At 44.0% G+C, this 477,769-nt stretch overlaps 1 protein-coding gene across 2 annotated transcripts; it reads right to left on the reverse strand.

Moving 5' to 3' along the window:
- Positions 1-186,830: 186,830 nt before the first annotated feature.
- TTYH3 (tweety family member 3) lies at positions 186,831-470,520 on the reverse strand. Of its 2 annotated transcripts, none has more exons than XM_069209948.1 (14): positions 469,886-470,520; positions 360,994-361,163; positions 303,858-303,969; positions 301,289-301,509; positions 286,542-286,637; positions 272,186-272,258; positions 270,534-270,609; positions 259,888-259,943; positions 256,553-256,645; positions 255,826-255,918; positions 254,890-255,026; positions 237,731-237,907; positions 236,925-237,000; positions 186,831-186,916 (listed from the first exon to the last, which is right to left on the reverse strand). In XM_069209948.1, exons 1-14 carry the CDS (start codon positions 470,009-470,011, stop codon positions 186,899-186,901), a joined length of 1,524 nt encoding a protein of 507 aa, XP_069066049.1. In that variant the 5' UTR covers positions 470,012-470,520; the 3' UTR covers positions 186,831-186,898. The 2 variants fall into 2 exon arrangements, with proteins under 2 accessions (XP_069066049.1, XP_069066048.1); XM_069209947.1 differs by lacking the exon at positions 186,831-186,916 and adding an exon at positions 216,065-224,035.
- Between the last annotated feature and the right edge of the window lie 7,249 nt (positions 470,521-477,769).

The raw sequence follows: 477,769 nt of genomic DNA on the forward strand, positions 1-477,769 counted from the left end.
TGAGTGAGGCACACATAAAAAGAGGAAAACACTTCTTGTGATTGTTTTTCTGCAAGAAGGTTCACAAAACAATCATCCCACAACGCAGGCACCCTTGCACCATGGCGCATGACAGCAATTTGTACGCCAGTGCAGGGGGACAGGGCTGAAATGTGCCATATCTTGTAGATACGGCTCATTTCTGCACTTTTTCAGTGGCACAGGTTGGCACAGCAAGGTACTTGTTGCGCCGCCCTACACATTGGGCCCTGTAAATGAGGCCCTTAGTGTGAACAGAGGGTGGAGCCTTGGAGGGACCAGTGTTTAAGTCTGGTATAATTGCATATTTGGTAGGTTATGATAAGTCTTTTAATATAAAACAGTCACACAGCGGCTGCCATATTATCAGTGGTGTAACAAAGGCCCCCGCATTCCCTGCGGTGTGGGGCAGAGGCGGAGCTCCAGGGGGCCCTTTCACCACAGTACACTGTGCACCGGCAGCAGGCCCCTGACTGGGTCCGGAGGGGGGCCCTCAAATCTAGTGCAGGAGGCCCCCCCAAGGTTTGTTACACCACTGCATCTTATGCGTGGATGGATATTTGGGATAAGCCAACGTAGCCAGGGCTGTTGCCACGGGGGACATTTGAGGGCTGGGCCAGCACATAATGATCTTTGCCTCCCCTCCACCCCCCCAAACGACCACAGCATCTGTATACATGTGCGGAAATCGAAACGGTGAATCAACAATATAAATGCCTTTAAGTGTTGTTTTTATCTTGTTGCATTTTCTGCACGTTCCAATACAGGTTAAATGACAGGCTGTCTTCTAAAAAAAATGCTGCTTATTCTTCTAATATGGAGACGTTTACTTTTTCTTATTTTGAAAACACGGTGAGAGGATTTTGCTAAGTTAATTATGTGACAGTCTCAGTGGGACAGACAGAGTCACTGGAATTAGGCAACAGGGGAGCTTCATTTCATGAGGCCAATCTGTCCCCAAATGGGGACAGACACCACTAGACACCAGGGAGTTTTTTTTTTTACGTGAATTTCACGCAAGGGGAGCGACCCGTTAGGCAAGGGTCACTCCCCTGGGGGGAAAATTTCTTTTAGGCCATTTCTTCCCCCCTGGGGGGCAGATCAGCCTATTTTGATTAGGCCGATGTGAAACCACTAGGCACCGGGGATTTTTTTGTTTTTGCTTTACAGATGGGGAGCGACCCCTTGGACAAGGGTCGCTCCCCTGGAAGGGAAAATTGTATTTAGGCCGATCTGCCCCCAGGGGGGGCAGAAAGCTCTAGGCGCCAGGGCAATTTTTTTTTTTGTGTTTTTTTTTTTTGTTTGTTTGTTTTTTTAGAGATGGGGAGCGACCCATTAGGCAAGGGTCGCTGCCCTGGGGGCAAATTGTATTTAGACCATTTCCCCTAGGGGGCAGAAACCACTAGGCACCGTGATTTTTTTTTGGCGCCAATGTCACGCTGGGGGAGCGACCCCGTAGGCAAGGGTCGCTCCAGGGGGGAGAGGGGGGGGTAGAAACCTCTAGGTGCCAGGGCAAATTTTATTATTATTTTTTTTTTGCTTATTTGTGTTTTTTTAGAGATGGGGGTACAAATTTATTTTAGGCCATTTCTGCCCCCCCTGGGACCGGCTGAGCTAGAAGCCAAAATCCACAGGTAATTCTGGGTAACAGAACCTGGTCAGAGCCCCACAAGTCACCCCATCTTGGATTCCCCTAGGTCTCTAGTTTTAAAAAATGCACAGGTTTGGTAGGGTTCCTGAAGAGTCTGGGCTTTCAAGGTAAGTTTATTCCAATAAATATGCAGGACAGCTTACAAAGAACGACCACCACTGACACCGTCCCAACCGTTCCCTGGCCCCGTTCTCTTATGTCGAGTCTCGTGCAGGAATTCCAGAATGCATGGGAGACTCGCACGGAGGACTCGACATAAGAACCCAACACATCTTCCCTCTTAACACATAAAAATTGTACCAAACTAAAATCAAAGCTAAGCACAAAAAATAAAAATAAACATTACAACTACTTATTCTAAAGTACAAAATCACGAAATCTTCTGGGAAGCATCCTGTTTCTAGACGAAGCCATTCTCCTCACCTTGTTCTTCTCATACTCTTCCTTGGAGGGGTCCACCGACTCCTTGTCCAACACTTTCACACCACGAAGAGAATTCTTTCCCCGAATGTCCTTCGTTTCTTGCTCCACCTTGGTGGACTCATCCCATGTCCTGTTCTTTAGTTCCACCTCGCGAGAATTCTTTCCCCGAATGTTCTTCTTTTCTTGCTCCACCTTGGTGGACTCATCCCATGTCCTGTTCTTTAGTTCCACCTCGCCTGCCAAGGACAACCTCTCCTTGTTCCTCCAACATAACGGCATTTTTGCAAATTGTGATGACTTTCCTTGGGCTCGAAAATTTAGATTCACCTTTCTGAATAATACGAGCACTTTTAATTTTGACATAATCACGCACCTTAACACAAACAGTCTTCCTTGGACTCCCTTTATATTTGTCCTGAGCAGATAACCTCTTTTCACTCACCTTCTCAATCAAACCCTCTGCAATTTCAACTTCACCCATCCATTTCCTTGTCAACTTGGTTGCAGGAACTCTTCCTCTCAATAACATAAAAGGAGACACACCCGTATCAACATTGGGTGTAGTTCGCACTGCCCACAACAACTTCCTCAACTCTTCCTTGCAATTCAAACCTCCGACCTTAGCCAGTTGTATGTTTTCCTTGATCACCCTGTTTAAACGTTCGACCAGACCATTACTCCTAGTATGATAAAGGGATGTTTTAACATGCTTAAGTCCAAGGAGCCTCAGGAAATCTGAAAACTGGGCAGATGTGAATTGACTCCCGTTATCTGTAAGTATCTCATCGGGAATACCTTCTCTGTCAAAAACGGATTCTAAAACCTCAATGACTTTATGAGAAGTAGGAATTTTCACCAACTTAAAATCAGGCCAACGACTATAAAAATCAATCAATACTATACCATAGTCCACCTGTCCATTCAGCAAATTAACAGGACCAATCAAATCCACAGCAATCTTACTCCAAGCTTTCACGGGCACTTCAATTGCCTCAATAGGAGAAGGAAGAGTGACCTGAGACTTGTCACTAATAGCACAGGGCAAACAATCTCTCACAAAGTGCTCCACATCTCTGTCCAACCCCGGCTACCAAAAATGTTCCTTTATTCTCCTCTTCATGGCCCGCATACCAAGGTGACCTTCATGTCCCAATGTTAATATTTTATACCTCAATCCCACAGGAACAACCATAGTTCCCGTACGCATCAAAATATTATTCACGACAGACAACTCCTCAAAAATGTGTTTGTACCCTTCACAATGTATAGATTTGCAAACCGACCATCCTTGTGATATACCTCCCATAACTTCCTTCATTTGTTCATCCCTATCACATGCTTCCCTCCATTCATCTTCAGTCACCGCACCTTCCAATTGACACTCCAATGAGCATACTAGAACATCATCCTCATTTGTCTCCTCCTTACCAAATACACCAGTATGAGGAAGACGGGAAAGGCAATCAGCAAGAACATTCTTTGCACCTGGCACATATTCCACATGAAAGTCATACATTTGCAATCTATACTGCCACTTGGCTATTCTAGGAGTCCAATTCAGTGCGCACCTGAATTGGAAAATAATTGCACTAAAGGTTTATGGTCCATCCTGACAGTAAAATGCACACCCCACAGATAAGGCTTGAAATGGACAATTCCCCACCAACACGCAAGAGCCTCTCTTTCTATTGTCGAATATGTTGCTTCTGCACCTCTTAGACTGCGGGAGGCAAAAGCAATCACTTTATCCTTGCCATTCCTCCGCTGTAACAATACCGCTCCCAGACCCAGTTGACTAGCATCAGTCATGATTACAATTTCATCTTTGGTGTCGAAGGCCTTCAACGGAATGGCCAAAACAATTTCTTTTTTGATAGCTGCAAATTCCTGCTCACATTCATGACACCAGTCAAATTTAACATTTTTTTTTAAGAGAGACCTGATATTATGTGTTTTACTGGCACAATTGGGAACGAATCTGGCATAACACTCAATGAGACCCATAAAGGATCTAATTTGATCCTTATTACAGGGAGATTGGAAATCTTCAATAGCTTTGACCAAACTGTATTTCGGTTCCAGCCCTCGTTCTGATATTTTATAACCTAGGTAGTCAATTGATGACGTACTAAACTTACATTTGTCTGCACTGAGAACAATCCCTCTCTCACTCAACGTAGATAATACTTGTCTCATCCTTTCATTATGCTGATCTTGATCCTTGCCAAAGACTAGAATGTCATCTTGGAAGGCCATAACACCATCCATATTTCTGAATAAGCTATCTACCACCCTTTGAAACACTGCGGAAGCGGAAGCTAATCCAAATGGCATGCATCTAAATTGAAACAACCCTTCAGGCGTAATAAAGGCTGTCAAGTGCCTTGACTCGGGATGCAAATTGATTTGATGGTAGGCTGATGTCATGTCTAATAAACTGAACACGCAGGCGTTACCAAGTGTAGATAGCATTTCAGCAATGTTGGGCAAGGGATGACAATCCACCCAAATTTGCGCATTAAGATCGCGCAAATCCACACACATGCGAATAGATCCGTTGGCTTTACGGGCAATCACTATGGGAGCCACCCAATCAGATTTGTTCACCTTTTCAATTATGTGTTGATCACACAATCTGTCCAACTCTCTTTTCAACTCTGCTCTCAGTGCTAAAGGCACTCTGCGTACCCTGTGAACCTTGGGAACAGCATTCTCCTTCAACTTAATCTTGTGCGCAAAGTTTTTAAACATACCAATACCATCCTTGAAAACATCCGGAAAAGCATCAAGCCAGATAGATCCTACAGACAACACTCGGTTATAATTTTTGCTTAAGATTTCCTGATCGGGGTTATTGGGGTCCAATAAAATACCTAACTTCTTTTGATCCTCCCAACTCAAGAAACAGGCATCATCTTTAGCTACATACACCACTCCTTTAGCTAAATTACTTTGGAAATTCAATTCAACCTCATACTCCCCCAATACTTCCACTGGTTTTCCACCATATCCCACTGGCCTAATATGAGACTTCTGAAGCTCAATATGGTCAAAATGTTCCCTCCATACCTTCTCACTCACAAGTGTGTAGGGTGAACCTGAATCAGCCACCACAACTACTTCATATCCATTGATTGACAATTTACAGGTAGGCCTCCTGAATTTATTAAAAAATACACTGTCGCGGCTATCACTGTCAATTTTAGAACCACCAGAAATAGTAAGAATTTCTTCCTCCTCACTGGTAGATGGATCTAAACCACCCCCATTGTCACTATGTAACTTAAAAATCTTATCCCTTGAAATCTTATCCCTTGATCCAGACCTACACACCCTAGCAAAATGCCCAATCTTAGAACACTTGGCACATCTCTTTCCCACGGCCAGACAACTGCTTACATTGCCTAAATGGGAGGAACTACCACATATAAAGCATTCAATTTCATAGAATTCTCCTTCTTAACTGATGTCTCAGCTTTGAGATTCACGTGAGATTTGTTAGACTTCTGTTTGATCATTGCTACTTTCTGAAAAGAATCCTTCTCACTGGCTGTGTTAATCTGTTGCATGAACATGGTAGTACTCTCAATTCTAGTTGCTATCTCTACCGCCTTTTCTAACGTTAAATTTGGAGTAGACAAGAGAGTTTCCTGTACCTCTTTGTTATTAGTCTTCTCAACGAGTTGGTCCCTTATCATTTCATCCTCACACGCCTTATAATCACATGAAACAGCTAACATTCTTAAAGCCCCCACAAAACTCGCTACTGGTTCCCCAGGAACCTGTACTCTTTTGTAAAATTTGTGCCTTTCCATAATAAAATTTTTACATGCCTTAAATCTAGAATCCAGTGACTTAATAGCAGAAGCATATTCATCAATACCTCCATCCCCTTCACCCACAGGCAAAGGAACACATACTTGGGGAATGTGTTTTAAAATTTTGCGACCTTCTGGACCTAAACAATGACGTAACACAGCAAACTTTTTTTTGTGAGTAAAGGAGTCACCATCAAGAGCATCAAGATGAGCTTCAAAACCTTCCTTCCATGAATCCCAATCTGCCTCTGATGAGACTGGATCAGGAGAAAACACAGGAGGAGGAAGGATGGAATGCTGCATGGTAACAAGTTAGTTATAAGTTCCCACTAATATAATAGTGGTAAAGGTAAAAATTGTTAATGAAGAGATGACACGCAAAAAGGGTGTGCGTATCACTGTTGAAATGGTCAAAGAATTATGAAGAAAACTGCAGAAGATACGCTAGCATAAGATGTGCGTATCACCGCTAAAGAAAAGTCTTGAAGACACAGTTTAATCGTTGAGGAAAAGAAATTCCAATCCTTGCTATTCACAGGAGGAACCAAAGTGAAAGCGTTCAAGTTGCTGAGGAGACCAATTAGAAGACGCATGTACACGAGGACGGAGCATCCCAGTTGCTAGGGAACAGGAAATCTTCAAGCGCAGGGCAGTGACGCAACTTGAAGCGCGCGCGTGTAGATTAACACGCGCCACCAACGTACAGCTCCTCGAAAGATCTGCCTCAAAATCAGTAGGCAGGAACACAGCAGCAACGCTGAGGCCAGCAGCGCAGACCCACACCCATGAGGTCCGGAACTGCCAAATCCAGAACAGGGGTCGGCCGATCAAACTGGTGCCTGAAGAAAAACCGGCACGGCGTCGAACACTGATGAAGCGCACACGTGGGCACAAGCTGTCCTACAGTCCCTCATCGCCAAATGAAGAGTCTGGGCTTTCAAAGTAAGTTTATTCCAATAAATATGCAGGACAGCTTACAAAGAACAACCACCACCGACACCGTCCCAACCGTTCCCTGGCCCCGTTCTCTTATGTCGAGTCTCGTGCAGGAATTCCAGAATGCATGGGAGACTCGCACGGAGGACTCGATATAAGAACCCAACAGTTCCCTAGGTGCCGGCTGAGCTAGAGGCCAAAATCTACAGGTAGGCACTTTGCAAAAAACACCTCTGTTTTCTGTCCAAAATTGTGATGTGTCCACGTTGTGTTATGGGGCATTTCCTGTAGCGGGCGCTAGGCCTACCCACACAAGTGAGGTATCATTTTAACGGGAGACTTGGGGGAACATAGAATAGCAAAACAAGTGTTATTGCCCCTTGTCTTTCCCTACATTTTTGCCTTCCAAATATAACAGAGTGTGTAAAAAAGACGTCTATTTGAGAAATGCCCTGTAATTCACATGCTAGTATGGTCACCCCGGAATTCAGAGATGTGCAAATAACCACTGCTCCTCAACACCTTATCTTGTGCCCATTTTGGAAATACAAAGGTTTTCTTGATAGCTATTTTTCACTCTTTATATTTCAGCAAATGAATTGCTGTATGCCCAGTATAGAATGAAAACGCACTGCAGGGTGCAGCTCATTTATTGGCTCTGGGTACCTAGGGTTCTTGATGAACCTACAAGCCCTATATATCCCCGCAACCAGAAGAGTCCAGCAGACGTAACGGAATATTGCTTTAAAAAATCTGACATTGCAGGAAAAAGTTACAGAGTAAAACGTAGAGAAAAATTGTCATTTTTTTCACCTCAATTTCAATATTTTTCTTTTTCAGTTGTCATTTTATGAAGGAAACCCTTGTAGGATCTACACAAATGACCCCTTGCTGAATTCAGAATTTTGTCTACTTTTCAGAAATGTTTAGGTGTCTGGGATCCAGTATTGGTTTCATGCCCATTTCTGTCACTGACTGGAAGGAGGCTAAAAGCACAAAAATTCGTAAAAATGGGGTATGTCCTAGTAAAATGCCAAATTCGTGTTGAAAAATTGGGTTTTCTGATTCAAGTCTGCCTGTTCCTGAAAGCTGGGAAGCTGGTGATTTTAGCACAGCAAACCCTTTGTTGATGCAATTTTCAGGGAAAAACTACAAGCCTTCTTCTGCAGCCACTTTTTCCCATTTTTTTTAAAAAAACGAAATGTTCACTGTATTTTGGCTAATTTCTTGGCCTCCTTCAAGGGAACCCACAAAGTCTGGGTACCTCTAGAATCCCTAGGATGTTGGAAAACAAGGACGCAAATTTGGCTTGGCTAGCTTATGTGGACAAAACGTTATGAGGGCCTAAGCGCAAACTGCCCCAAATAGCCAAAAAAAGGCCTGGCACAGGAGGGGGGAAAAGGCCTGGCAGCGAATGGGTTAACTTCTTTTTTCCATGGTTTTAGGGGACTCCTCCAGTTCTAGGAGGCTCCCAGCATGGTAGGTTTCTGGGACTGGGGAGCATCGAAAAACAGTGGTCAAAGAACGGTGTAGTTGCTGCTAATGGCATGCATAGCCAGGAGAACGTTTCAGTTGCCATAAATGGTATATGGACATGAGGGCTGGATGGAGAATACAAATATTGAAAAGTACAAAGTAAGATGGAAGAGAAGTTAGAGAAAAAAGAAAGAGAAAGAAAGGAGAGTAAATAGAAAGGGCAAACAAGAGCAGGAGGGACAGCAATGGGAAGATAGATGCAGCAGCAAACAGAAAGGGATAGTGGTGAAAAGGTTAAGAGACCCAGCAGGGGCAGAGATTGGGAGATTGGGGGTGAATAGAGAAAGTAAGAGAGAGCCTAAAGATGCAAAGTGGAAGGTAGGTACATGTAGTGAAATAGAGACTGGAGATTTCAAGTAGAATGCATACTTCATCATGTTTTGGCAAGTTCACTTGGCCCACTGTAATTTCAAAGCATAATTTGGCACTTTATTTTCTAAAAGGGACCGTATTGTAAGATCCAATAATCACCTTGTATAGTAGTCTTTAAAATCCTAATAAAATCTAACCGTTGTTACATGATACACATTACCTTTTGTAAATTGCTTAGCAATGGTATCCACTTGTTATTTGCTGCTATATGGCCTTGGTGAGAAGTTCCTTCTCTTTTATTGCATATCAGCAATGTCTAAATTTGCTGGTATAGTAGCTGGAAAGTACAAAATACTTGCTGAGAAGTTAATGTTCTATTAATGAAGAGATTTGGCTTTCTGGTGTACATTTAATTATGGAAGTTTCTCAACCATTTCATAACAAGAAGCTTTACTTTTAGCTGCACCTGTGGTAATGACAAATATTCCACCTGCAAGTAAAGATTTTCCATTTCTAGTGCACATGGCAAGCGTCCATACTTTCTACATTCATTACTCAGAAATAGGCCTGTTCATCCAAGCAATGTTTGCCACATATAGGGTGCCACCTAGAGGGTCCTATGCAAGGAGTCTACTGCATGTGAAAGAGTACAGAATGTTCATAATTCTTGAAGTGGAGGACTGTAGTATCCAGATGGAAGGTACCATGAAGGTACCATTAGAGAAAGAGGTTACACAGAGGAGGATCCTAGATGCAAACTGTGACACCATTGCTCACAGCATTAGAGGCAGTGCAGCTGCTAGTAACCTGATCCAGGCCACATGCCTCAAATGCACCCATCCCAGGGCCACACAATCACCTGTATTTTACCATGCCTACCTGCCTTGCTGGTTGATGTCTAATGAAGGTCTCTTTTTGTATAGCAGCAACCTGCTTGTAACTATAAAGGGTGTATGTCGGAGCCCATCCGTGCAGTTTCAATAGGTGCTTTTGATGAAGTGTAATTGAACTATCCATCTTTTGTCACAACTTTACAGTGAAATTCATTGTGGGACCTTCCCAACTTCCCATGTAAAATAAAATTTTATTTAGTTCACCACTAATTTAACAAAATGTTCTAGGTATGCTGCAAACTCTTTGTAAAGGTATTTTAAATTAGTAACAAGTTAAATTAAAACTTCACTCATGAAGTTGGTCAGAATCCGGAAACTCCACACTTTATGAAGCAAGTGAAGTTTCCAAACTTTACTTGAGGTGAGATTAATCCTTTCGGGCCTTCCAGTTATGATGATTACATCATGCAGAATGTCCCAGGTAGGACATCCTACAGCAAACAATTTTTTTGTGTTGAGGCTGTACATCCACCACCTCAGGTAAGAGGTGTGACAGGGAGGGCTCTAAGCTGAGAGTCATACTAAGTTATGAGTCAGCTTACTTTACAACATTAAATCATTCTACTTTAACTCCCATCTAACTGATTGGATTTAAAGTTGGATTGCGGAAAGTTGATTGTGTTTTAATATGCACCTTAAAAAAATCCACATATTCCTTCCCATAGAACCACGCTGTGGGCACCCTGAATATCGAAACATGAATATAAATTGTAGAGAATATCGAGGACAGAACACTAAATCCAAAATATCAACAGGCAAGTATAGTTTTTCAATTCCTCACTATATGTTCCTACAATATATATATATATATGTGTGTGTGTGTATATTTCACTTAAAAAAAAAACAAAGGTTACAGGGACGTTATAGTTAGGCTCACATTTTAAATGTACAAAACCATAGAAATTCACCTGTTATAGTTATAGTTATCTCAAGTAATTATAGCTCGTGCCCTAAGGTAACTATAACGCATGCCCCACCATGCACAGTTTTTTCATCGAAAATGTTACTGCAAATATTACATTGATATCCTAAATGATATTACGAAAGATATCATGAGTGCCGTAATTTGTTAGCAGTGAGCCTAACTATAACGTCCCTATAACCCTTGTTTTTTTTAGGTGAATTTCTGTTAAAAAAAAATTCTATTTCCTAACTATAATGTCCCTGTAACCTTTGTTTTTTTCAGTGAATTTCTATGGTTTTTTTTAACGAAAAACAATTTTCATTTCTATACGATAATCCAACCACCCCTGCACACAGTCTTTGGCCGTGCATGGCGGCGGTTGGCCGCAGGGCCTGGCCTGCAGCCGGCCCTGCAGCCAGCCCCCCATAACCACCCAATTTTGCACCACACATGGCCTTCGGCTGTGCACAGTGCAGTTGGCGCAGAGTCTAGCCTGCAGCCAGTCCCTGCGGACAAACCCCCAAACCACCCAACCCCATACCGTGCACGGCCTTTGGTCAGGTGCCACAGGCCCACGTGTCTCCCCCCCTCCCTGGGCCAGTTTCAGCTCCAGGGTATGGGGGGCTGCAGGACCCCCTACCCTGGCTGATTTTGACCCTGGAGACCCCATCCCCTGGGGACTGGCTTTAACATATTTATTGTTTTGGGACAGATGGCCATGTGGGCCCCCTCCCTGGGCCGATCTCAGCCCCCGGGGACCCCACCCATGGGGCCTAGCCTTCTAATTTCTTTTGGGGGGGATGGGGGCCACGTGGCCCCCCCTCCCTGGGGTGATCTTGGCCAGAGGGGACCCCACCTCCTGGGCCTGGCCATGTCATCTGGGTGCCTCTAGGGCACCCAGTAAAAATGATTGGGGACTGAGGGAGTGAAGCCTGAAGGCCTCTGCTGTCCCAGCTGGCTCCTCACCTCCTGTGGGAGGCAGCATTGCTGCCACAGAGAGGGAGATGCTAAAGATGCAGCTCCCTCTCTGTGAGAGCTGTAGTTTCCTCTGTTTTCCTGCCCTCATGTCTGCAGGCAGGGAAACAGAGGAAATCTATGCAGCAGGTGGGAGCCATTTGGCACCCTAGGACATAGCAGGAACCGGCCCTGAGGTGTGGCAGTCCCCAGGGCTATCACTGGCTTCTTGAGGGGGGCCACATGGCCCCCCTCCAACTTAAAAAGCCCCAGGGAGGTGGTGGTCCCTGTGGCTGTAGCGGAGCAGAGGGGACCCCCCCTTAATTATGATTAAAGCCCCAGGAAGGTGGTCCCTAGGGCTGCGCAGCCCTCTCTTAGTTATGACTAAAGCCCTGGGAGGTGGTGGCCCCTGGGGCTGCAGGAGTGCCAGACAGTCCAGCGCATTTGATGATAAATATATATATATATATATATATATATATATATATATATATATATATTCACGTAAAAAAGAAAAAAATCAGGGATGTTATAGTTAGGCTCACATTTTAAACATACAAAAAGGTAGAAATGCACCAGTTATAGTTAGTTGGGGTAATCCTAACTATAACTTGTGCCCTAAAGTAACTATAACTTGCCCTAGGCATGCACAGTTTTTTTGTCAAACATTTTACTGCATATATTACATTGATATTATCAGTGATGTTATCACAGATGACATGAGTGTCATAATCTGCGGGTTAATTAGCAGTGCATGGCGAGGGTGCGAGTTATAGTTACTTGAAATAACACTAACTAAAACTACTGAATTTATATGGTTTTGTATGAGTAAACTCAAAACCTAACTATAACGTCCCTGTAACCTACGATTTTTTATGGGAATTTCTATGTTTTTTTGTTAATTCTATTTCCTAACTATAACGTCTCTTTTACCTTTGTTCTTTTAAGTGAATTTCTATGTTTTTTTAAACGTATTTCATTATTATACGTTAATCCAACCACAACCACGGGCATGATCTATGGCCAACCCCATAAAACCACCATACCCCACGCCGTGCACAGCCTTTGGCCGTGCATAGTGAGGGTTGGCCACAGGGCCTGGCCTATGATCAGGCCCTGCGGCCAACCCCCATAACCACTCACAGCCGAAGAATCTGTCTCTGGGTGTGAGAATAGGTGTGAGAGAGTGTGTCTGGGTGTGAGTGTGCCTGGGTGTGAGAGTGGGTGCATGAGTGCCTGAGTGGGTGTGTGAGTGGCTGTGTGACGGTCTGAGTGGTTCTATGAGTGGGTGCATCGGTGCCTGAGTGGTTGCGTCAGTGACTGAGTGGGTGTGAGAGTGTGTGCATGAGTTAGTGTGTGAATGTATTTTTTTATTTATTTATTTTTAATCTGCAGTCACATTGGAGGCTCGCGCTGAGCGCTGCGAAGGAGTCACAACTCTGTGCTAGTGGCAAAAAAAAGTTTTTCGGTTTCTTTCACCTAATAATGGGTTCCTCAGGCACCCATTAAATGACCCCCCGGGGTCATTGCACCTCTACCATGACCCCCATCTATCCTTTTCAGCCTGTATTTCCATCCCCTGGGACTGTGCCCCAGTTCATATAGTGGTGGCCACAACTTTCGGCACAGGTTGCAGTCAGCCAATCACAGTACTGCTTCTGTCGCCGGGTGCCACAACGCTCCGCATTTGAGTCAAGACAGATCTGTGTCTCTATATATAGACATTAATTTTCCACTTAATACCTCGAAAATCACTGAACGGATTCACACCAAATCACAAAAAGGTTGATTTCTTAACCAGGACCTAGCTTCCTGCCAAATTTGGTGTAAATCCGTCCAGTGGTTCGGCCGCTATTCTTGTTCAGAATGCTTATGAAAAAATTAACGGGGGAAAAAGCAGTTTGGGACCCCATTTTTTCACGCCGCTTTGCGGATCGCCCCGACAGCCAGACAGCAGCTGAAGTCAGCATCGTATTTTCTTGGAAAATTTCGTGAAGGTTCATCAAACGGAGCTAAGTTATTAGCAAAACAAAAAATGCTTTCTCCTAGAGGGGACAGCCACTAAGGCCCTCATTCTGACCCTGGCGGTCGGTGATAATGCGGCGGCCAAGCCGCCAACAGGCCGGCGGTCCAAAATATGCAATTCTGACCCTGGCGGGAACCGCCAACACAGCCCACCGCATTAACACTCCGCCCGCCACGGCGGAACAAACAAACAGCGCGGCGGTCCCCGCCAACAGCCAGGCGGCAGACAATGTACCGCCCACCCTATCACGACCCACCAATCCGCCACCTTTTCCGGGGCGGGAGCACCGCCGATAAAAACACGGCGGAAACAGACTACGAACGGGAAAACGCTCACCTCTACGCACTCCACGCGAGATTCCGGCAGTATGGAACCCGAGTTGCAGGTCATCCCCGCACTCCTATACCTGCTCCTGTACCAGGAGCACGCCCGGCGGCGCGGAAGACATCGGTGAGTACTGCACCTACGACACAGGGGAGGGAAAAGAGTACCGGCACACACCCACCCACCCACACCCACTACAACACACACATCAATGCATTCCCACAGATCACTGTCACAACCCACAAACCCCCCCCTCCGAAATAATGCAAAGACCAAAAGAAGAGATCATAAACGGGCAGATATATTGAAATATGGACACCAGTAATCCCAATAAATAAATAGCGGTGCTTGAGACGGCGGGGCCCAGTTCAGCGGTTCTTGAGACGGCGGTCCCCAGCGGAGCGGTGCTGGAGACGGCGGGGCCCAGTTCAGCGGTGCTTGAGACGGCGGGGCCCAGTTCAGCGGTTCTTGAGACGGCGGGGCCCAGTTCAGCGGTTCTTGAGACGGCGGTCCCCAGCCGAGCGGTGCTGGAGACGGCGGGGCCCAGTTCAGCGGTGCTTGAGACGGCGGGGCCCAGTTCAGCGGTTCTTGAGACGGCGGGGCCCAGTTCAGCGGTTCTTGAGACGGCGGGGCCCAGTTCAGCGGTGCTTGAGACGGCGGGGCCCAGTTCAGCGGTGCTTGAGACGGCGGGGCCCAGTTCAGCGGTGCTTGAGACGGCGGGGCCCAGTTCAGCGGTTCTTGAGACGGCGGGGCCCAGTTCAGCGGTTCTTGAGACGGCGGGCCCAGTTCAGCGGTTCTTGAGACGGCGGTCCCCAGCGGAGCGGAGCGGTGCTGGAGACGGCGGGGCCCAGTTCAGCGGTGCTTGAGACGGCAGTCCCCAGCGGAGCGGTGCTGGAGACGGCGGGGCCCAGTTCAGCGGTGCTTGAGACGGCGGGGCCCAGTTCAGCGGTGCTTGAGACGGCGGGGCCCAGTTCAGCGGTTCTTGAGACGGCGGGGCCCAGTTCAGCGGTTCTTGAGACGGCGGTCCCCAGCGGAGCGGTGCTGGAGACGGCGGGGCCCAGTTCAGCGGTGCTTGAGACGGCGGGGCCCAGTTCAGCGGTTCTTGAGACGGCGGGGCCCAGTTCAGCGGTTCTTGAGACGGCGGCCGGTCTATGGCCAACTGCTCATTGCCTGGTGGTGCCCTCCTGGGCAGCGGGGATGGTGCTCCTTCAATGCCCACCTGGGCTGTGGGTGGTGGGGCCCTCCTGGCCAGCTGGGCTGGGTCCTCCCTGGCCAGCGGCTATGGGGGTGGTGGGCTCCTCCTGGGCAGCAGGCCTGCAGCCTGACCTCTCCGACTTGCTGCCCTTGCCCTCCTTAGTCGGGAGTCTGTGGCCCTTTCCTCCCTTTGGAGCTGTGGCTGGTGACTGTGTCTGGGTGGTGTCCGGGGGGGATGTAGAAGCCGGGCTCCTGCGGCGCCCCTTCCGCCTTCTGCTCCTCTTCCCAGGGGGTGGGCTGGCTGTCCCCTTGCTGCTGGGCGAAGATCCAGACATGCGGGCTGGTGGGCTCCAATACCCCTGCACCCTTGTCAAGGGGGCTGCAGGGCTGGTGGTGGCTGAGGTGCTCTTCTTACCCCGACGAGAAGGAGGGGGGGGCTCAGGGTCAGGAAAGAAGTTAGCAGTGGCGAGGAAGAGTTTCTTGGGACAATGGAGAGTGGTAGGTACAGTGGGAATGGGAGTGGAGGGAGAGGATGTGGTTGTAGGTGAGTCACGTTTGCTGTCTTTGGGTGCAGGTGCAGGAGGGATAGGCTGTCGTGAGGTGGATGGCTGTTGGGTGGGTGGGTGGCTGCGTTTGTGTGGTGTGGAAGAGGGGGTGACAGACACAGTGGGAGAGGACACAGGGGACGTGTAAATGGCAGTGGGGGTGGTGACTGCACGTGTGCGGACTGGACTGGAGGGTGTGCTGGTGATGGAAACACTGGCAGATGGTGAGGTCAATGGAGGTGTGAGTGTAGACGTCACAGGGAGGGAGGAGGGATACGAGGAGGTGGGGGTCACAGAGGTGGTAGTGACTGTTGGCATGTCTGCATCGGAATGTTGCGTGTGTGAATGTCTGCGTGATCTGTGGTGCTTATGTTTGGATGAGCTTCTCTTGGGTGTTGAGGTGTGTGCAGGCTGGTCTGATGGTGTGGGTGGGACAGGCAGAGGAACAGGAGACTGGGAGGAGGGAGTTAGTAGAGGGAGGCAGGAGACAGGGTCAATGGCTGCCGTCAGTGCTGAGGCCAGAGCCTGGAACGATCGCTGATGGGCAGCCTGACCCGAATGAATGCCCTCCAGGTACGCATTGCTGCGATGAACCTCCCTCTCCACCCCCTGGATGGCATTCAAAAGGGTAGTCTGCCCAACAATGAGCGTCCTCACGAGGTCAATGAGCTCCGCACTGAGGGCAGCGGGGGTAACAGGGGCAGGGCCTGAGGTGCCTGGGGCGAAGGAGATGCCCGGCTTCCTGGCAGAGCGGGCACGGGGCGAACGCTGAGGGGCTGCTGGGAGGGCGGAGATGGTGCGCTGGGTGGCGGCTGTACCTGTAATGGCAGGGGGCACGGATGGTGCCACCCCCGCAAGGGAGCTCCCTTCCGAGGACGTGTCCGTGTCGCTGCAGGGTCCAGTCGTCCCCGTTGTGGAGCTCCCCTCGCCCTCCGTCTCACTGGTCCAGTCAGACTCTGTGGCATGGCCCTCCTGGGCCATGTGAGATGCAGCTCCCTCCTGCCCCGATGACACTTCTCCTCCGCCTGATGATGCTGATGCACACAAGCACAGAAAGACAAACAAAAAGGGGGGGGGGAGAGAGAAATAAAGGGATATTGAGTACATGGATCTCCGGTACAGTTAGCGGACATGACAGACACAGATGCCCCCTGCACTAAGTTGAGCACTTGGGGTCCGCTACGCATTCCGTGGAACATGCCCTACACGCCTAGAGTTGACAACTGCACCCATGGATGACACGGCCCAGGGATGGCTGTACTGACACACTACTGAGGGTGGTGGCTGGGGACACAGGGGCTTACGGGGTGCCCAGCCTACAGATATCGCCCTGGCCTAGGGGGACCCACAGCCCTCCTCCCCCACCCAGACACCTCCACTGCGCGACAACAGAGTAGATAATGCTTGGACTCACCCCCTTGTGTCTGCTGTGCTGCCCTCACGCGCCCATCCAAATCAGGGTAGGCCACCGCCAGGATCCGGAACATCAGGGGGGTCAGTTGACGGCAGGCACCCCGCCTACGTTGGGAGGCCATCCCCAGCAGAGACTCAGCGGTCTTCTTGGTCCCGCGGCGGATGTCCTCCCACCTCTTGCGGCAGTGGGTGCCCCGTCGATGGTGGACCCCCAGGGTCCGGACTTCCTTGGCGATGGCACGCCAAATCCCGATCTTCTCATGGGCGCGGACCTATGTGACACGTACAGGGAGGGAGAAATACCACGTTCAAGTTTGTCTGCATTTTCGTTGCCAGTGGCCCAACGCCCCCCATCCCCGCCAGGCCCCCCGCCATGCCCCCCGCCAGCCCCAACATGCCCCCCATCCCCGCCAGGCCCCCCGCCATGCCCCCCGCCAGGCCCAACATGCCCCCCCATCCCCGCCAGGCCCCCCGCCAGGCCCCCAAGCCAGCCAGTGGCCCCAAATCCATATTGAATTAAACTCACTTGTTGGTCTGGAGGACCGTAGAGTAGCGCATACTGGGGGAGGACCCCATCCACAAGTTTCTCCAACTTCTCTCCAGTGAAGGCAGGGGCCCTTTCCCCAGTCGCAGCAGCCATTGTCCCTTCCAGACCGAGGTCACAGCAACACTTGCAGTATAGGTCCTCTCCTGTGAAAGTTCAAGTCGCAAGTGGATAAGTAGATAGAAAATGGCGGTCAGGTCCGCGGCGGTGCGTACCGCCACCGCCACCGCCGGCGCCCTTCGCCATTGGCTCCTGAAACCCATAGGCTTCAATGTTAACCAATGCGGCTTCGCGCCGCGGTCTTCGACCGCTGACCGCCGCGGTGTGCCACGCCAGCGCATTGACCTCACATCCCATTGTCACACTTCACAGGTCAGGCAGCCGCCATTTCGAGGGTCCACATGGCTCAATTTCAACTGCGTCACACAGGCCTAGGCCTTGCATAGCCACTCAGACACGCCATTCACTGCATAGAGAATCGTTTACTGTGCTAGCTGTGAGTACGTACCTGTGGGTTGCTTGACTGTGTGCTCCATGTTGTCCTTCCTAGGCACCGTCCGCTGGGTTTGGCGAGGAGACGGATGAATCCTCGCGTGTACCGACCGCTGGTGGACCTGTCGACAATGGAAGAACGCCACATTATCCTGACCTACCGTCTTGACCGTGCCACTATACATGAACTGTGTGCCCAGCTGGAGCCCGACCTGATGTCCCCCATCCGCCAACCCACAGGGATTCCCCCTCTGGTGCAGGTCCTGTCAGTACTCCATTTCTTGGCAAGTGGGTCATTTCAGACAACAGTGGGAATTGCTTCTGGGATGTCTCAGCCCATGTTTTCGAAGGTGTTATCCAGAGTGTTGTCTGCCCTGATGAAATACGTGAGGAGCTACATCATTTTCCCTGAGGTGGGCGAATTGGCTACAGTGAAGGGTGATTTCTACACCCTTGGACATATTCCCAACGTCATTGGTGCCATTGATGGGACCCATGTGGCTTTGGTTCCCCCAAGAGACAGGGAGCAGGTGTACAGGAACAGAAAGAGTTACCATTCCATGAACATCCAGGTGGTGTGTTTGGCTGACCAGTACATCTCGCATGTAAATGCCAAATTCCCAGGGTCAGTGCATGACGCCTACATCCTGAGGAATAGCAGCATCCCTTACGTGATGGAACAGCTAGAGAGACACCATGTATGGCTATTGGGGGACTCTGGGTACCCCAACCTGTCGTGGCTACTGACCCCAGTAAGGAATCCCCGGACCAGGGCAGAGGAACGGTACAATGAGGCCCATGGGCGTACTAGGAGGGTGATCGAACGCACCTTTGGCCTCCTAAAGGCCAGGTTTAGGTGCCTGCAAATGACAGGTGGATCCCTAATGTACTCACCTAAGAAGGTGTGTCACATCATCGTGGCCTGCTGCATGCTTCACAACCTGGCTTTGCGCCGCCAGGTGCCTTTCCTGCAGGAGGATGGTCGAGACGGTGGTGTTGTGGCAGCGGTGGAACCTGTGGAGAGTGACGAGGAGGAAGACGACGGGGCTGAAACAGACAACAGGGACAGAATCATTGAACAGTACTTCCAATAGGACACAGGTAACAATTCAAAGATAATTTAGTAAATCTGAACTACTCTCCTGCATCTCTGCTGCCTGTCTATTTGCCCCAGTGTATGATGACTGAGTTGTGGCTTTTCCCTCCCTATTTCAGATCTGGGGTCCCCACTACGAGTCCTGTGCTTCGTTTCCCCATGGACTACAGCTTTGTGGCAGCTGTTTGTTGACTTCACTATGTACAAGGACATATTTGCACTGTCATGTCAATTACAATATTTTGAAATCACAGCCAGACTCCAGATAGTTTTGTGCAAAATAGGTGTTTATTTCAGTGCTCAAAATGGGATGGGTGGTTTCAAGTGGGTGGGGGCTATGGTGAAGGAATGTCCATGGCAGAGTCCAGAGTAACAGTCACACAGGTGCATTGTCCAGAGGCCTGTGGAGAGATGGAGCATGGGCAGTTCAAGGATGGACAGGGTGACAATGTGGGACAGTGGGATGACATCAGGTGGTATCCTTTGCTGGCGGGGGTCTTGACATCCTACTCTGTCTTCTTGCGAGATCTCAGGGCCCTCTTGCGGGGTGGTTCTTCTCCTGCAGGAGGTGGGGGTCTGGTGGGCTGCTGTTGTGCGGGGGCCTCCTGTCCACTAGCGCCGGCGGAGGTGGTTGGCTGTTCTTGGTCCAGGCTAGTGGCAGGGGCCCTTTGTTGTTGTTGAGTGTCCGTCCTGGTGTTGATGAGGTCCTGCAGCAGCCCTACCTTGGTAACCAGGGTGGAGGTGAGGGCTCTGATGTCCTCCCTGTACCCCCGATAGTGTTCCTCCTGCAGTACCTGGATCTCCTGGAACCGGGCCAGTACCGTCGCCATCGTCTCCTGGGAGCGGTTGTATGCTCCCATGATGGTGGTGAGGGCCTCGTGGAGAGTGGGTTCCCTGGGCCCGTCCCCCTCCTGTCGCACAGCTGCCCTCTGAGTTGCCCTGTTTCCCTGGGCCTCTGCCCCCTGGCCGGTGTGCCCACTACCACTGCCCCCAGGTCCCTGTTGTTGTTGGGGTGGTGGGTTATCCTGGGTGCCCTGTAGTGGTAGACACACCGCAGATTGACGCGCCCTGGAGACAGAGGCATGGGCCCGCTGGGTGGGAGCTGTGCTGGTGTTCCCAGAGGGGTTTGGGTCTGTAGTGGCCTGTGCCTGTGTGAGGGGAACCGACTGTCCAGAGGTCCCCGATGGTCCGGGCTGGTCATCAGTGTCCAGGTCGACAGAGCTGCTGTCATCGCTGACGGCCTCTTGGGTGGGGGGTGTGGAGAATTCTGGGCCCTCCGCGGCGGTGTGTTGACGGTCGGGTCCTGCAGGGGTATAGAGGTATGGTTATAGTTTCAATGTGTGGCATATGGGTGTATCTGTGGGTTCCCGTGTCCCCAAGTGCTGGCATTCGTGTGTGGGGGCTTTGGTGAGGGTGGCTTGTGGGGGGGATGTGTATATGCATTGGGCATGCTTTGGTGATGGGTGTCCATGCTTAGTGGACGCATGCAGGCCTAGGTTTTGGGATGTGTGGGTTGTGATGGTGAGACATTGGCAGGGAATAGGTGTGCTGGGGGTGGGGGTGAGGATGGTGGTGGGGGTGAGGATGGTGGTGGGGGTGAGGGTGGGGGTGAGGATGGGGGTGGGGGTGAGGGTGGGGTTCGAGGATGGGGGTGAGGGTTGGGGTATGATTTGGCATGCAGGTGGGGGGGAAGCAGTAGTGAAGCTTCAACTTACCAGTATCCATTCCTCCGCCGACTCCTGCGAGGCCGTCAGGATGCAGGATGTTCAAGACTTCCTCCTCCCATGTTGTAAATTGTGGGGGTTGAGGTGGGGGTCCTCCGCCAGTCTTCTGCACGGCGATGTTGTGCCTGGATACCATGGAACGCACCTTCCCCCGTAGGTCGTTCCATCGCTTCCTGATGTCTTCCCGATTTCTGGGGTGCTGTCCCACAGCGTTGACCCTGTCGACAATCCTCTGCCATAGCTCCGTCCTCCGGGCAATGCTGGTGTATTGGATCTGTGTGCCGAACAGCTGGGGCTCTACCCGAACGATTTCCTCCACCATGACCCTGAGTTCTTCGTCTGAGAAGCGGGGGTGTCTTTGGGGTGCCATGGGGTGGTGTGTATGATGTGTGGGGTGGAGTATGTGTAGTTAAGTGTGTTGAGTGTGGTGGTGTGTGTTGTTTTGTGTGTGGATATTGTGTGGGTGATGGTGTTGAGTGGCTGTGGCTGCTAGTTTGTGGATGGTGGTGTCTCGCTCTGGCCTTCTTTCTGAATTTTTGGTCGTAGGGGTTTGTGGGTGATGTGGGTGTGTGTTTTATATTGTATTGTGTGTGTGGGAGTGGTGTGTGTATGTGTATCAGGTGTGTGGAATTCAAATCGGCCAATGTGGCTGAGTTTTGTTCGTTTGTGTGTATTCTGACCGCGGCGGTGTGTCCCGCCAATGGAAAACCGCGTTTGAAAGACCGCCGCGTGGATTCGTGGGTCGTAATGGCATGGGCGTATTTCTGTTGGCGTGACGGTGGAGGTTTTGTCACCTCCACTTTTCCGCCGACCGCTGGTCTGGCGGTCTGTTGTGGCTGTCGGATTTTCGGAGGTTTGGCTGCTGCGGGTCAGAATGACCGTGGCGGGTTTCCGCGACCGCGGCGGGATTATGGAGGATTTCTGACCGGCGGTAGGCGCCTTTTACCGCCGAGGTCAGAATGACCACCTAAATTATATATATGGCACTTTGCAGAAACAGGTGCCCCTTCCTGCACAAAACAATCCTGTCTGCAATGCAGGCCCCCTTGCACCACTGCACAATGGTGCCTGCCTTAGCACTAGGTAGAAAATTGTGTGCTAGCATAAGGAAAGGATAGAGATGTGCACTATAATGTTAAGTACGCCGCATTCCTGCCCTCTTACGCAGTACAGCGAGGTGGTTTGCCGCACTGCATGAAGTTTGATAAATATGCCTCCAAGTTTGTAATTTGCTATTTCATGTGACAACAACTGGTGAAGTCTGATGAGACTGCATGCCAATCCAAACATAAGAAAAAGATGCAGAGAGAATTCTGGGTCTTCTACACTATCAAGCGTGGCCTTGTTCTAATGAGACTACTGGATTTGTGCTTCAGAATCACATGCATTGTGGGAGACTGAGTCTGAACCCACTACAGGTGACACCTGTCGGCCTATTCCATGTTTTGCTCCGGCTAACTAGCAGTGCCTCATCCCCACCCAAGAGCAGGGATGACTGGGCAGCCGAGCGCATAACACAATTGACTCCTCAGGGAAATCGTGGTCACTCAGATCTCATCCATTTCCCTCAGTTACATTAGTCTCACATATACAAGGACAACCAGAGGCATTCAGGAGCCTGGCCATTCAATTCAAAGTGGACTGTGCTGGTGTTGAAGAAGCAGAGTCTGCTGAGCCACCTCAATATATGATTTCAGTGACAATGGAGTTCAATCTAATGGTTCTCTGGGTCAATCTAACGTACCCACAATTTAAGGCCACCAGGATTCAGAAATACGTAAAGCAGAGGGGTCCTTTTGTTGCCTTGAGGCAAAACTTAAACATTACCAATAGCTGAGGCTCTAACCGAAGAAATTGTAATCACATTCATATAGTGCTTACTACGCCAGTCGAGGCGTTGAATCGCTTTGCACCAGGCAGCACACTGGTCTGGATCCCAAGATTTGTGATTAATTCAGTGATTATTGGGATTAAAAACTGTAGAAAGAAATATCATCTGTATTTGAGATAATACTATATTAGGTAATTTTGACAGCTCCTATAATCAGGTGATCAGTTTGTCCACTGCTAGACCAGAGCTTAAGTAAGGACAGCTGATCAGCTCAGGGGTTGGAAGTAGTGGTGGCTGCTACTGAATGGGGATGGTGGGGTAGGGGAAATAAAACAAAATAAAATAAAAAAGAACACTTACCTGTTCTGTCGGGAGATGGGTTCTGTCTCTCCTCTGTCCTCTACCTGACTCCCAGAAGCACACAGGCTCCCAAATTACCCTAAGCCAATCACGAAGGCTGTTGTCACCAGCATGACAGCAGCATCATGATTGGTCTGAGTGATCTGGTTGGGCGCTCAGACGGGTGCATGTTCTCCACCCGGCTGTATTGCTAAGTGCGCATGTCTGTTTGGTCATCCCAACACGGCCGGCCAAACCTTCATGCGCACTAACGATGCACATACCCCTCCTCCCTGTGACACAGCCCAGCCTCGCCCTAACCTGACTCCGGATGAAACATGAAATGATAATAACATTGCTTTATTATCATTTTCCTTTTTCCTTTTTTGCATTGCTCAGACCAGTGGGGCTAGGCTCCTCCTCTTCCTTAGCGGAGGAGCGGGCGCTGGTTGGAAGTGTAAAGTAATGGCTGGACACATAATATTCAGAGCTTTATGCCAAACTTTAAATGAAATATCATAAATGACATGATAAACCAACGTAAGAGGAGATACAGGGTAAGTAGTGCAAACATCATAAGGAGATTCTGCAAATGCTGGAGCGGATGTCTTTTGAAATTTACCCTTAAAGTTTGCTTCACAATAAATATAATTACCAATAGCAAAGTGCGATCCATTTGGTTGCCACTGGTTTAGCAGGGCACAGGTTTCGGGTGAGGACAGCTTCCTAGGCAGGGGAAGTGTATTGTCTGCATTTCTATAGCTAGAGAGAAGTGGCCCAGACACTGAAGTGAAGGAGAGTCAGGGCAACCTTTAGAAGTTCAGTGAGCCTTTTTGTTTATCAAGCAAGTCCAGATTAGTGAGCACTGTTGTTTGGTTCATAAGAGAGGTGATGGGTGGATTGCAGTTTCTGTTTTTCAAGAAGAGGAAGTTTCTAGGCAGGGCCTGAGCTTTGTCTGTCAATGATTCCTGCTTCAGGGAGGTCTTACACTTCATTCTGCCCATATTGTGATGATCCAGCTTGGATCCCACCCCAGTACTTTCTGCTGTGAGAAACATCACTTTATACAAAAAGATGTCTCTCCAGGGTAGACTGAAAACACATTCTTGAAATTGAACCACCTCACTCCAATGTGCGCTTTGAAAGAAGCACAATACATAGCTGAACAGAACAAATTATTTGTGTATTTAAGATTAAAAGTCCCACACTATTAAAACAGTTGCAAAATATTTAGAAAGCTGCTAAACTTCCCTTGCACTGTAAATACCTGCTGCTTTGAGAACGTATGATTTCAAACATGGCAAGCACAAAGCAATCCTTTGGTACCTTGTCTTTCACAGTGAGGAGAAATTCAGAAAAAGTGGAGACAAAAATGATACATCAAATAGAAAAAACATCGGGCTTGCCCCAATATTACTTATTGAAAATGAGTCAACAATGACACTGCTTCAACGCTGAAAATTCTTCTCTGCCCTGCATCAAAAACCTGATTCGGAATCTTAGGTTCAAATACAATTTGGTCACTGAAGATCATTCTTAGGACTGGGGTTCTTTTGGCTCCCAAAGAAACATAGCTGGAAGAGAACTAGGGAGGGGATTGTCTCGTTGAGTAACAATCCAGATAGCCCTTACTTGGGTCTATGGAGGAGGACACTAAGGCCCATATTTACAGGGGGCCAGCGCCGCCGGTACATCACTTTTTGTGACGCACCCATGGCACAGGCTGCACACCCATATCTACAAGGCTACGCAAAGCCACCTTGCATGGCTATAAATGGCGTTGTAGATATGGAGTAAGGCATTGCCTTACTTTGAGTCAGGGAGGCCCTTCCATGGATGGTACATGGTTGTTCCCATGCAACACCAATGGATTTTGATGCATTCCCAGATTTACAAAGTTTTGTAAACCTGAGAATGCATCAAAAGCTTATGCCTCCCCAGGGGTGGCATAAGAGTGATGCAACAGGGAAAAATATCTTTATTTCTCCCCATTTTTCCTCTTTCTATGTTTGCTCCCTTCGAAGAAGGAAATCACCTGCATTGATTGTTTTTGTGCAGGAAGGTGTCCCTTCCTGCACAAAAACAATCATCCCTACAATGCAGATACCCTTGCACTATGTTTGGCAACAATTTGTGCACCACCGCAGGGGGAGAGGACAGAAATGAGCTGTATCTTTCCCTGTGGCAGAGGCCGCCGCCACCCTACACATTGGGCCTTGTAAATATTGGCCTAAGTACAAGGGGAACACAGCCACATTAATCTCTCACCACTGCAGAAAGATACAGAGTACATATGACACAGACTACACACCACAATAGTGGTATGAACAGATGTGGGATCTATATAACATAAGTCACATTCTACAAACCATAATAGTAGTATGAACAGATGTGGGATCGCTACAGCAGTACGCTACAGCAGTAAAAGCAGTTTCCTCCTATGCTGCCAAGTGTCTCTGTAAACACATTTTCAAGACCCTGGCCACTGGTAGATCAACGATGCCCAGATGAAAAAGTACCACCCTTTGTCAGCATGAACGTCAATTCACCAAAATGCCAGGGGTAGGGGAAGTGACGTCACACACACATTTTGACCTTCAATTCCACTCACGCACACATGCTTACACATTCACACTTACACACACACTCGATTATCTAAACACACTCACCCTCAAGTACACACACAACATACATTTAAAAGCATTTTTTTTGTTTACCTCAGCTGTGAGGGAAGGTCAATACTAGATAATTGTACTCGATTTTTTATTACACTAATAGCGAATAATTAAACGTTATTCACTATCAGTGTAATTAAAAAATGAGAGATAACAAACAGAAAGGAGCCCCAACCAACATCCCTAAGGACGTGCTGCCACTGTGTTTCGGGTACTGCTTTTGCCACCTCCGAAGCCAAGGGATCGCCAAGTACGAGGAGTCGCAAGAGGCAAGCCAGGGGTCGCAGCTGCGACCCCTGGTGACCCATAAATGACGTCCATGTTTGTTAGTAGATTCCACATGCATTCCTGCTCATCCGCTACCAGACTCCGGTATACCAGGACATCACATAAGAGGAATTTAAAGTCCATTCACTCCATGAACTCCCCCCTCAGATGCAGCAGAAAGAGTCTTTCATGGGGAAGAAGATGGGCTCAGGTGTTTATAGTATGGCGCATTGTCAGTTTCATGACTTTACTGAATACAGTTGACCATCAACAGGGGCAAGATATTGAGGTGCTGTTGCATAATTTGCCAAAACAGGTCAAGAAAATTCCATTGTTCAAAAAGGCAAGCGAACAAAAACCAATGTAAACGAGCACTGGCAATAGATCTCGCCTATGCACAAGCTATTGGCAATGAAAATGTACTTTAACCATGTTGTAGACCAGCGTGGCTGCTGTACAGCATGGCTAAAGGTTTGGCACAGACGAGAGTGGCTTGTCATAGAGTGTATTGCAGCATCATAGCAGGCAGGGGCACAGATTAGGGTGGTGCAGGGTAGATTATAAAGGCCTACAGTGTACTGGTGCAGAGTACAGTAGAGTGGGCTAGAGTGCAGTTGTGTAGAGTGGAGTAGTGTAGAGTAGAATTGCATAGAGTGCAGTGGTGGAGAGTAGAGTGGCGTAGAGTGCAGTGGCTTAGAGTGCAATGGTGCAGAATGAAGTAGAGAGGTGCAGAGTATGGTGACATAGAGTGCGGGGTCTTAGAGTGCAGTTTCAGAGAGAGGTGTAGAGTAGAGGTGCGTAGAGTGCAGTGGAGTAGAGTGGAGTGATGCAGAGTAGAGTGGCGTAGAGTGTACTGGCATAGAATGGAGTGATGCAGAGTAGAGTGGCGTAGAGTGGTGAAGAGTAGACTGGGATGGTGTAGAGTGCAGTGGTAAAGAGTGTAGTGTTGCAGAATAGAGTGGCATAGAGTAAAGCGGTGTAAAGTGGCATAGAGTAAAGTGGTGTAAAGTGGCGTGGAGTGGCACAGAATAGAATGCAGTGATTCATAGTGCAGTGGTGCAGAGTAGAGTGGCATAGAGTGCAGTGGATTAGATTGTTTCAGTGCAGAACGAAGTGATGTACAATGGAGTGGTGCAGGGTACAGTGCAGTGGCATGGGGGAGAGTGCAGTGGCAAAATGTAGTTCGGTGTAAAGTGCAGTGGCGTAGAGTAGCGTAGAGTGCAGTGGGATAGAGCAAAGTAGTGCAGATTAGAGTGACAGAGGGGACTAGCATAGAGTGCAGTGGCATAGAGTTAAATGGTTTAAGGTAGAGTGCAATAGTGGAGATAGCATCTGTGTAGAGTGCAGTGTTGCAGAGTAGAGCTGAGTGGAGTGGTATAGAGTGGATGGGTGCAGAGTAGGGTATAGTGATGCAGAGTGGAGAGTTGTAGATTTGAGTGGTGTAGAGTGGAGTGTTGCTGTATTGTGGAATGCAGTGTTTTTAATAAAACTTCGAAGTATAATTGCCTGATACACACACAGCGGTATCTCTGAAATAAGCTAAATATCTCTCCCCCTCAAAAACTGTCTGCTATCTTCCTATTTTTGTTTCCCTTACCACGTACTACTCTGTGAATATTAAAAGGAAAAGATGTAGGTCCCCTCTTCACAACTTTTCACTCCCTTTCTTGAATCAAGTTGAGGGTCTCACATACTAGCCCTGACGAATGCCCGAGACTTTATATGCTGTGAGAAGGGCAGACACATGTCGGCATCACAGAGGTACACAAGGGCCATAATACCCACAGGCGTCCTCTGAAAAATACTCTTACAGTATTTTTTTTAGTTAAACCTAGGGTACCACCTTAATAAAGGTTACTTTGTTGTCTACCCTAAGGTAGCACCGACTGGATCTGAAACAATTATCTTAAAAAAGTCATATCTAAGAACTCCCCCAAGATAAACCAACTTGAGGTTGAGTCTGCCCTGGTAGTATCATCTTACCATGGTGGGACAAGGTGACCTATGGTGAAGCGTGTCACATTACATGAGTGAGTCCACCTCGTTAATTTCTGTATTTGCCAGTGTAGAGTGTGGTGGCATAGAGTGAAGTGGTGTAGAAGGGAGTGTAGTAGAGTGGAGTACAGTAGCATAGAGTAGACTGTTTCAGAGTAAAGTAAAGTGGTGTAGAATGGAGTGTTGCTGGGTAGAGTAGAGTGCATTAGCATAGAGTGGAGTGGAGTGGTGCACAGTTGATTGGCGTAGAGTGCAGTGGAACAAAGTGAAGTGGTACAGAATAGAGTGTATTGGCATAGAGTGCAGTGGCATAGAGTGGAGTGTTGCAGAGTGGCATAGAGTGGAGTGTTGCAGAGTAGTGTGAAGTGGCGTAGAGTGGTGCGGAGTAGAGCAGCTTAGAGTGCAGTGGCACAGAGTGGAGTAGAGTGCAGTAGCTTAGGGCAGATAGTTTCAGAGTACATCGAAGTGGATTAGAGTGGAGTGGCACAAGGTAAAGTGCAGTGGTATAGAGTAGAGTGGTGTAGAGTACAGTGGTATAGAATAGAGTAGGATAGAGTGCAATGGAATAGGCTGCAATGGTACAGAGTAGATTAGAGTGGCATAGAGTGCATTGAGTTAGAGTGGAGTGATGCAGAGTAGAATGCAGAGCCATGGACTGGAATGGTGTAGAGTGCGGTGGCAAACAGTGCAATGGTGTAGAGTAGAGTGCATTGGCAGAAAGTAGAGTGGTACACAGTAGAGTAGGGAGGTGTAGAGAGAAGTGGCATAGACAGGAGTGGCACAGAGTGGAGAGTATATTTCAGTGACGTAGAGTGGAGTGGCATTAAGTGGAATGATGCAGAGTAGAGTGGAGTATGCATGGTGTGGTAGCACACTCCCGTTACAGACAATACATTTCATTTGAAATGACCATTACATTTGCAGAGCCATACAGTTTTACTGACAAAAAGTATACAGTGCACAAATGATAATGTGTGGAAAGTCATCAGCTAGTGTATTGATTGTTTTGAATGTATTAAACTATCTGTTTCCACCACACTTCAGAATTACAAAAATTGTGCTTTATTTGTGCTTCCCTAATTCTGACATTAGACCTCTGACTTTGAATGCACAGCAAATGTGACCAGACAAGAACAAAATGTACAGGCCCGTTTACAGAAAGGGAGGAATTTGTGGAAAAATACAGCAAATACAATATACTCCATAGGAGGGATGAACTAAAGTTGAACAGCCTAAAATGAATAAAGCCAGCAAATAGAAACCAAGCAAATGTGAGTTACAAATCACAAAGCCAATGGTAAGCAATGAGTGGAATGCAGTTCCACAGAAGCTTTCCGAATGTCCACAAGGTGTCTTTGGCAAACCAGGCAGCTGTGATGTCTGGTAGGCTTCAACCTAAAAATGCAGTACTTGATGTAGCAGTCACAGTCCACAGGAGAAGTGATGTGTGCTGAAGGTTCATGCATTACTGTGTATTAAAGTCCATGGGTGCTGTGCAGCACAAGAAGATGTAATAGTGTTGCACCTTCCACATGCAGAATAGCAATCCAGGATAAGTTAACTGACTATCAATGCACAGTAACCTAGTTCCCATGCATGTTCACTATCTGGAAGTTGAAAATCAACAATAATCAGGGGTCAGTGGGCTCCTCAGAACCATTGATAGCTCTCCCATGAATCCACTCTCTTCATACATGGGTTGAGGCATTGTGTAATTGATCAAGTGGCACCCATTAAACAGCACAGGGACAACCTCGGTGAGTTGGTTCAAAGTAGCTTTCTATGATCTGAATCTTTAAGAACGGTTTGACCATCTACAACCAAACAGTCACACCAGTTGCACTTCACCAGAATATCCCAGGGTTTCGATTGCATTCGGAAAAGGGTCTCAATCCTGTTCTTATGTGTATAAAAGCAAAGTAACGGTTTCTGCAGCAACATGAACAATAGACAACTACCTTAAGTTCAAGAGTGCCACTTAGGGAAGTAAAAAAAAGACAACCAGGTGCTCATGACAGCAGAGGTACTGGGAAAATGAAACTGCAGCCACTCAGAATTTACACCACAGACAGCCCACACCGCAAATCCATCTTTCACATGAGTCACAGAAGATGAAATCAAGGACTCAACTTCTACAGGCCAAAGAAGAGTGCACCAAGAAGTCCTGATGACATTTTGAAACAGACAATGGTACTGTGTCGGAAACAACATTCCAGAAGACAGGACAATAGTCACGGGCAGTGGTCAAGGGAAGGGGCCATATAGCTAATCCAGACGTTAGCTTCATCCTTCTACGACCAAACCGCAGGAATGGCACTTCGTAAGGCAAGAGTAGGCCCTAGGACACCACTAGGTAAAGCTCTGCTTTACTGCAAAAGGTCAGAATTTTGACTTTTTGTCCAAGTGTACCGGATGTGCTGAAAAATCCTCACACCGTTTCTGCCAACCTGCTGAACACCCTTTTTATGTATGTCTTGAGCACAGACCTCCTGGGAGAGGTGCTAATCAGCCATGTACCTCCTCCAACAGGGACAGTCCTGCCCGAGCCAGAACCCCTCACATTTTTGTTTTCCTCAGTGTACTATGCTAAGGAGGCATATATGCCCAGACTTTATTCCAGTGTTCACCGTACCATAGGAATCAAGCTAAACCTTACTGTCTGGCCAAAACAGACTCGAAGATAGTTTTGTTCCCATCTGGAGGGGGACATGGCCAAAGTCGGACTAGGACAGAAAATAGTCCAGGCGCCAAAATAAAAGCCAACCCCCACACCCAACTTGTGAATTAGAAAGATGAAAATGTGGCCCATGTATGTATATTGAAGCAGTTAAAAACTTCTGAAGAAACACTTTATCATTTTTTTGCAATGTATGGAAGACTGCATGGATTTGAGCTTGCTGCAGGCAATGCTTGTTTTAATATCAGGGAAATCAACAGTAAAATCCGGCCCAGCAGACCATAAAGCAGGCCCACAGCTAAAAACCAATCCAGATATTTACCCATCAGAGCGGACCACAGACACTGACCTTGACCTATAGGCCAGTCAGACCCTGGACCTGGCCTAGCAGTTCAGGAGGGCTGCTCTCATTGGAGCATGGCTATGGTTTATTTGCATACGTGACATCTCTGTGAAGAGAGGCGTGGAGGGTCAAATACTGATGGAGTGGAATGCACCCTGAATAATTTCAACTGGCAGAGATTAATTTCGCCCCTCACAAATTCATTCCACCCATCACCTTTTTTGTTCTCCTGAGTGAAAGGTAAAGCATTGGAGAATGCTCTCTTTTTAGTCAACCCCTCTCACCAAATGGAGCTCATTGTGCAGCATTTGTCAAAGCCACCCTGGTGCATGACCCCTCTCTGCCTCACAACATTTGTATGTTGTTAATAGCATCTTAGTTGAAAGATGTACTTTTAAACATTGTACAGAATCAAGTATGGCGCTGCATGCATGCCACTGTAGGCAGCTGGGTTATTTATGGTGCCAATCCAAGAGGTTTTCAGAATGCCACAGTTCGCCTCAAAAACTGCCTTGTTACTAGGGAAAGGAAGCGCCCAAACGACAAGATGCCATTTTGCTTTTGGCACTGAAATTCCTTGTTCGGAAGATGTACCTAGCTCCGATACGTAGTCCGGGTTATTGTGCAGCGATACAAACTCTTAGCTAAATAAATATAGTTTACAAATGTTTACAGTTTTTTGTGCCGTGGGAGGTATGAATTAAAAGCGGTTCTGACTGTGGCATTTGGACTCGCCCAGTGCCTTTAATTCAGGTAATATCAGCTCTTTATTTTAAAGGCCTAGTCAAGGCCAACCTTCCACTTACGCCATTAACTCCCAAGTAGTCAAACTCCACAATTAGAACGACGAATGCCTCTGCAGGGTGTTTTCCACTCGCGTACTTTCCCTGTAAAAACGTCAAGCCCGGGAGGGCTCTTTAAACGGTCCAAATCTTGATTAAATGTGCCTTGAACTTTTTTTTTCACCTGGGCTCGTGCCAAGCATCTGACCTGCCTGCGTTCCACCAGCAGCCTGTGAGGTAAAAGCACGAGCCAGCTCTCGATGCAGCACCGCGATGTTACATTTCTTGTCCTCGCATGACATGCTGCAAAGGGAGCTCGCAGAGACCAGCTGTCAGGATCGCGAGGACACGTGAAATGGAAATTAATTTAAAAAACATCTAGACAGGGCTTCAAACTATGTAGTTCTTAGAAGTGAGTAAACTACTTCAGTCAGGGATACCTAAATTTCCCGGGTGGGGCTAATTTGAACCCAAGTACTAGATAGCACCATGTTGCATGTTACAAAGGTGTACTTCTCCGACCAGATAGTTTTGCAGCACTCAGTGTTATTTTATTTTGATTCAGAAAAATCAATGCTCATATCTTGTATAAATAGACGTCTGTGGAAAGTGTGGGAGGCTCGATCACAGCTAATCTTGGGCCAGATGTAGGAAGCTCTTTGCACGTCGCAAACAGCGAATTTCGCTGTTTGGGATTCGCCAAAAGCACATCGCGATGCACAAACCCAGTTTTGCGATTCGGTAACCTGGTTACCGAATCACAAAACGGGTATGCGACTCGCCTACGGACCACTGCCTGCTCTGAAAAAATGAAACGAGAACGTTTCATTTTTTGTTTTTGTAATGCATCTCGTTTTCCTTTAAGGAAAACGGGCTGCATTACAAAAAAAAAACACTGCTTTATTAAAAAGCAGTCACAGACATGGTGGTCTGCTGTCCGCAGCAGGCCACCATCCTTGCGAGGGCCGCCATTCGCAAGGGGGGTCGCAAATTGCGACCCACCTCATGATTATTCATGAGGTGGGCATTTGCGAGCCCTTTACAAATAGCAGATGGTGTCAGGGACACCATCCTACATTACGATTTGCGACTCGCAAATTGCGAGTTGCTCCGACTCTGACGCTCGCAAATGCCCACCTCATGAATAATCATGAGGTGGGTCGCAGGTTGCTCCGACTCGCAATTTGCAAGTCACAAATCGGAACCTACCTACATGTGGCCCCTTGTTCGCTCCAGATTGGGCACGAGGATATGGTAGGTCGATCTGTTAGCACTCAGCATTTAGCTGCCTCTTCCTCTCCCATGTTTTGTGGGCTCTTCTAGCAGCAAGATTTTGAGATCCGCCACCGTAATCCTGAAAGCTGCAGCTCTATGAGTGTAGACTGTGTGGTGCCAGCTGGAGTCCTTTAGTCAATGAGAAGTCGCAGATGTCATCTTGCAGCCAGGAAGCCTGCTACCAAATTTATCTATGCCAGTCACTGGAGCAAATTTGTCCAGTGGTGAAATCTTGCATGTCAGAGATATTGCGATTCACATTGCAAAGCAGGACCCGGCAGCGGTCACAGATAAGGGCTATTTGGCTCCAATATCTACCTTTATGTGTATTCCTGATTAAACTTCCATTTTTTATAGTAACTAGAGGTGTGTTTGCTAAAATGTTTGTTTATTTAGTTTCCTTCCATTTAGTTTAAGGTTTCTGAGCTGGATTTAAAACTTGTGTTGACCTTTCTGATCCCATCCCCATTTGAGTTGATGCACAGATGCCAAAATTGATTTCTTACTCAGAAGACCATTTTGTTGGTGGCAAAACCATATGGCCTAATTTATTATACACGTTTTTCTTTCCTCCTCACATTCAAACAAAGAAGAAAAACATCTGCATAGCTGGACACCAATAATATGGAGTAATTTTACATCTACTGTATAGGACAGACTGGATGAGTATCTCTTTGAGTGCTTCGACGGAGCTAAAAAAACATACAAAATAAAAAGGGTAAGTTGGTACCAAATGCACTATTTTGCTTTTGGTCATTCTCTGTATCAAGACCTACTATGACATAGCCAAGAAAAATTATCCAGGAGACATTCATGCCCAGTCTGCTAGCACCATAGACTGCTCCAGCGGTCTCCCTAGAGGTTTTCTGGTTGTAGACAGCTGCCGGACGGCTATATGGTTATCTTTGCTTGCTTTTGCTAAACACCACTGCCTCACATCTCAGGCACGCAGTCACATCACACTGTACAGCTATGGTGGATGCCTTTTTGAGTTAACTGGCACTAGTCAATTCCTCCTTCCTCTGGGGTTTTGTTTTAGGACTCATTCTTTAGGTGAGGAATCAGCAAGCAGGTCTATCAGAAGAAAAACTGAATTATCTTTGGTAATGATATTCCTGGGCGATTCGTATTGGTCCCATCGATTCATTATTACCCTCTCTCCTCCCCTGATGAGTTAAGGTTGTGACTAATACAATTCCATTGTATGCAAACATTTCATGTGCTGCATTTGCTGTCGTTTTTCTCTCTCTTAATTTCTACAACTCTTGATAGGTTATTAAAAAGTTTCAAGAACTGACTCTCAAGAGGCTGTCACCTGGTGGCTTTGGAGAGATATTGCTGTGGAAAGCGTTTGGTGGTATTTATGCTTGTATCCTCACTTCAATTATAAATTAACGTTATTTATCTGCCTCAGATTTTGATGCATAGTTCTACTCTAAAATTGCAATCATGATGAATATCTTTACCCCATCAATTCCACCCCTCCACCTTCTGTCCTCCTGTAATCCCCCCAAATGACATTAAGGGCCTGATATAGACACTGGCAGAGGTGTTGCTCCGTCACAATGGAGACAGGTATCCTGTGCGTCAAAATCTAAATTCACTTGGATATAATGGGATTTAGATTTCGGCGGATGAGGTATCCATCACTGTTGTGACAGAGTACCCCCTGCGCCAATATCTAAATTAGGCCCTAATTTATCTACTCTGCAGCCTTCATCTACTGCTAAAATGATTCCCATTCTAAATCTGCCTCTTCTGCACCATCTGAGCCCTTTAATCATCAGAATCCATTCCTTGGCTTTACTTTTTTTCTTTAGTTCTGTCATGCGCACTGCTCTTCAACTGCTCAGTCAGCTCTAGTTATTGTAGTACTACTAAAGTTTGCCAAAACCTTCTTCACAATTTACTTTTATCACATCCCTCATCCCTTTCTCCGGGCCCCGATGCGAGTCATTCCCCCATGAAAATGTATAGGCTTGAACATATATTAAGTCATGTAATCTTTTGTAACATATGTGGTCTTGCATCACTGCTCACCAATCCCTGTAACACCATATTGTTTGTTATCCAGCAAACTTTTCTTTTTTAGATGTGTTCTGCAGCATTTTTTCCTGGAATGTTCTTGCTTCTGTGACATAATTATTTAAACCAACGGTACTCAAAGTACGGCCCGTGGGCCGCCAGCGGCCCCACGGACCTAGCTTGGCGGCCCGCGAGACGCTCACCAAACGCCATATCATAATGGCAGCCGTATGTAAACATAGAAGAGGGCCGCGGGAGCATGCTCCCGCGGCCCTCCTCTATGTTTACATATGGCGGCCATTGTTTATTGCGTTGCCCTGACGATCCTGGAAGCCAAAGCCCCATAAAAGTCAGCGCTTGCAGCTAACTTTTACGGGGCTTTGGTCGTCTGCTTGCTGTCACCGGCTCCACGTCTGCTGCCCGCCTGCCTGCCTGCTGTTCCAGATTTGTGGCATCTTTACAGTGCTTTGAGTCAGGTAAGGCTCTTTGGTTATTTATTTATTTGTTTTTAATGTAGTGTGTGTTACTGGGGTAGGCGTGAGAGCAGATTGCGCTGTGTGTGTGCGCTGTGTGTGTTACTGGGGTAGGGGTGAGAGCAGATGGCGCTGTGTGTGTGCGCGCTGTGTGTGTTACTGGGGTAGGGGTGAGAGCAGATGGCGCTGTATGTGTGCGCTCTGTGTGTGTTACTGGGGTAGGGGTGAGAGCAGATGGCGCTGTGTGTGTGTGTTACTGGGGTGGGGTGAGAGCAGATGGCGCTGTGTGCAGATGGCGCAGTGTGTGTTACTGGGGTAGGGGTGAGAGCAGATGGCGCTGTGTGTGTTACTGGGGTAGGGGTGAGAGCAGATGGCGCTGTGTGTGTGTGCGCGCTGTGTGTGTTACTGGGGTAGGGGTGAGAGCAGATGGCACTGTATGTGTGCGCGCTGTGTGTGTTACTGGGGTAGGGGTGAGAGCAGATGGCGCTGTGTGTGTGCGCGCTGTGTGTGTTACTGGGGTGGGGTGAGAGCAGATGGCGCTGTGTGCAGATGGCGCAGTGTGTGTTACTGGGGTAGGGGTGAGAGCAGATGGCGCTGTGTGTGTTACTGGGGTAGGGGTGGGAGCAGATGGCGCTGTATGCAGATGGCGCTGTGTGTGTTACTGGGGTAGGGGTGAGAGCAGATGGCGCTGTGTGTGTGCGCGCTGTGTGTGTTACTGGGGTAGGGGTGAGAGCAGATGGCGCTGTATGTGTGCGCGCTGTGTGTGTTACTGGGGTAGGGGTGAGAGCAGATGGCGCTGTGTGTGTTACTGGGGTAGGGGTGAGAGCAGATGGCGCTGTGTGCAGATGGCGCTGTGTGTGTTACTGGGGTAGGGGTGAGAGCAGGTGGCGCTGTGTGCAGATGGCGCAGTGTGTGTTACTGGGGTAGGGGTGAGAGCAGATGGCGCTGTGTGTGTTACTGGGGTAGGGGTGGGAGCAGATGGCGCTGTATGCAGATGGCGCTGTGTGTGTTAGTGGGGTAGGGGTGGGAGCAGATGGCGCTGTGTGCAGATGGCGCTGTGTGTGTTACTGGGGTAGGGGTGAGAGCAGATGGCGCTGTGTGCAGATGGCGCTGTGTGTGTTACTGGGGTAGGGGTGAGAGCAGATGGCGCTGTGTGTGTTACTGGGGTAGGGGTGAGAGCAGATGGCGCTGTGTGTGTTACTGGGGTAGGGGTGAGAGCAGATGGCGCTGTGTGCAGATGGCGCTGTGTGTGTTACTGGGGTAGGGGTGGGAGCAGATGGCGCTGTGTGCAGATGGCGCAGTGTGTGTTACTGGGGTAGGGGTGAGAGCAGATGGCGCTGTGTGCAGATGGCGATAGGGGTGAGAGCAGATGGCGCTGTGTGTGATAGACCGGACCCTGCAAGGGTAAGAACTGTGCTGCTGTATCTTTGTCTTGTAATGCTTAGGCACCAAGTTAGACCTTTGTTTGTGCAACCTCTAAACAATAATGCTTACTTTTATAACCCATACCCACCAACCCAGTACAGCCAGAGAGAAACCACCCACCCATGAAAACTACCAAAAATCAGATGACAATCCCAATATAAATCAAACCATTTGTGAAGTGTCCAGTGGGGTACACTTTGTGTGATGGGCAAACACCTTCAGCTTACTCCTCCTCCCAGGGGTGCGGATGATAAATGGCTGCTGCATCTAATTAAATGTCTCTTGTGATTAGGATAGGGATATACTCTGGAACATTCCCATTTGGCTCTTGTGATTAGTGTAGGAATATACTACTAGAGCCAGGGCTGTTGAAAATGTCTTACAATAATACACTTTTTTTTATCTGGCCCCTGGCATTTCGCGCACAGTTGATTTCTATTGCTGTGTGACCCAGCATGCTGAAAAAAAACAGTTTCTAAAAAGAGGCCCGTATACCATTCATTGGCCTCATTATCACTCTAGTATTCCTAGCAGGTTGCAAGCATAATTGCAAAAAATACTTTTTATAACATGGTCCTCTGGGAATCGGCAAAGGCCAGCATGTGTGTTGCCAATTGTTAGATCACGGTATGCTTTGTTTCCTTTTACACATCACTTTATATTACTTTGCTGTTGTGCACAGAGGTCTGTAGCGAGACGCAGTGTTGGTCCATTGGTCGTGAGGCGGTGTCGGTCCATCGGTCGCTCGTGAAGTGTTGTCGGTCGTGAAGTGGTGTCGGTCCTTTGGCTGTGAGGGGAAAATCTGATTCCTGACCCTTGAAAATCATTGCACAAACTTGCTGAGACCAATGGCCTACAGTCCAGTTACCAAGCCTTGCAAACGACCCAGATCCATACAGAGTGAACACATATCATTCCCGGCAGCATGGGAAGAAGAGTACTTGTTTGTTGAATGGCCAAAGGAGAAAGCTACCTGTTTGCTTTGCAAAGAGAAAGTAAATGTTCTTAAGAGATATAACCTGGAACGGCACTACAAAACTCGACACGCAAGTTATAGTGAGAACTTCCCATTGCACTCACAACTGCGTTCAGCAAAAGTGGCATCGTTAAAGCAAACACTTCTTTCCCAGCAGAAGCTCTTCCTTTGCCAAATGAAGGAATCTGAGGCTGTTACAGAAGCATCATTCAAAATATGCTACCTGCTTGCCAAACATAAGAAGCCATTCACGGAGGCAGAGCTGGTGAAGAAATGTTTCCTTTCAGCAGCTGAAATTTTGTTTGAGAACTATAGCAACAAATCCAGCATTTTAAAAGAAATTGGTGCCTTACAGCTATCGGATTCCACTTGTGCACGCAGAATAGAGGCAATGGGTGAAAATATCCAGGAGCAGGTGATCAAAGCTGTCAGAGAGTCACCGTTCTTCAGCATTGCCATGGATGAGTCCACAGATATAGGCGATGTGGCCCAGTTATTAGTTTGGGTGAGGTATTTGGACCAATCACTTCATCCCAAAGAAGAGCTCCTGTGCCTTCTACCACTGCACGGGCACACAAGAGGAGAAGATATTCTGGACAGTATCTGCAACTACTTCGATACACATCAATACCACTAGACAGTCTTGTTAGCATCACAACAGATGGCGCGCCTGCTATGGTAGGCCATGACAGAGGCTTTGTATCTTTGCTTAAAAAGAAGCTCACTGGACAGCCTGTAATAGACTACCACTGCATTATTCATCAGGAAGTTCTGTGTGCAAAATTAAAGCATGGAGAACTGAATAACGTCCTAAAACTTGCAGTGAAAATTGTTAATTTTATTCGTGCCAAAGCCCTTAACCATAGACTTTTTAAGGCTATGCTGCAGGATTCTGAAGCTGAATATACAGACCTCTTGATGCACACTGAAGTGCGATGGCTAAGCAAAGGGAAAGTTCTGGAGCGGTTCATTGCTTTGCTTCCTGAAATTGAACACTTTACAAACAGCAGAGGTCAAACATTCCCAGAACTAAAGGATGTGAAATGGCTTTTAATGCTCCATTTTCTTTCAGATCTATTTGCACACTTCAATGCTCTTAATTTGATGCTGCAAGGCAAACAACAGCTTGTGTGGTCCATGATGAATGGTATTTACTCATTTGAAAGTAAGCTTGTGCTATTCAAAGAACAACTGGATGTTGCTGACTTCACCCACTTTCCAAAACTGTTGGCTGTGACTCAGAGGTTTCCAAATGCACAAGAAATGCTGCCAACGCTAAATCTTGGTGCATGTCTTGAGGAAATTTCTGGGGAGATCAAAAGGCGATTTTCTCAATTCAGAACCCTCACCCCCCTATTCAGGCTGGTTGAAAACCCCTGGATGGTGAGTGCACGAAATCTTGATGCTGTTGAACTTATTGGCGTGAAAAGACCGCAAGCACAAATGGAGCTGATAGACATGCAGCATAACTCAGCTCTTGAAGCATCTTTTTTGGGGCAGGCACCAGAAGAATTCTGGAACACTGTGCCTTCTGACAAATTTCCTGTTCTTTTTACAGTGGCCCAGAAAATAATTTGTATGTTCGGGTCAACATATGTTTGCGAAAGTTCGTTTTCCACAATGGGACTTTTGAAGAGTAAATTCAGAAATAAGCTAACAGACTTACATCTGGATCAGCTCTTAAGGCTTGCCGTTTCAGACATAATACCAGATTACAGAACACTAATAAGAGACATGAGGTGCAAAATAAGTTCATAGTATGTCTTCCTTTGACATACCTATTTTCCAGACTCAGAGAAAACTGTGCTGCATTGGGCCTGTGCTGAATATCCTGTTCACAAGAATTACCATGCCATGCCTCTTAAGATTACTATTGTCTGATAATAAAAATGTTTTTCAAAATGTCCCCTTTGTAGGTTTGTAGTTATACCTGGATTCAAAATACAGCATTGTTTAGCATTGTTTTGAAAAAGGGGGTGAAGTGGTTGTTCCCCTCTAAGCCCCGCCCCCTCTAAGCCCCGCCCCCCGCTGTCACTTCAGTGCGGCCCTCGGCCGCAAACCATACTGCAATTTTGGCCCCCGAGAAAAAGTTTGTGAGTACCCATGATTTAAACACATGAAATAAATGTTACATACATTAAACCATAATTGAAGGACGATCACTGGGATCCACGTAAGAGGGACAGAGTGGCCAATAGTTGCCACAACATATAAATAACTAGAGTATATAACTTGTTAGACTTGGCATACTTGGCGCTGTCTCCCCTAACTTTTTGCCTCTGTTTCCCAGGTGGTTGATGTGTGCTGGACTCTGTTTTTGTTACTCTGGGCACTTTACCACTGCTATCCAGTAATAAAGTGCACGTGCTCATGTATAAAATGTGTATGTAATTGTCTTTCCATAATTGGCATATCTGATTTACTGGTAAGTCCCTAGTACAGTGCACTAGAGGTGCCCAGGGTCTGTAAATCAAATGCTACTAGTGGGCCTGCAGCACTGGTTGTGCCACCCAAAGTAGTAGCCCTGTAAACATGGCTCAAACCTGCCACTGCAGTGTCTGTGTGTGCAGATTTTAACTGCAATTCGAATTGGCAAGAAAACCCATTTGCCAGCCCTAAACCTTCCCTTTTCCTACATGTAAGGCACCCCTAAGGTAGGCCGTAGGTAGCCCCATGGGCAGGGTGCAAAGTATGTTTAAGGTAGGACATATACTAATGTGTTTTATAAGTCCCCGCAGTGAAATACTGCCAAATTCGTTTTCACTTTTGCAAGGCATATCTCTCTCATAGGTTAACATGGGGGCTACCTTTAAAAATGATTAAAGCGTAGATTCCCTTTGGGAGCAGATAGACATGTGGAGTTTGGGGGTCTCTGAGCTCTCAATTTAAAAATACATCTTTTAGTAAAGTTAGTTTTAAGATTGTGTGTTTGAAAATGCCACTTTTAGAAAGTGGGCATTTTCTTGCTTAAACCATTCAGTGACTCTGCCTGTTTGTTGATTCCCTGTCTGGGTTAGTTTGACAGTTGGGCTGTTTGCACCTCTCTCTAGACAGTGACACAAAGGGAGCGGGGGTGTAGCCTGCATATCCTGATGAGCCATCTGTGCTAGGAGGGAGGGGAGGAGTGGTCACTTACACCTGAGAGGGCTATGCATGCCCTCACAAAATACAGTCTCCGGCCCCCCGGTGTGTGTCTGTGTCTATCCATGAATTGGCAAACCTAGGAACAAATAGTTACAGGCATCTAGAGTATATGCTCACAGCAGCCGGATGAGAGTCCAACCACCTTGTTATTTGGGATAGCAATCAGAACAAAAATATCTCAATGGGGCCAGATTGATCGGTGTACACCAACAGATTCAAGACACCGATACAGCTCAGAAAGAGATAATGAAAACATACGCAGATCGGCGTTGCCATGCCCAGGAAACAGGTTTAGACAAAGGAGACTGGGAACTGACAGGCAGAAACACAGATGGAGAATGGCAACTCCTTTTGCTGCTGATCCGTTACAAGTTGTACCACACAAAGGGCATTTGTTGCTAGCACATTGTCCTGGGCAACCAACACTCAAGACACTTCACATTTTAAACACCTACCGCAACACTTGTCGAGTCCTGAGACTGTACATGTAGCAACTCATCCAGAATGTCCGACTTAAGAACCTGAGGCTATGCAGCCGCTGCCTGATCAGGGTGAACCTGGATCATCTCAGATCACTCGAGCTGATAGACAAGTGAGAGCACCTCGCCGACTAATGGAGGAAATGTGATTTAGTGAAGTCCGACATATTTTTATTTAACAAAGAGGAGAGGAGGCATATTGATGTTATGGACACTAGAATCCATGTGGTTCTGGGTGGACTACAAATGGGAAGTACGTAATGGGCGGAGAAGTGTTAAGGTGTGGTTAATGGAAATGTATGATGTAATGTAGCAGTGTGTGAGTGTATGCTGAGGAATAAAGTATTGCTGACCACAGCTCCCATGTGGCGTAATTCATTTACAAGCTCCTTGCTGTAGAAGTCATTACACCATGCATCAACCTGTTTGCCAAAGCAAAATCCTAAAATATCAAAGCTTCAACATGAGGTACCCATACCTACAGTTTCAGGGGAATGAACCATGGATTGCCTGGGCACGCCAGACTCACCTCTTACTAACATGCTCCAGATAATGCACTGGGCTTTACTAACAATGATCCTTAATGCTCCATCATAAGCATTACACACTTGTTTTTACATCTCATGGAGTCAAAAACAATTTCAAGGTCTAACATTCTAATCCACGCTCACTCAGCATAGCAATTTAGCCCAAGGAATATTTGAATTTGAGTATCGCTGCTGTGGTCGGAGTGAACGGCGATTCTTAAAGAAGCATGCAGAACCACCATAGGATGTGCTTGAAGCCAATATTAAACATTTTGTAAACCTCTACATAGTGTTAACCCACTTCCTGTCTCTCTGTAAGACATTATTCTATAGTTACTGAATCTGGAGCATTCTGTTTTAGCTTTTCTTAAAGTGTTCCTTATGGGACTGTAGCAGCGTTCTTACTGAACAGATGTTTCATTTTAAAATTCCAATCATTAATTGAAGGTCTGAACAGAGTGACTGTACATAAAACATTTGTTTCTATGTTGTCAGATTTATATTGGCATCTCGTGTGCCTTTACCAGCACACCCTCATGTCTGCATTTCTATGAAACCAAGGAACTGTAATGGAAATTAGTTTTTCAAATGGTGACATCTCTTTTATGCTGGTCCCATATTTATTGGCCTTGCAAAGTAATTACTTCTGCCTACTACCCCTCCTAGGGTACAGGCTATCTACCAGGAGTCTACAGCCATTTCGGTCCTCGGATTTTCTTTCAATCTGACTCCAGATGTAACCCATCTTCTAGCAGTCAGCCTTGAGGTTTCGGCGCCAGTTGTTTCTTGGCCCTTCTCTTTTCCATTCCCCTTGAGGGTTCTAGGTCAGGCTTTCCTGGAGGTGTTTGATACAGGTTTATGGAATGTGTGACCTATCTAGCCCCAGGGTCTTTTCAGGATTTCTTCATGAGAAGGGAGTCAGAAAGTGTGCTGGTATAGGTTTTTGTTGCTGAGGGTGTTTGGCCAGCGGACTTGAGGATTTCCCTTCGACAGGTATTGATGGAGGTCTGGACTTTGGTGGTGGTGGTCACTGTTGTCCTCCAAGTTTCTGATCCATACAGAATGATTGATTTTATGTTTCTGTTAAACAGCCTGACTTTGGTTTGCAGTGTTAGGTCCTTGGAGCTCCAGGCCTTATTTGGCTGAATGAAGGCAGCCTTGCTTTGCCAATTTTTGACTTGATGTCAGTGTTTGTGTCGCCCTGGTTGTCTATGACACTGCCCAGGTAGATGAAGGCCTCAACCTCTTCCAGTGCAACGGCTGCAAGAGTGATTGCAGTTGTGCAGGCCATGTTACCCTTCAGAATCTTGTTTTTTCCCCTGTGGATGTCAAGCCACATTGTCAGTCTTCTCTTGCATTTGCATATGGATATGGGAGGGCAGGGCCAGGTCATCTGCCCAGTCCAGGTCGTCAAGCTGAGTCCAAGGTGTCCACTGGATCCCATTTCTTCTCCTTGCTGTGGATGTCTTCAAGATCCAGTCTATGCCCAACAGTAAGAGAAAAGACAAGAGCAAATAATCCTGGTGGACTCCGGTCCTCATTTGGAAGGCTTCCCTAAGTTAACCTCCATGGACTATTTTGCATATCATTTTAAGAGCTCCTGATGACTCTTTTGAGTCTATGTGGCAACCCGTAGTGGTGGAGAATATTTTGCTGCACACTGCAAAGTCTGTGGTCATATGTAGCAGGGAGTTGGGTACCCACAGGTTGTCAGAGGGCATTTGGCATATATTCAACTTTAAATATGATTTTTTTTAAATCACAGAAATTCCCTAAAAAAACAAAGGTTAAAGTGCAATTGTAATTAGATGTCATAATACAATTGTAGCTCATGTTAATAAAACACAGAAACTGACTGAAAAAAACAAGGTTTAAAGTGGTATTATAGTTGGGTGTTGAAATATGTTAAGAACTACCATGTAAAAAAGAAAAAACACTGAACTTGAGTAGGCAGAGTCAGTGAGCTAACCATAACATACACTCCCATCCTTCACTGCTTATGACCTCACATATTACTTGACTAAGGACATGTTAAAAGACAGCAATTACTTCAATGAAGGCATCTCAAAAGATATTTTTGATAACATCACAGGTGACATCTTAAATGGCATCATCCTTGATACTGGTATTCACATTACTTCATAACCCCATGCACCATTTAAAAAAAAAATGTTAGCAAAGGGCCTAAAGTCAGATAGAGCATAAAATGACTGTGTTTACGCATGTGGGTGCACAGAATGGAAATAGCATAAGCCCTGGAGGAAAGTGGTTGTGCAATTGAAAGATATATAGTACACCATTTACAAACCAGTACAGTTTGGGTGCAAAAGGTACTTCATGGTAAACAAAGTAAAGACTAAGTGCACCTGAAAACAGTAGACGAGAAATCTTTTAAAGTAGATCATGGCTTTAAGCAAAAGCCTATTTCAAACAATCTGTTAGAAAACCCAAAGCCTCTGTTGACAAGAGGTTAACAGCCAGTGTATGTCTGGGTAAGTGCCCATGTTAAATAGTTGTAATAAAGAATTATACAGACTTTTGGCAAATTCTATGAAACAAAGACGTTTATTGGCAGAACCTCACAAATATTTTGAAGCATTGCAGATTGTTGAATAATGTAGAATGAAAGGGTGTCCCACTTACAGGAGGTTTATCTCACACTGGGGTTTCAAGCATGGTTCTAACATTGTATGCCACTGTGCCCATCTCAGGAATGTGTGTAGCGTACTTTACTAAACTAAGAACGTTTTTCACAGGGCCTGATAGAAGGTGTCTTTTCTGTAGCAAATGTACACCTTCAAACCACTTGACTTAAAATTGTGAATCATGGGAAGTATTTATGAGGGTGATCCCATTAAGGTGAATAGAAAATTCTCCACAGGATTAAGGTGTTAAATTAATTTGAGTAAGCAATATAAATACTGTATACCCTTCACATTAACCTTATTTTCCCCAAATATGCAGAAAATGTATTTGCCTTGAATTTTAACATTTCTTTTATAAATAGGGTCATAACTCACTATTTTAATCTCATCAGTCAATAATAACATTTACTCCAATTTACAACTTATTGGCATAAATACTCAGAAAAATAATAAAACCTCTGTTCAGCCAGAAAATTCTGTTATACGGATCTCCATACATCATCCAGATTTTGTTTTACTGTCACTCAAATACTCAGACAAACAATACTTTGTCTTTGTTCACAAAAAAATTGTCATGCTGATATTATTACATCATCTAGATTTTAATATTCAGACATTTCCTTTTTGCAGTTTACTTCAGAGTCAGAGAATTTGTTCATATATCATCCTGTTACTAAAGAAATGTAATTTACCCCATAAACAATATGTCTCAATGTATTATTGATAGTGACAATAAATGCAAGATATTGTTTGCTGTAGTATTATCATCAGTTTGTCTTTTCACCTCTATTTTCGATCTTGTATGTTTTGAGTCCATCAAATTTTTCCATATTTTTTCACTCTTGAAAACAATTCCTCCTTTTAATCAGAGGAAATTACTGGCAGAATGTACAGCAATTTATTGATATAATAATACCATTGTTTCACTGCCTCACTCTTTAATTTGTAGTCATTCTCTGCCTTCCTATACAACTCTTGTTTTTCCCCTTACATCAGAACTGTATTGCTTGTTTATGGTAAAATATTTGGCAGTACAAGAATCATATTTTTAGAAAAACACAAATGTTATTTGTATTAAGACCTGAAGAAGTGACACCTGAAATGTGTTTGTTGCGAAACATGTGTTGTCTAGTTGCTTGAAAGTCACAAATTGGTGCAGTCTCTACCATTCCTAAAGATTCATTAAAACATTTATTATTGATTAAAAATCATCTTCAAGCCTCTAACTTGTCTTTAAATGTTCTCATTATTAGAGCTTGGAAGGTACCCTAAAGTATAAAACAGTGCCGGTCATCACTAGTTGTTATGGTTCAGCAGCATTTTCCAGGGAATTTTACTTTTTTTGACCCTGTGGACAAATTTTCAGCAAATCAGCTAAGGTTCAGCATGCCAACGTTCGAGCAGGTCGGTGCTCAAAATTTAAGAGGATTGTAAAGTTAATAGGGGTGGTAAATAAAGTGATTGTCCTTTTGCACCCATAAGAACATTTTGTTCACACTAATGGCTCAAACCACTGAAAGACTTTAGACCAAACTTGGCATGAAATTAGAACATTTCTCTGAAAGCATGCTTTTCTTATTTTGGTGTAAATCCATTCAGTAATTTTTGTGATATGAGCATTAAATAAGTTGCTCAGTGGGCTTTAAAGGGATAACAAAAATATATTTTGTGTATATTTACATATACAACCTGTTGTGCCATTTAAACTTAGACACCTGGCTCATAATTCCCGTCAATCACGTACATTTTTAAAGAAAAGTGACTATCTAGATAAGGCCTCTGAAAATATATTTATATATTTTTTGGTAATCTTGAAATACTCGAATCGTTGCTTGAGGGTTTTGCAGTGTGGAAAAAAGATTGCACAGCCACATAGGGCCACTCCCTGAGATGCCTGACCCCATTATCTTTCATGAACAGTGCAAGTAACACAGTGCTAGGCAGCTGTGTTTACCATGTGAGTAAAGGCACCTGTTTCCATATTATCACCCAACCCACTCTTGGGTGAATTCTTCCTGAATTGCATTTAGTTTCTCATGAAAAAGATGCTCAACGTCTCTACCACCCATTGTGATAGTTTGACTTCCTTATCACAGGCTCGATCATTGGCCAGGATTTATAGAGAATTAAAAAGAAAGTTCTTTGGGCATATTTGAGCCATACTAATTTAATTTGAATAAAAATGTTTATTGGCTAGTCTGACTTTATGATTATCCTTCCTCTTTTAGGGTAAATTAATCATCTTGGCCTTTTGATCAAACTTTGAATGACTTTTCCAAGTATTTCAGTAAGGTGTTTTCAGCTCATCCTTAAACCAATTACAAGTTATAAATTTGTCTTCGGCTGGACAATCAACCAGTGAAGCAATTTAATCCAATGCACAAGTCAGAATATTTTTATCAGTGATATATTCAATTGTTGTATTGGAACTTTAGGAGTAATCCTACTCTCTGCTTTAATTCAGCCTTATTGATACTGGCTTTAAGCTTTTTGAGGGACACGTTTTTCCAACTTAGAGCAATAACTTCCTTACTTTTTATTATTCAGTAGTGTATGCATCTAATCATTTAAAATATCAAAAGGAATCAGGTAGCAGTCAGCCTATGGGAACTATTATGAATGATTTACCTTAAAAAAGTCAAAGGTTTGAAATAGGAGATCAACGTAGGTGCTGCTGCAGGCGTGGTCCTACTTCTCCTTGGTTAAGATATTCCAACAACAAACTCACAAATATTCTGTAGGTTAGAACGGCAGCAGACGGGGGTGTGGCTTGACACTCCTGGAGGAGTCTTGGCAAAGCTCTGAGGGACAGAGATCGGAGCACCGGTCGGGCAGGCCTCCTGGGACATAACCGCTTACAGAGGTAAGTTTAGCTGCTGTAATGGTCTCTAGCAGACTTATATATACTTTTTAGCGCTCGGGTGCATTTTCTGTATTTTTGGCGGCACGCTTCGCTACCTCAGACGCGCCCCCATTTTGTTTGTGTTTCTGGAGTGGAGTGCAGAGAATGCAGGGATTGCAGTGGTTGGCTCTTCACTGTGTTTATCTTTTGACTTGCATCAGGAGTTATTTCCCAGGAAATGTAGCCAGAGTCATTTCTTCATGTGCGCAATGGCATTTTTTTTTACATAAGTATCAACGCTTCGTCTATGAGGACAATTTGTTGCAGCTTTTTTAATACTGGACTCATAATCTCAACTATCGAGGGTGATTTTTTTTATGACGTATTGCTCGCTTTTAGTGCTATTTGTCTGCATTCTTTAGCTGTCCCTAATCTGGCAGGGATTCCAGCACATGGGCAGAAGAAATTTTGTTAAACACCCCCTCAAAACCTCATCAGATAAATTATTCAAACACTCTCTTTCTTTCTCAACATTTAACAGACTTGAAAAAACTTCGTCATATAAACGTTCTATTTCCGCCTCTCCTTCTGTATCAGCCGTCATCTCTATACAGCCTAATTCTTGCAAAGTATCAACTAAGAGATTGAAAAAAGACCTTCTACGAAGTCACTTGTTACTGTCTCAATGGACCTCTTCCTCAAAGAGATTAGGGCCCTGAACCCATTTATGGAGGAAACCAATGCTAAGTAACAATCTGTCAGTGACTGTTGGTCACATATAGAACGCATAGCTGCTGCGGAGCAACAAATTACTAATCACAATGCAACTTCTCTCACTGTGAACTCTCTTCAGATGCAGGTTACTGCCTTGCAGAAACAGGTCAAATATCTTGAAAATCGCAATAGAAGGAACAACCTTCACATTTATGGTCTCCACAAAGGGACAGAGGGAAATAATCCATTTCTTTCTTCAAAACCATCTTAGCTCAGGTGCTGAATTTACCAGTGGAACCATCACTTAACATTTAGCAAGCACACAGGCTAGGCCATCCCTCTACTATTTCTAACACCTCCAAAAGGCCTAGAGGAGTCATCTTGTACGTTTTGGAATACACCAAATTAATGTAGGTAATTTCTGTGGGTAAGCTTCTCAAACGTGTCTCATTGCAGGACACAATCTATACTTTTCCCAAGACTATGTCAAAAGTACAACTTACCAACCAAGAGAATTTTTAAATATTAGACCAACTCTCTGCTCTCTGGGAGCCTGTTTTGGGCTCTTTCATCCATGTCTTGTTAAAGTCATGTACACCTACAGGACAACGTCCTATGAAGATCCATTGTGTCTAAAAGCTTGCAACCCGTAGAGCGGAGAACATGAACACCAACTAATTCGCTGAAATAGTGTGCCGTGGTCAATCCCATGTTAAATATCTGTAGTTGAAAGCTCTTAAAGCTTATAATTGTCCTCTTATCTAATTTTTAAGTAACTCATGTTTGAAAGATATTATGTGTTATTTAGGTTAACTTTTCCACATTATTTTCTTACTACAGGAATTGTCTCTCTGGTGTACAAGTCCTCATCTCCTGTTGCGTATCCTACTGCCCTACCTGCACCTTGTTTCCCTCTGAGGACTTGGTGTGCTGTCTTTTCATGTGGTATCCCCTACCCCCACACACTCAAAGTATCGTTCAATATGTTCCCCTTTTTTGCTACGTTTTTGGTCAGTTTCCTTCTTGTTCTTAATTACTGTACTTTGCCTCTTTCTTTTTGCTTTCTTTTTATGTTCTTCTCTTTCTTCTTTTCTTTCCTCTTTTATCATTTTGCCACTGCTCCTATTCTACAGCCTTTCCTCAATGTTAAATTTCTCATCATACATATGCTTCTTCTTGTCTATTTTCAAATGATGTCTGGTTGTTCTCTTCTTTTTGTTACATCTCAATGTTTTGGACAATGGTTTCTTGGATTGTCAGAGGTCTGACCTCCCCAATCAAAAGACAATGCGTTCTGACCCATTTGTCAAGTTTAATACTCATATTGCTTTTTTACAAGAATCTCACATTTTAGAAACTGAGTCTATGAAATTAGGGGTGTGCAGGTGAGGTACTTTTCTCGCCTGATAATGGAACAAGCATGATGTTATGATTTTATGTCTCACATCAGTAAAGGTTCAACTGCTTTCCCAAGAAATTGATGCAGGAGGAAGATGGATATTGTACTGCTTAAAGTTCTGATTGTGCTTTTTAATGTTTATGGTCCCTACACCCCTGATTGTCAATTCTGGTCTTCTATCTTCCAGAAGCTTCAAAAATATCCAGGTAATAATGTTATTTTTGCAGGTGATTGTAATCTAACCGTTTACCCATTTCTCGACAGACCCCCCTCATCTCATTACATCCTGAATAAATTGCAAAAAGCATTTGTGCATACTCTCCAACATCAGCTAACTGACGCATGGTAATTATGCAACTCCATTTTGAGGGAGTGCACACATTTTTCCCCACTGCATCACACACAATCCAGAATATATTATTTCTTCATTTCTCATCATTTTACTCAACCCTAACACTCAGCAGACATAGGTTCCATCTTAATATCCGACCACACTCTGGTTTCTATACATGTATACCTTTTACCCACACACACCTCTCCTAGAGGATGGAGATTTAATAATTCTGTACTGCTGAACACTACTTACACCTCTTCTTTCACATTTGTTTTCTTTTTAATCATACAGAGGAAATCCCTTTTCACACTGTATAGGACGCATTTGAAGCCTCAGCCCAAGATTTCATCATTAACGTTTTCTCTAAGTAAAGATGGCTCTCTCATTCACTATCTAATCTAATTTTGGATTAAATTAAATGCCTTGAACACTCTTACTACACGCCTCACACACAACAATCACTACAACAACTCATTAACGCTAAGCTTAAATTTAATAATAATCTACTGAAAATGCAGCTTCTTATCTTTTTAAACCCACTGCTAATTACTATGGGGTCAAAATAAATCTGGGGAGTTATTAACAAATTACCTTATCAAATAGAGCAAACTACTCATTGAATCAATTATAGATTACACCGATACAAACCGCTACAAGAAAGCTCAGTTTAAGACATTCTATACTAAATTGTATAAAACAGAACATCTTCCCTCAGATCACGATATTCTCCAATATCTGTCTTCTGTTCAAAAACTAGACTTTTTCCAAATACATTTTTCATCTTCAGAAACAGACATTACACATACAGAATTTCGTCTTGCTATGTTTTCCCTTAAAAAAGACAAAGTTGCCTTAGATGCTGAGAAGGCTTTTGATTGCATAAACAGGGCATCCCTCTTCCATACCCTCTCTTGGTTTGGCTATGGCCCAAAAATCACTACTTTAATTTCTCTTTTATACACTTCTTCCTAAGCTGCCCTTTGTGCTAACGGACTGACCTCTTCATTCCTTGCCCTATGCAAAAGAGTTCCTCCAGGTTGCCCTTTATCCCCATTTCTCTTTAACTTGGCTCTGGAGCCATTTCTGTCTAGGATTAGACAAAATACTGGCATACTAAGGCACCCAATTTATTAAATTAGCTGCATATGCTGACAAATTGTTGCTATTTATATCACATTTTTCTCTTTCTGCTGTTGTGTCAGAAGTTACCTCTTATGCTTTAGTATCCAGACATACATTGAACCATGGCAAGTGCAAAATGTTAAATAAATTCACTTTTAAGCAGCTTCTGCCCGATCCAAATACTGAGTGCACATGGGGCTTCCTTCCTCAATTCACTTTCCTTGCAACCAAAACTGTTGTCACTGAATGAATTACCAGAAATGTTATTTATTGCACAGACTCCTCCTTGGTTCACTTTTCTATTCCTTTCTGACCATGTTAAAGGTCTTGCATTTGGCACAAGAGTGGTGATCACTCTGGGTTCTCTGAAGCCACCTTTCCCTACCACCACAAAAACACCTGGCTTGCTGACCTAGACAAACCCCTCTAAACTTTTATATTCAAATCCGTTTGTGGCTTCCCTTTGTCTACCTAAGACACGCCATCACCTCATAGCCTTTAAGCTTTCCTCTCAGATTTCTAACCATCAACTGGCTCACAAATCCTAAACCCCCCAGTCATTTGCCCAGATTCAAGTTCTTCTTCCCCATTGGACTACCTTCTCTTGGGATATCTAATGAACCACAAATCTTGGTACCCTTAAGCTGAACCTACCATTAGTCAGATATTTCAATGAAAACAAGACCAACAAAGAATGTGATGGGATATATGGTTGACCATGCTTACCTGGTAGCCCATGCTCACTTAATGATTTGTGTCGCAATTTAGAATGCCTGATGCTTTCTAAATTTAGGGACATATTTACGGGTCCCTTTGCAGTGCTCTTGAGCCACACAATGTGGTGCAAGAGCGACACAACTGAACAGAGAGATTTATGATGCAACAGAAGGGCAACCTACATCGCCTTGATTGGCTTCATAAATCTTGAGTATTGCAATGCAGCGCAAATCATTGCATTGCCTTACTCAGTGCCAGGGCGTTACCATGGGAGTTGCAAGGGTGTTTCCGTGCAACATCCATAGATTTTGATGCTTTCCCAGATTTAGCAGAACAGCTAGACCTGGAAATGTGATAAAACCCCTGGTGAGGCGCAATGAGGAGAAATATGGTTATTTCTCCTTGTTTCTTTTCTGCAGAATGCAGCACACATAGAAAGAAGAAATGCCTCTCAGGATTGTTTTTGTGCAGGAAGGTACCCCTTCCTGTACACATACAATCAGACATGCAATGGGTGCACCCTTGAGCCATGGTGAAAGTGTGTCTGCGTTGGATTTATTGGGATAAATATGGGGCATTCCTGCCCTTTCCCGGTGACACAGCGCAGCTGCAGGTGACTTGGTGCACTGCGTCACTTGGCCTTTATTATGGCCCTAGGTAAATAAATGCAAGCATTTTCTGATCAAGATGCTTATGAAATAAATACTTTACCCCCCCCCCCTTACTCTACAGAAACCACGTATTGCATTTTGATGGACTTGATTATCCAGTTGCATTCTACACTGGTGAAATATATGACCACACAAGCAAATTTAAATTATGGAGGCCTTTAAGGAACTGTTTTCTTTGCAACTGTTTCTGTCCCAAGATATTGGCCTTGTTCAAACCATTACACAGCAGACATACAGCTTGCCAGTGTGGCAGGCACCACCAAACCAGTGGAGGTAAGCCTGCAGTTTCAAAACATTTGAACCATGATGGTGGGCGCAACTTCCCATCTGGCTCCAGTCAGAAGGAAACGTCCACCAGAAAGGAGGAAGTTACCTCAGGGAAGAGGGTTAGCTAAGGAAACAAACTCAGTGGCAGCAACTGCACCCTGCCCTGCAAAGTGGAATTGTTACCACCACATGTGTGTGTACTGCCACCATGTGAAGTATCATAGGTTTTATCTCTCCATGCCCATGTCAGAGACACTTGTATGCCATTCTGTGCAATAAGGAAGAGCTCTACTTGGCATTTTGTTTGAAAGAAACCTCTTAAAATGATTATAGACCAGTAAGTAAAAACTAGGTGCAGATGAACACCATTTCTGGTGGTGTCTACATGGCACACATTATTCCGGATGACGGAGGCTCAGCTGTTAGGAAGGTCCACTTACTATTTTGTTACGACGTTGTGGAAGGACAGGCAAGATATGTCTTAAGAGGCTTTTCAGTCTTCTGTATGTTTATTTTATTAAAGACGAGATAGATAATCTAAACAAAAAACAAAATTGTATATATTTAGAGATGGGAGGTTCCAATCTCTTTATGTTATAATAATGTCTTCCAAGATGCATAGAATGGTTGTTACTCTTGAAACCAGGTTTGTTTTCTTTACAGGGATTTCACTGGATGGTCACCACCAGCACCGCTGGGAGAACAGGAGAACGTGATGTTAAGTGGAGGATGGATACTGTTACTACCACCCCTTCTCTGTTCTCTAAGGTATCTTCTATCTGTTCTTATTTATATGTTTGGAAGACCATCACCAGTCACCTGTGACACAGAGATGGGAAGAGAGAGAAAAAAACCCTCTAAATACATTATAAGAAGTCAATCATATATGATAACCCGGAACACAATGTAATAATGGTCTTAGTCAATCAAATCACCAAAATAGTCAATTTATTGATGAATCAGAAGCACTTGGAATCTGAACATGAAGTATGTAGTTCACAAGTAGGTGGCAGCCGACATATGTTTCATCTTTAAAACAACTTTTTCAAGGCTAAAATATAGTCCAGAGAGGATTGAGAAGGAGGAAGGAACGAGTCTGGTGTCCCAGAGGGTAGAGACCCCAAAAATGTCTGTTCATCTAATGTGATGATTTGAAAAATGTAATTAATCTATAGTAAGTTTACTTATTCTTTCAGCAGTATGCGAAAACATACAGGGCTCAGGGTTACTTTGAGGCATATCATTGCCCCGGATTAACTGTATACCCTCTGGTATCCATTGTTGGGAGTTTGGTGAACTTCAGCCCAGCAAAGCTTGGCCCAGGCTGCGAAGCGCCTTTGAATTCCTGCATTTAAAGCTCTTGGCTGCCTAACCTGAACACGATGAGTGGCTGTCATGCTGGTCTTTATTGAGCCTGCCAGACACCCATCATGCTTATAAAAGAGAGTGGGTGCGGCAGGTCTCTTCTGCCCATAATGACCGACGTGCTGGCTTCCACCACCCTCTTAATCGGGAACGGGAGCAAACAGGAGGGTGGACAGGACTCCGCTGTTTCCTGCACTTATACTGTTACTGACCACTTTTAAATCAGTTCCATATAACTGAAGTAGAAGAAAGTCCTTTCAAATTATCAAATTTTTCATTCAATGTTTTTTTAAGATGATTTCGTTTTTAAATGTGCTTCTGCCAGCATTCTGATCTGTTTGCATTCCACTGACATCTTGTGTGGTAGAGAATGCTTCATCATTCGCTGATGCAATCCATTGTTAATTTTTTTTCCCTGTATGACATGTTGCAAATGAAACTCTAAGCTGATCAGCTGTCAGGGCTGCAAACAAACGCAAAATACATATTATTTCTAAAAATAATTGAATCCGGTATTTGTACTACGAAGTAATTGGAAGTGAATAATTAATTGCTGTTTTTTTTCTCTTTGATTCTCACTGTTCTCTGAGTGTGAACATATTCCAGCACCAGTAGAACTACACGTAGCTAGAGTAACACCAGCATATGCACTCTACATTGATAGCTGACTAGAAGACCATAGTGTAAAAGGAGAACCGTCACCGATACTCAGTGATACTTGCACTTACAGGAATTACTTTGCTATTTGTATGATTGTGTAAATATGCGTTTACACAATAAAATTGAATAAATGTGAGAAAGTCCCTTTCAGGATGGCTGTCACTAAAGAAAAGCAGAGCAACACATTACTTCAGTGGATGAAACATGTAGATAAATTAGTTGTGTTCTTAAAATATTTATTTTGAGTTTGGAGTAGAGCATATCGACATGTTTCAAGTTATTTTTTGCCACATGCCTTCAGGAGCTGAGGTTACATTTATTGCATCCTTTCAAAGTATAAGGCATCTGAACTACATTTACGGATTTCACTTACCATAAACAAATGTATGTGCCCCATAGGATAGGTAAATTAATCATGCTACGATAGCAGTTAGGCAGTAGATGTCGAGAGAGAGAGAGAGAGAAAGAGAGAGAGAGAGAGAGAACCACAGTTCCTTGATACCATCCGTATATATCTCACCAGGTTCCACATCAGCACCACCCTTTCCCCATGATACAAAATAAATATCACTACTCTTCGTGCCAGACCATATCTTCCATCACCCCTAAACAATTTAAAGGGTGAATACCAAGTGGTCCAGTGAGAAAGATTTGGCCTGCAATACAGCCTTAACAGCTTTCACCAGTGGTTCACATCCTCCTTGAGTACACAACATACTTCTCTAAAGTACACAGTAAACCAGTATAAGGCTGACGTGGTGAATGAAACTAGATTCCATCTAAAATGTTCTTGTCGTACCAAAGTTTTTTCTTGTTTGTCCTGTTTTATTTTATGGAAATAATAATAGCATATTCATTAAAAAAAGAATGTCCTCATTCCTTCCGACATGAAATGAACTGGATTATTGTTTACAACAGAGACTAAATCCGGGAAAAAACAACTTTATGTTGGTTACTGAAATCAATGAAATGTACATCATACTATCCGAGAGTCGCACCCAACTGATGTCGCAACATACCACTTTTAGTGGGCACAAGAGCCAAGAGACTAGGAAGTTTTCATTCATCTGCTGCCACCCATTCTTTGATACTAGCCCCAAACAGATGGGACTCACACTGGTCTTCCATAAGCCACACAAGGCACACCTGTCCACATTGCATCCAACTTCACTATGAATACCATATTAGTATTTAGGGAGCATCCTCTTGATAAGAGTGAGACCAATATTCTCATTGTGTGCCATGACCAAAAGTCTAAATCACATCACAATAGGAGTCTTACCACTAGCCCCTCATTTCCAAATAATATATCATCAGAAACCTTCACACATGGTTGCACGTCTGAAACAATAATCCGCACATTAGGCCCACCCTTCACTTATCCAAACCTCTACACCATATCTAATAATGCCACCATGGAATCACAATCATTAACCGCTTCAGACTTATCCTTAATCACCAGCGGCAACTGCCTCATGCATTCAGCTCTCATTCCTTCTGCTGGCATATACGCCACACAAAATGGATATTTGTGCAACCTTTACCCCAGCATGGATAATCAAGCAGCATCCCCACTGGTGTCAACCCTTCAAACCACCGGGCATTAGTTAATAACCACTAAATAATTATTGGATGCCCCTGTTCCCCTGAAAAATGGTGTTTCAGGGACGAGGTATGTGTCATGGCTTTGGGGCCAATAACTTAGAAATTAATTTCCAAAGGAGTCAATGTGCGAGACAATGCAAGAGTATACATTTGCAGCACCTCTATAAGGGCTCTGGACCACCCCTGACCAAGAGGTGCTGATTTAAACAGTGTCATAATACAATACATTAAGTTCACTACAGCCACCTCCTCTCACCAAAATGTCCCCATAAAAATCTCCTCTCAGCAAAACTCTCATCGGCTCAGGCATTAAAAGAAATCGACTAGTCCTTCTTCAGAATGGATGCACTATTACTTGAAGCCACCCACTTGGGCTTCGGAAATATTCACTAAGTGGTGATGTCATGTCCAAGTATTCTATGTGTGGTCATGATACACAACACAGGACATAGTAGCAAACAGATCCAATTGTGCTCATCAATGCCAGACGGCCATACACACATGAACAAACAAGCAGCACAATCTGTGGAACCTAGAAACCACAACTTGCCTATTATGAAGCAATTAACTTAGCAAAATGATGTGTCCTTACTAGCTACCACAGCGCTTATCTCCACATGGTTCCCAAAAACGGAGTGAGAAAGTGTCGCCCCATGTTTCTCAGGTGCAAGTATGGTAGTGTGTGAACAGGCTGCGTTCATAACAAGGATAGAATGTTCCATTGTGCTGAAGATGAACAATGTTTCGCTGTTCAGTATGTCAACAAGATGGGGGAATGAAATCCAGACCGCTAGCAGAGGCAGCCAAGGACTTCTGGCATTAGTGTCTGGAGAAGAAACTCTTGGTGGAGGCGGTTCATCAGCCAAAGACACTCAACAGCATAGCGAACTGGAATTCGTGATACCTGAGAGAAACCAGCGACTGGAGACTGGATTCTCAGGTGTCCCATCTTCTTTGTCAGAGGTGGGGAAGACAGCATACGAATCTATTTGCCTCAAGGTTGAATGCACGGATATCCCGTTTTCACAGCTGAGACAGGACCCGGAAGTGGCTCAAGTCGATGCCTTTCTACAGAATTGGCAAACAGTTTACAACTATGCCTTCCCCCTGTCCATCATGTTATCCAGAGTGGCAACTCAAGCCAGGAGCCAACAGGTGGAGCGGATCCTGGAGACTCCTCTTTGTAGGTTGCAGTCCTGGCTCCTGGCACTTCTGGAGTTTCAAGTAAAGAATTGTTGGGCGCTTGCATAGGGTGGGAGAGCATTGTTACAAGGCAAACTACCAAGGTAGCATGGTAGGACCAAAAACAGCCTTCAACCTGAACAGTAGGAACTAACTACGTCTTCTGGAACATCCTGACACTCCATCCTTCGCAACGCATGCTGACAGTCCCAGAGTCTAAGCACAGCTTAATCTGTTTATGAGCTTGAGTATTTTTATTCTAGATTCTAACAAATATCTGCATAGATGGGATAAAGTATTCTATTTCCATTAGTGGATGTCTCTGCTCTATATTATTTGGAACGGTGTTCTTGATTGGCATAATCGCTGAAGACTTCCTTTTCCCTTAGACCATTTTTGGAAATGTCATCATAATAATAGGAAATTCCACCCACTTGGTGTAACACTTTAGGCCTCTCTCAATGTGGCAGAACTCAGTAAAACTGCCAGCTAAGTAAATCTACTGGTTAAGTGCATTTTATCAGTATAGCCCGGTTACTCCTCGTGTAGTGCTTTGAAGGGCCTTCCACTTTCTAATGAGCACAAATATATCTTATGTCTAGGAACAGTAACAGTTTATGTACAGAAAATCACTTCTACGCAAACATTCTAACAAGTTGATAGAGTGCTGATATAGACTCCATTTATCATTTGCCCTATCTGGCTCTGTCCAAAAAATAGAAATGTTGTCAGTCAATTCGGATCTCTGCAGATACCCTACTTTCTCAATTGATAGTCTTTGTTTGAATCTGAAGCCACATGTTAGAGGGTTCACCAAGAGCAGATTGTCAGTTCAGCTTACACACATTTACCTTTGTATGGCCAAACCTCATGCAGACATTAATTTTAAAAAAGAATCATCAAAACCAATTGGCCTGGCAATGCATGCTGACTTTTTGGCTTTGCTAATGTACGTTTTCTTTATTGATGGTTTTTGTAAAACCTTACTTCCCAAACCATTCTCATCTTTCTTTACCTTTTGTCCAGCTTCATTGCACTTACTCTCTCGTAGTGCTGTTGTTGGGTGTATTTGATATCTGAGGTGCAAGTCAACCATCCCATTGTGTCCATGTGATTGACACCTGCAAAGTTTTGGGCCTTGACCAACTAATAGGTACCCCCACCTACGTACCAACTCATACTCATGATATAATTCTCTTCCCCAAACGCACATTGCTTGATTGGACCAGTTTATGATTTCAACTGCCCCTATTCTCGTGGAGGTTAAGAGAAGTATTGCCCTTAAATCTCCTATCCAACCGGACTGTTTAAATGTTTATAAAAGTGATCTTATTACTCCTCTGTGCAACTCACAATAATAGCCCGCCCCAAGCGTTGTCAAGCTTTGAGGCCTGTTGTAACCAATCCTGAGAGGCTCCACGTTGACACTAGTATGTTGGCACACAAGAAAACTGGTTTCATTAGGAGTGTTCTGCCAACACCTGAGTGGCATACCCCTGATCTTCAGAATCTGTAGAGGGAGAGTAAAAAAAAGTTCATACAATAAACCCAAGCTTTCAGCATTCTGCTAGAATTTGATAAGTAAAGCTAGTAAGATCAAGGCGTTTGCAATATTTTTAGAACTTTGCAATCCAAGCTGCACTAGGTCCAATATTTTGCTATCATCGGAGCTATATGATTCTCTTTCAGAAAGGTTTTGTATTTTTTTTTTTTAAACAAGACATTAGACAGCAACTGTCATCCAGACAGTGGCTGATTTCAAGACCTCTGCTTCCACGATGAGGATGTCTGCTTGTCAACTCCTAAGATTCGCAGTATTGTGTAGGCAGAAAACTGCATTAGACGTTTGCTATACATATCTTACCTTTATCACTGCTTGTTGAGCCACCTTAAAAAGGAGTCTAAAATCCTTGCACTATGAGGTAATGTCATACATGCAACAGCACCAGGACTTTTCATTTAGAATGCATGGGATCGACTTACCTGAGGATTCCGGTCAGTTGATCCTGGACAGCTGCGGAGAGCTCTGGTGAGTAAACCAGCCTCCTTCACTTACCCGTTTGCATGATCATTCATTCATATACACTGCCGTTCATGGTCTTCTTCGATCTTCCTATCCAACGTAATGAGTTCTTTACAGTTATTCTCTTGATCTCAAGATCATCATCTGAACCACTCTCACTGTCCCAAAAACAGCCAATTTCACCCTTACCTGCTATTACTATAATCATTCAACTATTTGCTGGAGAGTTTCCCTGAAGACACTGATCTCTTTGACCCGTTGCAGTGTGCCTTCTCCAGCTAACAGTAAAAAACTGGTGCAGGTGGAGGTGTTGGACGATCTTTGTGGTCTCCTGGATGATGGCTGGAATGCATCTTTGATTGTGATAGCACTCTTGGCTGCCTATGATGACACTCCATGGCCAGGGTCATGTTAAGGATTTTGAGGGTCCTGGGCAAGAAATAATCCGGAGGCCTCTTGAAAAGCTTTGAATTTTAATACCCATTTTTGCTAAATCAATCTGCATAATGCCAAACAACATTGAATTATATTAGAGGACAAAATAAAGAATTAAGATGAAGTTTGAAAAAGAGAAAGTTTAGTCCCCATGGGACCATTGGATAGTGGGGGCCCTGGGCAATTGTTACTTTGCACTTCCCTTAAACCGTCCTTAAACTGTCTCTCTTCTACACTTCAAGTGGTTATTTCCACTCATCATGAGTACGTTTAAGCCTTGTTTATTGGTTAACTTATGTACATGATGAATCATGTTCAACTGATTTAGTGCAAGGCTGCTAGACTGATTCTTCGTCCCTGGCAACTTTCTTCTAGTTCCACTCACCTGGTTATGATCCCTTGACTTCCAGTGGAAAGATGGGTATAGTAAAGTGTTTATGCACATGGCCCGTTCCAATAATCATCCTATTTTGCGTGGTGAAGAATGCATTGTTATAATTTAACCTGTGTCTGATTTTATTCCCTCAGCGTGTATTATCAGGGCACCTTTTTGGTACCCCTGCGCTCTATGCATGTGAAATCATGTGGAATCATGAAATGAACTAACCAAGATAAAATGCCCTAAGAGATCCTGAAACTATTGGGGCAGTGACGATAGGTGCACACTAAGAATAAAATTGCAAACGCAGGGAGGGATAGCAAAACAAAACCCACTATCTAACAAGACAATTTCCCAATAATACGGACTTAATGTGGATTATGCTTCTATCTGCTGCCACATCGTTTTCCCTAAATGCACGCCTATCTTTTCTGCATTGCTTAAAGGGGTCCTCTAGGGTATCTTCTGGTGAAAAGACATCATAAGGACCACCAACATGTAGACTTGCAGTGTTCTGCAGCAGGTCTGCAAAAGCACAAAACAAGCATGGGAAAAGCCAATAGGTCTCTCCTATGCAAGAGCTATTGGCTTTGGCAATATGTTTTGCCATGTTGTACACCAAATGTGGCTGCTGTTTGACATGGCTAAAAGTTAAGGAAGTGGAATGTCAGAGTGGAGTTGGGAAGCAGAGTGTCATAGAGTGGATTTGTTGGAGTGCGGTAGAATGGAGTAGGGGGAGTAGAGTGTCGCAGAGTTGAGTAGAGGGGAGCATAGCTCAGTGGCAGTGAGTGTCAAAGAGTGAAGTGGATGAGGGTGAAATAGGGTGCAGTGGGTTGGAGTGGATTGAGGTAGTGGGGTGGATTGGATTGCTGTAGAGTGGGGTGGATTGGATTGGAGTAGACTGGGGTGGATTGGATTGGGGTAGAGTGGGGTGAACTGAGTGGAGTTGGGTGGATTGGCATCGTGTGGATTACATTGGAGTGGGGTGGACTGGAGAGGCGTGGGATGGATGGATTGGATTGGAGTGTGGTGGACTGGATTGAGATAGAGTGAGGTAGATGGGAGTAGAGGGTGGTGGATTGTAGTAGAGGGTAGTGGATTGGAGTGTGTGTCGTGGCTTGGAGTGAGTGGAGTGAATTGGATTGTGGTGGGGTGGTTTGAAATGGGGTGGGTGGATTGGATTGGGGTGTGGTAGGCTGCAGTGGGATGGACTGGAGTGGCTTGGATTGGAGTGGGCTGTTTTGGATTGGATTGGGGTTAATTGGGCTGGGGTGGAGTGGGGTGGATTGGAGTGAGGTGGAGTGGCTGGATTGGATTAGATTGGGGTGGACTGGATGGGGTGGGTGGATTTTAGTGAGGTGCACAGTAGGGAACTGGAGTGCATAAGAATGCTTTGGACTGGGGTGGGGTGGATTGGAGTGGGGTGGATACGATTGGTGTTGGGTGGATTGGATGGGAGTGGGTGCGACTGGATGACAGTGGGGGATTGGAGTGGGGTGAGTTGGGATAGAGTGGGGTGATTTGAATTGGGGTGAGATGGATTGTGTTGGAGAGGGACGGATTGGAGTAGGACAGATTGTTTTGTATTGGAGTGGGACAGACTGGAGTGGGGCAGGTTGTTTTTTATTGGAGTGAAATGGATTGGAGCGGGGCAGATTGTTTTGTAATGGAGTGGGACAGACTGGAGTGGGGCAGGTTGTTTTTTATTGGAGTGAAATGGATTGGAGTGGGGAAGATTGTTTTGATTGGAGTTGGGCAGATTGTTTTGGATTAGAGTAAAACAGACCAGAATGGGGCAGATAGTTTTGGACTGGAGTTAGGCAGATTGATTTAGAGTGGATTGGAGTTGGGTGGATTGCATTGGAGTGGGGTGGATTAGATTGGAGTGGGGTGGATTGGATTGGTGTTGGGTGGATTGGATGGGAGTGGGGTGGATTGGAGTGGGGTGAATTGGGATGGAGTGGGGTGGTTTGGATTTGGGTGAGATGGATTGGATTGGAGTAAGGCAGATTGTTTTGGATTGGAGTGGGAAAGACTGTAGTGGGAGGGTTGGGGTGACGCAGATTGTTGTGGATTGGAGTGGGTCAGATTCGAGTGGAGCCTCTTGCCCAACTCCAATCTGCCCCACTTTAATCCAAAACAATCTGCCCCACTCCAGATTGTTTTGGATTAGACTAGAGTACGGCAGATGGAGTGAGGAGGATTGGGGTGGGGAGAATTGTTTTGGATTGGAGTGGGGCCGGTTGTTTTGGATTGCAGTCACACAGATTGCAATGGGGCAGATTGTTGTGGGTTGGGGCATATTTGAGTGGGGTAGATTGTTTTGGATGGGAGTGGGGCATAGTGGAGTGTTGTAAATGTAGCAGGGCATATTGTTTTGGATTTGAGTGGGGCAGATTGTTTTGGATTGGAGTGGGTAGAATTGGGGTAGGGCAGATTAGGTTGGGAGGATTAAGTGGGTTGTAGTGGATTGGATCAGGGTGAGTCATTAGGTTTGGAGTGGGGTGGACTGGACTGGTGTGGGGGTGAGGTGGGTGGATTGGTGTAGATTGTAGAGGGACGAATTGGAATGGAGTGGATTGGGGTGTACTCCATGATTTAGAACATTATAATAATCATCCTTTGAGAACAGCACGCACGAGCAAAACAACAGAGAAGACAACTAGAAGAGTGCAAAGTGAGAAAAGAAGACTTGGAAAAATAAAAGAAAGTTAGCTATAAAAAAAATAAAAACTTTGTAATTTTGATTGTCCTGCTGGACGTATTTTTGCCAGTCTTAAGCCTTCTGTGTGTAGGGCACTAGAAGTTTTTAAAAAAATAGTACCTTAAACACATCAGGAGCAGCAGATGGGCACTGATTATGTTAAATCAATCTGTGCTTCGTCCCTGCTCCACACACAGGAACGGAAATGATGCTTGGCCTGCAAAGACAAGTTACAAGGCTGTAAAAAGAGTGCCACATAAAACAACAAATGGTAAGCAACAGGCCCAAGACTTTTATTGAACACAGGCTCGACCCTAAAACGAGGGGACGGGGGGGGGGGGATGGACAAAATGTGTGCCTTCCATAGCCTATCAAGTTAACTTGAGAGAGCCCTTCTCAGCTTGACTGGAATTCACATATATACTTCGGACTTCTATTCACCTCTTTGAACGTGTGTCTCTTTTTTCAGTAGTTATTCAAAATAATGAACGCAGTGCTCTGCCTTGATTTCCTCGTGGTCTGATCGGAGGCACACTTTGCACCATAAGGCTGCGTGGATGCACACCACACCCCCACAGCCTTGGCCTTACATACGTCAGCCTCAAGTGATGACAACAGTACAACATCCGTCCCCAAAATATACACAAACTTAAAAATATAAAAGGTGTGGTGAAATGCACAGCTTGTGTTGCGATGGTCCAATTATTATAGTTTGTAGTCTTGAAGTGCTTATGAGGTGTGCCTATGTACTATATATCATTTCTAACTCAGAAACACCAGATGGAAAGTTCAGACCACCCAATAGGAAGACGATGAGCCAACACGTTCCATCTGGCCCTGTTAATCCCTCAGTCTTTTGAAGAACGAGGCATTTCTCATTACATCATCATATTTCCATTTTTCCATCACCAAGATTCCTTTTCTTTCCAATTGGAAGCTCCAGTGTGGGAGTCTGAATTTTACTCCGGATCACAGTCCAAACTAGGACCAACCAACTCTACTGGGTGATGGTTTGGCACTCCTTCTGAAAACAACCCTCTCCTTGTGATGGCAGCAGCATGATTCACTGGTAATCCATCATTTTGACGAATTTCTCAAATTAAGAAAGTCATGCTGGCAAAAACAGACTAATGGAACTTAATGTTAGAGAAAAATTAAACTGACTAAACACTTTCTCCAGGGAAATATAATCTTTATATGGAAAAGGTAAATGTTTGTTTTAAAGAACAGCACGTCAAAGAGATAAGAAGGGAAAGATCGAGGAGAGGCATGGATGTGGAAGGGCAGCTAGGAAGGGGTTTGTAAAAATAAAAAAATTGGGAGGGCGAATAGGGGGCTTGTATAGCAAAACGGGAGAAGAGTAGGATGGAGAGCCAAGAGTTTGTAAAAAAAAAAAAAAAAAAAGAAAAAGAGAGAGAGTGAGAGAGACTAAAGTTGGCAAAGGAATAACAACTTTGTTAAAAATACCAAGAGTAAAGCGGGTGAGACAGAGTATGGTTGTTTAAAAAAATAGGAAGAAAGCAAGAGGGGGACTAAAGGGTTTGTTTAAAGGGAGTAAAAATATGAAAGATAGCAGGAGTTTTATAATTGTAAAAAAAACAGGAATGAAGTAGCAGTGAAAGTAAGTGGTTTGCAAACAACATGGATTAAAATGAGAAAGGGGGAAGGGAGTTTTCCAAACAGGGGTGTAACACAGGAGTGGGGAGTAGCACAATGGGTATGGAGGGCAGGGAAGACGACCTTTAAAAAAAGGCTTCCAACAGCTTTGTTTTGTCAACCTGGTGAAACTTATTTTTGATTTAAAAAAAAATGAAGAACTATTGGTTTCAACAAAGACATTTTACCAGAACCATTTTAAGCTGGATTTTCATCCAAAGCCCGTACAGCCAATTCACTAACAGAGATTTTCATGGTAGAGGCTGCGCACAGCACATAAAATGAGTATGATGACTTTTCAGAACACAATGGATGTCAGGACACACCTGGTGGCATGGCTAGGGGTGTCTGGAAGGTACAAATGGTCAATCCTATGATTGTTTATTGTTCACCGCAACGCTTATACCCTTGTTTAGTGTCCTCATTAAGCTTCTCACTTTCCAGGAAATGGGTACCCATTGTCTTTCTTGATTCCTTTTGGTACTCCATAAATGGAAAATGTTTTTTTTTTCCATCTTAGGGAGCTATATCCACAAATGATGTGGAATCTATCATCCCTACATCAGGGTGTCTGATGTAGTAGACTAATCCACAAAGAGGTTTTGGTAGACCTTTGTGTGCAAAGGTCGAGGCTGATGTTGGTCAACAGGTTATCAAATTCGTTGATGATCATGTGTTCTAGGGAATTTTGGACTCCAGTGGCCTAAAATGGTTACACATATTTATGGGGTAGTCAACCAATGTGTCAAGATTTGAGAATCATACTTTCCCCATCAGATTGGCTTTTGCTCTTATGATTCCTTGATGTGCCTGGAGAGCCATTAGGAAGACACCTGGAACCATTATTTGTAAAATCACAATGCATCTGCTTGTTAAAAGATTTCCAGATGAAGTTGAGCCTAGCTCATCCTTCATCTTCCAGAAGGTCATGAGAATGGTCTGGACCACTGTGTCTCTTAGCCAGTAATTTACTCCGGGGATGACTAGACAAATAATCTGGGGGTGAGCGTTTGAAATGTTTCAGCACTCTGTCCATCATCTCTTTGTGTGTTGCTATGTTTGCCCTAAGGGGCCAGGGCGTACCCAGGCGTTGGTACCTTGCTCACTGTGCCACTGGATTCAAGCTACCCTGGCTGATGACAACGTATACCCCAAAAGTGGTCCCAGTATGTTTGTTTCCGGTCCAGGGAGGACAGGGCCTGACGGTTTGGGCTGGCCTGTTCCCATGGGGAGCAGGGTCAAGACTGATTTGCATATGGCTGGGTCCAAACTGGGGTGGCATGGTGAGCAAAAGAACAATAGATTTAACCCAGATCTGTGATTGGGGGTGAGTGTTTGAAAAGTTTCAGCACTCCGGCCATCATCTCTTTGTATGTAGACAAATAATCAGCAGTGTTACTTACCTCTACAGGCAAAAAAGGTCAAAGCTATATAATTGCTACTAAGGGATCCACTCTTTAAAGCAGGAGGTGTTGTGTCCTGGAAAAGTGGCAGTAGTGGTTTGTGAGATGTCATTACTCTGAAGAGGTGGTTATGGTGGTATTAATGGAACTGCGACAATCCCACAATTACCAGTGTGTCTGTTCCTATCTGCCTGTACCTGGATTCAGTAATGATGAGTGTTTGTCTTGCAAAAGAGCCCAATCATCTTTTGATTGTTGTTGCAGTAATGCTGCTCTGAAACTGCACTGGCTGGCGTTGATTTGTACCGCAGCTTCGGTGGGGTCAAAGAACTTGACGGATTAAATAAATTTATAAAGCACCCCCTACTCACAAGGAGTTTTTTGGCACTGGTATTATAGACTGCCTAATCAAATAAAAAAGACCCTAGCTTGGAACTTATTAATGTGAAAGAGCAATTGATAACATACTGCACTAAAATCCAATGTTTCAGACCCTGCACGGAGAAATAGCAGCCCCCTTTCGTAGATGGGTTATATCAGAAGACTGGAAACAGACGTCTACTTTGCTATGTAAAGATTTAGGAGATGTCTAATTTTAGAGTACACATGCTGAGGTGTTAAACCATTAAGACATTTAAAGACGCCATTCATAGTGGTATCCTGGATAATGGCATCTTTAGTAGTTAGAAACACTAGGCCATGTTTTGCAGACCAGTACTGTTCTGTCTATGCCTTAGTAAGTTCACAAAGGGACCTTTGATCACTCCCAAATTTGGAATAAATCATCCACAAGTCTCGTCATGGCTTCAAAGCTGTGGACAGCTATGATGTCTTCCATTTTATTTAGACTACTGGAACTCGTTAACGGAAAAGGGCATAGAAAAGCACTCTAGGAAATGCTTCAAAACCATGGATTTCCTTCAGTGAAGTGTCAGGCCACATTCTGAGATAAGCTGTGGATAAGATTTTACAAAGCAGTGAGACTCAGTATGGGTGTAGCATATACTAAAATGTCATTGATGATATTCTTTTTTGGAACTAGTGCTGACAGGCCCTCTCCAAAGGCATTTTGACGGTCCTGAAAATTCCAAAGTTTTGGTGTCTCTATCTCCTGGCTGGCAAACTACTGAAGTAGATACTGGGTTTGGAAGGTTCTAGCTTGTTGTATCCTGCACTTAAGTCCAACTTTGCAAACCATTTTGCCCATTTAGATTTGCTAGTATGCCATCAGTTGTTGGTATAAGGTTGTGCTCCTATTTGATGGCTCTTTGTAGGAGGTGCACATCTCTGCTGATGCTGTTCTTGATTCTTCAGTTTATTTGTAATTACTACAGATGACAGCCATAGAGTATTGCCTATTACTTTTTTGAATTCGTCCTTCTGCAGCTCTGATTCCACCAGTGGACTGATATCGAAAGGTATTTGGTGATGCCTAAGGGTCACGGGTTCGTCACTGGGGTCGGTATGTAACTGTATGGGTTTGTTTTCAGGCAGTCAAGACGAGAGAATAGGTGAATTATTCTAAGATATCAGAATGTTTGAATTTCCACACCTTTATGCTTATATGGACCAGTTCTTTCGCTTCATCAGCATGGCTACTAATCAGAATGCGGATGCCACAATTTGTGACTCAGAATTTCACTTCGAAAGTTTTGTCCCGTGGCTGCTATATAGATGTGAATTTGCCAACTGTTAGTAGCAGCTCAATGAAGATATGCATAACTATGTGTTGGCCCCTGTCAACTTCAAGAAGGGTTTTAACTACTGATGCTTTTCCATTACAATAAGAAATGTACCTGAGTCAATTAGTGCAGCGGCTTCAGATCCACATAGTACATGTCGACTAACCAGGATGGAAGAGGAGAGGAATGTTTTATTTTATCCCCGCTGGTGGTGCTTGGTGGTATGTAAGTCCGGTCTTTGTAAATTTTTTAAAGATTTGCATTCTTCTACTAGTGTCTTGGGTGGGGACTCTTGCTGCCTCTGCTGTGGCACACTCACCCATAATGGTTCTGTTTCACGCGCCTACTAAAGCTTTTTCCCATGGCGGGGGTAAAATATTGCTGCAGTATGTATCATTTATACACGGTTTGCATGCTTGTGGTAGTACTCTGCCCTGGGTTCGTGTTTGTCCCGTCTCTTGTGGAAGCAGTTAAGTGATAGTAATAATGTTCTCAATTTGTGGGCATACCCCAGACACCCTAGTGGTTGCCATGCACATCAATGTTGACTTCATTTTTGTAATACGCGTGTCCAAAAATTCCTGCTATCTACAAAGAGTTATCTCCCGACTACTTCTTGGTTTGCAGAGGTTTAACCAGTAAAGCAGCCAAGCACAGATGATTTGCAATTAGTATGTGCTCTCATCTCCTTTTACTAGTCGTCAGATGGACACGTGCAGTAGGGTTCCCTCAACCCCAGAATTTATCTAGGGACTTGCCGTCATTTTTGTTGGACCTGATGCTAGATGAACCTCTCATAATCTTGGATGATTTGTGGTTGAATTGTTTCTCCTCCGCTTTTAATAGTGTTTTTTGGTGAGGGAGACTTTGTGCATTCCTCCACCTGCACAGTGGAGCAAAGGCAATCTAAGGACTGCTTGATCTGTTGCTTGCAGCACTGGAACAGCTGTCGCCCATCCTATTTGCACTTTCCATTGAGGTTGGGTGGATGCTGAGGTGGTAAAGCAATGAACGGCACAAGCAGGCACAATGAAGCATGTGATATGATTGCTAAAGGTTTCACATTGACTACCAGTGTTCCTCTTATTTATTTCAGATTAAACAACAAATCCATAAAAGAAAACACACTATAAAAACACAGATCATAATCGACTTAACATAAGATTTTAGATAGACATTCCCTTTTAAAGGGAAACACGGTTAGGAAAATACATCTTGAAATCAATAAATAGTTTAAAAAGTCAAAGTTTTAACAATATTGTAAAAAAAATTACCATTAAAATAGAATAAAACCATGGCTTTCTAATCAGCATACTGTCCACAACGCCTATTTTTGACTCTGGCCGCCCAAGCCAGAAACTTGGCCACTTGAATACAGATGATGGGGGTCCGGAACATTTGTAGATAAAAGAACGCAGGCCTTACCTGATAAAAAACTTTCCCTCTCAAAAGAGGCAATACTTATCTCAGCTCTAAAGTGCAAAAGTGGCCACATAAAAACATAAAGTGCATCGTGTCCTAGATAGAAAAATTGTCATAGGAACATGGGATATGATTATTCCTGTTATAGCGTATCTGGTGATCAGCTAAAGGCCAATGTAGGAGGTTTAGTCTGAACCGTGTTAATAAAAAGCGCTGGTATGCCAAATTCACGGTGCAGGGCTAAGGCTCCAAACCAGGTTCAGATTTCATGAGAAAATATGAGCCCAACAGTGTTTTTTTGCAACTCCTTAGCTTCCCTCTCACTTTTTGTGCAAGCCATAAAATGTTGCTTTAACCAGGGCACATCTTTGATCTGGTCAGGGGCTGCCAAATCCTAACTAAGGCCTAGTTTAATTCTAATTCGGGGGTTAGACCAAAGTTTAAACCAGCTCACGACTGGGGCGAGGAACAATTTATCAGAAATATAGACCCAACCCAGTTCCTCATGGGCAGCGAAGGTGGAGACTGACTGTGGGAGGCGAAGGAACCTTCTTACGAAGGCATTCTATACTTTCTGTATCTCTCCACAGTTCTTATACCCCCAAAGCCCAAATCCATAGGATGCTATCGCTAAACATTTGGCAGAATATACTGTCAAAATTACTGGTATTGTTCTAGCCCCTAATCTAAAGGCAAAGTCAAAAAGCAAAGTCACAACTCTAGCCATCGCATTTCTCTTCGCCTTCAACTGTGGGGCCCAAGATCCTCTCTCATCAAAAATGACCCTCAGATAAGGCAAGGTCGAGACTCTCGACAGTTCCTGCCCCTCAACAATGATTCTTTTGCGTTGCTTACTCAGATTCCCAACGGCCATAATGTGGGACTTAGAATAGTTTACCTGTCAAGCGATGACTACCAGTGTTACTTACCCCCATTGCTGAGTGTGCATACGCGGTTCATCTGGAGATGCTTGAATAGGAAAGTGGATGTTGTTCCCCATCATCAGTTTCTCTCTTGATCTCTCAGTGACCTGACTGGTGAGATAGCCTCTGGTCACAGGACTGGTGTACACACACTATGCAACAAAGACACAGAGTCATCCAGTATTTCTCAGAAATAATCCAAGAGGTACAAACAGCACAGCTCTGACACAGTGATTGTGATTGCCTTTCTGTAAATAACTGCAAAAATGATGTGCTGCACTATGACTGTTCTGACCAGGCTCATCATGTAGGTATCACTACTGCAGCACGTGGATTCGGCGAGTGTTGCTTTATGAGATGATGTGATTGAGAACCAATGTCAAGGTCCCAGTCAGGGCAAATGAAGCTGGAACCAGGAAGGAGACCGTGCCAAGCAAATCAGACTGGAACAAGGAAAGAGGCAGTGTTGAGCAGAAGCCATTGGCCAAAAAGCATGGAACCCTTGGATAACTGCTCATGTCCGGTCTTGAAAGTTGTAGCAAGGCCAGTAAGAGCTGGTGCATGTATGGACTGAATACGTCATGCATTAAGCTGGTATCTGCATGTGCAGAGGAGGCTCATGGCTCATAGGGACCAGCAGCTCAAAAACGCATCAATCAGGCCACTGTAGAGAGGTTGCACGTAAGTGGAGACACAACGCAAAGGAGTGCATCTGAATGGACGAGGCCACTGAACCTACATGACTACACAGACTGAGAAAAAAATGAAGGCTTTCAAAGTTCAACACAGTAGCGCAACAAAACAGTAATTCAAAGCTCTGATAATACACAGTCCCTTTGCATATTTTCTTTTTGGTAGAGTACTTGTAATTTAATATAATATGCTCACCTTGCGCACCAAAAAATAAGAGAGGTACATTACATTTCGCCAGAATTAAGGGTTATGTAGTAACACACCCACGAAGCATGTAGATCTTTTCCAGCTATACATTTATTGGAAGAAACCTCAATCGACTAGCCTCCAGTGTTCAAGTGACCCTCCTGAATTTGACTAAATTCTGTTGTGTCAGTGTTCTGTGATGAGGTGGCACTACAGACCACTTACATACATCACCTGCGCTTATAGCAATTACCTTAATGTCTTCCACCTCAAAGGGAAGAAAGACCAAGGCACTACAATGGGGGCATTAGTCCAATAAGATAGCTTTCCAGCATAACAGCGGCAAGATATATAGTCACTATACTAACAGATGGAAGACCCAAACATCCAACTTAAGACATAGGCTGCCAGCACCATAACTATTAAGTGGCCAATAGACAATGCAGCACTCAGTAAAACACCACAAAAAAAACATTTTTCAAACACTCTCCTCTTCCTTTCTGGTTATATCAAACACCTTTTAGCTAAAAAATTTGGGAGTAAGCCTCTTCCAATAAAACAGGAACCTTTTGTCTATAAATGGCTCCTTGCAGGCTAAAAGCTATTTGTGTCCATGCTCGTCTCCCCTGCACACACAGGAATTCAAGATTTCTGCTCTGGTGTAAATACAAGAGAAGAAAATGAATTGGCAAAGCCAGTAAGGTTTCATGTGCCTATACATGCAGTGTAAGCTCATTAAAGCCACACAAGAAACAAAAGGCAGACTTCATTGAATTCTTCATGTTTTGAAAGTAGTCCCTCGTGTACTTGAATGCTAGAGGAGGCAAAAGGATGCACCCATACACACAATGGCATTAGGTGAGAGATGTCAACGCCATTGGGTTGAGCCAAGAGGTGGTGAATGGCTGAAAGAGGCTGGTAAAGAAGGTCAGTGGTGGAAAGGGGCAGGCCCAAATCCCCATATGTCGTAAATTCCAATATTTTAGACTAAGAAAGTGGGAGATTTAAAAAAAAAAAAATTAAGAGAATGTATGCCCCTCAATAACTTCTAGTGAAGCAGAAGCAATTTCAGGCGGGAGACAGACAAAATAAAGCCACTTTTTGCTACAAAAATCGGGAGTCTCCCGTCTGCCATCGGGTCTATGGGCTTGTTCGTTATGTATATTGACTGAGCAGGTTCTGCTTGACAACTGCACCGCCAAACCCACATCTAAAAATCGTGATTTACCAACAGACATCAAAGAGAAAAAAGAGTGTCAATTGGGAAGCTCAGTCAATAAACCATTCATTCAACTTTTTCTATATTCTCATAGACTGGAGCTGCAAACGTAACCCAACTCCGTCTCGAACTCCAGATTTCAGAGTCCACAATTAATTGAAGGCAAACTCGTAGTTCCCTTTGTAAGCTTCCCTTCTCTTCCCATACACTCGGAGAGCGGACTCGAGGTCTGAGAGCAGGCAGCATGGTTTGTCAATGACAGGCCTGTTCAGTTTGTGCTTGTAAGAGTTTGGTTCGTTGTATTCAGCAGCTGCCATCTTGCCGCAGGCCCGGACAATGAAGAGGGAAAAAACACACAACTCCCGGCCCCGCTTCCTCCTTCAGCACGGCGGGGACGTCCATTGAGCCCGTTTCCAATCGCCATGGTAATCCGGCCTGGGTCGCAGCCTCTGAAAAGGAGGGACGCTTCGGTTTCTTGCCTTGTTCGCGACAAAGTGTTTTTTAACATGCACTTCCCAGGGATGTGTAAATACTTTGCTGGGTTATAAATAAGTAAAACGGGGATGAAGAAATAGCCAGACGCAACCTGACACATACCTCTATGTGCATTCTTCGTCAGCACTTCTGCCCATACATTGAACTGAACCAACTTCGTTAATTAAAATAACACCATTAACTTGTCATTTCTGTACTGCCTCAATGTTCGATTGACAACTTATTCTACCAACCTACAACACATTTAGTTTAGCGTGTGCAATATTTTAGTTTCACTGGTGAAGTTTTGGAAATGCACAACCGTTTTGCAAGATAAATCTACAGAAAAAGTGACATTTGTTTAGTTTTTCTTTTGGAATATCGACTTGCAGCAGCTTTCTCCAAACACTGTTTGATTTAAATCTCAACCAAAATATGCTTTAATCACAAAACTGACTAATGTTGTTACTCTCGCACAAACACACATCTTAGGTGTTCCAAAAGACGAAATTGTGGTCTTTAGTCTTTGCAAAATCGACAAGAAAGGCAGATTTTCTACAAACATAACTGTAGGGGCCCAGTGGCGTAACAATAAACTATGGGTTGCCCCTGCAGAATGTGAAGAGGGGTTCCTGAGCTTCCTACATCTCACAGATATTCATTAGTCTTGGTATGAATGGGGCCCCCGTGAAGGGGGTGTATGGTCCCTGGAGGGTTGGGGTGCCTCCCCTACAGGGTCTGCAAGGACCTGCACTACATCTCAAGTAAGGGCTCTTAAGAGGGGAAAGGGTGGTTATAGGAGAGAGTGAACTAGGGATCGTCTTCGCAAATGTTTGAACCATCCACAAAGCCAGAAGTTCGTACGTATTCTATTCAGAACATATTTGCATGGGCATGCCTGTCATAAAACACACATGACGTTAGTATGACAAAAGGCAGCAGTAAGCGTGTTTTCATGATGGAAAAAGAATGCACAGTCCCATAGTTCATGGAGAGAGGTGTATGGGAAATATAGATTTTTTTTTGGATTTTTTTTTAAACAAAAAAAGTTTGATTAATATCTCTAATATTTTTTTGCTTTGAACTCTTTAAACTAGATCTTAATCTGGTAATGGACCACTAACTTTGACATCCTTGTAAGATATAAACACAATAATATCGACGGCATAAATAATGCCCCAGATGTGACTTACAGCTTTAAAATCCTTTTTTTGGATTTTCCCTTTTACATTCAATTATTTTTTCTACCCAGCTTTTATCACCTCGTGACTTATTTTACGTTAGTGCATCTTTATGGTTTCTACTTTCAGTGCTTTTTAAAACATTTTAGGATTAGCTGCTGGCCAGCTGATTGTTTTTTTACAAGTTCTAGGCTCTCCTGTGTGAGTGAGGGGGAATGGCTCATAATGCTGAAGCCATATATCTTCTGAGGTTTTATTGGAGAGGCTGGAGCCATGATATCTTTCCAACCAAATAATAAAACTTCAAAGTTTATAAACTAGAATAGCATTTGGGTCTCTGCAAATTATGGGACAACACATTTCCTTCCAAGGTTGTGTAATCTATGGAACTAACTTAAAAAAAAAAAAAGGTGATGACGTTAAGAAGTAAAGGGAATAAAATGCCTATAAGAACACTAAAATAATGACGGGACAGTGACATAATAGACAACAAATGTTGAAAAATGTCTTGATAGTACAAATGCACTAGAAAAACGTGAAGGATGACTCACACATGCCTCTCACCATTGTCCAGCTCAACTCCTGTAGAAACGTATCACATCAGCATCATCCCAGCTCAATCGGTACCACACCACGCATCCTCTCATAACAAAGACACCCAGAGTACAATGTAGTCAATGTACGCATGAGATACAAATCTCAACAGATCTAGAGGAAGACATTTGAAACAATTCATGGACAGAAAATGTGACAATGACTGTTTGCCAACAAAGTAATCTTGCAGACTACTTGATAAAGTTGTAAAGTACTAATGCATTGGATTTCATGTGCCCCAAAGAATTCTACCTCCTCAATACATTATGGATTACTTCCTACCAGATGGTTACAATAACCTCAGAACGGATCGAGTAGCCTAATCAGGTGCTATGTTATGTTATATTGGTTTGTATAGCGCACTATTCACCGTAGAAGGTATCCAGGCCCTTGGGCATGTGTGTCGATTTGTGGTCCCCAAGGTGCTAATATGAAGAGCCAAGTCTTCAGCTTCTTGCAGAACTCAAGAAGTGAGGAGGAGGCTCTGATGTATACAGGGAAGTCATTCCATGTCTTGGACGGCATGTAAGCAAATAACCTCCAATTTTGATTATGCAGATACAGGAAATGTGTGCGAGACAGTGAGGTAGAGGGTAGGTGTCTGGTGGGTTGGTGAAAGTGTAAGTGGCTGTTCTGGTATTTTGGTCCTGGTTGTTTAAAGCATTGTATGTGTGCGTGAGAAGTTTGAGCTGGCTGCGCTTGTGAATGGGGAGCCAGTGATGCTTCTTGAAGTGCAATGTGATGTGGGTGAGGCATGGGAGGTTGTGTATAAGTCTTGCAACAATGTTGTGGATGGTTTGGAGTCTTTGTAAGAGTTGTTTGGAGATTCCAGTGAGAGGTTGCTGCCATACTCCAGTGATGAGTGATTGCGTGACAGTCTGTCTGGTGTGCTGAGGCAAACATTTGAAGATTTTTCACAGCATGAATATGATGTGGATGCAGGAGGTGCACACTGCCTTGACTCAAACTGTCCTGTTGTGCTTGCCGTCCAGGATGATCCCTAGATTTCTTGCAATGTCTGTGGGTGTGGGTTTTCGTCCTAGGTCCAATGGCCACCAGATGGAGTTCTATGGGGAGATCTGGATGCCGAAGACCGGTACTTCCATCTTGTGAGAGTTGAGCTGCAGGCAATTGATTTGCATCCAGTCTGCTACCATGGTCTTGCAGTTGGTGAAGTTGATTCTGGCGGTGATTGTTTTGTCCATCAGGGAGAGGATGAGTTGAATATCATCGGCATAGGAGACAAAGGTGATATCTTGTGATCGGATGATGTTGGTGAGCGGTGTCATGTATATGTTGAAAAGGGTGGGGTGAAGAATGATTCCTGTAAGACTCTGAATATTGATTTCTTGGTCTCTTTGTGAAGGGTGCCAGCCTAACCCTTTGGGCTCTTCCTATGAGTAAGGAACAGATCCATTTGAGAGCAGATTCTTGTATGCCAATCTTGTAGAGTCTCAGATGAGGGTGTTATGGGATACCATGTTGAAGGCTGCAGCGAGGTCAAGGAGGATGGGGGCAGCTGTTTCTCCTCATCATCTGTGGCTGCTATGTGTTGTTTCGGTGCCGTTGTTCTTTCTGAATCCTGATTGAGTGTTATCTAGCAGATGGTAAATTTCGAGGTGGGTTGCGAGTTGCTTCTTGATGGTCTTCTCAATCACTTTGGCTGGATAGGGAAGCAGGGAGATAGGTTGGAAGTTGTTCAGTTGATTCGGGTCAGTTGTAGGCTTCTTGAGGAGGGCGTTGATTTCTGCATTTATTAGGAAAAGTGGCGGACGTTATTCAGGTGTTGTTGATGTGGTCAGGGTTGTGCTGATTGGTGATGTTCCCATGTTGTAGATGTGGTGGGGGCATAGGTAATTTGGGGCTCCCGAGTGGATGGTCTGCATGATTGCTGCTGTGTCGTTCCTCGTGAGGGTTGCCCATTTGTTCAGGTGTCCATCTTGGTTGGTGGTGAACAGGTTAGCAATGAGTTCTGTGGGGTTGGGTTGGTATATAAAGTGGATGTAGGTGTTCACAATTTTGCTGTGGAAGAAATTGGATAGGTTGTTGCAGAGTTACTGTGAGTCTGTGATGCTTGTGACAGTGGCTGAGGGCAAGGTGAAATTCCTGATGATCAGGAAGATCTCCTTGCAGGTGTTGGAGCCTCCTATGATGAGGTCCACTAATGCTTTTTTCTTGGTGTCTCTTATTTGCTGGTGATAGCGTCTGAGTGCAGCTTTGTAGGTAGTTCTGTTGGTGGTGTCGTGCCTAGCCCTCCATTTCCTTTCTAGCTGTTTACACTGTCATTTGGTGTCTCTGAGCTTTTCGGTGTACCACCTGGCCTGCTTGTGTGATTGTCTATGCCTGTTGGGTTTGATGGGTGTGAGGTCTTCCAGTCATCATGATGATGGTCAAATCTTTACTCTGGTTGTTGGCCATATATATGTGATGATAAATGTGTGTGTGAATAAGACATGTAGTTTTGTAGGACCATCAGTGTAACAAGGAATCATGTGTAAAGCATTGCTAAACACCTACCGATGTAGACTGCTACACTTTGAATTCAGCATATATAACGGAAAACAAAAGCCATAGAGATAATGTAACAGGATATTTTATATATCAAAAAATTTGGAATTAAAATAATTTTCCAAAAATACTGTCGTTTGGAAAGGGAAAAGGGAAATTAAATAAAAGCTAGATGAATGGGCAAAGGAACTTGGAGGGGTTGAGCAAAATAAATATAACACGTCGGGAAGCATCAAGGGATCCGGTGTATGTACAAGGGGTAAATGAAATGTCCACAGGTAAAACATTGTTCAGTCACTGGCCATCTTCACTGTCCTGCTTCACCACAATGTTCAGATGCTTTGCATCTGTAGACTCATTTTGGCTGGCGATGCAGGACCACACACCCCACGGGAGCGGCAAACATGAGGGGTCGCAGGGGAAACAGAGAGGGAAGGCTCACTTGGGGACACAACAACATGGTATAGAGTTGTTGGGATAATACAGACAATACGGCTGCACCCAAGGAAGTGATGGAGGCATTGATGTTCTCCAATTGTCTGGACTGTGCCTCTCTGGAGATATGAAGTTCATGCGGATCTCCTATAAGCCCTTAGAGTACACAGTCTGGAGAACATCAGATGGCACCATTTTCCCTGGGGAAGCCACAGGATAAACCACACGTGGAGGGATCATGAGGTATGGGGGGGGGGCAGATGTCTACCTCAACTCTTCTAGGCAGGCACTTAGAAGTGAAGAAGTGGCAGGGAGTGCAGCTGGAGGCCTCCATGGAAAGGGGACCTCAAGAGTTAAGGAGGGGATGGTGGCAGGTCCAGATGGTGATGGGGCCTGCCCTGGGGACACCATTTCCAATTCGCGCTCCTCTGGGCCAGGGGGTGACCCACATTCCTCATCCCCTGGCTGGCGGTGTCCCTCTCAATGTACCCACTTCCAGCCTCCTCCTGGGCTGTTGATGTTGATGGTAAAGGCTTGATCCAGGTGGGCGCACGGTCTCTACCTGTTGGTTGGTCTCCCTCCTCCTCATTTTCACTGGTGGTGTCCAGAGGACATGCCCGCCAGCGAGCTGAGGATCTCCTGCTCTGCCCCTGGCCAGTCTGGTCTACTGAAATTGAAAACAAACAATTATGTAGTTGGGGCACAATTTATAATTAAAGGTTGAGAGAACATAAAGCAAGTGCCTACTTTTTACTTCTTTGATCTCACTAGCCAATATTATGCTGCTTGGACCCAAAAGTAGGTGTACTGTCACTTTAATGTCCAGAAATTAGTTCCACATTAACATCTTTCTCAATTTAGGTCAGCATACTCCTCAGTGTTTACTAACCCTCACCCTCATCATTAGTGCAATGTGAGGATCCTGACATTTACACAGTCACCTTTCAATGTAATTGTACAAGTGGATTTAGTCCACAGTCTGGATGGATATCTTCACACCTAAAAGTGAATCCTGGTATATCTTGTAATGTGCAGTCTCAACAGTCGTACACTTGCTATCAAGTGTCATCTGTTGTGTAGCATAGGCAAACACTATTACCTGCTACATGTTTGGTGTAAATATTCAAACAAGGCCTTGGATATGACCTTTGTTAAGTTGTGGTTCCATATTTTTGGCATATTTCTTGACAACATCAGATACTCTACATGGCAAGGGTCACATTGTGCATGACAAGACTGCTTTGTTTGTGCTGTACACCGGGAATCACATGTGCTTACTTAGTACAGCTACTTTTACATTTAAATGACATACATGCCACTGTTGAGAATAGGTGTGTATTTAGTACATCTTGGATATGTTTGTATAATGTTGAGTAAGACAAGTGACACAATGTTAGCCTTTACTTTATTTTATAAAAAAAATATTAGTCATTGTGTTAAAAAATAAAAAAACACTCAAAAAGCATGCATGATCCAGCATACAATACCCAATACCTGACTTACCAACAATAGACATTGTCTAAGTGTGAAGCGAGCGGACAAAGAAGAAGTAGACAACAATGGTTCAATTAGTGTAGGCCTATTTCCTAGTTCCAGACAAGACAACCCATGACAAAGGAGAAAGATATGAAGAGCTCCAATCAGCCCAGGAGAAGAACCAGCATGCTAGCCTGAGGGACAGAGTTCTCACCAACATTCTCCTTCTAGAATACAGTGATGCACAACATTACATACACAGTAAAGCACTACAGCGCTACATATACAGTAAAGCGCTACAAATCTCTAGTCCCATACGACACCAAGACATTCATTGACCATAGCATACAACAGGTATAAGGGCCCTTAGTTCACTAGTCATGATTGTGCATTTTTCTCAAAAATGCAAATGTAAGGGAAATCTACACAGTTGTGTTTAGAACTCTACAAGTCCCAGGATGGCCTTGAAAACAGCATTCCAATAGCTCGTATTATACATAGACCTTATAAGTACTGCAGCCATTACTTTGAGAAGGTGAAAGGGACATCTCTCTAACCTATCACATCATATTTCAAGACACATACACACAGTTCATGCGCTTACCACGTCTCTGCGCTCAAACTCCTCCAGCTGAGTATGGAGGACCAGGTTGTCTTCAGGACCCTCCTGTACAGCGGGCTCATGTGGGGCCTTTGTAAATGGGGCGCTTACCACACCTCTTGCCCTGCTGTTGGAACACAACCACTACACTGCAGCGAGCAGCAATATCTCACCAGATCTGGGTACGAACCGCATTAGTCAGCTGGTCATCAGGGCCCCCATAAAGCTGAGGGTACCTATTGAACACCCACTTAGTTAGGATGTTCAATTCAGTCTCACTAAAAAGGGGTGCCTTGTCCTCAAGTCTCTCAGCCTTGTTGCGGGCAGGTTAGATAAACAGAGCAGCAGGATGGCAGAGGATGTTGCTCTGAGGTGAGGATGGCACAGAATTACGATATAATGTCTGGATAGGGCACAGGAAAGCCAAGTAATTTCCTCTGAAGACTAACACCAAGTACATTAGAAGTGAGGGAACAGTGCGAGGTAGTTGCATTGGCCAGTGGGCCACGAAATAGTAAAGCAATCTATATTGAGAGACGAATACAGGTGTATCTTACAACCGAGTGAGTGGTGCGGTGCACACGGTAATGGAAAACATGATAGTTAATATCTTCCAGGAAGACTAATGCAATGTTTGTGAAAAGCGAGGGAGTGGAGCAAGATAGTTTCATTGGATGTTGGACACATTACACCCAAGTCATCTCCTTGGCAGACTAATACAGCTGCTATCTTACAATTGAGGGAGTTTTGCAGTGCACTGAATGCTGAAGAACATGATGGTTAACATCTCCCCGGCACACTACCACAATAGATGTTAGCAGTGAGGGAGCAGTGCAGGCTTGTTGCATTGTGTGATAGAGGACATGAAAGCCAAGTAACCTCCCTGGCAGACTAACACCAAATAAATTATCAGCAAGTGAGCTGTCCACAGTGGTTGTATTGGACATGGGAGTACATTGTATTGGGAGACCAATACAGTTGTAAATTACAAGCGAGGGAGTGGTGTGATGCATTGAGTGAAGAGGAACGTGATAGCATCTCTGTGGCAGACTCACACAATGTATGTTAGGTTCAAGGGAGTGGAGATAGATGCATTGTGCATTGGCTGTTGGACACACTATAGTTAAGTCATCTCCTTTGCAGACTAATACTGTGTACATTTGTAGTGAGTGAGTGTTGCAAGGTAGTTGCAATGGATGTGGGAGTACATCATAGTCATAACCCTTGCAAACTAACAACATGTACATTAGCAGCGAGCAAGCGATAGGAGGGAGTTGCATTGGTGGTGAGAGAACAATATAGTTGTTAGCTCACTGCAGACTTACACTGCATACGTTAGCAGTGTTCAAGCATTGTGAGGTAGTTTAATTGACTGTTGCAGCACATTATAAGACTAATACCATGTATGTTAGTAGCGAGTTAGTGATGTAAGGTAGTGGCATTGGTTAGTTGAGCATATTATGATAAAATCAGCTCCCATGCAGGCTAAAACTGTGTATGTTAGCAATGAGTGGGTGATTCACCATAGCTGTCTTGGCTTTTGGAGCGCACTACAGTTAGGTCTCTTCCCTGGCAGGTTCACAGCTTGTATGTTAGCAGTGAGAACTGTATCTGTATATATTGAATTAATAGTATCGTTTCTATAAGAAACTACAGACAAAGCTACCAGGGGTTGGGTTCATATGTGATGTTTGTAATGATGGAGGTGCCAGAGAAGAACATGAAGGAAATGTGGCCAAGAGGTTAGAGTTGCTGACTTTGGAACATACAGTTCAAATCCCGGCCTCCGCTGAAAACCCTGTGATTCTGGACAACTCAGGCAACCTCCCTGTGGCTAAAAGAATGTGTGATGTGTTCTGATACTGTTGTAATGCACTCCAATGTTCTTGAGAAAGGTTTGCACTATAAAAATACTGCAAACAATAAAAGGGAAATTTATTGGTCAGGAGACAACAGACTGCCTGTGGAGAAATTGTGCATGCCTCCGAGCGGGTGACGGTTTCAAGGGGTCGTGGCTTGCCCCTGTCCCAGTCCAACCAGTTTCTGAGGCATCAGCCTGTCGAGTTACCGTCTGGATTTCCTGTAGACAAGTACATGTCCATTACTGCTTGTGAATCTCAGAATGCAAATTTATGGCTCAGCTTAAACCTTGCTGTTTAGGAAATGACATAATTTGCATTCTTCATTGAAAGAGTAAACATGGTTCAATGATCCTATGATCTTCTTGTGTAAACTCCAAGCAACTCTAACCACAATGTGTGCACTGTAGTTTTCTTCCTTGCACTGCATCATCTCTTGGAACCCCTTTCCATAAAAAACTTTATTCAGGATTTCAGTTAACAATGACCAAATCCCCTTGTTCGAGCTGATTCAGCGTGCGCTTCCATTTCAGATCTATTTAGCGGGGTTTATTATTGACTCCGCCCCATAAACACAAGGCATAAATGCAGGGCCCCCTGCAGTGCACTATGCCATGGGGCTCGTTCTAGAGCGAGGAAACACAATGTGGTTGCCTTACGCTGCCGCAGGGGGATTAAGAAGCCATTTCTCCCTTGCATGTAGCAAATTTGGCCTTCGTTCTGGAAGAAGTCAGAAAGCCACTTTGTGTAAGGCTGCCAAGGGTTGTCAGGCTGCAAACTTCCTGGCACCCAGTGCCGTGCGAGGATACCATGGACTTACTACAGATGAGGAGCATGTTCCTTTCTGCCCCAGTTGGGTAGTGATAAGGGCATTGTTGGTTTGAAGTGGCTCCTTACACCCCCGAGCATCGGTGGCACTGCACCTGCTGCACTAATTATAGCTAGGCTCTCCTGCCATTCGACCTGAACCTGGGCTGCTTTATTTCTGACCACCTATGGCTTCATGGACAAAAAAAGCTGGTAGACCTGACATTCTCTCATTTAAGGCATTATGGCATTCCAAAATCTTTCCAAGACAATGCCTGGAATACTGCGCTTGCACAGTGCCCCAGGTGTAGCCCTGGGAAAGGCCTGTCACTTCCTTTTTAGGTCGAGCATGCAAGCGCTTTGACATGTTGTAAGTATTGTGGGCTTTTAACCACACCCATCTCACTCCCATCACTATCACTCATCCATAGGCTTGCCTTTCGAAGATCACTTGATGTCGTTGGTAAATGCTTTACATTTGTCCCTCCTTGAGACTGTTTTTGACACGCCTTGACTTACATGGATTATTGCACGATTGCCAATATACTTCAGTGTGAGCAATTTTTTTTTTCTCTTTTGTCTCTCCCCGTCGTGCTGCATGGTGCTCAAAGCACGAATAGGCACAACAGTAAGAACTCAACCAGTGGTATTGGAGTGCTGGTCACATTGTTCACAGTTACCTAATCATAGTCACTTCTTGTAGCTGTCCCCTTAAAACACTTGAAATTGGTAAATGCTTTACGTAAAACAGAAATCCTCAAAGAGAAAGGGGCTCTCCTGGCACAGCGGGAGAGCCGATACTACAATAGTCACTGTACTCGGGAAATTCAACCCATAACGCTTTGCAGGCATTACTTGTATAAAACATTTTTGCTCATATTCATTGCTCAACTCAGCCTGTGGTGGTCCTAGGACCATGGAACCACCACTAAAACATTCATAACAATGTGCCCTTTCTGGCTACATCATCTCCGGGTCATTAGTGGGGACCCCAAAATAATTAACCCTCCCACCATTCAGTGTCTTTTTAAGCACTTTCATGACTAGAACTTTTGTTTTACAGCTATAAATAGCTTGTGTTTTAAGGACAGTGTTTATAAGATCATTGCTATACGCCTACTACCCCTGAAAATGTATAATGCACTATATCTTCTAGAGGCTAAATACATGGTAACACTGCATTCATTATTGCTATTTCCTTTTTGTGTGGTTATGCCTTCTAGGGGCTAACTATATTGTTGCATGAACATGTTTCTTACAAATGCTATTTTCATTGTGGTGTCCTCATAACTCAGCCTGTGGTGGACCTAAGACAATAGGGTCACCACCAAACCATCCACAACAATGTGCCCTTTCTGTCTACATCATTGCTGGGTCCCTACACTATGTTAGTGGGGACTCCAAAATAATAACCCCTACCACCATTCATTATCTTTTAAAGCTCTCTCATGGCTGGAACTTTTGTTTTACAGCAAGGAGAAGTTATGTTTTATGGGCCTTCTTTGTAATATCATTGCAGTAAGCCTGCTGCCCTTGAAAATGTGTAATATCCTCAAGGGGTTAAATCAATCAATCAATCATTTGTTAAGTGCACTACTCACCTGATAGGGTCTCAAGGCACGGGGGGGGTGCTACTGCTCGAATAGCCAGGTCTTGAGAAGTATCCTGAAGGTCAGGGGGTCCTGGGTCAGATGTAGGTTGACTGGAAGGGAGTTCCAGGTTTTGGCGGCGAGGTGGGAGAAGGATCTGCCACCAGTTGCGGTACGGTGGATGCGGGGGATGTTAGTGAGACTGAGGTTGGCGGAGCGGGGCTTGCGGGTGGGGACGTGGAAGCTGAAACGCTCGTTGAGGTTGGCAGGGCCTGCATCATGGAGAGCCCTGTGAGAGTGGATCAGGAGTTTGAAGATGATCCTCTTGTTGACGGGGAGCCAGTAAAGGTCTCTGAGGTGGGCTGAGATGTGTTTGTGGTGAGGGAGGTTAAGGATGAGGTGTGCGGAGGCGTTCTGAATGCACTGAAGTTTCCTCTGGAGCTTGGCCATTGTTCCTGCATAGAGTGCGTTGCCGTAGTCCAGTCTACTGCTAACGAGGGCACGGGTGACCGTTCTTCTAGTTTCAATGGGGATCCATCTGAAGGTCTTGCGAAGCATGCGGAGGGTGTTGAAACATGAGGATGAGATGTCGTTGACTTGCTGGGTCATGGTGAGCGATGAGTCCAGTATGAAGCCGAGGTTGCGTGCGTGGGTGGTGGGAGTTGGAGCGGTTCCTAGTGTGGCAGGCCACCAGGAGTCATCCCATGCTGATCTGTTGGAGCCGAGGATGGGGATCTCAGTCTCATCCGAGTTCAGTTTGAGGCGGCTTACCTCCATCCAGTTGGCGATGGCGTGAAGTCCGTCGTGGAGATTGGTCTTGGAGGTGGTGGGGTCTTTCGTGAGTGAGAGGATCAGTTGTGTGTCATCCACGTATGAGACGATGTTAAGGCCGTGGGATCGGACGATGTTAGCGAGCAGCGCCATGTAGACGTTGAAAAGGGTGGGGCTGAGAGAGGATCCTTGGGTTACTCCGCAGATGGCCTTGGTGGCTTTCGACAGGAACGGAGGGAGGCGGACTCTCTGAGTTCTGCCGGAGAGGAAGGATGTGATCCAGTCCAGGGGCTTGTGGTGGATTCCAGCGTCGTGGAGGCATGTGAGAAGTGTGTGGTGACAGACGGTATCGAAGGCTGCTGAGAGGTCAAGGAGGATGAGGACCACGGTTTCACCTTTGTCGAGCATGATCCTGATGTCGTCGGTAGCGGCGATGAGAGCGGTCTCAGTGATGTGGTACTTGCGGAAGCCGGATTGGGAGATGTCGAGCAGGCTGTTGTCCTCCAGGAAGCATGATAGTTGGCTGTTGACTATCTTCTCGAAGACCTTCGCTGGGAAGGGGAGGAGGGAGATGGGCCGGTAATTCTTGAGGTCTTCGGGGTCTGCCTTGGATTTTTGAGCGGGGCATTGACTTTGGCGTGTTTCCAGCTCTCCAGGAAGGTGGTGGTCTCGAAGGAGCTGTTGATGATGGTACGGTGTTGAAGGGCGATGATTTGGCTGGCTTTATTGAAGACCGGGTGAGGGCAGGGGTCGGTGGGTGATCCGGAGTGGATGGTGCTTATGGTCTTGGTGGTGTCCTCCTTGTTGGTGTGGGTCCAGGCACTCAGGAGGTAGGTGTGGTTGGGTACGTTGGGGTTGGTGGTGGCAGCGGTGGTCATGGGGATCGAGGAGGCGAAACTGCTGTGGATGTCCGTGATCTTGCGGTGAAAAAAGGTGGCGAGAGAGTCGCAGAGGTCTTGCTCGTGGGGAGGGGGATCGGCAGAGCAGGACTTGGGGTTGGTGAGTTCTTTGATGATGCTGAAGAGCTCTTTGCTGTTGTGTGCGTTGTTGTCGATTCGTTCTTTGTAGAATGATCTTTTGGCGGTCTGGATGAGCTGGTGATGCTTGCGGATGGCAGTCTTGAGGGCGGCATGGTTGCTCTCTGTTTGTTCTTGGCGCCAGATCTTCTCGGTTTTCCGGCACTCCCGCTTGGATGCCTGAAGGTCGGCAGTGAACCAGGGTGCTTTCTTGCTGGTACGGGTGTTGGTTGATTTCCTAAGTGGAGCGAGGGTGTTGGCGCAGTGTCGTCTAGCCATTGTTTGAGGTTGAGGGCGGCGGTGTTGGGGTCGCTGGTGTTGGGTGGTGGAGCGAGGGTGGAGATAAGTTGGTCCTTCGAGATCTTGTTCCTGCTGAGGCCAGGGGTCTGTTGCTGGTAGTGGTGAGTGGTGGGTTTCTGGAAGGGGAAGTGGACACAGTGGTGGTCGGTCCAGTGGAGTTCGGTGGTATGGGTGAAGGTGATGTGGCTGCTGGTGGAGAAGATGGGGTCGAGTGTGTGGCGGTCTGAGTGGGTGGGCATTGTGACAAGTTGTTTGAGACCATGGTTGCAGAGGTTGTCGATCAAGGCTGAGGAGTTGCTGTTGTTGGTGTTCTCTACGTGAAAATTCAGGTCGCCGAGGAGCATGTAGTCCGTAGAGGAGAGGGCATGGGTGCAGATTGAGTCGGCAATGGCGGCACATAACTGAGGTCTGGGGCCTGGGGGTCTGTAGACAAGGGTTCCTCTGAGGGTGCTGTTGGCCTTGACGTGAATCTGGAAGTGCAGGTGTTCGGCGGCATCGATGGTGTCGAGGGTGTAGGTTGAGATCCTGATGGTGCTCCTGTGGACTATGGTGATTCCTCCTCCCGGTTTGTTGGTGCGGTCTTTGCGGGTAATCTTATAGCCTTCCGGGATGGCTATGGCGATGTCGGGTTCCGAGGAGGGGGTCATCCATGTTTCGGTGAGGAAGGCGATGTCTGGGGAGGTTGAGGTGAGAGGGTCCCAAAGTTCGATGGCGTGCTTATGGACGGAGCGGGTGTTGAGGAGGATGCAGCTGAGGTGGTTGTTGTGGGTGGAGCTGTTCCGGTGCTTGGTGGCTTGAGTAGAGGTGAAGTTGTATATCCAGCAGGATCTATATGGCTACACTGCATTACTTTCTGCCATTTTTTTTTCATGTGGTTATGCTCTCTAAGGTCTGACTATTTGGTAACTTGACTATGTTTCATCCATTACTATTTTTATTGTGGTGTTCTTCAAGGGCTGTTCCGGCATTGCAGTCAACATACTATAATATTTGCAGAACGAAAACTCGCCTGATAATGCTTTGCAGGGCATTACTTTAACAAAACAATTTTGCTCATAACTCAGCCTGTGGTGGTCCTAAGACAATGGGACCACCTTCAAAACACTCTGTCTACATCATCTCTGGGTCCCTACACCAGGTTCTTGGGGAACCCAAAATAATTACCCCTCCCACGATTCAGTGTCTTTTAAGTTTTCATATGGCTAGAACTTTTGTTGTACAGCTGGGAGAAGTTTTGTTTTAAAGGTCTTGTAATATCATTGCAGTAGGCCTGCTAGCCCTAAAAATGCCCTCTATGGGCTACGTATATGGTTACAATGCATTACTTTCTCCTCTGTTTTTCATGGGTTATGCCCTCTAGGGGGCAACAATATGGTTACATAACCATGTTTCTTACAAATCATTTTTTTATGGTGCCCTCCAGGGCAGTTTTGAGCATTAATGCCTAATGCTAAAAGTGTATTTCTGATAAAGGTTTATATAATAATTGTATATGTTTTATTAATTTCTCCTTATTACATTTCTGACCATGATTCAGGCCAACTTAATATCATTATTACCCTATGACTATCTGAACACTCTTGATAAGTTTGGGTGACCCTTCTAGTTTATTTCTCCTCTGTTGCTGTCTTGTGTTTTTGGGGGGAATTGTGTTAGCCAGCCAGAAACTCTGATAGTGGGGTGGTGAAAGTGATATGTATTCTATTGGAATTAGCATAGCAGATTTAATTTAGGATGCTAACTGGCAACATTTTCATTTTTTGCTGCAGTTAGAGAAAGAAGGTAGATCGAAGTGCTTTATTTACATGCAGGGCCACTGGAATTATATGGCAGGGAAAGAGGAAATTATGAGGCATGGTTGACCAATTTATGTGGCAAGAAAAGTCCAGTTATGAATTTACAATGCCAATAACTAACTCAAGCAAATGCTAGACCTATTGCATTGCAAATGTTGTTTTGTTTTGGCATCGCCATGTTTCCTAAATTATAGAAAAGGGCTACCATTATGCAATGGCACATGTTTTCCTTTCCTGTTTAGTTTTGCCATGAGGGGAATATTTTTCCATGGGGAAAAGCCGCCAGCCCCTGCATCGCCATGAAGTGTGGGGTGTTTTCAATCACCTTTCTGCCCTGGAAAGGGATTGGGCAGCATCCTTGACTAGACTAAGGGCCAGATGTAGTAAGCCTTTTGCGCCTCGCAAACGGTGAAAAACGCTGTTTGCGAGGCGCAAAAGGCCTTACGCGATGCAGAATCACATTTTGCGAGTCTGTACCAACGCGCAAAATGTGATTCCGACTCGCAAGTAGGAAGGGGTGTTCCCTTCCTATTTGCGACCGCATCGCGATGCAGAGTTGCTTTGAGACCGCGAAAGCGGTCGCAAACCAACTCGCAGTTACCATCTACTTGAAGTGGATGGTAACTCATTTCTTAAAAGGGAAGGGGTCCCAGTGGGACCCCTTCCCCTTTGTGAATGCCCAAAAAAATATTTTTTCTCAGCAGGCAGTGGTCCTATGGACCACTGCCTACTCTGAAAAAAACGAAACTAAATGGTTTCGGTATTTTTTCTTTTTGCAACTCGTTTTCCTTTAAGGAAAACGGGCTGCAAAAAGAAAAAGAAAACTGCTTTAATAAAAAAAGCAGTCACGGACCTGGTGGTCTGCTGTCTCCAGCAGGCCACCATACCTGTGAGTGCAGGGACTCGGTATTGGGGTCGCAAACTGCAACCCACCTCATTAATATTCATGAGGTGGGTCTTTGCGACCCCATAGCGAGTCGCAGAAGGTGTCTGAGACACCTTTCTGCATCTCGGATTGCGAGTTGCAATTTGCGAGTCGCTATGACTCGCAAATTGCAAGTCGCAATCTGTTACCTACCTACATCTGGCCCTAAATCTCTGACCTTTTCCAGGTTTAGGAAGTATCAGAGAGGAGTTTGTGAATGGCTATATCAGCTCACCTGCCAGGATCACCACGATCAGCTGTAACAGTATGTGTGAGAAAAAAGAATTTATGATGTCAATGTCACCTTTTGAGAATTACTTGCAGTTGTAAAACCAGCTATTTGCAATTGTAATTAGATTACCAAGCATTGAAGGCTTTGTGAATCCATCCGCTGATCTCCATTGTGCAGAGTAGCCAGGGGTACGAGAAGGAACTGCCCAGAATCATGTTTCTTTTATTTTTGAACTGATACATAATAATATTTTAGAAAACCACATGAGATTATAGCAAGGGGACAGGACAAAAAGTTACACAAAATTGTTCCAGGAAAAAGGGAGGTAAAATTAGAGCTGTTGCATTTACATTGAAACAACTTAAACTGATAACAGTTCAGTAAAAAAAGAAAAGTGCAGTATATCATGTATATGCAAACGTTAATGGTGCCTCCTCCCCTCCAGAGAGGATTATTCCCCCTCGCCAACCCCCACCACCCCAGCATGGCAGTTTAGAACCAGTAGAATGGCCACAGGTTTTCTCCCCCCCAAATTCCCATTTTGGTCTTAAGAACACTTCTGACTTACCTCAATTTATGCTGCTGCTTTGGAAGAGATTGGAATGCCTCCACATTGGCAGGGGCAAAGTGGGCAAGCAAAACTGGACACCACGCCCATGGAATGATCTAGAAAACTTATTTGGAAATATTTGTGTGTATGACTGGGGTAATTTTTCCATCTAGTGATAGCCCTGATGGACCCCAGATTCAGATCAATATTCCTGAGCTGGATAGATCTCTTTCTTCATCTTGTAATAGGGCTCCCCATGGCCGGGATCGTAAAACGTTTTGATGATTTTTATTAATAATGAGCTTATAGGTCAAGTTGTTGCTGGGAGAGCCTGTATGATCTTGCGGGTTTTTTAATACGGTTAGCACTTTGATTTCGATACTGTTTGCACTTAATATATTCTTCTGGGCCTCTGAGAGGGACTAGATGTTTATGGTGAGGGAAACAAGATGGACTTTATCTATGCCATGTATTAATATGTTGAGGGTTTTACAGGGAGAATGATGCTGCTGTTTGTGTTTGCCCTGTACTGTATACTATCTGTGCAATTATCTTTTCTGTACTGACCCGCACTTTAGGCACTGTTGCACTTTACCAAGTGTTCGTATTTTGTTTTTTTGCTATGCATGATTTACATATGTAATATTGTTGCTCTCTTTGCTCAATTAAAAAAATCATACATCTAATCAAAGAGACTCTGGGATGAAGGTAGCCATTCTGGACTTGTTGCTGCTACAAATGCAATAAAAAAACTGTTACCATAAGAACATTTTGCTCGCCATTTTCATCCTATGCTTTGTGCGCATTAGCAGTCCTGCTTCAATAATAACCTTTTTTTTGTCGTTAACCAGTAAGCAAGGTCTATTGCTGCAAATCACGCATTCCTGCACACATAAATTAAGGACACTGGACGCTCCTCTAAGAGACCAGAACCATTCACAGCGCCAGACACCGTGACTAGGAAGCGCGCAGCTGTGCAGGGCCCGCCTCTGCTGGAAGAGAGGGGTAAAAGCAGGCGGCGTGGAGACGGCCCCAGCGTCTGACCGGTCAGGAAGCGGCGGCGGCAGCTGCGGCCCTCGCGCCCTTTGACAGTCACTCCGGGGCGCTGTCCCAGGGCAGACTGCTGTCCTCCTCGCTGACCCGGTCACTCCGACAACAAGGGCGGCCGTCCGGGCCGTGCCCAGCAGGGTCACTGTGCTGTCCAGACCTGTCACTCAAGAAGACAAAAAGTGACACGGAGCTGTCACTCAATGGCGTCAGATGTCGCCTCTTCAGATCGCCTGGGTGGCAGGGGGTGGGGAGTCGGAGTGCGTAAGCTGTCACAACATCTCCGCTCCTTTTCACCTGCTGGAGCAGCGCCCACGAGGCCGGTGTAACTCTAACTCCTGCACCCCCTCGAGCACGGCGAGTTCACTTGCTGCATGCGAGCTGCGGGCTGCCGGAAAGTAACAGCTCTGACACCGGCAGGGAAGACCCAGGCATTCACCTTGCGTCCAATAAAATGAATACCGATTTTTATTGGCTAATGGTAGCACCTGTTAGTTACTTTGTTACAAAACGTCCAAAAGGCATTAAAAAGAAGTCCAAGTGTTGGTCGACGTTTGTAGAACTGTAGTTTGGCTCCTCAGGCAGGAAGTGCTTAATTTGAGCTAGTTGTTTCCGGTGCGGAGTTTATTGTTCTGCCTCAAGCATTTACTGCGAGCAAAAGACACTTATGGGTAGGACGGAGGAAGAGGGAAAACGAAAAGGCGTCACAATGGGAGAAAGAAGAAAGCTGCAAGAGTGAGCTGAAGGCGCAGGGAGTGGCTTTAAATAGGATTGAAGAGGCCCGAGAAGGCTTCAGGATTATGCTGCCTCAGTATTCCGTGCTCACACAGTATTCCGTGTTCACACATTTAAATGCGGCAGCCGCGTGTTTAAGAGGAGGGTTGTGGGCACCGGCACGTTTCTATTTACACATTAAACACTGCAGACAAGAAACCTGCAGGCATCAGCAACATGGCGGCAGTCGACTCCATGTTCGAGGTGCAGACTTCTGAAAAAAATGTATCAGACCGTCTGTAAAATAAGATGTCCAATCTGAAAAACGGAATGTTTCTAACTCTTGCTGTTTAGGTGTCTGACTAATTACTTCCTTAATCCAAATACGGTCCGTAGTGATGTGCTTAGTAGGTCACGCTCTTTTCACCGTACAAAACCAAAAGCGAAGAGACTGCATTCCTCGTCATGATCTAGCTGTGGGGAGACGGATGGTTTGAAAACGAATGAATGAAACTGCCTTCCTGTTTATGAGCATCAATGCAGACAACTCATTTTCTGGCCCAGAGTATGCACGCAGAAAGTTATTCCCAGCTATAACATGCAAAGAGGAATATACTTTTCCATCCAGGAGTAGGCACACAGGAAGTTATATTCCTAACTTTGAGCATGCCCGTTGGACATTAGTTTGCTAACCATTAGCAGGCCTTCAAGAAGCTACTTCTCTAACCATGAGCACGCACGTGGCAAATTATTTCCTGGGTATTAGGATATACACAGGATGCTATGTAACTAACCATAAACATGAATGTGGGAAGTTACTTCCCGAGGCACGAGCATGCATTCTGGAAGTTACTTTAATAGCAATGAGCCTGCCTACAAGAATCACTTCCATCGTTATGAACAAACATGCATTGACTACTTTTTACCATGCCATCCACCTTCCAATCTCCCTTTTGTCTCCTTAACTATGTCTCATTATGGAGCATACATCCTCTTTATGATTTGTCACTGCCAAGGTGAAAATATTACTCACTTAATTTCACAATATGAGGTTTGGAACAGTCAATACGTTTAGCTCTAGACAACAATAGGACTTCTTCAGAGCTAAATAAACATTCCAAACTTAGGATCTGATTTAGAACTAGGCAGAGGGACATAATCGTGACGGATATCCCATCCGCCGTTCTATGATCCCATTATATCCCATATCACATTTGTGATGGAGTATCCCATCCGCCAAGTTATAAGTTAGGCGGTTAGTCATTTTTTACCATTCGAAAAACAAATTACTGATATTCAGTATCTTAAGTATCTGTAACTTGGGGCCTAGTGTAGCTATAACTCTCACCCTGTCATGTGCAGGGTTGAAGTGATGTTATCAATGATGTCACTGAACATGTCTTGGGTGATGTAACATGGGAGATAATTAGCCGTGCATAGCAAATTCTGCTTACAAGCCACAGGGAAAGCGACAAAGAGCTCTTCATTGTACAAGTATACAGATTAGAAAAAAAGGGGGTAGGGTTTGAGTTGAATCACCTTCACTCTACAATTACCCCCTCATATAATCTGGACTCTACCTGATGTCATCCTGATTAGAAAGATTGTAAAGACTTATCTTTTTTATATTGTTTTTTGCATTTGCTGACTGGAGGCCTTGCTAGCCATGTTAACATATCTTGTTTATATGTGTTTGATGGGTGGTTACATTTGTGATGTGCAGAATAAACATTTCAAATCGAAATCAAGCGGATTGAAAATATTTTTGAGTGCAACAGGTGCATATATGATGTCTTGAGAGCTAAAAGGTAACACAATTAGGCCTAGATTATATGCACTTTGAATAAGTGAAAATAAACAGAGCAAATGTTATTTGCGCAGTTTTGCTTTTTGCGTCACAGGGTTTCCTCCAGTTCACATAACTAACAGTTTTGCACCCAGACAAACAGTGGAACCAACTGAGCTTCCACTATTCATTTTGTGTTTACCTAACGGGGAAAGGCATGCATTCAGTTGTGTTTACTTTCATTATGAGAGATAAAACTAACTTTGAGGCCTAATCAGTCTGCTTAGTTTCGTAATAAAAATAATTATGCGCAGAGCTAAATAATGGTGCTTCATATTTTTTTTGAACGAAGGCTAGTGAAGTTGTATTTACTGTATTACAAATTTAACCCTGGATTAGTGTTAGGTGGAAATGGAAAAGCCTATAATGTGTTGAGTAAGAGCATCCACCTGTTGTCAATTTAAGAAAATCACACGAAATTTCCTGCCTCCTTTTTTCCCTTGAAACATATTAGGACAGGTTATTTTTGCTCTGTTTGAGTATTACAATACCCTATTCGTAGAAATATCCTAAATATCTATTGAACAGCCTGCTGCTTTTTCTGTCATGGCAGGCGGATTTATTTTGTGGCTTCCGAAATAAGCCTGTATATCAGAATATTTACCTGTATTGGTTAGTGGTTGATAGGTGAATAATGTTTAAAACCCTGTGTATGTGTCATAATGGTCCCGAAGGCCATTATTAGATCTCAGCAAAGGGATTTAACATATACATCTACCTTCGCATATAACGTGTCCATAAAGAGCATGCATGTAACATATAATATTAAATAAATAGGACGTATATACTACATATTACATACATTATAACATATGCATATAAAAATATTTAACAACTATCTATATGTGTGTGTATATATATATATATATATTAAATAAATAGGACGTATATACTACATATTACATACATTATAACATATGCATATAAAAATATATAACAAATATCTATATATATATATATGTATACACACACACATATGGATATTTGTTATATATTTTTATATGCATATGTTATAATGTATGTAATATGTAGTATATACGTCCTATTTATTTAATATATATAAATATATATATATATATATATACACACACACATATAGATATTTGTTATATATTTTTATATGCATATGTTATAATGTATGTAATATGTAGTATATACGTCCTATTTATTTAATATACACACACACACACACACACACATTAACATATGTCTTTAATGCAGGCATAAAGCAGATCTCTATACCAGAGTCATATTTAACACTTTAATAAATACATCACATTTAATTTACAAGATATACATATAATTTATATAACTAATATATACATATAATGCATGTATATTCCACACATGTAAGAGAAAGCATGCATATACATATAATCAATACATACACCATAACCACATTATGTATGGATATAACAAGTATGTTTAACATGCATATATCACAAATTATAATATATGCATAAACTTGATAAATATATATCATATACATAAAACATAAACATGTATGCAAATAATGTATGCCTATAACATACAGCAACATATAACTTTTGGTTATAAAACATACACATGTAAAATGTAACAAATGCATTCAGAATATGCATATCAAATACATATTTAACATGTACATATAACATGTTTACTACTTATGTAATATATATATAAATATTCACATAACATATATAAAATATGCATATAAAAATCTTTACCAGAGTTCTTCAAATTGTGAGGCATCCCCTTCCCCAGGCTGTGGATGTATTCCCAGGGGGTCGAAAATTGGTCTGCAATTACATGTAAATGAATATAGCCTGGAAGGCAAAAGGTACGTTCCTAGGCTGTATTAATTTACATGCAGCAGTTAAGTCCATAAAAAAAAAAGTGTGATGGCAGTACTACTGAGTGGCAAGGGGCAGGGTCAGTGAGTGTGAAGACGGGGTCAAAGACATAGCTAAAAAGAAGAAATAATTCAGCATTTTAGTGTTTTTTTCCACCTTCGGGTAAGTGCATATAAAAACACGCATGCACCTCAAATAAAAAATATATGCAAGTTCAACTAATCAAAAGGAAATATTCTATTTTACATCATGAAATCTCAGTTGGCTAATGTGATCACTACAGATGTCTTCGTTTGTGATCAGAGAGTCATAGAATTCAATTCTGATTGGTGTAGCGACTAATAGCGACTTGTTTATAGTACTATGGTGTCCCAATCTGTGACAGAAAGCAATGTGACTGTCATTATTTTACAAACGTATTACACTGTGTAAAACAGGCTGCTGCAACCTACTGTTATTCTGGCCCTAAATGAGGCTTTATATTTGGTGATTAACCGTTACACACATTTACCTTCCTTTCAGGTAGCCGCATTGGTGAGAAGGCATGTTTCTTCTTTAATTCTCTACTATCTATGCTTCACAACACTAGAGCCAACCCCCCCACCACCCGGCGAGTGGCCACTGGGCCCCAGTTATGGTACTCCTACCATGAAAAAAAATATGGGGTGCATGTTCCTTGCTAGAATTAGGGCCCAGGTCACCACTGTTGCACTGAGAACAGGGCCAGAGCAACACTGTGGGGGGGTCTAAATGTGCTTTTTGTTGTTATTTTATACTGCACGAAATGCAATAAGCTGCGGTATCACCATAAAAAAAGGCTATTCTTAGCTTTATTATTTTGTACACAAAGCAGCAGAAAGCCTGCTTTGGGCATTGTTAGAAATGGGGTCTTTGGTTGGCAGTCAGGTTACCCCCTGTCCAAGCAAGGACCCTCACTCTAGTCAGGGTAAAAGAGAATCACCCTCAGCTAACCCCTGCTTACCCCCTTGGTAGCTTGGCACGAGCAGTAGGCTTAACTTCAGTGTGCTAAGTGTAAAGTATTTGTACCAACACACACAGTAACGCAATGAAAGCACTACAAAATGACACAACACAGGTTTAGAAAAATAGGAAATATTTATCTAAACAAAACAAGACCAAAACAACAAAAATCCATAATACACAAGTCAAGTTATCAATTAAAAAGTAAAAGGAGTCTTTATGTATGTTTAAACACACACACTAACACTGTTAGCATGAAAATGTACCTTGGGTGCGTAAAAAAATAACCATGCACGGCCGACTGTGCGTCAAAAAGGGCTTGCGATGCGTCTATTTCACTCACGAGCGAGACCTTGCGTTGTTTCTCTTCCGTCAGGTCGGGCGTGTCGTTTCTTCTCTCCACAGGAGAGCGATGCGTCGATCCGGTCAGCACTCTTGGGTCCGGGCAGGCCTTGCGTTGTTTTTACACACCCAGCGGTGTTTGCGTCAGAAATCTGGCCACACAATGATCCGAAAACAGCACGGGTTGCGATCTCACCAGCCTCCGTCAGCGATGCTGCACGTCGTTTCTCCAGCTCTGTACATCGATTCTTCTGTCGCGTTGCAGGCGAGCGTCGATTTTCAGATGCAAAGCAGGTGGCGTGTCGATTTCCCATCTGCAGATCAGAGTCACGTCGATCTTTTCCCCGCACAGCGTTCTGTGCGTGGATTTCTTCCTCTTAGGCTGACAGCTTCTCCTTTCAGGGTCACAGGAACTGGATGGGCACCACAGGGAAGAGTAGGAGTCTCTCCAGAGACTCCAGGTGCTGGCAGAGAAAAGTCTTTGCTGTCCCCGAGACTTCAAACAACAGGAGGCAAGCTCTAAATCAAGCCCTTGGAGATCTTCACAAGATGGAAGGCACACAAATTCTTACCCTGGCAGAAGCAGCAACTGCAGGATAGCTCCACAAAGCACAGTCACAGGCAGGGAAGCTCTTCTTCCTCAGCTCTTCAGCTCTTCTCCAGGCAGAGGTTCCTCTTGGTTTCCAGAAGTGTTCTCATGTCTGTGGTTTTGGGTGCCCTTCTTATACCCAATTTCTCCTTTGAAGTAAGCCTACTTCAAATCAAAGTCTTTCTTGAATGTGGAATCCTACCTTGTCCAGGCCAGGCCCCAGACACTCACCAGAGGGTTGGAGACTGCATTGTGTGAGGACAGGCACAGCCCATTTAGGTGTAAGTGACCACTCCCCACTTCCCTCTTAGCACAGGTGGCTCATCAGGAAATGCAGACTACACCCCAGCTCCCTTTATGTCACTGTCTAGTGTGAGGTTCAACCAGCCCAACTGTCAAACTGACCCAGACAGGGAATCCACAAACAGGCAGAGTCAGAGAAATGGTATAAGCAAGAAAAAGCTCACTTTCTGAAAGTGGCATTTTCAAACACGCAATCTTAAAATCAACTTTACTAAAAGATGTATTTTTTTAATTGTGAGCTCAGAGACCCCAAACTCCATATGCCCATCCACTCCCAAAGGGAATCTACACTTTATTAAGATTTAAAGGTAGCCCCCCTGTTAACCTATGAGAGGGACAGGCCTTGCAACTGTGAAAAACTAATTTAGCAATATTTCACTGTCAGGACATATAAAACACATTACTACATGTCCTACCTTAACCATACATTGCACCCTGCCCTTGGGGCTACCTAGGGCCTACCTTAGGGGTGCCTTACATGTAAGAAAAGGGAAGGTTTAGGCCTAGCAAGTGAGTACACTTGCCAAGTTGAATTTACAGTTTAAAACTGCACACCCAGACACTGCAGTGGCAGGTCTGAGACATGATTACAGAGCTACTTATGTGGGTGGCACAGCCAGTGCTGCAGGCCCACCAGTAGCATTTGATTTACAGGCCCTGGCACCTCTAGGGCACTTTACTAGGGACTTACTAGTAAATCAAATATTCCACTCATGGATAAACTAATCAATAATACAATCTACACAGTGAGCATATGCACTTTAGCACTGGTTAGCAGTGGTAAAGTGCTCAGAGTTTAAAAGCCAACAGCAACAGGTCAGAACAAATAGGAGGCAGGAGGCAAAAAGATTGGGGATGGCCCTACATAAGCAAAAAAGTCCAAAAGGCATCTGGTTGGAAGTAATGGCCCTGTTGAGTGAGCAAAGTAGACCGCCCTCTTTGCCGAGCTCTAGGAATTAATTGAATTGAATTTCCTTTATTTTGATTATAAAAAAGAATCATAAAAGTACAAAGCATTACAATTTACATGATTCATATGATGAACAATCAGACATGTTAAAACACATAAAACTTTAAAAAGAAACAAGGCCATATCACGACCATGGGTTCTTAAAAAATCATATATTGTGTCTCCAGAAGCCATAGATATCTAAGGCCCAGAGATCATAATCTTGTTCCAACGCAAGGCATTTTTTTAAAAGTTAGAAACTGCCACTGCAACCATGGAATCATTCAGCAGTTGTAAATATAATAAAGCATGGCGATATTGATAACATCCTTTGGTTTTAAGAATAGGCAGAAGAAATCTTCTTCTGAGTTTATCATATAAATTACAGAACAAGACCAAGTGTTCTAAGGTCTGGGGCAAGCGTTGTCACAGGGGAAACTTTTTATCGCAGAGGGCTCATATCGCCAGACAGGAAGCATAAGTTGCAACAGATAGAACCTAGTCTGAACCTGGTAAGAAGGACTCTTTCCCATGGGTTTCCGACAAAGGTAAGATAGGGGTTCTGGGCAGAGAGTGGTATTTAAAATCATCAGAGCCCAGGCTGACTTACTGCCCGAGGCCGCATTCTCTCTACTTTCACTTAGCTTTGTTAATAGCAGTTCCTTCACGGTCATTTTGTCAGCCTGTTTCAACACTTCAGGATTAAAAAATAATTCTGAGCACCCCGTTGATAAAGCTAAAGATCTAATATAGTTATGTCGCGCCGCGTGGTGCGGCGCGAGCCGAATGTTCGGCACAAGCCGGGCGTTCGGCTGGGGCCGCACAGCGCGTTTCTAAAACGCGGCGCGCCCCCAGCCTTTCATGCACTTTTCGAGGCCCCAGGCATTGCATGGGGCCTCGCTCTATCGTTTTCCACCGCCTTGCTGGGGTCTCCTGACCCCCCTTACCTGTTCTTCTTTCTTCCTTCTTGTCCTCTTTCTTTTCTTCTTTCTGGGGTCTTTTTGTTGTACTTTTTTATATGTCTTCTTCCCTTCCCAGGTTACCTTTCTCTTCCCAGCATTCATTGTTCCCTATTCTCTATGGTTTCTATTCTGTTTTGTTCTATGTACCTCTCCCTGTCTAATATGGTGTCCTTTTACTTCCTGTGGGTCACTTCCTGTCTTTTGGTATATAAGGGCTGTGTTTTCTTCATTTCCTTGCGCTGCAACACTTTCTGCTCAGTTAGTGTCTTCGCTCCTGATTTCCTCCCCTTTTGGTTCTGGATTTCAGCATTCTGTGTTTCCTGACCTTTGCTCCTTTTGGATTCCTGTTTGTTTGTTCTTGTTTTTTCCAGGAATCTTCCCGTTTGGGGTTTTTTCCCCTTTTCCTAAGGGTTTTTTTCCCTCTGGCGCTATTTTCTGAAGGGCACGGTCTGTTCTTGGTGTCTCCATTGCCTACAGCACCGTGGCTACCAGAAAGAGTCGCCCCTTTTTGGGCCAAAGTCGAACATTGAAGATCCACGCCACCAGATCTGCAAATTCCAGGCGCAAGCAGCACGTGAGTCGTGACAGATTGCAGCGCCCAACCATTCCGACGTCCTCAAACACCATGGATGACTCAGTGGCGGCTGCTGCAGATCCGGAACAATCTCTTTTGACCACGATTCAGCAACGAGCTCAGGAATTGCAACAACTACGCAATGAAAATGCTGCGTTACGACAGGCTTTGGCTCTCCGCACCAGTGATGTTCCAACTATCTCCGCTTCCACCCCTTGTTTCTCTGGTGAACCAACCAAGCTTCGCGAGTTCCTGGATGCATTAACAGTGTACTTCGCCTTCCGACCTACCCAATTCTCCCACGACAGGACCAAGGTGGGTTATCTTATCAGTGCCTTATCCGGTCCAGCCTTGGCCTGGGCAACCCCGATGGTGTCCTCCAACGACCCGGTATTGTCGGACTATTCCACCTTTGTGAGTCGCTTCAAACAGATGTTTAGCCGTCCTGGATTGGAAGCCTCTGCTGAAGAAGCCCTATGTGACATCCAACAAGGCTCGCAAGACGTCCTGCAATATATAACCCGTTTTCGTCAGCTGGCGGCAGAGACCACTTGGGTGGAACGTACTCTGGTAACTTTATTTCGTAGAGGACTCAAAGAAGAAATAAAGGATGAACTAGTACATTCTACCAGAGCAGAAGAGCTTCGTGGCCTGATGGATCAAGCACTGTCCATCGAATATCGTCTTCAGGAACGGAGATCGGAAAAGAAAAGGAGTAGAGGGTTTTCCCAGCCAAGTAGCTCACGAGCTTGCCTACAGCGTTCCGAGGAACCTCGCACTCCTGCTAGAGACATCGAAGGGGAACCCATGCAGGTGGATACTACCCGAGGTCCGCTCTCTGCTAGTGAACGAGAAGACAGACGCAAGAGAGGGTTGTGCCTGTACTGTGGTTCGCCTGGTCACATGCTTCGTACCTGTCCTGTACGTCCGCCCAGGCCTTCGGGAAACGCCACCTCCCGTCCTCTGTAAGAAGGGAGGGGACGGGATCTACAGCTATACCTTCCATCAGCTCCTTTAATGACAATACAACTGCCTTGTTCATTTTTCCTGTCCTGTTACAACTTCCTGACGGTCGTCAAGAAAAGACTATGGCATTACTAGATTGTGGTGCTAGTGGTATATACATGGACAAGACGTGGGCTGCTGCTCACCAAGTTCCTACACAAGCAAAAGAAGTACCCGAACAGGTACACACCGTGGATGGATCCTTGATATCCTCGGGTCCTGTAGACACCACTACCCTGATGTTAAGTCTACAGGTGGGAAACCATCAAGAACACATTTCTTTCGATCTTATCACGTCCCCCAACCATACCATCATTCTTGGAATTCCGTGGTTCATCAGACATAACCCGTATATAAATTGGGTAACCCGGACAGTTTCTTTGTCTTCGCAATTTTGTCATGAGAACTGTTTTACTTACGACAAGTATTGGTCTCCGAAAAGATCCTTAGATACTGAAGGTGCCACTGGTATGTCCATTAATACGGTCCAAGGGGTCCCAGACCACTATTTGGAGTTTCAGGATGTTTTCCAAAAACCGTCGAAACCTGTGCTACCTCCACATCGAGAATATGATTGTGCTATTCCATTGGAACCCGGCACAATTGTTCCTTTTGGGAGGATGTACTCTCTCACGGAACCCGAAAGAGAAGTTCTAAAAGAGTATCTGGACGAAAATATACAGAGTGGTCTTATTGTTCCATCGTCGTCTCCGGCTGGGGCTCCTCTCTTTTTTGTGCCCAAGAAGACAAAGGATCTTCGTCCTTGCCTGGATTTTCGAGGTCTGAATAAAATAACAATTAAAGATCGTTATCCTTTGCCTCTCATCAGGGATATACTAGAAGCTATCAGAGGGGCTCAACGTTTTACTAAATTAGATTTACGAGGAGCTTACCACCTTTTACGCATAAAAGAAGGCGACGAATGGAAGACAGCTTTCAGGACTCCATTTGGCCATTTTGAATATAGGGTTATGCCGTTTGGCCTCACTAACGCCCCCGCAATCTTCCAGAGATTTATGGACTCAGTGTTTTCAGACCTTCTGAATCAGACAGTCGTGATCTACCTAGATGATATTCTTATTTATTCTAGAAATCCTGAACTCCATTCTTCCCATGTGAAACAAGTTCTTCAAAGACTTCGTGCTCATCAACTATTTTGCAAACCAGAAAAATGTGAGTTCGACATGACGGAAGTCAAATATCTGGGCTATCATTTAAGTCCCACTGGCATAGCTTTGGATCAAGAAAAGGTACAAGCTATCCTAGAGTGGCCTTCTCCTTCTTCCATAAAAGAAACACAATGTTTCCTAGGGTTAGCAAACTTCTATCGACAATTCATTCTAGACTTTGCCAGACTGACTAGCCACATAACTCACACCTTAAAAAAGGAAAATTTAAAGAAAGGGTTTGTCTGGACTGAGGCGGCTGAAGCAGCCTTTCAAGAATTAAAGAGAGTCTTCACCCAAGCCCCCATCTTGAGACATCCAGATACCACCAAACAATTTATAGTCGTTACTGATGCTTCTGAGAGAGCCATCGGAGCTGTCTTACTCCAACGACAAGAGGATGATGGTCTTGAACATCCTGTTTTCTACTTGTCTCATATCCTTTCCACAGCTGAACAACACTATTCTGTACTGGAAAGGGAATTATTGGCTCTGAAAACAGCCTGCCTTGAGTGGAGACAGTTTCTGATGGGTTCCAAGGAACCATTTGAGGTGAGGACAGACCACCGTAACCTACAATGTTTACGAAATTTTGTATGCCAGAATAGTCGTCAGGCCCGCTGGGCCTTTTTCTTCAGTCAGTACGATTTTTTATCACATATATTCCTGGATCTCAAAACATTCTGGCTGATGCTCTGTCTCGCCGATATCCAGAGTGTACTCCTTCCTCATCTCAGTATCTTCTGGAACCCCGTAAGATCATTGGAGTGGCTCAGTCTTTCCTGGAAGAAGTACAACTGGAATACGCCAACCTATCGGACCACGACATTGAAGAACTAAGACCATTAATACATAAGAAACAAGGATATTTTTATTATCAAAACCTGATATTCCTCCCCACTAACAAGGTGCAAGAAAAGGCATTACAAATGTGCCATGATTCACCTGTAGCTGGTCATAGAGGCATCAAGGCCACACAAGAACTTCTTTCACGATTTTTCTGGTGGCCTACCTGGAAGCTGGATGTGGAAAGATACGTTCAGGCCTGTCCCATATGTGCCCAAATCAAGATACCCCATACCAGACCGGCAGGATTACTACAGCCTTTGCCTGTTCCACCGGCCCCATGGCATACCATCTCTACTGATTTTATGTGTTCACTCCCACCATCAGCAGGAAACCGGGTCATCATGGTCACAGTGGATTCTTTCACGAAGATGGCTCATTTCACTGCCCTGAAAAGGCTACCCACTTCTCAAGAACTAAGTCAAATATTCATTGATCATATCTTCCGTCTCCATGGACTTCCACATACCATAATATCTGATAGAGGACCTCAGTACATTTCCCGATTTTGGAGGCATTTTTGTAAAACACTAAATATTAATAGAGCCCTGTCTTCAGGATTCCATCCTCAGACCAACGGCCAGACCGAGCGTCTGAACCAAGGACTAGAGCAATATCTTCGATGCTTTTGCAATTCTACCCAAAGTAACTGGAACACTTACCTCTCTATAGCAGAATTTTCCTACAATAACTCAGTCCATAGTGCCTCCAAGGTCACTCCCTTTTTCTGTTCATATGGTTTTCATCCTACCTCTTTTCCTACTTCTCCACAATCCAACTCTCCTCTACCCGCTATTACCTATTTCTCCAAACGCCTTCTCCAAATCCATAGACTAATTCGATCTAATTTGTTACATACCAAGAGATATATGAAGAAGGCTGCTGACAAGAGACGTGCTACCAATCCAGACTATCATCCGCAAGATAAAGTCTGGCTCTCCTCCAAATTCTTACCCTCACGTCTTTCTCAAAATAAGTTCACACCTCGTTACTATGGGCCTTTCCGTATTCTTCAGTTGGTCAATCCTGTCACTGTCCGTCTTCACTTACCTCATACATGGAAGATTCATCCGGTCTTTCATGTTTCTCAGCTTAAACCTTATGTGCCTGACCCTTACTCACGTCAGTTTCCTTGTCCACCTCCTGTACTCGTGGATGATGTTCCTGAATATGAAGTACAGGAAATTTGTGACTCTCGTCTTTTTTATAAACGCCTTCAGTATCTGATTCATTGGAAGGGTTATCCTCTCAGTGAATGCTCTTGGGAAGATGCATCTTCTGTTCACGCTCCTCGCCTGATTCAACGCTTTCACCGTTTATTTCCTCTCAAACCTGGCCCTTCGGGAGGGGGACCTACTGTCGCGCCGCGTGGTGCGGCGCGAGCCGAATGTTCGGCACAAGCCGGGCGTTCGGCTGGGGCCGCACAGCGCGTTTCTAAAACGCGGCGCGCCCCCAGCCTTTCATGCACTTTTCGAGGCCCCAGGCATTGCATGGGGCCTCGCTCTATCGTTTTCCACCGCCTTGCTGGGGTCTCCTGACCCCCCTTACCTGTTCTTCTTTCTTCCTTCTTGTCCTCTTTCTTTTCTTCTTTCTGGGGTCTTTTTGTTGTACTTTTTTTATGTCTCCTTCCCTTCCCAGGTTACCTTTCTCTTCCCAGCATTCATTGTTCCCTATTCTCTATGGTTTCTATTCTGTTTTGTTCTATGTACCTCTCCCTGTCTAATATGGTGTCCTTTTACTTCCTGTGGGTCATTTCCTGTCTTTTGGTATATAAGGGCTGTGTTTTCTTCATTTCCTTGCGCTGCAACACTTTCTGCTCAGTTAGTGTCTTCGCTCCTGATTTCCTCCCCTTTTGGTTCTGGATTTCAGCATTCTGTGTTTCCTGACCTTTGCTCCTTTTGGATTCCTGTTTGTTTGTTCTTGTTTTTTCCAGGAATCTTCCCGTTTGGAGGTTTTTCCCCTTTTCCTAAGGGTTTTTTTCCCTCTGGCGCTATTTTCTGAAAGGGCACGGTCTGTTCTTGGTGTCTCCATTGCCTACAGCACCGTGGCTACCAGAAAGAGTCGCCCCTTTTTGGGCCAAAGTCGAACATTGAAGATCCACGCCACCAGATCTGCAAATTCCAGGCGCAAGCAGCACGTGAGTCGTGACAAGTTAAGTCATGGGATTTTATGGCCTAAATCACAACTGAGGCAGTCCGCAATGAGTTCCCTGTTAAAATATGCCATTTTCCCAGTCCAGACTGATATCCACAACAAAATAGGCGCAATTTTGCATAATCTTCCGCAAAGACCAGACCCAACTCCTCAGGCATAAACCAGCTTGGACTAGCCGTTCCCACCCCTAATAGCTTTGTGCAGAAACGATTTTCCTCGCACTGAATAGATATACAATTAGAGTACACCCAGATTCCTATAGTACAGGTAAACGTTTCATCTTGTAGATCTGCAGCAAAGGTAAAACAGGCTTGCTCCCAACGAAACGAGCACTGATATCGGTTTGCGAGACATTTGGTCCACGTACAGGGCTCATCAAAGGTGACACCCACATATGAGAAGGAGGTTACCCTTGTTATCACCTGATCCTTATTTATGATCAGTCTAGGTTTCGGGTTCCGCTACCCACAAACCATAAAATGTGTCTTAGATGTATTAACATCCAGTTGCAGGTCGCTCAGAAAGTCAAACAGATCCACCAGAACTTTAAGGCCATTCAGGGTGCGAGATAGGATTACAACGTCATCTGCATTTAATAAAGAGGGGACAGGGTTATTTTTGACTTTAAAAAAATCTTTGCCATGGGTAACTCGATGTGAATTCAGGCCATTGATATATAATAAAAATAGAATTGGTGCCATAACGCACCACTGCCTGACTCCCCTTGTTAGTTTAAAGACATCAGAGCACTCCCCTGCCTTTCCAAATCTAACTGAGGCGTTAACATCTTGGTGGAGCACCCAAAGGAAATTTAACAAGGGGTTGGGGCAACCCAAGCCCTTCCAGTATTGACCATAGCTTTGATCGAACAACCCTATCAAAGGCACAGCTCAGGTCCATAAAGGCCAGGTAGACAGCGCCCTTCTTGGCTACCACATATTTACCCACTAATAGATTAAGGCACTGTTCCATTGTCCCTATGCCCTCTCTAAAAACATTTTGGGAAAGGGCAGATAATATTATTTGCTTGGATCCATCCTCAATACGAAGAAGGCCAATATGTCCCACTATCTTAACCATGGAGTCCAGCAAGGAAATGGGGCGGTAACATGCTGGGTCCTGCCTACACCATTTTTTTAAAAACCAGCCCTATTACTGCTGACTTCCATAAGCTAGGGATACCGGTTTGTGATGCAGCGTTAAGTACATTCGTCAATAGCGGAGCTCATAGGGCAGCGTTTTCCTTATATAAGTCCATAGGGACACCATCCAGGCCGAGGGCTTTGTTAGAGGGGCTTCCCATGATGGCAACCTGAACTTTCTCCAATTTAAAGTTTAAGCACAACGGAGAGGGAATAGCCACGTCCACCAATTGTTCTGCACTATCCAGTGAGTAGACCCTCTCGAAATGGGCAACTCATTTTTGGGCGGGTATGGTGGTCCCTACAATGTCAGGGGAAGCTTGATAAGCAGGCTTCCTATTCACTATACTCCAGAATGACCTTACATCCCGAGTTTGCAAGCACCCACTAACTGCTCCCACCTCTCTTCTATGAGACATTGCTTCCTAAGTGTTATTGCCTCCTTGTAAGTAGCCTTAGCTTCACTGATAGTGTGGGGGTTTCTTGGGTGGTCCTTAAGGACTTTGTGGAGGCGCTTACTGGCAATACGGTAATTCTTATAAAACCATCCCTCTTTATGTTCTTTTAACGGTCCTTGAAGATCCAACATAATGGATCTGAGGCTGCTATTCAGAGACTGAAAATCAGCCAGAATAACCACTGGTGGGGCCTCAAATAGTAAGAGGGGACTAGAAAACACATTCCTGCATCTCTTAACAAACTCTACAAGTAGGATAGGGATTGAAACTTTCTGCCAGCTGAGCCTTCTACCCTGGCATTTTAGAATCAACCCAAACACACCTGGAGTCAAGTTCACAATCCCTGTAGGGGGAGTAACCATTCTAGCTTCAATAGCATTAGGGTCACTTAGAATTGGTCACGGATTAGCCCCTTGATAAAACACTCCACAAAACTATTAGAAATAAAAATAAAATCAACTATGGTCCCTTTTCCCCAGCCAATAAATGTGGGTTTGAGTAAGTCACAGCTTGCCACTCTCTCCAACATATTGCAGAGACCAGTGCGTCTCACTTCAGTCACCAGCACCTTGCCTCTAGGGTCCGGGGGCTCTGCGGGCAATACCCATTCTACCATATGGAGGGGATCTATGCCCAGAGGGGCCGTTCCTATCTTGGTATTAAAATCACCTGCAAAGAAGACATTAAAACAACCCAGCTTATGGGCCACCCTCTCTTCCAAGATCAAGAGTGCTTGGAATAGAGTCCTGATTTGACACCCCAAGTAACAAACCGAGTCATACAAATTTACAACAAAGAAATGAAATTTTTCCGAAACCACAACCCAAGCTATCTGAATACCACTGTGCCTAAGAGGGATTGGAACAACTCACACCTGTGCAGTTACTCTGAATAATAGAGCAAAACCACCACTAGCTCTTGACCCTTGTGAAGGAGTTGCTAATACAACATGGGTCTCAAAACCCTCCACAGAAAACAGCTCCTGTGCCCATTTTTCTTGAAGCAATATGATGTCACACTGGGAGATGAACGTAATTCACTGAGGGTCGGAGATTTTATTCCCCAAACCTGCACAATTCCATGAAAGAAAGCTTAGTTCCCTGGATGCACATGCGGGAATAGGGCGATAAACATCTAGCTTAACCCCAGCCGGAACCCCCATAGGCACAGTGATAGTTTGTCAATCTAATTCACTGAGATCAGACGGGGGGTGAACCTATTTCTGGTGGGTATCGTGGGAACGAAGAAGAGCCCTAATCTCTACTGACAGGGTGAAGGGCTTATACAAAAATCCTAATGGCAAAATCCTGATACCAGGTCCCATCATAAAAGGTTACCTGGCAGCGAAAATCAATCTCCCCGCCATATCCAGGGTTCTACAATTAATCACCATGCAGTCACCCTCCACTGACTTGTTTGTAGGTCCAATCCATTTAACTCTCCGCACAAATAATATATTCCTAGATTCCATAGGACGAAAAGTTGTATTTTGGCTCAGCCGATGACAAACCTTATTCTGCAGGTTTTCAGTTGTCTCCCCATGGGGAGATGACTCAATGGGGGTGGGGGGGCGAGGGAGGGAAACCAGCTAATACTGCCAATGGGGGGGGGGGGGGGGGCGGGTTGAGGGTGGAATCCAGCTAATACTGCCACATATGGGAAACACTCAGGCGGCAGATTCAACTGGGGCAGTCTTCTGGATGGTGCAAATCAAGCATCCTTACCCCCGTTATTTCTAGGGACCCCCTCTATGGATTGACCCCGATTTGCCGTTTTCCTCCCAACTTCACAAAACAAGGGGCCCCTTATAATACCTAATGAGGAGCATGCAGCACGGGATTGTGAGGGTTGAACATTAGATGGAGCTGAAGGCAAAACTCCTGAGAAAGGACAGCCCCCCCTGTCTAAACTCTGGATTACTAACATTTTTTTCCTGGCAAGCGACTATCCTCACGTCTTCTTTCCTCCAGCCCAGGGGTCTCATGAGTGGTCAAAGCGGAATCTGGCCTGTTCAAAGTGGAGAGTGATGTCTACAATTTGGATAATCTTTCTAGGATTGGGGCCAGGCACTGCTCAACAATGTGTTTAAATTTATCCAATAAATGATCCTACTCCTGGCTGCCATCTGGGACCTCCACCTTGCTGCTCATAAAACCTCTTCTCTCTGGTTGCTTGGGGTGTTGCTTCCCTTTTACTGGTGGGGCACTCATTTTGGTTATAGGTGAGTCCTCCAAGTACTCCCTCCCAGCTACTACCGCTCTTGGGTGGGTGTCATCAGGTGGTCCCAGGGGCCCAATATCCGGTGACCCTATGGAGTAGTGGAGGGAACATGGGATCGTGGAAGGACCCTTAAGTGGCCCGCCACTCGGGCCTTCTCCCAGCTCCAAAGATAACCTCCTTTCAGCCAAATCAATTTCTTTCGCAATCACTCCCATAGCCCTGGTTAGGCAGGAGTCAATTATAGATCCCCTTTTGAGGTTTTCGGGATGCTCCCTTACTCTCCTTCAATTTGCATTTTCCCATTTTGTTACCCTAGGACTCTAAAAGCCTCAATACACCTCTTTGTAAATAAGAATGAATTTATGGGGGGAGCAGCCCCACCTATTTGCTTATACCTTACAACAAGACATGAATGATCAAAATTAGGCGGGAGCCAAAACCAAGAAGGCAGGCCCAGCCCAGTCTCCTTCGTACTCCGACTGGCGTGGATCTGCCTGCCCTTGGCCATCAGAAACGGCAAGTGGGACCAGGTGATGTTGAAAATGGCCGCCTCCTGGGGCTACAAAGCAGTCTGGGGTATGTAGTCCCTTTTAGCATAGTTTAGCGCTTCCCACACTGCTGTGTGCCCCCTCGCGCTTTATAGCGCTTGTTGAAAATGGCAAGTGGGAGCAGGCGATGTAAAAAATGGCCACCTCCTGGGGCCACAAAGCAGTCAGGGGATCATTGGTGATGTAGCTGCATTAAAAGTCCAGGGCATACTTCCTGTCCCAGTGTTTCTTTGAGCCTTGGAGCAAAGGACCAGGAGAGCAGAAAATGAAGCAGAGGAGACACCTTGATTTGGGCAACAGAGAAATGAGAGAGGGGCTATGATGTGAGAGAGAGGGATGGGGGGAGATGCAGTAGCGGCTCACGAGGGGCGGGGGAGGGAGGGAATAAACATTTAATTTAATTTTAAAAAAAACAATCACTTACCTCCTCCGTTCCTCTGTCTCTCAACGCTCTTCGCTGCAGGCACAGACTCCCAGCCTGCCCTGCGCCAATCGCGACGCTGCTCAGAGCAGCGTCAGGATTGGCTGGGAGCACCCAGCCAGGGCACTTCCAGGCAGACTGGGAGCCTGTACAGGCTCTCTCCAGCTCAGCAACTGTGTTGCTGGGATGGAGAGAGCCTACAGTGCATGTGTGTTTGGCCGACCCAAGACAGCTGGCCAAACACACATGCGCTGCGAAGGGGCAGTGCTGAGTACTCCACCTTAGTGCACGTAACCCCTGTGGACCCGCCCCTTTCAAAGAAAACAATAATAAACATCATTTATTATTGTTTTCTTTAAATATTTTTCAGCTGCCGCTGCTGACGGGGAGGGTGATACTCCTCCGTGCAAACGGAGTACCTGCCACTGGGGAGATGGAAGCCCATGTTGTTAACAAAGGTGAGAGGCAGCAGCAAGGCCATAGTTATCATTAGTGAAACAGGTTCAGTGATACGTTTGCCTATGGACCCACCGCCTCACAATTCTGAATGTTTTACAACAAAAAGTGAGCATGGGGCCCATTTTCCTTGTTAGCATTTGGGCAGATGCCGCCCTTAGCCCAATAAAGAGGGACAGAATGCAGTAGCTAAATTTAAAAAAGAAAGAAACTGGGCTTGTTTCGAAAGTGAAGTGATGGTCAGCCATGGTGAGGAAGGAGTGAAAGAAGAGTAGATAGCCTACTTCTCATGAATAAAGCCATTATTAGTGCAGCAGGTGGAGTTGCATTGGGGCCCACAGCACTCAGATTATGGGGAGTAGAGTTTTGGTCAATTCTGTTCTTGTTTGTTACTGGTTCTATTTTTTAAGTACCATATTTAGTGTGGAGTATGAGCTTCAAAAAAAGCACCCCTTGCCCTGTTCCGCACTGACCTATAAAGGTGCATATAGAAATACTTTGAATTAGGTACAGGCTCAGTCTCCACGTAGCCTCCCTTTGAGAGGCATTTAAGGCCTATGCTAGGAGTATATGCATCGCAAAGTCAACTGGTGTCCTCAAGCCCATACGCACTAGTCTTGAGAGGGTGGAGACTGCTCTCCATGATCTAGACCGGACGGGCACCTGTGCAGCTGGTGACCCTGGATCGGGGACCCGTGCGGCCCTTATGGAGGAATTTCAAGAGTTGGTGGATCGAGAGTTCCTCTTTCTATGGAAATATGGTGCTGCGCACTGCTACGGTGAGGGTGAGTGTCTTGGGCGGATACTGGAGCAGCTTCTGAGGCCGCCACACTAAGGGACCTACATCCTAGAGCTGTACACCGATAAGGAATCGCATAGGGTAGGTACTGAAGAGGTACAATGAGAATTTCTTTCCTATTTCGCTACGCTTTATGGTAGTCATTGTCATCATGATACCTCAGCACTGAGTAGCTACCTGGAGGAGGTAGCCATGATGTGGCTTACAGCGGCACAACAACAATACCTGGGTGAGCCCTTCACGTGTGAAGAGATAATAATAGCCATTGATGCGTAAAATGGCTCCAAAGCGCCCAGACTGGATGGCTTTCCCGAGGAGTTTTATAAGGTCTATGAGGAGATTCTTGCCCCCCAATCTTTTGGAAGTGTACAATGAGGCACTTACCAAAGGTACACCACCTCCAACTATCCAAGAAGCACTCATTACTCTATTACCTAATCCTGGCAAAGACCCCCTTTATTGCATATCATATTGTCCATAATCATTGTTAAATTTGGATAATAAGATTTTAGCAAAAGTATTGGCAATACAATAGCAACATCTCCAAAGTACAATCAGGATTCGTCTCCCACAGATCTACTAATATCAACTTGTGTACATTATTCACAGAGCTGCATAGGATGGATGCCTCTACAACCGCAACAGTCGCCTTTCTTGATGCCGAAAAGGCGACTCTCTGGAATGGCCCTTTCTATTCGCCAAATGCCTCAAACTGGGATTTCCCCAGGGTTTTACTGCCTTGATCCAGCTACTGTACTCAAGCCCAACCACACGAATCAGAGTGAACGGCACACTCTCTCCTCCCTTGGCAGTATACAAAGGGACTCCGCCAGAGCTGCCCCTTTCCCCCTTGCTTCTCATAATAGCAATGGACCCATTGGTACAACAACTACAAAAAAAAAACACCTTCCTGTAGGACTGCACTTTAAAACTGGACTGCTACTAGTATCATTGTGTGCTGATGATATATTATTGTGTATACGCCACCCGGACAGAAATTTTGAACCAGTATTGCAGGAGATTAACGCCCCAAAACGGATTTCGGGACTTCAGATTAACTAGTCCAAAACTTAATTATTTCCTCTGACTACTGCTACTACGTAAGTGACTACTCAAAACCTGTGAAAATGGTGCACAGACACAGTCAAGTATTTGGGCGTATACGTCCTTCATGATAAAAAACAAATCATACGCCTCAACTATGGGCCGGCGGTGGAGTAGCTCCAAATTTATATAGATCACTGGGTGAGAATGCCGATCTCCCTGGCAGGTCGAATTGCTATTATTAAAATGGTGGTTCTCCCTAAATTCTTATATCTCTTTATGAACATCCCCATCTCCTAAACTAATTCCTTTTTTGGAGAATTGCGAAGTCTACTGACCCGCCTGGTCTGGGTGGACACATGCGCAAAGGTACATTTGGAGGTGCTTGTAACTCCCCTACGTGAAGGGTAGTTTTTGGCCTTCCCCGTTTTCAGCTGTACTACCTGGTGGCACAGTGTAGTTTTGTATATCATTGGTACCACCCAGATGTGCGTATACAATACAACATGCCCAAAAGAGAATTGATTTACCCCCCGCCACACTGAGTGCGCTCCTTCCAAGGGGCCTTGCCCTGGTCCCCTCGGATGTGCAGACACTCTCCACCACATGCGGGGCTTGGCAAAGGCTGGCCCATATGGTAGCAGGCGGGACACTGTATTCTCCCGCATTGCTGATAGCCGACAAACCATGGTGTAGTATTCTGTTACTCCAAATATAACATCCACAGGAGAAGTGAGGTTGATTCAGGCTGTATTTATTAGTTAAAATGTACGCAGAAGAAACTCCAACCGCACCAGCCTGTAGCTCTCTCCACTCCAACTGACTCACATGGAATCCTCTCGAGCGTTCCAGCAGAGCCAAGGAGAGCCACAGCAGGAGGGTAAAACAGACCATACAAAATAATACAAAACATACAACAAAGAAGAAGCATTACATAAACCTACAGAAAAGATAACTAAACAAACATACAAGCTACAAATATTATATACATAAAAATATATATAGAATATACTACACCATCTTCCCTCCACAAAACAGAAAAAAAAAAAAAAAAGTAAAAGAACAACAATGTTCATTTAAGTTTGACAATTCTATTCAGATCCCATATATGGCCATCATCAACCTTAATCGCACCCTTAAACACTTTAATGACCTTGAAAACTTTACTATAGTGTGAATGGCCACTACCAATTTTGCCTGGTAATTTGACCTTGACAGTGTCACCCACACCTACATGTAATTCTTTCACAGATTTCTGAACATCATAAGCATGTTTCCTCTTACTTTGGCAATCCCATTCTTTTTTAAAGCAATATTTTTTTGTTTCTTGTAGTCAAATTGCTCCTTAACATAACGTTTAACCCACGGTGGATTAATCTTGGTATGGGGAACACGTTTTTTTAACATGACAAAAGGAGATTGACTGGTGCTAGCATGAGGAGTAAATCTATACTCGTCAACCTTACATCTTTCCATACTCTCCCAATTCACCCCTATCTGCTTAGCTAATTGGATAGTTTATTTCAAAGTCTGGTTAAAGCGTTCTATCATACCATTGGTCTCAGGATGATATAATGCACATTTTTTATGAACAATCCCTCTAGACGTAAAAAAAAAATCACACATCAATCTTGACGTGAACTGAAAAATATATCTCAGATTTCCCTCTCTCCCAAACACATCAGACAAAAAAATTCACCACTGTCGCAGATGTAATTACAGAGGTACTCAGTACCTCAGGCCAACGTGATAACACATCCATAACAACTACTACATATTTTGAAATAGTACCACAATTAAAAGGACCCATGATGTCTACAGAGACTTCCTCCCAGACCTCCTTAGGGATCTCCTTCAATACCATAGGTTGAGTCCAAAGTTTTAAGGATTTATCAGCCAACTTACCCTCCACACAATCACAAACTTTTCTTTCTACTGCCAAATCCATGCCGGGCCACCAATACACACTTCTCATTCTTTCTTTTGTCTTGCAAATACCATGATGACCACCACGAGCAAGATCAATAAGACGGTCTTGTAAACTAAAAGGCGGTATCAACCTACAACCTCTCAAAACCAATTCCTTCTGGACAGACATTTTATGCCAAATTTTCTTAAACTGCACACCAATCTTCTCAATACTGTGCGGCGATATACCAGAACTCAGCAATCTATTGATATCCTGCAACTCTTCATCATTGCTCAACTCTTGCAACCACTCTTTCTCAGAAATGCAACCATCTGTAACCTTAACATCCTCATCAACCCACCGGGACGTATCATTATCAATTTCATTGAAATCTTTAATTCTCATTCTAGATAGACAATCCGCAGTTTTATTCTCACAACCCGGCACATACTTTACAACAAAAATGAAAGTCTTGAAGACCCACAATCCATTTACAAATTTGAGAAGAAATATTGTCCAATCCCTTCTTCTCAAAGACTTCACATAAAGTTTTATGATCAGTTTGTAGCTCAAAGAAAATTTCCCACAGAAACTGCTTAAATATCCTGATAGCTCAAAATATAGCTAAAGCCTCTTTTTCAATCGTTGAGTACTTGCTCCACACAAACTACGTGATGCAAAAGCAATTTTATTAACTTTACCATCCTTCAATTGCTTCAGAACACATCCTAAACCTTTCTCTGAAGCATCAGTAGTAACATAGCAAGGAAGACCCGGTTGAAAGCTGCTGAATGACTGAGCTGAGGATAAAGCTTTTTTCAAATCATCAAACTCCATCTGGCACTCAGGAGACAAAACAAACTCTGTTCCTTTCTTGAGCAAATTCCTGATGGAGGAAGATCTTTTTGCAAAATTAGGTATAAACCTATAATAAAACTCAGCCATGCCCAAAAACACTTGGACTTCATCTTTCTTCACAGGGGCAGACAAGTGCACAATAGATTTCACTAAATCCTCCTTGGGTTTACCACCGTCTCCTGATATAGTGACCTAAATATGAAATCTCCGACCTAAAAAACCTGCACTTAACCCCTTTCAAAGTGATGCCCTTCAACTGAAAAATACGTAAAACCTCCCTGACACGTTGCTTATGCTGTTCAAGAGTGTCAGTAAAAATGAGGACATCATCCTGGGAAAAAATTAACACCTTCGATGTCACCCAAAATATAATTCATAAGTCTTTGGAAGACAGATGCAGCCGAGCAAAGACCAAAAGGCATTCTGCTGAATTTGTAAACACCAAACGGTGCAATAAAAGAAGTCAGCAATTTGGATTCTTCACACAATGGCACCTGATGGTATGCAGAGCTAAGATCTAAAGTAGTAAAGTACTTAGCATTGCCTAAAGAACTAACCATCTCTGTATTATTTGGTAAAGGAAACCTATCGTCCACTACTTCCTTATTCAGATTACGTAAGTCAACGCACAACCTGATGTCTCCTGAACCTTTCATGGCTACAACTAAGGGGACAATCCATTGAGAAGCTTCCACTTTCTCAATAATAGCTTGTGACAGCAAACTCTGAAGCTCTGCTTTCACTATATCCTGTAAGCAAAAAGGAATATTCCTAACCTTACAAGCTATAGGTGAGGCATTCTCCTTCAATACAATATGATGTTTATAACCCTTGATGCAGCCCACATTGTTGTTAAAGACATCGGGAAACTCGTCCATTAGCTCATCACCCAATTTGTAAACCTTCTGCACTTGAACCTGTGGTACAGAATTTGGATTTAAAATAATTCCCAACAACTTTTGATGTGGCCATCTTACTATGGTATCCCCCACTACAGTAACATACACTTTACCATCAATTATGTTCCCCTTGAAGACAATGGTCACAACAAAAAACCCTTTTAACTCAATAGGTTTCCCACTATAATTATATGGTGTAACATCAGGTTCTAGAAGTGACACTCTTCCCTCAAAATATTTTGCATAATCAGTCTCTAACACCAAAGTTAACTTTGCTCCTGAGTCCATCATCATAGATATACTATCTCAGATGGATACTCGCCTTGAATACTGGATACGCAATTCACATCATTAAATACGTGAACGATAAAATTGTGATCATCATTATCACATCCAATTTCGTTCACTTTCACTTTCACTTTGCCAAAGGATTTACAGCATTTGGCAAAATGCCCTCTCTTCCCACACTTATTGCAAGTAACATTAACAGCAGGACAATCTTTGCTATTAGCTAAGTGTAAAGACGAATTACACCTGAAACATAACAATTTTGATTTCACATTGCAAGCAGCTTTAGGTTTTATTTTGGCACTCAATTTTTGAACCGTGTTAGTAGTAATTTTAGACTTTCGTAAATCTTTGATGCAAGATTCTGGATGTTCAATCTGTTTTGCAACAAGAAAAACATCCTCCACTGTAGGATTACCTTTTGACCAAAGAGCTTCTCTGATTTTATCACTTCTGTATTCAAGCATAAATTGATCACGGATGCGTTCATCCAGGTTGTCACCAAACCTGCACTGTCCAGCTAGTTTACATAAATTTGTCACAAAATCTTCTATTGTCTCTGAATCATTTTGTTTACATTTACCAAAATAACATGTATGACATGTAATAACATGTATGATGGAAACTTTAGGCAAATAATGTCTATCTAGCTTTACCAAAATTATTTCAAACTCATTAACCCTTTCGCTGCCAGGCCTTTTCCCCATCTGTGCCGAGCCTTTTTTTGGCTATTTGGGGCAGTTCGCATTAGGCCCTCATAACTTTTTGTTCACATAAGGAGACCAAGAAATTAGCCAAAATACAGCACAAACTTTGTTTTTTTTATTTTAAAAATGGGTAAAAAGGGCTGCAGAAGAAGGCTCGTAGTTTTTTCCCTTAACCCCTTCTGTGCCCAGGACGTAATGGTTACGTCCTGCGGCACAGTGCTTGTGTGCCCAGGACGTAACCATTGCGTCCTGGGCACAGAGCACAGAGGGAGCGCTCACGCTCCCTCTGTGGGGTTCCCCACCAAGGCAGGGATGGAAGGGGAAGCCCTTCCCCTTCCAACCCCACCCCCCCAACCCCTCTGTAATGATGTCAGCGCGCTGAGATCATTACAGGGTGCCGGTCGCACTGGAAGCCATTTGCTTCCAGTGCACGTATAGAGAAACAGGTGAGTTTCTCTTCCGGCGGGTGGGGGGTTTGGAACAAAGAGGCACCGGGGGAAAGATAAGGCTTTTCCTTTCCCCTGGTGTCCCTTTGAGCATTGCGATCGGGCAGCAGGAATGCCCACTAGACGCCAGGGATTTTCTTTTTTTTTTGTTTTAGTGTGCTGTTTGTGTGTCGGGAGCGGCCCCTTGGGCAAGGGTCGCTCCCATTTGGGGGCATGTTTCTTGGGGGCAGATCGGCCTATTATTTTTAGGCCGGTCTGCCACCACGGGGGGCATAATCCACTAGACAACAGGGATTTTTTTTTTGCGTATATTTCTAATGTTTTGCGTTGGGGAGCGGCCCCTTGGGCAAGGGTCGCTCCCATTTGGGGGCATGTTTGTTGTGGCCATTTCTGCCCCCCTTGGGGGCAGATCCGCCTATTATTTTTAGGCCAATCTGCCCCCAAGGGGGGGGGCAGAATCCACTAGACGCCAGGGATTTTTTTGTGTGTGTATATTTCTAATGTTTTGCGTCGGGGAGCAGCCCCTTGGGCAAGGGTCGCTCCCATTTGGGGGGCATGTTACCCTTGGCCAATTCTGCCCCCCTTGGGGGCAGTTCAGCCTATTATTTTTAGGCTGATCTGCCCCCAAGGGGGGCAGAAACCAATAGAACGCCAGGGATTTTTTTGTTTATGTTTATTTATGTGGGGGGGTGTCCCCTTGGGCAAGGGGCACCCCCCCAAGGGGGGCATTGGAATGTTGGCCATTTCTGCCCCCCTTGGGGGCAGATAGGCCTATTATTTTTAGGCTGATCTGCCCCCAAGGGGGGCACAACCCACTAGAACGCCAGGGATTTTTTTGTGTATGTTTATTTATGTGGGGGGTGTCCCCTTGGGCAAGGGGTGTCCCCCCAAGGGAGGCATTGAACTGTTGGCCATTTCTGCCCCTTTGGGGGCAGATGGGCCTATTTTGTAAGGTCCATCTGCCCCCAAGGGGGGCAGAAGCCACTTAGACACCAGGGATAGTGTGTGGGTGTGTGTGTGTGTTAGGGGATGGGAGGCAGCCCCTTGGGCAAGGGTTGCCCTCCCCTTTGGGGGCACGTGTATCAAGGGCACTTCTGGCCCCCGGGGGGGCAGATTGGCCTATTATTTTTAGAAACCACTAGAACGCCAGAGATTTTTTAAACTGTTTATTTATGTGGGGGGACGTCCCCTTGGGCAAGGGGGGCATTGAGCTGTTGCCCATTTGTGCCCCCCTTGGGGGCAGATAGGCCTATTTGTTAATAGGCCCATCTGCCCTTATGGCAGAATCCACTTAGGCACCAATTTCTAAATGCTTGATGGTTGGGTGTTTGTCAATTGACGAAGTATTTGTATTTGTGATTTTAAAAACAATTCTCTTTTTTGTTCTAGTTCAAAGCTTTTGCTTTTTTTGCTGTGTCTCCTTGCAGTTTTGGCGGTGGTTGACCTGTGCTTTGCATAGTTGCAAGTTTTAGGTAAGTAAAAACAATTTACTCCAGAGGAGTATTGTTGCCATGCATGAATGACATGTTTGTAGGTGGTGTACTTAATGCAGGTTTGTGTGTGAAATTGTCCTTAGATTTGTGTACAATGATATTTGTGTTGTCTTATTTCTAATTTGCTTTTCTTTTTTCTTTTTAGTGGGATATCATTGGTGATTGCTGTGTCTGTGCAGAGTAGTTGCTGGTGAGTCAAGCTTTTTCGGGCAAGTGAGCGGTATCGTTTTTGAGTTTATAACTCTTACTGACAAAGCTACACTTTATTACTTATCTTACACAGGGCTGGTTGTTGGTAGTGCATTTGTCCAGTTAATTTTCGTACCATGTACTGCAGGTTCAAGATGCCCCCATCCCAACCTGCAGGGAAGAGGGGATGTTGGGACAAGAGTAGAAAGAAATGTGGATGTAGACCCATGTGCCTACAAGGCAGCACATGGTTGGAGAGGGAAGCTAAGGGATTGGGAGTACTGAACAATGAGGCAGGTAACTGAGTCACCAGTATGTGTAGAAGAGTTTGGGGTTAAAGGATCCTGAATCCGACACCAGGTGGACGTTTTACAGAAGGGCCAGGTGTAGTTGAGGGCCCAGGGACATAATCTTCATTAACAAACCCTCACAAAAGTACCTCAAGCACCAAATCTGCATCAGCATATGTCAACCTGAGGAGCAGAGAGCCTGGAACTGTTTGCACAAGTTTCTACTCAATTGCATTTTTTGGATGAGGGCTGCACTTTATGTAGTTACCTCAGGGTTTTGAGTCACAAAAATCCCCCATCCCCTATGTAACTAAAACCCTGCGAGAAAAAACTTACCATAACATAAAACTTTTAAGTTGTTGCCTCTGTCTTCTTTTTATCCAAATATCCAGCCTCTACCATCCAGTCTCTGCATGCCTCTTTGGAGTATAGCGTACACTATGTTGCATGCTTGTCTACCTTAATCACTTTTTAGGTCGACGCCAACCGGACAGCGCATCTACCTAGTTTGCCTAAGACTTCTTGAGGACATTCTGAAAGATGACCTACAAAAGTGTTCGGCACATTGCTTTCCATTGGCTTTGTGGTTTGTAACTCACATTTGCTTGCCTTCTATTTGCTCGCTTTATATGTTATAGGCTGTCCAGCATGTGTTTGTCACTCTCATGGAGCAATGCCTGTTTACTGTATAATTTCATGAGACCTCGCTTTCTGTGAAAAAGCCTTTAAATTGTTTTCTTATATTGTAACATTTGCTGTGCATTTAAAGACAGAGGACAAATTGCAAGCCTGGTCTTTTGAAGGAGCTTGGTGTATACTTTTTTCTGACTTCAAATTGAGAGGTTTTATCTGACAATCTGGGGATTTGGAAGGAAATGCTTTTTTGTACCACATAACACATTTTCAATGTCTGCAAATTAACTGTGCAAATATTTCAGAATATATCAGAATTAGGAAAGCACAAATAAAGCAATTTTTTTGTAATTCTGAAGTGAGCTGGAAACAAATATTTTTTACAACAAATCAAAAAATTAATTGATGCCATTTCCACACATTTTTGTTTGTGTGCTATATAGTTTAATCTGTAAAACGGTGTCTATGCAAATGCAATAGTCATTTCAGTTGAAAATGAGTTGTCTGTAATAACAGTGAACTACCATATCATGCATACTCCACTATATGCCACTCCACTCTATGACACTCTTTTCCACACCACTCAACTCCACTTTACGCAGCTCTACTCCCCTTTACTCTATGACACTTCATGGTACACTACTCACCTTCACTCCACAACACTCCACTCTATGACGTGCTATGCCACTTTAATTTACAACACTCTATCCCACTCCAATCAATGCCACTCCACAAGACCCTGTGACACACTACTTCACTGAAACCACTCCACTCTGACACTCTCCACCCCTCTACTCCACAGCACTGTATGCTACTTTACTCTTCCCACTTTATGACACTCTATACCACTGGAAAACACTCCACATCACTCTCCACCACTCCTTGTCACACTAACACACTTTATACCACTCTAAGTCACTCCACTCCACTCCACTAGGCTCCATGCCACTTTTCTCCACTCTATGACACTTCATTCTATGCCACTCCACTCTGCATCACTTTTCTCCCCTCTACGCTATGCCACTCCACTCCACTTTACTCCACTCTACCATACACCACTCCACTCTATGACACTCTACACCACTCTATGCAACTTAACTTTAGGCCAATTTGTCACTCCACTTCACGACTACTCCAATGTACCACATTCTACTCCACAACACTCCACTCTACAACACTACACTGTACTTTTTGTCCTCTGACTTCAAAATAAGAGGATTTATCTGACGTTCTGAGGGTGTTAAAGGAAAGGCTGCTTTCTCGCACATAAAATTAAAAAGTCTGTAAATGAACTATTCAAATATTTCAGAATATATCAGAATTGAGAAAACACAAATGAAGTATGTTTTTGTAATTCTTAAGTGAGCTGGAAAAAATATTTTAATATGATCAAAACAAATCAGTATACTGGGTGATGGAATTTCCACATGTTATTGTTTGTGTGATGTATAGTTTTATCAGTAAAACTGTGTTTGTGTAAATGTAATGTTCATTTCCATTGAAAATGTGTTTGCAATGGCAGTGCACCACCACACCATATATACTCCACTCTACGTCCCTCCACTGTACGCACCCCTCAATGCTGCACTCTGTGCCACCCAACCCCACTCTACGCTGATCTAGTTCTACTCAAATCTATCCCACTCCACTCTACAACACAGTACACCAGTCTAGTCCACTCAATGCCACTCAACTTCATGACACTGACATTCTCCTCTAAAACAATTTGATACTCTACTCATCTCTACGCCACTCCACTCTGACACTCTACTTCAAGCCACTTTATTCCAAACCACTCTACTCTACACCACTCTATGCTACTCTGCTCTCCACTACTTAACTCTAGGCCACCAATAGAAAGGTGACAGTATAATGTGGTGTGACTGGGGAATCTTACCATGTAATACTAGCACATTATCCAGAAGTGGACCTCGGGTTCACTCTAATAAGCCTTAGTTTAGTTCTGATAGTGTGGCAAAGAGTAGTCAGGCTACTTCAAGGAACACGTGTAAAGCATTTCAAACACCCACATGGATGATAAGTAAATGACACGACTAAAAATAAGTATGACACGAATTTTAAAAATTGAAGTAGATTTTTATCCTAATTTAGACACCAAAGCAAACTTTTTATCTTACAGACAGTGGGATTTTGGATTTTTTTTTAACAAGCTTTGAACAATAGAATACTTTTAATGGTCAAACGACTCACATTGAAGTCAATGGGAAAAATCAAAGTGTGCAATTGGTCACTCGTAGGGTGAGCTCCAAGGAAGGCACTTTGAGTTAAGGTCTTGCGGGTCCCTAGACAAAGCCTCAACAGTCAGTTTCCAGTTACCTTGCCAAGGGGGTCCGGGTGCAGAGGTGCTCTGGCTGTCCTTGGTGCTGACTGGATCAGCGGGCACTGTCAAATTGCAGCACTCGACGAAAGCACACTTCGGGGTGGACTCAGACTCTCCCCTTGGGAAGTAGATGCCTTTGGCATCCCAGGTCCTGAATTTCACAGCTGGAACTTCACCACCACGTCCGGTAGCTCCAGGTGCAGATGTGGCCTTGCAGCTGTCAATCACGGGGACTGTTCGTGCCAAAGATGCTTTGCTGCTCCTCTCGACTTTGCCTCCTTCAGGATGCAGGTTCTCAGGAGTGGGGTCACTGCAGACATTGGTAACTAAGCTGGGGGACTGCTCTAGAGTTGGTGATGTCCGAAAAACTGTTGGTTACCAGGCTGGTGACAGACAAGCCTTGGCAGCCGCAAAAGTAATCCACTGTTATTTTGCCGGCTGGAGGTCATCCGGAAGGAGGTAGAAGCTCAAAACCTGGTGAGAGCCTCACTACCACTCCTGGGGTGCAGGTCACCAACTTTCTCTGGGCTCACTCAAGAGAGGCTTGATGGGTTGCACTTCTGGGGATGCAGCACAATGATTCTTGGGCAGGTTGCAGACAACTGGTACAAAGAGTCACAGGAGCTCCTGGCATCCACCGGAGTCCTTCTTGCTGGGAGCAACGAGTTTTCACCACAGGCACACATCACACAGTTCCAGTATATGGTCTCATCAGGGCACTTAAGTGCCCTCTCTTTGCGCTGTGGTGGAGTCTGAAGTCCTGTTATCTGTGACAGCATCTTCTTTGTGCCTCCTCATGGATTCAAAGTCAGAAGATGGGAAAACTGATATCTTGGTGTGCATCCTCAAAGTACGCCACCAGGGTACATGCTAATTAGCCCTCTGCACGAGAATTGTACTCCGGGTTAAAAAGCACAGTGTTTGATACTGAACACGGGGGAATCGGCCAGGCCATCATGGTACTGCACATCTGGGGACTGCCTGGGTGCCAGCCGATGTTATCCTATGGACCGCCGGTCACTCATGACAGCATTAAGTTTTAAATGCTATCAAAGGGTCAAATATGCTTGTAAAATATGTCCACACTCATAACACAGTACATCCTGCCTCCTGGTCAATAGGAGGCCTGCCTTAGGGGTGACTGACCTGTGCTATGGCAGTGAATGGACTCTGCCTGCACTTGGTGTGGGCAGAGTCGACCTCGAGCAGGCAAGCTGCACGTGCAGGCTGACATGGCAGGTCCTTGCCAATTGGGTTTGAAAATGTCTCAGTACAATTTGGGTCTCTAGTCGGCAGAGGAATACACCTTTGTCCAAGTAGGGACCACAATCCTAGTCAGGGTAAGTCACACACAATCCCAATTATCCTGTGCCCCCCTCTGGTAGCTTGGCACTGAGCAGTCAAGCTTAACTTAGAAGGCCACGCTGCAAGGTGCTTTGCGTTGATTTCCATAGCACAGTCTTGGTTCCTCAGTGCGATACGGGGATCTTTTTGACGCCCAGGGACGATGTGTGGAAATCCTGGGCATGCGTGACGAGGTCACAGGAGTTGCGTCGATCCGGTAGGCGATGCGTAAAATTGTCAGTCGTAACAGCAGGCGCTGTGTCGATTCTTCACTCAGGAAGTCACGTTGCGTCATTCCGGCTTGGCTGTGCGTCGATCCGGAATGGCTGTGTGTGGAATTTCCAGTCGCAACAAGGTGCTGCGTCGATCTTCCCTCGGGAAGTCACGCTGCGTAGTTCTGGTTCGGCTGTGTGGCAATTTTCTCATCGCAAGGCAGGCTGTGCGTCATTCCGGGCAAGCTGTAAATTCGTTCCCGGCAAGCTGTGCATCGATTTTCGGTGCACAAGGAGTTCCTGGAAGAGATGAAGTCTTTTTGGCCCTGAGACTTCATAAAAGAGGAGGCAAGCTCAATCCAAGCTCTTGGAGAGCACTTCTCAGCAAAGTCAGAGGGCAGTAGGGCAGCAGGGCAACAGCAGGGGAGCAGTCCTTCTCAACAAAGCAGTCCAGATGAGCCCTTTGGGCAATCAGGCAGTTCCTCTTGACAGCTTGCAGGTTCAGGTCCAGAAGTGTCTGATTTGGTGGGGTCAGGGACCAAGTTTATATACCCAAAAATGCCTTTGAAGTGGGGGAGACTTCAAAGAGTCATTTTGAAGTGCACAAGGTCCCCTTTCAGTACAGGTCTGTCTGCCCGGGTCCCAGTAAGGGGTTTGGCAGTCCATTGTGTTAGGGCAGACCACTAGCCTTTGAAATGTAAGTATTAGGCCCTCCACCCTTCCAGCCCAGGAAGACCAATTCAGTATGCAGATGTGTGCAGGTGTGACTGAGTATCCTATGCTTGTCTGGGTGAAATTCACAAGGAAGCTGTCAACCAGCCCCACCCAGATGTTAATTGGAGACAGTCTTTAAGGCACAGATGGATTTTAAGTGCAGAGAAAAGCTCACTTTCTAAAAGCGCCATTTCTAAAATAGTAATATAAAATCCAACCTCACAAATAAGCAGGATTTTCGATTACCATTCTGGCCATACTAAATATGACCTTGTTACCCCTTTCTGATCAAAATTTACCACTCATACAGTATATGAGGGTAGCCCTAATACTATCCTATGAAAGGAGCAGGCCTCACAGTAGTGGAAAATGAATTTTGGAGTTTTCCACTACCAGAACACTAAAAACACACATATACATGTCCTGCCTTTTACCTACATAGCACCCTGCCCTGTGGGTTACCTAGGGCCTACCTTAGGGGTGACATATGTAGAAAAAGGGGAGTTTAAGGCTTGGCAAGAACTTTTAAATGCCAAGTCGAAGTGGCAGTGAGACTGTACACACGGGCCTTGCAGTGGCAGGCCTCGGACATGGTTATGGGGCTACTTATGTGGGTGGCACAATCAGTGCTGCAGGCCCACTAGTAGCATTTAACTTACAGGTCCTGGGCACATGTAGTACACTTTACTAGGGACTTACAAGTAAATTAAATATGGCAATTTGGTATGAGCCAATGTTACCATGTTTTTAGGGAGAGAGCACATGCACTTTAGCACTGGTTAGCAGTGGTTAAGTGTCCAGAGTCCTAAATCCAGCAAAAAATAGGACAGAATAAAATAGAGGAGGAAGGAAAAAGGTTTGGGGGTGACCCTGCAGAGAGGCCATTTCCAACACTTGTGATATGTTCACACTCATAACATAGTGCACCCTGCCTCCTGGACTATAGGAGGCCTGCCTTAGTGGTGACTTACCTATGCTACGGCAGCAAATAGACTGCCTGCACTTGGTGTGGGCAGAGTCGAACTTGAGCAGGCAAGCTGATTGTGAAGGCTGACATGGCAGCTCTGCAGGTACTTGGGTCAGACAGGGTGGCACAATCAGTGCAGCCTTGGTGACCCTTTTACCATCCCAGCACTGGGTACCACTGGTACCATTTACTAAGGCCTTACAGGGGTGGTAAGGTCCTTGCCAATTGGGTTTGCAAATGGCTCAGTACATTTTAAGGGAAAGAGAAGTGGTACTCAGGTCTGGTTAGCAGGCCTCAGTATACTTTCAGGTCAAAAGCAACAGCATCAAGCACAAATATTGGGGGGTGACCACACAAAAGGGGTACTTTACAACGCCACCCTACTCCTCTACTTCTCTATGCCACTCCAACCTTCACCACTCAACTTCACACCACTCTATGACACTCTCCTCTACAACACTCTGATACTCTACTCCTCTCTACACCAATCCACTCTATGACTGTACTCCAAGCCACTTTACTTCAAGCCACTCTACTCTACTCCACTCTGTGCTACCCTACTCTACCCCACTTCACTCTAGGCCCTACTACTTCTTTATGCCACTCTTCTCTACACAACTCCACTCTATCCTACACCACTCCACAACATTATATGTCACTCCGTTCTATGATACTCTATGCCGCTCTGCAACACTCCACTCTATGCCCTGCTACTCCACTCTATTACACTCCATTCTACACCATTCCACAACACTCCCCTCTATACCATGCTACAACACTCTATGTCACTCCCCATTGCTACACTCCACACCTCTTTACTCCACTCTAGGACACTCCACACTATACCACTCAACTCTATGACACTTTACTCCACTCTACGCTACACCACTCTGCTCTACTCCGCACCTCTCTATGCCACTTTACCCCACTCTACCCCACTCCACTATAAGTTACTCTACTCTATGAGACTCTACAACACTCTACACTACTTAACTCTAGGTCACCCTAAGCCACTCCACTCTACAACTCTACTCTACACCACTCCATGGCCCTCTACTCTATGCCCCTCTACACTGACCCTCCACTCTATGACATTCCTCAACACTCTACATCCCTTCTCTATACAGCTCTTAATACCCCTCCACTCTATGACACTCTATTCCACTGTGCACCCCTCCACTCCACAACACTTTACTCCACTAAACTTGACACCTCTCCACTCTACAACTCTCTACACCACTCCACATCACTCTACTCTACTCCTCTACAACACTAGATACTTTACTCCACTCTACACTTTGCTACATCACTCCACTCTATCCCACTCTAAAGACACTTCACTCTATGAAACTACACTTATATACTCCACTCCATGTCACTCTACTCCACACCCCTCCACTCTATGCCCCTCTACTATATGACACTCCATGACACTACATCACTCTATGATACTTCTCCCCACTCTATGTCACTTTACTCCACTCTGCACCACTCCACTTTATGACACTCCACTCCATTACATCTACTCCACTCCGCAATACTCCACTGCAATCTACTCCACCCTGTGCCACTCCACTCTACAACACTCCACTCCACAACACTCTCCTCCCCCCTGCGCCATGTTTAGCCATTCTGAACATCAGGCAAGCTGGTGTGCAACATGGTCAAAACACACTGGCAAAGTCAATAGCTCTTGCAGAACTGAGACATATTAGCTTTGCCAATGCTTGTTTGAATTGTACTTCTACAAATTACCCTCACCTCATTTCATAGATCACAGCTTCTCATTCTTCGAAACTATATCACTGCAACCTAACAATGTCCATTCTTATCTAGTCTATTCATCCCACCAACTATTTGCTTGAACTTTCATTGCCACCCACCCGCCTCAACTCTCAATAATAATCATTCTTACATCCTATTAATTTAATCTACCACAAAGAAACTGGAGTAAATGCATGGAGTGGTTTCCTCAAGAGCACTAGACTAATCCAACCAAGCATCAGTCACGGTTAATGTTGGTTCCGGAGTAGGATGGTACTCGCTGAAAAGCGCTTTAATGCTTAATATAAAGGCGTAAGGCTGAAGTCTTATACCATGTAAACCCCAGAAAGTCAACACCACAACTCAGCACTGTAACATAAATCACGGCCAGCAAATGTAGCTAAGTGCATGGATGAGAATATGCCCAAAAAAACTTTTGCGAGACACCAGAGACCGTCTTTACCGAGGCTTCAGAGTCACCACTTAACATGGGTTTGCCCAGTCTCATATTAATGGAGGAAGGTTTCGTCGAACCATCAGCCATGTAACTATTTTATGAAAACACTTGCAGGCGGCAGCTTTAAACTACTGTCTCCCATTCCTAGGGGGGGAGTGGGGGGGCGGTGTTTATTTTCATAGGATTAATAGAGGAACAGGTCTGCTTGGGAAAATACACGGCGCAGGAGCTTCAGGACCCCCAGGGGTCACTGTGTCTAAAATTGTGGGGTCCCAGGCCCCAGTGAGGCAATAAAGCTGGTAAAACATTTACACGAGGCCCTGACAGCACGGCGTTCAGCATCCCAGGCCATCCGACACCCATGGCTGCTCGTTAGAGTTAGTTTAGGGGGTGGTGAATCTGCAACCAAACCCTTCTTGTTGTGTTATAAAAATGTTACTATGTTTACATACGGCGGCCATTTTAAGTCAATGTAAGGCCCGCCACAGGGCAAAATATACCTTTTTCTGTTCCGTGCGCATCCTATTACTCGTTATTCGTGGCTGCCATAATTTAGGTTTCTCAAATATTGCTCTATTTCTAATGTAAGCGCTCTGACCTCATCAACTCTAGATAAAACGGAATAAATATACTGTAAAATGAATGGACATCATATGTCATATGACTCGACACATTTTCTGTCACTTTATTAGGGGGAACTTTGAATTGTATTACCCTTTATGTGCTAATTCCTACTGATGCCATCAAATATTGAATTTTATGCTAAACTTTTTGTGACATGAGGTCACATAAAAATAACCGAATATGATTAGACTGGGCTCCAAATATTCACACTGGGGGTAAAGAGAGAGAGTCAGAAGTATAGATAGGCAAAGAAAGGGAGAGAAGGTGTGATAAAGAAATAGGCAGGTGTGACATAGACAGACCGAAAGATCCCCTTCCCAGGGGCCTCATGAAGGGTGGGGGCCCTGGGCAATTATTTACTTAGCCCATGCCTTAAAATGTCTCTAGATAAAACCCGGGTTGGCAACAGATAGGTTTATGCAGTGAGCACATGTACCTGCTCCTCATTCTTTTTCTTCTTTGACAGGACACACAAGGGCCACATCTTCCTGTTGATTTTGCAGATCAAAGTTAATAGTGCGCATGTCCTGGGGGGAGGTCTCCAAGGCTCCTCCCTCTAGATGTAATCAACAACAGCACAGGATACTGGAATCCCCATTCTGTAGTCAGACATAAGCAGTGGACACCAACTCAGTGACTATGCCACGATACTCATGGGCTAAAGGGAAGTACACTTGTGTACTTGAGCGGTGTGTAAACTCCAGGGCTGGAATCCTAGATAACCAGGCCCCTCGTGGAATCAGGACCAAGCTTCGACCATCAGAAAACTTTGCTAAAAGTGCTGTAGGCTATGCTCTTGAAGGAATAAAACCAGCTTATGCTGATGACGATTACTGAAGGCACCCTGCAGAAGGAGAAGGTTGCCTAGAAAATGACAGTACAGACCAGAAGATTGTGAAGCATAGGAGCTGGGCAAGGGCACTCTACACAAAAACCGAAATTATGCTGCCGAACCAATTGGAAAGACCAGCATAGCACTCACTGTGGTGAGCTTCTTCTGCACCTGCATTGCACTGGCTGCCTTCCGTTGACCAGACAAATCACCTCTTCAACAGGCTCACCTTTTGAGGTTGGGAGTCATCCGGGGATTGCTGCTGTGTTCTGAGAATCGTGACAGTGCAGATCAATTGTGGCAGCTGCCAAGATTTTGAACTTCAAGCACGCCATGGTATTTAGTTAGTTGATGGAACTTTTCTGTAAAGCTGACGAGTCGTAGTCTATTCTCAGAACGCAGTGAAGTAATAGAATGTAGGGAGAATATATTTTCAAGAAAAGAGCTGAAGTTTGGGTGTAGATAGAGAGCCCTGGGTCTGATGCGCTTAAAATAAAAATCAACAGGATTTACATCGACCGTCATCTTCAGTCCATCTGATTCACTTATTTTACACATTTGCTTATTGAGAGCATGTGAGAGCAATCCAGCAGCTACAAACCCATGTTTGTTACCTTGAGCAGAAAATAACATAACTCACTCTCGTAGGTTGCATGACTAACAGCCTTGTCAAGTTTCCCATGTCCATGAATGATATGCTGCTCCAGTCCAGGTTTTTTCTTTGAATTATGGGACCTGTAGTCTAGTTTATTCCAGTATAAAACGTGACTACAAGTCCCAGAATTCAAATTGTCTGCCCCACCATCGGAGGCATATTGCTCCCTATATTGGAGCCAAGGTATGATCCTGCTCCTATTACCCCTGCTGTGTCGCTGCTTCACAGTAGTGTACCCTGGGGATCCTGTTTCGTCGACCCAAGGGATGAGTTTTAGTCCCCCTTCCAAGGTTTTCTGCTTTGGTGACTGCTCTCCTTCGCTCCCTGCAGTACGGAAATGTGTGCTGAGTGGAAGAGTGACCTTATATGGATGTTTGAGCCTTTGGTTTACCTAGAGGAACAGGATTTGTACATAAGGGGACAAGAACGGCAGCAGACAAGAAGGGGAGGCTACAATAAGCTCATGTTTGCTCAACAGTTGCAGCGACAGCCTTCCCTCTGCCCAGACCAATCATACAAAAGATCATGTACACTGTTCTCTAAGTACACAAGAGCAGGTCTGGCTTCCCTAGTGGAGACTAGGTTGCGAGATTGCACTGCTTAGTGGCTTTTACCTAGCAAGAACAATATCAACATTAGTCAAGTAATTTGTTTACACTACTAATGAACCCACTTGCCTTATTTTTAGTACAAGGATTGCTTCCTCATGTTTTAATACCTATAGTTATGGGCACGAACATATAAACCACTGAGAGCTTTCTACTCGGGAGAGGTCCTGTCTCCGCTGCTTTATGAAAGAGCAAGATGTTAAGGAAGCTACCTATATCTTTAATAATACTTTGGCTGTGATCCTCAATGCCTGGCCGCCATTTAGAAAAGGACCAAGAGTAAAATGCCTTTTGCCTGGTACTCAAACAAACTTAATGATGAAAAGATGAAAAAGTTCCATAGAACGGATGATCACCCCTGGTGCAAAACTCTACTAGAACAAATTAGGAACACATCTGTACAGTTAGATCATACAAAAAAATACTTTTAAAGCCTAATCCTTGTCTGTCAAATATCTACCTAACTTATTTGAATACAGGCCTAGGAAGCTCTTTTAGATAGTCCATGCCGCCATGAGTCCCATGCCCACTTTTGGCTTAGCTAAACTAGATAAGAAATTTGCCCGCATCTCTGCCACCAAAGTGAAGGAGTTTGAAGTCTCCCTCTCGCTTTCCCCTAATACTCCTGGCCCAACCCCCAATAAAAATGACCAAAAAAAAGAGGTCCATGCTCCGGACAGGGATTGATGAGTTCAAGTTTACAGTACAGCTTGAGTGAGACACCTCTAGAAACTGGAGACCCTATTGTTTACAATAGATGACATATATCCATTTTCAGAGAAGATGTAAAGGCCAGAAGAGAAGACTCTTTCCAAAAACAGGAAAGATGTATGGAAAACGAAAGGAAAACACCCCTCATGCCTGGATAGAAGTTCATTGGTAGCAGATGTTAGGACTTTGAGGATCAGCAGTTGGTTCTTACAGCAGACAAACACCGAATCGGTGTGATTCACGTAGGAGAAAAACCAAGGCACATCCCAAGAAGCTGTAATGTTCAGTTTTATTCCTCGTGTTGTCTTTGAATAAGAACAATGGCCTGTGGCCTAAGCTGACATCTTGGAACCAGAATCGAAGATGGAAACAGAAATCCTTGTTCAAGTAGACAGCAGTCCAAATAATGGACATTATTTGCAGCGCCGCTAACATGACGTAGAGGGAAACGCTTGAAGATATTCGAGGCTTACCATGGTCCTCATATTTTACCTTCTTCGACCGTTTTTTCATTTCATACGACATTAATTTGTCTCTAACAATTTGGAATTTCGAGATATTATCCTTACTATAGCCTTGATAAAGTCTATCCAGACGAAACACGTGTCGGCTGTTGTATACTATTTGGACTGCTGTCCACTTGAACAAGGATTTCTGTTTCCATCTTCGATTCTGGTTCCAAGATGTCAGCTTAGGCCCTTATCACTGTTAATAAAACCTATGGACAAAGAGGAACCCTGAAGTAGCCTACACTTCACTATGGTGGGATGAATAGAAAGGCTCCGGTCGGATAAAAATAACCACAATTAGTTGAAGGGACCAAAATGATTGCTTAGTCAACAATGACCCCTATATCATCATATCCTCCCCCTTATAACACCTGGTTTTGCACAGTAAGAAGGCTTCACAAGGCACAGAACTCAAAAGGTGGCAGCTGCTGCTGAAAAACTCTGTTGCCCTTCTAGACTTGCTTGACTCACAGTACAACCATGACCAAAAGTCACAGGATCTCTGATGCCCAACTACAATGAAACCCTTGAATATAATGGTGAGAAAAGTAGACCCTATGTTTTTCAGTGTCGTATGAGATTTAAGCTGGACATGCCTGTCAATGAGAACCCAGTGAAGTTGGTTAAAGATGTGGTGATCCAGGTGAGCCACCTCACACCCACTGCCAGACCGGCCGTGGTGTTCTGTAACCATCAAGGTGTCCTCAGTAGGCATTCGGGCAAGGCCAAGCATGGAGAATGGCTTTTAAGCTACAATGTTAGAGATAATTTAAGTTTAGTGTGCCTTGTACCACAAAATCTTCAGTGTACAATGTTTGTAGAAAAGCAATGAGCCCCAGTCTGTACACAGACAGTGTTGAGGGACGCCAGTACACTAGAAGTGGAGTATGTCTGTTGTCTTGAAAAATGCATTCACTATCCACACGACTATAAGATCAAAATCCAGCACAGCAGAACATATATGAAGTGGATGAGCATAGAAAATAAGGACACTTGGTGCACCTTTGAATGTTGGGGTTAAGCAATAGACCCCTGAGTGCAGAAACTATACTAATTGGGTGCGATCAGCCAAGAAAGGAATGATCGAAGTCTGGAAACATTGAGAGAGATTATGTTGGTTCATGGTTTCAAACGTGATGGCCAGGTATTTTAAAAACTGTGCACATCTCTTGAAAACGATTGTGCTGCACAAGTACAGTCATCAATCTATCCTGGGCACAACTTTACGTAGATACCTGATAAAGCAGAAAAGGCCAGTGGAGTAACCCTCCACTTATTGGTGTTCTTTAAGAAACAATAGAGTGCAGAGAGCTTTATGTCACTGCCAGGAAGGAGGTGTCTGGGACTTTGAAAGCCTCTGTTTTGTACATCCTGGAATGTTTTCCAGTTGCATAAGAAAATACATTCCAAAACATGGAGCATTAAGTAGTCACATAGTTTAGTAAAAAGAGTGCATCAGACCACACTTAACTGATAAACACCCGCTTCTGTATATCTGAGCCTATGCACGAAAACATATTGAGAATATGTGAATATCAGTGTGCTGGAAGCATACCGTGGGAAAAAGGTTGAGTAAGAGGGTTTTACACTCACCTGCTTCATCCATGGTGAGGTAGGTAATGTTCGGAGTAGGTGGTAGGAAGGAGTAGAGGTGAAGATAAATGTCCCCAGGGGACCTAGTACCAGGTGCCTCCCCCAGGTGTGGATGTTGTGGGGTGAGTGTATCTGAACCCTAGGCACAGAATCTTGTTTGGATTAAGATGATGGGATATCAGCCGGGCCGTGCACTGGCACAGCCCTGGGAATACAGAATACCATCAGCAAAAATCATGTACTTCATAAACACTGTGCAATCAAGAAATGTGATCAAACACTGTTTAATTGTCTAACCACAGGAAGAATGAAGTTATTAGTGCACTGTTGCTAGCTGAGGACAGGAGTACATTGGTGCACACTACGATTGAATGGTCTCGGCCTGATGGAGCACTGTGAGAGCCCCTAGAATAAGCAGATGATGTTCTAGGAAGCTGAACAAAGCCTTGGGGTTCAAGGCTTCGGAAATATCAAAAGGTGGGGGGGACAAAAGGATGCAAAGTGGTTCCGGATGAAGGTGCAGTTGCGCGGGCTCCAGCTTGGTAAAAGATGGCACACTCGCCTGCCAGAGATGGAAGGTCTGGAACACAGGTGTCCACAGAATGAAACAAAAGACTCGGTAAGGCAGCAGGCCTCTAATTAATGCTTTGAACAAAACCCAACAGTTTGGTCTGGGGATCCTACCAAGGCAGGGTGGCCTTTTCACGTTTAATGAGAAGGTAATCGGTTTGGTCACATTTCAATTGTAAAAGGGGGGAAAGACCGCCAACAAGAATTGCCCTTAAGCTTCAGCAGTGCACCTCTATCACTTTAATTGACAGGTCAGGTATGACCTGCTGTCTCTGCTTGTTTCTTCATCATATGTTCCATTGTGGCTGCAGCTACATTCACTCCCCAGATCTCATTGTCGATGCCACCTGGTGACTTTGCTGTTGTAAAGAGGGAGATAAAAGATTGAGAGAGTGTCCGAAGGGCATAATGCGGCATATGTCACCATAAATGACAGTTCAGGCAGGTCATATGTGCTCATAAATGAGTCTGGTCTTAAAAGACCCTCTTATCTTCTCTAGGCCAACTTTATCTCAAAGTTGAAGGGAAGGACCTAGCTTCAGAAAAGCATCCTACCACATTGTCACTTCTTCAGCTAACTTCTCCTTAGCAGTACCTGCCAGTTCTCGCTGCCCTCCCTCCAATAGTTTTATAGGGGTCACAAAAAAAGACTAGTTCAATTTAATCTCTTCCACCCACCTCTTCTGTTTTTGTCTTCTATATGAGCTGGGAAGGCTCAAGATTGAACCTGTCTTTGAATAGGTTGGCACTGGTAAGTCCATCTTTTCTCTGCTCAGTGGTTGCTTGTGGCGAGGAAGGGTGTCTGACTCTGCTCCCTCCCGATTCTCAAAAAGGTTACATCACAGAAAAATAACTATCTTGGAGAAGCCATGTTTCTGTTCCGAGCATTAGCCCTATTGTCCAGTTACCCTCAAATTTTAGGGTCACATCCAGCAGATTTCCTGAGCCCCAAACGGAAACTCAGATTATTTGAGGGGGTGAGCCTATAGGTGCCTTACCCCACTGTGTTAGGTCTGTTTTCTTTTTCTCCATAGAGCTATGGCTATATTAAAAACTCTGTGGGCTCTAGAATTAAATTCAAACTGGTGTACAGCCCCAAAAGGGGAGGTACGCAAGAGTGGCACCCGTGGAGTCCACGCACATTTTAAATGCAGACATCTCTTTCAATTGAGGATTGGAAAAGTCCTGACTTTAAATCAGGGCTTGTCTCTAAAGCACTTTTGAAGTGGAAACAAGCGGAGTGTCTGTTTTCTTCCATTACAACAGCACAATGGTGTCGATCTCCAACTAGCTCCCAGCCAGCCTGGATAAGACTCGAACAGGAGTAATGACAGTCCTTAAAGTGGGGTATTTGTGTTGCCTCTGTTTGAAGTGGGAATAAAAACCCTCTCACCCTGAAGGCTACTCTTTTGAACAAATAACTCACTAAGTGAGGCGCTGTTGAATGTGGCCCAGCGTCAACAGATTACACAGGGACAAAGAATATTCACTGTGATGAGCCCGAGACTGCTCAATGATAGCTGCCGGATGTGAGATTCGGATGTATCCCGTCATTTCCTGCAATTCTTGACGTCACGGAGTTTACCTTTGTCACCGTTAACCAGTTCAATAACACTTATTTTAACTGCCGCAGAGCTTCAAATTACCACCAAATCTCTTCCGGTGGTGCTTCACAAGAGAGTACCATGGAACGTTGGATTACACTTAAGCAATTGTCTAGTGTAGTAAATGTGTTACTCTTTCCCAGTTTTAACTGGAGTCAATTTATCAACTTCAAAAATACAGTAAACAGACAGTGCCTGGGATCCGAACTTTTGACGTCTGAATAGACGCCGATTTCAGGAGCAGAAGCCCTCATCACTGGTCTTTGATAGCGGCTAACTCGGCTTTATGTTCGGTATTATAAGCGCAAACTGTGCTTATAAACCCCACTCCATTTGCAACTCTGAGGTAAATACCGTTTCCACACTAGGCAGGCAGAAAGAGTATAGGCCCTCTGGCTGCAGTTGTTCAGTAGATTTGGAAAAGGCATTATAATGTAATTATAGAACCAGGTCTGCCAGTCTCTTATTCAGTGCAATGCTGCCACCTAATGGATTGTGTGAGAATGTTAACACAAACTGTATACGTTCCAAGCTAAAACCCACACTCTCCCAAGGTTTTGATGCCTTTTATGGGTTATGTGATATCAAGAGTCTCACTTGCGCCATACATTAGCTGCTGAGGACTGGTCACCAATTGCCATGGTCGCTATTAGAGCAGCAGTAGTCACAATTATGTCCAGAATACCATCAATATGGCAACAATGGTCAACATTGTATTGTAACATTTACAAAGTGCTTACTACCCCTATGTGTGGGCGCCGAAGGGCTTGCTTACATGGGTAGCACACTCCCCCGTGTAGGGTGTTTGGTCGGAAGGGTGATGTCTGTTTTGAACCTGTGAGGGAAGTATTTCCATGGCCTGTGTGAGGGCCACTGAGGTGTGGTTGTCGTGTTAGGGGATGCAGAGCTTAGTAGTGTGATGGATGAAGAAGTGCGAGAAATAGCTGCACAGTTTTGATATTCGGTACACTGGCAGCTTTGAGCAAGAGTGCAGACCTCTTTTTGGTATTTCTTATGTTCGTAATCCACTCAGCTGATTACTGCACTGGGTTGTCCACTCTGAGATATTTTCTTTAAGGTTTATGGTCCTGTACAGGATAAAGGGAGTCCTGTGGTGGAGAGATCTGCTAGGATGGACTTCATTAATATCATCCCGAACATGATTGCCACTGTGGGATGTCAAGAAGTGGCCGTAGTCGGGAACTGTCTTGTTGGACTAAATTACTGTCCCCTTTGGGCCAGCGGTGTGTGGCAGATCTCTTCAGTTATTTTATACCTGTTGTCTTAGATGAGTGTAAGAGTGTCAAGCAGTAGGAAGTAATTATCAAGCAGCATTTGAGCCAATCGAGCTACAATCGACTGCCTGACTGGCATTAGGCCGTGGCCATCACTTTGCGAGGGATAGTGACAATTATATCAAAAATGCCTTGGTAGAGAACGCATGGGGACATCTGCCAAGGTAACAAATAGTAAGTGCCCCTAAAAGCCAGGGAGCCATCTTCATTATGCCAAGACTATCCTTATGCCAGGAACAGCCAGTAGTATGTCGGGTATATCCCCAATATGTCAAGGATGGGTAGTATTATACCAAGGCAAGAAAGAATGCTGTCAATAATATCCACTGTTATGAAGAAGCCAGCCAAAATGCTATTCAGAAACCCCAGTTATATCAAGGCTTGAGTATTATTATGCCAAGGCGAGCCAAAAGGCCAAAATACGGCACATTCATAACTGAGCCACTAGCACCCTCGTATCAGCTTCTGCCCACATCTGGCAGACGCCTGAACACACAGGCACTAACAGTCACACATGGGCATGCATTCACAAATTTGCACAGTTTCAACAATACGAGGGTATTTCTGCCCTAGAAATAAAAAATAAAAAAACACACCAGTGCTTTAAATTTAAATTAAAGGAAGAAATTACTCGACTTGCCAAATGACTTTCATCATGAAACACTGTTTGAAATACCCAAACTTGCAATAATAGTAAAAGATGCAGATAGTCCAGGAGGGAGAAATGGACTTTGAGACATAACAATAGGAATCCATCAAAGGAAGATTACTTGAAAGTAACAAGCTCATGAGTACACCACAACTCTTCCGCTTCATTATAACCTACAAGGATCCACCCAGTAAATAATAAAACGCTGTAGGTTCTAAGAATGACCAAGAAATATCAAAATAACTGCCAGTGAAATGTAGCAAATGTGATCTCACCTTATTCATTTCCATTAGGAACACCTGGAAACCTCGGACAGGTAGTTACTATATGCAGGTCAAAGAGCCCTGTCCTACTCATCACAGCTTCAAGAGCATCAGACAATGACAAAAATCTGCACTGTGCAGTACTCTTGTGGAGAAACTGGCTTTTATTCACCATTCAGAAGTATACTTCAATATTGAATGAACAGTCCGCTAAGTGGGCACTGGCCAATGCCATGGTAAGCACACATATCGGAAGACAAGGCCGCTCACCTACAGTTGGCCTGGGATGGTGTGGGAGAGCCTCAACAAGAACAGTAAGCATGACATGAAGGAAAGCTACGAATGAAAAAACATTTGACTGCTGAAGCAAAGTTGTCAAAGTGCAACAGGTGCACCTAGAAGATCGCAGCAGACAACCAAGGCACACAAAGGACATGGCATAACAACACACTGGTACAAATAAGAACATACACTGACAAAGCCAATAGGTTTGGCGGTGGTTATCAGCCTTTTGACCTTGACAGTGCTTGTTTTTTTTTGTGTGAGGATTTTTGCAAAGGTTTAGCGTTGGGGAAGCTGATTGACTCTCATCAGTTAAAAAAACAACACCTAAAAGCAAGCCATTTTTAGCTCTTAAAAAGAACACATTGCTATAGAAGCCCCTCAGAGTTAACCAACTATTGTGTGTGTGGATGTGCTCCACGTGAAAGGGCAAAATGGCATCATTCACATTGAAGTTAGGCAGTGGCTGAAGTGGGCTGACCCTTCTCGCACAATAACAGACCAATTAGTGAGTAGGTCTGGGTGAAAGCTCCCTCATTAGTATATTATCAATATAATTTTAGTAAACTCTAAAAGTCCTACAAAACAAATTCTGACCTTAATCAGAAAGCGGTCGTTGTTACTTTTCTTCCCTGTCCCCAGTTACCTCACCTGCTCGGTCGCGCAAGTAGCTATTTTTCAGTCAAGAGCTATGACTCAGCCATTCGAAAGTTCTGTTTTTACAGAGGGAGCAGGGCCCGGTAAGGTGCACACCACTGCCGACCCCGTTCATGGTGGTGAGGCAGTCAATGTCACAACATAACAGCAGATGGCTTAAAGCACTCAGGGCTGCTGTGCAAACACCACCTACTCAATGTGGACTTGAAGATGAGCTTCTCCTCAGCCTCGGCTCCCGCTCTACCAGCCCTCGCCCACCACATGAACACGGACTCTTATCCAGGTCTGTAATGCAGCACACCTCAACTGTACGGTGCTGCAAGATTTGCAGTTAGTTTCATGCTATAAAAAAATAAGAAACATATAAAGAGCAATAATAACCTGAGGAATTGTGATGAGAAGTTTCAGATGCAGAACAGGACTACCCAGAATGCACAGTACACAGTAACAAAGCATCACGATGCAGCAGGAAGCAAGCTTTTGTACCACCACTCAACTCAAATATGTCACAAATAAGTGACAGAGCCACAGTCTGGACAAACACTTGCAAGATATAAGGGGCTACCCAAGTAACCTTCTGACCTGGGTAAGGTAAACAAATAACACGCAAATGATCCTGAAAGGGTGAAGTAGAAGCCTAGACTTCCACTGCAATATTAACCATCCAAAGTACAGGACAAGGTAATTAAAAATGAATTTGTTTACACAAATGACAAACTTTATGAAGTCAAACATCAAATTTAAATCCAATAATGGTATACAGTCCAAGGTGCTTCTAAAAGTGATATGGCACAGTGAAGGTGATAAAGTGAAACATTAGTGCACACGTTTTATGTACAGTGCAGATGTATTAAAATGGCTGGTATTGGCATATAAGTGGAATAAACCACATTCAATAATGAAAATGTTGATATTCCCTGAATTCGAATCTTTCAGAAACCAGTCCAATGTATCAAATAGCCGACATTTCGACCCATACACATGTAGCCAGAAGGAGGACCCAAGTCTCACTCCCTTCAAGGAAAAATCTTTTTCCGTCTCAAAGAGCGCGAGGCTAGTGAGTTCTATCCTTATCACAAGGCCCTAGGCTCAACTATTAGTCTAAGATGCTTGGCTTTTCGGGGAATGAATGCCCCGTCATCAGCCACAGGAGCCCGGTGATATTACCTTGAAGTGAGTGAGAGGGTGGGTCCTCCTTCTGGCTGCATGTGCAAGTGGTTACTGCGCATGTTACTGCTTCAAAGGCCTTATCAGAACACTAGATTATTTCTACGGGTTCTTACCTTAGTAGGTGTCTCCTACTAATAATCTCTTCTGCCTGACGAGGGCCCTTTTCTGTCTTACTTAACCATTTTTTTATTTAAATTCGGGTTTGCTTAGTAATGAGTGCAACACGGAAGACCGGGTGTTTCAAGTTTACACGCGAAGAGTCAGCTCCATTTGGTAACGCGCTCAACACGGGAGCCGATATTAGCAGCATTGTTTTTACTTCAGGTGGGCGCATATAAGCAGCTGGGTCCAGCGTTTAAGCTAACTGAGGACGATACATAAGATCTCGGTTTTCTGTGACTATCTTTATAATCAAGAACTATGATTGCCCTTCTCCAGTCCTGATGAGGCCTTAAATCAGTAGGCCGAAACGCGTCGACCTTTTTGTTTTGCAAGTGTATTGGGCTTGTTAAATAATGGATTATATTGTAAAGATTTAAGATGCACTATATCACGCTTGTGGGAAAGAAATACACAACATGTTGATAAATGATGGCGGAAAAAAAGCCCAGTGCCTTAGCGTATAAAAGTGGATCACATGTGGAGTGATAACAGTGACCACCACTTAAATATATAGGGCATTATTTTAAGATGTTTTTTAGAGTGGTAAATCTTAGATGTGGTCTATTATGTATGTCTTGTCAAGTGTCATTTGGTGTATTGTTATTGTGATAATGGATATAAGTGCTATATTACCATAAGTCCTTGTTTTGCTATTTGAATAATTTGGTTGAAATAAATTCGAGAAAGAAATAAACTCAGAAGTAACAGAATATAGGACTGTTCTTACAACTTAAGATGTAATTTGTCTCTACCTGCCATTGTTTTCTTTGTTGACTTCAAAAAGTTTGTCATTTGTGTTAATTTATTTTTATTACCTTCTCCTTTAATTTGGATGGTTAATACTGGTGTGGACGTCCCCCTTCAGGACCATTTGTGTGTGATTTGTGGACAAACACTGGCCCAATAAAAATGAAGTGAGTAGTTCGGGTGGTGAGAGGTCAAGACTTCCCCTAACCAGGTAGGCTGACAGCACTTGAGCTATTTATACTGCGGGTCAATACACCTTTTACAGAACATTAGTCATGCTGCTCAATTATGCAGATTTCTAGAGAGTAAGGTATCCAGGCACTGAGCAGGTGTGAGTCCAGCCAAGCCTAAGGCTTTTTGGGACTACCTGAAAAGCCAAGACTTCATCTTCTTGTAGAACTCATGAAGTGAGGCAGAAGGTATTATGTGTCGTGGCAGGTCTTTCCACATTTTAGGAGTGATGTAGGAGAAGGCTCAACTGGGTTTTCGGGACGCGAGTGGTGTGTGAAAGTAGGAGTCCAGATGAATGGAGGTATCTGCTAGGTTTGTGAAAGCAGATGAGATTGTCGAGGTATGCTGGGCCAGTGTTATTTAATGCCTTGAAACAACTGTGGATGAGGAGTCTGAATTGTGCTCATTTGTGTATGGGGAGCCAGTGTCGCTTACAGAGGTTTGGTGTCATCAGAGTGTGGCGTGGGAGGTTTGGAGTGATTCTAGTTGCTCAGTTCTAAATGATCTACAGCCTTCTGGTGAGTTCTTAACTTCACAGAAAGTGAAACATTAATGTGTAAGTATTCCCAGCTTAGAGCAATAAGCAGCAGTTGCCAGAAGTTGAAATGTTTGGGGCGATGGGTGGACTAGGGCTCTGTTTGTGGGCTGTGGCTGAAATCTTTGTCTATCTAGCAGAGCACTGTACTACCACACACATTTGTGTTATGTTTCTGTGTTCTCCCTTGGCCTGACAGTGTCTCTGCCTAGTCACCCCCTAAAGTCTCAAGCACATGGCAGCCTCCCTGGCAGACAAGGACCGTTTTCTTGCAAGGTGGTGTGCATCCCTGCCACAAGCAATACCATTTTGTTGTATGTTGTGTTCATCCTTGGCATGATGATGCCCATTCCTGTCATATTGCTAGCCATAGACCAAAAGAAGCCACACTTAAATTATGGACATTCTTCACATGATGGGGCTCTCTCCTGTATGATGATGGCAATGGCAATTCTAGAAACATTGTGGGCATTCTTGGCATGAGGGTACCCATTTCTGGCATAATACAGATGCAATGGTGATAATTCTTGGCATACTGAAACTACCCTTTGCCTAAAGGTGCCCAACTGACATAATCCTGGTCATACACACAGTCAACAGTTCTGGCCAACACAATTCTTGGCTACTTCTATTTAGCAAGGAGAGGTTCCGGCCCATCTATGCAACTCAGCCCCTGCTGCAGTCAATGAAAAAACAATGCATGCCTGACCGAGTTTGTGCATGCTGTTTTAGGCCAGGGCCGGCTTTTGGACGGTGAGACCGCACCGGGCGCTGACCTCAGAGGGGCGCTGTGTTTAGCAATAACTTCAGAAACTTGCGATTTAAAAGCACCTGCTGAAAAGTTCCTTGTGCGTTTAGCCTTCAAGAAACAATTAAAATGTCAAGATACCTCTTGTGATTAATGTTCTTGCTAGGAAGAGAGATGGGAGTTTTGCCTAGTGACAGATTTGACTTAACGTAAAGTAGCATAGAGGGTTAATATGCCTGCTGGGGCATATTTAAGAAAAGTGGCGCTGCACTCAGTGCAGTGCCACTTTTCTTGCCCCTCCTAGCTCCCCCTAATGCCACCGTTTGTGTGTCATATTTAAAATACAGTCCACCGTGGTGGTGGTTAGGGGACTAGCGTCAGAATTTTTTACGATAGTCTGGCGCTTTGCAGGATTAGCGTAAAAAGTTTTGACGCTAATCTTGCAAAGCACCCAGATTCCCATTGTAGTCAATGGAAGCCTCTTTTTAATGCCTGCTCTGAGAGATTTCTTTGCGTCATTGTTTTGCCCCCCCCTAACGGCGGGATGCCCCCTTTGCATACATTATGCCTGGCGCAGGCATAATGTAGCGCAAAGGGTTACCAAGTGGCGCAATGCATGCATTGCACCTCTTTGTAGATATGGAGCAGCGTTTTTGGCTTTCTAACGCCACATTAGCTTAAACAAAACTTGCACTAATGTGGCGTTAGAATGGCACTACGGGCTCTTAAATATGCACCTATGGGGCATATTTGAAAAAAGTGGCGCTGCACACAGTGCTGCACAACTTTTCTTGCACCCCTTAACGCTCCCCTAACGCCACCATTTGTGCACTGTATTTAAATATGGCGCAACATGGTGGTAGTTAGGGGACTAGCGCCAGAATTTTTTACGCTAGTCTGGCGCTTTGCAGGATTAGCGTAACATTTTTTGACGCTAATCTTGCAAAGCACCCAGAGGCCCGTTGTAGTCAATGGAAGCCTCTTTTTAATGCCTGCTCTGAGAGATTTCTTTGCGTCATTGTTTTGCCCCCCCCTAACGGCAGGATGCCCCCTTTGCATACATTATGCCTGGCGTAGGCATAATGTAGTGCAAAGGGTTACCAAGTGGCGCAATGCATGCATTGCACCTCTTTGTAGATATGGCGCAGCGTTTTTGTCTTTCTAACGCCACATTAGCTTAAACAAAAATTACACTAATGTGGCGTTAGAATGGCACTACGGGCTCTTAAATATGCACCTATGGGGCATATTTGAAAAAAGTGGCGCTGCACACAGTGCTGCACAACTTTTCTTGCACCCCTTAACGCTCCCCTAACGCCACCATGTGTGCACTGTATTTAAATATGGCGCAACATGGTGGTAGTTAGGGGACTAGTGTCAGAAGTTTTGACGCTAGTCCGGCGCTTTGCAGAATTTGCGTAAAAAATGATGATGCTAATCTTGCAAAGCATAACCAACAGAAGACTCCTTAAAAGTGCTGGAAAAAAATGACGCAAAGAAATCTGTCAGATTTCTTTGCGCCATTTTTTTGGCCCATCCTAATGGGGAAATGCCACCTTTGCATACATTATGCCGGGAGCAGGCATAATGTAACGCAAAGGGAAACAAAGTGGCGCAAAGCATGCATTGCACCACTTTGCAAATATGCACAGCGTTTTTGGCCTTCCAACGCCACAATAGCGTAAAAAAAAAAATTACGCTAATGTGGCGTTAGAATGGCGCTAGGGGCTCTTAAATATGCCCCTATATTTTATGTGGCTAGCTGAGTGGATTAGTAAAGCCAGCCTTTACAAGTGCTTTAAAACACATGAATGTATGTGAAAGGGGAGCGATGGAGAGATGAGGGGCTCATTTACCGGTGGTGGTGAGTGGGACCGAGGAGGAGGTCATGGGGTGGGGGGCGCCACCAGTCCTAAAGCCGGCCCTGTTCCAGGCCATCCGTATTTGGTAGTGCAGGCAACTGAAATAATCCTATTTGCCTAAAGCGACATTTAGTTTCTGCTCTGATGACGATAATTAACAAGAAGGCAACCGGCTTCCTTTAGTAGTTACGTAACTGTGATAGCAAAGCCGGATGGGGAGGGTTTATTTGACAATTGCTGTGCCTGCCCAAGCACACTGTTCGCCCTGGCATAATAGTAATAGCGTTTAACATATTTTGGGAATCTTTGGCCGGGAGAGATGATGGAGCCCACACCTAGCTTAATGCCATCCATCCTCGCTATGTCAAGGGCATTCCGGCTTGGTGTCCATCCTTAACATAGGAAAGTACCCCTAGCCTGTGTCGACCATACATGTGCGGCAGTAAGACGCTGCAAAAGACAAGCCAATATTTGTGGACCATATATATACGTAATGAAAGTGAAAATGGACATGTAGGGGGGGAAGGTAGTTTTAAATAAAAAAATATCAGTGGTAATTGGGTTTATTTTTCCAATATGAAAATATGAAACGTTTTATTTTTAAGAGAAAATGTGTATTTTGGGAAACGATTAAATCACGTCAGAGCGAGAAAATGTATTGCATTTACAAAAAATGTTTAAAACGGTCATATTCTAGGGGTAGTTTGAGAAAATTCTTGTTGAAGTTGTTTGCTTAGTGCCAGAGCATTCATTGACTATAGCTATTAATTCATGCAGAGACATTTCTTAATCTCTAATAATAAAGCTTTTTACAGCATTATCACCACTGCTGCCATGAGACCTCAGTCAGAAATGTCGGTGTACCTTTTTAAAAATCTTTTTGAGAGATTCCACAGGCACATTTCTGCTGCCCTCTCAAGCTGGCAGGGCTACCTTCTCTGCTCCTAAAAAGTCTTCGCAGACTCTAACTGGTTCCTAGGTTTGATGGTCTTTATGGTGTTTGTTCTCAAGCAGACTGGAGGAAGCCTGAAGGAAGCCTGCCTCCCGCATGACAAATGAAGATGACCTAGGATGTAAGGCAAGCAGATTTGTAGAAGGGAGCGTGGACTGACTCGGGGTGCAGTAGGACCAGGAGCAGCTTGTGGCTATTTGTAGGGACAGGGTGGTGCATATGGGGAGGGGGGCTGGGGGTTAGAGATAAATAAATAAAAAAATAAAAAAAACACTTACCTGTATTGCCACTGCAACCACCACCGCACCGCACCGCACCGCTCCTCTGCTGCAGCTGCGGGCACAAGCTTCCAACCTGCCCTACAACCAATCCGAAAGCTGTAGTCATGCTGCTGGCAGCATGACTGCAGCATTCGGATTGGCCAGAGCGCCCATCCAGGGCACTCCCAGGCAGACTGGGAGCCTATGCCTGCTCTCTCCAGCCCAGCACTGTGTACATGTGTGTTTGGAGGCCCAAGACAGCCGGCCAAACTTACATGCGCACTGAGGGGGAGTTCCGGTCATAGCCCACGGCCTGCCCCTTTTACTACAAAACGATAATAAACATAATTTATAATCGTTTTATGGTAAAAAGGTTTGCAGCTGCTGCTGGCGGGGGGGAAACGTTCCTCCACCATAGTGGAGGAGCTGCGACTGAGTAGGACCCTCCTTTGAGTTGCTCCGGGGGGGGGGGCTGCTGCTATGACCATTCATCCTACTACACCAACACATCCTGGCTCAGCAAGCAATTAAATAAAGCTGGCACATACCTCATGGCGCTCGCTGGTCATATTATCAGGAGTACCGAGGCGGACTATGGCGGAGGAATTCAGCTGCTAGCCGTGGTGTCCTCCATTTAACCAAGATGGCGCCAACCTTCAGAGGGCAATGAGTTTGGGGTTTCGGAGGAGGGGAGGATTCAGTGTTTAATTTGAGATGTTTATTGATTGGATACACAATAAAAAAGACGAATACCTTCCACCCAGGCTGCTTTTATAGCTTTGGAAGTCTGGAATTGTCATACTGTTAAGAGTGTGATGATTAGCAGTGTGTTGGTGCTCTCTGGCAGGGCCAAGTGTGGTGCAAGGTGCAGTGGCCTCTCAGCGAGGGCCTTGGCACTTATTATTGGTTTTTTTGTTTTACAAATTAAGCGTTGAGAGCACCTACTTGGTCATGTCTGCAGCCACAGAGCATCTCTGCTCTCCGAAGTGAGACAGGAGAATGCACAGGAGTTGGCAGCAATAGGCGGAATGCAGCAGGGTATGTTGGCCTAGCAGCCACACCACCCTGTCACAGGTCCTGGAAGCACCAAACTCTGGTGTCAGGGCTTGGCTTGGCTTGCTACACCAAATCTGTCCTGGTCCCAACTTTGAGACAGCTGCTTGCTGGACTGTCTTCCCCCTCCTTGGTTGCCCATAGGGCAGCGGCACACTATAGGAAGCCTGCAGCGGCGGCCACTCTGACACCATACTCAGACCTACCGAGCCAGAGTAGAGAGGGCGGGCTGCAGTGCTGGCTCCCGCGGGCCACTTGAGGGGTGAACAACAGCGCTGGGGGAGCCAATATCAAAGGCATGACAGGCAACTGGTGCAAAGGCTCCTGATGATGCACTGTAGTCAAACCAATCAACTGTGGACCCTGGGTCTAAATAAAACTGATTGGCTGCGATGGATTGAAAAGGCCTGTATATAGATATTGTTGCTCCTACTAAACTCTGTCCCACAGGGTATTCTATGGGATCACTCAGGCATTGACACTGAAACCTGGCACCATGAATACAAAGCTTTGATAACGGTGACTAGTGCGACAGGCAGTGGGCAACTAAACGCTGTTACATGTGCTATAGTGGACCAGACTGAGGGCGACTAGACTTCTTATTTCACCTTGGTGACCCATGCCTAGTGTTGTGAGCTGCCGCAAAAAGTCATCTGTGTTGTGATAGTGCAGGACGGTGAAGCCAAAGGAAACCAGAGAGCCGCCTCCCCAGGATGTAGTGACCCTTCCAACCAATAGAGGTGTGGATTAAGATGAAGCTGACCCCTGTCGCAATATGGAACAGTTCTCGAGAACCACAATGAAAAATTTGACCACGTCCAGCAGGCTGTCCTCATTACAAAAGTCTCACTGGAAAAGAAAACAGATGCAGTAGAGATTGAGGTTTATCTACTGAGGGCGGATCATAAAAAGCTGAACAGCAGGGTGAACGAAAATGAATCCATACTGAGCTTCCTTGAGCCCACAGTTCTTGAGCTACAATCTTAGATGCATGAGCTGCAGACAGAGATCTTCCGTCTACAACATCGAGCGGAGGACACAGAGGGTCACTTCTAGTGGAATAATATCCGAATACCGAAACATGAGTAGTGCAACGCTGCTGTGACTGCCTTCGAAGAGTGACAACTTACACAGATGTTTGAAGGAGCCATACAGAAATTCTTTGCAATGGAGAGAGAGAGCAGTGTGCCAGGCTGGACAGACGATGGATCAGGACACTGCTGAAGTTGTCTGCAATGACACACACCCCACTTGAGTTCCATATATGGGCATACCTTTTTTTCAATTGTTTAGTCAGGGGGAGTGGTGGGATAGTTCGACAGGCCCTAGCCAGTGAGTTATGAGGATAGGTTGTTTCAAACACATTCAATACACATGACACATAGAAACAGATGTTTCAGAGGGGAACCAGAATCCTTCACCTATCCAGTTAGGGTGTGTTAGAACTCTTAAACATTACTGCCAAACAAAACTGGAGTGCACTGCACACTTTTAACTGTATAACGTGGAATATGCTGGACATTGGACCTCTTCAAGAGATACAAGGTGGACACTCTTGAAACACAGAAAGGTACACTTTGTCCTCCAAGAGACACGTTAGCCATGTTCAACTAAGTAAGTTTAGGAAAAGATTGAGCGGTCAGATAGTTGGATTGCACCTAGGGTTCCTTTTATCAACAAACATACTTGACAGGACACTAAAGGCCATTACACATTGGTGAAGGGCACACTGAGCAGGTTAGACGTTTCCTTGGCCTGCATCTATGCTCCTAACTCTAATCAGGGCCTTTTTAATGATTTCTTGACCCACACATTATTCCAGAACAGGGAATCTCCAAAGATTTGGAGCAGAGCCTTAAACTCTGCAATGGATGTTGAAATGGATAGGACCCCCCACCCCACCTTACCTCGAAGGCACTCAGTAGAGTTACAGTGCAGAGGTTGGTAGCATAGTCCTGTAGTCTGCATCCCACAGAGATATGGCAAGAAACACACCTACATGTGAAGGAATTCTCATATGTGTCACCATTTCATAGTGTTGACATTTGGGTGGATATGTTTTTCATGGGTCTTGGAAAGACACATACCCTGGGGGATACAGAATATTTGCTATGCACCTAGTTGGATCACCGATCAGTGCTTATACACTTATCGGTGGTTGGTGACAGTATTGATTGATATTTCTCCAAAAAATGGTGATACTGCTGTTAACCCTTCCAATGAATGGGATGCATGCAAGGTGGTTACAAGGGGCATTTGCTTGAAAACCATCTTCTGTGTGAAATTAACCAAACACAGAGAATCACTGATACAGAGAATCTAATACAAAGGCTATCACCAACTGATGATCAAGTTATTTAATCCCTGGTATGGAAAAACAACGCTATAATAGACCGGATCTCAGGGATTAGCTATAAGAAACAGGTTGCCAGACAACATGCAGACAGGGACAGAGAAGGACTGACGCTGGCCTGGTCGATTTCTACTTACCAGGACTGGACACTAATTTGTGCAATACGCATCCCATCCAGGCAGGATACACATTCCTAATTGGAAAAAAACACGGTTTCTCAATACTACAAAGTCCCATATACCAGACCTGTGAACGGGCCTGGCCCAGCCCCCAGGTCTACCTGGCAGGATATAACACTGTCATGCCTTATCCCTGAACAGTATGGGGACCTAGACATGTAACTGACAGTGCAGGAGGTAAGGGGCAGCAATAGATCAACTCATTAAAGGCAAGACACCTGGCTAGTCATCTAATTTGTATGCTATCTATATATCCAAACTTGCCCCCAAGCTACTCAGAATATTCGAGCTAGGAGTTCTGCTGGGGTCAATTAGGGAAGCTGTAGTCGTGGTGCTCATAAGATGGGTATTCTCCTGGTCGATGTTAAGTTTACAGGCCTTTATCCCTGCTTAACATCGAGGCAAAGATCCAGGGTAAAAACCTCATGAACTAGTTGGTGAGCCCCAACTAGAATAGGTTTATTACTGGACAAACCAGTCATGCCAATCTCAGATGCCTTTTCCATGTAATGTACAGGGCCCCAAAGGCTGGGCAATGGACATTGGTGGCCCCTCTAGACATAGAGAAGGCTTTTGACACCCTACTGTGGGACTGTTTATTCAAGGTACTACAACTTATGGGTTAGGATAGACTTATCTTCAGCTGGATATAGTTGCTGTATCAACAGCCGACTGCCAGGTTTTGAACAGGTGAGGTATACTCAGACCAATGGAGGATGGAAAAGGGCACTAGGCAGGGGCGTTCCTTGTCGCCTGTGCATTTAGTGCCGGTGGTAGAGCCTTTGGCCTGCTTGATGAGGGTCAAAGCACATTCCTGTGAAATATAGGTTATTACATTCCATCCACACGATATCCCTATATGCAGATGACAGCGCCGCTTTTCCTTAAGAATTCTATACAGGACTTCCTGACATTATGCAAAAACTAGAGTACTTCGGGGGTGTGACTGGTCTCAATACAAATCAGGACAAGTACTGTCTGTTTCCACTGTTCTGAACATAGAAATTGATACAACCCCCAGACCTTGGTCTGCACCTAAGATGGCATCTTGATACCTTCAAATATCTGGAGTCCAGGTGGAAGGAGAAGCTCTTCGAGAAGAAGCTAAGGAGAGTTGCCTCCTCTTTTCAACAGCTATCCCCATTCTGGTGAAGTCTGCCCCTTTCCTCAATGGGAAGGATGGTCATAGGTAAGATGATGCTGCTGCTACCTAGATTCTTATATTATTTCATGCAACTATCCATCATCATCAATTGACGTTTTTTCAAGGTTCTGAACACAGCCTAGCAAATTTAATATGGGGCAGTGCTAGGCATCGATTGATAAATGCATGCGACCACTTACTATGGGTATCCTTGGCGCTCCAAATTTTGAAAACTATTATCTCGCAACCCAATTTACCTGGCTGATGTGATAGGTGGGAACTAAACCAGACATGGTAGTGGAGATATTAGGGTTTGTCCTGGAGGAAGCTTATCTATGGAGGCCCTTTTCGCTGGAGTTGACCAAACTAGAGATACCCCAAAGCACTTAGCGATGAAACACTTCTGGCAGATATACCGCAGAAAAGCGAAGGTAAAGACCTTGTATACCCCAGAACTGCCTTTATTGGGCCTGTCCAGGTTTAGGACAGGGGCCTGGGCTCATGACAAAAAACCCTGGAAAAAAAACCTGATTCACAACAGTTCGCGCTCTGCACCAGGGTGGGAAGCAACAGGCGTTCAACTCAATAAGGGATAACTTGGGGGTCAACAAGGGACAGTTCCTAACGTTTAATGCTCTGACCAGGGCAGCTCTAGTGACTTTGGGTAAGGAGGACAATGAACCACCCTGCGGTGCTCGTCACTAAAATTTTGACCGAGGGACTTCTTTGACGCACTGCTACACAGATACACTCTGAGATCAGAGAGAGAGTACACTGCTTCCATGACAACACCCAGGCTAAGATGGGAAACAAATATTGGGAAGAAGTTTACAGACCCTGACAAGGAACATATATTAGAATACACAAAAGAAGTCCTGGATAGAAATTTACCCAACTAAACTACCTACACCAAGACTGCCTGTCACCAGCCACAATACAGTACATATATTCTGAGGCTGCTAGCCGTTGCCCGGGGTGCGGGCTACCTGGGGTAGATTTCTATCATATTTCCTGGGACCGAGCAGTGATCTGGAATTACTGGGAAGCAATAATAACACTGATCGAAGAGGTTACTGGCAAAAAAACTGGGTCTAGACCCTGCAGTGTGCTTCTTTGTCGCCAAAGCAGACCCATAGGATCAAAACAAATATGTAGATGTATAGCGTTGGCCCTAGTGCTTGTCAAACAGAGTATAGCCATAAGCTGGAAAGCAAAGGATGCTCCCAGTATAACGGCCTGGTTGTGGGAGGCTGAATAATGGGAGGTTATTTAATACATACACATAAATGCATGTGTATTGTTCAGATCTCTAATAGGTGACATTGACCCTGCCAAAGTCAGGTACTGATGCCGTTTTTGGTTCTGTTTCACATTAAATGACTAAGAAAAAAACAGCTTGGGAAAAAAAACAGCTTTCTAGAACAGAGAAACAGAGTTCATAAGGTCATACAATAGTAAGAAGCAGTGAACTGATAGTGGCAGTCCTTATTAATTAAACCTGAACAATTAGAAGCTGCCAAAACAACATTTACGTGGCTGCAAATACTCCAGTAATTGGTAGCCTGGTGCGAAAAAAGACAACACAAGGTCTCCTCACTTCTAAAGACCTGTCATGGTAGTAAATGTTGAAATAAGTACATAACATACAGTACCCTTGTCTAAGCCAACACACAATATACCTTTCTCCAGTAGATAGTGATGGAACAAGGTGGACACTTGAACCTGCCCATCTCACCTGTAATTTCTCTGGTTTTAAAATGAACAGAGAGGTAAGGTAGTCTTGCACCTGGCATTGCTTTATAAACTCACAATCATGTTAAATCAACTATCCCGGGTGCAACTGCAGCCCTGTGGTTGAACCGATAGTTAAGTACAAGTAGGCAATGCCCTGGGAGTACATTTTGTCTACGTGATGTTATGTGGAGGAGAACCTATGTGAAAGCTATACCTACATGCTGAAATTACCCCATTGTGGAATCAACCATTGGAAAAGATGAACTTTCCCAAAAGCTAGATCCCACATTGAGGTACTTTCAGAGTGCAGGTATAGCTTGACACATAATTTCTCGTCAACATACATCCCAACCGATCGGCTTTCTGGGAGGGTAGGCAGATGCCTCAGAGAAGTCCTGGAGCCGAAACAGGGATAATCTGTTACTATGCTTGCTATATGAGAACAGAAAGATGTCACATGAGGGAGTGGGTTTCAGTATTTCTGAGCTCCTCTTTGTCCTCCCAATGTGCTCCCCCTCTGGGATTAGGAACTATAGTCCTAGTCGCACACTCATTGCAATATATCGTAGAATTTGATAGAATGAATAAGGTACCTGAAAACGCTATAAAGCGCTTCAGTTTGAATTTGGCTCCTGGACGCCCTTTCAGTGTGCATGGCGGATACATGGTTGCAGTTTGCCTCCTATGGTAGAGGTTGGGTGAGGTGCAGGAAGACTGGAGCTGTGCTTCTATCATTGTGTGAAGAACTCGTAGCTCTGTGTAATCGTCAGGTGAAATTAGATGCTGTTGTGCATGTGGGTGCCAACAAAAATTTTAATTTTAGAAGTAGTGACAATTATACAATTTAAACCACCACTGACTGTAGAACAGTTAAATCCACTCAGGTGTAACAGAAGAGCAACGCACACAAGGTGCACCTTTCACAACAACCAGCATACATACAACATAGAGGGCGTGATTCCAAATTTGGCAAATGAGGTTAATCCGTCCCAAATGTGCCAGATATCCCGCCCGCTGTATTACGAGTTCCATAAAAAAAAATGGTCTCGTAATACGGCGGGCAGGATATCCGTCACATTTGGGACGGATTAACTCCCTCCGCCAAAGTTGTAAACAGGCCCATAATCTGCATGGGAGCAACAGAGGCAATTGGAAGGACATATGATGTGGGTCGACAATGCTTGGCTGACGTTCCGTGGAAACATTTGCTTTTTCTAGTAAAAATTCTGCATCTGCATAGGAACAACAGAGGCAATTGGAGGGACATATGATGTGGGCCGACTATGCTTTTTCTAGTTAAAATTATTGTTGCTGACTAAATTAGAGTGCCTGGAGAGCGCTTATGTACCTTGCCCCAACAAAGCAAGCTGTGGTGTGTACATTGGTTATGTGTGGGGGGGACTGTTGCATAGTATTGCTGAATCAGAAACTAACTAAAGAGGTTTCTGAGAAGACCATAACCACTGACTAGTTTGAACATCACTGTAATTGGCCATGGCTCACTACAAGGTGCAAAATCTGTGGGTGTCCTTGGATGTCATTTTACACATAAATATTCTGGAGATGAAGGTGGGGTTTTTTAACTACACAATCTCTGTCCTGCATCTTCAGAAATGAGGTCCTGGTCATTACAGGAACCCCAATGCCACATTGCACTTAAAAAGGTTAATACTCATGCACGCCAGTTCTGTCTCTCAATTATGCAGTTATGAGCCCGGACTTTTACACATCGTTGGATTTTTATGAGAAGACTTACACACTGACATCCCATTCAGGAGTAGGTGCTACATATCTTGAAAACGTCCTTGATCTTCTTTCAGTGAGCTGTCTTGAAAATGGATACCTTTGCCACCAGCAAATCAAATGCACATTTTCTGGAATCTTGGTTGAGAACGGACCTCTTCTCTTAGGGAGATTATTTTTTGTTGAACAGCATCTGATCTTCTACCCCACTTTATCTCACTCTCGGCTCGTCAGAGTCCTTCCAGAACTGAGCTATAACCTAGATATGCCGTAGACCTGTAGGTCCTCTGCATCCATTTTGGTTACCAGACTGAATACACCACGAAACAGGGGCCAAAACCCCACATCAAACTGACCCACTATCCCATTGTGAGGGTCTTTTGCTGTATCACTGTCACCAACTTTGAAGTAGTTGTCTATTTCCTTATGGGAGCGTGGATGTGTCCAGGCCTTTTGCTGGCACTTTACAAGGCCCCTATATAAAACATGTGGCTGAAAGTTTACCATTGGTCCTTGACATAAAACATCTCTTCGCTTTAGAGCACTCAGGCCTATGGTCAGCTTTTTCCTAAAAAGCGCATTAAAAAAATTCTGACTATTACCAGGATGTGTACCAGTAATAACCCAGATCGACCACTGGAAACATTTGATGTTTGCAGCTGTTTCACTGCTAGAGACGCTCTACAATGATTGCCAGCTGAAACAATATTTCCGCTCACTGGTACCCAAAAACCTGGATAAGTTAAAAATGGCGCAAAAAGTAGTGCTGCAGTGTTATTGCTGGACCACCCATTTATGTTTTTCTTAAACACCACTGGCGCTAGAATATATAGTCAAAAACAGATCTGGAGCCTTTCGCCAATAGACACTACTAATTGAGAAGGCCAGAGAAGCATATTTCAAAATACTTTAAAAAACAAAAAATGTTTCACTGGTGAACTTGTTTACTAATTAACCCTACATGCAGCCAGACCTACCTTCAAGGAGCTATGTGTATCCCTAGATTATTTTTCAAACAATAGAATGTCAATGATTAGTAAGACCTTTTCATTAAAATATTCTTTTATCACTTACCTTGAAACTCGTCTACCACCCAACTCAAGTGCGCCATCAGCACCTATCTGACAGAATGTCAACCTCTGACAGAAACAGATAAGTGATCTTTCAATTAAATCACCCCCCTTAACCTTGCCCATGGCGGGTCATTTAATTGGCCCTTGACAGCTTCTTCACTATTCAGATCTTGCTGTGCCAAGCCACTCTTTCTTCAACAGTGGCTCCGCCGAATGGAAGCAAGCAGTAGTTATGTCTTGATTGAAGAAAACAACAGCAGATCCCGGGTTTCCAGCAACTATAGAACCAACTTGCACTTTCCAGTTCTCCTACATGCAACACAGTTAGGTTTCAGATCACTGCATAGTCCAGAAACAACGCCGCTGTTTATTATGGATGAGATCCATTGGATTGTAAACAAAATAGCATTTTAACCCCTTCGCTGCCAGGCATTTTCCCCCCTCAGGTGCCAGGCCTTTATTTGGCTATTTGGGGCAGTTTGTGCTTAGGCACTCATAACTTTTTGTTCACATAAGCTACCCACGTCAAATTTGCGTGCTTTTTTCCCAACATCCTAGGGATCCTAGAAGTAACCAGAATTTGTGGGTTCCTCTGAAGGAGACCAAGAAATTAGCCAAAATACAGCGAAAATTGTTTTTTAAAAAAACAAATGGGAAAAAAGGGCTGCAGAAGAAGGCTTGTGGTTTTCCCCCTGAAAATGGCATCAACAAAGGGTTTGCAGTGCTAAAATCACCATCTTCCCAGCTTTCAGGAACAAGCAGACTTTAATCAGAAAACCAAATTTTTCAACACAATGTTGACATTTTACTGGGACATACCACATCTTTACTATTTTTTGTGCTTTCAGTCTCCTTCCAGTTAGTGCCAGAAATGGGTGGGAAACCAATGTTGGATCCCACAAAGCTAAACATTTCTGAAAAGAAACCAACATTCTCAATTCAGCAAGGGGTCATTTGTGTAGATCCTACAAGGTTTTCCTACAGAGAATACCAGCTGAAATAAAAATAAAAAGATTTGAGGTGAAAAAAACTGCCTTTTTATCCATGTTTTACTCTGTAACTTTCCTGGGATGTCAGATTTTTTAAAGCAATATACCATTACGTCTGCTGGACTCTTGCGGGGATATATGGAGCTTGTAGGTTCATCAAGAACCCTAGGTACCCAGATCCAATAAAGGAGTTGCACCTTCCCATGGGTTTTCATTCTATACTGGGTATACAGCAATTCATTTGCTGAAATATATAGCGTGAAAATAGGTATCAAAAAAACCTTTGTATTTCCAAAATCGGTACAAGATACGGTGTTGAGATGCAGTGGTTATTTGCACATCTCTGAATTCCGGGGTGCCCATGCTTGCATGTGAATTACAGGGCATTTCTCAAATAGATGTCTTTTTTACACACTGTCTTACATTTGGAAGGAAAATATGTAGAGAAAGAGAAGGGGCAATAACACTTGTTCTTCTATTCGGTGTTCCCCAAAGTTTCCCAATAAAAATGGTACCTCACTTGCGTGGGTAGGCCTAATGCCCATGACAGGAAACGCAACATGGACACATCACATTTTTACATTGAAAATGGACGTATTTTTTGGAAAGTGCCTAGCTGTAGATTTTGATCTCTAGCTCACCGGCACCTAGGAAAACCTACCAAACGTGTATTTTTTAAAACTAGTCACCTAGCGGAATCCAGGATGGGGTGATTTGTGGGACTCTCACCAGGTTCTGTTACCCAGAATCCTTTGCAAAACTCACAATTTGACCAAAAAAACACTTTGGTGACAGAAAGTTCTGGAATCTGAGAGGAGCCACAACTTTCCTTCCACCCAGCCTTCCCCCAAGTCCCCCAATAAAAATGGTACCTCACTTGTGTGGGTAGACCTAGTGCCCGCGAAAGGAGATGCCCCAAAAGACTATCTGGACACATCCAAATTATCAAATACAAAACTACCTGTTTTTTTGCAGGGTGGTGTGGGATGGGGCACCTGCGTTTTTGGTCTTGGGCTCAGCAGCCATACAGGGAAACCTACCAAACTCAGACATTTCTGAAAACTAGACACCCGAGGGAGTCCAGGGAAGTGTGAACTGCGTGGATCCCCCAGTGTTTTCTTACCCAAAATCCTCAGCAAACATCAAATTTAGCTAAAAAAAAACAACAAAAGAAAAACATTTTTCCCACATTTCTGTGTGGGATAACCGCACAGGGACTTCCTACATTCCAACATTCCCCTCAGTCTCCCAGTAAAAATGATACCTCACTTGTGTAGGTGGGCCAAGTGCCTGTGACAGGGAAGAGCCAAAACCATATCGAAATTGAGGGTGAACCAAAGCGGGTCCAAAAAGGCAGTTTGAAAAAAAACATTTTTAAGCTGACAAGTGGGGCAGAATTTTTATCAGTATATTTGAGACAATGCTGGGTGGTAGGAATTATGAGGATTCCTGCAGATTCCAGAAGGTTCCATCACAAAAATGTAGGGAAAATGTGTGATTTCCAGCAAAGTTGGATGTTTGCATAGCATTGTGGGTAAGAAAATGGTGCAAGGTGCACTTGAAGAAAACTACCCTGGACTCACCCAGATGTTTAGTTTTCAAATGTGTCCAGGTCTTGTGGATTTTCCTACATGGCAGCATCCCAGAGTCCAAAAAGTGCAGCACTCACCATTCCAAGGGGGACGATTTTGAGTTAGCCAAGCTCTTATGGTTCAAATGTAAAGCCAAAACACAAAATAATCAAATGTCCTCTTGCTTGCCGTAGGATAAGATGTTTTAGTGTGTGGGGGGAGAGCTGATAGACTGTTACCCCTTTCAGTTGGGGTGGGAGTATAACCATGCCCATAATGGTTGGTAGACACCCCCCCACTATATATATATTTTTTTAATTCCCTGGCATCTTATAGGTTTCCTGCCCCCCGGGTGAATCGGGGGTAATTACCCGATCTGCCCACCGGTGGCCAGAACAACTTCGGTCCCATTTATTTGGAGTGGGGGTATGGCCATACCCCCACCCTCGTTTTTGAAAAAAAATCTTCTCTGGTCTCTGGTGGGCTTTCTGCCCCGTTGGAGGCAGATGGGCTTTCCACAAATAGGCCGATCTTCCCCCAAGGGGAGCAGAAATGTCCTAAAATAAATTTGCCCCCCCCAGGGGAATGACCCTTGCCTAAGGCGGTCGCTCCTCTCCCATGAAACTGCCATAAAAAATATATATCCCTGGTATCTAGTGATTTCCGCCCCCTTGGGGGCATTTTGGCCTAAAAAAAATAGGCTGATCTGCCCTCAAGGGGGGGCAGAAATGCCCCAAAGACAATTTGCCTCCCAGGGGAGCAACCCTTGCCATCATGATCAGGCAGCAGAAATGCATCGAGAGACATGAATGGAGAGGAAAGGCCATTCCTCTCCTTTCATGCCTCTGTCACCCCTCCACATGATCGGAGGAGAAATGCTTTTGCATTGAGCTTCCAGCGCGGAGGGGGAAGCCTCTGATTATGTTAGGGGCGATTGTGCGCTGACGTCATCAGACACCACAGGGGTGGAAGGGGAAGCGATTGCCCTTCCATCCCTGCCCAGGAGAGGGGAGTGCTTGGCCTTTGAGTGGAGCGCTAGCACTCCCCTGAGGGCCCATCGCATTACGAGCTGGTCTTGTCCTCGGCACCAGGCAACCGTGGACGAGGGCGAAACCAGCTCGTCCTGGGCTCGCCCTCGGGGTTAAATAGTCATTAAAAAAGGACAGACTCAAAAATGGAAATCATCATCACAAATTAGGAAAAATCATGATGGTTCTTGTTACAAATGGGGTCTCTAGTTGGCAGAGGTTCCATCCTATTCAAGTAGGGACCCTCTTTCTAGTCAGGGTAAGGGAGTCACACAGCTAGGACAATCCCTGCTCACCCCCTTGGCAGCTTGGCTCAAGCAGTCAGGATTATCTCAGAGGCAATGTACAAAGTATTTGTATACACACATTTACAGAGTAACAGAGGGAAAACACCACAAAAGTACTCCACACCAGTTTAGAAAAATAGCCAATATTTTTCGGATTAAAACAAGACCAAAACAACATAAATCCAACATACAGAAGTAAAGATATCGCTTTTTAAAGGTTTGAATGAGTACTAATCATTGGAAACTGGTTGTATACTTTTAACACACAGTACCTGGGATACGTCAAAAAACAAAGACGATGCGGGCCGTAAAGGTGATGCGCTGGAAAAGGAAGCGATGCGTTGTTTCCTTACTGCACAGGGGAGGCAGTGTTGATTCTTTCCACGCAGGTGAGGCGATGCGTCAATTCTTTCCTTGCAGGAAAAGTGATGCGTTGGTTCCATACTACGGTGCGGGTTTGATGAGAAAATGATGCCCAGGGATGATGCGTGGTAAATCCAGATTCACTCTATTGATGGATCCACGCTGAAACACTCTGTGTCAATTCTTCAGCTCTGGGGCATGCGCTGCATTTTCTTTTTTTTTTTAAGCTGTGGCGCACCAATGTGTGGATTTTCTCCTTCAGGTCACCAGCTTCCACATCCAAGGGCCCAGAGAGACTGTATTTGGGACCACTTGGCAAGTCAGGACTCTTAGAAGAAGAGCCCGGGCACTACCAGCTCTTCTTCCTGGCAGAATGTCCTCAGTCCAGAAGGATTCTAAAGATGTGGTCTCAGAGGCCCAGTACTTATATTCATTTCTGCCTTTGAAGTAGGCAAACTTCAAAGGAAAGTCTTTATAGTGCACAAGACCCTGTCTTTCCCTGCCCTGGCCCCAGACACACCCTAGGGGGGTTGGAGACTGCTTTGTGTGAGGAGAAGCACAGTCTTATTCAGGCGTGTCAGCTCCTCCCACCACTCTAGCCCAAGAATACCCATCAGGATATGCAGAGCACACCTCGCCTCCCTCTGTGTGACTGTCTAGGGTGAATTCACAAACAGTCCAAATGTCATCCTGATCGAGACATGTATTTCACAGTCGGACAGAAGCACAGATGGTTAAGCAAGAAAATGCCCACTTCCTAAAAGTGGAATTTTCAAACTTACAATTTAGAAACTAAAGATGTATTTTTAAATTGTGAGTTCAGAGACCCCAAACTCTACATGTCTATCTTCTCCCAATGGAAAATTACACTTAAAATATATTTCAAGGCAATCCCCATGTTACCCAAAGGGAGAAATTGGTTTTGCAATAGTGTAAAATGAATTTAGCAGTAGTTCACTATTAGGACATGTAAGACACATCAATAAAATCATTCAATCAATCAGGCCTTTGTAAAGCGCAGCTTATCACCCATGGGGGTCTTGAGGTGCTGTTATGGGCGTGCTGATCACTCAAAAAGCTACTTCTTGTGATCCTTCCTGAACTGTTTCAGTGAGGCAGCCTGTCTGAGGTAGAGTGGGAGTGTGTTCCATGTCCAGGCTGCGAAGTAAGAGAAGGATCACTCTCCGGCTGTGCTCTTCCTGATTCTGGGGATGGCAGTGAGGGCAAGTTGGGATGATTGTCATTGCCTGACAGGGGTATAAAAGTCAGGCAGTGGTTGAGGCAGTCCGGTCAGATGTTGTGCAGTGCTTTGTAGGTGTGTGTCAGTAGCTTGGAAGTGATGCAGTTGTCGGCCGGGAGCCAGTGAAGGTCTCTGAGGTGAGAGGAGGTGTGGTTGCGGTGGGAGATGTCCAGGATGAGTCTGGCTGTTGCATTCTGGATTCTCTGTAGACTTGCTTGTAGCTTCTTTGTGATGCTGGTGTAGAGTGCATTGCCATAGTCTAACTTGCTGCTAGCAGAAGTATGGGTGACCATCCTTCTTGACTCAGTAAGACGCAGAGTGCGGAAGCATGAAGATGAGATGGAGTTGACGGGTCATGGAAAGCAAGGAGTACAGGATGATGCCCAGGTTGCGTGCGTGGTCAGTGGGGGCGTTTCCTAGGGCAGTTGGCCACCAGGAGTCGTCCCAGGTGGTGGGGATGGAGCAGAGTACAAGGATCTCATTCTTGTCAGAGTTGAGTTTGAAGCAGCTGGTTTCCATCCAGGGGGAGACCGCTCTCATTCCGTTGTGGAAATTTCTCTTGGCTGCTGATGGGTCGTCAGTCGGGGAGAGGAAACACATCAGTACATATCCTACCATTCTAATACACTGCACCCCATCCACAGGGTAGCCTTGGGCCTACCTTAGAGGTGACTTACATATACTAAAAGGGAAGGTTTGGGCCTGGCACGTGGGTGCACTTTCCAGGCTGAACTAGCAGTTTAAAACTGCACACACAAACACTGCAGTGGCAGGTCGGAGCCAGGTTTACAGGACTACTCATGTGGGTGGCACAATCACTGCTGCAGGCCCACTAATAGCATTTGATTAACAGGCCATGGGCACAGAGAGTTTACCTTACTAGAGACTTACTAGTAAATCAAATATGTCAATCATGGGTAAACCAACTACTGATAGGTCTAACATGTCATTACATATTAAACATCACAACATAAGAAAGCTAAAGAGAAAATTGGATATAGAGCAGCAATCTCATTGAATCCATTAAAATACAGAGAGATCAATTGCCATGAATAATGCAATAATAAGCAAAATCAGAAAAGTGTACTAAGTCCGAAAAGTGCAGCAAATCAAGAATAGTACAGTATCCCTAATAGAAACACTAAAGTCTCAAAGGAACCTCTCACTTGTTCATCCCCAAAACCAGGTGGTTATATAGCCAATTTCACCATGGAAAATTATCGGAACTGCAAAGTCCGCATGTTACAAGCAAAAGTAGAATTTTCAACAAATCACACTGCAAAACTTTAAAATAGCATTTAACTCAACCATCTTATCACTATCCCAGCTACATAAGTATTTTTTCGCCCTCTCTGACCTAATGTTATCTGGAGCTGTCAGAATAAACTAGTCACATAAACAACAGGCATAATGAATGTTGTAGTGTATGCTAGCAAGAAGAGCCTTGGAAAGTATCAAAATGATTCCTCCAGAGAGTTCTTCAAGAACAACATATCATATAAAATAAAGAGTACACATCTTGCTGCATGTGATATCAAGCGAGAAAAAGCTACTTACCTTCCATAGGCACTTGCTGGTAGCGACTCTCTCTAGCTGCACCTTTAGAATATTCCCTAGGAGTTGGACTGGATCCGGAAACTTTTCAGAGTACCTCTGCGCTGCAGAAGGTGGAGCCCTCACCCTTCACACTGACACCATTTGCTCTAGGAATTAACTCTAGGGCATATATAGGTGCCACTCCTCTGTGCTGAGGTCAATTGCTTTCAAGACTGTCTGTGCCACCAGACGCAAACCCCTAAAAGCAAATTGGACAGTGTGCACATTCCTAGACTTAGGATCTTATTAATGGATAGAGTCCAATCACAGAATGGAGAAGATAGGAGAGTAGATGAGGAATCTGCAGATAGTGTTTACGCCAGAAAGAGTGTTACCGAAGGTAACTTTTTCTTCTGATAGAGACTTTCAGCTGCAGATTCCTCACTTTTGAATACCTACCAAAAAATTACCCATTTGTGAGAGGACTCAAACCAGGAAGTCCTGCAGGACTGAGCAGGCAAAATGCCCCTCTGACTATCCAGAAATAGTGCTTCATGAACGTGTGCAGGGAAACTCATATAGCTGCCTGGCAGATGTCTAGGACAGGACCTCTGCATGCTAATGAGGTGGTGGCAGCTTTGGCCTTGGTAAAATGAGCACACAGTCCTTCTGGGGACTACTTTTAAGCCAATGCATAGCAGATCTTCATGTACATCACAATTCAGTAGGAGATGGTTCTCTTCTACAATGCCTTGCCTTTTTTTCGTTCCAGCAAACCTGACAAAGAGCTAATCGTCCACTCAGTGCTCCTTGGTACCAAAAATGTAAAAGCTCAGCTCTCTTTTAGGTTACAAGCCAAGAAGTCTCTCCTCCTCCTTCATAGAGGGGGTGAGGCAGAGCATAGAATGCCGGCCAATTGATGGTTTGACCATCATGCAATGGTGTCACAACTTTCATCAGGAAGAATAGCAGTGAGACCGTTGATGAAACAATTTGTCTGGGAAGAAGGGAGTGTAAGGTGGATTAAGACAAAGAACCTGAAGCGCTGCACTGAAGTGATAGCAATGAGGAACACAGTCTTGCTGTGAAGCACCATGAATGGAGTGCATATCAGGTAAGACAGGACCAGGTTAAGGTCCCATTAGGCCATCACAAAGGGAGAAGGAAACATATGTTGTAGCCCTTTCAAAAAAGCACATCTCAACTGGTGATTTAAACAGGGAGGGCTGACCTGGGACTCGTAAAAAGCCCAAAAGGGACAGAAGAGAACCTTTATACATGAGCGAAGCAAAGGCTTGCAGGGCAAGAAAGAGAATAAACAGTAGAATGTAAGATAGCTTGGACTGAAGGAGGTCAATGTGGCATGTGCCAAACCAAACCACAACGACAGGTGAATACTGTTTTCGTTGAGGGACGACTGGCTGTCAGGATGACATCAACCACCTCAAGATCAAGGCCAAAGGTGTTCAGCTGTTGCCACTCAATATTCAAGCATGAAAATGGAGATTGTGAAGGCCCGGGTGCAGAACCCTGCCCTTTTTACTGCACCAGCAGCTCCTTCCAGTGGGGCAGCCTGATCGGAGGACATATGTGCAAGGAGTTCTGAATACCATACTCTTCACGCCCAGTCAGGAGCCCTGGGGCCCTGTCTGTCCTGATCTTGGGAATCCGGACTGGAGTAGTATCGGTGGAAAGGCAAACAGGAATCACGAGTTTCACTCAAGGCAGAACACATCCAAGAGAGTGAATGAGATGCTGAGGAAACTCAAAAGTGCAGAAGTGCTGACATTGCGTGTTCACGGTAGTCGCAGCAGTAGCGAAGAGATCAAGCCAAGATTTTTTCCATTTAAGGACGAGACCTTGTGCCACCTGCGGGTGTAACTGCAACTTGCAATCGGCTAGGCTCCAATGGTTGAGTTCATCTGCCCTGGCATTCAATGATCCTGTCAGGTGGACCACCAACATGAAAATTCATTGGTGGACCAACCATTTCCAGAGGCGCAGGGGCCTCCTACCATAGGGCCCATGACACCCCCTGCCCTGTTTTTGCAATACCACATAGTGATGTTGTCCTTGGGCACTTTTACCAGCCTCACTTTGATGAATAACAGGAAGACTTTCTGCACCAAGCGGATGGTCCTTAGCTCCAGGAGGTTGATGTGGAGCTAGAACTCCATCAGAGACCAGAGGCCTCTGATCTCCATCTCTCCCAGAAGCGATGCATGGGTCACCACTGTCAACTCTGATCCCATGGCATAGCCCACAGATGCCACTTGGTGTGCTCGACCAGCAAGATGCAGGTGGCCATCAGTGCAAGCAGCGTCAGAGTCAACTTCACTGAAATCCAGGCTGAAACACTGGGGAGGAAGGAAAGGCACAAAACCAAACTGTGTCCGAGATGGCTACAATGAAGGTGAGAGTCTGAGGAGTCAAGTGTGACATCAGCACTTTGATAGTAAACCATAAAGATGACAGGAGGTTTGCTGTAGTCTGTAGATGGCGGAGGCATGCCTGGGGCAAGCATGACTTCAATAGTCAGTGATCAAGGTACGGAAGACTGGTATCCCAGACCTCTGAAGATAAGCTGCCAACACAGCCATCACTTTAGTGAACACCAGAGGTGCACTGGTGAGACCAAAGGGGAGCACAGCGAACTGGAAATAATCCTGTCTTACTATTAACGCAGGTAGCACCAATGGGCCAGCAGGACGGGAATACAAAAATAGGCATCCTCCTTATCCAATGCCACTTCGAAATGGACAGATGGTCAGTCGTTGGGGGGCTGTAGGGGGGTGTTGAAATGTGAGGCAGCAAGAAAGGAATGGGAGAGCATACCCCCTGCGAACTATCTGCAGGACCCACTCATCCAACATTATCTCCTGCCAACCCAGAAAGAATCACCAGATTCTCACACCAGGTGGCTGTGCACCATAAAAGACACACTAAAGAGGATTGGCAGGTGGGTCTGAGGGGGGGGGGAGGGTAAGAGATAGTGCGCGAGGTTGCAGGCTAGGTAGCACACTGACCTTGGTGCTGTTGGCGAAGAGGGCTGGAGAGGCCCAAAGAGTAAGCAGTAGTCTTGCTCTCTTTAAACTGGTCACGGGCAGAGTGAGCCTGGTCCCGAACAGATGCTCCCCATCAAAGGGATTGTCCATTAGTGTGGACTGTACGTTACTAGAGAACCTAGTAGACTGCAGTCACACATGACAGTGAATGGCAACACTGGTGCTAATAGCTCATCGGATGGGGTTCATGGTGTCCAAGCCACAATGTATTGTGAACTTAGTCAAATACTTACTATCTTGAATTACCTGTGCCAAGATAGGATAAAGGTCATCAGGAACACCAGGGAGGACTTAACACACCAAATCCCAAAGGCATTGAAGTAATGGCACAACAAACAGTTTCCGTTGACAAAGTACAGGGCTAGGCTGGTGGAAGAAATGACTATCTTGCCAAATGTTTCTACACATTTAGATTCCAAGTCGGAGGAGTGGAGGGAAATGTGTTCAAATTAGACTGACTTGTGGAGGCATGAACAACAAGTCTTTCTAGTGAAAAATGGCACAAGAAATAAGCAGGGTTGCTTGAAGCAGGATGACTGTGTCTGCCAAATTGTTGGGCGACGGGAGTCCCAGAATATGGTTTGGCCCAGGGCCCTTATAAAGTGTCCGCCAAAGCTGTAGCACCTATATAGGACCCGCATATCATTCCCAGAGCGGAACGGCATCTGATGCCCGAGGAATATTCAAAAGGTGAGGAATCTGTGGCTAGCAGTCTCTATTGTATATACAAACATACAATGAACATATGAACATTATGAAATGGCAGCCATATTTTAGAAGATAGAGTCTAGGCCTAACTGTGGTCTAATTTTAGTGTAAGCCAGAAAACGCACAAAACAAAACATTTTACAGCATCTGCTGTATGCCATCTTCTGAAAAGGATAATAAAACAAGATATAAAGGTATAAAAGTTCAAGCGGTACAAAATTGAGAATCAAGTGTGTGTGTGTATATATATATATATATATATATATATATGGAAAATGTCACTTAAGCAGTGTACATCTGTTCGTGCTATGTTCTGCTGCAGATTCACATGCTGTGCATTAGTCCACCATCTAGTGTTGGGCTCAGAGTGTTAAAAGTTGTTTTTCTTCGAAGAAGTGTATTCTAGTCACGGGATCGAGTGACTCGTCCTCCTTGGTTCCATTGTGCATGGGCATCGACTCCATTGTTAGATTGTTTTCCCGCAGAGGGTAAAGGAAGAAGTAATAGAGTATATAGGTATAAAGTAAGAGATGTCCATGTAAATGTATCTACATATGTACAAATGTTTGTAACTTAAACGACTACAGGCTTCCGGGGAGGTGGGAGGGTGCATGTGAATCTGAAGCAGAACATGCCACAAACAGATGTACACTGGGTAAGTGACATTTTCCGTTCGATGGCATGTGTAGCTGCAGATACACATGCTGTGCATAGACTACAAAGCAGTTTGTCCTCCCATAAATTAGCGGTGGTCAGCCTGTAGGAGTTGAAGTTGTTTGAAATAATGTTCTTAGAACAGCTTGACCTACTGTGGCTTGTTGTTGTGATAATATGTCTACACAGTAGTGTTTAGTGAATTTATGTGGTGTTGACCATGTAGCTGCTTTACATATTTCAGCCATTGGTATATTCCCTAAAAAAGCCATTGTTGCACCTTTTTTCCTTGTAGAATGTGCTTTGGGAATAACTAAAAGCTGTCTTATATAGCGTGTTTGGATGCACCTTACGATCCATCGTGCTAAACCTTGTTTTGATATAGGATTGCCTGTATGTGGTTTTTGGAAAGCTACAAATAGTTGTTTAGTCTTTCTAAATGGTTTAGTTCTGTCTTTATAGTACATTAAAGCTCTTTTGATGTCCAATGTATGTAGAGCTCTTTCTGCCACAGAATCTGGCTGTGGGAAGAAGACTGGCAGTTCCGCTGTTTGATTTATATGAAGTGGTGATACAACTTTTGGTAGAACTTTTGGATTTGTTCTTAGTACAACCTTATGTTTGTGCACTTGGAAGAAAGGTTGTTCAAGAGTAAAGGCTTGGATTTCACTTACTCTTCTTAAAAAAGTAATTGCCACTAGGAAGACAACCTTCCATGTTAGAAATTGAATTTGGCACGAGTGCACGAGTCTTGTAAGCACTATATTTAGATTCCAAGTAGGAACTGGTGGTGTTCTGGGTGGAATGATGTGTTTTAAACCTTCCATGAAAGCTTTAATGACAGGAACTCTAAATAAAGAGCTATGTTGTATATTTTGTAAATATGCTGAAATTGCAGTAAGATGAATTTGTATTGAAGAGAATGCTAAATTTGATTTTTGTAAATGAAGTAAGTAACATACAATATCTTGTATTGATGCTGTAAGAGGGTCTATATTTTTGGATTGACAGTAATATACAAATCTTTTCCATTTGTTTGCATAGCACTGTCTAGTAGTGGGTTTTCTTGCTTGCTTAATAACTTCCATACATTCTGATGGGAGTTGTAAATATCCAAACTCTATGACCTCAGGAGCCAAATTGCTAGATTGAGTGTATTGGGATTTGGATGCCTGATTTGACCTCTGTTTTGTGTCAACAGATCTGGTCTGGATGGGAGTTTGGAGAGTGGTACTAACAACAGATCTAATTATGTTGTGTACCACGGTTGACGTGCCCATGTTAGTGCTATGAGTATCATGTTGAGTGAAGTTCGACGCAACTTGTTGACTAGAAATGAAAGGAGTGGGAGAGGGGGAAAAGTGTATATAAATATCCCTGACCAATTGATCCACAGAGCATTGCCCTTGGATAGGAGATGTGGGTGTCTGGATGCAAAGTTTTGGCATTTTGGCCCTCATTACAACCCTGGCAGTCGGTGTAAAAACGCCAGTAATGCCAACGGGCCGGCGAAAAAAAAAGTAAAGGGATTTTGACCATGGCGGTTACCGGCAAGCAAAACCGCCACTTCAACACACCAACCGCCAGGGAGGTAATGACCGCTGGGCCGTACACTTCGGTCTCCAGCCCCCGTGGCCATCACTAGACCGCCAGCGGTATCGGGACCCGCATACCGCCATGGATTTCATGGGGTTTTGTACCGCCACGAAATCCATGGCGGTAGGCACTATCAGTGCCAGAGAATATGTTCCCTGGCACTGATTGGGGTGTCCCCCTCCCCTCTCCCCCGAGTCCTCCCCCAACACCCACGACCCCCCTACCACGCCCCAAAGGTGGTAGGACCCCCTCCCCACCCCCACCCCCCCACACCCACAGAAACCCCCACACACCCCCCGCACACCCACGCTCACACCACTCACACACATACATGCACACATACATGCACGTCACATTTCCCATACACACATTACACCCCCGCATGCATACACGCACTCACACAACCCCTCTACACACTCCCACGCACACCCCCATGCAGGCACACACCACACAATTCCCCCCCACCCCCCTCCTCTAACAGACGATCACCTTACCTGTTCCGGTGGTCCTCCGGGAGGGAACGGGATCCATGGGGGCTGCTCCACCGCCAGCATCCTGTAAACAGAACACCGCCACGCCGAATACTGGGACGTAATTCGGTGGGCGGTGTTCTGATGACGTGGCGGTGACGGTGGAGCAGCCTCCACTTCACCCAGCCGACCGCCAGCATGGCTGCTGGCGGCTCTCCATCCGAAAAAGGGCGGAGGGCTGCCAACAGTCATGATATGGTTGGCGGAAGACCGCCACCACTGGCGGTCTTCGGCCCGGAGGAACCTCGGCGGTGTTGGAAAAAGACCGCAGAGGTCAAAATGATGGCCTTTGTGTTTTTGATTGTTGCGAACAGGTCTATGTTTGGTGTTCCCCACTTTTGAAAGTATTTTTGAAGTACTTGAGGATGAATCTCCCATTCGTGTGTTTGTTGGTGATTTCTTCTGAGGATATCTGCCAACGAATTGTCTATCCCTGGAATGTATTGTGCTAATAGATGAATTTGGTTGTGGATTGCCCATTTCCAAATTTTCTGGGCTAGAAGGGACAGTTGGGACGAATGTGTCCCTCCCCGTTTGTTGAGATAATACATGGTTGTCATGTCTGTTTTGATAAGAACATTCTTCTTTGTGAGAAGAGGTTGAAAAGCTTTGAGTGCTAGAAAAACAGCTAATAATTTCAAGTGGTTTATGTGTAGCTGTTTGTGTTTGACATCCAATCGCCCTTGAATGTTGTGATTGTTTAGATGAGCTCCTCAACCAATCATTGATGCATCTGTTGTAATTATGGTCTGAGGCACAGGGTCTTGAAATTGCCGCCCTTTTTTTAGATTTGTGGAATTCCACCACTGAAGGGACATGTATGTTTGGCGGTCTATCAACACTAGATCTTGGAGTTGACCGTGTGCCTGTGACCATTATTGTGCAAGGCACTGTTGTAAGGGCCGCATGTTTAGTCTTGCGTGTGGAACAATTGCAATACATGAAGCCATCATTCCTAAAATTTTAATGACAAACCTGACAGTGTATTGTTGATTTGTTCGTATTTGTGTGATTATATTTTGGAAAGCTTGTATCCTTTGTGTATTTGGATATGCTAGAGTTTATTGAGTATTTAGTATTGCACCCAAATACTGTTGTATTTGTGCTGGTTGAAGGTGTGATTTTTGGTAGTTTATTGAGAAGCCTAGTGTGTGTAAGATTTGTATTACATAATGTATGACTGCTTGATTTTATTAGCCAATCATCTAGATATGGAAATACTTGTATAGGTTGTCTTCTTAGGTAGGCTGCCACTACTGCCAAGCACTTTGTGAATATCCTTGGCGCTGTTGTTTTTCCAAAGGGTATCACTTTGAATTGGTAGTGTTTTCCCTGAATGACAAACCTGAGATATTTTCTGTGTGCAGGATGGATGAGTATGTGAAAATACGCATCTTTGAGGTCTAAGGCTGTCATGAAATCTTGTTTTTGTAGTAGTGGGATGACATCCTGTAAAGTTACCATGTGAAGATGTCCTGACAGGATGTAAAAATTGAGGGGCCTGAGGTCTAATATTGGCCTGAGGGTGCCATCTTTTTGGGGAATTAGAAAGTATAGTGAATAAACCCCTGTTCCTATTTGAGACTGTGGAAACAATTCTATTGCTTGTTTGAGTAGTAGAGATTGGACCTCTTCTTGTAAGAGAACTGTGTGTTCTGTGGAAAGTTTGTGTAACCTTGGTGGAATATTTGGAGGAGTGTTTATTAATTCTAGGCAATAGCCATTGCGGATAATTGACAGCACCAGTTGTCTGTGGTAATATTTTGCCAATTTGTGTGGAACTGTTGTAGTCTTCCCCCCACAGAAGAGGTGTGGAGTGGAAGGGAATGAGGGAAGTCACTGTTTTGGGTGCTGAGGAGGCTGCTTGAAGGCCTGATATTTCCCTCTATTTTGGGGGTATTGTACTGTATATGTGCCACATAAACTACCACGTTGGTATTGCGGTTGGTAGGTTGGCTTTGTCTGCGAGGTTGATGCCTCTGAGGGCTGTGGTCTGAAACCACCTCGAAACGGAGGTTTACGAAATGACCCCTATATGGTGCAGAGTACAGTGCACCCATTGTCTTTGCTGTGTCAGAGTCTTTTCGCAATTTTTCGATGGCTGTGTCTACTTCTGGCCCAAAAAGATGTTTTTTGTCTAACGGCATGTTCAACACTGCCTGATGTATTTCTGACTTGAATCCAGAAGATCGGAGCCATGCATGTCTGCGTATAATGACTGCAGTATTGACACTCCTAGCAGTGGTATCTGCTGAATCTACGGCAGATCTTATCTGGTTGTTTGTAATGGCTTGCCCTTCCTCCACTACCTGTTGTGCCCTTTTCTGGTGTTCTTTGGGGTGATGCTGAATTATGTCCTGCATCTCGTCCCAATGGGCTCGGTCATAGAGAGCTAATAGTGCTTGCGAGTTGGCTATCCTTCACTGATTTGTTGCCTGTGACGTAACTCTTTCCTGCAGCATCACATTTTCTGCTTTCTTTATCAGGAGGGGGTGCATCTCCTGATGAATGACTACTTGCCCTCTTCCTGGCAGAGCTAGCTACAACAGAATCAGGAGGTACCTGATGGGTGATATAATCAGGGTCAGAGGGTGCAGGTTTATATTTCTTCTCTATCCTAGGTGTTATGATGTGTGCCTTTACTGGTTCATTAAAGATATGATCTGCATGTTTTACCATGCCTGGGAGCACCGGGAGCCATTGGTCCCTAGAATGTGCTGAGGATAGAGTGTTAAATAAAAAACCCTCTTCTAGTGGCTCTGTATGCATGGTAACACCATGATATGCTGCAGCCCTAGCTGACTTGATTATAGACAATACTATCCTCAGGTAGTGATGGTTTAGAGGGATAGCTGTCTGGATCATTACTTGGAATGGGATCAGGGTCATACAGATACCATGTATCAACATTGTCCTGTTGCGAATTGTATGAATGAGGGGGTGACTGCATTGGTGTAGGGCTGGTAGGAGAAGAGGTAGGTAGGTGGGGAGAATGAGGAGAGTGAGGAGGAGAAGACTGAGGAGGTGGTGGTTTCTCCTTCTGCTTTGGTACTTTAGCTGGAGGCCGCATAGTGTCCAATTCCTCCTGAAAAGCTAGCTTCCTCTTTGTTTTTAAAGGAGGTGCTGTAAGAATTCTTCCTGTTTCCTTATGGATGAGGATCCTGGATTGCTTTTCATCCATAATTTCTATAATTGGTTCTAGCCCTAACTCCTCTTCAGAGGTTTTGTGGCTTTAAGTCTCTTTGAAAGTCTATGCTCCTCTGTGTATGTTGGCCTTTTCGGCTCTGAAGCTTGCTTTTTCAGGATCGAAAAAGATGAAGATGATGAAGGGTTCGGCTCTGAAACTGGCCTTCTGATTTTTTACTCCGAAAGTTGGTGTTTACACGAGTTTGAAACTGAGCATTTTGTTGTCTCCGATGTTTTCGGAGGAGTGGCCTTTTTCGGTGCCGAACTGGGAGGTCTGTCACTGACAGTCTTTTTTTCGTGCTGAGCCATGGCCTTCTGGCAGTGGCGTACCCAAGGCCTTGTGTTTTTTCTTTTGTGAGGGGGCAGGGGCAGACGTACTCACATGTTGTCCTGCTGTGACTGGTCTGTCTTTGTCTGATTCCTGCTCGGACTCGGAATCTTGAACTGAGACTGCAGTCTGCATCAATTCTTCCTCTTCTACATCAAGATATTCACCGCTCTTCGATGCCATTTCGAGCCTTCATGCTCTTCGGTCTCTATGAGTCTTTTTCGATTGGAAGGATCGACAGGCCTTCCCAGTTTTCTTCCCGATGTTCTGGGGAATGGCAGAGGTTGCAAACGAGATGCTGGTCTGTGTACGGGTACTTCGCGTGGCACTGAGGACAGAATCGGAATGGAGTCCGATCCATGAGGCTTCCACGCGGTCGGCTCAAATAGGCCCATGTTGGGCGCGCGCGCGCGCCCCAAAGGGCGAACAAAATGGTTTTCCCGACGGTAGTGCTGTGTCGAAGGAAGAATATGAACCTGATGGATACAATACCGACGAAAAGAGAGTTTTACAAAGTTTTCCGAATCGAAATCTCAGAGCGAGAGGAAACATGTCCGAACCCGACGGCGGAAATAAAACAATCTAACAATGGAGTCGATGCCCATGCACAATGGAACCGAAGAGGAGGAATCACTCGATCTCGTGACTCGAAAACACTTCTTCGAAGAAAAACAACTTGTAACACTCCGAGCCCAACACTAGATGGTGGACTAATGCACAGCATGTGTACCTGCAGCTACACATGCCATTGAACATATATATATATATATATATATATATATATATATATATATATATATATATGTATATATATATATATATATATATATATTCAAATCAATAATTCAGTTCAGCTCATGGTATTCATCTTTGTCTGGGTGCTCAAGGTATAAAACAAAACCAACTCTTGCAAAGTGTATGCCCCTAGGAGCGGGGAGGAGTAACAACGATTGGTGTACTCTTTGACAATGGCACCCTCATGAATCAAGATTTCACCAAAACTCACGGTTTTCCGGAGCACTCTATCACACACCATAGTATTATTTGTTATGCCCGGAAATATTGGGCGCTATTCGGTTATGAATTGGATATACACAAATTCATAAAGGAAATGCATGTTATGGGTCACAGCAAACAACTGATTCACTGGTTATACAGTGGTCTGCATACAAACCTATTGGTTCCTTAGCTCCCCTGCGGACCAGGTCGGAGGACGACCTCACACAAGGTCTCCATGCTAAAGAATGGGCCCTCATTATTCCATACCCTGGTAAAATCTCCTGGAACTCCCGCTTTAAGTTCATACAGTTTCCCATCTTACATAGGGCCTACCTCACGCCAAAGATTCTACACTCAATGTTCTCTACTATGTCCTCTACCTGCCCTCATTGTTACACACCGGATGCAGACCTTCTGCATATGTTATGGGCCTGTCCTTCATTAACTTCTTATTGGGCAGCTAACTGAATTGCTTTGTCAGAGTTGACTGAGTTGGACAACTGGCACACAATGGAACGATGCATTCTAGGATTATATCCTAGACCTAAAGTCTCCAAGGTGGTGTCGCAGATTTAGAGCTTTTGTTGGCAAAGCGCATCCTCACAAGACACTGGAAGTCCCCAGTGAAGCCCCTTGTCCCACGCTGGGGGGGGTAATTTTCTGAGGTGGGGGGGGAGACCAAAAGTGGTGCCTTGCACAGAGAAGAGTACTGGGGTTTGCGGAAGCGGCCCATAGCTCTGGAATAAGATGCACTACTTCAATCAGTCAAGGCATATCCATAGTATGTTCTGTACTCCATGGTCTGATACCATTGCTTTGCTCTAGATTGGATCTCTCTATGCTACCGTGTTATGATTCCAAAGTAAGCCCTATGGCTTGACATGTTACTCATGACACTTCACTTACTAACACCCATTCTTGGAGGATTACATGGTCCCTTTGATCATGTCCCCACACGGATAACTCTGCTCAGTTGCGCGATATATGTGTACCTATGGAAACTGTGAAAAAGTTGAATTTGAGGAAGGGGAGGGGTGGGTGTGAACGTATATATCTACAGACTATTCATATTTTGTTCCCATTGGCCATCAACATGCTTGATATCAGTATTGTACTTGCAGAACATCTTTGCTTTCGTTTTATTGGCACAAAGATTGGTAATTGTGCATCTCTTTATATTGTCATACAATGGCACATGCATGTATATAAACGTGCAATAATGTTTGTGTTAAAAACAAACTCTTGCCAAATTTTGAAACCTCAGCACAAACTCATCAGGACTTAGCAAAAGTTCAAGGCGGTTCTTCTTTTTCTAGCGTGTTTTCAAAGATAAACTAGCAATAATTTATGAAATCATAGCCTTCCACATTTGACTTTTCATCTGCAGACACTGATGCTAGATAAGTCCACTCAGAAGATGTGTATTTTGTATTCAATGCGCTTTCTCTTGTCCCTGTTTCGGCTACAGGTGACTGACTTTCACTATTCCCAGAATCAACTTAGATTTTTTCAGATTCTTTTCTAATTTTTTCTGGTCTCCAAGTCTTGCAGCGTAATATTTAGCTTCTTTTCACAAACACGTGCCACTTGTCTTCTTGATGTGCCTTTAAACTTGTTTCTTCACTTGGGACATCTGCTGAAACTTCTCCACTCAGCTGGTCATAAGCTTTGACAGAAATCTGCAACCTAACTCACAGTGAACCATTTTTCATTTACAGGTTCCTGAGACTTGAGTTTTCTCCTTCACTTTTCACGAACTGGCATTACAGTCTCAATTTCTTTTTTCTTCTAGCTGTTCATCACTCAGTAATGCTTCTCCTTGATTTCCAACTTGGTGACTTCCACCTTTACCAGAGACTTCCCACCCTATGAATCAAAGCAGTGAACTCGAGCTTGACACTGAGAAACAATGGTTGTTGTCACTATTTCTTCATCTGGAGTCTTCACTCACTTTGTGTGGGTTTAATGGATCCACAGTGATTGGATTCAGCGTTCTTTACAGCAGTGTTAAGCACAAGTATTATTCAATATGGCCACTTCCACCATGATTCTAAGCAGTTCTTATGGATGTTTCTTTACCAGCATCCAGTCACGAGGTTGCAGTATATGGCACTGGACTTCTTTTTGTTGATGGTGTTGCCAAATTAACATGATGAGAGACAGATTTCCCAACATCACCCTGACCCATACAGTAATCCACTTTAATGGCATCATCACTTAGTGATATATGTGCGCAAGGTCCGCACAGCCCTAATCATGATGATTTCATGAGAAGAGAGACCAATCTTATTATCTGGAGTACTTTGAATGCTTATTAAAACAGGGTGAAGGCCATATTAAGGTTGTTGCGGCATATACATTTGCAAATTTGGACTTAATACTGCCATTCATCTTTTCAACTAAGCCTGATGCTTCTGGTCTGTAACTGCATTGGATCTTTTGCTCAATTTATAAGTCTGTTCATAATAGCTTTAGGATCTCATTCATTAAGTGAGTTCCTCAATCTGCCTCAATAGGAGTAAGCATGCCAAATCTTGGTATTAATTCTTGTAACAAAAGCTCAACTACAGTCATACTTTCACTTCTCTTTGATAGGCTTCCACCTATTTAGAAAAAAAGCAGACTATATCTGAGCCCATTGTAGACCGGCATATCTATTAAGTCTGCATGTAGTCTAGTAAATGATCCTTCAGACTTGCAGATGTGACTCCTTGTAAAAAGTGTATCCTTTCCTGATTAATCGACAAGTAATACATCTATGACATAGATTTTCTGCTACACTTCGGAATTTCAGTTTGTGCCAATATCTTTAAAGATCTTGACAATATAGTCTTCCCCTACAAGCTTCTGTGCATGAAGGAACCTGGCCATGCCTGGAACATTAAGGTCCTCATTACGATTTTGGCGGTTTCCGGGCAAGACTGCCGTGCAGAATACCGCCACCATACCGTCAGTGCTGGCGGTACAGTGACCACCGTATTACAAGTCACAAAGTGAAAACTGCCCACATACAGCCACAAATTCAACACTGCCATGCCGACCAACGGCAAAAGAATGACTGTCCGACCACCAGCCCCGCCACGCCAACACCATTCTGTCCGCCATATTACGTGTCAGTTTCCTGCCCAGCAGTCCATGCAGGTTGGAACATGATTGGCGGTGCACACCGCCGCAGTTCAAAAAATTTACTGCCAGTAGTAGGCAACACTACATTGGACAGTTTGAATACCCCACACCTGAGACACAGACGCAAACCACACACCTGCACACAGCACTATAAAACATCCCCCACACACACACCCACAATCCCTTGCGATTACTACAAACAGCACACATAGCAACGACCCATTAACATAGTTCCCATACACCACAGGCACCTTCACACTGCACACTCACCACCACACTACACAACTGCATGTATTGCACTAGGCACACATCACACTCATACACCAATACCACAACCCATCTGTAGTCACATCCAAACACCCCCACCCCACCAACCACCCCCCACACAACATTGCACGTCAAAAGCACCCATGTTTCACTGACAGTGAGTTGAGGGTCAGGGTAAAGCCACAGCTATTCGGAGCCCAGGTCCAGAAAACATTGTTGGTAAGCAAAAAGGAGTTATGGCAGAGGATCGTTGAAAGGGTCAACACAGTAGGCACACATCCACACACAAGGGAGGACATCAGGAAGAGGTGGGATGACCTACAGGTGAAGGTGCGTTCCATGGCGTCCAGGCACCCGATTGCCCTGAACAAGACTGGCAGTGAGCCCCCACCTCCACCCCTTGAGTTAACATCCTGGGAGGAGAAGGTCTTGGACATCATGCATCCGGAGGGCCTGACTGGAAAAATCAGAGGGCTCGACTCTGGTAAGTCAACAACATCCCCCAGGCACCAACCACCACTGCCCAGCATGCGTCCCCACCACCCATCACTCCCCAATCCACCCCATTCCACACTTCCACACCCACCCTGGCACCCCACGCCCCTCCCCTGCATGCCACACCACCCCACTGCCACCATCTCTACACAATCACCCCCTAATGTACGGATAAACAAGCACAATGCCAACACCACAACTCCCGAAATGCAACACTTCCTACACATCAGAGGATCACAGTTCCACTTCACAGTGGAACACCTGCACGGAAAACCATACCACATGCCACACCAACCGGTTGCCTCGACTGCGTACCAACAAATGGCAATGACAGCAATTTTATCCACTATCCTCAACCATCAATTGCACATGGAAATAATGGCACTATCTGCAACACCCAAGCAAGGTCTGCAGTACTGCAGCTGTCGTTGCCATCACTAGGAAGCAAGTCAGGCTACACCATGCATCACACGATGTGGCCAACAAGTACATCTCCAAAATGGAACTCACACCCTTTCCCTCCCTGGCCCATCAGGGGTGACTGGTCTATCCATAAGCAGCAGCCCCACCCCGGACGCACTGGACTCCTCCTCCCATGTGGCAAGTACACCGCAGCCAGCCTTTCATCCTCAAACCAGTACCCCAGGGACGAGTCAATGAGAAGTGTGTCCCACAGTACAGGGCCAGAGTCAAGACAATGAAGGTCCTGGTGCTACTAGGAGGGGGCCAGTGGTAGTGAGAGGGGACCTGTGGTCCAAGGGATGGGGCAACCACACCAGCTGACTGTCCAGACGACCCTCTGTGCATACCACAAAACCCAGGACATGATGGGCCACATCCTCACGACCATGCAGGAGAACCAGAGGCTGCAGAGGGAACACAATCAGGAGGCCATGCAGCAGTGGCAGGCCCTCAATGCCACCATGGCCTCCATTGCAAGGGTGCTAAAGGAACTGACCAGCATTCTGCATGAGTCCTCCACCAACCAGCAGGCCCTTCCGCTAGCCACATCACAACAGAGCTCTCCACTACAGCGGCAGCTAGTGTAATGGAGGCCTTGCCAGAGGACCCGCAGACCACCAGCACCCCACCCCTCTAGCTGAGGGCCCCTCACACACGCAAGGATGTCCAACCAGACATCCTGCAGGAACTGATGCCAAGACCAACACCACCGCCAAGAAGTGACCTTCTCCTGAAAGTTCTCCCTTGTGTGCCACAGAGACACCCTGTTGACTGTTCTCTCCGTTCTCCCATGGCCTCCTGTACTAGACCCGGACTACCCACAGCTGGGCTAACTACACTGATGATTTCACCCACCATGACCCCACTCATCACCCCTTGCACATCAGTCACAAGTAAACACTATTGAGCACAGCTACTGTCTACGTGTTTTATTGTAAGAAGTACCATTTACTGTGGCATAAAATGTCTAACTGTTAACCCACTGTCCTGCAAATGTTTGTGATAGTGACAGAAGGGAGAGCAATATGCAGCAAGGATGATACTGGAGCAGGCAGAGGCTGGAGACGTGTTAAAGGAGGCAACAGGTGATGCAAGAACCATAGTGCACCTCACAAATGTCCTGCAAATAGAACAAGACAGGGACAACAATCACTATAGGAGTCTAATATGCCCACAAAACACACATGAACTACAATTACAAAGTCACAAGGGTAAGATGGCAAGTGTTCGCTCTAAACATGTCAGAGCTACATTCCTAAGACAACCATCCCCAATGGTCCTTCCAACACAGCAGACATAGCTAAACTTAAGGCATGGCATGTTCCACAGTCAAAAACAATAATGTTGCATTGGCTCCCAATGTGGACTCTTAGGATATGTAGCACTACTGTTGAGACCACAATGTTTAGCAAATTGCAGTTAATATTGCCGTTCAGGGAACAATGGAAATGCACAAACATGTCACAAGTGAAGCAACACAACAGCAGGGTGATAATTGCACTGAAATATTCACAGTAACAACTCCAGTCCCACCAATGCTAACCAACACCAGAAGGATCTATGTCACAAGGCAGCCAGGAATACAGGTTACACAACATACATCTGACACATACCTGTAGATCAGTGGAAGTACTGTTGTATCAACACTGCTCTGGAGTCAGCTGCATCCTCATCATCTTCATCCTCATCACTCCCCAGGTCCTCTTCATCAGCCACTGGTCCAGCTGCCACCTCCTCTGCATCGAGCAATGGGATGTGAAGTATCAGGGCCAGATATCACATGCCTTGTCCTACTGTGTGCCTCATTGAAACAGTTTTCAGCATCTGTAGTTGGATGTCTCACAGGTGTCAATAGCCCGGGAAGGGTGGGATAGCCAGAGTCACCTGTGTGTACAGAGGGGACCCATTTCAAGACCGGGAGGGAGATAGGGCAGCGTGTGAAGAGAGTTGAGTGTACAGTGGCACACATACAAATGTATACATACCCATGAGCCAGGCACAGAACCAAGGAACTTGGCTGTCACTTGGGAGATACTTTGGTCAGCGAGACATACCACCCGCACATTGATAGAATAAAATATTTTTCGGCTCCTGAACACTTGTTCCTTTCCCCTGGGTGGCACCAAGGCAATGTGTGCGCCATCTATGGCCCCTATCACATGAGGGCCTTGTGCCAAATCATAGAAGGCAGCTTTGACAGTGGCTAAATCACCATGTTGGGGGAACCTGAGATGGGTGAGGGGTCTGAGCGTTAGTGGCGTGAAGACATGTGAGTGTGGGCATGAGATGTGTGAGGTGTGCTGTCCACTGCTGTTCCTGTGGTGCCACTCTACATGACTTTGTCCTTCTGTGTCACCCATGCAGGTTAGTGCCCATCAGAAGATGGGGATTTGGCGGGCCATCGCCAAGCAAGTGGGGGTCCATGCCCGGTGAAGCACCCACTGCAGAAAGAGGTGGAAGGACCTGATCTGCTGGGCCCCGAAGACCACAGAAGCACAGCTGGGGACGTCTTCCCAACGAGGGTGGGGTGCCCGTCGGACCCCGACCCCCTAACGGCACGCATTTAGGCAGTTGCCTACCCTGAGGTGGATGGGCGCTTGAGGGCAGCACAGCAGCCACAAGGGGGTATGTACACACTCTCACCTTGTTAATGTGTTATTAGCTGGGTTTGGGTTGAGTTCTAGTGGGAAGCTGTAGCATAGGTAGTAGGTAGATGCCTGTCCACTATGCGTACTGGTCACCCTGGCAGGATTGTTATCACAGGTGTTTGCCCATACCATGCAGGCAGTGACTTATGAGTACAATTACTTCCAAGGTGTAATTTGTGTGGACACCGTCAAACAAGTTTGGGAACCCAGCTCCTGCCAAGGTCATCAGTACACCTGAGGTGTAAGGGCATTGTCATCTGTATTTGCCTACCACTGAGGAGATAAGTGAGTCCTCAATCTGCTGCCATGTACTGTATGTGTAGTGAGGCAGAGTGGGTCAAGATGTCACTGTGCTAATTGTCAATGGCTTAGTAGGCATGTTACCTACCCATGCAGGATTCAGTTGATTCAGGAGTACAGGAACCGTTTACCTAAACGGCCATGATGGGTTGCCAAGTACTGAGCAAGTGTGACTAGTGTGACTCACATCAAGTACATGGGTACAATTGTACCACCATCAGCAGGTCACATCAGTATAGCTGTAGTTTCCCACATGGTGTCCCCCAGTTGTAGCACGTATAGGTGGGGGCATGGCGCACCATGGCAGCAGAAAATGTTGTTGTTACAGTGTGACTGTTGTGCTGGCATTAACTCATTGCACCCGGTCTCTCTCTCCCACCCTCCTCCCTCTTCTCCTCTGTCTTTGTGTGCATCAGCATCATCTGGCGAATGGTGAAGCTGCAGCCCACAGGACCCAGGAGGCTGAATCCAGTGGAGCCGAGGGGACCAGTTGGACAGAGGGTGGCGGGAGTCACACAGGGGAGACAGGATCAACCACACCATCTTCAGAATCCTCTTCCGATGGAGGCTCCCTGGCGGTAGAGGACCCATCTGGGACAACTCCAGTAACATCTTTGACCACCACCCCACTTTCCAGCACTGCCCTCCCTGTAGCTCCCCACCCAGTTGCCAGTGCCCGCTCGCCGAGGAGGGTGGACAACTCCTTCACCACAGGCACCTCTGCCCCCACCAGCCCTGCTGCCCTAAATGAGGAGGCTATTGACCTCCTGAGGTCCATCTCTGTGGGATAGTCAACCATTGTGAATGCCATGCAGGGACTGGCATCGCAGATGCAGCAGTCCAATGCGTTCCTGGAAGGCATTCACAGTGCCCTGGCTAGCCTGCAGAGATAGTTTCAGGCTCTGGCCACCTCATTGACGGCAGCCAGTGTCCCTTCTTCTTCTGTCCCCCCCCCTCCAGCTACCTGTTCCCAATCCCACATCCCTCTCCCCTCACCCATTCAAGGCACATTACCTGACCATCAGACACGGTACCCAAGGACAAACATAAGCAACACAGACATCACCACCGCTGTGTCATCCACATCAACAGACACGGTACCCAAGGACAAACATAAGCACGGCAAACATCACCACTGCCATGCACACACACAACATTCAGATGCAGACATGACAATATCCACTCCCTACACCACCTCCCCCTTCACAGGCACTACACCACTCACACCTGCAGTCACCATCTCATCAGTCCCAGGTCATGCCACAAGTGCCCTCACTGCCACCACAATATCAGACCCACATACATGCACCCCATACACAACATCCGCACTCAACACGACTGTGAACACCCCCACATGCAGCACACCCAATCTATCTGCACACACAACATTCACTCACACATCCCCCCTGCCATCTCCCTGCATCTCCTCTCCCCTCTTCCCACTACATCTGACCGACCACAGTCACCCACCCAACAGTAACACATCACACACGGCATCCAAGCATGCACCTGGACCCAAATCCCCTTCACGCATGCACCTTTCAACTCCCTTTCCCTCCACGGTCATACCGTTCTCCCATGACCGTCCTTGTGCCCCAAGAAATGTTTCTTCAGTGAATTTTCCCTGTTCCCTACCAGTGAACTAGTCCCTGCCCCCCAAGTGCCCTGGTACCCTCCCAACATCTCTGCCTTCCACCTCCCAGTCCTCCCATGGTCGTCGCCATGCCCCTCCCCCACCCACGACTTCCACCAAGTCCACAGTCACCCCTCCCAAAGCCAAGCCCACTCCTCCAAAATCAAGGTCAAAGCCCAAACCCCCCACTATCCAAGCCTAAGAAACCCCCTCCAAACCCAAACCTAAGTACCCCCCCCCTCCAAACCCAAACCCCCCTTACCCGAGGTGCCTGCATGCCCCATTGATGCCCCTGCCCAGTGGAGGCCAACAGTTTGCAGTCGGGAGTCAAGTTAGGGGGCGTATTATGTGCCCAGTGTGCTAGGGGCACTATGGACATTTTTGACTGGCCCTTGGGCCTCTTTGTACATAGTTATTGATTCCTGTTTCATCTTTAATATATCAACTACTGCACCGTTGGTGTCGATGGTAACAACCTTGTCCAGTCTTTCCTTCCACATGTAGTTGTTGTAAATACGCAATTTGGTGTGCATGAGTGTGTGTGTGCTGGTATGGGTGCTTGTTTGAGTGTGTGTATGTGTGGGCTTGCCATGAGTGTGTGTTGTGTTTGTGTACTAATGGCCTTCCCTCCAGTGTGTGCTAAGCAGGTTTACTTACAGTTGGTGTTGTCACTGGTCCTGGAGATCAATGGCCAGCAGGAGCATTGGGAAGATGTGAAATTCGCGTGCCATGGCGCCTGCGGATGTGCCTGTGTTCCTGAAGGTGAGTGTTTCCTTTTCAGTCATTCGTTTCTGCCAGGCTTTTTGTGGCGGTGCGACCACCCCAGAAATCCTGGCGGTGCACAGCCTTCTAATAGGGTCATGGGAAACAGCCTCACCGCCAGCCTGGATATGCCTGCCGTGGCAGTCCATATGGCAGTCCGTCGACAATGGCTGGCGACTTGTCTGTGTTCTGTTGGTTCCATCCCCATGCTCATAGTATGGCGGTCCGCTCCACCGGGCCCGCAGCGGTGCGACCGCCACCTCCACTGTGGTTGTCTATGGACCGCCAGACTCGTAATGACCAGCAAAATCTGGTAGAACATATTGGTGATCTGATACCCAAAGATCATTATAATCCCTCTTACAACCGTTTCCCACTTTCTCGTTTCATCCATTGGAACCTCTTCTTGTAGCTGAGTTCACACGGTATTGCCCATATTTAATTCAATAAAAAGCAATTCACATTATTAGTAACATCAAATTTTATATCAACTTCATATTGTTCTGGTTCTTGTTCCTTTTTTCGCTCTTTTGATTTGATAGTTGCAGTTTCAAGGCCACAGTATTTGTCAACTTCATCTGCATAGTAATGGCCCCTGGTGACCATATTGTCACCAGCCTTATGAGCAATGCATTTTATATCTGATAATTCTCTAGGTTATTATATGGCTTCCAAAAGATTTAGAATGTTGGTCCCATTATGTACTGGATGATGTCATGAAGCCCCTTTGTGACTATAATTGCCCAAAGTCGTGTACCATTCCAAACCCATATTGTCTCTCAGTAAAAATCATCACACTCCGTTCATTGGCTAGACAACATGCTTTTATCAGGGCAATAAATTCTGCTATTTACGCTGAAAGTACTTTAGACAAGTATGATGCTCCAACAATTTCAGTAATAGAACAGACTGCATTAGCTGCTCTCAGTGCATCGTGATGATCTCTCAGATATAAACCACCCACAAAGTTAGGATAGCCATTTCAAGGAGAAACATGTTTGGTACACAACTCTGTCCTATTTAAGCAATCACGATCAGGGTCTTCATCCTCTTCATTATTGTTTGGAATCAGCACTATAAGATTCAAGGCATTGCACCTTCTAACTAAAATATTCAAAGCTGCCAGTATTGTTTGTTCATACTTTGTTAGATAGCTCTTTGCCAGATGCTGAGCTCGTGTACTAAGTATACTGTATACAGTTCGGGCTGGACTGTCTCTGCTGGAGCAGGGGCAAGACTGAGTTGTATATGGCTGAGGCCAAACTGAGGTCAGTGGTGTCCAAAGTAACAGTGGACTGGGATACAGACCAAGTGATTAATTCAAGCATTCTATCCATCACTTTATTGTATGCATAATCCTGGAACCAAGCTATACCTGGCTGATGAGCCCTAACTAGGGTGAAACTGGTCCTTGGTTGCTTGTGTTATGGTCCTAGGTGGAACTGGCCTGGCAGTTCAGGTTGGACTCTTCCATTGGAGTAGGGTCAAGACTGATTTGCAAAGGTCCAAACTGAGGTGGTATGATGTGCAAAATATCAATGGACTGTGATGCGGCCCAAGTGGTAACCAATGGCTTAGACTAATTCAAACTTTCCATCCATCACGTTTTGTATACTTTAATGTGTCACCCTAAGTGGGATGGGTATATCCAGACTTGAGTCTCATACAAACTGTAACACTGGAACCAATATACATGGCTGATTAGCCCTAACTACAGCAAAATCGTTTCAGGGCTGCTGGTGTTCTGGTTTAGGGAGGACCTGGCCAGGCAGTTTTGTCTGGACTATTCCCACCAGAGCAGGGTCAAGAATGATTTGCATATGGTTGAGTCCAAACTGAGGAGTGTCAAATAACAATGGACTGGGATGCATCCCCAAGAGAAAACAAGTGGCTGAGATTAATTCAAGCATTCCATACCTCACTTTTTGTATACTTTAGCGAGTTTGTGTACAAGTCAGCAAAATCAACAGAATGAGGGACTAACAAAATAATTGTATAGCCCATAAAAAGTCCTTATCTCCATTCAGTTGCAAGCCAAACACCTGCTACAGACATCATACAACCTGGGTGTACTTGATCTAATGTAGTAGAAGTGACAGACCGCTACACCACAACATACTTTTGCATAAGGACAGAACACACCTTTTTTTTTTCCAGAAAAGTAAAAATTATTTATTGTAATTAAGCATTCCAAGGGCTAGTTTGCTGCCGAGATTCTCTATGAGTTCTAGGAAGGCTTCCATGCATTCAACATCAAATGACACTGGAACTTCTACATTGATGTAGGTCTTATTAATGTCTTTGCACTAAGTGAAAAATATGGAATCCATTGACAACAGCAGCCAACTGTTTCCAAGACCATCCTCAATTTCCTCTGGGTAGTTGGATGATTCATTTTCAGAATTGCAGAAACAAGTTCTTTAGATACTTTTCTTGCCATCATTTCAACATGGAGGGCAAGACAAATCACTTATTTTTCACAGTAATGCATCTTTGTAGGTGGGATCTTATGTCCATTGTCAGCACGATGCTTCAAGAGCGCAAACTTGCAATGTTCTTTTGTCTTGATGCCACTAAAATATCATCTATATATTGCACTAGCAATGAGTTAGCAGTTGCAAATTTTCTAAATCTGGGTATAGATTGAAGGACTTTCTGAACACCTCTGTGGGATTCAACACCAAACAAGAACTTTATAGAGGAATCAAAATGCGAAAAGATATTGGCTATACTCATGTTGAGGAATGAAAATTTCAAGTCAATGAATGTATACCTTCTGCATTCCCAAGAATCTAAAACAAAATCACAGCAGGATACGGTACCATTGATCAATATGGAAAAACAATTGTATTCATTTTTTTTAAATCCTGGACTAACCTCCACTTTTCTCTTGGTGTTTTTAATACCCATCACAGGTGAGCTGCACGACCTACCAAGCACCTCTCATAGGATACCCTGTTCTATAATTTTCACTAAGGCAGGCTTCATACCATTTTCTGCTTCTCATGAAAGCTTGTACAGTCCAGTTCTGTGGCTTGAGCGCAATCTTAAGCGGTTCTGCACTCTTTAATAATTCTATTACTTTACATGTGAGATCCCATACCTCTTCTTTCACTGTGAATCTTAAATCAAGAGGCAGGTAATGTTTTGTAACAACTTAACCGTCGACTAATATGATTTTATTTTAAATAATGAATCTTTATCTGGGTTTCAATTGCACACTGCACCTTCCGTTGTGCTATAAATCACAAAATTCAATGTGCCAAGCAATTCTCTGACCAGTAAATTAACAGGGGTGAAGTAACATAAAATGAACTGGTGATCACTCTCCATGGAGCCTCTTTTAACTGGGACACCTGCTGAACCTTGATTAGTAATCTAATTATTACTTATTCCTACAACGTGGACCTATTTTCCAAGAGAGGTAGGTTTGGGACCACAATGAAATGAATTGTGGTGTGGGTTCAGTGTGTATTGATTAAAAATGATATGGAGGGGGCATCCACCTCCACAATCTACAGATTGGCCTCAATGGTCTCTGACTGCTCCAAGCATGGAAATTTCTCCCCCCCCCCACCACCAAGGCACCGTCGCTGGTAATTGGTGACATTTGGTGACAACTTAGGAAAATCATTCCTCAGAATCAATGTATTTTGTTGAAACTCCGGGCTCTATGGCACTTTGGGCCAGATGTAGGAAGCAAAAGAATTGGGAGTCGGAAATAGTGACTCCTTCCGAATCGTTATTTCTGACTCACAAAACGGGATGCAGGCAAAAACTCCAAAACCAAATTGCGATTCGGAGTCGCATCGCAATTTGCGAACTCGAAATTTGCGAAATCATTATTTGCGAGCTCGTAATTTGCGAGGTCGCAAATTGCACAAGGTTGTGGTCCGGAGTCGCAAATTGTGACTGGCTCCAAATTGCACGCAGGTGCCAAAAAATAGGTGAAAACACACTTCCTGGTTCTGAGTGATGACATCAGAACCAGGAAGTACCCCCATGGAACAGGGAGGAGCCTACCCAGCACAAACAGCAGAGGCACACCCAGCTGAGAGGAGCAACTACAGCCATGTCAGCTCAGGACAAGGAGACACCCACTGCTGGGAGGAAGAGGAAACCGAAGTTTTCTGCAAAGGAGCTGTAGGTCCTAACTGAGGAGTGCTGCCTGCACCATGATGTCTTGTTTGGCAAGGCATCAATGAGTGTCCCCGACACCCAAAAGAAGAAAATCTGGCGGGACATCCTTACTAAGATAAATGCAATCAGAGTCAGCCATCGCACCATTGATAAGGTCCCCAAAAGGTGGTACGACCTCCGGTCCAGGACCAAGGAAAGAGTGGCAGAGCAGAGGGAGATGCACGGAACTGGAGGAGGGCCATCAACAGTACCACCCCCCTACAGCCATAGGGACCATGCTGGAGACCACTCTGGAGCTGGAGGCTGTAATAGGAATTGGAGATCTGGACAGTTCTGCTCCGGGAACAACCAAAAGTAAGTACCAAAAATCACTTACTTACACCACTCAATGCACCATGCCACACAACCACAATACACAAAAGCATGCATCCTCCAGATATGCTCCATTCACATATTGCAACCTACAGAGCAATGCATTATGGGCAATGTAGTACAGTAGTCCAACTTTTGAGAACAATTTATTCTGAGACACTAAACATATGTGAGGCACTGACAGTGTATCCCGTGTCCCACAGGTCTCCCACAAGGACCCACCAACAAGCCTACTGTGCAGGGAGACGAACCAGCCACCAACACAGCAGACGAGGCAGCCAGTGTAACTGCAGGGGAGTGCATGACTACACCACTCGTCCAACATGCACGAGACACTACCAATGAGACAGATCTTGATATAGAGGCAGGCAACATGACACCGGGGCCACTGATGAGTGGGAGTCGGCCACATAGGTCATCTGGGTCTAGGCGGAGATGGCAACGTCCAACACAGTCAGCCAGTGAGGAGGATGTCACCGGTGAACAATTTCTAGGACTGGAGGCACCCTTACTGCGAAGTCACCGGCTGCAAAATAAACACAAGCGGGTTATGAATAGGAACCTGCACAGACTGCAACAGACCCTGTCCCAGGGTTTTGCCAATGTGGACAACCAATTCACTGCCATGAACAACAACACAGCAAACCTCAAAAGCTCCATCAACGACTTGGTCAGGGAAATGGTGGCAGATAGGGCCCATGCAAGGCGCAGAGAGCGCAACACTGCTGCCCGTTTGGACCGACTGAGTCAATCAATTCGGCACCTTGCAACCACAACTACCTTCCTGTCAAGGCGCACCGTAAAGCTGCAGCCCAAGGCTATTTTCAGCCAGTGTAATGTCATTATTACATGATATTGATTCTGAGGCGGTATCCTACGTGGATGACATATATCTCACAGACGACGACCTCGACATTCATCTTGTAAGGGTCGATCAGATAATTTTGGGATTTGCGGACCTCGGTTACAAATTAAACTTTAAGAAAAGTAAGATTGCCTTTCTCAGTGTACTGTTCCAGGGATATGAGCTATCGAACGAGGGGAAGAGTCTGGCACCGCACTTTCTAGAGAAATGTGCTAAACTGCACCCTCCTAACACCCTTAGGAAACTACAGTCATTACTAGGTTTCTTTAACTTTGGCAGAACATCCATTCCAGACTATGCACAACGTATCAAGCCACTTTATGACTTGGTTCAGCCCAATTTTTCTAGCAGACACTGGACAGCTGAACACACACGCATCCTTAGGGAAATGCAACAGGACATGCTAGAAGCTAAACACTTGCACACATGTGACAATAAAACAAATTTGGTCATCAGAATAATTGCTGGTGACATTGGATTTACTTATGTCACCTTCAACGAAGGTGACACGGTACCCATCGCATATAAATCACATTTATACTGTAATGCAGAACAGCGTTTTGCACCTACAGAAAAGATTCTCACAGCAGTTCAGATGGCTGTCATAAAGTAGAGCCACTTGCCCAGGGAAAACGCATTATTGTCGTTACCCTGGTGCCGGCCTTAGAGGCTGTCACCAAAGCAAGCGTTCCTAACGCAAAAGCATTACATCCACGTTGGATACAGTGGGCAACGTCTCTGACCGCCACTGATGTCGATTATTTTTTTATCCAAAACTTCAGACACAAGAGTTTCTCCAGTATGAACAGGAGTGCCCCGCTCCTCTAAATATCGTGCCATTAGACAGATACCATACTGTCATATACACTGATGGTTCAGCACAACCAGCTGTAGGTACTAAACATCAATACTCAGCTGCTTGCACAGCAGTGAGCGGAGTGATGGCAGATGGAGTCTTCCACCCTCACAATACCTACACGCAGACCCTAGAGGACTGCACAGCTCAGTTGGCTGAACTTAAAGCTCTTATACTAGCACTCGAACACACAGAAACAGAATACCTGACTTTAATAGTCTGTGATTCATACTACTGCGTTCAGTCATACGATTATCTTAATCATTGGAAACTGAAGGGGTTTAGAGATTCTACACCAATGGAACACCATTAAACACAAGACATTGTGGGGGAGGGTGGCTGATCTTAAGGATAAGCTACCATGTGCCCATGTAGTACATACATTGGGCCATCAACGTGTAGGAGTACACGTTACAGGCAACACCATGGCTGATGAAGCAGCCAAATCTGCAGTAGCTACGGCTTCTGTGGCTGCAGTGACTCGTTCACATACAAGATTGGATAATGAAATACTGACTGCCGTGAAAGCTTCGGCTGTAGGTAAGCCCCTTCCAAAGGGATACCCTACGAACTATTATTAGCATATCAGTGCACAGAATGTTGCCTACGCAACAATTCCTGGGGTTGGAGATTGAGTGATCCCCAACGAAGACCAGAGATTAGATCTAGTAAAAGCAGCGCATGAGGGTGTCGCTTCTGCACATGCTGGTATTTCGGCCACGATAACACCCTTACAGAAACGCTTCTGCTAGCCTAGTCTATGCAGACGGACAAAGAAATATGTCCTTTGCTGTGACATTTGCCAGCAGATAAAGTGCTCTAATATCAAACGCCCACCGCAGACATCCCTCTTAGTGTCCAGCAGGCCACTACAGTGTGTGTACCTGGACCATTGCGGTCCACTACAACCTGATGGTGCATACAAATATAATTTAGTTGCTGTAGATTCTTGTTCTAGATTCCTGTGGGTATGGCTGCAGCGGTCGGCTGATGCTTGAACAGTTATAAAAGACTTGCTGATCTTTATCGGTACATATGCGGTTGCAACATTCCATTCGGACCAGGGCCCTGCATTTGCCTCAAAGGCATTCAGGGACACCATGAGGACGATAGGTATTGAACTCCATTACTCCTCACCATATCATCCCGAGGGAAATTCGGTCGTGGAGAGGTGGAACCGTGATCTAAAGTAGTCCTTAACAGCTTGGGTATTAGGTTCAGGCTGCAGTTGGCTTCATCACCTATATGGGGTCCAGAGAACACTGAATAATCTGCCAAGACGGTCCTTGGGGGGACGCACTTCTTATGAGGTTCTCTTTGGGATAACTATGTATGTCCCAGATCTTGATGCCTCTGGTTTGGTGGCAGCAGAAACACCATTTGACATAAATGAACGTCTCACTGTCTTACAGGAGCTTCAGCAATTTCGTAATGATAAATCATCTACCAGTGCTGCCACCTTAGAAATAAGGGATTTAGCGAAAACTTCGACTGGCTGGATTCCTAAAGTTGGGGATCTGGTTCGTGAGAAGATCGCTGTGAAGAAGGAATTTGGTCCATCATACAGAGCACCTGTACCAGTCTTGGGAACTCAAGGTACCAGGGCTGTCATCTTACCACCACTGTCTGGTTCTCGAACAAACAGATTAATTTCCGTTGATGACATCAAATTACACCATGTGGCCGATCCTTCACAGTAGACCAAGAGGTCCCTTGGGTGGTTCCCGATTCCCTCTCACTACCCAACAGGACATACATCTACATAGTAGGATGAACAACACTACTACGGACTATGCAACAATGTCCAACGCTGTTCCAGATACCTCCTCGACCATGGGGAGGGCGGGGAACAAACTTTTGCTAGTTCCAGTTACCACTTCAATGACAGCTCCTGTTCAAGATTTGGCTGTTTTTTACAAGAACACTTCACAGACTGATGACACTGTCTACCAAGAGCCTCCACGTGAAGTGGACCAATGTACAAGTAATGCACCGGCTCCAGTTTTTGCAGAGACTGCCTCTGGCTATTTCATTAATATTAATATTAATACTCATCCACTACTGTGATTGACAATGTTTCAACAAGTAAGCTGTATCAATGGCTTAAAAAGAACTATTTAATCTACCCATGGAACTATTTATGGTTCTGTTTGACATTTTCAGCAATATTTTTTTGGGTTGGTTTTGTGACTGTTTTCTTTTTGCTTATAAATAGTCACTATATTCCTGAACGCTCCTCTGTTGAGCCTGTGGATGAAGTTTTAACTCCATATCATTCCTCACATAAGGTCCGAAGAGACTTGTCCCTTGTAAATATTACAGCAATACCGATTTCTGATGGGATTGTGTGGGACAATGTTCCATTTGATATATACGGGCCTACTGAGGTTATTCAAATTCCATACATGTTCAAAATATCTGACAGATGTGATTACCCCTTATGTTGTATCTGATGATTGGGATGTCCAAACAGTTGATTCCATGCTAACTGAAATAAAGGACTATTCCATATTTGAAAGTGATGATGTATATGAACATACAATGAATTATGGGGAAATGTTCGGTTACAACAATTGGGGACATTACTACCTACACCGTGCCACTAGACACAGGCCAGTATTGAACTATACACAGTGCGAACACTGTTTAACACCACCAGTGGGGAACCCAAAACACTATACTGATAAATGTATCTATTTGTCTGGGCATGACACGAAAAATGCGGAGTCGTATTATTTCAAATTACCTCCATCACAAATTAGGATAAATTTGCTAAACACAAAACTGATCTATTCAGATTCTTTTGTTTCCTGGCTCGCAGTTGAAGGTTACGAATACTGGAAGAGCACTGTTGACGTAAAAGGTGTATGGGGCACACAAGATTGGCAGATACAGGGTAGGGAAGCTTTATTTCGAGCATGCCTGATTCCCAGGCAAATTATTTTTTTAAATGACACTATTCAACAGACATCCTGTCTGGGGTTAGCAAAAATTAGAGACATGAACACGCCCAGTATCCCAACACCGGCAAGGTTTAAAGATTGGCAATATTTCCTTAATATCACCGGGAAACGCTAGATGAAATGGTTAAGGCTGGTACCTATAATTCTTCACTTTCCAGTCCTGGGTGGTTAATATGGCCAACTGACACTAATGGGTGCCAAGTGTGTTTCAGACAGACTTGTCCCGGTTATACCATGGACAAACACAGCTACCTTCTATCATGCAGCTGGGTAAGACGTTATAGACGCTGAAAAATTGCCTCATTCCATGGAAGTATATTAACGGGAGTGAATTATTCACTTCCTTTAACCTTCCGTGGAACAACAGACAATGGCTAAAAGGGAAGCTAGTTTCACCATGCTTCACGTAGAGAAGTTAGAAAAGTTGCCCTTCACGGTAGCAGAGTCCTTCAACTATTTGGCTCTTACATGGCATAATTAATTTACCCATTTTGACCTTTCGTTTCTCAAGCTGCCTGAAACATCTTGCAGTGGGCAGGCATGAGCGACTAGGCGATAGCTATAGTAAGGCAGAATGGGAGCTGCCCTTTGATTACAAATGTCTGAATGGCGAAACAGAGGTCTTTCTTAGCAGAAGCGACTGTGAGACTACTGTTAGTCATTCAATGATATGTAAGCAGGTGTCCCTTCACGGCCTTTGCAATGCGGGGGTCGCGAACTTGGCCTGTTTTCTGAAGGGTACTCCTGTCCCTTTGATTCGACCGGTATTTCATGTACTTTCCAATGGAATTTATGTGGTACTGAGCAATCAAAGTTGTTGTGGCATGTGACCAGGAATTGCCTACGCTATCTCAGTCGCAAAGGTCGTTACGTGTTGAGGACATGTTTTATTCCCCCACACATGAGAGATAAAAGTATCTGACATGTGGCCCCACATAGATACTATTAATGTGAACTATGACAAGCTGAGCAGACTAAAGGCGCTATTGTTTCAAAAACAGGTCGCCTTGACATCCGCTAGAGAAACGTATGCTCTCCAGATAACGTAGTCATCAGCCAAGATACAATCCCTATTAAATACCAACTTCCCCGAGAAATGGTATCCAGAATATTCAATGCTTCAAGCACTACCGGGATTGTCCATTTCTTTAAGTCTGTCGGGTCTGGTTTCGTGTCCATCTTCCAGACTGTATTCGGAGTCATCCCATCAGCCATCCGTCCGCTCTTTTTAAGTGTGTTTGGTGGTTTTCCGATTATTTTGGTATTGATTGGCGGACTACTGCTGCTATTTCTTCTGATTCGCAGTGGTTGTTTCTTTCCAGCTATGCAGAGTAATGGAGCCGCTCCCACCAACTCCACTGTGCCGTGAACGCATGGTTCGGATCTTCGGTGCACCCTTGCTGGTGGAATTGGAGCATGATTGGTCGTTGTCATTTCGGCCACTTCTCTGGTGCGTACAACCAGTTTTCTGCTGCGTGTGGTGCGTCTTCGAACACCTGCCTATGGTCTGTCTTGCTGTTGCACTGACATCTCCTGTGGATGACGAACTGCTGATGTCCCCGATTAGGGTTCATACACAGTCATGCCCCTTGAGACTAAGGTTGCTCGCGAGGCCACCTATGAGCCTTCCGTTCTAATGTCTACCATGGGCGATGGCATTGCAGCAGATGGCTTTATACTAGGGGCTGATGCGCACTACTGCTCTGTGGATCCGTTTGCCTGCCCGGCGCTCGATTTAACATCAGATAATGTGGACTCATTTTTGAGGTCCTTGGTTGGGGACTTCGATGACACTCTTTGAGATCATGATTACAACAAATAATTTGATGAATTGGCTTGCAAGTCCCGATTAAAAATATGCATTCAAATTGACTTTGCTTTGGCCCACTGTGCTTGTCATGGTTAACATTAACATCTCTGTATGTATTTTAGCTAACTATTTTACTCCTTTTTTAACACATTTTGAAAAAGTGTTTTTAGCTAGTTTTTATGCTTTTAGCTTTTTAGTTCAGAGAAATTTTAGCATTTGGGTTAATGTACCTTCGTCATACCTGTTACGGCAATGGGGAGGGTGTAGTGAATCCTAGTTTGTTTTAATGGGATAGCAGGAGTTAGCTTAGCCTTTTGGCTTGCAGACTCGTGCCCCCGTCACCTAGTGACTTTTAACCTACTTAGCTTGCTCTGTCTTAGCCCATTTGATTATTTAATTCTGCTAAGATGGCTGCCTTGTTTATAGATAGGCCACTTGTTATGCTTTGCATTATCAGTGGCACCGCGCTAAGGCGTCAAGATCAAGTGACAAAGACAAACAAACAGTAGGTGTTCACGCTTAGGGACTTTCCCTCTCTATACTTTCAAAGGAATTGTTTATAATAATTGTTGCCCCAAGCATGTCTGTTATCCATTGTTTGGGAACACACCTACGTCAGGGGTCCTAGTAGATCTGTATAAATACATCACACTTTAGATAGATAATCAGAGGGATTCCGAACAGAGAGCATCGCCGCCATCGCTGATATCAATGCTGCACGTCGTCTTGACGCTGACCCAGTCTTCATGTCCCTGCGGAGTCTGAGATAGACCTCATTCCAAGGTAACGAGGGTTGGGTGCTCCTCTCATGGACACGGCATTGGCAGATTAGGTTTAACAAACCTAGCTCTCCTTTAGGTAGGAGGTTGGGCGTATCATATTAGGGTATCACGAGATATCACACACCTTATCATTTCATACTATTGCAAGATGGTGGGGGTCTTTGTAATAATGACTCTTGACTTTACAATTCTGTTTCTTGCACTGTTCATTACCTAATCATTGCAGCCCATGCAATTTATCGCAGATTGCAGTTGTGTTAAATAAAAACTATTGAAATTATACTGCATCGTCGTTATTGCCTGTGTTTGGGTGAGTCATGATGTATCTGTGAGAAAGGGGTAATCTCTGTTTAACCACGCCACTCCCTGAGATGTCTTACTCTAAAGTCCATGCGTAAAGGCTGCCACAAATCACCTTTTACTATTTGGGTTTTTGGTGAGGTGCTGCTAGTGAGCCGGAAGGGTTGGGACGACAGCTGCGACTTGTTGTAGGATAGGCATAGTCACCTACAAACAAAAGTACTGTCATCCTTAAACCAGCAGTCTTGCCTAGAGCAAGAGTCCAATCTGCGACACCGCATATATGTCCAAACTATACCTATTAAACCTATATAGTTTCAGGAGCTTGCTCTATGGAGACCCAATCTCCAAATGTCTTAAGGAGGTGACACAAGTGGTCTTCCAGACTTGATAAGTGGGCGCTGCGGTCCATGAAGTGCCGGAACTCACTTACTAGACAGACCCCATTGTGGAAGGATCACCGTCTTAGGCATACCTCCAGCATCCTAGGCTTTCAGGCATGGGATAAAATAGATATATTGACTTACAATGACATTTGGACTGTGAACCACTTAAGTCCTTTCAGGACCTCCAGACAACACGCACTCTCCAAGATGTAGTTTCAAAAATAGCTGCAAGTCAGGCATGCCTTTACAATCAATCAATCATGTTTATTTTAGAACAAACATATCCTTAAAACAGATAACAATATACATTAAAACATGAGCGATAAAAAGGGGGGTTGTTGACCTAAAAACATTAGATCCCTAATAAATAAAATACATGAGATCAAATACGCCTAAGCATTCTTCTGCGGACAGCACTCCCCTGTCATATTACAATTTTTTAAACCGTTTAACAGAAGGACAAAACTTAAAGCGCTTCATGCCATGAACTCCTGAACAATCTTTGGTGAGCCTTTACAATGTACAATGAAGACGTTGTCACATGCCTGGAATACAATCTATTGGAAGCTTAGTTATTGTTGGAAAACAGGGGAGGGGTGGGGCATCAGGCATCTTTTACACCATGATTAATAGCACTCTTGACATCTTCACCCCTTTGAAGAGCAAGTGAAGAGCCTAAGTTGGTCCCATTGATGACACAGAGTGACAGTAGGCCCGTATGGCATGAGATCATTATATCCTCCCTCTCAAGATTGATTCAATTGAACTGTCTTCAATGTACCTATATTATTCACCTTAAATTATGGCACATATTAGGGTATTGTTCCCCACCTGCTTCCTTGGTCCGAGTCCAGGTGCACAGTTGTTCCACAAGATATGGCTGTGCCCTCTAATCACTACTTACTGACAACACATTATGTCCGCCCTCTCCCAATCCCTGGGGTACACACTACCCCGTGACCAAAAGAGGCTCTACTAGGAATCCTGGAAGATGTCATCAGTACTTGGGGGGAATCATATCTAATCGAGATGGCCACAATAGTGGCAATGAGAGATATTGCCCGTAAATTGAAACTGACAAGCACACCAACGGTAACCAAATGGGACATGGACTAGTGCGCAACACAAGAGGAGCCCATTTATGGGACAAGGGGTTACCCTCATAAGCAGTAACAAATATGCGGGAAATGGTGGGCTGATGGGTTATATATAGGTTGCTCAAATGTATTTCTATATGCAAGTCCAGGTGGGGTGAGAGAAGTGGCGATGATAATGGTCAAGTACAGTGTTATTTTATGTATACTTTTGAAATCAATAAAACTGGTTATCATAAAAATACTAAGAAATGCTAAAAGGAAGTTATGTTTGGCATTGTTAAAACACCTTAATGTTTAAAAAAAAAAAAAAATCTCTGAAATTTGGATGGCATGGTTAGGACCACAATCCATAACTCACACAACCGCGATACAAACCATAACTCATGCCCTAAATGCAATGCTCATGACCTCACAATACTTATACCAATTAACAAACAACACATAAAAGCAAAATAGAACCATAGTACTTCACATAGCTGTCTCTGACAAGGAGGTAAGTATAATCTGTAAAATGATTTTCAACATTTGTAATTCTATCCGTTTCATTAATGATGGCATTATGAGCATTGCATTTGGTTTGTGAGTTATGGTTTGCATGGCTGTTGCAAAGTTATGAATTGTGGTCATAACCATAATTTGTGAATTTCTGGAAATTTTCAGTTTTAATTTGACACCATAACGACTATACCACATTGCATTTGGTTTGTGAGTTATTGTTTGCATGGCTGTTGCGTAAGTTATGAATTGTGGTCATAAACATAATTTGTGAAATTCAGGAATTTTTTGGTTTTTATTTGAATCCATAACGAATTTACCGATCGATTTTAGATGAATGTCTGAGATTTTTAAAACATGCATTGTTACGGCGCTATAAAAATGCCAATCAAAGGTTCATTTTGACCATTGTTTTTTCAACAGATATATATATATATGGAAAATGTCACTTACCCAGTGTACATCTGTTCGTGGCATGAGCCGCTGCAGATTCACATGCTGTGCATTATCCTGCCATCTAGTGTTGGGCTCGGAGTGTTACAAGTTGTTTTTCTTCAAAGAAGTCTTTTCGAGTCACGAGACCGAGGGACTCCTCCCTTTCGGCTCCATTGCGCATGGGCGTCAACTCCATCTTAGATTGTTTTCCCCGCAGAGGGTGAGGTAGGAGTTGTGAATATACTAAAAGTGCCCATGCAATGGAGTAAGTATGTATGTACATAATGTGTATTAAAATAGTATTTATTTACAAATTTACAATTTTCATTCAACTTATAACGGCTACAGGCTCCCGGGGAGGTGGGAGGGCGCATGTGAATCTGCAGCGTCTCATGCCATGAACAGATGTACACTGGGTAAGTGACATTTTCCGTTCGATGGCATGTGTAGCTGCAGATACACATGCTGTGCATAGACTAATAAGCAGTAATCTCCCCAAAAGCGGTGGCTTAGCCTGTAGGAGTTGAAGTTGTTTGAAATAATGTTCGTAATACAGCCTTTCCTACTGTGGCTTGTTGTGTTGTTAACACATCTACACAGTAATGTTTTGTGAATGTATGAAGCGTCGACCATGTGGCTGCCTTACAAATTTCTGTCATAGGTATATTTCCTAGAAAAGCCATTGTGGCGCCTTTTTTCCTAGTGGAATGCGCTCTTGGTGTAATAGGTAGTTCTCTTTTTGCTTTAATATAGCAAGTTTCAATACATTTCACTATCCATCTGGCAATGCCTTGCTTGCATATAGGATTTCTTGCATGAGGTTTTTGGAAGGCTACAAACAATTGTTTTGTTTTGCGAAACTGTTTTGTTCTGTCAATGTAATACATTAGTGCTCTTTTTATGTCTAATGTATGTAAGGCTCTTTCGGCTACTGAGTCAGGTTGTGGAAAGAAGACTGGGAGTTCCACTGTTTGGTTTAGGTGGAATGGTGATATAACCTTTGGTAAGAATTTAGGATTTGTACGGAGAACCACTTTATGTTTATGTATTTGTATAAAGGGTTCTTGTATAGTGAATGCTTGTATCTCACTTACTCTTCTAAGAGATGTGATAGCTATTAGGAAGGCTACCTTCCAAGTTAAGTATTGCATTTCACAAGAGTGCATGGGTTCAAATGGTGGTCCCACGAGTCGTGTTAATACAATATTAAGGTTCCACGAAGGTACTGGTGGTGTTCTCAGTGGTATGATTCTCTTTAATCCCTCCATAAATGCTTTGATAACTGGGATTCTAAAAAGCGATGTTGAATGTGTAATCTGCAGATACGCAGATATTGCTGTGAGATGTATTTTAATAGAAGATAATGCTAGTTTAGACTTTTGTAAGTGTAATAAGTAACTTACAATGTTCTTTGCGGAAGCATGGATTGGTTGAATTTGATTATTGTGGCAGTAGTAAACAAATCTTTTCCGTTTGTTTGCATAACAATGTCTTGTAGTAGGTTTCCTAGCTTGTTTAATGACCTCCATACATTCTTGTGTAAGGTCTAAGTGTCCAAATTCTAAGACTTCAGGAGCCAGATTGCTAGATTGAGCGATGCTGGATTCGGGTGTCTGATCTGTTGTTTGTGTTGAGTTAACAGATCTGGCCTGTTTGGTAATTTCATGTGAGGTACTACTAATAGGTCCAGCAGTGTTGTGTACCACGGTTGGTGAGCCCAAGTTGGTGCTATGAGTATTAGTTTGAGTCTGTTTTGACTCAGTTTGTTTACCAGATAAGGAATGAGTAATCTTGTAGGATCTGGGGATGAATTTCCCATTCGTGTGTTTGTTGGTGATCTCGACTGAGATTGTCGGCTAACTGGTTTTGAATACCTGGGATGTATTGTGCTATTAGGCGAATGTGATTGTGAATCGCCTAATGCCAAATCTTTTGTGCTAAGAGACACAGTTGTGACGAGTGTGACCCTCCTTGTTTGTTGAGGTAATACATTGTTATCATGTTGTCTGTTTTGACAAGAATGTGTTTGTGGGCTATCAGTGGTTGAAATGCTTTCAATGCTAGAAACACTGCCAACAGTTCTAACTGATTTATGTGCAGTTGTTTTTGTTGAATGTCCCATTGTCCCTGTACACTGTGCTGGTTGCGGTGTGCTCCCCACCTCATCATGGAAGCATCTGTTGTGATCACGTATTGAGGCACTGGGTCTTGGAATGGCCGCCTTTGGTTTAAATTTATAGGGTTCCACCATTGAAGCGAGAAGTGTGTCTGGCGGTCTATCAACACTAGATCTTGGAGTTGACCCTGTGCTTGTGTCCATTGTTTTGCTCGGCACTGTTGTAAGGGCCGCATGTGTAGTCTTGCGTTTGGGACAATGGCTATGCATGAAGACATCATGCCTAGAAGTTTCATTACAAACTTCACCTGGTAGTGTTGGTTTGGCTGCATGTTTAATGCTATTTTTTGGAAAGCTTGTATCCTTTGGGGACTTGGAGTGGCAATCGCCTTTTGTGTGTTGAGTGTTGCTCCCAAGTATTGTTGTATCTGGGATGGTTGCAGATGTGATTTTTGGTAATTTATAGAAAACCCTAGTTTGTGTAAAGTTTCTATAACGTATTGCGTGTGAAGAAGACACTGTTGCTGAGTGCTGGGTTTTATTAACCAATCGTCTAAGTATGGGAATACGTGCATGTGCTGTCTCCTTATATGAGCGGCTACTACTGCAAGACATTTTGTGAATACCCTTGGGGCTGTTGTTATCCCTAACGGTAACACCTTGAAATGGTAATGCACGCGCTGGATTACAAACCTTAAGTATTTCCTGTGAGAAGGATGTATGGGTATGTGGAAATATGCATCCTTGAGATCTAATGTTGACATGTAGTCCTGTTTTTTAAACAAGGGAATCACGTCTTGAAGTGTTACCATGTGGAAGTGATTTGATTTGATGTAGAGATTTAGCGTTCTGAGGTCTAATATGGGTCTCAACGTTTTGTCTTTCTTTGGAATTAGGAGATATAGGGAGTAGACACCTGTTCCTTTTTGATGGTTGGGTACTAGTTCTATTGCTTCTTTTTGTAACAATGCTTGGACTTCTAGCTGTAACAGGTCTAAGTGTTGTTTGGACATTTTGTGCTCTTGGGGGCACATCTGGTGGGAAATTTATGAATTCTATGCAATAACCATGTTGGATAATGGCTAGGACCCATGCTCTGTAGTTATGTTTGTCCAGTTTTTGTAGAATGCAGTAAGTCTCCCCCCCCACTGGTGTTAAGTGTTGAGGGTTTGTGACTTTGAAGTCACTGTTTGGCTGGAGTTGTTTTAGGGCTTTGGAATTTTCCCCTTGCTCTTGGGAATTAACCACCCCTGTAAGAGCCTCCAAATCCTCCTCTCTGGTACTGCCCCTGATAGGTGGGTCTGGCTTGTGAGTTGGAAGGCTCTGGGGTTTGGGTACGAAACCCCGCTCTAAACTGTGGCCTTCTAAAAGTGCCTCTGCTTTGTGGGGAGTAGAGCGCGCCCATGGCTTTGGCCGTGTCTGTGTCCTTTTTTAGTTTTTCAATTGCCGTGTCCACCGCTGGCCCAAACAATTGTTCCTGGTTAAAAGGCATATTTAACACAGCTTGCTGGATTTCCCGTTTAAAACCTGAGCTCCATAACCATGCATGCCTGCAAATGGTTACCGCAGTGTTCACTGTCCGTGCTGCTGTGTCTGCCGAGTCCAGTGCAGACCTTATCTGGTTGTTGGAAATTGCTTGTCCTTCTTCAACAACCTGTTGGGCATGTTTCTGGTGTTCCTTGGGCAAGTGCTGTATTATATGTTGCATCTCGTCCCAGTGTGCCCTGTCGTAGCGAGCCAGTAGAGCTTGCGAGTTGGCAATTCGCCATTGATTGGCTGCTTGTGCTGCCACTCGTTTGCCCGCAGCATCGAACTTCCGACTTTCCTTGTCAGGCGGTGGTGCGTCTCCTGATGATTGGGAGTTTGCCCTCTTCCTTGCTGCTCCCACGACCACCGAATCTAGTGTCAGTTGCTGTGTTATAAACACCTCCTGGGGGAGGTTTGTATTTTTTCTCCACCCTGGGCGTGATAGCTCTGCCTTTCACTGGGTCCTGGATGGCTGGTTTTGCGTGCTTGAGCAAGCATTGGCAGACTTTGGTAGGAACTGTGGGTGGATGCCAAGGTGTTAAATAGGAAGTCATCCTCTATTGGCTCTGAATGCATTGCTACATTGTGGAATGTAGCTGCCCTTGATAACACCTGCATGTATGCAGTGCTGTCCTCTGGAGGCGACGGCCTTGCCGGGTAACAATCTGGACTGTTATCGGAGACCGGTGCATCATACAAGTCCCATGCATCCGGGTCATCCTGCATCATCCCCGTATGTGTTGGTGACTGCATTGGGGGTGTTGTTACTGGGGACAGCTGTGGCGAATGTAGTGGAGAAGGCTGTGGCGAAAACCTTGGTGGTGGTGTTTTGTCTCTAGCCACCTTTGCCTTTGGCTGCATTTTTGACCCTTGAAATGCCAGCTTTCTTTTAATTGGAGGAAGAGTTTGAATTTTGCCAGTCTCTTTCTGGATGTGCAGCCTCCTTTGAGAATGGTCTGGTTCCCCCATACTTATTTCCTGCTCAAATCTATGTTGTTGCATTTTGCTGGAAAGTCCGTGCTCTTCCGTGTAAGAGCCTACTTTCGGCTCCGAGGCTGCCTTTTTCAGTACCGAAGGTTTGGAAACAGTCTTTTTCGGTTCCGAAACAACTTTCTTTATTTTGGGTGTGTCGAACTCTCGGTGTCGAGATCATTCGGAGCCGGAATCTCGACCGGAGTCTGATGTTTTCGGCAGTTGTGAGGCCTTTTTCGGTGCTGATGGTTGGTCACCGTGTTTTTGATGGGTAAAGCCATGGCCTGTTGCCGGTGGCATCCCCTTGGCCGTTATGATCTTGGAGAGAGTCTTGGACGGGGCAGTTTTACTCACAGTTTTCTGAGTTGTCGTGGGTAGCTCACTTTCGGAAGTCGTCTGAGTCCGTCTCTTGTATGGAGATTCTTTCCTCCTCCTCGACGTCGATCTGTTCTGTCGGTGTCGACGCCATTTGCAGTCTTCTGGCTCTTCGATCGTGTAGGGTCTTTTTCGATCGAAATGCCCGGCAGGCCTCGCAGGTATCCTCCCTGTGTTCCGGTGATAGACACAGGTTACAGACCAAGTGTTGGTCTATACTTCGCATGGCAATTCGGGCAGAAGCGGAAGGGGGTCCAGTCCATTAGTTTCGTCGATGGACGCGGTCGGGCCGACCAGGCCCTGCTGAAGAGCGGAAGCCCCGAAGGGCCGCCGGAGCGCTTTTTCTATCGGTGTCGATATCCTAACACTAAACCGGTACCGAGCGCGTGCAATACCGTCGAATTTTCGATAATTAGCAAACTTTCCCGATTCGAAATACGGAGCGAAGAGGAACACGTCCGAACCCGATGGCGGAAAGAAAACAATCTAAGATGGAGTCGACGCCCATGCGCAATGGAGCCAAAAGGGAGGAGTCCCTCGGTCTCGTGACTCGAAAAGACTTCTTCGAAGAAAAACAACTTGTAACACTCCTAGCCCAACACTAGATGGCAGGATAATGCACAGCATGTGTATCTGCAGCTACACATGCCATCGAACATATATATATATATATATATATATATATATATATATATATATATATGGAAAATGTCACTTTCCCAGTGTACATCTGTTCGTGGCATGTTCCGCTGCAGATTCACATGTTGTGCATACTTCTGCCATCTGGTGTTGGGCTCGGAGTGTTACAAGTTGTTTTTCTTCAAATAAATGTTTTTGAGTCACGGAAATCAAGTGACTCCTCCTCTTCGGCTCCATTGCGCATGGGCATCAACTTCATGTTAGATTGTTTTCATGCAGAGGGTAAGGTAGGAGTGATAGAGTATAAAGAAAAGAGATGTCCATGCTAATGGAATGTTAACTATATATATGTAAATATGTACAAGTGTTGTTTAACTTAAATGACTACAGGCTGCCAGGGAGGTGGGAGGGTGCATGTGAATCTGCAGCGGAACATGCCATGAACAGATGTACACTGGGTAAGTGACGTTTTCTGTTCAATGGCATGTAAAGCTGCAGGTACAGATGCTGTGCATAGACTACAAAGCAGTTAGTCCTCCCATAAAAGCGGTGATTAGCCTGTAGGAGTTGAAGTTGTTGGAAATAATGTTCTTAGTACAGCTTGTCCTACTGTGGCTTGCTGTGCAGCTAAAACATCTACACAATAGTGTTTAGTAAATGTATGTGGTATTGACCAAGTAGCTGCTCTACATATTTCAGCCATTGGTATGTTTCCTAAGAAGGCCATTTTAGCACCTTTCTTCCTTGTGGAATGTGCTTTAGGAGTAACTAAGAGTTGTCCTTTGGCTTTAACGTAACAAGTTTGGATGCATCTTACTATCCATCTTGCTAAACCTTGTTTTGAAATGGGGTTACCAGTATGAGGTTTTTGAAAAGCTACAAATAGCTGTTTAGTTTTTCTGAATGGTTTTGTTCTATCTATGTAGTACATTAGTGCTCTTTTAATGTCTAGTGTATGTAGAGCTCTTTCTGCCACAGAATTTGGCTGTGGGAAGAAGACTGGTAGTTCCACTGTTTGTTTGATATGAAATGGTGATAATACTTTAGGAAGAGATTTAGGGTTGGTTCGTAGTACGACTTTATGTTTGTGTACTTGTATGAACGGTTCCTCAATAGTGAAAGCTTGAATTTCGCTAACTCTTCGCAATGATGTAATTGCGACTAGGAAGGCAACATTCCATGTTAAGAATTGTATTTGACATGAGTGCATAGGTTCAAATTGTGGGCCCATAAGCCGCGTAAGCACAATGTTTAAATTCCATGAAGGAACTGGAGGTGTTCTGGGTGGAATGATGCGTTTTAAGCCTTCCATGTAGGCTTTGATAACAGGAACTCTAAACAAAGAGCTGTGCTGTACATTTTGCAAATATGTGGAAATTGCAGTGAGATGTATTTTTATGGAAGAGAATGCTGAATTGGATTTTTGTAAATGAAGTAAATAGTATACAATATCAGGTACTTATGCTGTAAGAGGAGCAATTTGTTTAGATTGACAATAATATACAAATATTTTCCATTTGTTCGCATAGCACTGTCTAGTAGTGTTTTTCTTAGCTTGCTTAATTACTTCCATACATTCTGATGGTAGTTGTAAATACCCAAATTCTATGACCTCAGGAGCCAAATCGCCAGATTGAGTGTGTTGGGATTTGGGTGCCTGATCTGCCCTTTGTTTTGTGTTAACAGGTCTGGTCTGTTTGGGAGTTTGAAGTGTGGTACTACTGACAGGTCTAATAATGTTGTGTACCAGGGTTGACGTGCCCACGTTGGTGCTATGAGTATCATATTGAGTGTGTTTTGACACAATTTGTTGACTAGAAATGGAATGAGTGTGAGAGGGGGAAAAGCGTAAGCAAATGTCCCTGACCAATTGATCCATAGAGCATTCCCCTTGGATAGGGAATTTGGGTATCAGGATGCGAAGTTTTGGCATTTTTGCTGGTGGCGAACAGATCTCTGTCTGGTGTTCCCCATTGTTGAAAGTATTTTTGAAGTACTTGAGGGTGAATCTCCCACTTGTGTGTTTGTTGATGATTTCTGCTGAGAACATCTGCCAATTGGTTGTGTATCCCTGGAATGTATGGTGCTACCAGGTGAATTTGGTTGAGCATTGCCAATTTAAAAATCTTTTGAGTTAGGAGGGAGAGTTGGGACGAATGTGTCCCTCCCTGTTTGTTCAGGTAGTACATGGTGGTCATGTTGTCTGTTTTGATCAGGACATTTCTGTGAATGGGAAGAGGCTGAAAAGCTTTGAGTGCTAGGAAGACAGCTAACAACTCTAAGTGATTTATGTGTAGCTGTTTGGCTGTTTGTGTTGGGCATCCCATTGTCCTTGGATGTTGGGATTGTTGAGGTGAGCTCCCCAGTCAATCATTGATGCATCTATTGTGATTATGGTCTGAGGCACAGGGTCTTGAAATGGCCGCACTTTGTTTAGATTTGTGGAATTCCACCACTGAAGGGACATGTATGTTTGGCGGTCTATCAACACTGGATCTCGAAGTTGACCCTGTGCTTGTGACCATTGTTGTGCAAGGCACTGTTGCAAGGGCCGCATGTTTAGTCTTGCATGTGGAACAATTGCAATACATGATGCTATCATCCCAAATATTTTCATGACAAATTTGACAGTGTACTGTTGACCTGTCTGTATCTGTGTTTTATATTCTGGAATGCTTGTATTCTCTGCGTATTTGGCCTTGCAAGCGCTTTTTGAGTATTTAGCATTGCCCCTAAATACTGTTGTATTTGCACAGGCTGTAATGGTGACTTTTGGTAATTTATTGAGAACCCTAGGGTGTGTAGGGTTTGTAATACATAATGTTTATGGTTTTGACACTGTGTAAGACTGTTGGATTTTATTAGCCAATCGTTGAGATATGGGAAGACATGAATGTGCGGTCTTCTTAGGTAGGCAGCTACTACTGTCAGGCATTTTGTGAATACTCTGGGAGCTGTTATCCCGAAGGGTAACACTTTGAACTGGTAATGTTTTCCCTGAATTACAAAACTGAGGTATTTTTGGTGAGCTGGATGGATGGGTATGTGAAAATACGCATCCTTGAGATCTAATGTTGCCATGAAATCTTGCTGCTGTAGCAGTGGGACCACATCCTGTAGTGTTACAATGTGAAAGTGTTTTGACAGGATGTAAAGATTGAGGGTTCTGAGATCTAATATTGGTCTTAAGGTTCCGTCTTTTTTGGGGATGAGGAAATACAGTGAGTAAACTCCTGTTCCTTTTTGATCTTGTGGCACAAGCTCTATCGCTTGTTTGAGTAATAGAGATTTTACTTTTTCTTGCAACATGGAGATATGTTGGGTGGAGAGATTGTGTGGTTTTGGTGGAGTATTTGGGGGAATCTGTGCCAATTCTATGCAATAGCCATTGCGGATAATAGATAATACCCAGTTGTCTGTTGTAAAGGGTAGCCAATTGTTGTGGAACCTTTGCAGTCTTCCGCCCACAGGTGAGGTGTGAGTTGGGAAGAGATGGAGTAAGTCACTGCTTTGGCTGCTGGTAGGCTTGTTTGGTTGATTGATATTTTCCCCTGCCTCTGGGGTATTGGCCTCTGTAATTGCCTTTAAACCCACCTCGTTGATATTGAGGTTGGTAGGTTGACTTTGTTTGTGAGGTGGATGCCTCAGGTTTCTGGGTTCTAACTCCACCTCTGTATTGAGGTTTCCGAAAGGACCCCCTGTATTGCGTCGTATACAAAGCACCCATGGCTTTAGCGGAGCCTGAATCTTTTTTCATTTTTTCAATGGCCGTGTCTACCTCGGGGCCAAAAAGCTGTTTTTGATTAAACGGCACATTAAGGACTGTCTGTTTTATTTCAGGCTTAAATCCTGAAGACCTAAGCCACGCGTGTATTCGTATAGTGACAGCAGTATTAATTGTTCTAGCTGCTGTGTCTGCAGAATCTAGGGCTGACCTGATTTGGTTGTTTGTAATAGCCTGCCCTTCCTCGACTATTTGTTGCACCCTTTTTTGTTGGTCTTTGGGGAGATGTTGTACTATATCCTTCATCTCATCCCAGTGGGTCCTATCATATCTAGCCAACAGTGCTTGGGAGTTGGCTATCCTCCATTGGTTGGCTGCCTGCGATGCTACCCATTTTCCCGCAGCATCAAATTTTCTGCTCTCCTTGTCTAGTGGGGGTGCATCCCGGATGACAGAGTTCGCTCTTTTTCTGGCCCCGCTTACGACTACAGACTCAGGAGGCAATTGCTGTGTTATAAAGGCAGGATCAGAGGAAGGTGGCTTATACTTTTTCTCCACTCTGGAAGTGATTATCCTAGCTTTCATTGGCTCTTGGAATATTTGGTGTGCATGCTTTAACATGCCTGGAAGCATGGGAAGGGACTGAGAGGTAGTGTGTGTATAGGATAGTGTGTTAAAAAGAAAATCATCCTCTAAGGGCTCAGTGTGCATGGCGACATTGTGGTAGGATGCCGCCCTAGCTAAAACCTGAGTATATCCGGTACTATTCTCCGGTGGTGATGGCTTGGAGGGATAGCAGTCTGGGTTGTTATCGGGAATGGGATCTGGATCATACAGATCCCATGGATCCACATTGTCTTGCTGTGAATCAAATGAATGTACAGGAGATTGTATAGGTGTAGGAGTAGTAGGGGGAGAGACCAGCAAGTGAGGAGAATGAGGAGGAGACTGAGGAGGAGAAAATTTAGGAGGTGGAGATTTCTGTTTAGTCTTTCGCACTTTAGCCGGTGCCTGAGCAGTGTCCAATTGTTCCTGAAAGGCCAGTTTCCTCTTTGGCTTCAGAGGAGGTGCAGTTATAATTTTGCCAGTGTCCTTGTTTTTTTTTTTGAATATATTTTTATTTTGCATAACACAACAAATGAACATAGAAATGAAATACAGGTGGACGTAGTACCATGCATTTGTAGACTTATTCTTCACTTCCCCCGACGGTCAAGTAGAGTGTGACTTGAGCAATAGTGCTCACAGGTGGCCCTAAGCGCCCGAACAGACATGGGCATACACACGGTCGGTGGGGCAAAGCCAGGGCAGAGCGTAAGACCAGAAAGCTTTAAAAGATTAAGCGTCTACTGATAGGGGGGAAATGTAGGAGGGCATTGGTCGGGGGGGTCATGAGGGGTCCAGCGAGCGCGAGCCTTGGGCAGGGAGGGAAGACACACTCAGAGAAGTACAAAGATAGTAGATAGTAGCACCCGGGTCTACGCCCCCTCCCCAACCGGCGATCCCAGAGGGGGTGTACCGCGACGCGTGGTGCGCCAGCGAAGTGTAATCAGAGATGCCTACGTGGTAACGAGTCCCCGGATGCCAGGGAGGCAGGGGGGGGGGGGGGGACACTCAGCGAGGCATGTGTAGTTGCAGGGTTAGGCCTCATTGGGAGGTAGTCGAGCCCGGTTATTACCCCGCCAGTTCTCTCTCATCCCGTCCCCCAGCGCAACTTTTTTTTTTCCCTTTAGTGATGCTGTGCTAGGCTTTGCCGAGGTTGCACCTGAGCCATCATTTGTGATTATGTGGTCTGGTGTGTGTTGAAATGTGTCATTGTCAAGTGTAAGTAAGTATTTGATGATATTAACGGGTATGTCTGTTCTTGATCTCGGGGGTTGTCTTTTAGTGAGGTATTCATGGCGGGCGTTCGTCGTCTTTGTTTTCTATTTTTGTAACAAAGGAATTCCATGTGTTTAAGCCCCTCATCGGGATCCCCTTGGCCAACAGGAGCTGCAACGTCCGTGCCTCGGCTTTGGACCAGCGCAACAGTTCGGCACGCCACATATCTATCCCAGGGGCGGCCGGTGCTTTCCAATGCATGGCTATAAGGCGCCTGTACATCACCAGCGCCAAGGCTATGCATCTTAATGAGTGTTTCCGGTTTTTAGGGCGGGGGCCTATGCCCAGTAGGCACAGTTCGGGTGTAGGAGGGAGCATGATGGCCGTCCATTCTGTCAACTGAGTAATAATATCATTCCATGTTGTACGGACCGGGAGGCAGTCCCAGGTCATGTGAAAAAAGTTGGCATCGGGAGTAGCACATCTGGGGCAAGCCTGGTGCGTTTGGGGAAACATGCATGTGATGCGGTGGGGTGAGAGGTATGTTTGGTGTATATAATTAAACTGGGTATATCTAAAACGTGGGTTGCGTGATACTTCTTTTACCATATTCATGGCCTGGGTCCAGGCACGCTGTGATAGGGGTTCAGATAGTACGCTGTCCCATCTGTTCTTTGCTTGTTCTTGACTGTGTTCTAGGTGGGAGGCGAGGATCGTGTAAGTTCTAGATACATTGAGTGGGGCTGTTATGCTGCTAAGTATGTCGTGAAGTGTAGGAGAAATGTTGGGTTCTGAGTTGCCGGAATTCCAGCAGGAGCGTAACACTTGTCGCACTGCTCCGAATGTTATGAAGCCACCTTGCCCCAAGTTATATTTGACGGAGAGAGCATTGAACGTTAGGGGGAGGCCATCACTATATAGATCCCCGATTGTGGTTATGCCTTTGTCGACCCATCCACCCAGACCCACCTTGGGAGCTATAATAGCGAATTTGGAGTTTGCTAGTAGTGGGATCTTGGGGGAGTACGGCGGTGTTTGGTCGTCTGTCAGAACGTAGCGGCCCCATATCCAGTGCGCGGTTTTCAGTAATATGTTGCGTGGGTGTTTGTGATGCTCGCGATTCATAAGGTAATGTAGTACTCCCGTGTTACCCAGAGTGGAGAGGATCAATTGTGATTCCGCATTGTCGTTGCATCCGAGCCAGGTAGATGTCCATTGTATTTGGGCGGCTGCATAGTACAGTTCGAATCTGGGAGCTCACAGTCCACCCAGGTTAGTGGCTGATGTATTTTAGTTAATGCTACTCGTCGCCTACCATTGCCCAAATTAAGGCTGTTAAAAGGCTGTTCAAAGGTTTAAAGAAGGAGGCTGGCAGTATCAACGGGAGAGCCATAAAGAAATAAAGGAGTCGGGGAAGGATTATCATTTTTGCAATGGCCACTCTGCCCATAGGCGAGAGCTGGAGTGAGCACCAGAAGGGCAAGGAGCCTCTGATGGATTTGATCGCCTGCCCAAGGTTACCGTCCCTAAGATCATGTGTATTGTGATATATGTTTATGCCCAAATATTTGAAGGTGGTGTAACACCACTTCAGATCTCCCGGGTTAGAGAGTGCCCTGGGTGCCTCAGGGACCGGGCGCATGGGAAATATACATGATTTTGTCCAGTTCACCTCGAACCCGGCGAGTGAGCCGAATTCGCACAATAGTACCAATAAGTCAGGCAGAGATTCATTGTAATTGCGGAGAAAGATTAGGGCGTTGTCTGCGTATAAAGATACTATGCGATGTGTATAGTCGTTGCGGATGCCCCATAAAGGGGCGACCAATCGAAGGCGGGCTGCTAGGGGTTCGATGGCGAGAGCGAACAGAAGAGGGGACAGTGGGCAACCTTGTCTGGTGCCCCTTTCTATATTGAATGATTGGGAAATTGTGTCGCCAGTCTTGACCCGCGCGGTTGTGTTAGTGTAAAGCACCTTCACCCATGCAATGTATGCCCGTCCAAAGCCCATGCGATGGAGTGTTTCCATCAGAAAGGGCCATCCCAGTGTGTCGAATGCTTTTTCTATGTCTAAAGACACCGCCACTCGATGACAGTCACCCTCTGGGGTGTTCGCCATTAGGCGCAGTAAATTCCGGATATTGCCAAAGGTGCTGCGACCCGGAATGAAGCCGGACTGGTCTTGGTGAACTAAGTGAGTCATGTATGGGAGCAGTCGGTTGGCCAAGAGTTTACCGAGTAATTTACAGTCTGTGTTCAGTAGCGAAAGTGGTCTGTATGAGCGTACGTCTAATGGGTCGCGACCCGGTTTAGGGAGTACCGCTATTAGTGCTTCTCGCCAAGTATCGGGCAGTTGACCCCGTTTCTTGGCTTCGGATAACATCGCGAGGTACGGGGTTAGGATTTGCGACGAGAGCGTGGTGTAATACTCCGGGGGTAGGCCGTCGCTACCGGGTGCCTTGTGATAATTGTTGCAGAGCCCGTTGTATTTCGTTTATGTCTATGGGCCTGTCTAGGTGTGCTGTTTGTGCGATAGTCAGGCAGTTTATGGTGATATCATTGAAAAACTCGCTCATTGATGTTGTGGAGGGTGATGGGTGAGCTTTGTACAGTGTACTATAGTAATCTCTAAAGGCACTGTTGATATCTGCTTGGGTGTTCACTATTAGTCCTGTGTTAAGTCGGATGGCACCTATAGGAGAGTTCCGTGGCTCAGAATTTGTGAGCCATGATAGAAGTTTACCTGATCTATTCCCCTCTGAGTGCGTACGGGCCATGTGGTGTCAATAGTCAAATAGACTTAGTTGTTTGTCTGTTTCGTACCACTGTGCTCGCGTTTCGGTGAGCTCAGTCTGGGTGATTGTGCCGCGAGCTAATTTATTTTCGGAGGAATGGACTTTTTCTTCTAGGTCGTGGAGCTTGCGTACTAATGTTTGCCGTACTCCTACTGTCTTTGATATGCAAGCTCCTCTTATGACTGCCTTGTGAGCATCCCATTCGTTAACTTTAGAATTCGATGTACCATCATTTTGAATAAAGTAGGAGGAGAGGTGTGTAGCTAGATCAGTTCTAAATGGTGGGTCCTGTAGTAACTGGGTTTGCAGGCGCCAAGTTGGGATACAGGCACGTGGCCTACCCCATCTAATATGGGCAATGAGTGGGGAGTGATCTGAGATTACCCTAGCAGTATATTCGGCACTCGTGATTTTATGTATCAGATCCAGAGTAGTGAGAATAAGGTCTATGCGGGTGTGGAGAAGATGCACCGGGGAGTAGTAGGAGTATTCCCGTTCTTGTGGGTGTAAGTGCCGCCAGGTGTCTATCAGGCGGCGATCCGACATCCACTTCCGTAGCAACTGCGAGTTTTTGGTGGCTGGGATAGCGGCTATGGGGGGGGTGTGATCTATCCATGTCTACTTGCGGTACGCAATTCATGTCTCCCCCCCCAGATGCATGCTGAAAGTGAGTCATTTGAGACAAAGGGAATCGTTTTTTGTAGGAAGTCGCCTTGTCCGACATTCGGGGTGTATAGTCCATTAATCAACAACTTCTCTCCGTCCAAATGGCCCGTTAGATGTATGTACCTACCATCCCTGTCAGTAACGCTGCGTTGTACTATGTAGGGAACCCCAGGAGCTATCCACACCAGGACCCCTCTGGCAAAGGATGAATTACCCGAGCCGTATGCCTGTCCCGCCCAGCACTGTACTAGTCGTGGGAGCTCTTCTGAGGGGATGTGTGTTTCTTGGAGAATGGCTATGTGGATACAATGCCTTTTTAGGTGTGCATGTATTCTATTGCGCTCTTTCGTTCCCGCCATGCCCTTTACGTTCCAAGTCATTGTGTTGTATATCGGTGCCTTGTTCATTGTGTTGGGGTGAGGTTTAGCGCGCTGGTGCTATGGTCCCGGGATCCCATCCCCAATGTCAAGCATAAGTCGCCGTCCGCCCAGCACGTGTGTAACTTGCATATGCCCATCGACCGCCCCGCCCGCCGGCCCCCCCGAAGAAGGGGAGGTATTGTTGAGTTAGGATAGGAAAAGGAAAAAGAAAGAGGAACAACGATATACCACAAAAAAGGATATTTCGGGAGAGACCCGAATTGAAACAATTTGGCACAACCGGTGCCTAAACAGCAGTCCAAAAGGTTAAGTTCCATACGGGTGTTTTTTGGTTGGTGGGGAGCGTGGGTTGGTTAAGGCGGGACACCTCGTGGTCCTCCTTCAGGATAGTTCTTTGCCTTTGTGCATAGAGTTGTGGTCGCGTCATCCGGCCCCGGTCAGATGAAAAGTCGGCATGGCCACGGCGGCCCCAGCTACATCGCGGAGCGCTCGCGTGCCTCTGTCCGCGTCTACCCGGGATGTGGGGGGCTACACCTCCCACGCCCGGTGCCCGGAGAGGGCGCGGCAGCAGCGTGTCTAACAACACTAAAGTTTATCCGCAGTGCGTGGAGTGAGGTCGGGGCCGGCCAGGAAAGGGGAGAGGGAAGAGCCGGTTTCCCCCCCAGGAGAACTGCTGTCGGTAAAGCACGCCTCGCTTCTGGTGTCGGATTGGGATCCAGTAAATGTGCTGGTTTCCCTTAAGCTTTGCGCCTGATCGGCCTCCATTTGCGACCTTGTTGGGCGAGATATTGTTTTAGTTTTCTTTTTCCTATTGTGGTTGGGTGTGATCCATTCTTCAGCTACTTCTTTTCCTTTGGGAGAGCCGGCCAGTCCTTTTGCGTGAATCCATGTCCAAGCATCTTCCGGGGTGGAGAACATGAGTGTTTTCTCGTCGATGGCTACGCGGAGGCGGGCAGGGAACACAAGAGAGTAAGTGATGCTGTGTTCATGCAGAAGTTGTTTTATTTTGATATATGTTGCTCGTTTACGTTGCACTTCCATCGTGTAATCCGGATAAGCGGACACAGTGCTGTTTTCTAAGCTAATGGGATTAGATTTCCGGAAGTGCTGGAGGACTGAGTCTCTCTCTCTGTAATTAAGGAACCGGGCTATCAATGGGCGTGGCGGTGCACCGGGTCGTGGGGGTCTGCCAGGGATTCTGTGAGCTCTTTCTATTACTGGAGCTTTTGTGGTGTCTTGTATGTTCATTATGTCTTTCAGACATTTCTCTATGAAATCTTCAGCTGTAGGTAGTTCCAAGCGCTCCGGGATGCCGATAAATCTGATGTTATTGCGCCTCGACCGCCCTTCTGCTTCCTTGGCCCTGCGTTGCAATTGTGCAAGTTCCGTTTCCATTTGTTGGATTTTATTTTTCATGTCTGTTACCTCTGGTTGGATCGTTTCTAGTGATAGTTCTGTGTTTTGCACTCTATCCTTTAGCTTACGGTGGTCCACGCGGAGCAGTGAGACTTCCAGTGCCGCGGCGTCGATTTTCCCTTCCAGCGATGTCTTTGTCTCCATTATCGCTTGCATGATTTTGTCGAACTGTTGGGAGTGTGTTTGTAGTGTTTTGCTCATCTGGAGCAGCATAGCAGCTTGCGTGTCGCTGCGGCCAGTGGCGAGGGGGGGTCCCCCTCCGTGGGGGCCCCCGGTTTGGGGTGTTTTGGTTTAACCAAAGCGCCTTCTATGCCGTTGAGGTGGGGGAGGTAGGGTAACTTCCTTGAGGGAACCAGGGAAGGTAGGCTAGGGGACTCGCCTGCGCAGGCAGATGCTGTTGTGTGAGCTTCCCTGAGTGACAGCGCGTGGTTTAATTTTGAAGTGGAGCCACCGGCTGTTTGAGCTGTTTATTTATTTATTTATTTATTTTTGATGAAGGACCGGATTTAGGCCAGTATCAGCACCGTCCTTGTTGCCTTCGCTGGCGCGGACACTGGAGCCACGGTCTACGGCCGCTGAGAGGGAGATGTTTTATCTTGCACCAATGCTGATCTGGGCTGTAACCCGCTTCTTGGGGAGAAACACTATTAATTTATTTTTTTCCCCTTTTTTTTTTCCCCCGTCCTACTTTGTTTTCCACCCTTTGCTCTTCACGCAGTCTCTTGGCCGTTCTTTAAGTAGCTCCTTTGTGTCCCCTGCGTTCGATCCAGTGTCAGGCTGGGATCAGGCCTGTATGTTTACCTGGTGTGGAAGGGGCGGGCAGCCACCAGCTGCGGGAAGCAATCCTTACTCCAGGCCCCGGCGTGCGCTGGTCCTCGCGCCGCCGCGGCCCGGGGGCTCAGTCCAGGCCTCCACAAGCCCCACGGAGGCACAAGCGGGGATCGAGCAGTGCCCAGGCCAGGCATCCGGTCGCGGAGGCCAGGGAACGCTCGCGCCTCTCCTCCGACGGGTCAATCAATGCAGTGGGCCGCCGTCCGCTGAACGGGGGCCGGTTCCGCCGTTCATGCGCGCCCCGGCTGCCCAAGCAGAACGCGACCGGGCCGAGGGGCGGAGGGCGCCCGCGGTGTGCCCGATAGGGCAGTGTTCAGTTCCTCTGGGAGTTCACGGGCGCCGCAGCCCAAACGCCGTCCGACGGGGAGCCGCTGGTTACGGCCGGCTCCCTGCTGTCTGTCGCTCCACAGAGCCGGGGCCTCGGCCATGCCCCGCTCCAAGCTCCGTTCCTGGGCCGCAGCCAGACCGACGCGAACAGCTGCAGGATATGTTGGGCTTCCCCTAGGTGCTAGGGGAGAGCCCCCTTGAATTATAACACTATGGGGGCCAGGATGATTGTTTGTTAGGCGGACCGTGAGCGGAGCTCCTAGCTCAGGCGTCCGCTCCGGCCGCCATCTTGGCCACGCCCCACCAGTGTCCTTGTGAATATGAATTCTGGCATGCCTTTCATCTATATCCTCCATTTGTGAGTGTTCCTCTGTAATTCTATGGCTTTCTTTAAGTACTTGCGAAAGTCCATGTTCCTCCATATGAACTGGCCTTTTCGGCTCCAAAGCTGGTTTTTTCGGGGTCGAAAGGCTGTGAGTGGATGTTGGCCTCGGCTCCGAAAGCGAGTTTTGAGGTTTCGACTCGAAGGATCGATGTTTGATAGTTTTGGAGACAGAGCTTTGGCTCGAGTCCGAAGGCTTCGGTGGCGTGGCCTTTTTCGGTGCCGAAGTTGTTGGTTGGTCGGTCACCGAAGGTCTTTTTACGGGTCGAGCCATGGCCTTCCGGCAGTGGCGTTCCCAAGCCCTTATATTTGGGCTTGGCTGGGGCGTACTCACATGCTGTCCTGCCGTGACCGGTATGTCCTCTTCGGACTCCTGCTCTGAGTCGGACCCTCGGACGGAGACTGCCGTGTGCATGATGTCCTCTTCCTCGACGTCGAGACGTTCGGTGCTCTTCAACGCCACCTCGAGTCTTCGTGCTCTTCTGTCTTGGAGAGTTTTCTTCGAACAGAAGGATCTGCAGGCCTCAACTTTCTTCCCGATGGTCTGGGGAGAGACAGCAATTACAGACAAGATGATGGTCTGTGAAGGGACATTTTGCGTGGCACCGAGTACAAAAGCGGAATGGGGTCCGGTCCATGAGGCTTCCACGCGGTCAGCCGACTAGGCCCGAGTTGGGCGCGGGCGTCCCGAAGGGCGAGTAAAGATGTTTGACCCAACGGTACCGATGTGTTGATGGAAGATGGTACGCGATCGAACCAATACCAACGAGAATTAGCGAGTTGTAGAACTTTTCCGACTCGAACTATCGGAGAGAAAAGAACCACATCCGAACCCGATGGCGGAAAGAAAACAATCTAACATGGAGTCGATGCCCATGCGCAATGGAGCTGAAGAGGAGGAATCACTCGATCCCGTGACTCAAAAACACTTCTTCTAAGAAAAACAACTCCGAGCTCAACACTAGATGACAGAATATGCATAGCATGTGTATCTGCAGTTACACATGCCATCGAACACATATATATATATATATATATATATATATATATACACACATATATGCAACATAAATGGACCTGCAAATGGAAGGAATACTCTTCTCTAGTGAATTTCAAAAACTAAGAAACCTGTGACACAAAAAATCCAGTATTAACTAAGCATTTCTTTTCTGAAATAACTGAAATTAGTGGAAACTGATTGGCAAAAATAATGAGTTAGTAAACTGAACGGAATCCACAATAAAACACTATAAGAATCCTAGTGAAATATGTGAAGAGAAAACGGCACTTGTGAAATTCAGTTTTGGGCGACTGTAGGTTTTTCATGCGGAGAAGTTAGAAATAAAGGTTTTTCACCTAAATCAGAGAATAAACAGGAATTAGATCCATGTAGTGAGTGGCATAACATTTAATATAATAGACCATGCATGTATGAGCCACGTTGGTTTCTCCTCGAAGGTGCTGTAACACACAATCTGAGAGGCAGGAAGCAGTTATTTTTAATACCGTGATCCGAAAGCTTGAGTGCATTGCGTTTTCAAATAGCACAATGCCATTTGATATGAAAAAGTGCATGATGACAGTTTTAGAAGAAGGTTTTGTGACAAATACAGTTTTGCGCTCTGGCGACCCATCAGCTGAATATGCTATGTTAATCAACATGAGCATAATTTCTCACAGAAGTCCAAACAAATAAAGTCAAACTACAGCTATCTTCATTTTTTGTCATTTATTTTAAAACATTAAACCCAAGCTGTTTAGAAACCACAGAAATTACACTGATTTTTTTTTTCATTTTTGCAAAAACAAAAATAATACAGTAAAAAATAAGGGTCAAAATTGCAAGAGGTTCAAGGTCAGTCTTACCCTAACAATTTCTTAACATTTGGCTAAGTGCAGGAGACACCTGAAATGAACTAGCAGGTTGACAGTAAAAAATAATAATAAAAGAAACAAAAAAATGTACATATTTATATTATATTCGTGTACAAAGTGGTTTGATATACAACCATTATGGTTAAAAGCAAAAATAGTTACAATAAAGATCAATGACAGGTTTACCAGTCAGGTTCCTGCAAGCAGGGTGTACAGTACATTTCCCTCCTACGAAGAATAGTTAATATTCAAACCACGTGCCAGACTTCCACCTGCTCACTAGAGAAACCACGGCCCTCGCAACACCAAAGCTGCTGAGCATGTCTGGCCGCTGATATTTCGGCAAGAAAGCCAAGTTTGGGATTGCATAGCGAGTCCATGTGGAACGACGTGGATAGACAGCTCTTAAAAAGACCAGGATACAAATATTCCTTTTGGCCCCATAGCTCCCACCTACCTCACAATAGAACAGGCTGTGTGAACCTCAGCTAACTGATCCTCAGGGTCTCTACTATTATTTACACTAAAGCCTGTCCTGTTGGGATTCATCCAATATTTAAAAAAAGAAAATTAGCTGCAGGAAAATCAGTTCGGGTTGTTTCGCTACTGAAACATAGGACACTAGGGTGAGAAAAATAAAACCAAGATCCTAATATATATATTTATATAGATGTTGTATGAGGGCTTGAACCTGGTTTTATCTTTTGGCCATTTCAAGTGAGTTTTCTGCCAGCATCCATTTTGTCTTTGTATAAAATTATTAGGCCTTAAATTTAAAGCTAACAGTATATTAGTGGGGGTATGCATGTAAAAAAGACTAAAAAAAAGCAGATGCAACATATATAGAACAGGTTGTTCACTTAAAGGTCATGTCAGTTGGAAACATATTCGTTTTTGCCTAGCAGTTTAGTCTGCATATTCTTTTTATTGATGTAAAATGTGATACATGAACGAGGAGACGAGCTCTAGGTCGGTCAGCAAGTTCTCAGAATGAAATATAAATTCAGCGTTCAAACTAGAGCAGGGATTTTTAAAATTTTCATCACTGAAGACTCCTTTACTTGACATCCACCACTTCAACAGTGTTGTATGTCTGCTATCTCCATTTCGGACAAGAAGGACATGCATTCCTCAGACAAGAGGTTGACCTGAGCCCAGCAGTTAAGCCTTACAGCCTTTTGCAGACCCAAATAGGGTCCCAGTCCTCGGTTTTGACAACCCTTGGGGTAAGGACATAACAATATCAACTCTCAGATGTTTCCTCTTGTGTTTGGGTATGTGGGATCACAATGAATCTTCAAGTTACACTCTTGAGGATTGCCAATGAGCTAGTGGTGTACCGGGTAAGAGCAGAAACACATCACATTCCCAAAGTGTGGAAGAAATTACTGGAAACAAATTGATGCAATTTAATAAATGAGGCATCTCTGAAAGAAGGCGATTGGTTTCTGAAATAAGCTCAGCAAAATCAGATCTATGGATGTCCAAACTGTGAAAATATTAAGAAAAACTTTCATTAATAAAGGGGAAAATACATAGAAAATTAAAACAGGGGAGCATAGCTTAGGAAGAAATAATGGTATTGTGATAAAATATATTGAATACAATTATTGACTGAAAAGCTGAAACTTGGTGAAAATAAGGAGGAAGAGGGAAACTCTACAAAAATGGCGTGCCACTAATATTCAAGAGGCCACTGAAATAAGAGGCTAAGAGAAGAATAAGAAGTGAGAGAGAACAAAAGGCCAAAATATTGGGTGTGGGGCACTCGGAGCCTGATTAAGACCTTGGCAGATGGAATATTCCATCAAAAATGTGACGGATATCCCGTCCGCCATTTTACAAGTTCCGTAGGAAATAATGCATCTTGTAATACGGCGGGTGGGATATCCGGCATATTTGCGACAGAGTATCCCATCCGCCAGGGTCCTGATCAGGCCCTTAATCCTAATTACCATCATCTGTTTCAGGTACTTGTTCCCTAAATCCAGAACACATCCAAACACATTTTGATGGATGTCTAAATTATATGGGGATACCACAGAACTCGTAGAAAATTACCTGTACACTTTGTTATACAATTTATTAAGAACTAGAGGGTTCATAGATATAAAGGATCTAAAAGCAACTCTATCAGTACAAATTTCACTTGTGATCATGAAAATACATTCCTTTGGTAGATCATATAACCAAGATATTGTAAACATTTACATTTTGTCATGAAAAACTTTGGAGACCCAAAGTTTTTTCCTGAAAGATTGAGAAGTAGACTCATTATTTATGCTCACGAACTATGTTTGAAGCCTTCAATGGCCACCATTAGTTAGGTTAAGCAGAAAATCTCTTTGAACATGAAAGCAGCTCCTTTCTCTACCAAAGTGCTTACAATAAGCAAGTGGAGTGAATATACTGTAAATTAAACCCCAGCACAACATTTAAAACTGGTAGCAAGGCTAATTCAAACATTTAAGATACACAATGGATAAGCCTTAAGTCAGTTCAGAGTCCTGAGCCACAGTGTAGAGATTTAATGTGCTGGCCACATGGGTTAATCTAGGAAAAGCAACATTTTTCATTTTTTCAAGTTTGATAGAATTAGTAGTAACGTTTTGGAAAATAACATCTGTATTTAAAGCTATTTTGTTTGTTATATGCGCTTGGTAAATGCCCATCATTTTTGTTCTTTTGAGATTCAATGATGCAACAAAGGTATGCAAATCAGCGACTATTCAAACAGTTTCAATGATGGCTCAAAACTGTAACAGTTCATGTTGCTAAACAAAAATTACAAAGGGAACATTAACTATCAAAATGTGATTCTGATAAAGAATCTCTTGCAGCATCATTGTGGATCTGGTCATATAGTGTAAGTAAAGTTTAAGGAAGAGCAAATCAGATCAAAAATAAAGAACAGTGCTTCTGCTAGCTTGTTTTTGTGTCCCTCAGTGAACAGTCGTCAGGAAAAGTTTAAAAAAAATATACACATATTGCCTAGAATCGGGCACAGATAAACATGTCATATTTGGTCAGAATATTTTAAGAAATATTTCACTTGTGCTTTTGATGTAGTATTGTGACATGTCAAAAAAGGAGACCATAAGATAAGCTTGTTTGGCATGACCGCCACTAATTCCTGGGAAGACTAAAATGAAAGTTAGGTCACGGTAGAAAGAACATTAACAGCCTTTGGAAGGACTCATCAGGTACAACCCAGATAACAACATCTGTGAACAATCTTCTACTCTCAGCTCTGGCATATCAGCTAAAGGAGGCACTGGACACTCAAAAGACCAAAGGAGATCAACGCACAGTGGTATGTTCTGATGTACGATAAAGAATATGCTGTAGTGGGGAGGCAGAAATGTAAACCGGATATGATTTCTAACCAATGAATCCACTAAAACAGATTTGCAGTATAGTATTCAGGATCACTTGAGCACAATCTACTGTGGTCAAATATTTGACAGAGCAATTAACTCCCTGTGAAAGTGAAGTTGATCCACGAGCAGTAGCTGGAGGGAAGGCATCTTGCCATAAGATAATGGAATGAAGCTTTGTGTTGTGTGAGAGACTAAGTGATGGAAGATTCAATGGCAAAAAGTAAAGTTTTATAACTGAAGAGCTTTGGATCACCAAATAAAACAACCTAAAATGAAGCATGTAGGAAAGTGTATATGGCTAAAACTTAAATAGGATGGAACCCCAAGATGTGCAAAACATGTATCCACAGCAATGCGTCTTCAGGGATAAACCAATAATACTTATTTCATTTAAATTATAAGTCAATGAAACTACTATTTATTACAAGTATATTTAAAAAAGATTCAGTGAGCCATGAAAAGATCAAGTTATGTCTTTCAAGTGTAACAGAGAGTACCTTCCACTTCCTGCACAGTTGTTGTGACACACTTTTTGATGGATGCTGGCGGAATGCCCACTACATTGCCAAAAACCTTGCTTAAGCCCCCTTTCACCCACAAGCAAAGTAGAATCAAAGAAATGGTACATATAGGTTACAAACACTACAGTTATGTTCCCAGGACATTGTGAGATGTTCACAGCCACACTTTGATCTGGTTTTCTTTTTAGGTTATGTTTCAGTCATGAACACTGGACACTTAGGTCCAACATGCTATGTACATTTCACATTATTGAGTCTTTTGTTTATGAACATTACACATCTCTTTAAATTTTCATATAAAAAAAAGTCTGTTAATAAAGACTTTAAGCGGTATAAAATAAATTCGACAAGTGGAGAACATTGTTTGTGCTTCTAATATGATATGAAGACCATGTTCAGTGCCGATGTGCATGTCTGTCCTGGCTCTTTTCTTTTTGATTGTTACTGAAATCCAAGAAAACGAGATGAATGATTTTGTGTTACTTCATTTTTTACAGGAACAAAGGTGTTTCCCTACTTGCCAAACTCTATATTGGTCCATGTTTCAGGGAAAGAACACACCCCTGTTTGAAAATTTCAGCTAATTAAAAAACACTTTGTTGCTAGTTTCAGCAGATCTCCCCTGCGTGAAGGGATTTTGTGGCCAACACTGTTGCTGGCTAAGGAGTCCAAATGGTATCCCAGCACTGTGAAGAACGTCAGTTACAAAGTAGAAACACTCAAGTAGAGACACCTCCATCATCGAATTGGGAATCCCGGAGCACAAGGGTTGACGATTCCACACCTGAACAGTTGTGTAGACTGAATAAATTAAAACAGTTTCACCTGTGAACCTAGATAGTTCAGCATTCTCTGCACTGATCTGGCCAGTCTAATTTAATGCTGTGCTGGGCACTATCCAGGTCTTGTAAAGCAAATCCTAAATGTATGCAGTTCTTAAGTCAAATTCACTTTCAGGTTACACAACAGGAGTGCTTCCTTGCTGCATATCCAATTTCCTTTTTTTTTTATCAACTTTTATAAATCGTAAAGATTACATTAATTTTAAAGCGTCCTTCTCCATTCATTGAGAGTTGTGTTTGTACACAATTTAAAATGGAAATTCTACATTTTAGAAAAAAGGCAATGGAAAACAAAATCACATTTCAAAATGATCTTCTAAAAGAACAGATGTTCTAACCGCTAAGACTCTAAAGTGGTTTTAAATAAAATAAACATATAAACTAAGCACATGTCTGAAAGTTGAAGCTTCAATGACTGGAATGACACCCAACAACATTGAAAGCAATTCTGAGAAACAGAAGGCTATTAGTAAATAACTCATGGAAATGAGTTACATTTACACTGCCAAATGGAATATGGTTAACCTTTCAATCTGACAAACATTCAGTGCAAAAGAGATTCAAACATGCATTTGCTATCAGATTATTCTCATTCAATGCAACCGGGTCCAATCACATGAATGTTGTCGCAAGGCAACAACACAACACTAGCACACACAGTAACCCTCTAACCCTTTTTGAGACAAATTTGGACTATACCCTCAATTCCTGTATGTGGAAATGTACAATAACTATTCTAGTTTACCTCAAAATAAAGTACTTTTGCGATCCCTTGTGAGGTCACGTGTCTGGTAAATTCTCTCAAATATGCTTCACCTCACTTGTGATTCAGTAATTTGATGTCTTCTGACTCCTCTATCTCCTATTTGACCCAGGATGTATTTCAAAGGAATACTTTATACTTGCTCCTGCGTGGAATGTGAAAGCGGTTACCAGGAGCTGGATTCTGATGCAGAAGTGACAAAAAAATATCACATATAATTGGGAAGGCACCACAAGGCTGTACCAAGTGATGAGTCGTTCACATTTTGGATCTGGGTCACTGAGAAAATATTAAGAGTACGCAGTACAGATACGGAGAAAATATATCCATGTAAGGATGAAAAGCCCAGATAAAAATGAACCATCCTCAATTTAAAAGAATGTAAAACAAGATTCTTTGACCTGAAACTGCTCAATACTGCATCAAAATGATAAGTGGGTGGGTCTATTTACTACCAAAGATATACGCAGAAATACTTTACAGAGGAATTTAATTTGTAGAAAAATATATTTTGGGACGTAGTTAAGAAGGCTTCTATTATTGAGGCACAATAAGTAGAAAATTGATGACACAGAGGCATTTCTTGGCCTTTGCTACTACGTTTCCAAGCATGAAGGGGTTACTAAGAGCTGCTTTCATAGAGTGACTGGTTTGTGTTTGCAGTGTAAATACCACAAGAAGGGACCATTTATTCCCAACTCAGCTGTTCTATCTGGAGTTCAACACGTAGTAGGTTCGGTCAATGGGCCTCTAAATCAGAGCAATACTTTGGGATTTAGAAAATCACTCAAAGTCCCTTTAATCATTTCTTGATTTATGGTCCCAAACCAGGTATTCATGCTGGAAAAACATAAGCATATCCTTCATCCAGGCAGTGGCCCACTGGGGAACTAAATGAGACTCCATGTGTTTCCAACTACTGGGATTAGTGATCCACTGTTTTCTAGTTAGGACTGCACTACAGAAATACCAATACACTTCCACAGACATACATACATACAAACATACATACATACATGTCTAACTCATAAAGGGGGGTGCTCCATTACTTACTATTGAAAATTACAGAATCCAATAATCAGAATGCATGTCAAGGAAAATATTAAGCCGCCTTTGTTGCAGCTCACCCCTAAAAATACAAAACATTGCAGCAAAGAGGTTTTCCAGTGACATCCAAGATTGGAAGGTCCCCTTACATCAAAATAACGTGAACTCAGTGCAAACAAAAAGGCTAATCACAGAAGTATTTTTTCTTAAAGAATTTGGCACCCAACTGCTTCACTTTGTTCTCCATCTTCGTTTTTTCAACAGCACTCTAGTTGTGATGGACACTCCATGAAGAAGTCACGTCAGTGTGAAACACATGCAACGCTTGAAGAGGTCATCTGATGGCCTGGTACTTCCCTGTGATCATGCCCAATCTGAGAGTAGTGGGGGAAAAAGTCATTTAAAAATTATTCTTTTTTGTTCCATTCAGAGCTTTAAAGAACACTGAATTAAGCACCTGGTCGGCTTTAAATGTCATCCCAGTACAGCATCACTGGGCTTCAGTCGTTCAACACAGACCCCCGCACTGACACCAGGACCGGTTATTGAAATAAGCAGTTTGTGAGAAGGGACAGGAGCAAATATTCAAAAATACAAAAAGGGTGAGGAGGGTATAACATGGTGCTCCATTAAACACATTTCAGCCACATAAAGAGGAGTCAAAGATGGTGAAATGCATCACTGTTGCCCAGAACAGAGTAATGCCTGCATCACTACAATGATGGACTGGAGGAAAATTCAAAGCAGCCCTGTTTAGATGCCTCAGAGAGGTCTGTGATCAAGCGACAGTTAGTGAAGATTCAACAACTGCAGGCAGACATTAACAAAAATGAGGAAAAGAACCACTGTAAACATTTCACTACTGCAAGGGAAGCCAGACTGAAGAATGCCTGATGTCCTCCAAAGACCAGCATTGCATGCTTTCTTCGTTTCCCAAAACTCGTAATCTGGGTTCGGCCCACTGTCTGCACATTGTTATGGAGCTCCATATGGTCAGGTACCAGAACGAGGTCAAAGAGAAAGGAAAAGGTGGGACAGGTGCTCAGTGAGGCTTGGGAGGAAAGGAGGGCAGTGTTGGAAGAGTGCTGGATCAGGAACACAAAAGCTGGGGTTGTTCAAGGACGATAGCACAGGGTTTCAGCAGGTTGGCACAGTTTTGAATTTGTTGTTTTTGTAGGTGTATTTTTTTGTTTAGTGCACGGTCTCAGAGTCGGGACGGTTGGTAGCGAGGTATTTGGCTCTCATGCTGGAGGTGTACTGGAGGAAGACAAAAACAACAAAAAAGGAAGTCAGGACAGCTGGTGGCAGTTTAACAGACTGAGTGTTATTTCCCAACTTTTAAGGAGTATGTTACTCCTGATCATAACATTGGATTGATTAACTTTTTCCATCTTCCAGTTGGGCACAGTCAACTAGAGCAAACACCGGTACAGAGGGTGAAAGCAGAATTACCTGAGCAGTAAACTGTACAAAACGCACTTTATTGGTGAGTCTTTCATTGGTTTGAAAACAGCAGGTTCAAAACAAAATGTACTCAATCTGGTAATACTGCTGCTGGAATTATTTATGGATGTTTCTGAAAAGGTGCTGGGAAGACAGCACTTGATAAAAATGAATTAAATGTGTCCTAGTTTTTATTCTCTTAGAAGCGCATACAAGATCCGACTCATTTTTAAATGTAAGTACGATTGTAAAGAAAAATTGTATATACTGAAACGTCATATTGCGCTGTGGCTCAGTATGAATATGTCAAAGATTGGAAAAATGTTATTTAATCATTTCCGCATTCATAGCTCGCACAGCAAAAGCAAGATTTTTAAATGAATAGATGTGCACTGACTGAGGGCTCTCTTTTCGGTTACAAACTGTAAGCCTCTATTGTGAATGCCGGTGCCCTGTGGGAATCATTTGCCTTCAGACTGGGTGTGATTCTAAGGGATCATAGGGACTAATCCTCAGGATAGAGGCTCACTAGGTTGTTGCCACCTTAGGGAAGGGGGGGGTGACCTGGGTCAACAAGAACTAGCACAGGCAGGAGAACTCAGATGACGGAGAACCACATAAGTAACAGCTCTTGCATATGCCAGGTTCTCTGCACGATCCTGGAGATGTGAACGGAACTTGAGAGGAGGGGCTGTACATGGTCTCTGCACCAGCTCTGACTAAACTGGAAGGACAGTCTAAAAAGGGTAAATTGGACATTTAAAATGAGATCTCGTTTGACTATAGTGACGTTCAATATACACAGAAGCTACTTCCCCCAGACGAGTCTTGAACATTAAATGAATCTCACTGTTGCAGGAGATACATTTGGCTGTCATCTTTACTGATAGTAACGCTTAACCACCCTGAGGACATCCCTAGGATTCTGAAATGTGTTTAATAAACAGAACTATCTCAACCTCATCCACTATAGGTCAGGCCCATCCCAAGTATGGGTTTTCAATATGCAGCTTCACTTCCGCCACAGACAACTAGTGGTTATGCATGTTTGCTCCTCTCCATAAATATAGGTGTATATTTATGGCCAAGATTAACTTATTTACGAGGCACGACTGATGAGGAAACAGCCTCAAAACTGTCCACAGTGCTGGTGAGCAGGCTGTTATGTTTACGCCTTCGCGTCTTCAGACACATCTATGACTGTTGTTGATTTCCTGAACTATTACTGGAGAATTCCAAAAAGCCATACATTTCCTGCAAAGGTATTAGTAAACGTAAGAGAAGACATTTGCACATTTGTCTAAACGTTCGTTTATTGTACCCGCTTTAATATCTTTTCAGCCTGTTAGTAGTGTGCTCCACACATTCCCTTTCTTGTATTTTGTCAATCTATCGTAGTACAACCCCTCGAACTTTTGAACATTTATGTTAAAAAAAACAAATAGAGCAATAATTCAATGCCCTAAACCCTCGGGAGCAGCTCCACACTTTTTGAAACATTTTGCCCCTAAACCAAGATTTCCAGTCTCTTCTCCCAGAAAAAAAAATCTTTCAAAGCTATCACACTCTTAGTTTAGTTACAGAGTAGGTTTCTTTTCTTCACTCAGTGAATCAACAATCTTAAACGGATTGCTAAGCCGTAGCCAAGGGGAATTAACGCTAGGGCAGTCTTAAAGCCGATCTGCAATACATCCTAAATTGGACTTCAGTCAATAATAATTCCAAAAAATCGGGAGAGAAGATCAGGTTGCTTCTTTGGAATTCTCCAACAGAGGCTCTTGTACCAGAACATTTCAAAAACGAACTATCCTCCAAATTCTAACAACCCTATCAACACTGGTTACTGATCTGCTTTACTACAGAAGGCTTTGAATGCAAGGCTCTAGATCATAACAATTGAAATGTTTGCCCTAAGTGAACTTTCTGTCTTCTACCAATAGTACAAATACATTTCGAATGCTTTTGCAGGTAGATAGTCCTATCTTCCTACACTGCCTAAGCAGTACAGAATGCGCCCGCATCTCTTTTTCCTATATTACTTATTCATTGTTTTACAGAACACATCACTGAAAAGGAAGCTAGGAGGATCTGCAGTATTAATCAGCAGGAAAAGGGAACTCTTTGCTGTGAAAAGTGCAGTCCTAATAATGATGCACATTTGTCCACTCCGCCACAGTGCAAAGATCACTCACTTATTCTGGATCAAAGTCACAACCTCAGCCCAAATCTGAAGCACTAATATCTTGCAATAAACGGGGGTAAATGCTGGTAGCTATCATTCAGTCAATACGTGAAAATGACTTCTTTGCCACAGCTTGTAAAGTAGAACCAGTTGAGGAATCTCATTTGCAGAAAATCCTATAGCTTAGTCAGTATACTCTGCCATTTGTGTCATTATTCTACATTTACATAGCACAGTCTTGCCACCTGAGGGACCTCATAGTGGCCGACATTGTCAGGTTTGTTGCAGGCAGTGGCATACATGCATAGTTTGAAAAACGGTATGTAGATACACAGTGGTCTATTACGCTAGAGTTCAGTGTTATGTCATAAGTTCTTAAAAGTGCACTGAGTCGCGTATACCCACACAGAACCTAATTCCTAAAAGGAATGAAAGAATCTGAGGTAACAGTGGTGCCCTTACACCTCCATCAGGCACGCTATTATAATTATAATAGTTATATTTCTAACGGGTAGGTTGTCGACCACAATTCTGGCCTTCACATATCCTATCACAAAAAAGGTCTGGGGGTTTGTGGACTTGGTATCAAAAGTGCTTCATCTCTGGTACAAAGAGTAAACATTTAAGCTTGAACATTAGTAAGCTTGGAGATTTGTGTTCAAAATTAGCAGTCCAATGGTATTAGAACAGGGATTGTGATATACTTGGGAAGGGAGAGCATAGACAAAAGGAAACGTTTCCCCACACACCCCATATTATTGGATGCGCCTGGAACACCACCTTACAGTTACCTCATAGCCTACACCTACTTGGAGGATGTGTGATTTTACAAGTGAAAGCAATGTGGGTTAAACACTGCAAATGATTGTTGGTGCCGAAAATGACATAGCTTTATCAGTGTTCACCGCTGGCAATGCCAACTCCTATAACACCCACCCACCAACTGCAAACAAAAAATTCCTCAAACACTGGGTCTGTAACGCGGGACTAGTGATTTAGTTTCCTAGACACTACATTTTATAGAAATTTTGGCTTGTATTTGGTAAATCAGCCATAATAAAGCAGTTGGAATACAAAAATCTGAGACCTTCCCGATTAGACATGGCACTCAAACCCTGGGGCACGTAGGCAGGTGTTTTACCAATTTTATATTGACATCTTTTTTTAAAGAGATGTAGTGCCTTGCAACTCGTGGGACTTGTCCCGAGGACGTGGATCAGCTTTGTGGTCTATGTGTTTGATTTTATGCCAATTAACTACGCATTCGTGATTCAATTTATTAGTGTATCAGTATAAAAAAGCATGATCAATTCGCCACCTGTGCAAACAGTCAACATCACAGGGTTAAACTGAACCTTGTCATGGGAAAGTATGTCACGTCATCTCAACCATAAAAATATGGAAAATGTCTAAATTCTTTCCACTGCTACTTCAAAGGACTTGTCACTAATGTCATGATGTATCTGCATTCAAGTCAATATATTCCACTTAACTAACAGATATGACTTAAGCAAAACCGCTCTTGGCCGCATATTGTAGATTTTAGGGGTGATCCATGCGCTTTTCCTGTGAGTAGTTGTGTCTTACTCCTTAAAGACGAAGTCTACCCTTATATTTTCAAGAGTAAGACACTGTTAAGCAAAGGAATTAGCTGTATGACTTGGGACCCGAGTAATCAATTTAAAGTGAGGTACGGTAGCAAAACACCAAACCCGTAATTGGAAAGGTGTTTGAGGCACTTTTAGCCAGCACCAAGAAACAAAACTGAAACAAATGTGATGATAATGTGTTTTTTAAAATAAAAGTGCTAACGACTGGGAGAGTGCACAATTTTTGATTAAAGCATATCTGGTCCCCTTAAAATGGGTCTGGTCGGTACAGTAACTAGTGGGGGCTGGGGAACCGGAGGGTGAATAAAGCACTCTGAATCACAAGTTTACCTATCCCCTTTTAAGTGGGAGAAAAGGTTATCTACACAAATGTGCTTAACATTTGTTTCCATGCAGTCTTAGGTAAGCCCTAGCATTTTAAAATGGATGGTAGTAAGCTGGGAGGAAATTTACAGAACATTGTGAAACAATACTTAGTTCCTGGGTTGTGCATTCACATCTATTTTGCTTCTAGCTTTCAATAAATGATCTACCAAGTTTAAAGACTTTTTAAAATAAAAGTGGACAGGTGTCTCATGCGCTTTTTAACCAGTCAAAATAAACATGCAGCAGTAACCACAACATGCACCTCTCCTCAAAACAGCAATGAAAAACAGAACAAAATTACTTGGTAATGATTATGGACATGAAGTTCGGTTGAAACGTGGTCATTCTATCCTGCAGAAGTTCCTGTTACATATTAAAAACAAGTAAGTTAATCTTTTCCAAACGTTAATCAGTGTGCTTCAGCTGATGTACTGATGAGGCAGTGATGTGCATGGCACATAGTGGAGACAAAAATAATGCTGAACTTAAACCAACAGGAAGAAGGGCAGGAAATCCGCCCAGTGACTATTGTTTAGTGAAATGAAGGTCACCGAGAAACACCTGCGGGAAAGAAGAAGAGCACAAAAGGCTAACTTAGGCCCAAGGATGGTGTGCGGGTGGTGTCCATGATGCAGCAATGCGAACGAGCTATAAGTTAGGGCTTGCAGGAGAGGCACCATGCAGAAGTGTACAATAACCATACTCGCGTCGTGTCATGCTCTAATGGATGTCACCACATGCCACCAACCACTGCCACAACCTAAGCACACCACAATGCACAGCAATGCACGAGCAAGGCATAGCAGGAACTCAGAGAGTTTATGGGTTGAAGATGGGCATTAAAGGAAAGACTAAGCGAGGTGAGGCGATGGCAAGCTGCTGAAGTAGTGGGCAGTGAAGAATGAAAGAGGTGGATGGCGGGCTGGGATGTATGGCTGCACACACCACAGAGAGGCCATCAAGAGTTACTGGCGTTAGATAATAGTGGACACGAAAATGAATTTCTGTGGAACAACCACTGATACCAGCAGATGCACCCAAACCACTCCCTTAAAGCAGAGTTAAAATGGAATGTGTGGGAAGAGAAAGAAGAAATGAAAGCACAAAAGAATTTTGTCTGTTTTTACTCTTGCTTATATCTTAATTTTAACACACATTGAGGCCACCTGATAATATGTTAACTGGTTTAACAGACTCAACTATAGGGCACCACCACAAGTGGATGAATCAAGTTATAAAAACCAGGTCCAGGATGGCAAGATCAATTATTACAGTTTACCCTGGCATTATGAAGCTCGGAGCTTAGTGCGAATGATCAACCTACGACCCCTGTCAGGCAGTGGTTTGGTAAGTCTTTCATCAGCACCAGCAGCCTACTGCCTAATAAAAAACAGCTTCCAGGGAACTGGAAATCAGAAATATAAAGCACCGGTCAACAGTGGCATTGCCCTAAAATTGCGCAGACTAGTTTTTATGATATGCCACTATCCAGTGTTCAGTTGTATCTTCAATCCTTGCAATCTTCAACCGATCAGCGGCCTTCGAGGTTCAATGTACAAACTCAACTGAAGGATATCCAGTTTTGGACCTAGTGGCCTTCCGCCATGCATGCTGTGGAGTGTACACTGCACTGCTGTAAAATGAACAAAGGCAGGACATAACCCGCAGTTTGGTCACATTATTTCTGGAGTGTGATTGCTTTATACCAATATCTCAAACCTTTAGTTACCAATCAGTAATAAAGTAGATTACATGGCTTTTCTTAAGGCATATTTAGGTACCATATGAATACTATTCACTCGTCTCCCATCCATCACTTGATAAAAAAAGGCTTTGAAAGGAAAGTGGGCATCACTAGTCAAATTCAATCTTTGGACAGGTGAGTGATCAGATCATTTTCAGTAGTTGTAAATTTCAGTTTAAATGGCTAACTTAAGTGGAAGAGACCTTTGTTTATCGGACAATCTAATTTCTCCCTCTCTACCACCAGAAGTGGATGAGAGGTCTAAATAAACTACTCTCAACTGAGACTGTATCCTGAAATCAAAAAGAGTAGATACTAAAGTTGTGTCTTGTGGCTATGTCAGTTACGCATTTGACCATACAGAGGCCTATGCCACAAACCAAACATGGCACTAACAAAAGGCTTCCAGGGAAACGATCAATACAATCTGGCATGTTCTCATAGGGGCATGCTGAAAACCCATTTGGGTAAAATGAGTTTTTAATTGTACCACGGCTGAAGGTGAAAAAGATACACAGATAAGTATAATTCAAAGTTAATTCTTGCATTAAAATTATTAACATTAGCATAGCATATAAATTGAACTCATATACTTATGATGGCTTTAAAACAAAGTAAATAACCGGTGAATCACTCGAACCACATGGTGACGATCTTACACATCAGGGTTGGAAACTGTTACTTACTAGGTAGCCGTATAAGAGTCAAGCAAGTTCTCAAACTGATCTACCTTAAAGGATTCAATGAATGCACTGCTACCCTTGTTCGGCTCTCAAAGTCCTGAGGCCGACAACACTTCATTTTAAGCAATTCAAGATTTTCAAAGACGTTAATCAAAACTATTAAGTAAGAGTAGATACATCATTTTTTTCGTACAAAACACAAAGTGTTAAGAAAAACAAACATAAAAGAAGCATTTTAGTTCATGCTTCGAGCCAACCAAGATGGTGTTTCCTTGAAGTATTGTGTGTGCCTGCTCCTCTACCAATGGAGCTGCAGACAAGTTCTAAACCTACATGATAAAATTAATGAAGCCTATAAGGACGTTTCATTCAGAAAATAAAGTCGTTCGATGCTAGCACTTAGACAGACTACCCCCAAACCACTGCTGAACATGCGGTGCTCCAGTTAGTTACACCATCCCATGGTGAGTATAACAGAGGCAAAATGAAGCCACAACTCTCCTACATAGATCGGCCAACTCCTGTCATAAACTGAACTCCAGCCTTGGAGTTTTGCATCCAAATCTGAGAAGAGAAGACATCAATAATCTGGATGGGTCACTGTAAAAATCTTCAAACCTTGAAAACGGCTCCGTGTTAAACGTGATAGTTAACTTTCATATGGAAGTCCCCTAAACCTATGATTGTTACTTCTATAAACTGCACGCATGGGAATGTACCCTGTTCTACTTAAAGTACTAAGTATTGCTCATAAGAACTCTATACAAAATGCACAAAGACCCTTAGTAAAACTATACAAATAAGAATATTTTAATTGTTGAAGAATGGAAGGCTGATTCCACTTAAACTGGCCTGGGCTGGACAATCAAGTAGTGAATAAGGCTGAAAACTAATTTTGCAAAGATGGTTGAATGACAAGGAATAGTTTCTTTGCCACCTCCAAGCAATCACTCTCCAGGTGGATTGTTGCGTGTATTCTGTGATGTTACCAGCTAGCTAATAAAACTCTTCCTCGCAGACCAAAAGCACACTCTACCAGAGGCAAGCCAACCAGGAATGCCTTAATGAGAAATATCCCCTTAGCAGACATCTGCAAAGCTGCTACATGGAGGGCTGTCCACTCGTTCACTAAGCACTACTGTCTTGATTCTGATACGAGGACAGATGCTCAAGTAGGACAGTCTTCTTTCAGAAATCTCTTTGCTTGATTAAGTATCTCATTATTGTTCTGTCTACTCCACCGCTTTCAGGGGGATGGGCTCGCTACTCTATTCAACCTTTATGACTCTACATGGAAATCCCCTACGAGAGAAGGAATAGTTTCTTACCTGTAACTCCAGTTCTCTCATAGGGGTATTTCCATGATAGTCATAAGCAACCCTCCCTCCTCCCTGGTGGACTCGAGAAAATAATATATATCAGGTTTCTCTATAAATCAGTTAGTACAGCCTACAAAAAGAACTGAAGTAACTGCCTCTCACTAGGCATGATGGGATACTGGAGGTCTAGAAGTTCTTAAAGACACAGTCTCCTTTTTCTACCTTTATAATGGCAGCCTTTGGGCTAAACTGCCCTACACTCCTACATCCTTATCTTAGATTATAAAAAGGTTTGTGAAAGATTTTTTCTGTAATTTGTCTAATTATTCATGCATTTGAATGCATGTCTCCTTCATCAATTTCCCTTTTGTATCAAACAAGATGAAGAATTGTGGCCACTGTAGCCTATCATTTAGGCTGCATACTGACATTCTTAAGTGATTATACATGCCTTCCTGAAGAAAAGCAAACATCAAAACTTAAGAAGACATATTGGAAAAACTGCTCTGGAGACCCCGCAGGCAGGCGAAACTATTCAACGCTAATGACTAGACATGGAAATCCTCTATGAGAGAAAGGTAAGTTTAGAAATGTATGTCTGAGTGGCTATTCCAAGAATACCCCTACACATACGTTCACAGCAAAACAATTCTAATTTGTTGATAGGTACCTTTTGAGCTTCTCTGGGGGTAACATGGCTTAGATAAGTATGTTTGTAAAGTCATGAAAAACTACAAATCCACCAACTGTGCACAGGTGTCTGGAGAGTGCTCAACCTAACAGGATGCTTGTACTGTGCTCAGCCAACAGAAGGTAGCGTTGGCCTGCTTGGTTTCAAGCTTTGACAGGAAAGGAATGGCATTTAGGTGTGGGGGGGAATAGTGAAGAACAGGGCACTGGCCTGGGAAAGAGTGCAGGGATTGAGGGGAGGAAGGGTTCAGCAAGGAGGCATAGGAGGACCTTGTTTCAGTACCTGTTCCATTAGCGAGCGCTGTTACCAGTAGGTCCTTGCACTGTCCGAGGGCTTAAACTGCCAGCTCAAATGGCTGCTACTGTCCAAGGCAGCCAAATACAACTGTGATGTTGCAGGAAAGAGAGACAAAAAAGAGTGGAGCCTCAACGTGCATGAAAAACAGTGCAAGCAAGTGACACACTGTGTTAAGAAAATATGACTCTGTGCCAGTCAGGGGGAGCGCTGCACCTTCATAAGGGATTAGCCATAGTGTGAGAAGGGAGGAAATAAGGGGAGGAATGATTAAGGAAGAATATACACTTAAGGAGGTAACAAGCAGATAAATAGCAACAGATGTCGGTTTCTATGCTGCTGAGAAACCACCATGAGATATAGACCTTGGCCTTGTCCATACATGCCCTAGCCACTCTACTTCAGGAAAATCTTTCTTTGGGTATTCTGCTAAAGTTGCACATTTCTTTTCCTGTAATGTTGTTTATGCACACAGACAGATGAGCAATTGTTAGTTTCACCTACCTCCATCAGAGTGACTGCTACAATCATATATGAACATAGCTGTGTTTCGAATAAGCTACAGTGAGGATCATTGATAAATGTAGGATAGTGCTTTCACTTATTCTGCCTGCGAGGGAAAGCTAGCTCCAATCGTGTTCAGAGCCTTTAAACAAATTATTTTAAAATTAGTCATGTCAGGCATTGTAAGCAGCATTCCGAATTTATGATGGTTATAAGGCCATCCAGAGAGAATGTTAGGGGAAGCTACAGTTAAAATCGAGGGTGTTTCAATTGAAAGTCATGTGCTCTAGTTAGTATGCGACTTCTTCATAGAAGACACAATATATCATTTCTAAAGAGAAACTAAATGGCTTGCCGGGGGCCATCCTTGATGTTTAAAGCTGGTTACAGATGTGCGCTGGCAACAGGAGACCTCCTCTAGAGGAGAGCTGCTTTCTCCATCCACATTATCAATAAAAAAAATAGTGATTTGCAAACAACACTTCAAAAATACGACCAGCTTAATTAGATAAGGCGCTAAGGAAAATAAACTTTTGGACTAGCATTTCCTTCAACGGTATATTCTGAAGGCCCCTGGGATATGACTATTAATACTACATACCCAATAATTTACAGTATGAGGTTGTGTTTAAGCGAATTAGAGAAAAAACACTGAAATCAAAGACTACTGCACACCAACAGAAAATGGAGATAAACAAAAGTCATCAGGAATAACAACCATCTACTGCTTTCAGGAGCACTTCTAGAAAGAAGTCATTGAAAAAAGGTAACGTTACCTGAAAACAAGACTAACTACAGCCTTGCAATCTAACGACAAACACTTCACGACACACACAATTTACACACTGGGACGAGATCTCATAAGGCGAAGGTCCTACAGTGGTGTTACAAAGGCCCCTGCAGCCACTGTGGTGCGGGGGCGAGCTCCATGGGGCCCCCTCAGCAGAGTACACTGTGCACGGGCAGCAGGCCCCCATGTGGAGGGGGCCCCCTACAGCCACTTTGCGGGGGAGGGGACAAAGGGGAGACTCAAGTTTTGTTACGCCACTGATATCCTATTGACAAATAATACTGCATCAACTAGCTTTGACAACATGCACTTTTGGGGCCATGTGATTTCACGTACGCATCTCATGAGGGACTAGGCCATCTGCTATGAAGACGGTGTTGTTGTGCGAGTGGCTTAATTTTTCTTGACCATGTGTTTTCGGACAGATGATCTCAGACTACCAAGGACCTTCAGTCATTTATTTTCCTGTGTTGCCCGTGTGTACCCACTCTCTGCGCTTGTACGTGAGCCTATCTATGATTAGAGAGGCAAGCAACTGCATTTAGAGCAGTCTACGCAGAGGACACTGTTTGTAGGTAAAACAATGTGCAATATTATCTGTGAGAACAGGCTTGGATGGAAAGTAGAAGGAACACGTTTATAGAAGAGGATGCAATTTGAAGTTGACACTGGAACAGCTTAGGGCGGACATGAGCACAGACAGCAACGTCCATATTAAGGAGAATTGCAGGACATTGGTATTAAAGAAAGGATACAAAAGCAGGTCAAAAATGCCGGACAGATGCACTGGATGCACCTACTCTCTTTTGTTAACACATTAAAACGAGAACTCGGAGAATCCATGTCCTGACTTCGAAGCCACATGATCTGTAAGAATTCTAATGTGTCATGAACAGTTAATACACAACAAATGTTCAAGACCCTAAATACAGAGGCCGGCGCCCAAACATACACCAGATTCCGCTGTTTGTTACAGTGCAGGTGCTGCCGGTTACCTATGATAGTTACAAAGAAACAGTTACACATTGTAGCACAGTACAACACAGTGACGTACACAGGAAGGAAAGGCTGTAGGACACAGGAACAAGCACTGAGGTTAAAAGAGGTAATATACAGGGTTCTACTTAGTTTGTACAGCGTGGAATGCAAGGGCAGATCCTGCTTCCGTGCACAAGTCTTGCTGATGGAAATCGAAGGCGAGTCCCATTTGGCATAAAATTAGAGCTTGTTTTCTGTACAGTTTCTTTCTATTTATTGGGCAGAGGCTTACTGTTTCTGCTCTGTGTGTCTTTAACATGATTTAGGATGCTTTAAGGTGTACCACTGCTGGTGAAACATCCCATTTTGTGATTTATCTGCCACCTCATCTCTTTTTTGCTAATACCTGCTGCAACACAGTGTAGCTTCAAACAACTGAGATTCCCTACCACCCTATGGTACTCCCTGGTCCTACAGCATGGCTCCCACTCCTACCACGCTTCGCTAGTCAGTGTGACTGACGAGGCGTGGTAGGAGTGGGAGCCATGTTGTAGGGTACTGCAGTAACACATGTCTCCCTTTCTTCAGACAGTGATCAGCTAAAGTTCTACTTCCAGGCAGCATGAAAGAGCCAAGAAAAACAAAACCTCAAAAACCTAAAGGACAAACTGTACCATGCAAAAATATCCACCTAGAAAAATACTGACATGCACAGTGACCCAAATGGTCTGAGGATGGATTTAGAGTAGCAATTTATGTCAGTTATATAATAATGTCCTCATTTCAAGTCAGTGGTAGTTCCTATTCAGGAACAAACCCAAAAGCAGGAAAACTGGTGCTGTAACAGCTGCTCCCTCACCCCGCACGAATATCGCCCAGGAGACCTGATGGAACCTTTGTAGAGGGAATACAGCACTTTTCAACTTTTGTAGGTCAGAAAGAGCTTAAACATTCAGCATGACCATCTTATTCACATTCTGAAATATGAAATTCAGAAAGATGAGATAATACTACGTCCGGCTGTATGTCTATTTGTAGGGTGTGGAATACTAGGGCATTCAGAATGAGGCTGTGAGCGAGAATGATGATTGGTTGGGAATGGAAATGTTTGACAGGTCAATATTTTTCGAGGTGGACATTTTTGAAGTCACTATTTTAGGTTTTTATTTTAGCAGAATTTATTCTTGAATTTATATTTTCACATGGAACTAATCTGGCCTCTTCCTCAGGACTGATCTACCAAACCTACATTCAACTTAATTCTTAACTACATCAAAGTAACACTAGACTTTCATACTAATGCTCTGCAGATAGGATGTTGCTTGCGGGTAGACACACTGCTGGTTCCCCTAACCTAGTAGTGGAAATGGAGCGGAAGCATGCCAGCCGAGGTCATGTTAGCTTGTATTACATGTTCTGTGTGCTTTGTCTTTCCCAGCAAAATGAGTCTAAGCTTTACAGAGCCCAGACACAGCTGCCAAGTTTAGTCTCCCTCGAACAGCTGCACACTTCAAGGAAAGAAGGTAACAAATATACACTTACAGAAGGAGGCGGTGACTCTCGGCCAATCAGTGGGGTGTTTTCACACCTAGGATTCTGGAAGTTTGCATTCTGACTCCTGTGAAAGGCATAAGATGCACACACCAATTAAAAACATGCTGCATCTCAGAGGCAAGGGTGCAGGCACTAATCACCAACATCCATAAACCCACATTACCAGCATCACTGTGTACTCTGTCAATGGGCGAAGGTCTATTTGAGGAGTGTTACTGGCAAGAATATGTTCAATATAAAACACGCTACGAGTGTAAGTAGTAACCGCCATATTCATGTGATTCTGGTATGAGACTACTGAAAAAGGCTTACAGCTCACTGAATAGTGAGGCACCAGTGTGATGCTAAATCATAGGGCCCTCAGCAGAAACTTATGAATGGACCTGAGTCTTCCATAGCTCAAACACTCACTAGCCTTAGGTTGGATGGAGCCTACTGAAGGGTTGGGCCCCCCAAAGTGTTGGGGGAATGTGTTACACCCCAGGAGTGAGGTGATACACTAAGTTGTGCTTTTGAAGGCAAGACCAAGTTGAATTCTGTCAATAAAATGGCAATTCGCTCCACATACTATTAGCCATATTATGGCAAGACCTTTAGTGATGAATCTTCCAACAAAGACTATCCGCAACTATGGGTAATCCCTTCACTAAAACTCAACAGAAGCATGTTAACTTCCTGAACAACTTTATGGGTAAAAATAAGGGGGATGCTCCTCAGAATACTTGTGCAGGACATTGGAAACTGTGGCTGTGCCTGCTCAGCCAGTTACCCTCTGACCGCTACCCTTTACTCACATGTATTCAGTAACGGGGGCATTGCTGACAGTGTGTGCCGCCGCTGGGATGCTGGTCTCACTGCCGTAGCTGCTCCCGCAGCTGTACAGGCTAGGCATGTGAACCCTGTACAGATTGTCGTGGGTCTGTCTGTTCCCCTGTGTTGTAGATTCCTCCTCACCATCCTCATCTGAGCTCCTGCGGGCAAGGAAAGACGACTCTGGTTATCCATAACATATGCAAAGCAAATGTATCAGGTCCAGAAATACAGTGCGAGAGAAATCATCAGTTCTACTATCCTCAAAGTAATGCCCATACAAATGGGTCACATGGTATCAAAATTGTCAAGTAATTGCAATGCAAAACGTTCCCGAATCCTTTATCCTTCCTCGCTCTATAACGCCCTGAAAGACTCCAGTACTTATCCCTCCCCTTAAACAAACCATAAGTAGCAAAATAACATGCAGGCAACAAGGCATTCAGTGTGTCCAAACAGGGTTTTTGCAACATTTTAAAGATCTTGGAGTAGATCACATAAAGTGGGCTTTGAAGTGCTGATTTAAGATATGTCTACGGCACAGGTGGGGGGCTGACTTGTGCCTTAAACAGTTGAAGAGGTAGAGCAGCCCTATGTGACCATCTGGGGCAGTGATAAATGAATGATTGTCACTTGACCTTTAAAGGAACGTGCTGCGTTTAGTTGAACATGTAGCCATAAGGTGACATTGCCAAAGTAACTACAGAGCAAAACACAACAACTTAACACAGAAGATAACAATACAAAACCTGGGGCACAACAAAACAAACAAAACTCAATTCAACACTCAGAGTACAACATGCCAACATCAAAATGCAAAACACTAAACAGTACACCACTGCAGCACAACCTAAAAACAGAGCACAATACAAAAATAACACAACAGCACAACACAATGACACACAAACTACAGAGTAAAAAAGGCAGAACACAGTGACACAAGAGATAAACTAACATGGTATGACATAAAAACACAATATGACACTTCTGCGACTGTGACAAAAATCAGAAAAGGTGCAACACTACAATAAAACATAACACAACATAGTTGTAAATGTGTCATATTTTATTGTTTTGTATTGTGGCTTTTGGGTGTTGTGCTGGTATGCTGGGTTGTACCAGTGCGTTTTTTTAGTTGTGTTTTGTCTTGTTACTGTGTTGATCTGTTCCATTGTGTTGGAGCAGTTGTGTCATATATTGGATGCACTGTTGTTGAACTGTTGTTGTTGAACTTCTGTTATGGGATTTGGGATACTGTGATTAGTGTTGTACCTTACTGTGTTGCTTTTATGTTGCGGTCTCTCAACTGAGGTCAGTCTGCTTAAACATGTTCACATTTTACGCACACATTGCCACACCCACAAATCTACTTTCATAGTACGAGTAGAAAGTGTTTGCAGCAAGCAATGACTTGCTCAAGCCCAAAGATATGTAATAGCTCCAAACAAATGTGTTTCGTGATCCAGTCTTTTCTGCTTTCAACAGAAAGCCAGGCAAGCATAACAGCATGGGTTTAAAGCAGCAACCTAAGGGCCTGCTAAAAAAATATATATATATTTATCGCACCGTGGACCAGCCTAACACTCGCCCCACCCTAACACTCGCCTAGGAGGGGAATTCACCACTTCAATGTATCATTATGAAAACAAGTATGAATAATTGCCAAAATAAGCTGATCTTGATAAAAAACAAACAACGGTACAACACATAATGATGCATTTGTTTAAGTGAAGGATTCATGAATGAACTGGCTTTTTCACGGTTAGTCTGGGACTTAAACAAGCTCCAAGTACATTGAAGCTTGAAGTAGGGGTTAAAAGTACGTGCAAAAGGAATTCAAAGTTTGGGTGCGAGTTTCATTGTGAAGGAAAGCAAGATATTCCCCACTGTGACTGTCCACAGCGTGTGCACTCAGTAGCCAAGTCCTCTGGACTATGAGCTCTTATGAGTGGCATACTGGGCTATAAACAGGAAGTGGCGGGAGCCGTTGAAACCACGTGGGGTTGTGGGCACGGTCTTCTCGATGGTGTGTTTGCAGTGTTATGTAGGACTTCGCGGAAGGTGGTTTGAAGTTTTGGTGAGCTTGAATAGAAGTGGGAATTGTAGTAATGCCCACTTCTACCAGTTAGCCCTTTGGGGGCAACACTGGCAAGCACACTGTCTTGAGCAGACATTTTCCACCGGCAGACAAGAATAGATAGATGCTGGAACTTACATGCTGCTTTGCAATCCAAGCATCTCGTGTCATCTCAGACTAATAATTGCCTCAGCTGGATTTAGACCCTGGTGCTGGTGGAAAACAAATGGCAATGATGTGGGTGAAGTGAAGGTGCATTTAGCAGCGAGAGAAGGCACGCTCCGCCCAACAGGGCATACAGCACGGGGCAAAGGTCCGCCCACTTCAGTCATTGGCTCCATAGCACTCTGAGTGACAGCATTTTGTCTGATCACATATGCGCGTCCATCTAAACAGATGTGCACCTCAGTGCTAGGAACGATGAGCAATACTTTACTTTGCTACTATTTATTTATTTCTATTCTTTTATATTTCTCTGGTCAGTCATTTTGTGCTTATAAGCTAAGCCTTCATATTAGAGTAACTTAAAGACAATAGAACTTTTTTCATTGCACTAAAAAGAAACACGTGTTTCAAAACTATAATGGGTTTCTCTGCCTGCCTGCCATGAAGCATCTTACTGTTTACATAAAATGCTGTGCAATTATTTTTATTTACATTTCTAATTGCAAGTGTGCAACATGCTTCCTTTTTTCTGGTCTTATTTTTTTATTTTATTTTATGGTATATGATTGTAAATTGCAACAAAACACTTACAAGAAAATTAACCACTACACCAGCTTGCCGAGGCCAGATCTATTTGCTTTGCCAAGACTTGTTTTTATAGGTTTTATTTACTACATGAGGGCGGCTAAAATGCTGAGGATGTTACTGGGGTTTACCTGAAAGTTGGGGGAAGTAAATGTTTGAATTAGAATCTATTAAAAACCGATGGATCAAAAGAAAAAAAACAGATATCAGATTTAAAATTATATAAATTAAATATATAGCGCTGGCACCACACCCTTACAAGATACAGGGAATGTAAAAATGAAAGAGGGGTAAAAGAGTAACTTTTTTTACGTTGATAACTGATTTTGTTACTGATATAACAGAGATCTAATGTGATTGAGGAAGCCACTGTATCATACGGAAAAGTTAGCTATATGCAGAAATTAGACTTAGTGGAATATATGTTCAAATAAACGAATTTAATAACTGTCGTGACCCCTATTTGTTGAATTCAACGGACCGGACGGCGCTATCGCCTAATGCTTGCTCAGCCTGCGAACAGAAAGGTCATACGTTGAGGTAGCAGTGACATCTAGTGTTCCATCTTAGTATTTCAGTGAAGACTTCCGAACTGACGTTCTTAATGATGTTAGTATGTATGTATGTACAGCAGCAAATCTACACATTATGTACTGGCGGTATGATGAATGGGACAGCTGCAGTCAATAGGAACAAAATCCTGAAGGATATGTCAAAAAAGGACGTTCTTTGGAATTCCTTTTATTTTAACATGGCTTTTTTATCGCAAAATGTTTGAAAGGGGAATAACATGAACCCAACCTCTTCCCAAAATGAAATTTCTAATTTCAACAGAGGTATGTCTCTGCACATTTTACCTAAACATTGCATAGGCTACTGGCGTTATTCCGTGTGGGTGGAACTTCGACACACACAGAATCAAGAGGTTATGTCACTAGCACCAAAGCGAGGTATGCAGGGTAACTTTATATGATGGCAACAATATTTTGACCCCAGGTAGCCTCACTGACTTCAGGGTTTACAAACAAAATGCACCATGATACTCCAAACCCTTTTCACAGGCATCAGTCGAATGCTGTTTCATTCTTTAATGTGAAATACTGTTCACTTCAAGATATGTCCTGATGTGAATACTCTATTATGAGATTCAGATCATAAGAGAAGAAGAATCGTTTTAACTTGTGTTAAATGTACACCGCACGTCACTGAGCTTTTTTAGATTTTAGCATTTTTATTGAGCGCAAACTCGACCTGGGGGTTTTGGGGTGCTTTACATGAGCGTCAGTGACATTACTTGCACAAGGATACATTAATGTTTTGAGGCTCAGGGAGATTAAAACCCTCAGGTACAAACATTACATTTATGAAATCGTAAATTGTGAAAAGTAATGATTCACAATTTGCAATTTTTTTAATAGAATGTACAAAATGGATCTGTTCGAAGCGGTCGCTATTTGCACCCCAACTTCTAACAAATCCATAGGTATTTTGAGAACTGACCTATGTATTAATAGGTTGGTTCTCAAAATACCGATGCGTAGTGGGTCGCAATTCGAGCTACCTCATTAATACGCATGTAGTAGGTCATACACTGAGTCCCATCTAGTGCTCAAAGATCACATCATTGCTCTCGGAGTTTCTGGCGATGGACATCAAGGTGGGGTTGGATCGCTGAATTTATGCTCATAAACAAATGAACAAATTACTGATATGCTCTCCACACAGGTAACCACTTAGGACATCAAACGCAGAGCTTATATAGGCTACTTGTGTGCACAAAGCAGATCTGGGAGGAAAAATATTATGCTGAAGATGTACTTCAAAGGCCTTTTTGTGTGGTTATTTTGAAATGATTGAAAGCGATGAACACTGAAATAATCAAGAAATTAAGAAAAATAATATTTGAAGTTGGATAATAAATCTATGAACTTTCTTTATTACCTTTAAGATATGAGTCTTTTAGATTAATAAAGTATGTTTTGTTTCGTGCTTTAGATTAATAATGAAGCTTTCAGTTTTATGCGTAGCAGGGACTCGGCAAAGAATTCTGAATTGTGCCAGCTTGAATTAATGTTAATGGTCTTTAAAAAATTGTCCATTGTATGGATCAGACCATTAAACAATTGAAAGAGGCTTCTTTTCATGTGTGACTTGTTGCCTTGAATAGTTATTAAAAGCTGTTTCTGTAGTATAGGTGATAATCTCAACATCGGAGTCCGGCTAACAATTATGTACAAACCCCAGTTGTGTGAACCTCATACTTATGAACGATTTGCAATCGATTTTTTTAGGAAGGGACAAAAGATATAAACAAACGATCAGGGTTGACTAGCATTTTTTCCATTTGTTCACAGCCACCACTACATCTGAATATTTTGTTTGCCTTTTTTCAAAGTAAATTGCCTATATCGGTGCTAATTAATGTAATTACTCTGTACTGTAGAATGCTTATGTGTAATAGTTACTATCTGAGACAAACACAAAAAGTGAACTTTTACTACACCAGATACAGGTTACACTATCTCTTGTCTGCAGTCTCACCAAGAGCTGCACGGCAAGCAACAATGTTCCCATGCCGCACACTCCATAATGTGGCATACTAAGATGGACAGAGACAATCATGAAGTCACTTATTACTTTACCGAACACACTGTGTTTCAAAACTGCGTCTAGCAAAATGGGCCAGTCCTACACTTATCACAAAAGGATGTGCCAAAGCTCCTAGGAGAGGCATTTCTTCTTAACAGATGAAACCAGCACAGCTGAATATCAGATACAAAGATGCCTTTACGATGCATATAATTCAACAAGTTGATAACACGTTTGCACCTTTACCACAAATGTGCTTGTTCTAAATGCCGCCACTCGAGATATACATGCATATATATTCCCTGAAAAAACAAAGATTAAAGTGACATAGGTATGGTAACCATTTCTTACTTTATATTACAAAAACACTTAAAAAATTTAATAACAAAAAAAAAAGGTTTATAGTGATGATATAGCTAGGTTAAAATGTCTGTTTTTACGTAAGATGTTTTACTAAACACTGAAATTCACAAGTTATAACTAACTAAAGTAATTATAACTCGTGCCTCTGCCATGCACAATGTTGTTGCCAATGAAGCAATTTCAGCTGTATTAATGTTATCAATAATGTCACAGAATATGGAATGAGTGATATTATGTGTGGTCATAAGCAGTGCACTGCAAGGGCACAAGTTACAGTCACTTCGGTTGACTATAACTGTTGAATTTCAGTGTTTTTTTTTTTAATGTTACGTTGAAGCTCATATTTTCACCTATGTCATTTTGATTTTTTCAGTGAAATGTTTTTTTTTAAATGTACAGTGAGATATTTTTTACCATACCTAACTATAACGTCACTTTAACCACTGTTTTCTTCAGTGAATTAATTTCATTTTTTTTCTTTTTACTGTAAAGTAATATTTTATGACTATAGGTAACTATACCAACAACCCCGCTGCAGGGCCTGGCCAACCGCTCGTACGCTGCTTCCATACCACAGACACTCATGTCCCACCCCCTTTTTATTTTGTTAATTTTTTTCTTATTCCGTGGGACTCTTGCAAGTGGCACTGCAGCCCCTGTACTCCAGCGAGAGTCCAGTGGAATCACAGCCCTGCCCAAAATATAAAATAAATGTGGCCTGAACAGGCCTTCTCAGATTGCCTCACTAGATTCCAGGGGTAAGGCACCCCTTCCATTCCCTATTAAGTGTTACTTTTGTTTTCCTATTCAGGACACAGGGACCAAGTCCTCTTGTCCTCTAATAGCGGCTGCAACATTTCTACTCATGTTGTGCCCAGCCAATCAAAGCATCCCATGGGTGCGAGACGGTCGATGGGAGGGGAAGCAGCCCCCTCTATCATTTGAAGCTGCATGCCTGCGGGACTCCTGTGAGAGTCCTGCAAACCCAACTACCGAGACATACTTCAATCTTGAACCCTAATGTCTCAAACACTACTGAACTGATTTCCACCAAATTACAAAAGCACACTTTCCAGGTACAGATCTAGCTTTCTGCCAAATTTGGTTTAATTTAGTTCAGCCATTCGGGCCGTAACCCGTTCAAAAATGTCTATAGAGATTGCATGGAGAAATTGTGTTTTGGGGCAGCCCTTTTTTCTCGGCTCCCACTTGACAGATCGCCCGAAACTTTCAAGGAAGGAGCTTAGGTGAATTAACTTTTTTTTCTCCCTTGAGAAAGTTTTGTGACTATTCATCAAATGGTGCCCAAGTTATTAGCAAAACAAAAAAATCAATTCCCTATGGTAACTTGGTCCGAACTGTAACTACATAGTGGTGAGCCTTTTTTCATAGATAGCTATAAATTAGGTGGCACAACAACTCAACTTTTCTTTTATTCCAACGAGGATTACACACAAAAACCTATGAGATATTACTTACTTTTTTGTTTGCAATACCTGCTTGAATAAAAGAAAAGTTGACTTTGTCTGTTGGTGTGTGTGTGTGTGGTGCCTCTTAAAAAAACTTGAACCCTAGAACCTGTATGCTTATCAATCCGTACACCCTAAATACCCCTTACTTCCCAATAGCCTTCCCTGAACCCCAAGAACTACCCTGTTCCCTAACTCAATCTTGAACTCTAAAACCTGTACATGTACTCATACAAATCCCTGAAACCCAAATACACCTTACTAGCCTGTGCACTTACAAATCAATGAATACCCCCAAATACACCTTAATGCCCTGTATATTTACTCATCCCGAAACCCAACATTCCTTTAGTGTCATTTATCTTCACTCACTTCTAAAACATAAAATCCATTCCACTCCATAGCCTTACCCATCCATGAACCCCTAAATACGCCTTGCTGAACGTTGCCTTTAACTATACTTGAACTGAAAAACCTCTTACTACCTGGTATACTTATTCATTTCTGATCCCCTAAATAAATATCACCCATCCTTGAACTTTAAAACCCCTTACTTTGCCCATCTCTAAGCCCATAAAACCTTTACTACCCTGTACACTTACCCATCTCTGAACCTTAAAAAAAAAAAAACTTACCAATACTTACCCATCCCTGAATCCCTTAAAATTACTTACACCTCTTAATTCCCATATGTGCCTTAACCATACATGCCAATAATTTAGAGGAGATTTTTGGAAACATAACCGGGAGACTGTAATTTTACTATTGACTTCTACTGAAGCAGATGCAATCTCAGACTGAAGACCGCAACAAAAATAAAAGCCATTTGTGGCTACAAAAATCGTGAGTCTCCCGCCTGAATCGGGTCTATTGGCATGTACACCTAATATGAGTTAAAGAAACACTTACATACGCTGTAAAGTCCGGCGTTGTAAAGTACTGAAAATGCCCCTCGTTGCACTTACCTGCATTGTAAGACCGCGTTGTAACCGCCATTTACCAGCACAGCCCCCAAACCAATTCATATCAGAAACTAAATCTTGAAATGGTTTAATACCGTGGTACTCATAGTATGGCCCATGGGCCGCCAGGGCCCCGCAGACCTTCCTTGGCGGACCTTCCGGTGCAGTTACTATAAAAAACTCACAAGAGCGGTGCTGCTACTATAAAAAACACACAAGACAGTCATAGACACAAAAGAGGGCTGCTGTAGCATGCGCAATAGACGAGGGGCCCGCTTCTGTTTTTACTGGAGCCGTTGTGACGTCACACGCTTGCACTGGTGGGAAGCAAAGGCCCCTTTAAAGGCAGCAGACTTTTACGGGATCTTTTGGAAGCGTCCTGCTACCTGCGCCGCCCACAGCCTGATTTGTGCACACTGCCTGCAGTCAGCCCTCTCTGCTGAAGTGCTCGTGGGACCACCTCCTGCAAAGGTAAGCCAGCAGAAATGTTTTTACAGCCCTGCAACCCGCTGGGCTATTATCTGGGTATCCCTACCACCGGATCTGGACCGGTACACGCAGGGGCATCGGCGGAGGCAGGGAATTTAAACATGTGAAGTGGGGCACCTCAGTCTATGTGTGGCTATGGCAAATAGGCAGCACAGGCCCCATTATAAATCTCCTTCAATCTATGTCCAGGAGCCCCACAACAAACAAGAAGTTGCTGGGCGCCACTAGTTCTGACTCTGCCCATGCTGGCCCCCTCCAGAAGGAGTGTTTCAGTGGTACTGAGTGTGTTCCAGCCACCAAGAGCCGACCTTCTTTCTGCTATTTCTTGCTAACTCGATAGTCTGCTTCTCTATTGTGCCCTACTGTATTTTCCTCTGTGGTTCCCTGACAAACCTGACATTTCAAGCATACTTTTACCAAAAGGTATCTAGTAACTTTTACAGCATGAACCTACTCTATATTTCCAAACACCAATTACAGAGCAGTATTTTTAAGGTGGAGGGTGTGAGGGATAATTAATAGTAACAAAAGTTATGCGACAGTGTGTCCCGCCTGAATTTCCTTCGGAATTAGGAAGTCTACACAACAGTACTTTGTAAAGTCGTATTTCAAGCCCAAATTTCAGCAACATCAATTTAATTTAGTGGCACAGTGCCAATGTATGCCCCGTTTATGTGTAATGTAGACAAGATATCTTTCTAAAGATTTTATAGCAGGGTAGCATATTTGAAACGTTTGCATGACCCATCCAGCTATGGTTCTCTTTCCCCTTGATTCATGAGGTTTGTGCAATAACAATTGTTGCCTGTTTACGAACTCATCTTCTTCTCAGAAATACATTATTGCTCTTCTAACATGTGAAGCATGCAATGCCCTTTCAGATGGAGTTGTTGGATGTTGTAAAAAAAGGATGGGAGGTGACTAATGTGATTAAAAAGATAGATACATTCCCCTTTACTATGAATTTTGGGTCTGTCTTTGTGTATTTATAGGTAAGGCTTTTTAAACTAGAAATGCCTTCACCATGATTAATGACAGTTGTTAATTGAATACTTTGGCTCTTCCATGTAGCCTGGAACGGCTGACAAATGCATCTTACTCATAGCATAAATTAGACTGAGGTATAGTAAATGCATAATAAGACACTGAAGCATGACTCCTTTATCTGTTTGTACTGTCTTGTATCTATTAATATACAGCAAGGTGACAAAACATTTTCACTTTGCGGTGTAACACTGCCCATTGCTGGCTATCTTGCCTCTTTTTTAAAACTCCTTATACGTGTATTGCAGGTAATAGTTCCAAACACCAAAACTTCAGGAGAAAAGATACTCCGCTGAGACTTGGATTCTGAGTGCCATATTATGCTCTGTCAAATGCATTAGACACGAGTACCATAGTTGCCAGACCCATCGTGGTGCAACGAAATTCATTATCATGTGTGACTTTGGATGCCGTTTGATTACTCTGGGGGAACCGCATAAAGACATTTGTGGTACCAGCAACAGTGTATTCCCCTTGGAAAGTGAGTGCGTGCATCGTAACAAGAAATATTGGCATTCTCCATTTTCTCCCGACATAAATAGGCCTATACTGGGTTCTCCCGATTGTTTGAAAATATATTTCACAACACTATGGTCAAACTCCCTTTCATATGAAATGCCTACTTAGCATGCTTGCGTGACATTTTGCTGTGACGTTCATTTCGTATGTGAAGACCCTACTGGGAACTGCCCGTGCCCAAGCTCTGGTGCCAACAGTGTGTAGCAGTTTGCATCTCTTTCTTTGATTTCGTTAATGTAGAGGTATTGACCATCTACACCTGTGCCACTTTGTCTTCCATTTGAATTAGAAAGGCTTTCAACACTGAGAAACAGTCTTTAGTTCTCAGAAATTTACATAATTGATTCTTGAGGTGTCCAATACCCCAATATTTGCAATTGATGTCAATGTGACCAGTGTGTGTGAGGCATCTGTTGGTATTGTTATTAGAGAGTCTGGTGGTCTAAATCTTCTTTCACTTGTCATGTTAACTTGTGTGCACTGCTTCACTTTGTGACTACTCTCCCTGTCCATGACACCGGAAATGCTCCCTGTCCCTGACACCTCTGGTTCATTAGCAAGTTCTGTTTTGGGCACATGTGTAACAAAGCATACTGTATCAAGCTGTTACAGAAGACCATAATTCCCATCAACTTCATAACTGTTCTCAATGACAGCGAGTGTGATGTGTGGTAACGGTAAGCCTGTTACTGAAATGCCTGGAATCGCTCTTTGATGTTGCAACCTTCTCTGTGGCCATGTCTATCTCAAGTCCCAAAGATATCTTACGTTGAGAATGAGGGTAAAGATTTCTTCTGACTGACACTGAAACCCAAAGAGTACACTAATATCATCACCTGTTTTACACTGTCCTGGCATTGTTCCGTTTTATGAGTTATAGTACATGTTTGGGCTGTCACCCAAGAAGTACCACCACTACAGCAGGAAACTTGTGTGAATAACCTCTGTGCTGATTTGATAACAAAAGGTAGTACTTTGAATTGGTAATATATGCCAACCTCTTTCCTACTGCATGCCCTAAAAATAGTAATCCTAAAACATTCCTAATGCTTTGGATGCATGGAAATGAGCACCTCACCATGAGATACTTCTAGCCCAGCAGAGGTCTTACATCTTGCAAGATAGTTGCCTTGAAGTTCTGTGGTGAGACATGTTTGTTCAATTCGTAGGTTGCATACTGGTCTCAGTGGTAATTCTTAATTTGCTATGAGCATACACACAGATTAAACTCCTCGATTTCCACCAATTGTGTGTTGATGCCTCTATTGCTCGCTTGAGCATTGATTCCAGCACTTACTATATGAGTAGATGAAGATGATCTTTTTGATGTGTGCATATTATAGTCTGGCATTAGGAGGTTTTTGTGTGTGCTCCATGTAGTAGCCTTATTGATGATGTTTAACACCCGTTTGTCCAAGATTACTACCTCCTATTTTTCTAGGCAATATTTCCTCCCAACGCAGTAAGGTTTGGGGGTTGAATGTTGTTGTGCTCTACTGCTTGAGGCAGGGGTTTCTGTGTTCTGCTCTCGGCAAAGATAATATTGTTTTCCCCGTTTGTTTTAAATTGTGTTCAGCCTTGTACTGTGTGTAGGCTTGTTGGGGGTATCGGTGTCTACCCTGGACTCTACTTTATGTAGACACACATACATTGAGTCCTCCTGTATGGCTCTGCTCCATGGACATTACCCTCACATCATCCTTCTTCATTATTTCTAATGCCTCTTCACCAGACCACATGCTCGCTCCCAGCATAAATCTTTGATGATTTCCCCCAAGTCTTGCTCCCATGCCATTTTTGCTTTGCACACATCTTTCGCCAGGTCTGCACAGATATGATGCCTAGCAAGTTGCAAGAATAATTACAAAAAATCCTTTTTATAACATGATTCTCTGGGATTGGACAAAGGCCAGCATGAATGTTAACAATTACATGCTTAATCATGGGTGTGCATCCTTTCTTTTTTACACATCACTTTGATTTACTTTGGTGTTGCTCACAGAGGTCTGTAGCGAGACGCAGTGTCGGTCCATCGGTCATGAGGCAGTGCTGGCCCATTGGTCGTGATGTGTAGGTCCATCGGTCGGGAGGAGGTGTCGGTCCATCGGCTCAGAGGGGAAAATCTGATTCCAGATCCTTGTTACTCATTGCACAGTAACAAACCCTCCTGAGAGCTCTGCAATGGCCTGCAGTCCAGTTACAAAGCCTTGCAAACGACCCAGATCCATACAGAGTGAACACAGGTCATCCAGGCAGCATGGGAAGGAGAGTACTTGTTTTTTTAAATGGCTAAAGGAGAAAGCCACCTGTTTGCTTTGAAAAGAGAAAGTATTTTATTTTGTGTGTAGGTCCATTAGTGGAACGGCACAACATAACTCGACACGCAGGATTTACTGAGAACTTCCCATTGCACTAAATATTGCGTTCAGCAAAAGTGGCATCATTAAAGCAATCTCTTCTTTCCCAGCAGAAGATCTTCCTTTGCCAAATGAAGGAATCTGACACAGTTACAGAAGCATCATTCGAAATATGCTACTTGCTTGCCAAACATAAGAAGCCATTCAAAGAGGCAGAGCTTGTGTAGAAATGTTTCCTTTCAGCAGCTGAAATTTTGTTTGAAAGCTACAGTAACAAAGGCAGCATTTTAAAAGATATTGGTGCATTACAGCTATCGGATTCCACTTGTGCACGCAGAATAGAGGCAATGGCTGAAAATGTCCAGGAGCAGGTGATCAAAGCAGTCAGAGAGTCACCGTTCTTCAGCACTGCCATGGATGAGTCCACAGATATAGGTGATGTGGCCCAGTTATTAGTTAGGGTGAGGCATTTGGACCAATCGCTTCATCCCAAAGAAGAGCTCCTGTGCCTTCTATCACTGCAAGGGCACACAAGAGGAGAAGATATTCTGGACAGTATCTGCAACTACTTTGAAACGCATCACAAACCACTGGACAATCTTGTCAGCATCACAACAGATGGTGCTCCTGCTGTGGTAGGCCATGACAGAGGCTCTGTATCTCTGCTTAAAAAGAGGCTCACCGGCCAGACTGTAATACACTGCCACTGCATTATTCATCAGGAAGTTTTGTGTGCAAACTTAAAGCACGGAGAACTGAATAACGTCCTAAAGCTTGCAGTGAAAATTGTTAATTTTATTTGTGCCACCGCCCTTAACCATAGACTTTTTAAGGCTATGCTGCACTATTCTGAAGCTGAATAATCAGACCTCTTGATGCACACTGAAGTGCGGTGGCTAAGCAAAGGAAAGGTTCCGGAGCGGTTCATTGCTTTGCTTCCTGAAATTGAACAATTTGTAAACAGGAGAGGTCAAACATTCCCAGAACTAAAGGATGTGAAATGGCTTTTAATGCTCCATTTTCTTTAAGATCTATTTGCACACTTCAATGCTCTCAATTTGATGCTGCAAGGCAAACAAACAAGCTTGTGTGGTCCATGATGAGTGGTATTTATTCATTTGAAAGTAAGCTTGCGCTATTCAAAGAACAACTAGATGTTGCTGACTTCACCCACTTTCCAAAACTGTTGGCTGTGACTCAGAGGTTTCCAAAAGCACAGGAAATGCTACCAACGCTAAATCTTGGTGCATGTCTTGAGGAGATTTCTGGAGAGATTAAAAGGTGATTTTCTCAATTCAGAGTCCTCATCCCTCTGTTCAACCCCTGGATGGTGATTGCACGAAATCTTGATGTTGTTGAACTTATTGGCATGAAAAGGCCGCAAGCACAAATGGAGCTGATAGACATGCAGCACACCTCAGCTCTCTAAACATCTTTTTTGGGGCAGGCACCAAAAGAATTCTGGAACATTGTGCATTCTGGCAAATTTCCTGTTCTTTTTTCAGAGGCCCAGAAAGTAATTTGTATGTTTGGGTCAACATATGTTTGTAAAAGTTTGTTTTCCACAATGGGACTGTTGAAGAGTAAACTCAGAAATAAGCTAACAGACTTACATCTGGATCAGCTCTTACGGCTTGCCATTTCAGACAGAATACCAGATTACAGGACACTAATAGGAGACTTGAAGTGTAAAATAAGTTCTTAGTATGTCTTACCTATTTTTTGGACTAAGATAAACCTATGCTGCATTGGGCCTGTGCTGAATATCCAGTTAACAAGGATTACCATGCAATGCCTCGTAAGACTGCTATTGTTTGATAATAAAACTTTTTTCAAAATGTTCTCCTTGTAGCTTTGTAGTTATATCTGGCTTAAAAATGCAGCACTGTCTAGCAATGTTTTGAAAGGGGGGGAGGGGTTGTGACCCCCTAGTAGCCCCATCCATGACCCCGACCGCCGGCCCATCGGTGCAGCCCTCAGCCACAAACCATACTGCAATTTTGGCCCCCGAAAAAAAGTTTGTGAGTACCCATAGTTTAACAGATTCCTCACCAAAATATCTTACAATTGTGTTAAAATGCATCCCCTACGTGCCGTCATTAGAAATAGTGACAATATTAAACTGAAACCAAAAACTCGAAATATAACTTTACAACTACTTAAATTATTTTTTTCCTGCTTACCTAATTATTGTTTTAGAAATCTTTTTTTTTTTTTTTTTAGCAATCATGCTGATGGCACCCTTTAAGCGTGTATCGTTGTTATTACTCAAAGTCCACAAGATGGCAGCAGAGAACTACTTGAGAAAAAAGCAAAATGTTCGTCGAATTGACGTGAAAACTCTATGGCATAGCGTCTCCTCTACGTTCAAAACATTTAGGCCTTTTTTAAGCAAGTCTTTAAATTTAGGCTGGGACGCAGTCCGGTAATTGTCCGTATCACCTACAATTCTATATACGTTTCACAAATATTCCATCCTACTGCTTGCTGCGTGCCAAATCAATTACAGAAATAACTACGCACACTTACAGTTGTGTGAAGTGCAGTATTTAAAGGAACACGTTTTAAACTGAAGGCCCAATAAATGACAGGTTGCAATTAGGTTTGCCAAAAGCCGTTTTTTCTCATTATAGAAAACAACAACTGGAGAATAACACCAGGCATACTTTCCGCCGATCATTCCTGAAGGTCTCTTCCGGCAGTGGAAGGATTCTGAAAACATTTCTGGGACCTATCACGTGTGCAGTATGGTCACGCTACCTGGTCATCTCCGGAAATATCTCTATTACTCTGGAGTAGAGCACTGCCCCATGAAGAGATCCACATATGTTTTACCACTCTCGACCGACTGGGTGTTCCTCCGATACCCATAAATGTCCCACAGGAGCCGGTGTGTTAAACCTTGATTTAGGGCCGTGTCGGAAGGGGCTGCTTGAGTCGATGTTCCTAAACCAGGCTGCCTTTGGGCAGGCTTTTCGAACAGTTTCAGTTCTCCTGCACCCCTACAGAAGAGGGCAATTATTAGCCAATCAGTTCAAGCCGGTGCCTAAAAAAGAAGCCTGTAGCAGACTGCTAGGCCCCACCTACCTTTCCCAAGACAATAAGCCACTCCAGATGTGTGTGGCCTATTGGTAGTAGCAGCTGGCATTGTAAGTAACAAGAGAATAAGACCACTTACATTTTGGTGTGTGAGGGTAGGCAGCATGCTGGAGCTTCGGTGAGCCGGTCTCGGCTGGTGAATATTAACAAGCATTGGCAATGCCAATAGATCAAGCTTATGAATGCACTTTCAAGCCAGACCTAAAAATCCATGTACGTTAATGGCTGCCCTCCTACAGTGTGTGCTGCTGCCAGAGAAAATGCCATACATTGTTTATTTATATAAGAAACTGTAATATAGTCTTGTATTGACGTGCGTGCCCCTGAAAGTACAAGTTCAGGAAACTGGACAAACACTTGACAAACACAGGATGGCAAGCACTTTTTTGTGGAAGAGCACAACGTCTGCCCAATCAATACGTGTACTCCTGGCTCACAAAATGTGGGCGGAGACAAAGTCCCTCTCTTGGTGATTCTCACATAACTGTCTGGCGACAGATGTGCTGGCAAGTCAGACCATAAAAATTGGTTGAAATGGTATATTTTCCACCACAATTTCTGTAATAAATTGACCAAACACAGGGAGGTATGCCCTGATGTAGCGCCTGCTACTGCCCCCCTCATTAATAGAACATTCCTATGCAGATGGTTGAAAGTAGCTCCGCACCTATTTCAAAGGTGGGAACCATGAAAGGCCACAGGCCCTCCCGAGATGACCTTAAATCCCTACTTCAAGAAAGGACCCTACCCAAAACAATAATGCTCGACATAAAACATAATAACCATTGACTTAAGAACTCACATTATTGACTTCCTTCCTTACCATCAATGTGATTGGCAGGTCCAAAATTCAGACTCCCAAGGAGTGCAATGTGAGTGGTAAAGTGACATATTGGTGATTTAAAAAATATTTTGATAAGTAAATAAATATATCAGTAAGTCTGCAATGCTTCCTCTGGCACATGTACACTATTCTACTACCCACTTGTTAACAATGGAATACCTTAAGTGGTATTCATTACTTGCGTCCAAACCCAAACTCGAAACTACACTGGCCTTTTAATTCAGGGACCAAAAACATACAATTCTCAATAGTGACGAGGTGTGGAATTGTCACAGCCAACACTTGCAAACATTTTTTTATTACGGTTTACATCTGGCCTATTTCACTTTCAATGAACTGCAGTTTCTCTGTGATGACTACATAATCATTTACTGTTTTCTTGTTCCTCTCCTCTCTATAATCCGATCAGAAGTGTGTGGGTCCATTTTTGACTAAGCCCTCATGAGACCCACTGCCCTGCTACAGCACTCCATCCTCACTAGGGCAGTTGATAAAACGTCTGCACAGTGATCCTACAAGATGCTTCAGCTAATCCGCCTCTACACCACGGTCCGCCTACGTCCCATTACCACCCAGCTTACCTTTTCTGCTGCCAGGTGTGTGGGACGCTGCACACGATGGAGCTGAACATGAGGGCGGTGACGAAGGAGAAAAGTACCAGGTAAATGAACCCCTCCACTCCATCGTAGCAGAATCCAGTCAGAGCTTGGATGTAATCCTGGGGAAACACAATTCAGCTGTTGGAAACACCTACTGCAAAGGATATGGGGTGAAACACTCACTGATGGACAACAAGGGCTCCCACAAAGGTATCTGTAAAGAAAGTCCTTGATACACATCTGACTTAGAAATAGTTAACAAATTTACTTCAGCTGGACAGCAGTCTTTCCTTCAGCTGTCATGCACTTTAAAGATGCCAAAGGTTCTTCATGACCCACCCACTAGTCCAAGACATATCCCAGCCCTCCTGTGCTGCACATGACAACATACAGCTTTCGCACTTCCAACCGGTAGCACCGTTCTACCTGCGACAGCCGTAGGGATCAGTAACAGGGTGTTATAAAACATCCTCTCTAATGAGATTTTATCAGCACTGGAAGTTGTCATTTTTAATGCCTAGCCAAAACAAGGTTTAAAACCCTGAACTGGTCAGTCACAAAGCCACACCTTTGAATCTACGTATGTGACTTATTTTTATCATAAGCAACTTAATGGCATGTTGATCTTAACAGGTGAAGACATAATATAAAGCACACACCACTGAGAAGGCTTAATGGTGCGTCGAGCAACTGAAAAATAGAAATTACTGCAGAAATTCACAGATACCAAAATATGTAGATTGCACACGGATAAGGCACAGTCTGCATCCAATGTTGACAGATGGGCAGCAGTATCCTAATCTCACACCAGTTATCCATTCTTCAGCCAATTAGATGAATGGATTTCTGCAATCCTTTTTACGGGATCTAAAAACAGCTTGACCCAACATTCACCCGGTAGCAATTAGCAACACTCACCAAGTGTAAACTGCGACAATCCACCAACGCAGTCAGATGCTGCAGGTTGACCTCCGTGGTATTAAGAACTGCCTGAATCCGCGCTAAGTAGTCCTGGAAAGAACACTAAGAGGTTAGGAATCACTTCTTCAGGGAACGGGTTGCCGTAGAGGTGAGATCACTACAGGGAGGGAGGAAATGAGGGTATATAGACAAAGGGACAGCACTAGGAATACTGTGGTTAAGATGGAAGGGCTGGGAGTTCTTCCGCCCAATCAGCCTAAAATAGGTTTTGGGGAAACAATATACAATCTTCTTATGGGACAAATGTAACTTGCTGCTGCACAGAAATAAATACTTCTGGGCATTTATTGTGCAGACCCTGAAGTATTAGAAAGTGCCAGGAGTTCTCTTCATAACTCGCCACAATAGAGCTGGATGCCATAACTGCATGTAAAATCTATTGCTTTTCATCCAAAAATTCAAAATATAACTCTACTGTGACTGGTGTTGCCCCACTTTTTAAAGATGTCTTTGAGGAGAAGCTTGCTGACCTGCTAAACCCACCCACTGCAGAAGTTTGGATTCACTTACATTACCAGCAGCGGATTCAGATGGGGCGTATGTAAGGGGCAAGGTGTCTATTCCATGGAATGTCGGATGCAAAGTGCTGGAGAAATAATGCTGTTCATGTATCTCTAGGGTCCCAACGCATCCCTGATATAAACAAACCCGAGCCCAGTCTTACCTTGGAGTTGGGGTAATCTTTCACGGCTGATTTGCTCAGGTCCAGAACGTCGTCTTGCATTTCGACCACAGATTTGTGGCTGCTTGACAATTTCTATTCAACGGTTCAAGGAGAGGAATCAAGATCTAGACTGTACCCTGCCTATGCCAAGAGTTACAACACTACAACCCTGAAGTGCAACGATAGGCATGCCGAGTGAGAACCGAGATCAGACACCAGAGATCAACACACTCTAAGCCAGAGCTATCCCCTGCAGAATCTCACCAGGATAAAACTGCATCATACACAACGGTTCTCTTTCTGTAAAACAATATTTATTCTGTAAACACACAAGCAAAACCCATGTCAGCACACTGCCTGACGCAGAGTACCACAACAATATATCGGGTAAACTCCCTGGATTAACCCCTCCAACCCGCAAAACACCCCGCTCACTCCCCACATCCCACCCCCGAACAAGCATATACGACATCCATGGACTCCTGTACTAGAAATACAATTATTCCGTCACCAACGGGGCGTCAACATCCCCCCTGTAACTCCCCCCCAGTTGCCAGATCTTCTCCCGCTTACAGAGACATCCTCTACCCTCGCAGCCCTGACGTCCCGCGCCCTGCACCAGCCCACATCCACAGGCCGCTGCTCCACACTTGGAGGTTCGGCCGACCCCATTTACCCCTCTTCTTAACAGACATCTTACAGTGTTATTAATCGCGACATGAGAATTGGTAAACAAAGGAGACATTAACTGCCCCAATGGCACATTAAAGCTAGGAAAAGAAACACAAAATCTTTTTAAAGACTACTGACCTGTGAATGTTCTATATCACATATTAGAAAAGTGTACATTTTGGCATATAAATGTAACATGTGATGAAAAACTAGAATAACCACGTACAAGGACTGCCATCTCCCAAAATATTAGTTAAGTCTTTCAGTGGATAAACATTTTCCAAAATACTAAGAAGACTTAGAATTTCCTGCCTAAAAATGAGCATCTTTCCAGCAACCAATGTTTTTCTGTAAAGTATTCAAACACCCCTTTGTTCTCTCATACAGATTTAAGACTGCATACAGCAGTCTCTCTTTTAAGCAGCCTAGAACATCTACTGATTACAATCCCAAGGGTAAAGGTGGCTGGCAAAGCACCAGCATTCCTGTGAAATCTCCTTTACCTCTAAAAGCTCATTTCAGAAAGAGGAGGCTGGTGTCATCAGCCGACTGGTCCAGTATTACTGTATAATAAATCGTAGTTCCCTAGAAGATTTCTTCATGATGGAAAACTGAAACGAGTAATTTGTAGCCACAAGAACCATCTCTCTGTACTTTTTCTTGTGCTTCACATTCCTTAGGCCAGACTCGAATTGCACCCGAGTGCAGGGGATGTGTGAGGGACCCATCTCTTGTGCTTCGTATTGTGACGCAACACTTTGCTCACTAAGTCAGTGACTTCTTCTCAAGAGACCCCTGCACGGAGTGGGAAAGAGACGGTAGTTGAGCATCAGAAGGAGGGATCCCCTGTACAGGGTACAGAGGACACCAACAGGTGGAGCTAAGCTTGAGTCCCTCGTTTACCAGGTGTGCACCCTGTCACTGGAACAGACCGAGATGAGTTGGTCACCTAGTTCCCTGTAAGCAAGGTATGCCTCATCTCTTGATACAAGCAGTCGACAGGACCATGCCAAGAAGGAGAGGAGGTGGAATGACAGCGTCTTCATAAATGTTAGGAAGTGGAACTCAATCAGCCAGCAATGAATCAGAAAAGAGACTGGTTTGCAGAGGAAGCTCAGCTCCCAGACACTTTTTGCACCTTTCTAGTGTATCTGAATGGAACAAACAGCCATCTATACAGCCATCTATACAGCACTTGCACTTGCTCTACAGAGTTGATCTCGTAGGGAGGGTGAGCGTCCCGGTACTATATACCTTGATACATTAATCACAGGACAGGTGTTATGCATGGTACATAGATCCAGTGTGCCCATACTCACATCCTAACACATCGCACGGATGATGAAATCCAAATCTGACTTATGTTATGGCTACCCTTGATGTGCTTGCATGTCAGATGGTTACTGAAGAAGATGGCACTCATGGAAGCTCTTAGAGTGCAGAGTCTGCACCAAATGCCTATTTACCAAATGGGAAAAGCAGACAGTATGCAGGTCAAATGCTGCAAATGGCCAGTGGCCTAATTCACATGGCTTAGGTCCAGACCACTGAAGTGTTAGCACAAGGTAAAGGAGAACAAAAAGTGACAAATAGACAGGAAATTGAGAAATATAACAGGCAGGCCCAGCACACAATGTTGTAGAGCACAAGGAAAGCATAATCTCACCCACACGGATGAATTTGAAGAGGGAACTGGCAAGCATGCGCACTACTTCGGGGAAGAAGTGTGAGGCCATGTATGTTGAATAGTCATTTGAATGAGTGAGTTCATGCAAGTTCTACATTAACACACCTAAGGTTCTGTTTTTCTGCCTTGCTACAAGTCAGCTTGTTAGCAACAGGTTGAGCGTGGGAGAGCCAGGATACAGAAGAAATAATTACATCATTCATCTGTGCTGTAACAGCCCTGCTTTCAGGCTTCTCAATTATTTTGCGATTCTTCTGTCTTCTATAAACGTAATAGCCTTTCCTAGTTTGACTCATTAGCATTTCCTACAAGAAAGATATAGACACCATTTTCTAAATCAGGGGTGTTGAGTCCTGTGGGTCAAGTGCACGACTTGGCTTGGGCGGGTCAATCTAAAATGGTCTAAAGCCATTGCCACTGAGTACCTACAATTTAAATGAAGCATGCTGTTTGACATATACCTCCTGTACTTCCATTTATAGATGACTATCAAAAATGATTACCCTTTTAACCTTATTCAATGATAGGTGTTTTAAACAGCTGAACTATGCCTAGCTATCTCTACTTGTGAAGTTCCTGGATAGCATTTCCTTTGTTGAAACACATTTTGCAGGATATGTAGAGGAAGCTGTATCTATCTGCTGTATTGATGATTCCTATAAATTCGCCATCAGATGCAGTCGGAGGTTCTAAAAGCCATTAAAGAAGGCTTGTTCTTAGGGTGCGCTTCAAGTTTCCTTTATTAAACGTTTGCTCCTCTCTCAACTGCTTCACTGTTCCAATTTCTTTTTGGCGCTGGTAAAACATGCACAAGCTGGTCACCAGGCCTCACACCCACAGTAAGAGACAGTTAATTCTGTCCAACATCAGGATACAAAGGTAGATACAAGACCATTAGGTACTACTGAAGGCATTGGACTTGACCTTCCAGTCGTCTGGATCTAACCAAAAGGTTAACTCAGATTCGTTCACATACCTGTTGGAAAGGGTTTGTGTGTCCAGAGCCACAACCAAGGTAATACTGTAGGATGTCTGTTAAAAGAAATATAAAGAGACGTGTTAATTCATGATAACTTGCCTTAATGTTCAGACTCACTTTGATCCTTTCAAATAGCACACAGGTTTGATGGACCAAAATAACAATTCAGAACGTGACTCGAGAAAAAGCACAAATGCACCGATGATCTGGATTTAAAATGGAGTTACCCTAAAGACAGCAAAACAATATGTGAAATCAGTACAATTTCAGCAGCAGTTAGGAAGGACACTGGATCTGTTCCATGCATATTCTCCACAATGCTTCAGCAACTAATCCCAGTCACATACTTAGTGAAAAAACCTCCTTAGTGATAACACATAGCTACATCTGTTCACTCATTTAATGATGGGTGTCCAACATTACTTTGCCTAACAGTCCTGAACGTCTATTAACTATGCACAAATACTTGTTGGAAAAGCTCTGCTAGAGACATCACGGTTCTCGACACATCAGCATCTATTATGAAATGCATTACAATTCATCTTCAGTTGAAGTGACATTATAGTTACATTCCAAAGCTTAAAGAATGCAGACACGCACCCCTTGTGGTTCACTTACAAATATCGCTCCACTATGCACTGTTCAAAACATCACACAATACCATGAATGCACCACTTGGGACATCTCAGGTGATGCACCCAGAACAGGAATAATCACTAATGCTCATTATATTCAACACAAGACGTGTGCCTCTACATTGGACCCAACTCCACACAATTGTGCTTGCCAGGCACCTGGACAATCTCATTCCCATTAGCATAGGACATGTTATATCGTTTTCTTTCCACTTTAGACTGGCGACGCTGGCTACACCCCTGTGGCAGTGGACTGGGAGTTAGCCACATCTGTGGCGGTGCACAAGGGTGGTCTTCCATCAATCGAGCCTGGCAGAGTGGAACACATGGCCTTTCCATTCCCGTTGTTAGATAGCCCTCATGTGCATTGGCTGCCGCGCGACGCTTCCACTTGCACCAGCTCTGATAACTTGCCAAGGAGCTAAGTGAAATGTACGGATCCTGGAGCAGCCTGGAGAGAGGCACGCGTACATCAGCAACCAAAAAACAAATTACACCACACAGTGTAATTTACCCATAAACAATGGGTGCAGACTTTTAAATCCACCAATTGTTGGGGGTTCAGCACTTGTTTTTATGGAACACAAACGTCACTGTCAGCCACTTTTCGGACACTACTAAACATCTTGCAGATACATGGAAATCGAAGAGAGGAAGCTTAAACAAATGATGCTGGTGCTGGGGCCAGAGGTTTCACAGCCTGGGGTGTACGACGCAGAGGAGTCAGGTATCTAAATACACCTCGTCCTCGCCTCTAACAGCACTTGCACGCTCCAAGTAAACATGACCTCACCCCAGGACGGCCGTGAGTCATTCCCTGCACACTTTGAAGCTCCACGCTCATTATCTCACAAGCATGATATCACCATAGGCGTGTACACAGGAAAGACGCTCGAGTTACAAGCACAGGGCAAGGCCTTGAGTAGGCATCCTACCTTCATCGAGTACAACACTTCAAAACAGAGTGAAAGTGAAACTGAGGGAGAGAGCGAGGGAGAAAGCGAGCCGGAGAGAGCGTCCAGGCACTAGTGGTCGAGCATCTGGATGGGGGTCAGCGTTCTGACACTACCCACTACGGCCTGCAGACTTATTTTCCCCACTGACTTAAACTGGAGTGAAGGAAACTTTAGTCAGGTCAACACTTTGGCTTAAAAAAAATCGGGAGTCTCTCACGTGAACTGGACGTGTGTGCACATAAACTCAAGGAACTAGACTGGCTTTAAATTCACGTTAACATCATCTTCATGACCAGGAGCCTCAAATACAAGTCAAGTACCAGACCATCTCTAAGGGCATCCACACACCTGTAGGAGAAAATAACCACCTCAGGTGGCAAGCAGCGCTACAGGACAGTGCCAGACTGGAAGCAAAGAAATTAAACAAAAGAAGAAGGCAGGTCGTGTTCTACACACACAGGATGTGGAAGAGGCCCATGGACATCAACTATGCTCCTAAGCTCTCCTACAAAACAGGAAATGACAATATCGTCAGTATTCACCTCCATACTAATCAACCATGACCAGTACATCAAAGCCCACATCTCTGTCCAGCAATCCGCTGCTCTAAAGCTAGCTTTGTGCGCTACAAATATTCCTATAAATATACACAATACATCACAGTGCGCAAAGGCATGTATACAGCGGCACAGAGAGGTGGTCACAGGTATTTTAAATTTAAGGGCCAATGGTCTGCAAGGCTCTAAGCACAGGTTGACCTCAATGAGTTAATACTGTGTTGATCTGGCTTCGAGTAATACTGGACACCGGTAAATGGTCAAAGTCTATTCCTCCTAACTTCAAAAAGTAAGCAGAGTAAGAAAAGGACACTTGAAAATAAATACCGGAAATGAAGTGTGGTGTCTTAATGCTTGAAATAAAGGAATACTGTTAAAAAGAATAGGACAGCAAAACCTAGATTGGAATTTAAAATCAGAATGAATTGGCAGAATTCTCAAAATATGACTCACTGGATTCCATGCAAGATCAGGAATCGGGAAAGATTCCCAATACACAGTAGGGTAGAAAGTGGAGCAAGCAGCAACTGGTTTCAGTTTAAATAAGCTAAAGACTATGCACATGATCTGCAATAATGACTCAGAAAACAGAGTATTAATTTAACCTCTACTCAATGCGCTCACATTCTCAAGAAGAATATCTCTATTCCCATTCCAAAACCATGACAACCCCATTCTCCCCCGCACGCTGCTTCCTGAGGTCCTTATTCTGCTTTCACAGTATTTCCAAGAATTACAGGTGATGACGTTTGTGTCAATCTTTGGCCTGTGGCCATAGATAAGTGAACTGGTAGGAATAATTTTAAAATCAGGTTTACTGGATCAAGATGTTTGGTGATTGCAACAAACCAGAATATATATATATATAAGTAACAGAGAGCACATTTATGGAGCTGCACATACGGTATAAAAAACTAAGAATCTGCAGGAGGTTTCAGAATGGAACAAACTGCCAGTGCTGAGCACAGGAGTTTAGCTGATAGGCTAAGGGTTCTGTATTCCTTATAAAGGCCACATGGTCTTTCAGAAGGATGCACGCACAGGCTGGCGGCTGAATGCTCCAACTCTCGTCAGCACCTGCAGACAGAGGATGGAAGCCGACAGATGAGATCTATAATTCATTAGACTACTTTGGGGCTGCTTCCACCAGCTGCTCCATCTCCCAGTAAAATTTATTTCTGGGGCGACCGATGTCTACAGCTCAGTCGCGCCATTAAACAGCAATTACCAGAGGCGAGATGAAGAACCACTCGGCTGAATTTGCAGCAAAGGAGTTCCCTCCTGGACAGACTTCATCCCCCGTGCGGATTACAATCCATCCTGTAAGGGTCATCAAATGCTCAGGATCCAAGCATAACTGAAACGCACCCATGATCACCATCATGGTGGATGTAAGGATTACCATCTTACGTAATGACGCTGATGGATCACCCTTCCCACTGCAACAGGGCCACACTTGATGTTTGTAGGGGCCAATCATGGGCCCCCACTGGCTCCACCCCGAAGTGCCACCTAGTACTGCCTTACCCTAGCACTTGTGAATTCTAAAGAACAATTACTTTATTAAAGCATTATTCTTCTTAGTCATCAGAATGACAACCCCATGTGCACTTCCCAAGAGTACCAGTGCCCAGACTTGTCACGTGCATTTAATGATGTAACGAAGGCCCTGCAGCTGCTGTGGACAAGGTAGTCACCCATCAGCACCCTATTGCCCCCCCCTCCCTCACTTAGCCAAAGGCCTCTGTGGATCTGAAAAATGCACAAATTTCAACAGTGTCTTAATCTATTTCACATGGATCGTCCATCACTTTTAAGTTATATCAAAGGGTGCGGAGTACAGGGTAATACTAAGTAGTTGCCTAGGGAACCGTGGGCGGGGGCACCAGTCTGGCCACTAAAAGCATTAACAGTTCACAACTGCTTCCTAAGCCTAGTGATGGTTTACCCAGGGTGATAACAATCTCAGTACCGGCCCCAAGTCAAGCTGGATTTCGTTCTAGAAATAGTATCTTTACGTATGTTGTCGGTGCTAGACATCTTGCACCGCTTTGTCATCGTTACAACCGCGGAAGCTCCAGCCAAACACTGCATTCTAATATGCACTTTGATACAACACATGTATCCACTTCTTTAACTGAAGATGAATTTTAACTTAATAGTAAACCAATTTCCATATATTTATGGCTATTGAGTAATATCCGGAGAGGGCATGTCAAGATTACCAAGTAGTACCATTTATGCTGCGATCGTATCTGGTTTACGTATGGAGTATTCGTTGCAAAGTAACTTGGTTGTCGAGCAAGCAACTGTTCAAAGAAGAAATACGGACTAATTCTTGAGAAGCTATTAGAGGGAGGTGATAAAATGAAATTAGAATGGAAGTAAAAGTGGACAACAGTCCCGAGTTGTTAAATTTTACACTGTGACGCTGTATCTTCGTTAACGAGGCAAAAAAGTACACTGCTTTTCCACCGAGCTGGTACACAATGGTGTCAGGAAAATACCTGTTTCCTTTGGGGAAATGGAAGCATGAACATTGAATGTCCCCGGCTTTCCTTTGCACTGCAGACTAATAACGGAAATTGCCCAGGGCCTGTTTATTTTATTCGAGCCCTTTAACAGAGTGCCAGCATGCCATCCTCCAGTCACTTCACAGCACTAGGTCAGTCTCTGCGGGTGCCGAGTTAGGACCCGGGTCATTCCTGTGGGGTACAAGGAGGGGGCCACCCCGCTTTATCAAGGCGATGGCCTGGTCCCTTGAGAAACCAGGCCTTGTCTCAGAGAGCAGGAGGGCCAGCTGAGGGAGGCCTCCCTGAGCCACACAATCCATACATTCTTTATGAAGGTGACCAGGCTAGATATCATGCATCGCCCTGGTCTAGGGGGCAACTGGAACTGGGGTTGAAAGCATAACTGCTCAGCAAGGCAAAGCCAGCGCGAGGGGCAGAAATACAAATATCAAACAAAACAACATTTCGGCAAGGGGGGGTAGTGGTTGGGAAGGACGCTCAGGGTATATTCCATCCATCCATCCATCCATCCATCCACATTGAAGCTAATTGTAGGCTTTTATTCCGACAGTGTATTCGGGGAGCTGAAGTCTCCATTTGCTTCAGCTGGATCAGCCGGGATATGTATGTGAACCCGAGAACATTGACTTCCAAAAGGAAAGACGAAGGCTGGCATCGTAGAGTCTTGTCACACCCAGCAACTTGACACTGCCTGGTGTCCAGTTTTGAATGTGAATGTCTGCCAAAGGGCCAAATGAAACACGCACTCTTTTTACTCCAGAAAGAAGACCTACACCTGAAGGTTTCCAGTCTGATCCCAAGGCAGAAGGCAAACAAATCCAATTGACAAGAATGCTCGGGCTGCGCAGAGGCTGCTCGCGAGCTGTGCGGCTGGGCAATCCGCTTGGTCTTTGTAGGCCACCTTCTAAAATCTATGTGCCACACTGGAGACATGGAGCTAGCACTTTATTATGGTGACTCAGCAATATGCTTCTACATGCACTAAAAGAATGCTGAGCACTAACCACAGCAATGAAAACAGGAAGACCGTCTGCCAGCTCTCCTTTCAGTTCCACCTTCAGAGCATCACTTCTCCACCACAGAAGCTGTGGACCTCTCTGATGCCTTCGGTGTTTCAGGCATGTGAACAGAGTGTGTCCCAGATCTGATGCTATGGCGCCATGCCTTCTGTATTTATCAAGGAACAAATCCACAAGACGCCAGGCTGACAGCAATCGTCGCAAGCACAAATTGTTGAACCTCTCGCAACACGGGGAAACACTATGTGGAGAGTCTGAATGGATCCAGGAGGGTGCGGACACGAGGTTAACATAGTTATCATAATGGGACAACCCAGTGTACAGATTGGGACCCAAAACATTTTTCATAGTTACGAAATATTTAGGGTGCACAACGTTTGAGATTGTGTTCCTAGTCAAGGGAATAAAAAGAAGCAGAAGCCATTAGAATAAGGAGACAGTTGTATGTGGCTCGTAGACCGATGTCATTGGCCCCTCTGAATGTAATGTTTACAATTTGCTTATGTGTAACAATCGATGCTTTCAGTGTGCTTATGTATGACACGTAGAACAAAGCAGTTATATCCTTCCCCTGGAAAAATTACAGACACTTCTCCCTTCTGTACAATCGAATGGCCTAGAAGTGCCCTTAAAACGGTGATAATGAAAGGTCACTAACTTGATTTTGTTTTGGGTGGTTGGTGATGGTGTTAGGGTCAAAGACTCAGGCTTTAGACACCAGAGGTGGCTGACGCATCACACAGGTCTGGTTCCAGGCACCAACATGTACAGGATCATGCCTCACGTATCTCAGCCACCCCTCAAGTATCACAATTACTACTGGTGCAGTCATCGGACGGCTGTGCACTCCCTTAATTTACAAAGAACTTTCAAGCCTCTCAGAGTCAGAAAAGGTGCAATTGCTTAAAGTTATGGCACAGAAGGCTGATTCTCAGGAGATGCTGCTTTTAAGTCATGAATGAGGAAACACAACAGATAAACCAAGCTGCTCAGAATCACACTTGTCAGCAAAAACTGGAAACTCCTCACTTAAAGTCTAGTACACATGAGCCTCATTTTCATGAGGTACTTTCTAAGACAATCACGGTTTGTGAGATCAAAGGTTACTCCAGTACGCCCGCTTTGTCACATGCTCCACTTACCAACTAATAGATTTCAGCGTCCGCCTGAGTTTTGCACTCTTTTTCACGCTGTGACCATCTCAATGTAACAGCCACGTCTGCACTCCATGTCCAACAGAAGTCCTACTACAAGAGCTGCGAGATCTTAGGTTACGTATGTGCAGGACTACCAAGCTCAGAAGTGCTACTCAGATCTCTGGTTTTGAGGTGCTGCAGGGTCCAGGATCTGAGATGCGGCACGTACCTATGATCTGAAGTAATTCACCACCCCAGGCTTTTAGAAGCTGCAGGTCATGAACTGCAAAGTATTTCATTGTTGATGGTGCAGCACTTCTCCTTGGATCGGAGGTGCTTCAAGCTTAAGAGGTCCTGAAGGATACTGCCTTTACTTGCCCTTTGTAGAAAATCACGAGTAGAAGTTTTGTACTGCAGGGCGCGTATCTGGGCTCGGGCATGTGCAAGATGCTCAGGCTCCCTGCTCTGATGTCACTCTAGGGTCAAGGCCTGGCTCCCTCTGTTGCCTCACTCTTCTTAGGCTCGCATTTGCTATAGCATATAAGATGCCACCCGAGAAACCTAGGGGAGCATTAAGGGGTTAATGAAGCAGGAGCTTTGCCACAAATTGCCAGAGCACCTGATCCTGTCACCCAAAGGAAAAGATGGGATATCAGATATCTCCAAAATCTGTGTTCACCCTCTTCGCTCCTCACCCACTATTGTGGCATTCTCCATCATTGGGCTATCCCCCAGATAGGACTGTATGGTGCCTATCAGGGCTCCCAAATTGTTCTTTGAGAGCTCTTTTGGACCTTTTTTTTACATGGGGACTAAAAAAATAACTAAGAAATATAGGATACCCTCCAGTAGGCCTTTATTCTAAGGGTTCAAAGTAAGATAAAAAAAAACACTAGGAGGATATTTCATGTGCGAAAACTACAATGACTTTCACATCTATAAGTCAACATTTTCAGCCAGATATTTCCAGCACCGGGGATCTCTGCCTTTCATCAGAACTTCGGTCCATATGCTGCTAATGTACACACCTAACATATAGAACACTGATATTATTTTGCAGAGTCTTTACTATATTTTAAACTACTCCTTATGGTTGGGGAAGGACCCGTTCTCCTTGTAGTCACACATTCATCAAGGGTGCTTAACCATTTGCATGCTGAGCAACCTCTCTGCAACCCGATGGTTGGACAGCCCTAGATGAAGCATGGCACTATAGTGGTTGAGGGCAATTATCCAAAAACCTTTTGGATTGAATGCTATGTAGCACCTGGCTCAGGTCGAAAGGTTATCTGACTGTGATCCTTGCGTGATGTCAGTTGTGCCCGTGATGGTCAGCTTTGTGATACTACCAGGCTAGTGGCAGCAGCACTGGAACAACTGGCCCACACGTCCTACAGTGCAGGCAGAGGATCACATCACCCATCACTGTGCAGAGGGAGGAGGCCAAACCACAGAGGTAAAGGTGCAACCTCAGACGTCTTACCCATGTAGTCCAGAGCCTGGAGGGGAAGAGACTCAATATGGCCTGGCATTTTTGGATATTGAAAAGGTGTTTGATATTGTCGGGTGAACATACATGTGGAAGGTAGAGGGCAGAGGGAGGACAATTAAAACTGGGTCAAAGTATTGTATGTAATGTCCACCGCTAGGGTTTCGATGGGCCAAGAGACCTCAGAGAGTCTAGCACTTGGAAGGGGGACTAGACAGGGTTGCCCGCTATTGCCTGTATTATTCGCTTTAGCAATGGAACAGCTGGTCTGTTGTCTGCAAGCTGTCTTACCGGATTGGGGTACTAAGATAAGTACTGCGAGTCATATAATCCCTCTGTATGTAGATGACACACTAGTGTACTTGTGAGGTTCAGCGCACTCTGCGCCTATACTCCTCAGCAAGCTTGCAAAATATTGGGAGATTTCTGGATTGCACAATAACGGGCTAAAGCCAAGTTGATCCCATTAGGAGGGCTTAGGAGACAGAGCCAGTGATTACCCTGTTGCTGGCTTCACATGGGACCACTCCATGTTGCGCTACATGGGTATTCGAATATCACGGACACCCATCACTGGCTGGGTATGGGTAGGGTTGTGGCACAATTTAGTAACACTATTCTATTCGGGGATACGTTGCCACTGTAAAGGAGGTAGGGTATTACTTCCTCAAATGGTCTTCCTCTCTTACCTCCTGAACATTCTTCCGGAGTAAATGTCCTGTATCCCGCTGAGAATGCTTAAAGGACTGAACCAACTGCTCATCACCCAAGTGTGGAATGGAAATGTAGCAGGGTCATGCTAGGCACTTTGAAGCTGTCATGGGAAAAAGGAGGAATGGAAAATCCAGATATGGAGTTACACTAAATGTCATCTCAACTACATCACGCGATGCAAAGGATGGACAAAGATAACAACCAAGAGAAATGTCTGCTCCAGCGGCCTCAGGAGAATGAGCTGAAGCTGCAGGACCTGTCCAGGATTGGGGGGATGTGAGGGTGGAAAAGAGGGAAGTTTGAAGTGAGGAGCAGGCCAGCTTCTGCAGTGCGATTGTACAGCACAATCTAGGGTGATTTGTTGAATATTCACTAACATCCCTGAGATGAGGCAGGCAATAGCCATGATGTCATCACTAGTACAGGGTAGAGGTGGAGGATTAATGGCTAACCAAAAAGGAGCAAAAAGGCAAGACATGGGTTGGAATATTGCGGTTGCCCAAGACAGATTGTCTGTAGGTAATAATGGACGGAATGAGATAGGGCATGACAATGGGATAAAAGAATAACCAGCACTGCATGGTCTAAATTGGTTCAATTTAATTGTCTCCATATGACTCAACTGATGCAGCTTGAATTAGGCAGGAGTTGCTCAGCATGCGACTCTAGATGCCTGTGACGATGGCAAGTGAGAGAAGCCTCCTTCACATTAAGAGGCAGCACCCCTGTGTACAAACCTACTGGTCAGACGTGGTGGGGATGCTGCAACTGAGCACAGTAAGTCCACTGGCAGCCACAAAAGCTGTACTTGTTGCCGTACCTATTGGAATTGTTTCCTAACAGGAAGGGGGGTACATTGAAACAAAAATGGCTATATACTGGCATACCTGAGACCACCAGAGCTTAGCTGATGGAATAAAAATATGTTGGACTGGATCGCTGTTTAACAGAGTCAAGTGAAGAAAGAAAGTTGAGATGAAAAGCCTACTGAGGATCTGGCTGACTGGGCAGCAAAGCTTCAAAAGCTCACAAACCCCGCATAGACTAGGCCTCTGTATGACAGGAGGGATTATCGAGAACAAGCTACACAAATGGGAGGCTGTTCTGCATCACCAGAAGCGACTTGTACAGAGAAAGGTATTGGCAAGAGTAAAGCCCAAGTTTTCACTAAATGCACCAAATGGTCTGAAATGGAAGGACTGCAGTCACTACATAGTAAACACTTTCTAATGTTGATATGCAGCCTAGCAATGTCTGCGCATGACCCTGGTCTATCATATGGTTAATGTTTCTTTTGACGTTGTTGTGATACCGTGCCCTCTAGCATTGCACTAACATGTACACATGGATCCCAGGTGCAGAGTTCACTTTATAAGTTCACATTTTCTCTTAGCATTATCCGCATTGTAACGTCTTGTACTATTACTAACATTGTAAAAAGAGATATATAGGAGTTTGGAAAGATTCACCACTTCTTGCTTCTCAAAGTTCATGTTGTTAAAGATTTTCAATGTGAACCAATTGCTTCTATAGCACTCAAACAACCTAAACAACATCAACTATCATCTTGCACGATGAACTGCCGCGTCACTGCAGACCTTACCAGTGTTAAGTACACCTCTTTCCTCCACCATCTTAGACACGTAAACATCAGGCTTCACACAGAAATCACTGGAGCCCTGGAGGAGGAGAGAGACAAGACAGCTTCATCACACAGAATTGTGACATCAGCCACAACTAACACCGCTCTCACTACCCTAAGACTTACACAAACTATGCCTTTGCCAAACAGAACACGTTGTCCCTTGGAAAAGAGACATCTGTTTAGTACAATACAAATCTGTATTGAAACCCACTCTCAAAACAAGCCGGCCAAGGCAGCTAGCAAACAGAAAGTCTGAGGAGTAGAGTCATTGGCTATTTGAGTCCCATGACCCTTGTGTTCCCTCTAGTAAACCCCTCCACCTGCCCCCTGGTTTCTGGTCATAATGAAAAAACTAGGCCAGGATCTGCAATAATGTTTCTATATTTGAACCAGAAAGACAACAAGAGCGCAAACAATCAGAAAAACACTTATAGATGCAGCTGTAGCCGCTGCAGGATTTCAAATAAACACACAATCAACACTGTGCCCTTTGTTTGGGGTTTGACAGATGGGATACTCCAGCCATCAAATGTGACTGACTGTCTTATCGGCTGTATTACAAGGGCATTATAGCCCATTGCACTTAGTTATTTTATGCATCGTGGATTCACTCAATACTGATTACAGTAAATACACTAGATTACCTCGTCTTCAATTACAGTCAGCAAGTATGTCAATGTCAGGCCATACCACTCATGGGAACACAGTTAATAGAGCTTCGGAAGAAAATCGAGAAAAGCATTTAACAAGGTAACCTGATAATTGCTTTGTTTCAAAACCAGGATTTGTTGCAAATACACCTGTCTTAAGAGTATAACCCTGGCACGAGTTTTTCTTCACAACATATAATTTTGGCCTTTAAAACCTGTTTAGGTCTCCAAACGTTAATAAACTATTTGACAATATGCATTGCCATAGATCAACAAGGCAGGCTGAATGTACAGCTGTATTATGATCAGTTTGTACGATATTCATACTAGTTGCCTACAATGAAACAACAAACATTACACCGCAACAAAGGTATTAACAGAGGCACAAATGTTAGTAAAATTCGGGTTGTATGTCAGAATTATCGTTAGCAAAAATATGTTTTGACATAAATAAGTGTGGCCTAAATATCGTTTACAGAGTACCTCTCCACTGGGTGTAGATTTCCAATTATTAACTCCAGTGGGGCGATCATTTTGTACACAATATTTAGGGAACCATATTTCTGTTAGACGATATGTGGCATAAAATATTTTGCTATCATACCTGACCATGGCACTATATGATGATCAAAGTTATGATCTTTCCTGATTAATGTTATAAAACATATATATACCAGCCCAGAAGATAACTGGGGAACTGGCCTGGCCCTTTAGACTGACAAATATTCCCAGCAAAATTTACAGGAAATAATGTATAATAATTATTGTTCAACCCTAAACTTCAACCCAGTACCTCAGTAATAGGACCAGGTCAGTGACATCGGGAGGTGCCTGGCACAAAAAGGGCTACCCTTATCAAGTGAAGAGGATACAATTATTTGGTCGTTTTCTAGATATGAACTGCAGTCTACAGTATGTCTTAAAGGCCGTTAGTATACATTCACAGTGTAGGTCACTTACCACAGCAACAGCAAGCTCAAGCCCCATAGACGCCCAGCTAATGATTAGCGCCAACACACCCAGGAGGCAGACCCTGTGAATGGAAAGGAGGGAGGTACATGATTAGAGGAAAACTATCTGTGCCTATAGAGGCTCACATAGATGTGGCAATACATGGTCACTCACCCACAACAGACACACTTCCTTCCCGGTGGACAAAGAAGGGAGGTCCCACCCACCAACTGTGACACTTCACCTCGGCTCACAAAAATACATTAACATTCCAAACTACGCTCTGAGGCCTACTACAAAGCAACCTCGAAATTCAACTCTCAGACCGACTTTCACATGCACCCTTGCAGCCAGGCACTGGACATCACCCCTCACTTTCAAATGGTTTAATCTGATACCCCTCAGGTCCCAAATACCTCTTTCCCCACTTGTATCACCTGTAACGCAAAACACAATGTTTGCCCATACCAACCAACAAAATATCCTGCTGTCGCTTTTGGTGTCATTCTTGTGCCCAACCAGGCTTTCATTTTTGTAGTTCAGCCAATGGCAACATTTGACAAAATGATAACAATGTGTGAAAAACAAACAAAAACGGATCCGTTCTATATTTAAATATGAGCAACAATCACGTCTTGGAAATCTGCCCCTGTTGTGTGTTACAAAGCAAGCAGGGGCTAAAAATGTTAATTTGATAGCACATCATCACTTTTGTAACAACGGGTCGATTTTAAACTTTGAGGATTTTGCATGCCTTCAAAACTGTTGATAAAAGTGTGAAGAGAAATCGGAATCTGGAATACTACACTTTTATGAAGTTTAGACCACCTTCTAAATTCATGGATGATGCTCGTTTGTCTAGTTCGTGCAAAATGTCTCAATCTTAAACTAAACAAAATGAAGGTATTGCAAAAAGACAAAAATCCACAGCTCGCCTCGTATTCTCAGTCAGACCACATTGCACAGCCAAGTCCTTAGACAAGTTAGGTTTTCGCTGACTAATCAACATTCTCCACTTTACACTCAAAAGCAACAAAAGGTTGACATAAAAAAAGCCTGATGAAAAGTATATACAATAATGAACGCAAACAGAGGTAAATTGTGCTCCCTCACCCACCGTACTGGAAATACCAATACTGATGTGCAATTGTAAAATATTTTTGACTCAAATAAAGGTCTGTCCTTGTCCGGTGTACAAGTGTCTCTGAAACTGCACAACCATAAGTAAAGAAGGAAACTTTTCTCTATTTCTACACTTAACGTGACAAAAACTGAAGTACAGGTTCCCATATCAAAGAAAGGAAAGAGCGGACCCTGGCCAGGTCAAGTGAGTGATTCTTTGCTAACATTTGACCACAATGAACTGAGCACTTGGCCCAGGGGAGCGTTTATTTAGGAACTATAGCAAATGCATCTTTTGATGTGACACCAAAACCCTAAAAAAACATCCTGTTTTTCACAGGATTCTGTCCTGCTTTCCACCACAATACAAATTACTAACACGGGTAAATTCACATAATGAATCATACTTCAAGACAGTAGTCAACTTTCCTATCACCCCCACCTGCCCACCCTACTATCTGAGAGCTGCCTGCCTGTGGATGTGCAGAGTCAATAACAAGGGCAGTGGAGCTCTGAAGCATGAGGGCGCTGCCAGCCACTTAATAATGCGGACTCTGAACCCAAAGCCATGCAGGAGCCAGGACGGAAGTGATGTTAAGGAAGAATTCGGAAGTGCAATGTCAGCATCTCAATCAGTCTTTACCAAAACTGAGCATTATCTCTTCCAACAGCAGGAGTTCGGAATGCATGAAGCAATCAATACATTTCTGCTTTAGTTTCCACTGTCAGTAATGGGACGAATCAATATGCGCGAAGTGCTCATGCAGTCTTTCATTCCATATTAACTAACACCGACGCCAATGGGAAACCGCATCGTTTTGTGTGTTCACGAGGAACAAAGAAAGTCTACTTGTTTGTTATCCTAGTGTACCATTATAGATACTTCGTCAAAATCCTAAACAAAGTACCTTCAGCATACCTCCTGTATCACAAGGTCAAAGGATGTAAAATGATTAACCGTGTAAGACCTGCAGCTAGAAATGGCCCACTTGGGTGTCTGAGAGTCAGAATCCAGACAATTATGGCAAAGATCTACGTTGATCCACAAAAGGCTTTTCATCAAATCATATTATATTGCCAGGAAAATTGTTTTAGCATTGGCCAAAGTAGTTTCATCAACTCTTTTGGAATGGACTTTTGGTATACCCTGGGGCCCATTTCCCTAGACATAGGGTTTACGGGGATCTTCTGGCAAAGATATTTGTGAACTATAAAGAGCACAACGCTTCACTGTCCAATTTATTCTCTGCTTGAAAAATTCTGGTGACATCACTCCAGCTTTAAAAATAATTTCACGGGCAGCCAGTTACACACAAAAATGAATTAAAAACCATATGCCGCGCATAAGGGGCCTCTCCATATTAACAATGCACATTTACTTCAGACTCAAAACAAAATACTTAATAAGCTAGGTAATAAAAAAAGCATTGGCAAAGCTAATAAGTCAGGCTTAATTTGCTAATGCATGCAAAGACAGGCGTGCCCAAATGCTGTTAACGTGAGTCAGATACAGTACTTTAAAGCGGTATAACGATAAAGATAAAGAGAAAAAGAGAGAAAGAGAGAACAAAAGAATGTCAGATAACTGTGCATTCAGAGGTTGGATGCTATTGTGAGGAACACCAGACAAAAAACATCTCCCATCATCCTGCATTAAAAGTTTTGGTGAATGGAAAACTCACTGCAAAGATGACACCCACAATTTGAGGAGGAAGATTGAAGAATCTTAACTGTCGCCACTCAAACTCCATGCACGGACTATAGGTTGTGTAGACTCAGGTGCAGGACCCGACCCTTCCGCTGTGACAGAAGGTCCTCCCTAAATGACATCCAGATTGGAGGACATGTGCTCATGGCCAGAGGTTTGAAGTACCACACTCTACTCGCCCAGTTCGGAGCCACTTGTATGAGTTGAATGCGGACACTCATGACCTTTTTAAGTACTCTGGGCAGGGGAGATAGGGGCAGAAAGGTAGACAGGAGACCCAAACCCCAATGTAGGTGGAAGCTAACTTGGTGGGTTAGCTGCCTTTGGAATTCCAATGTACAAAAGCTTTCACATCGCACGTTCACAGTGGCAAAAAGATTAAGCTGGGATCTCCCCAATGCTGGGAGATCCCCTGCACCACCTCCATTAATGCCACTAGAGAAGTTTGACTGAGTTTGCCAGCCCTGAAATTCAAAGTTCCTGCCAGGTGTAGGAGTACCAGGGAAATGGCCTGAGCATTCAGCCTTTTCCAGAGGCGAAGAGCATCCTGGCAGAGGACCCATGACCCCACTTTGCCTTGTTTGTTGCAGCACCACATGGCTGTCGTGTTACCTGTGAGTACCTGCACCCGTTCCCCCTTGATGGGCTTCAGCATCAAGCAAATTTCTCGCAAATCCAAAAAACTGATGTGAAACCGCATCTCTACTAGAGTCCGGAGTTCTCTAAACTCCACCTCTCCCAGAAGACCTACCCAAAACAGCAATGATACACCCAGCACACATGTTAGCTCTGGATGGTTAGGGAGAGGGGTCTGCTGCTGGTCCAATTGAGGTCGCCAGGCACCACTGCAGATATTTTTCAGTCCCCTTCGACAACTGAATGAATGACTTCGGCTCATTGATGGAAAAGTCCAATTATGTCAACAGGTCGTCTGGAGATGGTTTAGGACTGTTTGAGGCAAACCCGCCATCAGAAGCCAATCGTCGAGGTATGGAATGCCTGATATTTCCAAACTGCACAGATGGCCTGTAATCACCACTTTGGTGAAAAACAGAGGTACACTCATAAGGCCAAAGGGGAGGACAGAGAATTAGAAGAGCTCTTGTCTTACCTGAAATCACAGGTAGAGTCTGTGGAAATGCAAGATATGGAATTAGGCGGTCTGCATATCCAATGTCACCATCCAGTCCCCTTGGCCCAGAGCAAACAAACCTTAGGCCAGAGTGAGCATCTTAACTTTTCCTTCAAGAAGAAGAAGTTCAGAGAGTGTAGATCTAGAATGGGACAAATACCTCTGTCTTCTTTTGCACCGGAAAAACTGGGACTAACAGTTAGTCCCGATCTCTGATGCCGGTACACTCTCTATTGTTCCCTTGGCCACAGCTTGCTTCTAAGCAGAGAATGGACAAGTGGTCCTCCAGAAGGTGCTTTAGTGTGGGCAGCATTTCTGGGGGTATGACTCGAAAGGCAGAGAGTAGCCGTTTTCCACGACCTGGAGCACCCATAGGTCGATGTAATGTTCCCCCACCTGGGGCGGTAATAAGGGATACAACCTCCCACAAGGCGATCTTGATCTGCTGAGGGAAAATTAAATCGGTTTGGTGCTCAGTTCCCCGTTGTTCCTCATGTATGGATGCTGTCGGCTTGATACCTGGTCTCTATCCTGAAAGTAATGGGTGGCTTGTTGTTGTTGAGGTATGTACTGAGGCACCTTCTGCTCTGCCAAAACCTTGAAAGGAGCTAGGTTGTTGTAGGGTCTACCCAACAGGTGGAGCTCGGGCCACAGAGCAAGAAGTGGTCTTCCTCTCTTTAAATCTTTCTGAGGCCGAGTACACCTTCGCTCCAAACACTGAAGTTCGGTCAAAGAGCATGTCTGAGGGACTGTTGGACCTCCTACAAAACGCCTGTAGACCGAATCAATGCGGGGCGCTGCAGCACCACGCTGGTCCCGAATGCCCTTTGCACACAGGTCATGTCCAAGCCTGAACAGATGGAGTTTCTTTCCTCATCCTGGCCATCTGGGATCAGTTGCTGCAGGGCTAGCCGAATGTCATCTGGAACAGCTGACAAGATGTTTGCCTATCTGCCCCATAACACATGCAAATATCTCCCCAGGATATAAGAAGTGATCATGGACCAGTGAGTAATGCTGTTTGAGGAGCAGACATGGTTGGCGCAGTCAGGGCGGATCAGCTGGCTGTCGCTCAACTAGATGCTACCTCGGATCCTTGGGACCCGAAACACAAGAGGGATCCAGTGGGGCACCAAAAGTGGTGTCTAAGGCCTGTTTAGGCTCCTGGAGCTGTTGGAGTCACAGATGGCCTATCGGATCGGAGTGTGAAGTGGGGGAACAACCCCGCAGAGAAGAGGAGCCTAAGTGCCTGGGGCATTGCACAACTCTAAATGTTGGGAGTTGTGGGACAACAGAGACCCATGTTCAGACCTTGTAAGGAAATGGCTCCTTGTTGCAGTTACCCCCCCACTTTTTGCCTGATACTGATGCTGACTTGACTGAGAAGTGTGCTGGGACCCTGCTAACCAGGCCCCAGCACCAGTGTTCTTTCAACCTAAAATGTACAATTGTTTCCACAATTGGCACACCCCTGGCACACAGATAAGTCCCTTGTAAAAGGTACCAGTGGTACCAAGGGCCCTGTGACCAGGGAAGGTCCCTAAGGGCTGCAGCGTATGTTGTGCCACCCTAAGGGACCCCTCACCTAACACATGCACACTGCCATTGCAGATTGTGTGTGTTGGTGGGGAGAAAAAGGCAAGGTCGACATAGCATCCCCCCTCAGGATGCCATGCACACAAAATACTGCCTGTGGCATAGGTAAGTCACCCCTCTAGCAGGCCTTACAGCCCTAAGGCAAGGTGCACTATACCACAGGTGAGGGCATAGCTGCATGAGCAATATGCCCCTACGGTGTCTAAGTCTATTCTTAGACATTGTAAGTACAGTGTGGCCATATTAAGTATATGGTCTGGGAGTTTGTCAAAAACGAACTTCACAGCTCCATAATGGCTACACTGAATACTTGGAAGTTTGGTATCAAACTTCTCAGAATAATAAACCCACACTGATGCCAGTGTTGGATTTATTAAAAAATGCACACAGAGGGCATCTTGGAGATGCCCCCTGTATTGTACCCAATCCTTCAGTGCAGGACTGACTGGTCTGTGCCAGCCTGCTGCTGAGAGACGAGTTTCTGAACCCCTGGGGTGAGAGCCTTTGTGCTCTCTGAGGCCAGAAACAAAGCCTACACTGGGTGGAGATGCTTAACACCTCCCCCCTGCAGGAACTGTAACACCTAGCAGTGAGCCTCAAAGGCTCAAGCTTCGTGTTACAATGCCCCAGGGCACTCCAGCTAGTGGAGATGCTCGCCCACTGGACACAGCCCCCACTTTTGGCGGCAAGTCCAGGGGAGATAATGAGAAAAACAAGGAGGAGTCACCCACCAGTCAGGACAGCCCCTAAGGTGTCCTGAGCTGAGGTGACCCCTGCCTTCAGAAATCCTCCATCTTGATTTTGGAGGATTCCCCGAATAGGGATGTGCCCCCCTCCCCTCAGGGAGGAGGCACAAGGAGGGCTACTGCTACTGCCCTCCCAGACCTAAACACACCCCTTAATTCAGTATTTAGGGGCTTCCCAGAACCTAGGAAACTAGATTCCTGCAACCTTAACAGAAGGACTGCTGGCCTGAAGACCTGCAGTGAAGACGGAGACGACAACTGCTTTGGTCCCAGCCCTACCGGCCCGTCTCCCAACTTCGAAGAAAACTGCAACAGCGACGCATCCAACAGGGACCAGCGACCTCTGAAGCCTCAGAGGACTGCCCTGCACCCAAGGACCAAGAAACTCCAGTGAACAGTGGCTCTGTTCAACCATCTGCAACTTTCTTGCAACAAAGAAATAACTTCAAGCACTTCACGTTTCCCGCCGGAAGCGTGAGACTTTCTACTCTGCAACCGACGCCCCCGGCTCGACCTGCGGAAAATAAACACCTCAGGGAGGACTCCCCGGCGACTGCGAGCCTGTGAGTAACCAGAGATGACCCCCCTGAGCCCCCCCAGCGACGCCTGAAGAGAATCCAGAGGCTCCCCCTGACCGCGACAAGGGACCCGACGCCTGGAACCAACACTGCACCCGCAGCCCCCAGGACCTGAAGGAACCGAACTCCAGTGCAGGAGCGACCCCCCAGGCGACCCTCTGCCTAGCCCAGGTGGTGGCTGCCCCAAGGAGCCCCCCCCCCGTGCCTGCATCGCTGAAGTGACCCCCGGGTCCCTCCATTACTTCCTATCTAAAACCCGATGCCTGTTTGCACACTGCACCTGGCCGCCCCTTTGCCGCTGAGGGTGTACTTTCTGTGCCTTCTTGTGTCCCCCCCCACCCCCGGTGCCCTACAAAACCCCCCTGGTCTGCCCCCTGAGGACGCGGGTATTTACCTGCTGGCAGGCTGGAACCGGGGCACCCCTGTTCTCCATTGAAGCCTATGTGTTTTGGGCACCTCTTTGACCTCTGCACCTGACCTGCCCTGAGCTGCTGGTGTGGTAACTTTGGGGTTGCCTTGAACCCCCAACAGTGGGCTACTTGTGCCCAAACTTTGAGACTTGTAAGTGTTTATTTACCTTCAAACCTAACCTTTACTTACCTCCTCCAGGAACTGTTGATTTTTGCACTGTGTCCACTTTGAAAACAGCTTATTGCCATTTTTACAAAGACTGTATGTAATATTGCTTTTATTCAAAGTTCCTAAAGCATCTAAGTGAGGTACCTTACATTTAAAGTATTACTGGTAAACCTTGAACCTGTGGTTCTTAAAATAAACTAAGAAAATATATATTTCAATTTAAAAACCTATTGGCCTGGAGTAAGTCTTTGAGTGTGTGTTCCTCATTTATTGCCTGTGTGTGTACAACAAATGCTTAACACTACCCTCTGATAAGCCTACTGCTCGACCACACTACCACAAAAATAGAGCATTAGAATTATCTATTTTTGCCACTATCTTACGTCTAAGGGGAACCCTCGGACTCTGTGCACACTATTTCTTACTTTGAAATAGTATATACAGAGCCAACTTCCTACAGACCTCTTGTGCTTCTTTTACTTTTTCAACCTACCTGAAACTAGTGACTTTGATGACTATCAGTCACGGCAGTGGCCCTGGGAGCGCTAGCGCATGTGCGCCCTCTACTTCGACCAGGACAGCTTTTTGGAACTTTTGCTGAATTTGGCAATGGCGCGTTTCACTTCGCAGTTGCAGATGGCCTTACAATACATTTTTGCGCAGGACTCACATGATGTTGAGTTAAGTTTGAATCCAAGGTGCTACAGACAGATGTCACAGGTGCCAGTCACTAACAACCTTCGGTGACAATCTCAACAAGGCTTAAACCGTATAGTCTTAGGCAGAGATGTCGCACACTGTAGTGCATTTTTGGGAAAACAATGTCAGAACAGCAGGATTTGAGAAGCTCTGGTTCCGCGTCTAAGGGTGTGGAAAGAAAGAAACCAAGGCCAGTGAACCCAGGGGGCGCATATATCAGGGTCTGGATGCTGCATCTGGGGCAGGACAATCCAACACAGAATAGCACAATGCCACCTACCAACGCACAAAGAAATTGTTACAAAAGTTTATGAACCCAGTCTGACACCTAGGTAAAGTCATAAGGTAAGAAATCTGCAGTTACAAGTCTCTAACAGAAAAAATATATACTATTTTCTTGGCAAATCTCTGCATCAAAGTGGTTCTCTAGGGATCAAATGAAACACCTCAATTCATTTGACAATATATGAAGCTCTAGTCGCCAGGCGCTTAACATCTTGTATAATATTCAGCGGTTCACAGTAATATTCAAAGACCACACTGGTTGTAACTCTTTAGTTAGGTGATGAACTTCAGCACAGATGGGCTGTGTTGAGGATTCTACCGGCCATGTTTTACAAGAGATCCTCTGTAGATTATATTCTATATTATCTTTACAGAAGTATGCAGTGATAATGCCACTGGTGCTTGAGTGCTTTTCATGAAACACACAACTCAGAAGGTTGTGAAGTAGTAACAGGTTTAGTGGTAGTGAACATCATTACAATTAAACTGTCCAGACTCTGGCTCAGGACCAACTGTCAAGAACAGAATCCTCCCAGTTAAGCACACAAACATTCTGAAGGGAGAAGATACTGGAAGGCTATGGGCAACAGCCAGAGAACAAGGAGAAGAGATGGGAAACCCCGGATGGACTTCACCACAAATGAATGAAGTTAAACTATGCACAATATGTACTCATAATACATAAACAATGGCCAGTCTACACTGACAAAAATCATCCTTATCTAAGATTGTGAGAGCTTAATGATGGCTTTCAAAAGTAAATGAAAGAAGTTGGAGGGATAGTAGGCAAAGGGAAAGGCCAACTGACAGAAAATGAATTCTGCTGGAGATGGGCTCGGGGTATCACAGCACTTTTGCGCTTTCTATGCTAGCAAATACATGCAACTGTGGATTCCTATTGGCAGTAGACATCTTCTAATGTGTTCACTCCTGATCCGCTCATGCATGACAGTTCTGCTCAGCTCCTCTGCTTTCACATTTTTGCACACTTAGAGGACTGGCTATTCTAATCTTCATGTACTGTGCTAGACGTCAATTCCAGATCATCTCAGTGTCTTTCGAGGGGGCCTTGAGGTTTCCCACTCCAATACCTATATACTGTCCTTCCTGCTTAAAGTCCAACCACTGAAACATGATTCTAGGCAAACAACAATAGTTAGTGCCAGCATGCATATCATTTTGATTAGTTGAGCTAATCGGAATGCATCTTTATATATAGGGTACTAATATAGAATTACTGGCAGCACAGCCAGTTCACAATGCTTATGGCTTAACCTGGTCACCAAAGTTAATAACAGCAAGGGACAGTAACAAGCAGGAAAGGTACGATGGAGAGATACTACAATGTGGTACTTAGAAGTTCAAACCTATAGAACTGAAACAGATCTGATAGAGGTGAACCCAAGACCTGCCAATAATGCCATGTGGAACAACGTGGCGTTTTTTAAGACTGCCCTTTTCTGAAGCAGGGAGGGTGTCCGGCGAAAATGGCGTCTTTGTTAAGGTTGGTGTCTTATTTCTTCACTTCACCAATTCAGCTAAAGAAAGCATGGTTCATTGAGATTGACTCCATAAAGGTGGATCTGAGATGGGGAGGGAGGTGAGGAAAACTTGTGCTGGCAAACATGAGAACCTGAGATTACCATCAGAGGAATGTGGCATAGATGCCCCAGACTTTGAACTGAACTACCTGGAAGTTCAGTTACAGCGGGCCACTAGGGAGATGAATAATAAACTATTAAACAGGGATGGCCTGGAGACCGAGACTTCATAGAGATGCTAGCAATACTGTTTGAGCCTGGGCTGGCTAACGTGGAGAAGATAGACTGCAGCAGATCTTACGCTACTGTGGGAAGAGAGCACTACTTCGAATGCAAACTAGGACCCCTTACATAGCAGATCTTCACCTTGAAAGCATGCTCTGCCAAAAGCATCAAGAAGGATGGTTAGAGATTGGAGTTGAGAACGTGGGAGACTTGTACGAGCCAGAAAACTTCAGACTCTATAAAGATTTAGAAACAGAATATAAAATGCCCAGAGGCCACTTCCTCCTGCAAGAAGCTAAGGGGGGGAGGTGAGGGGGGGATAGGGGGGACTTAAAGGATGTGGAAGATAGGGGTTAGAAAACCAAGACAACATAGGGGATTGCAGATTTAAAGTGATAACATCAATATACCAAGCACTAATCCATCAATAGAAACGTAAAGCAGATTACTTGCAGAGGCATGGACAGTGAATGCACCAAAAATACATCATGGAAGAAGAAAGGGTTAGGGTTCTGCATAACTAGGGGTGGGATGTGAACTCCTCTTACTGAGTTTTTTCCTCGCTCGGTCTTGGCAACATTAAGTTGGCGAGCGCGAACAAGGAAAATCACCACCTCCCAGCAAGAGTTCTCAATGCGGGCGGGCGGTCGTGGATGGTTGCTACTGCCCGCGTTCAGAAATTTCTGTTCACGTTGAGGAAGTTGCCACTTGAGTAGAAAATCTACTCGAGCATCAGAAAAGAAGCAGCGCCCTCTTGCGCTGCGCGCAGTGCTGTTCGCTCTGAATTCCCAGCACGGGACAAACATCCGGCGCTAAAAATTAGCACAAACGGCGTGACCTAACGCATTCTGCCGCTTGCGGAACTCTGCGTAGCGAGGCAGAGTTTTTTGGTCATTTTGCGGAGTTCCGCATACCGGAACTCCCCAAACTCCACCCAGGCCTAAGCATAACATCCCCAAAATCTCTAGGAATGCTAGATTATGGCTGATTAAACAGTAGTAAGTAGACCGGGCATATCTAATGCCCAAGAGAATCAACAAAAACTACCCAGAAGCATAGGAGAAATGCCTCACATGTGCCCACCCTAACATAGCATTTAACCACATGGTATGGAGGTGCCCGCAGTTAGAAAAATATTAGGACAAAGTAGGAGAAAAGAGTCAGACAATGACAGCTAGAAACATGAGACCCACAGAGGCTTTTTTGTTAGAAATATATGCCTGACTCAAAGCAAAGCAAGTAACCAACACATTCAAAGACCTGGCAATGATCTCAGCGAAGAAACCGATAATTGCGGTGGCTGACTGAGAGCGCTCAAAAGATGGTGGTATGAACAAGGGACCGTGTTGTACACAGAGGTGAAAAGAGGGACAAGGTAAATGGACTTCGCAAGAGACAGATGCCTTAGTACCTGCAATAGCAGATAAGCAACAAGAACAGCATCAGGAACAGATACTGCCCTCTACCTGATCACTGTATGAATCTTTGCTGGGTAATGTGGACAGTGGGAAAGATTGTTGTATGCGCTTGATTCCTTCTTTTGTCCCTGGTCTCCCCGTCCCCATGCACAGCAGCAATGAAATGAAGCGCTGCTGGAACTGCACAGTGGAGTACATAGAACGTATGATGCTGGAATGGATATTAGATGGTGTTTTTGAAGGATCCAGCGAAACGGGCTGTAGGCCATTGTTTGGAATGTACCAGAATGTAATGTAACAGGCACAACGTTTAATACAAATGTTTTACGTGCCATACTCAAAAACAATTATTATAATATTATTTTTTTAAAGGGTCAGAAACAAGCACTGGTAACTGAATCCAATATCAGTAATGACATTAGCATTATAGTGTGCTCACTGCCACCTCCTGTTCTCCCACTCCCACCATCTCCCCCTTAAGCTCTCCTTGAGACCCAAACAGAACTTATGACTGGTCCCAGGTCCACCTATTTGTGAGTGTGGGATTTATTGGGGGGAGATGAATGGGAGTAGGAAGGGGTAAAATGAGTGAAGTCAAGGGCACCCATAATAGGAAGGGAGTAGAGAAGTAGGGAACAGACTGGGAGAGCAAGAGAGAGGAGGATAGAGAAAAGAAATGAGATTGTGACATCATAGGCGTGTGGGGATAGATCAAGATTTTCGACTAAGCTGCGTTTTCCAAAGAAGATTGGCAGAATAATAATAAATATTAACCAGCTGGCCCATTCTTTAAATTTTAGTGTATGTCCCAAACAAGATACAATTCAATTGGTAAAAGCCTAGAGAATCGAGCAGCTCTGTTGCATATAAATTGACTATGGGCACGTAGAAGGTTTGAAATAAATCTTCCCGACCTGTATTCTCAATGTGCAGTAAAACTATGTTTGTAATAACAGACTGAATAAAATGGTAATCTCTAAGTGACAATCTGGACTTTCAAGCTGTGAAAAATACATGCCGAATGGCAACCTTCTCTTATGGTGACTGAGTGGATTAAACACCAGCTGCAAGAAAGACGGATGGGCAGAATATAAATAGCATCGACAGACTGGCATAAAACCCATTGCTTCTGGTCTTGAAACTGTAATCCAATACATTTGGCAAAATTACTGGAATAAGAAAGGTACATCTAGTTAAAGGAAATAATACTGGAGATGTGGTCTAGGGTAGGGATGTTTTCCCTAAACAGACGGCACTTGAGCTTGATGTTGGACTTTCAGAGGACCCACCCCAATCCTCGCCAGTCCTAAACGAAGTGTGAAGTGGAGAGATGAAGATTACAATCATTGCACAAATATTATGAAGCTGAAACCTGTTCTGATGATGGGTGAATATACTGTCACTCCAGAGGCAGAGCAACGGTGCTGGCACAAATTGAGGATGCTCTGGAAGTTAGCAGAACATTTAGTTGTAGGAGTTAAGCGACAGGTGACATGTCCGTACAAGGTGGGTCATGACTTAAGGCTATAATGCTATCTCAATAATAGGGCCAGGCTGTGCAAAGCAGGCTATCATGTTAAGTGCCAGCCATTGACACCCTGTCTTAACCTTGTGTACTCAAGGGAGTTTACCTAGCAATTGTTTGGAAATGCCTGGAAAGGAGGAGGGGAGTCAGAGGGAGTGGAAACCAATCAACTGCTTCGAGTGAAGATCGCAGGCTTATAAGTACTCGAAGCACATTAGGAGGCAAACCTTGGACAAAAGGCTACGGTGTGCCTTCATCCAAACTTATAAAGTCATTGCAAGAGCCACTGAGGGTATAGAAAGACTATCAGAGTAGACCCACTTAAAGTAGTGAGATGAAATGCCGGGTCCATATCTGGAATATAAAATCTCTAAAAGGTGCAGGATCTCTGAAAATGTGCAACGACCAAGTATTGAATACTTTTTTCAAATAACTGGCTAAAACGAGGCCTTAATTAGGGGCTGCTAGCACTTCTTTTCGGGTGGAGTGGCAGACAGTCTCATCAGCAAAGGAATCCACCAGAGGTGGCAGCAGCTGCAAGGCTGCTCTATTTAAGAGTTGGAAAGGCTACCCGGCAGGGTCCATTGGGCTCTGCACATCTTCAGCATTTACAGATTATACTCATAGGCTATCCTTTAAATGTTGATTAAAAAAATTATCTTCAGTTCAGTAATAATGTATAAAGCATTACAGGCATGCAAACTAACCTAAACTATGTGATAATTGCAGATCCTCCAGGTTATGTGTCTTAATTCACAGTCACAGCCATTATAACATGGTATTAACAGTTTTGCAAGGTCAACAATCATCTAAGATGACAGTAAAAGGGTGAGGCCTCCTGGGTGTTATTATCACTGGGTATCCCATGATAAATACTCCAAGGAGAAGTCAAAATATAAAACAAGAAAAACACAAATCTACAAGAAGCGTAGAAAACACAACTGATGGCTCCTTGGGGAACCTTCCTGAGCCCGTTTTTCAGTGAGAAAGACTTATACTGCTGAAAGAGTTAGAACTGAAAGATTTTTGTAAATATGTAACTCGCTGGTGGTCTTATCCAACACAAACTATTTTGGCAGCCCTCCTTTTCCCTTCATTGTTTAAAGAATTTGTTTCTGTACGTTTACACACAGACTGTACCAAACTCCTCAAAGTAAGCAGACTGCAAAGAACAGATCAGTGCATTCACCTGTGAGGAGCTTCTAACTTACCCTGCCAGGATGGCCTTCGAGTTCCGGATAAGCCCAAATAGCACCAGCAAACAGATGATGACGTGAAAGAGGAGCAAGCTCAGATAGCCCAGCCACCTGTGGATGAAACAAGGCAAAGATCTAAATAAAAAAGAACCATCCGTGAACCTGCTTGTTGCTAGCTGGTGATCTTGCCGACATGGAGGTGTTCAAAACAGATGGGAAACAAGGGTGCCCACACAAGCAAACAGCAAGAATACAATTCAAGATGTTAGTGAACATGGATGAGGTCCAACTCATCATTTAACTGGGTGGCAACCTATCTATAAACTTATAAATATAACACAGTGTACATAATCAGGATATGGAAATTCAACTAGTAGTTATATGGCGTACACCAGGACGCCAAAGATTCAGAATCCAGGTGTGGCTTAGAAAATCCTGGTCATGATTATGAATAAGAAAGGGTAAGTTCAGTGTTGCTCCCTTACTGCCAGATTCAAAATAAACCATGTGTCCAAGTAACTCCCCAAGAAAATTCAGAAGTTCCCCATATATTGTAATAAGGAGGTCCGGTACTGCTTAACTTCCACATAACAATGTGCTGAATTGTAGCATAATATTTTGTAGTTGTAGTGTCATGTTCCCTGATGGCGTTCGGTAGAACACCACCAAGGGTAATACTGTAGACTGGCATGTGCCAGGAAGCTGCAGTGCACTTAACATTATCGGCCTCTAAAAAGAAAAGTATGGCCAGTGCAGCGCACCATGTTTTGGAGATACTGTTAATCCTGACAGAGCGATCCAGTAACTGTTTTATGTACTATCGAGGTAGCCCAATGTGTTTGGCTGAAGTCTGGTCAGGTGCATAGGGGCACAATAGCAGGTGAGCCTGCCCACAGACAGCCACCTTACACTTATTCCCTATGCCGCAAGCATCTATACCACTACATAAATGCTACACCATCACCTGCATCCAACAACCCCATCCCACACCTGCACCACCACCTTTATCCTACAAGAACACTACCATGATCTATAACGTACACCTACACTAAAACCTGCATCACCATCCGTAGCCTACACCACCTATACCATACTTCAGTATCTACACTATACATAATAACACCCTAGCTTCTACAACCCCGACAAATATCACAAACAATACGAACAGCAGAACTTACACTCTACGCTACCACCTACACTTAATGCCACACCGCTTACTAAACGCTACACCACTACCTATACCCAAACCAAATACACCCCACAACACATTCCGTATCCTACACCATAACCTATGCCATGTCTGCATCCGCTATCAGGGCATGTTGCCTCTTTCCCTTCAGTGCCGCCAGCCACTTGTGTAGCTAGTAGGATCAGTAGGGAACAGCACTGTCAGGGCATTTATAGCCGTCTGAAAACATCCTACTTCGGCCTTGTCACTCCACCAGGCACCAACATACACTCCATTCCCTTACACCATCAAATGACACCTTACACCATGCACCAACACTACCCCCTCTGCCATACACCAATGTGTACATCATCCTCCCCATCTCCATCCTACTTAACCTTCTTATAAGCAACACACTCATATCAAACATCATCAGTGACTTGAGACTAAATCACTTGCAGCCCAACACCCAAAGCACATTTCTACACCACGACCAACAACATACACTCTTCAAGGTGCACCAACAAATACACACTGAACAACATCCTTGTACCTTTCTTGTACACCACTGTGTAAACCTTAACCTCTATATGAATACCTACTCCAGTACCTAGATGTCAGCTGCACCATCAATACCCCACACTACCATCACAATTACACTCCCACCTTAGAACCCCACCTAAATCAAACACACCACCAACAACGCTTTACAGCAACACACTGGAAAACAGCCATGATCAAAGCTTTCAAACCAGCTACTCCAACATATCTTTCTTCATCTCCGTCACGAGTGAGTAGGAATCACTGTTGAGAAATGTACTTGATCTTGGGGATGGAAAAAAATATCGGCATACCTAGAAGAGAAAAACAACTTTTGACAAAACCTGGGCTCCCTGTATAAAATGTTTGTCAGACGAATTCCAAAAGCTCACCTGCCCAAAATATTTATGGATACTCCGTTTAACTCAAGCTTCAAAAGCGACATGATTAGCTTCACTACTCAGTCTCCCGTTGGGGGAGCGGGGGTAGGGAGGCCCGAGGGGACAAATTCTGGCTAGCAACCCTTACCCTACCACCGAGCCATCTTCCGCAGCAGCCTGTCATATAATTTTTTTGCAACTATCCTTGGATTATGATTAACTAGGAAAGGGGGACAAAGGGAAATTGTTTGTTGAAGTTCTCAGTGAATTTACTCTTATACACCTAATGTGATAACCGATGCGCCGCAGTGCCACTGGATGTAGGTGGGTGTATGTATAGCAATAGCCCAATAAAACAGAGTAAAACCTAAAACTACTTGGTATAGGAAATGGCAAAGCTACGGAAAAGAGACCCGGTTTTACCATGAGCAGACTAGTTAAGCTATCCAAGCAGAAGTATCCAAATTGCTAAAGAATAGAAGAGTTCTTACAGCTAGGAGGGCACACACTGCTAAATATTTTTTATTTATTCCCTGCAATATTTATATAAAAGAAACCTTTTTATGTCTCTGACTCTAGATCTTCATTTTATTTTTTCATTTGACAATTTTTGCTAAGCCCCCTGAATTGAACTGTTTCTTCTTCTGACACGTCTGAGCTAATTTTTGATAGTACTTTTTATCCACAGCTGCCACGCTTCTTACGTGGCTCCAGCTTCTTCACCCTCTTCCTGATTCTGGCCTGTCTTGGGATATACACAGCATTCCTGCGATGGATTCATTTATTATACTAGGACCCAGTGGCCTGATTGCGTATCAATAGTAGCCCGTGCGAGGGTTTCTGAGTTTACAGGGGCACGTGACAGCGGTGTCCCCGTCACCAGTGTTATGTGCTACTGCACTGGAGTCCCTGGCTTGGGTGCACCATGTCATTCCGCACTTTACTTTACATTGAGACTTCTGGTTATCTCCTTATATGCGGATGATATTGCAGTATACGTTTGGGAACCTGCTACACATTTAGTGTCAATATTCAGGGAATATATTAGATTTGAACGATACTCGGGCTTGAGCATTAACTGGGCAAAGTCGGTGGTGAGCCCCCTGATGCTGAGCACCCAAACATACTTGCTAGGTTTTCTAGTGCTGTGGAGTATGGTACCTGATAAATACCTGGGGATGTGGACCCATAATGATCCTGAGCTTGTAATATGTTACTACTATGGAAGGGCCATCTTGCACTTGAAGGATCAGGTTACTGTTATCTTTAGCAGACAGAGTAGCCATTATGAAAATGGTAGTACTGCCAAAATTTCTATACCTTTTTATCAATATTCCATCAGTGCTGCCGCAACATTCCTTTAAAACACTTTACATGCCTTACTTTACGTACCTTACATTGGCTTGGGCTGGGAAATAGCCATGAATACGCTGGGAGATGCTCACCCAATGTACACACTAGGAGACTTTAATGCATGAGATTTCCAACTATAGTGTTTATGTGCACAAGCCAAATTTGGCCACTACTGGTACATTCCTCATGATTATGTTCCTCATTTTGCGGAAGAACATGATGATGCGTTTCCCAACCTGCTACATTTATACTGCTACATAAACACGAGGGAGTGACACAGAGAAATCGATACAATCCACTCCAAAATGTGTGTGGCAGGCTCTAGGGGCGGGAGCGGCAAAGGTCCCTTTATATGCTCCAGAACTTCATCTGAAATCCCATCACGCCCTATAGGTTACGCAAGAGCATAAGGCATTGGGTCTGCTTGGTCGGGCTGGGCTGGAGACAGTGAGGGATGCCTACCCCGGTGCACTTTCATAGCCTTGGAGACATTTCACAGACCGTATCACACCCCGCTGTTGACCTTCACATACTTTCGCCTCTGAGCTGCCCTACGCGAGTACTATCCACATATTTCTAGCGAACGTCCCACACTCCGTGACTTACAAACCTTGCTGACTAGTGACACACATAGGAACTTGATCACTAAATTATATAATTTGGTGAAGGCAGGAGAGACCGGTGGCCATGTATCTGGCAATGGAGAGATGGAATGCAGTGCTGGACCGACCGCTAGACTGGGTCTTTAGTTGTGCAGAGCTGAGTATGCTTACATCTAACTGTAGCTTGCGCATTATCCACTTTAAGTATTAAAAACAAATGTACAGTCCACCTGTCAGATTATTCAAACATGGTTTGAGACAAGATACGCGGTGTGCATGCTGTCGTGCACCTGACGCAGATTTCCTCCATGTACCCTGGCTGTACTCCTATGTCCAGCGATTCTGGACTCACATTACAGGGGCCTTGACCACTATGGTGCTGGAGACGGTGGAGTGGAGTGCCAGTGTGTGCTTGCTGGGACTCGTCAAAGACTTACAACCAGCCAACCGTTGATTTGTAGCTGTGGCTTTTTTTTTTTTATATTTTTTTCTTTTTAATAAGAGGTGATCGACAAATGTGACAACAAAAATCAGGACTTGGAATTGGTTTGAAGTAGTAGTTGTGCAAAAGCTCACTGATCTGAAGTAGTTGAGAAGTGAAGAGATCATCTCTCATTCGAATTCTGTCTCATTCCATTTCTACCTCACAGAAGCGCCCTCCCTAAGTCCTTTGCCTCGTTTGGCTACTCTAATCTTCTTATATAAAAAGAACAGCCAGTGGTGACAAAAATGGGATTCTGGGAGCGTGTTGTCCCTTAAGAATAAGATCTGATAACATGTTTATCCACCTCCATTACCAAATCACTTTACATATCAATTATATATTAGATGTATTTTTAGCCATTTCTTAGTCTGACCAGTAGACCAAAAGTCAGCTGAACTTTTGTGGTCCTTAAGAAGCCCTTATCAATTTCCTTTTAGATGGTCAAAACGTCAGTTGCTGGAACACTCAAACGCACTACTGCAATACTTTATTCATGTAACACAGATAGAAATAATTGGGTGCTTAGTCTGTTTTACACTTATTTTCCTGTTTTCAAGGATTACTCAATCACCGTACCTTTTCACCGTGGCATGCTGGCTATTTTTAAGTAAATACATTTGAGGTTAACAATCTCAAGGAAGTTTTACACACTTTTTTTGCACATATTTAGTATTGACTGAAATGTGTGCCTTTGGGCTTTTTTTGATTCTTACATATAAACCAAAAATCATTTAACAGAGCAATCCATAAAAGCACTTCTTTTGGTTTGATTTGTTTAAATAAAATGGTTCTAGCATTCTGCCAGGTTATAATCCAAGTATCTGCCCAGAGGCAGCTACCGCCAATTACAAAAACACAACTGGTACATGAAGGAGTGCTTCGCCAGTGATGAAGCTCCATTAAACAGCTCACGCCACCAGGATTCTATCCGCCCAGTCAAACCCCTTTCTCAGAGGGGTTTGATCCATGCAGGTAAAGGACTGGCTCTTCCCCTGGTCATGATGTGATACCATTTAATATTGTAATGTCAAAAATGGGTCGGAAACTACTTTCCAAATCAGAGAAATCTATTTCTGGCACTACTATGAACACCATTACTGGGTACAATAGTGGGTCTCGTGATATCCCATGGAGTGTGGAAGCCCCCTACTGCTAGTTGGTTTTGTTATGGCTAGTTTTGAAGGCACAGTCAGTAAAACCGACATGGTTTACAGGTTATATCTGAGCACTGCATCATTTCATGTACTGATAGACATGATACGTTAACATTTCTGGTAAATATGGGTGCGTCGGGGTTGGCTGTTTTGATTGACAAGTAGACAAGACTTGACAGTAGCATGCATATCTGTTACATATACCAGTGATATCTGGTCCAAGTTCTGGGAAAGGGGCTGGCAGCTTAATTAATTATTTAAGGCTAAACTGTCTAGAGTCTACTGAATACTTAAATGCCATTACCGTCGACCACTCTTCTGCATGCGGACACACTGAAGTTCTCCATTTGGCCTCGTGTGCTCAGAAGATTTAGGACAAAAATGATTGTTTGTGTAACAAAAACCAAGAAGAGAACAAATAAGTTATCCTCGGGTTTCAACAAAAAAAGCTCCCCAACAGCACCCTAACCCTAACATAAAAATTGTTGCTTCTTTACGAAAAAAAAACCTGACACTTTATTTATGAATGATTTTTATGTTGTGCTACCTCACCCTGAAGAGTACTCCGGTACTGTACATTGACGAAGAACATGGGCAGCATTGCTTGGTCTGTAAAACAATAAAGCAAAGGCATAACATTTTCCTGAGGAATGGACTGCTGAATGCCTGGGTTGCTGAAGATCAAGCCTGCCTAGTCTTAGTTCCACACTATGGCCCTCATTACAACCTTGGCAGGAGAGGTTTGGCCACAATCCCGCCAGCCGCATTACGACATTCCCGCTGGCCCAGCGGGATGTCGGCCGTAACATTAGAGCCGGCTCCTAATGGAGCTGGCGGTGTTGCGGCCGTGCGATGGGTGCAGCTGCACCCATCGCGCTTTTCACTGTCTGCTATGCAGACAGTGAAAAGCGGGGTGGGGCTGTGCCTGGGGGCCCCTGCACTGCCCATTCCAAGTGCATGGGCATTGCAGGGGCCCCGCGACTCCCCTTCCCACCAGCCTTTCCATGGCGGTCTCTACCGCCAATGACAGGCTGGTGGGAAGGAGAGTTGTGATCCCCTCGGCACCGCCGGGACATCCATGGCGGGAAACCGCCGGTCCCGGCGGTGCAACCGCAGCGCTACCGCCGCGGTCGTAATACGCCAGATTGTAACGCCAGCCTGTTGGTGGTACAATCGCCAAAACAGCCCTGGCGGTCTATGACCACCAGGGCTGTAATGAGGCCCTATGTCTCTTTCTTGCACCACCCTACATTTCCTGTCTCTTTATGTCACTCTTGGAGGTTCTCTTTCATCCTTGCTTTTTCACTTTGTAACTGTTTTCCTATTATTTGTGTCTCCCTTTTAGACCTTAGTCTCTCTTCTGGGTCCAAGTCTGAAATGAATTGCTGTGCCCTCCACCTCCAACCATTGACACAAATTAAGCACTGGTGCGCGTCACCTGTGAAGGATGCATTCATATACCACTGTGCCTTATGCCCTTGGGTACCACAGTACTCCAACTATACAATCAATGTACTCCCTTTGTAGGTTTGGCACCCGTATCATACCCAACAGTCTTGCTGTTCAATCAGAATTAATTCTTGAAAATATGCCTGTATTAATTGACAGGTAAAGCAGGACAGTTAATGAAAAGAACACAAAAAAAAATGTCCTAGCACTCCAGGCACTAAGATATGACCTCAAACATTTTAACAGCGCTTACATAGTGAGACGCTATAATAAAAATACCATTGGTTTCTATGTAATGGATACGGCACCTATAATAGATCCCATGCTCTACTAATGTTTGGGGCCCTTACCATAGACAGCTGGCTGCAGTTGACATTTTTATGTGGTGAACCTGGCCACAGGGCGTTAGGGACACAGTAGGCTGCCACCGGCAATTGGGAAACACCCGCAAATTGGATTAGAGTTCTACACCTCCTTGAGCTTCTCTATACATTACAGACAGTTTGCTGGAGATCGAGGGATCAAATGAATTTGAAATAAGGCAAAAGAGTCATCAGTGCTACAAAACCTACACACCTATAATGACAAGGCAACACCTGTGCCACTTTAAGAGTGGAAACGGGGTGACTGGACCCCCAAGAAAAGTAGTGACATTACTGCGATGGGCCAAGCACATCCTCAGACCTCAGAATATGAAGCGCCTAATGAAGGCTCCTTTAGTACTCACCAGGAAACCTGGACTGAAAAGCCACAGTGCCCACACCCACATCCCCCCAAAGGCTCTTCAAGTTGAGTCACTCCTCAAGCAGGCTTCAGTTAGCTGGGCACTGGTCTCATGCCAGACATCTCTGCATGGCAGAACGGCCTACTCAGACTCTGTGCTTGGTCCCAACTTTGGGGTGCGGTGCTTGACGCTGAGACAAAACCACAGGTGAGCTGGTGAGACATCTCAGTGCTGCTGCTCCTTGGTTTATCTAAACTAAAAAGAGCACTAGACATTTGAAGGCCATTCTTATCCAGGTGAGGGTCACTGGCAGAAGCGAGTTGAACTGTGTGGCTCATTCGAAATCCATTACTGTAACCAGTCGTTGATTTACTTCTCTTTGTGGGCTTTTCTACAGTGGAAGAAAGGAGGTGGGCTAAATGGTCAAAGAGATATGTAACAGAAGAGACGGGCAAAGACACCTTAAAAAATGAAGCTTCTCCCATTTCAAGATATCGAGGGAGTAGGTTTTACTATGGATTAGGCATGATTCAGATACCCCAAGCAAGTGTAGTTCGATTGTTGGACAGACCAGGTGAGACTTGCACAGACAACCAAACTATTTGGGGTCAGCCCCTTGTTCTCTTCCACAGTTCTGGCATTCAACTATAGAGATGCGGTTCCCCCAATCATCCCGGAGGGGCTACAGAACCCCCTAAAGGAAACCAGACTGAAGCGTATCATATCTACAAGGGTAACATGGATCGGAAGCTTCAAACTTTTGTTATACTCACTGTGTACTCACAAAAACACCACCTGCCCAGCATCTACACGCCGGAGCCAGTATTGCACTAACACAACATGTATCACACACACCACGTCATGACTTAACACGTTCAAACAGAGGGAAGTGAATTAGCCTAGTTATAGCTCACTGAGCAGCTTTTCAGCAGTCAGTTGGCAGACCCTGTCTCCCAGGGGTTCAGGTGAAAGGCTTTTGTTTCTGCGCCTTAAAATCAGCCCCCAACAACCACCAACGTTCCCCTATCTTTGTGAGGGAGTCCATCCACTCTTGCCAGACGACAAGAGAGCATGCTGAGGGGTTCACAATCTGACCACTGCTTGTTTAGTAATACAATAAAGGGCACCATCAGGGCTCTTACAGATCGTCCAAGTCACAGCGGGAAAGTGATAGGACAGGGTACAAATAGGCAAGGCGTAGCTTCCATTACGCAGCAAGTAGTTTCATCACACAAGCACTGCAAATGGACAGACACGTAAAGAGAAAAGTGGGAGAGACAGCTGCGTTGGGAAGAAAGTGGAGAAAGGGAAAAACAGCAAAGCAATCAGCGAATTTCAATAATCAGTTGGGTAAGAGTGTCAGAGGTGTGAGGATCATTAAATGAGAATTGTTGCACTTTCAGGTAGCGGCCCCAAAACAAGCACTGGCAAAGACTACCTGAGTGCTGTTGACTTTGCCACTGTCTTTAAGCCACGTTGTGCAGCAGTGTGGGGTAGAGTATAGCAGAGTGTAGTGGTGTAGAGTTGCTTGGAGCTCCATAGATTGGTGTAGAGTGAAGTGTTGAAAAATGAAGTGGCATAGAGTAGAGTGGTGTAGAGGGGAATAGCATAGTGTGACATGCAGGGGAGTGGAGTGGCATAGAGTGGAGTGGCATAGAGTGGAGTGAAGTGCCACAGAGTAGAGTGAAGTGATAGAGTAGACTAGATCGAACAGAGTACAGTACAGTGGCGCAGAGTAGAGTGGCATAAAGTAGAGCTGATTGGTGTAGGGTGAAATGGGGGTAGGCTACAGTGGTGCAGAATGGAATGGAGCTGAGTGGGGTGGAGAGAAGTGTCATGGTTTAGAAAGGTGTGGTGTGGCTTAGAGAGAGTGCCACGGAGCTAAGTGGTATAGGGTGAAGTAAAGGGTCAGAGTGAAGTGGAGAAAAGTGGCTTGGAGTGGTGTAGAGCAGTGTGGACAGAGAGAGAGAAAAGGTGTACAGTAGAGTGCCATCGAGTAGTTATGTGGCGTACAGTGGCACAGAGTGGCATAAAGTAGGGTGGCACAGTACAGAGTGATGTGGCGTAGGGTAGAGTGTCACCGTGTGTAGTTGAGTGGCATGGCATAGAGTAAAATGGTTCACAGTGGCGTACAGTTGAGTGGAGTGGCATAGAGTGCCGTGGGTGAAATGGCGTAAAGTATTGTCAACTGGTGAAGAGTGCAGTAGTATAGAGAGGGAACAGAGTAGAGTCTCACAAAGAAGAGTCACAAAGTGTGCAGTGGCGTGGAGCACAGGAGAGTAGAGTGGCATAGAGTGCAGTGGCAAAGAGTAGAGTGGTCCAGAGTACAGTGCAGTGGCATAGACTACAGTGAAGCAGAGTGCATTATAGAAGAATGGTGTAAAGTGCAGTGGTGTAGACTAGAGTGGTGCAGAGTAGGGTTGCGTAGAGTACAGTAGGGTGGAGTACAGTGGTATAGAATAGAGTGGTGAAGAGTGCAGTAGTGCAGAGCGGTGCAGAGTTGAGTGGTGTAGACTAGAAAGGTGTAGAGTAGAGTGGCACAGAGCAGAGTGGCTTTGAGTGCTCTGGTGAAGAATAGAGTGGTGTGGTATACAGTGGTGAGAGTTGAATAGTATAGAGTGCAGTGGCACAGAGTGTACTGGCCTAGAATAGACAGGTGCAGAGTAGAGTGGCATAGAGTGCGGAGGCGTAGAGTGCAGTGGTGTAGAGTGCAGTGGTGTCAAGTAGAATGTTGTAGAGTGCAGTGGTATAAAGAGCAGTGGTGAAGAATAGAGTAGCATAGAGTAGTGCTATAGAGTGCAGTGGCATACAGTGCTTCATAGTAGAGTGGAACAGAGTGCAGTTGGGTAGAGCAGAGTGGGGCAGAAAAGAGTGGAGTGCTAGGAAGTGCAGTGGCATAGAGTAGAGTAGTCTGGTGCAGATTAAAGTGCAGTTGTGTAGAGTGCATTGGCTTAGAGAAGAAGGCATAAAGTGCTGTGATACAGAGTACAATGGTGCAGAGTAGAGTGGTGCTGAGTGCAGTGGAGTAGAATGGATTAGAGTGCAGCAGTGCAGTGGCCCAGAGTAGTTTGGTGCAGTGTAGATTGGCATAGAGTGCAGAAGTGTAGAGTGCTGTGACAGAGTAGAGTGGTGCAGACCAGAGTACAGTGGCATAGAGTACAGTGGCATAAAGTGCAGTGGTGTTAAGTGCAGTGGTGTTAAGTGCAGTGGCAAAGAGTATAGTGTCAGAGTGCAGTTGCGTAGAGTGTTGCAGAGAAGAGTAGGGTGCCATAAAGTGCAGTGGCCTACAGCATGGTGGTGCAGAGTAGAGTGGTAGGGTTGAGTGCGTAGAGTAGAGGGGTGCAAAACAGAATGGCCTACACTGCAGTGACATACAGTGGTTCAGATGAGAGTGGTTTACAGTGTAGTGAGTAAGTTCAGTGGCCTGGAGTAGAGTGGTGCACAGTATACTAGAGGCGTGGAGTACGGTACAGTAGCATAGTGTGCTGAGGCATATAATGCAGTGGGCTGGAGTAGAGTGGTGCAGAGCACTATAGAGTGCAGTGCCATAATGTGCAGTTTAGTTACATGTAGTAGAGCAGAGTATGCAGAGTAGTGTTGTGGAGCGCAGTGTATACAGTGCAGTCGCGTAGAGTAGTGTGGTGAAGAGTAGAAGCGAAGTGGTTTAGAGTGCACTAGTGTAAAGTAGAGGGGGATAGAGTGCACTGGTATGGAGTAGAGTGGCATAGAGAAGAGTGGATTAGAGTGCAGTGGCAGAGAGTGCAGTGGCCCAGAATTGATTGGTGCAGAGTAAAGTGGCACAGAGTGCACAGGTGCACAGGGCAGTGACGCTGAGTGGCGAAGAGCAAAGTGTGGTAGAGTGCAATGGCATAAAGTGCAGTTGTGCAGAGTACAATGTTGTGGAGTGCAGTTGCACAGAGTGGTGCTGAGAAAAACAGAGTGGCAGAGTTGAGTTGCATGGTGTAGAGGGGTATAGAGTAGTGTGCCGTGGCACTGACTGCAGTGACAAAGAATAGCGTGTTTCTGAGTAGGGTACAGTAGCGTAGAGTGCAGTGGCATAGAGTACAGTGGTGCAGAGCAGAGTGCAGTGGCGTAGAGTTCATTGTATACAGTAGAAAGCAGTGGCGTAGAGTACAGAGTAGGGGAGTGGGAGGGGAAAAAGAAGCAATATGGAAGGGGGCAGGAGGGAGGGGAATAGAGCCTACCTGGATGGGGATATGGAAGACAGATTTAAAGCTCAAGCATTCAAATGGATTGCCTCAACACAAACAAGGAGCTCCAAAAACAGAAGCAGTAGATGGACACAAGAACTTGGTCCATGCTCCAGGGAAGAGTACAAGTACAAGAAGAGGACATGGCACCTGCATGCCGTGACAAACAGGAGTGAAGCAAATGCAAGCAATGTCGATGCTACCAAATGGTAAACTATTGGCGGGCTTAAGCCCACCTTATGTAAACAAAATGTTCCCGCGACAAAGCATTCGCTGTCTAGACAAAACCTAAAAGGGGTTTTAAGGATTTGAAAGGGCATCGATGATGGCTGAACACACATCTTAGAAGAAAGCAATATCTAAATTACCAGAGCAACTTATGTGAAAGGTTATCTGGATCTAAACATTATCCACTAAAGGTACAAACAAGGAAAGCTAAGAGACTGGGAGAGGGAAAAAAAATATGATTTTTAGAATAGGGTAAATATTCTTAACCAAACAACTGGGTTTGGTAACTCGCACAACAGGCAACATGGACAGGGCTTCTGGTAGCCCTAGAAAATGTACAGAGAACTTCCCAACTGCTTATGCTTGCATTTGCTCCAGTGGGACCGCAATAAACACTCACTTATCTTCATCTTCCTCTAGTCACAATACGCAATCTACAAGCCTGCCCTCAAGATCTGGATCAGTCCTGAGACAAACATCAATCGTACAGATCAATTTCCCAGAACACATTCAGCAATCAGCAAGATCAATGTTTTCAACCCTCCTGAGATCTTTGTGCACATCCATCTTACTTGGCACCTCTACGCTCCCTCTTGGGTTTCAAATGATTTACTAATGAGCCATCACTCAGTCACTGCTTCAGATGTACCAGAGAACAGAACTTGCATCTTCTGCTCTACAGCACTCCATACTGTCACAGGCCCGAAAGACTGAGGGGTCGCTCTGACGTTCATACTCCTTGCTTGTAGATCACGTGTTTCCTAATTGACATACGTCTGCCGGATGATCTGAGGTTACATCACGGTGCTCAGAAATGTGTGGGCACGCCTGGATTGTGTTTATGAATACCAAAATAGATAATAATGTGTAGGCTATAGCACAATTTGCATCATATTTACTTGCCATCTGTTCTAACACTCTTTTGGGAATGCCCACTCTAGGAAACAGTGTGAATTTATGTGTGTGTGGCTCTATATACAAACTTTCAAGCATTCAGGCCCATTCTACAGTCTTACTGCCTTTCGAACCGAATGCAACATATACATGTATACGGTGACTTACAGCTGGCAGTATTATACAAACAGAAAAGGACTGTGAAATCGCCCCCCTGTATTAGTTTGTTTCAGCTAATCTGAAGCAATCTGATAGAACCTGGATGTTCATAAAAACGAAATGGTTTACTTCGAGGTTGTAGTGGACAGCTTCCCTGTAAACTATCGACCATGTATGCTCATTTCAACCTAAACAAATATTTGCACATTCGGATTTCTGCAAGAACTGATAACTTATATACTTTATAAATCGTTCTTCAATTGGGTTAAACAAAAAAAAGTGGTTACGCAATTAGAACATTGGCCACCTTCCCCCCTCTTGTGTCAGTAGAGAGGATTTACAATTATTAACAATGTTCCTGTTGCAATACTAGGCACTTACTCCATGCAGGAACCCTTTAATTAGACGATGAACAGGCATGTTCATATGATCAAATTAAAATCCTATAATTTTCAAAATGAAATTAAAACGCACCCTGTTATCTACAGCTTTTTGATTTACAGCACCGCAGGTGGGTTTTTTCTTTAAAATGTGTCTAAATTTAGGTTAATCTGTATATTCCGAATACACTTCACAATAATATATGAGAGATACTAGTTTCCAGTGCCCCACTGGATTTCTTTTCTTTTAAGAAACCCACAAGTACTGCCGTCTTTTCATAAATGTCCAGTACAGGATGCTGAGACATTTTTACACCAGTAGGCGAGAAACCCTTTGAGAATTGACGTGCTATGATGAGAAATGTGTGAACATTCAGGTTTCCTACCAACTTTTCATATATTTTATCATATTCTTAGGAAAGAGACTGGGTCACAAAATGCTGATTTAACACAACAATATAACACTAGTTTAGGTACTGGAATTATTCCAAATTAGGAAAGATCAGCGTAACAAACCACTGCAAAAAATATCAAACATGTGTATCTTCAACTCACAAACACGACGGACAACAGAATAATAAGAAAAGAGGAAAACTCTCACCCATAATGTAATGAGATAGGTGAAACCATCACTCTGTACTCACAGGTCCGCATCACTCTGGCCACAACAGAGGTATATGGGGATTCGAAGAAGGGCTGCTTAGCTTCTCAGCACTAGTTTGACAGATGTGTGCCTCCCCTAATCTACGAATGCCAGTATGTATAGTACATTCTGAAAAATATTTTTTAAAGCACGATCCTTTGAACAAATATTTTTCTAAAAATGTGTACTAGTTCTTCCCCTACAATTGTGTTCTGCGTTTCACACATATCCATCAGACTAGTATCAAGGAGCTAGACACGTTACTAGGTTCTGGAGAAGAGTAGGTTTTCATAATCAGCCAAATAAAAACAAAAAACTAAATCGAACACACTGCACAGCTCGCTAATCGTACTCATAGATGTAGTAAACACATGAAAAATATCGGTTTCTTACCTATACCAGTCGAACAGATCAATCTGAATTGCAAACTCATCTAAGGAGATTTCATCATTCTTCCAGAATGGAATTTCTTTGGTCTGCCGTATGAGATTATCCAAGAGCCCTTGGAGCTTCTGGACGACTTGAAGGTAGTCTTTCTGCTTCTTGTACATCTCCCCAAGGACGATCAGGCTCGGCTCCACGGTTACGTTTAACCCTACAGTAGTATCCAGCACCTGCAGGAACCACGCCGTGTGATTAATATAGAGGATCTGAGCGGAGAGCAGACCAATACACCACAACCTGGTATGGGACCTTCCATCCAACCCTCTCTAACCCCCCACCCACCATCCCAAGCAAACTGTGCCTACGTAGCCTCTGGAATTTTACAACTTGCTGTATTTGTTGTTTAATAATACGTATGAGCATGATTCTCCTTTGTCCAAAGGTGACCACTGCTGGTGCTAGATTCCTCTTCTCTCTTGTAACACACACAGCTAACACAAATAGTAATAATATATCAAAACACAGTTGTTTCAGAAAATAGTTCCACTCTCAATGCAAGACTTTTTTTAAAAGTGTGAACAACAAGCGAGCAGCTTTCAACAAGGGACTGTTTGTTGTAAGATAAACACAAGTGAGCAATGAAAATTGAGATCCTCGAAACTGATCGATACCTCACAGATACAACTCAAAGCCAAACAAAAAGCTGCTTTCATTTTCACATGCCATAACTAAAAGAACCATTAACACTGCCCAATCAAATGCTGCGTGTCGGAGATCACCGTCAAGGCTTACAAGGTGTATGGCACATACCAACAATTACAGCCTCTTGCCACTTTTGTCTTAGCAGAGCTCACAGTGCTTTGATCTATTATCACCCTCAATGGAATGCAGAGACTGGCACAGCCACCCAGGACGCTATCATTGACTGTTGTATTCATGCTTTATAGGGTCAAGGGCAAACAGGAGGCAGAGAGTGGGACCATTTATCTGCATGTGATTGTCTGGGTTAGTTGGGTGACCCCAATAGCTTTACTGTCAAATTATACCAGATGTGAACAGCTGTTATCTAGTCTATCCATTCATTATGAGCCATCACCACTGCCGCTGGCCCATATCTGCATTAAAGCAACTAGCAGAAGAGAAAGCCATCCGCAGAGGGAAGCACGCAAGTATAAACTCCTATTCAGAACAGAGCGAGAGGGACCATCAGTTTTAGGCAAACTTAGGCTGCCTTACAGCATCAACAGAAATCAGGACCTGAGACAGTAGCAATAACATTCCTGAATAGATGGCAGACAAACGTGCCTTCAGTTATGGAAAATCAAAGAACAAAACCTTCATCAGAAGACCTCTCAGTCTGATCTCCTTATTACACAACACCCAATAGGAATGGTATGCGCTGCGCATACCATTCCTAATGGGAATCAGGACATCAGTTTCGGATCAGAAGAGCAGTTACAGACCAACCTACCACTACAGACATTTCGCTGTATCATCCAGACAAGTGTACACCGAATGTACGACTGAATATTGACATGAAGAATATCGTGGTACAAAAATGTCGCGGACAGACTATCGAGGGACAACATATTGAAAGGAAAGTGCATATAGGAATGTAAAGATGTACTATTCTCAATTCCAAAAATAGATGCTTTAAAGATACATGTACTGCACAGGTACATATAGATGGAGCTAGGTGTAGAAAATCTACACTAACCTGCTGATATTTTATTTATTTATATTTTGGCCTCAAAATTCTATATTTAGTATGCACACCATGCGCACCCAGCAAGCAGAGACAGAACAACCTGGAAAAATCTCAGGCCCCTTTAGCAGCCCAGAAACACTATAGCTCAATGAATATGTGAGGCAACTTGATGTCAGCTGATAAAGTATCAGATCGCTTGGAGAAATAATGAATACTTAACAAACAAGGACATGTCGAGGATTTTGGATGCAGACATTTCAACATAAAAGCACTTATTTGGTCAAGCAATATAAGGAGTTGACACAAAATGTAAGTCACCTAGTATTTAGAACCATGAGTCTTGGTCTTAAAACTACATTAATTTCGTCATATGTTGCAAGTGCAATGTACTGTGAACGGTATAACAAAATGTACCACACATAAAATGAGGCAACGGTGCATGCTTGTGCCTCCTAAACTGTATGACCCTCTTCCCCCATATGAATCCTCGTCTTGACTTTTGCCCCAAATCTTTAACAGCCAGTAGCCATTCCAGAATTCTATATTGTGCTATGGACTTTTCAATAAAACTAAGTCGGACTCTGTAATAAAGCGAGAGAGATTCTCCAGGGCAATAATTAAAAGTGTTATACACATATGAACACGTAAAAGGCGGGGGTGAACAAATGCACAACAAATTACAAATCTAAAGAAATAGAACATAAAAAGCGGTGCTGACACCATTGTCAAAGTCTAGGTTCCTTCGAGCAGAAATCAGATTGCCCAAACTCCAGTGAAGTCAGTTACTTACAAAACGTTTGCCAAACATTCCGATGATCAAATCCAGATATTAAAATATTTAAAAAATGAAAAAGTTTCATGCGCACTTACCCGATCTTCGATTCCAGACACTGTGCGGTTCACATGTCTTAGTGAATATGTCACCCTGTGGATTCCATCGCTGGTCTCCCCGTTTCCATAGAATCCTACAGCAATGCCAGCACTAAAATAATCAGAAAAAATTGGTTGTCATCAATGTGTCATACCAAAGCTCTAATCCCACCATCTTTCTAGAAACCAATCTCATGAAATTGTACAATCACATGAACCAACATTAGCTTCAAAATTAACTAGCCAACATTTGAACAAGAACCTGGATACCACATCATCAATAGATGCAAGATTCAGTAAAAAAGAAAATCACCAACATGGCCTTTTCGAAATCTAGCTGGACTTCTAGCACACAGGGCTAGCATCATCTGTTTGCACTCTGTTCTTGCACAGATATATGTAAAGAGTTTGATAAGTCATGCTGCTTTAAACAAGATGGACTCAATACATACATGCTTATTGGAATAATGGAAAACTTTTACCCTGCTTTTGAGACAGACAGTCCTTCCAATACGGAAGCTAAAGTGGAAGGCATATCTTCAGAGCCAGAAGTCTGATGTACCAGACGCTTCAAGCCCAATCCTGGGCCACCAGAATGACTTGTGGTCTATCCCCCATGAGGTGGAACTAGGGGCAGAGGTGGAAAGCGTACAGAAAGATGGAGTTCAACCAAAGCCAGAACACGTGCCCTGGAGACTAATCAGGTGTAAACTCTAGACCACAAGAAATCGGACAAAGTCTTTTCAGATATGGTGAAAAGCTCCACCATGAGTACATACCATTGCCTGAAGACTTCTTTAGCCCACTCTGGGAGTGGGTGCCAACTGTGGCAAGATTATGCCTGCTCAGTTAGTCCTACCTGACGTTGAGTGACCCTGCTAAGTAGCTGACTGTTAACGAAATCCGACTGAGCTTCAGCAAAATCCACAGCCTCAAAGCGTAAAGACAGAAAGCACGTACGTCTACACCACCATGCTTGCTGTAGTACCACAAGATGTTGTCTGAGAGTACCTGGACTGATATGCCTCTGATGAATAGCAGAAACACCTTGAGGAGGAACCTAATGGATGAAGCCCCAGCAAGCTTATGTGATGATGCGGTTCCGGTGGAGCCCAACAGTCCTCATCTCCACTTTTCCCAGCTAAACTCCCCAACTGAGTGACAATCCACTGGTAACCACTGTGCCCTCCAGTTGGGGAAACAGTGGCCTGTCACATGTCAGGTTGCCCCTGTCATACACCACTGGAAGCCCCAAAAAGTCTCCTTGAAATGTGAATCTTCTTCAACAATCAACATTAATGCTAGGACTATCATATGCGCAATCAAATGGCACAGCAGGATGCAGAAAGCTGACAGGCCCAACAGCTTAAAAACTGTCTAGACTGGAATAGCAGTTCTTGCCCAAAACATCGGCATCACATCCTGAATAGCCTGGATTCACTATAGGAGTGGAAAAATGTCTTAATACTGCCCGTGTCCAAGATGGCCCAATGAAAAGTATCCTCTGGAGTTTGCAGAAAATTGATTTGGCTTGTTGATGGAAAACCTCAGGTTGAACAACAATGACAATGTACTCTGCAAGTTGTCTGAGGCTAGCCTGCCCCTAATAGCCATTTGTCCAGTTACCAGAACATGTGTATATCTGATCCTTGAAGATTGGCTGCAAACATCAAAAAAGGTCTTCATAACGACTCGAGAAAGAGTAGTATGGTGAACTGAAAGCGAGTGAAACTTATAACAAATTGCAGATACTTCTTGTGGGACTCCAGGATAGGTGACAGAAAGTACCCACCCTGCAGTTTCAGACACCTCTAGTCCTCATCTTTGATGGTTTATTTTATTTGCAACATGTGTAACTGTCATAATAAGTTTAGCTCTTGTGAGCTATCAATACAAAATAAAACACAACTGTACAAAAACTAACAAGCTCACTAGAATTTACAGACCTCCGGTTTGCCTCTATCAACACCACTTCGAAATTTCAATTGTACTTTGTTACTCACTACTTTTTTTATATGTAGAGGGTTAAAAATTCCAATGTCATCAAGTTTCAGTTTTCCAACACTGCATCTTGTTCACCAATTATGTGTAACATTTTACAGAAGAGTAACACTCGTCCCGGTGAAGGATCAAGCTCATCAAAAAATATAATTATTCAAATTATCCTCTACTTTGACAGTGCCCACAACCATGTTACGAAAGGACTTTCACATTGGCATTAGAGCCAGATTGCAAAAGCAATCAGTCTAATGAAAAAAAAGCATGGTGGCTGACACTATTTTTCTGACTAACAGATGATCCTTGGCCATTCTGCTACCACCAGTATGGTGGGAATCCAATCAAAGATATAATGTAAGGAAACACAAGTTGTAGCTATTTGCCTGCAGAAACATAGCATTATTACAAGTTCACAGAATACAAAAAATACAATTAAAAGGGTCAGAATTTTCTCATACACTCCCTGCCCCCAGCAGGAGCACTGATGTTAGCTCAGCCCTTCACTTAATCTGTCTCTCAACTATCACGGATAGAACCAGCTGCCTAAAAAACAGTATGGCATCATACCCATGCTGATATCATGGCTCACAGACACTTTTAACAATTGCAGAGACACTAAAGAAACAGAGGACAATATGTCACAGATGGATCCTTCAAAGTTGCACACATTTCCATCTTTAAAATGAAAGCACTACGCCTTGAGGCACCCAGAAGGTGATTCTTGAAGATGAGAGTAACTTTCCAAGTGCGTATGCTTCTATTTTTTTTCAAAGATCCCAAAGGTTATGCACCTACGTTTTGGGCAATTATGCTTAACCCTAGGAAAATCTGTACGTTCAAAGTGCAAACACACCTATACTATTTAATTTATTTTTTGTCTGCCTGGAAATTATTTTTCAAAACTGAGTAAAACCTTAAAGTCTATCATCCATAACTATGCCGGGATTTGGCATGTTTCGATCTCTCCCTCTCACACAAACAGACTTTGCTAGAGTTGTGTTATGAAAACGAATTGAAAGATTTTATCCCCGATGATATACATTGTAGGTGTTCACTACCTTCCCAATTTTCACTCATAATCCTACTGCTAACACCGGCGATTTGTGAAACACAAGACCAATTTTTGTGCATCTAGAGTTCACTTATGTGCACACAAATTGTGTCACTCAGGCCCAAAATATTTACATAACTAGGAGTTGCTGAAGCTGTATGACTGTCTTGTTACCTACATTGCCTTTTTCCTGGCCTATGTTTAACTCTGACACAGTGAAATTTAAAGACTGATGTAAACTGGCATGCGAATCTCTCAGTTTCAGAATTAATTTAGTTTGACAAGCCATGCAGCCAAACGTTATTTTACTATTCAAAGCTACATTCTTTAAAAAAAAAAGATTGACATCTCTAAGAAACGAGGACCAGCAATGACATACAGGCTAAAGCAGTCATGACAAATTTGATCAGTACATTTTGCAACCAAGGGATTAGTGATTGGAGATTGAATAAGCAACTGCATGAGCCCACTATTAGACTGTGAAGTCTCCTTAACAAAAGTGGGCCCATCTGCCATGTTGAATCGTGGAAATGTACTGATTTTAGAAATGTACAGAACCATGGTTCTTAACCCATGGTCGAAGGACCCCTGGGGGTCGAGATGCCTAACCAGCGGGTTTGCGACTGTTTTTCAGAATTAAAAAATATTAAAAATGTACACATTGAAATCAACAAAGTGCATACAAATAAAGAAGCAAAATTGATTGGATTGTGAATTACACACAATATGTCAATATTTGTGCATTTTTTTGTGTATACTTGTTTTTGGTGTATTGTTTTGGGGTTCAAATCATATAATTTGCTTAGGCCTGGGTTCCCCAGCTTCCTATAGTGACTCAGTTGGGGATGGGGTGTCCCCGGATTCCAGTAATGATTCAGTGGGGTCCACATATGCCAAAAGGTTAAGATCTGCTGATTTAGAGCACCATGTGAGAAGGGAAATACACATTTTCAAACTGTCATATTGAAGCACTTAAGGGAAAAATTCAATTTTCAAATAAGAGGGTTAAACAGAGACACATATGGATGGCGTCCACACTATACGACAAATACAAGGGTTTTTATTTCTCTAACCCTATCTGATTAGCATTTTACTAAAGGAAAAATCGCCATTTTATGAGCTTAGCTCGAAAAGAATACTTCTAACTAGGAGAAGTGAAAACGATTGGCAGATGAGCAGTACATGTTTTAGCTTTTGGAATAATGAAGGTACAGGAACTTAACAACAGTTAATTCTCTGGAATATAGTTTCAGGACTAATTGCCCAAGAATGTTGTTCGTTTCACGGAATAAAATAAATAAATAAGCAGGTTCCATGGAAATCGACTGAATCCATGCCACTGCTCGTAGTAATTGCATTTCCTTTCCATTTGACAGAGTCGCGGACGGGGCTGTCGCTCCGAGGCCGTCAAGAAGACAGGGGGTAAATAAACCGAGAGGCGGACAGGTCAAAAGAATAACAGGGCGAACCGAGCAACGGGGCGCCTCGGGCTCTTACAGCCTCGTGCATGAGCCGGGCCCTAAAAAACGTCCGGCATTTAATCATGTATCAAACATCACGTTACAGTAAGAACTGTTATCAGCATTCAAAAATGTGTCATTGTTTTTACATGCACAAGCTTTTCACAATGAAATCTTTTATACAAACTGAGAAACATTCAAGGCTCCGCCCTGGTGAAACGCTATTAGTGAACTAGGAGGCAGGTCAGTGTTATGTGCGCCTAGATACTTATGCTTCATGGCGCAACATTCTAGGCCAGTGGTTCCCAACCTGTGGTCCGGGGACCCATAGGGGTCTGCGGAGCCTCCTCAGGGGGTCTGCGACTGCCTAGGAAAATTAAATAATGTTAACAGATTAGGTGCCCAGCTTTCAGTAATGACTCAGTGGGGGGGTCCCCGGATTCTAATAATGATTCAGTGGTGGTTCCCTGGTTCCAGTAATGATAACGTGGACGTCCACAGAAGTAAAAAGGTTTGGAACCACTGTCCTCGGCTAGTACATGAAATTCTAGAGAGGTTTGTGTACAGCGCACATTCCGAACTCACTATCTGAGGGAGCTAGGATACGTGATAATGATCAACAAGAGGTGGAAAAGCCATTGTCTTTGCCAATATGTTCAAACCATGTTGGACATCAGCGGAGCTGCTGTTCAGCATGGGTAAAAGTTAGTGGGGTAAAGGAGAGTGGAGTGAGGTAGAGTTGGGTATTATGGAGTGGCATTCAGTGGTGTAGAGTTGAGTGGAGTGAAGTGGCAGAGTGGTGTAGAGTGTTGTGGGGTGTCATGGAGGAAGCGGAGTATTGTAGAGTGGAGTAGAGTTGAGTGTTGTAGAGTGCAGCAGAGTGTGAGTGGAGTACAGTGATGTTGAGTGGAGTAGCAATGTTCTGGAGTGATGTAGAGCTGGGTGGCGTAGAGGGTATTGCATAGAGTTGAATAAGTGTTGTAGAGTAGAGTGAGAGAGAACAGTAAACTGTCGTAGAGTGGAGTAGCACAGAGTTGAGTACTGTAGGAGAGCAGACTGGCAGAGTGGAGTAGAGTGGAGCAGCATATAGTGAAGCGGACTGGCACAGAGTGGAACAGTGGAGAAGAGTGGAGTCATGAATAGAGTCAAGTAGCATGGAGCGGTGTGGCAGAGATTGGAGACGAGTACCAGAGTAGAGCAGAGTTTCATGGAGTGTAGTGTCACAAGTGGAGTGACGGAGAGTCGAGCAACAGAGTGGAGCGAGCAGAGTGGATTGCAGTGTAGTGGCATTAAATATAGCGATGCAGAGTAGATGGGCATACAGTGCATTGGTTTTCAGTAAAGTGATGTAGAGTCCACTGGCAAAGACTGCAGTGATGCAGGGGAGAGTGGTGCAGAGGAGAGTGGTACAGAGTAGACGCAGTGGTGTAGAGTGCAATAGCATAGAACTGAGTGGCATAGAGTGGCACAGAGTAGATGGCTTCAGAGTAGAGTGAAATGGCGTAGAGTGGAGTGGTGCAGGGTAGGGTACAAATGTGTAGAGAAGAATGACAGAGTGCAGTGCATAGAATGCAGTGGTGCAGAACAGATAAGAGTGCAGTGATGCTGAGTGGAGTGGTGCAGAGTGCAGTAAAGTTGCATAAAGTTGAGTGGTGAAGAGTAGAGTACAGTGGCATAGAGTGCTGTTGTGCAGAGTGGATTTGAGTTCAGTAGTGAAGAGTGAAGTTTTACAAAGTAGAGTGTCAGAGTGCAGTGGCATAGAGTGAATTGTCAAAGTGCACTGGCACAGAATAGAGCGGTGCAGAGTACAGTGGTGCACAGTAGAGTGGGGTAGACTGCACTGGCATAGAGTGGAGCAAAGAGGCATCTAGTGAAATGATGTAGAGTGCAGTGTCAGAGTGCAGTAGTGCACATTAGACTAGAGTAGCGTAGAGTGTAGAGGCATAGAGTACACTGGCACAGAGTGCAGTATAGTGGCGTACAGTGCGGTGACAGAGTGCAGTGGCACAGAGTAGAGTCATGCAGCGCAGAGTGGCATTGAGTTCAGTTTCAGAGTCCAGTGTTGCAGAAGAGAGAATGGTGGTGTGCAGTATTGTAGAGTGGAATAGAGTGCATTAGTGTAAAGTGCAGTGGCATAGAGTGGTGCAGGGTAAGGCAACATGGAGTGGCAAAGTAGAGATTTGCAGAGTAGAATATAATGGCATACAGTGCAGTGGTGCAGAGTAGACTGACAGAGAGCAGTGGCATAGAGTGTACTGGTTTTGAGTAAAGTGACGTAGAATGCACTGGTGTAAAACATAGTGGTGTAGAATAGGGTGGTGTAGATTGGAGTGGGGTAGAGTGGAGTGGAGTGGAGTGCCGAAGGGTAGGCTGCAGTGACAGCATGGGGTAGGCTGCAGTGACAGAGTGGGGTAGCGTAGAGCGGAATGTAAAAGAGTGGAATGGCACAGAGTGGAATAGAGTGCCATAGAGTACAGTGGTGTAGAGTTAATTTATTGTAGAGTGAAGTGGTGTAGAGTATAGTGACAGAGTAGACTGTCATAAGGGGAACAGTGTTGTAGAGTGCAGTGGCGCATAGTAATTTAGAATGGTTTACAGAGGATTGGCATAGAATGCAGTGGTGAAGAGTGCAGTGGTACATAGTAGAGTAGTGTGGTGTAGTGGAAGCATACAGTAAATAAGTTGAACAAGGGAAGGGACAAACTTAAGCTGGACACCTAAAATGGAGCCAGCGAATAGAAAGAAAGTTAATGTGAGTTACAAACCACAAAGCCAAAGGTTAGTAATTGGGGGGAAAGCATTTCCAGGGAAGCTTTCTTTAAGTCCCCAAGACGTTGTTAGCGAACCAGTCAGCTGAGCTGCCTGGTAGGCTTCAACCTAAAAAAAAAAGGCCAGGAGATATAAAGTATTTGCCTAAGATCACACAATTTGGTGAAGGAGGGCAATCAGGATAGATCCCATATTTTCCCACTTTCAAGCTGTGCAATGCGCTCACTAGATGGGTATCTCTTTCTGAATTCAAATGTCAATGATTTGTCCTTCTTGGGTTATGAGATTAGAGAGGGTGTGTGTGAGACAGACAAAATACATGTTTTATTTTTTGCAGTTTTACATAGCATTAACATTGCCCAAGGGTATAACACTGTGCCACAACAGACAAACTATGCTGCATGTTTTTTTCTGACGAAGGAAGATTTGCCAGATTCAAAACCTGGGACCACAAGTTACATGTTGATACTCAGCAGCGTTCAGCTACATTGACTCCAGTACAAGCTCGGCTCCCTTTTGGGCTTGAAGCTGCAAAAGGACTTCCAGCTTACCCACAGAAGGTTATCTACCTTGAGCTTTCAGTGGCTCACCGACCTCTAGGTAAATCTAGCAGATGTGATAGAAGACTTATCATTGGACCTGGCCCTTTTTGTGGATAACACTGTTAACTTTTTGCCTTCCTCCTCCTATTTTTCTGACCTTTATTTGTTGGCTTTAGGACCCTGAGCACTGTATCACTGCTGATCAGTGCTAAAGTGCACGTGCTCTCCCTTCCAAACTTGGTATGATTGGCTTACACCTGACTGGCACATTTAATTTACCTGTAAGTCCCTTGTACAGTGGTATCCTCTATACCCATGGACTGTAAATTAAATGCTACTAGAGGGGCTGCAGCACAGCTTTGCTCCACCAACAGAAATGGCCTTTGAAACCTATCTCAGGAATGCCACCACAGGGTTTGCATGCACAGTTTAATGTCGCAGGAACCTGGCATCTAAATATACTTGCCAGGCCTGGAACTCCCCTTGTACTACATAAAGGCCACCACTAAGGTAGGCCCTAGCTAGCCCCATGGGCAGGGTGCTGTATATGTAAAAGGTAGGACATATGTCTTTATGTACTATATGTGCTAGTAGTGACGAATAGCCTATTTAGTTTCTCACTACTGTGTGCGCTGCTCCTCTCATAGGATTGCATTGGAAATACCCTAACATATGTCTAAGTGGTAATATCTCATCTATGAGGGGTGGTGTGGGCAGGTTTGGTATGGTTGGAATGGTCGTGAGAAAAGATGCTTACTAGTGTAGATGGATTTTTTATTACCACCACAGAAATGCAACTTTTAGAAAGTGAGCATTTCTCTGTGCTTGTGACTCTGGTGTTTTGCAGCTTGACTCCACCCCACGTCTGGTGCAGAGTGACAACTGGGCTTTGTGCATACTTTTCAGACAGCCTGTACACATGGAGGGTGGATGTGTCACCAGTGTGCATCTGCATACTGAAGGTCTTCCTGAGCCGGGAGAGGTAGGGGCGGGGCACACATGCATCTGTAAAGGCTGTGCCCTGGCCTCACACAAGGGGCTCATTTACTCCCTACTAATGTCTGGAGCCAGTGCTGGAGGGGCAAGGGGACATTCCTGGAACCAGTTAGTGCTAGCTGGAACTCCCTCCAGCCCTTTTGTGGAAGCTGCGCAAAATGAGTATAGGTACAGGGGGCGGTCCCCCACATTTTGGACACCGATGGACGAATGAACTGGACATGGGAATGCTACTGGAAGGACTCGCCAGGAACCGCATTGGGACTGCTCTGCTGTGGTACTGACCTGTGACCTGCTAGGTCACTGAGAGGGACTGCCATTCACTTTAAACCCTTGTTCTGGCCTGCTGCTGGGGGGCCTGCAGCCCTGTGCCCGCCACTGCGGTCTTCAGGGTCTGGGTGGTGTACCCCCTTTCCTCAGCGCAGAAAGGTCAGTTTATGATTTACTGCCCCAGGGCGATGTGCTATTTAGGAGCCTGGGTAGCGCTCCATTCTCTTACTTCAGCATGTGAAGAGCGTTTTATTTCCTTTCATTTACAACAGGGGAAGAGTGCGCCACTCTTTGGGCCAGATGTATCAAAGGGGTTTACCCACTCTGTGCCTATGGGAAAATGTGTTCATACATGTGGCCTCTAGTCCCTACAGCACATGGAGAGCGTTTTTTACTTTCATTATTGTCCAGCATGGGAGCGAGGAAGCACCCATGTCACTCAGCGTGTGCCGGACACCCACCCCTCTCTGCCAAAGGAGACGCACAAAGCCGGAAGGTTGCCCTGCAACCAAAGAACCGCCGCAAGGAACCCGCACTGCCTGGCTCCACCCCGGTGAGCCATCCACTTCTGTCACGGCTGATCGCCGCTCCCAGGACTACAAGGAGGAGGAGGCCAGCACTTCCCCAGGTTCGCCGGCTCAGAGGGACCGAGCGCAGCGCCGATACCCCGGGAGGCCTTCTTGACCGGTCCACCTCTGTCCCTGCACTCCTGACAGGTACTGCAGGGCATGGCCGGCGCGACCTCTGGGGAAGGGAGTGGCTGCCGGTTTGAGGAGCTGCATGGCGGGAAGGACCAGTGGAGGCCTCCCCCATGAGGAATCTGCAGCTGCCTGGGCCGCCTCGTCTATTCGTTACATGCGAGGAATCTGATGAGGTCTCCACCGCCAACAGAGGAGTGGCTGCCCACCTTTCCCCCTCCCCTTTTAGTGGAGGCTCTCTTAGTCCATGGGCCCTGTTGTGAAAAGGATACTGGTCCTGGGTGTTCACTGGTCCCGGGGGATGTAAGGTATTTTTTGGGCTGTGACCACCCATGTGGGGGCAGGGGCGCAACCCTTGGCACAAAGATAGGTCTGCATTCAAGATAATAGGAGCACAGGAGCTCCAGCGTAGGACATACAAGTCCTGGGTTTACCGCACGGGTATAATATAAGCACAGGTGCGCTATAGTCATCTACTAAGTTCCACAGGTACGCTGTAGTCACCTACTGAGATCAAGTGTGGGGGGGTATCAGATGATCCCCAGGTCATTATTGTTAGTTTTTACATATCCATATCCCATATTGATGTATGTTTTGCCTCACACAGACAGGAGCACCAAATACGGTTCTAAACACGGAATAATGTGTGCATTGGTGATGTTTTTTTCCTGATGTGCGATATGGTTATGTTTCTTCTCATTTTGCATTCATGATGATGTCTTAGAATTCCTGATAAAGTGTTTCTCCTGACAGCACATTTACTACGGCGATGATGCAGATAATATTTTCATGATAATGCTAATAAGATTTTCCTGATGTCTGCACATCTGGTGTTACTGATGACCTAACTACTGCTTGTGTTGCAGAGTCACAGTAACCTAGGTGTTTATCTGACTATTGCTTGCATTTAGTACTAGAAACCTGTGTGATAGTCTGACAACTGCTTATGTAGCAAGGTATTACTGATACATGTTGTGTTTGGTTTAATAATGCTTTGTGCAATACAGTTTATTTTTATATAACTTGTTGTGGTGATTTATTTGTGGTGTACTTAGTGTATCAGGTGTGTTGTGCAAGCGCGTTACACCTTGCCTCTGGGATAAGCCTGAGTGCCCATGCCAAGCAACCAAGGGGGTGAGCAGCGACTATCTTGGATGTGTAGCTTCCTTACAGAGACAGAGGTCAAAAGTCAGTTTGTCTTCTTGCAATGCAAATACTTTTCCTTGAGACTAAAGGGTTCCAGGATTTTGTAAGGTGAACTGTCTGACCTATGTGAAATGAAAGGCTATGGGTATCAGGTCTTTCCTAACACACAACATTTATATAACTAAATCAACTTAACAAATATTTCAAAATTTATTTCAGTAGCTGTGAAGGACCATTTTTGTACTTCTGTGTGATGAAAAAATATTTTTAAAGGATGAAAAAAAGTCAGAATACTTTACTTGGTGATGTGCAAATGATAAATATTTTCTGAAACCAATTTTCACAGATTATTGTTAATACACTATATAGTTTTATCAGTAAAGCTGCAAATTAGTGGGAAGTTCTTTGGACATTTCTTGGAAATGTAATGTTTGTAAATGACATGACAGTGCCCTACCACATCATACTTTAGTAATATATTTATTAACAGTGAGTGTTTAAACAAACTGAGAAACACCCCCGCCCTGATGGAAAAGTTATTAGTAAACTAGGAGGCAAGTCATGCACCCTATATGTGTGCTAGATTTATTATACATGGTGGAAACATTTAGTGTATTTAATCAAAAACAGATTTCTTTTTATTTATTTTTATTTTATTTTTACAGCAGAAATCCTGAACTCACATATTTGAAGGTGCACTCATATGTGAGAATGAAAAAAAAAGGCGACTGTAAAATACAATATTTGCCTAGGATCACACAATTTGAGACCTGTTTCCGGGGCAAGTACATTACAGTTAGGTCGAGTAGATTTTTCAAAGCACTCGACCTGCAGGTGTAGTAACATTTTTATGATTTTTCGAGGCCTGGGTTTAAATGCTGTGGTACATTTGGTAGTGCTGCTCCCTCATCATGAAGGGGCACTGACAACCTTGTTGCACATTCATAAACTATAAACCATGATGATTTGTGGGAGTGTTGCTTGTTCAAATCACTTATGTATGTTTTTGTATTTACACAGCGGAAAACTAATTGGGAAGAAAGAAAGAGGAGCTGGGATCAGATTTAGGGTTCTATACATCATGTGCAGTACTCACAAGTTTGTAGGACACATGTTTTAAAATTACACAAGTGTGTAACACAAGCTTCAGACACAGAGAGGTTAAAGTAACTTGTCTGGATTGCGATTTTTAAATAAGTACTAAAACAGGGACTAAAACCCAGTTGCCCTTGCTGATGAGTCTAGAACTTGACAACTAGTTTGCATGTCCTCGAATTAGAAGAGAAAGACAGACAAATAGAGCACAGGTACATTAGCTTGATGGAACCTTGACAAGAAAAGGAACATAAGAAGGATGATGTTTCAGTGAGACATGAAATAAGTTACAAACAGTCTGTAACACTCTCTCTGGTAGATACTCTGTCAAACCACAGGTTCCTCACCTTAGGAATACACCAAGCGCCAAACTGGATCTGAAAATGTTGCTCAGTATTGCTCCCATGCCCCGGTAGACGGCATTGTGTGACTCTGCTTTGTCCCTCCCCAGAAGTGACACCAGAGACACATCAGTTTCTTTCTTGATTCTGTCCTCGCTATTGAACAAGGAACTTATTAACTGACAAGATATGACAGTCTGCGGATCTGTAGTCTGAAATCTTATGGATGATGAAGAGTTCATTTCACAAAAGGGGGAAGAAGGAGGTTGGTGAGGAATCGCATTTAGAGTATCTACCAGAAGGACTGTTATCAAAGGTAAGTAACTTTTTCTTCTGATGTATACATCTAACCACAGATTCCTCACCTTGTGTATAGATAACAAAGCAGTACCTGCCCAGTTGGTGGGTTCTCTAGATCAACTCAAACCAGGTAACTCCTGCAGGCCCAAGTAAGGAAGTTCCATTCCCACTGGATCTGGCTGTTAAGAGAGTAGTGGTTCATGAACATATGAAGTGACATCAACATTGCAGCCTGACAGATGTCCAGAACAGGCACTCAATATACGAGACAGTGATAGCTACCATCGCTCTTGTCAAATGAGCTCTCAGACCTTCTGGTGGCTGCTTTTAGGCCAGTGCATAGTAGATCTTTATACAGAGAGATAATCACTTTGAATGGTTCTTTTCTGTACTGCCTTACTCTTTATTTCACTTCACTCCAGTGAACCCCACAAAGAGCTGATCTGATGGTCTTTGGTACCATCAGTGTAAAATCACAAAGCTCTCTTGGGATTTAAGTATTGTAGGCGCACCTCTTCTTTCAAGAGGGGGGATCAAAGAATACAGGAAAGGTATTGGATTGTCCAAAGTGAAAAACCTTATAACTCTGGCAAAACAGTGCTTCAGTCCACACCACCAGCTACTCTGGCAAAAGTGGTGTACTGTGGCTGAACAGACAGAGCCTGTAGCTTACTCACAAGAAAAGCTGAGGTTTTTACTATGAGAAAGACTGTTTTCAGAGACGAGAGACAGACACAAAGAACTTATGAAAAATCCGACACACACCACCACAGACGGTTTATAGGTACAGTACCACAAGTTTACAAGTATACAGATTAAGGAAGCATAAGTAATGAATGTCTTGAACACAAAAACACAATCAATTCATGTCCACAGGTTAACATAATGTGATCAAAAACATGAGGTAAAGACCTGGAACAAAGACAAGTGAAAACTCATAGTTGAATTGTTCAAAAGCTGAAGTTTATGAAGATGTACAGTTGAACGCAACTTGTGCAGTTGTAGCAACAACCGGCACATGTTTCGTCGAATAATGAGTAAGTGATCATGGCGAGAAAGTTTTTTTATTTTTATATTAATAGCTTCCTTGCAGAATAGGAGTAGTAGATACTCCCACAGCAGCCCCTCTCACACCAAAGAGTCTGTGCTGCGGTCAGGATTATGTTGCTACAAGTCTGATCTTACGCTTTGATAGAATTTTCCATACAGATATCTACTGGGCTTATTCTGTGACTGCTACTATTCTTTGAGAAGTCTATTCATGATTTTGAAAAATTGTTCCGCAAGCAAGATATATATGAAAAAAACCTTTTTAACTATGATTGCCTACTGACTTTTAAGAGAATGTAACTAAGCCTTGAAAGCCGTCTTAGACAAAACACGCCAGCTGCTGCTATTTAACTCCATCTTATCTATCTTGTAAAATATGCATGAGGTTGGAGCAGGAGGTTGGCGAAGAATTCTTCAGAGACTGTTGGCAAGATCTTGTCTCCCATATCTAACAATGCATGCAAAACGCTTCCCAGGAGGCAACAACCTTCCACTGAGTGGATGGCGAGGCCAGCTAAGGAGAGCATTCTCTTTCCAAAAGTCTCCAAGGCTTCATACGTTTGAAAACCCCATTAGTAGGTATACCAGGGAATGAGTTGGGCTGGCTGTTTTTGTTAACACCTGGATCACCAAGCTTTCAGGCATAGGGTGTTGCAGAAGGATGCAGGGGTCACCTGGAGGCAGTCTGTATCATCCAGCAACCTGTCTATTAACTGGTTAGACAGAGTCGGGTACGGCAAAAGTGTCCATTAAAGTATCCGCCAAGCCTCTATAACAGGAAAAAAGTGGTCTGTGGAAGTCTGTTCAGGCTACAGGACTTCTTTCAGGACATTAGTCTTGACTTTGACAGACAGAAGTTGGAGATCTGAAACTTCAGTAAGTCCTCCTTATTACCACACCAGAAAAGCTGATTCCTCTGTGGTGAAAAGGTCAACTTAATGTCTGGTGAGGTGTCTAACCCACAAGCATCTTGATGGTCCACAAACAGATTTTACTCATCATAGTTGAGGGATGCTTAATACCAGTCATCTCCATCAACATGGTGAGTCTGTGCTCAGATTCAGAAGCAAAAGGAATGTGGAGTGCTCTAGGCAAAAGCTGAGTTCTGTCTGAGTGAGGTTGGACAGGTTGCACCCATGGTTGTGGAGGGTGCAACTTCAGTTGGTCATGTTGGATTTGCTTCCAAGTCCTATAAAACAACAGGTTTTTCCTTCAGCTGCAGTGCAGTTTTTGATGCATGAGAGACTGGCAAAGATAGGGTCGCTGAGTTTGAAGTTAATTGTGGGATTCGGCCTCAGAGTTGGGGCACGCCCCACAGTGTGGTCAAGAAGAGACAGATGGGGGTCAATGACAGATTGACTTTTAGTAATCAACAGGAGGCCTCATCAAACCCTTGGGAGTCAAAGGTGCATAAGAGAGATTGAAAAGTGCCAAAGATGTGCACCAGGGCCTCCTTGAAGGCTTAAACTTTTTGCAGCATTCCCAATGGACCCAGTTATTCGGGTTGGACCAGTACAAGCTGTGGGATCCGTTCTGCAGTAGGAGACCAGGACGAAATCAAGAGGCTCCTTGAAGCCACATGACTTTTCAGGAAAAGAGTTGTGGGAAGAGGGCGAGGCATCCTACTACTTCCTAGGCTTCTTTTTCAATTTAGACTTACCGGATGACCTGGAATGGGAAGAGGAACTTTTGCTGGAACAGCCTCAAGAATGGCAAAAGGTCCACACTTCAACTGGGACCGGCATTATTGTTCCTTTTGCAATGCATAGCATCCAAGATTGCCTTGGAATTTATCCTGGTGCACTCCTCGCAAGCAATGGAGTTGTGTGACAGTCCTAAGCACCAGAGGCATACTGGGGAGGGGAAGGTCTGTCACAGACCTCTGTTTGTGACAGTCCTTGTATGGTTTAAACCCTGTAGTCTTCAAAGGGGACATGGTACCTTGCACACTGTAGAGACAGTTTTGTTCAAAATCTAATCAAAATAAAAAAAGGTTGAAATGGCGAGCCCCGGATCCACATCTCAGTGCACAGAAAGAGAGAAACCAACGTGAGTGTGTGAGAGGGACACCTACATGTAGCTTGGGGGTCACATCCAAGGCGGACGAAGCCATCATGAAGTCAAGGAACGCCACCTACCAACGTGCAGGAGCAATGCTGAGCAAATTGTCCAGATACAATCTGGTGCCGGAGGGGGGTTGTTAGGGAATTCACAAGGTGAGGAATCTACAGTTGGAAGTATCCATCAGAAATAAGTTATATGTGAAAAGAGGGCAGGTGATTATGTTTCTATGTGCTGAAAGCATGTTACGGAATGAGCGGTGTACTTGTGACGTGGTAGTAAAGACATGTTATAACTGTGTACAAATAACTGGTGTGATCACTCCATGAGTTGGGCGCATAAAGGGGTTTGTGCAGCTGGATGGTCAGAATTGTGAGCAGCTTGAAGCTGCGCACAAGGTGAGTGAAGGATAAAGGTCAGTTGAAGAAGCTCTGACCATAAACTCCTCTTTCATCTTGCCCTGCCAAGGATGAACAAGCTCCCTCCGATTAATATATTTAGCACAGACGTGTTGCCACAAAATAAGTATTTAAACAGGATATGAGTGTGAAAAGGAAACTAGCGGGTTTTTTAAGTGACTATGTTGCTAAAGCTCCAGCTGTTTCTGCTTTTGTAAAATGATGTATTCTATAGAATGTAATGAAAATCCAATGTAATACAGCAAGGCACGGATAATAACAGAAGTCTATACACAACACCTCCACATTTTATCAGTAACAATATAAATATCTTCCTTATTTCCATGTAAAAACACAAGACTGAGATCTGGCAATGACAAAAGAGATCATACATGCAATTTGTTGAAACATAGCTGCAAGCTACAAGGCTATTTTGAAGTTTTACCGGCACCATGCAGATTTCTTGTATTTAGCAGGTGGCACTGAAGTCACTATTCAATTGCTCCACATGAGGCATTAAACTGTATTTCCACACTCTTAAAATGTGCCTTTTCTCAGCTACCAATGGTTGCAATAACCACATCGTTTTGACTTAAAAAAGAGAGCAAGTGTTTCCTTAAAATCCAGAAGAAGGGCTAAAGCAGTGGTATGTTCAACCTCCAACCAGGAAGCAAGTCAAATGTCCTCTTCTCTATTGTGACCACCGGCTTACAGTCCATGACATAAGCTTCATTATGCCCTGCACCTGAGGAGGATGGGAATAAAGGATAGGTCGGGTCTATCTGAAGGTTTTTGTAGGCTCCTGGTCCGAAATGTCCTGTACAGTTTCGCCTGCACAGTGCTTGTGCTGCGCTTGCGAAATCTCATGCATTAAAAAAAGGCATCTTAAAAAGGGCTTAGAGCCCACCCATCACTTACCTTTACTCACCATTGGCTGGCTCCCACATCACTCTTGTTTCCTCGCTTCCGATTCATCAGCACCTCCTTCTCACCTCGGTCTCCATCCTGGGCTTCTGGGTCTTCATCCTGCCCTGGAGCGTGGCCCAAGTACTACTTCTGGTGGCCAGTGCCCTTCCACTGAAAGCTCTTGGACTCCAGCAGATACTCCCCTTTTATTTTTTGCTTTTGGGCCCTCTCCCACTGTGAACCCCACTCCGATCTCAGTTATTTTTAAAACCCACCCCCACTTGCTTTGCGTTCTCTTTAACCCCATCCATTCTTTTTAAGACACCCACTGCCCTCCTCCAGCCATCAGTTCCTTTTACCCACCCCCCCCCACCCTCTAATACAACACGCTATGCTTGTAACTCGACAACAAAATACTATTGTTATGTATTTAAATGCCGAATTCAGTCTATGGTGCCTGTAGACACTCCCACAGTCTTGTGTTTAGGATATGTGTATCACCATTTAGACACATTTTGCATCACTTTTATGTTCAAACTAAAGCGAGCACAATTTAGGACAGTTGTGCAAAACTGTGCGTGCCTCCTTCGACGCCGCAATTTTTTGTGTCTGAGGTCAAACTCGAGGCCACAGCTTCAACACAAGAGAATTGGGGAGCGAGCTTGCCATGGGGTTCCACCATTTGTGTGAATTAGGCGAAGCCACCGCTTTTTCATTTAAAGTGCCGTCTAATGAATGACTTGTGGCCCATGTTACAGCAGGGGGGTGAACAGTGTGTGTCTCTCTCAATTTAAAGACATCATGGTGTGATTCTGACACTGGTTTCCACTCAATGTGGAACTTCAAGCGAAGGGGTCTTTTTTGCAGACCCCCTCCGTATTAAGCTAAAAACAAATACATGGATTGAAAGGCGCGGAATCAAAAGGCAGGCAAGCGCCTTCATGCCACAGATCACCACCTCCAAACTGCAATAACTTTGAAAAATGAATTACTAATTAATAAACGTGGGGACTCTAATTCATGCGAGAGGTTTGAGAGTGAACCAGAATAATCTTCCCTTTACCCACAAAGTCCTCATTATCAGCAAGCGAGTAGGACAGCCCGGAGGGTTGGGTGCCTTCAGCTAGGATCCGTGTACCTCCTGGTTAGACTCCCTATCAGTGTTCTCAGACTTCCCCCCACTTCCTGAGTCGATACAAGGGGCGCCCAAGCTGTAGTCTCTAAGAGCTGTTGCTAGCTGTGCATATCCAAAATTGGTGCAGCTCTGTACAGCACGACCAGTGAGCTCCTTTTATCAACATCAAAGGAGTACAGAAGAGGTGTGGCTGCTAACCACTGGAAATCCAAGATAACAGATGTTTCACCAGTGTCCCTATTTGACATAAGTGGTCAATCCTGGGCAAGGAGCAAATTCCCCATAATTGTCTGGTTCCAGGCCGGGTCTGGCTTAACAATAGCTGCTGACTCCGGGTACGGTTGGATCCCCCTCATTTCCTGCACGAGGGCAAATCATTTTAATTATCTGTGTGCCAGGATCAATATTCTAGGTTCCTATAAGCAGGAAACACTATTATCAGACGCTTTCTTAGTTTAAACGTTTATGAAGAGCTGTATAAAGAGCTGCGCATCTGCTTTCGGTGACTTTTGGGGGCAGCGTATTTTCATAGACACCTAATCTACGCTACAGTCACAAGGAATTAAGTGTAATTCACCAACCCTATTCAGCTACTCATCCCTGTACAAGGTGTAATAAATGGGGTAGTTTTAAAATTGGGTTCAATATCAGCACTCGTGTATTCAAGTTGAGCTAAGCATGTTTTACCACTGCAAATACTACAAGAAACACTCTGAGGAATACCCACGCTTGTGACACCCCCCCCCCCCCCCCCCCCGGCGCCCCCTTCCCCAGCCTCTTCTTAATTCGCTTGTGTGATTAAAGTGTAGATCGGAGGAGATACGGAGTATCTGTAAATGGTAAAATTGTAATTTCAGTTTCTAAGATTCATGCTTCTGAATTAAAGAGTTTTTTATTTATCTGAACAAATCGTTGTCATCACAGCTGTGACTGTTGTCACAAGTTGTTCGAAGTGTGCTTCTACTAAGAACCCTTGCACAAAGCGCCTAGAGTGAACAGGTTCGAGTGCCAGCTGGAGGGCAGGAGAGACCCAGAAGTCCACTGTGGCAAAGATGACCGAGGAGTCCTCTGGCTCGGAATCGAAGGGGTTAAAAGGTGAACTTGCAGTAAATCTGTCACCACGGACATCTGTAGGAGGGGTTGCGTGCAGCGGCTCTGCCTCCTGCCAGCCACAGTCTCATCCACTTTCTGTCCTACCCATGTCCTGCCAGGAAATTCGATTAACAGCTTCACTTCGTGCAAGGCAAAACACCTCGTGGTTGATGCTCTGGGGTTAATGCCACTGTTGCTGCGAGTAACTGCATGTAACCTCCACCATAAATAACCACATCTTTTGCGAAGTCTCTTGTAAACAAACTAAAAAAACATTGGCAAAGCTAATAGGTTTCAAATATGCAAGATCTATTGAATCTGTCAATGTTTTTTAGACATGCTGCACAGCAATGTGGCCTGCGGTGCAAAACGGCTAAAAGTAAAGAAAATTGTAGAGATATTTGGTGGCCAGCGATGGCTGCATCATTCTTTTATATAAAGCGGGGATTCACAACCTGTGGTCTGTGGACCCCCGGGGGTCCGCGAAGCCTTCTCAGGGGGTCCGCAACTGTTTAGAAAATTAAAAAATATTAATAAAAATTGACAAATTGGGTCCCAAGCTTCCAGTAATGACTCATTGGGGGGTCCCTGGATGCCAATGATGATTCAGTGGGGGTCCCTGGGTTCCATTAATGATAAAGTGGGGGCCCACAGAATCAAAAGGTTGGGAACCACTGATATAAAGCAATGTTGCACAGGAAACCGCACTGCTGTCCAACGTGTTAAAACAAAAAAACGGACAAAACAATTCGTTCTCGCATACGTGAAAAATATTGGCTTTGCCAATGCTTTTTTTTTTTCTTAGCTATCATAAACATATCACGTACAATAAAAACAAATACATATTCCGTCACACATTTTGAGGTATGTCCATCTTGTGACGCCAACTATGAGCAACTGATGTTATCTGCCACGTCATTCAAATATTATTAGCATATCTCAAAAGCACACAAAAGCAGGCTAAGTCTGTTTCTGTGATCTATAAATATGTTTAGGAGTGACAGCATGGGGCCCTGAATAGCGAAGGGGCCCTGGGCACACAGCCGCAGCTGCTGCCCTCTTGAGCTGCCTGTGCGAGGATGCCGGACTCATGCGGCAGAGCAGTCTCCATGGAGAGAAGTGCTCAGGAGGTAGATTGGAAAGAGTCAAGTAGGCTGTACACGAGAAAGTGACGAGCAGGCCGGATGTTTCCTAGGTGCTGCAGCATCTGAGAAGGTGGCAAGTTAAGAAGCATGGCAATAGAAGAAGAGATAGGCTAGGCAGGTGGTTTGAACTCCTGTGAGCAGGGGTGTATCAGGCAGCACAGACCTCTAGACAGAAGAGACTAAAGTCTTATAGTTAAGGGTGAATGGATCAGGTAGATGGAAGGACACTTTGGTAGAGAGGAGCACGGGAATACTTTTAGCAGATCTGGCAGAATGGGGAGTGAGCTGGGCATTGATGTATGGAGAGGAATGTGTCGGGCAGAGTGGATGGAGAGGAAGTGGTTCAGTCTCTTGTAAATTCTGAGAACAGAAAGGCAAAGTAAGAAGGAGATTGGAATTAACAAATTGTGGATCAGCAGGGAGGTGGTCGCAGTGAGCAGACGGTACAGGTTTTTACGCAAGAGATCAAAAGAAGGTGATGACTGCAAGGCAGAAAGGCACCTGGCGGTCATCAAGAGCTGCCGTGCGGGTGCTCAGGGCCTGCTCCTGCTGTTTCAGGTGTTCAGGAGCGTTAAGGGAATGGAATTTGGGAGCGATCCTAGGCTGTGGACAGGATTTTGGTGGGGTGAAAGTAAGGAGGGAGCAGTGGGGGACTGGGTATCTCGAAAAAACGACATAAGAGCAAGTTATATGACCAGAAGCTAAAAGTGGGGCTAGGTCTGTGTGCTATTGGTCTAGACATGACCAATGGAGTTCCATGTGAGCTTCCGTCTGGTGACTGTCTTCATAAGCAAGGATGCAAAATGTGAGATGTTAACAAACGTAGATTGAATCACTGTCAAGAATGAGACTGTTCAAGAAGATGCGGGAGTGTCACAACAAATAAGAAATAAGGATGAGTTGTAAAGACTACCATAAAGCTTTATGGGGGAAACAGGACTTACCCATGGTTACTTACACATGTTTTGCTACTTTGTATCATGTGCATAATAGGTATTGTTATTAGTACTCATTTTATGCACTACTGAAGGATGAAAGGCTGGGTTTAACCCGCAAAGCGGCAGCCTATAGGTTACACACCTCCCTCAGCAACGAGCTCTCACCTTCCTGGGGAATAAAACAATGCTTAGTATGTCTGCAATGATGATCGAGGACATGTATGACCGCATTACCTGCAAATGAAAAGAGTTCTTATCTGAGAAGAAAGCGCTACAATACTAAGAAGGCAGCTGCCCACCCGCGCTGCGTGGGGAAAAAAATCCTACCGAGTGAAATCGCTTGCATCGTGAGCGTGCCTTTTATTACACTTCAAGAGGGTGACTCAAAAAGCCCCCGCTGCAGGGACGAACAGAAAACCCATCTGGAAAGAAAAATTCTTAACTCGACGAGAGACTACAACCCCTTCTCTACCAACTCGTTGGCAACATTAACAACCAATGCCTAACACAATTTGTGTTTCCCTCTTAAACGACACAAATTAAAAATATCTGTGTATACATTTCAAATTCTGTGAGCATCTGCAGTGAGAGTGGCGCCGTACTACGTGTGGGCTGTTGCCACACGTCGCGTGCCTAGAATAACGCTGCAACTCGCACGTTTGTCTATTTTAGCAAAGCCCGCGAGATCGAGGCTGCGACCCTCCCGTGAAGTGATGAGTGCGCGCGGCGACGCGCAGGCCTGCGCATCCTCGAAGTAACCGGGTTCGCATCTCCGACCTGCATCCTGATCCAACGCTTTAATGTGAACCATAAAACCACAGTACGTCTTCCCTAATTAGAGGCCTCCATCAGTCGAAGCCTTTTTTAAATCATAAGAAATCCCAAAAGAGGCGTTGATAACTAGTCTCGTTAACACCGTTTATTTTATAATGTGACAAAAACCTCTGCAAATAAAAGTTTGGTTTTTTTTTGTTTACGCTGCTGTCTTCCAATAGCGCCTTAATTTACATTTTCAAGTTTCACATAACAGCGCAGACGTTTGCATATATATATATATATTTTATTGGTTGGATACATCATTCGGCCTCATATGAAGTGTCTGCGTTGCACTGCATAACGAACTATTTTAGATCTCAAAAGGACATTGAATCATCACACATTACACTCTTTTTGCACGCATTGCATACAAAGGCAAATCTTTAAGGCTTTTAACTGCAGCGAGCATTTTTTCAATGTTATAGTCAGGAATCGTGTATACTGTTCCCGATCAGTCTTTCTCATTATCATGTACTTTAATTAATCCATCGTTATTCCTTGTTTGAAGCTTCCCGTTGTTTTATCTATCTATATTTTACCTATTGTATTCATTGTCTACGCTAGGTCTCACTTTAATGAGATACCCACGCAACTCCTGCTATAAAAATGCCCTTTTCGCTTGTTGCCATATTAAAGCTGACCTACTGCCTCTGGCGATTCTTGTCCATGTTATTAAATATCCCCAATCGCTGAGGGCTACTTACTGCTCACGAGTGTGAGAATTCGTCTATTTTTATTTTCGAGTCTTTAGAGAGCCTCAGGGCAGCATCACTCACTTTGTTTTCTATTATTTTTTCACGTATGCAAGTTTGCATGAATGGCCAAAGGCTATGCACGTGAAAAGCAAAGAATTCTGCACTGGATTTCACACCCAACATAACTGCTGCTGCCTATTCAGCCAAGTCATCTAAAGCAAACAAATGTGACGGATAATGGCCCCGACTGTGGTACCTGAGGCTGCGGGTGACCCTCCACCGCCTGCTACTGATTTGCACAGTGCTTGAGGTAACACAACTTTTGATTGGTCAGTGAGAGCATGTCAGTCACCCCTCTGCCTCTTTAGCATTACACGCTGGCCAAATCACGCACCGGGCGATATTAAATTTGACAGTAATCGAGAGCTGCCTCCTATAATTGAATAACCCGCTCTCCTTATTTTTCAGAGTACATAAGTATCTATGATGTATTCAGCCGTCCAGATTACAAGTATGGATTGTTTTTTTCTTCTTTTTTTATATAAACCATAAATTATACCGAGCTATGTATCGTTGCCGTGGATACCCAATGCTGTCATCAAGTTAGCACTCCGAACTCAACCGTTCTCTCCTCAGCAACGAATCCACGTGGCCAACCCTCCACAAACACACACGCCGCCCTCTGAAGTATCTTTTTCACTAATGATGTCTTATTGGGCGAGGAGGGAGTCAAAACTTGCAAACACTGCTTCTTTGTAGGACCATATGGAAGCTACGGACTTTAATGCTACAGTCCCCTTCCTTCTAAGACGAATCTCTAGAAGCTCATCTTCCCTTGTTTGGAGTTAATTAAACCTGGCAATCGAGCACACGTTTGTTAACATTACAATTCGAAGTCTGCATTTCTAGGCCATACACCTCTTGTGCACACTCTCGAATATTAAATAGTCGTGTTTATCTGCTATACAATTAGTCCTGTCTTGTAACATGCATTCCCACCACACAAATGCCCTGCTACACACCACAGTGGGTCTCACTGCATGAGCTATGCGAATGCTGAGACTTCTTCTTGCGTTGGGCGGCATACAGCTACGCCTCCCAGTCTCGGGTTTCCTTCCGGTGCACGAAGGCTGGCTTATCATCCAGTCATGTCCTGAGCCCTGGCACCAAAGTCAAACCTTGTGCGAGGCCGTGACCGAGCTCTGCTTCCAGCAGTTCGGCATGGCTTGAAACCTGTCGTTTTGGGTGGGGACATCGTTCCCTCGCACGCCGGTGAAATATTTTATAAGTCTTTAGAAAAACCGTCAGAGTTGGGAGTGGACATCCGGATCTGCGTCGGAAAGCAGAGGAAGACAGGCGCTCAAGTCAGCATACAAGGGTGTCAATGAGTTCTGATATGTTCAGGGCAGTGTGGGGCCAGTGCAGAGCTGCATAGCACTACCTAGCTGCATGCAGAAGCACTACTTATGGGGGAAGTTGTCTGGGTTCAATCTGGGAAGTCGTCGAAAGTGAGGAATTTGCAGTTAAAAGTATCCATCTGAAATGTGCCTCAAATGTCCAAACACAGAATAGATTAAGAAACTATCATATGTTCTTTCTTTTTTTAAATTGAGTTTGTGTGCACCTCAACAGGGAGACTTTTTGTTTTGCCCTTAGTGCATGTCCGTTGGGGAGTTGTTAGGATTTGATATTTCCTTCCAGGTCGGCAATCCTTCACATCTGATAGGTGAGTCTTATCTTTCAAAATCACTGTGCCCTACCTTTTCTGTCTGCCCAAACCACTATTCCCCTCATACACACGTAAATTCCTTCATGGTACAGAAGGAGGATGGAGCTTTGACACATATTCCCTCAAAATGTTGGTCCAGACTCTGTCTGCTCTGGAACTGGGTGACTGGATGGTGTCCTAGGGCCTTCATGATGTGTATTTTTATATGCATGCCCTGGAGTCCCACCGACATTATCTGCATTTCAATGTAGGCCAGGAGCATTTTCAATTTTCTGTGCTCTCTTTCAGTCTCACCCACACACCCGATGTTCACAAAAGTGATGGCAGTGGTTGCAGCCAATCTTTGGAGGTCAGGAATACCAGTATTCCTGTATCTCGAATGCTAGCTGTAAAAGGTGGGCTCATCATAGTCAGTTGGGTAACACTTCCGGATTATGGCAAACCTCTTGGCATTTCTGGTGGATCACTATCAACGTCCAAAGCTCTACCTGACTATCGCAGAGGCTTCTATTCACTGGAGTAATCAAGGACACAGTGGAGTTCATTGGCAGTTTAGTTCAGTTTCCTATGCTGCAATGAGCCCAGGACGTTCAGCCTGGGGTTTCCAATATTTCAGGTTTGATCCTGGATCAAGTGAGAGCAGCTCAGGTGCTTCTTAGCCTCCTGCATCACCTCGTCAGCTACGCCAGGAGGCACATGTTGCTCTGCAACACAATTTGCATTGCCAATGGGCCCAGCAGCCAAGACACACTGTCAATGCCATCCAAGTCTCTAAAAAAACACTGTTTGAGATCTGGAATAGTGGCTGTTCAAAAGTAATTGGCTGAGTGGCAGATCCATCTCCCACCCAGAGCTGACAGTGGTGAATGAAGCATCCCTGTTGGGCTCAGGAGGTCATCTTGGGGGGGGGGGGGGGGTGTTGTGGAGATCAGGGTCTCTGGCAGAGGCGAGCCCACATCAAACTGCTGAAGTTGTGCTCTATTTGTCTGGATCTGAAGGCCTTCCCACTGATCATCAAGGGGCGACCAGTACAGATTCTCACAGAGAATACCACTACCATGTGGTATTCCAAAAAAACAGGCAGAGTAGCGTCTGGAGAACCTGTATCAGGAGGCACTATGCCTTTGAAGGTGGTTGAAGCACCAGGGCATCTTCCTGATCATAAACAGCTTGGCGGAGTCTCTTAATGCCTCAGTGTTAGAAATGGGGTCTTTGGTTGGCAGTCAGGTTACCCCCTGTCCAAGCAAGGACCCTCTCTCTAGTCAGGGTAAGTCACACACAATCCAAATTATCTTGTGCCCACACTCTGGTAGCTTGGCACTGAGCAGTCAGGCTTAACTTAGAAAGCAATGTGTAAAGTATTAGAGCAATAAATCATGCAACAACACAGTAGAACACCAGAAAATTACACCAGACAATGTTTAGAAAAATATATCATATTTATCTGGTTAAATGCAGGTGAAAACGATTAAGATTTGATAAGTACACTTTGAGTTATCACTGTAGGAAATTATAAAATAAGTCTTTAGTCTTTAAAAAGCAACAAATGTCTTTTGCAAGCAAAAAGTACCTGGTTTGCATTCAAATTCTCCATAAGGTGCTGCAGAGGAGGAAATACGTGGAAAACGGGGAGGTGTGAGTCAGTTTTTCCGGCGCACACAGACGATGCATCATTGAGTTATTTTGAAGGGAAGGCTTTGTATTGATTTTCTTTGGGTTGCAGGGTTTTCGGGAGCCCGGGGACGGTGCGTTGAAATCCTGGGTGTGCAGGACGAAGTCACAGGAGCTGCATCGATCCAGTGGGCGATGCGTGGAAATTTCTGCCGCACGGCTGGCGCTTGTGTCGATTCCTCTCAGGAAGTCGGGCTGTGTCGTTCCGGCTCAGCTTTGATTCTGTGGGCCGAAGTTCCGGTCTCAACGCTGGCGCTGCGTCGATTTCCACTTCGGGGAGACGGGCTGTGTCATTCCGGTTCGGCATGCAGTGCTTTTCTCACCGCGATGCAGGCTGTGCGTCGAATTTTCGCCGCACAAGGAATTATTTTGCAGGATGAAGTCTTATTGGTCCTCAGACTTCAAAGAACAGGAGGCAAGCTCTATCCAAGCCCTTGGAGAGCACTTCTCAGCAGAGCCAGAGGGCAGCAAGGCAGCAAGGCAGCAGGGCAAGTCCTTTGCAAAAAATCAGTCAGGTGAGTCCTTTGGGCAGCCAGGCAGTTCCTTTTGGCAGGTTGCAGATTCTGGTTCAGGGATTCTTCTCCAGTGGTATCTTGTCCAGAAGTGTCCGAGTTGGTAGGGTCAGAGACCCTGCTTGAATACCCAAATGTGCCTTTGAAGTGGGGGAGACTTCAAAGAGTGTCTCAGAAGTGAGAAGGTCCCCTTTCAGTTCCATCCTGTCTGCCAGGGTCCCAGTAGGGGTTGTGGCAGTCCATTGTGTGAGGGCAGGCTACCTTTGGCATGTAAGTTTCAGGCCCTCCACCCTCCCAGCCCAGGAAGACCCATTCAATATGCAGATGTGTGCAAGTGTGACTGATCATCCTGTGTTTGGGGTTTGTCTGGGTGGAATGCACAAGGGAGTTGTCAACTAACACAGCCAGACGTGGATTGTAAGGCACAGAAAGATTTAAGTGCAGAGAAATGCTCACTTTCTAAAAGTGGCATTTCTAAAATAGTCAAATGAAATCCAACTTCACCAGTCAGCAGGATTTTGTATTACCATTCGGGCCATACTAATTATGACCTTGTTACCCCTTTCAGATCAGAATCTACCACTCAAAAAGTATATGATGGTAGCCCTATTGTTAGCCTATGAAAGGAGCAGGCCTCAAAGCAGTGTAAAACGAATTTAGTATTTTTACACTACCAGGACATATAAACTACACAGGTACATATGCCTTTTATCTACACAGCACCCTGCCCTATGGGTTACCTAGGGCATACCCTTAAGGGATGACATTTATGTAGGAAAAGGGGAGTTTAAGGCCTGGCAAGTATTTTTAAATGCAAAGTCGAAGTGGCAGTGAAACTGCACACACAGGCCTTGCAATGGCAGGCCTGAGGCATGGTTAAAGAGGCTACTTATGTGGGTGGCACAATCAGTGCTGCAGCCCACTAGTAGCACTTAATCTATAGGCCCTGGGTACAGGTAGTGCACTTTACTGGGGTCTTACAAGTAGATTAAATAAGCCAATTGGGTATGAACCAATGTCACCATGTTTTAAAGGAGCGAGCATATGCACGCTAGGACTGGTTAGAAGTGATAAAGTGCACAGAGTCCTAAAACCAGCACAGATAGTGTCCAAAAAGTGGAGGGAGGCAGGCAAAAAGTTAAGGGTGACCACCCTAAGGCTGTCAGGTCTAACACTCAGCAAATGAACGGTGCAGGTGATGCCTGGCAGATCACAAGTGGCATCTACATCCCAAGGTAGTACTAGGCAACTTCCAAAGAGTGGAAAAAATTCTGGTTAGACATTTCCTCACATTCAAGAACATGCAGTGTCAAAGGTTTTGTAAAGTTAGAGTTTCTACGTGGAATAGAACAAAGAACTCCTGTATGCATTTCTGCCCATGTTTCTCCTGCCTCAGTTAATGAATAAGATCAGAAACAACCAGACCAAAGTCATCTTAGTGGCTTTGGATTGGGCCAGTAGAGTGTGTACCTTGACCTTTTGGGTGTGAGCATTTGTCCTCTGGCCAGGCTAAAACCAGGCTAGCACTTACCCAGGACCTCCTATCTCAGCAACAGGCAGGATCCTCCAGCCGAGACTGCGACATCTAAACCTCCCTGGGTGGAGACTGAGCAATGGCAACCGACTGCATTTTCTCTGTTGCTTACAGTGGCAGATGTCTGCCTTGCTCACAGACACCCATTCATGCAGCGTACTTGGGTAAATCTGTGACCTGGTGTGGTGTTTACAAAACTGGCCTCCTACAACCAATGCTGCCAGATGTTCTTTTGTTAGTTTCATCAAGGTTATGTAGTGGGCAATAATAAAGGTTATTTATCAGCATTCTAGCCTTTCTATTCTTGCCATATCAACCGACCTTCTTTAAATTACCTGTTGAGATTATATTTCTTAAAGCTTTGACACATGGTCCCTCCCAAGCTGTTCATGATGCCACAGTAGGACTTTAACTCTGTCTGGACGTTTCTCATGGGTGTTTTGGTATCCACTCTAAGGTGAGGAACCTGTAGTAGAAAGATCCATCAGAAGAACAAGTTACTTATGTTCGGTAACTCTTTCCCTGCTGGATACACCAACTAACCACAGATTCCGCAGTAACCTCCTATCTCGTTATGTGGAATGGAAACGTTTTACAATCTAAAATGGTTCCAAGTTGGTATTCAGCACGCTGATATAAACAATTGTTCATGCATCGCATCTGAGGGAAAAGGAAGAGACAAACCAAAAACTGATGCCAGCCATCAGGGGGGTGCTTATATGCGGCTCTATTCTGTCATTTCCACGGAGTCAGCAAGGAGTCACACAGCAGCACCTTGTTCCACATAAGAGCACTGCTATAGAGACATTTTTCTCGATCCAGTTTATCGCCTGCGGAGTATTCTAAGTTAAAAAATTGTGGTTAGATAAAGTATCCACTAGAAAGAGAATTGCTGAAGGTAATTTACTTGTTCCTCAAGCTGCCAGAGAGGCCTCAGAGCACAAAGAGTCAGAAGCGGACAATTTTGCTCTGAGAGATCCTTGTCACTTAAATAAGCAATAAAACCTTTTTGTGGATCATCAATGCGTTTGATAAGATGCACATACTTCTTCCAAAGCAGAGAGAATTCCTACACTAATAAACTATTACATTTTAGTGAATGACAGATGATTAGCTACCTTTGCAAACCCCCCCTCTTATGTTTGTAGAGCTCGTGTAAAACAAGTACTGGCAAAGCCAACAGGTCTGCCTTTAATTTGCTAACGCAAACACAGGCATTCAAAAATGTTGCTTGCATTCAAAAATTCAATTTGTTGTTTGCACAAATACTGTACTGCATGGTAAAGTCAGATCTCTAGGTTTTTTCCTATGCTGGGTGACAAGGTGGAAAAAAAGGATTAATTTAACTTCTTAGAGGTTGGATGATCTACTAAGAGCCAAGAGAATTAGCTGAGAGTAATATTCATGTGAGTGGAGCCAAAGGCCACTTTATGTATATTTTAAAGCATTGGTAACAATAGATCCACACACACCTGCGCTGTCAAGTCAGAAATAAAAATAACTAAGCCAATACTTATTCACAAAGAGGGTCACTCTTGGCAAGGATGCAAGTTATAGTTACTTCAGGTAACTATAACTGGTGAATATCAGTATTTTTGGTTAGATTAAAATGCTACTTTTAAACTGACATTTGGACCCAACTATAACAACACAAAAAAAAAAAATCAGTGATTTTTAAGATTTTATTACCAAACTTAACTATGCCAACTTCCCAAAGTGCACAGTCTTAGGGTGGGCGCAGGGCCGACCTTGCATTCACACCTTACGCAGGTGGTCAACCCGCACTGTACAGCAGGAAGTTGACTGCTGGCCTTTCATCCAACCACCCTGCTGTCACCCAATCCAAGCCACACACAGCCCCTGGCCATGAGAAGCACTGAATGATAGCAGGGCTTGGTCTGCTGCTCGCCTCTGGCCCCGTCCCCACCCTTCACAGCGGGCCTCCCCACACCAACCCTAATGGACACCAACCATCCCTTTATTTCCAAATGCTTTCCCCACCCTGTGAGATTTGCGCAGAACCAAGGCGTCAATGCTGCCTCCTATTGGACTCCAGCTAAAGTCTAGCAGCCAGCGCTGACTCCCACAGGATTGTAAGCACCTCAAGCACAATCGTTTTTTTTATTTGACCTCAGGGAGATCTCTCTGGGACCCCAAAATAAGGTCTAGAGGGTCAGAGTAACACCACGTTGCCTCCCTTTACCTTATTTTATTTTTATTTTCAGTTCTGTAATGGGGAACGCAGAATTTCTCTTTATAAGGCAGCCAGCCAATGAGAGCATGATCTTCCACAGGACTGCAGGAGCTTCCTATTCCTGCAGAAGCAAGACAGCTAATGGGAAAAAATCTCTTTCGGCCAATGAAATCACTATTATTTGAAGCTATGCACCTGTGGGATTCTCCTGAGAGTCCTGCAAACACAATCGCTCAGCTATCTATACATTTTGAACCTTAATTTCTCAAAACCTACTGAGTAGATTTACACCAAATCACAAAAAGCACACTTTCTGGGGAAAGGTTTAGATTTCTGCCAAATTTGGTGTAATTCCACCATCCATTTGCCAGCAGCTGTGTCTATAATTCCCTACAGAAACTGCATGGGAAAAATGTGTTTTGTGGCTCAATTTGTTCTTGGCCCCCTCTTGATGGCTCACTCAAAACGTTAAAGGAAGGAGCTGAGCTGGTTTTAATTTTTTTAATGTGTTGTGAAGATCTGTCACATGACACCAAAGCCTTTAGAAAAAAAACTATTTCCTATGATAACTAGGCCCTAGATGTAACTACACAGGGACATATCAGCTAAACTGTACTTCAAACAGTCAAGCGCACTCAGGAGAAAAGGTGTAACCAGTTTTATTCCAGATGCTCCAGACCATGTACATTTGCTATTATTAATACAAGCGCTCAAACATGGCGCCTATGCTTGAGAACTGTGTTGGTTCACTTTCTATGGTTATGGTACACATATGAGGATGAATGTTCTTGAGCATGAGAGGCGTGATCAAGGTAAGTGAGCAGAAACGCATTGCTTTATTGCCACTTTTTGGTTTAAACTTTAAGAAATATATTTTTTAAACCATCAATCTTGAGTGTGCATCTGGTTTCTTCAACATTTTTTGGCTGAGTGCAGTAACTGATTACCGGGTACCACACCCGGTGCAATGCGCTACCCCCACGAGGGCTGGATGGTGAAAGAAGTTGTCATGCATAGATAGATAGGCAGATAAATAGACAGACAGACAGACAGACAGACAGACAGACAGACAGACAGACAGACAGATAGATAGATAGATAGATAGATAGATAGATAGATAGATAGATAGATAGATAGATAGATAGATAGATAGATAGATACCTTATAGCGGTTGATTTTTTCCACTGGTATGTGTGTGATTTACTATATTCTTCCGCCCACCACATCATGGGGCAGTGGGTAAACCCACTCCAGCCATTGGCTAACTTCACTGTGACACTTTTCTGTACTTTTACAAGGATCACATCTGTACACGAAGTAGCTCCCTTCAGTACCCACACCAGGAACTACTATTGCAAAATATGATATCTGAGAACAAAAAATATTTTTGCTTCAAGCTAACTTAATTATTATTATTTTTTTAAATTGGTGAGGACCTAGCACTTCCCCAACAAAGAAGTTCACGGCTAAACAAACACTACCATAGTGAAAGGCTGGCAGTCCACGCTAGACCAACTGGCTTTGCAAATGCTTGTAATGATGCACAACAAATTGTACTTCTCACTCCTTTCTAAAGCATTACCTCAATAATTCTCTCTGACTCATCCTTTTACTATATCTCATTCCATTCCACTCTTCTTCATTATTGTATTGTAATAGTATTTATATAGCGCTTACTACCCCTGACGAGGCGTTGAAGCGATTTTCAGTGAGTAGCACACTACTCCGGAACCCAAGAGGAATTAGTTGTGGATTAGTAAAAGAAAATATGAGTTCAGTTTTAGTAAATCTGAGCAGAGGATATGTGAGTTTATTAGTTGGATTGACTAGAGTAACGGAGGGATAAAGGAGGGAAGAATCCAGATGTGTTCATTGGGAGCTATAGTAAAAGCATGAGGCTGGGGATGAGTAAAGAAGAGATGGAGGAGGGATGAGTCTGTGGATAGGGTTAGGGAAATCATAGTAGCAGGAGGGGTTTTGGATGAGTCAAAGGTGAGATAAGTGAGGGAGAACTTAGTAGGGGTGTTTGGGAGTTCATGGCAGTAAAGTGAGGTTTGGGTGAGCTAGATGTGGAAGAAGAGGGAAGAGCTTAGGCAGGGTTATTTTGGAGATGAAAGTAGTAGAATGGGATTGGGATAAGTCAGAGTGGGGATGGGAGGATGGATTGATCGAGACATGACATATGGTGATGGGTAGACACAGTAAAGCTTACAAGAGAGTACATTTATATTATTTTTATTATATATATATACACATACACACACTTTTTAAACCATTTATTTTTATTTAATTTATTTATTGATTATTTATTTTTACTTTATTTATAGTTTGAATTTTATTTTATTTTATTTATATACACATACATACACACACATATATAAATTCAAATTTATATATATTCACATACATATACATATTTAATCTTGAGTAAATATACATCTGTTAAAAGGGTTTAAAGAGTATGTGTGTAATTTATCGTTATGACATAGTAGCGATACATATTTCCTAAAGAACTATACATAGCTAGAATATAAACATATTCCGATTAAAAATATTTATCAACACAGGTATATGCAGTCCATTGCAGTTTGAATATGGTGGTTTTGAAGGAAAGAGCCAACTCTTGAGAAGTCTTCTGAAGACAAGATAGTTATCCGTGGCTCTTATATTTGGGGGTAATGAATTCCATAGTTAGGCTGCTTGAACAGAGAAAGATGTACCACCTATAGTCTTTTTCTTGTATGATGGTGTTCTAAGGCAGGGTGCCAATCTTGAGCGGAGGTTTCTTTGTTGAATGAATTTGGTTATTTTATTTCTGATAAAAAGTGGTCCTGTTCCATGTATAACTTAGTGGGTGATACAAAGCAGCTTGAAGGTGCATCTCCTGGCAATGGGTAACCAGTGTAGTGCTATCAAGTTAGGGGACATGTGGGCTTGTGGCTTTACATATAATAGTAGTCTGGCAGCGGAGTTTTGAATACGTTGTAGTTTTTTCATAATAGATAGAGATGATCCATGGTAGAGGCCATTGGCATAATCCAGTTTGGATAGTACAAGAGAGATAGTAGCTTGCACCTTGTGTGGAAATCCAAGGTGGGGAAGATGTCTCGCAGAGTCATCAAGGTGATGAAGCTTGTTTGTGCTAATTTGTCCACTTGGGCATTCATTGTTAACTTGGAGTCCATGGTAATTCCAAGGCTTTTAACTGCCTCAGATAATTTAGGAGGTGGTCAGAGATAGTCAGGCCAGTCGCACAGTAGGTCATAATTTTTCCATTCACCACATATGAGTATTTCCGTTTTGGAGGCATTTAGTTTGAGATGGTGCCAAGTCATCGACTGATCAACAGCTCTGAGGCAACTGAAGATTTGTGAGTTTTCAAAGGCTTTGGGGCATTCCAATTTAAGTAGTATTTGTGTGTCATCTGCATAGCTGTAGCATGCGAGTTCAAAATCATTGATCAGTTCTGGTAATGTTTTCATGTAGATGTTGAAAAGCAAAGGTGAGATGATTGGTCCTTGGAGGATCCCTGTTTTTGTGAGGTAGGGTTTGGATGAGAAGGGGGGGGACAATAGATAATATTAGTTATGTTTTGAAGGTAGGGTGTAATCCAGTCGAGAGCAGTCCCCTCCTATGCCAGCTTCGTGGAGACTTTGAATTAGGGTGTCAAGGTCAATCGTATCAAAGGCAGCTGAGAGGTCCAAGAGAAGTAGTGCAGCGACTCCTTTGCAGTCAACTGTATTTTAAAGATGATCCCAGATTGCTATGAGTGCCGATTCAGTGCCTCTTCCTGGGCGGAATCCAGTTTGGTAGTCTGAAAGTATGGAATTGTCTTCAGTGAATTGTGACATCTGGGTGGCTGCTGCTCCTTCTATCAGTTAGCCCAGGAAAGGTCCATTTGTGATTGGTCTGTAGTTGTTGGGGTTCTACAGGTCTAGGCTGGTTTTCTTTCATAACGGACATATGTTTGCCTTTTTCAGGGCTTCAAGAAAAATACATGTAGTTAAAGAGTTGCTGATGATTCTCCTTACAGGTGTGGCAGCAGAAGTAGATAAAAAAATGTTCTTGAAGATGTGTGGTGGGCAAGGGTCTGAAGGGCAACCGGAAGGCCTGCTAGCTTTGACCAAATCCATAAATTAACCTTCAGATATTTGTTTGAAGGACTGTAGAGGCTGGGTTGGGTCATTATGACCCTCCCTCTACTGCCAGGCTCAATCATGTCTTCCCTATCCAAGTTTTCCCTCTCTTCCTTGACATTTATCACTAATGAATTCCAACTCCCACTCTGTCCGTCCATGTTTTAATTCTTGAGGCAAAAAAAGTGCAGCTGCCTACTGTTAATTCGGCAAGAGAGGTTTTACATGCTAATATGTCAGTGCCAGAACCAGCTCACTAAACAATGCTAGAAGCCTAAAGGCCAAGATACGGGACTTCTTTTTCGTTATGTGAGGGGTTGGATCTCACCCTGTGCTAGAGCAGCAATTCAGCCATAGAATGATGGCTGTTTTCTGAGGAGCCACAAGTGTCAAAACACGTGATCAGGAGGAGTCCAACAGCAACTTCACACCTATTTCATAGCCAACAACATCAGCAAAATGAACACTGGACTGCATGTCCCAGGATGCATTTGGGAGGACTGGTCAACACGGTTTGTGTGAACCCATCCACTGAAAAACAAATTGTCTCAGCTCATGGGACAACCCTGAGCTTCAGATACTGCACCACAGACATTGAGAGACATGTTATGCACACCCAAAATGACTGCTATCTTCTGAGCTGTCATACACACGACATGTCACATTACAGGAGCTGTCCAGTAGTAGTAATACAGGTTTGATAGCACACCCTACAAATACAGGTAAAAGTAATACTATGGACTGCATACACCACAAAGCATTGGTGCAAACAGGACAGTGTGCAAGATACTCCGTTGAACATGCGTGGATGGATCCACCGAGGAGATGGGAGCTATTGTTGGTTGTCTGAGTCTACCTGTACACCCCAGCTTAAGATGGTCCTTTTGCGCAGTTCAGAAGCAGCAGGCTTGGACCCTCTGAATGACTGTTCTACACTGATGTGTCCCACATGTGACAAAATATAGGTCATGAAATGTCCAACAGTTACAAATTTGATGGCATACACATTAACAGTAAAATGAATACAAAAGACTGCATATTCCAGAATGCACTGGGAAGGACTGGTGCAACTAAACTATTGTACAGGCCTCTCCACTGAGCAACTTAACATCATTGTGGTTTGTTTCTTTCATCTGTAATGGCAAACAACAGTACTATATCATATTAGAATGCAGTAGCCTGGACTATTAAGATACTGAGGGACATAGTCACTAAGAATTCACTATGAGTAGGTGTGACTTAGCCTTCTAGTGCTGTAGGCCAGGAGTAATATAAGATGGCTCTGAATCAGCCAGCGAGTAAGTTGCTGCGGTCTTTGGTGCTGTCTCTCCACGGCAATTAAACCTTCTGCTTGGAGTGTGTGCTCTTCTGGTGTGGAGGGCTCAACTTAAAGTAACTTAAAAAGCATCAATTAAGCAAGTTGGAAAGTTGAGATACAAAATAGTGCTGAAGAGTGAAAGCCAGCCACTTGGTAACATCTTCCCACACAAGAACAACTAGCTTTAATTCACAGTCTTAAAACTTGAACGAATCAGTAAGGGACCCTTTTGTAATTCACATAACAACTGCAAAGGTTCCATGTTGATAGAAAACTTACTAATCCACAAAGGAATATTAACCAGTGTGTACCATAACCATAGTTATCATTTCTGTTTCTACGCAGCACTTGCTACTGAGTGCATTGCAGCACTGTGATAAATTCGAACAGCAATTCTTTACCTAACTGAACTTTTAAGTCAGACATTAATCAAGACCCTCTGATTTAACTAAAATAATATACATAATTAACTAATTTTTGGAAGTTTCTGCCATCCTTCTTCGTCTATAGGTCTGTTGTTGAGGCACTCACACATTTTTTCTGTCCACTACATCATACTGCATGGGGTAATGTGTCAGCCACGTCATCCTTCACTAACGTCACTGTGAGGGAGGGCATTCTTCTTTTTCACAAGACTCACATCCACACAGTGTTTTACTTCAGTACGAGGAATTACCACGGCAATGTGTGCGCTTTTAGACCAAAGAAATGCTTCTGATTTTAACCAATGTTCCACAATAATAAAGTTTTACAAAAAGCGTGGCAAAACAAAACAAGCATTGACAAAGCCAAAAATCGGGCAGTGAACAGCAAATTTATCAGTGTTGATAGAGCTCGTTTACGTAGTAAGTGCTTCCTTCATCATTTTAATTATTTGATTCTTGACGCTGCATCTTGGGTATTTTACTTTGTAAGATTTAGGCAAATGGCATATTTGTCCCTCGACATTCTCTTATATTTGCAGCTTCTTTTCCCGAGAGCTACTGCAGCTTAACGTTTTGATACGATAACCAAAGCAATTATATCGCTCACCAGTGAAATTCTCAAAAGAAATTCAGAAAAAAATCAATTATCTGAATCGTTGCTTGGATCATCCCACTTGAATTCTGAGATACTCAATATTGCATCTGCCCATGAAAAGACACACCAAATGCTCCCTTCAAACTTATTTGCATCTCTGAATGAACAGACTCTCCTTCAAAGCCCATTCTCTGCCAATGAGCCTCTCAACTGAATTATTGTGCTGGCCCTGCGGCCCAAGCAAGGAGGTACCTATATGAACATGACCATGTCTTCACCTGCTATAGGGATATAAAGACAGAATGTGTTATAATTATTGTACAATGTATCAAAAATCACGAAAGTAATAGGTTTTTCTACTAATCACATTTATATTTTTCTTGTTTTATTCCCGGCTACTAAACTGAACTGCAACATTATTGCGAGACCTAGGATTAGGACCTATAAACTTTTGAGTCAGCATACTAATGAATAGAACTCATACTTCACTTGGATAACCTTTTGGGAGATGCATGAACTGAATCTTGCATTAGAATTTGGCCTTGGAGCAAGAATACTAAGAAGCATTTACCTAAAATAATACCTTAAGTTCTTTTCAATCCCTTGAGTGCAGGACGTTGCCTGGAAAGCTGAGGCCTAACATTATAGAGTAAACACTAAATGCCTCAGCGTGTGCAAGCAAAGGGAGCCAACTCGTCCTTCTTCAGGACATCTTGTTCCAGGCTATCAGGGACACTTACTATCATCTGTTGCTGTAATACCGGGTCTTTTAGTGTACATCGAGGTAGTAAGAACAAAGCAGTGGCGGTGCACCAAGGTTACTTACAGGTTAGACTTCATTACAACCTTGCCAAGTATAAGTAAGAAGCGCAACTTACCGAAATTAAAATAAATGCAGAAGGAAACGAAAACGCAAACATGGATGGGCTATTGTGTAACTGTTATCCAGAGGATCGTCAGAATGGGATGCAAGCATGCCAAGGGAAGAAATGGATTATCCATTGCATGAGACAAGTATTGACAAAGCCAGCTCGCCTACGTAAGAGCTATTTCCTTTGCCAATGTGTTTTAGCCATATTGCTAACAAGCGTTGCTGCTGTTCAGCGTGGCTTAAAGTTAGTGGCATAGAGGAGAGTGGTGTGGTGTGTCACAGAGTGGAATGGCAAAGAGTGGAGTAGGCGGTTGAAAAGTGAGGTAGAGTATTGCAGAGTGGATTGGCAGAGAGTGTCGTGTATTGGAGTGCCACAGTGTGGAGTCGCGCATGGTGGCATACACTGAAATGGAATAGAGCAGAGTAGACTGGTGTAGAGTGCACTGGTGGAGGGTGTTGCAGAGTACAATGGCGTAGAGTGTAGTGGTATTGAATTCAGCGGCACACAATGCAGCCTCATAGAATGCAGTGCAGCAGATCAGGGTGGTGCATAGTAGAGTGCGGCTGTGCAGAGTGGAGTGACGCAGAGTAGAGCAGCGCAGAGTAGAACAGAGTGCAGTGGCATAGAATTAAGTGTTGCAGAGGGCAGTGGCACAGAGTAGACTCGAGTGGCATGCAGTGCAGTGATGTAGAGTGCAGAGAAGATTTGAGTGGTGTGCAGTGCAGTGACATGGAGTAGTGCAGAGTAGAGTGGCATAGAGAGCAGTGGCATAGAGTACAGTAATGCAGAATAGAGTGCAGTAAGAGTGCAGTTGTCTAGAGTGCACTGGCATAGAGTGCAGTGGCTAAGAGTAGAGTGGCACAGAGAAAAAATGAGCGGCATAGAGTGCAGTGGCATAGAGTAAATTGTTTCAGAGTAGAGTGAAGTGGTGTGGAATGGTGAGAGTAGAGTGAAGCTGCATAGAGTGTAAAGGAGTAAAGTGGTGTAGAGTGCAGTGGCAGAGTGCAGTGTAGGTAATAGTGTCGTACAGTGGTTTGCCGAAGAGTGTAGAGGCATAGAGTTAAATGTAACTGAGTGAAGTGCACTGGCGTCAAGTGTATTGGCATAGAGCACAGTGGCATAAAGTGCAGTGTTGCACAGTGCAGTATATTAGCGTATAGTGAAGTTGTGTAGAGTAGACTGGTGTGGCCTAGACTGGTGCAATGTAAACTGCAGCAGTAAACAGTAAAGTGGTGTAGAGTAGAGTGGAGAAAAGTTAATTGGCATGGCATTAGAGTGACAGTGGGTTGAGTAGGGAGGCATAGCATGCAGTGGCATACAGTGGAGTGGTGCAGAGTACAGTTACATGGAGTGGTGTAAAGTGGAGTGGTGCAAAGTAGAGTGAAGTGGTGTGGAGCGGTGCAGAGTAGAGCGGAGTGGCGTAGAGTGGAGTGTTAATGGTGTGGTAGCACACTGCCATTACAGGCAACACATTTTCAATTAAAATGACCATTACATTTGCACAGACATACAGTTTTACTAATAAAAATATACAGTGTACAGACGAAAATGTGTGGAAATTGCATCACCTACTTTAATGATTCCTTTTGATCATACTAAAGTATTTGTTTCCGACACACTTCAGAAATAACAAAAAATGTGCTTCATTTGTGCGTTCATAATTCTGCTATATTCTGAAATACTTACACAGTTAATTTAAATGTTGTTCGGTCCTTGAAAAAAGAACTCTTTCCTACTCCAGTATCCAGCAAGATTGTCACATAAATCCTCTCACTTTGAAGTCAGAGAAAGAAAACATAGCGCCTGCCATTTGATCTTGAACATTGAATGCACAGCAAGTGTGACAAGGTAAGACGACGATTTAAAGGCCTGATAACAGAAAGCGAGTCTGTAGAAGAATTCAGGTAAAATGGTTTAGGCAACAGGAGGGACGAACTGAACCTGAGAGCCTAAAGCAAATAAAGCCAGCAAATGGAAAGCCAGAAAGTGTTAGTTACAAACCACAAAGCCAGTGATAATCAACGAGAGGAATACCCTCCTAGGTCAGCTTTCTGAAAGTCCCCAAGATGTCTTTAGCAAACCAGACAGCTGGGCTGTCTGGTAGGCTACGACCTAAAAAAACAGGCTTGAGTCGACCTTAAGATCCAAAAATGTAGAATGAAGCACAAGAAGATGTTAAGTGCAGTAGAGGCACAGTACTAGGAGTTAATTTGTGAGAGTTCAGGTTAATTTACTGGTGATAATACCAGCAACAATTTAAATAGAAGTTTTAGGAAAAACTAATAAACGATTTTGCACTTTGGTTTTGGGAAGGAATGAACTGGGGCGGGTAAAGGGAGGAATATCCTGCAGGTTAGTGGGCCAATAAAAAGTACAAATCGATAAATAGCCCTGAACAAGCAGACTCTCACTTATAGCGTACAAGCGGCCGCAGAGGAGAAACGAGCATTTGTAATGCAGTAGGTCTTGCATATTTCGAACAAGTGACATGCCATCTTTTGACAACAGCACCCACGAGCACAAACAAAAGAAAACATGAGACGAAACTGAGAAAAGACGACTTGGCAATATAAATAAAGTTAGCTTTAAAAAAAATAAAACTTTTTGCCAGTCACAAACAAGCTTTCTGTTTGCAGGGCACTCGATGTTAAAAACAACAAATAGTAACTCGATCTCGTCGTGAGCAGAGGAAAGGGCACTAATTAGGTTGCATCAATTAGTGATTGATCCCTGCTCCATACACAGAAACAGAAGTGATGCCAGGCGTGCCTTGACGAATTATGAGGCTGTAAAGAAGAGTGCTACGCAAACTAACAACTGGTGAGGGGCAGGGAGCTCCAAGCCCTTTCCTGAGCACAACAGCGTCTCACATACGAGACGCATGCACAAGTGCATGCACTTGCAGGCTCAACCCTAAAAAAATATAAGAAGCAATCTCAAGTAATAATTTTAGTGAATTGACAGCTTTGTGAAAAGCATGTAGCTACTAATCTGTCACAGGAAAAGCACATTTGTGTGGCTGGACGTGGCACATCCACTTGAGAAGCGATAAGCACAAGCTTGGGAAAAGAGGTCGTTCATGATAATAAACGGCTTAAAACTGCCTCAGGCCGGAGAAAATTCCCAGCGTTCACGATGCATACAGAGTTACAAGCGATATGTGCTAAATATTTGTTTGGGCGCCTTTTTAATGTTCTAAGCAACTGATGTTGGTACCTGGACAGATTTATAGGGTGTATTTTTAATGCAATTACTGACTGCAATCAAAAGCACTCCACGATAAACAATTAAATAAAACCGCCGAGTCAACAGTGTCTTTTGCGAGGAAAAAGTAACCTGCACATCTCATAAAATGTGTAGTAATACAAGTTAAAAAAAAGAATAATAATTTTGTAACTATGAATGTGTTGAAAATCAAATTACATTGGAGATTCTTTCAAAATAATAGTGAAGATCATTGCAACATATATTGGTAAGTACAACAGGAAATAAGCTCAACCGTGCCAGAGCTCGAGATGTTTAGGACTTGCTGGAGACACCATGCCCTACAATTCTAGGACATAACATCTTTACCTCAAAATAGCTAACAGCAACAATAAATAACAAGCTAACACTTTCATTATGGAAGAAAAGATCTGAACTGTAAAACACTACAGATGCATTCTGGGGTGAGTGATGACGCCACATGCTGTCAACCAATCCTGCGGAGGCTGACACTGCAGCAACCCTGGCTTCACGAATTCTTACCGCTTCTATGTTGCTCCTTCAGATGGGTACTCTTTTCTATCCTTTGGAGAAAATACTCAGGTTCTACAATTAGAAAATGTGTACTAATTTGTGTCAAATTCACAGGATACACAGTCTTGGGCCAGCCTGTTTTGCACCTTCAACGTTTAATGTTGGAAGTGTGAAGTATTCTGTACAGGACACTCCTTATTGTTGCACATTAAAACTATATAATTACCTTTAAATGTGTGTTCTTTCAAGTTTTAGTCTGTCAATCTTACAAAATTATTTTAAATGTGATATTTGCCTCTAGACATGGCATGCCATTCTGTCGCCTCCACTGACTGGTTAAGTTTATTTTTTTCCAAAACTGCAAAAATGAGGAGGGTTTTTCTATTGTGGATGGCGGGTGCCATCTTGGGAGGGTGAAAGACTCCTGATTAGAGTGCACTAGATTTTGTATTGAACTAGCATGTGCGTCCCTTCCTGTATAGCTGGAAGTTTCCAAGTCTTCTTGCAGCCTACTTTCTACCTTACAACATTCAGTACTGGGATTGTAGAGTGTAAAGGCCACACTTTGTTGATGCATTTTAAGATTATATTGCTGCATTAATAAGTCTATGTTTTAAAACGTTAAAGTAGCATTCATTTTACAAAATTAATTTGCCTTTTTTTAATTGCATCTGTTGTTGGCACTTTATGCTGTTGCCTTCTCCGACTGCTCGGATGAGTCTGCAAATTTGAGGAGGGTATATCTGTTGTGGATGGTGGCTGCAATCTTGGAAGGGTCAGAGTCTGCTGATCAGACCACTCTAGTTTTCGCCTTTAACTTAACATGTGCCACCGATTCAGCTTTGATTTAAGAACGGGCACGCCAGAAGCACCTCAAAAGCATGTCAAGGGTAAGTCTGTCTGCACCCTTCTTCACCTAGTGTCAGGACTCTGCACTGTCCGGTCCCAAACTCAAAACTGTCTATCTTTCCCCTGAGTTTAAGGAATGTAATAGGAGGGAACATTACACTAAAAGGCCCTGCTAGATGAACCTACTGTTGACAGATCACTCGGCGGCTTCTATACTGCTGATTTGGCCAGACTAACAGTAAGGAATATATTTGATGGTGGCAACATATATAGTTACCTAATCAATATTCTATATTTATGTAAACTTAGCTCTCACTTGTGGGATTACAAACCAGATTTTTTTTTATGGCTGAAACTTTCATCCCTGGTCCCTCCAAACCTAACCTATCCTTGGCCATTTCACCAGCACCGTCTATCTTACTCCATGATTGCTCTCTTTATATGGGGTGGGAGGTGGAATTTAAATTATCTGTCAGTTTTTCCTTAATCTCAGTATGTATGCAACATAACTGAAGGTGATAACGGCAGGCTGAAGACTGTATCTTCTCTTTAACTATCAATCCACCATGTTCAATTTCAAGAGCCTTAGTTTATACCTCTCCTGTGCTCCATCACATTTTTTTTTTCATTTTTACACTCATCTGACTGGGTTTCAATTTCTATTTTAAGGTGCAGGGGGATTTTATTATACCTACAAATAATTCTACTAATTCGTTTGTAAGGGCTTTTTTAGCGGCTTTATATGTACAGAATTTGAAAAGTTAGTTATGTACCTTACACACACTGCAGGGGACACTCACTGCAGGGGACACACACTGGACATCATTCTTACGAATACAAGTAAACTTCCAGCAGACGTGTCTCTCTACCTTTGGTCTGGCCTGACCATTGTGCTGTACCTTATCAAAAGCCTGACGTGGCCCAGGTTGCTTATGTGATAAACAGGGTTTCTCTGCTCTTGCTCCTATTACCCCAGTGGATATGAACATTATTGTTTTATCTTGCTCATCTTTGGAAGGCAAAGATCAGCAGATGAGCTAGATTTTAAAGTTTGGACTTAAATGCACTGCTCCGCAGCTATGAGGCTTAGCAATAATTCAATTGAATTAGCTAAGGTCCCTCCTTCCTGGAAACAAGCACAGACAATGCCTTTGGTTAAAAAAAAAAAAATACATAAAAATAATACATCACCAGATGCCACAGTATTGGCCAATTATAGGTCTACATATCTCCTCCAGTTTCCCATTAAGGTCTTGGAAAAACTATTAATTGACCATTGCCCATCTTTCCAGCCTCTTGGAAGGGCACCAGTTTTTAGATGATTCTTAACCTGATTATAGAGAATACCCCAGCACAGAAACAGTGCACTAGCGGTCTCTGAACTTGTGCAAACTATCTTACCTAATGGTGAGCGAGCCTCATAGGTACTATTAGACCATACTGCAGCACACAACATCCTATGCCACTTTACTATTGTGCTCATCTTCAATGGGGATCTGTGGAACTGCATGTAAATGGTTGTATTCCTTCTTAATTAACCAGTCCCAAATTGTGACATTGGGCATGTTCAAATCAGTTATCTTTAGGATTAAACAAGGAGTGCCACAGGGATAATAAATTAATCATATGTTTTTTAATGCACATCTAGGTTCTCTGGTAAAAATGGGTCAATCTATTGGCTTTTCTAGGGCATCTTATACCAATGACACACATTTGATTATGTCAATTTCCGAGCAGATTTCCTATACCTGAGAGCTTTTCAAAGACTGTCTGTCGGCCAGGGCCAAATGGATGCACAATAGCGGTCTACTGCTAACAAGAAAACAATATTTTGGTCTTTGGCTGTTCTAATACCACCTAAATTGGGTCTGATCTCCGCTCCTTCTATGAAAGCTAGACATTCTGGTACCCATTATGACCACAATCAGTCTTTTAAATCGACAATTTTATCTGTATCAGGTTCTTGGTTCTCTTTTCTGAAATGACTTAAAAAGATTCTGGACTGTGCCTTTTACTTGCTGTAAAACAGTGATTTATGCTGTGATGACTTCCAGGCTAGATTATAGGAATTCTTTTTACTTCAGTCTGTCGAAATATTATATTCATCTGTTGCAGAGAGTGCCCTGCCGGGCTTGTTCTGAATTTGCCTAGGCACTACTAAATATCTTTTCAGTTACAGAACCTACATTGGCTACCTATTTGCAATGGTCTTATCGTTCAAAGGAAAGAAGGCCCAGTTTATCTGAAGAAGCTATTGAAGCTGTATTCTCTTATCAGAGTACGAAGGTCTATGGGGGCCAGGCTTCTGACTGCTCCCAAAGTTTGTTGTGTCAGAACTAGCAGATGTTCGTTTGCAGTCCAGGATGCCAAACATTGGAATTCACTTCCTTTTAACTTTCACTCAACCCCCTCAAAGGCTACTGTAGCATATTCACCCAATTCTGCATGATCACCCCGGATTTGTGGACACTTTCTGACCCTATTTTGACTGGCTTGAGGACTTTGTGTCCCTTCCCACTGCTAAACAGTGGTAACATAACTGTGCTTTCCCTCTAAACATGTTGGAATTCAAGCCATATTTGGACTTTTTAACTTCCCTATACGTCACATGTAAACTGTGCCTTAAGTGCACTTACGGCATGCAAAATTAAATGTCCTCTGTGGCATGTAGTGTGTATTCACACCACCCTCATATATGATAAAAATATATTTCTGCCATAAACACCATTGTGCCTTGGCCAGACAGAGGTTTAAATGCACCGCAGTGACACAAGGATGGAAAACTGCCCTTGCCATGAAGAAAAAGCCTATTTTTCAATATTCACAAGTCACCCCTAAAAGTGTCTCCTGTAAACCCACAGGTCATGGTGCTGATGAATAAAACTAGGGCACACTAAGGAGGTCCTTATGAACTTGGCGGTCAAGGCAATTTCCGCCACCAGCATGGCGGTCTCGACCGCCACATAATGAACACAGGGCTACCGCCGCCAGGCAGCCTGACAATGGGGGAATTCTTCATCCGACAGGGCAGCGCTGCCCTCTGGATAAAGAACCCGTGTTCCGCCAGCCATTCCGCCAGGCAAAGGCTGGCTGAAGGGGGTGCTCCAGATCCCCCTTGGGGGCCCCTGCACTTGGCATGGGCTCTACAGTGGCCCCCGTGCACAGTCACATCGTGCAGGTCACTGCCCTTTGCGCGACGGGTGCTGCTGCACCTGCCGCACTGCGGCACTGACTGCGGCATTGACGGCTGCTCCATGTGGAGCCCTCGGCAATGTCTAGGTCCAGGCCCAGCATTCCGCTGGACCGGCTGGTAGAAACACTGTTTCCTCCCGCCCAGTGGAATGTTGAATATACGGTTGTCGGGGTCCTTAACAGGCTGGCGGTCTGTGTTCAGACTGCCAGCATGAACACGGAGGGGTTTCCCGCCGTGTTCATAATGAGGGCCTATATATTGTGCAATAAAACCCAAAAGCTATTTCACTTTGTAGGCTTGGACTGAACTTTCCCCAGTTGGCCTAGGCAGGATTACAATCTTTATTTTCCACCTCCTCTTAGGAAAAGGCTTGAAAAAAAAAGTCCCTGCTTAGTTTTTAAAACAGGACTTAAGGGTGATTTTGGTAACATACTTTAACCCCCTCTGCGCCCACCCCCCCCCACACACACACCTACAGCACTCCACAAATGACTCAAACCCAGTCCTTCCACTCATCATAGCCAGAAAACTAGAATATAGATAATTAGCTGGTAGAGTGTACACCTTTCACTCAGAGGGCAACGGCTTGCATACAGACCCAGTAAAGGACAATGGGTGTTAATTGTTGACAGAGATAAGCTATCTACGAGTGGACAGGAACAGTTAGCAGACCAAAACTTATCTTTAGCACTACCTCTTTTGACTTGGAAATGCCAAGGAGGAATTCTTCATTACCAGGACCCTCCTATACAGCCTGTTCCTAGCCACAGCAGGAGGAGAAAACAAGTTTTGCCACGTATCACTTTTCCAAGGCTGGAAAACACATCTTCGGCTGGGAGAGGTAACTTCACTAGCTCAGAGTACAATGGCCTGCCTCTGGGTCACGGAAAGGCCAATGAGAGTTATCAGCTACTTGGAAGTGGACAGGAATAGTTGGCAGATCAAAGGGCAGCTTCATCACAGCCTCTTTTGACTTGGCAATGCCAAGGAAGGTTTCTTCAATTAATTCCCAGGATTTCCCTGGACAGTTATGCGCCTGCCACAATGGGAAGGAAAACCAGCTTTCACCCTGTCAGGTACGGCAGTGGCCAGGAAGCTAAATACAGGTCTCCCTTTTGGGAGCTGGGTCATGCCATCATAAAGTGACTCTTAAGTAATTTTACAGTAGGCAAACAGGAGATGGGGGGCCTTCAAGAATACATTTAGAATTGGGTGGTAGAATTCCTTTAATCACTGACTAGTACACAGGATAAATTTGGCATATCTCCCTCCACCTTCTGAGTAAATTCCTGGAACTGGGAAGATTCCACCTGACAAAGAAGACCCTACTTCTGCTAGAAGAAAAATCCTGACTTTTGACTCCAGGTTCATGCTGCAAGGAGTGGACACACAAGGACCCCAGAATCCTACTTACTCATTATCGAATCATGTAAGTTTGGTCATACATGTGGATCCAAATTTTGCTTTAGTGGGAAACAATCCTCTTTCAAAGATCTGTACTATGAATCTCTAAACTGGTAGCCATACTGGCTTGAGCTTACTTGTGCAGTGTAGCAAAAGAAACAAGAAAAACTGGTTTCCTTGACCACGAACATTATTTCCTGTGCATAAGGTGATATAAATTCCATACCTCTCACTAACTAAAGATTACTGGTGATGCTTTAATGTGGGAGGTTTTTTTTCCATTTTAGATTTTGTTTTATTGTTGCTTCTAGACATTGCGTCATAAAGGAAATAAGTCATAACCTTTACATCTTGGTCTTTAATAATAGCTAAACCTTCTGTTCCGTTAGTGAAGGATTGATGGGAGATTCCCGAATTGCCAAACGATCTCAACATGTTCTGGGGATGTCCTTTGCCAAGACGTTTACTACCTAGCCACATCCTAAATTGTATAGTATTTGATAGCATACATTATAAGGAAATCACTGGCCTAAGTGCGTTAAGAAGTTATATTTTAGGAAAGGACAAATTTCAGCCAAAGAATTCAACCACAATTTCAACAGAAAATAAGAACTGGAAAACCTAAAGTTATGTCATGTGCCCAGGCATTTTGTACACTAAAATCACCTTGTTTACTCTCTGCACAATCTGCTTATCTCAGACCTATGTGGAACCTATCAGTGTGCACTTTTACCTGCTGGAAACACATTTATTTCCTTTAATTGTCTCAGTGGAGTTGGCTGTGATGGCCAAGTTGGAGGTAAGCTTTTACTAACTGAATAACTTTCATAAGTTGAGAACAATATACATTAGCCTCTCAGGGCATATTAGGGGAGGGGTGTGGGGGGGGGCTGGTGGTATTTGAAGAGCGGACACTTTTGTAGGTAAGCCAAATAGTAATTCATGTTTCCGCAGCTGCTGAACCGACATTTTCATGTAATCCAAGTGTCCCAACAAGCGTGTCTTTTGTCCATAAGCTCCCACTGCTTTGGCGGCTGAGGTTAATTTATTATATTTGTACTGTACAATAATAATGTCCAAATTTCTAGAATCCTTTCAAGTTATATGTCAATAAGAATATTTAATCAATACACGCGCAGCTGTTGTTAGCACTGTCAAGGCACTATAAGGGGCAATGAATAACATGAACAAAGCAATGATTTTTCTTTTCTTTGTCTTTTTTTTATACAGGATGCCTTCTTGGAGCTATATTACAAATAGGGTACAGTTTTCCTGTTTGCACCACGGCGCACCTTTAAGTAGGTACACCAGGTGCAAACAGGGACAGTGTGCCCTTTTATGACAAATGTGCTGCCCTCAGGGCAGCTGCAAACTCACACTGCCGTGAGGGTAACACAATCAGAGAAATATGAAGAAGCTGCTTCAAAGACGATCTGTCTCACTATGCAAGCGGCAACCTGTCTACCTTTTAGAGAGGGGAGAGAGATCCACTTGCAGGCAGGTGCAAGGAGTGGCTGCACCCCCTGCAGGGGGGTGTCTGGGAGGTTCCATGGGATCCCCTTTCATCTCTCCAGGGGGCTGCACTTGCTTTCTGTGTGCCTCCTTAGTGCCAGTTTACCTTTGCACCCATGTTGATAATATGCTGCTGACGCAGAGGTAACGTGATTCTATCATTTGCATAGGGTGGCACCCCCATGCAAATGAGGGAACCCCCTCGGAAGATAGAGTGCCAGCGCACTATGTGCCCCAGCGCTTTCAGTGCTACAGAAGGGGCAGCACAAGCATCTACAGTTCCTTCTGGAGTAGCAAAGTGCCCCGGGTCGCACATAGCAGGCACACACACCTGTTGGACTCCCACAGCACTTTCCGTAATACTGACCTCGGTTTTTATAGCTCCTGGTTTTATGGTATTTATTTTTTGAACATTTCCATCTGTATTCATCCATGTTTGCTATTTGACCATTTTATCTGTATTTATCCATATTTATTTTACGTGAATAACTAAAGCATTACCTTGTATATTTCTACATTTATTTAACTAATGTATGTGCACTCATACTTTGATCGCTGGCCCATTTTAGCACATCAGCCAAATATAATAAAACTAAGCCACATAAAAATATTTGCATAATAGCACAAACATATGTTAAGATATGCAGTTATTTAAGGAACTGTAATGAGTTTTTTCAATTTGCATGACTATTTGCTGGGTATTCATGAACAACAACAAGGAGAGTCACTAAGAAGATGCTCATTTCTTTATTTTTTCCACTTGGAACCTTATTCAAAATATACTCAAAAAATACTGGGCGCCTTCAAACCCGATAGAAGGATAGACCAACTGTCATAGGTTTTCCTTGTCAGAAATAAAATAAGTTCAAGCAAAATCAAGAGTTGCGATCCAAGTGAATTCAGCTGAAGATATTTACAATGTCCGTCCCTGAATATGTTCCATTTACCACTAGCTTATTTATTCCTGCATAAAGCAGCCGTCAGTGATGTGCACGGATGCCTTTAACAGGGCAGATCATTCTGAAGTGAAGGTTGACGCGGATTTAAGCTTCTATAAAATACTTCTACAGACTGGCCTTGAGGGTGTTAGTATTCTCAGGCAGACCCTGATGTCGAACCATTAATCATGTGCGCTTCCAGTCTGTACCCAGCCCTTACTGGAAATAGGTAGGTTGAAAAAATGCTGAATGTGTACAGCACTGCCAAGGGAAGCAGAAGCTGAACACCACTGCAGGTCAATTCCTATCAAGGAGGAAATGAAAAGCAAACCACAGAGATAAACCCATCAGCAAGGCACATAAAGCACAGATTTTTCTTATACACTAGGCAACAGTAAAATGCTCCTTAGTGTTCAAAGCTCCTACAAGAAGCAAAAATACAAGTACAGCACTGCGGGAGCTGACCTGTTGTGTTTATAGATCCGGCTAACCTCCACCATCTCGCAAATAAACGTTTAAGGTATGGACAAGAATATTGTCACCCTGAAGGCTTACCATGAGGTTCTACTGGCAGTAAGACCCTAGGAGCCATTATGTCACAAAAACGATGATCAAAGTAGACGACCACATAAGAAAAACCTCAACCCAATAAGTGGCACCTAACAACTTCACATGTAGCCAAAGTTTATGTTTCCAAATCTCACAAAGCATTTCCACTGTTGGTTCAGGAAATGAAATGATCAGATGGTGAAGGTATGTACTTGGGCTGATCATATGAGGAACCTGCAAGGGCTCTTACTCTTCACACTCCGGTGTGTTGATACATTTGTTCTAAGCGAATAACGCAACCCCTACCAACAATGCCAACACTAAAACCATAGCATTAGTCAGTGTGGAGATGGTGACTGCATAATAATAATAATAGTGATATTAGTAAGTTATAAGGCTATATAACAGGCCAATAGCAGAGAAGCGAAAAATCGCCTTCAACACGACACTATCTGTAACAAAGTACCAACTCTTCAGTATATATCGCTTAGAGGCTTTGATGAGAGTTAAAACACGAAAAGCAAACAGATCTAACCAATCTCTGGAATATATCAAGCCAGTCCACACCTCTGGCAAAACACCTGAAAATCTTCAAAAATGTCTTTCACCTTTTCTGCAGGGAAAAAGTAAGAATGTATAGGAGAAAACGAAGCAAATTCATAGCAATATAAAACAATAAAATACTACTTTTTCCAATATACCAAATTCCTCACCTCATGGCAAAGAATCAACCGAAGCTCCTCCTAGGTTTCCCAGGTCACCAGAGGACCCATGAGCCACACCAGTGAAACTGAAAAAGTCAAAATAGAGTGGAATGGAATCCATTAACCCCGGCAGCATGAACACCTAAAGACCCATGCCTGTATGACTTTAAAGTAACCTAGAATTTCCAAAACACTAGGATGGAAAACTTGCAAAAAAAGCATCATAGTAAACGGCAAACAATGCTGATGGTTTAGAAAAGAATGCTTTTTGAAATAATGTATTTAATGTAAATAATGTATTTCTTGAGGGACATGTATCCCGATGACAGGTTCCTGTTATCCTCCCTCACAAACCTATTGCTTAGCTACATGCGTCTTGATGCCAAGGTTTCTTCCCTTCTCTGGACCAATCACCCTACTTTGTGCCCCTATGTGAGGGCATGTATCCTCCACCTACACATCTCTAAAACCCCCAACCCTGTGTTTGCCTGTCCTAATTGCAGGAATATTTCACCCAACCAGAAACCTATGCTCAGTACCCTGTCGGGGGGAACCCCAATGCCACGACTTGACTCATCGCCCTCATCCAACACATATACTTTCTCCTTTTCTCCTGATAGCAGAGGAAAATGCCCTTCAGACAGACCACTCCTCTAATCCCTCCAGCTCTCACTGTAGGCCTCAGTACTGGGTTCTAAGTTGCCATCTGACGCATCTCTCAACAGACCTTCTTGTGTGTCTGTGAACCTGTAACAATGTACACATGTGCATCATTCAGACAAATGAGCGGCCACAGGGCTGGGAGACCGAGTGATTCAGAGGGCTGCCGTTCGCTGTCACCATGTGGGTGTCCACTGCATGGCACAGTCTCAAACTCAGACAAGCCTCAATTGCACTGAATATCCTAAATCAACCAACACATAACTGTGCATGTTTTCTCAAGCACAAGGTATAAATATTTCTGAAAACATTTTGCAAGCAGATTCGGAGGGGTCACTCGTCCTAAGGAAAATATTTGTACACTCTCCTCTGCCTACGTCTTGAGAGATATCTCACACTTGATATCTTTATATTTTCTAAAGCAACAAAATATGCTGACATGGCATGGACGTACCTAATCACACAACAGTCATCAAAAAGTCTGCTAAATAAACTAAACTTGATAATGGAGGCAAGTGGATGGACAAACCAGAATCTAGCCACCATCACAACAGTCAGAAAATTACAGATGTGTCTGACGCTCTCCATTGCTAGAGAGTAACAGAGCTTGATAGAGTGTCCAGAAAGCTTGACAGTGTGTAGTTAATGACACTGATTCCGGACATTAATGGGGCCTAATGAAAGCCCACGATCAACACAGTGAAGAGACTAGCCAGAAACAACAAGTGCATCAAGACTTTGGTCCTATGTTGTACAAACTCAAAAGGAATTATATAAACGATGTGGAGATTAGGGCATCTTTCACTCACGTACATTCTACAACACATTTACGTTTTGAAATACAATGCATCTCATAAAACTATGAAATGTGTCGAACACCCAACTATTTATCAGGCAATACTTGATGAAGTGTCAGTTCATTGGGCCTTCTCCAAAATCCCTGTATGATATCCATTTAAATTGGCCTTCCAGGGCCTACACATGCTCACCACGCTTCGTGAAGGACTGTCCCCTGGAATGATGCAACACTGGGACAGGCAGCACCTTAACAACAACAAAGAGATACGGTCTTATGACAGGCAATAAAGTTTGAGAAACAGTACTGTCAGAGGGGTTCAAGGTAAATGCAACCACTGCATGGAAATTTAAAGTAAAATTGGGAAACAGATTGTGAAGTGCAAACACCAGAATATGGTGCCTTTGAGCGAGTGAGGTGCCTCTGCTCTGTAGAAGTTGGGGGAAGGGTAGAATCCACATTTCAGGGCAGATGGATTCAACTGTTTTAAGATAAGAAACCAAATCTACTAATCCATGTAGCTCCTCTCAGGACAATCATCTTGGCTGTGCAGGTAATTCCGAACCACCATAAGGCAAAACATCAACCAATTTCTTTGTAACTGCTTATGTTTCAAAAATAAAGAAAAACATGCATTGGCAAAGCCAATAGATTTCGCCCATGAAAATTATTGTCTTTGCTAATGCTTATTTTTCCTCCAAGAAGACTGTTGCAAATGGATGTGCAGCTGCAATAGGCATGTATTTTCTTATATTTAAAAAGAAAAAAACAATCAAAGATGGTTCTGAAGGAAGAGCATGCATTTGTGGCAGTCATCTTTGAACTGAAATTTTAAAGTAGAAGAAAATGTATTCAAAGATGGCCACCATGCATGCATTCCCTCCGGAGGCCATCTTTGAATGTATTTCCTATAGTTTAAGATATTCCATTCAAAGGAGCCATCTTTAAGTGGGTTTTTTACACTACAGTAAACTTCTAATCAAAGATGGACAACTTGAAGAGGTGAGTGAGGGTAGGCGGGCAGAGGTGGGAAACAAAGGTAAAGAGGAAGATAAAACAGTCCCTCATGTGCACTGCAAAGGAGGTTTGACATCAGCACTGGAATCATATATGCCATCCAATCAAAACATAGAGGCCATAAATGCTCCTGAGCAGAACAAACAGAAGCTCGGAGAGGAAAGTGTTCAGATCAGGACAGTGAAAGTTAGATAGAGAAGAAAGTCATCCAATCACAACTAAAGGGCTGACCAAAAATACATTCTGTGTATCATATTTTTCTAAGTAGGTCTTCAACAACAGATAGCTGAAGCAATCTCCAAGTGATACCTAAAAAAGACCAGTTCACCTTAACATAGATAAAATGCGTAATGGCCTAAGAAAGTTGTAGTTATTGTCCCCAACAAGCCACAAGTACCTATATTAAGCAACTGCTACAACCAAGGGTAACTTGCAGCTACTTGAATGTCACATGTATCCAAGGTCCAATTTCTGGACCAGTTTCTAGCAAGAATCAGGTAAGAGGCTCTCCAAAATTCAGAGAAGGCATTTCCTGGAGATATCGGATGCAGGACGAATCCAAAATAATAATGGGCTGAACACAATATGAATCTCCAAAGGGTTCTAGTCCAGCGTGAATTACAGGAGAATAACCAGGGTTCCTGGTTCTAATCCAAGGAGTTTCCAGAGTTAACAATTATCAGTGGACAATCTGCATTTCCACATAATTTAGTCCCATATACCACTAGAGATACAAATGTAATGTAATATGCATTCAGGAATACAGAGTACATTTAATCACTGTATCACCCCCGCCCAGCTCTCCTCCACAATTGAGAACTGCACTAAATAACTTGTGATGTTGTCAGTTGGGGTCTGCAAAGGCCACTTTAAGTCAACCTTAACAGAGGAAATAAAAACGGCTCACTAACTCAAGGGCACTCTTACTTCAATACATTTCCCTTCATAGATACCAGGTTCCTACACTGAACACTTTACTGAATCAGTTACTAAATTCTAAAAGCAGAAAACATACGTCCTTTTCAGGGCGCCCAAGTAGCATGGTATCATCAGACTTGTTTATTGGGTGACAGGATTTTTTCTATACATTGACGGAGAAAACCTAGGCTTTACAAATGCTTGACTGTTCATCCATCACTAGCTTTGTTTTTTATACGGAGCAAGTCCAAAATTACTCATTACTCAGATGCAAAAACAACACGAGTAACTCTAGTCGTTAAACCTACGAGGCTTAGATAGCCTTGCCCTCGTTAATGATACTAGGTGTGTCATTCAATTGAAATGAGATGCTTGAATGGGAAACGCCCTCTATATTTGAACCAGAGGAATTTTCTGGGCTTCCTCAAAACCAAAATAACATTACACAGCCTTCATAATCACCCATGAAAGAAAATGTGCCTTAGGAACTTGTAACTAGCATCTTATGCATGAGCATCTTGAAATTTTCTTTAACATACATTTGAAGGTATTTGGAAGAATCCTGGATGATTACAATAATTATGCTGTTCAGTTGTCCATCACTCTACAACACATCACAAATTAAAATAGTATTTTTAATTTCGGATAAAAGTTAACGTTGTGTACATTCATTCAAAGTACAGTGTTAATCAATTGTGTGGGTAAGACTTATTTGGTGCTAGATTATTTAAGTTTATTTTTAATTAAAGCAAACAATGCATGCCTGCTGTCCCGAGTCCCAACATGTTTTATGTTGTTACAATGATCAAATCGCTGTAGGCAATCCTTCTATAAATAAATACAAATCGTTGACACACATTGTATATCATCAGTCTGATAAAAAGCTTCTGAATGTAAATTTTATTTTAGATATTTGTTTTGCATTTTGTGTAATTGTGGATTTCAAATGACCAATGAGGGGTTGCCCAAGGTGTAAATAATTAAGGACATACCCAACACATAGCGGGGAGGAGAGGAGAGAGAATGAGATTATATATAGCTACGATCCAGGCACTATCTTGTTCATGGGGGCAAGGATGGTAGCTGTAAGCAATTGATTTTAAGGCCTCTCGCGAGGACTAAAGACCAAAGGTGGTAGTGGCTTGCTTATAGTGAACCTCTATCCTGCTGAATCTGTGCAATGCTTCAAAGCAGCAGAAGCAGTGTGATGCCTGGCATCAAAGCTTGCCAATGACAGGGGAAGCGGCTGAGAATTGTGCCACCCAGCCAAACCATGTACTGCAGCATAAAGCTCCTACTGCCCGATAGCTGAAGTGGGCAGAAGAAGGAATTTCTTGTGGTTACATACTAAGTCAGCAGAACAGACAAGGCGGTGATCCAATGTCTTTTTGGAACAAGTATGCTAAGCCGGAAGTCTGGAAGGCAATTAGCAATCACAAGGTCAAAGGAAGGAGAAAGCGCTATGAGCACCAGGAAGAAGGGCTGGCCCCAGGTGCTACTGCCTGGTCAGACCCCAAGAGTAGAGGGGTGGAGAAAGAAGAAATACAGCAAGACGTGGAGTTGGGCATAAATTTAGTCTCACAGTAGACAGACAGTAATCAAAGAATATTAACAGAATGTGCAAATACGAAATCAATCAATACGTTCAATCCTCAGGCTGACACAAGCCAAGAGGGTGGCTGACTTGTTTGAACACATTTGCAGCACAACTCAATTAAATCGGTCCCTATATGGCCATTTGAATTAAAGGCTACTTTTCTGTGTCACATCCACACGAATGAGCAGGAAAGTAAAACAAATTTTAAAAAATCAAGTGACTTCCAACAAAACAATATGGTGAGTCTCTACTGCTGAGGGATTTGTTTTCTCCTATTCAGTAACATAAATGAACCAGAGTTTGCTTTAGCATGACTGTCCTCTCTTTCCCAACTGGGTGGATCATTCTCTGAGGGAACTTTATGAACCCGTGCAGCTTGAAACTTCCCTCAAATCATCAAAAACTTTCAAATGTGATTTGACACAAAAGTATAAGTATTTGCTAGTTCGTACAAAAAAATGGTTGTCAAAATGAAAACGTATAGTTCCAATATTATTGCTTATCTCCGAGAGACAGCAAATGAGAGATTTTCAAAGTAAAGATTTCTATGCCACTAGCAACTTTTGCTATTGCTCTCATATATTACACTGAAAGCCGTACACTGCCCACAGCGCGCACTGAAAGAAAGAGGAATCTGTTGTTTCTCCAAGACTGCAGTGTGCACTGAGGAAAGTGGGTTTCTCAAACATGTTCTATTTTTGAAGATCATTATCAGGCGAATTTCTTTTTTGTCATCTTTCCTGCTGTTACACTTCAATAATACTATTCAAAAAAGCGACAGAAATCTTTCACAGTGCCCTTCCTCTTGAATGCCTTCAGCATAAGGAAGGGAAGGGTGCGGAGACCAATCATGGTATCTTCAATGTGGAAGCTTTGATGACCATAACACAGCTCTCAAGCCTTGCATCAATATGATTCTTATGAAATGCTACAAAGCATATATTCCATCAACAAACTCAAACAACGTTAGCTTATGTGTTGGATGTTGACTTTCAACTTACTTTATCAAGCCTAAAATGAAAAATGAATTTATGGTCTCAGGAGTTTGTCTGAGGTACTCTACCCAAGGTGCCAATGTAATAACCTGAACATCTGAGGTATAACCTATGTTTTCAAAATATTTCTCGAATTGGGGTCTTCTCATCATTAATAACTGTTTACTGAGCGGTTTAATGCTTCCATTTTTCACAGACGGGTGCCTCAAACCCCTTTCGAAACCCGACTGAAGGACCCTTATTCACTTAAAGGGGCATCGGCTTGCACAATTTCTTTAAAAATACTTTGACAGATCAATCTTGTAAATTGGAGACCTTCCATGAAAACTGCAGCACTGAATATTTTAATTGCTCTTTGTGGTCAGCCAGAATGCTCACCTGCAGACCAGGGTTGCGATGATGACACACCAGGCGGTACAACAGCAATCGGCATTGGGGCTCTCCTCGCTTTTACGATGGCGGCAGCAAAACCAGAATGAGTAGAAAAGCAGGAACAAGAGGTCAAGAGCAAGGCAGGACAGGGCGACTCCACCCAACAGCAAAAGAGCCTGCAAGACAGAAGAGGAACAAACAATTTATCCAGGGACCTACAAGTGCATAATGGGGTACTTTGATTTTGCACAAACCAGGGCAACACAAGGACTAAAACATAAAAAATAGTTCAGCAATATGTATGTCTACCAAGCCAGTGAAGAACAAAAATAGTCAATCCTGTTAAATGTACTCCACAAATATAATACAGGTCCCTCCCCGTGACAACAGAGCAGCTCCCAAAAGACAGAGTGATAAAAGACACAAGCAGATGCAATATTGTTTGAATCTTTGGACAGCAGGTTCAGTAACATTAGTTGCTTTCACCTATGTAATTCCTACTCTACAATTACGGTGCATTCTCTACTGGACAAGACATAGAAAACCTCAATTCCCACTCCCCGAAGACCTAGGCTCCTCAGTTGCAGACCTCCCCACAAAAGACCTCATTCAAATAACAGCTCCTAAAGGCTTCCAAACTACGCAGAATCTACGTAAACACAGTGTATCACCCGAACATAACGCTCGTTGTCTCTCCTGATGAAACTGCAGTCTCACAACCAAGCACAATTTGTTAGAATACACTGCAATAATGAAAGTTAGAAGTATTCTCTAATACTAAGGACTTTCAAACAGGCTTTGTTTGGGGACACTCATGAAATTGGCAATTGAAAAACAATTATAGCTATTGGCAATGTAAATTTATAACCGGACTTCTTTTGCAACATTAATTGGTCAACCCTGCAACATATTTTGGTCCTTTCTGCCACATAATACCAGTGGCCCTGCATATAACTAAAGGACTTGTTGGCATACTGGAATGTTTTTTCAAACAAGACTCTTAAAACACAAACTACTCCCAGGTTCTAAACAAACGTTCCAGCCAAAAGACAGCTTACAAATACACTGAATGTTGGGATGGGCTATTATTTTGGGGTCCTCACTGACCTAGTGTGAGGTCCCAGAGATACTCAACACAGAAACAGCACGTTGTGGTGAGCCTGTTTTGATGGTGGCCCCGTTGTCCTAGGACCACCTTAGGCTGGGTTATGAGCAAAAATGTTTGTAAAAGGAATTACCTGCAAAGCATTATGGAGCACGAATCTGAGTACTGTAAATATTGTAGTATATTGACTGCAATGCCCAGATCAGCCCCTAGTGGACATCACAATAAAAATAGCATTTATAAGACACACGGTCATGTAACCATATAGTTAGCTCCTAGATGGCATAACCACATGAAAACAGAATGGCAGAAAATAATGCAGTGCAAGCAAATGTTTAGCCACCAACAGGTCATAGTGCATTCAATGTTTTCAGGGCTGGCAGACCTACTGTAACAATATTACAAACAAGGCCTTTAAAACACAAACTACTCTCAGGTGTAAAACAAAGTTGCATCTATGCGAGAGCTCAAACAGACACTGAATGGAGGGAGTGGTTATTATTTTAGAGTCTCAACTAACCTAGTGTGGGGACCCAGAAATGATGTAGACAGAAAGGGCCATTGCCGTGAATGTTTTTGTGTGTGGTCCAATTGTCCAAGGACTACCACATCCTGAGTTATGGGCAAACATGTTTTGTAAAAGAACACTTGCAAAGCATTATGGGGTGAGTTTACAAGTGCTGCAGATATTGTAGTATGTTTACTGCAATTCTCAGAACAATCCATAGAGATCACCACAGTAAAAATTGCATTTCTAAGAAACATGATGATGTAACCATATAGTTAGCTCCAAGGTCATAACCACATGAAAACAGAATGGAAAAACATAACACAATACAAGTATATATTTAGCCCCTAGAGAGCGTAGTGAATTACAGATTTTCAGGGCTAGCAGACCTACTGCCATGATATTACAAACAAGGCTCTTGAAATATTAACTTCTCTCAGGTGTAAAACAAAAATTCTAGCCACAAGAGAGTTTAAAAAGACACTGAATGGTGGCAGGAGTAATTATTTTGGGGTCCCCACTAACCTAGTGTGGGGGCCCAGGATGTCCTAGAAAGAAAAAGTGTACCGTGTTAGAGGTTTTGGTGGTGGTCCCATTGTCCTAGGACCACAACAGGCTAAGTTATGGGCAAACATGTTTTGTAAAAAAAAGAATGCTTGCAAAGCACTATGGGCCAAGTTTCCCAAGTGCAGTGAATATTGTAGTATTGGCTCTCCCGCTGTGTCAGGAGAGCCGCTTTTTGTGAAAGCTATGGAGTGTGAAGTGGAGAGCCAAAAGAGATGACTCTGATTAGGTAACAGTGAGTACAATGTGACCAGCGCTTCAATACCGCCAATGGAGTTTGCGCTGCAGTTCTCCACTGTGAACACCATGACCACCATGGAACACGAAGTGGAGAGACAAAAGAAAAAAATAGTTTGCCCGCGTTGAACTAAATCAGCAATCGTGCAATAATCCATTTAACTGAGTCAGTCTACAAAGCAGTAACAAAACCGCCCCAAGGGGGGACAAACGTAAAGTATCAACCAATGACATCAATTATTTTTTTTAAAGGAAGGCAGAGAACGAGTGAAAGTGATGGGTGTGAAATGGGCACGGTTAAAAGCCTACAGAAGACTTACAAGAGGTCGAAAAGCACTTGCGCGCTCAACCTAAAATGGAGGTGTGGTGCAGGAGCGGGGAATGCATTAACTATTTCAAAACACAGCAAAAAGGTATATTGGGAGTAATGGAGGAGTGTAGAATTAAGAAACAGATATATTACCACAGAACAAAGACCCATACACAATATGTGTCTGTATATGTACCAAGGTGAAATGTACTACAATCGACAATGGGATTATGTCAGGCATCGACGCTCTATACATTAAACAAGGCAGAAGTCTTTTTACCTTGATATTCTACTAGATAACACTACTTATACTTTGTCTCAGTAGTACAATCTCTCCTAAGTCTTAATGCATTATTTTATTTTTCTCCGCTGTCTATTTCATTGTGCACTGATATACACACCTATATAAAGAGGTAATTTTATTTAGTTGGGACTTTCATTACTACATGTATTTTGTCATTTTTTTTACATCAATCTTCCCATATTTTGTGCTGGATTATATGAATGTTTGCACCAATAAATAAACAAGCATTGCTACATCCGATAGGCGCCACCTTTGGGGCCTCCCAACTTTGCCACTGATGTTAGCCATGCTGCTTAGCACCTTTCCCCATACGCTGGCAAATTTCGCTCCATTTTTTAACAAACTTGCACCCACTAAACTGGCTATTTTCGTTATGTATTTCCTTAAAACACTCTAATTCTGTCACTGACTTCATCACAATGTTGTAGATTTTCAGCAGGTCAAGTACACTGCGTCAAACCATAATTTGACAACCATATAGGCACTGCCCTATTTTAACCCATTCTACTCCTATGCTGCTATTTAATGACAATTCAGCAGTAGTGATGAACCATTGCTATGCAGCAAGATAACTTTCCTTAATCCAGGCGTTTTATACTGTCCACCTTCTGTGTGAGAGTGCGTACCCATTGTGTTGTACTGTAATTTAATGTAAGTAGTGCTTACTACTCTTGAGGCTAGTGGCTAATTCAGTGGTTATTTTTGGTCACTGGGCTGAATCTTGTGCTCTCAAGGAAAACATGGCATGCATTTACTCAATGTATTTGTGGTAGATTGCATTAATAGGAGTTAAGTGTGATCATCAGTGGGCTATGAAAGTTCACACTAGTGGTTGGTAAGATGAATAGGTACGCACCTGTGTCTGATGTTTTACTAAGTTTCTTAATTTGGCGACTCAGGGCGAGTTCTGGAATCTCACTTGTCCTTGTAGTTCAGCAGACCTTGGTGAAGCAGTTCATCTTTCCAAATGCTAAGGATGTCCTTTCCTTTGCTTGGCTTGAAATGCCCGACTGTGGGAGCTGCCATAATACCCACAGGTTTTGCTTGATATATTGAGGGGCAGCTGCCTTACAGCCCTGCTGACGTGTGACATACATTTGGAGGTACGGTTTTAATTTGTTTTGTGATCAGGTACGCCTTCTTGTGCACTGCAAATACTTCTGGAAGCTCGAGGGACCTGCCGCGTGTGAGCATGGCCTACAGTGCCATTTTGCCCTGCTTCAATATGAGCTCTGTCAACTGGGTGAGTGGTACCCTTGGATAATCTGAGCCCTGATTTCATCGGTGTTGTCAAACCCATGAGGTTGAGCTAGGCCTTGGAGATGGGCATAAAGGAGTCTATTGGTTCTTTGGGGCCCTGATTTGCTTGTTGTAATATCTGTGTATGTTTATATTCTGATTTGGCCGTTCAGCCCAGTCAGTACAGCACTATAGTAATTATCTTGCCCTGTGCTTGTCAGCGAGTTACACCGTCTGCACTTCCACCCTTGAAAGGTGACAAACAGGTTGTAGAATAATTTTCCGTCATGGCAGACAGATAATTTCCAAACCATACCACCCATTATCTTCATCTGGTAGCCACTGAGGAGGGGGCAGACAGCATGCCAAAAGGCTGTATGGTGTTGGGGGAGTATGGTAGTTTTTCACACAATCGTTCTTTTCTTGCACCATAACTAACTTGGGACAGTAAATGCTGTGGTTGCAACGGTCATTCTGTTCAGTTTGCTTTTTTGTCCTCACCTCATGCGGAAGAAATGCGGCCATTTATTTCAAGGTACAGTGACTTCCTCAGCAGACTGTTGGGTAGAAGAAGGGGTAGCACCCATACTGGTGAAACGCTGTCCCCGAATATTGATGTGTGAGTTTCGGAAGAAAGGCCGAGATGCCAGTTACTGCCCTATCTACAGGCAACAGGCATGCTGGCGCCCTCTGGGATGGACACAAGGCATCGCGTTGGGGTGCGGTTCCTGCTGTGGGTGCGTAAAGATGTGCGAGCACCAACAGCGGTCCCCGGGGTGAACGGCTGGAAGACCCTCGAAAGGCAGGCAAGGTTGAATTGGCTGCAGGAGTTCAGTCGAGGCATGGTCATGACCTTCTGTTTGCCAAATCGTTTGTCGATGCAGGGTGCCTGCTGCACCCTTTCGGGCACTAGGAACCTGGATGTTGTGTCCTGCGGAAATAGTCTGTGCATGGACCACCTTTATTTAACCATTCAAACACGTCACACGGAACACACTAAATGAATGTGTCATGGCCTAGTTTTTCCTCCATGAACACTTCTGTTCACGCCCCCCCCCACCCCCCCCTTAGACACAGAGATAGCCGAGGATACTCCGGATTTGCACTAGAAGACATCCTGATGAGGTCTTAACCTGTGTCACACAATATTATAGGGTGTACTTTCAAACTGCTATGTTTTGACCAGTTCTCATGTATTTCTCTCAGGTAGGGTGCATTAATAAACCCATTAAATTCAACTTTCGCACACATCTTCCTATTTGTTTTTGTAAATATGTCTTTATTGGCATTCTCAAGTCATTACAACAGTGATCGAGACCCTGACGAATAATAGTATTTATAACAGCATACGGAACAGCAAAAATCACAGGAATGTAACAGTAGATTATAAAGCTATGTGGAGAAGCACGTGATCTGCATGCAGACCAGATTTCGGTTATTCGGTGTTAACCCCCGTACAGGTGGGCTAGGTCAATACATTCCCCAAAACTATCAGGAATTTGACTGAAGAGGGATTAAACATGTGACCTTGGTGTTAATAGCACCACACTCGAACCACCTGAGCTGCCAGGCCATGCCTTCGCACATTTCTTCCATGTGTTGACACTAACTCACATGCGCTTGACCTCATCCAAGTCTTTTTTTTGTTTCTAAAACACATACTGACACAAATATTTTTGCTGGCTAATTAGGGGCGGGTTCAGATGAATTGTCACGTTTTACAATTTGCTAATACCCAGGTTAAGAGCCACAGGCAGTAACCTACGACGTGCTTAGAAGCGCGCCGTTTGGAAGTGTTTACTGAACACGGGTAATATTAGACACCTCTAAAGCTACGCGCTCATTTACTGCAGCTAAATAGGAGCATCACATCGGCTTGGAAAGGTAGATGAAATGTATTGCCCCCAATGAAGTGTTACTTTTTTTCTGCATGAAAGCAAGCGAGAAATAACACCACAGAGGCAGGGCTGATTAGGCCAATGCGTACACACGTTACGTTCTTCTGAGAAGACGCAAAGTGAAAGAAAAAAAAAAAATCCTCAGGCAGACCTGAAAAACTACGACGTCCTTCGCAACGCTTCCACATTTACACTTCAAGTTCTCTGCTTATGCTTTTTTTTATCTGCTTTAAGTACTTTAAAATGGATCCACAAATGAAAAGATTGCCTGGAAATGTACTCTAGACCATCACTTCTTAATAGTTTGCCTTCAATGGACCCCAACCAAATCATTACGGGAATCCGGGGACCCCCACTACGTCATTATTGGAAGCCGGGAAATGGTTTGAACTTCAAAACACTACACAAATAGCCAAATACAAGTATACACCAAGCAAATGCTCAAATATTGAAATATTGTGTTTCATTCACAATCAAATATAGACAAATTTAACTTTTTCATTTTTTCTTCCTCATTTGTACATGTTATTAATTTTAATATATTAATTGGAGTAGCATTTAATTTGGCAACATTGTCACAGACCCTCTCTGTAGGCCTCGTGGACCCCAGGTGTCCTTGGACCCACGGGTAAGAAAAGATTATTCAGAGTGCAACCCTACAGGAGTAACCAGAGCCAGTCAGTGAAGAGAAGCCGGGTGGGTGGTAGGGGGAGTCCAAGTTTTAATCCCTGGCCCACTGCCTGAGCATTTCATCGTTAAAAGGATACATTATGGTATGCTCAATATAAAGTTATTAACGACCAATAACCAGTGTCCACGTTTCAGTCAAATGGCTACTTCAGGAACGTAACGCTGCTCGGGGTGATGGGGGCATCATTTTGGTTGTATATTTTTACCACACCCATATAATCAGGCATTATTAATAGGTACTGTGACAAATATCTGATAAATCCATAAAGATAAACGCTTCCGAGGAATGAAACCTTGGCTAGAGGTTTTGGTAGAGTTTAGATCCAGCATTTGGGAATTAGAAATTATCCTTTCACTTCTGAATAAAACTACACAATTGTGCCTACTGCACTGAAACGCAAGATACATTATTAAGGACTTATTTTAAGTGCTAGCTGTTTCCAAAAATACTGTATCAGCATCAACCAAAAAGATAACTTAGCAAATTAAAATTAAAAGTATGTTTTCAATAGATCTTTAATACAGGTCCCTGATTTGTTATCAAATTCAGAAGCTAAAACTATCAAGATTGGGTGCTTGAATTGCTAAGATATCCAGGACTCAACACATTTTAAGACCCATGTTGTGGAAATCTTGATATTGTAAAAATAATAACAGAAAGATTAGTTGTCTACCAGTGACAGTGGTTTTCTTGAACAGCAGTACCCTGAAAAACTCTGATAAAGAAAATTCCAAACAACGACAATACTGTGCATACCCGTTCACTCTCCATCACTACCTTTAATACCCACATATCACAAGGTACCTACATTCTTTAGTTATAGTCAAAAGAACAAAGGTCTTTTCCAGCAAGAGCACAGGTGCTGAGTTTGTGTACCCCTGGAGAGTACTACACAGGCAGACTATCATCAACAGACAGCAGCACACTTCATAAATTACACTCAAATGATGATAATTTTTAACAAATATTTATAAATAGTTCTCGGTTGCAGAGGGTGTTGCTCAGGCAAAACCACTGGGAAAAGATGAGCAAAAACAGCAGCCTGGGCTTCAAAGGGTAAATTCATAAAATACATGAAAGGCTGATGACAAAACAAATCATTCCTAGACCCTTAAGGAAGGAACAGACTGAATAAAATAATGCCAGTTGCTCAGATATAAAACTAAAAGAATGACTGGAAAGACTATGCACTTAAAAAGCAAAACCAGTCCACAAAACAAGGCACATGAATAGTGTTCTCACACCAATCAATCACTGGATTTGTAAAGCGTGGCTTATCGCCCTAGGGGGGTGGGGGAGGCATCCAGGCACTCAGGGATGTCGCTGTGTGTCAGCAGCTTCTCCTCAAACAGTCATGTCTTGAACTTTCTCCTGAAGTCAAGGAGGATGTGCAAGCTGCGAAGTTAGGGGAGGGGGTGAGGGGAACAGGTGGTGGCAGGGTGGGGGTGTCAGGGGGTAGTTTCAGGTCTTGGCAGCGAGGTGGGAGAAGGAGCGTCCTCCGCTGCGGCAGATTCTTGGGACATGCGAGAGGGCGAGAATTGTTGAACGAAGCTCACTGGTTGGCTGGTGGGAAGAGACTCTGCATTTGGTTAGCTTGAGTCCGATGTTGTGGAGGGCTTTGTATGCGATGGAGCGAGCCTTAAATTTGCACCTCTTGTGCACTGGCAGCAGTGCACAACTCTGTGGCTGGGGTTGATGGGGGTCCTTCTGAGGAAGTCTAGGACGAGTCTCGCTGCTGCATTCTGGATGGCCTGGAGGTGGTGGAGGAGCTTGGTGGGGAGTCCGACGTAGAAGGCATTTCCTTAATCTAGTCTGCTGGTTATGATGGCATGGATGACAGTCTTTCTAGTTTCGATGAGGATCCATTTGAAAATTTTCTTTGGCAGGCGGAAGTTGTGGAAGCTGGAGGAGGCCTCTGCACTTATCTGCTGTTTGAGAGGGAGTATGCTGTCTATGATCATGCCGAGGTTGCGGGCATTGGATTCAGGGATTTGCCCAAGCGTGGAGGGCTACCAGGAGTCATCCCAAGGGGAGAGGTTGCTTCCTAAGATGATCACCTCTGTCTTGTCTGTGTGCAGTTTCAAACAGTTGGATCTCATTTGTTCATCGTCAGGTGTCATGGAGTTGCTGAAGTTGTCTCAGGAGGTGGCGTGGTCTTTGAAAAAGAAGAGTATTCGTTGAATGTCGGCATAGGAGATGATGTTGAGTCCATGGGAACGAACAATCTCAGCCAACGGCATCACATAGATGTTGAAGAGGGTGGGACTGCGGGAGGATCCCTGAGGGACGCCGCCTATGTTGCTCTTAGTTTCTGAAGTGAAGGGTGGGAGGCGCACCTTCTGAGTGCGGCCTGTGATGAAGGTGTGGATCCACTTAAGGGTGTTGCTTCAGATCACTTACAGGCATCTGTAGTTCAGGTTACCAGCAAAACACAATACTACATGCACAGAACGTAGTCCTAGCACACAGAGAAAGTGGGCTTTTGGCCCGCCCCTATCAGCCATTGGGTGTTGGCATTTTTTAAGTGCTCCCATTGGTTGGCTGGGCTGTTCATTACGTCTCAGCACCTCGTGGAAGATTATATTCTTTGCCATGGACTTGAAGTAGTCCACTGTGGTAAGCTTTCCGTTTTTTCACCTGCTCTCCACCCTCCTTGTTGTTGTGGACTCCCCACACCATCCCAAGCAAGATGTGCATCCTCCTACTGTTTGCAGCCACCTGCCTTCACCTGTATATTTAGTTTTGGCAATGCTTGTTGAACTGTGTCATAAGGACTGACAAAGGATTACCCAGCCATCTACACAAAGAGAAATAATTTCTAAAATGCCACTGAGCAGGAGGATGCATGCTCAGTTAACATCATGTCACAGTTTTTCATCACCCTTATCAAAATCATTACAAGATGGTCATTAAGCATGCATGTTTGTAATATAATGATTTTTCATAAAGCTTAAGAAAAAAATTGGTAGATGACCACTGTGCATGGTGCGCTTGGTGGCCATTTTGTAATATAGGTGTGTATATATTACAGTTGATGAAAAAGCATTACAAGGTGATGGGCACATATGGACACACTCCCTAGGCAGTCATTAGGAGACAAACAAGCATTTGCAATGCAATGGATTTCGCATTTTCTCCAGTTACTGCTATTAGCGTTGTAAATTCCTAACTGATGACATAAGAGAGCCGATTCAAAGCACCACGGCTGCCATGAGCATGAGCGTGAAGGGGAGACACAAAAGGAAAAAAAGAAGTTGGCTTGCAGTCAAATATATCAGCAAAAGTGCAATTATTCATGTAACCAGGTCGATGGCCAAGGAGGTAACAAAGCAGCCTCAAGGAGGGACAAACGTAAATCATTTGCCAATGATAACAAAGGAATTCTGAAAGGCAAGTCCATGAACTAGTGATCGTGATGGGCGTGCGGTGGGCTTGCATTCTCGACCTAACAAAAGTAACAAGACCTGCTTGAAAGAAAACAAAATGTTTTTGGCTATGGAAAACTTCACTGAAGTGAGCGCCCCCTGAACTAATGCCTACATTTGTGGACACTGAAATCATGATTACCAAAGGACTGGGGTTCAAAGGGGTGCCTTTACCCATTGCAAATAACTTACCACCCCACCTCTGGAGTCAATAACCAATCAATGGTTTGTGAACGGAAATATGGTGGCAAACCATTGATGCATAGGTACCCAAATCACAATTTGGAAGTAAGGACCCTGTAACGCTCCATGCAAACTGCGAATCATGGAAGATTTCTTAACCTATTTAGCGATTCGGAAAAACTTTTCTGAATCACAAAACAGTTAGTATTTATGTAAAAGGGGTTTTCAGTTGTTACATTTTGTACATCGTCCCCATATTTTCTTGTGATGTGCATTTAACATGTCACAAAATACCTGCCTGCTAGGACGAACTTGTACAGTTTTGTTAAAATGAATGTTATATTTATTTTTCCTTTTTTTGCAGGCATCCAGCAGCCATGTTTAGGCGGTGTGTTTTCTTTAATTTTCTGTTTTTTATTTTCTTGACACATGCTTACAATAAAACAATAATAGTAAAACAGTGCACTGATTTGCCAATGCTACCTCTTTGGCAAAGAATTACTTCCCTAACCAGCAAGCCAACATTTTACTTGTACGTAACATATATACTCTTTCCTGCCACTAATCCTATTTGCATAAACTAATCTTTTCCTTTGCGTCAATGTTGCAGGATCTTCAACTTAATAAATTAGTTTCTTTGAAACTCTCCATTTCCTGATACTTAGCAGACAAGTGTTTTGAAAGTTTGTGATTTTGTGCATGGCATGCCAAGCTTCCTGCATGGTTTTCCAGTACTTTTGGGCCATATTATTGTTTCTCCTTCGCTCCGTTTTATATGCATCCTTCATTCAGAAATTGAGGATTAAGTAATCTATCCTATCAAAAAGTCACATGTGCTTTGTTGTGTCAATCACTTTACAATACGTCAATGTGATCTATGTGCAAGCCAACCTCAGCAGCTTCTAGGTGCCACCAAGTTGGGCTGCCAAAATACAGCAAAAGGCACAAATTGGTCCCTTTCTAAAAGCGTATTGAGTGTTCCATTCTAGCAGAAAATCTTATTTCACCTGGACAGCTGAAAATCTGCTGACCACTCCTGGTGATTGTGGTGGGTGTTACTGTCTATTTACCTGTCCCACCAGGGGCTCTACCCCTTTTCTCTCATATATTCCTTCACTTGGAGCTTTGAAACATTTTTAATTTGTTACCAGCACATCTAACATTTGGGCTGCGGATATTCTTGTTTAAAAAACACTGTTCCTGCTAAAGAATAAACACAACTTTACGTAATTTGGCATAGTGTGTATCGCTTGTGCAAACAAACCCTCAGCTTTCAATTATTGGTGTTTATGCTCTAGAGGTAGCTGAAAACATCATTGTTACATGCCGATTAAATCAAGAGTCTATTGCTACCAAAGAAGACCTCTCGCAAATTGTCTGTTACAATAAATTGAATGGTTGTACACGTCAAGATCCTGAAAAACCACATCTTACCGTAGACTACCATTCCAACAATGAGGCCCTGCTGCAAGGTACTATCTGAACTGCAAAAGTCATCATGCAAGCCGCCGCCTCCCAGCAGAGTACCACACTATCTACAGGGAGCCACCATAACCAGATTACTTCTTCGAAGTAATTTCTGCTGTGTACCCAGGATTGTTGAGTTCCTGCTCAGTCTGTCTTCATAGTTTGTTGCATCAGCGATTTTTCCTTTTCCACTGAAATATTTTACCTTTGTAGCCATAATCAGCAGTAAAAGACGTTTTGCTACTTCTGCCTCTTCTTTAGTAAGTTAATAGGTCAAAGTTCTCTTTGTGGTGAGCAAGGTTGTCTTCAGTCCAAGGTGGCTTATATACACATGCTTAATCGCCCTGTAGTCATTATATATGACATATGATCTTCAGTGGTAAGCATGTAAAGAGATTACAAAAGAAGTGCTATGACCTAAAGTGCAACAAGCATTTGCAATGCAATGGGTTTTGCACTTGCCTGAGTTGGAGCTATTGGCGTTGTAAATTCATAAGTGAACTTTTCTTGCCACATAAATTAGTCAACCCTGTCTCATAATTTGATCTTTTCCTGACACATAACTCCAGTGGCCGTGCACATAACTAACACACTTCCATGTACCTTCTTCCTCCACCTGCAGCCAAAAGTGAAAATGTTGCCATTTAGCTTCCTAATATAAATCTGCCATGCTAATTCCAAGAGAATACCACTTTCGCCACCCCACCATTTTCAAAGTAAAGAACTAACCCAAAGCCCACTCCAAGTATTTTTATTATACACAATAAGCTGTATGTGGGCGAAACACCTATAAATGTTTTCACCCACATTTTAATGCAATCTGAAACCAGATAAAGGGTCCTTTTATCCCTTGTTATAACGCATACATGCTATCTGGTGAGAAAAACAAGGATTTTAGCTTCACTAGAATTTGAACTGGAGTGGAGAATGCTTTTGAAAACTTAAAAGTTTTATAGCGCGGACATACATATGTAATAATTGTTTACCAAAGATGTATCGTGTGCCGAGATGTGCCTTTTAAAATCCAGCAAATTTAAAATTAAATCCTTAAACAGTTCCTGTGAATCGTCACACAGCGTGTGAGGGTTACATGTATAAGTTGAAGCTCACGTCGGCCGGGTCCAGCAGCTGGGGTCATTAATGTACACTCCCTTACACCACAGTGCCTCACCTGAGTTCCCCCTACCCATCAGTACCGCCATAGCTGCTATTAAAGACACCCGTGAACTAAGCGCACCAAACCTCACTCGGACAGCAGGCAGCAAATGGTTACGAACAACCACTCTGAAAAGTTGCTACTTGAAATGAAACAGTATGGGGAGGAGTTCACTGGAAAAAGAAGACGGATTACAAACCAGTGTGCGTGATAGAGCCACCAAGCGGAAAAAAGTAGCCACTAACAAAAGATGGCATTTTGTTCCCGGGCATGATATCCTCAAAACAGTTTAAATAAAATTGGAGGAAAATGACATTTACAAAGAACGTTGTCAATTATCAATAAGCATTGAACAGTTTTTAAAGTATAACAAGCAATGACGTGGGAGGGGTGATGGGGATGCGCAGACAAACAGGATATGGTGGGTGGGCGGGGGGTGCTGGGTGACGGCAGTGCGAGCTGATTCAAAGCACCAGGGCCGCCATGGGCCTGAGCGCAAAAGGAGACACACAAAAGAAGAAAAGTAGTTCACTTCCAGTAAAACATATCGGCACTCGTACAGTAATCCATGTAACAGGGTCAGACAAGGCAGTAAAAAATCCCCAAGGCGGGACAAACGTCAATGTCGTCAAGACATTTTTGAAAGGCAATCCCCCAAATGAGTGAAAGAGATGGGCATGACATTGGTGTGGTTAAAAACCCACAATACTTACAACAGCCTGCGCGCTCAACGTAAAAATATGCTGTGGTTCACACAGGGCTTTGTGTCACCTTAGAACATGTTAAGATCATGCCCAAAATCACGTTCATTTGAGTATGTACTACTTAATAGCTATTTTTCTTACTAGAAAACAACTCCTTATGCATTTCTGTATCCTGAAGGATTAGTTTAAACACATCAGGATAACTAAAAAAAAAAAAAAAAAATCTAAGGCATTGAAATTAAAAAAGAAAAAAGCATTGGCAAAGCAAGTTATTGGCCCTCTACCTCTGGCACTAGAATGAATTTCCTTTTAGGAAAATGAGAACATGTGATCAGGGAAAATGTCACTTACAGTGCAAACGCGGCAAAGGCTGAAGTGGGCTGGCCGACTGCTTCGGTGCTATATGCTGTTTTAGGAAGCAAAATGTGAATTACAGCTCAACAGACAAATGGAAAAAATTACTCAAAACCCCTCTATGTGTGCATTATTTTAATTATGAATGTATTTGAACACACGAGGCTGGCTGAATACTAATGCGGTTTCTAGGCAAGGCCTGTAATAAAGACACTGTTAATGCTAGATCTAGTTTGTGTATTTCTACTGTAACAAGTAAAAAAAATCGGAGCTAAATGGCTTGGATTTGTAGCAACGCAGGTAACATCTCCAGTGACACCTTACGGATCAATACTTAAGTCTCGATGAAAACACTGATTTTTTTTACTGCCAGTATTCTAGGGCCTCTATTATAACCTGGTAGGAGTCCAGCCTAAGAAATGGCCAAACTCGGCAGCTTCAGGACTTCTGCCACTCAGTTTGCATTTCTGTCTTAAGTTTCGTTACTCGCTCTGGTACACTGGGATAGAAATTGAATAGGTATCACCACATGCAGTTTTCTGTGAGCTAGTTTCGATTAAATTTAAAAAATAAAATTCCCTGAAGTATCAGCCTTCGGATTTTCAAGCAAATTGCCACGCTTGGACACACCTGGGGCACTTACGAACTATATGTACACAACAGCAAAAAAGTAATTCGTTTACTTCGGGCATACCAAATAAATAGCTTTTGCATAACCTTGTTGGCATGAAATGATATTCTTCAAGGAAACCTGCCAAAGGAAGTATATCTTTTGCACTTTGTAAAGTTTATATACTTGAAACAACTTTACTGCTCAGGTGTTGTCAAAAAACGATCCTGCACACAAGTCTTAGCAGGATTACCTCCCAGCTATTGTCACTAAAACCAGTTAGCTGCTCTGTGACTCGGCGTTTTATTAACACTTTTAAAAAATCCTGGACAACTTTGTGACGTTCACAAATTTGTAAAAGTTAAATAAAACCTTAAAGAGCAAGGAGAGTGCGATGTTTTACAATTTTGCCAAACTAAAAACAGGCGCACCAAACTCTGAACAAGCACAAAAGAACATTATTTATACCCCAAACTTATAAAAGCAATTAGAACTGATGGACTCTTGATTGGCCACAAGTGGAAGCCCATCACATGCACTTGAGCCATCAATACCGTCGCTGAAATAACTATAAAGCGTGTGCTTATTTTTAGTGCATTGGTGCTGCTAAACCACCTTTAAAAGCAGCAATGAATCAGCTGAGGCACAGGGAGCAGCAGTGTCTCCAAAGTAATATAAATTGTTTCTAAATGGAAGATCTCCACGGGGAAAGCAATTTGCAGAGTTGACAGAACTAACAGACACAGTCTGCTAACAAAAGCAAAACAACAAAGTGCATGTGAGCATCATATAACATCCAATAAATTGATGGTGACGAAAACAACAGCATCTCACAACCGTAATGCAAAACTGCAATCTTAAACTGCCTTTTAGAAAAACAAATATAGGTTAGATATCCAACAACGAGGTAAATATTTACTGGCTCCCTTCTTACATATGCTATTTCTGCAGAAAACCAGCAATCCGCGGCTACTGTTTTTTTCACAAAGACACAAAGGACTTCCCTTCCCCCTTAAGAGTTTTACCTCTCTATCTACAAATTTTAAACTGCAAGATTTTAAATGGTATTATTTTAAAGTTCTGTAATTGCAGGGACAAATGGTTGGTGTGGAATCAATAGAAGTCTCAATGGAGCTATGAGTTCGCAAGCCAGCCCACCAATTAGGCAACACACTTCCATGTCTCTTACTGATCATCTGGGTTACTGCATTATGTGGATCAGCAGCCGCAACATTTTCTGTATAAATGTAGATTCGCAACAGCTGCCATTTAATGTACCGACCATTGCATATTATGTCGGTTTCCACCTAACATATATTCTTTTTTGCTGACTGCTGCATTAAGGTGTTAAACTGATAACAATAAGGTGTGACATTTACCCAAACAGTGTCAATATGCATTAAAATGACAAAATAGCGAATTAGTATTGCCACATAACGTCCTGCATTACACTTCATTTTCCTCTTTCTGTCTCATGATTTACTGATACCCGGTGGATCATTTGATCTGCCGCCTCCACATAATACAAGTGGATGAATGTGTTAATTTGATTAAGGCTCTTAACACTACATACAGTGTGTAGTAAGGCAAGATTGTATTGGTCGGCAGCATATGGGCTAAGATGGAAAAGGCTTAGAAAAACAAGCATTTCTATACAAACGGTCTTGCGTTTGCTCGAGCAATTAGCATTTTAAACTCCAAACCGGACTTTTTTTGCAAGATAAATTGAAAATGAAAATAAAACAGTTTCACATAACTAACTGGACTTTTCTTGCCATATAAAGTGAAAAGTCAAAGTTTCACATAAGCAAGCTGATGGCCGCCCTCAGTGCAAAGCAGACACACAAACGGAAATAACAGTTCACTGGTAGTGAAACCTATCGGCAAAAGTGCAATTATCTACGTAACTGGCAAAAGTGCAACTAACTATGTAACAGGGTCGATGTCATGCAAAGCTCTCGACTTCTGCCAAGCGAGATCGTGCTCCGAAAAAAAGAGAAAAAGTAGTCCACAAACCGGACGGAAAACAGCGAGCCTCGTATGTTTTCAGTACTTGGTCGCTGCGGTCCAGGAGGCCTAACCACCGGAAAAGGCATGACATATGCATGCCTTATACTAATGAAAGCAAGCAGATTTTAAAAGGCAAGCCCACAAACCAATGAAAGACACTCACGTGACATGGGCGTGGTTTGAAGCCCAAAGAGAGAACACGGAGCGGAGCGCTCGCCCGTAAAAATGGGTGCAGTTCAACTACCATTTTCTACATTATTCAAGAAATGTGTATCCAAGAGGAAACACACTGAAAAGTGCTGCTCGCTGATGGCATACAAAATGTAAATGCTTGATATACATGCTCTGGAGGCAATGAATCCTTCTTCAGGCCCACACAAGTCTGGAATATATCAACTCTCTCGTTGATTAGGCAGAGAATAACTTATTTAGGTTACATGCCCCTTTGGCTTGTTCCTTTTTGGAGGAAGCAGAATTAAATGCTAGTAACATGCATGTTTAAGTTCAAGCCCTTTTCAAACAAGCCCTGGAGAGGAGATTTATCCCTCATTATTGTGTAGAAAATCTTAAAAAACAGGCCCGATTCTACAGGATTTTTTGTGATCCTGTGTCTTATTTGTGGGAACGCTAGATTAATGCTCACCTAAATTAGGATTGCAACAGTAATACTTACAGGCAAATCTTAGCTATCCGATAAATAACCTTAAGGTAATTTGGCGTCACCACGAATGCAGCCATTTGGCAAATAAGTCAAAATGAACCAATAATGTTCCAACACTTGTGTAGAGCAGAAGCCCAATGTACAAATATTTGGTGGTGAAGTACTCAGGAGGCTCAGGATTACAAATTATCTTGTTATGCATGAGTGCACACCAAAGCTAGGAAATATTACAAAATAATGTCAGGTCTGCTCATACTACAACAAACAATAGGTCAGATATGTACATGCGGGGAACACCAACGGAAACCTCACCAGAATATAGGTTGGTATATAGAAATTACAAGACAAATCGGGTAAACTCAGGTTAAACAGATAAAATGAAAAGGACTTTGAGACCCCAGTGCATATAAGGGCATGAGCTGTAGACGCAGGGCAAATGCAAAGATATCTAGTCATCCTAATCGAAAGAAGACTGGATATGAACGAATACATGTCCTTCTTTTCTGCCTTCCATGCTAAGTTAGGTGCAGTTGGATGGCCCTTTCCAGCCAGCTGAGGGGCCCCCGTTTAGTAACCTTGGCCGTCTTTACATTCTGGAACTATAGCTAACTAGAGCCAAGCTACTCTGTTGACATTTATTTGACTGCTTCTTGCATTGCGCATGGGTGCATCAAATTGCATACTTGCTTCACAGCGGCTGTACAATAGTGTACTGAACTGAGGGTATTTTGTGTATGGATGTGCATGCATTAGAACAGTGGTTCCCAACCTTTTGACTTCTGTGGATCCCAACTTTATCAGTACTGGAACCCAGAAAATCCCCCAGTGAATCATTATTGGAATCTGGGGATCCCCTAATAACTCATTACTGAAAGCCTGGACCTAAACTGTTAATATTATTACATTTTCTAAGCGGCCGTGGACCCTCTGAGGAGGCTTCGCGGGCCACGAGGGGTCCCCGGTTCACAGGTTGGGAACCACTGCTGTAAGACTTAGTCATTGGTATGGTCGTGTCGTGGAGCCCGGCATGGGAGGCCGCGTAGTGTGCTCATCCCGGGGTTGCTGTATAATTCCAGCGCACTGTATATGCAGTATTGTGCGAACACGGTGTTGTGTATATTTAAGTTACCTTCTTCTGAATGGCTGATTTACATATTTCGAGTTTTTTAAATAACCCTTCACATCCCCTTTCAGTTACTTGCGAGTACATATATGTGGATGTGTTTGAGGTGGCAAATGTTTAGCCAACGGAACTGCTTGGGGTCGTGTTATGTGCCTCAGCTCGCAGTTGTGACCCGAATAAGGGTCACAGTCGGTGGCATTTAAGACATTAACATCATGTTTATCCTAATTAGGCATAGGTAAAATCTGTGGCATGCTGTCAAACTACTCTCATTTCTGTAATGTCATGTTACTCCTGTTGGGCTACATTCTGAAGTTACGTCACAGCGTAATTACGCACCACTTGAAGTAAAAATCGAATTGAAGAGTACAGAACCAACGTAAACGACAACACGAGCGGCAGTTTAATGCGGTGCTTGGATTTTTCTGCTCTGTTTTTAGTTCGAAGTGAGCGCTTGCATCCAAAACTGCAGCAAGGATGGAATTAGCACTAAATATAATGCCAAATGCCGGTTTTCCATTTCACATAATTACGCATAATCTTGTGTATATGTTCGAACATTTTGTGGCATTAACTTAAAGCAAATCACGCGTATTTCCCACACTCCTAATGCTGACAGCGATTAGAACTGGCATCCACCTCTCAAAAGAGTTAAAGCAGATTCCGTATTTGTATAAGACACTACATTTTCACTGGCTGTCGCATTTAATTTTTTAAGACGTTGTTTCATTATTGGGTTTTGTTTAGTGCATGTCTGTTGTATACGTGGCCTCTTGGCGCTGCAGATGAAACGCATATTTCATAAGATGTCGTCGTCGGTGGTCAGCGCTTTAAAAAAAAAAAAAACTGCACGAATAAATGCATAAATTGGGTTATATGATGAAATGCCCGGCTTTGGTTAACGCTTTGAGCACAGACGTCATAAAAGTGTAAGCGAAGATAATTGTGGCCTTCTTGCAACAAACCAATATTCCCAAGCATCTGAAATGGTTTTAGTTAAATATTTTGAGCTTAACCGACAAGTTTCAGTCTTTTATTTCTTAGCGGTTGCGGCAGAAGGAGCCGAAGCCCAATAAAATGTGCTTGTTATCAACAAGCCCAATGGGGAAGCAAGAGAGATAACTGGCCGGAAATCTTTGCGCTGGAGTAATGAAAAAACAGGCGTCTCCTCGGCCCTGATAACTGTGGTCTTATCTGGAGGCCAAAAAGCTCCTTTTAAATATAAGCAGGCAATGGGAGAGGCTTCCAAAAGGTTAGAGAAAATTTCACAAGATGATGGTACCTATAGCTGCCTTATGGACCAACGTGGGTCACTTGCCCCCTTTCCACCCAAGTGCCCGTCAGAGGAAACTGAAGGATCGTCTGTCATTACACCCCCATCAAAAAGAAGTCCATGGAGAGGGTTCATGTACTTCCTAAAACAGTCGTGCTCCACACATCACTTCTGGAAAGTGCAAGTGAGTTGGAGAGCCATTGAACATTAAAGACTAAATTTAGAGAGTGTCGGTCTGGCCGGTTCGGCTGAAGCAGAGCTGCCCACCCGCGCAATCTAGACACTTACTTTCTGAATGTGTTTCTCATACATCTTAGCATGATTGGAAGTAATCTTCACTACCCTGTCCCCAATGTCCTCCAAGCAGCATGGCCGAGTGTCTGTTCCCTGGGCCTAGAGCTGCACTCCATATCATGAACACCAGGTCTCCATACCTGGGCTTGCGTTTGGCAGTATAATGCACTCTGGGAGCTGTAGTCCTGCTTTGCTTCTCTTGAACCGATTGGACAAGCAGACCTGATGGCAGCCATTTTTAACAGCAAATGGAGGGTCTGCAATCATGAAGCCCTGAAAACATGGAACAAGAGGTAAGTGTGCCAAGGTGTCTCATTCCACAGCGTGCCCTTCGCAACTGATCAGAACCCCGTCATGTGACTGGCGTTATTTGTTAAGACACTTTATTGACAAAACATGACTGCCTTAGAGGGTATGATGGCACTGATTAGCTTCAGAGACGAGGATAAACGTAAAAGCTTTTGGGTCAACAAGATGTATATATGCATGTGTGTTATTTGCATAGCGTGAGACTAGCCAAAAATACTTTAGCGCTATCCAGGATAAAAAACAAGTATACAGACAATGACCGAGTGGAAAGGTGGATGCTTTCCCAGTGAGCAGAAGTGTACCGCTACTCCATGAAGATACCGTGTTCTATAAAGTGGTGCGTCCTGAACTATCTTCTAAAGTAAAGAGGGTTGGGGGATCCAGATGGACATGGAGACGTTTTTCTAGACCCTAGCTGCTTAACAAGAAATGGCCAGTTCCTTCAAACCATGTCTGAATCTCGGATGATTCTCTGCTGATCTCAATATGAGCCTGGTTGGCTTATACATTTTTGCTGCCAGGTGCAATTATTAACGTCCAGTTTCATAGGCTTTGTCAACAAGGGGTGCAACCACTAGTCGCTGAACCACATTGGCTAGTTAGGATGATAATGAACCAGCATCAATCTCAGAAATTCCAGGGCAATGTAATCAACAGTCCACGACAGGTGGCTGTTGTGGTGAGACAGCTGGTGTTAAGGCAACTATGATCACTTTAGTGACCTGTCTACAAAATCTACTTAGGTCAGTGAACGGGTCAGAAGAATTTCATATGGATCGCTTGTTACCACAGTCAGTTTTCAGTAAGTGACAGGAAGGTGAATTAGTATCCCTGTGCCAAAACAGTTAAAGGCTCAACTACCTCAAAAAAGCCCATTGCATCATCTGGGGGGTATTGATACTTTTACACAAAAGATCAGAATTCGGCCCACTGCACCTAACCACTTTAATTACGTTTAATAATTATAAGGATTAGCGCGTTAAATAGCTCAAAAGAACACTGTGTACAACACACTAGAAAAGTGGTTCCCAACCTTTTGACTTCTATAGACTCCCACTTTATCATTACTGGAACCTGGGGACCCCTACTAAATCATTATTGGAATCCTGCCCCCCTTCACTGAGTCATTAGTTAAAACTGGGGACCTAATGTGTTAAGGTAATATAATTTTCTAAGCAGTCGCGGACCCCCTGAGGAGGCTTTGTGGACCCCCCAGGGGTCCCTTGACCACAGGACGGGAACCACTGCAATAGAACACAAACACTGCAGTCTAATTCAAACACATTAACTACTTTGGGGGGGCTGGGTCTACCACAAATTTGAGAACACTTAATTTCATTCGAGAAGAAAACAACACTAATAGTAAATCTTCAGTAGAGGGGCAAATAAAAGAAATCACAATCCACATTTATAGAAATGATCCACAATTACCTCATCCTGACAAACCAAACACAGTTAATAGACCATATGAAGGACGGACAGAATATGCACTGTCCTCACAAACATTTAACACTATTATTTTACTTCATCTGCTGCAGTTTATGGTGTTCCTCTGAGGTCTAAAAAAAAGTTGTGAAAATATGGCTTCATTCAAAACTATACTAAAAGGGTCGGCCCAGACCAAATGCTACATTCCGGTCCCCAGCTTCTAATAATTCAACCTTTAAAAGGTGAAAGGCTATTCTGAACCATAACCAAAACCTTACAGGGCGCTTTGAGCCTGACCAGCTCTTTACTTCGATCGGACCTTACGGTCACTCTCATTTGCTTGCTTTTTACGCAATGGTTTGTCCTATCCCCTGGAGCATAACCTATAACCATTCTTCAGACTGGCCGACTTGCACCAGTTCACTGGCCACATTCAGGTAACTACTTTTTTTTCTTTCACTACTCTAAGATTGCATATACCTCCTTGCTTTCTCTCTGTCATGTGATGCCCACCCCTCAAAGACCTTTCTCCCTCAGGGCGCTCCATCTTTCTCCTCCTCCCTCGACCACTGCTTCCCCTCGTTCTTGGTAATAAGAAGGTGATGGGAAAACTCCATCTGACTTACAAGTTTGGGTGATGCAACCAAGAGCTTCTTAAAGTGAAATACGTGGGTGTCATCCCTGACCAGGTGAACTCTGGGTGTGGCCCTATGAGGACAGCTGTTTCACCTGCTTCTTCACACTGTGTTTTGTGAGACAAGCTCTCTCCCTGTGGTAGCTGCCTGTGTTCGGTCCAGGCCTCCTTATGTTAAGAGCCAACCAGCTTATATCTTGACAGAACAGAAGCATGTGCAACATTCTGCCCCTCACCTACTATAAGGAAATGCCTCCTTGGCATGGTTACCCCCTGACGGTTTGCCTTTGCTGATGCCAAGTTATTATTTGAAAGTGTGCAGAAGCCTGCTAACCAGGCCCAGCACCAGTGTTCTTTCCCTAAACTGTACCTTTGTCTCCACAGTTGGCACAACCCTGGCACCCAGGTAAGTCCCTTGTAACTGGTACCCTTGGTACCAAGGGCCCTGATGCCAGGGAAGGTCTCTAAGGGCTGCAGCATGTCTTATGCCACCCTAGGGACCCCACACTCAGCACAGACACACTGCTTGCCAGCTTGTGTGTGCTGGTGGGAAGAAAATGACTAAGTCGACATGGCACTCCCCTCAGGGTGCCATGCCAACCTCACACTGCCTGTGGCATAGGTAAGTCACTCCTCTAGCAGGTCTTACAGCCCTAAGGCAGTTGGGACTATACCACAGGTGAGGGCATAGGTGCATGAGCATTATGCCCCTTCAGTGTCTAAGCAAAACCTTAGACATTTTAAGTGCAGGGTAGCCATAAGAGTATATGGTCTGTCAAACACGAACTCCACAGCACCATAATGGCTACACTGAAAACTGTGAAGTTTGGTATCAAACTTCTCAGCATAATAAATGCACACTGATGCCAGTGTGCACTTTATTGTAAAAATACACCCAGAGGGCATCTTAGAGATGCCCCCTGAAAACATACCGACTCCAGTGTGGACTGACTAGTTTTTGCCAGCCTGCCACACACCAGACATGTTACTGGCCACATGGGGAGAGTGCCTTTGTCACTCTGTGGCCAGGAACAAAGCCTGTACTGGGTGGAGGTGCTTCTCACCTCCCCCTGCAGGAACTGTAACACCTGGCGGTGAGCCTCAAAGGCTCACGCCCTTTGTTACAGCCCCCAGGGCATCCCAGCTAGTGGACATGCCCGCCCCTCCGGCCACTGCCCCCACTTTTGGCGGCAAGGCTGGAGGAGATAATGAGAAAAACAAGGAGGAATCACCCTCCAGTCAGGACAGACCCTAAGGTGTCCTGAGCTGAGGTGACTCTGACTTTTAGAAATCCTCCATCTCGCAGATGGAGGATTCCCCCAATAGGATTAGGGATGTGCCTCCCTCCCCACAGGGAGGAGGCACAAAGAGGGTGTAGCCACTCTCAGGGCCAGTAGCCATTGGCTACTGCCCTCCCAGACCTAAACACCCCCCTAAATTGAGTACTTAGGGGCTCCCAGAACCGAGGAAGATAGATTCCTGCAACCTAAGAAGAAGGACTGCTGACCTGGAGCCCTGCAGAGAAGACAGAGACGACTACTGCTTTTGCCCCAGCCCTACCGGCCTGTCTCCCCACTTCGAGAAAAACTGCAACAGCGACACATCCCACAGGGTCTAGCGACCTCTGAAGCCTCAGAGGACTACCCTGCATCTAAAAGGACCAAGAATCTACAGAGAACAGCGGCCCTGTTCAACAAACCTGCAACTTGGCAACAAAAAAGCAACTTTTAAAGACCACACGTTTCCCGCTGGAAGCGTGAGACTTTCCACTCTGCACCCGACGCCCTCGGCTCGACTTGTGGAAAACTAACACTACTGGGAGGACTCCCTGGCGACTGCGAGCCCGTGAGTAGCCAGAGTTGACCCCCCTGAACCCCCACAGCGACGCCTGCAGAGGAAATCCAGAGGCTCCCCCTAACTGCCTGCTTCAAGGAACCAGATGCCTGGAAAACACACTGCACCCGCAGCCCCCAGGACCTGAAGGAACCAAACTCCAGTGCAGGAGCGACCCCCAGGTGACCCTCTGCCTAGCCCAGGTGGTGGCTATCCAGAGGAGCCCCGTGCCTGCCTGCATAGTTGAAGAGACCCCCGGGTCTCCCCATTGATTCCTATTGAAAACCTGACGCCTGTTTGCACTCTACACCCGGCATCCCCTGTGCCGCTGAGGGTGTACTTTCTGTGCCTGCTTGTGTCCCCCCCGGTGCCCTACAAAACCCCCCTGGTCTGCCCTCCGAAGTCGCGGGTACTTACCTGCTGGCAGACTGGAACCGGGGCACCCCTATTTCCATTGAAGCCTATGTGTTTTGGGCACCACTTTGACCTCTACACCTGACCGGCCCTGAGCTGCTGGTGTGGTGTGGTAACTTTGGGGTTGCCTTGAACCCCCAACGGTGTGGTACCTTGGACCCAACTTTGAACCCTTTAAGTGTTTTACTTACCTTACTTAATTACTTATCTCCCCCAGGAACTGTTGATTTTTGCACTGTGTCCACTTTTAAAATAGCTTATTGCCATTTTTGCCAAAACTGTACATGCTATTGTGATAATTCAAAGTTCCTAAGATACATGAGTGAAATACCTTTCATTTAAAGTATTGTTTGTAAATCTTGAGTCTGTGGTTCCTAAAAAAAACTAAGAAAATACATTTTTCTATATAAAAACCTATTGGCCTGGAATTGTCTTTGAGTGTGTGTTCCTCATTTATTGCCTGTGTGTGTACATCAAATGCTTAACACTACCCTCTGATAGGCCTACTGCTCGACCACACTACCACAAAATAGAGCATTAGAATGATCTCTTTTTGCCACTATCTTACCTCTAAGGGGAACCCTTGGACTCTGTGCACACTATTTCTTACTTTGAAATAGTATATACAGAGCCAACTTCCTACACCTACCCCCTTGAAAAACCGTGATTGTGTCTCTCAGGCAAGTACCGCTCTCCAGTGGCTTGTTGTGGAGCAGCCTCTGTCCCATGGTTCCCGCCTGTGCTATTTCCACTGTAGAAGCTACTAAATAGAACGCACACGAGGAGAAGTGCGATCGTTTACAATGTTGGAGCCCAAACCAGGCAACTGGCGGCCATTACAGATGACAAAAAAACGGAGTCTAAGTTTGCATTTAGGACAGCTTTGTAAACTCATCAACTGTATTACTTTTCTTTTCATCTGGTTACGCCCTGCTGCGCCTCTCTACTGTGGGTTTGTTAATCTAGAGCACCACTGTGAAGAGTTAGGGTGCACAGAAATCACATCAGGCAACAAATTTTTAATCACTGCAAACTGACACCGAGGATCACGCAGGGTGCAGGCGCACGCGTCCACTGCCCGTCATGTCCTGTGATGTCAGACTACCCGGTTTCAGAATGTAATGCTACAAGGCGCTCGACGAGCAGCCATTGAGTGAATGGCATTGTAAAATGGCCATGACACTCATTCACCATATAAAAATGTCAACATGAAATTAGGACTATCAAGGAGGTAGTGGGAGTTTAGTTTAACTTGGCAAATACTTTGTTTGATTCTATCATTTTTACAAAATAAGTGTATGCCTCGCCAACGTAGCCAAGAAGTTAACAAGAATCTAACCTTTTACATCACACATTTCAGATGCTCGGGTATTGTGTAAACGCTACCATCAGTACCGGGTAGGAGGGGGCTGGGGTGCCGACAGCTTCAGCAGCATTCCTATGCAGTTCCCAACCAGCTAACACCACTGTAGGGGTCTTTTTACTCAGCATTTCCTTCTACAGTCCCTGCATGGTCCACTGCTACCTACAGTGACTGGGAGGGACGCCTGCCAAGTGTATTCACTTACTCATTCTGCAGATGTGCCAATCCTGTTCCATGCGAGGCAGAAGCTTGCCATCTAGTGCCTGTTCTGCTTCTGTGCCACCGCTGTCCTATGAGAGGAGGAAGCTTGCCCTGCTGCTGGTTGCCATTTTCCTGTTCTGCTGCTGTGCAACCCCTGTTCAATGAGAGATGGAAGCTTGCACTGCTGCTGGCTACTATGACCTTGTTCTTCTGCTGTGCCAATCCTGTTCTGTGCAAGGCAGAAGCTTGCACTGCTGTTGGTTGATATGTACCTGTAATGCTGCTGCGCCATCACTGGCCTGTGTGAGGAGGAAGCTTGCACTCCTAGTGGCTGATACTTACTCATTCTGCAGATGTGCCAATCCTGTTCCATGCAAGGCAGAAGCTTGCCCTCTAGTGCCTGTTCTGCTTCTGTGCCACCGCTGTCCTATGAGAGGAGGAAGCTTGCCCTACCTATTCTGCTGCTGTGCAACCACTGTTGTGTGCGAGGAGGAAGCTTGCACTGCTGCCGGTTGCCATGTTCCTGTTCTGCTGCTGTGCAACCCCTGTTCAATGAGAGGCCAAAGCATGCATTGCTGTTGGCTGATACAAACCTGCTCTGCTGCTGTCCCACGTTGTTATGTGAGAGGTGGAAGCTTGCACAGCTGCTGGCAGATTTGACCCTGTTCTGCTGTGCCACCCATGTTCCATGAAAGGACTGATGCTGGCTGATATGTACCTGTTCTGCTGCTGTGCCACCCCTGTTCCCTGAGAGATGGACGCTTGCACTGCTGCTGGCTACTATGACCTTGTTCTTCTGCTGTGCCAATCCTGTTCTGTGCAAGGCAGAAGCTTGCACTGCTGTTGGCTGATATGTAACTGTAATGCTGCTGTGCCATCACTGGTCTGTGTGAGGAGGAAGCTTGCACTGCTGTTGGCTGATATGTACCCGTTCTGCTGCTGTGCCACCTCTGTTCCCTGAGAGATGGAAGCTTGCACTGCTGCTGGCTACTATGACCCTGTTCTGCTGCTGTGCCAATCCTGTTCTGTACAAGGCAGAAGCTTGCACTGCTGTTGGCTGATATGTACCTGTAATGCTGCTGTGACACCCCTAAGTGTGTGCGAGGAGGAAGACTATGACTCGGTCCAGCTGCGGTGCCATCCTTGTTACGCGAGAGGCGGAAGGGTGCACTGCTGCTGGCTGCTACGACCCTATTCTGCTGCTGTGCTACCCGTGTTCCATGAGAGACAGAAGCCCGCACTGCTGCTGGCTATGCACCTGTCCTGCTGCTGTACCCATCCTGTTCCAAGCCAGGAGGAAGCTTTCACTGCTGCTGGTTGCTAAGCCCATGTTTTGCTGCTGTGCCATCCCCGTTATGTGAGAGGCCAAAGCATGAATTGCTGCTGGCTGATATGTACCTGTTCTGCTGCTGTGCCACCCATGTTCCCTGAGAGCTCGGAGCTTGCGCTGCTGCTGGCTGCTATATATTTGTTCTGCTGCTGTGCCACCCCTCTTGTTTGAGAGCTTGCACTGCTGCTGGCTAATATATTCCTGCTCTGCTGCTGTAATGCACCCCTTCAGTGAAAGGCGGAAGCTTGCACTGATGCTGGCTGCTATGTTCCTGTTCTCCTGCTGTGCCAATCTTGTTCAATGTGATACAGAAGACTGCACTGCTGCTGGCTGATAGTTAACTGTTCTGCTGCTGAGCCAATCCTGTTCTCTGCGAGGAGGACGCTTGCCCACCGCTGCTGGCCAATATGTGCCTGTTCTGCTGCTGAGCCACCCCTGTCCTATGTGAGAAGGACACGTGCACTGCTGCTGGCTGCTATGTACCGGTTGTACGTCTGTGCTCCCCCTCTCCTGTGACAGATAGAAGCGTGCACCCCTGCAGACATGCTGTGCTTGGATTCTAAGGATGTGGTCTGGTACAGTTGTTTAGCTGTTCCCATGTTGTACCTTTTCTGTGATGGAGGACAGCTTGCCCATTCTATAAATAGGGAACCTAACACAGCTCCCACTGGTGCACGGAAGGGAAGCATGCACTACTGATTCCCATTCCAGTGACATACATCTGATACTTTAGTTTGATAAAACATCTTCCTCATTAAACAAAAGCGGAGACGTTTTGGCTCTGATGATGCTTTCTGACTTTAAACAGAGGTTGTTCACCTGCATCATTGGCCAGTCTCACAATGTTCCCATTTCATGATACCCATCTCTAGCCATTTCGAGAGGATCCTTATTCAGTGAAATCCAGCAAGCACCTGCTGGTGGCAGACTTTATTTATAGTGTAGCTGGAAGGCCTGTTTGAGGTTTTCATAATGTATGCACTTCTTTACGGCCTAAAGTTGCCAACAGAAAGCTCAAGAAGCCTGGGCCAATAGCCAAATGCAACTTGTCCTCGCGTTGATGATCTTTTTCCAACAAAAACTAGTTTTTTAGTCAGTTACGCAGAAGCTAGTGCTTCCCAACATCTCTTTCTCTCTAAACAAAGCGAAGGAAACAACAGTGGGCGTCGAGAGGATGGGGAATATGCAAGAAGTTTAAGTCCAGTGGCTACCAAGCTGTACATTTCAAACAGAGGCAAAGCCTTAAGACTTCAGAAGAGCCACCTTTACAGTGATGAGGGTCTCCAAAAATAAAGTTCCAAGGGAAATGAAAAGTTCAACTAAAATGGCAAGAAATGGGTGAAAATATACAGCAGACCCCTTTGTGAGAGATGTGGGTGAAAGAAGCACCAGACAACATAAGAAATCAAATCATAGACAATCCATGTTAAATTCTTTACCTGCCGTGAAAGTGAAGTAGCGTGTGTAAGCTTTGCCAAGTTGCACCGTAGAAAAACTACACAAATAGACAACTAAAGCTTTCTGGAAAAACAGGGAGAGTCTTAGAACTGGGTGGGAGAGCTTAGGTCTACTAGAATGTTTTTCAGAGGCATTGCAAAAATTGTATCCAAATTATGTAATGTTGGGAGGAAAAGTGGGGCATGTGGCATGCCAGGTCGGAAATCTAACATAAATAGTACTAAAACCTGTTCTTACAAACATGAAAGAAGTCCTAGTGTAATGATGTGTTCAACCTGCAACGCTCTTGTGGTACCCAGAAAGCAGTCTCATGCTGCTTAGCGCCCATTCATCCATTTCCTCTGATCATAGCCTGGCCTTTATATACCTTCCGACCAGGATCCTCTTTTTGTGCATGGGTTGGGTCTACTCTCCAAAGCACGTGTACCACCTTCCCGTAGTGTGTGGCATGTCACGTGTCTTTCTTACACCTCCTCCCCAGATCAAGATATCTTCCACCAAATCGAAAAGTGGAACTTTGTCCCTACCAACACCAGATGTATCCCTTCCTTCACCTCACCACAGGTCACCTCCAGCTCACAAAAATGTATCAGTTCTCCACCTCTGGAATTCGGCATCAAGGGTCCTCTCTCAAAATAAGTTATACCTACAGCCTGCACTGTTCTAGAAGACCCTGTTAAGGAAAGTAGAGGACCCAACAGGGGTTAAAGTCGCCCTACCTCCCTGTCATGTGGATCTACAAATTCTGTGCTTGGGTGGGGAGGATAGCCACCAGTTCCCTACAAGAAGCAGGTAATTTCTCAGTTAAGCGCCTACCCACTATCACAACCATACACCAGGAGAATCTTTAGAGCTCCATCACTGTACGGGTCCTTTCCTCCTGCGTACCTTATCTAACCACAGCTGCTCAAGAGCAGCGTAATCCCAGCAGAAACAGCAGTGCTGATTTCCTGGATCTCCTCCAAACCATTTCATGCAGCTTGATTGCACAACAGGGGCAAACAGCTCTCTGGAGTCCGCAGTCTCCCACATGAACTGTTGAATCCTAGCACTGGAGCAGAGAGTAATCCGCCAGAAACCTGGTCCATACACTACTATCCACTGCCAGAATCAATGGTGAAGTGAACAACCAGCATGCGTTTGTGCTTAAATCGTAATACTGGTTAATACCAATTAGGGTTTTCTTTTCTACCCTCTCTGAGCAGGATCATCGTACTCATTAGTGCCAATACTGACCGAAGGCATCAAAACTGAGGACTCCTATCTGATAAAACATTTGTGTTAGGTTTTTCCAGGCTACTTCTATTTTGGTCCGAGGCCACGACATACAATCCTGTAGCAAGTGGGCAATGGGCCTTCATGCAAGGAAGCAACCTGGAGCCTCCAACCCCGAACAGCTAAGGAATAGCTGAGTTGGGGCCCTCCCAACCATTGTTCACTGCGCCTGATCAGCTGGCGACAGCTATGCCAGGGCCTACATGTGTGCTGAAATAACGAGTAGTTATTCTGGGTTTTGGCTTCGAGGAACCTGAACCACAGTAAACAAACACCATCTGAACACACGTCATGGATAACAAACTCACACTGCATAATTCTAAAATCACACACTTTAAAAAAGAAGAAACACAGTTTCCAAACCACTAGCAGCTAAAGACAAACGTGATCAGATGTCCAGCAAAGATTTAAAAAATATATATAATCGATCCGGCGGATTAAAGCTCAGTTCACATTTACAAGACAGGTCTTAAATGCGGTGGTGACACTAGAAGTCTCCTCTAACCCAAACCTTGGCACTTGCTGCCTCATAACGAGTGTGGGAGGCGGTATTCTTGGCTGTGATACTGCTCCACTATATTTCCAGTGGTCAGAGGTGTGTGGAACAAAAAGTATGGGGAAGCTGAGCTGCGGGTATATGACCAGCCAGGGCCTCGCTGCCTCCATCAGCAGCACAATGGCAGCAGACAATGCTCCATCTAGCGAGGCCTTCACCCCAGAAGCCCCCTCCACCCAATCACCACTGTCCCTTGCTGATGCTGATATTTGGCTCCCGTACTGAGAAGGTGGTAAATATCAGCCCAAAAATCCCAGATTCAGGGGAATCACGATGCTCTACATCTGGCAAATCAGGATCTGCACCGTTATTTCCCATTCCAGAATTCAAAACTCATAGCAGCATCAGAAGCAAAGATGGTGGCCAGAATCGTAGATTTGAGCACCCCAGGTATTCCCAAAACCTAAACCCGCCCAACTCATAATGTGGGTCTAGGTGGCTTCAGTCTTGAGTGAACTTTGTTGTTTTCTTGTCATGTCATATTTCGGGTCAACCCCTTTTAAAACCAACACAAAAGGTTTGGTCCTAAGGCGCCAGGAGCCCCAAGTAGAAAGATAAGTACATTCAGCAGGTAAACAGCCAAGCAATATTCAAATACCAAGGCACATATAACCCAAAGAGCTACGTTGTGCTCATCAACTGTTAAGCTCTGCAGAAGCCTTTATGATGCTTGTTCAATGCGTTTTCAGATTTTTTTAAAGTTATCCGGTGGTGTCCGTAAGCTTGCATCATGTCTGAGGTCGAAAAGCTAAAACATTTTTCTACACTTCTACAAAGCAGTGTGTGCCGAGTGGCCAGAGCAATACAACAAGCATTTGCAATGCAATAGGTCTCACATTTGTGAGAGTTAGCGATATTGTGTTGTAAATGTCAATGTCTGACTGTGTGTTTTGCTTTGGAGTGTAGTGGATGTATGAACAGAGACACAGCTGCAGCACTGCCTCGAGGACTTCGAATGGAGGAGTTATCGACAGGACCAGAGAAGCAGCTGTAGCACTGTCTAGGGGACTAAGAATGAGGAAATACCACTGGGAACCGAGACACAGCTGCAGCACTGCCTAGAGGACTCAGAATAGTGGAGTTACCGATGGGACCAAAGAAGCAGCTAGCAGCTCTGTCTAGACGGCTAAGAATGTTGAATTACCACTGCGAACAGAACAGACCGCTGCAGCACTGCGTAGAGGATTTAGAATGGAGTAGTTAATGACAGGACCAGAGAAGCAGCTAACAGCACTGCCTAGAGGACCAAGAATGAGGAATTACCACAGTGACCAGAGACACGGCTGCAGAAGTGCCTAGAGGACTTAGAATGGGGGAGTTACTGAGAGGACCAGAGAAGCAGCTGCATCACTGCCTACAGGACTAAGAATGAGGAATTTCCTCTGGGACCAGAGAAGCAGCTGCAGCACTGCCTAGAGGACTAAAGATGATGAATTATCAGCAGGACCAGAGAAGCAGCTGCAGCACTGTCTAGAGGATTTAGAATGAGGAATTACTACTTGGACAAGAGAAGCAGACCCATCATACCCACACATTTTTTTAAATCTTCGACCCCATCGAAACAAAATGGAGTGGTGATTATGTTCCACCAATCTCTGCAGTTCCACCTCACTGGCCACCCTACCGAGAGGGAAGGGAGAATGGTCATGGTTAAAGGATTTCTAACGGGCCAGCAGGCTACGTTTGTGTCTGTTTATACACAGCAATAACCAGGAAAAATTTGTCCACACATGCTGAACGATGCTAGGGGAATTTGCAGAATGTCTTTCTAACAGGAGATTGTAATCTCACTTGGCACACTGCCTGCGATAGCACACATCCAGTGTTCACTGACGGCACTGCAGGAGGTGGGACTCACTGACGCTTGGAGGACACTCCATCCCGATGATAAAGAGTACACTTTCTACTTGCACTTACTCTAGGATTGAGTATGTCTTTATTAGTCAAGCGAGGGTGCACGGGCTACACAAAGGGAGGATTCATTTGATATCCCTTTCTGACCACACCCTGGTAGAGGTCACATTTCAATGTGGTAAGGGTCAATAGCGATACCCTTGTTGGTCCCCCCACCCCCTCCTCTTTTATCCAGGATAATTTTCAGGAACACCTGTGCCAAACCATTAGAGACTATTTTCACCTTAAGAAACCAGAGGACACTAACCAGAGTGTCACCTATGATGCATTCAAAGCGGTACTCCATGGGAGATATATCTCCCCAACGGCAGCATTAAATAAACAAAGAGCCAAGGATCGTCTTGCTCTGGAGGCAGAACTTTGCATTGCGGAACAAGCACATCAAGAGAACTCCACGCTAACGCTCCAGCGCAAAGTCACAGCTTTGAGAGTTAAACTAAATTCTATTTACACAGAACAGCCAAAGTTTACTTTACTGCGCCTTCAGAAGACATCCTATGAACAGGGGAATAAGGTGGGCTCCCATCTGGCCAGACAACTGCAAGCTAAGAGGGAATACATAAGGGACATACAACGACCCACAAATGAGCTAACCAGCTCAGATGCGGAAAAAGCAAACATATTAGGGGGACTTTTAGTGCCGACCTCCGAGAGTGTCGAACTTCGATACTTGGGCGACACTGATCCTTCTCAGATGTCCTTAAACCAGAATGACAGCTTGGGAGCACCCACTGACGAGGAACAGGTCCAGCTGGCAATCAATAGTCTAAAGCTTTATAAATCACCAGGGTCAGATGGCCTTACAGCCCAATTTTATAAAACATTCAGGTACGAACTAACACCACAACTGACAGCCTTATTCAACTACATTCGCACTTCAGGCACTATTACACCCTCTATGGGTGAGGCCCTTATCTATTCCCAAGCCGTGAAAAGACCTGCACGACTGTAGCTCCTACAGGCCCATAACTTTTCTTAATCTGGATGCAAAACCTTACTTTAGTATACTCACATCTCAATTAGAAGACATGCGTCCAGATTTGGTCCACCCAGACCAATCTGGCTTTATTAAAGGACGGCACATGCACAATAATATCCGTAAGGTGGTTCACCTGGTTGAATAGGCTCATAAGAAAAAGATCCCAGCCATCCTGTTGAGTCTTGATGCTGAAAAGACTTTGGATCTGGTGGGCTGGACCTCCCTGTCTCATGCCCTCTTACAATAGGGGTTTTGTGACCATTTTATTAAGATGGTACAGGCAAGCTATGCAGCTCCGCAGTCCAGGGTGTTGGTAAATGGGATAAGTTCTGAGCCACTTCAACTGACAAGGGGGATGAGATAGGGTTGCCCCTTGTCCCCCCTTTTATTGCAATCAGTACAGAACCTTTGGCAGCCCACATTTGCCCATCTCCTCACATATACGGGATCATAAGATATCCTTACTTGCTGACGATATCCTCCTTACTCTTTCTGGCCCCGGCCCCTCAATAGCCTATGTACAGGAGGAACTGCATTTATTTGAAGGAGTGACAGGCTTCTAAATCAACCTCTCTAAATCCTATTTGCTAAATCTAACTATGCCTTTACCGGAGATGGAAACTTTAGTTGCCTCTGCGTCCTTTTGATGGGCAAAGAAGGAAATAACTTACTTAGGCAATCAACTTAAGCCTAGAATGGACAATCTATACCGAGCGAACTTCCCCACTTTGGTGACCAAAATAAGAGCTGAAAAGATGGGCACCACCCTACATCTTCTGGTTAGGAAGGATAAATGCAATAAAGAAGTCTATTCTCCCTAACGTGTTTTACCTGTTCCAGAGTCTCCCAGTTGACGTTGAGCACACATTTTTCTCAACACTGCGTACAACTATCATTCGCTTCATTTGACAAAAGCCCGCCTAGCCTAAAAATCACTACGTATGCCAAAGAGGTCAGGGGGTCTAGCACTCCCGGATTTCCTGCTATATTATAAAGTAGCCCAACTGAGAGTCATTAATTAGTAGTTTCTTAAAGCATCAAACATTGGCCTACACATGGACTGAGCAATAGTGGGGAGGGTAATATGGAACCTACTCTGGAAGCCAAACCTCCCTCTTAATGCTTATCTTAGCACACTGATGAAAACAACACTGATGGTTTGGGACGGGGTGATTAAAAATCAGGGTTGGGCGGCCTTTTCCCTCCCTCACACATGATAAACTACAACCCAGCGTTCTTTCATGCTCTCCAACCAGGTCCTTTTGACGCTTGCAAACAAAATTTTCATCTCTCCCACACAGAATTCAACCATTATACACAATTATGGCACTGGGCATTACAACCCAATAACCAACTAGCAGCCCCATAGGAGCTCACTCCCACTGAAAAATGTGTCCGTCGAGCAGGCACTGCTCGACGGACTATAACCTTCCTCTACACCTTGCTCCTCGCCACACTAACCCCAGCACAACCTCACCACCTAACTCTTTGGCAGCAAATCTTGGGGGGATGACGTTCCTGATAAATGGTGGAACAAATTGTGTCAAACCTATTTAAAGTGCAACTGTTCCATCTCTTTGAGGGAAGCCCATTATAAGATCATGTACGATTGGTAGCTATACCCTACTAAATTGAAAAAACTATTTCCAGACACATCAGATCTTTGTTGGAGAGAATGTGGGTTAGTAGGCTATTTCCACCATATCTAGTGGGACTATCCGACAGTTCGCCCATTCTGGAATGAAATCCTAGCACACATTAAAGACATATTAGGATACCCAATACCCCACACAATCGGATTTGCCGTCTTGGGACTGTATGAGGAGTCCCTCCAACAACAAACATGCAGTGATAGGGTAATCCTCTGGCTCTGCCTTGGTGCGGCTAAAAAGGCACTAGCAGCAGCTTGAAAAAAAGGAGGCCCCAGCAACCACACACTGGCACGCTCGCCTTTGGAAGGCATTGACACTGGAGAGGATGGCAAATATATTTGCGGATTACTCTAAAACCTTTGAACACACTTGAGGACCTCTTGTATCTTATTTGTTGACTGGCTTACTGCTGCTAGTCGCCAGCCCTACAAGCACCAGGGCCTTATATCTATTCCAGATTTAGAAGCGGGCATTCTCCCTCCCCGAGGTTCTCCCTCCCCGAGGTTCTCGCTCGTGCTGTCCGTAGGCACATCGGGGGATGGCAGGGCAGAGGCCCCAGGGCCCACTGGACAATGAGCTATACACCTACCTGTTGACTGCTCATCCCCACCACACATAAGACCGCATTTACCTCCCTAGACCCATGGTTCGTTTGTTTCACTGATTTATTTTTTACTTCTTGTTATTCATTAGAAAAAAGGTTGGAAGTTCCACTGGATGGATGATCGTGCAACGGTAATTTCTGTCTCGAAATATGCTGTATTCTATAAATGGCTACTTTGTAATGACAGAAGATGCCAAGACGTGTTATTATGATTCCTGTAATGACTTTCAACTTAATAAAAACAATTTGGACAAAAAAGAATATGCCACTAAATTAAGAAAGAAAAAACGGCCACCCAAATAACGCAGTCACATGCTTGCAATAACATTTTTAAATAAAATAGAACCATTTCCTGTTATTGTAATAGAAGAATACAGATGCTTCCTAGCAAGCAAGCGTACCTAAAACAGATATAGACACCTTTAGTTTCAATCCACACCACAGGAACATTTTATTTTTCTTGGCCCTAAGAAAATATACTATTAGCTTTGAATTCATGTAAACTTAGGACATAGTTAATCACACAAGGGTGATCAAAAAAAAAATAACAAAGAATTGAAAGATTTTTTTTTTAGCAAAGTAAAGTATCGGCCCATAACCCCCAACAAGAAAGTGCATTTCTTATAAGGCAAATTTGCACATGTGAAAATAAAAAATTGCTATCAGTCACAGTGTAAGACAGCCAACAGCAGAAGGGAGCTAATCGATTGTTCCCCTGCTGCATACTTTAGGGAGGGTGGAATCTAAACGTGAATGACAGCCAAACAGGCCAAGGATGCAGAAGGATGACTTCATGATTATCTAATTATTCATGTATGGATATTTATGTATAATCTTTTGATTACATGAGCCTGGGGAATATAGGTAAGGTTGTTTCTAGGCAAGACATAACAAAACAAGCATTTGAAATGCAATGGGTCTTGCGTTTGCTCGAAATTGAGCTATTAGTATTGTAAATTCCTAACTGGACTTTTTTTGCAACATAAATTGAAAATGAAAAGTAAAACAGTTGACATAAGCGAGTCGATTCAAAGCGCCACAGCTGCCATGAGCGCGAAGGAGACAAACAAAAGGTAAAAGAAGATCATTTGCAATCAAACGTATCTGCAAAAGTGTAATTATACTTGTAATAGGGTTGATGGCCAAGGCGGTAACAAAACTGTACCAGGGAAGGACAAGCGTAAAGCATTTACCGATGATAACAAAGGATTTTTGAAAGGCAGGCCTATGAACGAGTGATGGTTAAATGCCCACAGAGAGATTACAACAGGCCAGGAAAAACTTTCCATTCCAAAGTTATCTGGTGTCTTTCTCCTGTTACCATATACCAATATTGTTCCAAATAAGCTAGTTTAATCGCCAAAATGTGGGACGGATAAACAACCACCTTGCAGTGACACAACATGCTTCTATCTCCGTGAGTGTAAATCGAAGAACGCTTTCAGAAAACCCAAATCAGGGGGAAGGGACATTTCACATGCATAACTCAAATCTATTTTACCTACTGGACATATAAACTTTGAACTTATTAAAGAGAATTTACACATTTACAAATCCATCAGCAGGTCAAGCGTTCTTTTTATTTTTTTGCGGTATTCATGATCTTCTACAACACCACTCCACTTAAGCTCATGCAGCAAACCCGAGAAGTGCATTGTAACCAAGCCAACTGATAAAAAAAATGCATCACAAACCCACTTCCATTAATTCAAAAGGGTGCACAAACTGCAGTTACTCCAATAAACCAAAAATCGAAAAGAAGAAAGGCACAATACTCCTGTAGTACTACTTCAGGTAGTCAAATGCCTCTGTGAATTGCCTCCTTGATCCATAAATTAACCCTAAATGAAAGTTCGTTTGAGTGGCTTACGTTTTTAATGATCGCTCTGGTGGCACACATGCAAAATCATTTTTCATTCTCATCTATTTTCCAACCATTAGACCAATCAAGAAGGCATCTAAGACTACATGAAATAGCCCCCCTCCCCCGCTACTTCACATACGCATAAAGGCCTTTGTCAACTGGCCTTACAGTCGCTCAGAGAAAGTCCATCAATACTTTCAAGCCAAACGTGATTCTACAGTCAAGGCAAGAAAATCTGTGGAAAAGAGAGTGATCGTGCAATGGTTTGATTGTATTGTACAGTAATAAAGGACTGTATTAAGGGTTACATAACTTTAGTATATATTAAGAAAATATATTTCAATTCCTTCTGCGTTGGATTAACAGGTTTGCATGTCAACATGGAAAGTTTAGAAGATAAGCGAATGAAGGAGACAGCCAATGTTAAAAATAAATAAAAAAACCTCTTAACTGTCCTAATCCATTCCCCAAGCACCCTTGGCGCCAGGCTGGTGGATGTGAGCGACTGAAGCCACGTTCACAAACAAGCAATGGCAAAGGCAACAGGCCTGTTCAGCATGGGCAATAGAACAAATGGTGGTTGTTACCGATGCGGATGACAATTTGTTTAAAAAAAAAAAAAACAGTTTGATGATGTATACACGTGTATTTGTCATCACGCATGTGGACCCCAGCGTGATGAAATATACGTGTGGAGGATTCACCACCATGCATATGGTATCATAATGCTGTGGCAATCATTTTTGTTCCTAAGTTATTAGCATCATGTATGCGCACAGAAGTGTTATGCTGCATTACAGCATTATGTTCTTTTTTGTTTCAAGATGGCAGCAGCCCAACTTGGAGCGATCAATTAAATGTAAAAAAAGAATAATAATTACAATTTAAAAAAAAGAATAAAAAGCAGCCGAATGCACAATATTTAGGAAGGAGCTACCCAGCAGCAAAATAAAGCTGCTGGGCCCTATGAAAATAAAGGAAAAAAGAAAATCAGGGAGGTGCAGGGCCAACGGAGGCGCTTGGAGCAACAGAACACTACTGACAGCTGCAGCATGAATAAGCAATCAGCTAGGGGTGCTAGGGCCACAAAGGGCCCAGGGAGAGCCAAGAGGCTTTCGAGAACTACTGGCTTTGCAATGATTTGTAGCACTGCTGTACAGCAGAACAGTTGCTGTGCAGCATGTCGAAAACTAATTAGGTGGGTGGGAAGAACACAAGAACAATGGAGGGTGGGCGGAAGGGTCTGTGGCCAACACAAACATACAAACAATGGAGGATGAGCAGGAGAGGCTCGGGCAAGCACAGGGACAATGAAAGGTGAGCGGGGTGCTGGAGAAGCACACAGACAATAGAGAGAGGGCGGAGGCAACCACAGGGACAATAGAGGGTGGGCTCAAGGGCTGAGGAAAGCACACAGACTATAGAGGGAGGGCTGGGCAAGGACATGGACAACGAACGGCGGCCTCGAGGGCTGAGGCAAAAACACAGACAATAGAGGGCAGGCTCAGGGGTTGAGGAAAGAACACAGACAATAGAGGGAGGACTGAGGCAAGCACATGGACAACGGAGGGCAGGCTCGGGGGCCGAAGCAAGCACAGACAATAGAGGGTGGGCTCGAGGGCTGAGGCAAGAACACAGACAATAGAGGGTGGGCTCGAGGGCTGAGGAAAGAACACAGACAATAGAGGGAGGGCTGAGGCAAGCACATGGACAACGGAGGGTAAGCTCGAGGGCCGAGGCAAGCACAGACAATAGAGGGCGGGCTCGAGGGCTGAGGCAAGCACACAGACAATAGAGGGTGGGCTCGAGGGCTGAGGAAACAACACAGACAATAGAGGGAGGCCTGAGGAAAGCACATGGACAACAGAGGGTGGGCTCGAGGCTGAGGCAAGCACACAGACAATAGAGGGCGGGCTCGAGGGCTGAGGAAAGAACACAGACAATAGAGGGTGGGCTCGAGGGCTGAGGAAAGAACACAGACAATAGAGGGTGGGCTCGAGGGCTGAGGAAAGAACACAGACAATAGAGGGAAGGCTGAGGCAAGCACATGGACAACTGAGGGCGGCCTTAAGGGCTGAGGCAAGCACAGACAATAGAGGGTGGGCTTGAGGGCCGAGGGAAGCACAGACAATAGAGGGTGGGCTCGAGGGCTGAGGCAAGCACACGAACAACGGAGGGCGGGCTCGAGGGCCGAGGCAAGCACAGACAATAGAGGGCGGGCTCGAGGGCTGAGGCAAGCACACAGACAACAGAGAGTGGATGGGAGGTATAGCACATAGACAACAGAGGGGGGGAAAGGAGTAGAGAGGGAAAGAACATGTAGGGGGAGAAGTACATGAGGAAGACAGCTAAAAAAAGATCCACTCTCATAGACTGCTTTAACAAAAAGAAAAGTGTAGTCCCTGGAAAAGTGAGCAATTGAAGGGCACAGTAATGTGTCCATCCAATAAACGGGATTGTAAAGAAGCTCCAGGGTAAGGACAAACACAAAACGAGGTAAGAGGGCATTCACATAATGAATCAAATTAGACTAAGTAGAAATCCAACCAATGATAAGCAAAGGCTGATCAAAAGCTCACTCTAAAAATTGTAATTGAACCACATAGGTCTTTATACAGTAGGCGATACTTACAAAAATAGTTCCCAAAAATAATTGGCAACAGACTTCCAGAGAATAAACTCTTTTGTCTGACTGGCACTGTACATATGAAAAATCATGTAATTTTCGTGCCAAGAAACAAGCACTGGTTGCTGCAGTGCCAATCGCGATCAGAATACTGACAATGTCACACTTGCGAGACATAATGGAGCGCTGTACCACTGTGTGTCTGGGAAAATATGTTCAATACTACATGGACCGCTTTCATCTGCTCCTCTGACTCACACAGTCCTTCTTCTTTTGTTTTCACATCCTTGGCTTAGGCCACAAGTAGTCTAAACGACCAGTAATGATTTTCATTTACAGAGGAACAGCTAAAATGTAGTCAGTGAATGACTAAGTTCAGTAGTAAAATTGAACATGGGAATGTAGCTCAAACGGGTTGAAGTAAGTATGTTTGGCAGAAGTGAGCTTGTAAAGTGGACCTTGAAACTGGAACGATATGATTGATTGTGCAATCTCTTATCAGACATCAGATGGTCACATTAGTTTCATATATGTGGACTGGCAGGAAAATTTAGGTCAGCATGGTCATATATCTTTGATAATCAAGGTCGTTCATGCCCATCCTGTTCCTGATTAATACTACTGACTGCCCAATGCAGCAGGAAAAGGGGACCTCAAAAAAGGAGGTGCCTGTAGGCCCACACAATTAAAAAAGTGATGCTACAATTCAAGTATTTTTGTACGTCAAAGTAGTTCTGGAACAATTAATGGCAATGTCTACTTTTTATAATTCGTTCGTGTAACACACACTGAGACCTTTCTACTCCATCAAGAAACAGATTATTTCTAAAGTCGAGCTCAGATAAAGCCGAATCATACTTTACTTGCTCTTGGATGGATAATCTTTCAGAATCGAGTACCGAGTCCAGGTACTCAAGCAAATTATCAGCTAATGGGGCAGCATCAGCACTGCAGAGTCAGAGCTGTGTATGTATAACTTATTCATGAGGGGAAAAGTCTGAAAACAGAATTCGATCTGAACACACTATTAATGTAACAGGGAATATGCATAAGAGGAGCATGGCGTTTCCACTTCTAACAAAGAAGCCTTTCACGTTACTTCATTGTTCATGCTCTATTCAGTAAATTTCTCACGCAGTCGGATCGGAAATCCCATTGTCCGATGTCCTCAGTGGCACTCCAAGTGCATTTTCCATTAGCCACATCTATTTTAAGATCTGCTTGAAGATTACAACCGGGATGGCGGCCTTTATTGTGGTGTCTGCCCTCCATAATGGCCAACCCTCAGATCAGTCCGCAATCATGTAAGTCCTGTCCACCACCGCCTGGAATTATGATAGTTAACATGAATTGAGGGTCATTTAGGATTGCCTGTTGGGGTCTGCAGTGTGTTCGAATTCTAAAGTGCACGCAAGTGCTGACGCTTCAAGTGCTAGTACACACTTTGACCATCTTGGACATCACACAGATGAGACACGGATCATGCATCAAATCACATTAGTATGAAATGCAGTTAAATATTTGGGAAAACGCAGTCATAAAAATTTGTGTTTAACCTCTCCCTTCTGTACTAATTTTATAAAAGTAGAAAAGCTGCACTGAGTTACCCCCTGTATTGTTTGCTTTTCTAACACTCTTTCTTGATATAAAAAAAATACACAATGGCTCCACCAAGAGCAAGAGTTTCGTACACCACAGATATGGGTTCCTCCTAAATCAAGAAGCTTTTGCATCTCTCTCCTTTTATGTGAAATCAATAAACTCACATATAATCTTCAACGGCTACCGAGTGAAGTGTCCGTTTGCATGTGGCATTTCCAAGAACACATGCTTTTCTAGCCATTGCGACGGTGATTCAACTAGACCCACAGATATTTTTAACAGCGAGAACTAAAACACTTTTATCTTGTATGGTAAAATGGATGGAGATTAATAGGGAGTTGTGTCTCCTTTGACACATACAAGAAACCAGATCAAAAACATGGCATTACATAAAGCGTAATTGGATGTGGAACGAACGAGTCAGTCACTAAATAATCTTCATTTGGTCTAAAACATGATCATAAAAGCACAGAATAAAATACATTTATATAAACATTCATAGCATAGTCCGTAATTCACTTAACACAATTAAACAAGCCAACAAGACCCTTTTGATCCGACATGGATGAGCTGTTTGAAACACCATGCATAACGATAGGCCTAGCACACCAACAATTAATTGTGCTGGGTTTCATGTTCTACATCAAATTCAATTTGATAAATTCTGTAGTTCTGAAATACAGAATAACTGTTTGTGGGGTATCCAAGTACTTCAGCTCCAAGCACTCTACAAAGTATGAGTGCTAATGTTCTTTGCTGTGTCACAGCAGGTGTTTGATTATGTTAGCTTCATTTTGATAAACATTTCTTTGGGAAAGTACTGTTCTGCTCGAGCTATTTGGCTTGAACAACCCTTTACTGATCTACCATTTAAACATGTCTTTCCAGCTATTACAGTTCCCACTTTGAAATGCATGTTTCCTAAAGTTTGGTTTAATGGAAAGCTTCACTATACACGCAGGAAACATTCACCACTACAGAATTATTTACCCGAAGTCTTCCCAAAATCAACTATTGAATAAGTCGCAAATCCTTTGTAGAAAAACCTTGCCAAGAGTTTAATAATATCCTTCTTCCTGTCCACCTCAGCTTACTATACAGTATGATCAGCTCATTTGTAGGAGGAAACAATAAACCTTGAGGCCACCAATCATTCTACAAACTGAGATTCATTGGTCAGATCTGGGGTTCTCTAGGTGTGCCTTCTCTGCATTTGGTTTCAGTTACCCCAGTTTCTAATGCAGAACCTCTGCATTCTCAATATGGTTCTTTCTGTAGAGGTTGGACTGCAGGAAAATCAACAATCTTTGGGCAGGTTAAGTTAAGGGCTACGAATGGTCCACAGCAGAGAAATTTTGTCTATCTCCTCTCAGAAATACTGATTCCCACTCCACCATCTCAAATAAAACGTTAAGAAGGCTTGTTTTACAGTGTTTTAGATAACAGACCTCGGCTATTTGCAATCCAATTTTGGCCCAGTAGCGCTTGAAGCAGAAAAGGATTTGTTGTGTTGGTGGCAAGTTGATACAACACAATGGAACCAGAAATGTTCCTTTGCTTGGGAATGATCAACCTCTAGTTTATTCACTCCTTCCCAACTGCAAGGATTCTCCCACCGTCAAAGTACAGTACATTTATTCTGTACAGTGCCGAGATCTTAATTAACACACTGTGGTCAGAATATGAAACTGACTTTGGATGGTGGACCTAGGTAAGAACACTAGAGCTAAAACTGGAGCAGTCAACTATGCTTACAGCTTCCCACATGCTCTGTGGATTCAGTGAAGAGCAAAGTCCATGCAAAGTGACTGTAAATTCATTATATTATGTGTTCTCTTGCAAAAGTAATGCTTACAGCCTTGTTTAGAACACTAGCTAATCCCATGCAGCCCAGTGTTTCTGAACTTTACACAGAGCTCTACTCTTAATTGGCTGAGACCAACCCCTCCACGCTTTACTTTTACAAAACTGAAACATCATGGATAACCTACAAAGTGTATCGGTATTCCCGTTTGCAAAGGATAAACTACACAATGAAATATTTTTTAAGGCAACTAGATAATGCATTGATAGGTTGTGGTTTAAAACATTTTAGAAGTTCATACATAATTTTTAGTTCAGGAGTACTGAATAAAAATGTAGAGCATGCTTCATTTTGTTACAAATATTTAAAAAAACCTTTAACTAGGAGGCTCAGGAAGAATATTTTATTGTAATAAAATATCTAGAGGCGTGAGATAGAATATTAACCTAAATTATTTGAGATCAATCTATCCAATATTCCGTATATATGAACAATGAGCTTTTCCACATATAATTTTCAAGTGGAAGCATGACAAACAACGACTACACAGATAAAGGGAAGTTTCTTTTAGTACACAACACATAGTGTAGGTAGGACAGCTGTTGCCCCCATAATGAAAAACAGGAGCCCTCATGAGAAGCCTCCGATGCACCAGGTGAGTACGAAGCACTTTCCAGACACATTCTTTTTGTTTAATTAAATAGACTCCAAGGCATCATTATTTTTATACCCACAGTTGTTCGAATACTTGACCCTGTTCGCTTTATAATCAGAGTAAGACCTTGAGAACGCTTCTCAGGCTAAACCTGTAGCGATTACACCAGGACTATGAAATCTTTGCTTATGTGAAGAGAGAAATACAAAAATGATCACAGGTATTTGCTACAGAACATTTTAGTTAAGAGTCACGACTCTATGGAAAAGACACAGCTTTCAACAGTGAAGCAGGTGCTGTAGTAGGAGACCCAAGTCTGAGGGACACCAAGAACCTAAGTACGGCTGTTTTTTTACTACCCGCTGCAGGGCAGACTGGCCAAATGTCATGCTTGCTACATGGCCCGGGGCACCCTTGCTACTTCTTGGAGCTAAGGGAGTGAACTGATGTCTGAGCTAGTACAAACCTGCACCTTCACTCCCATTATCAGTGTTCTTTGGTATGGAAGAGAAAAGGGAATATAAATTATCATTTTTGGCCAAAATAGAGAAAAAAATATGCATCATGTTATTTTATTCCATACATTTTGCTGACTTTAAAAAAAAAAAAAAACGTAGTGTGGAGTCTTGAGCTGTATTAGAGCACCGTTTTAATAGAGTGGGCATACACAAACACATTACCAAAGAAAAGAAAAATAATGAACTCCTTGTCAATAGTACTACAAACTGAATGTCCAATCACTAACTGCAGATGTCACTGGAATAGCACAGTACAGCTCACCCTGCACAGATAACTGTCTTGGGACCCGTGGAAACCTCGGAGAATGAAAAAAAAACACTAACCGCAGTAGTTACTGTGATTTTACAAGATGCTTGTACAGACTTACCACAAGTTCTCACCACAAATAATGTCCGTCCTAAGATTAAAGACACTGTTTGCTTCCTGCTTTTTAGGTCTAGTTTAAAACAGTGGGTGCGCTGTTTGTTGCGAGACATTTTGTTAGCTTATGGTGGGCTTGGAATCAGCCTATTCCTGTACCATTAGCTGGCTGTATGGTCACTCTCATTTGATTATTTATTATTCAAACTTTCTGTGGCCTTTACTTCCTCTTCTTGTGTTTGTCCCCTCCTGTGCCCTTCCTCTGCATCTTTGAAGGTACTTTTTGTTTAAGCACGCATGCATTTTTCATCTATCTCCCTCATGTGCTTCTCTGCCACGCCCCTCCTCCTCGCCGCTCTCTCTCACCCCTGTGCTTCTGTTCCTCATCTGTGATCATCCTCATCTGAGATCATGCTGTCCTCTCTTGCTTGTGTTTCTGGGTCGCCCATGTTGTTCCAGCTCATTCTTATGCTTCTGTGCTCCCCCAGCACCGCACCCTGATGCTTTCTGCTCTTGTTCATTTGTGGGATTCTCACCCATCTATCCCCAACGTTGCTGCCTCTCACATATGTGCTTCTCTGCCCTCCTCATCCCCCCCCCCAACCCTCCTGCCTCCTACCCTAGACCCACTGACATTCTAAATTTTAAAAAAATAATTAAAAAACGGAAAGAAAAAAAAAAGGGGGGGGGGGGGGGAGTACAATGAGCTGGCTGGATTTGCTGAGTCATGCTGGAGGTGTGCATGTTGTTAATCTTTTGTTTATCCTGTAAAGCATCTGCTGTGATGATGTACAGCATGAAGAAAATACACTGACAGAGTCAATAGGTCTCCAAGGCAAAACCTGTTGGCTTTGCCAATGCTTGTCTTCTGTTTTTGTTTCCCACGTGGAAGCGCAGAATCCCAGAGCAGAGAAGTCAAGGGAGTGGGTTTTTGAAATAATCTAAATGATTACATGGGTGACATTATAGTGGGACGCCAAAGGATGAGCTGGTAAGTGAGGTCTACTCTAGAGGACCCCCACCAAGGCTAAGGTGAGCGCCAGGGGCATGCAAACATGTTGTCTAAGCACGTCATAACAAAGACATTAACATCCAACCTGCATAACACCCAAAGGCTACCAGTGCAGTGCACGGAATATTTCTGTGGAAAGTGTGTGTTTAACAAGGTGTGTGTAACGTACGTGTGTGTGTGAGTGTAAGATGTCAATTTTGTGTGTGTGAAGCATTCATATGTGTGTGTGTGTGTGTGTGTGTGTGTGTGTGTGTGTGCACACAATGTGTGTATGTGTGAGGAACATGAGCATGTGGAATGTGTGAGTATGTGTGTGTGTGGGTGCAATGCGAGTATGGATCATGTTGGTATTGTGTGAGCATGTGTGCTTGTGTGTAACATGGGTAAGTTTGTGTAATATATGTACATGTGTGTAATGTGTATGTGTGTGTGTGTGGAAAGTGTGTCTAAGTGAGATATGTGCAGGGAATGTCCATGTACGTCTGAGTGTGTAATGTGTGTATCTGTGTGTATCTGTGTGTGTGGAATGTGAGTACATATGTGTGCCTGTAATGTGTGTCTGTGGAACATGTGTGTAATGTGTGTATAAGTGTTTGTGTGCATATGTGTAATGTGTGCACATTTGTGTAACATATATACATGTGTGCAATGTATGTGTTGGTAATGCATATATATGTGTGTGTGTGTGTGTAATACATGTATGTGTTTGTGGAACAGGTGTGTACGTGTGTGCGCAACATAATTTGCAGAGAATACGCTCTGTGTACGTCAATGTGTGTAATGTATGTATATGTGTGCATAATTGTAACGTGTAATATATGTGCATGTTTGTGTGTGTGTGTGTGTGTGTGTGTTTGTGTGGTTTTGCACGTGCATGTGCGTGCACTTAACCCACAAATCCAGTGGTGGTGATGCTCTGGTCGGCTGACAGCTGGAATGTGTGCCCCTGCTATTGCATCTTCTAACTGTACTGTATTTTAATGGCATTTATATACCGTCTGCTGTCTCGAAGAGGTGTTAAAGCACTTTACTACGGGCGTCGCGCTGCTCAGGAACCCAAGGTTAGTGGTTAAGGTTAATAATCCCTTTAAGTAAATCTTTTCTTTCTGATGCTGTAATCTGTAATAGAAAGACAATCTTTCAAAACATCTAGTACATGTACACATTGCGCTGAAATTGTAAATAATATGCCTTGGGTTATGTGGCGTATTACAAAGCAAATACAATTGAGAATAGTCCTGCAAACAGTGAAGACGCCGACATTTCCCCTTTTGATGTTTTCTACCAGCCATCACTGGTCACCTGTTCAAACCAGCAGCCCTCTCCGTAAGCAAGAGGCAGACTCCACAAGCCACATTCCTTCTCCCACATGGAGAGCGAAACAGACAAGCCAGCGCTTTATGGACCTCAAATTTCAAAAGAAGAGCAACGAGTTTTGACAGGCAGCAGCATCTCCAATGCAAATACAAACGGAAGGTACAAGGACAAGTTCAGCTGTTTCATCGCCTCTATGATCACTTAGTACACTCTGCAGATGGCCTTAGCACTTGTTTCCTTACCCGGCCTTAACTTTAAGGCACACTGTTACCTAAGCTAGAAGCTTCGTATTTATACGGTGGACTTCTAGGCCCATATATGAGAAGTTCGCACGACCCGTAAAATAATTTTACCCAAAACAGGCAAAGCAGAACTTTGCCATTCCTCCCTTCTGTAAGCTCTTGGTGGAAATCTGAATATTGCCAGATATTCTCTGCATGCTGTGCACTTGAAAAGAGCAGTCAGTAATACGACTGTAGAAAAGGAATATTTTATTTGAACAAAATGCCTAATATAAACAAGGATTTGAAATGCAATAGGTCTCGCGTTTGCTCGAGTTAGCGTTGTAAATTGCTAACTGGACTTTTCTTGCCACACAAACTGAAAATGAAACGGAAAAGTAAACAAGCATTTGCAATGCAACAGGTCTCGCATTTGCTCGTGTTAGAGCCGATAGCGTTGTAAACTCCTAACCGGACTTTTCACTCGTCATGAAACCTATCGGCAAAAGTGCAATAACCGGAAAAAGTGCAATTAAGTGTCTAACAGGGTCGACATTATGTAAAGCGTTCGACTTCTGCCAAGCGAGATCGCGCTGGTAAAATAGAGAAAAAGTAGTCCACGAACCGGAAGGAAAAACAGCGAGCCTCGTATGTTTTCTGTACTTCGTCGATGCGCTCGAGGAGTGCTATCCACCAGAAAAGGCATGACGTATGCGTGCCTTCCACTAATGAAATCAAGCAGATTCTAACAGGCAACCCACGAGCCAACGAAAGACACTGACGTGACGTGGACGGGGCTCTGAGCCCTTTTTAATTCCTAAAGCGTCTCGCTGAGCGAAACGCATGCGCAAGCAACGCAGGCTCAACCCTAAAAACAGTTGACATAAGAAGGCCGATTCAAAGCGCCGCTGTGAGCGTGAAGGGGACACACAAAATGAAAAAGAAGTTTGCTCACAGTCAAAGTTATCGGCAAACGTGCAATAATCCATGTAACAGGATCGGTCCTCAAGACCGTAACAAAACCGCCCTAAGGATGGACAAACGTAAAGCAGTTACCAATGAAAAGAAAGGATTTTTGAAAGGCAAGCCCATGAACGAGTGATAGTGGTGGACGTGTTGTGGGTGTGATTAAAATCCCAGATGCATACCAACACGTCGGAAAAGCAGTGCTTGCGCGCTGCTATGCTCAACCTAATCAAGAACGGATGCTTGTCACTTTACAGAAAAATGGAGGTTTGTGGTGCACGAACTACAATAGTCCATGTGCCTTATTTGTTTTCATAAAATGATCAAAATTCAATTTCAAACTATGGTCTCTGCTCTGTGTTTCTGTTCCTCAGAAAGTGATTTAATTGTATTGCAACATTTCAAGGCTATAAATTAAGCTGTGTTGTTATGAATGTGGATAAGGACCTCTTTTTGACACATAGCTGTAAATTGGGTGGCATTTAGGGCTACTGAACCACACCACTGCGGTGAAGGTATCCTTGAGGGTTCTTCCGAGTCCTGATTAAAAGAACACCTGCATACACTTTTAGTTCCTTTGCGATACTCGTGCCATATGCACATGCTCATGGATGCTACTGCAGCAGTCATCACATGTCCTAAACAAGCATTTGCAATGCAATAGGTCTCGCATTTGCCTGAGTTAGAGCTATTGGCATTATAAATTCATAAGTGGACTTTTCTTGCCACATAAATTGAAACAAGGCTCAACTCTTAAAAATAACATACATTCAAACATGGAGCAGAGCGCCGAGCCACGTGGAGAAAGGATAGCAGCTGGGACTAAAGGCAAAACCGAAACCAGGAGAGAGGAGGGGCCATCACACGCTGTAACAGGAGGAAAAGTGACGTAGTGTGATGGTCAACCAAAATGTTCTCCTAGTGAAATCCCCTGGGAGGGAACTCAGCACACAAAGAAGGGACATTTAGCAAACTGCACCAATAAAAATGAAGCATTTAAGACAAGCACAACAAAGAATGAATGTCAAGAGTGGGCTTGGTTAAAAGCCCATATTCAGTACAACATGTCTTGCAGACAGTGCTGCGCGCTGCCAATCCCAAATGTAAAGCACGATGTGTTCAGTGCTGGCCACGTGAGCACATTTAGGGCCAGATGTAGCAAACGCTTTTTCCCATTCTGTGTCAATGGGAAAATGTGTTCGTACATATGGCCCTTAGTTCTGTACATTCTTTAGGATTTTGTGAGCATGATGTTAACAATATTTGGAGTTTAAATCCTAAGGTGATCAACGGAAGCTAAACATAACGGGACGCAGAGCTCCACACAATAGGAGGTCGAGCGGTTATCCGTATCACTGACTGCACTCTGTGAATACAATTACCTAAACTTCAGCAATATTGGCTATACTTAAAAGAGGAGGGTCATGGAATACGTCAGCAATGTTTAGCTAAGTATCAGCAAAAAGGTAAAACTATATTGTTGGCTGACATCATGCGACCATGGAAGTCAGATTTCTGGCCTGCTGTTTAAGTTTGCTACTTCTAGCCAAAAGGAAGAGGGCAAAGTTAGATGTTAGCAGAAATCATCTAACATTTAAATGAAAATCGAATCCACAATGTGTCGCCTGTACATATTTCAACTCTAAAAGCGAGGTTTGCTGTGGTTTCCCACAAAAACACAAATACAAGCGTCTTTAACATCAACACACCTCACATTGGATTTCATGTGAATAAAATACATGCCATGGATATTATCCATTTCCCCTCAAGTGCGGCCTGTGGTGATCATAGCAAGAAAGGAATGTTCATTCTTTTAGTTTGATAGTATTAAGGAAAAAAAGGTGCTTCATGGAAACTGAAATGAAGAAATCATATTACATATCAATTATCATATATCCACAAATGTATACACATATGATATTTACATATGCGCACTGACAGCACATTTTCCAACTAAATCATATCTTCAACTCCTCAATCTGTACCTCTTAAAAGAAAGTGCATGATGTCTAATCACAAGACTGCACACAATTTGATACATGGACGCAGGGATTGACTGACAAGTAAACGGGTTGTACGAGGCAGGCCGATCGACACCAGACTGCTTGGTTTTTGTTTTAGGTAAGTTGCCTTTATTGGTCTTTTGACAGTATAAATAATGTGGTTGTTGGATAGTTTTGTGGGTTGGTGGGTTTAAATGTCTTTTCCTGCTGGCCGCTACATCTCGTCTTCTTCTTTCTTTTCCTTCCAGAGGCCTCGCTGGAAGCGTGTGGGAACAGAAAAGAAATAGATACGGTAAGTGTGTGGTTTTCGCCTTCCTCTTTTCTTTTCTATCTCTTCTCTCCACTCTCTTTTCTCACTCCCTGGTTTCCCTATCTTTCTTCTCTGTTACTCTCCTTGCTGTCTCCTCTTAGACATTCTTTAAGTCTCTTTTCCTGTCTTCCCCTCTGCCCTGGTGTTAGCGTGATTTCTCTTCTTTTCCTTTCTCTTACTCCCTTGTATTTTCCTCTCGTCTCTCCTTATCTTTGTCTGCAATATTGTAGGTGCACTGGTCCCTCTACTGTCCATGTCCTTTTCTTTCTCTTTGGCCTGTTCCTTTTGTTTCCCTTGGTTTCTCTTGGCTCCTTGTCTTCTCTTGTATTCCTTATCCGATTCTTACACTTATTTCCTTCTCATTTACTTACTCCTCTTCCCTCCCGCTTTTCCCCGTGCTCGTAGTGCAGTGCCCGTGTTTTCTTTTACCCGTCTCCTTCCACCTCCCGCCTCCCGCTCCTTTCTCCCCGTCCCGAACACCCGTATCTGGATGGGCCACGCTTCTCCTGAAGCGTGGCGTCTCACTCGCTTGCTCCCCGGGACCAGTGATCCTCGTCTCTGCAACGGGTCTCCACGGTTCTGGATCCCAGCTTCTGTTTGCTCTTCCGAAGAGCAGTTTCGGCGCCCTTCGAGTCAGCGTCCTCCGTGGTCCTTCGTTCTTCTCCTCCTGTCGGCTCCTTCCAACTCCAGCTCTGAATCCCGTTGTCCTCCTCGTGAAAGGGAGGAAGCCTCTTTTTGACCATCTCCAGTTCCAGCAGCGGCGGCAGGGAACCAATGGGAAGTCCGTCTGCCTGGGTCGCTTCCGTGGTGTCAGGGGCAGCGACAGCACAAGCAAGATCAGACTGTGGGTCAGACTGGTGCGACCCATCACACGGGTCTCAAACGAAAATGCATTTAACTTTATTTGAATAAGTACTATCTCGGAATGTGAGGCGAGCACTCCAATTCGGAAGCGCAATGTACATGTGTTCCCTAAGGACTGAGAAGGAGGGCAAGGGGAGGGTGCTGGAAATGTCATGCAGCGTTTTGCAGAAGATGGAATTCAGATCTGCTGTATGTGAAGCAGTACTAACATAATAGCCGGCAGATAAGAGATTTTTCCGTCTCAAAAATGTAGTGAACTCATTTAAACAAAACAAGCATTGGCAAAGCTAGTACCTCTTGGCAACAAGAGTTATTGGCTTTTTCAATGCTTTTTAGTCATGTTACACAGCAGCAGGGCTGCTATTTAACATATCTAGAAGTTATGGAAAAAGCGCTACCACGTAAACAGTGCTGGTCGCGTCATAGGGAGTTTATAAATCAACACAAATAATGGCAGAGTTGGAGTTGGTAAAGCAGCATGAAACAGGAATAGCTACAAGAAATACCTGGACATCTAAGAAAAAAAATAAAAGCACTATGAAGCGGCCAGCTTTTACTGCTTCATAGCACTTTTTTCCTTCTGGGAGTTTTGAAAAAAAAAGAAAAAATACAAGGCTCAAGTGTTAAAAATAACATACATTTGAACATGGAGCAGAGCGCCGAACCGCAAGGAGATAGGATAGCAGCTGGGATTAAAGGCAAAACCAAAACCAGGAGGTAGGAGGGGCCATCACACGCTGTAACAGGAGGAAGCGCGATGTAGTAAGATGGTCAACAAAAATGTTCTCTTAGTGAAATCCCCTGGAAAGAAACTTAGCACTCAATGGAGGGACATTCAGCAAGCTGCATCAACAAAAATGAAGCATTTAAGACAAGCACAACAAAGAACGAATGTCAAGAGTGGGTGTGGCTAAAAGCCCATATTCAATACAACATGTCTTGCAGACAGCGCTGCGCACTGCTAACTTTGACCAAAAAGGCCATTCTTTCAGCAGTCAAACTGAGAATAGGCAAAGCCAATAGGGCTGTCTAGATCAGGCATTTCCAACAAGTAGCTTGTGAACTACTGGTAGTTCTCCAGGTATGTGGAAGTAGCTCTCCTGTGTGCAGCCCATCCTGTTAAATTAGAAACTACTGCTTAGTTGAATTAAAATATGTATTCCAAACCCGAAAAGCATGAATTCAAGGAAACGTGTAGTTACAGAACTCATAAGCTGATGTTTTGAGAAAAATGGCTGAAATTCCCAGTCAACCATTCCAATAGCTGAGTTGGGTAACAACAATCATATGTTATTTCAACACCAAGATAAATTCGAGGGTGAGTATATGCTTCATAAATACACAGGTTATATTCGTTTTTGTGTTAAATGAATATTTGTTAAATTATGCAACACTGAGGTGGCTTATTAACTTGGTACACTGCAACTTTGACTTATGTATTACCCATTTAGAAGCATTCCAAATTGATAAAACCTTTTTTTACATTACTGCTGGCAACACAGCCTGATGCACGGAGGTGATCACTGCTAATAATTTGGATGAGTTGGCTACTAATGTAATCTTGTCTGATGTGGTCATTATTACAATAAGATTAGTATTTTGTGATGATTTTCATTGACTATAAGTAGATCTTATTACAGAAGAGGTTGGAGGCACCTGTTTTAGATGTACGCCTTCTTTGTTGTAATTGTGTGTATGTTGCTGTCTGATATGTTTAGATGCACAGACAGAAAATGCACCTTCAGGAACCTACATGCACTTAAGATTACTGTCAGATTCTAATATATACATACAGATACCACACAAAACAGAAACACAAGGAGCAAAAGAACACACAAGTGGAAACATGCATAAACAGGCAGATTTTGATGAGATGGATGAGCAAATTGAAGGCTCTTTGTGGGTGGGTAAGTTGCATAGCTGGGCTGATGAAATGTGGGTGGGTGAATAAATGGCTGTAAGAATGTGTGAGTATATGGACAGATTCATGAGTAAGAGATGGAAGATGGATGCTTGCCGATGGAAGATGGATGCTTGCCAATGGGTAGATGGATGCATCGGTGTGGGTTTATGTGTATGGCGGAGTGGATGAATGTGGATGGAAGGATAAACAGTAAATAAATGTGAGTGGAAGGGTGCATGAGGAGGTAACTGTGAGTGGTTTCATGGATAAATAGGTGAGGGTAGAAGAACACAAGTATGTTGTGGTACAGAGTGTGTACATAACTTCCTATTACAATGATCTTATAGCAAATAAGAAGAACTTTATGAACAAGAAATCCAACTGTGATCTGACCAAGGGATTTTAGTCACTAGAACCCAGGCAGGCCTCAGGAAATTGCACAGTAAGCTAATCCAAATCTGCCTATGCCTAAGCCTATGGACTGACTACAAGGACTGAGTGATAAACCGAAAAGTGCCAGAAATTACACAGTGTGCTGACAAGATTCCACCTAATATGGTTATAAAGGATTACTGTTATGGGTTTGTTTTGATCAGATTTCTAGTGTTCCATAAATCCAAGGGCTAGTGGTGGCGCGAGATCCACAGTGGATGCAGAATGTTGGAGCAGAGGATATGTGGCTAATGTGGAAAGTGAGTGATGGGAGGCACATGTGGGAAACTGAGGGTAAAAGGTGAATGTGGGGATGCACACAACATGCACCACAAACACACTGACCACTATTGCTTTTTTGACTTAGGCACCACTGCAGAGGCACAAGAGCCTTATTCTCCAAATCCCAGCAGGGGCACGCAGCACCAGGACACAAACTACAAGCCAAACAATGAATAAGCAAAATGATCAATCACAGCAGTAATTTACTCTGACTTGAGCTGAACTCATATGAGAGTGTATTCTCCCTCAGGGAATTCTGCAAGAATGTCAAAGTAACTTACAATGGGTGGCTAGCTGTAACACACCTGCCCAAACCGCTGTTGCATGATGGACTCTAACAAGGTTCAATGCACATAGACCTGCAGGAACGACTGAAGAAGCACCATCCGCAGAAGTATCTTTTGCCCAGCAATGAGGGAGCACTTGAGGCCACATAACAATAACTGTTGGGGTGCATCAGATATTACGAGTTGAGACGCACATAGAGTATAGTGCCTTTATTGCATATTGCTTAAGGAAGATGGTGCACTGCACTCTGAACGAATGTGCGCATGCTGAGACCCATGTACGGTGACCCACGCACATCACTGTGGAAACAACCGAAAAATGGCTTACATTTTGAAAACAACGGAGTAGTGATTAGTGAAAGAATGTTTGCATGTACAGTCAGTCGATGTTCAGTGAAAATAACCAAGGAGAAATTCCGGATTTTAACTTTGCACTGCATAGTGAATCAGTCTTCAGTGAGGCAACTGAGGTGAACTGTGGTGGAGGTAACTGCTAAGGCAAAATCTGTAGCCAAGGTGAGGCCATGGTAAGATTGAATCCATGACGGTCGAGGGTTACACTAAAAGAGGGTTCTGACTAGGATCTACTTCGAGTCGGTTTCTCTTCAGATTTCAGCAAAAAGTAAAGATTAGGGAGCGAGCAGCTGAAGCGCTTCATCAGAAGAAATCCAGTTTGGAGAACACGGAAGGAAGCCACTCCTATTCCACATTTCCCCCTTCTAGAGTTCTAGTGGCAGCTTGTTCCTACTGAGTAGGTGCCCTGACTCTCTGAATCCAAGTACCCTGACACAGGGAACCTTTGTAAAATAAAATGCTTCTGCACACAGCCTTTTGGGACTAGTGGGAACAACCATGTCCAGGATGTGGTGCCCAAGTTTGTCCCACAAGGGAATAATGATCTAGCAGCCCTGTTCCGTACTCTCCCAACTGGAGGTGTGTGAAGCAAAACATAGTGAAAGATTATCGAGAACCTAGGTAGCTCACCTCAGGAAAAAGATGAAAAACACCCAGAATCCAACCAAACTATCACAGATTCATGACAGTTAACGCTTTCACTTTTAGGAAAGTCTTCAACCAAACAAGTCGTTTGTAAACAATTACCTTTCTACCTGAACTTACTAAAAGAAAACAGTATAGGCAAACAGTTCCAAAAAGCCTGTCCCTGGCATGCTCAAACTAGACGGCTCCCAAAACGAGCATCGCTAAATAACGACAACTGGCAAACTGATGTTTGATTAGGACATCTACCTCTTGAAACTGTGAGAGATCGTTTTACTGTTCAGAGATATTTCGAAGTGGAGGCTGAGTCAGAGGAAGTGCGTGTGAAAGAATGCTCCCACTTGTTGGGGTTGTGTTTGTGTTAGCCTCTTAAGGAGTGGGTGTGTTGTGTGAGGTTTAACAGGCGTCAGTCAAAAGAGTTGTCACTAGGGTGCTATTGTTTGTGCGAGAGGCAGAAACAGACATTATGCGTACATACTCTGCATCATCTCATGCAGGCGATCTAACTTCAACGTGATGTTATGGAATTAAGTCTCAGACTGGGTAAGAGATTTGTAAGTAAATAGTAAGTAATGGAGTAATAGTTAGGTAATCACACCTTTCACGAGAATCGTGCCTGTGGCTGGGGAATCAGTTTGGTCCTTTTGTTTTGGTGTAGTCTTACTGGACAGGGAGGTTGGTTTACACTGGAAGGTTCTGGTGTTGGTGGCTACTAGGAGGGGTGCATTTTTCATCTGGTAAGTATTTTGGTAGTCATCAGTGCACACGAAAACGTGTAGGGTATTCATCTGGAAAAGCAAATTCAGCAACCGACAACAGCAAAATGCAGTAGAAATATGCCACATTGGGTTTAAAAAGTAGTACACATGTAAGACATCAATTTGGTTGACAGAACAGAAAGGGGAAAAATCGCCCTTGGAGCACCAGTAAAGCAAGTGTGGAAACATTAAAAGCACTTATCACATTAATGTCATATCATCATATTTTATAATATATAAAATCATATTAGTGGCAAAACCACTTTAAGGTTAAAAAGAACCAAAAACGCGGCAGGTGAAATGGAGCACAAATTACACAAAAGGAGCAAAATCATATTAGGTGGGACAATTATTTGTTAATACCTGCAAATCCAATTTATGAATGGCATTTTCAGCAAACAGTGGCTGAAAGAGAGTGATGCAAACTACGCAATGGCAGAAATGGCCAGACCAAAATCCACTCTAAAAAATGTCAGTGTAGTTTGAATGCATTAGCCCTAGTAGACAGCTAATGCTCACATTTTTCTTTTACCATCGGCGCAAATGCCAGACCCGACATTGAAGGAGTTATCTATCTGACTGCCATCCCTTCACTCCCTAGGACTTTTACAATACGATATATACTAAAGAGAGTACCAGATGTTGTAGGCTGCCTGCTCCTTTCAAGTGCCTCTTTTGGTAAAGCCTTTTTAAGGGTCGATCGTGCAAGCGCTCTAGCCGGCTTTAATCTCTTTGTGGGGTTTTAACCACGCCCACCGCACGCCCATCAGTTTCGTTGGTTTGTGGGCTTGCCTTTTAAAAATTGCTTGCTTTCATTTGTAAAAGAGATGCCTACTTCATGCCTTTTCCGGTGTTTAGCCCTCCTCAAGTGCATTGGCCAACTACTAAAAACATAAAAGTTGTTAGGATTTACAACTCTAATAGCGCTAAGGGGAGCAAATGCGAGACCCATTGCATTTCAAATGCTTGTTTTTCTATATAAGTTTTGAGGGCTTTAACTCTCACATACTATTGGGTCGCTTGTTGCAAATTGCCTACATAGCACAATTCAAAGCACTATATCTACGAAGAATGTTTCCAGCTATACATCCCCCATAACAGCGCAGCTCAGAACCATACATAAATTGCTTACAATAAGACTGCTAGGGAATACTGCCTTGATATACATAAAAACGTGCCTCCCTTGGCTTTCCATAAACCCTTTGAAAACCAGAAATTTTAATATTTTTCCAGACATCTGCAGCCAGGAGAACTGATATGGGGTGGCTGTCTTTTCAAGAACCCCCTACAAACAGCAGACACACGCCTTGGTGTGAGGGTTGTGTGTCTCACAGCAGCGTAGTCTCCAGCGTGGCACACCCACAACAGAGGCACAAAGGGTTGAGAACTATCTGCTCTGGACTATCAGCAACCTCAAAGACAGTGGTCAGGAAAGAGACAAAAGGTTTTTTGTTTTTTAGCCTGATAGACCCCTCCACTGAACAACAGAGATTGTAGCGTTCGCCCACATCATTCACCAAGTAGCAGAGCTACAGAAAGACTAGTCAGGAGCCCCTTTCAGCAAAAGGATCTAATCAAATTTCTATAGGAAAGGTGTCTCCTTTGACCTGGCTACACTGTCTAGGTCTCCTCCTTGCAGCTTCAGGAATGTCCCCAATATACTTCCACAGTGTGGGAAAACAACCTCATCCCATCTTATGCACAGGAACAGGCCATGAGCTTCTAAATGGAAACTACAAGTCTTCTTCACTCTGCTTCGCTCATATGTACAATGCATATACTACAATAGCCACATACACAAACACACACAACATACACTTGGATGGGACTAGGTGACATACAGAATATAAATATGACTGCATTGGCGAGACACTCTCAGCCAGTGCCAAATAACTCATTATTAGTGTGTGAGTGGAAAAAAAAATTTAATTACAGAATACGGAGGAAAGATCTTTAAATGAGACCTTTTCTTTTTTTTTGCGCCAACTCCCCTTGTGCAGGGTACAAACCCTGTAGTGAGGTTGGGATACTCCAGACTATGGTTAAAAGGGCTGTCCTATGTTTGGCATACAACACGTTAGGGCTCTTGATGTTTAGAAGATGTGTACACTTGGAATTGCATGTTTAACTGCATGCCCAATATGGGTCACAATGTATAATTATGTTTATATTACTTAAGTTCCATCTCAGAAAGCGTCCTCCCAATATACTCCTAAACCCCTGCATGAAAAATTGACCTTGACATACTTCTGCTTGATTCCGCTTTCCTTCTTCAGAGTGACCATCATCTTACCTGCCATCCTCTTCATGCCTTCTATTTCTGAGTATAGCCTCCTCTCAGTCTAATGTCTTCCTTAAGCCTTCTTATAGCAATTATGAAATGGGCTGACACTTCATTTCATAGATCAGAACCTCTCATATTTAAAACCCTATCCCTGTAATCTAACATTTCCCAATCTCTGCCAACCTATTTATCTCACCAACCATTCACCTGAAACCACATAGCCCATACTAATGATCAAACATTGCTGGAAATAATCTATCACAAAGTAACTGGAGTAAATGCATGCAATTTTTCTTGAAAGCTCATGAATAATCACAATAACCTAAAATAACGTCTAGACTACCCACTAACTTATTTTTGGGAGAAGCGTCCTACTCACCATAAAGCATATTAATGCCTTGTCAGGGGCAGTAAGCACTAAATAAACGTAATTAAAATTAACTCACCTTACATTTTTTTCTAAAACCACTGAGCCATGACAAGCATATGACAAGTACATGAACTTCTAATTTGTTGTGTTCTGTCCAGCTAACATGAACAGGTGATCCTGCACGCAGACATGTAAGTGCTGAAAAACACTGATAGTGTAGCATTAACATCCTGCTTACGATTTTGCTTTAACTTGCATATTTATTGTGAAGTGTGCTCAAATTATCAATTTTGGTTTCCACCTATTCAGTACCATGACGAGAATTTACACCTGCCTCAGTGTGCATTTTGCAAAATCTTTTAATATTACTGATGTGTTAAATCCGACTAATTTCATGATTTGCACCCTCTGCTTTATGGTTTCATTATATTATCTCTGGACTTCAATTCTGCAACTTCCATAATGATGTTTAATGCTTTATATCTAATCCTTTACAGGTACAAGTACTGGTTCTCAGGACATTTTTTGTTTTTGGTTCATTTTTTATTGTATTTCATCCTTGATGAAGCAGGAGAGTCCCGAAATAAACGTCTGCTGATGATTTAGGAAATTTGAACAATTAAATGATTAGCAGTGAATATTTTGCTTAAAGAGCTTAAAATGGCTCCACTGTGTATTTTCACTAATCTATCAACACAACAAAGCGTGATCTTGCACCGATGTCTAATAACTACAAAATATACATGCCAATTTGCACCATTCGCCTCCCCCAAATAGCTGCAGCCCACACTGCAGTGCTGAGCTGCACCCGTGGTGCATATTAATGAGACTACTAATATAGGATTCTCCATATAGTAATGGTCAGGCGTGTACTGTTGCACACTAAACAATCTGATAGGTATTCCACAATGCAACACCGCCAGAAATGCTGCACTGTACGCACCGGAAATAAAACACATGGGATGCTCTTAGACGAGGGGTGGCAGGTACTGCTCAGAACCAGCCAAGGCAGTGTGGAAGCCCAAGGAGACCCCCACTAAGCATGGAGCCGGTGAGGGGGCTACTGACAGCTGTTAAAGGCTAGATTCCAATAGGAAAACAGGATATCTTCCACTCAAAACAAGATGGCGCCAGCCCTGAAGACGTATCCAGCATGGAAATGAGCTTTAGTAGTTGACCCCAGTAGAGGATTTGGACACAGCTGTTTACCGCATCAAGGCACCTTGAAGGTTGGAATGTTTGATGCGCTGTGACCAGAGGCGTTATTTAATATACTATGGGGTGTTTTTCCACATCTACCGCAGACCTCTTAATTTTAGTCAAATATAACATAATTATAATAGCTTTCATCCAGCCCTCTTCATCCATTGGTCTGTTGTTGTGTTATTCACATTATTTTTAGGCCCACTACGCGTTCAGCAGGAGGAGACTGGTCAGCACACTTCAGCCACTGGCTAATTTCACTGTTGGTGAATGCATTCTTTCACAAGTCCACCCACATAGTTACGTTCATTATCAGGGAAATTGTGGCAATGTGCGCTTTCAGAGACCAAGAATATTTTGTTGCTTTTTTACTATGTTTATGTTTTCTAAATTGACGAGGGCTGAGCAGCTCCCATAATCAAGTGATCGGAAATAGTAGCACACAAAAGAAGCATTCACAGAGGCAAAGCACTGGCAGCAATGCCAAACCAACGTACTTAGTCACTGGTTAACACTACCACGAAAAGTCATTTCTGGGACTTGAACAAAGCAAAATAAGGTAAATAAATAAAAAACTAATTACTCTAATCTATGCTATTCTAATAATTTCACACAACACAGTGGTAAATATTATGTGGCAGAAAGCTTAGAAAATAGCTGAATGAAAACCCAGGGCTCTGACAGATATAAATCGCATCCTTTCAATTGAAAGGAAAGGACTAGAAATAGTTTCAAAAGTTTTTCATCGAGAAAATGCCTGCTGTGCATCCCTTCAAGTGTGAGACTGTTGTGTTTGGGAACAGGAAGATTTGAACGAGGGACAGTGATCAAGTTGAACAAAGCAAAAGGAGCCTTGATATTTCATAAATGTAATACTTTCTGCCATAAAGGTGTTTAGGGCAGCTTAGGCCCCAGAACTGAGTTTAGGAATAGTAGTTGATTATGCGATTCTCAATTTGGGTTTACCCATAATATAATGTGATTCACTGGATGTTTTACAAAATGTGTTCTGTCTTGTACAGTGGTTAATATTTGGAAGTCAAAATGGAGAGTAATTCAATAGATAATAACAAATGTCCCATTATTCTGTATTCCATCATTTCTCGCAATAAAAATGGTTCACCACTTGCATGGGCGGCTCAGCACCCTTAACAGGAAAGACAATGAGATTTCTGGCACAGAGGGAAGCAGATCAACTCGGGACATTTCTGAAAACTAGCCATCTGGGGGAGCCCAGGGTTGGGTGGCATGAATGGATCCAACCATAATTTATTTTACCCTGCATGCCTTGTAAACAAACATTTGGCTAGAGTAAATGATTTTCCAAACATTACTAACAGGGAAAGCTCCATAGCCTGCACAGTTTGACAAAAGTTCTACCACCCAAAATGTTCACACTTTCACAATAAAAACCATACCCCACCTGTGGGTGGTCGTTTCGCCTGCTACACGAGACAGTCAAACTATGGACCATGTGATATCAATGTAGATTTTCTTCAAATTTCTACAAAGGTAAGCTCTGGGATTGACAAACGTCCAACCAACCAGCATTCCCACACGTCTCCCAATAAGACAGTACCCACATGTGTGTGGGCCTATTGAATGTAACAGGAAAGTTCGAGAAATACAGTAAGGAATCCTCAGTATTTTTCCATTGACTTTCAAATGATCATGGCCATGAGGGTAGCTGAGGAATTTTGGACGGGGGCCACCGTCACTCAGAGATATCTGATTCCCCAGCCACTTTTGAAAGCTAAACACCCCGGGGAGTCAAAGGCGGTGTGGCTTACAATATTCTCAGCACTTTTTCTTACCTAAATGCCCTACAAGCTTCAATCTTTGGCAAAAAAAAAAAAAGATCTTTATCACATTCCAAAGCCGTAACCAGACGAGACTGAAAAATATTGTCCCAAGTGCATGTGCTAACTCTGATAGTTCACACATGCACCGAGAACGCACTAGTGAAAGACAAGGCTCTGTATTAAAATTGCATCCATCTTTCTCTCGAGGAAGACTCGCCTCTCTTAAGACGGGAGTGCCTGTCTGGGCCTCTCAAAGGGCATTCCTGGGGCGCATTGTGACATACAGTAAATGTGACTCACAAAAGGTTTTTTAATCCGCACCTACTTCTGTAATGGGTGCAAAGGCAAAATCTCCCTTTACTTGAGAGTGGAGGAGGGGCAGAAATACTGTTTAGGCTGCAGGAGTAGGTGGCTGTTCACCCCATTCAATGCTTTGCAAAAAGAAGAGAAAATAATGTACTAACTAGCATTTATGCAAGCATCATTTGGAAAAGGCATTTGTGAAGTCCTGTATTTACATGCTTTAGCACATTAAAGTAAAACCTACTAGTTTTACCAATGCTAGTTTAACACTGCACTTATACAACAGCTAAATAACCACCAACAAATACCAAAAGAAGCAAAGCTCATGTCTGCACACAGCTCTGCCAAAGGTCACTACTGAACAGAGAAGCGAAAGAACCCTCAAATCAAAGCCTGCTATCACTTGTCCTGACCAGGCATCAGTGTTGTTCCTGGCATCTTGCTCCGAGAGGCCGGCCATTCAGAGTCAACAGTGAGAAAAAACATAAAAGCCTAAGCTCAATGGTCAGAATATGAAAGCAGAGGGTTTAAAATGCAGCAGTTACTGTCAAGAAGGACAGTGTTTGCCACCAGTGGAGAGGCCATCCATTTTGAAGCATACAATATATCAATCTTCGTGTTCGCTCACTGACTGCACCATAGGTTGAACTGTGGGAAGGTTGTCTACCGCCCCTCCACACAAGCTCACACTTCCCAGTCTATCTTGTTCACAGAACTGCGCCTCAAAGAACATGGCTTGCACCTCTATCTTCATAAAAAATACACCTAACTTCGATGTGTCTGTGTGCTAGACTATACAAACAGCGTACGTCCTTAAGGACTACACTGGGAGTTACAAGGGAGCAACAGATCTTGTCAAGTGGCCCAAGAAATAGGCCGGTATTTGGCCATCCCTGGAATTATAGGCACCAAGAGGAACTAGTAACTAAAGGGGTTGGAATAATCTGGCCTGTTACAAGTTAGACCCTGGAGGGCTGCTAAGAAATGAGGAATTCCGGGCGGAACTGGCAGAGATTTCCCTAGGAATTCATCATTTTACACTACTTAATTAACTTTAATCAACACAAAACATCAATGGGGTAAAAAAGACCAAGGCACAAGTGATTTTTTAAAAACAAATACATGGTTGCAAACGATATTCATACCTTTTTTAGCACTTGCATCCTTTAGGAGACCAGCAGAAATAATGAGCAATTCTTTGTTTCTATTGGCACTTACCACCCTCCTTGTTCCCATTATTAACCACACTATATATTATTTGATGCACATATATACCCCTCAATCATGGGGCATGTATTACCACGTCTATTCAGTAAATACAATATTAACAAGTAACAGAAAATGTGATGGAGGCCAAACAATGGATGCACTTAGAAAAATATTTGCAAACAAATGCAGCCACCTAGATAGCACAGCAACTTAGTGTTGCTTGTGTGCCAGTTGAGTAAAGGATCACATCAGGTGGTGTCCCTGAGATATACACGTAGCAGCTGGAAGAGAATATTGCCTCTATTGCTCGAGACAAAAAAAAGGTTGACAAGAAGACTATGTTGCTTGTGTTATGCTATGCTAACAGAGAAGTGTATAGCACTGGGTTGTTTTTAGAGAGCAAACATGATTAATAAAAATGTGTAGCTAAAATAAAATTATTAATGTGCACTAAAAAGGCCTAAATATATAAACGTGTGTTAGAAAAACAAAACATGCTTGTTTAAATGTGTCTGGCATGGTGTCAGCCACCTCGAGTTCAATGTGAAATAATAAATGTCTATGAAAAGTAATTTGGTTGAATCATAATTACATGTAGTGTCAAAAGATGATTAATAATATGTACTACAAAACTAATGGTTTGAAATTATTATGAAATGTGTTATTCTTCATGTATTAGCATTAGTGAAAAGGCCCACATTTTAGTATTTTTCCCGAAGCATGATGTTCAAATGTTATACTGAAATGCTTTGCAAACATGGTTTACTAAACATCTTCACAGTGGAAAGCTGCTGCTTTCTCAGTTTCGCTCGTACTGTATTTCCTTGTGATAAATGTTGCAATCTTTAACAATGAGCCTTAGTTTTTGATAGGAAGCAAGGTTAGCTAAATGTTGTATTCGGTGCTGCCTTTTAACTAAATTATTGTTACACAGAAACTGTAATCCGGAGAGGAGCGTAAGAAGAACGACAAGAGATACGATTGAAGCACATGATGTTTTTTTGTCTCCACACTAACCCACCTCATAGTCTTGTCCAATAGAAGCTTAGCTAGTAACTTTTTGGGACTTTAATATAGCAAAGCTTTAGGTGATGCAAGTCAGTTTAGATTCCTTTCAGCTATAGGCAGATTTGATTCTGCTAGCTTCTGTTCAGTTCTGTTATTCAGCTCTTATCTATGATTCAAACAGTTCAGTTACTTTAGGCCCAACTTTACTGAACGGTTTTCCCTTTCATGTTCCTGATGCTCACTGAAGACCTGCAGTTCCTGTGTTCCACTGATGAAGAAACTGCAAGCTGCTGCCTCATCTAGGAGGGATATAACCAATGTGCATTTATTTTTCTTTTGCATGTTTTTCCCTTCAGTAACCCAACTGCATTTTTGTTAGTGCCATAGTTAGATGCTTTCCAAATTATTTTTTGTCTTATTTTTCATTTTTGCATGTGACAAAGCCCAGCTCGCACATGCTTTCAAATTACATTTTAGTAACTAGGATGTCTGACCCATATATTTGATTTGAATGAAAATTAATTGATTGTGTTTGATTCAACTGCACATTAATGGATTCTGTTTTTATTCTTCAAATAATTTGGTTGTTATTATGCATAATTCTTTTGGAGTGTTTAATGGTAATTGCACTTATTAGGTTGAGATTCTTCAGATGCTTTTGGACAGCCTGTTTTATTTCTGTACTGCTATCATTTGGTTTTGTGCATCATTTACGTGACCTTTGCATTTTCAATTTAAGTGCATTAAATGTTTAAACTTTACTAAATTGGTGTGGTGATTCATGGCCACACAGGTCATGGTGTGTTTTAATTACTGACTCATTATTGCATATTGTTTGATGGCTATTAGTTCTCATTGTTTAATTGGATGATCTCATACTCCTGTCTGAGTCAAATGATTTGAGTCGACTTCTGAGGATAGTAATGTCACTGTCCTCTCACTTGTCACTTTATCCTAATAATGTAGAATAATATAAGGTCACACACCCACACTGTCATTATTATGGCATCCCAGCACTGTCGGGTTTGAGTAACCTGCATGTTGCGGTCTGTAGCATTTCATAACAAACAGGTGGCTCTTTTTTTATTTTTAGATGAAACGTTAGGAGGGTGAGAACAGTATATTTTGGTCACATGTTTGGTTAGTGTAGTTAAGCATGTGTGGCTGGAGATATTTAACACCTGCCCAGGTGCTATTTGAAGGAAAGGTAGGTCTATTGCCTGGCACAAGGTATGTGTTTGTGAGGTAAATTTGACTATACTACCTTAATCGTGATGGCACTATCCTTTTTAATTACTCTAGATGAGTGGGGTGCTGGTGAAGAATTTTGTGTATCGCCTTTGGAAAGGGATGCTGTTTTTAGAGTATTATATAGTGCCCATTAACTGTCTTGGATGGATTTGTGTTGTTCTGAATAACGCATTTTATTAGATGACGTGATTGACTAATATTTTGGGTTATACTTTACTGAGCTCGGTGATCCCCAACAATAAGGAATATCTGAGCTGTACTGGACGTGTGATCAATATCAAGCAAATAATGTTTCTCTAAAACAGCACCACAACCTAGTTACAGAGTGACCCAAAACCATCATGGAACATCAACATTCCTCGAGTCACAGGGAGCCACTGAACAGGGGTAATGCCAATAATTCAAACATGCCCCATTAACACAGGGGACAAATGCTCTCAGGTACAAAGGTGAAATTATTACAAATGGAGCTTGATACCAGGTGAAAGCCTCTAGAGCAAGCATCAACATAAAAATAATTGGTGTAGTAAAACGATGATATAGGAAGGCTATGATGTTTACCTGTTGGGGGGGGGGGGCATGCTAGATATTAATAAGGCTTAATTGTATGATCATTGCTTCTCTGTACGATCCCTTCAGGGTTCCTAGTTTGCCCCTAACTAAGTTTCACATACTTTTCAGTAAAATTCAATAAAAAGCTATTACCAACCATTATTTCTATGCTGCATTTATCAATGGGTAGCATTTGCTGGTTATGAGAAGGATGTATCCCCCACAATTTCGAACTACAATTAGTTTGGTAGAAAATTTCAGATGTTTCACAATTTTGGAGCCACTATTTTCAGATGTAAATGATGTAAAGACAGATGTAAAAGTACGGTATTGGGGTTATGTTATTAACAAAAATAAATTTATGTCATGAGAGTGTAAATAAATGAAGCCCAGTACCAGATTATTTAGGGACATTGTACTAATAAACACAAACATTTATCACTACAGTACTATATTATATATATATATACTTTATTAATAAACAGTAGAAGAAAGGATTCTGTGTCCTGTAGAAGGCAGAAGCCGAAACGCATAGACATTTCTGTGGAGACAGTGCTGTTTTGATTTTAATTAATAATAAAGCAGACAAATTACAATTGAAGAAATTGGTCTTTCTCGGTGTCCTTTGGAGCTATAATCGACTTGGCGCAGCCGTTCGATGAGCAATTTCTTGTCTTTTGTGGATTATATATATATATATATATATATATATATATATACATACACACACACACATACACATACACACACACATATATATAATACATGCATACATTCATAAAATACACATACATACATTCATAAATAAAAACATGTTATAAAATTTAGGGTGTTTACCTCAAAAAAATCATATCTTGAGAAAGGCTGTTTTGGTCAGGTCAACATGTATGGACTGCTTTGAAGAAAGAAAAAAAACAATGGGGAACCCCAATTTCCTAGAATGCCGAGTGTCATTGAGGAATGCAGTAGAATCACATGTATTACAGGTTTTGGTTCTTATATCTCACAGAATGCAGTGGTATAATAAAAACATATATTTTAGGCAATGGTGAAATACAGAATCTTTTTTCACAGTTGCCTGTAAAATACGGATTTCCTCAAACCAACAACCCTCAACCCATTCTAGAAAGCTTTAACACTGTCAGTGATCCTTGGATTTAGCTGCATAAATGGACAAAATGGGCAAAAAATGCATATTATGTGGCACATTCTCTATTATTTTCATCCATTTGAGCTAGAAACAATATTTTTTGTGAAACACGCCACTTTTGCTGCTTATGTGACAATTTATGTGGCAAGTATGGTAAATACATGCGCTTAGCACTACTCCTACAGAGGCATCTAAAAACCACTCACCACTTTCTACTGGTTTAGAAAAAATATATATTGAACAAAGGTAAACAAAACCTAATTATTCTAACTCCAATAAGTGCCCACTGATAGCTGCAATTTAAAAGAAACAAAAAACAGCGTTTGAGTCAATTTGCCCAAAATAAACGTATTATAGAAAAATACACAACTGGTGCCATGTGAAGTGGTTCAATATTGTCACCTTGAAGTTCCGGTGACATTTACGAACCACTCAATTTTGAGACTAGTGGTTTAAGTGCCATCAGAATCACTCGATTTTAGCACTGGACCATATCACAGTTAAACATTTTGTTTGTTTGTGTGTCTAAATATACACAAAAAAAGGAACAGATTAAAAATAAAAATAAAAGGTGCAGGGTCACTTTTAAAAACATTAAATAAAAAATAAATAGTAAAAGAATAAGAAAAAAACAAATATAATTTTTTGTGGCAATATGCCTGTGTGTAATGGCAAGTGATGGGTTGATTCATGGCTAACTGACTCAGTCTTTCACAATTTGTGCTAGATGAGAGGCGCAATAGGATGGGTGATAACCTCAAATAAATGCAGTCCAACAAAGAGTTAATTTTGTTGTCAAATAGTGTGAATTTCCGAACTACAAACCCTAGAACGTGTTCCAGTGTTTCTCCCAGCAAGAACACTACACCAGATATGCCTATTTGAAGAGACGTTTTTATTCGGGCTTTTGTAAAGCACATGTAATCTGTTGCGGTCATAAAGAAAATTAAAAAATCAGGCAAAGAATTCTGAAGGAAACTCTTCTGTTTCCTTATCAAGATTTCCAAATCTTGGAAAACTTCCACTGATTTTTGGCTGATGATCAGAGGATATGACAATATTCATTTTTGCCAACAATTTTGGAAATTGATTATTGAGGGCTTTAAAAAAAGAGGCACAGAACTTTGAATTAAGTGCACTCCATAAACAAGCCAATACAAGTGAGCCAACAAAGTGCACTAAGGAGAAAATCTGAGAGAACCTGTCTAGCAGTCACATTCTGCCACTTGCTGATCAAGTATTAAATAATTATATAATTTTATCAGCAAATCAGAGCACAGTAAAATGAAATTATTGCCTTAACACCTAAACACTATCCTACTACATGAAAAATTGTTCTGCCCCCTCTATGCTAATGTCATCCAAAAAGGGTAGAACAAGCTAGATACATAATCAACAGTGTGTTTTATGAATGAATAGGGCACAGTGATCTAGTGGAAGGGCATTGAAGAAATAGTTACAGTTTGAGGACTGGGAAAAATTCATCAAAGGCAGCAGGAACATCGACAAAGGAAATAAAACATGATAATATGCTTGACTTCATGATGCAGAAACAATAGGAAGTTAGATGTGCAGAGGGAAAGACATAGGTGACAACACTGACTTTCATTTTGGACAAAATGGTATTCAAGCCTATAGTGAAGCCTAGTTAACTAACCATGGTCAGAAAAACACACTTTTACACATCATAGAGAATTAATTCCAAAAACAATAGTACTATATCAGTGTGTACATGTGTAATCAAATCTAAAAACACATTCTGCATGCTGTTCATGATGCACAAAAATATAAAAAACACAACAATATTTAGCAATGCCAATTGATTAGCTTTTCATAACACTTCCTGACCTACAGACTAGTACATGAAATTATGTTGGGGTTCACCCACATCCTAATATCATGAACTATGGACAACTCGGAACAGGTGAGTCTTTACCAATTTTGATGACTATTTCAAGGCTTGGGTTTTGATGTTGAGTGTTTCATAAAAGCAAACCTTGAAAATGAGGAATCTCTCCAGGGTGAGTTTTTGGTTTAGCGTATGGGCAATCTGAGGCACTAGGAAGAATGTGTGTGTGGCCTACAAGAACTGAACTGTTCCCAGATTAGGGCACAATAGGATGGCTCTGAAGATGGATCCTTGATTGGCATGGAGCCACTGGGTTTGGGGTATCGTAGCTTAAGGGTCTACTGGCAGGAAGGAGGGGAGAAGAATAGTATAGTTTGGTCAAGACAACTATATAGTTTTTCGTTCTTTGTAATCTTCCAGAAAGAATATTCTTCAAATTAAAAGCATGCTACTGACATCGCCTGCGATCTGCAGGGCCGGAGTTGGAATCCGGATAGGGTCAACAAAGACTTTCAATAGTCACTTGTCTGGTAAATTAAGAACTACTGCATTGGGAAATAGTAACAAATTGTATTTACAGTACTTGGAAACAACAGGAGTGCAGTATGAAGCACTATGGGAAAAATCAGGTTAATTATGTAGTACCAGTGCCCTCTGAATTGCGTCACAGGGCTTCCGTGTACAGGGTTTCCACAAAAAACGAGAGCAAGCCATCCATAAAAAATAAAAAATAAAAAAATTACACCCATGTACTGGACGCATCAAATAAGGCCTGGATTTAAACGATCAGCGTTGATGACTCCGCAGCAGTTTCTTGTGAAATCTCCACATTGGGTTAAGGCCCTCTTAGGCAGGGACTGGAATACAAACAAACATCAAGGAAGGGTGCGCGGAGCCGGTGCTGAGCAGACTCAGATTCCGTGTGAAGACCATGACTAACTCCGCCGATGCCCACGGGGCCGGACGTGCTGTGAATACACTGCTCTGGCCGGGAGTCAATTTGCAGCCGACAGAGACAGATGGGGCCGTGCGGCGGCCCTGTGGTTAATGCAGTTCATCACGGCTGGGACTGCAGCAGGCGCGAGGCTTCCCATCACACTGCTCCGCGGGGCGCGGAGGCAGGGAACCCCCCTCATCAGAGAGCCCCATTCCGGAAAGCGGCCAGGAGGGAATATTTATATCCGTGCTTGCCAGCATTCGCTTCATGGTTACCTCACCTCATGAATTTCAAAGCGCACCGGGGATCTTTCCGACTGCAACAGAGCACCTCCCGCCGCACCGACTGTATTTTAATTGGATTGAAATGTCTCGCAGAATAGATCAGTTGTTGTTTCGAAATGTAAGAGTTTTTTAGTGCACCGACCAGGCTGCAACACGTCGACCCACGCGTGACTTCTCAAACTGACAGCCCTGTCAGCTGCAGCCTCATGCTTGGACGGTTTCTGGTCTCTTTGTTTGGTAGCCGTGGGGGCGCTGCCGTCGGGGCAGGGCAGCGGGTCACCACATGGCCGCCACCAACATCCGGGTACACTGCGCCAGAACACAGACAGGAAACCGGTTCTTAAAATGTGGTTTATCTGAACAGCCAGATACCAGCCGGACACAATCTATCCCTGACTTTCAGTTAGGAAAGAGCTGAAAAAACATCTCTTCAAGATCACTTCAGTCGGGCAGCACTTAACAGTCCATCCCTTCCCTCAGAAACCAGCAGCCCGCCCAGATTCACTCTGATTGCATCTGTACCCTTGAACCTGCACAGCGCTGTCCCGCCTTTGGGAGCTGCCTATCCAATTGCCACACCCACATGTACACGATTGAACATTAAAGCAACGGATGATGCTCACCCACAGCACTGAGAGGCGGAACACGAATGCCAGGCTGACTGCCACATTGGAAAATAAAAAGCTTGCACCACAAAGCCATAAATTACACTCCCTTCGCAGGTCTGGACCGCTGCAACTAGGACTTTTTATGGTTTAAAAATACCAAAACGATCACCACAATGTTAAAAACAAATAATAGGCTGGCCACAGCTCTGATTCAATGTGCTTCTTTGTTCATTCCCGGTACCTCTGCATCGCACACAACGCATTGTGTTAAAATAAACCCATTAGCATACATAATCTGTTCTTGTGGGAGGAAATCGTCCAGGTAGGAGCTCTATGGCTTTGATGACAACAGAACAGCAGGGAACACTTTACAAAAAAAAATCCCAAGGGTTATAACCGGCATTTGAATCTTCCTATTGTGCCACCAGGGCACCCTGAAATTTTGGAAGAGACCAAAGATAATTGATCAGCCCATTCTGTAACACAGGTCGCCTTCCAGCATGATCACCAGGGAACATTGCCCCTTTTGTAAAAGGGAGCGGCATCATACCAGACCACACAGTGGTCCCTCACAGAAAGCGCACAGCCGGGAGTGGCCCAGCAGTGGTGGGGGGTGAAAAAAGGCCAATGGAATCCACCAAGACTGGTGCAGCTTAACCCCGTCAGGGGGATACGTTCCCATTCTTCAAACAGAGGCCAGTCAGCATGTAGTGAAGATGGAGTCGCAGTTTCAAACAGCAGCCCTGGCTTTTAGTACTGCACAGGCGCAAACTTTCAGAGTTTAAAACTGCACTGAGGAAAGCACTTTTTTGGGGGGGAGGGGGCTAAATTAGGAACACTGTTCTGGTCACATACATACCTGCACTACAATTTAGTGACCACATTGTGAAGACCACTTCAAGCCATAAATCAACATTATTTACCAGCAAGGCTACAGGACTGAAGTGCTGATGTTCAGTGATGGTTTGTGTACGTGTCTACATCGGTGGGGTGAAGTTTTATTTTTTACGTATTTCTTTATTTTAGGGTATCTAATATAGACCAACCCAAGCTGCAGAGGGCAGCATTTCGTTTGGCAAAGAACACTTTTACTACAGCAGAATCATTGCAAACATGAGATACTCTCCACAGGACAGTATTGTATGTGTGATCCCTGATGTAACCAGATTAACATAACCAAAATCTGACAGGCCGGGGAATGGACATGTAACAGAGACACAGCAGATATTCTAATAGCATCCATGTTTACATTCCATGAAAGTAATAATTCGATGCAAGGAGAGAGAAAATGAACGCTTAGACTGTCACAAATTTTGGTAAAGTGCCGATGCAGGGATTATAGTCCAGGCCCCTGGAACAGACGGTAAGTGACTTAAAGCATTTGGAATTCAACGGCAACAGGGGACCCATATGATTGGCTAGGAGGTAAACCAATAGCAATCGCAGAAAGCAGGCCGACTCACAATGGCTCACAGGTATGCCAATAGCCATCAGAAATAAATTGAGAAATGACTAACTGGGTGGTAGGCCAGTACACCTCACACTAAGTGGGACAACTTGGAACGCATGACAGGTGTGACCTGAAAAAAGGGGATCAGAATGACTCTATGATAAGCCAATAGCACTGGGAGAGAGTGGGACGGTTCAGTGTGGCTGAAAGATATTGCAATGGAATCAGAAATGATTCGCTAGGTTGTAATCCAACAACACTTGCTCAGTGTGAGCCAGCTTGGAATGGGTGGAAGGCATGCAAATGGCCATCAGAAATAAGTTGAGAAATGACTGGCTGGGTGGTAAGTCAGAACAACTCACACTGAGTGGGACAGCTCAGGAGGGCTAAAGGGTGTGACCTGAAACAGGGGATCAGAAATTACTCTGCGATATGCGAATAGCACTTGTAGAGAGAGGGGACAGCTCATCATGGCTGAAAATTATGTCAATGATTGGCTGGGCTGTAGGCCAATAGAACTTGCACACAGCGGGCAAGTCCGGAAAGGCTGGAAGGTATGCCAATGGCCATCAGACAACAGGATCAGACATGACTGAGTGGGTGGTAAATCAGTAACCTATACACAGAGGGGACCAACCCAAAACGGGCAAATTATTTCCCAGGAGGAACCAGACACTGACTGAGAAATAACTAACTGGGTGCTAAGACGGTGTATCTTTAACAGAGTGGGTCAGCTAAGACAGGCTAAAAGGCATACCAATGGCCATTATAAACAGGGGTTTTCTAATACGGAGGTTTCCGCCGGTCAGCCCAGTGGAAACATCGTAATTGGCACCAGGGGGGTACATGATTAACTGGAAGATGAGCCAAAAGTCTCAATATAGGGTAATGGGCAGGACTGGCTGGATGATAAGTCAATCGGAGAGGACTGGCTGGACAGAAAGCCACTCACCCTTCATGAAATGGGATTAAATGGAACTGGTTCGAATGAGAGCCCACACCCTTCAGACAGATGGAGCTGGAAAGACTGTCTGGATTTTAGGCCAACATCCCTCGAAAAGATTGAATCTGGTTGGACAGGTTTGGTGATAACATTCTTCACTAACAGGAGCATCAGATATGATTGAGCCAGTGGCCTTCACTGAGACAAAAATGGTTATGAAAGGCTGGAAGAAAGATTATAGCCCTGAAAGAGATGGGAATAGCTAGGATAGGTTAGGATGTGAGATAATTGCCCAGACAGAGAAAATAACTGGATAGAAGTCACCCAGCTGTAAGAAGGCTCTCAGATATTTGAATGGATAGGAATGGCTAGATGAAAGCAAGTCACCTTCAGTAAAATGGGATTAATGGGATTAGCTGGAAGGTGTGTCAACCGCCTTCAAGCCTTCTGAAAACAAGAGACAGCTGCCTAGGTAACCACCTAATAATCCTAACAGTGTGAGGACTGTCTAGGGCCGGCTAGGCAATAAGCTAATAGCCCAGAGAAAGTGGGGGAATCTGTTACGGCTGCCTGGAGTGTGAGCAAATGGTCATTACGAAGGAAGAGGTGGGCAGGATTATCTGAAAAGAAAGACGAAAACATTCACAGTGATAGACTCGGATAGCACTGGCTACAACGTGAGCCAAGAGTCCTCACAGAGAGGGGCCTATAGTGCACTGGCTGAATGGTACGCAAACAGCCCTGACAAAAAGGCGATTGAGTATAACTGGCTAGGAAAGTGCTAAACATCAATCAGTGAGGAGGTTGGATAGGAATGACCAGGTGGTTAGAACCACGTCTCAGAGAGGACCAGACAGGATTAGCAGGGTAGAAGAAACAGACCTCAGATAGATGGGATTTGAATGTGAGGTAACGGCCCTTGGAGAGAGAGGTGCATAAATAGGATTGGCTGTGAAATCAGTCACTAGTCATAATGGAGAGGTGAATGAAGATGATTAGCTTCACTGTAAATCAACAACCTTCACGGAAATGGAAGTACACAAGACTGGCAGATATGGAGCCAACATCAGCAAAGAGTGGTGGGGTGGGGTGGGGGATTTATAAAATAGGGCAAGACAGGGTAGCACATGCTAGAGAAGAATAAGAGTCATGGTGGGAAATCATTGCTACCTATAAAGAGGGGGGCTTAGGATACCGATCAGAAACTGCTGAATACTATGGGCCTGATTTAGACTTTAGCGATGGAGGTAAATCCATTGATGTGGGAGAGTACTTTATTCCCGCCATACCGAGGGTCCTCCACCCACCAAATTAAGAGATGTTCACCGACCAGCCTAGCAGACAGCTTAACACTGGCAGGAACCACCATGCCGGTGGGGTCTGTCAATGAATTTGATGGACACTAACATCAAAACATCGGTATCATCCAAACTTTTAACATGTCTTTGTATTTTCAAACACAAAATCCCAAAGCTGGATTTGGTTTATGAAAATACAAAAACTAATGGCTCCATGCCACGAGAGTTGTCTCCCATGGTGGTCATTTTGAAGTTTACACTGCAGTTAAGTTGCAGTGAAAACTGGCCATTAGACTGCCACTGTAAATCAGGTGGTGGTTGAATTGCCAAACCTCTGACAGCTCCTGCTCCGTCAGGACATTGGAGAGGTCAGCGATGGAGACTGATTAGTCTCTGTCAGTGACTTATTCTTGTGGTCTGCCAGTATGCAAATAAGGTGGAGAGACTTTCATTTTGGGAGAGAGGGTACTTCTTTGTAGTTGCAACAGAGTATCCTCTCTACCCAATTCTAAATCTGCCCCTAGGACACTAGTTAAGAGCTCCGTTAAGAAGTGAGAGATGGCAAACCAATAAGCATTTGATGCAAGATGGGCCAGGTAGGGGGGATAAACAAATTGCAAATGATGCAAGGTACCAGCTAAAGATGGTGGGAGCGGGGAACCAAACATGTGAATTCGGTTGAAAACGACTGTAGAACTAATGAAGTCAAACAATGATAGTCAAAGAAATAGCATGAGGGGAGATTGCTTAAATGAGGTTCCAGGGTAAGACAAGGTCTTGTAATGGGCTTTATTTCATTTCCACTTAATCCAAAAGAAGTAAACTGTCGGGGTGCCAGGTTAAGATTTTAGTGCAGGCATGTTACCAGAATGTTCACGTGGCTCGTGTTTGCAACCATATTATAGTATGAAATGGCTGTGCCCCCAATCTGCTTCGGTTCCTTCAGTTCTTTGTGCTCAGGCATGTCCTGGCTGTCTAGTGTCCCTTGACCACCCCTCTGCTTCCGGTTCTGTTGTTCATTCTGATTAGGCTCTCTCTTGGGTCTGTCCCAACGATCTGCTTCCGGTTCTGCTCTGTCCTGGCATTGTGCCTGCTTTTCTTACTGCGCTGCGTGTGCCGTGATCCCGCTCTGCCCTGGGCCTTCGTCCAGCTCTCTGCTTCCGGTTATGAAGAGGCATTGTTCTTGCTGTTCCCTCCACTTTTCATTTCCATTTCGTAAGAGATGGGATCCCAGGGAGCTCTGTATATAATGAGACTCAGGAAATGCCAGCAGTAAACGAGAAGAAATCTGTTTTCAATTAGTCTTCCTTCTGTGGAAGCCTTGTAATGTACTGCAAGTGTCGGGGGGGGGGGGGGGATGGGCGACGGAGCAGAGCACAGGAGAGGCACGGAATAGATTCCAGGTCGCAGCCTGCTCTCCGGGTTATTGTTTGCAAGGCCTGGCCGGCCACGGGGCCGCTCTACTTGGCCTTCCATATCACGGACAGGCCAGAGGGGGAACTCGTTCATTTTCACAGCCTGCTCTTAACGACTGGTCAAGCGAGGAGCGGGTGGAAGTAAAGGCCAGCATGGAGAGTCTGACCCAGGCCACTGACAATGGCCGCAGCTGTGAGGCCAAAAGAGTAAACGCCCAAAATAGTCGGCAGAAGGGGCCGCCCAGTGATTCGGACAACCTCCCGGCAGAGTCGACGGGGGTGCGTGAGTCAGCCATGGCGTAATGCCAGGCGGCTGCAAATACATGACCGAAACATTATGAGGCAGAAAGAGTCAAGTGCAGAATAGAAGCATGTATCCCCCACCTCCCTACTGAGGAGATCGCTCTGGTCTGCACACAGTGGCAACTAGAACGGGCTTCAGAAAATAGCCCCTGGTGAAGATATCAAGCTGGGTGACCCCTGGACGGCGACACTGCTCATCCCTGCCTTTCACAGAGAGCTGCTTGATTAATCAATACAACCGTCACTGCCAGTCGAAGCCTTCCTATACTCTGTAATCTGCAAATTTTTAAGAATCTTTTTTAAATGACGAGGTAAGTTTTGGTGCCAAAGAGGGTGAAGGTTCCCTTTTGGGGCACCAACTTAGACCATTTCTCAATTTTGAGAAATCATTTACACAAACACCACATGCACACTTCACCCAACCATTACCTATGGGAAATATTTCAGGGTTATCTGTGAAATATGTTTTTCACCATTCTATTGAGAATCGCAAACCACTCTGCAGAGCGTTACCACAGTCAGGGCTAGTACGAGTATGCAGCATGGAGACCAAAATTAGCCAGCAAACAATACAAAAACATGCAAGATTCTCGATCGATAGTAGGTGCCAGTAGCACCCTTTTGGCACCCATGACCTCCGGAGAAGGTTCTGGCACTGCTCGGTTTCAGCCATTCCTGCTATTTAAATAGTCTCCTTTGCTGAGCAGCAAAGGACTGCTGCTGATGGAAGGTGCTGTTTGCTGCCTGTCTGTGACTGCCACAGGACTTAACTTCTAGTTCCAGAAGCATGAGAGCTGTTCTATTCACTCAAATCTTCCTTTCACTTGTCCTGTTGCCTTTGACCCTGAAAAGCCTTCTTGAGCTTTTGGCTAGGTTTGCGCTACAGAAACACTATGTACATACATACACATTCTTAAATCACTCAGAATTCTTCTGCAGTGGATGGAAATCTTTATTTACAGTAAGCTGCAGGAAGCCATATGCAAAACCCTCTCCTGGCCCTGCCCTGGAAATGATCCATTTAAACGCCAAGCAAGCTTCGAAATACCAGCAGGAAAAAAGTTATTTATCGATTACCAATAGACAAGCTCTTCGATGTCTGGTGGAATCACGGTTGTCCCTAATAGCAATGTTACTTCCAATTTAGTTCAAACTGGATATCACAGCCTGCAAAATGTCAAGGACAAATCTCAAGGACGGGGTTGCGGATGTTGTGATTATCTAAAACAGCACTCTGGTTATTTCACTGACCCCGCTTGCTTGCAGGCATCAGACATTCCGAAAGGGGAAATTAAGGCTATTTATTAGTTAATGTGGAATCCGGGCTCGCCTTTGCTTGGAAAGCGCCCTGCGAAACGCCAAACTTGGCAACCTTTGTGGTCCCTCCTCCTCCTTAACTGCTCCCACCCTGCCTTTTCGGAGTGGTGTCTATAACGGAAGCTACCACTTAACAGAAATGAGTGCAGCTGCTGCACTATTCTTTTTCTGTTTGACGCTTATACTCACTATGTGAACATGACTTATATAGGTACTGTTGTAGGCTGACTGTTGATACCAATAGGTTTATCACTGCGTTAAGGACACCCGACTCTCCCCTTGCTATGATGCAGAGCTAGAAGCTGCCCACCGGTGGAGTGCACCCGGAAGCATAGATGGGGCGATGCCTCTGTGCGTGACGGAGAATTGGGGAAGGGCTACCCTCAACCTTCACAGCCACTTACTTTATCCCTGAAATCCTCTTTCGCCCTGTGCCTACTGTGATTGCTGTTGCTGATTACCGCAGAGCACCGACCGACCCGGAAGCACATTTCCCCATCAGTCACCTGAATCACTCCTACCACACCCGAGCTCCTTCCCACTGGTGACAATCTGGAAGAGAATACCCAGTGAAGAAGGAGAAGGAAGGGTGAGGAAAAGAAAGGCAAATTACAATAGGAGAGCAGGAGCCAGGAGTCGCTGGCAGCCCGGAATTTAAAAAAATAGAATTTAAAGTAGTTTACTAAGCTCCGTGTGCCCCTCTGAAACTAGACGCCTTGGGCCTGGGCCCAGTTCGACCATTGCAAAACTCCATCTTTGGGTCACCATATACTGAAATCTAGTTTCTGCGCCGACTGACACACGTTTTCACCATTTCCATTCAAGGTTTCACCCGGACAACTCTCAAGGCTAACTGGCCAGTTGAGAAACTGCACCCTCAAGGTGGTTCCACCATCTTATAATCCAGATGGTGCCGGTAACATATCATAGTCGCCCCATCCCGATCAAGGGAGCACTCGTATTGAGGGCCTCAATGATAAGTACTGCATCTGGCATCAAGGTACAAATAGACTTCCCTGTTAATTGTGAGTCCTGTTGAAAAGCCAAGGTTGGGCGTCGGTGCCAAAAGGAGGCATGGAGAATAGTGAAGGACTGCGCTCCCTACCAATCAGGAAACAGTGCCTAAAAAGTTATACGCACCGAAGAACCACATCACCAAACCTGCCAGGGGTGCTCATCTGAAAAGGGGTGACACGATGACCCCACAAGTAAGCCTTTGGCCCTTTGTTTTGCAGCGCATCTCGGCGTTTAAGGTGACGAAGCCAAGAGCATGGAATCAAGAGGACAAGTGAAACATATTGGAGAGAGCTGGCAGGCGCTCTGCTTTTCACTGCCGGCTTTTGGAAGGACTAAAAAAATCTGCCTCGAAACGATGCTAAAATGGACGCCTTCCAGCGCCACAGCAGAGCTCCCAGCTGCCTTGTGAGAAGAATTTCCTGTAGCAAGTGTGGGCTCTGGACCACCACAAGTCAGCACCAGAAATGCAGAAAACAGATCTGCCTGATAGATTGTGGCTGAGTTTGCATCAAACGTCTGTCATGTTCACAATAGAGCGCAGTGGTTAAAATAAAATGTCAAATGAAATGCACTCTACTCCGTCACCATCTGTTAGAAATGGGGTCTCTAGTTGGTAGTGGTTTGCACCCTGTCCAAGTAGGGACCCTCACTCGAGTCAGGGCAAGGGAGTCACACACCCACGATAACCCCTGCTCACCCCCCTTGGTAGCTTAGCACGAGCAGTCAGGCTTATCTCAGAGGCAAGGTGTAAATTATTTGTACACAGACACAGTGAAAACACCACAAAAGTACTCCACGCCAGTTTAGAAAAATAGCCAATATTTATCTGAATAAAACAAGACAAAAACAGTAAAATTCAAATACGCACAAGCAAAGGTACAAAGTTTTAAAGATTAAATTTCAGTAAAGCGCTTAGAAACACAATAGCGCCAACAGGGGGTATCACAATGTCTTTGACGGAGTCATTACTAACTGTAGGATGCCACTCGCAAGGGAGTGTGGGCCGGGCTCAGAATCACACGGACCCCCAGATACAGTACCTTGGAAAACAAGGAGGAAGCAAAGACGTTGCAAAGTCAGGAAGGCATCGCTGGAGCCAGTGTGGCATCTGTTCCTTACTACTACCAGGGCTGAGAGATGTCGATTCCTTACTTCAAGGCAGGGGAGATAAGGCATTGGTTCCTTACGTTCACAAGGGAGGTGAGGTGGCGAGGCGTCGGTTCCTTACAGTCCAGTGAGGTAGATGAATCCAGCAGGTCAAAACGTACGGTGTTGACTTTGCGGTGTCACGATCACACCACAGGGCCACAAGTGTTGCCTCGGAGTCTGGTGTGCCAGATGTAAGGGACACGGCACTCAGGACTCACGCTGTGGCAGGACTTTGGATGTGCTGCTGCGGCCCTGGGCCTGCAGCGTCGGTTGCCATCGATGCACTCAGTGGAGACCACAGATCCTGGTACAGGCAGCAGCGCGGAGTCAGACAGCTGCGCTAGTTCCAAAGTCGCTCTGGAGTTGATGCACTTGTTTTCTTCGTGGTTTCACCAGAACTCACTTCCAAGTGCCCACAAACTTGAATTTGGCACAACCTGGCAAGTCAGCACTCTCTGCAAGAAAGTCCAGGTGCCGGCAGATGAAGTATTTGATGTCCTTGAGACGTCTAACAGGGGGCAAGCTTAGTCCAAGCCCTTGAAGAACCTTGGAAAGCAGGATGCAAGTCCTTTCACTCACAGGACAGAAGCAGAAGGCTAGCACAGCAAAGCAACAGGCAGAGTGGCAGTCCCTCCTACAGTATCCACCCCTTCTTCCTGGAATATTTAAGAGGCAAATTCCAGAGTCACGCATTAGGTAATAATATATGCAGATAATATATTTAGAAATTACAGAGATATTGAATTTAAGAGTCCACTGATTTTTCAGGCGAGGTGAGACCAGACACAGATCTGTTCTGGACTTGCCTCAGTCAAGGAAGCTATTTTAGGGAAGACACATTAGTATGTCTCCGCTTGGAAAGGTTGATGAAACAGTAGGTGTTTTAGATTTTTCTTTTGGGTTGGGTGAGAAGAGTTCATACAGAAGTCAGGTGGGATGGAAATCAAGATTCTTGGAGCACAACCATAAGAGCCTTTACTGAATTCTGATGACTTCCGAAGAACAGTGTGAGGGTCCTGAAGAGATCTGCAAACCCCAGGACTTTCAGTCTTCAGTCATTCGAAAAGGACTTCACCAGAACCACTGGAATCCTCACCAAACCGTACAGCCCATGTGATAGCTCGACTTCTCTTTGACTATTTAGTTTGCACTTGTTCAGTCCCTCTAATTCCTTTCTGGTATCACCCGCGTACAGCTTCATACAGCACTACAAGACGCATACAGTACTTTGGAGATATCCAAAAGCAAATACATCAATCAACAAACGTATCTAACTTTTTTTGACAACTGTTAAAGTGCATTTACGCACTTGTTATACCCACGTACTTCTCTCTGGGCACACATTATACCATAATGTTCTACTAATGACCAATCGCAGCTCTTCCATATGGGCGGAGGAGCGTCACCTTGCCCCCCCCCCCACTGCCAGCAGCAACCACTGCAAATACTTTTACATTGAAAGGATAATAAACTCTGTTTATTATCCTTTCCATGTAAAAGGGGTGGGCATTGGGGGTGACGAGCTGAGGAGAGTGAACTGTGCACTCCCCTCAGAGCACATGTGTGTTTGGCCGTCCGTCTCGGGGCGGCCAAACACACATGCACACACAGGGCTCTCTCAGGCCAGCAACATGGCTGCTGGGCTGGATAGAGCCTGCACGTGCTCCCAGTCTGCCTGGGAGCACCCTGGCTCTGAGCAGCATCAGGATTGGGGCAGGGCAGGCTGGGAGCCTGTGCCTGCAGCAGCAACGGGAGGAGAGTGGCGCAGGAGCAAGGCAGATAAGTGTTTTTTTTTGTTTAATTATTCCCCCCCCCCCCCCCCCCCCCCGGCCCCTCACCCAGCCCCAGCCACGCAAGCTGCTCCTGCTAATGACCACATTGTGAAATTTACAAAGCATTACACCAATCAATTTAACCGAACAAAGTATCAGAGTTAAGGTTACATTTATCTCGTAAACATATAAACAGTTGTAACTGTACGTCACTAATCAGGAGCAGAAAGATGCAGGAGTACAAAGTAATGTCTAATTCGAAAAGGGATAGAACAATCATCATAAAGCTTACTTATAATGAGGTATTTCAATAATGTACATTTACATCAGGGATATAAAGGATCTGACTGTTAAGTGGTAATTGTGTTCTTAACATCAGTGGAAGTGGTGCAGTCTACTGTAGACTGCAGGAAAATTGTACCCATTGGAAGTTACAACCTTATTACTTACAAGATACAGAGGATTCTGTGGGAAGTATTTAAAGCATGAAGCAAAGGTCATATCAAAGACTAAATGAAAACTAACTGAAGTCAGGATCTTAAAACACTCCATTGAATAAGTAAAGGAGAAACAAAAGCAACACAAGACAAGGTGGCCAGAAAGAAGCACCTTTGAAAATACAATAGGCGTGGCACATAACTACATTCAGCACGACTGGTTTACTCCAGCAGATAGAGTGGCAAATATAAACTACTATTATCAAAGCCAACAGGTTTGGGCTCTAGAATGTCGAGCTACTGACTTTAAGGAGACCTATTCCATCTTGGCCCACAGCATCAGGACCCACGCTCATGCATGCAATGTGATGTATGCAAGCGCGTGATGCTGGCAGGCATTTTTAATTTGCTTATCTCACATAACAGATAAAAGGTATTCTAAGCACAAAAAAAGACTGCAAGTGGCACTGCTGCTGGCATGCCCTCGTAAAAAAATATATATTTATAAACGCAACAGGTGGAGTAGAAGCAAGCAGTATAGAGGGCGGGGAGACAAAAATAGAGCAGGAGTGAGGGTTGAGCGACTTCAAGAAAATAAAACAAAAAGAGCCAGATGCAGATGGGGAGGGCAAGGAAGCAATATGGACTGTGGTAGATTGGGGGAAAGGCGAAGGGGAAGAAGAACAAGGAAAAGGAACAAGAAAACACATGCACTCCCATAGAATAGATACAGAAAAACAAAAAAACAGTCCCTGAATGCAAACACGCTGAACAGTGGAAGGATAGAACACTGAGACTGAAAGCTCCGGGGTGAGATCTACACATGAATAGGGAGGAAAGTCATCGAGTCAGGTGCAGGGAATAGAAATAGACAAGAAAAGCCATCCATTCACAAGTGGGGCTGAGCCAAGGCACGCTAGTACGTGTATAATATGGTGTAAAGGTTGAAGAGTGCATCTTCTGGGTGAACTCTAAACGGATATGTGAAAATCTAAGTTTGCTAACAGAATTTTGGTCTAGAAAAACACATTCTCTGTCGTTTGTACATCTGTTTGCGTGTTCAGCTTCTCTGTACTACTGATAGTTGCTAATTATTAGCTTCTTCTCATTCTACCTCTTTTTCTATTTCCCTTCATTCCCCAACGTCAGCCAGTCTCTACCTTTCCACTCAATTGGTCACTGCCCATCAGGGTCCCTTCCACACTCCAAATGCATCTATGCTATTTTCTGGTACTCCCAGAATATCTACTGCTCCTTCATTGTACCGATTATCTCCAATTAATAGCTTGTACATTTTAAGACTCCGTGTAAATGAGATGGATCAGTTGGAAGGTGACAGACTACATGTCACAGTTTTTTTTACCAGAATTATTCAATAACTACACGCAGCAACAGTGGTGGTGACAAGGGTAGTGCAACTTGGGTCCTGTGTAACTCGGTGGCCGTCACAAAGCTCCGCCAGGAGTGGAGGTAAGCCCCTGATCCACAAATAAAATGACATAAAATCGACTATCAATTGCCACAAACATTCCAACCAGGTATAGCAGCACTTAAACCAAGGACAACAACTTAAATAGGAATGGTGGTAGTCTGCAGTTACCTGGACGCCACAATGGTTGGCAAGTTGCATTTTCACAGGTGTTTCCTTGCCTAGGTAAACCCAGCAAAGACTGGTGACTGCAGCGCAATATTAGAGCTTTAATAAGGGTTAAGGAAAAAAGGGGCTCACAGCTTTACATAGGTGCTGTATGTAAGGGCTGCTGTTCCTTAAAACAAAAATTGTTAGTTCAGCACACAATACTTTTTAGTAATAATTTGATGCTTGGGCCAACTTTCCCGCATTAGGATAATGTTGTTCCACTACTTTCTCTGTCCCTTTTATATAACTAGACAAGTTGTTTGACACAACAGTGCTAAGAAACGACTTTCATCTTCAAAACCATACGTAGGTACGGAACTACCTTCTCACAAATCGCAGCTATGAAAAGATCAAGGGGACCAACGAGACAAAGATTGGTTAATAAAGCAACGTCCAACTTTGACAAGGGGCCATAGACCATCGATAGTATATCACTCCATTCCTTTTGAGACATTTTTGTTCGAGGGGTATACCCCAGGGCACTCGAATTATGCAACAACAGAGGAACACATTATGCAGGAAGGTTGACTAAATTAAGGGCAAAGAAAAGGCAAATTATGCAGCTAATGCAGCGCAATTACACCAATTAGATTTTGACATATACTGTCTGGGCAGATATCTCGCCTCATTAATGTACAAGCAACTGGAGGAAGCAGCAACTAGAGATGACCAATTACTATATGCAGTAAAATAAAAAACTGCACGGCACACTATGTGGCACTTTTTTTTTTTAAGTAATTTTAGATCTGCTTGAGATATAAACATTTTTTATTGAAATCTACATGTTATGCTGCAGCTGGTGAGTAATGGCTGGAATGCAATAAACACATTTTTATGCAGAAAACGCCATGGCCAAATAATCACATAATTCCAGTGGCCCTAGGAATATTTAATGTGATTTAAGTATTTATATTTTCTTTTAAGGGAAAACAAACCAGAACATTACAGGAAAACAGTTCAGCAAACATTACGAACATGCACAGAGGATTTCACAAACAAACAAAAACACAGAGACAAACATTATACAAAGACCAACGAAAGAAAAAAATATTCCCACTCGCTTAAAATTTCACATAAAGGTACATATATAGAATCTACTATAAGGACTTTTGCTGCAAAAGCAAACAAAAAGGACGAACTGCTGCGCTCGTTTAAGTGGTATGGAAACAAAACGACAAACACTTGCAAATTGTTAAATGAAAAGAATGGATACAGAAAATAATGAAGGAGGATACCTTTGCCAGAGGAAATAAAGAGTAAGATAAGTACTGCCATTCATCAAAATATATACTAGACATAACAAGCATTTGCAATGAAATGGGTCTCGCGTTGCTCGAGTTAGAGCGGTTAGTGTGGTCAATTCCTAACTGGACTTTTCTTGCCACACAAACTGAAACTGAAAAGTCAAACAGTTGACATAAGTGAGCCGATTCAAAGCACTGCCGTGAGCGCGAAGAGAGAGACAAAATGAAAAAGAAGTTCGCTCACAGTCAAAGTTATCGGCAAAAGTGCAATTATCCATGTAACATGGTCGATGGCCAAGGCGGTAACAAAACCGCCTTAAGGAGGGACAAATGTAAGGCAGTTACCAAGGGAAACAAAGGATTTTGGAAAGGCAAGCCCATGAACTAGTGATAGTGATGGGTGTGCGGTGGACGTGGTTGAAAGCCCAGATACATACCAACACGTCGGAAAAGCAGCGCTTGTGCACTGCTATGCTCAACCTAAAAACCCCTACCCATTTCATGACAATGGAGTTTCCCACAACCGACTTGCTCTAGATTAAAACTATTTAAGGACAAACTTGTGAAACTACAGATGCCAATCCAAATCTACATTTCATGTCGAACATCAAATCTGTGAAGACGGTATTGGATTTGGATAAATCTTCAGTATACCGAACATACTGGGCAGCTGCAGAAGCACCCAGAGACACAGTACTTCCCATCTGTAAAACCCAAGCTTCTTTCAGAAAGGACTTTGGTCACCTTTCCAAAAATCTGTCTGTTTTTGTTCAGACAAGCACTCAGAATCTGATTCTTAAAGAAAGTTGTACATCTGACATAGCTTGTCTACAAAACTGCATGGGTGCTTAGCATTGCTACTACTAGCCTTTGGAGAACGGGAGGACAAAGTGGATCTTACAATACCATGTGGAAGACAATAAATTACACTGATAACTCTTTATGGATAAAATTGTGTTGCAGTTTATTGATTACACAGGTTGGGTATGGCAACCCAGGTGTCAGCAGCGAGTTCAACAAACAGTTGAACACCCATTTTGGAAAAGCTGGAGCTATCCGGTTTGTTGTATCAACACCAATGCCCTTAAATTCTTTACAGCTCATTTACTTAACATGTCATTCCACTCTCTTTTATTCAGAGTGAGACAAAGGCCGTTTGCACTGTTGCCGGGGATTCCAGATGTCCCTTGATGGATTATGGAGCACTGTCCCATCATTTCAGCCCTTGCCATAATTCATTTATAGGCATTGATAGTTGTATAAAGCTTTAGGATGACCCTACAAACACCAATCACAAGAGACCCTGTCCCACCTACTGACCACTTAAAAGATATTACACGCCTGTCGTGCCCATTCCAGGAGCTGTGACGCAATAAACTCTATATCCTGTCCATACCTTGTAACCTATTAGCGTTATATTGCTCATCGTACCGAGCAGGTAAGCAACACTAAGATTCTGCCCTCTCTTTGTTGACTTGCAGGAGATGTGGCCAGATGTATATTCACAGATTTCATAATTTCAAAAAGGTTCCAGAAGTAGGTCAGAAAACCTTTAAAATGATGCAGGTTTCCAGGGTTAATTCTGGGAAACGAATGCATATTTCAACTTCTGACTACCACTAATAAAATAATGATACAATTAAGTAGGTTGAAAGGTGATGGTGTTGTATCTACAAAACTCCCACTACATCACTGTATCTACACAGTCTTGGACTCCACCTTGAACACCATCAGAATCACTTCACTCTGATACTTCTTACAATTCGAAATTAAAATGATACTTGATTCAACTGAAACACAGTTAGAGTCTTTTTGGTCCTACATCTTAGATCACCTAATCCTAAGGAACTACTCTATATAATGTTTTCGTTACCCACTCAGGTGGCGATATAGACAATACCTCATTTAAACTCACACAAAAACGAATCCCTCCACATCTGCTATATATAGTCTTTCGGGTATTGACAATACTGCTACTGAAAATGTCTCCGTGTTTTTCACAACAAATATTTTACACTACTTCTTTAATATATTTATAGGTGATTTTATCACTCACAGGAACCACAAAACAAAATTATTATGCCATTATATAAGCTAAGCTTTCGATTATAGCGTATGCGCCAATCATTTACCTAATCCACTAAACAGAAACATGACGTTTTCCTCAGCACTAGAAGGGACGCTGTCTCTAATCCTATTCCAACCTTCTTCGACTAAATTCTTCCACTCCATCCACCAATGATATTCCACATCAAACCTCTAAAGCTTCAATAACAGGACACATAAAAGATAGCACAAGCAACACTCTCGGAATTGGTAACAGACTATTCTGAGACGAGCAAACACACTAAGCGAAAGTACAAACTTCTTCGGTCAAAAAAAAATATTTATAAAATCACAGCGAGTAGGTGCTCTAAAATGGTAAAATAATCAAATCTAATAAAATAGCTCTGTGATTTTCTGAAGTGATAATTGGTGGCAAAAGAAATGTTCATAGACTAGAAAAAATGTCAAATCAACAACAACTTCAAGCCTACTTTAAATCTCTAAAAGATCACTTAAAATGACACAAGACTAATTATCGAGTCTCAATCATCAATCGTCCACCTTCAAGAATAAAGAAATGTATTTCCCCCATGACTTGGAAAACCTGATTTACTCCCAAATATTTTAAGACCAACTCATATTATTCCCACACCATCATTATCACCCACTTTTCAAAGTTAGTAACAAAGAGAGCATGGTTTTCCCTTAGACCCAATATCCACGACTAAGTCGAACACCACATCGTATCTTATTCTTTCAACACATGGCAAGAAAGACATGCACTCTTGAGAAGTGCTTAAAGAAAAGAAAAGGTAGTGGGTATGTGAGCAGTGGCAGGCACAATCAGTAGTCATATAGCGATACTGGAGTGAAGCCATGCGTCCTCTTCATAGGATTTCATTCACTTACCACTATCACAATATTTTGTGATACATCGGCCATTCTATTTGACCCTCCACCTGTCCCAAACAGCTTAATCTCCCAATATGCATCTACTGCACCATTCTTTCTTGACATTGTTGCCAATGACATGTGTACATTAACTGATGCTCCGTTCTTTATGCTGCAGAAAGTGATGTAATATTGATAAATCCAATGAACAGATATTGAGCAAAAAAACATGGTGAAAAAGAAATGCTCCAGAGGTGGAACAAATTATAGGGAGGAAAGTCATCAAAAAACCCACAAAAAACAAAAACAAAAAAAAAAGGGATTGAAATGATACAGACTAGACATTCATCTGATCAATAACAAGAGGTTGCCCAAAAGTGCACAATTTCAACATATTATAATGTAACAAACAACAGGTCTTCGGCGGTAGCTACAGCTACCTCTAGAAAAGAAGTAAAACGCTGATACAAAGCTTTGTGGACTACACTGCATTGCCAGATGGGTATTAAAGTCCTTGTTGAGCTTCACTTGGCTATTATGTGTTGATAGGAAATAAACATTTTCCATTTACCAAGGATGGGATTTTGAGACTCTCATATGAATGTAAATGTACAACTGTTTGCTTGTGTTAGTAGAAGAAGAACACAATGTAAGTGTGGATCCGATAAATGAAAAAGCACTGGAAAAATTGGTACTTTGAATTTGGCAAGTAAAAGTTGAGGACATCTACAAAATGTTCCTCCCCACTGTGTTGATTAGCAGGCGATAAGATTTGGAGTCATAGAGAAATCAGTCTTTTACAATGTGATCCTGAGCCAATCAAGAGGCTGATAAATATCTGAAAAAGAATCTCTTCCTTGGCATATTTATCAGGTTAATGACTAAGGGCATGACTAGGACCTTGGCAGAGGGAATTACTCGATCACAAACGTCACGGATATCCTGCCCGCCGTATTACAAGTTCCATTAGAGCCTATGGAACTTGTAATACAACAGACATGATATCCGTCACGTTTGTGACGAAGTAAACCCCTCCGTCAAGGTTGTAAATCAGGCCTTTAGTCTTTAAGGAACTGCAACAAATCAAGCGTTTAAGTATTCCCTTAGGCGGGTTTGTCAAGGCTAAGGTATAACTCTGCCCCTGATGACAACAGTCTCTGCTGCAGGTATTCACTCATCCACTGTCCACTAAAGTAGTGGACTCAGAATTGTAAATTTATTCTTGTAACTTTACTTCTATGGTGTGGTAGATTTCTGACTTTTGTGGATTTCACAAATAATTCCAGGAGTACATCAGGAGATGTACAGCAGTAATAATTTTTTTCTTCATACTTAAAATGTACAACATTTACAGAACATATTACCTTTCTCTTTTACAGGAGGTTCTTTAAATACCATACTGAAATGTATTGTGATCTTATTTTGTGAAGCTGACAACACCAAAATTAAGTAACATTTACAGCGAAATAATCGTAAAGTATTATTGTAACTACCAAAAAAGCAAACAATACTTTATAGAGCCTGGTTCTTAGATCCAGCAACATAATTCTGATTTCCCTCTTGACCACCATTCACCACCCCAAATACAAAAGGAGAAAATGGTAGAAAAACCAATAGGGCAAAAGGGTGCCCACTTCTGGAACTCAATGGCTCTTCATCTGGGAACTACCTTGAACATCTTCAAAAATAGCTTTGAAAAGCAACCACATAAAGGAGACACTTAACTCATGACCAATCCCCCACTTGGACAACCATATCACCCATTATTCTTCACTGCTCCTTTAAACAATTAAGTATTTTTCTTGATGCATTAATGTACATATACTACTACAGATATCTTTATTTCTTTCTACACTGATTAAATATTTTGCCCTGCGTATAAACACTTACTCATACATAACATATTTGTGGTTATCCTTTCCGCTCCAACCCCAGAAACGCATTTGCTCTGGCCTTTTTCAGAAGTAATCAGACATATGTATCAGGCTGGGAACATTACTGGGGTATTTACTAAAATTTTGCACGTCATGCAAAATGTTTGACTACCCACACAGTTGTGGGTTTGAGAAGTGATCTATGAACATCCCCATAACGTACCACGTTACACTGCTGCCACCGGACAGAAGTAAAACTGGGTAATAGCACGGGCGAATCCCTCCCCAAGCTTCAGAACAATTCACCTTCCAAAGATAAACTTGGAATCTCCACCTCCACGTAACATTTTTACACTCAGAAATTCAACTCAGGTGTGTTGTATGGTCTGTGAATCACCAGCTCTACTTCAGTATACGCTTATTAAAACCCTGCCTCTCTGCGCTAAAACACCCAGTGAGCACACTGAAATGCTCAATCACGACACGTTGCCAGCAACCAAACGGCAGTTCGCAGTCGAAGCCAAAGCACTTCCAAAGCAAACAGCTTAATGATCAGTCTAGAAGGTTAATCATGGGATTTGCTGGTGCTTGACAGCAGCTACTCCGTGGTGTGCAGCAATCTGTCAAGTTGAGCTGCTCTCAACGAGGGCAGACGGCAGGAGCCGGTAACAAGGGTAGTTTCACTGCTCTTCTCTGGAAAACCGGAGACAACCGAACCGTTTTGGACTGGTGCATGCTGCAGAGAACAGGGCGCTAGTAAGGAACAAACATGCTGTGCTGCGTGTGTGGGAAACAATAAAACAATAACCTTATCTGCAAAACCAGTTTCAAATCCAGGAGTGAGTCAGCGAGCCCTCATTTATTCACACTGTTGCCATGAAGATATGCTGTGCTGCCTGACTCCCACAAACACCGAGCGCGGGCTTCAGTGCGGCGCGTGCATGCAATAGGCACAGCTGTCTCCAGGCAAACACAGGCAAGGCGGGCACTGCCGCTCTCCACAGGCACGCTGCGTGTTTGGCGTCATACATAACACACAAGTTAAAGTCACACGGAGTGCCACTTACAGAGCGCACCACACCAGAGTACGTAATCGTTAAGTCAACGGGGCACGACTCGGTAAATCTCTTTCCTGGCTGCAGTGTTCATAAAAAAAAAAAAAGTGCACTTAAGCAAGCTATTTCCAAGTTTTCTCTTGATCATATAACACAAGTGGCTGAACATGTTTCCTACATTCGCCAAACCTCAAAAACCAAAGTGCCAGATTCAGAGAACGATTTTTTAGGGGTGCATTTAGATCTCCAAGGTATCTACAAAAGGATACCTGACACAAACAAGCATTGGCAACGCCTTTGGAAGCTCTACTTTGTCAAAGTTTTATAGACTTGTTGTACAGCAGCCCGTGCAGCTTTGAAAATCACTTAAAGTTAAGGAAAAATGCGTTATGATGCCGACTGAGCCATAGCACTGCTATTTTCCTTACTTTCAGCAATTTTTGCGCACCAGCGTAGTTGCTGCTGTTCAGCCTGGCTAAAAACTAGAGAAAACAAGCATTTGCAAAGCAACAAGGTCTCGCATTTCCCGGAGTTAGAGCTATTGGCATAGTAAAGTCATACCTGGACTTTTCATGCCACATAAATTGGTCAACCCTGCCTCATAATTTCATCTTTCACCATAGAATTCTAGTGGCACTGCATATAACTAAAGCACTTCCATTTACCTTCTTCCTCTATCTGCAGCAAAAAATGAAAATATTGTCATTAAACATCCTTATTTCAATCTGCCATTCTAATTCCATACCACTTTCACCACCCCATCATCAGAGTTGCTGGCTGGCTAACAATTCCCCCAAAAAGACAAGATGGCAACAGAAGAGAAATAAACTAGGATCACCAAAACATATCAAGAGTGTTCAAACTGTCATAGTGTAATAAGGATGTTAAATTGACCTGAATGATGGTCATAATTGTAATAAGGAGATATTATTAAAATGTACAATTATCATTTAAACCTTTATCATAATGAAACTTTTGCCATTACACTGTACTACTCAAAACAGCCCCATGAGGGCACCATAAAAAATATCAAATGTGAGAAACATGGCCATGTGGAATAACCCCATGAAAAAAACCCAGGAGAAAGTAATACAATGTAACCATATACTTAGCCCCTAGAGTGCGCTTTTAAGGCTAGCAGGCCTACTGCAATGATACTGCAAACAAGGACTTTTAAACAAAACTTCTCCAAGCAATAAATAAAAAAAACATTCTAGCCATGAGAAAGCTTTAAAGACGTTAAATGGTGGGAGTTTTTTTTTCTTTTGGAGTCCCCACTAATGTAGCGTGGGGTCCCAGAGATGATGTAGACAGAAACAGTATTTAGTGGTCAATGTTTTGATGGTGGTCCCATTGTCCTAGGGCCATAGCATGCTGAATTATGATCAATAATGTTTTGTAAAAGTAATGCCCTGCAAAGCATTACGGGGCAAGTTTGTTCAAAAAATAGTTTAATATGTTGATATGAGTGTAATGCTTAGAACAGCCCCTAGAGGACCCCACAAAGCATTTGTAAAAATACATGGGGCCCGATGTAGCAAAGGTTTTTACCCATTCTGTGTCTATGGGAAAAAGTGTTCGTACATATGGCCCTTGGTCATGTAGCTATTTAGTTGGCCCCTAGAGGGCATAACCACAGAAAAAGAAAATAGCAATAAATAACGCAGAATCCCCCCTAGAGAGAATAGCGCAATACACATTTTCAAGGGTAGCAGGCCTAAACAAATAAGGCCCTTAAAACACAAGCTATTCTCAGCTGGAAAACAACATTTCCAACCATGAGAATGCTTGAAAACACACTGAATGGTGGGAGGGGTTATTATTATAAAGATGAACTAAACAGAAAGAGTGTATTGTGTTGAACGTTTTGCTGGTGGCCCCACTGTCTTAGGACCACCGCAGGCTGAGTTATGGGCAAAAATGTTGTGACAACGAATGCTTGCAAAGCATTATGGGTCGAGTTTTACCGAGTGCAGTGAATATTGTTGTATCGGCTCTCCCGCTGTGCAGAGAGAGCTGCTTTCGTTTTGAGAATTTCTGTTTTATGTAAAGCATTTACCAATTTCAAGTGTTTTAAGGGGAGAGCCATAAGAAATAACTCTGGTGATCTGACTGTGAGAAATATGATCAGCGCTTCAATACAGTAGAATGAGTTCACGCTGCTGTGCCTATTTGCACCGTGAGTGCCATGGCCGCCATGCAGCATGAAGGGAAGAGACAAAAAAAAAAAAAAAAAGTTTGCCCACGCTGAAGTATATCAGCCATCGTGCAATAATCCATGTAACAGGGGCAGTCTGCAAGGCATGACAAAAACAGCCTCAAGGCTGGACAAACGTAAAGCAATTACGAAAGACATCAAGTGATTTTTTTAAGGCAAGCCCACAAACCACTGAAAGTGATGGGCACGAGATGGGCGTGGTTAAAAGCCCACAATAATTACAACAGGTCAAAGTGCTGCACGCTCGACCTAAAAAGCTCTTAAGGCTGAGAATACAAGAGGGGGGCAGATGGTGTTCCCTGATGAGCAGGGCAATGAAACCAGAGTGTGGCTGTTTTCTCTTTTTTGGGCTGTAATATTTAGATTATTGTAAAGCTTCTATTTGGGTCCGGTCTCTCAACAGTGACCTGCAAACCTGGGTATTTTGTGAATGGCAAAATGCTGTTATAGGGGAGGGGGCTTCCTGAATATTCAGCATCTGACAAAAATACTGGATTCTCCCCACTGGCTCTGAGTCTCCACCCATCCTTCATTGGGTACCGTGGTTGCAGGCCTAGATGCAGATTCACTTTATCCAAGCCCGCTGTGATGGGGTGGTCGGAGGGTCCCCAATACAACCCACTCTGCGCTAAGTCCAGGAGGTGCTGTGCCTCCGGGCTGCCCCTTCTTCTCCCCTAGGAGCAAAACTGTGAGGCCCTCTGAGGACAGCAGTAGGCGAAGGGCACTTACCAGGAAGTTTTGTGCCACTTTTTTAAGGGATACTTGTGTATGTGGGTGTGTCGTTGTGATGTTTGTGTTAGTGTGCCTGTGTCAGAGTGGTGTCTCCGGTGCCCGTGTCAGTGTGTGTCATGATGGTGTATAAATGCCTGTGACCATGCTTGCCTGTCTGTGTTTGCGTGCTTGGCTCAAAGCTGAATGGAGTGCATATGCCTTAATATATGTAAGTATGTGGTTACAGTGGCCAGTGTGTTCTTCACTGCATATCTCGTCTCAATACCATTGCATTTATGATTTATTAGTGACTGTTTTTAGGAATCTACACATGGGTGATTTTGTGTGGATGGGTGTATGTTTAGATGTGCACGTGCGCGAGAGAATATTTGTGTATATTAATAAGTGGGCAGTGTGTTTGTGTTTGTACATAAGCTGTGGGGTGAATTTACGTGGGCTTGTTGCATGGGCGTGAGCGCACACGTGGGTGTAGCTATGTCATTGTCATGCCCGACTGTGTGCTTAGTTATGTCCCATGAGGTGTGAATCAGATTTTGTGTTTCCGTTTGTGTCTGTCTTTGTGGTGTAAGTGCGGGCACCTGCTTTGTCGATGTATATTTAGGTAGGTCTCAATGTTTGTGGAGTGTTTCAAGGCAAGAGATTTCTGCATGCTTGGGTGTTTCTGTATGGTTTGTGACTGCAAGTACAAAAGTGTGTGTCTTTAAGGTGTATCTGTGAGCAGCTACCATATGTGTGTGTCCCTTTAAGTAGCTGTAAATGTTTGGGTTGTATTTCTTCGCAGGGTGTCTGTGTGTATGCTTGGATGTTTCTTTGTGGTATGCATCTGTGTGTGTGTGTGTGGGTGTGGATGGGTGTATGTCCCTGTGGTGTACACGTGCGCATTTGTGTCTGTGTGCTTTTACGTTTCTGTGTGTCAATGTTTGACGAGTATGTGTTTGTGTATGATTCCAACATGTGCCTCATACAAGGCAGGTTCTGAGCAGAAACCACTGTCCTAAACATCCATAAATTGCCTCCCCTTTAAACCATCAAGTGACATACACACCTCCGGCTCGACAGCTTGTACCTGCGAACCCCGCTTAAACTCAAGGGTTTCCTTCAAAGTACACCACCCCATGCCCACAGCAGCTGTGGGTGCAAAGAAACCCTAGGCCACTTGGTCCTGTCAGCCTCTCCAAGTAAGTCTGCTCCAGTAACTTCAGGAAGGAGCAGGAGCGCTCTGCCCAGGACTTTGAAGAAAGGACAGTGAAAACTCTTCAGACACGCTAAAGAAATGGACCGTTCCATCCAAATACAAAACAAATACAAAACAAATACACAAAAAGAATACAAGGGGCCTGTGCCCTGGCCGACTTCTAAGCACATTCATTTGTAGAAAACAAACATTCACGCAAGATTCCTGAAAAAGCATGATTGCACAGTATTGGGGGGGTGGGGGACGGGGACCAAGCGAGGTGCGGGGAAGGAAGGAGCAAGGGGGAAGTCAGATAAAAGAATGAAGTTGTGAACTATGCGTTTTACTATTAGTTTGAAAAGATTTATTAACAAAAGGTAAAAATAAGCAAAGTAAAAACTGCTTTTTCTCTTTTATAAACAACTTCGATCTGGAAAATGACGGGAGGGGTTTGTGAAACTACAAGGAAGTGCAGTGTGAGAAACAACAGCGAGGGACGGGTATTAGTAAGCAGTGGAAAAATAAAACACATTCACTTGTATGAAGTGCAGGCACGAAATTAAATAAAAAAAAGTACCTCAGAAGCGTGAGGCTAGTGGAAGGACACTGGCTGCCAGCCAATGAAGGCCAACTGGTAAGAGTACTTTGTCCATGCTCCAGGGAACAGCTGAGGCAGAGGAACAAAGAGAGGAAATGCAGCCAAATGACGTCAGAAGCTGCTGCTGACCAATGAGAAGCAAGAAATGGAGAGTGACCGGAGAAGCCTACTAATGGTAAGTAATGGGAAGGCAAAAAGCAGGCTGGAATCCCTTTTGTAAGAGTTTTTTTTCCAGATACAAAAGATTTGGCCACGACGCAAGTGCTGTGTAGGGGAAAACTTAAAAAATTGGGTTATTGTGTTATTGAAAGCCACAACTACATACAGTATTGCAATAGTAAACCCCATGGAAATGGAATGGGATTGGGCAAAATAAGTTTTGTCTTGAGCATGTAAGAACGGCCACAAACCTATACGTTTCTGGCCCTTTTGCAACCTGGAATCGGTCAGTGATTTGCTCCAGCAAAGGGCTTGAAAAACCTGCTTGTACGTGAGAAGAGGACATTGAACAACGTTGTGCAGAATGAGAGAGGTTGCTCCACATGGAAAAATGTTTCCCCTCTAGAGAACGAAAAAAAAAAAATTGCAATGAACAGCAGGGCTGACATTTCCCAGTGCAGAATTATACTGTACATACAATTCTATACTAGGGAAACAGTAATGTGCAAAAGTATCATACACTGCCAGTAGTTTGCCTGGAACCTTGCAACTGGAGCAGCTTCCAGACGTACTACTGGGAATGCTTCTGAATTCCCAATAAACGTATATTTACACCCTTGCGTAAAAAGAACCTGTAGGTGTAAACTTACAACTTTTTTTGTGACCTAGAACAAGTTTGAGTTCAATGAAAAGCCTTCATCGCATTTTCTCTCAATGGAAGATTGAAAAAATAAAAATCGCTAAGAAGCCCATATCCCTTACGTAACACGGGACCAGGGGCAAGTTTTGTGTGCTTAAGGAAAAATTAGAAGGATGGATGGGGTTAAATTATTGGAGCGAGATTTGAAACTCGAAAATTTGATAACAAGTGTGCGATTAGACCTTGCAGCCACTTGCAAACTAGAGTGTTTTAAGAGAGGGGGCATTTTAATAGTAGGTATAAGGAGAAAGAGAGTTGCTGTGTTGATAAACCACTTACACTGTATGCATCAACCTGCAAAAAAGGGCGGAGAGAAAAAAAAAAAACAGAGGCAAACTTACCACAAACATCCAGCGAAGGCGTTTGTTGAAAAATTAGTCTGTATTTAATCTTAACATATAGTCTAAAATAGAGGAAAATTTTAAAAACGGTAAAATCAGTGTACAATTTTTACTGTTTCCTTAAAACTATAGAGGTGCTCCCCAAAACTAACTGTCAGAAACTGACACAGTCAGCAAACGATGCTTTTGGCGCCCTTTAACTCCCATTTTCACACTGTCCGCACTACCCTGAATGCTTAGGCAACATTATAAAGCTACAGGGCAGGGGGACTATCCATCTGTAGACCTAGTGAGGGAGTACACTTATCATAATGGTGATTAGGGAAAAGGGCACATACGTGGGCTGGTATCCCAGATTCAGGTGAAGACCCCAGGAGCTCCTGTGCTCCTAGTACAGCAACCCTGAAGAAATGGGTGATCTCGGGCGGCTGCAGGCATCCTCATGGTAGCGTTCTGATCTTGAGATGCTCACCTCACACATTGCAACAGGTCCAGAGCCTTTCTAGACAGCAAGGACCAGCCTCGTCTCCAGACAGGCACCCGGCCACACGGAGCAGCAGCTCATCTTCAGTAGTGGCCCCGGACACTCAGGCCCTCTGGGAGCACCAGGGGAGTCGCCTGTCAGTGACAAGCTCCCGTGTCCACCACTCAAGACAAGGGGTCTGCGTGGTGCGTTGTCTCGGGTCGCAACGGTAGCTCCTAATCGTACCTTGGAGGCACCACTGTAAGCACTACTGTGCTCCGGGGGTACTAACCCTAGAGCACGCTCGTTCCCTCCTTCTCGCGGTCGTGCCCCAGTGGCATCTCACTGGGCATGCATCGAAGGGGCTTCCACGTCATTTCCGGCTCGGGTCGCGGAAGAGCGGGTTTCCTCGTAGGGACACAAAGATCAGCACAGCGCTCTCGAAGCGGGATCCTAGGTGGAAATGAAGCGCTACTCCTACGTGTTCCAGGGGATAAGGGACAGCACGCCTCGGGCACTTTAGAGATTATAGCAAAGCACTTAGTCTCCCGTGTAGGGGCTTGCCCAGCCAGCTCCATCCTCTTGTTGGGAAACCAGGGGTTACAGGGGGGCAAGGGCCACAACACCCCACCCCTAGGGACAAAAGTGGAGCACATAGCGGCGGGGCTCAGCAACAGGCCAGCCCAAGGGATGTGCAGTCAGGCAGTTCTTTCTAGTGGCCCAGCAGGTGAGAGGTCAGTACAGTAGCAGTAGTCCAAGGTGGTTCCTGATAAGTCCCTCCAGCAGCATTCTGTGTCGATTTTCCAAGTATGTTTCTTGTGTCAAATTGTGGGGGACTGGGGGTTTCAACAGTCGTGGGGGGGGGGGGGGGAGGGAATTGGGAGGGATTAAATAAAAAATAAAAAAATATATTTTTACCTGTGCCACCGCCGTGCTGCTCCTTTCCTCTCCCTGCAGGCACAGGCTCCCAGCCTGCCCTGTGCCAATCCTAACACTGCTCAGAGCAGTTGCTGGGCTGGAGAGAGCCTACTGCACAGGTGTGTTTGGCCTGCCTGAGACGGCCGACCAAACATACATGCGCTCTGAGGGGGACTGCTGACCACTCCCCCTCACATTTGTCACCCCGAGGCCCCGCCCCTTTTCCACAAAAACGAGAACCAAGTAAGTTTATTATTGTTTTTGTGGGAAAGGATTGCAGCTGCCGCTGCTGGCGGGGGGTGCAGGGGGGGGGGGGGGGGGGCGGCGACGCTCCTCTGCACTTATGGAGGAGCCGCCTCTGGGTTTTAACCAGTTACAACTGGTTCTGGGAGTGTCCCCTCTCTCCTCCAGCACAGGCTCCAAACATCAGTCGGGGGTAAACGACCCTTGTGTGAGGCCAGGGAACAGCCTTTACAGATGCATGGGTGCCCTGCCTCCCCCTTCACTAAGCCCAGGAAGATCATTCATAATACAGATGCACCTCAGTGATCCACCCTCCCTGTGTACTGGCTGTCTGAAAAGAAGGCCCAAAGCCCAACTGTCACTCTGCCCAGACGAGGATTGGAGTCAAGCTGCAAAATACCAGAGTCATGAGCACAGAGAAATGCTCCCTTTCTAGAAGTGGCATTTCTGTAACAGTAATGACAAATCTACCTACACCAGTAAGCAGCATTTCTCACTACCATTATAACCATACCAAACATGCCTACGCTACCCCTCATAAATCAGACAATACCCCCTAGACATAAGGCAGGGCATTTTCAATGCAATCCTATGAGAAGACAGCACTCACAGGAGTGAGAAACCAAATAGGCTGTTAGTCACAGGACGGGCCACACTACTAGGCACATGTCCGGCCTTTTACATACATAGCCCCTGCCTATAGGGCTAGCTAGGGCCTACCTTAAGGGTGACATATGTAGTAAAAGGGGGGCTCTGGGCCTGGCAAGTAGATTTAGATGCCAGGTCCTTGTGGAAGCAATCTGTGCATGCAGGTCCTGTGCTAGCAGGCCTGAAACAGGATTGAAAGTCTACTCTCAGTGTGTGGCACAAGCAGTGCTGCAGGCCCACTAGTAGCATTTAATTTACAGGCCCTGGGTATAGGGATACCACTGTACAAGGGAGTTACAGGTAAATTAAATGTGCCAATCAGGTATAAGCCAATCATACCAAGTTTACAAGGGAGGGCACATGCACTTTGGCACTGATTAGCAGCAATAAAGTGCCCAGAGTCATAACGTCAGCCAAAAAGGGTCAGAAAATTAGAAGGAGAAGGCAAGAAGTTTGGGGAATGACCCTATAGAAAGGGCCAGATCCAACACTCCTTCTCCTTCTTTCCACCCTTTATAGTTTGTCTTTCTTGCTCTGAGTCAAAGTCTGATGAGAAAAAATGCCAGTCCCCAAAAACGAGTGCGTTGGGCCCAACCTGCAACCACCAGCTCTTATTAACCACCACCCTTAGCTCATTTGAACAAAAGTGCCCTACATACCTAAGTCATATCTTTAATTGTGCACACTGCGATTTAGAGTCTATGTAGTACCTTTCTGCTCTTGAGGTCAAGTTTTCTAAGCAACCCATCTCAGGAGTACTGGTCAAGGCAAGCATTGAACCCTCTGAAAATAGCGGCCTTACACTGCTTTTAGTAGTTATATCAATTATCTGAGACTGTTTTAAGGATGCATGTATGCTGTTTAATGCTTTTGTCTCACTGTGGCATGAACGCCTGAAACTGAAAGCATTTCTTGAAGAAATGAGCTAATCATGCCCCAGGCAAGGAGGAGAGGGGAGGGAGAGAGGTAAGGCAGCATCCCCCCCCAGGGGGAAGGAAAGGCGTGGGGTGAGAGAAAGTACCTCGATAAGCAGAGTGGAGGTACGAGGAAGGAACAAGGAGCGGGTAGTGGGGTACTTTACTTACACACACAAAACAGACACCTATCCCTGACTGCTGCAGGGCAAGCAGCACTCAAAAACAGGTACAGCACAGTCAGCTGTAGTGCAAGCTGATCTCTCTCAATCAATCAGTCTGATTTGTAGGGCGCAGCCAATCAGCTGTGAGGGTATCCAGGTGCTGAAAGTGCTGCTGCAGGGGGCTGAGCTGAACAACCAGGTCTTGAGTCCTTTTCCGAATTTCAGAAAACATGATGAGGTCCGTAGGTGAAGTGGGAGGTCATTCCAGGCTGGAACGCCTCGAGCCCTCTCTCTAGCCACAACCCATTTAAAATATTTTTTCTCTGGTACCTATTTAGTTCATAAAGCCTGGTCACGGGCTCTGCATTTCTTGCACCCCTTCATAAACTGCCGAATAAATTTACGTACCAAGCCCTAATCCGCACACCAGCTGGCCATGGCCCAAACACCCCCTGACACCTTGTACACATCCCAGCACACCATACACGACGCTCCCTGCCAGGCTACGAGTCACCCAGCAGGCACAATCAGGATCTGTGCAGCCCCTGCCACACACTTCAGACCACAAAAGGATGCCAAACAACTTCAGGCGCACAAATACTGCACGCTCGTACACAATGCACACCTTCAATATTTACGGTGTTATCTGTATTTGATAAATTATGACATTTTCAAAACAGAAATAGACTTTAAGAGTTGTTGTGGTCCCGGCCAGTGTCCGAGTCATGCCTAGTCACAAGGGCTAGTCCATCATAGGGACCCTAGCTGCAGGTGAGCCCGAGCTCATGTGTAAAGCGTTTGTTTGCAATCAAAGCAAATTGCTTAGAAGTAGGGTTAAAGTACACAGGTTTGTTGTAGTTCAACCGGGGCATCACAAACACGATCCTGTTGGAACGGTGACCTGTGTGCAATCGCCTCCGAAAGCCTCTACCTAAAGTAGACTTAACGCACAACATTCTTGCTGCGATATTCAAAGATCTACACTCTGCAGATTATATCACTTAAGTACAGGAATAAAGCTACATGCGCCCACAAAAAAAAAAGACACTCCCATTCCTTTTACAAAAGAAATAAAATGAACAAGGTACAGATAATATAGTTTTAAATGGAAAACAAAAATAGAGATACTGCAATACTAATAAAATTGTGTTAAACAAAAAGCCCCTCCTGGTACAGAACAAAGTTGAAACACATAACTGAAAAATGCAACAGGACTTTTAGAAAAGGATGTTAGAACTTTGAAAGAGTTTCACGTGTTCAAAGGGCCTCGCCATCATTTAGAATTATCAGAGTGAGTGGACGTTTTTCTGCGCCATTGATCTTATTCCTTCAAATATTATTCTGTCACTACTAAAGTGGATGCCACACTGCTCATACTCTACAAGGGAGCACTCTTGTTTGCAACACAGCTGAGCAGAGAACTACACCACGCCTCCTAATTTTGCAAGGGGACAATGTTTCCTTCAAGAAAACTGTTTTCAAGGTCTCAGTAAGAATGTCCTTCGGGACAAGTACAGACAATCTTCACAAACACGCACATCATCATCCCTTTTCCAATGACTATTATTCACTCAATTGATCGAATCTCATCTTAAACTTCCTCTGATAATCCTACACTTTGACAAAACCTTTCAATCTTATCTTCATTTACTTTCTCAACTTTCCCCTTCAAGTTCAACCAACTCAGTGGCAATTTGGCTAATGCCAGGTTTTCTCTCAACCATTCACACTGTGTGATCTTTCAGAGATGGTGTTGGGGATAATCTCTGAGCCTAGATTCAATCCTTTAATACTACTTCCACACTTTCCCCTCACACTACTAGCTAACTGGGCACTACCTGTCAAGAGTCAGTTAACTTTTTCTAATAAACCATTTGCCTGTGGTGAGAACGCTATACTTTGGTATATGATGTTCAAACACGCATTTCACTCATGACAAACTGTAACCCCTTGCCGGCTAGCAACACTTGTGCTAATCTTTCACAAGATATTTTTTTCTTTAAGAACGGTACGGACTTCCTCTTCTCAACTAAGACATCCCAATTAGACATGAAGTCTGCCATATTCAAAATGTACTCCCCCCCTGCCCCCTGGAAGAGACTCAAAAGGTACCGACAGGTCAGGTTTTAACTTAGATCATGCGCTTTCTTAAATATGCAAAAGTGAATACATTAAAATTAATTAGTAGTGAGTGCTTATAGGCTGAATAGAATCCTGACTCTAGAGAGGATGAGAACATCCTGGGTGAAGTCAGAATGTAGCAAACTTGGAAAAGCAAGTATTAAGTTTCCTGAAGGAGGCAATACTGGGGGCAGCACGAATCACAGTGGGAATAACATTCCAGGACTTAGCAGCAAGGAAAGAAATTGAGACTGTTCCATATATTCAGTGCTGCAACAAATGGAAAAACACATGGAGCCTGCAGGGTTTCTTGCTGAGACCCAGTGTGTCGGGTCCAAAATATAATTAAGGAGCTTGGGGCTCTAGTGCTACCACCAAATTTCATTTCATAGCAAACAATTACTCTCGTATTTGAAAAAAGTATTGTCTAAATTACAGGAGGTCTGTCTGCAATACATGGAAGATCCCAGGCCATATCAGAAGAGACATCACTAACATGATCAAGGAAGGTTGATGCGAATATGGTTCGGGCGATGGCCCTTGCTTGATTAAATAAAGTACAGTTAGAATTAGAGGTAATTCGGCAGCCAGGTCTATAGACCATACAACAGGCACAGAATTGGGCAGACTGGATTGCCCAGAGTTTAGCCACAGAATCATTTTGTAGCTAGGAACGATGTAAATGAAAATCAAGTACAAAACCCACAAACCTAGTAAATTATGCAAAGTTTGTGAACATCAGAGAACTTTTCAAACAGGCCACCATTACTATAAAAAGAGTTTTTGCGAATGAAAGAACTATTCTACCTTCCAAATTCAGTTTCTTCTGGGTTGCCCAGAAACAAACCCATAGTTGGCAGACGTTTACTCCTGCTATTTGGTCCTGTTTAATAAATGTCAAACTTTGTGTAGTTCACAAAAACAGCAAAGCTGAAAAGAGAAAAACGTCTCCCAAAAAGCCTTTGAAGTTTAGGACAACCCTGGTATGATGGCTTCTTGCAACCAACTTCGTTACAAAGTGCCTTTTCACATAAAAGGCACTATCGCTTGCTATATATATATATATCATTTTTTTTTTTTTTTAAAGAGGACAGTGAAGAAACAGATGAAGATTGTTAGGAAAGGGGGAAGCCAGGTTACGCTACTGGAACTGTTTTAGTTCTCAGAATTATCGCTAAGGCACTAATGTGCTTTCTTCATTTAAGCCCCTTTCGAAAGAAAGTGGAAGAGCCTGGAGGATCCCTCACTTGCTAGTTATGGTTGTTGGTATTTGGTGGTGCATGGTTAGGTGAGAGTTTGTTCAATATTTTGTTTCAACCGCGCTTGTGCGATTCAAAGTGAAAGTAAAACATGTTCTATCTAGGAAGATCCTTGTGTTGTTTTATGGGTGCGTGTGGTTGGGCCAAAGGACCTTTCGTTCTTCTGGACTATATGTTGCCCCCTATCGATTTCTTTTGAATTCTTCGTACTGCTGTGGTATGACAGAGCGGGTGCGTTCATGGACTGTAAAACTACATATGAAACTACTTTCGCTTGCTCATGCACACCGGTCTAAAGCCTCAAGGCCACAACACTCTAGGTGTGGTTCTTTCAGTGTTTACAGATGAAAGTTGATTCATTGTTGTGAAAAGCCTCAACGATCCGTTTTAAGATTTTAATGGTTATACAGAAACACTGGGTCCCAAGCTACGCCTGTTTAGGCAGGACCTTGACTGGTCTCTGTTTGAGAACTGTGAACCCCTGTGTAATCAAACCACACACACACACAAACTGCGGCAAGTAAATGAAAAGCAGTCTGCACTCTCGCCTGCCCACGTGCCTATATTTTTCGACTGTCACCAGCGTACAGATTGTTAAAGTGTACTTTTAAGAGACTACAGCTTCCAAAACGGCTTGCAAATGTGTTTGTTAGCGCATAATTGCAGTTGCCATTGTTAGCGTTTCTTTTTACCAGTACACCACATAACATTTATAATAAAACAAGTCACACAGCACCAGACTAATTAAACCTTTGGTTAAGGCAACATTGACTGAACACAAATGCGTGGCCAGAAGATTTAATTCTGATGGCTCAAAGTGCAATTACGCTCCTAGTCTGAGACTTAACTCTCTGGTAGACCATGGCCTTTTAGATCACTCACCGGCTTCTGGCGCACACCCTTCAAGACCTGCTTAATCAGCAAGCCAAAACATAATATCCCAGCAGAGATTTAAAAAAAGTTCACATCAAAGGCAAAGCCTTGAAATTTAAAGGACCAGCACTATGAAATGGCCTCCATCTAACCTCAGAGCCACCACTACTCCATTCCATGAAAACTTGGCAATTGAGGAATAACACGCCTGCAGTATAATACGCCCATCTTGCGACACCTAAGAATGTGCTCTCTTAAAAATAGCCCACACAAGCATTAGCCTCATCATACAGTGAATAGTCATGCATTGCTATAGAATGCTTAAATATATGAGCATAAACTCACCATACATAAAGAACATGTTATTTTCCAATTGGTAAAACAACGTTAATGTTCTCTGCTATAGATTTAACGGCCAATAGAACTAAATTTTATAGTCATTGTTTACTGATTCAAATACATGAAATCAATTTAGAAATGGAGAAAATTACAGAGGCAAACATTAGATAGGTAGGAATGGAGGGCAGCTTAGCTAAAGCCCATGGATAGTTTTCACAAGGAAAAGGTAACCCAAAGAAAGTGGCCATGTATATATTATAATAGTCTGAAAACAACAAATATTCTGCATCTGAAACTATTTTGATGTGTACAGTTGCACACTGCATGAAACAGTTGTTTTTAGGCATGAGGTTTGCAGTCAGTAGAAATGGAAACGTAATGGTTAGTCATAGGCCATGAATGAACTGGAAGGTGGGCCTGATTTGAGTTCTTAAGGGCCATTTGGAGGGAAAATAAATGTTTTTGCATGCATAAAAGAATTGAACACACCTTATTCTAAACTGTCCAAAGCTCGCCTCAGATCAGTGAACAGGGAATATGAGGAGTCTATAAAAGGGAAGAAAATCAAATTCAACATTTTCAGTGCAAGTAACAGTAGCGCTCAGGTCGGGGTCTGCGGGCACTGTGATGGAAAATGCTCCTGCATCCGATCTCCACAATAGGCTCTTGTCAACTCGTTTGTTATTGTTTTTTTGTTTTTTAAATCCTGTCACTTCTGGCTCTGGGTGATAAGCCATCAAGTGCCCAAGCAATAAACAGCAACCTTTGGCCTCCCCGAAGGATTTAACACTCATCAAGCTGAATCAATACAGACTTTAAAAACCTATCCTGCAGTTAAAAGCAATTCACGTAAACACCGAATTAGTTGCTAAAATGGATTTATTCAGCTATGTTCACCCTGTCCTGGCGATATCAGTTCGAGAGTTAAGTCACATCAAAGAACATAACTAAAATGTAATCCGAAAAGGCAAATATAAACCAGCTCTCCTACCTTATTTCCACCGCCCCCCCCCCCTGCCCCCGGAAAGTCCTGAATTGAGACAAGTTAATTGAAATACCAAGGTTTGTTTCGAGAGTGGTTATACATTGGCCACAGTTCTAAAGATTAATATTTCACCCGAACAGAAAAAGATACATACTTACTTTACCGAGAACTGTAAGGAAAAAAGTATGCAGATCGTAAAAGGAATGCTTTCTCTTATCACCCAAGGTCAGAAAGTACAGAGAACAGCAATGTGCATTTTTGTAGAGCTCTTAATAGTGCTGCACACATCCTGTTTCTAATCGTTCCTAAAATCAACAGAGAAGACAACCGAGGCACATTTTAGTGGAGTTATGAACCATGAGTGCACCCTCTGGTTACCTCGCTGAAAATGGAGAATTATATCTTGAGGTGGCTGGGCACTTAATTGAACAGCTCTACTAATAATATTGATTTATTTTAAGACTACAGAGGATCACATAAAGAAACGTCCATGCTCTTCACTCCACAACTCGAGTGAATGCTTAGTAAACCTCAGCTAAATCCCTCATGTCGGATCTAGACAAGAGTGATAGTGGCGGTAGTGTGGACACATCTCTAGCCTACATTCCTAAAAGGCTCCTTGCAGGATATCTTATAGTCCTGAACGACCATAAGAACCATTGCTCTATAAAGACAAACAACGGGGTCTTTCATCTTAACAGCTCTGAAAAGCTAAGCCCCTTTCCGCACTCAACCTGTCAACACTGATCAACTTGAAATCAAATTACAGGCTGTAAGTCACAGGGGTGACGTCACCCCTTGCCCAATGGATTTGCGCTTACTGAGAAAAAAGGAAATACACATTGAATATTGTCATGTAGTGTACACGATCTTTACTAAGTAACTCCTCTATATTTAACTGTAATGCCATTTCTGAGTTTTAGTGAGATTTACAAACCACTCAACCTTCGACTCTCAGCTTAACATGTCACAAGAAAGACTCTTTGGCATTCCAATGTAGGGCTGGAAACACCGCTTCGACTGCATACTCTACAATATTAAATGTTTTCCTTTTAGAATTGCAAAAATGTTTAACAATTGTCGTTCATGGGATTGACGTCATACCATGAATTGTTTGCTGTAAATTGGTGTTTGCACGTAACACAAAAAACATATATTATTAAAGGTGTGGTACGAAACATTTAAACCACATCATACCATTTACAAATCAATCATCCTTTGGTCTTATGATTATTTCCATCCTCTGTATGGCACTACTAAACCCCAACTCCGTCACTGGAGCTCAGTATTGTCTAAGAGCATGGATGGACATGGCGTAAAGGTAATATATGTGAACTCCAGCTTTTTCTAGAATGCACTCGACATTTGATATGAAACGACCACACAGGAGAGACGTACTTCAAAAGTAATTTTCTTTAAAACAGGCTGCAATAAAGATGTTACCTCTTATGATACAAACATCTAACCGAATGACAGCCTGTGGGTTTAAACAACAGAACTAGAGCTTGAGGGAAGGAGTGCCATAGCCAACACACATTTTACATAACATTGTTTTGGGCTCTGTGATTGTACTTCACTGTTTATAAAGCTATATATACATATATACAATGTATATTTTTTGTGGAAACACAGAAAAATGAGAGGGTAAAAAACGGTGTCTTTTAGGGGAGAAAAAGTGAGAGATAACAGTGTATTGCAGAATATTTTTTATGAACATGGTTTGACGGAGGGCAACAAGAATAACCAGGGCGTTCTTCCAGCCACACCTTTAACCTAATTATTTATCAGAAGCCCCAAGCACTGAATGCTCTCCACTCAAGCCATCCCCTTACTCCCTTAAGGGAAAAGACCACAGGCTCCCAGTGAGGAGAGTGAGACCTGGGACTTATCAAGGCAAGTTAGGAACCAACGATCATAAGAGATGGGATGGGAAAAGTAGTGCTGGGAGTCCCAAATTCGTGTTTACTCCAAGAGAGGCTACAAATCTGGAAACTCACTCAAAAAACATTAATCAAAATATAGCACAGCTAATCGGTATCTGGACACAAAAAAAATAAAAAAAGCATAGAATACCACAGCTCACACAAGAGACAAAAACACCTTAATATACAACAAATAGTAACTAACGGGGTCTTTATTGCCATTTTAAACATTCATTTGGCCAGCTCACAACGATGACTGAATCAGTGTTTGCAAACAGCATATCACAAATGACGTCACTAGAAAGCACCAGGGCCTAGTTTAGCTTAAAAATTGCCAAGTGGCTGGCTAGAACGCCACCAACGTTAGGTAACCATGTTCCCCCTACAAGAAATAATGCGTTTTACTATCAGAGGAAAGGACGACAAACGTGTCTTTGTCTAGGGTGGCACATATCCGTGCAACTGCCCTCCTATGCACCTTACCACAGCACAAAGAAATTAAGAACTCACTCCCCCCTCCCCCTCCGGACTTTTAACAACAGCAAAAACATGAACAATTACACATTTACGTAGGGTATGGTTTTGAATAGGGTTAAAGGTGGAAGTGGGACCATTACCTGCTGATATTCTGTGTCCTCTGGGCGAAAATCACCACTGATGGTTTCCCACTGTAGGTTAATGTGGGGGAGCCGGTGAAGCAGGTTCACCCACCAGGGAGGTGAGTAATTAACCACCGCAGACATCCTTCTAGCTTTGGAATCGATCCTCTCTAAAGGTAGAGAATTAGGCAGGGAACCGAGGTCCCTTTCCGGTGGGGTTCAGAGCCACCGGATTCCACCAGCACCCCCGTGCATTTCCTCTTTCAAGGCGGTCGGGCGTTCAAAATCCCCGGAGCCCCGTCATGGACATGTCAATGCCCAGCACCGGTGTCTGACCTCCTGCATCCGAATAGCCTTTCCTCAGGAGGCGGGGTGGATTTCTGCAGACGGGTAGGTCTTTTCAGAGGCCGTCTTGCAAGCGAGCCCAGTCCCAGCCTACAGCCCCGCCTTCTGGGCCAGTCTGGTGCTCAGAGACCGAGTCCTGCAGACGTCTCATTCGGTGCGCGTATCGATGCCAGCCCGCCCGAATCATGCGGGAGGTTCCCGAACGGGGGATTTGCCTCCCGACAAAAGACCGTACACATCCGATAGCCTCCACTTACCTCCCGACTCCTCTACAGGGTAATCGGAGAGATGGTTTTACACCGATTGACAGTCTAAGAGGCGGTGCTAGCGAGGTCTTTGTGGCTGCTGTCCCCACTGAACCCTGCGATTGGCTAACAAAAAATATCTCCCGCCCCTACAATCGGGCACTCCCATCGCTAGCAAACCGCCCACGGCCATGCACCGGAAAGGACAACCAGCTGCTGCACCGGAACATACCGCCCCCTGCTCCGGAAGGCGTGGCTCAGCCGCACCTGAGCCGGTGCTCATAGTGCTGAACCCTTCCAGTTGTGTATGTGTAAACAAGCCGAACCACCCGTGTAGACCTGTACTCTACCTTACGGAGAACGACGAAAGGAGCACAACCATGGTCCTAGATTACCTTGTATGAGGGCCAGTGTTGGAGAGTGCCTCCTACCTCGTAAGGTTGTGAGGATGGGGCCGCTTCAGCTGTCAGCCTCAAGTGTCTATCGTTTCCCGTGGTTTATATAAACATTGCGTCATGGTCCGTTTTAAAAAAATGCATACATTGGTATGTGGTGTTACTTTGTATCAAGCAATTAAGAAATTATTTTAAACAGTCAGACCTTGGAAATTTGGTAAATATTCAGGCACTTTGAAGTTATGCTCAAGGGGTTCTGCAAGATCTTGCCGCGCCTCCTTTTATTACATACCAATTTCTGTCTACTAAAAAATACTTTGTAAGTATCCGTACTTAATCATAAAATCACAACTTGGCTATCCATTAATTCAAGGATATGCACTCCTTACACAATTCAGTCTTTAATATATTAGAAATGTGTCTGGGGGTCCCCCTTCTTAAAGACCAGCACAATCACCGCTGTGAACCGCGAGGGCAGCGCCCTTAGCTGCGCTGCAGCATTCAAAACTAAAGTCATAACTGGGCCCCAGATCTCAATGTCACAAGGGGCCTGCATTAGAGATAATGCACAAATACCCTGAGCAACTTTGTCTAAGTTAAAAACCACCCAGGCCCTACTTTTTACACTTTCCACCCTGTCTGATCCACCCCAAAGTTATAGACCCCTTCAAAGTGGTCAACCCATTGTTGCTCTGAACTTTGATGACATATTGCTGGTCCGGAACCCTCCATGAAACACCCTCCAAAAAAAGAGCTATGTCTAAGTTTACATGCCTGTCCCAGCTATGCCCAGGCAATTTTCTGCAGGGTGGATTTACGATCGGCTATAGCATTGTGTATGCCAACCTGCAAGAGACAACAAGGTGCCTATCACGGGGGGCCTTTTTAAGAGCCACCTTTAAACTTCTTGACCAAACCATTTGGGATCTTGTGAGCCTGGATTTATCACCAGGACCAACAAAACTGACAAGACTTTCTTAGTAATGGCTGCAAAACTTCCCTCTCTGGGGCACTTGGGACAGGGCAGGTGGAGATGATCTGCTCACAACTCGAAAAAAAGTAAGCTTTCAATTGCAATGGTTCCCCCTGAGTCCATTTCAGTCTCCTGCCTTGATCAAAAGGGACAGCCCACTTAGCTCCCACGCTCCAACAACAATTACCCCCTCAATGACTAACGACCCGGGATTATGATCCCAAAAAGGGCTATGAATTATATTCAAATCAGAGATGTGCAGGAACTGAGAGGAAGATGAAATCTATGATCAACATAGAATCCCATCCTTTGAATGTTGGAAGAGTGAGTGGGTTGGGAGCATTAACCTTTTCTAAAGCAAAGGCAAGATTGTAAGTGTCTAGAATAGTATCAAGCTCTAAACCCTCATTGGTATGAACCAAATGGAGCCCCTCATTCAACATACATTTGAGATTAGAAGCAGAAGATGGTAGTGGACAATCATGTAGATGATAATTGAAATCCCCCACTACAATTATAAGCTTCCTACCGAGGCTCTGCTACCACAGGGAATCCATAGCAAACTGCAAACAATGAAGACTGGAAATCCCATCTGACCCAGCCCTTGCATTATAAAAGTTAAACAGAACTATCAGTGTCAAACCCAGGACCGATATCTTCAGCCCCTGCAGAATATGTGTGAGGAAAGGCCTCTTTTTGACATGGTTAACCCCTACTTTTTGCCTGGTATGTGATGTACCCTAGAAGTTGTTAGTGCCCAGAGCCCCTGCTAACCAGGTTCCCTGGGCCAGAGCTCTTTCTCTAAACTGTTGTGATGCATTGGCATAATTGGCAACACTTTTAGCTGTCACTATAAGACCCTAGTAAATGGTACCTAGGTAGTCAGGGCATGGGGTACTAAGAAAAGGTGCCACACCCTGCCTGCTGCACTCAGGACACAACAATCGCTGCTGAGGAGTTGCTAGACAACTGGAACAACTCTAAAGAACCCCAGATGACCTCCAGGTTTCGCAAATTGTCAGTGAACTGCCTCCAGAGTGGAGGTACCACTCTAAAACCACAAGGAACCAAAAAGCCAGTGAGGTCCACTTCACTGACCCAACACTAACTCCGGAACCGGATGCCGCAGCTGGACCAACCTTCACACCAACAACTGCGATGACAAACCCAGCCAGTGTGCCAAGTTTGGTGGCACTGTACCCTCCTGTGGCTGAACCATATCAATACCTGGGGTATTGGTCACCTAGCTTCAGACACCCTGAAAATCAGCCCACCCGGGACTTGAAAAGGACCAGGAGGAAGCCCCAGTAGAGGGACTTCAGGAACAACCCAGACCTCCTGCCAGAGTGCCCCCGCTGTCTGCAATCAACCCTCAAACCAACCTACCTCTTACTTCTGAAGGCATCATTGCACACAGCTCTTGACTCACCAACCAGCTCTGTACCCCGCCGCCCAGTGCCCTGCACCGAGGATCTAGGTGTGTTCTAAGGGTCACCCACCCCTTGCAACCTCAACAATCCAAGGGGACCCCCAGGATTCACCTTTAAACTTACTTGTGTAGTGCTTTTCCAAGTGGTCCCCCGCAGTAACCCTGCACCAGTTCCAGAGATGTTTCCCTGCTGCTCCCGCCAGAACTGGCAGCCACCCAAACTTCTCTAGCAAGCACAGTATGCCCACCGACGGCCTCGACCAACTTGGAAAAGAAGAACTTGTTAAATGAAGTGTATGATTTTATATGCATTTTTAAAGGTTATCCTCCATTGATTCCTATGGTGCGGAATTACGCACAAAGAGTCTATTTTTATTAAACCTAAAAAATTCATCTCTCGAAAAATACTAAACCAATTTTCATGATATTCATCTAAAAAATTACATAAAAAATATGAAGTATTTTTATAAATTGGTCTCAAAGTATTCCTTTGAGTTTGTGAGCTGCAAGATTGATGCTGTGAGTACAACAAATGCTTTGCACTTCTCCAAGATTGGCCTAACTGCTTGACCAAGCTACTATACAAATTAGAGCATTAGGTGGTCTAGTTTTTACCTTCGTAAACCAATGTGTGGTTGCCTGAACCATCTGCAAAGTGTGCCTAGCTGTGCACACTACATAGAGGGTCAGCCTCCTGCAGTATGCCCATCCCATTTCAGGTCCTTAATATGCAATACCAGTTCCATTGCAACAAAAATAATCAAACCCCACTATCCCTGCCCGCCACTGAGGGCACTGCGGGGGAGAAGTACGTCTTATGTCCTTCTATAAAGAAAGTAGTTTTCACCTCCCATGATCTGACAGGATTTGACAAACTGCTCCAAGGGGAGGTCAGTAAACTTGGCAGATAACCCTGCAATGTCCAACGACAATATGTTCAAATTGTCCTGGATGCCAACCACAGAGACCTCAGAGGAAGAGGCAGATGTAGAGAGTAACAGGGGTTGAACCAGGGGTGCTCTTTCATTCGCACGACTCGAGATTGCTCGGAGGAGAACATCTATTTGAAAAACTCACGGCTGGAAGTTGCAAATGGGCTGCTCGAAAACTACCATGGAAGTCCAGCTTCTGCCAAACCTGGTTCCTAAAAGAGCGGCAAACCTTATCCGGCTTATAAAAGAAATCCAGGGGAAGAGCTAGGAGCCTGGATGGATTAGAAGGCCCAGGAGGACTTTGGGAGGCCAGGACGCTGCTGCGATGGTGGGCTAGTTCAAATGTACCACCACCCAATCACTCGCCCAACGCTTACTATCCAGGCCCACCCAGCTAACCCTCCGAACCATTTTGATTGAATCAGGAATTCCCAAACCAACATTGGAATGCAAGTTGAGCCAATGTGCCACATTAATGTACCACATTGTTTTTTAACTCATCAAAAAAGTCTGGTACAGATTTGGTCCGAGGCAGGTCATTCCCCCAAAGCCACTACATATGGGGTTGTGTCTGGGGGCCAGTTGAGCACCACCCCAGTTTTAGAAGGTAGAGAAGGGGCTGGGGCATGGGAGCTAAACACTTCCTTTGGAGCAACTTGGCCCTGGCGAACCGAAGAGGCATCTTTGAGCAACTAGAAGACTGAAGGGTATGAGCTGGAGCACCTAAGTCCTTAGAGGGCATGCTAGTACTGCCTGATTGGGCAAGATCAGAGGGGTTGATCGTCACAGGTGAAGTGTGCTGCCCTTTCTGCGAACCCCCCACAGTATTAATATGATCCCAAATTGATGAAACCCAGGATTCAAATTCAATTAATCTAGACAAAATTGGATCTAGTTTGACACTTAAGACAGCCTTCAACTCGGACAGTAGATCCTCAGTAGGGGAATCCGACCACAGGAGACAGGATCAGTGTGAGTTGGTTTAACAACTGCATTAGCTAGAGTGCTCATCTGGTGGGGAGCTGCCACACGTATCCTCTGCTTGCACTTTGGGTTGACAATGGGGCTTAAAGGTGTGGGTTCTGGGTCATGACCCACCATGCCTCCCCCCCTTTAAAGCGGCGCCACAACCTCAAGAAGACCCCCCCTGGTCACCTCTCATTTCACAGATGTCACTGGTACCTCCCAGCCCCTCCACCCTCCTAGGACCCTCGAAGTAGTAAGGGGAATATCGAGAGGTCAGGAGGAGGCTGTCTCTAGTCAAGGACAGCCTTCTTTCAGTCAGCTCAATCTCCTTTGAAGCCACCACACTGCCCGGTTCAGAAAAACCTCAATGGCGAAGACTCGAGGTGCAGTATATGGTGACATTAACTTGGTGGTGGGTGCTTTTCTCTTCCCCATAATTACAATCTCACAGACATTACAACACCATAACAAAATCTGAATATTAATAGGCCCTAAGTGCAAAAACAAATGTAAATGGTGCAGGGAACTCCCCAATCCCCACAAATAATACTATACAAAAAATAAGAGGTTAAAACACAGAGTTTGTTACATCAAAATTAAGGTCCCCAGTGGTAAAATACACGTGGAATAGCTAATGTTCCAGTACAATGTCAGACTAGATCAACCGCCAATTACTACATGGAGCTCTGGCAAAGACCAGTCGCAGCCAAGATTAATGGTGATAACTCCGAGCCAGCATGACTCAAGAGAACCAAAGAAAAGTACAATTTCTTACGTCAAGAGCCCAATGAATCTTTGAGTCTCTGGGGGGAGGCGCACCCGCATCTTCCTGGTATTGATGGGCACAGAATGGGCCCGCCATTGGCCCGGGGTTTGCCGGCATGCATCCTGTGCCACAGGTCACAAGGTGCACTTTATAGCACTGGCAAGCACAGGTGAGGGTCATTGCGGGGCTTTTCCTCTGCCCTGTTGAACACCGGGGCAGGTAGTCCATCACTTGCTTCCAAAAATGGCTTCTGCGCTGCGGGTCACATGCCCGCTTTATAGTGCTGGCAAGCATAGGTGTGGGCCATTGCAGGGTTCCTCATCTGCGCTGTTGAACACTGGGGCAGGTAGTCCCTCTCTTGCTCCCAAAAATGTCTCCCAACCTGTGGATAACAAGGCATGCTTTATAGTCCTGGCAAGGACAGGTGCAGGGTCATTGCAGGGCTCCTCTTCTGCCCTGCTGAACACTGGGGAAGTTAGCTGCAGCTGCCACAGATATCAAGGGGAGGAGGAGGGGACAGAGAGGGAAATAAATTATTATTTTTTAAAACTTAACATTCGTCGCCGCCGCTGTCCTCGCTTGTCCTCCTTTCCTGTTCTGGTGTCTCAGCATTTGCTGGGACATCAGAAGAGGCTCTGCAGCAATTCTGGCATTGCTTACATGCTAAATATAAAATGTAAGTAGTGTCAGGATTGGTCTGAGCGTTAGTGACTGCTGCTCAGACACAACCTTAGGGCCTGTACAGTTTCTCCTGTCCGGATGTGTACACAGCTGGGCTGGAGAAACCTAAGTGCGCATGTGTGTTTGGATGGCCGTCTTATCTTAGGCCATCCAAACACACATGCGCACTTTGTGCACACAGTTCCTCATCCCACCTCCCGTGGCCCAGCCCCGTCCATCCCTGCACCTGCTGGCTGAGCCAGCAGCAGACAAATAAAACGATATTCAAATATCGTTCTATTTTTCTGCTGCTGGCTCTTAGCCAGTGGGGCGACGCTCCTGGCAGATAGTCCCTCACTTGCTCCCAAAAATGGCTTCGCAACACTTAATTGGGCTTAGCAATTTAAATTTGGAGTGCCAATTGAATCAGCACCAACCCCTTTCCTAAAATACCCTCTAAGAATAAACCAACCCAACCTCTACAGTCCTTCAAACAAATATACCAAGGTGAATTTATGGATTTGGTCCAAGCAAGCAGACCTTCCGGTTGCCCTTCTGACCCTTGCCCACCACAAATCTTCAAGAACATTCTTCTGTCTACTTCTGCTGCCACACCTGTAAGAAGAATCATCAACAACTCTTTAACTTCTGGAACTTTTCCTGTAGACCTGAAAAAGGCATACATTTGACCGTTATTAAAGAAAACAAACCTAGACCTGCAAGACCCCAACAACTACAGACCAATCACAAATGGACCTTTCCTGGGCAAACTGATAGAAAGAGCAGCATTCGCCCAGATGTCACAATTCATTGACGACAATTCTGTACTTTCAGACTTCCAAACTTGATTCTGCCCAGGAAGAAGCACTGAATTGGCACTCATAGCAATCTGGGATGATCTTAAAAACACTGTTGACTGCAATGGAGTTGCTGCACTACTTCTCTTGGACCTCTCAGCTGCCTTTGATACGGTTGACCATGACACCCTAATTCAAAGACTTCACGAAGCCGGCATACAAGGGATTGCTCTCGACTGGATTACTTCCTATCTTCAAAAAAGATCTAATATCATCCACTCACCCCCCTTCTCGTCCGAACCCTACCTCACAAAAGCAGGGGTCCCCCAAGGATCAATCATCTCACCTTTGCTTTTCAACATCTACATGATATATTTACCAGAACTGATAAATG

The sequence above is a fragment of the Pleurodeles waltl genome, chromosome 10 (assembly GCF_031143425.1).
Source record: "Pleurodeles waltl isolate 20211129_DDA chromosome 10, aPleWal1.hap1.20221129, whole genome shotgun sequence".
In the NCBI taxonomy this organism is placed as follows: Eukaryota; Metazoa; Chordata; class Amphibia; order Caudata; family Salamandridae; genus Pleurodeles; species Pleurodeles waltl.

Bases quoted from the DNA above. Each gene is read 5' to 3' on its own strand.
- TTYH3 (XM_069209947.1), bottom strand. From the start codon at position 470,011: ATGTCTGCGGTGGTTAATTACTCACCTCCCTGGTGGGTGAACCTGCTT. The intron at 303,970-360,993 runs GTGAGCATTCTG...TGATTATTTTAG, and splicing joins ATCGCAACCCTGGTCTGCAG to TGCTGGCATTGCTGTAGGAT. The intron at 301,510-303,857 runs GTAAGTGCGCAT...TGGTTCCTGCAG, and splicing joins TGTCTGGAATCGAAGATCGG to GTGCTGGATACTACTGTAGG.